The sequence below is a fragment of the Aythya ferina genome, assembly GCF_964211825.1.
Source record: "Aythya ferina genome assembly, chromosome: 3".
Lineage (NCBI taxonomy): Eukaryota > Metazoa > Chordata > Aves > Anseriformes > Anatidae > Aythya > Aythya ferina.
The window spans coordinates 14,301,483-14,878,198 of NC_140298.1; the positions used below are offsets into that span (position 1 = coordinate 14,301,483).

The window sequence follows — 576,716 nt, forward strand, 5'->3', positions numbered from 1 at the left end:
GTTGAAAATTAAGTTTGTACTATAGTTTCAGTTGTGGTGCAGCTATGTATCATGCACTCGACTTATTAATTCCCTGGGTAGCCCAGGATCTCATTGGTATAGAAATGTTTGCCTAGATGTGACTAGCAACTTGCTTGAGACCATAGATTGACTTGAGATGAGGTGATTTCTGTCTTGTAACCACTGCCTCAAAAGTATTTGACTATTTGCTACAAAAGCTTTTCAGGTAGGAGTTTCAGAAAAAGCCCTACGGGTTCCCTCAGGCAACTCCTGCTGAGTCTAGAGCAATTTGTGTGTATCAGTGTTAATCAGCATGGGAAATGAGTGGACCACGTGGCTGTACCAGAGAGTCTGAGTGGTTTCTGCTACACAACTAACCAAACTGGACATAGGTAAGATGCTTGTAACAAGCTATTAGAAACTGTTTTTGTAAATGTTTGAAATGATCACAAAGGAGAGCCTTTTGTACGTAGTTAAGATAGAGAGAAAAACCTATGTACACATTGCAGGATAATAAACAGTGATGTAGCATGCATACACTGGAGCAATCAAATAGGACTGGGCCAGCTAGATGTAAGAAATCTTCCAAAGAGCAGTTCAGGGAGTTTCTCCCAAATCATGTGAACTCAGTGTTGAAAGGACACTTGTGAAAGAGTCTCTTGTTGCTTTTTGGAGAGTAACTGACCCATCCTATTCAAGAGATTTGATTATCTATGTAGGTAAAATAGTTTGTCTAGGTAAAATAGTTTGTTGTCGTTTTTTAAACAAGCACTCTGTTTTCACCTGTGTGACAATACTGACAGCTATCATATAATTATCCATCACAATGAAGTAAGGGTTTTTGCTAAGATACTAAATGCTATTTGGCTCTTGAAATATTTACCCATGATAGTATTGACTTGACTAACTGCATGCCTAGCATCAGTGGAAAAGTAATCAATACTTGAATCCCCAGGCTTCCAACTGCTATTCTGAAACCAAATTACCTAATAGAACTTGCTGAATAAAACTTACATTATTTCATTCTGAAAATATTATTCTGCCATTTTTTTTTTTCCCTGAGTAACAGGGTGTGTTATTAGTAACTAAGCCCTCAGAGAAAGGCGATTAGTCTTTGAGTGCTAACCCCCTTCAAAACATGGGTGGATAGCTGGTGAAACTGTGATGAGGAGGCCTGTTTTTTACCAGAATAATTCTGAAAACAAATCCGAAAAGGCACTAAAAGAATGTTAAATAACAAAGGAAAGTAGAAGGTGAATGGTAGAACCAATGGAGTACAAATCCAAAACAGAGCCATGAGCTCACAAAACCAATCAAAGAAGTTGAACAAAATTCTAGTGCTGGCTTCATTGGTAATACAATAGAGAATTATCGCTTATTTATAGACATTAATTTGATTAATATTATTAGTATTAATTAATATTAATGAAACCCGAGGGGGAGAACTTTATTATGAGGGTAAAAATGATGGTCATGAAGTACCAAGTGAGAAAAAATGGGAGAGGAAGTTGCAAATTGTGCCAAAATAACATATCTTATTGCCAAATGACTGGTACCTTAGAGACAAATTGTGTCCAACATTTTCCAGTTTCTGAAAGTTAAAACTGTTATTAGCTATAGTTAAATTTATTAGCTATGAATTTGAGCAGGAAAAAAAAAAAAAAAAAAAGGAATGATAACTGGGAACTGCTTTGGGATAGCTCAGTAGATGTCTACAAATTGATGATCAAACCCACAGTCAAGATGCTCAGCATGAGAAGTTCTCATGTTAAAGAAAAATGACCTGGCTAGAGAAGAAATGAAAGCAAGCTTAATTATCTTGTTTTCCTGGCCAAGGGGCAGATATTGGCCATTTTAAGCCAATCACTACTTTGCTTAGTTCACTCTTCACTTACATAATTTAAGAAGTAGAAGCCTGATTCAGTTAAACATAATTAACTTCATGAACACATCACTGGTAAGTTAGCACTCCTTAAGGGATAGGAAGGGCCTAAAAGAATATAAAAAAAAACACCTTGAATCACATTCCTTTCCCTCTCTCTCCCCCCCATCCAGTTTTTCACAGCACTACATGCATGTCCCTCTGTACTTTATTGAGACTGTTCAAATGAATACTGGAGTCTCATCTTTTAAAGGGGAGGTGCAACTCAGAAGGTTCTTAAACAGCAACAGATTAAAGGTAAGTATTTTACATCCAGAGATCTAAATAACTCACAAAGAGCTTTTATGGATCACTGATGTTGTTTTTTGTTTTTTGTTTTTTTTTTTTTTTTTTCAGGATTTTTTCAAAATTATGAGAAACATCCCTGAAATGAAAGAAAACAAGTATGCAACATTTAAATACACTAAAACAGACCATTCCGGGTACTTCTTGGCCTGTCAGTCTGGTGTCAATCCTGGACAAAATAGTTCTAGATGCTTTGCTTTAGAAATGTCTGTTACTATTGTTCCTGATGAATTGAAAACATTGAAAATTTGATGAGACAATGCATTGAAACTACCCAAATTTCTCATTAAGATCTAAAATGACACAAAATCAAAATGTTCTACAATGTATGGATGAAAAATAGCTAAGTGTGTCTCAAACTTGAACTGTAAACAAGAAGTCATTGAGAAACAAATCCCGTCTGAAATTTATTTCCTTTTGTCTCTTTCTAGTGTTGGCTTAACAAGAAGATTTGTACCACCAGTGAAGTTCAAAGGTGACACAAGTATCGGGAATATGGCGGTTGCTGGAAAAGAGAAAACTGTTGGTGCAGAATGATTTGAATTGGTTGGTATGCTGAAAGAGCAAAGAAAACCATGTTTTACTGTGATTTTTTTTTTTCCCCAGTAGTGATAATGATGGTAAGGATGGGAAGAATTCCCTTGTGGCAAATGACAATGGAAAAGTCTTGAAACTTCTGTGGAATACCACCTGGATGTGAAATCAGCATATTGTTGTGACTGAAAGTTCTCATGTAATCTTGCCTATATAGAGAGAGAATTATCAAATTTGGGGTATAGAAGGTATATCATCTGTACACCTGATATATGTTCCATATTTTTTTAAAAGGAATGTAGTGGTTTTACCCTGATGGACAGATGAACTCCACCACAACTACTCTCTCGCTCCCCTTCATCAAAGGGGAGGGAGGGGGAAGAGCAGGAGGGGAGAAAGTAGGATGGGAAAGGAAAAGGCTCACAGGTTGAGAAAAGGATAATTTAATGAGAGGGAAAAGAAACAACAACAACAAAAAACACACAAAGATCATGAGTTTCCCAGTAAGCAAAGTAATCTGTGCCATATCAGAAAAATGTTGAAAATGCTTCAAATGTGGAAAAAAAATCCAACAAAATTCCAGCTCTTGACTGGCCCCAGAAGTTGAATTCATGATAGTCAAAGGTAAAAGTACAGCAAGAGAAATTGCACTTGTGGCTCAGGATTGCACAATGGCTCAGGATTCAAATTAGGATTAAATAAAAAAATAGGATTTATTAAAAGAATATAAAGGAATAGAGGTAAGCAAACAGCGCTGGGTGCACCGGGAGTCTCCGCTCCACCAGGATGCACACCAGCCACATCAAGTAGCTGATTTTTATGCTCCTAGACTAATACATATTCATTACTACTTCTAAAAAAAACAGGTTATTATAATTCGCTTCCGGGGTCCAGTTCCTCCTACTGGAGCATGCGCATCAGTCTCCTCTGGGGGTCTCTAGGGGTCTTTCATGCTGAAGGCTCGTAGTCTTCCTCTCCAAGTCCTTCCCCTTTGTACTCCTTTGGCACCGTACCAAGTTTATAGAACATTTTCTGCAGGTCTTGTCTCCCAGCCGTCCGTCAGCTTCTTTTTTCTTCTTCTTAATCTCTTGGCCACCTGGCCAGATACCAGAGGTTTGCATATTATCCCATAACAGTCACTAGTTGTTATCAGTTGTTCTGAAACCCCCAGACATCAAAGACTTCATACAAACACAAATAGCTTTCTTATTGACACTTCACAAGTAATTAAAACATTCTTCACCAGCCATTCACAGGGACAGTCACACCTATAGCAGTGTTAAATTAATCTCGAAGAAGACAGAAAAAAGGCTGTAACTGTTAGAAATAGAAGTCCGGAATAACAAAAGCAAACAGGTTCATAAATTTGAGGAGTATTTTCTGAAGACTTGATAAATTGACTAGAATGAGGGGGAGACTGGGACACACTGCATCTGTGGTTCAAGAATTAAATTGCCAGTGCAGGGCCCAGAGGCAGACAGGACTGTTCTTTATGGACACGAATTGTTAAAACATTCCTCACACACAATTTACATTCTTTAAATGGCTTGAGTTTAGAAGGTTCATGTACGATACATTGAGACCCCACAGTGCAGTGTCCCATCACAGAACATTATCAAATGCTACCCCTGACAGCCCATGATCTGAAGGTCAAGAATTTATCATCCTTTCATTAAATAATCAGAATGGAAATAAACGAACAATAGAAGGGGAGAAAATCAACAGCTATAATGGCAGTAAGATTAAAACTAGCGCTTTCAGGAGGATTACTGTTAAAGTCCACTAGATTTTAACAGTAAATGCCAAGGTTTGGGATTTTGTTGGAGATGAAAACCCTAAGCTATTTTATTCACTGTGATGACCTTTCTGTTGTAATTTTCCTTTGAGCAAATTGATAATAGGAAAATAAGAGAGAAGATAAGCTCACCCTGATACGCTCTGCCCATTCATGGTTTTGCTCAAGATTGTGTTTTCAAATGAGAAAAAGAAAGACCTTCTTTCATTTGAAATCTCATGAACTATTTAGCCTTAAATCACAGGAGATACAACAACCTGAATGACTCCAGCAGTTTGCATTCTGTGAATAATTATGCTTTTCCTATGAGAAAATGAAGTTATTACCTGGTTTAATATGTCGCTTCCTGATTCCAGGAGAGGTTTGCCTTTTTAAACTTTATTGCAAAGACTGAAATGCTCATTCACTCTTTCTTTTCCCCCCTCCTCCACCTGTCCATCATTTTTATTATGTCATTAAGAGAACTAGATATATATATTAGCTGCTATGGGCTCAGATACAAGGTGATGCAAAGGAAAGAGGAGGTATCTTCATCTTTGAGTTATATATATGATGACCAAAATAAATACGTGATTTTTTTCTGCCTGTAGACTTTCAATTATGCTTACAGATAAAATAAATACTAAACCCCTTTCCTTACTGCTGAAGTCAGGATATGTCCATTTTCCATATAAGCTGATCTATGTTTGAATATATGTACTGATTATAGCATTGAATTGATAGTGCAACTGTGTTCAAAAAGACAATAAAGGCAGAGTCCTAACAATTCTGGCAGTAAATCCAGTCTCAAAATAATGTAATTATTTAATATAGCCTTCTTTTGCTAGGCCTTGATTCTGTTTAAAGGAAAATAATATATTCCTCTTTTGTTCTGCACAGCAACAGAGCAAGTAGAGAGTAACAGAATGTTCTATTAACTGAACTAACGGAGCAGCTCTTTCTGCTAAACTTATATAACTCTTTAGATACACCATGTGCTGCTTGTTCACTTCCAGTCTATCTCCTAATCATTCTAGCAAGTCAAGTAAGGTCTCTTCCTGCTTAAAGGATATTTCCCTACATCACAGTCTTGAAGCCTCACTTGCTGCTAATTGCAGTGATTGCAAATGTGTTGACACTAAAGCTTGTTGAATGCTGAAAAGAAATCTGCAAATATTTATTTGACTTAGTAAGCACATGTGTTTTCACAGTGTTCACACCCTTTGGAGATTTACTTCTACTCACAAGCTTAGTAACACGAATGGTTGCAAAGCAATGTATTTTGAATAAATATTGCAAATTTCTGGAAAGCAAATTTCAAAATCATAATGGCAAATATTATTGCTGAAAAACCATTCTTAAGCAGACTGTTAAGACTTACTGAAGCTGGTATAATATTCTGTAGATGAAATAGCTCGTGAGTTTTCAAGAATAAGAGAGATCAGTGAATTTGCCAGTTTGCACCAGCAAAAAACTTAACTGCTAAGCCATATCTGTAGAGCCATCTGGGCATCATTACTTGAGATGTGCACAGTTTGTCCTTGGGGAAATGAGGGATTTAAATGCCAAAATAAATGTACTGTGCTACGGTTTAAAGTATACACTGAATTGTTTTAACATTCTCATCTTTCTTTCATTTTGAAAACTGCAGAGCCCTGCAGTGATCGGTTTATTAGTGAACTTTTGTGAAAAATAGTGCTCAAAGGATCCTATTGCTCTGTGTCTTCATTTTCTCAAACCTCCTTAGATATTTTCCTTACAGGATTTTTGTTCTCCACGTTATGTACTTGACAATATAAGAAAACAAGCTAATGGGGTTGAAACGGAAGAAAGATACAGGTGAGGAGACAACAGTAAAGAAGGGATACAATCCTAATTTCTAAATAAGAAAAGGGGAATAGATGATTTTGTAATTTTTGGCTAGTAAATTTCACACCTTTGCATATAAATCAGGAAAAGATGATAAATTATATATTATATAACTATAGAACCTACTCTTTAACTGCCATTTCACCTCTGGTCTACATTACTTTACATTTAAAACATGATTAGGAATATTACCCACAAAAGCTAAGCATGGGAACAAGGTTAAGCCTGAGAAATAAAATTACCTTTTCCTTTCAATTCTTTAATGTATATATTGCAATGTTAGGAGAAAAATGGATTATGTTGAAGCTTTTTTGAAGCATTTAATCTTAGACTGCTCTTTAGTTTCAGTATACTGAATCCTACTTTGATGAAGTTACTTTAAAAAAAGAATGATAAAAATGTGCTGATGCTCAACCTTATAGAAATACTATTGCAAGCTTAAACAAGCAGTTGTCCATTTTATACTGGTGCAAAATGTAAGATGTTGACAAAAGAATTTAAGGCAAAAAAAAAAAAAGAGTTAAATTCCTTTGAAAAAAAATAGTGTGGTTGCCCCACATTTTTTCTTTAGATGTTTCCCTTTCTTTTACCTCAGTCCCAGCTATTTGAGGTTGCCATGTGTTATTAGAAAAAAATCTTAGATCAGTTTATTGTCAGTGTGTACAGCTTTCCCCAAACTATTATAATAAGAAGCCAAATCACCTGCAATGTTTGAAAACAATTTGCTGCTGCTGTGTGTGTATTCAGTGTCTTACAAAATGCAGGTAATTGTTTTAATTGTTTATTTAGCAGTATCTGATTAAACATGCAGACATATCACCATAATTAAGCTAGTTCTGTTCTGAACTTGGTGTAAATCAGCTCAGATGCTGAGGTCTAATCGCTGGTAGTTGAAAGCACTAGTGGCATCTGGTGAGACAAATGGATAAATATCTTACAGAAGCCTAGGAGTTGGTGAGGTTACCAGCCTCACAGAAGACCATTATTTTGTCATTAACTGGTGTGAGCAACAGTGTATAACTCATTTGCAGAACTCTCAAACTATGAACGTTTCCTTCCCCTTCCTTCTCATTCCCCTCCTCCCCCCAGCGATGTGCAAAATTTTAGTAAGAGACTCCATGTCCTGAAGACCATACCTTTGAAGTATATAAGATGGGCAAAGTGTGGCAGAAGGGAAGAACTGTTATAACTAATTTACAGGAAACTGAAGCTCAAAGATGTTAACTTTTTCTAAGATCAGACAGGAGGCTGGAACTGTGAATCAAGGTAAGGAGCTTAAGGACAGGATGTTCTTTCTGGATTTGTTTTCTTAAATATTGGAAAGAAAATGTTTGTGATCTCCAGATTTGACATAGCAGGGATATTTCTCCCCTTGGAAATCTCCATGGAAACGCATGATACAGATTGAAATGGAGACTGCAAAGCAAAAGCAATACAGCTCTGGGCTGTTTAACTGTAGCAAAGAATTTTCTATGCGGTAACATCTCCTTAAAAGTGGATTAGGATAACTGTGAATAAAGGGAGCATCTTTGTCAAGGGCTAAAACCAGAACTTTTGTCATCAGTGAAATGCTGTGGCAATGTGGCACCTATTCCGTAAGGGTTATCAGATTATAAAGGCTGAAAAGTAGGACAAATCCAGAATAAAAATCATTTTTACAGTAAACCAGAATTGTTTAATGCACCTGTAGGATGGCATCATGATTGTTCCTTGTATGCACCATTATGTTGTGTATTTCTCTGGCTGCTCAGCAGCTAGTGGAAAATACAGAAACCTCAACTGATTAATTTGCAAATGGACTCAGGATTTTTCTATATAGAATGAAGGTTTTGATTCCTAAAGGTTGTCTGTCAGTCTTTTTTTTCAGCCTTCTTTTGGAATCTCGTGGCATAAAGGCCAGACTCAGCCTATTCTGGGTAGAACACCACAAATTAGAAATTTTATGGTTTTAATATTTCTAAGACTTCAAGGTAGAGTTAGGCATTGTGGTCCTTTTTATGTAAAAGTAACTAGTTCAAAGACTAATGCTGCTTCTTTTTGCCCATATGTCTTAATTTCCATCATAATTTTTAGGTCCTAAGAAATGTAGATTTGGGCCTTTTCTGTTCTAAACTGACTGTGTAAACTTTGTTCTGAGTTGATGGTGCTGCTTAGTCAGTTCTACCAAGAATGAAATATATGCATATGTAGTTTAGGTATGCGACACATTTATTTACCTTCATTGTTATCCTACTATGCTTATATTCTGTCCATAAAATAATGGCTAATAAAGTTTTCCTTTAATTAGTATATTTTGATTTGATATTTTCTAGCTCATTTAAGACATGCAGAATTACTATTTGCTTGTGTTTATTTTCTTTTTGCAAACTTACAGTTATGTTCCTTTACTGAGAGACAATGTGAACAGTTAATACCAGTTTTCTAGCTTTCATGCTTTCTAGCATACTGTCTCGCATTTTAAGTTATGCCTAAGAGAACTCAGAGTAATAACTCTGATTTATTCTCAAAAGATACAGCTGATATTTATGTAGCGGTCTTGATTCTGCAGATACCTGTGTGTTAAATCCTTAATAGTCCTGCACTTCCAATTCCTACATTCAAGTGTTGTTTTCTGAAGTAATGGGGTCTTTGTACATGCCAAAGCACGTACAAAGTGATAATGAACATATAATCACTCTAGGAAGCTTAGAAATCACTTTCATTACAGGAAGTTACTTAAAAACATTTTAAGTCCTATATAAATTACCTCGAATTAATGAGACTTTCACTGAAATAGAACTGACATCCTTGCTAATGCTAAATGGAATCATGATTGTTAGTCTAATACACAGAGTAAGAAATCTGTGCATTATAGTTTAAGAACACAGGGCACGCGAGACTTGATAATATATTCACAATCAAAGGAGCTGTATTAAAACATTTTCATTGTCTGTCCTCTCTTTCCCCCTGGGAGGATGCCTGGTGTAGCAATGTTGTGTCCAGGCACAGACGCTGTGCCACTATGCCCAGCCAGCACACCAATTAGACTTAAATGGGGTATCACTGCTGTGAGCTTTAAGGCGTCACCTTTAAGGCATGAGGGAAATTCCATTGAATTTTAAAGGAGAATAGGCTATTGTCACTTCCTTATTTTAGGCACACAGACTGTGTAATCAGGGGAAGGATCCTCCAACAGAGAGCAAGTGAGAGCAGGAAATTAAATGTAAGTGATCTGGAATACCCCTTTAGAAAAACTCATCCATCTCCATGGGCTATATGGTGATCCTAGGAACAGCAGGCTTTGAGTCAGTCAGCTGAAATGGGAGGGGGAGATATTTTTGACTAGAGCTAGAATAGAATTTATGTCAAAATATCTTGGTGAGAGAATAAAATCTTTCCAGCAGCTTCATTAGTTCAAGTGAACCTGTAAGTTGTGTTACAGCAGGAAGCCACTGGACTTCTTTTGGCTTCAGACAAGAAACTTCTCGAAGCTGCTGTGTTCCTCTTTGTGTCTTCCCGGACTACGAGGACCTTCTCTTTCTCACTTGTTTTGCTGTCAGGAAATGATAGAGTTATTCTGAAAGCTGTGCTTGCCTTTCCACAGAGCAATTGAAATTCAAGCCCTTCTTCTGGACAGTCTTTAATGAGTCAAGAAATCTGAAATTTTTGGTGGAAATTGTGATTCTTCTTGGGAAGGCTTTTGGAAACACACGATTTATAAGTGAGAAATAGGGTCAGGAAAAAGCAGAATTTTGACTCTTAATGGCCAAACTGTTGCGCATTCTACCGGAAGAAGCAATTTCTAGCCTGTACATAAACTTCTTCCTGTCTCATCTCATTGGTCTTCCTGTCTTTTGAGACCTGTTATTCAACAATTATTCACTTTTCCACATGGCAGGCTCCTCAGCCTCTTTTACTCCTTTTACTCCATGGACTAACCCCCCCCCCCCCCCCCCTTTTTCTTTCTCTTTCTTTACAGATGGGTTAGGTTGTTTTTGTCTAGCCTTGCAGCTGTTAATATTTCTCTTCATGGGAAATTTCTCTGGCTTTTTTTCAGTCTCATGTTGTTTTTGTGGTAACTTGCCCAGAGTGGGAGTTGGAACAAATTCATTTTCCTGAAATGTAGTTATGGGAGGGCTGCACGAGAGGATGAGAGAGAATATGAGAGGATCTCCATTACTGTGTTTATAGCTACCTGTCGCTATTGATCATTAACCAATCTTGCTAGAAGTATGGCTTCAATTTTCTTTTTTCAATGTGGATTAAGCAGTGTTGCCAATGCACATTTTTCTCTGTCAGACTTTACAGTAAGTGTGTAGCACACAAAAGTTTGAAAGCCATCTCCTCAGATGCTGTTTTAAAAAGGACTTTTAAATGACTCAGTCAGAGATTTCATGCTCACTGGCATTGAAAAATTAGAATTTAACACTTTCAGCTGACTTTAAAGGCTGCAAAAAGGCTAAAATGGACAGCAGAATTCAGCTGTGTGAAAGATAAAAAAAAAAAAAGGAGTAGAGAACGGTGAGGAGATGCTTGCTTTTGAAAAGGCTGGAACTACAGCACCACTTAGCATACAGTGCAGCGTTTTAAAAAAGAAACAAGCAAAAAAAAAAAAAAAAGCCGGAAAACAGCACGTCTCTACCTGTGTTGGGATAGCACTTGGGTCAGGATAGTGAGGCATCTGAGTAATTTCTGAGGTCAGCAGTACCCCAGGCTTTTACCTCCACTAAGCACCTATGCACACTGAAGGAAAATAGGTGAAAATGAACTCAGAGGAAACAGATAGGTGACTGGGGAGACTGAGATTTGGAAACAGAGCTTGAAGAGTCTTATATAAAATGTCCAGAATAGAGGGTGACAAAATCAATAGGAGGAATGGTGTGTGTTCATACATTGCAGGGGATAGCCATAGGAGTTTCTGTGTTCTGGATGTTTCCTACTTCACTTTCATTGGACACTTATTTCTACTGTTTCTAAGGCCAGAACTAGGTACTCCATGTAGGAAAAATAGGCAGCAAACAGCCACAAGTGGCAAAATGTTGGTGATCTTGTGGCTTAGCCAGACGCTGGTGCTGCAAGGTAGGCATCTAGCTGCTGTCTCGTCAGGGCAAGAGCTGGGCTGTGGGTGGGCAGCTGGCTCACAAGAGAGGTGCCAGCTGATGTCCCCCTTCTCTGTCCTGCTTTGGCTGGCTGGGTTTCTCCCACTCTGTCTCTTTCCCCTGTGGCTCCCTGTGCCATGACAGTAGTTGTCTGGCCTCAGGTGGGTTCCTCATCCATGTTCAGCAGCTACAAAGCTTTGAGCCGATGCTGGCTTGTCATGTTAGAAGGTAGTTGGTCCTCTTTGTTTTGGTCCCACCAAAAACATTGTCTGAGCATAATTTGAGGAAGTTCAGTGGCCTCTTTTGTAGGACTATCCACCACAACCCACATGGGAATCGGATGATATTATTGGGTCATGATTCCTCACCAGGAGGGAGCTTTCAAGTGCTGTGGTGTTTGTAGCTAGTTGTTTCACAATGATTTACCAGGATTTTAGCAAGTCAGTTGCTTTGGTTGTATGATATTATGAAGCAGAGGTATTACATACAAAATTATTTAAGAAACATAGGGAGGAAAAGGTGGAAGCAGCATAGGAGGCACTTCATCATCAAAAGCTAAGGAAGAAAGGGTGCAGTGCTGACACTTTTTGCTGTCGCATCTGTCTTGCAGCTTGCAGCAGGTTCCAGACAGCGCAGCTGTCTCTGTTTTTATGGTGCTGCAGTTTGTGTGTGAAAATCGCAGTACATCCTTGGCCCCTCCTCCTATCCCCCTGCAGCTGGGGTTTTCTACCACTGGTTTCTCTGGGGTCAAGGTTGCACTGCTGAGTTGTGTGGAGAGGCCTAAGACATCAGGCATACATGCAGTAGGCACGCCTATCTGTCAGGGTTTCCCTCAGAAGGAGCTGCCCTGTCTACTCTGCTCTCTCTGTAAATAAAATAAAAATAGAACTCAGGCAGTATGTGAAAGGATTAATGACATTGTCTGAAGCTATATCAGTGTTGTGTACAAACTGGTAGTATGCCAGTAGTGAAATCAGATTATTTAGTAAACTTTAGTAGTAGCATTTCAAGATGATGATGCAAGATTTCTGCACAAAGTAAAAATAGTCAACGCAGATGTCTGCACTCCTGCACGTTGCTCAGCTAGTATTTAGGTGTGACATGTGTATGCTGCATCTGCAATCCAACAGAGGGAAACAAAACTCCACTAATAGCTGAAAACTCTCCTGAGTTTAATAGGTGTGGTCCTTTCAGTCTTTCAGGTTTCTTTTATTTTCAGATTTATTTATTTATTTAATTATTTTTATTTTTAAGTTTTAGGTTTGGTTGATTTTGCCACTTGGCAATAAAGGTATCCTCCAGCTGCCTTCCAATAAATGAGAGTTAATGTATAGAGTACCGTAAAGTGTTAGCCATCTTTGTGGAGCTATCTCCCTGCAGGGCAGCACATGTAAGAAAAATGCAAGCCAAAGATTCAAGAACATACAAAGGAAGATGAAACCTGCCCTCACAAAGAAATAATGCTTCGGGTGAAAGGAAATTTGAGAAGTTACGCAATGTACCAGTAAAAAAACTAGAGCTTATAGTGACAAAATAAATAATGTTAAACCACTGAAAATTCTAGTAAATGCGCAGGTTATTTCAGAAGAAGAGGTCCACCTATAAATTTGGAACAGGCAGTTTCCTTCATGTTGCAAGAATGAATGAGGGAGGCAAGAGTGGCATGAGATCAAAGGGCACTTACAGGGTGTACTAAACGAATGAGGGAGAGACAGGCAAGACAGAAAGCAGGATCAAAGGACACTAATGACAAAGAAGCTCTGCTTGCCATCTCCTATAAAGAAACACAGTGAGTCAGCAGAAGTTCAGAGAGTATTAAAAGAAAAAATCTAAAAGGAGATCACATTAGAAGCAAGCTACATGTATTTCCTGACCATCAGAGGATGAAATAATAATGGGATGCGGGCGACATTCAAGCACAAGCTTGTTGACTGCAGGTGCCTTTGGCTTGCAGCTATGGATTGAAAAGCCTTTAAGGGAATAGTCTGAAAGAAGCTAAAGCAGCCAGTGCATTAAATGATGGTCTCATTAGGGAGCTTGGTGGAGCCCTGTCTAGAGTGCTTTGAGTTCAGATCCGTTCCTAGCTAATGCCCTGCTGTAAGTATATAGAAATGGTGCACTTTTTTTCCCCCTCTTTTTTCTTTGGTTTTCCTTTAGGTTGTTTCATTGAAAGGATAGTGAAAAGCAGCTTCAAATCATACTCTGAAAGGGTACTCAATTAAGGATATAAAAAAAACTGATTAGAATAATTAGGAAATTGCTCAATATAATAGTTAGCATTTAGATACTAGTTTTCATCCATCAGTTTCAGAGGACTTTATGTGTAGTATACATAGCATATCCTTACTGCTGTTTCTCAGAGGCCTGTTTGTGCTTGAGTCAGTAAGTGGCATGTGTAGTGCTATGCCACAAATCCAATGGAAACCTGGAAATATAACTCATATCTAAGGCTTGAAAGAGGGAGGGAAATGTATCATTTCAGACAGTTCACAATAGTGTGTTATGCATAGTCTATAAAAAGCATTATTGCAGGGGAACATTACCAGCTACCTCTAGAATGGGGAAAGGAGAAGAAAAACAAAAACAAAGGAATAGCACCAAAGTCACAATTCTCCCCTGAAAAACAGATTTCTGTATCTTTATGCATCTCCCATCACAGGCCTTACTAGCAGTGTACTACCTGGTCAGTATAGCGTGGCAGGAGACAGAAAACAACTCAGGAAATTCATTGACCTGTTCCTTGAAGTAAAAGGTGTGCTTTCCATTGTCCTGGGAGATGGATGGGAGAGCCAGCCTCTATATGTAGTATCCTGTACAGAGTACTCACTTTACAGGCTGTATATACCAGAAGGTGGCATGGAGCAGTCAGTAACAGCAAGACAAGGGACTTAGGGCCAGGCTCCTCAGTTGATGCAAGTCCATATAGCTAAGAATCTTCTCATCTCTTTTACTAAATTCCATGAAGTCTTAAGACTTGCCAAAAGGAGTGAAGCTTACCTTCTGTCAAGTTATTTACTGTGTAGATGCAGTTAATCAGTGAGTGCTTTCTTTGGAGTCCCTTTCCTTTGTGTTGCTGCTTCCCTACGTATGCCTTGAGGAATTTTTCCCAATGTGGTGAATATAATCTTTAAACTTCAAGTCTCCATTGCTTTCTGCTCAGTTTATTCTAGCTGGCTTAATATTTCATTCTACCTGATTCATTTTCCTACTAGCCCTTACTTCTTATTTTTTCTTGTTGAATAAACTGTGGTAGGAAAACAGATTGAACTAGCCCAAACAGTTTGAAATATGGAACTTCTTTAGCAGTTATTCCACTGTTTTACCACTCTCAATTGCAATACAGCTGGGATTCCTCCTTCTTATCCCTGATCAATGTTCTAGTGCTTTTACATCTCATTTTTATTTGTTTAAACAAACTAGTACCTGATTTTACTGTTTTTACTCTAGAAATTTCAACTATTATTTTAGTGAACACTTTTTTTTCTTTTCTTTTTTTTTTTTTTTTTTTTTTTTTTCCTGTTGGAGTAATTAGAGTATATTTCATTTTACTACCCCTTTCATTTTCATTTTACTACCCCTTTCCACAGACTTCAGAGTTATCTTCTCACGTGCTTTCTATGTCAAGCTTAAGACTTTAAAACTATCATCTACAATTTTCCATACTTAAGATTTTTGTTAGAAGGATGAAAATTCCAAAACTGCCAGATTACGTGGAACCGTTTTTATTTAATGAAGTAGATTTATAAAAGCATGTGCCGAAACTAAGCAATGTATAATCCCTTATATATATGCATATATATATATATATGTATATATATATATTTGTTACTCTTGATGTCATCCACCTCACTGATCAAGCTGCTCGATGTTTTTTGAAAAACATGGATCTGACTAATGCATCTTGATCATCTATGGTTCTACCTTTTCAACTGAAATTAAACTCACTAATTTTACACAAGTTTTTAATTTTGATGGAAATTTAAATTTAAGATCTTGAAATTTAAGCTCACTTTTAGCATTGGCAGGCACAGCAGTAATTAGAATCAAGAGTGAAAGACTTGAATTTCTAGTCACTGAAGACTTGATAAAAATACGCGAGTTCATATATTTCATGGAACATATACATCTAATATATAGTAATGTTATAACTTATGTAAAATGTTCTGAAAAAGAAAGGAAAGGATCATATCCCCCTTTACATGCAAATGCCATATGGTGCAGTCCTATATATTTCTGTGCCAAAACAATTGCTCTCCAGAAATTATATGATGAAGTTGCCATAACAGTAGTCCTTTCCAAGCCGTGTGTGGTGGCATTAAAATAGGATAAATGAACTTCAGTAGAAAAGGGAAAATGACTCATTCCAGTTGAGTGTGAATAATTACAAATAAATTTACAATATACCCTAAATCCATGATGGTTTAAAAGTTTTGCTCATGTAAAGGATGTTTGTAATTCATCTGCAGTCTTCTGTGTGACCATCATCACTGGTCAGCAGACCTAGTTCTGAATCCAGCATCTTGAGGCTACTGAGCATTGCATACAACTTTCGGAGCTTCTGATTCAATGAACATAAAACAATTTTTCTTCCCTAAATGGGAAAAGCATTGATCCTAATGGAGAGAAAGGCTCTGAGGTAGGGTGTTGTGGTTTTCTTCTGGGACATAAGAACTTCTTGTATGTTCTGTTTTCTACCCAACAAGCCTAAATGTTACTCCCTGAAAGAGATTAATGTCTCTGGTATAATCACTGGTTTCTGCTAGTCAAAACTAAATGTGGAATAAAAAATAATGAAGTAATAGAAAATGAGTCCAAACATTTTAATACCAGCGAAATATTTCCTCCACTATGATCTGAACAGAATATGACCTAAGATCTGGTTAAATTGGGAGAAAACATTTTGGCCTGATTCTGTCCTTGAAGTCAGGAATCAAGTGGAGATATGCCAGTTGACTTTGCTTAGGGATCGGATCTTTGGATGAGAGAAAACAAAGGGAAAAACGTATATACCACAGCTAAAATAAGGTTTATTAAAGTGAGTTTGAATGGGAAGTAATAGTGCTAGATCTACAAAAGAGATTTAATAGGGGATTTAAATTGAATTGTGAAGACTTATTGGTAGTACATTATCAGCCCAAGGTATTTTTTCATCATAGCCCCATAGATTAAAGTAAAGACCATTAAGAGATTGAGGAAGGCATTGTGAACAATGACTAATGAAAAATAAGATTAATGTAGCATTCCCTAAACAAAGAATGGCCTTCAAATAAGAAAGAAATGAATCAGCAGGCAGCAATTCCACCCTGAAGATTAAGACACATTTTAAGAACCAAACCAAACCTGAGAAATAATTATGATATGCCACATGTTTCTGATGACATGCAACACACATTCTAACTCAGCTTCTCAACTTCTCCTCATTCCTACTTCAAATTAGAGAAGAAAAAGACCTAACAATATGCAGTCTGACTGAACAGCTCCCTGTTTCCTGCATCTTTCCAAGATTTCTCTGGATTTTGTCCTCCTAAGGCCTGTTGATTTGTAATCCTCACCTGATTTTGGCAATATTCTGATTTTTGGTAGCAGACTTCAAAGTTTGATTGGAAGTAGCAATTAATAAACAGAAGCTAAATGGTCTTCATAGAACCCCTTTAAAATGCGAAAGGTCAGAACAGCAACACATTCTCCCAACAGTGCCATCCTGACACTGTTTGGAGATTCCTGATGGTTGAAGTTTCACAGTCCCAGACCTGAAATTTATGGCCTAATTTTTCACCATTCTTTGGAAATAAGCATATTTTCAAAACACCAAGGGACCTTCACCTGTGAGAGATGAGCAATCTAATTTCTAGACTGTGAAGAACCCCTTCACTCTCTCTCACATATCCCCTTTTTTGTTCGTGTTGCAGTCCTTGTCAGTTTTAAAAATGGGCAGGATTCACCTTGAACAAGTTAGTTCTGAAAAGACAAAAATTTAACCCTGATTTTCAGGAAAACTTGGGAACAGTAGAAACATCTTGAAATCTATTATCTGTGTCTTGGAAAACCCCTGAGATACAAAACAGGGTCTATAAGGAATGCCTTGGATAAGTATAATTTGTCTTTCATGCACGCAACTCTACCAATGTAAGCTGATATGTTAAGTAATGGATTTGGTTAATTTGACTGTCATAATGCTAAATGACATCACATTTATAATCCTATAATTAAATTGTAATTGAGGAGGGCTTGAATCAACTAGCTAGCTGCTAATATGCAGCAGAGAGTTGAGTTGAATGAGAAGAAGTGTACATTTAATTCTTTCTCCTTTTATGCTGCCTGTTTGTGTAGCTTGATGGTTAACTGTTTCAGAATAAGACTGGCTGGTTGTGACTCTGCTATAACACCACCACCATGTCATGACACTGTGTCATGATAAGCAATCAAATTCTTGGATGGGGGCATTAATTTTTGGAATAAAATATCAGAATGGTCCTGCAATCAGATGGAATTACTCAGAAGCAAAACAGAGTAACTGTACTAAAATTAAACAAAAGTAAACTTAACAGCTTAAAAATGATAAAAATGTGAAAAAGATAAGGATGAAAAGCTGATTGGAAGTCTTATGGAGTATTTTCTAAAGATGGCAATGTGTATTGTTGATAAGAACTGTGAAATAATTTTGCATTATTGAAGGTATATATTAACATAAGAAAAAGAGTTGTTAGCAGCAATTTACAGCAATATTCTTGTATAATAATCACCCTTGGTCTAGGTGTGTTTATTCATCTAGATCTTCACTTTCACGAGGATTTTATGACAGTAGTATCAAGTACAACCGGAATGTTCTCTGCAGTCCATTGTTTACATATAGCCTTCTTTACGATACTTTTTCAGGTAGGTCTGTTCAAAAATTTGTCCTAACATTTTTCCTGGTTTGATTCTACTGCAGTTTATTTTTAAATAGTTATAAGAAATTAAGTTAGTTCTACCTGAACTGTTCTTGAGAGCATAATTTGTTAAGTATGTTTGAGAAGCCTTCATTTGAAATTGAAACTCGTATGCTGAAGTATTAAAAAGAAGCAAATATTCCCTACGTGGACATTGCAGACATTGCAGAAGAGGCATGTAAGAAACATATACACAAAGTATAAATTTGCACGTTCTGGACACATTTTGTTTTTTTCCTCTTCTCTCACCTCCTCCCTCCCATCCTTCCTTTTTTCTCTCTCCCTTCCCACTCCCCCCACAATTTTTATATAGCTCTCAGCCAGAGAAAAGGGATGTGAATATTTTTAGAAACAACCAAGGTCATAGAAATAAAATTCAGAAGAAGTAAGAAAAAAAGAGGTGCCCTGAAGCTAAGCCCCTGTTAGCAACCAATTAACTTGCTGCCTATTTGAATCATTTGGCAGGAGGGGAATACTTCCCTTCTTAGTTTTACTCATCAAATTATTGCTTACCTCCTTCATCTTTCCTCATCAAATGAAGAATAGAACTCTACTGCCCAGTAGAACTTTTAAATCAAAAAGTAAACTTCTGGACATGGATTTTTAACTAGAGTTTACCAAGAATTCCAAAGGCTGAATATATTTTACGTCATTTGTAAGTGAGATCCTTGATAGTCTGAGCAATATTTGGGAAAACCTCAGCATAGGTAAAGTACTAATTGATTAAATACAACTAATTGAAATGTCAATGTGAAAAGCCTGAGACCTTTTCTGAGAAGGAACTGTGATGGTTAGTTTGGAAATCTGCCTTTTTAATCTGACGTATAGTTGTGGCATGACTGGATTAGGACTCTGTTGGTAGTAAGCAGTGCCAGTTCCTAAGAGCTAGTCCACAAGAATCTGTGACAGAAGTGACTGGATCAGTCTGAACCCATGAACTCAAATTTGTCCAACTTACAACATTTTGAGAGTCCTCTGATTAGAAAATTAAGAATCCTGGTTTATATTGCAATAAAGCCTAGCTTCTTGGACAAAAATAAGACTTTTGTGCTTCTTTTAGAACCTCACTGAAGCATATAATCTGGGCACATCCATTTCAGAGCTCTGGCTCTCAGGTGAAGAGATAAAATTACAACTCTGACACTATAAATGAAGGTATCTGGACAGCCCACGTGCTGGTTGGGGTGTATGAAAAGGAATGGGTGCTTAGGAAACACAACATTAAGAGTGTTTTGGCTTAATAGGCCCAAATGTTTGCAATCAGAAGCATACCCTTGGAGGAACACCTATATTTTTAATACTTAGGTGCAGCATTTAGCTCCCCAACTTCCCAGAGGGACATCTCTTAAAAAAAAAAAAAAAAAAAAGTATAAGATAAAAAGGAAATAATGAGCATAAATCTATAACTGCACATGTCACTAGAGGAATAGATTTTACAGTCCCCTGTTAAATATGGCCTGTCCTTTCATGTCATGAGGATATTTCTTTTTGCATAAATCCTTTTTGCTTTTGAAGGTTTGAAATATTTGCAAATATTAGCAAGGTTACCCAGGAATGGAAAGAGAGCAATGGGCTTGCTTCTCAGTCATACGATTTATTCTGTTTCTGTCATTAGGCCAGTGAATTTAAGAACGGTTTATTAGTAAACGTAGATTGATTGAAGACAGCAAACAAACTGAGGTTGTAAAGGAACAGGACACACTATGGAGACCCCAGATATTCACAGCTTCAGGAAGTTATTTTGCAAACTAAATTGTGTTTCTCAAATTCTCAGAGTAATTCAACTTTGGATTACACAGAGTACCAAAAATCCATCAGAGTCTCTCTTCCTCATAACCCAGTTTGATTGGAATTTGTTGGTTCCCAGATTTCAGCTTGGAGTAGCAGAGGTACTCCAACTAAATCTGCGCTAGTTAGCTTGGGTACCAGAAGCACTGTAGATGTAGCAATGACAAGCATCTTTTCTATGTGGCTTCCAAGATGCTAGTTGTTTTCCAGCTGGTTCTGGTACCTCAGTATAATATTGCAGTTTTAAGGTGGGTTGCTTGCAGGGAAATCAACCAGAACCTTTTGATATTTGTACCATTGTTTGAATTTTTCATTATTTGAGTAAGACGTTCCAGCCTATTATTCTGGTTGGAAATTTTTCAGTATTGCATATTTATAGTAATGAAGTTAGAACTGCCAAAGCTAATATCTGCAATGATAAACTCGAGGCAAAATGAAGATATGAGCTATTCCCCGTGTATCCAACGGCAGTGCTATAACTGCCAGACTCTAGAGTCTTCAAATTCCTTTGTCACCCTCCCTCCCCCATTTGCAGAATTGTTGGAAAGAGCTTAGCTTTGCCTCCCAAGACCCTCTGACATTACAGAGCCCCTGGACATTTTGCAGAACAAAATAAAACAAACAAAACCCAACCAACCATCAAATCTCAAAACTAATCAGCTGGAGTTCAATTTAAAGGCCACCTATTAAGTATTTATGGAGCAAAAGCAAGCGGGAGTATGTAGGAAATTTCAAGAGACCTGTATGCTAAAGTAATAGGAAATTTTATTGTTAAAGCTCTACTCTGGGACAAAAGCAGGAATGTATGCCTTATTTTCTGATTACTTTGATGCAGCCCTAACACTGTGAGTGAGTTGCTAATAACCTCTGTATGTATAAACTCTGTGTTTGCAGAGAGTAGAGGTTTGTATGTCCAGAAATTTGCTGTGACACAGTAAGGGAAGAAAGCTGAATCATCTCTGTGCAGTTAGCAGTAACTGGGATGGTTGTAATTATTACTAAAAACATACACAAAGACCTAAAATAAGCTGCCTGTTGTTCTGGCTTTTCACTGTATTCTGTGTAAAAAGGAACATAAAATGATGTTCTGATAATTAAAGGAGTAAAAAGTGCTCTTACAATCTCACTATGCACCCAGTATAACATGTATGCTTGGTCGCTGTATGTGTTTTAAAATCAGATGAAAACCATAGAAAGCAATATGAAAAGGTACTGTGTTTAAAATCAGACGAGAGGAAATAAAAAAGCTGACATTTTATATCTGTCTGAGTTTGGATTGTATGACTGCTCGTTATTCTTAACACTGAATCATCTCATTACTGAATGACCTATCTCAGGTCACAGCAAACTACACATTACAGTATCTAACATCCATTTTTGTCATTGTAGTGTATAATTTACAAGATGTAAATATAATTTTAGTGAAAACTGGACAGGTCTTGTTTTGTGTTTTGGATACAGGTTAAATAATCTGCATTGCATATATATCAATGTCTGATTCAATGGAAATGTCCATTTTGACCTGGTTAACTCTTAGGAAGAATTGTCTTCTACTTAACACTGTGCCTGTCTTAAATTATGATGTCCTTAACTGGATATTTTTGGCTTGTAATTTTCTTCTGCTGTGTTATTTGCTGTAAATATGCATCTCTCTCTCTCTCTCTCTCTCTCTCTCTCTTTTTTTTTTTTTTAATGCAGGGTTTTATGAAATTGTAATTTTTATTGTAACATAAATAATGCTGATTTTATAATAGATATTGATGCCAATAAACATTTAACTATTTTATTGCTGCTATGTAAATAGTGTATTAATTCTGAATGTCATTTACCACTACATAGTCATTTGTAGTTCTGCAGTTCATTGAAGAGCTAGAATATACTGATTTTACCATTTTCTCTCCAGCACAGGCTGGAGGTTCAAGAGATAAGAGGAAACTTTATTAAAGGGACTTTAATAAGATGCTTCTTGAAGAAGTTACAAAGGTTTAGCAGAAATATACATTTGAGATAAGTTGCAGCATTTGACTGAGGAGCAATTGGATAATTTCACAGATAACAAACCTTGTTGTTGTTTCTTCCCCTAGGGAAAGATAGTACATCTCAGAGCACAGAACTAGCTTGGGAGATCTCTCGAGTTTGACTGCATTGTCTGGGGTGATAAACTCAAGGCAAAATGAAGATTTAAGCTATTCCTCACATATCCCATGGCAGTGCTGTAACTGCCATACTCTACAGTCTTCAAAATCATTTGTCACCCTTCCATGTTGCAGAAGTGTTGGAAAGGGCTTGGCTTTGCCTCCCAAGACTCGTGACACTACAGAGCCCCGCACGTTTTGCACCACAGAGCTGCTGTTCTTCACTCAGTGCTGGTAACAAGTTCCTGGTGTTGACTTTGGTGTTTTACATCAACTGCACTGTGACTGGAGGCAAAGTGTCAAAGGGGGGATTTGAAAGGAGCGGTGGGAAGGGATTTAAGTGCAGCACACTGGAGGAGCAGGTATGCTTGGTGCAGGGTGCAGTGTCGCTGGTGGCAGAACAGTGGGGCACTGGTGTAGAATGGAAAGGAAAGGGGATGGAGGAAATGAGAGGGTCTAATTGGGGATTCAGTAACTTCTCTAAAACCTTGGGTAAATTTTGTGTTTTCCTTTTTGGTTGCTGATGTCTGTTGTCCTTATTAGTTTCTAGTGCACAACAACAATGTTTTTTTTAAATTTTCCTTTCAATGTTTCATTTTGCATTATAATAATACATTTTAAATAATATAATAAAAGAATAGTACATTTTTTTTTTCTTAACACTTGTTTCTGTCCTGCAACGTGGGCCCATTTATCCTGTCCTTCACTCCCTCATGTTGCTTGTTTATCTATTGTTCAAGTCTCTGCATGTGCTGTAGGTCTAGTGAGGTTTAAAGTCTTTTCCATATGCCAGGGTGCTTGTGCCTTCCAGGGATAGCTGAAACTTCTTAAACACTACTTAGCTTTTACTCACCTTAGGTGAATCCCCCCTGCATGCAAGTTTTGCATGACTTTTGAGGCCTTAACGCATCAGAATTATACATTTTGGCAGGTTATTCTATATGATAACATTCTGTGGATTCTTCTATTGCTCTCTTTACTCTTTCACATTTTATTGGCCCTTCTTCTGACATCATCTCTATTGTTGTAAAGTTAGATTTAGATGTTGTATTGTGGTTCATTCTACACCCCTCCCCTGCCCCCAAGAGTACATACATTACTGTCCACAAAACTTTCATGTTTCGGGTTTTTAGGATCTATAAGCCTTTAGCTATTTTAAGTAAAGATTGAAGAGCAGACTCTTGAATTCTCTGTGAAGTGAAAGTAGATGTGACTGGTTGTTTCTTGGAAGAGATTGTTGGGATTCAGAGAAGAGCTAGGAATGTGAACAGACAAGAGGAATAAGAATGCTGTTATTGTTATTAGAATGGAGATGAGACAGCCTATATAAGTGCAGATGCATTCATGTAAACTTATGAGTCTGCTGTCTGAGAATCCAGTGAGTTGCATAATGTTGTGAGGAAATGAATGATTTTACTCGATTTGGACATTGATATGGTCAGATGCTTTGAGAAAGAGTTACTTAGCATTGGAACAAGAACCTGCAAAATATGTTGGCAATGCCCCTCCTTTTCTGAATGGCAAAACAAAGGATATATTGTCTGTATGCAAGTACAGTCAGAACTTTTTGATATAAAGTTTGCATACACAAAACACTCAGTTGGTCATGGAATTAAGATCTAAATTTGAAAGTTTCTGGCTCAATGTACTGCTCATTCCTTAAGCGAAATCCTCCTTGGTCCTTGTGATCAGTTTTGAGGTTTGGGGTGCATGGAGTGGAGTAAGAGTGCAGGATAAGGGAGATCTCCCGTATTACCCAGTTACTTCACAATTACTGCCTTCCTCTCTCAGGCCTTGCACTAGAGAACCCTTTACAGAAATGCATCAAACCATACAGTAAAAATAGGAAGGTTTTGCTGGCATTTCCCCTACTGACCTGATTTATCCTGAGCTATGCTTTTCCAACAGGAACTTCTATTTTCCCTCTAGTGGCTAGGCTGTAGCTATTTAGTTTTGTCCTTTAGCTCATGCTGCTCATTTCCCTCCCCAGTGCTGATCTCTTCTGTTGTCTTGCATTCTCAGTCTGTAGGTAGCAATGTTGCTGCCTACCGGCTTTCATTTTAGTACACTAAGAAAACCAAGCTCTTTTAGTCTGACCTCATAATAGGCTTGCCACCCCCTGTGCTCCTAATAATTCTTGCTGTCTGCTGAATCTTCTGCCACTGCAATTCAGCTGGAGCTGCAGGTACACAGCATGCCCAAAAAGCAAGCATGACTGTATGTTAGCTCAGTTCATTTTTTAAAAGGTGATTCTTATAATCACAGGATTCGCATGGTATTAGCATGTATGTTACAGAGAGATAATGCTAGTGCTGCCACCAATACCCATCCTCCTCCTCTTTGCTCTCCATTCCTGAGGCGTGTGCCTGGTGCTTGTGTCACAAAGGTGGCCTGTCTTTTATGTATTCCTTCACGCAAGCAGCTGTTAAAATAACACCAGCAGGCATTATAAAATAATAATGAATAATAATGATCCCAGGAGTAGCCTGCCCCTCCATTAGCTCAGCTGGAGGGTAGGATAAATTGTAGTACATTCTAGTTAAGAGTTTAAAGTCAGTGGGGGATATGAGACAACCCTGCTTTATGCAGATACTTCACACGTGGATGTCTGCAAGGCTGAGTCTCTGCTGACTTGCCTGTTTAACAGGCAACTTGGCTGCCATAAGCACTCCCTGTTAAGCTGTTTTTGTGATCCATTATCAAGGTGTGGGAAGAAAGCAAGCACACTCGTTTCTGTGATCCGTGCTGCTAATGGACACCTCATAGAAAGTCTTTTAATAGAAAGAAATGGGCATAATCAGAGGAGCTCTCATGGACACCTTGCAGGCTGATTATTGACCTTACTCATCATTAATCCCAGGATATCTGCAAGTAGCAAGAGTTACAAGTTAGGTGTTGAAGCGGCAACTTCACAGTAAACTCAAATTCTTGATGACCAGGATGAATTAGTACACGCAGCCATTTCCCCAAGTCTCTTCCACAAAAACAGTCTGTTTTACTTAATGTCCATGGATGTGTGCAGCATTTTTCTCTGCTACTGAGCATATATAAGCTGTTGTGAGGCCTTATAGTGCTGGTCTGATCAGAAAAGTATTGTAAGTATTTATTCTGTGCTTTCAGTGACTGTAGGACAGCTAGAGCCCACCCATAACTCAGCTGGTTGTGTATTTAGTTTTGGTTCTGGCTTCTGGGATCATGCATGGGACTCCCATTGGTAGTGTCGCAAAACTGTTTCCAAATTAAAAAGAATTTCAAAAGTTCCTGAAGGAAATACCAAGAAGTAGCATCTTTGATAATCCAATAAATGGCTTTTCCCTTGCTCTTAACTCCTCATTTCTCACAGGGGAGAAGTTTGAAAGAAGAGCATTTTTCTTTAGGAATTTGCCAATCATGGAATCACAGAAAGGATGTCTGGAAGAGACCTAGTGAAATCTGATGAAGAATGAAAAACATGCCTGGCAGCATCGTGCATGAGGCCAATAATGAATCATATGATCGCTTCAGTTAGCTTGTGCATGCCAGTGAAATGTACTTATTATTTTTTTTCTATCATTTATTTCACAGTTTTGCCTATCTCCTCAGTTGTAATTGTCATTCCATCGGGGTTCTGTCTAAGAAAGCAGAACCATCTGGGGAAATCAGCATTGCTTCACTCAGTCTCAGTTGGAATTAAAATGATGTGATGTGAAGATGAAGAAGGAAAAAAAAAATCCCAAATACCTTGTCATGGGAATTAAATGGGGCTGTTGACCAGCATCTGTAGTTCAGTATGAGAAAGAAATTTTATTTAAATACTGTAATGTACACTAACATTACAAACCAAACCAAACCAACCAACCAACCAAACAAACAAAACATAGAAATAGCTCCTGTTTTTATAGAGAAGACAGGTAGTCCTGAAATTGTGGTGCATGTGTACTCTAATGAAAGCCAATGAATTGTTCCTGCTTATAAAGACGAGAGGATGAGCCCAGCATGTGTTAAAATCAGTGAAAAATATTAATTCTCATTCCTAAAATATGACTTCATATCCCCAAGATTGCAGAGATGAAAGATATGCAGTAAATTAGCCCAACAGCCTTTTACCTCTAGGTCTGAACCCTTAGATCACCAGCTGAAATGAATCTCTGTCTTTATCTGAAGCACGTCTTCTCTGAATATTTATTGACATCACAAAACAGCTTTGGCATCTGGCACAATTTGACATGATTAATTGTCATTGTTCAAAGAGACGACAGAAACAGAGCTGAGCTCTGTTGTGTTGTCTGGGAGTCTGCACAGTGACTGCTAAACTCATGTTGCTGCTGTCAGGCCTACACTTTCAAAAACATGCAGGAAGCTAATATTAACAAAAAAAGTTTATGTATATGTGGGCGAGAGAGAAGGATAATAAATAAACATGTTAGCAAGCCAGTTGTTCAAAACGATCATCTATCACACACAATTCAGCACTGATGTCTTAATTGATGCTTGCTGCTTAAAATTTGAATGTCTCATAAAATTATCAATGCAGAGAATGCATTGGCTAAATTATCAAATAATATGAGGATTAAAGTCGTGTTAAGAAATAGCATTAAATGAATAATTCTCTGAGCACCAGAGCAAATGAAGCCTGGTGTTTTTTTATGAATTTTTATCCACTGTTTTGACAGGATAGAATTTATTATATGGCAACATCTTCCTGTTAGGATATTTCTGTCTTTTCTGCATAGATCCTAGGGTACCTGATAATGTTTTATTTTGTAGGCTGTGCCTTGGTGAGGATGACACGGTGTCTCTCCTCTAGCTAGCCTCAGACATCAAACATCTGGCAGTGTAGCATTGACTCTACATGCACAGCTGGGATGAGCTGGAATCACAGCCATTACTCCACCCATCCTGCATTTATTTATTTATTTATTTATTTGGATAGTCTGCATTGCCAATGTGGCTGTTGCTCTTGCTGCAGTGAGACAAGTAAAGACCTGGGTGTGAGAGAAGCACAAGCTCTCAGTGATAAAGGCAATGTAGGTGTAACTTGCCCAGACTATTTAGCTCTCAAGCACGGTCTTTCTGTTGGATATAGGTCAAGGTGAACCTTGTCAAAAGATGGAGACTGACAGATTTTGGCACTATATAGGCACTACATAAGACTTGCTTCCAATAAAAGCAGGTCAGCCGTTGTGCAGGAGCTGGGAGGAACTTCATGACTTCCCACTTCTGCACTTTTTAATGAATTGATGAATGGCAAATGATGACATCTGTCTGTTTCTGGAAAACAAATGCAAGACTCAATCTTATAAAGGCTTATATCAGAGCTACTATCCACTGTTAGCAAGGAAAATGTTTTAACTGATTAAAAAAAAAGCAAAGTAATGAAAGCAATACCACCACCACAGTAAGGTTAGAGATTTTATTTGTTTCTTTTTTGTCTCTGTTATTTGATTTAAAGCTGGAAGGAAACTGTAGTGTTTCATTGCACTAGAGGGTTAGAAAAAATATCCGAGATTGTCATAAAAAGTATGGGTGTAGAAATGGTGTTTTCACCCATCAAATTTTCCAGCAGCTGAGCAGAACTCTTGAGAAATGTAGGCTTCAAGTTCTGTGGAATAGCTTTTCCTCTGCCAAAAGCACGAGCTAGCTGGATGCCCTCAGTGGGTGTTCCTGGCAGATGAAAACAGGAGAGGGGAAAAAAAACACAATGCACAGAAAATGATAGTCCTAAATCTTGACAGTGATATGGGAATATTAATAGGCAGTGCTGTTTGTTAGGGACATTTATTTTTGCACCTTTGTTTTATGTTTTGTATTGTTAAGAGTGGAAGAGCGTAATAGCTGTTCTGTTTCTGTGGATGAATCTGCCTTGCTTGCTGCTGATTCAATATCACCCCATGAAGCATAATAGAAAGAAGCGAAGGGAAAGAACTCATTCCTCTTCTGCAGTTTCATACTGCTGCTTCAGGTGGCTACACTGTCTCCATGTACATGTATCCAGACATACCACTTTGAAAGCAGCCGAGTATTTGTCCTTTCCAGGTTGAATGCCATGCTCACTGTCTTACTGTTTTGATGTGATTTGGTTTACGTTTGAAAGTTATTTTATGTTCTATAAAAGTATACATTTATAAAAATACATGTCTTGGCTCATAATTTAAGAGCTTATTATCACATTTAATATCTTAAATGAGGTAGCATACAGCTGTCAATTCAATGATCAGAGTACCTGTGTCTCAGGGGCTCGGATGTTTAGAAAAAGTACTCCATGCCCTGAGCAGCTCAAAATCTAGATAAATGTCCCTCATCAAATATGGCCTGGGGTGAGGAGAAGAAGGGCAGATTGCAGAAGTCAGACAGGGGTGTTACAACTATGGATCGATGATGAAGCATAAAAAGCTATACTTAAGAGGTTGAAGAACAAATGAATGAATGAGCAAACATTTATTTGATCCATTTATTTGTTTGCAGCTATCCAGACTTTACTGTTTCAGACACTCACATAAGCTCCTCCCCATACTGTGTTTAGCTCATTTTATTGTACATCACACCTGATTTCTCTGGCCACACATCTGAGCCGGTGTGGACTGATTCTGTTAGCTGTATTTTGAATCAGTCTACATTTATCCTTCACTAGAAGGATTAATTCTTCCCATTTCTTTTTTGCTCTTTCAAATAAGCAGCAATGACCTGCAAAAACACTGGCAAGTGAGTATGTTTGAAGTGGAGTGTCCACTTTTCTGAGCTTTTCTTTATGTTTTGTGAAGTAAGCTGCCTTCCTGTTAAGTGAATTGATGGTGTACTTGATGGGTACTTTCTTCTAATGGTGGCTGGGCTTTACTTCAGGTGAAGTGCAACTGTAAGAATGGACTGGTGTTGTTCAAGAGGGAGAGATGAGTGCTTTCAGAACTGAAGGTGGGTTTTTGATCTATTCTGGGACGTTGTACGAGGAAGTTTGAAAAATGATGTAGGAATATGGAGGAGGTAAACAAGTTATCTTCAGGGTTTGAGGCATCCAAGGCAGGTTTTTGGAAGTGAATAGGCAATTCACTGTCTTGTGCACTTTATTTATTTGATAAGAGGTTGTTCTGGTGTTTATGCATTTGAAGGCTTGTTCTCCAAATCCCTTATGTAAAGAACATAAGTTGTTCCTTGCTTGGGAGAGTTGGAGGTCCATATTTGCAGAGAACAGCATGGAGTAAATAGGTCTTGAGAGGAATATGCTAAACTTCAAGGAAAATCTGCAGCAAGGCTAAGGCAGACTGAAGAGATGGTAACTACAGTGTTACATGTATGGGTAGGTCACACCTGTGAATGAAGAGATGCCCACAGGCATAAGCACACATTCTTCAAGCAGGGAAGAGACAAACTAGAGCTGCTGATCAGATCGTCCCCTGACTTCCAATGTCCCTCACATGAAAAGCACTCTCTTGGAACCACCCTGTTTCTAGTGTTATTTTTGCCTCCAAAGTTGGATTCTGATGTGATCTGTGGTGGTAATATTTTGGAAGAACAGCTGGCCTCTCATCCACTGTCAGAATGAAAATGTGAAAGCAGACCAAATGACAGAGACATCAGAGTATGCAATTTGTAAGTTTATTAATTGTGGATTGGTGTTTCCCTGTAAGTTTCCTATGAATTTCATGTGTAGTGCGTGTGGAAATCTGTCCCATCTCAACAGTGAATTCTGTTGATCCACATCATATAACTATTTGGCTCAATCAAACCATCAATTGGTATATCTAATAATGCTATATCCTCTTGCTACAGTGTGCTGTCTAAAAGACATTCTTCATTAAAGCTCATTCAAAGGAAGCATTCTGTCAGGCACCAATAAGCCTTATTTGCCTAGACCAGCCGCAGCTGGGACTCACTCCACCTGTCCCTCCACCCTCTGGAAGTTTCTTGCAGAAGCTCTGTTTAAACTGTGGTATGGCTTTTTCTTCCTGTCTGGGTTATGATGCAGGTGTATTTATTTCCAATTTTGCTCCTGACTTGTTCTTTGGATTTGCTGAATTGATCTTGGACCTGTTCTATGGCCTTCCTTTTGTCTGTGCCATCAATGAGGCCTCCTGTCTCCGCTGCTCTACTTGCCCAGCTCTGGTGTTACAGACTGAGTCCTGTTGGTGAGGTGGTTGCCCAGCCTGCACTGTGGCCACACTCAGCTCACCTTCCTTCTTGAAGCTGCCCTGTTCTCGCTCTTCTACCAGGTAGGGAACTTCTTATCATTTATCCAATTGAATGAGTTTTAAATATTATTATTTCATTCTGGAGTGTCTATGCAATGTGGTACAAGTTAAATCGTTGTTAAAATCATAATAACAACTATTGAGATGTATAAGCTAAGCATGAAAGTGAAGTTAGGTCTTCCAAAAAGTTAAGGTTATTGCTTTTGACAAAATATCAAAGTTGCAAGTGGCTAAAGACAGCTGTAATATTTTGCAGTAGAAACAGTTAAAAAATTATTCCATTTGCTGATGCTTATTTTTAAAAAGTAATCTGGGGCTAGGTGGTTTTATCATATTTGAAATGCAGATGCTGATCTTAGGTGCTTCATCGTTATTGTTTTCTGTTATTATTATTGATTCTTTTAACTCTGTAACTACTCTAGCGCAGTCATATTGGATGTGTGCTTTCTGAAGGATAAGCAGTGTCACATATCTAGCTTTCCAGTCGGGGAAAAGAAAAGAAAGGGGGAGAAGTTCTTTATGCTTTGGGAGCTGCAGGAGTGTGTCTCTAAAGAGACCCAGGAGCACCTTGTGTGCCTTCCTGCAGCCCTGCTGCTATAGCAGTCACTGCTATGTGCCTGGATGTGTCTGCATAAAGAAAATAAGGCCCACTGTGTAAGATGGAGTACGAGGGGCACTCAGCTGAAGAATTTGCATTTTATTCACCTCTTGTTGCACTTCCCAAACACTGCGCCTGGACTCAATTCACTAATAGGCAGGAATAAGGGAGGGTGAGGTGAGATGGGATGGTTCTAAGCAGAAGGTTGCTCATGAGTTTGTCGCCGGTACCTGCAGAAAGTTTAGGGGCCCACCAGTGGCTCTGAGACCATGCTGTTTTCACAGGTTGCATCCTTCTAATAACTTATTAGGTGGCAGATTTACTTGGAGCGATGTAGATATGATTGGCAAAGAATATAATTCAGTATAGTCCACCAAGGACTCTTGTTTTTTTAAGCCTTTGCTATTCATCTAGCTGAATGTATGCCTACAGTCACATTATGAAAACCTTTTCAGTTACTGCACTGTTTTGAGCTACTGTGAGCCAAATGAGTAAGAAATCCATGTAATGCTAGGTGTATGCTTAAAACATCAAAGGCTGTTCAGGAAACTAAATGGCCCATGGGCTTTGCTAGATTTATTAGTTTTTGAAAAGCAAAAAGTAACTTGTCTCATGAAATAAACGCAGTGATCCCAAAAGCATCTGTAGTTTACCAGCAAAGATGGATGACAAGCCAAATTATGCTTGCTTCTTTGGTTTAACAACCAAAGTGCCCAACCACAATGCTCAACCATGTATTTATTTGGTAGTAAAAATAACATGACAGAAAGCAAAGTCTATATACGACTATTTACCAATTCTGCCATTGGAGATAATAAATGCTGTTTGAGTTTATATTCTCTTGTTGGTTAATTTGGAGGAATTTACCACCACTGTGAAATCTGAAAGTGTAAGGGAAGAAGCTATGAAAGGGAATACGTAATTTCTTTACTCTAACTGCTGTTTCATTGCCTCAATTAATCTACATTTCCAAGGCCTTCAATTTATGGAAAATTATTGGAGTGGCAATATGCACCATGGTACAGCTGAAAGCTGGATTTTAATAAATGTGGACTATTCAGTACATAGACATAGGCTGGCCTTTGAAATCCATCAAGACTTGTCCAGCCTGTTCTGAATAATTTTAAGAAATCTGTGCATAATTAATGAAGAATGCTAACAGATCTTCTGCCCATGGGCTATCATCCTTATTTCCATGAGGAGCAGGAAACGTGAGGTTTGTATACTCAAGGTTAAAACTTCTGAATCTGTTCCCCTCTTGTCCCTTGTCTGCTAGCACAGGAGTATGATTTGTATCTATGAATTTAAATTAAGCAGCTCTTTTCTGTTAATGAGTAGTATATGTGAACTAGAAGTGTAATTATTTATATAACACATCTAGTCATAGTGTCAGAACTGTATTTCAGTGTGCTTTGGCTCTGAAAGGATGTTGCCTTGTATCAAGAAGCTGGGGTGCAGTGGTGTGTCCCTCTTCCCCGCCTCCCAGTGTCCTGATGCACCATTCTGGCTGTTAAATCTTTTATATATATATATATATATATATATAAATACACCCCCAGTTAATTAGTTATATTAATTACATAAAAAAAAAAAAGTATGTAACTGGAAGATCTGAATGTGGAATCTGCTTCTGAGCAGCCTGTGAACAAAAAACGAAAACAATCCTGACACAGGAAGCTGGCATTTGCCTGAGACTGAGGTCTCACCTGCCTCATTATCCCCTCTTTTTCCAGCAGTATTCGTAGCGAGGAGGTTGGGCCTGGCCAGGCTCCTCAGCCATGACAGGCCCAGGCTGCGGCCTGGCAGCCATTTTTCCCCTGCCAGTCTGTCCTGGTTTGGCCTGGGTTAGCGTTAATATTTTTCACAGTAGATGGTGTGATGCTGTTTTAAATTTAAGACGAAACACACTGACTTGTCAGCTTGTTGTGCTGCCCTGCCAGCGAGGAGGCTGGGGGTATCCAAGGAGCTGGGAGGAGACACAGCCAGGACAGCTGAGCCAGAGCAACCAAAGGGATATCGCATACCATGTGGCATCATGCTGAACAAAGAAAAAGTAAAACTGGGAGGAGTTGGCTAGGGAGGCCGTCATTTCTGGGCATCCATCAGCTAGCTCTGAGCAATTGTGTTGCTTTTTTTTTTTTTTTTTTTTTTTTTTCCTTCCCACTTTTACCTTTCTAATTCTCTTCCCACATCCTAGTGCACGGGGGAGTGAGCGAGTGGCTGAGTGGTGCTGAGCTGCCTATTGGGTTAAACCACAACATGGTTGCCAGCATTTCCATGTAGGCACTCAGATATTCAAGGGCCTACAAATAGAAAGTGACTGTGCTCTAGTACAAGTAATCACTCATTTTCATCTGGAGATGCCACTAATTATCTTTCTAGTGGGTTTGATCCTTCTGCTGCAGTGCTTGGCCTGCTATTAACTGTGAGTGGCCAAGGGATAGATCAAGGTATTATAGCTAGTGCCACTGGTTTCAATTACACTATCTGAAGTGAGCTTGGATTCTGAGCAGCAGAATTTTTATTTTTTTTTAAACATTATTGTATATTAAAGAAGGCCTCATTTCTGAACCCTTAGAAGCTGGTAGAGTCCACAAAAAGTAAAGGGAAGGGAAGCGGGGACATGCCAAGATACCTTGCCATGAATCTCCCACTTGACAACTATTTTGTTTCCAAATAGAAACGTAGGATTATGGAGATTACCAGACTTGGCTGTTTCTTCTATTCTACCGTAATCCATTTGTTTAGCTTTGTGAGCATTTACCCCAAAACCACAATGCTTTCCTTCTGCTTTTCCTGTTCTGGTGTTGCCACACATCAGTGGCTGAGTGACCTTCGTCAAATTTTCAATGCAAATCTGCTTTTGGCAAATGGTGTATATCTTTGCCCTGCATTGTCTTCTCTTAAATTTATTTTTTTTTTCCTAATGTCTAAGTGGGTTGTTCATGTCAACTGGCAAGAGGGAAAGGCAGCATTCTGCTTGACTGCACAAGGTTGTTTCCAGAGGATCAAAGCACTATCTGCACCATGTTTAAATCACTCTCCAAATTTTAAAATTGCTTGTTTACAATTTACTAGTTATCTGAAAATATCACATAACCCATAGAACAGGCACAGATAGTTCACTCAGTCTTCATTGACAGTTCTTGCTCATTATAAAATGCAACTTATTTTTATGTCTGAGACCAATACTGGGAAAGTGCATCATGTTAGCTCCACCATTAAAAAAACAAACAAACATTAATAGTCTACATTTTTAGTCAGAGAGTAATGATTGAAATGTCAGCCTTGTAGCTTGTTAAGCCCTTTGAGGGTTCACAGTTCATAGGAAAAAAGATGACTACTTTCTTCTTGACAAAAATGAACTATTTCAGTCTTGGAAACCACTCCCTAATTAAAAAGTAAATCATGTTAAATGTTCACCATGATGAACTGGTAATAATTGGAAATATCAATTTTATTGATATAAGGTAATAAACTATTTGTGAGTAAGAAATCAAAAATACCCTTATATTCTATGTTTCAATAATAGTCTTTTTAATGTCTATAAGCATAGGCATTACTTTTGTGTCTGTTGTGGCTTAATGCTTTTATTATCTTGAATACCTCATAGAAATAAGAAATTGCTTCCCATCACATTTTAAATATTATTCCATAATAAACCTTGACTGTACCATTAAATCTTCAGGAGCTCTTAACTGCTTTAACAGTAACAGAATTTACATTTGGGCATACTGTAGCTCTTTGCTTAAGTACAGGACATTTAGGGGTTGGTCATAACTCCATAATAAAAGATATTTGTCTCTTTTCTAAGTATTAGATATTAGCTGGTTTGCAAATGAGGTGATAGTGCAGAGCTGTATCAGTGCAATGCATACAGGTGTGATAGAACTGCTAGTCGCTCACAAACTACTTATTCCAAGGCAATTTCAAGGCCTATTCATTTAGCCTTTGGTGACTGAGCATCCAGGCTAGCCTTGTATGTAAGCAAGAAGACTTGCACCATTACAGAGATACAGTATGCAGGCAAACTGGAAAATGCAATTCTGTAATGTTTTAAAGTGGATACCATGAGAACCAAGTGTGTAGTAGAACTACATTTCCCTGAGTAGGCTGGGAGATGGAATTTATTCAGCTAAATGAGGTTTCAGATTCAGGAGACTTTTTGGTGCAAATGATGCATGTCAGGGGAGGTAACACAATTTTGCATGATAGGAGGTTTAGGTAATAATAACAATCCAGACAAACAAGTCCCCAGTGTTCTGTGTATTGTATTTAAATGCAAACTTGTGTCCCTACCACATTTTAAAATAACTGCTCTTTGTACTAATTCTCAAAAAAGATAAGATTTCTTTATAAGAAAAAGTGCTTGCTTCTATGCTTCTTTCTGGGTTCTGCAGCAAAGTCATTGTGATCAATACTTGTGAAATTACAGGTGATTCTTGTCAATAAAAGTTGTCATACTCTGTATTCTAGTTTCATTGCAGAATAAGGTAAAATCTAATTTAGGAGAGAAGTTGTTGTTCATAAAACTTTACATAGTTAGAAAGCACAACAGGGGTAAAGGAAATTAGACACAGTAAATTGCTTTTTGTTCCAACTTTCTCTTTATTCAAGCTTGCCCCAGCGTGGTAGCCATTCTTTCAGTGTCAGTTTTCATTAGTGATGCCAAGAGATTTCAACAGCACTAAATGGTAATCTTTAGCGTCTCTCAAGCTCAAACCAATTTCTTAGTCTTCTGATTTTGGTGAAAATAATCCCTTTCAGGGCTACTTATGTCTTGGGAGGAGTTATGTGAAGAAAAATCTGATCTTTGCCCTATAAATGATGATAATTTCACAGATAGAAAGCACACTAATACACACTTGGAGGCAGAAAACTGGACTCTCAAATATTAATGTCAGGTGTGAGGCTGTGCTTGTTAAACTTATGTAGGCAAAATCAATTGTGATGTTCCAGCTTGAGTTCTGTCATCTAAAAAGTTTTTTTTTTTTTTTTTTTCTCCTATTTGAAAGCAGCTTCCCTCCCTCCCCCCACCCCCTCTATTATTTTAAAGCAGAGTAGGGAAAAAGTATGTACCTGTGGTACAAAATAGTCAATAAAGAACTGCTGGAGCTATGTGCTGTGTTGATAAATCTGTGTTCCAGTCTTAGAGATATTTGAGGTAGTGTCTTGGTCATGGTGGCCTTAGGAAAAAGGGAGTGTTGGATGCAATTCGGCATTTCCTGTTTAGAAGAATTAGTGCCTCACTTTTACTGCAGCATAACGTTTGAGCAGCCTTGGTGACTTTGTGACTGTTAGTTGCCTTTGAAGGATGGAGTAGAGCTAATAGAGGAGGACAAATGGTGATACACTCTATTCAGGCTTTCCCAAAGCTGTCACCATGCTTGGCAAACTTGAGCAAGGAGAGCTCTGCAGGACCATATTTCCTACTGTTGTGTGGAGCTGGACCATGCCACTTCAAAGAGTTCAACTGGGCTCTCTGGGACTTGGCAGTGTGCAAGGGTGAGGGTTTTCTATAGAGATAGCAGGGTGGAAAACCCCTGGACAGCTTAGCGCTTGCAGTCCTAACTGCAACTTCTGCAGCATGTGATTCAAAGTTCTCCCTATCAAGAACTTGTATTTGACACGTTTTGTACACTCACCACTTGACAATACTAGAAATAGCCAAAACCAACACCAACTTCAATATTTTCCCATTTGTCTGAGTGTAGTGCTACCTTTTCTCCTATGTCCTCAGTGTTCTACCTGGATCGTGAGTAGCTCCCTTGTGCCTTTTTATATACTTCTGGGTTTGGAATAGACTATCTGAGTTTTTGGTTTGGAAACTGAAAAAAAATAAGGAATATTGAACTCTGCTGATCTGTCAGTAGCTAGCCACATGATCTAACTATTAATAAACTATACTTTTGCAAAAAAGAATCACAGCATGTGTTTTACATGTTTCTTAGTCATTCAGATGCTATTGAATGTTTTGTAGTCTAGGAGTGGCTGAGTTAAGTTCAGCTGGGCATGCTGTATTTTTTTTTTTTGTTTTGTTTCATAGCTGTGTGCTAGTAAATGGAGTAAAACTTAAATTGATTTCAGTTTGAACAAGTTTCTGCCTCTGTTAATCAGATAAATTTAGATAGTGGTGGTAACTGCCATTGTTGATATTGCATAAGCAGTTCTGCTTTGCTCAGCTGGTTTCTGCTAGTTACAGTATTTTCAGTTATAGCATTTTCAGTCAACAATTTTGGAGAAAGAAGACTGAAAATGTTTGCTCCATGCCACGAAGACATATGAAGTTACATATATCAGTCTCTGTGCCTTGCTTATTTCTTTATCTGTAACAAATGTTTGAAGATTTTTAAAAATTTGTTCTTTGCAGTTAAATGCCCTGAAGTGTCCTGATGAATATGTCTCTTAAAACAGACTAACACACTAAATACGCCATTTTGATTAAGTCCTGTGTGTATTCATTTGTAACTTTATTAAGAGAGAAGGTGGGATTTACTATCACTTACCAAGGAATTAGGGAAACTAGCTTTTGTTATCACATCTTTCAGAGTTGTGCACTCTGTCTCTGGAGATACAGGTCCATTCAGGAAATCACTAAGAAATGTCAATAGTTTCTGGGTTCTCCTATGTACCTGTGTAATTTAGAACTGATTGTAACAAAACATGATTTGAAAATCACACTGAAAATCACATCATGAAATTGCGATTTGAAAATCACACAATATTCATTGTCAAAGAACAACTGGTCTTTGGACTCTGTCTAGAATATTAAACTTTCATTTATGAAGGAAAAATAATCTTTAAGATTAAACTTATACTAACCCTCCACAGAAAAAAAAAAAAACAACAACAACAAAAACTCACCTCAGTGCTTACATTGCTCTAATGTAGGAAGTACTGATGTCCTCCAGTGGTGTGAGTTCAGTTCCAGGAAAGTGTAAAAAACAAAAACAAAAAACGTGTGTGATATCAGCATATCTATTGTATCTCTTTCTGCTTCTTGCTTGAGCTGCGTTGGCCCACTGACAATATTTCTTGGCACCTCTTGTCCCTGTCCATTTTTTCTTATTGCTTAAAAATAGAGAAACAGCATCACTGCTTTCCCCAGCTTTGCTCCCGAATGACTGATTTATTCCTAAATTAATCTTGTGTTACCATCCTTTTCAAACATCACATAAACCTACATAATGAACACTACTTGGCATTTATCAGCTTGTTACTCCAGTAAACTAACTGCAGACTTTCTGGTCTAGTCACTAGTTTAATTGTGCTTCCTTTTATCAAATTCAAGCAATTTTTCAGATTATGAATTGATGGTCTTAGGTACTTTTAATAAAGTGTGTGCTTTTATCTCATCTTTTAAAGCCTTTTATGCTTGGAGTTTTAATCACTGGTCAGTACTGACATAGTTGGTGATTTATGATTAAGGAAGCAGCCAGTTCTGCATTAAAATTCATTTCTACATAAATACTTTAAAATCATCCCCTTAAACTATTTGGTTTGCCATTATTTGCAAAGAGAACCAGAGTGATGGTAGGGTAATTTATGCACATACAATGTTCTCTTCATATGGAAACTTTTCACATAAAAGAAGCAAATCTTAAAACAGCTGTAGTCATCTAAGAGTGAAGACAGCTTCTTTTCTAAGATATATGTCTATTTTAAATGCTGACTAGCTTTCTGTTATGGTGGTGGTTGTTTAATTTTTATGTTTTGCCAATTGAAAATGCATCAATATTTGTTCAGGCTTAGTTGCAAAATGACAGAGCAATGGCTCATGTACTGTACTTTCTTGACGGAACAATTTAATTGAAGTCCATAGGGAAACTCATGGGGGGGGAGGGGAGTAAATCAATGCTCATTTCCAAGGGTATTTCAGGTACTGTCTTTTCAGCCATAGCGGCATAACAGATAACTATGGGGAGGCATTATTTTACAGTTTGGTATTCTTGTTGACATTTCTGCTCTCTTGAAAGACATTCAATGCAAGTGTGCAAAATATGCACAATATGCAAAGTTTCTGGGTTCTGTTCTGAACAAATCTGCTAGTCTGGGAAATCCAAGTATGTTTCATTGTAATGAGAAAAAGTTAGATCTATAACATGGTATTTCTGCTTCAATTATCTTTCACATTTCACTCTCCCATACACACTGGATTTGTGTCTGTCTGATATTTAAAACAAAACATCTCACTGGGAGACATAAAAAGGAATAAATGGAACATCATGTTATTGCTTTATACAAACTAAGTCAGTGAAGAGCTGTAGATGACTTCTACTTTTTCTAGCCATTTTCTTAGAGCTTTATAAACGTAGATACCATAAATAGGAGGAAGGATAACCATTTTTGGTGGTACCAGGATCAGCTGGTGTACCAGGATCCAGATTTTAAGTGTTCTCTGCCTAGTTCTGACACGAATTATTGGCTGATTTTGATCAAATAATTACTACTATTTTTTTTAACGTATAAAATAGTTGAGACTGTTAAATAAAGATGATAATTTGACAGCTCAATTATGATGGTCTGTACTTGAAAAGAACTCTGAATTTATGCAATAAAAGCAGTTCTGTAAACTCAAATGGCTAGACAGACAATTTATTACCAGACCTTTTTGGTGCAAATTTCCTTTCCAAGTGTATGTGCACAGCTACATAAAGTGATTTATGGGCAGCCATAGTTACTTGATTGCTGATACTAATGATGTTGATGGTAACACCTCAAAATTATTGCCCCACATAGCCCGCATACATGGGATCAACTTTGCCTTCATCAGCTTACTGTATTCATGCGATTCAGAAAAGGACTGATTTTATTTTCTTTATTTTTGGCAAGCAATATTTAAGTATATTTCTTACTCTTCAATTAACATTGTAACATAGCTTCTTTGACTGTGAATATAAAGGAAATCAAAATTAATACTAACTGCACAGAATTTGGAATAGAATATTCCAAATACGTAAGGTGTTTCAGTATGTTATTTATGTTATTTAAGACATCTGATAAACTGATTTGATCTGTTCCAATGAGAAATAGAACTCTGAATTAATAACTTCACCACTTTTTGGAATTATCCCAGGATGAATCATTCCAAAAAAAAAAAAAAAAAAAGGAAGAATCATAGTCCTGAAAAATCTCTAGGCCATAAAGCAAGCAGGATTACTGACACGTGTACTTCCTGTACATGTGTCTTAATTAACGGAGGATAGCATGCCTGAATTTGTGTACTCTGTTATTTTTTTTTGTATGCAACTGTCAATTTTATGATCACCTGTCTATCCTATTTCAAAGCGGGTGGCAATATGTGAGAGGATTTTTACGTGTAATCACAACTATCCTATCTATCTCATTGCATTTCCGATAGTTGCATCTGTCTCTCATAGGCTAATTCAAGAGGGAATTGCTACCACTGACAAGATCAACTTGTGCTGGGTAATCTTGAAGCAATTATGAAAGAATTTTCTGACATCAGACGCTTTTCTTGACTTTCATAATTCCCCCCAGGGAAATGCACTTTTAATACAGGAGATTATTTACAGAGTCTATGACACTTCTGGATTCTGTACACAGAATGAAAAGGTGGAAAAACACTCACAAAGCAGACGTTGCATATACAGCCCGTTTTACCTTCCAGGGGTCTCCTGTTGCTTTGAGGAGATGTGCTTATGGGTGGACAAAGCTTACAGAAGAAATAATTAGCTCTTGACTAGCTGAGAAGGAGGCTCTAAACCCAGTCCTAGGAGAGGTTTTTGAGTCAACCCAGTTATCCTTGTAAGGGTGGAACACAATAAAGAAGTCTTGATCCTTTCATCCTGTGCCTTTAACATGGTTGCTATCAAGAGCTCTGCAGATACTTGGGACAAAACTGACCTTTGGACTTGGAGAAGCCTGGTGGTTCTGGCCTTTCTTGATTGTGAGGAGGAAAAAGAAGAAAAGGAACCATTGGTTTGATAGGCCAGTCTGTCACTTTAACCTTATAAAGATCACTCTGGGGGTGGGGTGGGAAGTCTGGAAGAAACGTGTGCTAAAACTCTGTATGTTTGTTAAAGAGAAAGGAGAGAAAATTTACATAACTTTAAAAAAAAAAATATAAAATATTTATGACCTAAAAATTGGATATGATTTGAAGTGGTGGGAAACAAACAGGAGAGAGACTATTCTAAGGTGAGGGAGTTTCTGAATGTGCCTGGTATGAATTCCCTTCCTGCTGACTCATGCGGGATCTTTGTCTCCTTCAGTCTTACTCCATGCTGTTTGAGAAGATACAGTTCCAGAGACAAGTAAACTTGCTTTTCTTTACTTCCATGAATCTGTAACAGTTCACTAGAAGTTCAGAAAAAATGTGTTGGTTGTTGGAGAAGTTTTTCTCATAGCATTTGAAGTTGCGCCTTTCTAGAAATTGTGGTTAGTCTGCAACTTCTCGGAAGTTCATGGATGTCCTGGCTGATGCTTCCTCGAGATGTGCTATAGCAAAAACAAATGTTCATGAGCAGTTTGTACTGAGTGTATGGTATTTCCACTTGGGGAATTAAAAGTGTTTTGAGTTCATGTATGGCAGGTGCTGCAGTGTTACTACCTGGTGCAGTCATTGCAAGGTTCAGTTAATAGTACGGATTAATAAAACAGAATTTATTACTTCTGTATCTTGCACACTGTTCTGTGGTGGGAATTTTTCATGTGCCATGAAGCTGTGCATTCTGCCACCTGCAATGTTTGAAAATAATTGCACGGATCTGCCCTGGATATGCTTTGGTCAGAGGGTGTGTCCCACGCTTCAGATACATTTAGATGTCACAGCCCCATGGCAGAAGTTTGCTCCTAATGAAGGCTTTATTTAGGCTGGAATGTGTCTCGAGCCTTTATTTGTTCGATATGATCATCAAAGCAAAGTAAATACAGTTCTGAAACAAAATGTCAGTGAAATGACTTGGTGGCCCTTTGGTAGCTTGGCCAAGAAAAAATAACCCTTTGAATATGTGTAAGCGGATGTCAAAGATTTTTCTAAAATCTGGAGGATTAGCCCATAAATGAGGAGGAAATGGCTTTTCCCTTTCCTCCCTTTCAAAGGTATCTGCCCCAGTCAAAATATCAGTATTTCTTGTATCACTAAACATGATACGCTGAGTTTCAGTGAGAGGGATGCTTTATTTAAAGTAGTGTTTCATAAAAAAGATTAATTTCTCAGAGGCAAAAAGCAAAGCTTCCTGAAAGAACTGTGATGTTGATCCAATTCCATTACTTTCAACTTTTTGATGCCTGCTGAAGCGTAATGTTGCTTCAGAAGTGAAAGGAAGGGACTTTTTCACAGATTGTAAAGAAGTTGTGACATTTCTCAGATTCATAATAGCTTCTCAGAAGTTCCAGCATTAACTCTTTTATGCTATCGTACATCTGAACTGAAAAACCCCTTTGTTCCCTATACCAATTATCTTCTTAGAGTGAATCAGTTGCTACAGCTCATGCATACCAGAAGCTCTCTATTCCTAGGAATATGCTTAGCTTTGTTGTGCTTCTTCTATATACAAAAAATAATCATATCAGTCTTTCCTAATTTTAATTTTTTGGCTCAAATTAATGGATGTTGCAGTAGCAGATCCAATATTAATGCAATTAAAATACTTAAAGTATAGAGGAGCTGAAATTCCAGGAAAATGTTTGCGCAAGCTGAGAAGTGAGATTGATATTTTACTCTTCCAGTAATAGAATAGTAATTATGCTATTTCATTGCAGGTTCAGTAGTGATTATCTACGCTGCTGAAAAAGGAAGTGGGGCAAAATATCCTGCTCCAGGCTTTGACAATAACTTGTTGTTTGAGTCTGGGCATATTAACTAATGTCTGCCCATTCCTTTTCATGAGCAGGAATGCAGATAATGTGACAATAAAACCACAAAATGTGGCTGGGGAATAAGGTGGTGTGACCGGATCCTATCTGAGAAAGCCAGCAGAAATTGCTGTAGGATGCTCCCTAGAGGGCCAACCAGTACAGCTCTGACTAAGGCATGAGTTTGTGCAGGAAATGTGCTTCTAGGATACTGAAATCCTTTCTTAAAAGATCAATCTTTTTTTTTTTTTTTTTTTTTTTTTTTTTTTTTTTTTTTGCTTCATGAGAAAGAAACTTCTGTGGCAGAAGGATTAAGGATTTTTTTTTTTTTTTTTTTTATTTTTTTAATGTCAGAAAAACAGATTATTTTGAACAGCTCTGGTATTTAGTACACCAAAGGGCATGTTGTGAGACTTTTATATGCTTCCAGGGAAATCTTAATGAGTGGAAGAATAATGTGGGGAAGGAACAGTGTTGCTCCTTACTGAGGCAAGTCAGGTGTTGCTTCTTTGGTATCATGAAGCCTTGCTGCTTGGGGCTGCAGACTGTGTCACAGAGATGCGTGAGCTACTGGAGCAATTCACCCTGTAAGTGTAGAAGCAGTACACAGCTGCATGGGAGCTCTCTGTAGAGCTTACTGGTTTTGGTGTGGGTCTCTACAGCTTTGCTAACACTGGTGCCTCAACTTAAGCTCACTACTTTGTGGATGCAGCAGACCACTGCAGGGGGTGGGAGGTTAGACACCTCCTAACACTACGTTCAGGCTGCGATATTTAAAATTTACATTTCCTGTGGCAAAGCACAGAAGAGACTGCTGCAACCACTGCATGCTTTAGGTGGTGTCAGTTGTTGCATTGAGTGAACCCTGCAGAGATTTCTGCGTGTATCCCACAAACTGTCCTTCACAGCGAAGTGTTACTGATGCCAGTTGTCCTAATGAGATGGTCAAAGTACTGTTATGGATCAGACACTCTCTAGAAGGGAAGAAAACATAAATATTTAATCCAAGGTCAATATCATATATCAGCTAAGCTGTGCATCAGTGGTGCATTGCTCTCAATCCCCTTTTTTCCAAAATATGAATAAAATTGGAAAATTGGATGATAGTATTTGATAACTTTACTTACAGTCAAGAGGACACTGAGCAATTTTGGCATGAGTTCAGACTAGGTGAAGAGACTATATGGTATCAAGTCAAATTAAGAAGTGCCAGGGGGGTAAAGGGATGGGGTTTCTAAACCTGTGGTTTTTAGAATGACTGGATTTTTAAATGTTTATTCTTTGCTTGGAGAAGCCACATCAGACTCAGAGACAAAGCAGATGAAAGATGAGTATACACTAAGAGTAGAATAGTCAATAAAGGGAACTTCCCAGTAATGCTGTATTACATCTTCCAATGTAACCCAGGGGTATTCAGTACATGGAGGAGAAAACTCATGACAAGACAGGAAAGGTTGAGAACAACAACTGAGGAAAGAGATGATAGATACATGAAAGAGTGTGTTCCTTTTTTTTGGGGGGGGGAATTATCAGTTGGAGATACAAGTGACATTAATAGCTTGTAAGACAGATCTCCTTCTTCCCTCATAACCTCCAAAACAACAACAACAACAAAAAAGAACAACAAACTCCAAGAGGAACGCATTTTACAGCTTGTAATTTGGTAGTGCTGACAGTCATGATGTAATTAAATACTACAATAAAGGAGGGGTATTTAGAGGTATAAATTCTCATGCTTCAGGGATAAGCTAAGTGTCTAACCGCTGGAGTTTCTAGAAGAAACCTTCCTCGAGAACAAACTATTTCCAAATATCTACTGCAAGGTTTCTTAAGGGAAATATTCTGTTAGATCACATGGAGGGTTTGTACCATGCTCATGTTTTTCTGTACTAACTAGTTATATCTTGGTCATTAAAAGAAGCAGAATCAATTGGAGTCTGTGACTCCAAGTGTCACTGAACAGCCCACTATCTTCACTTTTTCTCTGAAGCACTTCTTGTTGCTGCTAGGATGCTCATCTAAGTGTAACACTGCTAAACAGTACGTCAACTCTTATGATCTTTGTTTCTTTTGATCTCTCCTAAAAAATACAGTTCAGTCAAAAACAACGGGAAGAAGCGGAAACCATTAATTTTATCACAATTAATGTTGTGCAAGCCTATGCACTGACTTCTGTGTCTACTTGTATAAATAAGTCTGACTGCTTAAAAGTTTGATATACTTCAAGAACTGTTTTGAAACTTGGTTTATTTCAAATTATAATGAAATTTGAACCCATATGAGGTTTTTGATAATTTTGGCCTTTGTTTCAAGAGCAGTTCTGAAGAAGTAATATTCTTTTATCTCACGGACTACCTGGTATTTCTCTGTTTAGTATTACAGTTGTTAAATTCACCCCACACAATCTCATTGACTTACGTGAGATTTTTCCTATAAAAAGGAATTAAATAGCCTTCAGAATTAGTTCCCCCATGAATTCAAAATATTAGATATTACCACAAATCATGTTACTGTTGCATGCTGTCAGTTTTCCACCTTGTAAAATTCTTGGTGCAGAAGCAATATGTATACATACACACACACACATATATATATATATATATAAAGTCTAGGAATTTTGTTGACGCTTGTTTAGGCTACTCTGAGCATCTTCTACAGGAAAGGAAGTTCTTTGTTCAACGTTTTGCCCTTCCTCTCCTCCCCCTGCAATTCTGCATTTACTTTGTTGTTATGCATTTAAATGAAGAAAAATAACTATTTTTGGGGGCAAATGATAATTACATGATAAAGGCAAGGGCATAATAAAAGATGCCAAGCTCAACATGATTATTTTAACTTGAAAAAAGACCCACAATAATTTACATTTTTATTTTTTTTTTTGTGTGTAATGAGAGCAAAAATGCAGCTAGTGTTTGGGAAATGGGGAGTAACATTATCATTAGTTATGCAAAATTAAAGGATTCTTATGATGACTTCTCCTTTATATGAAAGCAAACTTTGGAATACTTTTAATCTTCCTTGGCTCTTTTTGAGGTCTTGGTCTGTCAATGTACATTTATGCCTAAAGTTAGCAGAGAGACACAGTAACAGAATTTAGAGGTGCCCACTGGACTTTACTTTGGATTTAGAAAAAGGAAGAAAAAGTGATTTGATGTACAAGTTGTGAATAATGTCATTCACCTTAATCCAGCATGTGAAGGTTGCTTTTTTTCCCCTCAAGACTTTTTTTTTTTTTTTTTTTAAATATGCATCTTCCATGCAATTAGATAATTCTAACATGAGGTGGATGATTTTGATATGAATTCAATTTTTTTTCCAGTATATAAAGAGTTTTGAGGATGTAGTAAGAAATAGACTAGAAGCATATATACAACTTTCTATGCTATGTGCACCAAGTGATAAAACAAGGGGAAATCACCTAAAGTTTAGGTAATTTAGGCTGGATAGAGTTTAGGAGGTTTAGACTGGATATTAGGGGAAATTTATTTAACGAAAGGGTTGCGTGGCATTGGAATAGAGTGCTCAGGGAAGTGGTTGAGTCATCATTCCTGGAGGTCTTCAAGAAATGTGTAGAGTTGGAACTTAGTGTGGTTTGGTGGTGGAGTTTAGTACTAGGTTAAAGGTTGGACTAAATGATCTTAGAGCTCTTCTCCAGCCTGTGTGATTCTGTGCATATACTTCATAGGTTCAGATGATTAAGTCAAGGAAAGTGGAGCTTGTCAGTCTTCCACACTAAAGAAGATAAAGTTTATTTAACATTTCATAGCTGAATGCAGTATGTATAGCATGTCCTTGTGAACTGGTGTTCTTTTAGCCAACTAAAAATAAATCCTCAGGTTATGTTTGGTTCTCAGCAAGCAACAGTTCTATGTGTTTGTTGTTCTGATTTTTTTTTTTTTTTTAAATCATTATTATTTTAAAACTGGATGTTACGACATGTCTGTGGATGTTGTGCTCCATAAATAAATCATGTACTCTGAAAGCACATTGTAACTGCATCATCTTTAAAATGCTCTAAGTCCTCTGGATGGATTGCATCACTTTTTTTTTTTTTTTTTTTTTTTTTTTCTTCTTCTTCCCCTTATTCTTTTATCCTTGCCACCATTTGAAACTGCTACAGTTTCATCTCTTCCTCAGAACTGGGTGAAAGCCAGGGGCGAGATTTTCACCTAGAATAGATCAGTGCAGCTTGTCTGGTTTCACAGGAAAAAAACACCCTGCCTTTGCCCTGCTGATGATCTCACTCTCTGAGAACATTTTCTTCTTGAAGAAATGTACTTCAGCCTGCCTTTCATAACAATGTTGTTCCCCTGAGATGTCTAAGGAGTCTGGCAGGTCTGTAGCCTGGCTTCCAGCACTCTAACAACTTCCCTCCCTCCTACCCCTCACCGGGCAATATGTTTTTTTTTTCTTCTTTGCTTAAAACAGGCTTAGATCACTTCCATGGTTTAACAAATGGAAACAATGCTTCTGCATTGGTAAGAAGCAAGGTTGAGGCTTCAGGTATGGCTTTCCTGTACTGGGCCTTATATATGGTCTGCCTTTGTGAGCTGATATTTTAGCAGTAGTAAAAGCACTACTTGTTTTAGCTCAGAAATTCCCCAGAAGACACTTTAACAGTAAATAATCTAGAAATAGCTAATCTTATTTTAAAGTAAGCACACCAGATCTTGACTTCCTGATTTAGTTTTTCATTGGTCAAGCTGCTATAGACTCCAGTATGAGCTGGTTCAAGAGACAAGAATATAAACATGCAGGCCTGAAAATACAATAGTACAAAGGCACTGAAGATCAAAAGTGGCTTTATTGTTACAGAGCAAGTGACTACATAGGTGGTATCTGTGTGTTTGAACAAGTAGGGAAAGTATTGTGCTACACTGAAACTCAAAATATAATATATTTCTAGTATTTTTTATTTCTCTGTAGTACGAGCTGATAGAATTTATCATCATGAGCTTCTCCTGAATGGGTTTTGGGAACAGATATTTCCATAATGAAACCTAAGATTTGCAATGAAACCATGTGATCTCAGGAGCTAGCAGATAATGAAAAATACTGAACGTTGTGGAAACTTTCAGTTAGCAATTCTGCAAGGCAATTTCTGGCCATTTGGGATGCTGCTTGCCCAGGACTTTACTATCCATATACAAAGTCAGTTGTTTGATTTTTGTCTTTAATCTTTTCTCTATCACATGAGGATCTGCAGTGTCTAGTATCTAACTTGTTGTTTCCAAATACTGCAGAGTGACTGTCATAATTTTGTAATGAATAATGTTATTGTTCAAGGTCTGCATAAGATCTTGATGGAATTAATTGGAGGGAAATTCAGCATGACTTGAGGATGTGCACAGGGAGAAAAATTGGATTGCTGATATTTATTGCTGATATTTATCAAGGAAGGGTTTTTTCTTTTTTTATTGACACACTAGGAGCTGTTTTTACTATTGTCATGTAAACCTGTAGAAGAAAGAAGAAAGAAGAGAAGCAACTTCAGGGAAGATATTTATGTGACAGATTGATGATGAGTTTCACCAGATAGTTCCACTCTCTGATTGAATGTGAACCGGGAAAGGTTTGTCCCTTTCCTTACTTGATCATTTAGGCTTATCGCCTGACAGAAAGCAGGAGGCATGCTCCTAGCCATGGAGCACAGCAGGACTTTTGTTTGCAATAAAATGACACTATAGAGAAGTTACGAGTCATTGAAGAAAGAACAAAGCAACCTTTCTGGAAAGGTTGTGGGGTCTGCTGAATCGGAACACTGTGTTATTCCAATGCAAATGTTGAAGCCTGGTGTGATCTCAGAGCACTGTGGTTGATGCATGACACTATTTCTAAATGAGTGTAGAAATGCATCTATGTGCATAGCAGGGGCTGCTAGCAAAAGGCCAAAACATGCAGGAGACTGTGTGGCACTGTACTCATGGGGTTAAGGTTTTCCCTAATAACATTCAGTTAAGCCTACTGCCTGTTGGAAGTATCCAAGTTCCTTTCCCACAGCTTTGTCAGGTCTTGAGAGTGAGATGACAGAAAGAGTATAGATAATAGAAAGACTTCCTAGAGATGGCTTAATAACTGCAGACATTTGTCATTTGGTCAGAAAAGCTTCCAGTGCAAAAGAAGCAAGCTGGTATTTGCTGACCATATGCTCAAGCAATTAATATACAATTCATGTGTGGTTTAGGAGCCATTTGATCTCAGCCTTCTAGACTGCCGTCAGACAACCTGATCAGGCTGTGGTGGTAGGTGAGAAATCCAGCTTGCACTCAGGTGGCCTTGTCAGGCTGCTGTGTGTCAGACTGCTGGATAGCTGTATTCTGTCAGGCGTAACCAGTGAAAATATTAAGAGGGGGGTGGTGACCTTTACTGTGTTGCTGGCTATCGAATACTTCTAAATTTTGGTTGTGTGTGTTTCTTGAACTGAACAATTGTGCTTAAACAGTACAAAATATGGCATGGCTAGGGAGTTGAAGGCCTCATTGTGAGAAGTATTCAGGAAACTCCTCATATTTGTATGAATTTGAGGGGGTATTCAAGAAGAATAGCAAAATGGTTCAGCTATTCTGATATGAATGTATGAAAACAAGTAGAAAATTAGAATAATATAAACAGATCAGCCTGGCTGCTTCAGTTTTGTAACGGTGGAAGTGTCTGCAGGTAATCCTAATGTAGAACCACAGAGTCAGCATAGGTTACCAAGTCCAACTCCCTGATTCCATGCAGGGCAACCGAAGTGTTAAACCATATATCTAAGAGCATTATCCAAATGCTTCTTGAACGTGGACAGGCTTGGGGCCATGACCACTTCTCTGGGGAGCTTGCTCCAGTGCTTGACCACCTTTCCAGTGAAGAACTTGCTTCTAATATCTGATCTGAACTTCCACTGATGCAGCTGTAAGCTGTCATGATGTTGGTGGTTGAGAACTTTGTGCCTTGTCCTTTTTGCCGTTCCCCTGAGAGACCTCTGTTAACTTGGCTTTGCAAAAAACAAACAACAACAACAAAAAACACCACCTAGAATATAGACGCAATCTCAACCTTTCCTTTAGCAATTGGACGAGCGTGGGTTTCCCTTGTCTGTTCCTGCTGTTGTCTTATCCCCGCAGGGAGACATGCAGAGCACGGGGAAAGAAATAGCAGATGGCATTGTTAGGGTAGGCAACAACAGCACAGATGATGAGGAGGACATGCCCTACAACAATAGATGACCCAGGCCACAGACATAAGTGAGGGGCAGAGTAGAGGAGAACAGGCAGGCACTTACCTCAGATACAGAGCAGTGAAAAATCTGGAAAAGAAGCTCATCTCATGATTTGCAGAGCTGTTCACTTGTCATTTGGCCTAACACCTTTTCACTGGTGAAATGGGCTCATTAGGACCATTGTGAATCTGGGCTGGTATCAAGTTCCTCTGCTGCCCTCATTGGGCTTGCTGGCCCTCAAGTCTCTGTATGGACTGTCTGCCCAAGGGCCATTGTGTTGCTTCAGAGGGCAGGGCCCAGGCAGAAGATGGTGGTTGATGATGCAGTGTCAGCCTATTGCCCTGTTACCATCCCCCTACCTCCTCCTTTTTGTCACTTCTTTTCCATGACTGTGTAAGAAAAGGCAGACGAACATTCTAATAGAGGAAGCAGGAGTTAAATGGTACAGACGTATTTTTTTAAATAATTTATTTTGCAGTTTTAGTCAGCCTTGAGATGGGAGCTCATTTATATTCTACCAGTGAAAGAGAGAACATTGCTTATTTCTTTTTCAAAAGAGGGTTGGTTACTAGGACTTACTGAAGCTGTGGATTTTGGCAAGCAACAAAAGACCTAAAGTTCAACCAGTTTTGCCTAAACCAGTCACATTTAACCTCTGCATCCCAGCTATAATCTGTGATTGGGTCACTTCAGCAGAAATGGTTTGTTTTGTTTAGAAGCTGTGTCATTCTGTCTGAAAACATAAAGGCACAGAATACAGGTATAATACAGCTCTTGGACCTGTGTAAGCCTTCTTGAACCTTAAAAGCCCTTAAAAGCACTAAAAAAAGTGTTCAGTTAGTCTTTTGGACTGTAGAATTTGTGGGATCTCCATTCTTACAAAACTCCTGTATTTGAACTAGATGGGATAGGTATCTATGACGTTTTCCTCTGGTCAATACCACTAATGCTATCTATAAGAGTACCAGAGAAATATTTTTTTAGTCTTTGCCCTGATTCCCTCCCCTCTTTGTTTTCCTTCGTACACACAGAGGAAAAAATGCTAAAAATCAGTTTTATGAAAACATCTGATCTTTAGTACAGAACTGGTTACTATTACAATCCAGCTTTTATTAGCAGAAAAACACAGGTTAAAGCTCTTTATAAAAAGAAACAAGTGGCATAGCAGTGAGAGCTAGGTATCTCCTGAAATGCCCTTGGTCTGTCTTTGAAAATATCCTTGAGAGAAGAGAAAGATGTGTCATCTGTATGTGTATGTGTTTGGAAAGGAAAAGTCTCCTAAGATATACCAGTGTGTGGTGCTGGTGTGGAAGGCTGCTTTTTCTCTGTATGTGTGTACATGAATTGAGGTAGAAAGTGAGTCTAGACTGTGGCAAATTATGATTAAATAAAGTGCCCTTCTTGTTATTTCCAAAGGAAAAAGATTTCATTACTCTATTGATTTACAGTGATTAGTGTTTTCTTTCTGTCTCTCTCTCTCTCTTTTTTTTTTTTTTTTTTTTTTTTTTCTCCTTTGGAAGCTGCATTGTCAGAAGAAGAGTGGTCATTCACAGCCTCTTATTGATTCTAGCCAGGACTGAAAAGATGATTGAGTGCTGTGACTTTTTGTGTCCTATAATTTGTCCTTGTACTGTGGTGAAAAACAAACAAGCAAAAAAACAATTAAAAGTATTCTTGTTCCCAATAACAGTATCTTCCTATGTACTCTTAGTCTCCAAAAATACCACTATGGAAAGCAATGGAAAAGCCAGTGACTACCAGACAACCTAGTGTAAAATGAATGCTCATCATTTTACGATATAACATCTATAAGCAGTACAGTCAGGTTCTTTGGAACGGGATTGGAGCATTAATTTAATCTGTAAAACTGCAGGCATATAGGAATAAAGAATTTTAACAAAGAAAAGATTTAAGGATTCAGCTGCACTGTAGTTTGTTTATGATAACCAAACATCTAGAAACATGTCCGATTAGCTGATCAATGACAGTCTGTTGCTGTGCTTTTTATTATCCTGTCACTGCGATAATGACATCGGGGATGTAATTGGTTCTTTAGCTTCGTTGATACTACACATTTGAATCCAAAAATAGGATTTAGCTTTGCTAAATATAGATTGGGATTATACAGCATTGCTAGCACTGGTTTTTAGTGCTTCAGCATTTTAGTGAACAAGATTGGCTTTGCTTCATTCTTGTGGGTCCTTTCCAACTCAGGATGTTCTTTTCTTTAAAAGTGCTTGTTCTCCCACTAGTGAAAAATATAGATGAAGATAAAACTGGTAGGTTGATAAGGGGAATAAAGCAGGGTGCTGGAAAAAATGTGGATTTTGAATCATTGTCAAAATTGTGGATTTTGAAGTAGTTTAAACTGTTGTTGTAATCCAGTTGCATTGGCTTCTGGTTTACAGCTGTCGCCACTCTTGGATCAGAGGCACCCAGGTCATCCGCCTTTTCCACACTTTTCTCCCTTAATGGCTATTTTTGTCCCCAGGAAGCTGTAGACTTGGTAGCTGTTAAAGCTACCTTTTCACTGCTGGGATACCATGTAAAGTTTCAAGGAGACACCCCCGATTGTTGGTCATACTGTTTCTCAATTTGCTCCTTGGTCACTGAGAAATGTCCCTCTGGGGTGACAGTCTGCAGCATCTCACAGGGCATCACGTTTGAATTTCTCATTTGATAGGTTTGCAAGGTCTTTTATGGAGATGAAAAAACATAGCAACAAAATCTACTTATTCATCTGATCGTTTTTTCCAGCCTAAAAGTGAACAGCAGCCAGAACCCAAATAACTAGGAAGTAATATGTATGTGAGCCAGATCCTACAGCTCCATTGTAGCTTGAGTGATCTTTCTACGTACAAGTCAGACAGTGAAATCTACTTAATTTCTGGGAAAATCCAGGGTCCTGGGAAGATCTGAATTTGTGCTAGAAAACGTTCCTGATCTTCCCCCTCTGTTGATAATAGACTAGGCATTTGTCTGTGTGACTACTGCTGCATGAAAGGAGAGAGCTGAAATTGTGTGTACGTGAGTTCAAATGAAATGTGGGAAATGCCAGCATTCGGGCTTTTTGGTTTTACAGTAGAGAAAGCAGGCTCTGCCATTCTAGTTGGATGAGGTAAAATATTTGTTGTCCTCCCTCTTCCCCCTCACCCCTGCACCCTTGCTTTATTTAACTTGTCACTACTTGTTTTTCTCTGGCAGATGAGTGTTTGTAGATCCGACTTACCTGAGCACTGATGCTGACAGTTTTGTTGCAGTAAGAGCGTGCTAGTGCCTGTGTCATAAATTACAGCTACTGATTTGGAGTTAAATAACAGGTATGTCTTTGTCCTGTACAATCAAGGGGCAAAATAAATAATTGCTATGGATTTTAATAATCAGCAAAGTACTGTCAACTATATGTTGGTTGCTGCTGGTATGTTACGTGTGTTTTTTTTTTTTTTTTTTTTTTTTTAACTATTATTAAATATAACATTGAGCAACATGGCTACTGTCAGTTGATAGAAGGAATGACAGCATTGCCACCAGCGCAGCTGTTTAGCTGGAAGTGTACTGTTGTCTCCCTGAGGAAGGGGGCATTTATGAGAAGGCAAGACATACTGCAGACAGCAGTAATATTCCTCCAGCTGTCAGGGGCTGACATCTCCTAGAACAATCGCAATAGCAGCAGAGTTCAGTGCTAAATACAATTTCAGTAAACCAAAGAGAAGTTCCACCTAGAAAATCACTATCCATATCCAGCTCAAAATGGCAAGCTGGCATACAGAGTAAATTTGAATTGGGTGATCATACTGGGGGCAGATACATTTTGGTGTCTTGCTCTAAGCTAATGGTCAAACTTCTTGCTATATGTTTCACTGGAAGTGATGCTGCTGAGTGCCCTGCAGGAGAGAGTGGATGGTTAAGGGGCAATATGTAGGTTAACTAAGAGATATTATGGGTGTGTCTACTCTCCTTTGTTAAAGGAAAAACATGCCAGGGTTTCCATGCATAGAGCACTAAAGTTGAAAATCAGCACTGCATTCAAAACTAGAAAGATTTGGTGGCAAAATCAAAGTCTGAGGTTGGTTAGAAGAGGGGCTGCTATGTACTGATCTGTTGCAAAAACCAGTACTGAAGGTGTTTGCTTTACTCCACTAGGAACACATTTAGCCAATGCCAGTGTACCTGAATCTTCTAACACATCATCTTCTAGTGCTTTGGATGATCAGTCTAAAATACTTCTTGCTACTGGAATTATTTCTACCTGGACAGGAATAGAAAGGTTCTGCTGACATTTTATTTCTGCTGAGGCTACACCTCCTACTTAGACTGTGCTGTTAAAGCTGTAGCAAACCTCTGATTTTCACTGTATAACTACTATGTTCATGTATGAAAACTGACATTTTGATACACTGAAGAAGATCTTAAATCAAACAAAGGTGTAAAGGGTTATTTGTAGAGAAAAATAAAGAAACTGTATGCTGGTCTCTGAACTTGCATCTGTATGAGTTGGGCTCTGGTGGAAACGTGCTTGTTTTCTCCTAAGAGAGAGCAGCTCTCTCCTATAGCAGGGAATTGTGTAATTTTCTTTTAGCAGTTGAAAGAATTCTCTTCATCTTTCTGTTAGTACTCTTTCTTGTAACATGGCATGCCTTTTCTTATCTGAGTTGACTGGAGAACAAAATGTTTGTTTCCCTGTTGCATTGCTGTTATGATACTGTCATGCTGAAAGGCATATATGTTGAGTGTGGTCATGTTTCTTCTCTGTCGGCCTTGGAGAAGAAACCAAAACCTGTTTAGTCCTGGACAGTTCTGCCCAGGCTCAAAATCCTTACCCCTGTACCTCTGTCCTCTCATTTCTGAAGTGAATGGTTTTATGTGGAAATACTGACCTAATCCAAGAGGTACCTGCATTTCACCAGCTTTAACAGGATGGCCAAGTTCCTTGTTGTTAGTGGCTTTCACTGTAAAGGACAGAATATAAGAATGGAAATAAAATAACCTGTGATTATTAAAAACCAGTGAACAACATCAATGAAGTAGACAGAAAGCTGCACCATATATATAGCGATGTACTTTTGATCCTTTTGAAAATTACAATTCAAGCAACTTCTTGTTTTTCTTGGATTTAATGTCTTGAATAGAAATAATCTTCGTTAATGTGTTTGCTGTTTGAATAAATCATTCAAATTTCAGCACTTCAGAGAGGCCTTCATACCAACCAACTCATGCATCTAACACAGATGCTCTGAATTCCCCCATTGACTTCTCACCATTCATTACGTAAAGAATTTCATCTCCTAAATTGTGAGATGTAATAGAAAGGTACCTAAAGAAAGAGGTGGAGCAACACTGGAGTTGCTGAAACTCCCATTCAGAATTGTAAATGGATGCAGCTGAGTACTTAATGGAAAAATAGTCATATATTATTAAGGAAGAAGAAAAAATATATGCTTAGAAACCGGGAGTCTTAAATTGCAGTGGCATACTGGGGGAAAATACTTAACTATTGTTGTTAATATTTCATGATTCCTCACGCTTCTGAGAAAAAGTTGTAGAAGTAGCACTTCAGTCAATATGTTGCTAATATATTTACATGTTATGCCTCAGATCATGTGTAATGCTTTATGAAAAAAATAGTTATTTGTCATGAGTTTTGCAAGAGATACAACTTTACAATCTGTGTTAATATTGAAATATCCTTTGCTTTTTAAAGATCTATGTACCATTTGTAGTGCTGTTGAGGCTTTAAGTTTCTACCTCCTTGCTGATATAATTTATTACTAACTTTTATCTGAAGGATATAAATGAGGGTAGAATTGCTTGAAGCCTTCATATAACCTGCAGGCTTCTTTGATATAGGATAATGAAGAAGCAGGACGTTTTCCCATGGTGCTTGCTTATTGAAAGTCCTGTTTAGCCCAGTGGAGATGCATGATTTCTTTATATTTATATATATAAATAAATATGTGCACATATTCACTCACTCTCCTGCAAATTCTGCAAGGTACCATGAGAAATTTATGCGTCCTTAGTTTCTTTTTAAAAAAGGAAGACAAAGAAGAGAGTTGTCAGGGCACATCATATACAAACAGTATTTAGTTTCCTGCATTATAGATCATCACATTACCTGCAGTTTACTGGTAATACAAATGTATTTTTTCTCTTGCTGGCTAAGCTACACTTAGCTAGTTTCAGGTATTTTAATCTACAGGATCTTGCTTAACTTTCATCTCTTATGCCCTGTAGTTTGTGATAGTTTTCTGCCATTAAAATGTGAAATTTTAATTATAAATAAAAATTCCAGAAGGAATGTGATATAACTGATATATGGTTCAGTTTTCCAGTGGGATAGCTTTTCCTGCAGATGGAATCAAGCATGAATTTCAATGCTGTGCCTCTCGAGACTTCTGTGTCTCTCTTGAGACCTGAGAAGTATTGTTTTTCTTTGTAGTAATAGACTGTCAGGAAGTACCTTCAGTGATTCTTAGCAGTAGACAAATGGAGCAAAATGGACGTAGAGTATGATTCTTAGTAGTAGATGAATGCTAATGAAAGTGATTTGTAGCAGTAGATGAATGAAGCAAAATGGACATGCTAGGTTGGCCTGAGGAAGGCAGAATTCTTACTAGTTTCTGACTGAAGAACATCAAACTGTTGTGAGAAAATTTCTTGACCAGAAATAATTTTTAGTATTGTGGCTTTTCAGTGAACATTTGTTTTCTGCAATGAACTACTTTTTCCAAATTCACATATTAAATTTTTCCCTGTAGTGGGAAAATTTGGAAAGATTTCTTAGTGAATAGAACACTACTGAGCAGCAGAAAAAAATCTAGAAAACTTTCTATTGTCTAACTCAGTGACATAAACCTTAGGCAGTAAAGTATGCAGGGATAAGCTTGTTAAACAAATGCCAGTATTTACTTCTCCCCTGTGGTGACAAAGCATGGTTATCATTTTGATTGTTATAAGATCAAAAAAAAAAAAAAAAAAAAAGGCATGAAAATTATTTCTGTTTTCTGACTAGCAACTTCTGACAGATTTGGAGTAAAACTAGAGTGGAGCAAAGCTTTCATGTCTTGCCTTTCAATACCAAGGCATTGTGGCTTAGGCAGGTATTCCTGACATGTTGACAGTGATGTATATAAATGATCTAACTTTAAATCCAACTCATTAGCTAAGTGCTGAGGGTATAAATAAGGAATGAACTTCAGGAGCTGTGGATTGACTACTAACAGATCAATAGAACTGGGAGGGGTACATCAGCTTTTGAAACTGCAGAACTTTTTTTCCCTGTGTGTTTTCATGTTGTGTGGACATGGGAGTTGCAAAATTGCTTTGCTCTTCTCAGTATCTGTATTGAGCTTTTCGATAAGTTATCCAATGCGTACCCCATGTTTGTAGATGCCTCACTTTTTCTAAAATAAATGGACTTAAAATTCTAGTAAACAGTGAAGTGGGCTTTGGATGATGATCAGTTCTGGTATTCAACTGAATTAGGTATTACCTAAAGCCAGCTAGTATCGTCATGTCACCATGCAGTTTTCTCATGAACATCTGAATCAGCTTCCCTTTTGGTAGTACGCAAATCTGTACAATGTAATACACATACTTCAGCTTGAATCTCAGTGGGGTGTAAGCTCTGTCTCTGTGGGACAGCGTGCAGGCCACCAGGAACGGTCCCAGCTGCTCAGAGGTGGTGTTTCAATTCTACATGGTTGTGGTGATGCTGGTTTTGTAGTTTATTTGAAATCTGACTGCACCTACAGCTACATGGTGGTACCTTTCAGTAGTGGAGCAGCTAGAAATGACTACTGAAACAAATGTTCAGCAATTAACATGTTTCTGAGCCAGAAACACTTCACTGAGAGGTCTGAACCTTGAAAAGTATTCTCTATTCTAAGACAGAGTTTGTTGGCTTCCTACTTGGATTCCTAGTGGGTTTGTCCTGGAGCAAAGCCAACACCAAATAGCAAAAGATATTTTGGGCTGAAACTTTGTAATTTAGAAGCTCCTTTCACAACCATCATACCAGCAAAAGATGCTCACAGTATGAAAGAATAAATGCTTTCATAATTTGCCAGAAGTCATCTTGGCATTGGAAACTAATGTGGCTTCAGTCTTATCCCGTATAGATTTCTTTTCACATTTCTTATGAAAGAAAATAGATGTAATAAACAGTTACACTGCAACAAAATTATAAAACATACAAGTATGAAGTCCCCTCTTGCTGACTTCCATTTTACTATTTGAAAGGGAGCTCTGCTGTTGAACATATCTTCCTGAAACTTGGAGGAATTTCACTCTAATTCACCAGCAATTTTTAAAGGCTTTTTAAATCTTTAATACCTGCTGGGGAGCTGTTTGCATGTCTGATATGGGTGTGGTGATGACTCAAAAAATCATGCAAACACTTTCATTTGTGGCTACCATTTTCAGAATGGCAGGTGGAAATGAAGACTTACTGTCCGTTTATATTTATTCTACATGTATATCTGCATTGCCCCATGTTGTGGTGTACCTTTTTCTTTTTTTCGCAATAAACCTGTGGGAAGCTGTTGGACGTCTGCTGCATTCATGGTTTCTCTTGCAATGTGCAGTTTACCACGTGCATCTTTTGCATAGAACACCATTCACTCTAATGCCTCTTCCTTTACTGCATATACAATGTGTGCATATATATGTATATTTTAGAGTTGTTATTTTATTTTATTTTTTTTTTTTAATTTTACATCTTCTTTTATTTGCTGCTAGGCAGACAAAATTTGGTCATGATACTGCTGTCTTGTTCTTGCTTTCTGTGTTCTAATTGGTTATCACAGGCAGGCAGCACCATGTAATCTCAGAGGTTTATTGGTGGTGAGGAGGAACCTCACATTTGTGAGTTGAGGGTATTCAGCCTGTTTGCAAGTTAGAGCGTGGTTTATTTTGCTTTTTGATTTGCCATAGTCATAATATGCCATTGCTGCAATGTTTTTCTTAGGTGGATTATTTTTTTTTTTTCTCCCACAACATCTGTGAAGCTCCACTAAGTGATAGGAAACTAGGAAGTATTCTTTCCTTGCTGGTTAGTGCGGCTCCTCCACCTGATGCATTTTCAGTATTTTGGTTTGCAATTATTTTACCCAGGAGACCCTAAAGCACCTCTATTTTTCACGTACATTTATACTGCATGTTTGTGTCAAGGGAAGAAGGGGAATTGTTGATGGTTCTCTGTGGCTGACCACAGGGACGAAGCTTTAGGATGATATGTCTTTGTGTCAGGCATTCTGCTAATTTTCTACATGATGAGATGCATCTGGGAAGCACAGCACCAAATCATACTGAATTCTAACTAATCTCTCCTCATTGCTTCCTCCCACTAAAAAGGGTATGTATCCTGAGTATCATAACTGGCATGTCCATTAACTACTTAGAGTAGGCAGCTGCAGTTTTGGTGTGCATGGCCTGTGGCTGTGGGAAGACTTGCTTGTTCCCCTCCTTGCTCTGTTGCTTGTGCTCTTTCCAGAAATTTGCCTTGCTGCTGGTCCTTGATGCACTAGAGCTGAGCACCACTGGGTATTAGGCTGGATGTGGCAGGGCAAAGGATCCTGTGCAGTGTTTGTGGTGTTTTTTTTTTTTTTTTTTGCAGGGTGGCAAGCATGTTTGAAGTGCTGATCTCCTTTGCTAAGGGGAAAATAGGTTCCTCAGTCTGCCAAAGGCATTGATTTGTGTCCCCATATATCCCCATCATCCCTACTAAAATTTAACAGTTCTGAGATTTATTCAATGTTTTTGTTGACTCCTAAAGAATCAGAAGAAGTGTATGAAGCCCATCTGACACAAAGAAACCTAACTAATCTGTGCAATTTCTAATAACTTTCGTTGGTGTTCTTCTAGAGTATTTTATGCTTTTGCTGGTGGTATTAATTGAATCTAACAACTTAGTCTTGTTAGTGGAGACTGATATAAACCAGGGTTTATGTTCATTGGACTTCCAGATACGATTTACTGATACTTTGGCTCTCATTTGAGCAGCAGTCCTGCACTTGTTTTGCTCTTCCTTCTCTGGCTAATCTGTTTATAGATGACTCGTCTGTGAGCTGCATCTCATTTTATGGCTTATCTGTTCTCACTAACGAGCATTGCTTTTGTTCTTCCTGCATGTTTTCTTCTTGTGTGAGATCAGCAAATAAGGTCTCATTCAGTTGACACACCAGGCTGCGCATCGCCTGGCTGCTAGAAAGCATGTGAGTGGAGTGTACGGTATCTGAGGGTGTGTTTTTGCACCGTGTTTTTGTGGGTTGGAAACTTGTAAGTAGTGCCTTCAGTAGAAGAAAGGTGGTTCCAAAGCTGTTGGATAATTAGGGTGGAAATTCTAGATTATATTCTTACTGCAGTGGGTATTTCATATGCTGAACATACTGTTTTCCTGCTTGGGGCAGTGTGATTTAATCTTAAAAGAGATTTTGAAAAATACAAATGTATGAATTCTAATACTCCTTTCCCTCTCATTTTTAATATTTTGTAATGGTTTTAACAAGTGTTATCAGATGACTTTGATTTCAGGGCAAATCAAATCTTCATTTTCAACTAAACAATTGGAAATAAGGATTTCCAGCACATGAACTCTTTTTTAATAACAGCCATGGTTAAGCTTATAAAGTATTGCACAGTAATTAGGTTTATTGCAGTGTGCCATGGTGTACGCTTATTTAAATTCTGAACATACAGATCTAATTTGTATCTTGATGGCAGGGAGAGAAAGAGAATACATAAAAAGGTGTTACACATACCACTGCTCTGTTGTTGGAAGGTGATGAAATAAAAATCAAACCACCCTAAGTGCAAGGGTAATGTGCACTGGATAACATTCCTTTTAGACTCAACTGTTTTATACAGTATTTTTTTCAGTGTTATTGAAAATAATGCATAGTAATTAAAATGGGGTGATTTTTCCCTTCCAAGTAAGCCTTTATATCCTGTCTAAGAGCAATTGGATGATATTAGGTAAATTCATTCTCTGCATTCAGACATGTTATCTTCTTCCTGATTCATACGTTGCTATAGAAACAATTGACTTCACAAGGGCTGACTCAGCTTTCACAGAAATATGAAATGTCCTGTTTTATATTTTTTTCTGGCATAAGTCACAGAGGTGACTTCAATAGCAATAGCTGATCTTTATACCACGATTTATCTTTTTTTTTTTTTTTTTTAATTTGAAGATAAAACAAATTTTTTTCTTAAGTTGAATACATTCATTTTCTTCCATATTTATTTCTATTAGCATAAATAATGAGATTTGTAGAATGAAAAATACAGATATGATTTTAAAAAGGGCAACTATGATTTTAAATCTTATTTAATTATATACATGCTTATATCGAACTTCTGTTAGTCACCAAAATTGACATCAAATGGCTAAAACCTGCATGCCACATACAAATATGCAGGTAAAATACAAGTACACAAGGTAAATGCCTTCATTCACTCACCAAAAAAGCAAATGGAAATGTTGCTCTGACAGATCTGCTCTTCTTGACTGACTCCTTAATTCCTTAGTTTGCTCAGAAACAGCTCTTTCCCTTGCCTTGTGACTTTCAAGTGTTACGGGTCACTGTCTGCCCAGCCATATTTTATCAACCCATAAATTGACAGGACTATAAACAGATTTAATAAATGGAGTTTATTGCTGCCTTTTGACTGAGACCAGGCAATGATAATCAATCAGGCTGAGGTGACAAAACCCAAAAGCATCCTGTAACAAACAGTGAAGCTAATCATTCTGCATTTGCAGTGGAATCACTTTTAATTGTTAATAGAACCAGACTAGCTTGCTTGATGTCTGTATGTCAAAGTTCACAGCAAATTGCATTGTCTAGTGAGTATTTCAAGCTCTTACATCCCTTCACAGGAGAAAGGCTAAAACTGTAATTTATGTGTGCTGTTTATGAGGCAGTGACCTTGCATGGAGTTTCTAAGCATGTATTTAAGAGTTCATTTTACAGCTTTTCTCCAGTTATTAACAGAGATAATTTAATTGAATTCTAGAGTAGAAATTTTTACATTACCTTATCATTATGAACTTCTAACGGATGCCCTAATTAGGCAGTGTTTCTACTGGGAATTTTAAACTAAATTAAAATAGGGATGAAAATGTTCAACATGCTTGGTAGCTTTAGCTTGGAAGGTTGTGCATCCCATAACCTGCTCAATAAACAAGGGTAAATGAGAAAATGAGGCTGAAACATAGGGTGTGAGTTTCATGAGCTTTTTTTGATATCGCACTGATATTGAGGTAATGTGCTGGCTTTTGAATGCTTGTTAGTGAAAAGTTGTTATGCTGTTTTCTTCCAATCTGTGAAGAAAAGCAGCACATGAGTATTGGAATTCCCATGAAATGAAAGCTTAAAATTTGGGGGTAGGGGCCTTTCCACTTAGTGTCACAGCTTTTCAAAAGAGCAGGTGAAAAAGATGATATTTTTATTAAATCTGTACCAGGAATAACTTTGGAATTTCTCTATATATTCTGATCCGCATCTCTTTACTTATTTGAACTTTATGTACTTTGCAACCTTGAACTGTAAAATTGTAGCTGGACTGAAAACAGGCTATTTTAAACTTTTCTCCCCCTTGATTTCTTATGACATTGCCACAGGCATGCATGAGATAGTAGCAATGTTGATGACAACTTTCTTCACTGACCTGGGAGGGTTCTACCACCATGTGGCCTCTGCCTTTTCCATTTACTCCTTACCTCTCACCTAATACATCATAATTGGGCCTGTGAATGCCAGAGCTTAATATAACCACAGGAGAACAAAATAAACCATCTTGAAGATGGTGCAAAACAATAGAGGTGTCCAGTCATGTGACAGGTATCGCACCCGGAATACATTTATCTTGGGCACTGCATTCTCCACTCTTCTTGCCCACAGCAGATACTTGTGAGTGCAGTGCAGCCATCCCACGCAACAGGGCATATCCCTTCTTATGATGCCTGATTACAGGGTAGGGAGAGAATAAATCTCTCTACTGTGGCCAGAAAAGTGCTGGTTATACAGTAGTGGTATCTACAGCTGCTGCATGAAAGTCCAGTTTATGTATGGAAAGGGTTCATCAAAAAAAATTTAGTACTGATTTTATAAGAGACTGGGCTGCTTTGGTGGAGGGATAAACATATAAAGAATGTGTATAAGGATGGCAAATTAAAATCGCATAGATAATCTGAATTCTGGAATAGTACGACTTTTCAGTGCCTAAATCTGCCATGGCATTCTATCAAAGTAACATTTCTGTGTTATATATAGATGCCAATACATTTACTTTTTTTTTTTTTTTTTTTTTTGAGAATTCATGGAATAATCAGTAGAGTCGATTTTTGCAGTAGTAACTATTCTTATTGAGAATGCAGGTGAAGTCATTGCATATGTTACAAAATATAAATTAGTCACCCCAGTGGCTGACACATGCAGGCGTGTGTATAATTTAGAAAATACGTGATTGGATGGAATGTTGATGCATTTAATTTTTCTCTGAGAGTATTCTGAATAATTTTATTTTTTTGTGACAATTTCTCATCCTTGTACATTTGTGCTAATTTTAGCTTACCTGCTAAAGTAGGTAAGCATCAGAAATACTGTTCTGAGATGCTTCTGAGTAACCTGTTGAAATTTGATTGCTGTTTCTAATTACATGAGATTAACAGGCTACAATTTATACTTCATATTTTATTTTCTTATCTAAAGATTTTCAAGTATGCAAACTAAAAAATAGCAATGCCCTGGTTTGGAGTAGGGAAGCATAACAGCAAGAAAAACAAGAGGAAAAGTACTTGCAATGCCTAGTCAGCCTAGGTGTTAGCATTTATTTTTCAATGCAAGGTTTGAGGTATTTTCACTGCATTGATGATTGATTTTCTTGAGCTAGTAATGCCCAGAGGGGCAACTGTCATGCAGCAAGGTGTGAAAGGGCATGTAGCAGAGTTGGGATGGAGCAAACCTCCCAGGATGTTATAATAGTCCCATTTGCTTAGCTGTTATGTGTCTATTCATGGTTCATTAATTTTGATGGTATCTAGCATTCTTTCAGCTTTCTCGGAAAAAGAAATGATTCATTCATTTGTATTATTGTTTGGCTATATATTCAAAGTTCATTGAAACAAATCCTCCCTCCTCAACCTCCACAATATTCCACTTGCCAGAACTGCCCTATCTGTAGGGTATTGGTAGAATATGAATTTCCTGTTGCAATTTTATTATGTCTGTCTAAAAAGATCTTCTAGTAATGGTTTATGGTAGTGTTTTTTTTTTTTGTTTGTTTGTTTTGTTTGCTGCTATTTTTATTTTTTATTTTTTTTTTTTTAATTCTGTTGGCGTATTTGTGGGTAAAAAGATGAAGTTTGCATGCAGTAAATGCTGTTCTCTGTTGGACTCATAAATAGGAATCATTAAATGGCTAAACTGGTGTTCATGTTCAAATATCATATTTTAATTACCAGCCAGAGGCTTTAGACGTGAGGACGGACTGTTTAAATCATCTTTGCTTCTGGCAATGACAGATTTTCTGCTTACTGTATATTTTCTATGCTTTTGTCCAGTTTAATTATAAATCTCTAATTAGCAGTATAACTTAAGTAAATTTCTAACAATGTATGTTTCTTGGCAGGGTCTTAAATACATTTGCAAATCAGTCTGCAAAGAAAAAAATTATCTGTGGTAGTTATTTGCAGTGACTCATAAATAGCATTGACATACAGACCTATACTCAGTAAAAGAAGAGAGATCTGTTCTAGGCTGAAGGAAATAGACCAGAGCAGGACAGAGTGTGGGGAAAATATTATTTTGTGTGCAAGGGGGCAAAAATATGTCTATTGTACACATATATGTTGAATGAAGTGGGGCAACAGTAAAAACAGTCTTTTGAGTTCATATAGAAGAGAGAGAAGGTTTTACTGAGGGTTACAGCTCCTCGTTGAGACTGCACAGCTATCACATTGTAATCATGTACCACTAAATTGGGTCTAAGCTATATGAGGATAATTAAAGCAGTGAACACACTTGAAAAAAAAAAAAAACAAACAACTAGCTAGATTGAATTACTCAAAGTCTCTAGAGGTCTTCAAAAAACATGTAGACGTAGAGCTTAGTGACACGGTTTAATGGTGGACTTAGGAGTGCTAGGTTGGACTAGACAATCTTGGAGGTCTTTTCCAACATGAATGATGGCCTGAAGGGTCCCTGAATGGGCTAGTTCTGAGTCCATGCTGTGAGCCAGGCTGCACCTACCAGAGGTTCTCATCTGGGGACTGTGGGTCTGGCCCTCTGGGTCGTCCAGCTTGGTTGGTTGCTGCTGAGGTGACTCACTGGTGCTGGTGGTTCTTCATTCAGTCTGTGTGACTGCAGAAGCTGGGGAATAAAGAAAGGTCAATGACAAAGCTGATGTCAGGATATATGATGACAGTATCTTTTCACAAGAATGTGAAATGAAATACACACATTAAAATCTTGGCCCCTGTCTGAGAATGGATTTTTGATTTAAATCAGGTGGAACTCTTTTCTGATTGTCATAAACCCATGAAAATACATAATCCACGCTTCTGTTAGAAATAAAGAACAGTTCAATGTTATTAACAAAGTAGACTTTTATTATTATTGATATTATTTTTTTCTAAATGGACTCTCCTCAGCTTTACAGTCTTTTTTCCCTCCTCCAAGTCTCTAGCTTGCTCCTTTTCCCCATCTCCTTTACTTTAAAAAATGCATTGTAAAACTGAATGTAGAAGGAAGGAGGAAGGCTGTGGATTTAATGGATTCTAATAATGACCCAGGGATCATATTAAAAACAAATAAAGGAGAGAAAAAAAAAAGGAAAAGAAAAGATACTTAAGTCATGTACAGCCTTATACTTGGCAGTTAATTATGCTTCGCTGTACAATATGTAATTCAATATTTCATGTGTGGCATTTGCACTAGCTGCATGAATGCTGCGTTACATTTCTGAATGACCTGACTATGCTGAAGTATGTGCAGTTTTCCTGCGTGCATTTCATTCTTTTTTTTTTTTTATTGTTCAACTTAATTTTCATCGCATTTTAGGAAGGCAGTAGATAAAAAGCAATCTTAATGATAAAGAAGGTATCCTCAGCAGAGGAGAGAAATGATGCAGGTCAAAATGTTGACTCAGTGCCACTCAATGGACTGTTTCTAACTTTGCAGTGAATGAGATAATTTGCTTATGGACAGCCAAGTTTGTGTCAAGCTCACTAGGAGCTATGAAAATATCCCTGCTTAGGATACAGCCCAAGTCCCTCTAATGGAAGTTCTCACAAATTTTGCACTTTCAGGAATTATTCTCGCATCCTTCAGCCACTCTGGGCCTATGATCTCTTAAGAATGTTACAGGTTAGCTGATGGATAGGGTTTTTTAAGACCACTTGAGGTATCTCTTTGTTTACTCCTTCCTCTGTTTTCAAAAAAGCAGAAGTTTCTTTGCTCCCTCACATCCTTGTTAAAATGACTCTGAATTTCCTATTGGAAGTGTTAAAATGGCTTTCCAGGCAAGTTCCTGAATACATTTACGAGTGAATGTAATCAGTAATAAAGGAAAAATTGGCTTATAAAGTGGGCTTCATGAGCACGGGTCTGTGCAGACATTAGCACTGTCCTGTGGGAAAGCAGTACAGTCCCTGTGGCACAATGCCTCAGTTTTCTGTGCTTCAACTTCTTCTTTTCCTCCTTCTACCATTTTGCAATTCTGTATTCCCCAAAGGAAGAAGAGTGCAAACTCACTCTAAAACGGATGATTATGATTTGATTATTATTATTTTTATTGGCACACATGAGTTGCTCAAAGACAAAAAGACTAGGGAAAATTTTTACACCATTTTCATATAATATATATATATATATTCTCCAGGCTGTCATAATCTGTGTAAATATCTGAGAGATATTTCTTTCACAGTAAAGTTCTAGATTGAGCATTTATAAAGGAATATGCTTTCCAGAACATCAGTGTTTATCTGAGTAAAGATATATTTTTATTTGCAATATAAGTTTAGCGATTAAAATGTAATTAGTGACTAAACAAGTAAGACTGAAACAGAAACCTCAGTGGTATGAGAGGTTTCTGACTCCTGGAAGGGTGTTAATCCATTTAGAGATTTTTCAAAATAACAACAACAAAAAAGGCGATAGTAATTATCTAATTAATAGGCAACAGGGTCCACTTTCCATAACCACTTTTCTACTGGTATGTTACATTTATTGAAGATAGGGTGGTTCACTGCAAAAACATGAGGGTAAACTTGCAACTAGGGCCAGACACAATTAAAACTGAAAATTGAGACCTGTAACGTTAATTAGAAAATCATTAACTATCACTTATGATAATGTGCCTTTGTGTTTCTCCTTCATCCTCATGTCCCTGTCTTGCTCAAATAAAAACAAAAACTTTCTGATATATCGTTTCTTGAAGGGCAGGGTAATCATGTTATGCTTCCATGCAGTGTCATAATGATTTAGGGACTGAAACTCATGCTTCATTCATAGGAAGGCCATCATGTTGTGGCTTGAGGAGTAAGAAAGCAAATGCTGGGGACAGGATAGAAGGAAATGTTTGAGGGAGAGGGTCTGACGTAAAGAAGCAAGTAGCAAGAGTCTGTCAATATAAAGATTACATTGGGATTAGATTGTTTTCTCAGTAAGCATGATTTAAACATGGTCACTTTAATTTGAGGAAGACCAGAAGAGGCAGGTGAACAAGACATTAGAGTAAACAACTGTTTATCTCGAAATCAGTGAAAAATTTCTTTATATAATCTGCAGAAGGTATATTAAAACTTGGCTGTTTTCAAGACTTGAGAGATTTTCACATTGGGAAATATATGAGGGGAGATTTATTACAGGGAGCTACAAATCAAAGTAATTTCTGAGTCATCCACAGCTGGCATGTACGCTACCCATTATTTCTGATAATATGTTCTTTCATTTCATGGACAATATGAATATTTAGTAACAAAGAAAGCTTGCAGGATTTCAAGACACTTCATTAACAGCAGTGAAGGTAGAATTGAGTAAAAAATCACCTTATTTGTTGCTTTTCATTTGGTTGGCAAAAAGACAAACAAACCGCTATTTCTGATTGGATTGACAATAAGGCTCTCTCGTTCTCTGAAATGTTGATAATTAAGAAAATAAATGTTCTGAGGGTGATCGTGATTTTCTGTGTTTTGCCATGATTTGTGTTTGAAAATATTTTGACTTTTAATGAGGTTTTCAATTCAGCTTTTTGTTTTGTTTTGTTTTTTTTTGGTTTTTTTTTTTTTTTTTTGAATGGGAAGAAGTCATGCATATTTTGTGTGGGAACTATCTGCTTAGAATTGTGTTTATTTATTTATTATAAGAGTGAGAAACATGGTGAAATAGGAAAATGTTATCAATTTTTAAGTGAATCCTTACTGGATACAGTTTTTTTTTTTTTTTTTTTCTTCTTGGCATGGCTTGTTCTCACCACCGAAAGTAGATTTAGGGAACATTTAGGTAAATGGTTTGCTGGGGTAGTAGGATGGTACTTTGACATTCCAGAAAAGGTTTCAGTCCCCTCCAAAAGGCCTCTTCACAAGGCTGAGGAGAACACAAAGATGATGATCTTTCTTCTCACATATCAGGGATGTCTTTGTGCTGCACTAGTTTTCAGCTGGTTTGGGCACCTTGTATGTTTGATGTTATCTGAGCTTTCCTTTAATGCAGAGTGGGTAATTTGCTTTCCTCAGACCTCGGCCATGAGAATGATTGCTAAAGGTTTGTGTTACTCTCATCAGCGATGCCCCCTCTCTCTTGCTGACCAAAGCTATAGTGTTACCTATGTACCAGGAGATCTCTCATACCATAGGAAAATCTATTTGAGGTGCCTGAACCAGCTTTGTGCTGGTTCTCAAGCACCATGATTCAGTCATGTGAAGCTGCTCATGTGCAACAGACAAGGTCAGATGGCACCTGATCTGGTCAGCAGGTGAAGTGAACTGTATTCAGTTAATAGGACTTCGCAGAGTTGACTCCCTCTTCACACTGCCTTACCTCGGAACCTGCACTGCTATTTGCAGAGCAGTACTATAATTTTTTGATCTGGTAAAAAAGTCTGAGCTGTCTGAGACAGACTGCAGTGTTGTCCCCAGCCAGCGTGCAGGTTCACAAGGCCAGAGGAGAGGCTACAGAGGTATTTAGGAGCTGGGAGGCCACCTGTTTGGAAGAAAAGAGTTTGCTCAAGACTTAGCCTAACAGAGGACTCCAGCTCTTAGAGTAGTTAGGTAAAACTAACTGAATGTTTTTTTTCATGGTAGTGTAGGCTCATGTGGCATGCCTCTGAAAATTACTATTAATGCTCTAAGGCTATAGCCATATTTCTGTTGAAAACTGCTCTTTTCATGTGTAATCACAGCAAACAACTTATTAGGAATGTTCTGTGTAACCAAATGATCTGCTGTGTGTCCTAATTTTCGTTAATGTTATTGCTCACATGGCAAATTTATTACCACATGGCAGGACCTATGTTCATTGTGCCACAATTCATCTTTATAACTCAGACTGCATAGTGTATCACCTGGGTAAACATCAGCTTGAACGTAGGGACACACCATCCCAAAAGACACATCAAGGCAGTAAGTGCCAGCCCTAGCAGTGTGCAGAGGGTTTACATTCTCTTCATCCCAGTTTGTTAAAGAAGCGTACCTGACCAGTTTGTGTGGAAGCACCAGTTTTTGAGGAGGATTTGGGTTTAGCAATCCTTGTTCGCATCTGCTGAGACCAAGGAAGCCAGATGCCTTAGGTGGATTGGAATATTCCACATTTGATGCTGAAGAATCTCATCGTCCTGTTGGAGTTTGTAACAGTTGTCGTTGGTAGCTGGCAGTTTGTAGTATTTCATTTAGCTAGCAAAGATAGCCATAAATTGTTATTTCTATTAACGTGTGATTTGTACAGACGTGGATCATTACAACAATTCAATGCTCTAATCATCATGATAATGGAGCCTAATTGCTAAGCTCCGTAAAAACTTTAAGACAAAATCTATGCTAATACCATCTGAAGGCTGGCAGCAGTTCATTATTTCTATTTTGATTTATATTATTTCTATTTTATGTCTATTTTCTGTTCCTATTCTGTAAGGGGGGGAGGGGGAAGGTGTTCTAATTATGCACTTTGAAACATGACCTTGGGATTGTAGATTCAGGCAGACAATGGGAACATTATCCTTTTTTCTTTCTCCCTTTCTGAGTAAGGAAAGAACACCGAATTCTCACATACTATCTAATAGGTAAGCATGGTCTTATTAAAAATAGATAATCAAGCACTCAAGGAAGAGCTTAATTAAATCCAGTGTGTCTTTTTTCATAAGGTTGCTAAAACAAAAAGAGGGAATAGCTGAACCTGCTAATAGTCTTTTAGAATGATCTGCCTTCAGTGTCAGTCTCAGTTTTTGGGATGTACTAAAGATGTATATTGTGCACATCTACAGAAAGAGCTTCCACACAAGAGTTATTTATTACCTTCAGAAGGTCAGCAATTGCATCTCATTGCAACACAAAAGCTCAGGTATAAGGGTGACATTTCATACCTAGCACAACATCGGTTTCCAAGCATTTACCTGCAAAATCAGAGCACTTGACCACATAAAGGCCTTTTCTGAACATGCTTTCCTTTTGATAGAAAAATTGCCTTCTGAACACCACATCAGAATGAAATTTTGAGTTAGCTAGACAGTACTCTAATATTGTTTGTTTTTCTTGCAAATATAGCTTAACATTTTTATCTTCTGACTAGCACCAGGATCTTCACTGTACGTGTCACAAATGACGCCTATGAGCTTGTGTCTGTAATTCAGTGAAGCGCTTACACGCTTACAACCTGAATAGCACAGGCATTTCTAGATGATTCCTGCACCCCTCCCCCCCCCCCCCACTCCATTTTTTTTTTGTTTCCATTTTTCTTTTTTCCTTACTATCCAAGGTCTTTTCAGAAGATATGTGCTACTTCTGGGAGAAAAGACCATTCTCCATGTTTGTTAGCTCTGCCTTGCCCTCTGGTCTGTACCACTGGTGTTCTCTTTCATGGAGCTTTTCAGAGTGTGTTCAGCTACCCTTCAGTTTTATTTTCACCTTCCTTTTTGTGTCAACCTTAAGAGTATAAGTAAGAAAAAAATCTTTCCCTACCTCGTAAAAATGGTCTCTTAATCAGCATTTGAATATCTAGTAAACAGTTTGCTTCAAGTCTGATGCCAAGAAAGCTTTCCTGATGTACTGTCACTTAGTTTCTGCAAGTTTTCATATATAGTATTAAGTATTTTTCTCAAGGTTTTTACAGGTATTGCTAGTAACACTGATCCAAATTACTTTGTTGCGTGTTTTATGGAAATACATTGAAAAAATATAAGCAATCTTCTTCTGCAGGCTGTAGCCAATACACAGGGCTTAATAAGCGAAGTTATGTTTGTCTGGGGGACTTTTTCACGAAACATAACTGAGGATGACAGCTTGGTCATGAGAAACTCGATGTATACATCAGTTTAAAAGCTTGTCACCTACTTGATGCATTAATTCAAGTATTTTGTGCAAGCCAAAGTTCCTATTCAAGGCAAAGCATATGGTCTGTCACTTAGCACATGACATGTTTTCAGAGCACTGTGTCTGCAATTGCACCACCATCCCTGAATGTGAATGTATAGGCTTGCCCTGTAAAAGCTAGCACTAATTTACTGCTCGTTCAGATAGCTCTGCTGTATTGTTGTGATTATTTATAGATTAAATATGCGGAAAGATGTTTATGGTTTAGCCCACAGGTTGACTTTACTGTCTTTCAAGTTATTCCTGTGAGAAATGGCTTCTATTAATCCATCAGTTTAAATAATATTCATAGGAGCATAAATGTATACACACGTGTTTCTCTGTAGAAAAGTCTCAAGTCTCATAACTTTTGCTTTGACTATTTTCTTTGCTTACTGGGAACTGAACTTGATTGTGTAAAGATTGGCTAATTCATCAGGGCTAACTAGATTTTAGTCAGATAAAGGTGAACTGAAAGAAAGAAAGAAACAAAACCCCAAACACCTGAAATTAAGCTTTAAAAGATATCTGTTCATTTACACTTTTGGCCAGCAACTCTGGGTAACAGTACATAAGTATAATTTATGATCAGGCTCATACATATAGGAATGATTTACTTTTCAGTGCACCAGAATAAGGTCCAAAGATCACTCAATATATTACGCTAAAAATCAGTAATTGCTGGATACCTGTGTTCTAAAATTTCATGCAGTTACTGGGGCATAGGTACATTAGATTAAGTGCCTTTCTATAAAAGTAAGTAGACTGCGAACTTAATGAAAAATATCAAAATCTCTGTTCTAAATGTCAAATAATATGTCACTTCCTGAATGAACCAGAAGATTTATAAATGTGATAAACTTGCAACCAAATTTTGTTTCCCCATAGAAATGTAGTAATTCAAAAAAGTACATCCCTTAATAAAACAATGAAAGAAAAAAAATCTGTCTTTAAACATTTATTTGCATTCTGGATTGCTGATTAGCATGATTAACCTTATTCCTTTTCCATTTTCTTTTTGCAGCTATTGATATGAATGTTTTTTTTTGTTTTCATACACTGATTAGCAAATGTCAGTAACAGAATGTGTATATCTGCATTCGTACATGTCTTGAAGCTTTTGCTCTTTGTGTTTTGCTATTATAATCCCTCCCCCCTCTAAGTTGTCACCATTCAGTTACAAAGCAGAAAAGGTGCTGGCCTGTGTGAAAAATTGCACACTAATGAAGTGAATTCTAAATCTTGGGATAAAAACCTGTGAAAAATGCATAGGATGTATTTCATCCAGCCCTGGGAACAAGTATGTACCCAGACTGCTTGAAGGGGTGAACTGTAGTTAACTTTTTTTTTTTGTTGTTAGCTTTTGTTTTTCAGGCCACTTTTGTCCTTCAGAGAAAACTTTCAAGTGTAAAGTAAAGAAAGATTCTGGCATGTGACGAGTAGTATTAATTTCAAAGACTAATAAATACTGCATTGTAATTGGTTTTGGTCTGAGTGCTGTGAACATGCTCTTCCCCTACCTTTTGTTCCTCAAATTTTGTAAAAAATAAAAATAAAAGTAAAGGCATGTGTGGAGGAGATATCCTTCCAAATGCATGCAGGTACAAAAACTCGAGTACAGAAGATGTAAAAATTGAGAGGTATATGATTTTAGCAACATGATCAAAGTTTAAGCATTAATACTTGCTTTGGTATCTCTGAAAGAGGTCTTACAAAGGTTGTGTGAAGCTGTGGTGGTGGCATTTAAAAATGGGTTTGTAGGAAAGCGTGTAATGACCCCCCAAAAAGCATACCAAGGCCTGGAACGAAATGAAAGTAGTAATTGTTTTTGCACTTTGTATTTACAAAGGAAAGATTTGTGCATTGACTTCTTGAGTCTTGAAACATGGATGTGGAAGGCAAGTAGAGCAGGTAATTGGCTGAGAAGGGGTGGCTCCAGTTTTGTGAGGAAATCATCTAATGTCTGGTGTTTCCTGGTAACAAAATTTGCAGCCTTGCTAGCTACTTTATTTACAGTGAACAGTTCAACATATGTTCTGATTAATGTTCATTTTGCTCAAGGTTTTCTCATGTCTATCTCTATTTTAAACAACGTGCCAAATAAACCTCAGGTTAGTAGGTGTTAGTTTTTCAGGCTGTTGTATCAGAGACAAATTCTGGAAGTTGTGGGAAATGAAAACATTTCTGACTTCAGAAGGAGAAAAAGTGAACACAGGAATGAGGTAGAAGACTGAGCAATCACATGAAATTGAAAAACCTGGGTGTTAAAGTAAAAAGTGCTTCCTGGCTATGACTTGCTACCTTAAGGCACTGAGCATATTGTTGACATTAGTAGGGCCAGAGCTAGGCACAAAGTACTTGAGAAAACAGTTTTCCTGTCTCACTGTTTCTGCATTCACATGAAACAGCTAGAAAATGACTTGTATTGTCAAGAGCTCTACTCAGCTTAAGTTTAAATAAATAAATAAATAGTATACATAAACATATATATATATATATATTATTTACTAATTCCTCTCAGTGTTCATTTCACTTCTCCAAAGAACTGAGTGGTACAGTGGCTCTTCCCAAATACAGCTTTTCTTGAGAGTGAAGAATCAAGTAATAAGATAAATGTAATTAGGAGAGACTTGTTCATTTAACAAATGGAGCAGGAGTTTTCGAACAGAAGCTTGGAAGAAGCAACCTAGTGGAAAAAGAGCTCAAGTATTAGCTTTGTTTTCCCTCAGTTAATTGTATTCATAGTAAACAATATGTAGTATTGCTCATAAATGTGATTTTTTTAAAAATCTGTGGTGACTAATGTATCTAGCCTTACTATTATCAGCTTAAAATAAATAATAATAATAATAATGAAAAAAATGCCCTAGGAAAAACTCTGATTGGCCTTAACACTGGTGCAGTCCTACTGATTACAATAGGATTTCATGAGAGAGAAATCAATGTAAAATTAAAGTCCTTATATTTATAAAGCACTCTTTGATCAAGGGCCTCTGCATTAAGTAAGTTTTACAGTTTCTGAAAAATATAATAAAAATCTCATATTGAAAATGTTATTCAAGGCTGTTAAAATAATTTGCTTAAGGCTATAGAACAGAGGAATCAGGAAACAATATTCTGTTCACTTTTTTGAAGTGCTCTGACTGCAATTGTCTCTAATGCGCTTGACCAATTCTGCTAGAGTAGGGTAAAAATAAGTGTAAGAAGAAAACTCTTGTGAGAGAATCAGTGAACTGCTTTTATTATTGCATCTTGCCGCATAAAGCAATCATTACTTTCAGAATACTATATTGGATTTGCACTGGGCTAAATAAAAATGGAAGTTCAGCAGTATGTTGGCAAAGACCAAGTAAACATTTAACTGTTGCTTTTTACATCTTAAAACCAACCAACCAAACAAAAAACAGTGCATCAGATGCCACATTGCCAGTCACCTTTATGGACTCTGAACTAGTATTATCTGGTATGGCTTGCAGTCGATCCCATCATGTGACTTGGTGGTTCAGTCAGGAAGATAACTTTAATGCCAGACAGGGAATAAATATGTTGTTGCCAGTGTCTATAAAGCAGAATGAGATAAGGGTTACTTCAGCATTTTTAGCTGAAGTAGATTGATCTTGACTGGGATTGATCTTAACTGGGAGATAAAATGGCAGATTGAATTCAATCTAGACCACGCACCCTGGGGGCAAAAAACCTTAAATAAAATGATGAGCTTTGAACTGACTGTTTCTGCTCAAGAACATGATGTTGGCATTGTCTTAAATGACAGCACTGACTTACCATTTTGCTTCATTCTGAAAAAGTGGCTTCAGGTTTAGAATTATTAGGAAAGGAATGGATGGCAAAAAAGTGTGTGTTATTAAGATACTCTGTAAACCCGTGGTTCAACTGTACCTCAAACACTGCATGGAGTTCTGACTCTTCTGTCTGAAAAGGTTCAAAAAAAGTGTCAAAATATTTGGAAGGATGGGGGGAAAAAAAAAAGGCTTCCACAGGAAGATAAATGAAGTGGGAAGGAGATGTAGAGAGAAGTATAACACAATAAAGGCACCGAGGAATCATAAGGGGAACAAAGGGGGGTAAATAGCAAATGATTGCTTGGTTGTTCCTGTACAAGAAATGATGGACGTCATTTAACAGATGGATGGTTCCTCGCACTGCATGTAATTGGGTTGTAGAACTCTTTGCTACAGGACCTTGCTACGGGATTTTGGGGAGATAAAAAGCTAACTAAAAATAAAACCTTATAAGCAAAGAAACAAAAATCCACCAAGGGACTTTTTATAAGATGTTAATACTGGACCCAGAAGACTATTTTGGGTTAAAGTACTAAATGTTTGCCTTATCCTCATGCAGGTTGTTTTACATTCACTAGTGATTATGCTGAGCTATAGATGTGCATTTGCTCTCATGGAGTGTAGCCATGCTTATTGCAGTTACCCAAAGCAAAATAGCTGTATGGTTTGCAAAATTAAATCTTTCAGTTACTGTGCACCATTGTGGAAAAAAAAAATCCATATTTTTAAATGGATAAATAAACTCAGAGTAGTTTGTATACACAGCTTCACTTATTCGTCTTTATTTTCAACTGTATTAACATCTGCACACCATAATCTTGGGATATAGTGACAATAATAGCAGTAGTGGAAGTGACTGATAATCCTTTCACCTGTTGGTTCACTGAAGACTTAAAGCAGATGCCATAAAAATGTGGGACTAAGAAACTGAGGAGTAGTGATGCTTTCCCTTATATTGGTGCATAAAACTTTATGTTTTGCTCTGGAAATATGGCTTGTGGAGCTTGCATGAGGACTTTGTCAACAAAACCAATTGGTGGTCCTCATTCCAGAGAGAGTGATTTCTGTTAGACTTATTAGATCTCTGTCCTTGGAGTGGCTGGACTATCCAGATTTTGGTGTGAAGACTCAGCCTTATCACAGAACAGTAAATCAATTACAGAATTTCTGTCAAAGGATGCTTATTGCCAATTTTACCAGCTTCTCTAGGGTGTTAGAGGGTAGAACACACATAGCAGAACCCCGCTGCTGTGGGGAAGAACAGACAAGTAGGAATATCTTTGAAGAGAGATATTTAAGAGAATTTAAGAGAACAGTGCTGATATAAAAGGGAGATAGAGATCATAAAATTAATTTCTGTGGGGGTTGGGACTGTTTTGTTTTAGGAAGGAAGGATAAATACGTACGTGTTTATCTGAATAAATTAGTAGATTAACTTTTTTTTCTAGAGTACTTGTACTCTATAGAAATTGTCTGCTTAATAATTAAGTAGGGGAAAAAGTGAAATTAAAATGGCTTTTGAACTTTTGCCATGGAAAAGGAGTTATTTCTGCATAAATTAAACACATATTTAAATAGAATTACAGAAAAAAGAATGGAATTATTGCTTTCTTCTAAAAGTATTTTATTTTGACAATATGCTATTTCAGTCCTTATTTTCTGGATAAAACAACTCTGTTTTCAAATGTAATTGTTACCATCAAGTGATATGGACATTTTTTTCATGACAAGTAAATTGACTAAAAATGAATGTTCAGAAGCATTGAAATGACTTCTCAGTCTGGGTCAATTTGGTGACTAAATTCTTGTTAAATTATATTGATAAGGATTTAAAAAAAATCAAAGCATACTGTACTTGCATTTAAAAAAAACTTCCTTACTTGTCTGTTTGAAACAAAACTTCTCCTGAAAACTCTTGTTTATATCTTAAAGTCCAATGTCATATTGGAGATGTTCAAGTTTATTTCAAAAGAAAAGATATCCGCTGAGCCAAAGTAAATGTCTTTGTGTATTTTGGAGTTATATTTCAGCAGAACAAACTGTACTTATTGATTCTGTTGCTAAATAGAAGAAACCAAATTTTTCCTAGTTGTAATGCTGCTATTGTCACATAATGTCTTGTGTTATTAAAACTAGCAAATCAGTATAATTTTTTAATAAACATCTACTAAACATTTTTTATTAACCATATCCTTAAGCGTTGTGAATAATTCCAAGTGTTGGTGGTTTCCTGGAGAATTCTAAGACTGCATGGAACATGTGAGATAAAATGTTAAATCACCAGGACTTGTATCAGTGTACTATCAGTTCAACAGAGTGGTATTGATACCTACTCAGCTGAAGGTATCATTTGCCCACAAAAGTGGGCAAATTAAGGGCAGGAACTAATTTCAGGAAAAGAAATATATTTAAACATCAACTGGGGAAAAATGAAAATGATCATTCTTATCTGTTACCAAACTACTATGCTAATTCTGTTTTTATGAGACCTTGGAAAAGTAGACAGCACAGAGTTGATAACAAAAATCATATGAAATATTATAAATGTCTGTTTGCCTGGCAGAGATGTTCAATTTGTTTCTGGTAATTTTTTTGTTAACAAATTAAATATGTCAACATGACCTTAGTTTGGATTTTGCTCAATGCTATTTCTCTTCAGCTTAACAAGAGTTAAACACTTGCATGGACCAAATGTTATTTCTCTTCAGCTTAACAAGAGTTAAACACTTGCATGGACCATTCGAACACATGGGGTTATAAACAGATCTTTTATCTTTTGGCTCTCAAGATGGAAACCAGTTACACTTTGTAGCTTTTGGTTTAACAGAGATTGCTTTTTGGGCAGCATGTGGTACTGTCAAACACTCTGATCGTGGTGATAACTTGCCAACCTCTTGATTATGTCCTCCCATAGTTGTTCAGGTTCAATTATCACATTATCGTCATCATCCAAAAAGTGGCAAATATATACAGATAACCTGCTATGCATATAATCCAGATATGTGAATTCATAGTGAACTTTAAGAAAGACAGTATTTCTTTTTTTCCGGGGGGGGGGGACACTTTGAAAGGTCTTTGGATGAAAATATGGCAACGTTCTGATCAAGGTTAACCTTGATCAGATAAAGATGTGGCAGGTAGCCAAGTGTAAATAAGTTTCTGGGTATATACTATAATTCAAATAAAAGATGGTTCTTTGGTTGTAGAAGCTGATTTGATTTGATTTTTAAAGGGAAGGGAAGAAACTAGTCTTGTAGCCATCAGGTGTTTCTCAATCAGTCTTGCAGGAACATGCAGGAAATCTTAAATGCTCCTGTGAAAATGATGAGAGTTTTGCTTCTCCTGTGACATTGGTAGGTGATTTATATATACAGCACATCTGACAATGACATATAAATGTAGAGCATGAAATATTTACATCTGAGCTTTATCCAAGGTTTAACAATAGCATTGAAGTCTCACTTCTTAATGATGACAACCTGGACAAGTATAAAAGACGTAGATAGAAAGTATTTCTATTCTGATGCTCCATCAAACACAATTGCATGAAAGAGGAGGAGGAGGGCAAGGGGAGTAGGGGGGGGGGGAAGGCCTCAGCCATTTTCACTGCATCTCTCATTCCTCTTTGTCCTAGCAGCTCCCACTGTAAACAGTGGTATAGACCTAAGATGCAGGTAATTTCTCTTGTCATAATAAAACACTGCAGAAAAAGGTCTATTTGTGAAAACCATCCTGTGTTCTTATACATAGACCATTTATTTTAAATCAAATGCTATCAAGAAGTCAGTATTCTTTTGTGTTATTTTCTGACAGATAATATGCATGCATCCTGTTTGAAGAATCATAGAGTAAATTAATTACTTAGTTTCTTTAATGGTGTATTTTTAAGTTATATCAACTTTGCTGGTATCGTAATTACTAATGTCACAGTAATCACTGTGTGTAAACCCAGCTACAGAGATAACAAAAGGCACCTGAGAAGTAAGCACAGAATAAGTTTGTTTTCATTAAAATCATGATATATAACATCAGTAGTGATTACCTACAATTTCTTAAACTGATATGCAGTGTCAACTGAGGATAAGATATGTTCATGTAATGAAAAGCTTTTTTACAGTGGATGAGCTCATTACCCTGGACTGCTCCTGCAGGCCTGGCTTCCAAAGTGAGAGATCACTAAATTAAAAATTAAACATGGTATTGATTTCATTACTGACAATATGGTTAACAAGCACTGTGAAACAGAAACAAAGAGCTGGTGCAAAATCTAGCCTGGAGGTACCTGAGGAAAGTGTATTGTTTTTACCCAAACTCTGGGCCAAGTTCTAAAGCAGAAAGAATGGTTCTGTGCTGGGTCAAAGCTTTCAGAAAATGGGAGATAAATAAATGGAAGAAGGATAGATTTTTAAACTATATACTAGTGCAAAGTTAAAAATAGAAGTGGATACAATTTTGATGCTCCTACTACTTTTAATTCAGGGTAATTTTTCTTAACCCTACTTGGAACAACATCACATTGCGGGTTTGTACTCATTTTTCAGCCCACTCTAAATAACATGTTCTATTTGGTACTTCAGCTAAGTCGTTTTTCTCCATTTTTGTTTCTAATCTGTCATGTGCCATCATCATTGTTTTTTTTTTTTTTTTTTATTTATTTTTTAATAAGAAGTCTTATTGATTTTGATTTCAGGCTATTTCTATATCAAGATCACTTGAACCCATCATAGAAGTGTTTGCAGGTGATGTGCACAGTCTCTTTGTTTTGCCACCTGGGTTATTAATGGACATTTTGAACAGAAATAAACCTGAAAAAACATTCCCAGGTTTAAACAGCCTCTTGATTTGACACAAAAATTGTTGATACTCAGACATGAAGCGTTGGCTGCACAGAAAACTCTAATGTCATCACATAACTGGTCTGTGGAATTGTTGGGGGGACAGTATCCATTGCTTCTACAGGGCTTGCAAAAGGCAATGTAAATCAGTAATCTTAAATATGTAAAGTTTACAAGGTGCTCATACCTCTTTGGCACAATGGATATAGATCCAAAAAAACAAAAAAGGTTGAAAAGACAAAGAATTTGTAGTGTTAGGTAGATGGTTGGACTTGACTATCTTAAAGTCTTTTCCAGCAAAAATGATTCTATAATTCTATGAAAAAATATCGACCTATATATAGATCTATATACATTTTTACCTAGTTTGGCTATATAATGTGATTTTTGCTCTTTAAAAAATGCGTTCAAAGCAACAGATAGTGCATCTGGTTTCTATTTTATTTTTTTTCCCCACTTTCTATAGCACTGCCAGAGAAGGAATTTAAACTGGATTGATGGAAATTGTTCTTGACAAATTGATCCCCTTCTGCAATATTGTGTGATCTTTTAGATGCGTAACACATTGCTTCCTTAATCATTGTATCTTTGTAGATTCAGTTTTCTAATCTCCAATTCCCAATGTTCCCTTTAAAATTACATGTTACATTTGCTCTTTATAGGAATAATGACTTAATTGGCAAATAAATATAGTTGTAACTATTTTATGTTAATATGCACTTTTAATGAAGTAACAAAATGTGACAAAGTAAACCAAAGAAAATAAAACAATTATCTGTCAAATAAAATGTTTTTCTCCACTTTACCATCCTCTTGATGTAATATAACCAGGCTCAAAACACCTTTGACATCATTCAGATGTTAACTAGTTACTATTGATTTTTGTTTGATTCTTTTTTTTTTTTTTCCCCCTCAAACAGAGAGAGGGAAATAAAACAAACTCTTTTTCTTTCCTTCCTCATTTTCCTGTTTTGAATCTGCAAGTTGAAAGAAAGAACAGCAGCAAAAGAGCGAGGGAAAGAGAACTAAATACTATAGCATCCTGGGGAAGGTCTGTTGTGTTTCTCTGTGTTTCTGTCCACTGGACTCTAGGGAATGAAGTCTTCAAGGTTTCCGCCTTGTCAGTTCTCTAATGTATTTCTGGACTTTATTCCCACATAATGTAGATGCTCTCCTGATTCTGGAGGAACATCCAGCAAAAATATTAAATCTACAAAACAGAAAATTAATGTAAAGACCTTGCTCCCGTATTTAAATGTTGATGTTAACAGACCTGTGTTCAGCTTGCATCAGTTGAGGATTAATCTAGTGATTGAGGATAGTAGTTGAGGATTAGTCTAGTGATCAAATCACAAATATGGCTGTGAACTAACCAAAGGTCCACTTGTCATGGAGAAGTGAAAAAGGTAGACTGAGAAAGCTAAAAACATTTGAAAATAATGGTAATAAGTAGTTAAAATATTATTAGAAGCCTAATGTTTTTCTTCTTAGTTTTGTAAGAAGGTATTATAGTCTACAATAAAACATACTTCTGGAATACTCAGAAAATATATGAAAATACTCTGCAGTATTTTCAAATCTCTTATGCCAGTTTACAGCTACTTTTTATTTGCAGTATGCTTCTGCTGTCATTACTTCTCAGTTTGTCTTCTGCTAACATCAGGGATACTCCCAAGACATGTCATCTCTAGTGCTTCCAGTTGATATTCATTTACATTCTTCAGGGTCCATAGCTCTGGACCCATACAACACCAGGGAGAGCCTCTTTGTTGAGGCAGTTAAGCAGGAGCATAATACCCCAGTCAGTCACTGGTGGGCTTGTGTTCCCAGAGTACATAAGTCCTAAAGACAATAAATGGTAATTTACCCAACTGATTATCCACTGCTTTAAAACCCAATCAGCTGTTGACAATGAGTTCCTATCAGCCATGCTCTATGAATTCAATAAAATCATACTGGAAAAGCAGGATCATACCTTGAGAGCTGTTCTCTCTGTGTGTGTCCCTTTATAGCTCACTCAAAAATAAAGATAAGCAAAGCACTTTAAATAAGAGCAGGAAAATGGTAAATTTTACCAACTTTTTTTTTTCCTCTTAATCCACAAAGGTGAATAAAACAGAAAAGCACTAGACACATTTTCCTTTTGCACTTTTTTTTTTTTTTTTAGTTGGTGTGATTTATGTTAGTTACTGTTGGTTATTTAAAGGTATATTTACAAGATTTTAGCATTGTTTATAGAGTTGCTTTGGTTAAGCTTGGTCCTTCACTAGCATCTCTTCACAAGAGGATTTTCACTTCAGAGAGAGCTTGAAAGAAAAGTGTTTTTATAGAAAAAGAAATGTACTTAAGCAAGGTTTACTTTTTTTTTTTTTTTTTTTTCTTCCCCTAAGCGTCTCCTTAAGACTCTAGGGAGCAGAATGTTCAATAGGAGTAAGTATAAACGCTGTTCAGGAGCTCATGAACAGAAGGCCAGAAGGCCTCAGCTGCATGAATGAATTCACTGTGTTGGCAGCTTCGATGAAGAGTCATTGATGATAATTTTCAGTGTTCTTCAGGATACAATTTATTGGCCACAGGCTGAAATTTGTTTTCATTTTGACTCTAAAAATGCTATGCTCTCTGTGGACTTTTTTGCCTTGAATTTGATTTGACTCTTGATTAAAAACAAAAAATAAAAATCTGTGGCTTTCCAATTCCCCGAGTCTGTTGGTCATTTGTAGGTACAATCTATCTGCTTTCCATGTCCTGTAACCAAAAGAGATATTTTTTGTTGTTGAATCAATAGTGGTAGGAAGTTTTGAGATATGATTTTTTTTTTTTTTTTTGTGGAAATTTTATTGTAGGTGCTGACAAAAGGAGCAAATATCTCCTGAGTTGTCCATACATGTCTAGCACCTTCTATATTTAAAAAAAAAAAAAAAAAAAAAAAAAAAAAAGCCTCATATGTAGTTCATGTTAAACAATACTACCTAAGATGAGCACATTAAGAAATTAGAAATTAATGCAACAGATATCCAGTGTCGCTATTTTTGTTATAGAACTAATTTGAAGTTAGTTAATTATATTTTTGTGGTTGTGTTGCATTTAAATTGGCAGAAGTACTTTAAAGACAGAACTTCTCCATAAAGATCATGAGGTGTAGAGGCTTGCGGTGATCATTAGTGGGCATTTGTTGCAGAGTCTTTGAACAACTTTCTAGTAAGATGTTTCTTTCTCATTGTGTGAATATTACAACAGAGTGGATGGCGTCCAGAAAAGGGGGGCAGCTAAATTATAGCATTAGATTTTCAGCGTGTTTGAAAAATTGTTCCTGGAAGTAAGGTATATCGATTTGTTTTCAAGTGAATTCTGTATTTGTGTGTGTATATTACATACATGTATACAGTGCATTCATTGAATGTATATTTATATAAAACTATATCTCTGTACATACAGATTTCAAAACAAAAATCAAGTCAAATGCTATTTGAAGGTTTCTTTCCTAGAGGCATGCAAAAAAATTTTTGGTGTATACCTCTATATGAAAACTAGCTATTTATTTTCAGGTTTCTTTAAAACATAAATCCCTAAGAGCCATCTGGAGTAGAAAGTATGCCCTGGTTTGGGTTGCTTTTAATTGTTTCATGTTTTATAGAAAAGATGACACAATCTTTTGGGCTAAGGTAGTATTAGGAAATATACTCTCATTTTTTTCCTTATCTTCTAATCCACCTCCTCCCCCCCCTCCCCCCCCACCCCCCAAACAAACAAACAAAACAAAGCAACCAACAAAACAACCAAAACAAAACAAAACACACACCACACACACACACAGACACACACACACACACACACACACACAAAACAGAGGAAAATTAGTATTTTCTTTTCATTTAGTCTTCAAGGTATGGAGTTCACTAGCATATTATGTCACTGAGATCATGTCAGAGACCACTGAAAATGTAGAGGAAATTAAGTTTTCAATTTTATGGTAGGGAACCCAACTTTCAACATGTAAAGTTGTGATTCATGAAATTACTGTGTTTAAATGCCATTTCCCAAATTATCCTCTGCTGACGCTTACGAGATGATTATACAGAGGTTTATTTACACTCAGACTGCCTCATAGAAGGACCTTGTGTATGTAAAGTATTAATATTATCCTGTGTTGAGGTTAAAATCCTACTCTTTCAAATTTGAGCCTTGGGGTGGGACTGAGTACTGTACCCTAAACAATTACTAAAGTAGCAATTTGAAATTCATGCTGGAGTATGGTTTGGGTAGGGCAACCCAAGTGAAGCTTTCCATTCCAGCCAGTGAAAAATCCTGTTTTGCCTAGTGCTTGAATTGATTAATGACTGTGAGCTCTGCATCCACCTGCAAGTGGTTCTTGCAAATCAAGGCAAGATTTCAAAACTTTTTTCAATAATTTCTCAACTCTTCCCTGTGGTTCCTACTTTAGCAGAATAAATGTGGTTCCTTGACCTGCAGGCTGCAAAATCCTGCTCTTGACAATAAAAGGCAATCTGGGAGCGGGCACAAAGACTGCAGGCAACACGTGGAACTCTTCATTTAAAATGGGTGTTTTCATCATCAGCTTTCTTCCTTGATGTTCTATTCTGCCTTCAGAGTTTAAACCCTCAGGCCTACATCCCCATTCCAAGTGGTGATGTAGTTGTAATTCTCTAATTGCCTGGCAAGAAGAATAGGGTCATTACCCATGATTAGCAATACTAAAAGAGCAGCTGGATTTTATACCAATTGTGATTTTTTTGTTAATTGTTGAATGGCTGACTGGCTGGGTACTTCATGCTAGGGTTCTTAGGTGTTTTACTGAACTGTACCACTGCATGTACTCAGGGTTTATGAGACAGATAATACCATGTCAGCGTCTCCTGGAATTAGTATATATTTTAGGACTTATGATTATTTTCATAGTGTTGTAAATGAGTAATCTTTGTGATAAAAAACATTATTTTCAGTAAACTGCTGTGAGAATTGATGCTCTTTTCAATCTGATGCCTACTAGAAGCAATAGCCCAAACAGACTGAATTGCAGAGTTCTGGGACATACCGTGATCCTGGGTTGTCTGCAGACTCTGGAAGGAAATGAAAGAATAAAATCTCACTAGACAGTGAGTAGAAGGCCAGGTAACCTTGAATTTTGGTTTTAACCAGTTGCAAGGGAAGTTTTTCCAGAATAATTAACACCGCATATGTTAGAGGTGTGAATCATGATATCAATAGGGCTTTTCAAGCAATTGCTCCACACACAGAGGCTGATGTGTGTGAAACACCTTACCTGCAGAAAACCTTCTGCATCTCTGATTCTGTGATTGCTGAGGTTGATGCCTTTTTTTCCAGATGCCAATCAAAAGAGTAAATAAAACATTTTGAATTTTCCTTCTTATCCTCTTTCTTCCGTTTAAGTTAGATGAACTCAGTGCTTTTCAGCGTTATCTTTAAGGTGTAAAAGTGAGTCTATAGCTGTTTAATCACAGAATTTCTAGGTTGGAAGAGACCTCAAGATCATTGAGTCCAACCTCTGACCTAACACTAACAGTCCTCCACTAAACCATACCCCTAAGCTCTACACCTAAACGTCTTTTAAAGACCTCCACGGATGGTGACTCCACCACTTCCCTGGGCAGCCTGTTCCAATGTCTAACAACCCTTTCAGTAAAGAAGTCCTTCCTAACATCCAACCTAAACCTCCCCTGGCGCAACTTTAGCCCATTCCCCCTTGTCCTGTCACCAGGCACGTGGGAGAACAGACTAACCCCCACCTCGCTACAGCCTCCTTTAAGGTACCCGTAGAGAGCAATAAGGTCGCCCTTGAGCCTCCTCTTCTCCAGGCTGAACAAGCCCAGCTCCCTCAGCCGCTCCTCGTAGGACTTGTTCTACAGACCCCTCACCAGCTTCGTCGCTCTTCTCTGGGCTTGCTCAAGCACCTCGATGTCCTTCTTGTAGCGAGGGACCCAAAACTGAACACACTACTCGAGGTGTGGCCTCACCAGAGCTGAGTACAGGGGGACGATCACTTCCCTAGCCCTGCTGGCCACACTGCTTCTGATACAAGCCAGGATGCCGTTGGCCTTCTTGGCCACCTGCTGGCTCATATTCAGCCCACTATCCACCAATACTCCCAGGTCCTTCTCCGCCAGGCAGCTTTCCAACCATTCTTCTCCCAGTCTGTAGCTCTGCTTGGGGTTATTGCGCCCCAGGTGCAGGACCCGGCACTTGGCCTTGTTGAGCTTCATGCAGTTGACCTCAGCCCATCGGTGCAGCCTATCCAGATCCTCCTGCAGAGCCTTCCTACCCTCGAGCAGATCGACACATGCACCTAACTTGGTGTCATCTGCAAACTTAATGAGGGTGCACTCAATGCCCTCGTCCAGATCATCAATGAAGATATTAAAAAGGACTGGCCCCAGCACCAAGCCCTGGGGAATGCCACTAGTGACTGGCCTCCAACTGGACTTGACTCCATTCACCACAACTCTTTGGGCCTGGCTATCTAGCCAGTTTCTAACCCAACGAAGCGTATGCCAGTCCAAGCCAAGAGCAGCCAGTTTCTTGAGGAGAATGCTGTGGGAGACGGTGTCAAAAGCCTTGCTGAAGTCAAGGTAGACCACATCCACAGCCTTTCCCTCATCCACCAAGCGTGTCACTTTGTCATAGAAGGAGATCAGGTTCGTCAGGCATGACCTGCCTTTCATAAACCAATGCTGACTGGGCCTGATTGCATGGTTGCCCTGCAAGTGCTGCGTAAGGACTCTCAAGATAATCTGCTCCATGAGCTTCCCTGGCACTGAGGTCAAACTGACAGGCCTATAGTTCCCCGGGTCTGCCCTCTGGCCCTTCTTGTAGATGGGTGTCACGTTTTCTAGCTGTCAGTCAACTGGGACCTCCCTGATAGCCAGGACTGCTGTTAAATGATGGAAAGCGGCTTGGCCAGCTCCTCCTCCAGTTCTCTCAGTACCCTCGGGTGGATCCCATCTGGCCCCATCAACTTGCGCACATCCAAGTGCCGTAGCAGGTCACCAACCATTTCTTCATGGATCGTGAGGGCCACGTTCTACTCCCCATCCCCTTCCACCGGCTCAGGGTACTGGGTATCCAGAGAACAACCAGTATTGCCGCTAAAGACTGAGGCAAAGAAGGCATTAAGCACCTCCGCCTTTTCCTCATCTTTTGTAACAGGGTTTCCCCTCGCCTCCAGTAAAGGATGGAGATTTTCCTTAGTCCTCCGTTTTGCGTTGATGTATTTCTAAAAAGATTTTTTGTTGTCTTTAACAGCAGTAGCCAGATTGAGCTCCAGATGAGCTTTGGCCTTTCTAATTTTGTCCCTGTACAGACTCATAACATCCTTATAATCCTCCTCAGTGGCCTGCCCTTTTTTCCAAAGATTATAAACCCTCTTTTTTCTCCTAAGCTCAAGCTGCAACTCCCTGTTGAGCCAGGCTGGTCTTCTTCCACGCCGGCTCGTCTTTGGGCACGTGGGGACAGACAGCTCCTGCGCCATTAAGATTTCCTTCTTGAAGAGTGCCCAGTCTTCCTGGACTCCTCTGCCCTTCAGAACCTCCTCCCAAGGGACTCCACCAACTAGTGTCCTGAGCAGCTCAAAGTCAGCCCTCCGAAAGTCCAATACAGCAGTTTTACTGGTCCCCTTCCTGGCCTCACCAAGAATAGAGAACTCCACCATTTCATGGTCACTCTGCCCAAGGCATCTTCCGACCACCATGTCTCCCACCAGTCCTTCTCTGTTTGTGAAGAGAAGGTCTAGTGGGGTGCCACCCCTGGTAGGCTCACTGACCAGCTGCGTCAGGAAGCTATCTTCCATGCTCTCCAGAAACCTCCTAGACTGCTTTCTCTGGGCTGTGTTGTGCTTCCAGGATATGTCAGGGAAGTTGAAGTCCCCCATGAGAACAAGCGTCGATGATTTCGCAACTTCTGTCAGCTGCCTGTAGAACTCCTCATCCGTCTCCTCATCCTGGTTCGGCGGTCTATAGCAGACCTCGACCAGGACGCTAGCCTTGTTGGCCTTCCCGCTGATCCTAACCCAAAGGGACTCAACCTTGTCATTCCCAGCCTCGAGTTCCACAACATCGAAAGATTCTCTAATATAGAGAGCCACACCACCACCCCTTCTGTGCTGCCTGTCCCTTCTGAAGAGCCTATAGCCAGTCATTGCAGCACTCCAGTCATGAGACTGGTCCCACCACGTCTCCGTGATGGCAACCAAGTCGTAGCCTGCCTGCCGCATGATGGCTTCCAGCTCCTCCTGTTTGTTACCCATGCTGCATGCATTGGTGTAGATGCACTTCAGCTGGGCCATTGCCTTATCCACAGGCCTTGCCATTGTCCCCCCTGGCACAGCTCCAACAAGCCTTGTTTCAGAGAAAACCTTGTTTAAGTTATTGTAGACTTAATACAATGGGGTAAGAAGTACTTCATTTATCTGGAAGTTTGTTTAAAATTTACTGTACGTAATTTCTTATTAAAAAAACAGAAGTGGTTGCTTTTCAGCTTGGTACAAAGAATCATAGTAGGAACAGATAGTGGAGAAAATAAGACGTGGATGCACAAAGAGTGGAAGTGTAAGCAGGAAGTATTATTGATGAGGTTCTATTAAGAAAAATAACAAAGCAAACAACAACAAAAAACACCACAAACATTTTAATATTTATTTAATGGAAACCAAAACAGATTGAACTGACTGAATTCTCTAGTTGATAATCACAAATAAAATGGCAGAAGAATATAAGTTTTCTTAATCTTTCTTCATTAGCAGGAGCACATTTTTTGATGTTGCTTTCTAGTTAACTTTTAATTAATATATAAATTGTGGATAGGACCTGATATTTGGTGGTACCACTACGGAGACAAGAGTGGCTCACCCTCTTTGAGTTAGTAGTCACCAGATGGTTAGCTTTACAAAACTGTTTTCAACCCATAGGAATTTTCATGGTTTCTAGATGAATGGATATTACTGGGAATAAGTGGAATATGGGAATGTTCCTGGTGGTGCTCAGACCTTGTCAGTACATGGTGGACATTGCTGGCAATGAGGAGCAACACAAAGACACCTGCAATTGTCCGAAGTACTGTATGTACAAGCTATGTATGGCTTGTGTGATTAAGGAACATATATCTAATAATCATAGTTATAAACAAATATGTCACTGGTATTTCTACCCCTCTGGCTACCCAGCCTGTCTTGGAAGAGATTGTGATGTGTCAAATTGGACATAATGACTTACCTTTAGTGCAGAATGATAGAAGAGCAGATGTGCCCTTCAGTGTGCTCCTGGTTAAATACAGACATCTGCAGCCTGAAAAGCACAGGTAACAGCTTAAGGATCTATATTACCCATAAAACCAGTAGGGATTACAGGCATCCATAAACTGTCACATGTAGTCAGAAGTAAATTAATAATTAAAAAAAAAAAAAAAAAGAGAGAGAGAGAGAGAGAGAAAAGACATTTTAGAAGGGAAAACTTGTAAATAGGACTACACGGTATACTGCTATGTTACCACTGCACTTTGTCTCAGCTCAGCTCATGAGGGCTACCAGAACTGCTGATACTGAGATAACTCATGTGCTGTGGTTGCCACCAGAGCTATGGCATTTCCCAGGTAGTCAAGTTTGCCAATGGAGGCAGGTGTTCGCAGGGCTGATCTCCTTTCTCCTACAGGGAGAAAGTTCAAATCTGTCTTCAGTTGCATACCTGCAAATTATATCTTATATTTGTATTATATCTTAGATCTGAAACCAAAACAAAATGAATACATGTATATTTAATAAGTATTATCTTTACTAAGTGTTCAGAAGCGAAGAGAAGTATTTCTTGAACAGTATGTAGAGGAAAGAAACTTAATACAGTATAAGGGCATATTTCTAACCCCACTGAAGTAGATTATTAAATTCTGATTGACTTCAGTCTGCCTTGGACCAGGTATTAATGGAGGATGAAGAAATGCTCTTTAGCTGATATATCTCAGCAGGTATTCTGCTTTCCTTCTAGCTGGTATTTAAGTTCTGGAGAGCATGTCTCTGTTGACAAAAGCTTTGTTCTTTAAGAAGGTGGTTCATTTTAAAGTTTGGATGTTGCACTTGTCAAGTATAGATAATAATGATTATTCCTGTTGAGATATATTATTATACTGTCCTACATAAAACTATATAATCAGCCCCTTTCTAAATTGGTGTGTTTATTGGCAGTAAAATTAGTGTGTTGGCAGAGTGCAGAGATGCTATTTAGAAGAGCATTGGTACATTGGCTTAAAAATCTGGAGCTAACAAATATTGGTGAGAGGAAAATGAAGAGTAGATTGAACTGTAATGTCAGCTTTTAGCCCAAAGGGAGCGAAAGATTATTGCAACTCACCTGCTGTCATGTATGATAGCTAATCTCTTGTAATTCCTTGTACGCTTCATAGAATACTGTGAAGAGTACATATATTGAACCAGAGTTGTTTTCATTTGCCCCATTCCCAATTTAAGCTAACCTGATTGTCTCTGATCCTTGACAAGTGAGACCTGGAGTTTGTGTCATACAACCACAAGCTGTTTTGAGCAAGTGGGACAGTATACTGTGCTTCAGCATACTGTAATAGCACTTGTTTGACTGTTTTTGTATGGAAGGGCTATGCTGCTTAATGCTTGGTGTAGATCTTGACCTAGTGGCATGAAAATGACTGGTTAAAACTTTTGTTTGTGTGTTTTTGTTTTGTTTTGTACTCCCTATTCCCACTTGAATGCTCTGGGGCTCTGCAGAGAATGTAGTACTGAAAATAAACTGCCTCACCTTGTAGTTGCTGAGGCTAAACCAATAGTTCAGTGCATTTTTATTTTATTTTATTTTATTTTATTTTATTTTATTTTATTTTATTTTATTTTATTTTATTTTATTTTATTTTATTTTATTTTATTTTATTTTATTTTATTTACTGCAAATGTAAGTAAATAAGAGGTTGTGACTTCTAGATTCTATCCAGTTGTACAAAATTGTACTTAGGAACCATGTAATGGACAGCTGCCAGGAAGTGGACATTGATACCTGCCTGATGAGTTCTCTGCTGAAATTGGTACTATTTTCACATTGTTGCCCACTCCCCTCTTGTCCTTTGTAATGCAGGCAGAACACACTGCTCTCATAGACGTAGGTGCTTAGGTGCTTAAAGAGAATTACGTTAAGATTTCAGGACTCCTTCCTACTACATACAACAAAGATCTGGGAAAAAAATACAAAACAAAACAAAACAAAACACATTGCTTAAAATTTCTCCTTTCCTCTTGCATTTTCACTGCAGAGACTGTGACCTAATGGTTTGCCTTGGCAGGGCTTCCCCTCCCCTGCTGTTTCTCCCCCTGCAGCTGCTCATTTTGGAGCCCATGAGGCTGCATGCATTGTTAAAAGCCACAGCTGCTCTGCATCCATTGTGAGCTCCAGCTATTGATTTAGATCCTCCAATTTTAATGTGCTGAAAAAGAAAATGGTTGTTTAAAAAGGCATTTGTGCGGGACCTGGAGTCAGCCAGGGCCTCGAGGCAGAATGGCCACTACTTCCCTGTACAGCAGATATGCCAAAGTGCTGAAAGTGTCTCCCAGGCTCTGGTCCTTGTTTCACTAGAACAAACACAAACTAATAAGCTAGAACCAGAGAAATGTTTTAGAGAGAACACACAGATCTGTTGGGTCAGGCAGATTTAAATCAAAAGTGTTTTTTTTTTTTTTTTAATATAAATCTTTTCCATCCTCAATGGGGCCTTGAAAGGTTGGTCCTTTTTTTCTGATTTTGGTTTTGACAGCTGCTGAGAAAAGCCCAGCTTTGTGGGTTGGAATAATCCCCCACGCTGCCCTAGTGAGCTGCAGGTACCTCTCCTTATCGACATCTCCTTTGGGCCCCTCTGTGGCTTTGCTTCTCTCTAAGCATGTGCCCTACTTCTCTCCAAGGTATACAAATCCATATTTTCACTGGAAGCTCTGTGCTTGGCAGTGTCTCTTTTCTACCTGGCATGTGTTGCAGTACACAAGCTTGTTGTACTCTGCCATTGCAGGGGAGCAGAGCAGCCCTGTCTGAATTTCTGGAAGGATCTTGACAAGACCTGGGTCCAGCCTGTGGCTTTGCTGCACAGCATCATGCCACCACAGTATAGTTTATGTAGAACGCAGCAAGCCAGGGAAGCACAACAAATGGTGCTGTCATCATCACTTTGCTTTATACAGGCTTTTTAGCACTTAGGTATTTATTAAAAACATGAAAAGATTTTAACTTTAATGTTGACTCTTGTGTATCACAGCTCTTTGCTTTCTTGTCAAATGGATAAACATAGCAGACTTCACAGAGCTTTTCACAGGTCATTATACATGTATTTTGTTGATGTTCTGGTAGTGAGTGAAGAAGATAAGGAATAGGAAATCAGGGGCGTTCAAGATTGCTTGCAAGAAGTCCTGATTCTCATGGATGGTTTAAATCATGACCTGCCAAAAGGCAGTGTTCTCTAAGGATGATTTGAATTATGTTTTCTGTGAGCTCTCACAGGGTGTGTTGCTTTGTGGTATGCTTTATTTCACCTGTTCATAACATTATGGCCCTACGCTCCTGAATGTCCCATGATGACTTGCCCATTGTCATTAGACATATGGATTAGGACATGAATGGCTGGTAAAAAGAAGTATATTAACACACTATCTCAACAGTTGCAAGGCTGTATTTTCTGTGACAACCTACAGCAGAAACATTTTTACACGTAGGTAACTGAGAGGTCAAAGTAATAATATGTTTGTTGTTTCTCTTCCCATACTCCCACCGTCAAGATTTAGGAAAGCATATTCTAGAAAGCATATGTGAACAGTCAAATAATAAAGTCAGCATCTTTTAAACCACTGTGCTTAAGGGCATTAAGTGTTAAATCCAGGATTTAGAGGCTCTAGGTTTTGCTAAAGATTTTCTCTGCAATCTTAGGTGAAGTCATAGAATCCTACAATTCTTTGAGTCAGAAGGGACCTTAAAGATAATCTGGTTCCAATCCCCCTGCCATGGACAGGGACACCTCCCACCAGACCAGGTGGCTCAAAGCCTCATCCAACCTGGCCTTGAACAGGGAAGGGAATTTACTGTTTCTTGGTGGAGCCTGTTCCAGTGCCTCATCACCCTCTGAGTAAGGAATTTCTTCCTTATATCTAATCTAAATCTACCCTCTCTTTGTTTAAAGCCATTTTACCCCTTGTCCTATCACTACACTCCCTGACAAAGAGTCCCTCTCCAGCTTTCTTGTAGGACCCCTTTAGATACAAAAAGCTTGCTATAAGGTCTCCCCAGAGCCTTCTCTTCTCCAGGATGAGCAACCCCAACTCCCTCAGGCTGTCTTCATAGGAGAGGTGCTCCAGCCCTCTGATCATCCTTGGGGGCCCTCCTCTGGATGCACTCCAACAGGCCAATGTCCTTGTTATGCTGGGAGCCCCTGAGCTGAACACAGTACTCTAGGTGGTTAGCCATTAACAAAAATCTACTCATTAATAGAACTTTAGAACTTTTTTTTTTTTTCTTTATCAGTGGAAAATACTGTACATAGCTTTTCAGTTGAAAACTATCAGACGGAGCCATCATACAGACTGGCAGATAGAAGTATAGCATTCTCAATTAATTGGAAATTTTCAATTGTATACAGTAAATACTGGTGTTACTAAGAAATGTAAATATATGTTATCATACCGGAAATTGTATTTTGAAATTAATATTGTCAAATCAACATTACTATGATTTTTATTTCAGTAGGTTAAATTATTAGTGCAGTAATAAGCTGCAAAATACACTTGATTTGTTTTCTAGAATCTGCAAGCAGAATGAAATAAGTGCCAACTGATATCAAAATAAGTGTTCAGGGTGTACCTGTTTTTACTTAAAGGTCTATTTGCAGCAGTTTATTTGTATTGTTTAGACATAGAATTAGAGGTGTCTGTGGAAAAGAAGAATAGAGCTATGTCTGCATATACTGAGTTTAGGTCTAGTATATGTTTTGACTGCTGCAGAAATGCAGATAAACTACTGCAGTCGCTACAAGATTGGGATGAGATATAGATCAGAAGTAGGTTTCACCCCAGAGTTAGGGTAGGGAGTGAGGTAGTGGCTTCTCCCACTACCCATTTCTCCTTACTAAATGTAACTATTTTGTCCTTCAGGAGGGATAATTATTTATTGCGTGATGTGTCTGTAGCCAGGGTCATGCATTAACAGACATATAATTTGGATGGCTTATGCATGCCCATTATGGAATTTATGTTGCATCCACACTGGAACCATGTTGTGCCTAATAGCTGGGAGTTTATGGTGCATGGGTTTAGCAGCTGAGGTTATGCGTGGAATATAGGATTCAGAGTGTGCCTTTGTATATAGCATGTTTTGCATGCTTTGCTGAATACGCATCTAACATACTGTGGAAAACAAGCTGCAGGCATGTTTTTGGGAATTTATGGCATAACAAAGGAAGCTTGTCTCAGGTTTGGAAGTTTGGTACTTCAGTGTCAAACTTTTTGCGTTTGGGATGGAATGTGTGTTACCTCATTTATTGTGCTCCTAAGTTCTGCGTATGATTTGTCGTTTACTTGGTGCCAGCACACTCTCTTGGCAATCTCTGTTTTGAACTGTAGCACAATATTAGTGAAATACAGTCAAAGCCTCCTTAGGGAGGCTGTTTGTATATCACTGTACAACATGGCACTATTGGTAGCTATAAAAAGGAATTTAAGAAAGCTAAAAGAGGTTGTATTTTAGAAGACAACACCTCTGTGTAGCTGCACAGCACTATATTCAGTTCCCTTGCTGTTTACTCCATGGATTGCTCCAGGCCTGGAATATGGAAGACTTGCAAATAGTTCCCTTCATCCTTTGCTTTCCTAAGAAAATAAATTCATTAGGAAATTTTTTGCAGAAGGGAATGTGGTAGTAAAATTATTAATATTTAAGATTGAGAGGTCAGGCTAAGAAATTTATCCTAACTAAAAGAACTAGGGCCTTTCAACTAAAAGCTAACTTGGATTGTTTCCATCTCCCCACTTCTGAGATAGGATGGTTCTTGGTGTGCCACTGCTTATAGGCTCCACCAAAAGCCATCTCTACGTAGTGTGGCAGTTAACAAGCTACTTAAGGAGTCTATCCTTCCTAGGCCTTGCTAATGGTGGAATGATTGTTTTTCCTCAACTTTATTCCCCTTCCCCTTCCCCTTCAACTGAACTATTCTATGCTATTTTATGCTATTCCTCTATGCTATTCTCTTCTATGACTATAGTTAATAAAACTTCTCACTGACCTGTCTTAAATTGCACTTCCAGTATTGCAGATGTTATTGTAGTCCCTAGATCACCAACAGGAAATTCTGCTGTTTATACAAATTTATCCTAGCAATGTGGAATAACATCATACATGCATAAAAGATGCTTCCAGCTCTTAATAGAATAACACTTACTACTAAGAGATTGCCAGTATGGCTTCTTTTCTATGGGAGGATGTGGGGAACACAAACTGAATGGTAAAATGAAGGTGCCAAAAGATAAGCTAATCAAGATGCACATACTGCTTGTGCAACAGTTTTTTCAAAGGACAATAAAAATGTCAGAAAATTTCAGACTGTAGAAAAATATGCAGATGTGTGCCTACGATACTAGTTAATAGCCAAACACATGGATTAAGTAATATCATTTAGATGCAGGTATTGCCTTGTCTTCCCTCCTTCCCCCTGTATTTTCCACCCCCTTTTCAATTACTTGCTGAAGACCTCATCTTTTAACTGTATTATGTCTTTTAGGGACAGGCACTTTCTACTCTCGGGGGGGAGGGGGAGGAAAAAAGAATTAGTTCACTGCCTCTGGAAAACTAGTGCTCTCTCAAGCTTAAGCCCAAGTTGTCTTAATGGGTTTTACACCACCAGATAGCAGGCATTCTGCTCTATGACAACTCTACTTTTGAAACTCACTGAACATACGTAATGGAAATGGATGTAAAGTGTAGTGACTGTTAAACTGTGAAGCTTAGAGACAGCACCCTTGAGGTAAAATTCTCCAAACGAACTGAAACTGCAGAATAGTTGCAGGATAAGGAAATTTGTCACATAACCACTAGGATCCTTCATTACTCCTGACTGGCAGAAGACAAGATAAAAACAGTCTCTAGCTACCTAAAGTCAGAAACAGAATTTCACAGTTAAGGAGTAAATCAATTTTTATTTTTTATTTTTTTGGATGTGTTTTATCTTCGTAAACATCTGATTTTACTGAATTGCAAATAAGCCTATTAGAAGGTTAAGTTGAATACCAGCAGCCCATGTAGTATACTGACAAACCCTCTTTGTTACAGTTTCTATTTTTTTTTATTATTTTTATTTATTTTTAAGATAAGATGACAGTGTAACTTCATGTAACTGCTATTAGAGAACTTTGGCAATGATATAATACATCTTTCCTGATCTTGTCACAACATTATCCTTCTTTATAATTCATTTAAGGCATGTTAGAGTTGGAATTTGAGGACTCTAAAGCCCTAAACGGGTAAATTTTGGAATATCCAAGTTTATGTTAAGCTTAGTTGGGTGCCAAGTTAAGCTTATGCACTTGACCTGCATGACTCAAAAAAATTGCTTTTGCAAAGAAATGGGGACTGTGCTCAGTGGCACAGTCTCTTATAGTGCAACAGAAACTTTACTTGTCTCAAAATTAACAACTTGTGAATTGGTGTATTACGTGTTGTCTTACAGCATGATCTAACCATGGAAATCAGCATGAAAAGTTACATATTTTGGTAGGTTTACTAGTGGACTCTGATATGTAAAGCCTTTCGCTAAAAACTTTCCCTTTAGACACCAGATACTCTGAAAGCTGTAGAACTGAAGTTAGATTTAGGTGTGTCTGTTCTGTTCAGAAATACCTGTATCACGATACTGAGAAGATGGAGAACAACTTTGTTTTGTGTGTGTTTGTATCGTCTGAGAGTTTTACAGTCACAGTGGTGTTGAAAGATGACCTGTGTGACACTGGGTGTTCAGGGCTGCTGTTTCTAAGATACCACCATGATAAACAAGTAAATATGACATTTTTGGAGAGCAGAGTCCTTTGGGATGTCACCATTTTAGAAAACTATAGATCAGACTCCATCAGATGATGATCTCCAGTATTGATCCATGGTTTCAATATACATATATGTATATACATGTATATCTCTCTCTATATATATACACACACATAAACACGTATGTCTTCTGAGAATCTGCTCTGTATTTCCTGTATTCCTAGGAGCTTCTTCACTGAAACAGATCATGACGACCAGACAGTGTTTCTGTAGAGCAGGCTGTTGGTTGGAAGGATCTCTGTGCCTGTCAGACTGTGGTTATAGAATGGTCTTGTTTCTTTTATATTTTGTTGCCTGCCCCCCCCCCCCCCCCCCCCCCCCTTCATTTGAGAAGAGGTCTAAGAAATTGGGTTCTATCCTGGATGAAATCTCAATGCTTTATTTTTATATGCTCTACATACTTTAATATGTTTCTGACTATGAAATAAAATGCATCTTTTCAATGAAATAGCTTCTTTTTTACTGCTGTTTCACTCTAGAAAGCATCTTCTGCAATATGTTTAACTTCCCCAGCAGCAATTCAGCTCAGTTAATATACTACAAGTGTAGAACTTGTATTAAGTCTGTGAAATGACTGCTCACCCCAAAATAATCTCACTAAAGAAACTCTGCTAAAAACTGTTAACACATCCTAATAAAAGGATGTAATAGCTTTAGAAAGTTTTAAAGAATTGCTATGGAACTGTAAAGCATATTGCAGAATTTATTTTATTGCACTTCTTAGGTGAGCAGAGTATGAGGACAGTTGCCTTCAAGTGGTAGCTGTGAGAGGCACAGATTGAGAGAAACTTTCTTCAGAAACTGGTAGTAGGCCTGCATTTTGGCACTCAGCTGAACTGAGCCTTTTCTAGACCTCTTTCATGGAGAAACTGTCCCCTCCACTATTGCCAGTTTTGTGTGTGCTGTCTGCATCCTGACGTGCACAGTAGCATGTGCCTCTTCTCCAAAACTATGAGATAGGAAGTAAAAGTAAAGGCTTGCTCTGTTTGACTTAGCGTTACCCATGAAATGTATTGTAAGGCACTGGCCTAGAGCAGGTGGGCTGGTAGTGCCATAGTTTGAGACTGCTGCTTCTATGGAAATGGCACATCTTTTGTGCTCTTGTCCTGTGGAAACTACTGCATGAGATATGATTGAAAGAACATGCTTACTTAAAAGCATAAATTTACAGTATTGAAGTTATATAAAAAGAAAACAAAACACAACAAAACAAAAAATCATTAATATTATACCCTCTAAGGATACCACTATAGCTTGCAAGCCAGTTGTGTCCTGAGAAAATATTAAAGCTATGTCCTTCCTGCTTCTGTTGTGAAATGTACCTAGCAGAGAGATGTAGAAGTTTCACTGGATGTTCTGCTGCTCTTCAGCACAAGATAAAAAGCTTCACTTCATCTGCTCTTTATCTTACTCCTGTGGCTGGGAACACCACTTGTTGATGCTGGGGGATTAAGTTATTTTCTTCTCCTTTTCAAAGTCTTGAAACATGTATACCTTATTGGTACATTTCTAACCTTTGGCGTTCCAACTGTTTAGTTATTTGTTGTCTGTTTATTTTAGGCCTGTTCAGACATGGTAATAAGATTTTTAAGGATTTTGCATTATTGCCATTGCTAATCACACACATTTTAGGCATTGATGAAATTTGTTTATTTTCAGCAACGTGTATGTTTACATCTCACATCTTGGATTCTCAGTTAATGATGATGAGAAAAAAATAATCACAAAAAAAACCATGCCCATCTCTGCTTTAAGGAATTCTCAGGTGACATGGTTGGAGGGGTGGTGTCTTGTATGTTGTGATGCTCATGCATTTCTTCTTCATGAAAAAGAAAACATAAGCTTTTAATATCTGGTAGTGGAAGCATATCATAGCAACAACGATGGGCTCCCTACATCAAGCAGAAGATACAGGACAAAAAAAAATGGACAGGTAGTAATTAAAGCAGAAATTGTGCATTTCTAATATTTCTATGCAGATCCATGTGAAATGCAGGGGGGAATTGGTTTAGTCCTAAGACTTCTGGTGCGTGGAGGAACATCAACAACATAGCTAAAAGGTCTGCTGATTCTCCTACCCTACTGAGCCCTTTCAGTGCAAAGACAGACAGGCTGAGCTAGCTCAATAATACCAATCTTTTTTTCTAAAACATACAGAAGTTGATATTTATCTATTTCTTAGTGAAAGAATCAAGATGAATAGGCAGGATTATGCACGTGTCCTTCTCTTTAAATATAAAAAGTCTGATTATTTGGCAGTAGGGCAACGTTATGATATCAGTAATGATAAGAAGCTGGTTTACACTTGCACAGACTTTCACTGGCTCCATTTTGAATGTAAAATAAATAACCCAATATTTCAGTAGCACTATTTATCAGATCATCATGAATGAATAAATATCATTTTACCATCACCTTGGCTTTACTGAAAGTCTGGGTTAATGGAAAAGGCATAATCTATTCCTTAGTTGGCTTTTTGGTGAATTATTTAGCTGTTCCTTTTATATTTCTTTTTTAAGAGCTGCCTGTTCTGAAATTCTGGATGTACAGCATCTGTAAGACTTGCTGTTGCAACAAGTAGCATGAAATGATGGGGCATATTGTTGACCAGACATAAAATAATTTTATAAACATGTTCTGATGTCTGAATTATCTCTTTCCTTAAAAGGAAAACTTCAGTTTTAATTTGTGTCTTCATCCAAGTAAAGATGTAAACACAGAGGAAATCTTGTGTACATGCTCTTTTTTTTTTTTTCTTTTTTTTTTTTTAAATCACATATATCTTTTCTGCATATACAACTAGATGATGAATTAAGTTCCTTTCCCTTCTCAACATCTGAGAGACTGTATCATTTAGAAGTTTTTTGAAAGACTCTTAGTTTCAATTAGCATATGTGGTTTTCTAGAAACTTTCCAGATACAGCCAGTACCTTGGTCTTTCCAGGAAACGTTATAATTACAGATTACAGAGACAAATGAAGATTAAGAAAAAGTGTTGCATGTTGTGGCTTGGCAGAATGATCCTTTTACCTGTCTTCAAACTTCACTTGAGTGAACACAGGAGAGTATAAACTTAGAAGTCTACTACTTTTTTACTGATAAAAGATTCTACATTTTTCTGGAAAGTGGTGCAAAGTGGCTATTCATTTTTCTGATTCTGGAATGAAGCTTCAGTGACAGAGATTAGTTAGAAAAGGGAAGAAAACCCAATAAACATGGCTTCTTTTTTTTTTTTTTTTTTTTAAATCTTCTACTTCCAAGGACACTGTTGGTTCACTCAACCCTCCATCTGTGAACTGCTTGGCATGGGGTATTTCCATTAGTGTAGACTACAGAAGAGAAGGAAGACAGATTGGATCCTCCTACTCACTGTGACCTGTTTTGCCCTGAGGCAACACTCACCTATCTTTCTCTCACTGAGAAAGAAAAAAAGGCAAGATGTTGGTGTGTTTGTGGCAGAGGAGATGGTGATATCTGAGTTGGTGGTGTAGTTATGAATATATACCTCTAAGCATCTTCCAGTCCTAAAACGTGTTGCTCACCTGCAAAGCTGTCACTTGTGGGCAGTCTGTGAATGCATCTGCAGCTTACTTCTTAGTAGGAGGGACATGTGAGCACAAATGGACTGCATGTCCAAACAGCAAGGCTGAAGTAAGTGGGTGAGACGATCACCTGGCCATCTGCTTAATGATAGGAGTGAATTTTCAACTGTTGCAGTAAAATAAGCATTTGTCAAAGTATTAAACAACAGCTAGTATTATTTTGTTCTCAGTTTTTCTCCCAAACAAATTCTGTGACAATTTAAAATATTTTTTCCAGTAACTTGTGCATAAAGGTCTATTAAAAAAGAAAGAAAATCAGTTAAAAGAAACTACAGTCAGCTCTGACTAAATGCATACATCCTGAAATGAACAATGGAGTTAAATAAATAAATAATTAAATAAATAAAATCTATTGGAGAGAAATGTGGAACTTCATACATAATCCCAAATAAAAGCAGATATAAGTTTATCCTGACTCAATCCACTAATTTGTACTTTTCATGTAACAGAGTGCAGAAACTTAAATTTGATTTGTGTCTTGTGGCACAAATGCATATAAAAAGGCTGCCAAATTTGCTTATATAAAAAATCCAATATTTCACATATTTTCATCAGAAGTAAATCTTTTGCTTGTTTTCTTTTAATGTGCAAAGCAAAAAAAAATATTTTCAGATTCATTCGTACTTAGTTTTCCAGAAGTACAGGTCATTAAACGGAATTATTATCTGTTTAAACCATGGGACAAAGTATCAAATTGAATGGACCAATACTACTACTTGGGCTAAATGTCATTGTAGTGTCACCATGTAACTAACAGAAAAAAAAGGCAGTTTTCCTTCTTTGGGATGTGTTTCATTTCTTGGTGTGGCTCTTAAATTCTTTGAGAATATTTTGGACAGAACCTTTCAAATATATGTTTGCTTAGACAACTGAAACAGCCAAAATAATCCACTTATTTTTAATAAAATATTTTTATTATAATACATAGTTGTACTACATGTAATTCTTTTGTAAAATACAAGTCTCTTTTGCAGTGAAACATAGGATAATTGTGAAGTGTAAAACACATGAAATGAGAGTGAACATGAATGTAGTTTAACAATGGCAGATGATACATTTCTCTAAAGGCTGGCTGTGATGTTATCAAAAAAAACGTTCTCACTATAGCACTGTAAAACAGTAAAGTCATTTAGTAACAGAGATGGTGTTTCCATGATATACAGAAGAGCAAAATATCTATCCTGTCGTGTGTGACAGTACAGCTCTAATTATGAATCATTTCTACAGAATTATTTTGATTTTTTTCCTTTTAAACAATCTTCCAGGTTCTGTAAACCCAGCACTTGGGTTTACAGCATTATTATATATATTACCTATATATTATCTCTCTATATATTACCTATAGATATGAATAATATATTCAGGTAAACATATGCCATTCATATTTAAAATATGCTCTTGGCCTTTTTAAATTATATATCTATACTTTGGTATAGACCAAATTGTAATATAAATCACGAGCACCTATCTAATTAGATAAATCAGTTCTAAAAGCATTTAAATATTATATTTCCCCCTGACTTTTCCCTCTGTCCTAATACTGAGCTATGAAAGTAGCACTGCTAGTCCTCCTTACCAGGATGGATCTTATCCTTTCAGAAAGAAAGGTTAGAGAGGTGCTCTTGAGGGGATGGACAGGAGAGGAAAGTGAAGCCTGGTATGGACAATCAGCTGTGTAGGGTCAGTTGGATGTTGAGAATGTAGTAGCGCTAAATTCTCTTACAATGTTTTTTGCTGAGTTATCTGCCTGGATTTCTTCTTTCTGGAACCGTTTATTTATTTATTTTTTTCTGTTCCCACTTTCCTAACATGTTCCTGTTTCTGTATTACCCTTTTTCCTCCAAGTTCATGAACAAGATACCCTTGCTCTCCTTGTCTCTGTTTTACTGACCCCTCTGGTATAACTTCCTTGACCTGCTTTCCCCAGAAAAATAAACCCTAAGAAAGTTTTGGAAGGACAGAATATATATATATATATATATTTATGTATATATATATATATATATATATATATATTTTTTTTTTTAATATATATATATATATTTTTTTTTTCAACCCCACTGAGGTATAACATGCTGTAAATGTTTACTTGCTAATGTCAGACTTTCATTCTCTTCATTCTAGTAGCATGGTAAAAAGTAGTTTATTTTCTGATTAACTGGTGACAGATTACCACGAGAGGAATGAAAGAAGTTTCAGAGAAAATTAACTCCATGACTTTGAGTTCCTAATACTCACCCAGCTAATTACTGATATTTGTCATTAAAGTTGGTTGTGGGAAGAATGTGTGATCCCTTTGACTCTGGCTTTCATATTTTTATTTCTCACTTAGATTGAAATGTCAAATATCTGCAAGTGGTATTGTGCTAATAATTAATTAAATCATAAAGAAAATAGCCATGACTGTGTAGACTTATCAGTAAAAACAATTGTTTATCCCAGCTGTGTTCTTCTCCAGAGCAGTCTTTCAAAATTAGTATTGGAATCCTTTTTTCTTTTCTTTTTTTTTTTTTTTTCTTCTTCCAGATCATTATCTATTTAATTGTATTTCATTAATGCTGGTTTTTATTATTTTGTTTTCCCTTTCTCTTGGTTTCTGTTATTTCTCATGTCAGCACTTTCTGCTTTCCATTTTTTTTTAATACAAGTTAAATTATCCAAATTAAAAAAAAAAAAAAAAAAAAGATTTAGAACTTCACATTAAACAGCATAATTTATCCATTGGGATTTTTTGCCATATTATTTCAAATGTGTGAACAGAAAGAATCACAGATGTATGAAATCACACAATTCAGTTCTGGTTTCATTAATGTATAGCTACTGGAAGTAAGAGTATCAGCATATGTAGCATGCAGATTGATGTATAAATCAGCATACTGAAGATGCAACATCGGTTGATCAAGGTCTTGATCAAAAAACGCTGACCAATAAATAGTAAATTTTTATGTCTTTTCAGCTGAACTTAAAATCTCTTAGAAATGTATTGGAAAATAGAAGAGATCAGAAAATATCATGTGAATGAGGACTGCAAAAAATATCTTTTTCAGTAATCTGACAGCATCACTGCATATGAAATTTATCAGGATGAGGTTTCTAAAAGCCAGTGTTTGGTGTTGCATAGCAACACTCATTGAGATTTTGATGTATAAATATTGAGCTACATCAGCTCTGAAGTTTGGGATTCTTTGCTCTACCTAAGGTAGCTAAAAGTTAGACATCTACACCCACACTAATATTTCTGAGGCCTATGTTTTATAACTGGGGAAAAATAAGCATTTCTCCAAATCTGATTCCATCCAAGAAGGGTGACTTTGTCCAGTTGTGACATGGTGGTAATCTTGTATTTCTCAGTTTTTGGATGCTTAACTTGAAAATGAAACCCTTGTGTCAACGGAGAAGACAGGAAGCCCTTTTTAGAAAGGTAGACCTTTTAAAGATGGTACAGGGCAACCCACACGTAAGAGTATTAATTTCAGTTTTGAGTGTGAAGTGGTAAGGAGAACATGCAAGATAAGGACGTGCTGGGATATATAGAAAGTCAAAAAAATGTTATGTCTAGAATGGAAAAGCTTACAGAAAACTGAACCTGTGTGTTGTCAGCTGGGAAGGCCCAAGTGTTTTTTTTTGCTTTTTTTTTTTTTTTTCCTCATTTTGTTTGATTTTGGCTGTTGTGCTTAATGGGTATGTGGGAAGAAAATGTCTTGCATTGCTGCTGTGCTCCCTTCAGATTTTGTCTTCTTTGCCCTTCTGCAAGTAAACACGTAACCGCTTTTTGTCACATTTATTATGTTTCTAGTGCTTCCTTTCCTTCCTGCACTGCTACCGTCTCCATCTGTGCAATATCATACACAAAAAACAGTGAGGCATCAGATAAAGTAGTCTACAGTCTCAATACATTGCAAACATACAGGGGCTGATTCTGACATCCTCTTTATGCATTCCTTCGCTACTCTGCCTGACCTCTGAAATAAAGCACTGCAGAATTAAGAATGACAAAATCTGCTTCATCATAACTCAGCTTGACTATTCAGTTAAAATAATTAACAGGCAGTTTATGTGAGATGATGTACAGAGAAATTTTATGGTATATCCTGTTAGAATTATTTAGGTGGACCATGTGAAACAGTGTGGGGACTCCTTGCTGATCTGCAGAGATAGACGCTTTGTGCTTCCCTGTTACAAATGCATGCATGTACCCATACTCTGCTAACCCATAGGGATTGCTTGAGGGCTTGTGCATGCACACCACAAGCACCAATACTTGTACAATACAGGCACATAATTGAGGCGTCGAGTTTGTATACACATACATTTGAGGCCAATGACAGATTGGCTGGGAATTTATTACATGAACTATCCTGAGGATCCTGAACCATTTTTGATGCTCACTGACCACAGGTGGCTGATGCAGAGCATGAATTTGTTGCTCAGGCTTCTCCTTTTAGGCTTTCTGATTGGTTGGAAATGCAGCACTCAAACTAGAGTTAAACAGGTATATGGCAATGGAAATAACTGCTGCTCGGATTTTGACCTGCTCAAATCCCAAGTATTGAATCATACCAGCATTGGCTGTTATCATCTGTTACGCATCTAAAGGGCATCTCTTAACTGGATCATTTCTATATCCAGATGCTGAGCCCACAGTCAAATGCTAATCACTACTAAAACTACGGTCTCAGGCCATGTAACTTTGAATGTGGTTTCTGGAAGTTTTTGGAGTCGCAAGTTGCCATTGTGCGAAATTGTTTCTGCCTCTTGTGCAAGTCAAATGATAGCGACATCATAAACCATATTCCATTCACAAATGGAATTTAGTTGTGCATGTAGTTGGCTGCTTGATATATGAGTGATGGAGAAAGCAATGTAAAGAGGCAGCAGAGACTGAAAAAAAAGTTAATTACAATACATTTTCACTGATGTTGGTAGCAGAACACAGCTGAGTTCAACATACTTTTCAGCACTACAAAGCTGATACATGACGTGAAACATCTAATGATCTTTGTCCAGTGTCTGTTGGGCTCTCTGCCTTTGCAGCACTGTGTAGGCTATGGAAAGCATTCTGAAAGCCCGACTGAAAGTGGTGTAAACCAGTTTTACTATTTTGTCCTTAGCTGAACTAGTATCAGACCAACTGTAGAACTAGCCAGATCCATAACCTTTACAATTTGGCATATATAGGTAACTTTGACAGAAACTGGTTCTATGTTTGCTTGTGTATGCAGAGATGTGTACAAGCATGGAATGATTCTGAGTTGGTACATATTTTCTGTTTATTAATGAGACGAGCACATTTAGCCCTACTGAGACAGCTTATCATTTCTTGTATTGCTCTAGTCATGTTCTAAGTGATGGCAGATGAGGGTTGATTTTCTAACATGCAGTTTGACTTCATTAAGCTTACTTTTCAGAGCTAATTCATCTATTAGTGGCAAATTGAATTTTTCCTGCTTTGACATGCTTCAAAATACATTTTTCAGAGACTCCCCCGTAGCTGAAGATAAGACATGCGTTCCATCTCAATTCACTTTTTCTGCATTTACCTTCTCTTTGTCACTGGCAGCAAGATATGATCCAGCAGCAACTGTCTCATCATTAGAACATTGGTTTCCCATTGAGATTTCTATTGACCTCCACTTCAGCTTTGTTTACAGCGAGAGCAATAAGCTTTCAGCGCATTGTTTGGTTCTACCATATGGGACAGGTCCTGCAGACAAAGAAGATTGGTTAGGTCTCAAATCTGAGCAGGAAAGGCATTAATGCCAACACACTGCCAAAAGCTAAAAGCAATTGGATAGTTTATGCTTTGGAAAGATCCCATTTTCTGAATTTACTGCATGGGCTCCCTGTTTATTTCTTTTTCCTTTCTTGTGTTGTTGTAACATTTGATTTCTCTGTCCAGTTTTACTTCTCACAGTCAAATTCCTTTCTGAGGATCAGACAATCGCTGTCAGATTTATCTTTTTCTGTGGCTGATCTTTATTCAATGAGGACAGGTTTCAAGCGAAGCTGCATGGTCCAATAGTAAGAAACCGACACTGAAAAAAAGTGCTCTGTTTTTCAGTATATCTTGGTATTAGGGTTGAAAAGTGTTAGATTATAAGTGGCCTGGTTTCATGCAGTTCTATTGCCTTCACTGAACAGTTTTCAGCTTTTATTATCTTAGTGTGATGTCAGAGTGCTTTAAAGGCAAAGTACTTGAGATCCTGGGTCCAGATTCTGGATCCAGAGGTTGTGATTAAAATGGGCTTTGTTTGAAAGGCAGTAAGCAGAGAATCTCACCCTACTAGCTGCTGAATCAAGTCCTTGGCACTTTACTACAATCCTTCTCCTTCCTTCTGACCTCATTCACCCTCCCTGCAGTGCCCCCCAGAAGGATGCTGCTGGTGTGAGAAGTGAAACCATCAGTGTAGGAATCAAGTGATTAAGTGGGCTGTGGGAAAATTCAAAGACATCATTGTGCTGCTTCAGTGACAGACAGAAGAAGTCAGCAGGTCTATAGCCTGCTCTCTATAGTTTCCTGGAGGGAAATACATATATTCCTCCTACTGTATGTGGTGCTTCAGTGGTTGTGACTTCTCTATTGGGTAGATGCAAGCGGAGTTGATGCTTAGCTGACCTGTGACACCTGCTTGTCCACTTTGTCTGTTGTGAGGCCAGGAAGAGAGAGACATGACAGCAAGCATGATCGGGCTTCTGCCTCCCTCTGCATGCAGCTCTGTGTCTTTCATCAAACCTTTCCCCAAAGGAATTTTTGCCAGATTTGTGCATCTCTGAGGAGGCAGTTATTAAAGTAAGACTGAGCTCCCAGCTGCAGGAAGGGCAGTAGCAGCCCACTGGGGGCTGCCAGCATCCCTGTGCTGTGCTGCATGATACAGGTAGTTTCCAGAAAGAAAAGAAAAGAAAAGAAAAGAAAAGAAAAGAAAAGAAAAGAAAAGAAAAGAAAAGAAAAGAAAAGAAAAGAAAAGAAAAGAAAAGAAAAGAAAAGAAAAGAAAAGAAAAGAAAAGAAAAGAAAAGAAAAGAACACTGTATGCCTCCCTCTGCATCTGCTTTATGAAGATTACTGTGGAGGGTAATCTGTGGCTTTAATTGGCCAAGGAGCTCAAGGGACTGTGGGAAGGGCTCCTGAGGGACCCAGCAGCTTGGGAATGGTCAGTGTGATCTCTGTACATAAGGTGTCAACAAAACTTTCACAAAGGATAAAATTAGTAGATAACAAGTGAGTGAAGTGAATGGGATGCGTTGGGAAAGTGTCACTGTGGCTTTTCCAAAGGGACATAATGCCTCGCAAATGGCTTGGATTTCTCTGGAAGGGAAAAAAGAAGCCTGTCAATCAAGTGATGAGCTAGATTTAGAAAAATGTTACAGAATACACTGGAAGCTATTAAAGAAATTAAGCTGTCATGTGGGAGGCTTTCTCATGGATTAATAACTTGTTGGGAAGGAAGGATAGTTTAGTCCTGCTTCTGATTTTTATGCTTTTCTAATGTGTTTCTTTCTCCAGAAATGGCTAGGGGTAGATACTGAGCTGAATAGATGGATTTGGGGTCTAACGTAACATGGTCATTCTTACAATTTAGATATTTGCAATATTTGAAGTTTTGCATTGCATTATTTTCAGTAAAACATGATCTGTGGGAATATTTTCCTTCACTGGAAGATATTTGAAGCAGACAATGGTAGGTATAGAAAACACTTATTAAGGAGTGCTCTTTTACTGAGAGACTAGTTAAGGAATACACAATAATTAATATCATGTCAGTTGGAACATCACATGGAAGTGGGAATAACTCAAGATTAAGACATTTCAGACATTAAGACATTTTCAGGACTTTAATTTACCTTTTTTTTTTTTTTTTTTTTTTAACAATCATTATTGTAACTATTTTTTTTTAAGGATAATTTAAAAGAATCTAATGATCAAAATAGTTTGCAGTTCTGAGATTTAGCATGCACTACTGCTGCTGTTTGAAGAGCTTTTCAAGACCTTGTTAGGTCTGGTTTGAATGTTATTTTAGTATAAAAATCATCTCTAATCCTCATTGTTAAGCTGTTGTATTTTTTAAAACCTTGTTATAGGTTTTAAAATAGGTTAGGAGGGCATCTCAGCTTTCTTTTTTTCCTGGAAAGGTTGTAATAACCTCTAACCTAGCTGAAGACACTAATGAATTAAAAGTATAACAGCTGAATGTGCTGTGTGGGTGGATGCCTGGTGCTTATGCTGCTGGTGATCCCTGCAGGGACTAATTTATTTCCAAAGTGGCAGCTAGATAAGAAAGCTGACTTAGACTAGAATTTATTTCAAGAGTTCAGTTTTGCTTCATTTTAATGTAGCCTATCAAATGCACAAATGGAGTTTGAGAAGTATTATCAGAACATTGCTAATATGAAAGCTCCATCTGTGTGAGCAGTACTATTATTGATTAAGTGCATTTGTGATATGAAATATATGACAACCCTAATGCCAACTTATACCAAACTTACTGATGAATATTTGCTGAGCAAAGTGAGGTCTGTTTGTCCAGTATGTGCTGATGACTCTTGACTTGGGCTTAATGTACTTCAGCCATAGTTAGGAGCACTGATCTGAGGACGGGTTATGGAGGTGGATGCAGGACTTTAGTGGTGAGCTTCAAGTGACATCTAGACTTAACTGCTAGTGAGCATTTTAAATCTAGTTCTGAGATCCAGTTGTCTTAGCACTGCATAAGTGAAATCTATGTGATCCAAGTGAAGTCCCATGAATGTATGCAGTTTAAAGCCCCAGGCCAAGTAAACTTCACTTGTAAAAAGAGTTGTGTGGCCTGTTTTAAAATCAAAATATCATGTGGTACATTCATGGCAAAGTTGTGCTTGTTTTTTCTTGCTAAGATTTGGGAATATGTAGGTGTCATCAGTACCTTTGCCTTAGGGTTACACTAGATGTAGACAAGATCACCCAATCAGATCTGATCATTACTGTTGCAGAGGATACAGCTGGTCACAGGAGGAACTTCTGAAATGAAAGGCATCTACCTGTATGAAGAGTAGGCACTCCCTCTGAACTAAAACCAAAATAGATTTTATTGAAAAAAATAACTTTTCTTTTCTTTTCTTTTCTTTTTTTTTAAAGCTTCAATTTGTAAATATTTCCATTCCAATTCAGCTTGTCGAGTCCTACTACTCTGTACAGACATATTAGCTTTACTAAAGCAGAAGAGCAAATTCTTAGGGTTAAAAACAGCCTACATGGAAAGGTAACATTTCTTTTCCAATGCTAATACAGCAGTGCAGCATTTCTTAATATATACGGTAAAAGATGAGTATCTCCTATTGAATATGACAGCAATAGCTGGAATTATTCACTCTTCTGCTCTCTTCCTTCTTAACATATAGGGAAGAACTTGATCTAGAGGGATTATACTTTACCTGTGGATTTATTTTCTTCTTCAGTTCATGAAATAACAACGACAGTAATTGATGATTGTATGAGATAAACACATAAGATAGTTGTTGAATTCTTGAGGAAAGTGTTTTATTGAGGTAATTTCACATAGGTCAAACTTTCTGCAGCTCTTTTGGCCCCTATGGGCAGACTAGAAGGCCCTTCAATAAAATTCCAGTGACTTTCAAATAATAAAATTTTGGAAATATGAGTTACTGCCTTTCAAGTGCTGTGATGTGATGGTCATTTATTTGCAAAAGACCAATATTGGTATAAAAGGGGAACATTTTAATATAACAACATTCAATATCAGCATATCATTGGTCTACATGCCTACTCTCTACTCTTTTCAACAGGCAGATGAGTGCAATGGATCTGTTGGGGTGTGAGGAACAGATCCTGCTCTACTTGTTGCTGTGTTAGGTTGCAGAGAGTGCCAGCTTGGGTGGAGGCTGGTGGAGCAGCTAAGGAGGGACTGTGTACCTTAGTGGGTGAGCTCTTTTTGGGGATAAGAGTAAGGTTTGAAGCAGATCTTTATGTATATTCAAGCTGTACTGTGGCATAGGTGCACACGGGCTTCTGAAATATGGGTAGAATTAGGGCAATAGCCTTTCAGGCATTTATAATTGACCTAGAGACAGAAATAGCTTCTTTGGTTTTCTTACACTGGCCCTTTTCTCAAAGCAAGAATAAAAAGGCCTTTCTGACTGGATCCTTCTTCTGAGGTTGTTTTTTAATATAGGCATAAATGAAACATGGGAATACTGTATCACCCTGGTGTGGAAAGGTTGTACAGGTTAGTTATTATGCACTTCGTACTTTTGCAGATACTGAAATTTTGAATTTCAGACCTTCCCTTTGTATTTTCATATCTGTTTCTAAGTACAGAAAGAGCTGGTTTTATAAATTGCTCATAACTCTTTTCTGTGTGTATCTCTTGTGCTGCCAGTTTTTAAATAGTACAAAACTACTGTCTTTCTGTGTTCCTTGCAGTGCTGTGACTTACAGTTAGGTGAAATATCCCAAATATATGGTGAACATTTAGAATATAATATCCCTTCATCCTAAACTGAACCACTTCTCTCCCATTTTATTTCATCTCCAGGGCAGCTGTTCTGGTGAGGGTCCTTCTGCAGTGGAAATAGTGCAAATGTCAGCTTAAAGAGTTGTCGCCCCATTTTCTCACATAATATTTGCTGGCAGGCGATAACTACTGTAGCTATCTTGTGAGGACTGTGGTGACAAAGATAAACCTCAGGCTAATTTTCTAAACAAAACCAGTCAGCTTGAGTGAGTCTTCTTGTTTAAAAATTAGATAACGATGATCTTAGTTGTAATGTTTTAAATTATGTAGTAAATAAAGAATGGGATGCTTCCTTGTGGTTAGCTCTTAATTGTCATCTCCAGTGGCAGTGACAGGATATGTCAATGTTTATGATTGATATAGAGATTGTTAAAAAATTTCTTTGGGCAACAGTCTGGAAAATCTACATTTGCTTACACTGGGGAGAATAACATCTGTTTCTCTCTCTCTCTCTTTTTTTTTTTTTTTTTTTTTTTTTTTTTTTTTGACAATGGGCACCAGCTATATTTTATCATGACATAAATTTCCTGGGGAGACAGTAGGTATTGATCCATAAATTACCAATTTTTTTTTCTCAGTCTTTCTTCAAAAGTAGTTTCCTACTGTAAAAAATAAAAAGCCATCCATGGAGGAAGGCAACCGTCAGGTAGACAGGATCCACTGTAGCAACATGTAGAGCTTCAAGCTGATCTTGCTGCACTTGTTTACCCATGCCTAAATGGTATCAATCCTATCTGCTTCTTGGTATTTGTGCATTGTTAAATGAATACATGGGTTGATGCGGGCAGCCCTACTCCTCTGCACTTCTGAGATGGAAAATCCTGAGAATATGAAAATATGTCCACTAGGATGTTGATATAAGTCAGCTGTGCACGTGTGTTATTTTAGGTTAAGTCTTTCTGTTCAAGTGGAACAGTGTCCCCCAAGTGCATGAATATTTCTGTCAGTAATGAAGATACATATTCATTTGGAGCTTATGATACTCATTCTTGGTTCCCTTTCTGTCATTAGAGGAAAATGAGCTTCTATTTAATGACGTTTTCCCATTCTTGATTATACAAGAGGAAAGATTGTAATAAGTTTAACAAGTAAATCACAAGTCAGAAACAGATTTTAAAACTTTATTCCAGCGATGCCACCTGGTTTTGAGGAAAGCATAGAGTTGTCTGATTAGAAATGTTGCTTTGGAAGTGAAAGCAAAAACTTGACATTTGATATGATGAATATTAATCTTCTTATAATCAGGATTTTCAGTGAAGCCCATGAGTAGAATTGTTCTGTAAAGCTTTATTCCCCCAAAGGACGTATCCATGTGGGGTCACCAATGTACTGCACACTGGACTAAAGTATGAAATCACAACCTCACAATGTCATTCCCATTGCAGAAGGATCATTTGTGAGCAGGAACATCCAGACCATGTTTCTTATGCTGGAGTAAGCCTGGGACTGCTATGTCTGAAAACTCACACATGGATTTAGTTGCTTTGCATATACAATAGAGAGGATTCAGCTGAGGATATGAACTGAAACTGGTATCACCTGCTATATCTGTATCTCAGTGTCATGGGGAGGGGGGAAAATGACTTTTTTTTTTTCTTTTTTTTTAAAATGTGTTGAGTTTTTAGTAAAGATGGTGCTGTATGAACTGAAGAAAAATTCCATATAAATAAAACAGAATTATCAATCTATTCAGACTGGAGAACAATTTGGTGTTAAAATACAGCTCATACTCTGATGAGGCTAATGTGCTGGGAGCAGTTAGTGAGTATTTGGTCTGGCAAGCACCATATGTTTACCCAATGCAACTAAAACTTTAATAGGGGAATCATCCTGGAAGGAAAATTGTGGGAATGCCATCATTTTCCAGTTTAATTTTAAATGTATTCAAAGTAGTTACGTTGCATTGCACAACTAGAGATGTGAAGAGATGGACTCTGCTCAGATAAGGGTTTGAACTGGGTCTGAACCTGGGCTGGAGGGTAAAATTCTAAGTACTTGTGACCGATAACATAAAGGATCTACAACTAGAGCCTCTAGTGCTTGTTCAAAGCTTCTCCAAAATATAAACTTTTTTGGACTAGCACCTAAGTGGAACCAAAATTTAATGGGAACATGCTTGTAACCCCAAGCCAGAATATGACTCGCAGTGTGGAAATGCTGAGGAATGTGGGAGAGGCAGTTTTAAGTCTGGTTTAGATTGATTGTAATCCTGATTTATACTTTTCATCTCTAAGGGCATTTGAACAGGGAAAATAGCTTTCCCTATGGTTTAGATGGCTGAAGGACCATATTACTTAAGACCTCCACACATTGGCATGGCTGTGAACCAGTCAGAGTTTCAAAACCCTGATGTTCCCTTTGAGAGCAATCAGAAAGGTCTGTAAGAAAGTGTTCATAGAGGAAGCAGAAATATTTTGTAGGACTGTGTCAAAAAGCATCCTGTAGTCTTAACTATAATTGTGTGGCAGCTCTGGGCTGCAGGCTTTCATAACTAGGGCATTTTGCAATATAATTTTGTCAGGAAACATAGTTTGCAGCAAATAAGTCACCAACTTTTTGGGCCTAATATATGTAATTTAATCCTATTAAACTTGTTTTCCTCATTTACAGCAGCACCACCAGCAAGCAAAACAGTGATTCAGTGCCATTACAGTTTCCCAGATGCAGTCTGTGCCAGAGACTACACAGACACTGCCATTAAGGCTCCCTGAGAGACTGCTCGGAGCAGCAGAAAATGTGCTACATTTTCCGGATGTCCTCATAAGGCTGAATGTGAAATGAGACTTATTGTTTGAAAGCAAAGCATGCATATAATGAGCCAATAATATTAGATATCAGATGTGATACTATTTCAAAAGATATATCACGTGCTTTTACCCACTTCTGCATTTAATACTGTAGAACATTTGTTCTGCTACTCCCTTCCTTTGAGTTGGATCACAGGTTTGTTATTAAATGGAAACAAACAATGCTTTTTAGTCTGCATCATTTAGAAGACTCCTTCCTGAGAAGTTCTCACTTTCATTTTCATTTCAACAACTATATCCTTATGGTCTACAGTGTATAATAGAAATTAAATTCTGTGCTACCTAGAAGATATATTTTCCCTTCCACTATTTTTTTGGATCACATGGGTAATTTTGTTCTTGTGGGGATGTTGATGCAGACTTTGAGTCAAACTTGCATTAAAAAGTCCCAGCCTGTCTGAAATGCTTTATTTTTTTTTTTTGCCTCTTTTTAAATTTTGGATTTTTTTTTTTTCAGGTTTTTGGAAGGCTCTGAAATGTATTTTGAAAGACCCAGGAAAGACTTTGAACTTGAAATCAAACCTGCTTTTATTTTTTATTATTATTATTATTATTATTATTATTATTATTATTATTATTATTATTATTATTATTATTATTTTAATTAGCCCCACTGTAATAGATGGTGAATTACAGAAAGTTCTAAACTTCATTTTGGAGGTGTTCTTATTTCAGTAGTGTTTCAGCTACCACAGGGGTTACTTTTTATCTGTGTCTGAATTTAAGCATGTGTGAGGGGCCACTATGGGGAAGGCAATCTACTACAGATAGGTCAGTGAAGTATTTTTGGCTGTGGCTGGTTTCTTTATTTTCTTTGTTGCAGAGGTGTGCTCACAGTGGATTAGCTTCTCCATCTGTAGCAGCAGTGGCTCCAAATGTCTGAAAACAGTTTGGTTTGGCTATCTGAAAGGGGGCAATGCCTTTGCTGGCCTGGCCTTCTAGCTTAAGGAACAATATCTCACATGAAGGCTTTTTGTTGTGGCAAACTGTCACTTTTAAGGGATGCCAGAAAATGATCTGAAAACACGAACCTGCAGAAGAAAAGGTTTTTATCTTGAGATTAAATTTGGGCACTTTGTAACGATCACTCCTCATGTCCTCAGTCCAATGACTTGAGACTCATCTAAAATGCTTGGCATTTCTAGCCTGGCTTTTAGAGGCAGACTGTTCTATACCAGTTACCAGGCAAAGCTTATTTGGAGCATCTTAATTAAAATTACAAAAGAAAAGATATAGAAGAGATACTAGCTCTGCTACAGTATTTATTTTCCTTGTTGTGGCTCCTTGCATACTATATTGACTGCTTCAGTGGTACTGCTTAGCATAACTGCTTTCTTAGTAGTTTTTACAGTTAAAGAGATTCAAAAGAATGACAGTGGTAAGTGCTCCTCAACTTCACGTGGGATTATGAGCTGAGAAAAGCTTCCACTTTGAGAGGTCAGTCAGGCTGCATACATTTCCTTGCCAGAATTGCCATATTTGCTGGAATAAAAGCCTTCAAGGGAAAAGTCCAAGAGGGAAAAATTACACTTCAATTATTAGAGTGTAGTGTAGTTATTTATCTAATAGGTCAACATTTCTATAGAGATGTAAGCCTCCAAGAGGAAAAGAAATAGTTGTGGGTACTCAAACAGAGATGCACAGCAGGAGCACAGAACATAAAGTCTGGACCAGTCCCTCCTCTTGGACTGTTCCCCCCTCTCTGGTGAGTGGCTGTCCTACTTTCCCTGGATGCAGCCGCTTAGATCAGTACAAAGCAGATTTGACATTGGCACTAGAAGTGAGTGAATCAGGGAGGAACCAGTTTGCATTGCTCCCATGCCACACACTGTGCCACAACATAGATGCCAACCCCAAAGTCGGGACTGATGGGAAGCACAAAGGAAAGAAGCCTTCCCGCTGCAAATATCGATCTTTTGTTTATCCACATGGAAAGTAGATCCTGGGCAGTGCTTAGCCACGTATCAAGCATGGGGTGAGTTTTTGTGTATGGAAAACATCTTCAAATGACTTAGGGAAGGAAAGAATTTAAAAAGAAAAAAAAAAAAAAAAAAAAAGAGTTCTTGGGTAATTCATAAATGATAAAAAAAAAAAAGGCTAAAAGCTCTGAAAACTTCCCCCATTTCTTCCTCACAGTTTGCCAGCTCAAACAATGGCCATTAGACAAACTTGTGCAACTTGCAATAATGCAGTAGCAAGCTATGCAATTTGCATGTCACAATACTGGGACTTGTTTGTTTGGATACAGTTCACTTACTGTTTGCAGTTGTGTTGGTAGTTCTTGATAAATGAGAAATAAGAACTTAAAGTTTGCATATTCATACAACTGCCATCTGATCTCTCTCCTCTACAGGGTGCATAGGAAGTTAGCGTAATGAAAATGTCTATAAAGGGGCTGTGCTTTGAAAGCAGAGATATGTTTTCATACTAAAAGGCCATATTGTTGGACCGAAAACTAGAAAGGTTTATATTTGTATCTGCCTTTTGATTCCTTCAGACCAAACACTTGAATTAAAACATGTTTTTTAGAAAAAAAGTGAAAGAGAATGGAAGTTACAGGTACTAGCATTCCATTATCAATCTTATTTCAAACATGTCCTTACCAGTTCACAAACAGAAAACTGGAGCCTCAGCTGGTGAATATCAGCATACTTCTATGGACTTCGGTTTGAACTGTACTGACACTTTTCAACAGACTTGGTTTAAAGCATTTTTATTTTTATTTTTATTTTTATTTTTACTTTTTTCCCTACATCAAACATGATCTCTTTTGCTTTCAGACTATCATCCAGTTCACAGATTATTTTTTTTTCCTAGAGCAGGAAAGCTTCAATGTTTATACAATGGAAATGTTCCACAGCAGTGCTGTGGATGATATCACTATTATTTCTAAAATAAATTTTCTTTACCTGAAAGAAAAAATCAGAACAAATGAATTTACTGCTTGTATACCTCTGGGGAAAAGTGGAAACAAAAAATATATTGCATGAATGATTTCATTGAATATTTTTACAGTGTCTTAAAAAATCTGTTTTTAAATTGTTTAAATAATAAATAGAAAATAGAACATAAATGGAGCTTATTTATCTAACCACTGTATCTTAAAAAATGGTGAATGTTGCCAATACTCTTAGTTCATTATGATTATATGGGTATGTCTGCAGTTCTTCAAGTATGAGAAATATGCTTCTGTTTCATATTTGTTTTTTGTCAGCTATTCTTCACCAGCATAAGTGCTCACTAGGAATATATTTCAACATCTCCAGCCAGTAAGTTTCCTGAAAAGACTTTGCCTTTGGTGTGCATTAAACACAGCATAGACATAGTCAAAAGAGGTGATCCTCCTGCTATAGTTAGTGTTGGTGTGGCCTCTCCCTTTCTTCTCCCCTCCTCTCCTCTCCAATGTTTCTGCATATAGGCAAACATGAAACAAAAATATTTAAGCTTGGTTTCTCCACTTCTCTCACAGTTAATCAATGAAATTTGCTTAGTATATATTAGGGGCTTAGTCCTCAGATAATACATTTGGATTATAATTGAAGATTGTCATGAACGTTCTGAAAATTGAGAGATCTTTACGTGTTGCTGTGTGTATATAAGGCAGAGGCTAAGTTAATCAAATATGATTTTCACAGTGAAATAGATGCTACAGTTGCTGAAAATTTAAAGCAACATATTTGGTGCCCAAATAATTTCTTTTTTTTTCAATAAGCTAAGAATGATTGCTTGTTGATAATGATCCGTGAAAGACATTTACATTTTAGTGTCACTTTACATGACAGAATTTGATACTGTTTTGTGGACTTAAAAAAAAAAAAAAAAAAAAAAAATGACAATTATGAAAAGGCTCCCCTTTTTCCTATTTAGTAATGTATTTTTCTTTCATGTGTGAAAGTAAACCTGTGCAAGAAAAAAAGAAAAAAAGAAAAAAAGGTGTCTACTACTTGGAACTTAACTCCTGTGTCTATTGTAAACATATTCAAAAAACAAATAAGTACCTTAAGCTTTTAATATTATTATTATTATTTTTTAAAATATTAATATCTGATAGAAATATATGGTCATGAATAGAAACTAGAGTAGTCCTGAATTAAATCTTAAGAATTAAGAACTCCTCAGAATTTCATGGAAGTTTGGATGTGAAATTGTAAGCCAGCTATGTTGCTATCTCTGCTTATGGTCATCTGAATACAAGTGCACAGCAGAAGCCTTCTAAATGGAGTATAAAGTGCTAAGTGTGAGTGTTTCATGGTCCAATAAATGCAGTTCATCTTCTGTCATACAAGTGAGTTCTGATTCTCAGTCTACAACTTCCTCGTAAGGGGGTGTCGAGAGGCAGGAGACCTTTTCTCCATTAACACCAGTGACAGGACCCACGGGAATGGGGTTAAGCTGAGGCAGGGGAAATTTAGGTTTGACATCAGGAGGGGGTTCTTCACAGAGAGGGTGGTTGCACACTGGAACAGGATCCCCAGGGAAGTGGTCACTGCACCGAGCCTGTCTGAATTTAAGAAGAGATTGGACTGTGCACTTAGTCACATGGTCTGAACTTTTGGGTAGACCTGTGCGGTGTCAAGAGTTGGACTTGATGATCCTTAAGAGTCCCTTCCAACTCAGGATATTCTATCGTTCTATGATTCTATGATTTTTGTGATTCTGGTAATCCAACAACAGTATAGATAAATGTGATTTAGGATTTCAGGCACATTCCTGAAGTGGTGAAAGAACAAAAAGGGGAGAAATTCTAATAAACAGTACACAAGAAGGAGATTAAGAAAGAATGTTTTATGCACTTGCATATAAGATAGCACAGAAATAATGATAATGAAAAAATACTTCTCCAAGGTATCCAATTTTGAAATAATTCCAATGCCTTTAGGGGGAAAAAAAAAAAAAAAAGAAACTCAAACCAGGCAGATCTAAAACTAGCAAGCTATAGGATTTGTTAAACAAATATTCCAGCTCAAGGGGGTGTGGTTGTTTTACCCTGCTGGGCAATTGAATTCTGTCATAGCTATTCTCTCACTCCCCCTCCTCAAAAGAAAAGGAGAAAACATGATGGAAAAAGGGCTCAAGGATTCAGATGATGACAGATAACTAATAATAACTGTTACAGGCAAAACAGACTCGACATAGGGAAATTAATATTATTTATTGCCTATTTGTAATGGACTAGAGCAGTGAGAAACTCAAAGCAAACAAGAAACACCTTCCCTCCATCCACTCTCTTCTACCTCCTCCCCCTGAGCGGTGCAGGGGAACTTGGAGTGGGGGCTGTAGTCAGACCCTAACGCTTTGTCTCTGCCCCTGCTCCCGAGGAGCAGATCCTGCGTGGGTTTCCCCACAGCCAGCAGCTCTTCCAGAACTGCTCCCACATGGCTCCGTACCACGGGGTCCATCCCCCAGGAGCAAGCTGCTCAAGCACTGGTCCCCCAGAGGCGGCAGCTCCCCCCAGACCCCCTGCTCCTGTGTGGGCTCCTCTCCATGGGCTGCAGCTCTGGCCCAGGGCCTGATCCTGTGGGGGTTCTCCATGGGCCACAGCCTCCTCCAGGCCACATCCACCTGCTCCACCAGGGGCTCCTCCAAGGGCTGCAGCATGGAGATCTGCTCCATGTGGGACCCATGGGCTGCAGGGGGACAGCCTGCTCCACCTCTACATGGGCCTTTGGGCAGGCCTGTGGGCTTCTCCATGAGCCACAGGGGAACTGCTGCTGTGTGCCTGGAGCACCTCCTGCCCTCCTTCTGCACTGTCCTTGGGGTGTGCAGGACTGTTTCTCAGCTGCTGTTGTGCAGCAGTTCTCCCCCCCCTCCCCCCTTTATTAAATCTGCTCTCCCAGAGGCCCATCCAACATCATTCAGTGGCTCGGCTCTGGCCAGCAGTGGGTCCCTTTTGGATCCTGCTGGAGCTGGCTCTGATCTGACATGGGACAGCTAATGGGCTCTGTTCACAGAGATACCCTGCAGCCCCCCTTCTAGCAAACCCTTGCCACATTAGAATCAATACTGGGGGAATAAAGTGTTTAGAGAAAGGAAATATCAAGTGAATAAAAATTTAAAATGTTTTGCCTTCTGCAGCAAAGGCACAGTGAAGACAATAGCTGGGGTTACTTGGCAGTGCTTTCCTGCTGTTCTAGAACAGGTATAGAAGATAGATCAGGAATTTGGGTTATTGGTAAGGCTTGCAAGAAAGGCTTTGAACTGCTTAGAGGTTTTAACTGCACAGCTATTGACTTTGAGAGTGGTGTAAAACTTTGGAAAGGATCTTCTTTTTCTTTATTTTTATTTTTTGAAACACAGAGATGTCTTTTATATGCAATGTGCTAGAGAGTGACATGATCTGTTTTGGCCCTAACCTAAGTAAATGAGCCTACTGTGACAGACAGTGCCAGAACTGTCGCCGTCTAGGGTTTTCAGCTTCAGATGTCATTATATTCGACATTGTCATGCAAGCACATTTTTGAGGAACAGCACAAGAATGAATTTTGCCTTCAGGAGAGCTGACTTCGAGTAAATGTGAAATGCCCTAGGGATTTCTCATTGGAATTCAGTAATGATTTGGAAGTAAATACAGAAATAGAGCTGGTTTTAAAAATAAAGCAATAGGTAGGTCTGAAAGAATGTTAATATATGTATATGTATTTTATCAGAGAAAATACAACTCTGTCTAATTGACCAGAATTTGAAATCGAGTAGTCAGAGTATACATAACTAAAGACTTGATGGTTTTTATGTTAAAAACCAAACATATAAAGTAACATTAAAATGTATATATGTCTAATAAGTAAGACATTGTACTGAAACAGTAAGTTGACAATGTAAAGATTAATTAAGATGGTATTTAAATTTACTTTAAGCCTTAGTAAAACTATTCTTCTGCACTTCAAGAATTTGGATCATTTTTTATGGGTCTAATGGTAATGTGAATAAAAACTTATTTCTGCCAGTGTGTTTACAGAAGATTGAAGTAATATCTGATCAACTATAAAGTGAATTTGAAAACAAAGAGTTTTAAAGAAGGTCGATTTCTTTTAGTAGTCTTTGCTTTCTGCCTTTTTGTGAAGCAAGCACAGCAAAAATTTACTTTGGATAGCCAAAGAGAAAATGGTTGGCTATGTGAAGGCTGCATGTCCCAAAGCAGCTTTCCAAATTCATAAAATGTAGATTTTCATTTTCTTAACACACTCTGTAAAAAATAATAATAATAAAAAAAAATCATAGAATCATATATGTTGGAAAAGACCTTCAAAATCATCAAGTCCAACCATCAACCTGACCTACTGAGTGCCATCACTAAACCATGTCCCTTTGTGTCATGTCCACACATCTCATAAATACCTCCAGGCATGGGAACTCTAACACTTCCTCAGGCAGCCCATTCCAATGCTTGACCACCCGCTCTATGAAGACTGTCTTCCTGAGATCCAATTTTGAATGTCCTCTGGCACAACTTGAGATGACATGAATTGTTTGATTCCAGGAATGCTCATGCACAGAATCAGAGAGCTAGGATGTCACAATGTGCACAAACCCACTTATTTTTCTCAAGAGTTTATGAGATTGAACTATTTAGGTTGATTGGCTTTGGCCTTGATTGCTCCCCCCCCCCCCTTTTTTTTTTTTTTTTTTTTTTTTTTTTTTTGTAATTATACTTGGAAATAGATTGTTTTTTTCCAGAAGCTGATAGTATGTAACATTATCTAGGAGCTATACAAAGCTGAAAATTGCTCTGTCAAATTGTTGTAGAATACTCAGTAATATGTTTGTCTTCCATTGGTTCATTTGAGTACTGGAGAAAAATAACCTGAGAAGGAAAGGAGGAATCAACAGACAAGTGATAGTGAAAGGCAGCTCAATAGGCAAAGGCAGTATACAATACAGTATATTGGTGAACTGATTTTGAGAATTTTTGGGAGGGAGAGTGAAGATGATCCAAGCTGTGGAAACATTTCTGAACAAGGAATGGTTAAGTAGGTTAGGACTGTTGCTTGTACAAGAGAGAACTGAAGCAGAAGTCGCAGCAGTATATAAAGATCAGGATAGCCAGGGAAAAGAAAGGTTGCGGTTGCTTGTTCTTCTCCCAGTATAAGAACTAAGTGGTATTAAATGGTCACATATTCAAAACAAGAGAAGATGCTTCTTTATGCAACATGTACTGGAGCTGGGTACCCAGACGCAGGATGCTGAAGTGTCACTGCTATATGCTAGCCTCTTTAGAAAATACTGCTTCCATGATAGATCAATTTTGAGAAGATACTCTTATCTCTTTGAGGATATATTAAAAATCATTACAATATTACTGACCACATACAGATCTGATTTTCAAAAGTATTAAGGAATGTGAATCTGTGATTAACTACAAAGAGTAATGCCAGTAAGAAAATGGATTTGTTGGCCTACCAAATTTTTGAAATTTCCAAAATGCCTGTCTTCATCAAAAAAGATGAAGTTTTTCTAATTATTTTATTTTATTTTATTTTTTATTCTGAGATGTAATAAATCAAAAGAGTTGTTATTCTGGGGGAGAAGCGAGGAAAAAAATTACATGCAAAATAATGGGCCTATCCCAGCAAATGTTTTAGTAATTGTATTTCCATGGTGGGTTTTGGGTTTAGGTAGTCTGTTTTCTAAAGACGAAATTGGTCTTCAAAATGCCCCTGAATATCTTTGTGTGTGAAAAGACCTCTAAAGATAAACAGGATTCATAGAATCACAGAATGTTAGGAATTGAAAGGGGCCTTGAAAGATCGTCTAGTCCAATCCCCCAGCCATTGGCAGGAACAGCTTCCACTAGATCAAGTTGCTCGAAGCCCCATCCAACCTGGCATTGAACACTTCCAGGGATTATTGAAATGCTTTGTTCAGTTGAGGCCTACCTTTAAGACATTTTGAATAGATGGCATGACAAATTGTCAATTGTCATCAGATGTGGATAAAATAATTGTATGGTTTTTTTTTTGGGGGTCCGTTTTAACAAGTAGATTCAAATGCTAACTTTTTTTTTTTTTTTTTCCTCAAAAAGCACTTAAGAATTACTACAATATATGTAGCATTGCTACTCCACTCTGTGTAATAATCCCCATTGTCTATAATCTGAATCCCAGTATATGAACGTGATAAATAATTCAGAACTGTTAGTTTGCCAACTAAAGCTGCTTCTTAGATTGCTGGAGAGGGTTGTTTTGTGCAGGTATGATCTGAATCAACAACCAGGGACATTTGATTGTGCTAAAACGCCTGGGAACAATAGCTATCAAGAAATAGGCATTTCTTACACAGTAGAGAGAGTGATCTGATTTTCTTTTAGGTGGATGGAAGATGAAAATGCAACCACATTTGTAACATTAAGACTGGGTACTGGCAAAATAGAGAATATTAAATGAGGTAGGAATAAAAGTTAGGGAGTATGGGAAAGGATTTAGTCTCAAAGATATTTGCTCAATGATTGCCTCTGTCAGGCCACTATGCAGGTAAATGGAGGAAAAAAAAAAGAAAAAAAAAAGGATGCAAGGTTAGAGCAAGAAGAATGATAATGGGGTTAATCCTTGCTGATATCAACTGGCAGAGATCCACTGACATCAGTGGGGCTGGCAGCTTGTATCAGTTCTGTAAGTACTGGGTTATAGCCAGCCCTTCAAAAGCAAGGTTAGACATATTAGGATTTTCCTTGTTTTATTACAGAGGCATGTAAATTTGGCTTTAAAAATAGGGCAATGAAGTTACCATGTTTTTAAATATTAAAAATCAGCTTTTAATATCAACTTCCTATAGGACACTGCTAGTTCTTGTTTCCTTGAGAGGTTATTTAATACAATTAACCTGAATGAGGGTGTCTTTGTAACTAATTAATAATTAGTTACAAGTTTTTGGTTGTGTTGCAGTGTGGGATCATGTATTGATCCCATTGAGGAGTCAAGTAGAATTTCAACACACAGGCTATTCTAGGGGAAATCAAATAGTTCATGCTCTCTGTGCAGATATCTGGATGATTTGAACATCCTGAAGAATGGAAAAGGGAGCATGAAAAGAGACAGAAGAGATAGATCTTCTTGTACAGGCTGAAGGCCCTCAGAGGAATTTTGAGAATGAACTTTCAAATTGTACTTCTGCTTCCCTCATATGTGTCAACTAGTGCAAAGCATCTTCTTGCTGGGGTCAGTGATTTGGCTTACAGAAAATGCAGTAAGTGGCTAATTAGATGGATTCCATATCTACCTCATGCACAATTACCTAATTGCTACAAATTTGATACACTGCTCATGATTTGTGAGATAAATGGAGACAGAGATCACAGATCTTATGGCACCATGCAAGTTTGGATTTCATTATGCAAGCATAAAAAAAAATCTAGTGCTTAGCCTTTTGATTATTTCTTGCACAGGCAGTATTTCATAATCAAGATCTTGTTTTTATGACACTCTCAGAAGAAAATCAGCAAAGGAACTGTTTCCATATGTCTGAATCATTGTCTGTATGGTTTTGTGCCATGACATCAACCTACTGTCTTTTGAAATCTCCTCCTCTCCTTTCCCCACAGTTGCATTTTAGGGAGACTTCCTCTTGTATCTTCAGTGAAGTATCTCAAGCAATGAAAGAGGCTTTGTTCATACATCTTTTCTCAAGTGAAATGTATTTAACTACTGACACTTTAGATTAAAGATAAAGTCCAAACAGAGTCAGAAATTAAGATCTGACTGGAAATCTGAGAGTCTACAAAACCAGGTTAAATGAAAGTTGAAGAGGTTCTGATCTTACATTATTTTATAATGGCTTAGATTCATTTCCTCAGCTCAGCAGTTTTAATTACATAGGAAGGAATACCCACTTACACCCAAGAAGGTAATTGCTAATGTAACAAGCCAATTACTTGCAAACTTTTGGAACAATGAACTGTTAAATAAAGAATGTGGTAAAAGTGGGCTGTTACAGATGGCTTAGAGCTGGGCTTTCATTCCCAGATTAGCCCTGTGGCATTGAAAAGATTTTGCTCAAAGACAATTGAAAACATTTCCAAATGCTCAGCTATAATACTCTAGTAGTTTAGAAGAGCTTCAACGTGTGTTTAGACCCCAGATTTGACATTACTTCTGTACTGGCAGCAATCACTATCTTTCTATCCTGTGTATATTCATGATTTGTAGAACAGGAGAAATAAGACACAGAGCAGCTTTGAAGAGCAAGTGAGTTATTTGGTATATGCATGTGCACAGTTAAAGGACATGAGCCCCATGAACCAGCAATGTGCCTTTGTGGCCAAGAAGGCCAGTGGTATCCTGGTGTGCATTAGGAATAGTGTTGCCAGCAGGTCGAGGGAGGTGATCCCACCTCTCTACTCAACACTGGTGAGGCCACCTCTGGAGCACTGTGTCCAGTTCTGGTCTCCCCTGTCCAGCAGAGGGCTATGAAGATGATTAGGGGACTTATGAAGGAAAGTTGAAGAGAGAGGCCTATTTAACTTGGATTAGAAAAGGCTGAGAGGGCATCTGATCAATGTTTATCAATATTTTAAGGAAGGATGTCAAGGTGATGGGGCCAGATTCTTCAGTGATGCCCAGCAAAAGAATAAGAAGCAATGGGAACAAAATGAAATGAACGTGAGGTTCCATCTGAATATGAGGAAAAACTTTATTGTAAGGGTGACAGAGCAGTGGAACAGGTTGCCCAAAGAGGTTGTAGAATTTCCTTCTCTAAATATATTCAAAACCCACCCAGACATGATCTTGTACAATGTGCTCTATGTGACCCTGCTTGAGCTGGGGGCAGGGGTGGACTAGATGATCTCCAGAGATCCGTTCTAACCTCAGTCTTTCTGTGATTCTCACATATATGTGATTAATGCAGTGAATGAACATTTCATTGCTCTCCAGTCACAGACTGTAGCTTGTTGTCCATCTGTTAAAGCTGCCTGTTGTCTGTCTGTAGGAGTCTGAATGCACCCCTGAGTTAATGACCAGTGTCCTTTGACACAGTAAATGGTTGATGCCTTGAGAATTTGTTGAGTTGCTGGGATCAGTCCCTGCCACTGAGGAAGTTTAGATGTTCATTTATTCCATTTTCTCTTCGAACTGTCCGGTTCCTTGCCTATTGTGCTGAGTTTGATTTTTTTTTTTTTTTTTAATGCATTGCCTATTGATGATCTACTGAAGCAATTCCTTGAACATCTGGATTTCAAGACCGCTGCTCATCTTGGGTTTTATTTTTCCATTTGCTTTTAAGTAAAGCAGGAAAGCTTTTTAAGGAACATACACACACACACAAAAGTGAAGCAAATGTTACAGCAGAGCACCCTTGGTCAGGTTTCGGACTACATTTTTCCCTATGCATGTTAATACAATGTGATAGCACAAACTACATGGAAGCTAGTCTATTTCCTATAAGGCTCTTAAGATAGAAATCTGATAACTATAAATATATAGACATCTAACATTTTTCCTTGCTACAAAGAAGAGTTTTGTAATAAAGACCAGCACCGTTTCTGACAAACTGTAGGCTTGTGAATGCTAGGTAAATACTTGTTCCTCCTTCTAACCATTTCACAGGCTTATGACTCAGAAGAAAATATTCATAAACTTTATTTTCAACCCGAATTAGGTTAAAAAAAAAAAACACAACACAACACACACACAAAAAGCCAGCACAATTGTGATACCAATGTGCTCAGGACTTTCATAGGCAAACTGTCCAGCTTACACTATGACATAATATGCCATTTTCAGTAACTTCAGCATCATTTTAATAACAAATGAGAAGTAATGAGATTAATGGTGGTTTGTTCACTAGTTTTTGTGAGAACCATTGCCATCTAACCTGGACAGCTCTTTTGAAGAAGAAATAAAGCAGAAAAAAAAATATTAATTTAGAGTAAGAAATCCAAGAAGACTATTCTTCTCATTTTCTCTTCTCATCCCACGTTTGTGTCACCTGTCATAGACACCCAGATGATTTTTTTGAAATTAAAAATACTGTTTTTCTTTGTGGCTTCTGAAGAACCACTTGAATTCTTAAGTGATATTTCCCCTAGGAAGCCTGAAGAGAACATGATTCAAACAAATAGCTCTCAGATGCATGTTGCATAGGGGTCTCTGTGGAAAATGACAAATCTTGTGGTCCAGCAATGTGATGGCAGTACTGTTTACAAATGTGGAGACTGTAAGAGGTCCGACCAGATTGACTAGTGTCCTTGATTCAGCATGTTTTAGAAATAAATTAAGAATTTTCTTGGCTTGTTCTTTCAAGACACATCTACCTGAGAGTTGAACTGAGTTCATCTGCATTTCTTAAACTCACTTGGACCTTTATTAATATTCCAGTGTCCTAAACAGTACCGATTCCCTGCATAATGCAACAGCTGTCCCTTGTAGCCCTTGTACTAGTGCTGTCTGTAGAGACAGCTGGTCTCATGCCCTTTAAACCTGATATCAAACACTGAACAGTTGTGCAGGCTAAAGCGTCCCTAACAACTGTCTCCTCCAGGACCCTCTTGTCTACTTAGACTGATGGTAGTTGGTGGTGCACTTGACCAGTGGAGAAAATGAATGAGAGGGAATGAAAAGATGAGCAAGTTTCAGCAGAGAGGGTCAACAGCTCCTCATAATTTAGTATTATCTGCAAACTTACTTAGTATACATTTGAGTCCTGCATCCAGATCGTTTATAAAAACATGAAAGAAAACTGTCCGTAAAATGGAGGCCTGGGGATCCCCACCAGTGACTGGCCACCAGCCTGATGTAAACCCACTTACTACATAACCCTTACAGCCTGACCTGTCAGCCAGTTGTTCACACATCATCTTATTTGTCTAGCTGTAAGCTGGACATTCTGTTTAGGAGGATACTGTGAGAAACAGTATTGAAAACTTTGCTGAAATCCAAAAAGGTCACATCCCATGTCTTTCCTTGGTCAACTAGATGGGTAATCTTGTCATACAAGGAAATTAAATACGTTAAAGAGGACTTTCCCTTTGAGAACTTGTGCTGACAATCACCAATGTGTCTGTTGTCTTTCAGATGATTTTCAGTAACTTCCAGAATAATTTTCTTCATAATTTTACCAGGCACTGAAGTGAGATTGACAGACCTCTAATTACTAGGGTCTTCTTTCTTAACCTTAGTGAAAACTGGGGCAACATTTTTCAGCTTCCCGTAACCTGGAAAAACATCCACCAGCTCTTTGAATACCCTGGGATTAATTCCATCAGGCCCTATAGATTTACGTGCATCTGGCTGAAGCAGTAAATCTCACACAAATTCAGAGCTGGCTGGGAGTTTGTTGTTCTCGCAGTCATGGTCCTCCAACTCAGGGTCTAGGGAGTAAAGAATCTCCCAGACCTCTGTTTCAGCTGTGTGGTATTCCCAGTTAGCATCTGGAAAGTTGAAGTCCAGAAGGACAAGGATAGATCTAGAGATCTTTCTCAGATCCTTGAAGAATAACTCATTGGTGAAATACACCATCATCACCACAGTACACATGTCACAGGACTCTTCCCACCAAGTTTTGATTATACCAATGATGTCATAGGTCTAGGACTGAACCAAAGCTTCTCTTGCTTATTCCTCTTGCTTCGTGCATCAGTATAGAAACATTTCACATGTACTCCAGTGGACTCAGCATCTCATGGAGAAGACTGAAGGACCTCACTAGCACGCAGTCCCTCAAACTTAGCCGTAGCTTATCAGCGGTGAGACTGATTTTATCCCTTTCCCCTCCAAATCTAGTTCAATGCTCTTTCAATCAGTCCTTCTAACTTGTGAACAAAAATCATAGAATCATAGAATATCCTGAGTTGGAAGGGACCCTTAAGGATCATCAAGTCCAACTCTTGACACCGCACAGGTCTACCCAAAAGTTCAGACCATGTGACTAAGTGCACAGTCCAATCTCTTCTTAAATTCAGACAGGCTCGGTGCAGTGACCACTTCCCTGGGGATCCTGTTCCAGTGTGCAACCACCCTCTCTGTGAAGAACCCCCTCCTGATGTCAAACCTAAATTTCCCCTGCCTCAGCTTAACCCCATTCCCGCGGGTCCTGTCACTGGTGTTAGTGGAGAAAAGGTCTCCTGCCTCTCGACACCCCCTTACGAGGAAGTTGTAGACTGTGATGAGGTCTTCCCTCAGCCTCCTCTTCTCCAGGCTGAACAGGCCCAGTGACCTCAGCCATTCTTCGTACGTCTTCCCCTCCAGGCCTTTCACCATCTTCGTAGCCCTTCTCTGGACATTCTCCAACAGTTTCATGTCCTTTTTATACTGTGGTGCCCAGAACTGCACACAGTACTCGAGGTGAGGCCGCACCAGCGCAGAGTAGAGCGGGACAATCACCTCCCTTGACCTACTAGCGATGCCGTGCTTGATGCACCCCAGGACACGGTTGGCCCTCCTGGCTGCCAGGGCACACTGCTGGCTCATATTCAACTTGCTGTCTACCACGACCCCCAGATCCCTCTCTTCTAGGCTGCTCTCCAGCGTCTCATCGCCCAGTCTGTACGTGCAGCCAGGGTTTCCCCATCCCAGGTGCAGGACCCGGCACTTGCTCTTATTGAACTTCATGCGGTTGGTGATCGCCCAGCTCTCCAACCTATCCAGATCCCTCTGCAAGGCCTTTCCACCCTCATTTGAGTCCACAACTCCTCCAAGTTTGGTGTCATCAGCAAACTTGCTCAAAATACCTTCTATTCCTACATCCAGATCGTTTATAAAAATATTGAAAAGTACCGGCCCTAAAATGGAGCCTTGAGGGACCCCATTGGTGACCGCCCGCCAGCCTGACGCAGCCCCATTTACCATAACCCTTTGGGCCCTGCCCGTTAGCCAATCGCTCACCCATCTTATGATGTTTTTATTTAGCTGTATGGTGGACATTTTGTCCAGTAGGATCCTATGGGAAACCGTGTCAAAAGCCTTGCTGAAGTCCAAAAAAATCACATCAGCTGGTTTCCCTTGGTCCACCAACCCTTTCCATCTCTGAGAAAGGTGTATCCTGTCAGGTGCCAGCAGGCCTGGTGTCGTGTAGACCACCCCATGATCAAAGAAAAAGAAAATTTTGCCAGTGACACCAGCCTCAGAGCCACACATTGATAAGCTGGGTCTGCCTGTTTCTACCAATATCGTTCCCTGTTACTGGAAGGGTAGAAGAAAACTGCCTGTGTGCCTGCTCCTTTAACCAATAGTCTCAAGGCCTGGAAGACCTTTTGGATTGCTCTTGGACTTTCTTTGCAACTTCATTGCCTCCTACATGAAAAAACATGAATAGTCTGAGGGCCATACAAGTCTAGTGAGTTTTCTAGCAATATCTTTAACCTGTCCCCAGGGAGGCAGCAGACCTCCCTGTGAGGCAGGTCTGGTTGGCATACTAGGCCCTCTCTTCCCCTCAGAAGGGATGATGCCCACCATGCTCCCTAAGGCTGCCTTCCAGAGGTGTCGGGATGGCCACTGCTGCTCCTGGCTCCCATGCCTCCTCAAGAGAGCTGCCAGTTCGTGGTGGGTCTTTGCTGCCCCAGGGTTTCCCCAGTGTGGTGAGAAAAGAACACTAGACCGCGATCCCTTGCTCCGAGCCAGCACAGGAAATGGTCACCTCAGCGTGAGATATGTATTTGCTAATAACCAAGACATGTTATTAAAAAGTCAAAAATGGAAAGCAAAATTAGAAAGGAAAATGTGTGGGAGAAATGAAAGAGGATTCTTTTAAGACAAAAAAAAAAACAAAACATAGTAGACTGTAGGGCTCCAGTTACTATGAATGACTTAAGCAGGCAGACAACACAAAAGGGTGAAAAGGAGGAGAGAATAAAGAGAAGAAAAGAAAATGTAGGTTATACAATCCTTTAAATGATATTACAAAAGCTTTCACAGGTATTTGGATTTCAAATAGAATTAAAATGCACTAAATTACTTCAGTTATTATGAGGAAAATTAAAACGCCTTTTTTTTTTTTTTTAATATGAATATAGGTTCAGACTATACCCGTGATCTTGGTAGTCATATTTCTAATGTAGTTGTTCATTATTTGGCTGGTGACGGAATGCAAGTTTTCCTCACTTCATTCTTTCTCTGAGGTATGCACAAAGGTTGAATTTAATTTAATGGAGAAAACGCAATTATATGGCAGTTAGAATGTTAAGGAAGTAGATTTAAAGTAAGTCAAACTTTTTTTTTTTTTTTTTTTTGATAAAACACTAGTTGCTTGTACTGTGCACATTTTAAAGTGCTTCATCTTCTTTTCAGCAGGGACTGCAACGTTTGAGATTATCTTGACTTTGCTAAAGTACTACACATTTGACAACTGTCAACAGGACTATATTTAGAGGGCCAATACTTCATGTAGTGGTTTAGCAGCCAGCGTTCCAGTGAAGGAGCATTTCTCAAAGGCTCTTCACTCAGTAAGTAAATGCATGAAGCCCTGATCTGTCACCTGTTCTGCATGTAATGAAAATGTTAATTGTTCTCTTAGATGAATATATTCTCATCTCTTATAAAAATGAAAAGTTGTCCAAAAAATAGCAAGCACAGTAACCATCCTGTAGGGGCAGAATCTCTTACATAGATACAATATGAAGTACGTAAAACTGTATATACACAGTATATAGTCAATTGTTTTGTGTAATTTAAGTAACTGAATTGAGAGCCGCTCTAGAAGGGAAGATAGTGGAAACTAATTTTGCTCATTGCAATAACTGACTAAAGAGGCTGTTGGAATTCTGCCCTGGTATCTGATGTCAGAAAGAAAATTCAGTATTATGCCTTAAGGTTGTTTTTTGTTTCTTGGTTTGCTATTTAATCTCAGAAGAATTTTATATAATACTCTCAGTTGTCTATAATTTAATTATTTTACATTTGGAGCCTCCACTCAAATGCTGTGTTTTCCTTGAAAATGAGTACTTAGTTGGGAGCTCTACTGTTGCAGCTCCTCCATCCTGGTTAGATCAGGATGAAACCTGATTCTCTAAAGCTGCCTGATCATAATTTGCTCCTATAATTCCTTTTAACAATGCTTTTACAATTTGGTTGGCCTCAATTTTTGAATCTGTCACATACCCACCACTTCTTTTGTTCTGTTTATGAATCATGTTTTGAGAGAAGATAAGCTTAGTGGATTTTTTTTTTCTTTTTTCTTTAATATCTGAGAAGGAGCTGGTAGGGATCCATTGTTGTTGTTATGTGTGTTTCGAGTCTGAGTGCTTCATTACCATAGCCTGTGAAATCCATAAGAATCATCTATCCCTCAAGGTATGGGTTTTGTCCCAAAGATGAGGTTTTACCTGAGCCAGACTTCAAATTGATTAAGAACAAGCTAGTTTAAGACTTATTTGTACACACAACTGCTGGATTCTTGTAGTCTTTAGATATGATTTAAATCTATGTGTACAGAGTTAATGGTTCATACACAGATATATATATCTGCAGCCGTAGTATTTACTTTATGTAGTATTTCCTTTTTATGACTTTTTCAAGCTAAATTACTTGCCATAACTGACATAAATTAAATGTTCAGAACCTGCATTCAGTTTTCACTCCAGCAATTCAGTTTGAGAGTTTATATTCATGTGAGCAGGAAGTAGTCACCCATCTGATGATCTGTCTCACAGCCTAAATCACAACCAGAAAGTATTTTATGCCTGAAGAAATAATCTCTGCAACCTCTTCATGATGATTTCTTTTGACTCTATCAGTCTGCAGTGTGTAAGGGTAGTCTGTGTAATCATATTTCTACTCTTAAGTTATGTGGCAGTATTAGAAAATGATTATGCATACAGAGAATAATAGCAGTTATAACTTCAAGATAAAATCTGCTTCCAATCTTTAGTTAGTAAAGATTTTGAAGTGTCGTGGACAATCTTTTCATTTTTGTGTTGGTGTGACCTTGTCTGGCTGCCTGATTCAGTCAGCTTCTCTCTTGTTCCCCTTCTCAACAGAACAAGGGGAGAAACTAAGAGAAATTTCTGGGTGTAGATAAGGACAGGGAGATGAATTACCAATTATCACCAAAGGCAAAACAGGCTTGACTTGGTTAGGATTAATTAGCTTTTACTAATTGAAAATAGAGTAGGATGGTGAGAAATAAAAACACAACTAAACCCACCTTTCCCTAATTCTCCCATCTTTCTTGGCTTGCTTTCCCTCCTTTGCTTCCTCTACTGCCTCCTCCCTTCCATGTGGCACAGGAGATGGGGAGCAGGTGTTGCAGTCAGCCCATAAGAGTTCCTCTCTGCTGCTTCTTCCTCCAAACACTTTTCAGATATGTGCAAAGGATGGAAAAGTAATAAATCCATGCTCATGCAGCAGGAGAGGTGAGTGGAACACATACAGAGCCATCTCCAGGCACTGCAGACCATTATTGATATGCTTGAAAGTTGACATTGTTAATTTTTCCTCTAGAAATCATTGGCTGTTTTTTTTTCTAGTTAGTTCAGTGGAGGCTTTTATAAATATGTTTTTAAAATAATGTTTTTAAATAATGCAATAATGCTAAATGCTTATAAAACACACTCTAATGACATTGTTTTAGGTTCTGTGCGTCAGTGTCTGTGCGTAGGTTTTACTCTAAGCACATACAAAGCATTCCAGCCATCATTATGCTCCAACTAGAGAAAGTGTTTTTGCAAAAGCCATGTTGTTAACTTTCATAGTGTTTATGACTTTTCTGATGCTTTATATATATGTGTGTGTATGTAATATATATGATTTCTTTCTGTAAAAAAGAGTTCACAAATCTACATTTCTGAGCTATTAGTTTTCAGGAATGTTTTCCTTGCACCTCTGTGGTCACCTATATGTGGCATAACTTCAGGCTGATTGCGATAAAAAGGTGGTACATTCATGGCACTAGCAGCCAGCTTCTGAAGTCTTTGGCAAAATCCTGTTCAAGTTGTAAGGATTTTATCCAGAGTACAGTTGTTGCTGTAAATTACAAATGCTGTTTTGCTGAGATAAACCAAAATGTTGCTATTCATGGGTACACATTAGAAAAATGTTCACTGGTTTTGTGGTTTACTACTTCTCTACAAAAGAAAGTTCATTTTCTGTAAGCTGGTCAGTTTGGAGTGAAAGACTTTGTCTACTTTGATGCCACCTTTCTTTGTATCAGAATCACGCAATACCAATGTGTGTGCCTTTTACTGTCTGGAGCTATGAACACTCCTAGAGACCTTTTTTGTCTTTATCTTTCACCACTCATGCATAAAATTTTAGGATATATCCTTTCTTTTGTACCTCTGCTTTAATTTTGATTGGGTGAAGTACTGTCTGAGGAGAAAGGAGAAAACTGCTAACTGAGATCTATGGAAGCCTACGGTATGCAATTAACTTCCTTTAAACATGTAGTATTACGTGATAATAGCCAGCGAAAATAATTTCCCAGTATTCTAAAGTTGCAAAGCTGACTCACCTCTAATAATCTGGGCAAAAGCATTTAAGCTGGGGTGTAAACTGTCTTGGATTATCAATGTTGAGAAATATGAAACTGAATAATATTTTGGAAACCCTATTCTGAACATTTGATACCCACATGTACTGTTTCTCAGAGGAAATGACAACTATTAGCCAAAAATTTCTCCTGTCTCCCCTTATGCTGACTTACTCTAACATCTTCAGGGAGTACCTGATCACCATGGACTGCCGCATATGGAAGTGGGTTTATAACCTCAGGAAATAAAATCAAGAGACAACTGCTTAACTTTAAATCCCAAAACTCAATGTAGCAACACTTACAAGTGTGAAAAGATTTTGGTTTACAGTGTTTAATTATAAATAGCAACAACAACAGTGGGAAAAGAGTAGTGCTAGCAGGAAAAGTGTGGGGGGCAGGAAGGTCTAGAAATGGAGGGGAAAAAAAGTTATTTTTGGAATGCAGCTCTGATTAAAAATCTTTAACTACCTTAAAATTATTTATGTGATGAGTGTGTTGCTGCTAGGTTATTCCTCCAGTTCAGGGAAACTCATGGCCTTTTTAGAAGACAAGGATTGTTCATGTTCATGCTTCAACATGCTGCCTCTGTGATAGGAAGAGGTGTTTGTTTTCTTATAAGAACTTGTGATTAAATTATCCAGTCACATCCTTGACCCTTGAACAAAGCATTTTGATAACTTTGACTCATATTCATGGCCAGACTTGCCAAAACATGCAGGCAGAATTGAACCCAAATCCAAATCACTCTTATTTCTCCCTGAGACTCCAGTATAGTATAGACCAAGAACAGCAATGCTGATTATTTAAAGGAAAAAAAGCTGACGACCATAGTGACCCCCAGTGAAGATGTGTACAAACAGCAAGGCAAGTGGAGTTTATTCCTGAAAGACCCTGAGCTCCTGTGTTTATATTTTGTAAATGTGGTATTCTAGGATTTCATGGCTTCCCGCTGCGGTTAATTGCCCAATCCCCAGACGGTGCTTTCTCTGCGTGAAAGACAGCCATTGCACACACTTATTCATGTGAGGACAGTTTTATCGAATATCTGACTGTGTGCTAGAACACCAGCTGTTGGTCTCCACTGAGGTGTGCAGCACTCATCTGTACTTAGTTTGATTACTTTTGTTGTACTTCAGATTCGTTAACTCTTCAGAAGCTTTACAATTAATTGGCAGTCAAGTCACATCATTCCTTTTCTATTTTTCAGTCTTTGCAGTATACTTTAGGCAAATGATCTTTTCTTGCTCAGACAGTCAGGTTTGGCTGCTGTCCTCAAAAACATTGTAAAATTAATGCATTGAGAATGATAAGAAAATGCCTTTTAATTTCTATTGCTATTACTGAAGGAAGACAAACTGTTTAGAAGGTGGAAATGATAGCATGCAGTTCATTTAGGTTTCTTTAGTAGGTATGTAGTGCTGGATGAACAGAAATACTCTGGTGTTGACAAACAAGGCTTTCAATGGATCAGCTGATGAACTGCTGTGTTTGTGTGATATATTACCTACAGGTGCAGGTATATATGGTGACTGTTAGCTAGAACCCTGTTATACAGGGATCAGAGGTTGCAGTGAATGAATTAAAGATGATTGACTCATAATGTAGAGAGCTGCTGTCATTGCTGGGCTGCTGTTGACTTTTGACAGTAAGCTACTCCTTGCAAGAGCATAAGGTCTGAAGTAACTTCTATGCCAACCAAAATAATTCTGTGCTTACTCAAAGAATTTGACTATCTCCCATTTCTCAATGGTGAACATAGAGGTATCATCATATTTCAGTAGCTATAAGCCTCTGTTTCATAATAGCAAGAAGAACTTACTGCAAAGACTTCTATATATAGAAGCCATAGTATATTCCTGCTGCTAGCAGCATGCTTCCTGTTGTGGGTCACATTGGTATTATCGTTTTGGCTAAGGAAGTGAACTTGTGATACTCTAATAGCTGGATCTTGCTACGTTTTCACATCATACTGCTGAATCTCAGTACTTTGTATAAACACAGCTATCTTGCAAACTCAAGAACTGTATTTTATGATCTTTGAATTTTCTTTGTTTCATGAGTATTATGTGGTATCTGATGTATCCAGTATGTGTGGGACATTTACTTATTAAAGGTATTTGGGAAAGAAGTCTAACTGTAGAGCACAAAAGTATCCTGTCAATACTAGGGGGTGTTTTTGACTTTCCTCCTAGAGGTGGGAAACTGGAAGGAGTTCATAGATACCTGCAGGCCTCTGGAGGGTTGAAAGCTGTAGATACCAGACACAGGCAGTAGCTTGTTGGCTTTTGTTCTCAACACTTCTGAAAGGTATGGTGAAGAAGACCATTGATAAAGAAGGAAAGCTCTATCTGGGATACTGGATGCTTCCTTTAATAGGCTTGAGTAAATGAAACAAAGTTTAGGAACACAGAAAAGCTCCTGGGAGCTTATTTGATTTGATTACTAAACCTTTTGAAGTGTGCTTATTGCTATAAGGAAGGAAATCTGGAAAAGGTCAAGTATGAATTAGGTGAGAAATACAAAAAGGAATTGCTTGAGATGGTCATTAAATAAGACAAAAATGAGATTCAGGAATAAATGGAACAGTATCACTGTAAAGGTGAAATGCCTCAGCATAAATCACTAAAGACAGTGAAACTGGAACAAGTCTATCCAAGATGCATTGATTTTGTAGAGGTCCAATTCCAATCTGATGAAATTGATATTTTGCAAGAGCCTCATATCCCAGTCTACATGCCTGCTTGTGAAGACCTTGTAAAGACTAAAGGTCAGTCTATCTGTCTCTGTCTACTGTACTTACGTATTTCTAACACAACCATTACCATCATGTCTAGGAGTAGGAAAAATGATCAATATTATCGTCTCTGGTGTTGGGGAGTATCCAAAGCCCTGCTACATTAGGCTCTGAGTGACTGAAACAAAGATATATCCGTGCCCATGGGAGCTCACAATCTAGTGTTTGAGGCAATAAGAAAGGAACAATTGAATAATCAGATGAGCACGAAACAAAGGCATGGTAATGCAGATGAAGGAAGCATTCAGTGTAGCTGCCAGAAGTGTCTGTAGTCTGGGCCTCCAAGTTATCAAGATGTTTATTTGAGATGGGACCCACCTCCTCTTTTCATGTAGCAGTGTCAGGGATTATCAGAGCAATTCTCTGGGACCTTTCTGATGCTCTGTTGCTTTGCTGCCTGCTTTGAATGGGGGAAGACTCTAAGTCCTGTTGTTCCCATGTGGTTATTCACACTCTGAATCAATCCAAACAAATCTCAGGTGTATTTCTTGGGATTTCATCTTATTTGTCCCACTTTTTTATTAAAGTAAAAAGGCCACCAATATGAAACAGGTAATATTGCTCAGAAGGGGGCTCTGGGACTTTGAGAATGATCGCAGGAATAAATCAAAGGGTTAATACAGAAATAAACTGCTGAACACATTACTTAGGTCTTTGTAATATTTGCCTTCTAAAATGTAGTTTTATGTGAGTAATGTTAGTATCAATATTAATATCTGCTGAGATGAACAAAACTAACGAAGTAATAGGAAAAATAAATGTTAGCCTCCACAATAAAGTTTTCCATGGGGAGTGTCAGAAAGCCTAGGACAATTTGCAAGGGCTGATTTAAATCTCTGAATTTTAGACTGGTGTCACTGTTCTACTCAGTCTGTCACTGTTACTTATTTTCTTTCTTTCTTTTTTTTTTTTTTTTTTTTTTAAACCTGTCTCTACACAGTTGCAGTTAATGTCCTACAGAGAAGAACATCTTTAGTTTGTGCCTGCATGAATATGCATAGCTTGTTTCAGTACTTAACTGTCTGATATCTTCAACAGAAGATACAATAACTGTATTTTTAAGTACATTTTTCTTGTAATTGCAATATTAGATATATTCACTGTACACTTCCTTGATATTTGCAAACACTAAAATGAAAGTGGTTTATAAGAGGAGAAGGGGATCATCCATGGTGTGTGTTTTTTTTTTTTTTTTTTTTTTTTTCCAGAGGATATTTATCTTTAAACAAGTTGGACAGTCTGGAGATGAAAGAAAATGCTATATAGCTCTACAGGCAGAGCCAAATACAAGTGCTCTGTACTCTGTCTCGGTGTAGGTCTTTAGTGAAAGCCCAGAGCTAAGCTACCTGGACAACCATTAGCAGGGAAGATGAATATGGGCAGTACCTTCACATTTAGGATTCGTTCTGTTGACAACTACAATACTAAATTCACATTTAGTATTCGTTCTGTTGACAACTCCACCAGTGATAGCTGGTATCACACTAGCTCAGATTTGCTTGAACATACTTTCGTCACACTGAATTACAACGTAGATCTGCTCTGACGAGACAACACCTCATTCTCTGCCCCTGCTAGATAGAGGTTTAGCCAAAGCATGCTCTTGTGGTCTCTGAGCTCTGGGTGATTGCTCGTTGTCTGACGAGCAATTCCTGCAAGGTACAGCATGTCCTAAAACCAGCACATTGCTTGTAGCCATGCCTTCCCCTGAACAGCCGCAGGAGGAAATTTCACAACTGTTTTCCCAATTGTTGTGACAGGCAAATCCAATGTCCTGCAGGGGTTGGAAGCTTTATGTGGTCCCTGCTGCCATTCTGGGGAGCTTTAATCCAGTGTCTGGATAGCTCTGCCTGTAACATTGGCAAAGTAGAACTGTGAAAGAAATGTCTATGAGGGTGTTTTCTCCAGTGACAAAAACTTGAATGCAGTGAAAGCATTTTATTCTGTGAAATGGGGGCCAGAGGCAGCAGCTGGTGTAAATCAGCACAGCTCCTTTGAAGAGACTAGGGAGATGATACTTTAGTTCTGCAGCTGCATCTTATCTTGCATTTTCAAATTAGAATATTATGCATAAACACAATGAGTTGTTCTCCTCAGTGGTGTGGGAAGTACACATTTTGGCCCTCTTGACCTGCAATCTGTTAGCAGCTTTCAGCAATTACACACTTCGTATAAATGATAAATGACTAATATTACAGAATGCATTAATTTTACACTCTTCAACCTCTTGGTAGATATTTTCTTGTGGTAAAACTATATCCTGATATTTATGAAAAGAATAAAAATCTTAAAGAAAAATGAGCAAAGATCATAGAATTGGCCTGGTACGGTTGGCAGCCTCTGCATGTTTCACTCATGTACAGCAACAGCCTAGTAAACACATAAGGGTATCTCCATCTTCTATTAATTATCTCAGGCTGAAAGGAGAAGGAACCCTACCTTGTACAGAGGTCTCATGAGAGTAATTATTTTTTATGCTAATTCTGCCAGCCAAAATTTTGGTCATTGTGGAAACAAATGCCCCTGTATTTTCCTATTATTATTATTATTATTATTATTTTAATAATGCTTTCCATTTAGGCTGTTGTTCTTGCCTTAGATGTTGGCCCTAGCAACTTGGCCAATTCCTGTCTGTCTCATGGGCTTTTTCCATGTCTTCCTTCAGGCAGACCACTGCATACCTGCACTTCCCACCATGATCAACTCCCTGGGCCATTTCTCCTCACCAGCTTTTGACTCTGGTAATTGCCCCTGGCTGTGAAAGTTTTCCCCTTCACTAAATATCACGGAGGCACAAGAACCTCATCACAGTGCTGAATCCATCCCCTTGGCTTCCTCAAATGGCCTTTTGCTCTTTGCTTTCTGTGGCAGCATAATGAAATGAGGCAGCAGGTTCATTACAGTATGCTCCAAATGCTGTTTTATGTAATGTTGTTTGCAGTGCTGTAGTTTGTTTCCTTACTGCCAGTTTCATCACCTTCTATAAAGCTTAATTCAATTGTTTGTTGATTATCTCTTTGGATTAGTGCATAAATCTCAAATTGAAGCTGCTAGAAGCATTGGTAGGGCTACAGATGTCACAAAACTTTGTCTCTCTATTTTTGTGTCCTTATCTGGGGTTACACTGGAGTAAACCTTTGCTGCTGTTGTAAAGATGTTCAGGAATGAGAGGAGAAGGCTTCATGCTCATAAAACTTCTACAGAATTGTTTAAAAAGAACAAAAAGAACAACTATGGAGAGAATTGTATATGTCTACTCTAAGTTCTATATCCTCTTTCAACTAGAACATGTATTACTTTGCATTACTTTGGTGTTTGTCAAATTACATGAAGAGAATAAATCTCTGCTCTATTTAATGTATGAGATATTATCTGAATACTGCCAGGACCATGAAGGTTTCTATTTTGAGGCATCTCTTTAAATAAACCACATTTCGTACTTTGGAAGCAAGCCAAACAGAAGTGGTTTTGACTCAAGTTTTTAAGCCAGGATCTGCCTTAGAAGCAGTTGTGTTGACCTCTGCCTCTTTGCCCACATTCCCAGCTCCTGAGAAGTCCTGAGACTTATGGAGATTATGGTTTGCTTTCATAACTTGCAAGGTGCTTTTCTCACCTCTCCTATGCCATCTGAGTGTGGGAAGCTCTCACGTTCATTTTAGGTTTTCAACATGGATCTTTAATGTCTTAGTATACGTTACTTTAAATGTTTTTTCCTTTCAAAGGTTATACAGTTCTATTATTCAAATAGTTTTCCAGGTAAAGGAAATTATATGCTATATATAGAATTAAACACAGAGGAATATTGATAATAAATTGAGATGGCATCAGCAAATGATGTGTAGACTTGTTTACAACTAGCTTTTTTTTTTTCTCTGTCATGCTTTTATGTGTTTTTACCTCCCCCCCCCCCCCCTTTTGCCTTCCTTTTTGTTATTTTTTTTCCTTACTTTTTCCTTCCTTGCCTTTCTGTCCAAGTTGCATGTTCTGTCTTACATGGTTTCTGCTCCATTTTCCTTCTGTGACCTCATGAAGGCAGAATAGAAAGCCATTAATATTAACATGTTGTCTGAAGTTTGTGATGTACACAGGAATTCAGAAATGAGCAATATCAATTTCCCAGCTATTATTGAATCTGAATTTACAAAAAACAAATACACTTGACATTTTCATCATATTTCTTTCTTAATTAAGTTTGTTGAATGCCTTGGTGCAATTTTATTTATTGGAAAATTACAAAAAGCATGTATGGAGATCATGAAACTTCTGCTTGGTCTTCTGAGACTCAAGATGCAACTACCTTCTACAAATTACACTTGGATAGGGCTATTTTTCTACCTCCTTTTTCTACATATCAGCCTTGCTTGTTTGGTGACAATGGCAAGAGCAAGTGATCTACTCTGGTGCTGCTGTTTCTTGCTTGTGCAGATGGTCACTTACTTTTGCTGGGGACTGTGTCTACAAGGCCAGTCTTCTTCTGAGAATTGATGAGGTTTCGGTAATAAACATGCCTTGATGTAATACACAAGGATTTAAATGTATATTAAAATATACTGACAAATAAACCCCTTAAATTACTTGAAGAAAAGGATTTTTGAAATCTGATTCACACTTCCTACTTGTAATGTGGCTAGTGTTTGTCATCTGACCCTTATCAGCTGATGAGAGCAACCTGTCCACTTTGTTTACATTTTCAGTCAGTTTATGGTCAAGTTTCATTGTCCCTTGTGTACATACCATCAAGGTGTCACACCACCATAGCAGCAAAACCAGGAGAGTGTTTGCTTAAAAGTATGCATCCTTTTGGAGTTCCTCCTCCAACTCTCATAACCATTTTTTGTTGACTCTGAAACTAGGTTTTTTACTTTTTAATAAACCTTTTGTTGGGTGTAAGTTTTGCTTGGTGGTGTCCCTTTAAATACTACACTCTGCCTAAATAAAAGATGGGAAGACAGATGTTGAATGAACGTTCATTGATTGCTTTCTGATTGCTACTTCAGGTGTCTTTCTTCAGCCATATAGAATGGCCATATGGGAAATCAATAGTGATGATCTTTATTATAAAGTACCAGAAGCGAGGTGCTTCACCTATACATGTTTTTGGAGAGGGAGAGGGATCAGAACCCAATTAGAAAATGCATGAAACTGACAGAGCACAATGTTCCTTTAAAATTGCTGAGGGCTGCAAAATGAACAGAAAGCTTAATGAAATATTCAGACATTTGCATATTCTGTATGTAAGTTAATCTCAGAGTTGGAGAGGTCCACAAATTTAGTACATCTTGCTTCATTTTTGTATAAAATGCTGGTAGTTGTATGCTTTTACGTGTGAAATTACAATAATTAGTGAGAAAGGCATTGGAAAGTTCAGTAAGTTCAATTATAAAGAAGTTATTGGAATTGATTCTCACTGAGTAAGCAAATAAGCCAGGGTCTGATTTGATCTCTCTGATACTTCTTGTTATGTTAAGAATGACAGTTTTTTTTTATTTTTATTTTCTTACTATTTACTTTTGAAAGAGTAGGAGTAACAATTTCAAACTCTTCAAATCATACTAAAAGGCTTCGCAGCAGACATGCAAGATAAGACAAAAAAATTCAGTCATTGAGGAGATAATGGGTTTGGGTTTTGGATGGTTAACTGTAGTGTGTGCCTAAGTTAAATGTATAGGCTACACTTGCAGAAGCAGCCATCTGCACTAGGCAAGAAAGTGAAGTTCTTTATCTACCTGCCCAGGCGGTGCAGCACAAGCTGCCACTGCTTCTCAGCTCCACTGAAATCTTTGTCAGTGTATCTCTACCCTCCTGCGGCAGCTGCAGATTTGTTTGCAATGTTTATTTTGGCATTTCTTATTTTGGTCCCCCAAAGAAATCAAGCAAAACTTGTCTCTAGCCCATATTGTATTATATGGGAAGAGATGCCACTTCTTTCTTACCCTAATCATATTTTATGATTCGTCAAAGGTTTGGTGCAGTCGTAGATCTGGTTGTACTTCACCCTTTGATTAAAGACAAGTCTTCCACATCACCAATTCCATTTCAGTCTCCAGATTCTTAACATTTAGATATGTAGGGCAAAAAATAACCTCTATATCCTGTTGTAAAATCCAGGAACTGTTTCATTTTATTTTGCCTTTTATCTGACTTTTTTTTTAATCTTTAACAATGCCTGTGCTGTAAAAAGCTATATGGAACTTTCTGCATGTTTATCATATATTTATCATCTCAGAGGGGTAAAAAGTCATCTAGTTCATATTAACTGAACTCTGTGGTTCCCTGTGGTCAACAGCTGGATGACAAGACATCGAGTGTACATTAGGCAGCTTTCTAATTAAACATCTTCATTGCATCTAAAACACATAGTAGCACTTCCTTGCTAATAAAGTACACTGCAGTCAATTTGTTGCAGATACCACATTGCCACTCCTATTCCAGACCTCTTACAGTCTGTTGCAAGAGTAGAATACAAACATAATATGTTGTAAAAAGTAACATTTAGCTGTGATTTTGCAAAGTGTTATGCTATTTGTTTTAAGTGTCATGTAATTATCAATTCATTTACTACCTATTGTAATGCCATGAATCATAATGAATGTATTTGCATAATAGGTAGTATCACATGAGCTCAATTATAATTCAGTATTAGCTAAATGTACCATGAAAACAAAATGTTTCCCATAAAGGTAGGCTGGGGTTGATATATAACCTGTCTCATACATGGTGTATCACAAAAGCTGTCAAGGGAAATTGTTCCATTTGTGGACTTGCTCTCAGAGGGAACTATTTTGCAGCTCTGAACTTCATATATTTCCTCTTCCACCTCCAACCCCCCATATTTAAATGCTCTGTGGCCATGTCAACCCTGCAGATGAAGTTATTGCACACAGCATGCTCAGAAACTTGTCCTTGCTATTTAGTTGATATGCCAGTGCTCTGCTAGCTCGTATCACAAAACAGTCTCTGCCCAAAAGACTGAAATTATTGCTCCAGTGATACTCTGAGACCTTCACACACTGTACTGGGTGACTGGGGACTTGTCTCCAGAGGGCTGCCTGAGCTCTGTGTAGGCTTTAAAACTCTTTGATGCCAGACATAACTTCTTTTTAAATAAAAAGGTCTCTAAAATGACATCTGCTCCTTCTCGGAATAGGAGTCAGCTCTACCTCACCGTGTTGCAGAATTTGATATGAACATTCTCCCAGCTGCATCAGTTACTTGGTTTGCTCAAGTTACGTTGCCTGTGCTGTCCACCACTTACTGATTATCACAGTCAGTTGTCACTTCTCTCCCTACTGTGTTAAAAGCAAGGTCTTCCTTTCAAAACCAGACCCAGCCCATTGCATATACCCTAGCTTGAAGAACTGCCTGATGTCCCTTTAAGTAAAGAACAATGTTATCAGCAGTCCCTGGTTTCTGTACAGCCTGGCATTGCAGATCCTGCTCTACCTCTCAGTGTTTCTAATGGGTGATCAAAAGTGATCCACCAGGGATATGCCACTGGGGAGGAAATGGCTTTGTACTTGCATTAGTCATCATTGGCAGTTCAGCTACCAGTATTCTTTCTCCACCTTTCCCCTTCTTTATTTTAGAGCTGCTTCTCCTACCCCAAATCCTCTCTGCTATATCTTATAGTTTAATATGCTTTTATTACATGAAGATTTATGTAAGCTGATATGAAGCACGTATTACTTTGCATATAAAATAAGTGGTCCCTTTCAGCTTTGGTTTAATGTGTTTTGAAGACATATGGTCTTGCAATAGCAGAGTGGGTAGAATAACCCAAATGTGAGGAAAAGCCAGTTTCTGAGATGAATGGCTCATACCACTCATTTGGTTCACTTACAAGTTCAATGTTTTTCGTTGCAGAAGCAAGAGTTGCTCGTGCGGTTCCAGTTGCCTTGCAAATGATTGTTGTGTGAACTGCTGTCTATAACAGATGTGTCTAATCCCACTTCTCACTTTTAAATGTATCCTATTTCAGTACAGAATGTGAAATGCTCACTTTCTGGCTAGTCTAGTTCTTTTTTTACTTGTTGCCTTCAAGTTAAATTAAATATACTGATATTGTTGAGGAAACAAGAGAGTTATTTTCCCAAATATAGTATAGTTAATGGTGCCTCGAGGATTATTTAGCCTGATCTACATTCAGGAGACAGCACTGCAATGGCAAAAGGCTAACACAGTTGGCAAAACTTAATTTGTTTGGACTCATGTCACCATCGGCTTTAAAATGTGACAGGAGAAATACATCGTAGGAATTGATGAAGTAGTGACACATTTGCACAATACTACAACTCTTTACAGTCACTTAGGGCAGTGCAAATGCTCCAGTGTTACTACTGGGAATGGTGCAATGTTGCTGCTGGATTTATGTAAATTTAGAGTATTAAAAAGTGAAAGACTAAACGTGTAAGTATTATAAATGTTACAAGGGATCTGTATGATATTCACATAACAGACATTACTGCTAAATGTATTGTTTGTAGTCCCCTTAACTGGGAAAAGCACTGGACCTGACAGAAGGGAGTTGTCTATGTACATATACACAGGCTGGTGTACCTGGCACTGGAACTATACTTCAGTAAGAAAGTTTTTCCAATGCCTGTATATGCACTAGGCCAGTTTGTCAGATAGTAGCATCTCCAAAGAAAGTTGCTGTTCTGAATTTGAAAGGAAATGCTTTCTGTTTAATGGAAATATCAATTTATGTTTTCATAGTTCTCTTTGGCTTAGTGCTAACTATCAGACAGGAATTTCTGGGCTTTGTTCCTTAATATGAAGTTTGCAAATAAGGATTAAGAGAAAATTAAAAGCTAATGTGCACATGAATTTCTCAGGGGATTATTCCGTGGTGTTTGTATTCTTTATAAGGTTTCTGTTTTAAGCATGTATCTTTGAAATGCACCTTATTTTTATTTTTTGTTCTTGTTTTGTTATAAGTATCCTTTTTATAGGACAACCGCTTATTCAGGTTAATCACAGTTGCAAGGATCCTACTATGTAGGAATCAAACTTACTGGATGATTGCATTTGCACAGCAGATGTAGTACTATCTTACGTAAGACTTACAAGTCTTATGAAGAGCAGCTGAGGGAACTGGTGTTGTTTAGTCGGGAAAAGAGGATGCTCTTCTCCAGAGGGAATCTCTTCCCTTCTTGCACAAGCTGTTAGCTGCATTCAAGTGATGGGGCTACCAGCTGTCCGAGGCTGATTAGGTCTCTCTCTTACCACCTCTCACCTTGCATGAGACTTCCAACAATGGCATGAAGAAAGTTTGGATCAATTTATGTACTTTTTATCTTGTGTGTCCCTGTTATCCTTTCGTGGAAAGGCAGAAGGTTGTGGTATGTTTGAATCCTAACTCTGGTATATCATTTAAGATCCCTTTGTGATGACAACTCTGAAAATTGTCGATTCACTGAATGAGATGAAAAGGAACAGACCTGTCCTAGGAATCAGAGCCTGGGAATTAAAATCTCCTTCATGTGCCATATGAAGCTCAGTGTAATTTTTACTGATCCATAAAAAGTGAAACTATGCAAAAACTCTTCCCGCATGATTGTAATTATGTGCTTTTCTTCCCCCAAGACTCCCTCTTTAGTATTTTGTATTGCTGTTAAATGTTTTGAAAAGCCTCCTGAAAATTACGTGGAAGTGTCTTCCATTCACGCTATGGCTTCTGTGATGCTAGCTGTAAATCTGCTAGCTGGGGGTCAACTAAATTAGTGGAAAAGTTCAGTTCTGCTCTTCTATCTTTATCTCATTTGGGGGCAGAAAAAAAAAAAGGAAATACTTCTCTAACATTGGCAGCTTCTGCATCAATTGAAAATTGTTACTGGTTGCACTCATTTGTTGACACAACAGTATTTTGTCCATATAGACATTGTGTCTCAAATGGGAAGAAAAACATTATCATTTGGCACAGGCCTTGAAGTGGTGCAAAGGAAGAAGAGGAAGAAATAGCTGCATATGACCTAGAGCTAGGTACAGGCATTATAGCTGGTCATCTGCACTTTTATTGAACTAACTCTTTTCAATATGTTTTAGTTCACTAGTTCTGATGAAGGTTCGTTTTGCAGATGATACTGCAAAGAGAAGCAGTTGCTTCCTTGTTTTTAGACAGACTTTCTAGATGGGATATTTCCACCAAGAGTATCTTTCCTTAATTTTCCCTGCTATGGTACATCAATCATAAACATCCTGAAATAAAGCTCTCCAAAATCATTTGTATCATGGGACCAGTAACACTGCTATATAAAATTTTAAAGCTTAATGAAAGTATCAGTGTAGTCTAGTATAGCCAAAGCTAGAAAATACCTTCTCATCTATAGTTTTTTTTCTCTTCCAGTTTTCCTTTACAAGCTAGACTTCTTCAAGCTCTGGTTTTGTACTCAGCAAAAATGCCTGGAAACCTAAAATTCAGCAACCTTCTGTCCCCCCAGATATGACTAGCATAACTTTCTGCATGCTTTGACAGCAAGGGAACCAAATCTTATACTGTGGTGAGACATTAGTACCTAAGTGAGGAGAGCACCATGTGAAACCTTGCCTGGCCTGCTTTGTGCCTAGTTAGTGTGACTTGTTCACAAGCCTTGTCACTTGCACAGCTCCAGCTTACTGCACAAGGAAGTGATGGTATACGCTGGCAAACTGCGTGAGGCTCTAAAAGCAGAGTGAGTCCTGAAAAGCCCTATTAAGTGTCCAAGACACTCACTGTCTGCTGCTCCACTGGCACACCAAAAAATGCAGTTCAGGCACATTTATTTCTTCATTTATTTTAAAGCTAAGCTTTGCATGTGGGACAGAGCACATTTAAATTAATTATGTGGTTTTGAAAATACTCTGTCTGTCTAACACTATAGCTGTTTGGTAGGTCAAGCTTGGGCATTTTTCACCTTAGCAGTGACCCTGATAGTAAATTTATAAAACCATATCAAGGATGTTTAGTTTCCTGTGTCCAATAAATTTCTGTGCAGTGCCATTTGTAAATGGCAGCAATAGTGAAAGCCTGCAGGAGAAGCTTTTCTTGCCTGCCTGATGTGGTTTCTAATTCTTGGTCCTGCAGCTCTTTACAGACATCTATTGTGTTATGTTAGTTTTAGTCTATGGGTGGCAGTCACTTTCTAAATTTCTTGCACGATGATTGCAGTCTTGCCTGCACTAGCCTTATCAAATTTGCTGTTAGTAACACACATCAACAGGCAATCGATAAAAAAAAAAAAAAAGAAAAACACATTATGTAATTAGCTCTGATTTAAAAAAAAAAAAACAACTCTGCAGCACAAGCAGATGTTAAATGAAAGCTAATAAAGTGTGTCATCTTTAAATAAGGGTATGCCCTGTGATTTTAGACTGGACAAACTCTGAGCCACAAAAGGCAATTTCCACAGAGGTCTGCATGCTTCGAAATAATGAAATAATCATGCAAGCAATGCATACAGGAGCTAAACCTGAATAGTCATTTCAGATCTCTGCAAACACTTGGAGCTTGTTAGAAAATGAAAGAGATACCAGGCAAAGGCAGCAAGCAGTGCAGCTAGCAAACTAACAGACTACTTAATAGTAAAGATACACTATCAGAGTCCTGGCCATTTCTATAGGTTTTCATATGTCTTCACTGGAAGTCCAATGCTTGTCTAAATAGTGGCTCATTTGGTGCTGGGGTGGTGCTCATTTACGTGACTTTTATTCAAGAAGCGAGAATTTAAACTATGGGCTATTTCATACTGTGAAGGAGAGCACAGAAGATAGAAATAATGTAACAGCTGGCTATTATTTATTTATTTATCTATTTTACTTGTTCCACTAATAATCTCACACAATAACACATTATACTACTGCAAGTTATTTTTAGTTTTTTGATTCCTTTATATTTCTCAGCAATATTAGTGACAGGGAAATCTCTATGGTTTGAGACTGTATCCCTTTTACAACTAATAAGTAACTGTCCAATCTCTAAGCTGGCTGTTAGTGAGAAGAGAGCCAGTCCAAAATAGGAGGAGGGGAAAATCCTAAATTCCACCAAAATCAATAGAAATAATGGACTGGCTCTGCCTCACAAGTAACATCGTGAATTAGGTATTGCAAGGGCTGTGCACGTGCTTTGTCAGGAAAACTGTGTTTTTTCACAGGCTTAAAATTCTTCTTGGCACTTCAGTAAATAGACAGCACTAAAATTTAAATGTCATGAAACAGATCCCAAGTATCCTGCAGGTAGTCACTTTAAAAAAAAATATATATATATACAGCTGAAACACTTTTATTTACTATATATATTTTGGACTCCTGAGAGCTCACGTTTTTTAGCAATCTTTCCCTGAGTCCCTAAAGGCTGCAAATTTATTCTATTAAAAAAAAAAAAGAGAGGAAAAAAAAAAGGCAAAGCTAGGAATTTCAGGTAGTGATATATACAGGTGGCTTTTAATAAAATTTTATTAAATGTGATAAAAATGTTCAGAAAACAAAATAGCTGAGAGAAAATAACGTTAAAAAATAATAGTTTTGAGCAATCACCTTAATGTTCATGAACAATGAATATTATCATCACATTAATAAGAAGAACATCATATTTGAATTGTTAAATCCTATTTTTTTTCATGAATGTTTGTTTTCATTATTCAGCTACCTTTATTTCCTTCCCTCAGGAGGGGAGGTGGCTCCTTCACAGATATCATTCTGTTCTCCGTGCCTTTTGATAATGATCTAAAAGGTTATTGGAATAATTTGTCACTCCTGTGTGCCTGAAAGCTTGTCTCCCTCAACACTCTAGACCAGGTAAAGACTGGAATTATAACTAATGCATTTCAGAGGACTCCAAATATTGTTTTAGACTTTGAAAATGCAAAATAATTAGACTAAGTTATGGTATGTCAGAACTTTCGTAGAATCATATAATCATAGAATGGTTTGGGTTGGAAGGGACCTTAAAGACCATCTAGTTCCAACCCCCCTGCCACAGGCAGGGACACTTCCAACTAGGTCAGGTTGTCCAGGATGTGTCCAACCTAGCCTCCAGTGATGTGACAACCACAGCTTCTGTGGGCAACCTCTTCCAGCGCCTGACCACACTCTGAGTAAACAACTTCATCTTAATGTATTTAATCTAAATCTCCCCTCTCTTAAAACTTTCTGGGGCTAGGAAATGAGGAAAAAAAAAAATCAGAAGTTATTTTGAATGAGCTTTTTTTCTGCTATCAGTAGAGCATCCCTTCAAAAGCTATGCTAAATAGGAGTACCCTAAAATAAAAATGTAACTCAAAAGACTTTCAGTCAGCCTAGACAAATTTTGAATGGTATTTATGACTTAGTGGACTTCATCATCTGTCTTGTCTATACGGTTCTTGCATCTGCTGGCATTCATTTATCATCAGAGCTCTTCAACCTTGTTACCATCAGACCATGCCTCACCACAAAGTGGCTTCTTTTCCCTCTTTATCTGGGTGGCAGAAAGTAAATGCTATAACAAGATATCAACAGTGGTCACAAGTGACTATTTAGGAGGAAACAAGAAACATCAGTGGTAATTTAGCATCTTCCTCTTATCTCTCTTCAGCACAGCCAACAGTCTGACTCCTCAATGGAAGATAGATTGAAGCATGAAAACTAAAACTAAATAAGTATATTTATTGGATTATTTTTTATCATAATATTTTAACTATAGAATGATACTGCTAAATAACCTAAAGGCACTATCACATTAACCTTTCTTTGCTGTTTCTCAGTTTATTGACTTTCATAAAAATCCAGGCATCACACAAAATAACTAATCAGATTCAGTGAGCAGGAGGGCTGTGAGACGGCATTTTAATCAGAAATGGTGAAGATTTCCAACATTTCTCTCTCTGTGTTAGGGGGTGACATTTTTAAATGCTCAAAGGGCATGCAGGTACTCAACTCCTGGTGAAACAATGTGTGAATGTGATGTTCAGCTCTGATTTCTGTTCTTTATCGTAATAATAATAAAAATACTTATTATTATCATTAGTTATTTCAGATCTGGATTTTTAATGCAGTAATAAGAAAATATGCCAGCCAGCGACACTCCGAAAAAAAATCCACTCAAGGAACTGCAACTACAGAGCTCAGCGCACACACCTTCCAGTAATTGTATTTTATTTAAGTAGAATATACAGACATCTTTTAAGATCCCCTTGTTATGTGGCTAAATAAATGCAGCTTTTTAATTATATTCAGTATAATTTGGTAATTACTTGGTTTCAGAAATTGCCTGAACTTCTTTTTATACTCTTTTCATGCACATACGAATGATTTGAGTGCTGCAAGTGTGACTGTCTGCTGAAAGAGAGAATTTCAGAGTCCTGAGAAAGCTGAACAACTCTAAAAAGCAACATTGACATTTTCAGAATTATTTTGTCCAGAAGATACTTTCTGCTTGCTCATTAAGGAATCAGTATTAGGAGGAGGTTGATGGTCAGCTTCTTATTCTCTGGGAGGAATGTGCAGGTCTCAAAAAGATTTAGTTTTCTACCTGAGGAGAAATAAAACTCATTCATTTTATAAAGGCTAAACTTAATAGTCATGGTCACAAATTGTGAACTTAGTGTTTCAGGAAATGTATGTAGCAGAGGATGGACTTGATGTGCAGAGATCAGCCATGTCATTGAGAAGATAAGTTGCAGTGGTTGGATACTAGTTGAAATGTCAAAAAAAGTGGTAGGCATGATTATATTGTTTTAGATTATGACCACAGACAAACGTTCTTCCATACAGATGGACCTGATGACTTGAACAGTTGGCTACTTGATAGGCTTGGAAATAGAAGGCTATGAAAGCACTTAAGCCCATCTGAAAATTTCACTGTGGATGTTAGATCTGTAAGGTAAATCTGTGTTCTGATGTTAACTGAAATTGGGCTCCCTCCACTTGTTTCCTCCTTTTTCTAGTCTCTTCCAGTTAAACTTCTTTACTACTAGAAATTTCTAATCTGCAATAGAAGGGTATATATGAAATTTGAGTACTCTGATTTTTGTTTTGTGTCTGGGCATAATCCCAAATTTATCTGTTTAGAACTATCATGTTTTTACTAGCTTTTGATAAATCACTTTTTTTTTTTTTTTTCTTTCCATTCTGTATCCTGTGATCACAGTTCGCAAGAAAAAATTTTCTGTTCAAAATAATAGTGCACTGGGGAGAAGATTTAATGTCTTAGATTATCAGATCTCTGAATTTATCCAAATTAGGTCAAGGCATTAAGTCCTAAGAGCAACTTTTCTTTTTTTTTTTTTTTTTTTCCCCCCATTTTGAGTGTCTCTCCTGCTTATTGTAAACTAAGCCAGTAATAAGCCATATTCCTTCCATGTTCTCTTCCATATTTCCTACTGTTGTACTGTGCAAGTGATAGTTTAGTTGCATCTCTGCCTCGACACTACATACTAGAATGCATGAATTAACTACTCAATACAGGATCTCAAAGACTGAAGTGTTTCAGGATGGCAGCATCACATGTTAAATTCATGCCAGTATGAACAACATATAACCCAATTAGAAAGAAGTGAACAGAAATTGAGTGAGATGATGGCTCACCGATTAGTGACAGGAGGTAGGGTGGGGATGGATGACAGCAGGTGAAACTTCACCTTGTTGTGGGGAACCTGCAGCTTGCTGGAGATTAGGTACAAGAAATAGCTCAGAGGGATTTCTTTCAAAACACAGCTGTTAGCTGACACTGGTTGACAATCCAAGGCAAAACACTCAGATATGAAGTGTTCTACCTTACTTATTGTACTGTAAAATGATTTGTCTGTCAAGTGCACGCTTTGGCAGACAGACATGGCATAATAAACTTACCATAAAATATCCATGTATAGCAAATGCCTATAATGTCAGTTACAAAACTAGTTCAAAGTTGAAAAATATTTACAAAATTTTTGGCATGCCTATGTTAAAAAGCTTTTGATATATTAAAGTGATGAAAGTTTTGTTGTTGTTTAGTTTTCTTTTTGTGCTTGGCTAAATGCTTGGCTCAAATTTGCCTTTTTTTTTTTTGTGTGTGTGTTTGTGCGAATGTTACATACTTTTGTAGAACTGAAAGATGGTCCAATTGCAACTGGATGAGCTAAGCAAACATATTGCAATGCAAAGCAATATATCCCCCCATCGCAAAGAAACTGCGTGGCATTTGATGGAGACTGATTAGCCTTAAATCCTATAAATACATATTCTGTAACACTGAAGTTTTGTGGAGTGAGCTCATAGAGAGACAGCTCTGTGCACTCTTGAGTGGGACATGTTTCATGAAATGGAACAATATCTTTTACCTGTAGGACTGTAAACTAAACGTTTTGAATTGTGGACATGTATGCAAGTATATATACTGTTTTCAAAACCATGACAGGGGAAGATTGTTGATTTTGCTTGAATTTTATTCTTAAAATTAGGCATCTGCTCAAAGGTTTTCTAATCAAAAGGAAAAGGCTGAATCCAGTCTATTGGTTTCAGAGCAGTATGAGAGGAATGAACTCCTGACCTTTATAGGGAGAGATAGCAATAATTCAACCATTTGATCTTTGATCAATTGTTGTATTAAAAAAGTGATATAAAAACTTTTAACACACAGTACTTGAATGCCTACATTCTTCTGTCTCCTTTTGTAATCATCTATCATTTCCACTACAAAATGAAACAATGATAAAGATATTTGATACATCAAACAACAGAAGCAGGTTATCTGAGGCCTACATAGCACTTGTAAAAAGATCAGTGTACTCCACATAAAAGATGCACTGAGATTCATGAGTTGGAAATTAAACTTCATGCTGATTTTAACAAAGATTTTAAGATAAAGCCAAAAAGCTGTCATCTATATCATTCAAATCAGTTACTTGAATATTCAAGGCTATTATTTATATAATGGATAAAATTCAAAATATATACAATTTCTTTAGGCATCTTTCTTTTTTATTTTGGCTAATCTATGCAACTACGCAGTTAGGAAATAGAGTATATTATTGTGATCTTGTGCAACAATGCACATTATAAGAACTTTGAATAGCTGTGACTTGTTTGTTCTGAAAGATACTATTCCAAAGGGGCTCTGATCAAAACTTTGTAAAACCTACTAGTATTTGATCACTGGGTTTGGTCTATTGTGACTTTGTATGTTGAGATTCTGACTCAGAAATTCAAAGGCCAATTATGTTGGTTATATACGATTTCTACCACAAAGAATAAATTGGCCAGAGCAAAACTCAGATAAACTCTTGAGAAACATGTTTGATGGTACATATTCTGGATAAATAATTTATTCAACTCTAATTGCAGGCACTGAGGAATTATAAACCAGATTTTTCATGTTGAAATGCATACATAGATATACTTTTAAGATGCAGAGATTTAAAAAACGAAAGGGAAAATGATGATTAAACTAATCTGACCTCTTGTGTAATGTGGGCTAAGGAATTACAGTGGTTCTCACTTCAAATGCTAAATGATTGTGTTTTGTTTTATAAATGTGTTATGGTATGAGTTTCACTATCAGAAGCTGGAGGAAACTAAAAGGGAACTCTCCTGAGTTGCAACGCATATCAAATGACCTCCCTGACTACTATGTTTTGCTGAGGTTGACAGTGTCACAACAAATAGGGTTTGGACTCCATGTTGAAAAGGTGAAACAATAAAATTAGCAAACGGGTTTTGCAGAAATTCTAAAAGTGTTAACACAGTAAAACATGAGTCAGCAGTGATTATCAGTGGGGTTTGTTTGTATTATGACATAAATGTTAACCAGAGAAGGCATAGTAGAATGGAAGCAGATTGCTAGTCAAATGAACTTGACTGTGATGGGCATCTGCAGACTTCTATGTTTCTATGCCAAATAGGATAGTCAACTTAATTGTCTTCAAAGCGAGTTGGGCATTCATTTCAGTTCTTTGTTGGCATACATATTTCCCAACCTGCCAGGCAGCTCTGTTCTTCAGTCATGTACAACTGTTACTTGGGACAGTCTTGCTCCACTGAAGTGTTATTTTTTGAAGACAATGAATGAGGGGAATTTGTATTTCCATGTAGCTTCCTCTGCCACTGTACTGTGCCGTGTTGCCAGTATCACTTTCTCACTGTAGCAAATATGCTGTTTCTACTCACTTCAGATTCCCAGTATGATTGCACATACCGGCTTTATAAAGAAATGGCAAGAGGTAAATCAAAAAGCCAGTAAGGAACTATGATATGGCTCAGGATTTTTATTTCATTTCAATGTCTATATTTAATTTTTAAACAAAATTTTAAAGTTCTAGGAATTACATGTGTGCTTGGCTGCTTTTTCTTTATTATTATTATTATTTTTGTTGTTGTTCAAGGAACCCTTTTAAATGAGGCAGTGCTTGCAGATGCATTTCTTAATTAATTGTGAACACGTAGTGTGGTGACAGATGCAGAGGATGTTGCCTTTATCCTGATCACATTAAAATGAGTTGTGTTGAATATTCTATGATGCTTGGGGAAATTGCTTAATCCTATTACTTCTTGGAGAAGATTGAGTGCCTCCTAATGTGAAATACGAAACCTCACCGCCGCACAGTGCAAATGCTGCCTCTGAGAGTGCAGCACAAAATGTATAGGATTTCTTCTAATGTGAGTCAACAATGATTTCTAGGCTTGTTTATCACATAAATGTTATCTGGCAAATTATTAGACAGTTGCTATGGAAACAAAGGCCTACTACTAGAAGGATTTGTTACCATAAGCAGTTAAGACAATGCTCAGACCTGCATTCCTGCTGCAAACAGTCAGCTCCTAAGGATGGAAGTGACAGATAACAAAACACACTGATAACAACAATACAGAAATATTTATCAGCTGGCCTTTTTTTTTTTTTTTTTTTTTTTTTAGCAAATATATAGATATATTATAAAGGTGTGAGAACACTAAAGGAAAATGCTTTTTATCTTATTTCATGTGGTTCAAAAAGAAAATATAGATGTTGGAATCTAATAGAGCACAGAGGGTAAGACATATGGAAGGCCTGGACAGGCTTATATTGCTCCTCTGTAGTGTTTCATGAAACAAAATGAAAAAGTATTCCATCTGGAGGAAATATTAATTGCTGGTTTTTGAACTGGATAGAAAGAAAAGCAAGATGTTTGGAACTGGTGTTTTCTTCCGATGAAAGGTATAATGGAAATATTTGCAAAAAAGGAAACAAGTCCTTCTTGTGGAAAAGATGATCTACAGCCAGATTGCTCTTGATTATATTCCTTTGTGGAGTGGCAGAAGTGATATCTCCACTTTCTGTATTTATCTAGTAAAGAAAGGCAAGCTGCCTCCAATTTCCACGTAGATTTCAGTGACCTTAGTGCTTGTAATATTCTAAGGGGTTTCATAATATTTTGTGTTTGATCCATCCTCTGAATAAGGCAGTTATCTGAACTTCTCTGCTGTCATTTTGGAAGACCTAGTCTTTAAATTTGTAGAAAAAACCTTGGAAGATGCGAAGGCTGTAAGTTAAATAATCGAAAGCTATAAATCCCCCAAAATAAAATGTCATTTTGTTTTTCCTGTCTCATAATTTTGAAACCAATAGCACATCTACTAGGCTGGGTTATTTTTATCTTCTTAGAGCCAGCAGTCCCATGATTCTCATGAATGTGATCAGTATTTTTGTGAATATGATACTAACATTTTTGTATGGCAGCTTCCAGCAGCATGGTTTTTGGACTGTGGAGCGTGAAGCAGCATGCTGCATTAAGTGCGGGTAGCAGTTACAGGCATATGAGAGGGAGAGTCCTGTGGCAGCAGCGTAACTGAAATGGGAAGTCAGATTCCAACAAAACAGACTGTAGTGGCAATTGACACCAGCTGAAGTGATTTCCCAGTGCCGTAAGCATATGGGAAAATGTGCAAGAAATATAGCCTGCTACACAGCTGGGCAGAGAGTCTGTCATCACCTGTGCAATATGCACAAAAAAGACAAAAAGGTGACATTCATTGTGTGATTTTTTTTTTTTTTTTTTTCCTAGTAGCTATGGGCAGGAAGAGAACAGAATATGAACAGGCTATTGATCTAAAAGCAAACAGGATGGCTGTTTAAATTAGATGCTCATACACAGTCTAACACATTGCCACGAATTATGTTCTAGCAATAAAGGAAAAGCCAGAGGCACTGGAGGGTTAAAATACTAAAGCAGATGATTTATAGAGCTGAATTTCTATGCACCGAATGCATACGTTAAATGTGTGGGAAATGCAAAATGACACAACTTGTGCTAGAACCAGCAAAAACAGACAACGATATCCATCACTGGGTTAAATCCTATCAGACCTTTAGCAAGAGAACAAGTTTTTTTGGTGGGTTAGAAAGAGCTAAGGAAATTTTAATACTTCATTCAGGGAACACAAAAACTCTCAGCAGAATATTGAATTGAGTTTAAAAAAAAAATAAATCTCAGTTTAGCCACATGGTTGATGCCCTAGGACAGATTCCCCCAGTCCAAAGAAGCAGAAAAAGAATTGCGTAGACCTGTTGCTTTGGAAACTGCTGAGCAAAGAGAAGAAACAACAGGATGGATGTATTAATTTTTTTTTCATTTCAGGAGAAAAATGAGGAATTAAATACATTAAAAGGAAAGGGGGGGGGGGGGAAGAACGCTCTCCATCACATATAAAAGACGACGTTTCTGGAAATGTGATTGATGCCAAATATATCTGTATATACATTTATATATATGCATAGTTATATTTTATAATGAACGTAACAGCAGGGTTCTGGCAGCTCTTTTTAGCAAACTGAACTAGTCTTTGTGTGTGTTCAGCACCTCCTTTGGGGAGACAGTTTCCTCCTGCTGCTGTCTGGATCATGTTCAACACCTGAGGTGTAACACATTTTTGAAGGTATAGAGGGCTTTAGGTTTACACAGATGAATTTTTTATCTGGGGACAAACAGAAGAATATACACCCAAAGGCAATGAGACATTTTGGGAAGGATGAGAATTTTGGCTTCAGCTAACTACATGTAGATATGCAAATTGTGTATGATAGAAATAAGATTCATGAGACAGAAATTAATCTAGCAGCATGTACAGGTAGATCTTAACTAACACACTTGTCCCAGTAGTCAATGGAAAATATACAGAGTCCTTATTTTGAGAGATTTTAAGGGAATTTGGGCCATATCTTATAGGCTTTGAGATGAGATGGCACAGTGATAGCTCAGTGAATGAAATTCATGACCTCGAACATGCTGAGATGAGGTCTTCAAAACTAACCAATGGAAATACCAGCTTAATTTCTGAAATTCTATTTATTATTATTATTATTATTTTATTTTTTTTCTCTGAAACTAAGGCATGTGTTTGCTGCCTTCAGTTAGGTGCAGTGTAAAACTGGAATATCATAGTTTCCAAAGGCATCCCACAGAGATTACAGGCTTGTCCTTTCATCTCAGCATGGAGTCAGTGATGGTTCTGTGACAGTAAAGGCAGCAGGGGACTGAAACAGGGAGTCTGGGGTTAAATTCTCTTCGCAGTCAGAGAAAATCAACTCTATATTACCTGCTGTTAGAAAATTATCTATGCCATCCCCTTACACATCCCAAGAGCTCATTCTTATTCATTCCTCTTGAAACTGGACATCAGATTTAAAAGAATCCAAGGAGGAATTTTCAAGGAGAGAAAGCAAGCGTGAGCTTGACTTAATGTCTGGGAGTAAGAAACCTTGGGGGAAAAAAAAAAAAGAGAAGTGCCTAGAAAGATGGTCCATTTAGCAAGGATGATGGTGACTACATATATTCAAGAACAGATTTTTGAATGCCCAGAGATTTGCAAGGAAATGTAAAAACCTGCAGCCTTTCATATGCCTAAACAGGCTTTGTGCATGCGCAATGCAAATTTAGGATTTAGGCACACAGCTTCTGCCAATTTTGTATCTGTAGTGTGCCAGTACCAGTTTGGGTCTTGCCCTTTGTGCAAAATACAGCTGCTTAAACAATTAAAATTGGGAACACACTGTGGAAAGAATAATGTCCGTGACTCAGGGAGTGTCTCAGTGGAGTTTTGAGAAACCTCTGTCAGTATGATGCAACATGTTAATTTCATCTCTTTGTATTCAACGTTGTACCAACTATTAAGCAATTAGATTAGGATAAAGTTAGGTCAAAAAGGAAAGAATAATTTTCAGTATAAATATTCTTGATTTTTTTTTTTTTTTTTTTTTTTTGGTCAGCTTTCTCAGCCTCTAAAACTTGGATGCCCTTCATAGAATCAGCTACCTTCTGGTAAGCTCTCACATGTACTCAATTTTAGAAGCTCTTTTCTTATAATATACACATATGTATATTATAAAATTCCTTATACTTGCAAAGATATATATGTAGCTGTTTTTAATGATGTAAGCAATACTCCAGTTCATTTTTAGGTACATTTTAAGGTATGATATTGATGAACCAGTACTGGTTTAGGAGGAAACTGCAAAACTGGAACTAATTTAATGTCAGCAGTAGTTTAACATTAGAAATGGGTGACTTATGTTTCCCAGCCTCACTCAATTTTTAAAAACATTTAATTCTGCTTGAGAATTCATATGTGTGTGTGTGTATATATATATTATAATATATATTATATATAATACATATAATATATATATTAATTTCAAGTGATGTGAAACTTCTTCCTATTGTTTTTTTTTTTTTTTTTTTTTTTTTTTTTTTTTTTTGTGCAAACAACAGAATAGACCCAGGGAAGGTAGGTCTTCCCACTGGATCTTTTCACATAAAACTGTATTATGTGTGTATGAGTATGTATGTATATCATATCACATCAAATCTATTATGTGATCAGTAAAGACCATATGTGATTTTTGCATGCATGCATATTTGACTATTAGGAGTAAATATAGCCAAAAGTATTTCAGAAAGCAACTTAGAAAGTTCAGAGCACATCTCTTTTTGGACTATAATTGCCATTAAAGCAATTCTCCTTCATAATTACAATGTGTTTCAGCATGCATTTCTCAGTCCAATTTTGCATTAACAAAACAGATGAAAAACTACATCTCCTTCATTTCCTTCCTAAAATCAGGGTTTCATATTCCCCTGTATAATCACTAACAGCATTACAATATTATCTTGAGCAAGGCAGAGAAGTATGAAAAGAAGGAAAAAAAAAAAGGCTTTCCTTCTCTGCCCACAGGCCAGTAACTTCATTGAGTCTAGTGTGGAAGACATGGAGCTCAGAGTATAGGGTTTCAGGGAAGAAAAATGATTTTACATATTTCCTTTTGTGTAGTCAATTTTAATTCATGGATAACCACCAGTGATTGTATTGTGTTCATGACTTCAATCTTTAAATTCTTTTTATTTCTTTGTAAAAAAAATAGTTTATGTGCAAAAGGAAATATCCTTTGAACCAAGCAATTGTCAGTAAGCATGTTGCTTATGGAAAAACATTTTTTTTTTTTTTGGGTAATTTTAAAGTCTGTATTTATTTTCTTTAGAGAACAATGAAAACCTAGCAACACTGTACTACTTATTTTTCTCCCTTTCCATGCTTTTTCCTCATCGACTAATTTTCTTTCCTTCACCTTACATCCTAACAGTAAGTTGAAATGCATTCAATTTTGTGAGTGAGCGTTATTTGTACAGATCGGCTTTGAATCTTTTGGAGTGGAACTATGGCAGGTAATTCTGGCAAATTTCATTTTCTTTTGTTCTTGTCACTCAATTGCTCAAAATTAGGAAATGGAGCTCAAAGATGGACAATTGCTTACCTGGATAGAATCCTTATTGTTTTATTACAACTCAATCTATTGATAAGACTGGAGGTCATTAAGGAAGAAATTTCCTCTTTACTATAACCTTTGACATCCAGGAGAGAAGAGGAGACAGAGAAAGCTGAGACTCCCATGGGGCTGTGAAAGAGTCAGTTCAAATCTTCAGTTCCTGATGGTATGAGAGGAAGAGGTTAATTGAGTACAGAGAAAAGGCATGCATCCAGAAATGAGCTGTGTGACCTATTTGTGTTCTGAGAGGACTTTCAATGAGCTGTAGGTGTCTGTTTGGAAGCTGACAGCATTAGAAGGTGAAGTGAAAATCTTGCTGGAAAAAGAAGCATTTTTGTGTTATGGTCAGGTACTGACTGTTTGCTTTGAAGATCCTTCATTAGTGAAGGAGACTCATGAATAAAATAGGGCCTTGCTTTCCTGAGAATGGAGCCCCACTTGCCAAAGGTGTTGCTTGTAATGCATGTTTCAAACTACCATTTAAATAACTAGCAAATCGCAGAAGGCCATAGTCTGGCATCTTGCTTGTCCAACGAGAGAATCACGATTTAGCTTGGTTTCCCAAGGGCAGAAGACTTCTGTGACCATGTTTTGTAAACGTGTATATATATATGGAGCTATACACACACTTTATTTGTTCTTTCTGTTCTCCAATGTCTTTAATCTATTGGCTAATTTCAACCAAATTTCACAGATTCACAAAATACTGTATTTCTAGGAGTTTTATTTAAAAAAAAAAAAAAAAAAAAAAGCAGACAGAAAGAGGAGAACCTACTACTCAACTGAAAGAAGTTTCTCATCCGAATTCTGTGCTAATTATACATAATGAAATCCACACAAGGGATAGCCACCGAGACACAAATTATTAAAAACTCTGCTTCCATTAATTGTATGGTTCATGAAAGTAATCCTAGTAGGTAGAAATTAGCAGGTTCTTGAGCAAACTTGAGTCTAAATAACCCTAACACTGGTGGGGAAACAAAAAAATAAAAAATGGGGGTGGGGGGAAGTGTGAGTGGGCAAGACAACGCATTTCATGTCTCAGCAGCAAAGAGTGCTGTACTATTTTTGTCAGTTCTTGCATGATGATTAGGTTTCTTAAATGTTATGGTTTACCAATAAAATAAAATATAAAATGTATGCTTGTAGACATTAAGATGCTGAGCCATTTTTTCCACACCTGCTTTTGCTTAAATCTGATTTACCTCAAAATATAATTATTGCGATCACAGATTTGCACACTTAACCACTTAAGGATAATGTTAAAATAGCTTAGATGATTGTATGTCAGGCTTACCTACTTACTCAGCTAAGTTTTACTCAGTTTAATTCTGCATATTAAATTTTGGAGATAAATTAGATCTTGGCATGCATGAAGATCTGTGCCTTTGTGCAGACTACAGTAAAGGTCACTACCATTAAAACATAACAAACAGAAATCTTAGTAAATAAATTGGCTACATCAGACTTGCTTCAACTAGATCTAGAATATAGATTCTGTAAACATAAAATGAGAGGAAAACAATATGGAATGGCTTAAGTAAAAAAAAAAAAAAAAAAAAATACTCCAGAAATCAGAGGGTGTTGTTCAGATTTTTGTTCTAGCCTATTTTTTTTAATTGTTGTTTTAAACCAGTATGCAGTTATACCTTCTTTGTATAATGAACAGATGAAAACATTTCATATAATAGAAACGAGGACTTTTATGCTGTTACCTTCTTGTAACATGGCAGTAAGAAATTTGTAACTAAATTTGAGCTAAAATTCAACCTACATCACTTCTTACTGTATGTGTGTATCAGGGTAAATCTTTACCTTCATTGGTGGTAGAAAGAGCAGTATAGTTGAGGAGATTTATCTTTGTCTTTCTGGTCCAGGCTTCTGGAGCTGGACCAGCAGTGATAAACACCTAATGAGGTAGGCTTTGTCACTACTTTGCAGCAGCAGCATGTGCCCAGTAATGAATGCATCCTCTGATCTACAGAACATGCACTATAGAGCTCAAATTGCAATCACGTGGTCTGGCACAGAGATGTGCCAGTCCATGGATACTCAGGCAGCTCTCCAAGCACTCTTTGTAGCCATTGTACTAGGCTTTTTTTCCTTGTTTGTATATTTGTTGGTGCAGTGTAGGAAGGGGGGGGGGGAGGGGAATGACCTATGTAACTTGTCTTTCCTAGCTCATCTGTGATCACCTGGGGTGTGATAATTATTTCTGGTGTTACTTTCTATGAAGATGATAATCTGATTTCAAAGCGCTTCTGTTCATTAAAAAACACTAAATCCTTTAAATCTCTTCACTGAAGTTTTTATATGTTGTTGCTTGGTCCTTTCTTATTCTGCTTCTTGCCCTATTAATTTTTATATTTGAAATAAAGCAGCACACCACAAGTTTAGAGTCAGAGTTCCCCTTTCCTGCAGTACAACAAATCTGTCTTCCTATACACCAGATGGAGATAACATTGGCTGCTGGAGGCTTGACCATCATCTCAACAATGCATAGATAACTGCGGAAGCCAGTGTGACAGTAAATTAACAGGATGGTAATACTTGAAGAAGTTGCCTTTGAAAGGAATGTGTGGTAATTGACTTTGTGTTGGCAAGAAGTATGGGCACTCCATCCTACTATAGCTTCTGTGACACCTTGAGATCCTTATCTTTTCTGAAATTAGTGTCACAAGCTAGCTTTTTTTTTAATTTAAAAAACAGAATGGAACACCTGTTTAAGGGAGGCTTGACTTTTTTAACCATCTCCACTGACTTACAGTGCATGCCCATACCCAAAGATCATGTGTTATTGATTATGTGCATGTTAAATAACTCCTGTTTGTCTCAGTCCTTCCCCTGTGTTGAGCATGGAAACAGTTTTTGGTTGATAGAATAGATTTATATGGTAATTAAAAATGTTATAAGTGTACTCTCATTTCCTATTTCTTAGCTTTCTCACGTCTAGTAACAAAAGGCATGTCTGAAACAGGCAAAGGGCAAGGAAGTTTTTGTTTTTTTACTGTGAAAGATGAAACTGGGAGAGCTCGTATGGAACACAGCTGTTGACCTGTCCAGCACAGAAAGGTTAGATCTGTGCAGAAGAAGGCTCTGCTAGTAAACAGAGCCAAATACTAAGTCTGGACTTTCAAGAGGGAAGTACCTCTGACATTTTTTTTTTCCTGGCAGGATTTTCAGCAGACAGGGGAAAAAAAAATAAAAATTACCTGGCAAACCACAATGTATACACCTATGTCACTTGATTTAGACTCTTATTTTTCTTCACTTCAGCAAATCCTCCCTTGCTGATGCCTCAGGGACTGTGTAAGGTAGCAGCTATCCCAGAGGTAGCAGAGCTAGCCTGTTTGCTTGTTTAGCATGTATCTTAATACTCGATTTTTCAAGCTTGCAGCCAGGAGTCTTTGGCTTATCTACAGCAGGACAGCGCAGGCAGGGACATTTCACAATGCTCTATTCTGCAACTCTGCTTTCCAGCCATCACCTGTGGGAGTGGGGGAGTCATTCCCTTTCTCATTCATTTCTCTAACGAAGTAAAGCTGTTCACAAGGAGGCAGTGTTTGGTGTCCCCTCCAGAATGAGACTGAAGTCAGCAGTTTGTGTCAGATATGCTGTGAATGGCTCTTGCATGGATATTCAAGTATGCTGTCTATATAGCCAACATCAGCATTTTCTCTGGCCACATCCATACTGTGGATGTGTTTATTGTTTGTTGCTGTCACTGTGCTAGGGTTTGTTGGGCTCTGGATGTAACTATTCAGTTAGGCATAGGAGAGCTTCCAGTCTCATTACAGTCAAAATAAGCAATTCAAACAGTCAACATAGTTCCTTCTGACAGAAGTAGGTCATAGAGGTATCTTCTGGGCAGCTCAGCCAGTCATTCTAGTGTGGCTGGAGACTCCCACTCCTCTCCTCCTCCCCCACAAATGGGAAAAAGGAGGACAAGCAGGAGGTGGGAGAGCATCATGGGCACTATGCTGGGAAGAGTGCTCAAGTTTACATCCTCAGGTGCAAGATATTCATTATCTTGTTGGTTCTTTTAATGTGTTTCCAACCCTTCTGTGTTTTTCTTTATCTAACTGAGAATAGATTTTGAATGCTGCTGTTGTGTCCCCATATCCCAATAGGTTTCAGAGTACTTAGCTTGTCAGTGAATAACATACACAACTGCTTGATGATAATGTTAGTAACAAAGTATATAAGGACATATTAGCAGATGACTATTTCATAGCCATTGCTCAATTAATGAGTATGAAAAATGTGGTTAAAGAATTGTGCCATTCATTCACTCCTGATGGGGATCCAATTATTCTTTTATTTCCTGCTGTTCTTTATTTGCATGTTCAAGATTAACAATATTCTCAGAAGGACAGCTTTAGAAAGCATTTTGTAACCCTGGCTACAATGGTTCCTCTTCCCCTACAGTGATGGTAATCTGATTTTAGAAAACCTTACTGAACTTCAAAGCTCATCATGTGAAACATACAGTGTGATGTTAAAAAACAGTATAACTGGAGCCAGAAAGAAATGTGTGATTCTCAAAATAGTGGCATCCCTTCATCATGTAGTACAGCTTTCAGCAACAAACAAGCAAAATGTTGTAGGTGAATATATATTTTTATGTATCTATCTATCTAAGTCAGAGAATTAGATATTATGTTGATAGGAATATTTAGAAGATTGACAAATTAGGCCATTTTTCAACTTCAAAACTAAATGTCACTAAATTCATTCTTTATCAACAAATTTTGCTCTTCTGTTTTTCTGTCTGCAATTCCTTGGCTTTACCCCTTTGATGGTCAGGTTGTTCACATACTGTTTATTGTATATTGGGTTTGGCATAATACTTGCACATTGTTGTTGGTTACATTATTTTAGTATGCTTATATTTGGGTTCAGTACAAGCTAATAACAATTATTTCCTAAGGCACTTATAAATTCTAGGTATCATAGGTATCTGTTTTGCCTTTCTTCAGCATTGTTTATAAAACATAAATCAATACTGTGGTGCTATCATCTGGGAGCCCTATAACTTCATCTGCCTCTGGTTCTTGTCCTTCTTTTACCTTATCTTGTGTCCAGCTGAACATTTTGTACCAGCTGTATGGAGGCGGAAGAACAGATCTGATGGCTTTTTTCTTTTTTTTGGAGAAGGATGTGTGTGGGAAAAGCACAATATAATGCACCACAAAGCAATCTGTACCTTGCCCAAGAGAAAACATAACTTGATGAAATGTCTCAGTACAAAAGAATATACCCTTGGATTTGACATAAATGATCAGTGGTCATGTATTTGTAATATAGTAGTGACTTAGTTTATTTTAGGGTTAGTTCTCTTTAATGTTATTATAAATTACCTGTATGTAGGATTCAAATGTCTAAGTAAGTTTTCAGATAATACTCAGGTAGGAGGAGCTGTTGACTCCCTTGAGGGTGGAGTGGCCTTGCAGTGAGATCTTAAACTAGAGGTATGGGTGATCACCAAGAAATTTAACAAGAGCGAGTGTCGGGTTCTGCCCTGGCCAAAGGCTGGAGAACAGCCCCTGCAGAAAGGCATCGGGGTTTTTGGTTGACGGCAAGATGAACATGGGTCAACAGTGTGCCCTGACAGCCAAAAGGGCCAACTGTATTCTCGAGTGCATCAGAGACAGCATAGCCAACCAGTCCAGTGAAGTGACTCAGCTCTGCACTGGTGTGGTTTCACCTAAAATACTGTGTGAAGTTCTGGGTGCTACAGTATCAGAATGGCATAAAAGAAAAAGTGTGTCCAAAAGAAGGATATAAAGATTGTGAAAGGTCTGGAGGGGAAGATGTATGAGGAGCGGCTGAAGTGACTTGGTTTGTTTAGCCTGGAGAAGAGCAGACTGAGAGGAGGCCTCGTGGCCGATGGATTCCTTGGGAGGGGAGGGGAAGGACCCGATCTCTGCTCTCTGGTGACCAGCCAAAGGAATGACGTGAATCTGCATCAGATGTTTGGATTGGATATCAGGGAAAGGTTCATTGAGAGGGTGGTTAGGCACCAAAACAGTCTCCCCTGGGCAGTGGTCATGGCACTGAGCCTGCCAGAGTTCAAGAAGCATTTGGACAATGCTCTCAGACATAGGCTTTAATTTTTACATACTCGTGTGCCAAGTCAGGAGTTGGACTTGAAGATTCTTGTGTGACCCTTCCAACTTGTGATATTCTAGGATTCTATGATTCAATGTTTTCCATTTTTGTCATAAGTATTTCACAAAACCAATGACCAAGTGGTCATTTTTAGGAAGGGCTTGAAGGAAGGACAGAAGTGACCCTAAGCTTATGTAAAGTTGTCTCTGGGGAAGACACATGGGCAAGAATTGAAGTCATTTTGGAACAGGGAGAAAATTTAATGATGAAGATTGTATTGCTCTTGAGTATGTTCTTAATGAGAAATGACTAAAACAAATGGACTTCTGGCTAAATTCAGAGTCATTAGAAGATGAAAGGGGAAGGAGGGATGCAAAGTAAATGAGCCATTTGCAGGTTGCCTTATCAGCAACCTGCTGTATTGTAGCAACTGTATTGCTACCTTAACTTCCTCAACCACTGTAATAGGGATATGCAAAAAGAGTTCAATGTGTGTGAAATGCTAGCTTTTACAGCTCTAAAGGAATTTAAGTGCTTTATTCTTCTTATCCAACCCTGGCTGCCATAGCCAGAAGGAAGCATACTGTCGTGGTTTAACCCGGCTGGCAGCTAAACACCACGCAGCCGTTCGCTCACCTTCCCCCCTCCCTCTCTGGGACGGGGGAGAGAAATGGAAAGTGAAGCCCGTGAGTTGAGATAAAGATAGTTTAATAAGACAGGAAAATAATAATAATAATAATAATACAATGATGATAATAGTACTACTAATAATAATATGTACAAACAAGTGATGCACAATGCAATTGCTCACCACCTGCTGACCGATGCCCAGCTTAACCCCGAGCAGTCCGGCCCCCTTCCCCCGGCTAGCCACCCCTATATATTGTTTAGCATGACATCAGATGGTATGGAATACCCCTTTGGCTAGTTTGGGTCACCTGTCCTGGGTCTGTCCCCTCCCAGCTCTTACTGCACCCCCAGCCTGCCTGTTGGCAGGGCAGAGCGAAAGGCTGAGGTGTCCTTGGCTTGGTATAAGCACTGCTCTGCAACAATTAAAACATCGGGGTGTTATCAGCACTCTTCTCATCTTAAGCCAAAACACAGCATTCCACCAGCTACTAGGAAGAAAATTAATTCTGTTCTAACTGAAACCAGGACACATACATGAATCCATTTGGGGTTGAAAAAGCCCTGAGTGCAGCACAGTAAAAGCTGTTGCACTTTTCAGTCAGCTTTCAGAGGGTGGTGTAGCTTGGGCAGCCTCCCTGGGGGAACTGCTTGTTACCAGGTGGTGAGCACAGCCTGTGCCCAAAAGAGAAATTGCTTCCGAAGCCCTAAATCTGCAGAACTATCTGTATCTTCTGCATGCCATTCAGCTGCAGTAGTTTCAAACTGATGGCTATCTAAACTCCAGCATACTGCTCTATCACTCCTCCTTCTCCAAGGAAATCGGAGAGAAAATGATGAAAAAAGGCTCAACGGTTGAGATACAGACAGGATGATCACTCACCAATTCCAGCAATTGCAAAACAAACTCAACAGAAGGGAGATTAATGTAATTCATTGCCTATTGATAATGGAGTAGAACACGGAGAATCTCAAAGCAAACTAAAAATCCTGCTCCCCCATCCACCTTCTTCGGTTTCCTCCCCCTGAGTGGCACAGGAGAATGGGGAACTGGGGCTGCGGTCAGTCCCTGACACTTCGTCATCTCCACTGCTCCTTCACGGTCACTCTCTTCCCCTGCCCCATGTGGGGTCCCTCCCACAGGATGCCGTCCTTCCCAAACTGATCCTGCGGGGGCTTCCCACAAGCAGCAGCTCTTCAAGACCTGCTCCCACATGGCTCCATACCATGTCCATACCCACATGGTCCATTCCCCAGGAGCAAACTGCTCCAGCATGGGTCCCCCATGGGTGGCAGCTCCCCCCAGACCCCCTGCTCCAGTGTGGGCTCCTCTCCATGGGCTGCAGCTCCGGCCCGGGGCCTGCTCCTGTGGGGACTCTCCATGGGCCGCAGCCTCCTCCAGGCCACATCCACCTGCTCCATCGTGGGCTCCTCCACGGGCTGCAGTGTAGAGATCTGTTCTCTATGGGAGCCATGGGCTGCAGGGGGACAGCCTGCTCCACCTCTACACAGGCCTTTGGGCAGGCCTGTGGGCTTCTCCATGAGCCACAGGGGAACTGCTGCTGTGTGCCTGGAGCACCTCCTGCCCTCCTTCTGCACTGTCCTTGGGGTGTGCAGGACTGTTTCTCAGCTGCTGTTGTGCAGCAGTTCTCCCCCCCCTCCCCCCTTTATTAAATCTGCTCTCCCAGAGGCCCATCCAACATCATTCAGTGGCTCGGCTCTGGCCAGCAGTGGGTCCCTTTTGGATCCTGCTGGAGCACCTCCTGCCCTCCTGCTGCACTGACCTTGGGGTCTGCAGGGCTGATTCTCACTCCTATCTCCCAGCTGCTGTTGTGCAGCAGTTTTTTCCTGTTTTAAAATCTGCTCTCCCAGAGGCCCAACCAACTTTGCTCATTGTCTCAGTTCTGGCCAGGACCAGGTGCCTTTTGGATCCAGATGGAGCTGGCTCTGATCTGACATGGGGCAGCTGCTGGGCTCTGCTCACAGAGGTGACCCCTGCAGCCCCCCGCTACCAACACCTATTCATGTAAGCCCAGTACTTCATTGCACGTAATTCTTCATGTATTCAGTTTACTTTGAAGCTGGGGCTCACGTATATAGGTAGTACTGTAAACTATGGGAAGGAAGTCAGGCAACTGACTAATTGTGCGTGCGTGCAAGGGGAATGTCTATATCCTCCAGGCTTAAAAAAAAATTAACTTTAGTATATCTTTGTAATTTTATAGCACACGCATACATGTACATATTTATGATGGTATTATGCACTTCACTTGAAAAAAAATATTTATAATTTCTGTACAAAAAAGTGTTTTAAAGATTTTTTCTTTCTAAAATTATTTTGAGGATTTTAAATGATCATAAAAACAATTGCTTTTGGACACTTGCTCTTGATATTCCAAAATACACCTCTAAAAGTTAACATAGTACAGTGTTATCCCCAGATGCTCTTCTCTACTCTAAAGGAAGAAAAGGAATAGATAAATGAGTTATATTTTAATAAAGTCATCTGTTGAAGCAGGTCTTAAGGGGGTAGTTCTAAAGAATAGAAAAGTGTATTTTGCTAAATGATTATTTCTGTCATTTTAATAGTAGGGGAAAATTAAAATGCAGGCAGTCATGATTGGGAAGAACGGTATTACTCTTGACTGTGCAAGAGCATGAAGGATCTGTTCAAGTGGAAAAGATAAAAGATTATTGAATATGGGACAAATAGGTTTGGGGCAACATGATTACAGCTATATTGAATAATGGGATGGAGGGTGAATGATGTAATTTCTAAATTGTTTCTTTAAACAAGGTCTCTTAGTCAAAAGGAGCAATACTGCTTAGGAGATGTTGGAGATGAAAGTGGAGATGAAATTTATGAAAATTAGGTCATGGAATAGTCACATGAAGAGAACAAGCTACAATTCTAATAGGGTTGAAAATGAGTGTTTTTCTTTTTCTTTTTTTTTTTTTTTTCATTCTTTTGATTACTTTCTAACAATCTTTTTAAAATGATAGGAGGTTTACTTTCTTTATTCTCCCCCCTATTTTTTTTTTTTTTTTATTTTTCTCAGAAAAGTCTTTGCTACCTGTTTGTGGACCTCTTCATATACATGGCTTACATGCTGATTTATGAAATGATAGGTTTAGTTTTAATGATTTAGCACTTTAAGGCACCCACTTATTATCCTAGACCTTTTTTTTAGAGGTTACCATTTATGCAGAAAGAATGACAGAGCAAGATATGAACTGCTGCCTCAGCTGCTCTGCATCACAGCCTGGAGTATTAATGTGAGTGAGTACTGAAAGTGATGAAATAAAGATACTCTAGGAATCACATGCAAAATCTTTCTTTTATAAATCAAGAAACTGGAAAATGCTCTTAGAAAATAAAATATTTTTTTATTCTGTTTAAATTCTTATTTATATTCTTCAATGAAAGAAAAAAAGTATTATTATTATTATTATTTTTTTTTAAATAAAACTAAACGATTTCTTTGAATCAAATTTAACTTACTGTGTCTGTAGTCTTTCAGGCAGGATCTCTGACACTGAAACCCTCCCGGTACAAATATGTGATTGACTTCAGATATCACATTTATGCCTTTGACTTCAGTGCATGGGTCATCTACTTTAGAGAGAAGCAAATTTATGTAGCAGGGCTTATGGCCCTGATGTGCATAATTTGCTTGGAATTAATTTCTTTCATATACTCAAATATTCTAGTGGAAGAGCGTAACCTATTCATTCTAAAACTTTTTTTTTCCCCCAATAACCGTTTGTTATATTGTCAGAGCTTCTGAAATATTTTGTGATGTTTGTAAGTTGGTGTTTATTATTTTGTAAAATATTTTGAGTGTTAGTTTCACAGTGTGTCCATCTGGGCTTAATAATTGTTGGGTAAATGAAGAAAAAACCCTCATTAATGTTGTTATAATTACTGTTTAGTATTAACTACTATTTGTCACCTGCTCAGGCAGTGCTGTAGGATTTTGGACTTAGGACAGAATTAATAGCAATACAAAGGTTTTAATCATAGCAATTGTATTTTAAAGGAACTGAGAAGTCTAAAGATGCACCCCCCCCCCCCCAATATATATATAGTTGGTGATAATCTACCATCCCCTTTTTAATAGCACAAACATGTCATATGTCTGTTCATTCCTTCCTTCATGCACTCAGCTTTTTGTGGAAGAAGTAGGAAAGACAGAATGCCGTGGATCTGTTCCCCTCCACCCTACCAATGTTCATGGGAGCTTTTTTACCCACTCATGTTTTCAACTTTCAGTGGTCTGTAAAGTAAATCTCCTATGGCAAAGGGAACTCCATGTTTTCTTATACCTGTGTTATGTTGAATGGTTTCCCTGAACTACAGACTCAGTTGTACAGAGTCCAGGTACAAGAGGCTGGTCTCTGGGTTATTTGGTTTAACACCAAATGATGGAAAAATAAGTTTTATTGTTCTTTCAAATCTCAAGCTTTTTTGATGAAATAATGGTAAAACCACTTTAATGAATATATATAGGAGCTCAAATGAAAACTGCTGAACACTGCTGTCTGTATTCCATATCTCCTGTATTTTTGCAATATGTGAAATTACTTTATAGTTGTATGTTAGTATTAATTTTAATTCACTTCTAGACTTCTGCTTTTGATTAAAGATTGATCCTTTGTCACTCACAAGCAATAAATCTGGATAATGTTGTGAGAAGAAGTCATGTACAAGTCCTTAGCTGCTGTAAATGTACCTCAGTTTTTTGAGGTTGTGCTTATTTAATGCTACATGAGCATTTGTCCTGCTATATTTATTATATCATGAGTATTTTGTTCTAAGTAAAAGCAGACCTCTGTTCATCTTCAGGAGAATGTTATAGGCTCTGAGTTGCTATAAACAGCTGTAACACCTCTGGCCTTGGCAGCTGTCTGCTGAAATTATGATTTTATATTAGGAACATGCCCTTACCTCCAATTTTAATGGTGGTGGACAGTACATTTCCATCTGTTATTTCCATTGCACCTTTTTTATAATCGTATGCTGAAGTACGTCTAGATTTATGCTTGTTACCCAGCTGTAATTCTGGGATAATGCTTTTCTGGGGCTAAAAAGGGATCTGAAGAGCTTCTGGTGTGGTGCCAGCATCTCCCCCTCCAGCCAGAGACTACAATGGCTACATGGAGCAGTCATTGCCTGTCACAGTAGCAGCAGCAGGGCTTCTATTTTTTTTTCCCCCTTTTCTCCAATCCCAGTGTAATTCTCTGCTTTTCTCATGTTGAACTAAAGAACACCCATCTGCTAAACATTGACCTCCAGCCTTCCAGTCCATCAACTCAAGAACAGGAATATCATTTCACAATGATTATAACCGTTCCTTGCCTTGTTTTGTACCATTCTAACTTCCTGAAGTTCCTTCACTTCTGTGAGAGGAACATTTCAGGATTTAAGCATAAGATGGTCAGTGTGACATCCAGATTTTATACCTTCCTTTGTGCAGATCGTGCTCTCTTATCCACTGTTGCTCAGCAGTTCCCAGAGCTGAGTCATCAGGAGGTATGCATTAAGGGCAAGGGAATGAAACCCTACCTTGGATCTACCTTCTCTTTGGTATGGTTGAGCACAACTCCTATCCACAAGCCATTTGTATTAACACAGTGTTGGGCATGAGGCCGTGAACCATGATGAAGCTGGCCTCTGCACCACACTAATGAATGAAACAGTACTCGGGATGGAGCCACCCTCCTCAGAGTAGTGATTAAGACAGCACTCAGTGTTTTTCAATACTTCACATTTTTCTTCAGGTTCAGTACAGGTACAGTTTGTTGAACTTTTTGTAGATGGAGATGTCTGTAAAATGAAGAGCAGAATGATGACAGTATAGTTCCTGCTAAATGAGAGACCTAGAGGAAAAAAAAAGAAAATCAAATAAAATACAAAAGTAACATTATTTTTACATTTGAGTTAGTTATACCTAGGGATGAAGCCATACCTCTGAAACAGAACCCAAGTTAGTCCCATTGATGCTGTAAAAGATTTTATATAATGTAGACTATTTTGCTATATCACCTGTTAGATGATTTTCATTAAAAGCCTAAGTGTTCATATGTATTCTTTACCTAAAAATAAATAAATAAATAAATAAATCTAACTGAAGACCAAAATTTTGGAGGGGTTGATTAATATGATCAAGTAAGTTTAAATTTAAAATGGTGATTCTTCAAGTAGAACCAGAAATTGGTAGGGTTATTATCATCAAAGAAGGGAAAGTGTAGCTACTGGTCAATCAAGTAAATACAAGTAAATCAAAATCAAACTATCAGATACACTTTCATTTGGTTTCTTGAACTTAAAAAAAAAAAAAAAAAAAAAAAAAAAGTGAGAGAAAATAAAATAAAAAATCTTCAACAGTTCCTTATGTTTCTAGCTGGGTGTTTGTAAAGTGTCTCACATCACAGAGGACTGAATTTGGGATTTTATTGTAAAGAAGACTGATGTATTTTTAGCTGATGTTAATCCCTTACTGAAATGATGTATGAAGATATATCTGCCCTATATCTTCTTACCTCTATATTCATGTGAAGTGTAAAGGAAAAGTGTTAAAGTAGGAACAGAAAGAAAAGTACCTCTCATGGAGTGTTCTGTTATTTCTCCTGTCTTGTCTCATTCTCCCCCTCCTCTGCAGTGTTTCATATTGTAACCATGAAAAGAAGGAGGAGGCATCGTCTCCCGTCTGTAGTTTGAACAACATTTTATTTGCAGTTTGCTGTGAATACCTAACTAGCAGCATACATATGCTGGCTTTAGAGCACTCTTTGAATTGGTGAACTGCTAGGATGGCCACATTAAGGATTAAATCTCTTTTGTATATTTTACAAATATTTACATGAGCAATAATATTATCTCCCATTACTACTTCATATCTTGGCAAATTGCTCTTAGATCATATGCATTTATAAACAACAACAAAAAAGCCAGTTCTTACACAAACAAAATAATTAGCATCCACCTCTAGTTCTCTATCTGCTAAAATTATCAGAAGCTATAATAACAAAATCTGCTGATGCAAGCTTCTCCAATAGCTGTTAAATCACATCAAAATAAAACTTGCAATTGGCCGCTGTGAGTTGCAGGATCTGTTCCAGGTTATTACACACAAAGCATCCTTTGATCCCCTTCCTTGTGCCATGTCTTAATTCAACTTTTTTTTTTTTTTTTTTTTTTTTTTTTTTTTTTTTAACCTTTATTCTGCATCATAATTCTGTTGCTTGCCTTTCTCTCTCTCCTATGGCACAGAACAAATATTAGGCCACAAATGGCCTTGGTAACTGACCAAGTCTTACAAGGACCTCTTCTGGTTATCAGGATGAGCTCTCCTACTGTTGTGGGGGCTGGAGGGTGGTGTGGAGGAGCACACACCACTGTATTTTCCTGTTGGTTTTAGACTTTTCATAATTTCAGACTTCTGTCACCCTAAAGCTATATTCCTGAAGATGCATACATCAGTAACATCTTCTTGTTCAGGCTGGAGATCAAGCAGAACAATACAGATGTAAGGTCTAATGCCCTCCTCCTTTTAATGTTTGGAAGACTTCAGATCAGTGTTTGGGTGCCTGTGTTGCTGAGATTGTTTTTTTTTTTTTTTTTTTTTTTTTTTTATGTACTGAAAAACTCATTCAGAAAATGTCTATCCAGATTGCTTGAGCATAGGAAACTGAGCTAGAATTTCCATTAGAAGTTTGATAAATTTATGGCATCTTGCCATCTAGTCCAGACTGGAATGTGGAACTTTAAGACTCTTCTCAGAACATTTCAGACCTCAAATATATTTTGGTCTTTAAATGGTCACAGGTTCAGCACAGAACTAATGTGTTTGTGTCATTTAGTTCGGTTCATTTGCCTCATAACCTGAAAACAGAGGCATAAACTCTGACAAGAAGAGTTGTAGGTTTAGTGGTTGCAGACTTTTGAGTATGAGGAGATGTTAATGTGCAGAAAGTTGTAACGAATATACAGGTTAATTGAACAACTGCGATATAGAGGAACATTTTTCATTGTAGGGAACAAACAGGCAAGGACAGGTGGCCTTTTTAATGTAAGCTGATGATTAATGCAAAGCAATATGAGTTATGAAGTGTGTTGATAGCCCACTAAACCTTATCCTTATGAGTTCTCATGGGAGGCTGTAAAAATGCATTATTTGTTGTACAAAAAGTTGTAGGCAAGATTAGTTGTTCTTTCTTGCCTCACTGTTTCTGATTAGAGGAAAGTGGCATGCCTGACTCCAGCTTCGAGACAAAGCTGTCTACTGAAAGAAATTAGGACAACTAACTGTACCTAGGAGAGGTAATAAGGTCTGTTACATGGAAAAGCAAAATGAATGTAATTGCTAATGAAGGAAATCATGGTTAATTTGCATACCTTGCATTTGGCTTGGTTAATTTTGATTAGTTGTCCATTTTTAGTGGATTCGCCTGTGGCACCATGTGTCTCATTTTACAGTCTTTCACAACTGCACTTGGATGATCCTGATTACCTTGACCTAGCAAAGGGATCTTTATGCACATTTAAAAAAAATATTCTAGTGAGTGGTTATTAATAAAACAACAAATAGAGCTGATAGTTCAGTGACCTTCTCATTTTCCACCTAGAATCACAGAGTTACAGCTGAGGTTTTATTCATGCTGTCTATCATTTCCAAAGAACATCTCCTCCTTGCTCAGTAAAACCTGTCTGAATCTTTATTGCCTGTGTCCCATGCTGTTGTGGACCTAGAGGGTGTGTTGCTTTATGCATATGCTGTTGTTGATTATTCTGACTCTCCTAATTTAAATTGTCTGCATCTGTTTCTTGAAGAAGGATTAATTTTTAAAACATGGAAAAATTCCATATTCACCATTATTTTAGCAAAAAGGAATTCAATCTGCATGTTCCACATAGGCCGTTGATTAATTCCCAAGGCAAAGGTACCCTTTAGCTTTACCATCTCACTAAATTTATGTTTTGTGCAAAGAAAACACATTGAGCTATGATCCTGACAAATGTAGTTATGAAAATGTATTTAATTTTGATAGTACACAGTCTTAAAATATTACTGGGTGGTTAGTTGGTCAGAATATGCAGAGAAACATATTTTGTTTTGATACACATGGCTGAGCAAATAAATTACCTACACATTTGTAATTTTATCTTCAGCAGTTTTCTTGAGGGAGATGGGTGAATACTAACAGTAGTCTAAATCATATCCTTTTCTGCAAAATATTAATGAAAATTAGGTTGTTGATTCTTTAAATAACAATAGCAGAAGCAGCAAATAGAACCAATTAATCTTTATGAGTAGATAGATTCATCATAGTTAACTATTCATACTGCATTTGCATCAACCTCTGAAAACAAATGTAGGAGAGCACCACTGCTCAACTGTGAGTGCCAATTTGTCTGATGCACTTTGGCAGATGTTGCCGCCTCCCCAACCTCAAAGGTACTGAAAGAAGAGGAGTAGAGAAACTTTTATATCATGATTGCTCAATCTTGAAGAAACACCTAAGACTTTGCAAAAATCTCTCTCTGGGAAGCTGAAGAACAGCCACAGCAGCACCAGGACTGTATACTGTGCTGGTCTAGCTGAAATTCTGCCCTGCCCTTAGATGGTGCCAAATAAAACAATGCCTCTCTTCCAGTAGTCTAGCCTTCCTGCCTAGTGAAATTCAAAAAGGAGCTGGTGAAATATCTGTATCACATAAAACATTATTTAGGCGTGATATTTTTTGTAACTATTGCTAAGCTGGGCTTATTTCTAATTAAGGGAAACATCAGTGTGTGGGTTAGGGAACCTGCCCTAGCTTTGTCCTGGTTCAAGCAAGTCCTTGAGAGAGTTGGTTTCTGAGCATCTGGTGTTGCACAATGGCACGTGTTAGTGAGGTAGTTGTATGTACATGTTCATCTAATTATCTAAATGGATGTTTTAATCTTATTATTAAGGAGCCTGTGGAAATCAGACATTTAACATCACTGATCTATGTTATGGAAAACAACCATCTCAGCTATTTGCAGCTGTAGAATGGGTTAAAGTTGGCAGTAGCTGTGTTTTACTTTGAGCCGAGGCCATTGAAACGATGATTTAAAAAAAAAAAAAAAAACTTATACTGAAAGTGGAGGTAAAATATTGTAAAGTAATGGAGAAAAAATCTGTAGGAACATCTATTTACACTATTTTTAAACTGCGTTATTTGGAATTGAGCCCAGAAGCAAATGTGAATGTTGCCAAGGATTGTATGTAGGTATAGCAGCAACACATGCTATTCACTCAGGTCATAAGTCGAAATGACAAGTTCTTTAAATGTTAGTTGAAATGTGCTGTTTTTTAAAATGAGAAATAAAACTGTAAACAGATCCTTAATTATTTTTATAGGTGGCAGGTAGAACCAGCGGAATAGCTTTTGTTGAAAATATTTTACTGAGGCAGGGGAAATTTAGGCTGGACGTCAGGAGGGGGTTCTTCACAGAGAGGGTGGTTGCACACTGGAACAGGCTCCCCAGGGAAGTGGTCACGGCACCGAGCCTGTCTGAATTTAAGAAGAGATTGGACTGTGCACTTAGGCACATGGTCTGAACTTTTGGGTAGACCTGTGCAGTGTCAAGAGTTGGACTTGATGATCCTTAAGGGTCTCTTCCAACTCAGGATATTCTATGATTCTATGATTCTATTTGAGAAGTGGGAATATTTGTCAAAAATATTCCATCATCCCATTCAAATTGAAAGGCTTGACTGAAAAGCTTAGCTCATAAGCAAGGAGGAATTGTCCAGTGACTCCTGGACACTTTTCCCTTAAAAAGGTCAGAAAAATCTAATTCCAACTGAATACTTTCAAAATGATACAGAAGTTTTACACATCCATTGTTTAGAATGGACTGAGTTAAACCTATAGCAGAATAGGTAGAAGTTTTTTTTTTCTTTTAGACATAGTAACAGTGAAAAGTGTCTAAGAAATTAATTGTTATAAATTATCTCTGCAACTTCTTGAGGAGGGGAAATGGAGAGAGAGATGCTGATCTCTTCTCCCTGGTAACAGATGACAGGACATGCAGCATTGGCACAAAGCTGCACCAGGTGAGGTGGGGTGGTTTTACCCAGCTGGGCAGCTGAGCTCCACCACAACCACTCTCTTGCTCCCCCTTATCAAGAGGAAAGGGGGAGAAAATAAGATGAAAAGGGATGAAGAGTTGAGATAAGGACAGGGAGATCACTCAACAATAACCGTCATGGGCAAAACAGACTCAGCACAGGGAGATTAATGTAATGTATTACTTACAGCAAAAGCAGTAGGTAACCAAAGTAAAAACACCTTCCCCCCCCCCATCTGCCCTATGTCCTCTCTCCAAGCAGTGCAGGAAAACAGGGAATGGGGGCTGCGATCAGTCAGTAAGGCTTCGTCTCCACCACTCCTTTACGGTCATTCTCTGTCCCTGCTCCATGTGGGATCCCTCCCATGGGATGCCATCCTTCCCAAACTGATCCTGCAGGGGCTTCCCACAGACAGTTGCTCTTCAAGAACTGCTTCCACGTGGCTCTGTACCAAGGGGTCCATCCATCAAACCTGTCCACGTAAACCCAATACAGGAGGTTCAGAATGGACATAAGGAAAAATTTCTTTACCACGAAGGTGGTCAAATGCTAGAACAGGCTTCCTTGTATGAGGTGGTTGTCAGTATTGCTTGTCACTATGCAAGAAAGATTTGCCCTCATTAAGAGATGATGCCCTCATTAATGTGCTTTAAATTTTGGTTAGCACTGGAAAGGTTAGGCAGTTGGACTCGAGGATCTTTGACTCAAGTTGGACTCAGGAGTTGGACTCAATGATCCTTGCGGGTTCCTTCCAAATTGGGATATTCCATGATTCTATGATCTTTGAAGTCCCTTCCAAATGAACTATTCTATTCTATTCCATTGTATTCTCATAAACCATGGTTAATGTATCAACACAATTAATACATGTTTTCTGGAAAGAGAAGTATTCCAGTGAACAGCTTTATTATACCAAGATGAATAAAACCATACCTGTTTTTTTTTTTTTTTTTTTTTTTTTTTTTTTTTTTTATAATACAAATATTCTACAGAAAATTTGTCACAATGAAGTATCTGAAAATATATGTAATGTCAATTTCAACATAATTTTTCTAGCAATTCTGCAGTAGCAATCTTCACTACAACACGCTGTCTTATTTCATTGAGATAAATCTTTGGAATGTAGAACTAGTACTAAATGCAGTGTAAATTTACCCCCTAAGTAATTTCTTCACATACTTTCCTGGGTTCATGACAAGAAACCTGCCTCATTTAAATTCACAAGGTCCAGTCAAATCTTACCCATATTCATCATTGTATCACACTGACTTTTAAAAAATATTCAGAAATAACACCCTTGATCTATAAAGTGTAGATAAAGAACAGGCTATGTTTGATGTGAACAGTATCCTTCTCTTATTCTGATGTCATTTACACAATCTCAGAGAAGGGTCACCTACACTGCATTAAATTTGAAGATTTCCATGCCAGCAATGACATTCAGACTTTTTTTTTTTTTTTTTTTTTTTTCCACTGTATGTGTTGTCTTGGTTGTGCACTATCATATCTTAAGCTACAAAATTAATCTTGAAAATTCTGAGCCAAACTCTCTTCTCAATGTATATTGATGACACTGTTGAAGTCATACAATGTACACTGATAAAAAGGAGGCTTGAACCAAAGTCATGAAGATAAAGCTTAGAGGAGTAGTGATAGTGATCCCCTTGAAATTTGAAGTCTGACATCTCAAGTTCCCTTCTTTTCAAATGTAATGGATTTATGACATGACATTTCATTTACTTTTCCCTGTAATCATGTCACCTATGTCTGCCTGGACATCATTATTTTGACATGAGTTCCAAATGATTTGATGTAAGGATTACTCTGTTCCTAGATGTAATAGGGAAAACAGATGAAATACAAATATGGGAGCTTGATTCTATAAATCTCCTTCATACTGAGTCCTTTCATTTCGGTGATGGTCATAAGTAGGGAGTTTCAATTTCTGCATGTGGAATGTGAATTTTGCATGTACATGTAGGGACATTCAGGTATCTCTGTGTACCTAAATGAATCTGTAAACCAAAGAGATAACATTAATATAATATATATGCCAGAAATGTCACCATTAATGCCACCTAGTCATTAAACTGGAAACAAAAAGATGAGAGATGACACGTAACCATTCAGAAATATTATTTTTACATATGGCAAATATTCTATTTGCATTCTTCAGGAAAAACACTCTTATTTAATCCTGTATTTTACTCCAACATCATCATTTCTAGACACTATAATCTGCCTCAAAAATGGCAAAAAGTTCTCTTCAGAAAAATCATTAAAAAAACAAACAAAAAACTGGTTCTCCAAAACATGTGTCATTCCTCTTCTGTCAAAATGCCACATCCTTGCATAATAAAACATCCTCTCCTAAACAGAATGTTCTTTGTACTTGAAGATTATTGTTAACTTCTAAGATCATTTCTACATCAAAGTACATCTAGCCTCTAAGTAAAATAGCAATATATTATATAAATCTTAATTAATGCTATGCTGTACTAAAATGTGTACTGAAAAGTATTAAGAACTTACCTAGTAAAGTAGAAATGGGTTATGATTTTACTTCTTTCCCAGAATATCTGTGTTAAGTCTTCAAATAGTTCATACACTTGGCCAGACTTACCACTGAAAGCAAAAGAGATCAGTGAGCACCAAATGGTGCCTAACATTTCTGTTTTCCAAGGTGCAAAGTGCACCTTCATATCCCTGAAGCCTTCAGAATGGCCACCTACTCTATATGTGCATTTTGCGGTTTGCAGTTGACTTCATCAAATACACCAAATGCAGGCAGGAAACTACATGGGTAAAAATTGCTCTAGAATGAACACAAACACAATGGTCAATAAAGAAAAGAAAGAGTTATTTCTTTGTGGAAGAATACTTTCCATGTTTTTGGAAGTGCATTTCTGAACTCTACACACTGTATTGGTTTGCAGAGCAGAGTGTGCTTGGAGCACATAAACTGCATTTCAGTTGAACCTTTCAGTTGAAACTAAATGTCAAAATACATTATCAGGAATGCACCTGCAGCTACAGATGGCCACTTGGTCTACAGCAGCAAACAGGACCTTGCTCCACATGTTACCTAGGTAGGTGTATAGTGTAGGCATTGGGAGTACCTCACAGAGCTGCATTGCTCTACAGATCTGCTGATAGAGGCTGCACTACTGGCAAGCTAGTTGCAGCATCAGGCCGCTTGTGGTAGAACAGTCCACGTTTCTACAATTACACTTTCTTATCCTCTAGAATAGGGTAGCAACTTCCAAACTGCCACCAGGACTAGTCTGAGGCACCTTCTAAGCCTCTAGAGATGCCAAGTAAATGTTTGAAGTAATGTTAGTTGGAATGGGCCAAAACCATGTGATGGATGCTTTTGAAAACAGCATAGTTGTGGTAGTTTAGTTCCCCTGCTGAGAAACATCTGACGCTTTAAAGATAGTGATACAAGTATAGCTCCTCTGTCCACAAGCTAATGCTGCCAGGGGGACTATGTGAATTCAGACTTTGAGGGGTTGGGATCTGTAACCAGGGACCAGTCTTGCTGACTGAGCTTCAAGCCTGGCACTCAGTAGTTTCATGACCATTGGGCTGTAGAACCCAGTAACCAAATGGCTCCAGAAGCAGGAGTGCTTTGCAATCCAGGTCTGCCCAGGACAGGAATGTGGAGCCCTGTTTGTTACTAGCTCAAATGTGTATGTTTAGTATCAGTTTCTCACCACTCTTTCAGCCTTCACAACTTTGTAGACATTTGCGACGACAGGCATTCTGATTTCATTATTTAGCAAATTCACAAGCCATTCTTAAAAAGAGTCGTTTGTGAGAATTTGAGTGAAGAGGTGACAGTAAACAAACCCATGTCAGTGGCAGAGATGATAAATCCCAGCTAGAAGTGACAAATCAAGAAAGGCAAAACGCCTACTGCAAAAGCAAAAGTTCTGTCTCTGACAGGTAAGGGTTAGGAGGCATCTCCTGTACCTTTTCTTTCCTCATATTGCTTCCATATAAATACTTTTAGATCTGGGAAATGTGAGTGTATTCTTGCTCATCGCAAAAGAATTGTAGGGACTGAAGGCAAAAAAGTGAACTTGGCATTACAATACATTTTCACAGGCTGAATCAATACCCGTGTGATTGGTAGTGTTTAGTATATGGGAAAAGAAAAGAGCTTCTACCAGCATTTTTCTTATTAAAAAAAATGCAGAATGAGCACAAAAAAATGCTCAAGATTTGTCTGATAATTTTTCTTCACTAGAGTGATGTTTTTTACCTTTCTCTTTATGAGAAATAAAAATACTTATTTTTAATATATTTTTCTGGAAAAGAAGTGAGTGTAGGAGATAAATAAAGACAGAAATGGGACCAGAATTCAGTAAATAGGCAAAAGCATGGCAAGAAATTAACAAAATATGTGAGACTATCCTCCCTCACATAAATGACTATTTAAAGACATTAATTTATGCAACAGTAATGGGATAAGAGTCATGGCAGGTTCTGTAATATGAACAACATTATAAATAATTCCAGATCTCCATGTAATGAAAATTAAAGAATACTCGTTATTTCAAGAGAACTTTTGATTCCAGATCACAAACTTATTTGCATCAGTTTTATTTTGTAGTTGCTTCTAACTTACACAGATATAAAGGTGGAATTGGGACCTCTTTTACATGTACAAATACACTACAGTCTATTCCACAAGAACTTTATTGTTACTTCACAAATTGCAACACTCAGCCTCAGAAAGGATAGATGAAGCTCCCCAGGGATATTGAATCTCTTTCTTGGACAAATTTACCAGTAGCAGGGTAGCATGGATGAGGAGTGAAACCCATGAAAATACACAAAGTGAATTATTTTGGATTCAGCAAATGTGTGAAGTCTTAGTAAATGCATTGGGCTTATTTAAGTAGTTATGCATTAAGAACTACTTTTTGTTTTAGTTAGCTTTTCTTTGGTGTTTATCATGGTTACAATCCATCATTTCATCTGCGTTAAAGACTGTAGAAATAGTGATATATTACTACCACATTAGTAGTTTGCCATTTTACAGTGTGTGTTGCAGAACCTGGAAGCAACCTCTCTTGGATTTGTTCAGACAAAAACTGTGGTCTCATTTCTGCTATTTCTGTACTCCAATTTGGGAAAAGCCTTGCATAGGAATTCCCCTGCTGCTTTGGGTTATTAGGTGTAAGCGTCCTCTCTGGTGCCAATTAGTTTGTGGGATAACAAGTTAGCCATAGTTAATGCCCAGGTATTTCTCATGAGTTAGAAGTCAAACTTTCACTACATGGTTTTAAGACTGATACACCTTTCCACGTCGTAAATATTCACTATTGAAATTTTCTCAGTGCCTGCAAAATCCTTTTAAAACTCTGCTTAGTTGCGATAACCTGGTATGAGTTTCTCATTCATAGTGTAACAAAGTATTTTCTTTTACTATTTTGATTTGTGTAGGATACCATGTACTCCCTAACAACATACAGAAAATTGCTAGACCAATTGCATGTCTGGGTGATAGGTTCCAGTTTGGTACAAGCTGTACCACAGTTTTATAGACTTACTATACTAGTGAGTAAATGAAACAGGTGAGTAGACATTTGGTACTGGGTACTGACAAACAATTAAGAAAGGTGACTAGCTGAAAAACTCTAAAAGTTGCAAAGGAAATGTTACAAATCTCTCTGCTACCTCTGATTTTCTTTGAGGTAGAGGCCGTAAGGTTAAGGCAATTTTTTTTCCTTGGCACCTTGATTCCTGTGGAGCAGATGGGTAGTACTAGTTAGCACAGTGAGCCAGTGAGGGAAGCATCATTGTTTCTGGCTAAGGAGAAGGGCACAAGTTGTACATTGTTGGGTTGGAAGGAGTAACACCAGCTTTTGGGGAATCCGATGTGTAACCACTGGACAAAAGCTTCATGGGTAGCCACTGGATTAAAGCCTTAGGTAGCATTTGTGGCCTTGGTGTTAATGAACTCCTTTTGGGTAATGAACTCCTTTTCTATGCAGTTGTGCCTTTGGTGAAAGCTATAATGCTGCCAGCAATGCACATATTACTGACCCAGGAGGAAGAGTTCAACAGAGGTCTGGGAAGTGGTATGTTTAAGGTGAAATAATGTGACACGTATTTTAAAGGGGCCACTAATTTTGGATGCCCTGCTTTTTAGCTGGTCAGATATGAAACATTTTGGTAAAACTCACAGAGGCTTTAGAAGCTACCAGTTCTCACTGAAGTGAAAATGTGTACCTGTTTTACAGTGCTTTGCACAAAAGAGAAATAACAGGAAGAGTATATGGCTATTTGAGAGGTGAACACTTAAACCAGAAGAACATTTTTAGCCTACAAAAAGACATATAATCACTGTAGGAGTGCTAAGATTATAAAAAGAGAAACGATAATGAAATGTTTGTGGGGAAATAAATATTCTTGAGCTCAATTACATTATAGGTAGTAAAATTAGTAATTAATAATGAATTATTAAGTCTTAAATACTACCGCTACTTAGCACTGGAAAAGTCAATTTATGGCTCAGTATTTAGTGGAACTGTTATGCCCTACAGCAGCAGGTAACTACTAATATATAGATCCATCATCTGGGCTTGCTGCAAGCAGTTCTGCAGTTCTGAGAGGTACTGACTGTTTTCCCAAAATGCTCATGGGGCTAAATTCTGTCTGTGGCTTTCTGTGTGAATGCTAGTATCTGCAATGCAGTCTTTTCTGGAGCATATATTACTCATTTGGTACGCATGTGTATTACACATGCCACTGCACTGACCTTTCCCATCCCTTCTTTCTGTTTCATTTGGCTTGTACAGAGAATATCCTTGGCATTTGTCTGCCCTGTCAGTCAAACAGGGTTATAAGCCTGTTCTTAAATCTGGATTAGCCCACGTCCATTATTTATTTATTTATTTATTTATTTTCCCCAGAAGTATTACTTAGGCACAGGCTGTTATTTAGAGCACACTTGAACATATTTTGTGCTGTATTGCAGTCTGTGTTCATTGTGAGTGAGGTGGACATGGACAGGACACAGAAATGTTCTGTGATCCTTTCTACTAGCAGCACCTGCAAGCTGCTATCTTTACCAACAAATCTGACCTTGACTGGTGCCCAGAAATGTGGAACAATAAATGCTCAGCCAGGATTTCAATTTTGCCTGCCGAGCCTTTTTTTCAATCTGACATTTTAGACGGCAGTAGAAGGTTGTCCAAAATATTTGAAAAGTCAGACTCGGATACTGAGAGGCTCTTTTCTTAGGTCTCTATCCACCAAATGTGGAGGAATTTATTCCAGTCTGCTTTCCATACCGTTGTGTGTTAGCCTTGGGCATGACAGTAGCAAAGAAATAGAATGACCAAGGTGTGACAAACATGAGTTCACACAATAAAATCACTCTCATTTAGTGGAAAAGAGATGTCATTCTTGGCTTTTTGAAAATCACTTTGTTGTTTTTTAATAATATTCATGATGACTGCATCATAGTTATTGAGTACTCTTGTTTTACCACTAAGCTTTCTGTGTTATATGTCCCATTATTTTTGTTTGCTCAGTGCAAAAGTGTTGAACAAAGGTGGCAAAGGAAAGCAAATCAAACCAAATCCTGGAAGGTTTTGCTGTCACTTCATCTGTTAATGAGGATAGATACCAGCATCTAATAACAACATAAGGCTTTTTCACAGAGGTGGGATTATTTTCTGCTTCTTTACAGTTACCACATATTCTTCACAAAGCGTAAAAGAACAAATAGGAGGTAAAAGTTGGATTTTTATGGTCTTGCTGATATGCAGTCAAACTTGAATAATACAAACTGATGAAAATTCTGTTGCTGTGGCATTCCTATATTTCATTTTAGCCTTCTCAGTTGTACTATTTCCTGATTGTTATTATTCTGACTCAGATACAAGGAACTCTGATCAATGTCCTTTTTGAACTATTACTTTTAATGAAATATTAAGCTATTGGCAAGATCAGAGACATACCCAGAAAGTTGAGCTGCACAAAAGTTGATGCTGTATCTAAATATACCACATATTAATACAGTGTCCTCATCACTACATACAAAGGATGTATGCAATGTACATACATGTATGTAGTTACATCAGTTGATTATGGAAATGATCATTAATGTATCAGAGTTGCATGTTTCATGTAGAAACTCAATTTCAATTGTTAGTTTGATGCCTTAACAGCAGCTAGGATTTTTACAAATTATATCTATGCAACTTATTATTAATAAATAGCTGTGCCTGAAGATGTTTCTTGTTCTAAGAAAAGTGGACCTGAGTAACTTTGCACTCTTTCCAGTGAAATTTCAAAAATAATTAGATATGTAATAATGGATTCCTTTAAAATCCCTTTTATGCAGGCTTAGAGTAATGACCATCTTTCAAGAACAGGATAGCAAGTCTTAAGTGTAGTCTAGTTAAACTGTGGCATGACATCAGTGTACCCCAGTAAGAAAACAAGCCATATCTTAAATGATGCCTCTTCAGCCAAAAAGAGAGAACTGCACAGATTTCTCTAACTGTTCAGCCTACACTGCTGTTCAGAGGAGGCTTAAATACTGTCAGCTCTTAATTTCTGTAAGGTGCTACATTGGGCCCATATTTTCCTTCAGACTTTAGGAAAGGGTTACTTTTTAAAGTACTTATAAGGAAATAAAGATGTCCTCATAACCTGGAGCTTAGTGTCAGGAGCATAATGTGCATTGTTAGTAATGCAGCTGTGTTTTCATTTAGTGTGCTGCCATTCAAATACACACATTTACAATTTCCTTTTATTAAGATATCCCCTTGATAATATTGTGAAAGATTACAAATTCTTTGTGACAAATCCTTCAGCAGGTATTGTATATATAGCTACACCTCAAGTAATTCACATGAAATAGATTTCAAGGGAAAACAGTTGTGTGTCAACAGCTCATTTCATTTCTTTACCTTATTGAAGAAACTTCAACAAAGTGAAAGCCATTCTGTTCCTGAAACAAGATACAGATGATATAGCTCACTATTTTGGAGAACACTGTGCAATCCATAAGCTTTAGAGCACATACTGTAATTGCTTTCAGAAGAAGAGTGAGTGTGGCATGTAGCTGAATTAGGTAAAGGATCAATTAAGCTATTTGTCTTTCTGCTATTTACTCTATGTAAGAAGAATACTTTAAAAGTACTTATTTTTCTTAATTTAACCATGAAATAGCTATATATCCAAAAATAAAGCCCAAAGCTTTCAGTTTCTAAAATACAGCAGATATTTCAGACAAAAACATTTCAAGGTGATTTAAAGCTCTAGCATAAATTTTGCCTTAATTGTGTCTTATATTGACTGTGTTTACTATCCCTTCAGCACAGAGTCATTGCACAAGACTGTTTTACTGAGCTGATTGTATTATCCAATTCCTGGAAAGATTCAGTTTTATAATATTATATATGCTTAGGCCTAGCTTATTCATGGAGATGAGCAGATTCTCATATTGCAGACACATTTATATTATACCCGCATAATATAATGGACATAAAAGAATGATAAAAATATAAAAGAATGGGTACAATATATATATAAAAATATATATATTTCACCTATTTATTTTTCTTCTAAAATATAAGCTGTTTTGTGAGTTTTATGGAAGGTCACAATCCAAATCACAGTAGAAAAGAGTCTGATCAGGTGCTTCCTTATCCTTGCCCTTCCTGTTTCTCTTTTCCCCTTTTTCCTTTCCTCTTTCCCCTTTCATTCTGTCTTTTCTCTTCTTCAACACGTTCCCATGTGGCAATGCTGAGTTGGGATGAGCTGACAGAAATAAACTGGCAGTTGCAATTCACTTCCTAAGCTACAAGTGTTGATGCTCATGGCATCTTTTCTCTTGCGGTTCATGGCTTGGCATGTGCTGAAGGGAGATGGACAATGAGTAACGTTTTCAAACTCTTGGTGATATCATTCTGAAGCTTTGTTTTAGCATCAATAGATCTTGAGTTTCCAGCTTGTGGGAGACAAGTGTACTTTGACAGCAGGTGGGTTGTCTGTAATATGGTAAAGGTTGGTGCATAGCCTACGTGTTTACAGAATCCCACACATGGAAAAGTTAGTGTAATAGCATAAATTCGTGGAATATTACTGAACATAGGAAGCTAAATTCCCACTTTCTAGATTTAGATTCAGCAGCTCAAAATACATTTTGTATTTGCAGAATGTAGAAGCTCATGAAAACAGAGACTGCTGCTGCTTCACACAGGCTTGTGGCTGTGTTTTGCTGGCTTCACCAGGAACAGAAGATAAAACTCTGAGATTCCATATTAAAATGCAATCAGGGATGAGTCATCAACCATGTTTTCCTTGTTAGGAGCCATTTAAGTTGTGCCTGGTACAGCTGCTCTGTCTACAGTTAGTGCCAAACACTGTGTCAGGGCTGCCAGCTCTACTGGGTCAGAAAAGGACAAATTAAGGACCAGTACAACTGTTTTCATAAAATCAGTTTCAAAAATTGATTGGAAAAAGACTGGTCCTTTACCAATATACTAGTTCTGTTCTCACAGGGAAAAACATTTGGTAGAAATGTCTGTATAAGGAGCTGGTGCTTTGCTAGTGGCATGGTGTGGAAATGTGTGTGTGGCTTCCCACCAGTGCTGGTATTGAGTAATCTTGAATATTGAGATGTCCACACCCTGCTCCAACATGCCAAGACAGGCTTGCCATCAACCCCATTCTTCTTCACACAGCTACAGCCATGGAAAGGAATCTTGTGGAAATAATCCATGTGTGATCCTGTGGGCTTCTAGAAGCTTCCTTCACATGAAACCTTTTCTTTTAAGCAAGTGTCAGGCAGAAATCTGACCTCAACAGATTGAGAGGAACCTGTAGAATGTTTCACAAGAAACCTTTTATTTCTTTCACTAAGATGTGTAGCCTCAATGCTAAATATCTCTTTTAGTTAACCCACTTTTTTCCCATTAGAATATCAAAGATAGGAGAAACTTATAAATACTAAAAAGGACTTTCAAGAAATGCTTGCAAGGTTTTGCACTGCTGTTCAAATTGTATTATCTGTTATTCTTAAAAAGTGTAAGCCTTTGTCAACACCTCCTATGGTCAAAATTGTCTCAGTCTGGTTACCAGTAGCATGACTTGACTACCTGTATGGCTCTTAATTTGTCTTCCTTTAGGGAGATACTTTTTCTCTCAGCAATACATAATTTAAGCCTCTGAACTCTGGAAGTTAAAATGAAAAGGTTACCAGAATTCTCTAAGTGGAGATTTTCATGCCATTTAGGAGTCTTTTTTTTTTTTTTTTAATTATGATCAAAGATTCATTTTATAGCCTCCATCAAATCCTTTACATGTATAACATTCAATAGTTCAAAGCATGGTACATGGTAGCTTGAAAACTGCTCTAACTGGTCTGAATGCTCCATATAACTCCATATTCCATGCAGCTAAGGTGTTTATCCATTGTCTGATCTGCCTTTTGCAGAAAAGGTGTGTTTGCTTTTTAAAACTCTTCTTGCATTTATAAATAAGGTGTGGGGTTCATGACTGTGGCCTAAATTGAAAAAAAATAATAATTCTGCCAGATAAAACAGGGACAGATGTGTTGGTTTGTCAGGTTGGTGACTTAGTACCGGTATAGGCTCTTCTAAGCAAGGAATGTAGACCAAATTATCATCCCATTAAAATCCTAGATAAATGGTCTTTCCTTGAGTTTTGCAGGAGAGGATGTTCCTGGAGGTCTGTATCTCAGACCGTCTAGACCAGTGAGAAGTGAAAAGACTTGCCCATGAGGTCAGAGTCTAATCTGGTTCTTCTGAAGTCAAGCACTGCCCCAAAACAGTACTTCCAAAAATGTACTAAGTCTCAAGTCCTATGTTTCAGTGGGGAAAAAAAGCTCCTGCCCCTATTGTGTGTATCTTTCTCTGTGTTTCTGATTTCTGCAGGATTCACATGGCTCAGTCTTGTGCAAGTTTACATTTTCTTGAAATGCTAAATGACCTGCAGGTTTTCTGACAAGGGTGATGGTGTGGTTTGTTGAAGCAGAATTCCTGGTATGTACTAGCATTTGCCTGCAGCTTCAATTAAGTTTATCTAAACAAGTGCTCTACCAGATGGTAACTTGTAATTGTTTTGGATTATCACTGCTGTACTGCCCTTTCCTCAGGAGTGGGCAACAAAACTTCCGTAGTCTTTTTTTTTTTTTCTTTTCTTTTTTTTTCTTCCTAGAAGTATTCAAAGACCAAATTTTGAGTGGCAAATGGGTATGCAGTGCAAAGAGTAGTAGTTGTAGTAGGGTTTTTTTGTTGTTGTTTTGTTTTTTGTCACTTTATGGCATGGATTTCAAGCGGTTTTCTGGAGGTCAGTCTAGAACTGCCCATGTTCCTTGTCCATGTCACTCTGAGAGCAACATAAAATGACAAAAAGTGGCTGTAGTCTACTTATGCTGATCTGGATTAAGGGTAAATTTGTGTTAGATTTGTTGCTCGTTAATTCAGCTTTGATTATAAAGAAGAGTTTGGTAGGAGAAAATAACTGCATCATGCTAAAAACAAGAGGTAAGCTCTCCAGATACAGAGATTACAAGTATATGTGTAGAATCCAAGAATTAGTCTCAAATATCTCAACAGTGAAGATTTTCTGATTGATAATGGAGTAACACTGATTTATACTGTCTGAGGACCTCTACTGAAAAATGAGCCATTGTTGGTTCATTGCTGTTGGCTGCATATCAGAAATGAGGCTGAAAAGGAAACACATCAGTTGCAGAAAATACAGGTAACAATAATTATGTGCAATAGGGAAAAATACAGCATTAGGAAAAAATAATAAAAATGCGGTTCACAGCTCAGAAAATAGGACTGAAGAACTACCGTGTAATTAATAAAATTCACAAAGTGTCAATCAAGTAAACAATCTGGTTTGGGGCAGATTGAAAATAGAGAGGGCCAAATTCTGTCTTCAGCTGCTCATATGTGGTTTTGTCTCCAAGGCAGAATTTACTTTATAGTCTATGAATGGATAACAACAGAAAACAAGAGAAAGGATGTTTTAGTGGTAGCCACAAATGACAGACACGAGGCAAATCTGTTAGATTTAACAGAGCTTTAATTGAGAAGGCTGACCTTGCATAACAGCAGCAGACTATGCTGCCAGTCCTTGAACCTACCCTCTAATAAAAAATCATTGTTAACTGTTAGGCCTTATGAATACAGCATTGGTTTCCAGCCAGAGAATCATAAGAAGTTGATTGCCCAGACATAATGGTAGCAATTTCCAATAATACTGTGTTGCAGCAGTTTAGAGGATATAGCAGCATGAGAAAGAGATGCAACTGCTTGAAGAAAAATGTATGTTGCTGGCATACCCTATAAGAAGCTTGATTAGCAAAGAAATAGTTAAAAAGTGATCAGTTTTTCAGGTAGGCTAAGAACATGGATGAAGAAATATTTGTCTAGGTTCTTCTCACCCTCCAAAAGTCTAGAACATGGATAGATCTGAATGGAATAAGGAATAATGAGATAGCAGAAGACAGCTTTTCTAAGATCCCTGGTAAGAAAAAAATGGGATTTCTACTATGATAATTTCAGTAGCTGTTGTGGTTAACGAAAAGGGTGCAACTAATGCAAAGGGCTACATGGGCATTTTTTTTTTTTTTTTTGTCAAAGCACAGCAATGCAATTATGCGTATGGCATCACTTTTCATTTTGTATCATTTAGATATTTGAAACTATGGAGGCCACAGTAATTTAGCATGTATTAACAATCTAAATTCAGTGTTATTGGTGAGATTGTCAGAGGACATCAATAAGACAAAATTTGTAGTAAGAAGTAATATATTTTATTGGACAAATAAGTAATTGAAAAATTGAAACAGGCTTTTGGGCCTGCAAACCTTCCTTTGTGTCTTCATTTGAAAATACAGCCTTTAAAGGGTGATGCAAATGTGATCTTCAGGTGACTTCCCCAAAATTGTATAAGCATTTTATTGCATTCATATAACACAGAAAGCAGAAAAAAACTTTAAAGATTTTAGTGTCATTTAGGCCCCACATGAAGAATACATAAGCTTCAATCTCCTTCCCAGACTATGTTGCACTGAATTATATCTATAGCCACAGGAAAACAAAACAAAACAAAACAATAACAAAAACAACAACAAAAAACACCACACAACCACAAACAAACAAAAACACCAGAAAAATGGGAGTAGAATTTGTATCCCAGAAGAACTATCCTTTTCACTACTGACTTTGGTACAGCTCTCAACAAGCTCCAGAAAACGAAGTGCCTTTATTTTAGAGATGAGAGAGTGTCCTGAGACTGAAATTCTTGTCCATGTCAAGCACAAATTTCATCAGGATTCCTGGCTCAGCCACACAGAAATTTAAGGACCTCAAGTTGCTTATCTAGTCCAGCCTCTGTTTAAAGGTTCACTGGCAGATGTTTTTCTATTCCATATTTAAAAAATTTCTGGTAGATATTCCACAACTTCCCTATCTATAACCTGTTCTAGTGCTTGTTTTGCATTACAGTTATAAAGTCCTACCTCATATCTAGCCTATTTTAATTCTTGCTAAAAATCTGTACTTCATAGGAAAATGCAGAGAACAATAGATAACCATCAAGTTTATAATGCATTTTTATAGTGAAGGAAATTAAGCAGGGTCTTATGTAGTCTCCTCTATCACTTCCTTCCACCTTGATAAGTCATGTTTATAACCCTCTTATTATTTTTGCCCTCTTTGGGATCTTTCCATCTAGTTTACATTTTTTTTTTCCTCAAGTGTAGTGGAGAATGGGATTAAGAACTTCAGTAAGGCTGTGTCTGTACTGAGACAAGTCAAGTGTAATAATGATTGACCTTGTTGTACTCACAATGCTCCTGTTAGTACATCTCAGAAAGACACTTGCTGTTTTGGGGACATGTTGTTTACTCACACTTAGCCCAGAGTCTGTTACAGAGCCCAGATTATTTGCCAGTTATTGCACATTTTGTATTTGTGTATTTTTTCTTCCTTCCTAAATCCACTTTGCATTCTGTGTTATAGTACATCCTATTGATTTCAAACAATTTCTTCCCTTGATCAAGATCATTACTTACTTTAAGATTTTCATCCCAGATGAATCCCAGTGAGCTAGTTCTCAACCATAGCACAGGTTTTATAGCTGGATTCGTTATTTCATCTTGCAAGTCTTGAGTGAAGTTATTAAACAGAAGCAAGCTTCAGCTAGGCCTCTAGTAAAGTGCCTTCCCAAAGTGATAGCAAACCTTTTCAGAGTACACAGGATAATGCATTCACCTTTCACTAGTCTAATTATGACTCTGTTTTCCTGACTCATGTAGGAGAATGCTGTGATACAGTATCTCAAAAGCCTTACAGAGGTCAAATTGTATCACATATACAGCTTCTCCACACTCCACAAAACCAGCGTATTCTGTCAAAGAAGCTAATGAGTTTGGTCTTATATGATCTGCTCTTGACAAATCTGTGTTGTCTGTTTCTTTTCTGCTTATTATGCTTGAAAATCTTAAAAACAGATTATTAATAATTTGTCCCTGTATCTTTCCAGGTGTCAGTTCAATGCCACCTTGTCTACAAATCCCCAACTTCCTCTTTTCCACTTTTAAAAGTTATTCAGTTACTTGTCTCTCCTCAGGTCTTTGGGAACTCTTAATTTTCAATGAGTTCTTGAAGATAATTATTAATGGTTTGGAGATTGCTTTAGCTAGTTCCTTAAGCACTCTAGGGTGAATTTCAGTAGGCCCCGCTGACTTGAATTCATCTGACATTTAAATACCCTGCTCTATCCCTCTTTTTGCCTGTACTTCTCTCCTCTTATTCAAGCTAATTGTGCTAATCATTCTGAACATTTTCTGAAAAGACAGAAGAGAAGTACAGGAGGTATTGAAGACTTCAGCCTTCTCTGTTTCTTTCATCATTTGTCTCCTCTTTCTTTCCATCTTCATTATTATCTTTATCTAGGTCTTTACTTTTAAGTTTGATCACTCTGTAATTCACTTTTTACTGTAGCTTCTCAAAGTTTAATTCAGGCCATCTCTTGGCTTGTTCTACACATCCTCCAATGATGCAATTACCCTGCTTACATTCAAAGAATGAAGTGGTTTATGCTGTGTTTATGCTGCAAATGGGCTTAGTATGCAACCTAGAGTTTCTCCCTGCTGCCAGTGTGTAATGTATAGAGTTTGACATATTGAACTTACTATTATTTTTTGGAAATAATACCCCATGCTGCTGGATCTAAGATACTATCACCTAAGATCAACTGAGATATTTTTGGACCTTATGACTTAACCTGCTTATTTTTTCTCCTATGCATGAAGGCAGCAAAACAGGTGTGGGAATTTATGACTGAACTCAATGAAGTCTGTAGAGACTGTCATATAATTGGGATGTTAGCGAATGGCATTATCTGTCGGCCTGAAATCCAGAGCAGAGGAACACTTCCAGCTGCAATAGGGACAACTCCTTATGTATCCGTTCAAGGGGGAAAAAAACAAAAACAAAAAGCATACTGCTTGTGAAATCTTAAATAGCAACATCTTGAAAGTTTCCTCTTTGAAAGTAGATTTTAAGAGGTGCTATTGGAATAGAAATTTTCTTTACTTTTAAACATTTTCTTTACCTTTAAAATGCTGAGGATAGCTTACTCTATTGTTCAAAACCAGCTGTGGCTGTGCAGTAGCTGTGCTTTGGTGAAAGATACGCAATGGTGGTCATGACTTCTGAAAGAATATCAGCCATGCTGCTGCATCAGGGTTGTTCAGAGCACATATTATATGGTCACAGGTCCTCACTGTCTTTTTTTTTGAGTGCTGAGGAGAGAGTTGCTGACTATAACAGAGCTCACAGTGCTCAATTTCCTTCTGCTTTGAACCTGTGGGAGCTAGTAGAGAAGTTTGTACTTTGACACGGATGTGTTAGGCTACTCTGGACTTCTGACACATGCCCTGGGGGTGTGAAATTCCTAGAAGACCTGTTTCTTTATTAAATATGTTCAGGACCCATTGCAGCAGGAAATGTTCAAAAGCCTCTGATAACAGTAACTTCGGCACATACTTCTTTCCCCCCACATATCCTAGGCCCCCACGGTCCCAGTGGGGCCTATAGAGAGTTGACACTTCTGGTTGTCCATCCTTTTGCTGTATAAATGGGTAAATATTGATTCAAGAGTTGATTCAAAAGATGATCACTCAGGAAGGAGGCATTATGGAGGTATTGCTCTTAGTTTTTTTTTGCCTGGTGGCATTGCCTGGAGGCCTGTACCGGTGCTTAGGAGTCTGCATGTGCAGGTAGCAGAAAGAGATTTCTGCAGTGCAGGAGAAAGTATAAGACCCATTAAATGCATCATATTACTAACAGTAGTGTTATTTTGTATCTGATATGCTGACAGTAAAACAAAATAGTATCCACTTTTATTTTTAAACCCATGACAGATTAGAAGACAAATCCGTATGCAGCTATCTCAGTTTGTTACCTCCATTTTGTTTATAAAGGCATTTTTGATTGCAAAGCTGTCCAGTGCCCTGCTATAGATTCCACTGAGACTTCATGCTGCACTGAATCAGCAGGCTGTCAAGCCTTGAGAATCACCCATTCAGACAAGGCTTTCATGAAGAGCTAACTGTTTTCTAGCCAAGAAAATCCTGTTTCTTAACAATCTGTAACATTCACGCATCGAAACTGAGAAAGGAGGTAGCATGTATGCGTCTTACATCAGCATCACTTATGCTGTTGCAAAATAAAAATGATTGATTTAGTAATCTTTCTAAAATGTCTTTGTCTTACATCAAGTAGTTTGTGGTCACAAAGGGCTTAGGCGTTAACTGGAAAATCTTATAAATTAGAGCTTTGCAAAAAGGCCTGCTCAGGCTCCTTGAGTGTTTTGCGGGGCACAGGTGTAATTTTCAGGCATCTGTCTTGCAAAATCCTTTTTCTGGCAAAGGGATACATTTCAGTAACTCAAACCCCAAGTTTAAATAATGATGTCTAGAGCTCTGAGGGAGTGTATCTAAGTAGTCTGGTCCTATGTGGAAGGAAAGTGTGGATGCCATGTGAGATCACAGACATACATGTGTGATTTGGCTTTTGCAAGGTCAGAAGCTGCTGAGGTTATACTGAAGTCCAACTGAAAAATACGCAGGAAACTGACTTTTTGGTTGGGTCTGAGGTGAAATGAAAAAGTTAATAGAGAATGATGCAATCATTGGGTGCTTGTCCAAAGGCTAACAATTTTGGCCTGAATTTATACCCCACACAAACTCAATTGGAAACTAAATGTTAGCAGCAGACCCCTTAAGATTTGCATTTGAAGAGTTATTTTCCATTTATTTATTTCTTCTGGAGCTTCAAGAAACAAAGTCTGGAGACTAGAACCTGCCTTACTACAAATTTCTTTCAAGTAGTTGTAGAGATCAATGACATTTTTTCTCAGTCTCCTCCAGACAAACCAACCCCAGTACCCTCAGTTGCTCCTCAGTCAGTTTTCTAGTCCCTTCACCTGAGATGGGGAAGATTACTTGTAGGAGGAGGCAGTTTTAGTGAAATGTCTGACACTCACAGTTCAGGAGCATCACTAAGGTAGAAAAGGGTTTCCTGGTGTTGCTGAAATATGTTCAAGTATATGAGTAAGATGCAGTCAGCTAATAATTTAAAGCAGGCTTACGGCACTGGTAAAATTTTATGAAAACCAAAGATGTCTTCCTACGTATTTGCTTTTATTTATTGTTCTAAAAATATCATACTTTTGTGAACAAATATATTAATAAATCTGTGTTAATAGTATTGAAACATCTACAGATGTTAGTTGAGTTATCACTTTGCCCCAAGTATATAATACTTTCCAGCTCTGGATTAGTTCATTCCTAGCAGGAAGAAAATAGGTAGATTAATAGGACAATGTGAAAATGCATGTTGTTCGCCACTGACTCAACTCCGCAGAAACACGCCTCTGAGATACAGTTGAAAGAAAATACTTAAATGTATAGAAACAGTGTCTTTACAGAGCTTTCTGAGCTTTATAGACCCCCTTCTCATTATTGGCTTTCAGCATTGAATGAAGGATTGGAACTTCAATTATTTGTAAATTCTACATAATTAAAGAAATGATTTAAATCACGCTTGTATGTGTGTGGGAAGATGTTTTACATATTTTTCTACAAATTCTGGTTATTTTAAACGGATTCAGAAGTATCCCTAGGAGGTGGGAGCCAGGTGCAGCAGCTTCACTGTTCTGCCTAAATGAATGGCTCTAAATCTTATATACCTCTTTGGTACTATAAAGAACAGGAGCTGTGTCTGTGTCTGCTTGCCCTTCACTGAGCTGACTGCCATCACCCATGCCATTTAATCTTTAACTTGTTCTTTCATGTGTCTTACACATAAACACAATTTTCTGTTTGCTTTTCCTATAAACTGGCTTGTTAATTTGGATGTCAATGAGACAGAGTTTCTTATAGTGCCAGACACGTAGTCACCAATGTACACAATCCAGGTTTGGTTGCAGAGAGCTCCAGGAATTATTTGCACCTTTCCCGAAAGGTCACTCTCTTCAATGTGATCTCAGTCTTGTTGACTTCTGTCAACTTCACAGCTCTTGATGAGAGTTTACAACTACTGTGTACCTGAGAAGTTTTGCTACCATTGATGGTGCATAGTGCTAGTGTTAACATCTGTTAGAAGGATCTAGAGAATGGCTCCTATCTGATAAAAAAAACCTGCTGAAACAACAAGCTTCCTTTGTGCAGTGTTCTTTCAGGATTCATGTAAGAAAATCTGTTAGTTAATGGATTAAAGGTTTGCACATTAGTTATTAGTCCAGTTAGAAGCTTTCTAAATGCTTGTCTCAATTTTACACTTTAAAAGAGTTAAGAAATGTGTAATAGCTAGTTAGAATGGACTGTGTTTCAGTAGGTTGAGTAACCCAGTCAGTCTCTGAATTGAAGTAATATGATTACAGATAAATTACTGTTATTCATTCAGCCATCTTTCAGGGGATTATTGATCTTGCCAAGCCTCAGAGAATGTGTTGTTCCCAGGTGCAAACACAAACTGTCATGCCTGCGTGGGTCACTGCAGCTCAGAGCAGAGCTAGTGCAGACTTTGAGCAAAACTGCAACAAATTTGTTAAGGCTGGAGTGGATGCTCTGGACTATTTGTACTTCCAACAATTCAGCTTCAAAGAGTGCAATTTGCTTGTGCAGTCAAGGTTAAATGAAGACTATTACCTTCTGGAAAGATCATGAGAATGGGACAGGTCAAGAGAATAGTCCATTGAGAGGTATTTTCGTTTTAATAATGCTACTTTGGACTTTGGAGCAATTTAAACTAAAATCTGAAAAAGCTTGAGATTTTTTACTTTATTTCTTTATTTTTTTATAATGGTGAAGGCAAGTACAGTAACCTTGGGCTGGGATCTTTTGTTTTCAGTAGTTACTACCCCAGTGAAACTGATAACATGCCCCTTAAAGAGTGAAACTTTATATTTTGCACATACCTCAAGTAAATGAATACAGTGGTCTGGTAGTGGGATCACAAAATCATGGGATGTCTGATTTAGGAAGGCACCTCTGGAGATTATCTAATCCAACCCTGCTGCTCAAAGCAGTGTCAGATTAAGCAGGTTATTTATTGCATTGTTCAGCAGGGATTTTAGTATCTCCAAGGATGGAGATTCCACAGCCTCTCTGGGTAACCTGCTCCAGAGTTTGATTGCGCTTCCAGAAAAAAAGTGTTTCCTAATATTTAAGTGGACTTTTCTGTATTTCAGTATGTGCCCATTACGTCTTTTCCTGTCACTGGATATATCCCTGAGAAATCTGGCTCCATCTCCATTACTGCCTTGTGAGGAAGTAAGATTGATACCATTCCCCCCGTGCCTCCTCCAGGCTGCTCAGCTCCAACTCTCCCAAAGTTTTACCTCTCCCATTGTCCAAGAGATGTTCCAGTCCCTTAAACATCCTTGTGATGCTGTGTGAGGCTCACTACAGCATGTCTTTGTCTGTCTTGAACTGGACCCGGCACTACAGATGTGTCTCACCAGTGCTGAGTGGAAAGGAAGCATCATCTGTCAGCTTGCTGGTGATGTTTTTCCTAATGCAGTCCAGAACGCTCTTGGCTACAAAACAGTCCAGAACATGTGGGCTCATGTTCAAGTTTGTGGTCACCAGGACCCAGGCCTTTTTCTGCAAAGTTTGCAGATGTGTTTGTCAGTACCTCCTTGTGCATCCATGCAGGCCACCTGCTACCTCCTTTGGTTGACTTGAGTGGACTAGGCCTTGGGCTTGGAGAATGTGATCTTTGAAAATCATCCCACTCTCCTGGACTCCTTTTTCTCCAGGCTGCATACATGGGATTCTTCCAAGCAGGCCCTGAAAAGGCCACAGTCTGCTCTCATGAAGTCCAGGGTTGTGATCCTGCTATTTACTTAGTTACTCCTGCTAAGGTTCCTGAAACTCCACTACCTCATGGTAATTGCAGCCAAGGTTGACCCTAGTATTCCCATCCCTGACCAGCTTTACCTTTCTTGAAAATACGAGGTCCAGCAGTTGCCTGAAGAAGGCCTCATCTATTTCTTTCTGATTAGATTATCTGCAGCTGACACCTACCACAATGTTGACAGAGCACTCTTCCACTGCCTCACCACCCTATTGTATCTAATCTAAATCTACTCTCATTTAGTTTAAAACCATTACTCCTTGTCATATCATTCCACTCTCTGACAAAGAGTTCTCCCCCAGCTTAGGTACTGGAAGGATGCTATAAGGTCTCCCTGGAGATCTCCTTTCTTTTCTCTGGGAGAGATGATTACAAAACCCAGCCTTGATGGTTTAGTGCAAGTGGGAAAAATGCCTTAACTTAGTATGTGCATTAATAAGATAAACAAAGTTTTATTTCTTCAATTCCTGAAGTTTTAGTAGAAAAAATACTAATAAGATAGAGAATTCAAAACTAGTTAGGTATTCATCAAATTACATTCTAGAGGAGACAGCAAAATTAGTTTCCTGTTTATATGATGAAAAGTAAACACAAATGTATAGTTTTCCAGTTCACACATGTTCTGTATAAAATGCCATTAGAAAGGGAGTTAGGTACATTATTTAAATAACTAAAGAAAAATGAAACATAACCCTCATTACATTGACATTCATGGAATAAAGAGCAGGATTAATATACTTATTCATATCTCTTATTTAAATCCTTTAGAGAGCAATGATAGGAAAGGCTCTGGTTGCATTGGGGAAATTGCTGATGACCAGCCCATAGTCCTGCACTGAAGAGCAAGCACACAGGAGTACTGCAAGGTCTGACAGCAGGACAGTGTAGCCATAGCCACCCACCAATTGTGGAGACCAGCCCTTTGTGCCCTTATTACCCAGTGAGCACACAGGATAGGGACATGAGCTGATATGAGGATCTGATGCCAAGTGCAAGCTTTTAACCTTTTGAAATTTCAGTCTCAAATAGTCACAGAAAGCAACCGGGAGTGAAAATTATTTCATTACAGTTCACATCAGACTGAATCACTATTTAAATCACTCAGCTTTTCGGCGCCGTTCCTCTGTTATTTGCCTTGTTAGTGTGTGCCACTGTCAGAAATGAGATTATTTAGTGTCCTTCAGAGCACAGCACTTAAAAAGAAAGTTAACTGTGTCAACACATCCTGGTGAAAAGATTGCTTATTTTACCATGTACTTCATCCTTTGTAGCATGTGGAAGTCTCAGGGCAGATATGTTCACTGTACAAATACTTGGATCCTTTGGGTCTTCACATAAACCAGTTTGCCTCATCTTAGAGAAGATGTGTGTGTTTTTACAGCAGAAGTGTGTGTGTAGCAGGCTACCTAGTTTGTGATTACAGTGTGGGGTAGGTTTTGCTACATGGGCTTAAATCAAGTCTACTGGTTCCAGTCTGTCCTGCAGAGAAGATGGCTGTGCATGTACTAACTTTCCAGGGATTTACTGTGCTTCTTAGCTGGGTTTTGCAGTCTGTGTTAACACTAAGATATTGTATGTTAGCTACTACTTATTATAGATGTATGGGGGGACTTAAATCCAAGGATGCCCAGATTTGGAAGGCACCCAGAGATACATAAATATTTGAAGAAATATATCCTGGCTGCATCTGTAGATGTATTTAGAGTATTATAGTTCTAAATAAATATATCATATTGTAAACATAACCCTTAGAGACCATAAATCAGTTCCCTCTGCAGAATTCATTGTTTATGCCACTGTTTCCCTTTGGAATATTTGGTGAAATTGTTACATTTTCATATTTTTCATGATTTGTTAGTTTTGCTAGCAGTGTTAACTTCTATTAGCAGCTGAATGTGTTATAGCGGTGCTAAGGGTGTTAATAGAACAATGAGATTAGAAGATTCAGTAAGCCCCCTCCTTCCCATGAACTGGAGATTATTACAAAGGTAATAAGGCTTGCCTTTTCAACTATTTCATATAATTTTTACTGATATCAATTTAAGTATGGCAGCCAGAACACTAGGCAGAAATGCAGGGTTAGATATGTTCTTAGCTCTGTCACTGATAAAACTGGGCAGGCCATTATACCTCTCCAAGCTCCATTTTCCCACCAGTAAAACCACTTTCACAAACTGTTGAACTCCGTGACACTGCCAAATATGTTTTGAAACAGATGAGGAAAACACAGACTACTGCTCTGTAAAGGGCTTTGAAACGTGTTAAGCAGCACCTAGACAGCATTATATTTGCTCTTCTGGCTTCTGAAAACTCTTACTGGATTCTGATTTTCAAATTTTATTTATTTATTTATTTTCTGGCTATGTCTTATTTTGAAATGGGTTGTTGCTTTTGTCACCTTGGGAGTGACTTGTTTATAAAACAACAGATGAAGACAGTGACCCCGTACAGTCAGGTGTCTCAGACATGTAATAATCTGTGGTGATGCTGAGCATATCTGAAAGAAATGTTCCTCCATTCTAGCATTTTCCGCTCTAAGGATCCTCTGGAGATCTTTCTGTAAATTAGAAGGACTAGAAAGCCTTTGAGGTCACACTGTTGTACTGTCTTTGCTAGTTACATAGTAAAGTTAAAGACTATATCAGTTACATTAAACTTGATAAATTGTTCAAGGTGAGCTCACAGAACTGCTTTGCAAAGCCGTGAGGCCTGTTCTGGGAAATAAAGACCATCTATGGAGCTCTTGATCTATTGTCTTTTCTGATGACTTAGTTTAATAGAATCGGAGTTGGGCAGCGAAGATTCAAAAGGTCAAGGCTTCATCAAGGGCTGTGTGACATCGACCTGGTCAGTAGGACATGCTTACATTATTTTTATTTCTGCCAATTTCCCTTTCTCTTCAAATAATAATTTTGAAAGTTTTATTTTTTCCAGTTCAAAAGCTGACACCAATAGTGAAACACATCACATAGCCTGGTGACAAGGCGCTTGTTTGGAAAACATCTTTTTCCATTCCGTGCTCAAGTAGATACAGGTACCACACTTTGTGGTAGTTCTGGTAGTCTTGTAGGAGCTGGTGTTTGGACTCAAATCCCATTAGCAGAGAAGAAGATTTCAATCTGAATCCACTTCATCCTGGACAAACATTACAAGTATTTTATTCTCCCCAACTCCACAGCTTTTTTTCCTTCTCTCCACCATTCATTTGTCTTTTTTTTTTTTTTTTTTAATTCAATGAAAAAATATTTGAATAAAATGTCAAATTCTCAAGGGGTGATAGAGAACAGATGATAAAAATTTAAAGTCAGCATTGACAGATACTGAAAGAAAAGTGAGGTTATAAATACTCTTGACACAATGTTGTGGATAGGTCAAAATGGTTTAGACTATGCTTTGCAGAAGGCAAGGGGACTTTAAACTTACTTTACGCTTACGCTGCAGCAGATGTGGGCTCTGCACAGATCACTCCTTCTTGTTTCTCTTTTTTTCTACTGCCTTGACAAAATGTAGTTGGTGTCATGGCTGGGCTGCTTGGCACTCTCATTGCTGCAAAGTCAGGGCAGGGCTGTCAGGAGTACAGAGGGATTCGTATTCAAAGAATTTCTTTTCAGTGTTATAGCTTCTCATCTTGAGCTGACATTACATACTGCATTGCTGTTGCTGTTAGAAGTTACCACAGTGCTGGTATCAGCTGCAGCATTTTCTGGATGAGAAAGCCTCTGTTTTCATTTTGTAAACGAATGCCAGTGAGTCCATATTCTTGACATGCTCCCATGTTAACAACACTGTCCCGTGTGCTGCCAAAAGCACATGGAATAAACAACAGAGGAGGGCTGGAAAGATTCTCAAACTTACTGACATTCATGATAAGTAGTTTTATATAGCTGCCTTTATTTTAGAAAAATAAAGAGAAGAAAGTTTTAGAAAGTGGATTCTAGAACCAGTCAAAAGGTGGAAGATGCAGATTTTTTTTTTTTTTTCCTCTGGTTGAATTTGAATCTACTTAATTCTGAAGAAGTATCATAATTCATTGGTCCTCCCATGATGCACCCCAGTTCCTCTTTCCCTTTCCCTCCTTAATGCATTGGTATTTTTTTTTCTTTTTTTCCCCTTACTGTAATATGCTGACAAATGAGAATCAGAATTCACAGCTATCTCTTGATACATTTGATATATGGAGCTTTAAAAGTAGTCTGAATGGGAAGGAATAATAATATGTGCCTTTAAAGATTGATGCTAGCAGGAATTCAATGACACAGAGTGGAGATGAGGAAGGATCTGTTGACAGTTTGACAAACCCTCATATATCCTAAGAAGAAAACTTTGGGAATATGGTAAAGAACCTGGAGACATAAACAATGGTAAAACTGTGCATTTGAGCTGAAGCTGGCATGTAAGGTATCTGTGGGTGCTGCTGATGAGTGATTGTTACTTTTATGCCATGGAGGGTCTCTCTCATCTAGTTGATGAAGTCCATAGATTGACACTGAAAACTAAATTCATCTTTATTAGATTTCAGACAAGGATCTAGATCTGAATTAGAGGGGACGTTGATTTAAAAATCTCCCCTCTTTTAGTTTAAAACCACCCCCCCTTGTCCTATTATCTTCATAAGTAAAAGGTTGCTCTCCATCTTTTCTATAAGCCCCCTTCAAGTACTGAAAGGCTGCAATGAAGTCTCCCCACAGCCTTCTCTTTTTCAGGCTGAACAGCCCCAGCTCTCTCAGCCTTTCTTCTTGGGAGAGGTGCTCCAGCCCTCTAATCAACTTTGTGGCCCTCCTCTGCACATGTTCTAAAGATCAACATTGTTCTTGTGCTGGGAGCCCCAGACCTGGATGCAGTGCTCCAAATGGGGCCTTGCAAGGGCAGAACAGAAGAGAGCAATCACCTCCCTCAATCTGTTGATGCAGCCCAGCATGCAGTTGGCCTTCTGGGCTACAAGTGCACACTGCTGGCTCAAGCCTTTTGTCCACCAGAACCCCCAAGTCCTTCTCTGCAGGGCTGCTCTCGATGAGTTCTTCTTCCCATTATGTACTCATGTCTGGGATTGCCCTGACCTAGGTGCAGCACCTTGCACTTGGACTTGTTGAACCTCATGTGGTTCACAACGTAGGCCCACTACTCATGTAGGCCCACTTACCTAGCTTGTCCAGGGATGCCCTCTTACCTGCCTGACAGTATAGCTGTGATATATTGCTTCAGCGTATAGGGTGTGCTTTAGAAGGGGTTGCTAAAAAGGCATTCCTAAACAGTTTGAGTGCCACAGTTTGATCTTAGCAGTTCCTTCTGTTCACATACTTGGAGTTGGGAAGAGTATGTCTTTTTTTGGTAGACTTTACATTTAACAAATAAATGACCTTGATCTCTTGATTTGTGGATCTTCCATGCTTATGAACAGCATGTGACTCATGAGCTGTTTAAGGTTTTCTCTTCAGCGTTTGACTACTGGCAAACACATTGTTGAAGGCTCCCTGCAATGTCAGACCTCTCCTACAAAATGCCACACACATTATAACATTCACTGAACGATGATGCCCTCAGACATGCAATTCTCCATCTGAAGTGGTATGATGTTAGCTAAGGTTGGCTACGCTATTTCATGCTCTGTGCTCATTTAATGACATTTAAAAATAACTCATACTTACAACAAACTATGAGATATTGTGTTAACATGTGGTTGCTTAGCACAAATGGGTCTGGATATATATAAGTCTCCAGAAATGTTCATTTCTGAGTCTAAAAGTCTCATGTATAGGTGCCAAAAATCAGACACCAAGTCCTTATTCTTTTGTCATCTATATAATAATGTGTTTCTTGCCAGGGCAACACACCTTACAAGGAAGATAACATCCCTATTATCCGAAGTACAGATTCTTGAAGTCCATGAATTTCATTGTGCTGCTAGGAATTCATATCTATAGTACTTCAATTTAATGGCTGCAAACTTCTCTTACAGATACTGAACATACTGAAGTGTTTTCTGAGAAAGCAATTTAAATTGTTTGCATGAGATGAACATATAGGAGACAATAAAGCTATCTATTCTAATATTCCATAAGGAGAAAGCATGTGGCACATTTTATTATAGTCTAGTAGAAATACAAATGTTTAAAGGAAAAAATAGTTTCTACGGGAAAGTATGATATGAATGATAGAGAAAGTGTTCCAGGTGAATTCAATCAAGTTCAGGATATGGAAACATTCTTGTCAGGAAAGTATTAGATTGTTCAGAACTTTTCTTATATTTTTGTCTTTCTTGCTGATAATCTAATTTTTCAAGAACTTCTCATGGCTTTACTATCAAAATCAGGTCCAAAAACAAAAATGCTGACAAAAAAATCAAACTTATTCTGTTGATGAAATATTTCAAATGAAGAATGTCAGAGGGCAAATGACTCAATTGACTAGGTATTTCTTGCACATCTACCTTGATCTTGAGAATTCACGCATGATGCAAAGTTGGTTAGATACTGTAGTTTTAGCTGCTATGTGAAAATAGCTCATTTTTTTTCTGAAACAAATCATCCTTAAAATTCAATGACTAACAGTTGTGTGATACTATTTTGAAAGGGGGGGGGGAAGGAGGAATGAAAGGTATTTAATTAAATGTGGGCTACTAGAAGCTGTAGCTTTCTAAAAAGTATGCTAAAGAATTTACCCTCTCTCTTCTTAAAATGTATTTCCTAATGTAGAATGCGGTATAGATTTTTTTCCCCCATGTTGTTATTCACATTTACAGACAGTATTGCTAGATATGCTTTGTTTTTCCAACATTTCTGAAAGTTCTCCAGAGTCCCCCTGTTTCTCCAAGAATAGCACTGCAGAGTTCTGATAATTCAATTGTTTAAGTTAGGCAGCCAGACTAGAGATTCTGAATGCTGAAAATCTAGCCTAAAAAGGCTAAAACCCCTTTGCATTACAAATGATTCTGTAGACTTCTTTAGAACCCAATGTGGGACCATGAAACTGAAATACAAGCCTTTTCTTTGTGATATTTTAGTAGCCATCATAAAATAAAGATCTGTTACTAAAAGAAAAAAAAAAAAAAAGACGGAAACAGAGAGAGAAAGGAGATAAGTGTCTAGGGATATCTAGAGATATCCTCTCCCCTGTTTCTTTCAAGCCACCCCCCCATTCTTTAATTACAGGGAGGGTGGAACAAGACACAATCTTTCAAGTGAATTGAGCTGCTCCAGGAACTTAAAGAAAAGTCCAGTACCAATTAATTCCAATTGTCTTAGCATTTAATGCAATCCCTGTGTGTGTGGAGTCATGCATAGATGTTTGTATTCCAGTCTTAGAGGCGACAACACTGTGCCAAGTAGAAAATAGGATAAGGGAAATTGAATGCATTATTTCTTATGCCTGTTTACGATTTCACCACACATAGCACGTTGCCTTTCCTGACACTGAATGCCTTTAAAATGTGAATAATCCAGTAAAGTCCATTTGTCTACCACTGGTTGAAACATCTCCTTTACAAGACGGTCAGTTTAAGACTGTCAGGTCTGCTATCAGCTCAGCTGGCATTAATCATGTCATTGAGTGCTGTTTCCTCATCTTTACTGAACTCCAAAGTGTTTGGAGCCTCATGGATGGCTAGTCAATGTTTATGAGGTTTGGGAAATAAAACTATAAGTAACTTAGTGTGCAGATATTGAAAAGTCTGCAGGAGAAATCATTTGGTAGCAAATCAAAGGGTAGCAATTGTATGAAATTGTTTTGGCTTCTTAGGCAGATACATATTATACAAACAGACTCTTTTAAAATTACTTAACCTTTTTTTTTTCTTTTCTTTAAATGCTTAAAATGCATACACAGTTTTTTTATGAATCTTTTTCTCTGATAAACACTTTCTTCTGAGCTGAAGGAGCATTAATAGTAATCAATTCTTTAGTTTCATCAGCTTCTAAGCAATAGATAAGACTTGACTTGTGTGCTTGAGATAGATCCTTATCCAGCTTATGTTACCATGGCTCTTCAGTTTAGCAGTTAACATTTGTGCTATATTAACATTAATTCTCTGCCTTCCTCACCGTGCAGTTCCCGTTACGTGATGCACCTGTCTAACCCACATCTGTAAATAGATTTTTCACCTCCTAGGATGGCACCTGAGCCTAAGTGAGCCACATCTGTTAAGGCAGTTTAATTGTAAAAATGCCATGTAAGCTAGAGGAGGAGGTGATGACATCTGCCAGGATGGTTGGTGTTTCTGTATGACTTCTTTTAAATGTGGTAAAAGTCAGGGAAGGGAAAGGAAGAAAAAATTTGGAACTGAGTAACTCATACAGCTAGATCTGGATTCCAGAGGAAAACATGTCCCTTTCATGGCAGGCCCTTCCTCATGAAAACAATGCACAAATGTAGGACTCGGTCTTTGGCCTGGTACTATGAGGCACCTATATACCTATGAGATGACATAAACCTGGCTCAGTTTGCACACTGTCTTCAATTAAATAAACCTTTGTCGTTTTTATATTTTATAAAAGATTAATTGCTTTAACTCACTTTTTTATCTTGTTAGTGTTAAAAGTGATTTGAGGTAATAGACCAAAACAATCATAAGCATCCCTTTTGGCAGCAGTGGTTCTTACAGCTGACCTACATGAACATCTTTGCTGTTCTAGGAATTGCTCTAGAGCATTCAGAATAACTGATAAAGTAGGTATTATCATCCAGACCTGCTTGGGAGATAGTAGCATGGGAGTCTGTAGACTGAGAGCAGTGATTATTCTCTTCTGCTTGGCATTGGTGGTAACACATTTGGAAAAGTGCTTCCGCTATGAGAGAAGTTGATGAACCAGTATAATATATATGTATATAATGTAAGTAAAAGCAAAAGATGACTACGAGATCACATTATAATTGAGAAAAGAGGGTGATGGGGGAAGACAGATAGACACCTCTCAGAGGTGCACCGCAAACAAAGAGGAGTCTTAAGTGGAAACAAAGGAAATTCTGATTTTAGATTAAGGAAAAAGAAAATTTACCATGACAGTGGTTCAGCACTGGAAAGGGTTGTCCAGAGATGCTGGAGATTTTCCATACTCAGCTAGAGAAGGCCCTGTGCTACCTTGGAAATTAACCCTGGTTTGGGCAGGGGTTTGCTCTAGGTGACCTGGTTCTGGCCAACCTGCATTACCCTGGTGTTCCCTACATTGACCAGCTCTATTGAGAAAATCTTCCCTGCAAGTTGGTCCAGGAGCAATTCTAGTCCTGATGTACAGGTGAATGCAGGAGTTTCTTTACAAACACTTTGCCAGGGCATCTCTCTGATTTGTTATATGTTCTTTTGATTTCTGAAATGACATAAGAAAAGAAAGGTGTGCAAGCAGCTACAGTGCTTCGAATTTCCATAGATACAGTATAATGTATCTTGACCTATTCCTATATATTCCCACCTAGGCTCAGATGTTCCTTACATTAAGTTGATGATGTTTAAGTGAACTGTTCAGTGAATAGTATAATTATGAGGCACTCCCAGGTTCACAGTGACTTTCCTTGCCTGTACACCATTATGTAGTTAAAAGCCAGCTCAGCTTGCTTCTAGCAGCCTGCTATCTATCTGCTGAACAAGCCACATGCAGGTTGATTCAGAAAGAGTAAAGCACAAAAACCAAGAGAGCAGGAAAATCTCTAATATGATAAGGAAACATATTTTTCAGTTCCTGCTGTTCTTTATTGTTACTCTTTTCCAGTGTATTCACTTACCTTGCTGCTTTAAGTTTGACATTTTTAATTTATCTATTAGCTGTGATTCAGATCACACTACATGCATGAGGAATGACTTTGCTTGCCAAGAAGCGTTCCTGAGGTATTACAACTCTAGCAAGGGGCCATACCTTACTGGAGTAAAGTTTAATAATCTCTAAAATGTTCATTGAGAAAAACCTGCAAGTTTAATTCCAACTCTTTCCTTATAAATCAAACAGTATTTTTTATGTGTATAGCTATGCAACGTAATTATTTCATTACTAGAAACATGGTGCACTAAAAGTCTTACAGTATGACAACACAATAGTGCAAATTTGATGAAGTTTCACATGTAGTTCTTGCTGTCATCATAAAGACAACTTTACATATTTTTTTTTTTTTTGAGAATTAAGTGATACAAAGGTTTTATGAGACAGGTAAATTTTTCACAATCAAAATTAGGAAAAAAATAACAGGTTATCTTATATGCCTCTTATATGTATGATATAAGAGGCACGGAAACAACCTTAAAAGGGGCATGAACCATATATATGAAACAAAGAATCTAATCAAAGTAGAATTAATGCTCTAATGTTTTTCAAATTATCAAATCAATACAAAAAAAGCCTCATTAATAATTCAGTTAAATTGTTATGCAGAGACCTCACAACTGTCTACCCCTATTTCCTAGTGTTATGCTCACCATACCAGTGTTGCTCTGGATCCTACAGTCAACATTTTCAACCTGGCTCCAGCAGAGCAGCAGTGGGCTGTGGCAAGTCAGGGACTTGTTGAGGTCTTCACCAGGAAGTATATTACAGGTGTTATGGAGACCTCCTTGGTCTAGTGTCTACTTGGGTTTATTTTTTATACCCTTTTCATCATAGTTTGCTTTCTTACCATGGGTTTCCCACTCAAGTTTGAAAATCACACTCTAGCATCAACTAGCATAAAAGGGGTATTGTTTCTTATGAAGTGTCAACCTGGGTTTGTCAGATCTTTGCCAAACAGTATTATTGTATTTACAGAATTTAAGATAACACAGATTATGTAATCATCACTTGAACCAGTAGACAACTGCTAAAACCTGTTAAATCTAGACAAGGCCAAGGCAGTCCTGTACAACTGCAGAGACCCCACACTGTCAAATCAATACAAAACCCGTGGCCCTTTATTATTCATGGAAGAAATCACATTTACTAGGTTACAAGGGAGGGAGCAGTGCTTTTATAGTTGGCCATATACAATTATGCAGTGAAAGCTGATTTATCACTCCATGTGGAGAAAGGAGAATGTGAATACAGCTACCCCTGGAGCAGAATACTACAGATACGTATAAGTGTGATAGCATAAGTTGCACTGTTTTAACACAATAGACATTTGAGATGTAGTGCTTTCAGTGCCAGAAAGTATGTCCTGCTAACCTCAGTAGAGCTGATGAACAGGAGTCAAAAATAATGTGTACTTTCTATTGCGTATTTTTGAAATCCTTAATTAGGTTATTTTCTGAACTTGAACTTACTGCAGCATTTCTGAGAATCAAACTTTATTCATACTATGTAAAACAATATTACCCAATTCAATGTCCTGGTATTGTTGCTGCATTTTTTTTTACACTTTAAAAGCAGGATTGTGCCTGACTCCTTGCATTTGTACTGTAGGTGGGAAGAAAAGATACAGAGATTGTGTTGTCACTTGTTCCACTATGTAATATTCAAATATATTATGGAGTTTAACTGTCTCTTGAAAGAAGAATTTTGTGGTGGTGGTCACAGTGGATTGTGAAACTAAATGGCTAAACACCATCATCAATCATAAAATCACAGAATTGTAAAACCACAGAATCATTAAAGTTGGAAAAGACCTCCAAGATCATCTGGTCCAACCATCCCCCCCTACCACCAGTGTCACCAACTAAACCATGTCCCTAAACAGCATGTCCAACCTTTCCTTAAACATCCCTAAGGACAGTGACTCCATCACCTCCCTGGGCAACCCATTAAGATAATCAAGATCATCAAGCAAGATCATCAAGCTTGAAAAACATGGGAATGGGTACCACTATATTCTGACAAATCTGGGAAGTCTTTGTGAGAACTTCTGCTCAACTCGACTGTGACTGTGGTCTAAACTGCCCTAGGTGGCTAAAAGCATTCCTTAAGCTGGTGGGGACGGTTCGTTTCATGTGACTAGAGTTCTCTTTGCCCTTAATCTGTCTCTGCTTTGCACCACCTGCATCCTTTTTCTGCTTTTTCTGACATCCTGAGAGTCATTTTTTTAATGTTGTATATAAGATCTTGCTCCATTATAGTCACAGGAACATAGTTATTGAGTTCATGTGTCACATATTTTTAATCTACTTATATTGATTATGTCCTCAGCAATCTAGCAAAAGTTTTATCTGATCTGGAGTGTTTTAATTTATTTCTGATACCAAACAGTTCATGAATGATAGCTGACCAAATCAAAATTATCAGATCTTCTAGCAATCACTTTCCAAATACACTAATATGTTTTCTTCTGTCATTAAGGGTATGATCAAGAATTTATTTTCTAGCCATATAGCTGAACTTCTGCTGTTTATTGAATTCAGAATGCAGATGCCCTCAACCACTTTTTTTTTTTTTTTTTTTTTTTTCCTTTAGAAAAGGAAGTAAGTGAACATCCTGTATCTAGAGGTCTTTTATCAAGTACTAAAAATGTTAGCTATACTTATTGGCTAGGTATTTTTTACACTGAATACTGAAAATGAATAAAGAGGTACTATCTTTAGTGTTACGTATTTATACAAATTAAGCAGATGCTGAATGAACATTTATAATGTTCAAATAGGCAAATCAGGTGAGTATGAAAGCTGGAGTTACCTTCCACACTGCTATAGCTCTGCAACTATGGTTTTGCCCTACTCTCCCATATAATTTCTATATTCTGCAAAAAGATTAAATTTGCAGTTTGCCCCATAATGATCTGACTCATACTGTTTCAGAGAAGTGTTTAGAAGTAAATATTTCTGTCATTTGAAGGAATTTCTTTACAACTATCTAGGTAAATTACAGTGTTCACATTGACTTACAGACTGGCAACATAAGTACACAACAGCAGCGCAAGTCATCCCTGTACAATGTGCTAATGTGTCTTTTGCAAAGGTGGCACAGGAGTTTAAAATTAAGCGAAATGCATTCCTTGGTTCTGTCACCAAGCGGTATAAAATGATGTGGAAAATGTGGCAGTTAAATTAGGAAAAAATAGGAGATAATGCTTTTATCTTATCTACCTGAAGGATGTAGAAATGGATGAAGAGGAAGGGTTTGACAATAGGTCTGAAGAAGAAAATAATGAGAGGAAGTTATTAAGAAGAGAAACTTAGATTGAATATCAGGGAACTTGTCCAGACAGTGAAATCTGTTACAACCTGGAATTGTCTCCCAAAGGAAGACGTCAAAACTTAATTGCTTTGGGCATTTTTAACAATTCTTGTCAAATTGCATGGAAGAAATGTAGAGAACAATCAAGGACTTGCAGAGGAGTACACTAGGTGATATACTAGGCTTTGCCACCTCTTATTCTTTAACTGCCAGAAGGAGTGACACTAATTATACTGGCAGTTTTTGTTGGGAGGGAGACCTGTTGTCTAAGAGCTCAGCTGTATTACAGCCTTGGTTTGGAACAGCCTTCAAGCATGGAAGTTCAGAATGAAGAAACTAATGCTCTATTGAGGGTGTTGTGCTGAAACCTGTAGTCAATTCATTTGGATGTTGAAGCTTCTGTTAGGTGACCACATAAATGGTCAGGAGAAAGTGTTCATTAGACTGGAAAAAAATGGAAAGTAATTGGATTGCAAGGCACAAGAGATCTGTGCTTGCTTGCTTGTAAAACAAGTTGCTGCTGTGGGCTTTGGAGAGGAGGACAAGGACAAGGACATGGATGAGGGGAGGATGTCCTCATTTGCCCTGAGGTTCAGGTGAAAGTCTGGTATTATGTATTGCTTTATAGCTTTTCTCCTTGCAGTAGGCAAAATCAGAGTGGGAAGGCAATAAATTACTGACATTCCAGATAAGATCATCTCTCCTGTCTGTGGGACTGTTAAATAAAATTAATAAAGAAAAGGTTAAAAGTTAGATTTTGCCCTTCTCCACCAGACCACAAAGATACTTAGGATACAGGACTGTAAACACAAAGAAAATAAGCTCTGAAAACTGCATATATTCATATTAGTTGTGGTGCAGATTTTTGCATGGTCACATTTAAATCCTATTAACTGAAATACAATGTAAACTCATTTGTATTAATGTATGCCAGTGTACAGGCACGTAGGCATGCCAGAGAACATGTACTGAGAGTATTGCAACTTCTTGTCGAATTATCTGGCACAGACATCAAAGAAAAAAAGTCAAAGACATTGACCCAACACAGAGGAGAGAGTTGTTGTTGTCGTCCCAGGAAGTGAATCCACTGGGACTGCGTCATGTCCCTCAGTAGGTGTGTGGCTAGAACTCAGCTCTTATTTAGGTTGTATATTGCTTTCACTGAAGGTCCAGTGGTTCTTCTATTTGTTTGATAGTGAACCATGTGAATGTTTGATGAAAACAAACCTGGAAATTGGGGAAAGGAAAGGGAGTTGGGTCTAAGTGTGAAAGATTGTGCCACACTGAAAGTGAGGTGCCACTGTGCCTAATTCACCTGCAGGTGTAACAGGCAGAGTAAAATTTACTTGTGCTTGCTGTTCTGTGTTTTTGTGCAGGCAGCATTGTCCTTGTGCTTTGGCCTATTTCACCTTTACCTGTCTCCATTCTGGGTACAACAGTGGTCTGTTGTAGGAGCAGGAGGAGCATTACAGGCCATGCATTGTTGTGGCCTATATCAACGGTAAGGAGCCTCTTTTGCATACTTCCACTTTTAAGTGGACTACCCACAGTTTTTCTTAGCACTGTAGATCTGCCTGTCATACTTTGCTCTGATTACTGCCATCTGTTAAAGAGATTCATTTGTGGTCTCTGTTTCTAAAGTTACCATGAAAGATCAGGGACCATAATTCTATTATGTGTTAGTAAAGCATCCAGCATGACGAGAGTCCAATTCCATTTGAGATCAAGAGTTTATATTACATTTCCTGTTATGTCTGTTATTGTTATTCATTGTAAACCAAATCCTTTTCTTATTTTACCCAGTGGGCTTCTCATTGTCTTGAATGGGAGCTGGATTAACTCCTGTCAGACTACATGAAAAGTCTGTATTTTCCTCAGATATAATACTGCATTGTTACTCTTTTGGTGTGATGAAATTATAAAGCTCAATTGCTTGTTGAGTTTAGTACATGTTACAAACACCTATACATTGACCTATGGAAAAATTTTGATGTGTCACTGGTCAGACTGATTTTGTAGAGCTCTTAAAAATGGTGGCAGAAAGGTGGCAGTGTATGTGACAATACATTCTATAAATTACAACAATAAATTTTAATTAGAAGAGACTAAGATACATCTTCTGAGGAATAAAATGCTACTCAGAGAAAGTGGCAATAAAAGTAAATGGCTTACTGGTCTTATGCCTTTACTTTTGGAAAGGCTGAGGGGGATGGCACACTTCAAATATTCTCCATCAAGTTAGCTTCTCCGTTACAGATATGCTGAGCACAGAAATATTGACCTTAACAGCACTGTGAATTTAAGATAAGATCTGACAGTATTAACAAGAGTAAGGCTTTATGGTCTCCTCTAGCCTAGTAAGTATCATCTGAGGATATTCAAAAAAAATCAGATAAATTTAGATTTCAACATGTGAAAAATCCAGACTAAACCTAACAAGTCCATGAGATACAGGCTTTTTGAATTCCTGCTTGTAAGTGACTGATTTCAAAGTAATTATTTTCATTTTTTTCTTCCATATTGCTTCAAATGATTTTCCTTTTCTTAAAAAAGAAACACACAATGGCAGATTATATCATGCTTTATAATGCTATATAATGCTTCATTAAGCTTTAGCCACAACTGTTCAACCATGGGCACGTTATTTGAAATATACATGTATGTACCTGAGTATGTGTGTTACTCATTCAAATATATATGCAAGAGGAGAGGTGGTATATGGATGCTGGCTGATGGACATTTGCCCAATCTTTTTCTGGTAATTCTAGTGAAAAAGGCTTCCTCATCTTGGTTGGCAGCCTGTTCCACTTAGCACATAGTTATGTAGTTATATATCCTTTCCCCTTTTCTGACAGCACATGGGTAGCAGTGGATAACTTTCTGACTTTTGCAAACTGAAACATCCTTATTGTGTCCCTCGCTATCTGTCTCTTTTGGAGACCATCAGACCAAATCATTCTACACTAATTCATGGCTAAGACCACTTCATTTAAAGCTTCTTATCAGTTCTGTTTCTTTCCTCTAGCCCTTTTCTTATTTTCTCTCCTTAAAGAGCACACTCCAGTTGAGGCCTCACTGAGGAAAGAATAATAACCAGATCCCATGTTTTGGAGAGTGCATTACTATTGCTGAAGAGCAAAATAGATTTGTCTTCTTTAGCGTTTTCTTTCTTTCTTTCTTTCTTTCTTTCTTTCTTTCTTTCTTTCTTTCTTTCTTTCTTTCTTTCTTTCTTTCTTTCTTTCTTTCTTTCTTTCTTTTTCCTCTCTCTCTTTTATTTTTTGATTTTTGATTTTTTTTTTTTTTCCTTTCTGTTTTCTTTGTTTTTCAGCATGGGCTGTGTTGACTTGCAACTATAGAAACAGGCATGGAATTAAATGATTAAATATTTAAAATCCAGGAACAGCAGTGTGCTCCTGTGATAATGTATGGGTTCTGGTTCTTTCACAGCTGAAAATTTGACAACTCCAGCTTTCTGTTCCTGTTGTACTCACTGATAACACCTTTTGGGGCTTTGGGGGTATAGAGATGTTTAATATCCAGTCTGAGAAATGTGATTTTTAATAGTTTTGGGACCTGTCCTGCTGAAATTGGCAGAAAGAGCTGCTCTTAGATCTGGCCTTTATCAGGTTTCTGTTATGTGGACCAGCCATAATATGGTTTGGTTCAGGAGTTATAATTAATAGCTGCCATTTTGATACATCTGTAAATAATTTGGCCAGGGAAGAATTTTCTTAACAGGGATTTAGAAATGAAACCCCTACATTCTGGAAACATTTGCAGCAAAAGTAAAGAAGCAAAGTCTCATAAAGAAACAATAGTATTGACTAATTTGAACAAAAGAAGAAAGTCATATTACATCCCAAGTCTTGCTGAAATGTGGATAATCTGGAACATTTGAAGCAAGAGATAGCCTTGAGCAATGGTTATTGCTTAGGGTCTAAGGTCAGTTGAGACAAAATAGAGGTCAGAGTAATGGCATCAGGTTTAATAGTAGATGTTTTCAATTCCACTGAAAGCATCTGAAGGCATGAAATTAGTCGCTGGAGGAACAAGGCATCTGAGGAAATGTAAACTGATTCTAAGGGACCAACTTCTTAAAAATGTGCATTCTTAGAGAGAGATATGGAAGAAGTTAAAATGTGTAGTTTTATGCCTTCCAATCTGAAGGCTTGCAGAAGGCTGAATTAGCATATATTTATCTGAGCTTTTCATACATATTTTTGCCTGATTGAGAAAAATCACAACAGACATTCCTTCAAAATTGGAAAGAACTCTGTTTTAAGGATGGGAAAATTAATACACCGAACTGCTAATAGTGATGAAGGCCTCTGTGATTGAGTGCATGTTTTGGGGGTCATTACACTTGTGACTAACTTATGCTATTATGTATTGAAGCCAAGGAGTAAGTATTGCAAAATCATACTTACTACAAAAATACAGAAGACATATCTTTTTAAAGTGTTTGCTTTTAACTTTGGTCTTCTTATCTTTGCTGTTTTTTTTTTTTTTTTTTTTTTTTTTTTTTTTTTTTTCCAGTATGATATATAATTATACTGTTGAACCTATAGAAGCTAGTTACATTGTCTGTGGCTTTAGAAATGATACATACACTTTCAAATTACACTTTATGATCCAGTGTCCAAAATCTCATTTTTATCTGTCTCAAGAAGTAGTGAGCAGTTGAGTAGCCATCGGTTGATGTGATAGAGTCCCGTAGTAAACTGATGGCAGCTGGGACTGCACTTCAATTCCCTCTTTTCAAAACCGTTTTCTGTCATACCTGTCTGTCATGGTTATATTCTGTGAAGAGCTGGGAAGAAACAGCAAGAAGCTGAGACATGCTGACACCAAAACTATGATGATATAGTCATCTATAACTGAGGTTATAGTGGAGAGCTTCCTTGTCCTAGTTACATTGTTGGGGATTAAAACTGTAGTGGCCAAATGGGAGAGCAAACCTGACATGGCTTGATTTGAAATTTCACTGGCAACAGTCTCTTATACAATGATATAAATTTAATTTGTAGAAGAAGGAGGAAATGAAATTAATATACGTGTATTTTTTCTATAACTGAAGAATGAGAGAAGCATCATCCCCAAGAGAGCCCTTTTGGTAATCAATTCATGCTGCAAGGAAACCTGATAGTCTCAAAAAACATGTTTAAAACAGCATTTCCCCCACCTATGTCATGTATTTGGTGTAATGTTAGAGCAGTATTATATTAATCCTGCCATCAGCTGTCAGGATAGCACTGCTGCACCAGGCCTGAGTCTGAGTAGGAAGCCTGGCAAAGGGAGGCACTTAGCCTGTTGTGTAATTTTCCTCTGTTATTTGATTCTGATCCTCCAGTTGATCTCCTAACCTGGCAGTCCATTTTCAAATTTCCCTTGTAATAAAAATGCATCTAGCTGATCTGTAGAATACCAGACTCTCCTTTTCTTTGAGACTGAAAAGCTTGTGGACACTGGCCATGGTACTCAGAATGTCTCTTAGTATTTATGCCTGAATCGTATGATTTACCAAACACTTTCTACCAAGTGCCTTTCAAAACTGGTGATACCAGTTGCCAAGGCAGTGTGGAACACCCTTGCAAATGCAAACAGTGCATTGCAGCAAAATACTGAGATGTTTTTATTTACTGAGAATATTTTATTATTTACAGTTGGTTAGGTAACTTGCACTGCTTAGTCAGTGATGAGGATACATGCACCAAGTAACATCACATTGCACACTAAGGACAAAAATGACTTAATTGATGATTCTCTGAAGATCAGATAAGTTGTTAGATATCTAGAAAGTCTTTTGTTATTGTTCAGGGTGTTCATATGCTCTCAATTGTTGAATTGAAAGCTCTTGATAGACTTAGATGCCCAGTTTTAGAGATTTTTCCTTCACTTCTAAAATGAGGCGAGAGTGGCAAGAAAGGAATGGGGATGTAGAAGAAATTATAATGAATCATGTAATACTTTGAATTTCTCCTGAAGCTAATTTCAAAGTTTGTAGTGTTATAAAGGAATAAGTAGTTCACAGTGTTTCAATGTCTTTTAGAGGAATCTAATGTGCAAGAATTGGAGTTTCCTCATATTGGGAAAATATGGTGTATGTGATTTTCAACATATTGTTTGTTCTGGAGCATTCCCATATGGTCTTTGCATTCATCTCAGTAATCCCTTACTGATTCTTTGTCTTTACTGCCTCTCCATCTTTTGCCTTTCGTCTTTGTCCACCCCTCCATTATTTGTTGTATTAACTGTTTATTTGTGTATCTTACAGATAGGCATCTCTTTGCCATCTACCTTGGTGTTTACTTGTGCAGGAAAAGGGGGTAGTGGCCAGCTGCCATGAGCAGATAAATTCTCATGGAGTAGCTGGCTTCACTTCCCTTGTTTTTTTTTCATCATGATAAATCTTCCTGTCTCTGTCAGTTCGGCAAAATGACTCACAGGCACTAAGTGCTAGCAGAACAAACATATTTCCAAAACCATATCATGTATGTAAGAATTGATTTTAAAGACTGGGGAGTTTCATTCTCCAGTTTATGTAAAGTCAATTTAAAAGGCTGCCAGCCCGATCTGAGTGAGCTTCATACTCTGTAAAGGCAGGACAGCAGTCCAAAACAAAGTCCATTGAAAACAGTGGAAATCTTTCTGCTGCTTTTGCTGTGCAGTGGATCATGCAAACCATGAAAGTTAGCAACCATGAAAGTAAGATGCAGAGTCCACAGGTTTTTTAGCCAGTGGCTTTTATATAACTTTGAACAGAAATTGTCCTGAAAATAAGCAATTTTGCACATACATGTTTAAACATCCAGTGACAGTTAATTATAAATAAAGATATTCTATCCAAGGAGAGCAGATTTTTTAAAAATAGTGTTATCTTTTGAAATCTAAGAACTGTTTATAGAAAAGATTGCATAGGAATACACAGGGATGTCTTATTGGAGACTTATTCAGGGTAGCAGCTTTGAAAATGAACAAGAAGATTGCTGCTTTTCTGTCCTAATTTTTATTTCTTCCTAAGTTTAGATACAGTTTCAGTTTCTTATTATAATTCTACATTTCTGTAAATAAAGTGTAGAACAACCCAAAGACCATTTTCAATGATGTAATATGCCCTTTTCACTGTCTGCTGAGATCACAGCTGACAAAAAATTGTCTTTCTGTTGTGTTCTTTGGAGACCTTCCTGCCAAACAAGATTAAGATCTGTACTGCAGCAATACAGTCTTTTGCAGGCAGCGACAGCTTCTGCTGGTGGAACCCAAAGCTACTTCATTTTAAAGATGAGAAAGGGTTAACATGAATGCAATGACATCTGGTTCCTGGTAAAAGGCCTTTTTAATGTAGCTATATGGCTTGTAGTCATAGCTATATTATAAAAGTCCTTTGGGAACAGTAAAAGCACATGCAATCCTTGCAGGTATAACAAGTGGAGAATTTTCTTAGTGCTTGATCAAGGTTAAGGTCAGATTAAATTTAAAGGTGATTCAAATGTTTGCCTCAATTCAGAGCAAAGTGCCGAGGTGATAATATGCAGTTAGAGTACAAGGGAAATGATAAGAAATTGGCTATAGCAAAGTCAATGCAAAAGAAGAGCACCCAATATACTTGCTTACATTTGAAGCTTGGTCAGATGTAACAGTCAGATGAATGCTCTCATCTTCTTGACATAATGACCCCTTATGAGGCAGCTTGACATTTTTCTCCTCCCTTGTCAAAGCTTATTTACTCTACTTCACTTTGGATAAGATAACTTACAGGTAAGTCTGAACATTGCTGGAGGTACCTTAGATACCGGAGTTTCTTACAATTTCCCCGTTTCTCTATTTAGTAATTGCTGTAAAATGAAAATAAATAAATAAATAAATAAACAAATAAATAAATAAATAAACCCATTGTGTCCATTATCCTAATTCTGGAAGATAGGGAAACATTATATTTTACCTTTTCTAGTACAAGTAGACTAGTATCTTGTGAGGTTGTAACCCTCTGGACAGGAGCTATCTCTGCTTCCAAGATCACCCTTTCTTTATTCTGCTACAGTCAAGCTAGTTAGGCTGTATAATCTCAGAGAAGCTGAGGCCTCCAAAATGTAAAACAATGGGACAAAATTCACATTTGTCAAGTTTTTCTTATGTATACTCATATCTGACACGGAGAATGATATGTTCTGCAATTATATGTTGTGCGTTTTGCAATTTAGATAGTATATACTGATAAGCTGTACAGTTAAATGTTGTTACTCTGTATTCTACAGTTTGAGTTAAAAATTGACTCAACTCCAGCGTTACAGGACTTGAGCAGACTGTATAAATGCGAGTCATTACTGCCTAAATGTTGCAGAGTGTTATGGTGAGCAAAGACAAGTGTCAAATAAACCCTTTTATCTAAGGACAGAATAATTCCCTGCTTTAATCCTAAAACAAATGCAATTTGTGAAAAGTCAGACATTAGAGAGACCTGCATTTTGATAGACTTTATAAGCAGATATTAGGGTAAGTGTAATGGTAATGTCTCAGAGAGACATGTCATGCCTGTGGGTTAGAACAAATTCCGTTAATAATTAGTGGAGTAAAGCTCTGACAAATAAATGGTAGGTACTTAGTCTGAGCTCTGTCTTTGCCTTTGTGGGTTGTGATTAGACTATCAGTGCTACATCAATGGTATTTTTTTTTCTCTGATTTAATACTACATCTCTTCTATCCCCAATCCAGTTGTGATCTGATAAACATAGCTTGAGTCTAGAAAAAGAAATGCCATTTGCACATTTTAGTTTATCCTTGTTGGCATTAAATGCATTCCAGGCACACTTTCCTTTTATAAGACAGCATCTGAATTTGAGTGGATGTATTTGTAATAAGAGTTTTACCAGATACATACTTATTTTGACATCTAGTGTTAAATATCTTCAATATGTACAATGGCATTAAATTCAAGCTTGCATATGCTACTGGGTTTGACTTTGAAATTGCAAACAATGGTCTAGTAGAGATTGAAAGTTTGCACACTAACAGCTTGTTTCAGATACCTCAAAGGTATAGCATAGCCTTTCTTTTCATAAGAAAATATGGTGGCAGATGTTATTACTAATAGTGCTAAAGAGCCTCAGTTTGTGTCTCTCTGTGGACTGTATTCAAGTCCCATTAAAATCACTGGGAAGATTTTGCCTGCCTGCCATGAAAGCAGAGCAGGCCTTACATCTTTGAACTACACTGGCTGAAAATGTCTTCAGTGCACAAAACTTCATAGTCAACAGTTCTGAAGAAACTGATGCTGACAACAACTGGGATTATTTTCATTTTCCCATAACTACTGGCTTAAAAATAACTCATGAATGTGCACTTGCTAATTCAGAAAGTGATGAAGTATTTTAGAATTTTGCTTTTTTATAACTAGCAAGAGACACAGTAATAGTGAATTTGTCATGTAGAAGTACACAGCTGCTGCACTGAAAATCTTTTACAGCATCGGGACTATATGAGTGGGCCTAATTAAAAAAAAAAATCTTTTTTTTTTTTTTTAATTCTTTTTTTTTTTTTTCTACCTGAGCAAGGTTCTGCGATCTCATGTTATTCATCATATGTGATGATAGTGTCTAATCGGCATCTTTTTTGCTTGCCTGGAAATTGCTGAAGGAAATCCTTCCAAGCATCAGCTGCCAGTATCTGTGTAATAGTCCAAATCAAGGTCTGGCTTCAATAAAAAACTGTGCTGTTAGTTCTCTGAATTTCAGTAAGGTTAACTATTGCATGGTGTTATATGCACAGGTGCTTGCAGCAAAGTAAGTCCAGAACATGGGATGTCTGGGAACAGACTTAGAGGTGAGATTGTAACTGAGTACATGACCACCAAGAACTGTAAGATCTCTGAAATTCATTCACCATAGATTTATGGGCACCTGACTTTTATTAATTTGCTGCTTGGCTCCCACTTTGCAATTTACCTTGCTGTGTTATAGGGCCTCATCATTAGCTAAATAGTCTGAAGTACCTGTGATGCTCAAAAGCCAGGGAAGGTAGTGTTTGCTTTGGCATTTTAATGATGTGTTGTATGTCCCTTATGGCTATCAGACTGGCTGAGTCAATCATTGCAGATAAACAGGAGATATTCTTTCTCCCTTCCAATTGCTTATATCGCGTATATCACCCTACAATGTCCCAACAATGGTTTTATCTTACATTTGCTGTTCAATTAGCTAAACAAGTGCTGCTTTGACTTGCTGCTTTGAGGCTGTTGTTACTGTGAAACCATGGGTGGCTGTTAGCAGTGTCCAGGGGTTATAAAAAGGACCTTCCCAATACCTCTTTGCCCTCACGGTTTAGAATTATTACTAAAACCCCCAGCCTTTTTTGTCTTTCTTGTGTCGGCTCCCCTTGGGGATTAGTGTTCATGGAGGCCACCCAGGTGGGCAGGTGGACTGCATGTGGTGCCCACCACTGCCGAAGGCCTGTTTTAACCCCTTATTTCAAGTAGGAGGCTGCTGTGCTGAGGAAGAATGGGCTGCTCTCATGCATGAGTTCACAACAGGGCTGCTTTCCCTCTGCTAGTATGGTGCAATGCCTTTTGGGGGGCTTTGAGTGCTTCTCTCCTTGGCTCCTCCTTTCACCAACTGTGAAATGAAGAGCAACCAGTACCAGGTAAGTTATTGCCAGCTCTTTTCTCAGATGTATTGAGTGAATAGCTCTGTGACCTGTTTAAACCACAGCCTCAGTCACCTTGTTCCTCTTCCTGCAGTGTTGAGGCTTATGGATGACAGTTTTGCCTGAAAAATATCCAAGTATTCTGATATACGTAGGATTTTCAAATTTGGGAAACGATTGCATCATCTTTTCTTCATGTAGCAATTTCCTTTTAAATTGTGCAGAAATGCAGGGGGCAGCTTTCTGAGCTGTTTATAAAATTAGACTGCCTTCATTTATTTGGTTTTATTGTTAGGAAAAACAAAAAGCATATAACCACATAGATATATATTCAGATGCAAGTAGTCCGTGAACACCAAAGACAGTTTTTTAAACAGTTCTAGAAATGCAAGCCATATTATTGCTTTCTAATATGTCTGCATATAGTTGTTCACTTTTCTGCTGACATATTTTCCCGGAGGAAATAAACACATTTTACTAGTTTGCCCATAGCATTCACTCCCTTGCTTTAATTTTGTAATGATGGAGCAAAAAGCCACAGAAGGGTTTGGCTGATAAACAGAGATGCTTCTCTCCTTATCTAGCTATTATGATGCAGTCATCAAAATTAAGATAGGAGTAAAAAGATATAAAATCAATGATAATGAAGCAAATGTTCTAATAGCTGTTTAGTATTTTACTAAATGGCAGTGGTGTTAGCTTTTAGAAAAATGTTACTTTGTTCTGGACTTACAATACCAAAAAGTGCTGCATGAATGTTATTAATACACTAGCTCAGCTTTGCTCCTGTGTAGAACAGGTACTAACCCAATGAGGTGTATTGGTAGCCATTTACAGTTAAGATATACGGGTTGGATGATGGGCTGTGATGGGACTTCCATGGCAAATGTGAATTTTATATGCTTTGTTGCAAAGCTGTCTCTGCAGCTAACCTTTGGGTGATCTGACACAACCTCCTTAATCTGTTTTGTTTTATTTATTAATGTATTTATTTTTATGTAACGACTAGATATAACAACTTTGATGTTCTTTTAAATCAGTTAGAGCAAGATGGGAGGTATTGTTTCTTAAAGTCCAGAAAACTGACTGCAAATCATAGGTGGTCTCACTGATAAAGCTTGATATTGATAAACAGGTTTCTGGTGATCTGTGTGTAGCTGTACCTGTCTTTGAATGCTTTAAAAGTCTGTATGGGTACATTATGAGGTAATAAGTAAAAAACCAACAAACAGAAAACCCTCTCCAATGAGGGGTAGCAAATGATTTTAAAAAGTTAAAATCAAGATGATTTGATTAAAACTGATACACTTATGCCAAGTAGTATTGGCAACAAGAAGCAACAAAATTGTTCTGGATCTACTTTGCTCTTGTTCTGTGCAGGTCTGTCTGTCTGGATCTGCAGAAGTCATTTTATTTTTTTAAAAAGAATAATAGAATCATTCAGGTTGGAAAACACCTCTAAGATCATATAGTTCAATCTTTAACCTAGTACTAAAATTCACCACTAAACCATGCTACTAAGTTCTACATCTACACATTTCTTGAAGACCCCCAGGGACGGTGACTCAACCACTTCCTTAAGCAGCCTGTTCCAATGCCGCACAACTCTATCACTAAAGAAATTTCTCCTAATATCCAAAGAGGATCGAGACAGTTGATTTGTTCTCTTTTGTTGCAAATTCACAGAAGATGTATGTTATAAATGGGTAGTCTATATTTGTAGCCCATTAGGGTTTAAGGTTAGAGCATATTAGATGCTACTGGCAAAAAGTGAACTTTGTTGTCAGATATTAGCTGTTCAGTCTCTTGAAAGCCTTGGGGTTTATGAGCCACATTTTCATTATTTGTGGTCATGGCAAAAAAAAAAAAAAAAAAAAAAAAAAAGGCAACAAAATAATAAAATGGCAAATAAAATGCAAAATTAAAGCCTTTAAAGAACTCAGAGGATGAAGGAAGCAAATTAAAGATGTTGGGACTTATTACAGATTCTGCCTTAAATGATCTGTGAGGTCTGCATATGAATCTGGAACAGTATTTTGAGATATAAAGAAATCAAACAAAACACAACAGTATGTTATCCTTAGCAGATGAAGAGGAAACAAAACTGCAAATGGGTAGCTTCCTACATTTTCATTCCTGATGCAGTTTCTCATTCTAAGATTCTTTTGCACAGAGAGACTTTCTTTAATAATGGCAACATTTCTTTGTCTCTGAAATAAAGTGTAAGACTAATGCAGTAGGTAGCTATCTGCAAATTTGTTCTTACCTTGCAGTGCATTTACTTTTTAATGAGAACTATAGAAGCTGATTAACTGTGGCTTCTGCACCTATAATTTAGGTAGGACACATTTTCAAACAGACTGCCCATCAAACTGAACTCATCAGGAAATCTTCCTGTTTACAGTAATAAAAGATACCATTTAAGAGTTCCTCCCAGAACCAAGATTGTTCTTGGAGCTGAGGCTCTCAGGGGTAGTGAGAATTTGCAACATCCATTAAAACCAATGAACTGGTCCTGCAAACCTTGTACTCACCATTAATTCTTCTCACCATATGTATTCACCATTATTTCTTCTGGCCAACATTAGCAGGATGGAATAATACTTTATTTGGCCTAATATATTATACTACGGATGGATTTGTTAATTTATTAATAATCACAGTGTAAGAGTTCTTATTTATATTAGCAATATAGTTTGTAATTAAAAATATCTTTCAAGTTAAGAATTCAACTTCATACCTGTCTGCAATGAAACCCTTATATATGAAATTTCTGAATTAAGGTCTCCTTAGTAGTCTAATGTATTTTCTGTGGAGAACATGTTTGTAGGATGTTTGACAAGAGGATACTGTCATAAATTTATAAGCAAATACTGTATTTAGATTCAGTTTTCAGCTAAATTGAATAATAAATATAGTTTCTTACATGAAAAGATTGGCACTAAATACATAGTCCCATTTGTTCTGAAGGTTTTCTACTGCTAAAATACATTAGAACATGTAAGAAAATAATTAACTCACCCTAAATGGCTTCTGTTAAATCCCATTTGTTTTATTGGATTTTCCTGTGCTGCAGAAGTTGTAACCCATGTTCTGTTTTCACTTTTGCTTTATTTGATAACTGTATGAAGTTGCATGTAGCTTGGTAAAATCCTCTTTTTGGAGAGGAAGTATCCAAATTGTCAACCACAGCAGACAGGGTCATGCTGTACAAGTGTCTGTTCTCTATTCCAGCTGCCTAGCAGAAAGAGTTCAGCACATGCAGCATCAAGGAATTTTTTGATAAGTTTTATGTCTTTTTATATCTAATTTAATGTTGAGCTTTCCAAGAACAAAAGCTGTTTGCCTTGAGATGGCTTATTTGGGTTTGACAAAAGAAAGCAAAAATATGAAAACAGCAATCTATAATGATGATAATTTGACTCATGGCATATGCTTTTGGGTTCAGTGAATTTCCTGTATCGATTTTTGAGCATGAGCATTAATGAATTCCATCTTCAAGCAACATGCATCCTTTGGGATGCGCAGGCTTTCTGAGTATTATTGAATTAAGGCTGTGGGATGCTCACGAGGTATTTTTTTCCTTGGCTGCTGATGGGGGTTCCAGCTGAGTTTTTGTTCTGCTACACTGTTTCAGCTTCATGGTTGTTGTCTCCTTTGATTTTTTATTTTTTTCAGCAGAATCTAACAGCTTGATATTTTTAATTAAAACGTTTGATAAATATTCATTCTAATTTGTATATGATTTGCAGCATTTTCACTAGAGATCAGCCTCTGCACTGGGTATTCTCACATGTAGGTTGAACCAGCAGTTCAAATTCTCAATGTGTTTGCAATCATAGTTTTTCTGGGTTTTATTTTAATAATCTATGCAATATTCTTTACAACTTTCAGTTCTTTTGCATAATTCACAATCAGTTTTCTTGTATTAGCTCTCATCAGCACCACCAGAAAACATTGCCACCTGGGCTCTTTTACCAGGAGGGACTGCCTTCTCTAAGGAATACTTGGAGGTATTTTACTCTGAACTTACATCGTATATTAAAAACTACTGTAGTATCCCCTGATCCCTCCTCCCAGCTGAAGAGTACTGAATTTCTATCTTGTGCTTCCTTAAAACAATTACATAGCATGAAATTACATTGTTCCTTTATTTGAGTATTGTGTTCCATATTAGGTGGTATTTTAACTAGAGTTGAGGTGCCCTGGTAAGGCTGATACTTTAGTGATTGCTTCTACTGGCATCCATTGACTAGTTTGTTCTGTCCACCAATTTGTGATTAAAATGTACAAAAATAGACGGTATTCTTGTGATAGATGTTTATATGGTTCATGACCAGCAGTGCTTGTGGAAATGTGATTCTGATGTTTGGATTACAGGAATGAAATGAAAAAGTGAGAACTCCAAGGTATATCTTATCTATAGCAGACAAATTTACAGACACAAAACAATCTCTGAATAACATGATTCTTTGAATAATATGCTCAGGAATATGACCTATATTTCATTATATATGGACTCAGAAAATATCAATATAAACATGCTTAAGATCTCCAAAATTACCAAATCCATACAGTACCATTCTGTGGTGTCAGGGTCTATTTTGATATTGCTTATAAGAACTGATGTGCAAGTCAGCCATTTGCTGAGTTGTGAAAGACAGGAATGCTGACCATTTTTTTTAAAGAAAATTTGCAGCTACAAAACAAGCGTTTCTTCTGTGTACGGTCATGATAGAGTGTTTGCTGATTTTTTTTTTTTTTTTTTTTTTTTTTTTTTTTTTTTGTGAATCACTTAGCAGTGGAAGACAAATCAGCAGTATAAGTTTGTGTGGTAATAAAAGAAATCTCTTTTCAGAAAACAAAACGTCCCGCTGTTAGATTCCAGAATAGTTGGGCTGGGAAGACTGACATGGAGTCTTCAACATTTTGTGTGTCCTCACGGTTGGCTTTGACAGTATAGACTGCTAAACACATTCTCCTATTTGTTGCAGAACATTAGACATTGGGCACATGCCTTTGAACAAATTAATGGAATTAATGCTCTGAGCTGTTAGAAAGTCTCACTCTGACAGATAATACTTTCATCCAGGTCTGCTGGGTGTATGCTAAGTACACACCCCTGCATCCTGGGGTTCTGCTTTTATTCTAAAGCCATCTGTTGGGAAAGGTCATGTCTGTTTGCTAGCCCAGAAATGTTTCCTATGAAATGTGTTCTACTGTTTCCTGCTTAAATAGTCTCAGAGTACCAAGATGGACTCCTTTCACAAGCGATCAAGATTCTAAACATACTTGCTGTTCAAACACACCCACCACTAAGTGAATCCTTAATAATAATAATAATAATAATAAAACTAGCTAAAGCAGAGGCCAAAATAGAAAACAGAAATCAGTCTCAGATCATCAGCTTTCCATTTATTTATTTTTTAATTTTTATCTTTTCTGGTGTTTACGATGATTAGTGACAAACAAATTGTCCTCATTATCAGCCTCCTTGTCTCTCTGATGACACTTGGAAATATGTTCCAGAACATGTTGTCTAAGTAACAAATGGTTTTTTATTTTTAAGAATGTCACTCTATGAGCTTTTCAGCTAGAAGACCAAACTCATCTATCATTTGTGAATTGCAAGGTATTGAATTACAGCCAGGGCCTAATCTGCAGACCCAAACACCTACACTAAGCAGCTAGCTGGACCCAGGGATGTCAGCACCCTTAAGTATACTGTGTTTGAGTGAGCCCACAAGTTAGTCTGAAAGCTCATTTAACTGTCTGTCCTTGAAAACTGAGTTCCTAAATTCCTAAATTAGTTTTGGCACGTTTGGAAAAGAAAACCCATGTCTTTGTTAAAACTGAAAAATAGGCATGTATGCTGGGAATTCATATAGACAGCATACATTGCTTCAAGTGAATATATGCACTTATCTGTTATTGAGTCAAGCAAAAGCATCACAACTTTGTGTCAATAATGCTGCATAACATGATCAACTGTTTTCTTTTGATGTAATAAACCCTGTCTTAAAACTATAGTAACATGTGTGTTATTTAATGCAATAGTGTTAAATGACAACCTCCAAGATATAGGTAGTTTATTGAACTCAAATCAAATGACTAGAAATATTCTAGTAGAAATATTCTTATGAAGAGTTAACACATCAACTTGCTAAGCCTATCCAGTAGTTTTGGAAGGATTAGCCAAGTATTCTCTTTGTACTGTCTTTTTGGCAAGAACATTATCTGCTGTACAAGCATGTGCCTCTTAAAGGCAATTTATAATTAATATAATTGCTTAATGGGACTTTTCCCTTGACCATAGCATGCCATGCTGCCCAGACGTCATCTTATGTTTCAGTGCTTTGCTGAAGAGCTACTGGCATTTTTTTCAAAGAGGAGAGTAAAAATGTCTCCAACAAATACGTCATCCAATATCTCTAAAGCAGGAGAGTAAGTTCATCATGACACATCAAATACCATATCCTGCATATGTTTGAATTGGTAACGTATTTTCTAGTTGCCTTATCCAAAAAGTGTCTCTGTTCAGGAGCTACACTTTTATTGACATGAACTCCAAGGATTGCTTTTAATTTATGGTAAACTGCAAACAGTCTACTGGTTTTCCTTAGGGTGCTGAGGGATCAGTAAATAATATATGTGACCTATTGTTATTATGTAAACTATGTCTGCTAGCATAAAGGTCATTTTTCTAGAAAGAAACATTTACTGATTCTGGGGTGACATCATTTTAAAAGATAGAAGGACCCAACTGAACTGGAAATCTCTTCATTATAAATTGAGCAGAATTGCTCTTTTGTTTATAAAATAATCATGTTTCAGTTTTCTCACCTCTTCCTTGTTTTGCCTAGCAGTAATCAAAGGGCTGTGAAAAAGCTTCATAAAGCTGCTTTTTTTTTTTTTTTCTTTTTTTTTAAGCCTCGTAAATTATTTACAGCTTTTAGATTGTGTAGAACTATCTGTAAATCATGCTGAGTTCAGTGACCATTTCTGTCCAAAACTAAAACAAGTTATCAGAACAGAAAGAGGAGAAAACAAACGCAAAGGTGAAAAATTACCCTGGAATATTTTATACATATATATATATATACACACAACTAAAGTATTTTTCATTATTGGAATTTGAGAAAAAAATTACTATGACCACATAAAAATTATAAAGCAAAGCAATATGAATTGTTTCATTAAACTTAAAATACTTGGAAGGCAGTGAGAGAGATGGAAGTACCAGGAGGGAAAAGTTATTTCTGTCAAGGAAAGTATTTACATTTCAAGTTGGAGGTTTGATTTGCTTTGCAAATTTAACAAACTGAAAAATCAATTATTAACATAACTCTAACTTCATTTACTAAATAAGGAGTATTATCTCTATAATTCCAAGCTGAAAAGAAAAGTACTAGAAGTAGTACTAGAAAAAAAGCCTTGATGGCATTCATCTATTGGCTTTGATTAGACTAAAGATTGGTAGATTTTTAAGTTAAGAAAAAAGGCACAAACCTAGCCAACTCTTTTGAAGTTCTGCTTCCATCTCTGAGATGGAAAGCAGGGAAATTCGTGTTATTATGGCATTGTTTCTGACGTATCAGGGAATGGTTATATCAGAGATTACTGAGAGGATATCCATTCTTACTTTTCTGAAGTTATTATGCATTATTTATATTTTTTCCTGCAAAGTCCTCTTCCTTTTGACAATGCAGAATGCATTGGATCAAAAACTAATCAACAAAGCTTAATTCATTGCCTTTTTTGCATGCAATTAGCAAATTTTGCTCTTAACTTTGTAGGTAAGCTAAGCTTGAAATCTGCAGAAGCACAACTCTCTTCAACTTGAAGCAATAACACGTACAAGACAAAACCATGGTAGGTTTTGAAATCTTATTTTTAGAAATTTGCTATTTGAGAGTGTCAATGGAGCTGAGGTCACTATTACATTTTGCTGCTCCTTGAAGTTGCCAAATAAATAAATGCCTTTGTAGTCTAGCTATCTTTCAGTGTTTGAACAAGCATTACAGCACCAAAAAGACTAAGTCAATCAATGCTGTGTGCTAGCTATATAGTATGCTGGATGAATGTAACCACTACCATTTACACTAATATCAGTGAAAGTCTCCTAATGGATGTTCAAGTGAACAAATATCAGTAGCAATATTAAATAAAAACAAATGCCTACTGCAAACCATTTGAATTTACAGTTCTGTGAACAGTAACAGCTATTGTTACAGTATCTGCTACCCCCCTACCTTAACATATTGGAATAAGGAATAGTAACAGTCACTATTTGAACATCTTTCAATTATTAAGTTATTCAGTGCATTACATAAGGTTAAGCTGGAAAAAACATTTATTCATACTTTCTAAAGGCATCCAGTGGAACAATAAGCTGGACAAATACTGTTTTGCTGAACATTCAACTCTAGTAGAATTATATGTATTTTTGGTATTATTTTTTTGCAGTATTAACTCTACTGGAAAGAAGAACTAAAATACAATAAAATTAATAGCAGCAACTACATCTTGGCGTATATAAAAAATAAAAGATTTTGCAATTGCTAACTATATGTTTGCATAATACAGTGGCTAAGAAGAGCTTGTCATAAAGAGTGTTTTCAGTATCTGTTATGTAGTTTGGATGATCTTTGAGGATGAAAGTGGGTCATTCTGCATGTGCCTGACCCCTGGGGGAGGTAAATGGAAGTTGTGCTGTATTGCAATTGTCTGCAGAGACAAAAGTAAATTTGATCAATGAGCTCTCTCTGTTGTCCAGTTGTCAAACACTTTTGTACATAAATGATGCCTAAGAGTAAATTGCCACTGAATATATCTAAGTAAACACAATGCTATGGTAGCCCAGTAGTAGTTTTTTTTTTTTTTTTTCTTTCTTTCTTCTAAAGCATTTGCCATACTCCCAATCATGAAAGAGGAATACTAAAACAAACAAACAAAAACAAAAAACAAACAACAACAACAAAAAAGTGTTTCCACTTAGCCTCCATTTTCTCTGATTACAGAAAGAATATATGCAATGAAATAAAACATGAGAAAAAAGCATAAAACAATGATCGAGCTTTCCTTAGAATTACATGTAATTTCTATTGCCCAGCATTTGAGAAGCAAATAGGACAGAATTATATTCAATGTATTTCATACTTGTTCAAAAGCAAAATATATAAGGAAAAATCATGCTTAGAGGTTTAGGATATTGAAAATATCCATTAATTCCCTTTGAACCAAAAAAAGATAGAGTGTTGCTTACAGGCATGAAGGACCTTTCATATAACAATCTGTTGCTTTTACTGGGGAAAAAAAAAAAAAAAGGCCATGAAAAAAGTGCTTGTTTCAGGATTAGTATGTTATCCTTTACCCAGATCCATGCCTCTGATCAAGCATTTCCTTAATTTTTTTGTTACGTATACCGAAAGAAAAGATATGCCCAATGCGACATGATGGATAAACTTTTGTTCTAGCTGCCTTATTCATACATCTTTGCCTTTTTCTCATCCTCACATTTAATTCAAAGTTTGATGTCGTGTGGGAAGGCAGATAGATGTCAATTTTCATTAAAAAATGAACTAAAAAGGAAACATACTAAATATCATGAATAGTACTTTCAAGTACCTAGAATCCTCAGTTGACTTCTCTGGTCAATTAAAGACAGCTCCATAGCATTATTTCATTGCTAAACTGGGGTCCGCTGGTGCCCGCAGTACTCTGATTTGGAGGATTATGGACAATTACAGTAACTGTTTTACAGTGCTTGGAATTGAAAACTTGACAATGAACTAACATTTCTGCCTATATAGAAAATATATGCAATGGATCTAGCAGACCCGGTTAAAGGTGTACCATCTGTATAAATATCAAAACAGCTTTCTGTGAACAGTAAGGGATGCCTTAGATCTTTATATTGATGGAAGCTAAAATACATAACTGTGGGTAGCTCAAATACATATGTGGATGAAGAGAATATATTATAGACGTAAACCTGGAGTAATGCATACTACTATCTACTACTACTATCCGTGAACATACTACTACTATCCGTGAACACATAATAATGCTGTCAATCAAAAAGTGAGCTTTTCAGAGTACGGGCTAAGCTCTAATTTTTTTTTTTTTTTTTTTCAGTGGAGTCAATTTTCCACTCTTGAGATGAGGCTCAGTCACCTTTAGTTTTGTATTACATGTTCACAGGACGGAACCAAATGGTTTTCAGCTGCTGTTGTGATGTATTCACAATGATGTAGCTAAATCTGTTTCAGGGATGCTGTTATGTTTTTATAGCTCTTTAAAATGGGCCAAATTATCTGGCTATAACTTCATTCTTCATGTATGGTTGGGTTAATTGGTTTAAAATCAAAAGACAATTCAATGCTAACATCTGTAGCAGTGCAGAATGACCAAAGTAGTTCTGGGATTTCCGTGTATATTCCTAAGATGTTCAAGAACTTTAGCTCTTTAATTTTTACATTAGAGGCAGGAAGAAAAAAGATTATGCATTAAAAAAAAATATATATGTTTTCTCGTATTTCTCAGTTCACTAAAATAAATGTGTCACAAAAATCTTATATGCTCATCACTTCTAATTTTTGTTTTCAAACTGAGTAGGATAAAATCACAGACATACTTTTGAATATTCCATAAGCTGAAATAACAGACTTAATATAGTATTACTTATCAATAGCATAAGAATTAGCAAATATATTTGCTGTATTTTATTGCTTATGCTGTTACTAATTCTTTTGAAATGATGTACTATTCTAATCCTTGACATAGTCTGAATAAGCCTTATTTTTTTTCCTAGTTTCTAAGCTTTTCTGTGACATTGTGAAATCAGTTTAACATCTGACCTTTTAGCCAGCTGACTGGAGAGCAGCCCTGCTGAGTTTATGCAGAAGGGCTTGATTGCTCTGCTGGATAGTACAGTATTTTGGATATGCAGATGTTAGTGACTGAAGTGAATTATCCATCTTGAACGCCACTTGAATTTATGCTGAAGCTTTCGAGCTCTGTTCTTTGAATAGGTCCCACAGTAATTGAATTCTCATATTGTGCACAAAAAAAAAAAAAAAAAAAAAAAAAAAAAAAAAAAAAAAAGTCATACCTTATGTGCAGAACTGAGAAACTCCCCTGATTGTTAAAAATTGGCATGAGAGGGCTTTCAAAAAAAGGACATCGAGCACCTGCAGCAATATTCTAGCTCTCCAGGTTCTGATAGTTTCATATAGAAATTGATTTCTATTACTGACCTAGGGATGACAGACAAGATGACAATGTGCTGAGCATTCAGTGTTATTGCAGCTCCTGGAGATTTGTTGAAATTTTCAGTGCTTCATTCCTCTTGCCTGCCAGATCTGTCTTCGAGTACTCAACTCTTTTTGTGGAGCTAGTTAACTTCCTGTGAGCATGGTGCTAAATGAAAGGAGGATCCCAGAGGAAAGACATGATACCAAAGAGTCAGACAAGGTTACCTAGTATGAGAACAAAGTTAAGAAAAATTTCTTCAGATGTTAGTTCAGTCCATCCCTGAGAAAGACCTTCAACCTTCAGATACAGATTCTGGAGATTTCAGTGGACTTTCACTATACACTTTGCTGTCACTTCTGCAGTGAAGGCAGGAATACCCAATTTACTATGAGTTTATTGGGGGAAATTGCCACCATGTCTTAGCAAAATGCAGGCACTATTGATTTTTCCCACAATAAGAAAGATAGGCCTCAGAGACAAACTGAGATTGAAGAATATGAGCTCACAAAAGTGGAGGCAAAGTAACAAGAGTTCCTTTAAAGAAAGCATGGTCTTGCAGAACAGTAATGATAACAAGTGGGCTCTAGCTAACAGTTTAAAGAAAAGCCATTTGAACTAAGGTCCTGTTTTGCTGAATCCCATTCAGCCAAGGAAGACTGGTGAGAGAATTTCAGTATTTCTATTTTAGTTGAACAGCCATGGGAGTTGTCTGTCTTCTTTCATAGTACAGTAATTGGTTCAAATGCTGCTGCCAGTTAAGCAGCTCCTGTAGACTTAATGGGAATCTATATTGTGCTCACAAGGTTAGAGTTTGGGTCAAGGTCAAAGCAGTCACCATTATGGAAATACTGGGGACTGATTTAATATATTAAGATGATAGAAAGAAAAGCATTGCCTGACCACGAACACCATTTTCTACTGTCTATGTTTAACAGGACACCTGAAATAAAATCCATGAGATTGAAGATCCATGCTGTCAGAAGCAAAGAGTTGCAACCCTCTGTGAGAACAGTAGGTCCTATATTTGCTCAGGAATTCTGTAAACCAGTCTTATGTCTCACATGAGGGGTGTTATACTATGAATGTACTGTTTTTGGAGAGGTGGTCTAGATTTTTTTGTTTGTTTGTTCTAATAGTGATGTAAAGTTCTTCAGCAATAAACCACTACTTCATCTAACATATTATTTTGACAACAGCAGGGCCAATCCAGTTTTCTTTATAGGAAGTCATGGAATCTTTGTTATGCCTCTAAATACAAATTTTAAGAAAGGGCATAAATTTCTAGCTGCAATCTATGTCTTCTGCATAGCCTTTCTTCCATAGTTAGAAGACCATTTTATACACGTATAATTATGTTATTGAATTTTCAATCTTTCTTCAGGTTTTTAATTTCAAGAAATGTCCCTCAATAAGTTTTGTGATTGTGCAGAATATACCCTACAAAAACGATTCTGCCATCAGGGAGTACTCACACCTCCTAAGGTTTGACTGGCAGAAACATGTTTTCCAATTGAGTTCTGCCAGTGGTATTTGTGTATGACAAATAGGACCTCGAAAGAGAAGAGATTCAAGCAAGACAGTGTGATAAATCCTTCTGCAGAAACATAAATGATTTATTATATTATTATGAATTATTAATGTTTCATCAGATGGACTTGAAAAGCTTCAGCACATTATTGTAAACACTGCATCATTTCTGAGTGACTCCAGGTAAGATTAAAGTAAAAAGCAAGGTAGAAAACAGAGCTGACCGTGGTGACTGAAAGTCTCTTAGGGTCACAGAAGGAAAGAGCTTTGATCAGTGTCATCAGAAGAGAAAAAACAAAACAAAACAAAACAAAACACTAAATGTTTTCACTGGAAGAGAAGTTACCAGTTAAAATACCAGATACAAAAAATGTTTCACAGTGAAGTCGGTGGCTGTAAACTGAAAAGTCTTGCAACCCTTTGCTTGAATGGTTTATCTGAATCACTGCAGTGACTCAAATTCAACACATATGCAGTTTTCCTGTTCAAAACCTCAGAAGGAATCTTCCACTTTGAAAGTATCGGAGATCCCATCACATATTACATAAAATCCTAGCTATCACTTAAACTTTTATATCTGCCTTTGAGGAAAAGTCCAGAACACTCTGAAGTGGTGTGCCCACATTTAGCCAAGCAGAGCATGAGCATTTGGCTGTCTGGGAAGGTTGACATTAGCCCTTCTGTAGGGTGGCTGCCACTTCCGACTCTCTATCCAGAATTTTTAACAAGCATCATTTAATTACTTCTTTCCAGATCATCATTATGTTGTTTTGAGTTTATATCTTTGTCTAAAAGATAATAAAAAATATAGTAGTAGTCTTTTTTTTTTTTTTTTTTAGTAGTTTTACTGTACAGGTTAGTCATCATCTTGAAGATAACTTGAGTCCTTTCTCCAGTGATTCATATTTTCTTATTTTCTATCATGTCTTTAGTGTCATCAGGCCATATACAGCATTTTATATATGCGTGTTGGAGTAAAGACTTACGTGCTCAGCTTCCCCTAGATAATGTTCCTGAAACTTCTGAATTGAAAAAAAAAATGCTAATATTGTTCCAGCCTCACCCTATGTTGATAACATCTTCTGTCTCTGCTTGCCTAACCCTGTGCATCATTTTCTTCCAACCTTTCTCAAGCCTTTTACTCTGATATAATTCATCTGTTCCTTGCTTTTGTGACCTGCAAAAAAAAAAAAAAAATTCAAAGATAGGTCCCCTTAAGACACACAGGGCAGCCTAATGTGAAGATAAATGTTTCAAGGTCTTTGGGGATTTGAGAGCATTTTTGCATCACAGATAACAGTTTGTGTTCCTTAGAGAAGTCTTTTCCAAGTATAAACTATTTTTTTTTGATTAAGCTGATATTCTTGAGGACAACTTTAAAGTTCTCCCCTTCCTTATCATGCTAATTTATTTTCATTGCTTTTTTTTTTTTTTTTTTTTTTTTTTTTTTTTTTTTTTCCCCGAGGCAAGACCTTTCTGCTTTGTAAAAGGGATACATAGAGTTAATGCATCAGGTGTATTTCTTGGCTGGAGCATGGCTCCAATACTGCTTGGTTCATTGATGGTCTCCTGATGGTCAACTAATGTGTAAAATTATGGTTTTGTCATTTCAAACCAAAGGCTTTTCTCTTTCTCTCTGTGACCGTCTCTGTAGTCAACTGAGATGCTGAATCTGGATTCCCAGTGCCAGATGAATAATAATATAAAAACACTTATAGATCTTTCTATAATGAACTTTAAAGTACATTTTTATGCTTTAAACCATTTCTTCCCCTCTATTTTTTAGCTTTCAGAGCAAAGCATGATGTTTGGGGGAAGCACTGCAGTGTGAGTTGTTAGCTCATGTACCCTGGGGAATTTTTGTGCGTTGACAAAGACAAATGGGCTTAGATGCTTTGTGTGCAAGAGCTCTAAAGCCTTGGGTGAAACAGGTATTTTTAATACAGATTCTAAATAAGTAATATATATATATAATAAACAAAAGTGACAGATATTTACAAATGAAAAGCATATAATTGTTTAAGACAGTTTGCAGGAAAGTTGGTTGTTCAATTATTTTCTTTTGGATAGTGGAGGGAGTGTACATTTTGTGTGTTGACCTCTTAGGGAGCAGAGGAAGCAAAGCTTAGCAGTTAAATAAGAGATCATATGTCTCCCTTTGTTTTGGTAAAATTAACAGATCTTTTTCTATAGCTCGGAATAAATATTTGGAAGGTGTCTGTCATAGCGTGTTCGATTGTATGCCTGATAGCTGACAGTCGATCAGCCTGAGTTTTATAAAAGGAGAAGAAGGGCTCAAGCAGAGGGAACAGAGCTTGATGGTCTAGAGTTACTTCCATGTGAAATATCTCATTGTGGGAAAAGTTAGGATCCTTACCCACATTTTAAATATAGAAAAATAGATGTCAGAGTCAAAGATAACTTCTACAAGTACATAAACATATTGCTCTTCAGCTGAACATTTAAACCTTTGACTTTAACTTAATAAAACACATTTTTCTTTGGATCCCCAGAAAAATTAGGGCTGCCTCAACAAATTTTCAAACAATGTTAACTCTCTTTGTAGGAGGAAAAAGGACTGAAAAAACTATAAAAGGTTTCCCACTAGAAAGGTTTGTGCATGGATATGTTAGCCTCGGCTATGCTGTTAATGGATCAAGATAAAAAGAAAAGCAATAAATCTATTTCAAGTAGTACACTTTAAAATAAATAATTATAAATTAGTATTTATGATCTTTTTTTTTTTTTCTTTTTGTGTTCAGGTGCAATCAGCACCTGATTCATCAGCAATACCCATTTTTAATGTTACTTTTGTCCATACTTTTGCATTTATGCAGTGCATTATTTAGTATCAAATAAAATTGTTCCATCATCATGAAGAACTGGTTGGTGACCTACTACAGCACTTAGATGTGCACAAGTCGATGGGGCCAGATGGGATCCACCCAAGGGTACTGAGGGAACTGGCAGAGGAGCTGGCCAAGCCGCTGTCCATCATTTATCAACAGTCCTGGCTATCGGGGGAGGTCCCAATCGACTGGCGGCTAGCAAACGTGACGCCCATCTACAAGAAGGGCCGGAGGGCAGACCCAGGAAACTACAGGCCTGTCAGTTTGACCTCAGTGCCAGGAAAGCTCATGGAGCAGATCCTCCTGAGAGTCATCATGCAGCACTTGAAGGGGAAGCAGGCGATCAGGCCCAGTCAGCATGGCTTTATGAAAGGCAGGTCATGCCTGACGAACCTGATCTCCTTCTATGACAGAGTGACGCGCTGGGTGGATGAGGGAAAGGCTGTGGATGTGGTCTACCTTGACTTCAGCAAGGCTTTTGACACCGTCTCCCACAGCATTCTCCTCAAGAAACTGGCTGCTCTTGGCTTGGACTGGCGCACGCTTCGTTGGGTTAGAAACTGGCTGGATAGCCGGGCCCAAAGAGTCGTGGTGAATGGAGCCAAGTCCAGTTGGAGGCCAGTCACTAGTGGCGTCCCCCAGGGCTCGGTGCTGGGGCCGGTCCTCTTTAATATCTTCATCGATGATCTGGACGAGGGCATCGAGTGCACCCTCAGTAAGTTCGCAGATGACACCAAGTTAGGTGCGTGTGTCGATCTGCTTGAGGGTAGGAAAGCTCTGCAGGAGGATCTGGATAGGCTGGACCGATGGGCTGAGGTCAACTGCATGAAGTTTAACAAGGCCAAGTGCCGGGTCCTGCACCTGGGGCGCAATAACCCCAAGCAGAGCTACAGGCTGGGAGAGGAATGGTTGGAAAGCTGCCAGGCAGAGAAGGACCTGGGAGTGATGGTGGACAGTCGGCTGAATATGAGCCAGCAGTGTGCTCAGGTGGCCAAGAAGGCCAACGGCATCCTGGCTTGTATTAGGAACAGCGTGACCAGCAGGGCTAGGGAGGTGATCGTCCCCCTGTACTCAGCTCTGGTGAGGCCGCACCTCGAGTACTGTGTTCAGTTTTGGGCCCCTCGCTACAAGAAGGACATCGAGGTGCTTGAGCGGGTGCAGAGAAGGGCGACGAAGCTGGTGAGGGGCCTGGAGAACAAGTCCTACGAGGAGCGGCTGAGGGAGCTGGGCTTGTTCAGCCTGGAGAAGAGGAGGCTCAGGGGCGACCTTATTGCTCTTTACAGATACCTTAAAGGAGGCTGTAGCGAGGTGGGGGTTGGCCTGTTCTCCCACGTGCCTGGTGACAGGACGAGGGGGAATGGGCTTAAGTTGAGCCAGGGGAGTTTTAGGTTAGATGTTAGGAAGAACTTCTTTACAGAAAGGGTTGTGAGGCATTGGAACAGGCTGCCCAGGGAAGTGGTGGAGTCACCATCCCTGGAAGTCTTCAAAAGACGCTTAGATGTAGAGCTTAGGGATATGGTTTAGTGGAGGGCTGTTAGCGTTAGGTTGGAGGTTGGACTCGATGACCTTGAGGTCTCTTCCAACCTAGAAAATTCTGTGATTCTGTGATCATTTAGCAGTCTATTTTTTTGGCAGTGGAGTAAGGGCAAAAAACACATTCTTCAAAACGTCACTGAAAAATATCCTAAAGCCCAACAAATGTGGATATTATAACTCAGCTGTCAAATCAAAGGAATTTTGAACACTCTGGGAGAACTAGAAAAATAATATTTTTGTTGCGTATTGATACTTGCATATATTCAATTAGAGTGAATCTTTTTTTTTTTTTTTTTTTTTTCTATATCCAATTCCAGTAGTAGTTTTAAAATTCATGTTTTGGAATAATATATTGAAATGTTCCTTTCAAATATAGCTATGAAACATTTTGATTTCTTAAGAATGCAAATTCTTTTAAACTTTTTTACATGCCCTTCCTCCCCTTTTTCTGTCAAACTGTTTCACAAAATGAAAGTAAATATGTGATCAGTTTAATTTCTTCCAAGTTGTACTTTCATTTTCTCCAAACCTGTGGGTTTTGGTGAAGTTTCTGTCTGGGAAACACTTTTGCCCAGCTCTACTTCCTAGTGAAGACAGTGATGGTTTTATCCTGGATCTAAATGAGAGTTGCTTCAGATTCCAGTACTGTGGCCATTATATAACAAATTTCTGAATTGTCTTGCAAGGTCAGTTTCTCACTAAATGAAGTTATTTAAGATGTACAGGCCAAAAGAAATAAGAGATATTTCAAATATCAAATCAAAACTATTTTCTTGGGTAGTCAGTGATTTTTGGTACATTTTATGTAACTGACTTAGAAAATGATAAGGAAAAGAATTATATACATTCATTTATTTGTTTTCTGCAGATTTTTCGCTGATGTATCATTTCAATGTATTTGTCTGAATGTCAAACCAGAGCTCAACAGCTAAAATTGTTGTAATTTTTATATTTCATTAGTATCATTAGGCTGTTCTATTGTCATTTATGGCTATAATGGCTGCTCAACCAAATTTTAGCACAAATTAAAAGCATGATAGAATCTCTCTTTTTTATTATTATTATTAAGCTTTAAAAATGCATGTGGACTCTACAGTGTGGATTATTTAATACAACATTGTCTTTATGTGGGCAGTTTCTTCTCCTGGTTTTGATAATCATTGTTATTTAATAAATGTAAACTAATGTTTATATTCTGGGCTTGATTCTACGCTTCTACAACTTTATACTTTTTGTAAAGCTATCATTTTAGTTCTAATTTTATAATTCTAATAATTATTTAACAATCCTTTGCAGTTTCTGCATGTTTTCAAAAAGCGAAATAATACACAAAAACTCAAATAACTCTGCAAGAGTAAGGACATTTGTATACTTTTGAGTATTGCTGTTTTTTAAGCGCTTTTGTTATTTTAAAAGTTATGAGACACAGCATCCACTGATGATGGTTGGAAAACTAAGGAAAGCTGATGTTGTGCATCTGCTATGTAATTTAATATAGGCCCATTTCTGCTGGTACATAAAATGTTTATAGTCAAATTAGACAGATTGTTTCTTTTGATATAGATTGAATTTAGGGGTAGTCCTATACTCAAATCTTGAGTATGATCAGAAATGACCCCTTGAAAGGGTAAGATCAAAAACATGTTGCTGATTACAATTTCTACTGCTGTCTTGACAAGAACCTCAGATTGAAATTTATTTATTTGAAATTTATTTAAAAGTTAGAATTCTTGTCCCTGCATGTGTTCTTCCATTAATTTCTACACTTTCACAATGATACGGTAAAACAGAGAGAGCTGTGCCCATCTTTCATAACAGAAGAACAAAGAAACCTGAACTATGTCAGTGAAGTTGTGTATTTGAATCTTAGTGAGGATCCCCCAGAATTTTACGTAAGCCCTTACTTAATAGTTTTTGTTTGTTTGTTTTTTAATTCTCCATTGTGATCTCCTTTTTCTATTCATTTTGAAAATGTCTACATTTCTAATTGAGTATTTTTATAAAGGTAAGGAAGCTCAGATGTTGAGCATTTATTCCAACTGCACCTTCCTGCCAAAAAGCAGCAAGTGCTTGGTTTGACTCTCCCACCCACTCTGTCTTTAAAGTCCTGGGCATCTGTGTGAGTTATATCCACCCTCATGTCAGACAAACACACGCCATCTGGACGGAAGACACTGAGGCATTCTCTAAGTAATGAGGTCATCTCTCAGGAGTGAAATTCAGCAAAAGCATGCCACTTCATAATGTACATATGTACAGATTTCTAAACTCATTGAAACTGGGAAAAAAAAAAAAAAAAAAGAGGAAGAAGAAGGAAAAAAAGGAAATATGGAAAGTAGCTACTGAAATTCATGGAACTCTTCTTTGTAAGTGAACAAATATGCTTTCTTGGTAGGCTATTTGTGCACACTCTCTTCATAGTGAAATAATTTGGACTGCACTAAGATCCATGTGATAGATAGATGTTGGAGGCTGCATCTGTGAGCTGCTGAAGTGGCATTATGAGCCTGTATAACGCATCTGTAAGGTTGGAATTTCCATGTACCCTCTTGTTATATAAATGCCCGTTTGGTTTGATGGCATTTTTAATGACAAAATTATATAACAGTGTCTGCTGAGATGGTCTAAATAATAATGCTACTATGGAAATAGCATTGCAGCTAGGGTAAAGAAAGAAAGTGTTCTCTCTAGGAATAAGATAACACATAAGTATTATTGTAATATCCATATGAATAGTAGAAGCAGATGAACTGAGTAATAAACTTGTTGAAGATCTGTACTATTTCCTCAACCTTATTCCTCTCGAGAGACATCAGCAGGTGCCAGGCTAGCCCAAGATCATCTAACAGAAGAACAGAGGCAATAGACCAAGTAGACAAGAGAAGTCTTACTCCATTCCAGAGCCCACCTGATATTTCAAAGTTCTCTGCTTACCATCCTTCCAATGCAACAGAGAGATGGAAAACACTAAGCAGCATGGAGCAGGCTGCAAATCTTCCCATGCTTTTATATACCACCAGAGATGTAAAGATTTGTTGCTGCCATCCCCTCAGCTGTAAACCAGGGATGACCAACTTCTCTTTCATCCTTATGTGGTTATAAACTATTTCACACAGTCACATCCCACAAAGAGATTAAAAGCAATTCAGTCAGTTTAAATCAAGACGAACAAGTGCAATGGAAATGTTGTTTTTGAGCAAAGGTGTGGAAGCTACTAGACAAAGCTTCACAATGAAAGACCAGTGGAGGATCTCTGTGAGCAGAAGATGTTTTAATTTTGTATTATTTTTTGTTAACAGAATGGAGCAGGTGCCAGACCTAGTGGCTGGTTGGATGCATAATTAAAAGACAATTTCATTTAACAATGGAATAATAGAATTGCATAGTAGATTTTAATTACTTTAGGACCAAGTTAGTACTTGATACTCCCCAGAGATGTGCCTGAAGTATTCATAACTGAGATTGCCTCACAGAACAGGAACAAACCTATGTCTGGGATATGTACAGCCAGAACCACCTCAGACGTAGCTATTTTTTATCAAGAGGGTGGGGGGCTCTTCTGCTTCCAGCAGATTGGTTCAAATACTGAATTTAACCTGCTGGGTAGATTCCTGCACTGGGTAAAGGTGAATAGTTCCATGCGTTCAGCTTGCTTTCCTACCCTCTCAACCTACTCACAAGGTAATTCTGCAATCAAAGCAGCATCCATTTAAAAGTAAAAGCAGGATTAAACATTGCCTGGTGGCATAAGCTATCTGGGCTTGGTAGGTCCCCTCTCTAAGAAGAGGCTGTTGCTGTCCCTCTGTCTGCTGGTGGCAGGGTGCAGAGGAGGATGCATGGTCTCACAAGGGAGTGACAGGTGCAGTATCTGTCGGCATCCCGGCAGCAGCCCTTTCTGCAGTGCTCCATGCTCGCTCCAAAGGGGTGGCTGCTCACAGGGCATACCACCCCATGCAGCATTTTTGGCCTCTATTTCGCCAGCGCCTTGCTTTTCCTAACATTTTGGCTTAGACTTAACACCTTGTCTCTGTGTGATACATGACTGTAGAGCAGCAATTCCTCTTTGGAGCAAGGGAGGATAAATAGCAGTTTGCTTCAGAGGTTTTCTTCCTGCTCTGTACATGCACTTGGCAAACAAAAGACCATTTTCCCCAGCCTCATTATATGCATGTCTTGCTGCCAGCTTTGTGTTACTGTATCTGTGGTTGTCTGCTCTGCTTCCCCCCTTTCTTTACTTTCCCTGGCACAAATCTCCCAGTCTTCATTTCTATTTTGGATCTTTTGTGGCTGCTGAGATTCATGGTATTATGGCTTATGACCATAAACAAGGTAATTTTATTTTCCTGAATATTATAATGTTTTAAGGACCAATCCTATTTTTTTATAAAAATTAGTGAAAGGTTTTCTGTTTACATTTGTGGGAAAAGGCTAACCCTCTCCATGATTATGTCTTGGAAAATGAAATGATCTGGGCTTGGTACCATGATGTCTCTGTAAATTGTTCCTGTTGTGCTGTCTAATCCAAACAACATGTGATATATATGTGAATACACCTTAGGGTATAATCTTTGCTGTCAATAGTTCTCTGTAGCTGGTAACTGGCATAATTTTCCAAAATTCTCATTAGCTTGCTGCAGATAGAGGGCTTAATCGATCACTGATGACAAATATTTTTTTAAAGTATGCTGTGTCAAATCCCTAACCGAATTGTGTAAGAGAGAAATAGATATACCAGTTATTGCAGTATGTAATGCTGCTTTGCTTTAGTGTTTCTGGGACATTTTAAGACAGAAACACATTTTCATGGCTTGGTAGACCAAACTATTGATGAACTGTATGAGAAACAAACTTTGAAAGCAGGAGTCTGGATCTTGCCCTCCCTCCCTTTTTACTCTAACTTGTTCCAGCCATTCCCTGAAGCTAAACATTCCCAAATCGATGCATTTATTTTATTTTCTCAGACCTATTAGACTTTCCCATTCCCATAATTGCTTTTCTCAAGACAGTTACTCCCAGCAGAGAGTCACTTAGTTCCACCTCCCTCCAAGAAGCTCCTTCACTTCTGCTGGAAATGTCTTCAGGCAGATTTTCCCCATCCGCTTGCTCCTCCCTGGAAAAGGTTGCTGGAGGTGATGGAGAGCAATGATAAGTCCAGACTGGACAGCAGGGCTATACACAGCTATCCACAACATTAGTGGACTAACCACAGCTGGGCGTTATTTTGTTCTGTCTCACAAGAGAAACAAGTCATTTTTTTTAGAGCCCAGTTACACTGTAATATGGTGATTACCAAGAATAGCTCTCCTCCCATTGTAATGGAAATAAGTCATCACACACAGATCTGCTTACCGCCAGCCAACAAGTGGTAAAACCAGGGGAAACAAATGGAGAAATGTTTTATGAAGTTTTGGGAAGTATGGAGATACAATTTTTTCGTTTGCCTATTTGTCTTGAATGCAGGATCCAAACTGTCTGACAGCATAAACCTTTATTTTTAGTGTATAACTGGACCAAGGATACTGAATATTATTGGCAAATGAGTTATCTAATGAGAGGTGGAAAGTGACCAATCCTGATATATCTAGGCAGAAATGCCTTGAATTAGGAAAATATGAAGGGGAAAACCTTTTAGGACTTAATAAATCCTAAGGCTGCCCTGCCTTTGTGAGGGATCCTATTCTCCAGCATGTATGCAGATGTTGCTTGCCCTCTCTTCATCTTGCTTCTTCCAGTGCATGTGAAAGAGGTACATAGGGATACTGGTGCTTGAAGAACTTGCTTCATAGAAGGTGATGTCATGTCTGTGCCAGACATTAGATAATTTATTACATTTTTCTTTTGCTGTGTGTTGCTGTGTTTCTTTTGGGGTTTGTGATACCTGCTTCCTATTTAGAATACAGTGTGAGGTGTAGTTAGGATATATGTAGAACTGCTGTTCTTCATTATTCCAAACTAAGCAAGTTTTGAGGGTAGGATTATTTGAAATAAAGCAATGGGTAGACTTTTCTGACACTACTATTCAGGGATTGCTAGTGTTCTTACAAGTCATGTTTTCCATTCCTGTTTTTTTTTTTTTTTTTTTTTTTTTTTTTTTAAATGCTATGTGCAACTTTTAAAGGGTTGCTTCCTAATTGGAAGCAATCAATCTGGTCACAGGTGCCTGGGACCAATAGATATACTAGATCTGGGACCAATAGATATACTGACAGATTTTAGTCCTCTAAGGATACTCGGATGCTGTTTTGTCGTGGTTTAACCTGGCCGACAGCTAAACACCACACAGCTGTTCGCTCACTCTCCCCCTCCCTTTCTGGGACGGGGGAGAGAAATGGAAAGTGAAGCCCGTGAGTTGAGATAAAGACAGTTTAATAAGACAGGAAAATAATAATAATAATAATAATAATAACAATAATAATAATAAAAATACAGTGGTAATAATAGGAAAGTAATAATAATATGTACAAAGAAGTGATGCACAATGCAATTGCTCATCACCCGCTGACTGATGCCCAGCCTAACCCCGAGCAGTCCGGCCCCCTCCCCCTGGCTAGCCACCCCTATATATTGTTTAGCATGACATCAGATGGTATGGAATACCCCTTTGGCTAGTTTGGGTCACCTGTCCTGGGTCTGTCCCCTCTCAGCTCTTACTGCACCCCCAGCCTGTCTGTTGGCAGGACAGAGCAAAAGGCTGAGATGTCCTTGGCTTAGTATAAGCACTGCTCTGCAACAATTAAAACATCGGGGTGTTATCAGCACTCTTCTCATCCTAAGCCAAAACACAGCATTCCACCAGCTACTAGGAAGAAAATTAATTCTGTTCTAACTGAAACCAGGACATTTTTTTAGTGGTTTTATTTTCATATAAACAATTTTCTGGGATCATCTCAATGTAGTCTTTCTCATCTCTTCTCTAAAAACAAACAAACAAAAAAACTCTTCTGTTTTAAACTGTATCATCCTTTTCAAAAACTAGGCTAGGACTGTTTGAGGGGAAAAAGTTTCTAACAGTGCCAAGTTAAATCTGATTTTCTATTAAATTAGATATATAAAGGGCATATTAAATGTTAACAGTGTCTAAGATTGATTATTGCATTTTGGGTTTATTTACTAGGATAGTACGTATTGTGTACCAGCCTTGCCAATAATTGAAGTGAATCGAGTTTAAGTGGTAGAAGAAGGACTTGCAGATTTAGTTTGTTTTTAGATTGCTTGTCTAAGCAAGTAAGCACTTTCCACTTTTTTAGCCCCAGGAAGGATGATATACTGTAAGCTTTAAAGGACTCATCAACTCAAGGTTAGGTAAGGACTGTTTATTACGTTTTATCAGCGACAGAAAAAGTACCCTGGGGATGGGGAAATTGAGTGTGTTACACAGTTTCAGCATAAAAGGTGAGGGAAGAACTAGTCTGTCATGATTAGTGGTGAATGAACTGGCATGGAATAAATATTCCATCTGTTGCAACTAGCACAGGTTCTAAATCTTGGGATCAAACATATGCAACCCTAATGATCCTGGCTAACACCCAGCAATAGATTAGCTCTTCCTAATGTGTGAAGATAGCTTTTGAAAGCACTGGTGCACAAAGGTCAGATAACAACTTCCTTTCCTCCCATGGACAAGTCCTCTTGCTTCACAGCCCAACTCTGAGCCTCCTCCTTCCAGCATGCCAGGCATGGCACTGGGCAGAAAAATAAACTCTTGTTGCAGGAGGCGTCACCAGTTGACACAAGGGCTTTAATGTCACCTCAATTGAGTTCATCCTTAAAGAGGGAAATATTAATGTTTCTTGTCAGCGTGAACTGACACTGGAAGGCATGTTAAAAAGAAGTTAGTATCTCAGCAAAAAATAAACCTGAAAGTTTAAAATGTGTTAGGCTGACATTTAATGTTTATTACTGAACAAGAGAAGAAAAATGGAAGAAAGGCATTTAAAAAATCTTTTTCCTCTTGGCCTCTGACAAATCTCCCTTCCCCCCTTTTTCAATAAATAAATAAATAAAAATTATATATATATATATATATATATCCATGAGCAGTGTTTTGGCATTGCCATATTGAAAATGTATGGGTACATATTCATTAACATTTGTAAATTTTCTTCACATGAGTCATAACTCTGAGCACTGTGGGAAATGAACATGAAATAAATTCCTATGTCCTCTAGATTTTAATTCTATAATAATGCGTTCTTAGCAACTTGGGTAAGATTGTAGGGTCACCTCTCACATTTTCTGTTTGGATCTTTTTACAGGTTACTCATCTCTCCTATTCAGTTTTTGAAATCTTAGGCTAACAGCCACTATATTGTTAAGGACCACAGCAAACAAAACACAGACTTTGTACTGTTAATTTGTAGCATCTGTGAAAAGGAAGTCTGATTCATCACTTACTGATGTCAAGGGTTTTTATCAGTTCCAACAGACCAGGGATGACATTTCTTTGAAATACTAAGGGTGAATTTATTTTCTTTCTTTTTCTTTTATTGTTCCATTAAGCATAGCATATGATGTGTTTGGGAGGTTAAAAAAGTGTTTCCTGTGAATTTTGTTCTCTAGCAGAGCAATGTGTTGTCTTTCATAATGAATTCAGTAAGTGCTTGGAAACTTGTTCATGCCTCTAGGTCTCACACACTTTAAAATATTCATATCCAGAAAATACCTTGTAATAGGCCAACAACAATCAGAACAGCTGAGTCTCACTTGGTCCTTAGTCTCAAGGAGCAAGTGCTTGAGTCTTTTTCTCGTTTAATCTGATGGCTGTTCAGGTCCTCTACAGAAACAAAATCAGTTGTGTCTTATATGGCTCATAAAGAGTTAAGCTGGAAAGGTGCCACTAATACAAATCAAAACAGGCTGTTTCTGTTATTAATTTGGGAAATGACTCCTTTTCCAGCAGGCAACTGGCATTTAGTAAATAAGGAAAACTGTGATAAGCAGAAAGAATCATGATCTATTATTTCAGCTTGATCACTTTTAGAAAATGCAAAAGTTAATGAGGTAATTTGTTGCTCTAGGTGAGCTGCATATTTTTCAGAATGACTTAAAGTGGCAGTGAAAGTATAGGTGAGGTGTAATGTGCTCTGGCTTTAAAAGCGAGACACAGTGTTTCTCAAATACAAGCGTTTTCTTTTCTTATGTCTTAGCCATCTTCTACTTCACCATAGCACACAAACAAATGCTTTGTAAAGGCTTTAATAAAATGACAAACCTACACTGCAAGTCCAGAATCTGCTGGACCATAAGAGAAACAAAAATAAGACAAAAAAAAAAAGCTCCAACCCCTTCCTAATTAGTTGACTTCAGCAAGGCTTGTAACCTTACATGTGCATTTAGCTTTGGGCATATGAATAGTTTCCCAGAATCTAGCATACTTGTGCATGCCAGACAGTGACTCACTGGTCTGGGACCTGGCTAATGGAGGTGTTCTCCATAGAAGCTTGAGAGAAAAAAACAACTGCTTCCTTCAGGATGAGCTGTGTGGGCAGCACAAGTCTCGAAATGCCTTTTTCAGGAGGGATAGAATCCAGAGGCATCTCCAGGCAGCAGGAAGCCTTCCTCTGTCCATGGAAGAAAGGTATAGTCTGAAAAGTTATGGTTCCCACATATGATGGAAGGAACTGGCAAGCAATACACCGACACTAGGATGGATCTTTCTGTATTTCCAAGCTTTCATAGAAAACACTCATAGAAATCTATAGTAAAACTTCCACAGACTTCTGCAGGTCTTGGATTGAGCCCTTTCCTTCCTTTCTTCCTCTTTTCCTTCCTTCCTTCCTTCTTTTTTTTTTTTTTTTTTTTTCCAGTCCTATAATATTCATTCTGATGAGGTTCAACCAAAACACTAAAGTTTAATAGAAATACTTTGTTTTGTATGAGCATTTTTATCTGGAGCTCAGTAAAACCAATTACTAGTTGCATCGAGAAACAAAAAGGAAGAGACTTGTGTACTTTCCTGCACATTGGTGCCTTAAAAATTAATATTTTCTACTTCAAAAACATGCTGAATGAAATGCATGTCTCATTTATCACTTAAATAGTAATAATAGTGTCCACTGCATGCTGCAGGCTGGATTCTGACATAGGTGGATTGACAGTGTTCGCTCAGCGGAAGCAATAAACAGATCAATAACAAAACGTTGCCTGGGGGGCTGGAGGTGTGACAAGTCAACCATGATTTCAGACTCTTGCTGGGACCCTTATTAAACTCATTTGTACATCTGAAAACAACCGATGGCTCATTGGGTTGAAGGTAGCTGCAAATATTGGTCTGAAGCAGGCTTGAATCTTATCAGTGCCCCAGAGGAACAGGAGTGCTCAGGCTTGCTCTTTTGGAAGAGCGAGAAGCAGCGAGATCCAAAATGTAATTAACTAAAAAGGCAATGTTGTATTTGATTTTTGTTTCCTTCCCCATAAATGTTGTCAGTGGTGGTTTGGACTGAGAGCTTTTCTTATGTGAGGGAGAAAAGTAAATCAGATTTTACCTGTCTTATCGTTGTACTCTCTTGTTACGCCCCACTAAGTGATGGCAACGTACCTCCAGGGCGAAGGAAATAGCTTGCTCCTTCTGGTCACTTTACTGGAGGGAGTGATAATAAGAGAGTGCCTTGCACTCTCTCCTGCCATGCTTAGCAGCTGCCTGACCACAAGGCTGTCGGAAAAAAAACTTCTCTCTTCAGGCAGCAATGACTCAGGTTTCTACTTTTTAGCCTGTTAGGGCTGTGTCTCAGTTACTCTGCCCTGGAGGCGACAGTCGTTAGGCCTTTTGCCAGGAGAAGTCCCTACAGCCACAAACAGGCCTTATAAATGTTTTGCTCACCTTTCAGGCCAGGAAAGGAGTGTGCCTGATTTGAAGGTTAACCGAAATGAAAAACTTGGAAGCTTGAACACCTGTTGCGTGTTATTCTTTTTATCAGACTTCTGTGGGCAGGAATGAGGTCAATGGCAGGAGGAACTGTGGTGTTCCAGAAGCAGCTTGGAAAGCTGCTGAGCTGCTAACCACAGACACCTGAGTGGGCAGAGCATGGCCATCTCTCACTCCTTTTGGATGAAAGTGCCTAGCCTGCCTGGAAATGCTGCTTTAGTATCTGGTGCTCAGCATGCTAAGATAAAACACTGGCTACTCTGAAAAGTATCCCTCTGGCAGGTTGATCAGAATGGGTGATGACCTCACTTTCAGAAGTGCTCTCCGGGAACATTATTATTATTTTTTTAATATATAAATTAACAAGTGACTCTCTAAGGAAACATTTCGCTAATACTAGGTATTAGCTCCTTGCTGTGTCTCTAGTTTAGCAGCATTTCAGAAAGGATCATTATGGGTAGGGTAGAGAGTGTTGTGGTTTAGCCCTGACAGGCAGCTAATTACCACAGAGCCAGTCATTCAATCTCCCCAGGTGGGATGGGGGAGAGAATTAGAAAGGTGAAAGTGCAAAAACTCATGGGTTGAGACAAAGGCAAATTACTAGGTAAAGCAAAAGCTGTGCATGTAAGCAAAGCAAACCAAGGAATTGATTTGCTACTTCCCATTGTCAGTCAGGTGTTCTGCCACTGCCAGGAAATCAGGGCTCATCACATGTAATGGTTTCTTGGGAAGACAAATGTCATCACTCCCAATATTCCCCCCCTACCCCCCCCCCCCCCCCCCCCCTTCCTCCTTCTTTGACCCACTTTTATTTCTGAGTGCGACTCCATGTGGTATGGAATATCCCTTTCGTCAGTCTGGGCCAGCTGTCCTGGTTCTGTCCCCTCCCAGCTCCTGGGGCACCCCCAGCCTCCTCACTGGCAGGGCAGCATGAGAAGCTGAAAAGTCCTTGGCTCTGTGTAAGCACTGTGTGCATTACCTGAAAGAAGCTCCTCACTGTGAGAAAACTGTTGCAACTTGTGTGATGCTTCCTGTACTCAAGAAATGAGGATCCCATGAACTTTTGCAAAACAGCATGGTTGCATCAACCATGATTTCAGCTATGTTGTTTTCTGCTAGCTGGTGCGTCAAGCATTGGCTAGCAATCTATAACATATCTGACTCAAGATGAGCTAGACTGTTCACAGAAACCAAACCCATGGTGGTAGTTAAGGTTTAGTGACTAAAAGAAAGTGAGAAGAATCTGTCTGTAAATTTTGCATAGATTATTTTATTTTTACTGAATCCACCTCAGACTGCACACAGATATTCTGTCAAAACAAAACAAAACAAAACTTACATTTGCAAAAGCATTTAATTCCATGGGGTTTAGATACTGATTTAATTTGCAACCACACAGCAGGAACTTTGTTTTAAAATATAGGGGAAAAATTGGACCAGTAGTCAGACCTCAAAGAAAAAATAAATGAAATACAAATAGCTTGGAGATGACCTAGAAAAGATCACAGCTGTTTTCTGTTTAAATGGACAAATATTTTTGAAAAGAAAATAAATAACCATAGAGAACTTATACACTTGATGTTTAGGTTCAGCAGCATATCACTCAGCATAAATGCATAAATAGCTTATCCATGGCACTTAAATGGGTTAGCCAGACACTAAGAGAGAGGAATGGTACAAAGAAACAGAGACTTCATACTATAGCCAAATTCATCAAATTCATCCTGGATACAATGAAGAATAGTACAGAACAACTATCTCTAGGCTTGGGTGACTGTCTAAACAGGTTTGAGTTGACTCATACAATAGGTTCCACTGGTTAATTTGGAGCTACTCACATGCAATTGCAAATAAACAAGAATACATTCAGATCTGTATCTTCATTTCTGCATATAGGATAGTTATACAGTGTATCCAAAATCATTATTATGTCTTATTTGTAATCAGATGCATAGTTCATTACAAGGTATAGCTTGTAAAGTGCATAGAAAGATTACAGAAGTTCAAAAGAAAAAAGAAATAAAAAAAAAAGTAAAGCTTTGTGTTCTAGCTGATAAATACATTTAAACACTTCATTGCATAAAAGTAGGACTGATAACTGGAGTATCGTCACCAAATGAATGTATGCAAAATTTTTAACCTTTCCTTTGTGAGCAGAAAGTTTCATTTTCCTAATCATGATCGAAACAGATGGAAAAAATCGATGTGGTATATACACAGACTGGAATGAGCACATTTTATACAGAAGTCTTCAGAGGTCTACAGTTATTAATGCAATCAATGCTGCAGCTTTATTGCATAAAATTCTGTATATCTATATCCTTATTGATTTCTGGTAAGTGAACATTATGAACTTCGCTAAAAATTTAAAAATCTCACCAAACGTTACAAAGATGTTCTCCTTTATCTTAACCCTTATTTTGCTGCATTTAACAAATTAATTTTTTGTTGCTGTTGTTTTGTTTTTTCCCCCTAGAGGATTTCAAAGTGTTTTCCATCAAAAAATTTGCACAATGGCATTTGCGTTATCTTGTTTATATATAATGTGCTTCTGAAATTATTTTATTTTTCCTCTTAAAGTGCTATCTTTTTTTTTTTTTCTTTCAGCATACTAAATAACAATTACTTATATGAAATAATCTTATGTAAATTAGATTCAGTAAGAACAAACAATCTTATTTCTCTACAAAAATAACAAGAAATTCCAGCAACCCAAAGAGTCCAAGAAAAAGCAATATTCTTAGCACTTTAGCCTGTTTCACAGAGGAGGTGGGTGATGTACTTTATGTGTAGGTATAGACCCATGAAAGAAGCGAATGAATCAGGCTTTTCAAGATGTCATCTGGAAACACATCATGAGGAGTAATGACCAAGTCACTAAGTAATCACAAAGAAAGTATCATTTTACTTCCAGAGTAACACATTGGTCCTGTTGGATGTGAGTTTATACATGGGGCTGTTAACAATGAATGGTCTCATAAAGAACAGTGCTGAACTACAGTTATTTATTATTTTCTTCTCTAAAGAATTAAGATTGGCTCATCTTGTAGGAAATTGCCTGACTCTTTCATGCACTTTATCACCAGCCTTGATTTCTGAAATCAAGTTTTCTGTGTTGCTTCGGCTGGTAAAATATTTTTATCTGGATTATTTAAAATGGCCATAAACTGGTGCAAACATTATATTAGAGAACAAGATTTTAGTGGAAGAGGAAGAAGAAAAATAATTTGCTGTTTAAATTGAATGTCTATGTATTGAATAATAATTCGCTCTAGTAATTAGCTTTCAAAATAGAGCTAGTAAGATGGATAAACTAATGAAGAAAAATAATTTGTTATACCAGCCTTCATCAGATTTTAATTTAGAGTATGTGATTGGGAGGAATATTTGGTGAGATGGAATTTCTAAAGTATAATTCAGTAGGACACATAAAAGACTAAAAAAAGAAATTAAATTTTATCGTTTAAAATTTGTGAATCACACATGGATGATTGCCTTAAAGTGTTTTGTTTTGTTTTGTTTTGTTTGTTTGTTTTTTCCATCTACTCAATATGAGCAGTCCAGAGATTTTCTTTCTGTTGTAGTGGACCAAGAGAAGCATCTATCATTAAAATTATGTGGCAGGTTCCCTTATAAATCTCTTTCTCATTTTAACTTTACCAAAGTGCAGAATCATGGTCATGAAATTTGCTGTGCCTAAAGTCTTCTGAAGGCCGTTCCCAACATTAGTTGCTAACAGGTCAAAAAGGATAGCATTAAATGCATTTGTTTCTACCTTCACATCATCATACTAAAGACATAGTCCTTACTTTTGTGTCCTTTTAATATCTAAATTTTGGCATGGGAAATCATCAGTTGTAGTTTGAAGTATAGTAAACTGTTAATCTTTACTAACATATTTTTTTCTTTTTGTGGAAAAGTAAGTCCAGAACTAGCTCACGTACAACAGCATAATTCCTGTGAATTCAGTAATTAAAACACAGCAAAGCTACTTTCCTACCTTAATTATTTATATTGTATTATCCATTATAGTTATGAATACAGTGGAATTAATGATGCTTTTCTAATTTACACCAGCAAAGGCATAATATACTGCCCAATATAAGTAGCTTAATTGGTATGGAGTGAATGTCACTTTCTTTAAATAACGTTAGTATCCTTCTTGTGCAATTCATTAAAATACATGATGTGTCTGCCTATATTATTAGGGCCTCATTGGCAAAGCATCAGAGAGTAAATGACAAGAAATATGAAATCTCAGGCATGTAGTTTAAGACAAAAGAGGAATTTGTTCCCTGCCCCAAATAACTCCAGCCTTATACGTCCCAGGATGGCAATGCACTAGGGCAACTTGAGAGAAAGAGAACATGTGTGCATGTGTGCCTATGTGTTTGAACACAGGAGAGAAAAAAGAGAGAGGATTACAATGAATTTGAACACAGTTGTCATGGAAAATGAAATTACCGTTTTTCCTCTGCGAATATAAATGTAGAAGCAAATTCTTTTAAAAAATCAGTAATAACTATGAAGTCTGCTGAAGTGAATGCAAGTCTATGACCTTCTTAGTGCCTCTCTATTGCAGTAAATATTTTATGACTGTGAATGGAATTAATAAAATCTAAGCCTCGCACGTACAGATATGCACCACATACACAGAGTGAATACATGCTTGTGCATATCAGACACCAGAGGTAATATTCCCAGGGAGAAAACTTCAGGGCTAATAGCAGTGTGTGTGTTTACCACAGTGTGCTAGGCAATTCTCAAGTTGGAGGAAGGGCCGTTCATAATTTCTCTGCACCTGAAGGAGATGGGCATCTCATCAGAGAGTGGGGGCTAATTCTGATCTATGCTGAGATATTAGCAATGCTGGATTTTAATGCTCCGTACCTGATGAATAATTGCATTAATCAAGCACTGGCTATTTACTTTCCTTAAGCAATCAGAAACTCTGAGTGCAGATTTTAGTAGTGAATTAGTCTGCCATTTTTATTCTCATGGACCTTGGCCTGATACAAAAATTGAGGTCAGTTGGAAGACATCCACTGATTTCCACAGGCTTTGAATTTTGCTCTGTAGGGACTGAACTGAATTACAGCTAAAATGACTGGGATTCCTGAATCCCTTCCACATGTCCCTGACCTGTGAGATATTTCACCTCTCTCCCTCAGAACAGATTTCAGCTCCATATATTATGTTCATTAGCCATCTTAAACCCCTGCTGTAAATCTTATGGACTGAAAGGAAATAAACCGTCAGTTTAGGAAATATATGGGGCCAGATGAGAAAATTTGTATTAGGCAGAATAAATCCACTCACTTCTGTGGGACAATTATAATTATTTGCATTATAGAACAATTATTTTCAAATTTTCATTTAAACCATTAATTAAAATGTAAATTAATACACTTCTACTTTCTACTCTTTATTAGTACAATTAATATTATGTAGAAGACAGCACACACACACACACAAAAAAAGAAGAAATTAAGAACAATTTTGGGAGGAAGAATAGTTATGTGACTGGTGGAGACAGTGGAGACATCGATCTCAATTCCACTTTTGCTCTGCTACAGATACCCCACATACCTTCACATAAACTACTGAATACCTCAGCCTTCTAGCTTTAAGATGGGTGTAGCAATCCTTGCTTTTCAGTTATTTTCTGTTTGGACTGTAAATGTTTCAGAGCACGTTTGTCTTTGGAAGAATGCTTGTATAACCCAAGAGACTTGCTGCCTCTCTTGGGACCCCATTAAGTAACCTGTGATATCTCTAATTTCACTCTTTTGCTTTGGGGATCTTGCAGAACTCTAGTTTCAAATTTTTCATTGGCAGTATATGAGGCAGGAATCAGGAAGGTATATATAATCTCTTGTTAAAAAGAAAAAAGAAAACCTATTCAGCTATCGCCTCTTACTCCTCTTTTGCTGTGGTGTCAGTGCAGACCAGGGCAGTCACACAGACTGGACATGCCCTAGCATTCTGTCTGTGTTCTGGGTGAGGTTAAAGTTTATTATTTCAATTTTCACTTCCTTTTGCCAATTTAACGGCTATTTGCCATAGCCAGCTCCACTTCTTTGGAGTTATCTCACCTTCTAGATGTTTTTTGCCACCTATTACTCTGCTTGTCTGTTTTTGAATTAGGACTGATAGGATGTTAGAAATGAAAAAGAAGTGTCAAGCTACCTGAAGGAGACAGATTCCTGAAAACCTTAGCAGTATTTCTAAATATAAGGGGAAATCTCTCGTACCTTACTCTTATTTTAAGATGCACAGGAGTAAAATGTGTTTATTTGTGTTAGAGCTTTTTGGGGCTTGGATTTTTTTATTTTTTTTTAATAGTTTGTAAATAATTGTGTCATTTGTGCAACGTTCATGCACACTGTTGGAAGTTTTGTCTAACTTGTTATATAGCACTTATTACTGTATTATCTCAGCTTTGCCATTCCTAATAAGCTTTAACTCTTCAAGTTTCTGTTCCATGAGGTCCATATGTTAATTAAGAGAAGTCAGTGATATAGATGGGAACAGAAAGGGTTTCTGATAGTGTTGAAGGGCAGAAGGAGGGCAGTTTGTAGGGTTCTGTCATTTCTCTGCCATCCATAGCGCTTTCAAGACAACTTGAAAGTTTTCTGGAATTTTCTTGAAAAGATATAGAGGGGGAATTAAATGCTTTCTTGTGTGTTTTTTGTTTGGTTGGTCAGTTTTCCAAAAGGCTCAGAAAAAGCATTTGGACTTTTTATTTTGTTTATTTATTTATTTTTAAGGACTTGATTACAAGAGTTGTGAGACTGAATGAGGAACTCTAGTGCTTGTTCAAAGTCTTGATTTAAAGTTTCTGGTTTATATGGTTAGAGAGATTAAATGAAAGTAGAAACATTCATCTACACCCTTTGTCATGTTAAAGTCTCTTTTCACTCTAACAGCGTTGCAGGGCAGCTTGGTTAGAAAACACTAATGGTTTGCCCCCCTACTTCAGTATCTCTTGTGTCATGCCAGCAGCTTTACCACAAAAGCAGAATGTAGCCAACTTACCACTTTCCCCAGTCATCTTCAGGCTTGTCAAGCGCGTGCAATGGCTTTGTGCTTAGTGGGGTTTGTGCTTAATGGACTTCATGGTGGAGCTCAGACATAAAATTTTTGCAGGAGGATGGGGTCGAAGAGAGCAATAAAATGTAGAACTGAATCTTGTTTCAGGAAACCCAAGCCTTGTGATGAACTAAATACCACACCATGCCATGGGGACACCTGTTGCACCTCAGAAAATTTCTGCTCTCCTGTCCTATCTCCCCAGATCTCCTACCATGAAAAAAACAACAACCAACCAAGCAAAAAAAAAAAAAAAACAAACCAAACCAAACAAAACAAACAAACAAAAAAAAAGTTTTGGGTGCCCTTTTCTCTGACAGAAAAGACAGCACCATCAAGAGCTGAGGCCCATTCTCTGTGGAGCACAGGTGTTATGTGTAAGGGAAAACCTTATCGAGGGTGTTACTGGTATGGCTGTGCTTTGAGTGTTCTGGAGACGACTGAGAGGCTGTATGTGGAGAAAAATCTATTACTGACCATAAACTCTAAATGTAAGGCTGCTGCTTGTTCTTTTCCAAATATTTAAGAATAATTGAATAGCCTAATCAGAGCACTGCTTTGCCTAAATGAGAGAGCTTAAATATTTTACCCTGTCGTATTTAAAGATTAATATAGTTGTCCTGGTTTTCCTATACATTTGTTAATATGGTTGGTTTTGTAAGAACTCTGCAAATCCCCTTGGTTGTATTTGCCAGACCTGCATGATTGTACACAGGGCTCGATAGTAATTTTTATTCAGTGAAAGAGGTACTGCCTATCCCACTGATTGTGAACTATGTAGGGCAAAAAGGTTTGAGGAGGATATCTAAAACACAGTAGTCCTAACTTAAAATAATTGGGGCCCTAGCCACACAGATGAACTTAGAGAAATCTTGCTGGTTTTACACCAATCTCCATTAAAGTTGGAATGGTTTCAGGCAGCAGACTGCTTCCAAGGAAGAGTATTTCCAGGAATGAGGATATACGTGTATTTAGTGTGACTTGTGATTATAGCTGATTTATTTCCTTAACAAAAACAAACAAAAAAAGTTGAATAATGTATTTTGAAAATGGATCCATTAGGCTTTTTACTTTCCTGGTTCTGGTTCTGTAAAGAGTGTTTGCAACAAATGTGCGAATAGCCATTGTAACTGAGCTGGAAAATAGGAAGTGAGGAGTGTAATGGTATCTTCAAATTCCATGTGCTGATCAGAAATGCAAGAAATTTAAAAGAAGGGCATGTGACAGGGTGGGAAAGATGGTGAGAATTTAAGTAAGAGGAAGCCATGCCATGAGAGCGTTAGCGTAACTGAAGATGAGAAAAACCTTCAGAGCAGCTGAGTGTTTGCCCTTGTCTACCAGACTTGTATTACAACATAATAACTAAACCAAATGCTTGAAGAACCAAAACCAATCCTGCATGGCTCAAAGTAAGTGATAATACCTAGATTTATTTCAGGAGAAACAGTAGTAAGTCCCAGACACTTGTCTCTTTTATTGACTTGAGCATTAATTAATTTATGAGTGGGTTTCACATTTCCACATGTTGCAAAATTATAGGGTTGAATTAATTATTTGGTAATCATTGAATCCCATTAGGTGAAACAATATGGAGTTGTTCAGTAGCTTAAACATTATTCAACATTAGTGTAGCAGTTGTATACTCATTACAATGATGATGCTTTCATTAAATATACCTTCAATTAGTTCTGGTTCATTTTAATCTCTACCTCCTGAAAAAACATTCAATCAAGCACTGTGACAATAGCAGAATGATGAATATGCCAGGGCCAGTTCTGCTTAGTCCTTCAAGGGTACTGCACAGGCTATAGTAAGTTGAACTTCAGAAATGTTTGCCTTTCTTTTCCTTGAAACTTCATATATAATCACCAAGTCATAGAAGATCCTTAGTTGGAAGGACACAGAGCATGACATGTTAGACATCAAGACATGCTATTTTTCTTTAACACTTTAAAATAACATTAATGATCCAGCCATTTACAACGTTGCATTTGGACCCACAGCAGAAAATAAAGGGGAATCAGGGCATGTCTTTCTTACCTGCCTTCTCCTTGCCTGTCATACTCAAAGCAGTTTGCCCTTGTACTAGGGGACCTGCTTCCTTGAAGCTATTTTCCACCTCTCCCAGTTTTGATCCTTTCAGCAGTCTTAAGGTGGTGCAGAGGCAGGATGGCTAGCATCCCCAGGCCAGTACTGAGGCAAGGGATTTTTGGGGTCACAGGACTGTACAGGGAAAATAAAACCCATCCTGAGAGACAGAGCTGTCTCTCCCAGGGCAAGGGGGAGGGCATGCCCCTTTTCACCCACGAAAGACCTTTCTGTTTGTAGAGTTATTTACAGCAGTGGTTATCCTAATAAAACCTGTAAAGTGGCTCCTACAATGTGATATGTGGGTAGCCAGTGGGATTTGTCTCCACTACGATGTGACGTGTGGGTAACCAGTGGGTTTTGGCTCCCCTCAGAGTAGTACTGCACTGCCATTTGCCTTGTAACAAGTTCTGCTGAAGATATTGCTTTGCTGCTTCTCTTGCTTATATTTAAATGAAAACCATCATTATTAATCAGAGAATTAGAATAGCTAACAAAGGAGACAATTCTTATTCCCTGGAGGATGTGATATTCAGGGAGTCAGTAATGGATACAGAGCCTTTCCCCTTTCAAATCCCAGCAAGGGCAACCGTGACTGAAAAATCATTACCATATGCTATTTTGTCTGTCATCTTTGTGAAATGAGTAAGTAGACTGGACAGATTCCATATTACATAAAATAATATTACTACCAGCATCTTTGGAGCCTCTGCAAGCTAGCTGAATGTAGCAGAGGAGAATGTGGGGGAAGTGAGAACTGAGAAAGATTCAGGCCTACACTACATGCTTTTTTTTGTGTGGTGATGTTTTTGAATATGCAGCCTAGAAAGCTGCATTCCATATTCATAATCTGTGAATCTGAACTCTTTTAATATAGTTTCTTCTGGGCTCTAAAAGATGTAAATGATGCATTCCTGGTTAATAGTTCTCTCCAAAACTTGGATCTGAATTTTTTCTACCCACTCAACTTGCACAGTGACAGTGTGAACTTCTTCACAGTGACCTGCTGCAGCTCCTTTTAGAAGTGCCGCCCACTAATATTACAACTATTAACCCATCTGAGCGTAATATTAATGAACTTATTCTCTGTTCATTTCAGTTCTGCTGCTGAAACACATATATGAAGAGTTTCTTCATGCACTTTATGTGCACTTGTCCTGGGAAATTGTGTGAGTACTGTGTACTTCAATTTCATTTGCTGTTTTGGTTTCTCTAGCAACTAGAATGTGCCTTTGATCCCTCTACCATCTCTTTGTTTTTTGCATTTTGATGATTTTATCATGAATTCATGTTTAATTCATGTTGAAGTGATGCAGTAAGTGGCAACACTCAAAGAAAAGATACTTTCTGCAAAATCAAACCATATTCATTTGAACTCTGTATGAACTACTCCTTTCCTTTCAAGTAGAATATATTAATGAGGGCAGATATTAAAAAAGATACTTATACTAAGTAACATTTGTTATCCCATCTGAGACTACAGTGGAAGTAGATCTATCAGATTAAAAAAGAGTGTGCTTTGAGTAAACTTTTAGTTGAAACACGTTGACAAGAGACTAATTGTTTTGTGTTGGCTTTTTGATTTTTTGTTGTTTCTATGTCCTTTTCTACTTCTGCGTTACATATTCACTGATGTACTTGAATTTTATGGACAAATCACATGAATAATTAACAAGACATGCACAAATGTGAAATATATTTCCTCTGGGGGAAAAAAGGGCATATAAATTTCACGTGGCACGCTCTGTTTACAGGCAGTTTTCATCTTTTTAATCAGAGGTTTCCTGTGAAAGTATTAGTGGGGCTGTGTTTTTTTTTTTTTTTTTTTTTTTTTTTTTTTATGAATTGGGATAGAATCAAAGGAACTATCTGTAATTCTTTCAAAGGAAACCACAATGACATGATGTTGAAGGTATCCATAGCTCTGGACATGAGATGCATGTAGCACTTTGAGATGGGGTAGGCACAGCCCAGGAGTATAAATTGATAGATGTCATCATAGGACACTAGCATATAGCATAGGGCCACTAGTGATGCCATCTTGCATGGATTTTAAAGGACCCCAGCTGCTTTGCAGTGCAGTTAAATTTATTTATACAGCTAGTGGATCTTCTGGAGGTGTCTAGATTTGCCTAACATTAATACTCGAACTCCTTTTTTTTTTTTTTTTTTTTTTCTTTTTCCCCATAGAAAAGCATCTTAAGCATTTGAGTTTTGACATAGTAGGAGAGAGTTGTATGCCTACAATGTTGCATTAAAATAAATGTATCCTAAATTGTGCTCTCTCCCCCCTCCCCCCCCAATGGTTTTAACATCCATTTTGAAGTACTATCATGATTTCTGTTAGTCATAAAGTCACCACTTTCATGCAAAAGTGGGTGTCATCTGCCTGGGTGGCAGCACACTCTCCCTGCTCACCAGGTCAGAGCAGAGGAGGAGTAATAGGACAAGTCACCACTGGGATGACACAAAATGCATAACACTATGCTTATAATTTAAGGCAAATGAAAAGCAGACTGTCAAAGAACAATTATGGTTTATGAGAAGAAAATAATTGTGAGTACATAAAGCTAAATTGGATTATATTTGAATATATGTAAAATTGATTGAACTCAAAATTTAATCTCTAGGACACCATTTTAATTTGCAGTTGCATGCAACAATCTATCTTTTTGAATGGTTATTAATTTATTTGAGAATTGCTGGTCATTGATGTTTTCTCTGGATTTTGGTAGATGTTAAAATTTTTAGTAGTTTGTTATTGGCTAGACTGTTTTATGGTTTCTTTAGCATAGTGAGTTTTTGTCTAAACAGAGACCTTAGCTTCAGTCTACAAAATTATCGGAAGCACTGTAACTGTTGTTCATAACGATGGTAGCCATTTGAATCTATATGACATTTACTCCTAAAATAAGCTGATGTAATGACACAAGACTACTTAAGAAAAAAGAAAAAGCCATGTGATGTTTAAAGTGAACTCAAATGTGTTTGGTTTTCACAAAGATCCCTTTGATTGATGTAGGGAGTGCTGAGACAAGGGAAGTGGGTTGGTTGTGAATATAGACTTGAATATACTGTGAATATAAACTTGGACTTGGTCAGGTTGATGATCAGACTTTGTGATCTTGAAGGTCTTTTCCAGCCTAGATGACTTTTATGATTCTATAAGACAGAATTAAAGGAAAGCAATTTTTTTTTTTTTTTTTGTATATATATATATATTTTTTTTTTGTGTGGACATAATAAAAGTGATTAGCTGATATTTATTATTTTTTTCTGCTTTCTGATCAAATTCACTTCTTGGCCAAGGCATGTGACTTGGAGAGTACTTACTACCTCTTCATTATGGGTCAGATAACATGTGAAAATGTGACTCCTGTTACACGGAATCATCTCTGATGGACAGCTGCGGTGCCTGTGGAAAAGGGATGGGAAGAAAGTGCAAGAAGGGAAAAATAAAAACAGGTGGCAAGGGGCCCAGAAACAATAAAAGTCTGAATGAGAACACCTTTATCACTTCTGCAACAACAGCTTAGAGGTCCAAGGAGAAAAATAGATTTTGTAAATCAGGGTAAATATTTTTTACAGGGTGCAGTGTGCAGCTTAAGAACCCAGTTGGGAAAAATAGCTTTTGAAAATCAGTAAAGAAAATATATTTTCCTGGCTACTGTTTAGGAGCAGGGGGAGAGAGGAGATGGAAATAACTTTTACAGGGCAAAGAACAAATGTGTATGTATATATGTATATATATTTTGGGAGGACTCCATAAAAAGCTACATTTAAAGAAGCCTTCTCCATTGCATAGCCACATTTACTGGTTCTTATAAAACCTGTAAACCTTTGTGTGCATTTTTATGCATTAGTTACTGACATGCACTTTTATATATACTAAGTACTTGTACAGATAAAAGCATCTCTTTTCAGAACAATGATTCTACATGTGATGACTTTGGAGAAGCCCTTTTGAATTAAGAGAAAATGACCAAATACATTGTATGGAAACTCCTACTGAAGTTAGAGGTATTGAGCAACAAATCATTACAATGACCCTCCCAAAAATTATTACTTAGCTTATCAAGGCAGTTATGTGAAAAGTTCATAATGTTGTGTAGGCCCTCACATAGGTCAGGGCCATGATTAAGACCCCCCCAAGTTTTAATGCCCAGTTATAGGACTCTTTGCAGAGGCATGATGCCCATTATTGCTGGTCCAGGACAGGCTCGTCTGTGAGAACAAAAGGATGATATTGGAAATAGAATTCTTAACGAGACATCTTAACTAGATAAGATTTTTATTATTATGTCTAGTAAATGGAATTGCTTAATAGTGCCAAGAATACTGAAATTGGATGGAATCATATACAAATGCCTGATATTTTTTGTTTTGCTTTTTTTTTTTTTTTTCATCTGATCCATCTTTCTTCAAGATGGACAGGAACTGTGTACAGATTGAGAACAGAATAGACTGGCAAAGAACATACTGAATATCTACCCACTCATTTTTTTTTTTTTTTTTTTTTTTTTTTGACGTCATTAAGAAGTTGAATAGAAAAGATCAGAACACTAAAATGATTCTCATCTTATAAAAAAAAAAAAGTCAAAATATTTCTTTTAGTTCTTTTGGCAAAACCAGGCTTTGGGATTGTCCGACTTTTCTTAGTTAGTCTGCATTGAAACGGACTCTTGTGCTTACTTGAAAATTGGGGCAATTTTTTAAAGAGCAGAATTGTCTTATTTCTGCTTCTTATATATAAAATGATGCAGGAACAGTCACCATAACAAATAAAATGATGTATTACCACTGTCAGTGTAAAATGTTATATCGGGCAAGATGCTTCCTCCTTCTCTGGGATGTGTTATTGTTATTGATGGCAGCTCTGGGTGTCTGTTGCCACTGAGTGTGCTGGGAAGCTTTTATATTCCTCCTTGTGAAAGGACAACTTTTTTGCTTTGACATCTGTTGTCCAGACTTCTGTACATTTTTCATTTGATCAAACCTTTTGTAAGTGTCACCTGTTTTTAAGAAAGAATTTCCCCTAAACAGCGTCCTCTTTTTAAAACAAACAAACAAAAAAATGATACCTACAGCTCTTAGCTTCCTAATGAGACCTTCCTACCCAAGTAGGGGCAGTAATGGAAGATGTTGTATGGGGGAGGATGAGTTTTTAGTTTGTTTTTAGTTTCTCACTGCTCTAACTTGTTAATAATGAGTAATAAGTTTTGTTAACCTCCGTATGCTGAGTCTGTTTTGCCCATGGCAATAATTGTTGAGTGATCTCCTTGTCATTATCTCAAGCCTTGAGCCCTTTGCATCCTATTTTCTCCTGCTTTTCCTTTGAGGAGTGGGAACGAGAGAGTGGTTGTGGTGGAGCTCAGCTGCCCAGCTGGCTAAAACCACCACAGGGTTGTTCAGACTGGAGAAGAGAAGGCTCCAGGGAGACCTCATTGCAGCTTTCAGTGAAGGGAGGTTATAAAGAGATAGAGAGTTACTTTTTACATAGGCAAATAGTGGTAGGATAAGGGCGAAATGATTTCAAACTAAAAGAGGGTAGATTTAGATTAGATATTAGCAGAAAATTCTTCACTCAGAGGGTGGTGAGGCACTGGCACAGGTTGCCCAGAGAAGTTGTGGATGCCCCATCCCTGGAGGGTCAGGTTGGACGAGGCCCTGGGCAACCTGCTCTAGTGGGTGGCATCTCTGCCTATGGCAGGGGGATTGAAAGTAGGTGATCTTTAAAGTCTTTTCTAACTCAAGACATTCTATAATTCTGTAAATATTGTATTAACTCAAATAGGCTGTAGTTTCTTAAATTTTGGAATGGATGAGCTTACTTGGTCTGATATCTCCTTCAGCAAAACAACCTGCTTATGGTGGGTTTCAATGCCACCTGTTAGTCAAAAATTAAGGTAGCCACATTATGTAAGGAAACCATTGTGAAACTTGCTTAGGACATGATGCACGTGTTCTGTGTGCTTGTAACAACCTCACCTGTGTGCTAAATTGACTTAGTATTAGAAGAGCTGCAACTGTATGCCAAGTGGATAATAGAAGTGTTAAAGCTGTACTGCCCTTGGACATTTGATGGTCCTGTCCTGTGGGTGTTCCCCTGCCCCTGAGAACTGCTGCTCTGGAGTGTCAGGGATCTGTGCAAAATCATGGTAGTCAACCAGCAAAGCCAGAAAGCTGATCAGGTGTTGTCCAGTAGCCTTCCAGGATTCAGTGAACAATAGTCATACATGTACAGTTAATTCTTCAGGCAAAGGAAAGCAACAGTTCAAACATTGATTGAGGTGGTATGGGGATCATCAAGAAGGTATTTTAATAGAAAAAAGACAATCTTATTAAAATTTAAACATTTTTGTAATGTTGGAAATAGAGTTTGAACATATATCCAGTACGTATTTTTAAAATGCTCCATAAGCCAAGTGCAAATTTACATTTTATATGAACCTGGGATGCCTTGGCACTTCCTACTAGGAGTTTCCAGAGCTTGTTTTCATGTTGTCCAGAAGTATTCTTAAATAAAAAATAAAAAAAAAAAAAAAAAAAAAAAAAGTAACCACTGGCTGGGTTGCAAGGTGTAACTTTGGAGGCAGCTCAGGGAATCACAGTTAAGTATGACCAACCTTCCAACTGTTATTTCAGAAGGAAGTTATCTAATACTTAGATGCACTAAGACAAGATAGTGTTGAGATAAATGATAAGATGTAGGAGTTCAGGAATGCAGGAAAACCCTAGTTGCTATCTTGTTTGCAGAGCATAAAGCCACTGAGGTGTGCCTTGTTGTGTGTATCTTCTGCATCATTTTACACAGTGACATGTTTGGTTTAAACAGAGATTTATACTGGTGTTAAAATGTTAATGAAACTTTCAGGTACCTTCACTGGAATAACACAGCATTTAATATGAGGATGACACAAATAACTCTTTACAAGTCCTGTAATCTCAGTGATTAAGTACATAATTTTGCAGGTGCATGCCTGTGTTGTGTAAAGTAGGTGCTTTTAAATTGTGTCCAAATCTGAACTTGAGTGTTCAGCTGCCATTAGGACCTTTTTTTTTTTTTTTTTCTTTGTATAGCATAAGCCTCTGAATTGGTGCCTGATTTGTTACCACTAATCAAATACTTTTATCACGGTAATGGTCTCAAGTTGCACAGGAGACATTTACATTGGACATAAAGAATAATTTCCTCAGAGAGAGAGTGGTCAAGTGTTACACTGGGCTGCCCAGGGAAGTGGTGGAGTGCCCATCCCTGGAGGTATTTGACAAACATGTGGACATGGCACTAAGGAACAATGGTTTAGTGATGGGACTCAGTAGGTCAGGTTGATGTTTGGGCTTGGTGGTCTTGAACATCTTTTCCAACCAATGATTATATAATTCAGTGATTCTATTTGTGGTTGTCAGGTATCTTCCTTATAAAACTACCTCTGGAAGGAACAGCCTGTTTTTTGTTTTCGTTGTTATTGTTCTGTTTGTTTTTAATTTATGTTGGTGTCCATTTGAACTGAGTCAGAATCCTGAAATAAACCCCTTGTTGAAAAGGTGATTTGCTGTCTGGACAAACATTTCCTTTGGTTGTTCTACCTCTGGGTCTGTTATTTCTGTATAGGGACTGACATTTCTATTAAAGGCCACCTTGAAGCTACAATTAGTACTTACAATCAGTACTTAACAGGAAATATTAGAATGATAGGTGTATTGTGGAAAAATCTAATAATGAGGAATTGATATAATGAGCACAGTGATGATGACACTGAGTTTTCCTCAGCAGAGGAATGTGAAATGTTAAATTGTACATAATCATGAAGCAAGGTAAAAACATATTATTTCTGACTCTGTTATGTGACAGTAGGCTGCCGCTTCATTCCTTCTCTCCACCACTGGTGGGACACCTTTGGGGTCCATGGGCTGGGGAAAAGCCCAACAAGAACTGTTCAAAAAAGGTTCCTTGAGATCTGAGATGGAAGCTTTGTTCAGGAAGCAGAGCTGAGCAGGCAGTCTGGCTGGCCAGGAGTATTTGAAAAGGGGAGTTGTGAGCCTGTGCCTGCTGTGCTTGACAGTTCTGGAGAGGGGGGTCACAAGAAGAATACATGCAAAGCAGGGGGATGATGAGAGACTTATGGAGCCATTCAACCATTCCCGTGGAAAACACACATTATTTTCATGTGAAGAAACAGCATCAAGGTATTTTCTGCTTAATGTAGGATATGGAAGGGTGTGTGGCAGTGTGTGCTACTGTGTTCTTCCTTTTTGTTTTGTTAAATTACTATGCTTAAATAGGTCTATTGTACTTCCCTGGGAGCCCTGTTGCTCTGTCGTATTAACACAGAAGTTAGCTAATGAAAGGACTCCATCCCTGCATTCTCCAAGCTGTGGGAAATTATTGTTTCATTTGAATTGACCTGCTGAGTGCTTAAGCAGTGCTACATCCTCTAGGACAGGTTTTGTTTTCTATTGGTTTTGATGTTGATGTATGAAAGAAAACCAAACCAAAACAAACCTACAATTACGAATTTCAAATTTAGTCATTTACTGCACCCTTGTAGCACCAGTAAAAACAAACAAACAAAAACAAAACAAAACAAAAACCAAACAAACAAAAAATAAAAAAACAGTTCTTTCTCTGACAGTAGCAGTGTGGCACAGAACCTAGTATCTAGTATTTCTGTTTTACTCTGAGAGTGGAGAGAGAAGGAAGTTTTTCTTTAGAAAAGATATTAATTGGTTTGCTTCTCCTTTTATCCATTATTGATCAGGGAGGCTACACTTCTACAATTTTAAAATAGTAAAACAAGTATTATGGGAATGTTTCATAATTAATTATTGGGTTAACTTATTATTACTATTGAAAAAATTGTTACGGAATGCTAGAGGATAATCTTTATTATAACTTCTACAAACTGTGTGAACAAGCAATCTTTTAATCTTACCAAAATTATCGTTGAAATAAAGGGATTCTTGCTTGAATCAAAACTCAGTAAGGCCTACAGAAGTACAGTGCAGTAATCGTGTGCTGGGCAGGGCATGATGTAGTGCAGCAGGTTGTGCACGTAGAGGTTTATAGTCCAGGGATATGGTGTATGAATGGAGAGTTCTCCTTGCAAGGACTTACTAACTTGGGTGAAGACTGAGGCTCACATCATTCTTCTGCTTCCAGAACGAGAAGGGGCTTGGCTTAAAACTATATTATTATCAGGTCAATTTCTATGTTTCTTAGGCATTTTTTTTTTACATATACATATATTTTAAATAGTACCCTAATTTCATTTTTCTGCTGGAACTTAAAATTTTGTGCAAGATTGTGCTGAAATAAATTATATATATATATATTTTGTATAAACCTTACATTGTTAAAGTTGGTTCCTGATTAAAAGAAGTGTAGGATAAAGAATCTTGTAGTAGTCATGGGTTGACTTATCACTTGCTTCAGTACAAATGCCTTTTTCAGAATTGGATGAAAACAGGAAGATACATTTCATTTATTTTCTTGCAGTGCTTGTGGCTAGTTGCCAGCTTGTCAATGATGTGCTCCAAAAAGGACATTGAATCATGACAAGAACTGTCAGTACAGCTGTGTTTTTCCATCAAAATTGCATGAAACAATAAACTTCATGTGGTTTTGAAGTGAAACTGTATTTAAGGTCTAGCTTGCTTGAAACAGTGCCCAGGTTTGTTTGCAAAGTTCTGGAAACTTTTTGAATAATGCCCAGGGTAATATCTTGCTGGGATCATAGAATATGACTGTCTTTGTATGATTCAGATACTGATTATAGAGATTTGAACTAAATTACTCTCACATGCTCTTCTGTGTATGGGGTCCTTATGTCATGATGATTTATAGCATTATGAGCTAAGATAAAGGCTGTAGGCTACTTCATCTACAGCCATTTAAGTCTTTTTTCTTTCTCTCCAACACAGAAATGGAACTTCAAGCTTGTCTTCTCTGCAGAGCTAGATAAATATCACTCGTTTCAGCATGTGGTAGCTCTCACTGAAGTTAAATTTATCTTCATAAATGACCACTTTTTAGAGAGGTTATCTCCTGTTGTGTGGTACTTATGCCTAATTTGTTTGGGGATTGCAATGCTTTGACCCACGGACAGAAAGAGATACCAGAATGAAAGTCACAGAATTCAATCAGTTATAGACTGTGGCAAGGCAAGATCCCATACATTTGCCTGCGAATGTCTGCTTGTCATGTGCGCAATATATAAATGGGAGTAACAGTTACAGTTGAGGAGTTCTGTAGAAAAAACAAGAACAACCACCAAAAAAAAAAAAAAAAAAAAAAAAAACACCCCACACACAAAAAACAGACAATGATTTCATTTGCTGTGTTGTTGTTGTAGGGTTTTTTTGTTTGTTTGCTTTTTTGTTGTTGTTTTGTTTTTCTCTCCAGGGCCCAGCAGAATTCAAAAAGAGGTGGTGAACCTTTATCCTTCACACATTAAAACTTCAGCTTGATGTCAGCAAAGTGTCTTATGTAAATGTTGCAATACATTCAGGTGTGGCTGTGCTCTAAGAATAGAGCAGCTTCAGAGAGAATTTTAAATGGCTTGTCTTCTGGTACTGTCAGTCACTATTTTGTAAGCTGGTCACATATTGCTGGTGATGCGTAGTAATCCACTTTCTGCCTATAGCATCACCTGTTTTATTTTCTATCCCAGTTTCATACCTTTTTTTTTGGCAAAACCACAGGGGAAATATATTTCAGTGACAGTATATGATAATTCTGCTCTATTCACTCTAGCTCATTACCCAACCCTTGTCTTTTTAAAATAGAGAAAGGATTTACGTCTCCTAGTATCATTTCTGCCACACACTGATTCAGTGGGAGAGCTTTGGGGTGGCTGGGAGTAAATTTAATTTTCCCTGCTGTTTCATGAAGTGTGTGAATCACTTTCTATCAGTTGATGTCACTGCCAACTTACAAGTTTTTCTTCCTGTACTCCTGTGTAGGAGGAATCGTAAGGACTCTTTTTGTCATGGTAATGTAGTTAGGTGTAGAGGACTATGCAGTACAGGAGGCAGTGTTCAAACTATTTTATTTTTGCCAAAACAGATAAGCTAAATTTGAAAGGAGGGGCAGGAAGTGTCCCATTCAAACTCTGGCTAGTGGGGAGTGAGAAATTTTGTCCATGTTTGGTTCTTACACATTGAAGAGACTTGTTTTCTGTGTGGTCCATGACCATAGCTCTAACAGTGAAGAATTTAGTTTGTTTTGGAAAAGAAACTTTAGTTTATTTTTGAAAAAGTGGAAATCCCAAAGAAGCATGTCAGGTTAGAGGGAAGGACGGTGAGTAATTAGCACTGAGAGAGAGGAAATCTTTTATAGATTATGCATGTCTATTAGGCTTCAGAGGAAGATATAAATCCTTTCTGTAATTCACACAGTTATATAAGCTAATACTTCTTTACATATATTCCCTACGTAGAATCATAGAATTCTTTAGTGGTTTGGATTGGATGGGACCTTAAACACAGTCTAATCCCAACCCCCCAGCAGGGACACATGTCAGCATGGCTTTATGAAAGGCAGGTCATGCCTGACGAACCTGATCTCCTTCTATGACAGAGTGACGCGCTGGGTGGATGAGGGAAAGGCTGTGGATGTGGTCTACCTTGACTTCAGCAAGGCTTTTGACACCGTCTCCCACAGCATTCTCCTCAAGAAACTGGCTGCTCTTGGCTTGGACTGGCGCACGCTTCGTTGGGTTAGAAACTGGCTGGATAGCCGGGCCCAAAGAGTCGTGGTGAATGGAGCCAAGTCCAGTTGGAGGCCAGTCACTAGTGGCGTCCCCCAGGGCTCGGTGCTGGGGCCGGTCCTCTTTAATATCTTCATCGATGATCTGGACGAGGGCATCGAGTGCACCCTCAGTAAGTTCGCAGATGACACCAAGTTAGGTGCGTGTGTCGATCTGCTTGAGGGTAGGAAAGCTCTGCAGGAGGATCTGGATAGGCTGGACCGATGGGCTGAGGTCAACTGCATGAAGTTTAACAAGGCCAAGTGCCGGGTCCTGCACCTGGGGCGCAATAACCCCAAGCAGAGCTACAGGCTGGGAGAGGAATGGTTGGAAAGCTGCCAGGCAGAGAAGGACCTGGGAGTGATGGTGGACAGTCGGCTGAATATGAGCCAGCAGTGTGCTCAGGTGGCCAAGAAGGCCAACGGCATCCTGGCTTGTATCAGGAACAGCGTGACCAGCAGGGCTAGGGAGGTGATCGTCCCCCTGTACTCAGCTCTGGTGAGGCCGCACCTCGAGTACTGTGTTCAGTTTTGGGCCCCTCGCTACAAGAAGGACATCGAGGTGCTTGAGCGGGTGCAGAGAAGGGCGACGAAGCTGGTGAGGGGCCTGGAGAACAAGTCCTACGAGGAGCGGCTGAGGGAGCTGGGCTTGTTCAGCCTGGAGAAGAGGAGGCTCAGGGGTGACCTTATTGCTCTTTACAGATACCTTAAAGGAGGCTGTAGCGAGGTGGGGGTTGGCCTGTTCTCCCACGTGCCTGGTGACAGGACGAGGGGGAATGGGCTTAAGTTGAGCCAGGGGAGTTTTAGGTTAGATGTTAGGAAGAACTTCTTTACAGAAAGGGTTGTGAGGCATTGGAACAGGCTGCCCAGGGAAGTGGTGGAGTCACCATCCCTGGAAGTCTTCAAAAGACGCTTAGATGTAGAGCTTAGGGATATGGTTTAGTGGAGGGCTGTTAGCGTTAGGTTGGAGGTTGGACTCGATGACCTTGAGGTCTCTTCCAACCTAGAAAATTCTGTGTGATTCTGTGTGATTCTGTGACACTTCCTACTAGACCAGGTTTCTCAAATCCCCATCCAACCTGACCTTGAAAACTTTGAGGGATGGGTCATCCACAACTTCTCTCTTCTTCCTCTGACACATCTGGTGCCTTGTTATATTTGGCATCTAGTTCCAGTCTGCTGTTTGTTTATCCTTCATCTGGTGATTTATTGTGAAGTAGACAGAAACCATAGGTTCGTTGGGAGGCAGGGGGAAGAGTAGGGAATTATTAGTTCCTTATTAACCTGAAATAGTAGCAGATCCCAACTGAACTTCTTCTCCCAAAGGCTTCAGTCTTGAGAGCTGTATGTACCATCCAGATTTGGATTGTTGTTTCTTAAAGACAAATGTAGACTCCTACTGAGTGTGTAAAAATGCATTTACAATTTCATGGTCTCCATTCAGCTAGCAGAATATCTGAAATGATTAAATAGAACTATTGCAGTGTGCTCCTGTTAGGCAAAAAGAATAATGCAAGTAAAATTCATACTTACAGTGAGTTGTATTTACTTGGTTTTATGAGTATATGCAGTTCAGCTAAGTTAGTTTGTTCCTGGCTAGCTGCTTTTCATGTTTGAGGGCATGCATTCCTGCTAAATGCACTTGCGTATTCCCATGATCATGCCAAACATTAAACGATTTATGCTTAATTTGTGTCAGTGAATGCATCTTTTAATACCCGGTACTTCTGTAAATGCCTTTTAGGCAAGGATCTAGCACCTTAGATAAATTGCACTCAGTGTCACATACCTGAGCTAAGGAAAAATTTTACAAGTAGTGTACTGATAAATGGAGAGAGACAAATGTAATTTAATAGATAAGTTTAATTTTTATTTGTGTCCAATTCCCTTACAATGAGTAAAATACTTCCATCCCACCAACTTCCAACCTTCCTCACACCCCATCTGGGTATTCCCGAATGAAGTAGTTGAGGAGTCCTGCCTTTTTGCATTTTTTCTCTCAAGTAATTGAGATCATCACCAAGGAAGCTGTCTCTTTGTGTTAACGAGCAATAACTTTGATAGTGCTTTCAGCAAAATGAACATATTCTGCAGAGCATGTGTGGGATTGCCATATAATTACTGTAACACGCCATACCTGGTTACTTCATGTTAAGCCAACATGCTACTTGCACCTGGGTATGGGTGTCTGCATTTCTGAAGGTGTCTGGTTCACACCATACTATTTCTATGTACCTTGAATTCCTCTTCAAATCACAGAATCACAGAATTTCTAGGTTGGAAGAGACCTCAAGATTCAAGACCTCATTGAGTCCAACCTCTGACCTAACACTAACAGTCCCCACTAAACCATATCCCTAAGTTCTACATCTAAACGTCTTTTAAAGACCTCCAGGGATGGTGACTCCACCACTTCCCTGGGCAGCCTGTTCCAATGTCTAACAACCATTTCAGGAAAGAAGTTCTTCCTAAGATCCAACCTAAAACTCCACTGGTGCAACTTAAGCCCATTCCCCCTCGTCCTGTCACCAGGCACGTGGGAGAACAGACCAACCCCCACCTCACTACAGCCTCCCTTGAGGTACCTATAGAGAGCGATAAGGTCGCCCCTGAGCCTCCTCTTCTCCAGGCTGAACAAGCCCAGCTCCCTCAGCCGCTCCTTGTAGGACTTGTTCTCCAGACCCCTCACCAGCTTCGTTGCCCTTCTCTGGACCTGCTCAAGCACCTCGATGTCCTTCTTGTAGCGAGGGGCCCAAAACTGAACACAGTACTCGAGGTGCGGCCTCACCAGAGCTGAGTACACAAAGGTGCATCCTGACTGCAGATGCTCATCTTTTACTTTTTTTTTTTTTTTTTTTTTTTTTGGTATGCATATTTGACTCACAAGCACTGAGAGGAAGCTTATTGCCTTTTAACATGCAGTACACTCTGCTTCCACTTTCAGTCACTCTGCTTCCACTTTCAGTCATGGAAGAGTTGGGTTCATGTCTTTCTGCAGCCATGTGTTGTTTTGTGCTGGTTTGTAAGCCATATGTAGAAAAAAAAAATCTCAGTTCTCTATAACTATCATTCAGCTGCAGTTCAAGATGCAGCAAGCATCTGAATTTACTCTAAATATGTTTTGTGATTGAATATTTCAAAGAATCTAACCCAGTACTTCCTATGATCATAAATCATATGCATGACCAGGTCACCCACCATAAGATTGTATTATATGAAGTTATGTGTTCTTTTTTTATTATTTCTCCTTTTTTATTGTCATATTGTTGTATATCTAAAACAGAAATTAGCATCTTCACACTGTCAAAATCTGCTGTAATTACAGAAGATTGAAAGAATTTTCCTTATTTTTTTAATAAGCAGTGAATCTTGTTACTTACATTTGGCTAGATGACAGATTTATTTTTTTTTTCTAGCATGCAGAATAAACACTTCAGCAAATTTTTACAGGTAATAATTTTTAGAAAGTCTCTTTTATATCTTACAGTAGTACTATATGCTACCTTTAAAAGAATTCCTTACCCAATGGGAATAGTTAGCACAACCTCTTAATTACAGGGCAAGAAAGTAATGTTACTACTCTTTCTAAATGTTTCATTATATCTTCAGAACATACTAAACCATCACAAACTTCCCTTTGGGCATCTAGGTATAAAATGTTGAAGCAAGAAGGTCCAAATTAGAGCAAGTCAAGAGCTACAGTTGAGAAGATTTGTTTTTCCCATAAGTGAATTTTATTTCCATACATTTTTATTCCAGTTCTGCAACATTCTGTAAGGAGAAACTACTCTGGCTGGCGTAATATGTCATTCTTGTGCATATACGTTATGATTTAATCTTTAATCAACCTCCCATAGGACTTCTTTCTTTTCTGGTATTCGAGGTGAACACTGCTTGATTATTAATGAGTACATATAGTATTGTGGTGGGTTTACATGGCAAGGTTTTGGTAGCAGGGTGCTGTAGGGTGGTCTCTGTGGCAAGAGTCCAGAAGCTGCCCAATGTTAGATGAGGGCCAGTTTCAGCCACCTCCAAAGGGACCCGCCACTGCCCAGGACTGAGCCAATAAGATATGTTGTTTGAACCTCTGTGAGACCAGATTTAAGAAAAGGGGGAAAAAAATGCTTTGCAACAGCAGGAGAGAGCAAGGAGTAAGAACCAGCCTCAGAGAACCCCAGGTCAGTGCAGCAGGATGGCAGGAGGTGCTCCAGGCACACAGCAGCAGTTGCTTATGGAGAGGCCCCTGGTGAAGAAGGCTGTCCCCCTGCAGCCCATGGGTCCCACATGGAGCAGATCTCTATGCTGCAGCCTGTGGAGGAGCCCCCAGTGGAGAAGGTGGATGTGGCCTGGAGGAGGCTGCGGCCCATGGAGAAGCCCCTGCAGGAGCAGGCCCCAGGCCGGAGCTGCAGCCCTTGGAGAGGAGCCCATGCAGGAGCAGGGGGTCTGGGGGGAGCTGCCTCCTGTGGGGGACCCATGCTGGAGCAGTTTGCTCCTGGGGGATGGACCCCGTGGTACGGAGCCATGTGGGAGCAGTTCCTGAAGAGTTACTGCCTGTGGGCAGCAGGCTCAGTTTGGGAAGGACGGTGTCCCTGTGCGGGGGACCCCATGTGGAGCAGGGGCAGAGAGTGACTATGAAGGAATGGCAGGGACTGACTGCAGCCCCCATTCCCTGTTCACCTGCATTGCTTGGGGGAAGGTGATCAAAGAGGATGGATGGGGGGAAGGTGTTTTTAGTTTTTTGTTTGTTTGTTTGTTTCTCACTTCTCTAGCTTGTTAGTAATAGGTAACAATTTATATTAATATCCCTGCATTGTCCATTTTGCTTGTGAGGATAATTGTTGAGTAATCTTGCTGTCCTTATCTCAACCCTTGAGCCCTTTTCATCATATTTTCTCCCCTTTCCCTTTGAGGAGGGAGAGTGTGAGAGCAGTTATGGTGGAGCTCAGCTGTCCAGCTGGGCAAAACCACCAGAACTATGAAGAAAAACTTGTAATAAGCCCATGGGTTTCTCTACAATGTTTATCAATGAAGTGTCTGAATACTAGTATATTCTAATTTTATCTTCACATTAGCCTATGGGAGAAAATCATGGCAAAATTCCCATTTTACAGATGGGAAATTCAGAGAACAGGTTAAAGCCAGAAGCATCCACCAGTTGTTGGCAGCTTGTCCAACCAATATGAAACTTTTTTTTTTTTTTTTTTTTTTTTTTTTTTCTAATTTAAGTGAAACACTGCTTTTGTTAGAATCATAGAATCATAGAACATCCTGAGTTGGAAGGGACCCTTAAGGATCATCAAGTCCAACTCTTGACACCGCACAGGTCTACCCAAAAGTTCAGACCATGTGCCTAAGTTCACAGTCCAATCTCTTCTTAAATTCAGACAGGCTCGGTGCAGTGACCACTTCCCTGGGGAGCCTGTTCCAGTGTGCAACCACCCTCTCTGTGAATAACCCCCTCCTGACGTCCAGCCTAAATTTCCCCTGCCTCAGCTTAACCCCGTTCCCGCGGGTCCTGTCACTAGTGTTAATGGAGAAAAGGTCTCCTGCCTCTCGACACCCCCTTACGAGGAAGTTGTAGACTGTGATGAGGTCTCCCCTCAGCCTCCTCTTCTCCAGGCTGAACAGGCCCAGTGACCTCAGCCGTTCTTCGTACGTCTTCCCCTCCAGGCCTTTCACCATCTTCGTAGCCCTCCTCTGGACACTTTCCAACAGTTTCATGTCCTTTTTATACTGTGGTGCCCAGAACTGCACACAGTACTCGAGGTGAGGCCGCACCAGCGCAGAGTAGAGCGGGACAATCACCTCCCTTGACCTACTAGCGATGCCGTGCTTGATGCACCCCAGGACACGGTTGGCCCTCCTGGCTGCCAGGGCACACTGCTGGCTCATATTCAACTTGCTGTCTACCACGACCCCCAGATCCCTCTCTTCTAGGCTGCTCTCCAGCGTCTCATCGCCCAGTCTGTACGTGCAGCCAGGGTTTCCCCGTCCCAGGTGCAGGACCCGGCACTTGCTCTTATTGAACTTCATGCGGTTGGTGATCGCCCAGCTCTCCAACCTGTCCAGATCCCTCTGTAAGGCCTTTACGCCCTCATTCGAGTCCACAACTCCTCCAAGTTTGGTGTCATCAGCAAACTTGCTCAAAATACCCTCTATTCCTACATCCAGATCGTTTATGAAAATATTGAAAAGTACCGGCCCTAAAATGGAGCCTTGAGGGACCCCACTGGTGACCGCCCGCCAGCCTGACGCAGCCCCATTTACCATAACCCTTTGGGCCCTGCCCGTTAGCCAATCGCTCACCCATCTTATGATGTTTTTATTTAGCTGTATGGTGGACATTTTGTCCAGTAGGATCCTATGGGAAACCGTGTCAAAAGCCTTGCTGAAGTCCAAAAAAATCACATCAGCTGGTTTCCCTTGGTCCACCATACGGGTGATCTTATCATAAAAGGAAATCAGGTTAGTTAGGCAGGACCTACCCTTCACAAACCCATGCTGGCTGGGACCAATGACTGCTTTGTTCCCCAGGTGCGCCTCAATAAGTCCGAGAACCAACTTCTCCATGATTTTACCAGGCACTGACGTGAGACTGACAGGCCTGTAATTGCTAGGGTCTTCTTTCTGACCCTTCTTGAAAATCGGCACAACATTTGCCAGCTTCCAGTCTACCGGGACCTCTCCAAATTCCCAGGATCGTTGAAAAATAATTGAAAGAGGTTCTGCGATGACATCCGCCAGCTCTTTCAGCACCCGGGGATGAATCCCATCCGGACCCATGGACTTGTAGGGATCCAGGTGGAGTAGCAAATCCCGCACACGTTCAGGGTCAGTTGGGAGTTTGTCATCCCCACCGTCCCGGCCCTCCAGCTCAGGACACCCTGGGTCCCGAAGCCCATCATCGGCATTGAAGACAGAGGCAAAGAAGGCGTTAAGCGTCTCTGCTTTGCCTACGTCATCGTCTGTGAGGAGACCTTCCCTATCAAGGAGCGGCCCTATGTATTCTTTAGTTCTCCTTTTTCCATTTACATATCTAAAAAAACCCTTTTTATTTTCTCTCACAGACACAGCCAGCTTCAACTCTAGCTGTGCTTTGGCCAGAACTCTACTCTAGCTCAACTCTAGCTGTGCTTTGGCCAGAACTCTACTCTAGCTCAACTCTAGCTGTGCTTTGGCAGAAGCGTGTTGGCTTCTGTTGGGTCTGTGAATGTTCAGCATTTCTTCACAATAGATCCAATGATTTTCAGAGGACTATACAGTTAAGTACATTTTCTTTACATACCTAATCTCCACTGCAGCCAAAGATATTTAGGAACCTAGTAGATCTCAGTGACTTATTGCAAAAGATTGATTTTAAGTGATTAGCTTAATTGCAGTAGAAATTCTTTGGAGAAGCACATACGGAAGCTGATTCCTTAGGGAAACATTTACTTCCCTTACAAAAGATTAATCTCCTTTTGACCCTTGCAATTTTATTTTTCATTCATCTCTATGCGGTAGAGATGTGATGAGAAGACGTATCTTTGACTTCTTTGTTTTTTTGACTGGTCTTTGGGGTGCACCCACTGGCTGCAGTGCCTTTTGCAGGTGTGTGCTGTCAGTATGCTATAGAACTGCTCACTTCTGCATGCTCCAGTCATAGGTCTTCCAGGAAGAACCATCTCTGTGTGTCTGGAGGACACAGAACAGGGCTTGGGCTTTAGCAGGTATAAGAAATAATCTGAATAAAGTATACCTGTCATTTCACAACCTGGACTTTTATGGTTTTATCTAACTGTCTAGTCTGCCATGTTTTAGTTTATAGGGACTACTGGTAAAACCAAGAATTGTAACTTGAAACAGGAAAACATGGTGATATCTTGGCCTTATGGAGCCTCTAAAGGTGTGTTTATCAGCTCTCCCGGTAAAGCTGTGATTGACATGTTTGATATATCATCCAGGGCTTTCATGATGTCTCTTGAAAGAGTTTCATAAGCTTTTGCCTTCCATTTATTACTTTCAGCGAATTAAAATGACATGGTAGGCGTACAATCCTTACATCTTTTGCATGTGCTAGGTGAGCTGTTAAGAGTCAGTGCTGAGCAACAGCGTCCTTTCTACTGTGGGACAAAATTTTTCCCTGCTGTGAATGCTGGACTTGCAGACACCAACTAAGCTCAAAGGCATTTCTAGATGAAAACAGGTACCAACAGAATTATTGGTACAATAGGCTGAGGCAGAATAAAGCAGTGATGGAAAAGGCAGGCAGAAAACAATTTGTGGAAGGATAGCTACAGGAGATGAAGCAATAAAATGTGAAGAAACAGCAGGGAAGCATCTGTTAGTGCTGGAGATTACCTCTGCGAAGAAAAGCTAAATAGGTACTGATTTTGGAGAGATGAGGTAAAAAGTATAGTCTGATAATTAGAAAAGGAAACCGGATGGACATGAGATTAATTAGTTTTTTTTTTTTTTTTTTTTTTTTTTTTTTAGGAGGAAGACTAAGAAAAAAAATAAGCATCTGGTAGGTGACTATGGGATATAGATAAGTGACAGTTCTGAGGACATTTTAACAAAAGTGATACAGAGAAAGTCAGCAAGGATGCAGAGGAGACTCTGGAGAAAACTTGATAATATTTGGTATTTAGTGGTATACTTCACCACTGGGGTCTCAGTGCTTTCAAAGAAACCAACAGAATAAATATTTTCTTCCCTTTACAATGATATTTTAAAGAATGATACATCATTCTAGTGAAATCTGCCAGTCTAATCAAGCAAAAAATGAGACTGATGAATATACATGTATATTTATTGTTGTTTCCTACACGTCAGGCTTGCAGTCTCCTGTGTAGAAATCAGATTGCTATCCACCATCCTGCACCTTTCTCTGAATCTTATTTACTGCAGTCTGATCCCAGAAGACTGATCCCTACACTCTGAACACAGAATCCTGCCTCCACGAAAATGGAGGAAGAAGGCTTCCTATGCCTATTCCCAAGATCTTCCTATGCCTGATCCCACCTTTCCAGTAAGCTCTGTGGTATTTGTGCTCCTGTTTTTCCTTTGAAGCTTGCTGTGGAGAAACAGCAGGAGTTTACAGTTAGTCTAACCTGATTCCTTTGACATAAAATCCCTAGTTTACTTAGCTGGAGCCAAAGTTGGTTTACATTTTAGGTAGCAATCAATTCTACTAGGTACTAATCTGAAAAGCTATGAAGAGTGGCCCACAGACCTCTTTTACTACTGCTGAGATAACGGAACAGGAAGATGCTGAGATGAAAGTGACAGACTCAGTTCAAAGGAAGAAGAGGGATTACTCTGGTCATCCTGTTTGGAGCTAGACCAGTTTGAAAGGCATAGGTGATCCATGAGAAATGGGAGTCCTCTGCCTATGCTGTTGTCTGCTCTTAAAGATTACTAGTTGCTTCAATGGTTTTAATACTGAGAAAGGTGTGATTGTGTTCTGTGTCCCCAGCACTCTTGCATAGTGGGCCATCTTTCCTGCTTGTGGCCTCATGTTTGTTCCAAGGAAGCAGTCAGCAGCAGCTGTGTTGTTAAAAGCAGCCAGATGACATTTCTGAGTGATAAATTTGCGTTGTAAGAACAGATGTCTTGTATGCAGTTATTTTCATGGTTTAAGAGTGGTTCATGTTTTTCACATTACCTTGACCATGACACTTGCCTGTGCTTTAGAAATGTTGCATCTTTTTGTAATGAAACAGTTCTAAATGGTTTCTTTTTAAAATGAGAGTAGTTTAATCTCTAGAATATTACTTTTATTTCAGTGTGTTGTGTATCTCTAGGACCTGCATTGTATACATCTGCATGAGCTCTATGCCTTCCTTTACTGAGTGCTCCATGAACTAGGTATTTTTGAAAGGACAACTTGCTGTTCATTCTAGGTTATTTTCAAGCTTCTTTCTTTAACTCTCTCCTGTTATTTTGTGTTGAGCACAGTGGTATTACTGTATATCTGTAAAATTAGTTAGTTAGTTAGTTAGTTAGTTTGTTTTGTTTGTTTGTTTGTTTGTTTTTCCCTCATAGCCAAGTTTGCTTTAAAACAAAAAGGCAGTAGGGCTTGGGGTAAGAGGGAAGGTCTATTAATTTATGCTTGGGAAATCTTGGAGTAAGGTTGAGGATAGTGCTGGTGCCCATAACAGGTGAAAGCACTTTCACTAGTCACTTACCCCCAGTATCTGTGAAAACAAATCCTATTCAGTATGATATATGAAAGCATAACCCTCTGTAGTATAGGAATCAATGGAACAATTCATGTAATAGATGACTTTTCAGGTTTGTGCAGTCTGCCACTTGAACATAATTGGCATCTATGTAATAAAATACTGAACACCAAGGGAAATATTTTAGATGTTTATGAGTCATCACATGGTTTATTATAGAAGACTGACATACAACTGTGTAAAGCAGAATAGGCTAAATAGCACTTGAATTACTGTTAACAGTATTTAACACTGCGTTAAAGAAATATGAAGATTTTAGACTTCCCTTGTGTTTAAATTATATACCATCAAAATCAGTTATTGGGAACCTGGCAGGTATAATATAGCAGCACATTTTTAAGCCAGCGATTTTACATGAAATCCATAAGTCATTGCTCAAAAACACAGGTGTGAAATACAGGTCTTAGAGTGCAGCATTGCTGACAAGCAGAATTGGCTGAACATTTGCACAGTGCATTGTAAGCCCCTCTGAATGGTTCCTGTCTTTTGCTGTGTGCCTGCATAGTATTTAGTGCAGCTGGGAGTCCTTATCTCAGCTGGAGGCCTCTCTAGATGCTACTGTAAAGGAAATAATAATATATTTGTCAGCTGCATGTCTTAAGCATGTTAATAAATTCCCTATTTATGAAAAGGACCTGCTTGCTTGGCATTTGAACAGCCTTGCAGCCTATTGATCTTATCCTGCAAATCTTGGGCTCTGTTTAGAGAAATATGAGCTCTGGAGAGTTATTTTACCATATCTCATCATGACAGCATTGTTTCTAGCACCCAGACAGCAAGTATAAAGCTAGCTCTGGTGTGACGATGTATTGCAGTCTGCAGTGTATACATGTTAACGTTAAGTGTTGTGCTTGCTCTGTGAGATGCTTCTCAAAAGTAAAGTTAGGAATTGTGGTACGCAGAAGTACCAGAACTCTCCTCATATTTCAGCGCTACTCACTTGACAGTCTAGTTTGTCACCCTCCATTAAACTCATATTTGATTGAAAAAAATAGAAAGCAAATGACTATAAATATGTCTGCGATAGAAAGTGAATGAGTACAACACTAACAAAAAGCATGCAAGGGTTTGTACATATTCTGTTTTGCTGAGTAACAAAGCTCAGCATGTCCGTCCTGTACCATGCCATTCAGTACCTTGTAAGAGTGTCTCATTTCTCTTAATTATTAATGCTTTTGATTCTACCACAGAAAATGGGAAAAAGAAAATGGTACTCTGCCTTTTGAATGTTGCATTACCAATGCTAATACATCTTCCCCACCTCCCACGAAAAATGGCTTAACCACACCAAGCAAATTAATGAATTGATATGTAGTACATGCAGATGACATGTAATTCACAGGATATTCATACTATTCTTTGTCCACATGAGATGTAGATGTCCATTTTTTCATGTGCATGGAAATGCTCTGGAAAATGTCTTAAATGGCAGAGTTTTTCTTCTTCCTTACCTTATCTGTGTGCAAGATCCTTAACTGTGACAATTCTGCTTAGCCCTGCTGATTTTTTTTTTTTTTTTAAGAATCTTTCACTTATAGCAGAGGCACTTTCTACCTTTTATTTAGTGTCCCTCCTCCCCCCCCATTTTTTGATTATGGGATGAGTCCATTTAGTCTTTAGTCCATAAGTCTTCAATTTCACTATTAAAAGTATTATCCTTAGGTAATATAACAGTAAATCATGCTTTCTTTCATTGTCCTGTCCCAGTGGTTGGTATTTCTACATTATGCATTGTTCAGAGTGTGGTGGGGGTGTGTAACAGCAAAAGGAGCTAAGAAACACAGAGATCAGGATTGCCCTGTCTCTTTACGGTAACTCTCCAGCTTGTGATTTTGGACAGCTGAGGCAGGTTTTCAAAGAGAGTGAACACAGAGTTCTTGACAATTAGGAAAAAATAATATTTACAAGGTAAATATGGTTCTTTCCCTCAGACATGAAAGAGAAGTGATATTAAAGTACTAAAGATGTAGAAGTGGGGAAAAATAACATGATGTAAAAAAGAAACTTGTCATTTATCCATGGGAAATATTGATAAAGCTTTCAGAACTGAAGGACAAGCCCTAAGATACAAAGCTACACAAAAATGTGGTGAAGGTGCAGGAAAGAAGATGGAAACAGATTTCCTAGGGTATATCCACTGTGATATGTATCAGGGCTAAGGTACAAAGAGACTTGGGAACAGAGGAAGAGTTATAAGAACATGCTGTATTGGGAGAAAGGATCTGCTTATGCTGTCCCTGGATAATTAAAACCTTCCAGAATAAATCTAGACCTTGAATAGAACTTGAGAGAAAGGTAGAGATAAATCTAGCAGGAAAAAAAAACAAAAAAAAAAAAACAAAAACAAAAACAAACAAACAAACAAACAAAACTTTATCTGGAACTTTTGTACAGTCCAGGTGAATATCTTGCTGTGATGCAACCCCATCTAAACTTCACTGACCTTGGAGACCAAAGCATTGGATCGACTTCAGTTTGCAGCCACACGAGGCTTGTGGGGGAAGGTTAACAGTTCCCTGTAGTTCTAGAAATCAGCTACTATTAGCCATAGTGTGTAGGTCAGGGATATACTAAGGTGCAAATCTGATGGGACCGTATGAGGTTTCCTTTCCTTCTTCTAGTAATCTGACTGTTAGAGAATAAAAAAGCATTTGATAGTAATATCCAGGTGCAGTTTTTTGCAGCGTAAGCTTTATTTGGGGTTTATCACTGTTGGAAATAGTTGGCAGACTGTATGGTCAACTTTCTGCTCCTAAGGAGTTGCCAAACCTGATCCACAGTACATGGATGACATATGTGACCTTTTTTTTTTTTTTCAAATCTGCAGTGTGGCATTGGAAGATTTGTTCACACCTTGTGTTTTCAGCTTTTAATCAAACCTCCATGCTATAGAAAATTCACATGGAAATCTCACAGCAGAACCTCTCTTGGGACTTCTTAATTTTCTCAAGCATGGAACATATTTTGAGAATAGGTAGTTCATAGCAACATATTCCTTTGGGGGCAAATCTAAAATGAGAAGAGCTATGAGAAAGTGAAAATAAAATATTTTGAATCTCAGAAGAGATTCAGTATGGATTTGATCTCAAGATAATTTGGTCTATTTAGGCCATTCTTATTAACTCAAAGCTGATTCATATATGCCTATTAGAAAGGTGCTGTGAGGACCTTAAGCTAAGAGAGTGAAGGTTGGATGTCTTGTTTTTACTCTTGCAGCTTGGTGTAATGGGAATTCATCTACAAGTCAGAACAAAGCCCTGACTATTTTCCTCACTACTTTAGGTCTTGAAAAAGAATTGAATATATGTCAATTCATTACCTGATTCTTATAGTAAAAGTATGGTTGATGGTATTTCATATCAGTAGTCTTTCACAAAGGTTATTCTGTCGTATTAGAGTTATATCTTTTATTTAATGGTGTTATGTTCATGGCCACATATGTAGTGCAGCTTTTAACTGGGATAGCAAAATGGTTATTAACTAACAAATGCATTTGCAGCATGAGTGAAAATATGCTAATATCTGTTGCAGTGTACCTAGCTGTAGGAAAGTGAATGGCAAAATACTTAGACATTCAAACAAAAAGCAGGGTTTTTAGTAAGTGATGAATTGCCTTTTTTTTTTTTTTTTAAACCATAATTTGCTTTCCCACCCTATTGGGAATAGCTTGTGCACTTCACCTCAGTATTGGAAAAATGAGAATTTCACAAATTGCAGAAATTGCCTAGCAAAAAAGAACTGGCCATATTTTTGAAACTGTTGAAATATTATTTATAGATTGGTGACAGCTTGATAAAAACTACCATTGCACACTTGATTTATTTTAAAGTGAATGATAAAGTATTTTTTAGCAAGCAGATTCTATATCGACTCCTATAAAAAATTTGGTTTGAAAATAATCAAGAAAAATATCCTCCTACTGTTTTTTTTACAGTAGCCAGCCTTGGCAAAGGACTCAGATACAGTCAGCAGTGGGTAGCTTAGTATCACCTTTTGTTCTAACTCCCTGTAAAACCTAAAATCTGGTTTTTGTTTGTTAGTTTTTTTTTTTTTTTTTTTTTTTTTTTTTTTTTTGTCATTATGAAGGTGTTGTGAAATATAAGCTGATGGGTTAAGACCCAGCCCTGCAACCATCTCCCTTAAACAACAAGGGAAGAGGCAGCAGCAACGAAGGACTGAACTCTGCAACCTCGTTCATCTCTCTGCTACCATCATCATACCTCCAGTACAATGATAAAACCATATCTGAGAATGACAGCAGGAAGCTAAAACTGGGAAAGAGTGAGGATTAGTTCATGTTTGCCATTTTGTATGTTTTCTTGCATGAATATAGATCAAGACCTAACTGGAGGAGCTGTTAGGAATTGTAAGCTTATTGGGTTTTCCCAGGATTTACAGGGACTTTGTTTCTGCTAAGTGTACAGTGTCATACCACAAAAATCATCATGTCCTAAGTCATAGGACTACAAGCTCTGATCAGCCTTTACTCTGTGCTTCCCTGTGATGCCATAACTAAATGCAATGGAAACTTGTTGGCTCTACTTTCCTCAACAATGTTCATTCTTCTGCAACACAAGCATCTCTTTGCTGATGGGGAAACAGCATCTTTTTGCTTTTCTGTACTGGCAGTAAAGGATCATCTCATTCTTACCAAGTATTACAGATATCTATTTTTTTTTCTTAAAGGGGTGATTTGTTCTTTTGACTTTATTTTCAGCTTGCAACTTCTCTGCATTGCTTCTTTCTGGAGCTAATATTGCTAATCCTAACATATTCAAATCTTCCCTTACTCAGGAGAAGAATGATATGTAGCTCATTTTTTCTACTGCTTCTATAACTTGAACAAATCAGAAATTGTTCAATTGCATTTCTGTTATGCAGACCCAGCAACTATGCTTGCAAAATCTTATCTTTCATACAGCCGAGTTCTCCCTGCATGCCGTCAAAGCAAGCAAGGAAGCATTGATAAGTGTGTATAAAAGGGCTCTTCTGACCATAGAAAATTCCTACAAATCCTACAAGCAGGTACTTCGGTCTGCTGATGTCATTGATTACGGGGCCCATTCATATGCCAGAATGATTTGCAGCTGCCAAAATGGGAATAAAATGTCATTTCTGGTGACTCATTTTTTTTTTTTTAGTAACTCAGTTGAGTATGAGAAAGTCTTATGAAACTTAATTGTGACTCGAGCCTCAGTTCAGGAACACCTTTTAATTGGTTTCACTGGGACTTTAAAAATATTTCCTGCAGCTAATTGTTGAATTGGGGACAAATGCTATAGGATTTTGTGGACACACATAAATGTGCTCAAGAAAGTTTGCAGACATGAATAATCCCACAGCTTGTGCCATTCTCTAGTAATACTCTGCACATTTATATTCTTCTTCTGTACTGTCTCCTCTCCTAAAAAATATGACTTTTTATCCCCTGTCTGGTTGTGTCTTTTCCTTACATGAGTCAAATATAAAACATGCAGCAGGCTCTTCTTTCCAAAGAGACTTAAAAATAACTGAAGATTTGCCCAGTGCACTCAGGCCATTGGGAAGTGCTCTGAGAGGGACTAAAGAAACACAGATCAGGTTGAAAATCTCTTGGATATTATGGCTGGATATGGTGTCTGTCTTCTTCTCCATCTTAAACAGTTGTGATGCCATTAAAAGTCAATGTGCTTCCCAGCAGAAGTGGTTGAGTTTCAAAAATGAGAGGAATGATCGCTGTGTGCAGTTGGCAGATGAGTTTGTAATGTGCTCTGGGATTCTTTTCCATGCTGTAAATTCAAATTACATCTCATCATGTGCCTAGTTAAAGAACAGAATATGTCACAATAGAGAAAGAGAAAACCAGGAACAGATTGTGATCCTGTTGACAATTATGTAAGCCTAGACTACTTTTCTGTCATTTCTTCATTTCCCAGGATAAACGACAGCAGGGCAGGGGTTCTTTGGGGAAAAAAGCTAAGAAACAAACAAACAGCCCCAACTCATATTGGACAAATTATGATAGCACTTGCATTTCAAGTGATTTAAAAACTAAGAGCTACTATTCAATTTAAACGACTGAAAGTCAGAACCATCCCTCAGTGCTCAAGGATAGCTGCCTTGGAGCTGCCACAGCACCTGACCACGTGTTGCAGGGGGATTTGGGCCATGCTTCGCCAGGGATGGCCTGGGACAGTGGCATGACCAAGTCACACCTGCCTGCTCTCGCTGCGCCCCTGTCCTCTGCCTAGAAAATGGCCCCAGGAGGGTAGCACCATGCAGTGCCTGCCAGGCATGAGGAGCATGCAGTGTGCTGTGGTGGTGGCTGTGGGAGTTTGTGTGGTAGGGTATGGGGGTTCTGTCCCTCTTTTTCGAGTCCACCCTATCTGCTAGCAGTTTCTGACCGTAGATTTTGCCATGGTTTCCCCCAGGCAGAGAGCTTGTAACCCCCCCCACCTCCCCCATCTGCTTCCCTCACATCCCCAGGTCCCCCTAAGCAATAGGTTTCTAGCATTGGACATTGAAGGGGAGGTCAGTGGGGAGGCGCAGGAAGGTTCCCCAAAGAGCTTACCAAGGACGAAGCAGTCAACTCCACGCATTCAGACTGCCTCTGCCAGGAAAGAAAGAAGCATGGTTGTGGTAGGTGACTCCCTCGGCCTGACCCTACCCGTAGGGAAGTCTGCTGCCTCCCTGGGGCCAGGGTCAGGGACGTTGCCAGGAAGCTTCCTAACCTGGTACGCCCCTCTGACTATTACCCCCTTTTGATAGTCCAGGCGGGCAGTGATAACATCGAAGAGAGAAGCCTCAAGGCTATCAAAAGGGAATTTAGGGGACTGGGTCGGTTAGTGGATGGAGCGGGAGTGCAGGTGGTGTTTTCGTCCATCCCTACGGTGGCAGGGAGGGGTTCAGAGAGGACACGGAAAGCCCACCTGTTAAACACGTGGCTCCGGGACTGGTGCCAACACAGAAATCTTGTTTTTTTTTGATCATGGGGCACTTTACTCAGCACCTGGCCTGATGGCCGCAGACGGGTCCCTATCTTTTAGGGGAAAAAGGATCCTGGGCCAGGAGCTGGCAGGGCTCATTGAGAGGGCTTTAAACTAGGTAGGAAGGGGGATGGGGCTGAGGCTAGGATTGTTGGGGCTGTGCCAGGGGGAACAATGGCAAGGCCGGAGGATAAGGCAATGGCCCAGCTGAAGTGCATCTACACCAATGCACGCAGCATGGGTAACAAACAGGAGGAGCTGGAAGCCATCGTGCGGCAGGCAGGCTACGACTTGGTTGCCATCACGGAGACGTGGTGGGACCAGTCTCATGACTGAAGTGCTGCAATGCCTGGCTATAAGCTCTATAGAAGGGACAGGCAGCATAGAAGGGGTGGTGGTGTGGCTCTCTATATTAGAGAGTCTTTCGAGGTTGTAGAACTCGAGGTTGGGAATGACAAGGTCGAGTCCCTTTGGGTTAGGATCGGCAGGGACAACAAAGCTAGTGTCCTGGTCGAGGTCTGTTATAGACCGCCGAACCAGGATGAGGAGACGGATGAGGAATTCTACAGGCAGCTGACAGAGGTTGCAAAATCATCAGCTCTTGTACTCGTGGCGGACTTCAACTTCCCTGACATATCCTGGAAGCACAACACAGCCCTGAGAAAGCAGTCTAGGAGGTTTCTGGAGAGCGTGGAAGATAGCTTCCTGACGCAGCTGGTTAGTGAACCTACCAGGGGTGGCGCCCCGCTAGACCTTCTCTTCACAAACAGAGAAGGACTGGTGGAGGATGTGATTGTCGGGAGCTGTCTTGGGCAGAGTGACCACGCAATGGTGGAGTTCACTATTCTTGGCGAGGTCAGGAAGCGGACCAGTAAAACCGCTGTATTGGACTTTCGGAGGGCTGACTTTGAGCTGCTCAGGACACTGGTTGGTGGAGTCCCTTGGGAGGCGGTTCTGAAGGGCAGGGAAGTCCAGGAAGGCTGGGCGCTCTTCAAGAAGGAAATCTTAATGGCGCAGGCACGGTCTGTCCCCACGTGCCCAAAGACGAGCTGGCGGGGAAGAAGACCGGCCTGGCTCAACAGAGAATTGTGGCTTGATCTTAGGAGGAAAAAGAGGGTTTATAAGCTTTGGAAAAGTGGGCAGGCCACTAAGGAAGACTTTAAAGAAGTAGCGAGGCTGTGCAGGGACAAAATTAGGAAGGCCAAAGCTCATCTGGAGCTCAACTGGCTACTGCCGTTAAAGATAACAAAAAACGTTTCTATAAATACATCAACACAAAAAGGAGGACTAAGGAGAATCTCCATCCTTTACTGGATGCAGGGGGAAACTTAGTTACAAGAGATGAGGAAAAGGCGGAGGTGCTCAATGCCTTCTTTGCCTCAGTCTTTAGCGGCAATACCGGATGTTCTCTGGATACTCAGTACCCTGAGCTGGTGGAAGGGGATGGGGAGCAGGATGTGGCCCTCATTATCCATGAAGAACTGGTTGGTGACCTGTTACGGCACTTAGATGTGCACAAGTCGATGGGGCCGGATGGGATCCACCCAAGGGTACTGAGGGAACTGGCAGAGGAGCTGGCCAAGCCACTATCCATCATTTATCAGCAGTCCTGGCTATCGGGGGAGGTCCCAATTGACTGGCGGCTAGCAACTGTGACGCCCATCTACAAGAAGGGCTGGAGGGCAGACCCGGGAAACTACAGGCCTGTCAGTTTGACCTCAGTGCCAGGAAAGCTCATGGAGCAGATCCTCCTGAGAGTCATCATGCAGCACTTGCAGGGGAAGCAGGCGATCAGGCCCAGTCAGCATGGCTTTATGAAAGGCAGGTCATGCCTGACGAACCTGATCTCCTTCTATGACAAAGTGACGCACTGGGTGGACGAGGGAAAGGCTGTGGATGTGGTCTACCTTGACTTCAGCAAGGCTTTTGACACCGTCTCCCACAGCATTCTCCTCAAGAAACTGGCTGCTCTTGGCTTGGACTGGCGCACGCTTCATTGGGTTAGAAACTGGCTGGATAGCCGGGCCCAAAGAGTTGTGGTGAATGGAGCCAAGTCCAGTTGGAGGCCAGTCACTAGTGGCGTCCCCCAGGGCTCGGTGCTGGGGCCGGTCCTCTTTAATATCTTCATCGATGATCTGGACGAGGGCATCGAGTGCACCCTCAGCAAGTTCGCAGATGACACCAAGTTAGGTGCGTGTGTCGATCTGCTTGAGGGTAGGAAGGCTCTGCAGGAGGATCTGGATAGGCTGCACCGATGGGCTGAGGTCAACTGCATGAAGTTCAACAAGGCCAAGTGCCGGGTCCTGCACCTGGGGCGCAATAACCCCAAGCAGAGCTACAGGCTGGGAGAGGAATGGTTGGAGAGCTGCCAGGCAGAGAAGGACCTGGGAGTGATGGTGGATAGTGGGCTGAATATGAGCCAGCAGTGTGCTCAGGTGGCCAAGAAGGCCAACGGCATCCTGGCTTGTATCAGGAACAGTGTGACCAGCAGGGCTAGGGAGGTGATCGTCCCCCTGTACTCAGCTCTGGTGAGGCCGCACCTCGAGTACTGTGTACAGTTTTGGGCCCCTCGCTACAAGAAGGACATCGAGGTGCTTGAGCGGGTGCAGAGAAGGGCAATGAAGCTGGTGAGGGGCCTGTAGAACAAGTCCTACGAGGAGCGGCTGAGGGAGCTGGGCTTGTTCAGCCTGGAGAAGAGGAGGCTCAGGGGCGACCTTATCGCTCTCTATGGGTACCTCAAGGGAGGCTGTAGCGAGGTGGGGGTTGGCCTGTTCTCCCACGTGCCTGGTGACAGGACGAGGGGGAATGGGCTTAAGTTGAGCCAGGGGAGTTTTAGGTTAGATGTTAGGAAGAACTTCTTCACTTAAAGGGTTGTGAGGCACTGGAACAGGCTGCCCAGGGAAGTGGTGGAGTCACCATCCCTGGAAGTCTTCAAAAGACGTTTAGATGTAGAGCTTAGGGAAATGGTTTAGTGGGGATTGTTAGCGTTAGGTCAGAGGTTGGACTCGATGACCTTGAGGTCTCTTCCAACCTAGAAAATTCTGTGATTCTGTGATTCCCTTCTCAGATGAACAGACGGTCCCATTTGCAGACCAGACCCGAGCTGTAGGGGAGTGTGCTGCCTACCTGGGTCCCAGGTCAGGGGCATAACTAGAAAACTCCTGGAGCTGATTCACCATGCTTATTATTACCCATTGCTCATAGTTCAGGCGAGCAATGATGAAATCTCTAAGAGAAGCCTGCAAACTGTGAAGAGAAATTTCAGGGGTTTAGGGTGAATAGTTCAAGGAGCGGGAGTGCAAGTTGTGTTTTGTTCTATTCCTTTTGGGGAGGTTAAGGACATGGAGAGGGCTAGGAAAACACAAGTAATGAATAATTGGCTGAGAGGCTCGCGTCGAGACAGGAACTTGTTTCTTTGACCACGGGGCAGTTTACTCAACTCCTGGCCTGTTGTCAATGGATGGAACTCACCTGTCTCAAAGGGGGAAATAAATTCTTTCACAGGAGCTAGCAGGACTTGTGGAGAGAGCTTTAATCTAGCTCTGACAGGGGAAGAGGGTAAAACAGGGCTCACCAGATAAGTGCCTGGGGGAACAATGCTGAAGCTGAGGGTGAGGCAGATGCCTCATCTGAAGTGCATCTACACCAATGCATGCAGCATGGGCAACAAACAGGAGGAGCTGGAAGCGATTGTGTGACAGGCAAATTACGACCTAGTTGAAATAAATGAAACATGGTGGGATCGCTCCCACGACTGGAATACTGTGATGGACAGCTACAAGCTCTTCCACAGGGATCAAAGGAAGGGTGATGGTGTGGCTCTTTATATTAAAGAGTGTTTTGATGTTGAAGAGCTTCCAGTTGGGAATGAAAAAGTTGCGTGCCTACGGATAAGGATCTGGGGAAGGCCTGTAGGGGTGACATCTTGGTAAGTGTCTGTTATAAAGCGCCTAATCAGGATGAAGAAATGGATGAGGCATTCTGTGAGCAGCTTGCAAAAGTTACACGATCACCAGCACTCATTCTCATGGGAGACTTCAACTTCCCTGATATATGCTGGAAGTATAATACTTCACAGAGGAGCCATTCCAGGAGGTTTCTAGAGTGTGTGGAAGATAGCTTCCTGACACAGCTGGTCCAAGAGCCTACCAGGGGAGGTGCCCCGCTAGACCTTCTCTTCACTAACAGAGAAGGACTGGTGTGATATCTGAAAGCGGGGGACTGTCCTGGATAGAGTGACCATGAAATTGTGGAGTTTTCTGTCCTTGGTGATGTCAGAAGGGTAACTAGCAAAACTGTCTTGAACTTCCTGAGGGCGGACTTTGACTTATTCGGGACGCTTGTTGCAGGGGTCCCTTGGGAGTCACTCCCGAATGGCAAAGGGGTCCAGGAAGCCTGGACACTCCTCAAGAAGGAAATTTCAAATGCACAGGAGCAGGCTGTTCCTGAGTCCCATAAGGTGAGCCAGAGGGGAAGAACACTGGTGTGGATGAACCAAGAATTTTTTGAGACTCTGGGAGAAAAAGAGAGTCTATGTCTGCTGGAAGAAGAGACAGGCTACTTGAGGCGACTACAAGGAATTTGCTAAGAGGTGCAGAGAGGAAGTTAGAAAGGCAAAATCCCAGCCTGAACTCAGCTTGGCCACTGCAGTAAAAGAGAACAAGAAATCCTTTTACAAATACATTAACAACAAGAGAAGAACCAAGGAAATTTTCCATCGTTTACTCAATGCAGCAGGGAATGTGATCACTGAGGATAAGGATAAGGCTGAGGTTCTCAACACCTTCTATACATCTGTCTTTAATAGCTGGATCAGTTATCTTCAGGGTACTTCACTCCATGACCTGGATGTCCCCTGTGATTCGTGTAAAGAATGCCCCCTACCCCCCACACACCCCGTGATCCAGGAAGAGAGAGTTAGAGACCTGCTCCTCCACCTGGAATGTCGCAAGTCCATGGGACCATACAAACTCCACCCTAGGGTGCTGAGGGAGCTGTCGGAGATGATTGCTAAGCCGCTTTCCACCATCTATCAGCATTCCCAGTTATCTGGAGAGGTCCCAGAGGATTGGAGGCTTGCCAATGTGACTCCCATCTACAAGAAGGGCCATGGGGAGGACCTGGGGAACTGCAGACCTGTAGCTTGACCTCAGTCCAGGGAAAGTTATGGGGCAAATCATCTTGGGTGAAATCACCCAGCACTTGCATGGCATCCAGGGGATCAGGCCCAGCCAGCACAGGTTCACAAAATGCAGGTTGTGCTTGTCCAACCTCATCTCCTTCTATGATTGTGTGACCAGACTGGTAGATGAGGGAAAGGCTGTTGATGTAGTCTACTTAGACTTCATCAAAGCCTTTGAGATGGTCTCCCACAGTATTCTCCTGGGGAAACTGGCTGCCTGTGGCCTGGACAGGTACACTCTTATCTGGGTAAAGAACTGGCTGGAAGGCTGTGCCTAGTGGGTAGTGGTTAGTGGAGTTAAGTCCAGCTGGCATCCCATTACAAGTGGTGACCCCCAGGGGTTAGTACTGGGGCCTGTCTTGTTCAATATCTTTACTGATGACCTGGACGAGGGGATTGAGTGTACCCTCAGTAAGTTTGCAGACAACACCAAGTTGGGAGGTAGTGTCGATCAACCTGAGGGTAGGATGGCCCTTCAGAGGGATCTGGATAGGCTGGACTGCTGGGCTGAGGTGAATGGGATGAGGTTTAACAAGGCCAAGTGCTGGGTCCTGCACTTTGACCACAATAATCCCATGCAATGCTATAGGCTTGGGGCAGCGTGGCTAGAAGATTGTGAAGAGGAAAGGGACCTGGGAGTGTTGATCGATGCTCGGCTGAACATGAGTCAGCAGTGTGCCCAGGTGGCCAAGAAGGCCAATGGCATCTTGGCCTGTATCAGGAATAGTGTAGCCAACAGGAGCAGGGAGGTGATTGTCCCCCTGTACTCTCAGCTTTGGTGAGGCCACACCTCGAGTTCCGTGTTCAGCTTTGGACCCCTCAATACAAGGACATCGAGACCCTGAAGCATGTCCAGAGACAGGCAACAAAACTGGTGAGGGGTCTGGAGCACAACTCTTATGAGAAGCAGCTGAGGGAGTTGGGGTTGTTTAGTCTGGAGAAGATGAGGCTCAGGGGAGACCTCATTGCACTGTGCAACTGCCTGAAAGGAAGTGGTGGAGAGCTGGGGGTTGGCCTCTTCTCTTAGATAACTGATGATAGGACTTGAAGGAATGGGCACAAGTTGCACCTGGGGAGATTTAGATTAGATATCAGGAAAAACTATTTCTCTCAAAGAGTGGTCAGGCACTGGGGTGGCCTACCCAGGGAGGTGGTGGAGTCACCGTCCCTTGTGGTGTTCAAGAAGCACCTGGACAAGGTGCTACAAGAACAGATTTAGTAGCTTAGTGGGTAGTATTGGTGATAGGAGGGTGGTTGGACTAGATGATCTTGTAGGTCCTTTCCAACCTTGTGTTTCTATGATTCTATAAATTAAGACATACATGTATATGTAAACATGAAAATTGTTGGAAACAAGTCACAAAATGAAACAAAATCAGTTGTGTCTTGTTTGTTTATTTGGTGTGGTTTGTTTTCAGTCTATTCCTTCTGCTGCCTGTTGCACATTACATTCTTTGCAAGCTTTAAGTTTTCATGATGGGTTGGTACCACCAAACAAATGCTAGGAAATGAACCATAGGAGTAAGGACCTGCTCATGTTCTGCCAATGCTGTCAAGTAGCTAAAAACCCAGCTATGGGGTCAAGAAAGGAATTTGTTCTTGTTTTGTATCACTGACCAGATGACCACACTTGCTGACCAGGACAAAATGCAATATATTCATTGCCCTTTAAGAAGAACATTTAATGTATGTTCCCAGAAGCAGAAATTGAACTATTGAACTTATGTTCCAAATAATGAGTGATATGGAGACCTGAAGAAATGTCAGAACCTAAATGTAACTAGATTCAGGGGGAGTATCAAAGAACTTTATTGGGTTGTTTACTGATTCTTCACTTCTTTTTTAAAAATCTTTCATTATCCATGTCTACTTTTATTGTTGCTTAAAAAAACCACAACTGTAGTAGGTTTAAATAAACATATATAATACATTTTAGTGTAGCAAACCATGTTACTGCTATCTATTAAATTATAAGTATTTGTTTGTGTTGTCTTGGGAGTAAGCGTGTCACTTCTTGTGGGCATTTTGGTGACATAAAGCCATTATAATGGCACCAACAATGACCCCTGGTGCTTTACAAAAGGAATTTATGGAAACTTCATGTCATGTTTAAGTGTCAGGGGAATTTAGGTATGTTACCCTGAATGCAATTACTCAACTCAGAGCACAGCCAAGACAGTGAGACTAACAATATGTTTCATCCTATAAAAATTGGCATGGGATCTTTAGTGACCATGTTTTGTCAGGATCTTAGATTTATTATGTCTCTAAAAGACATTTCTTCTGGTGCCATATTCAAAAAGACATAATTAGAAAATTCTGCTATTTTTTAATTTTTATTTTTATTTTATTTTATTTTATTTTTAAAGTGGTGTGCATTTATTCTGTTTTATTCCTACTCTGTTTAGCCCAGCCTTCTGATGTCAGGGAGCTAGTCTTGGGAGGAAGCAGCTGGTCGGACCCCATGCCATCCATTGACGGGAAGTTGTTTCCCTGGCAACAGAAACTATGAGAAACCAAAGAACAGCTCTTTTCCAGTTCATGTTTCTTTTTCACTCAGTGTTACAGGCACTCCTTAGCTTCTTAGAAGGAATCATATAGCTACTATCAATTCAAACTAAAGCTAAGTGGAACAGTGTAAATGTCACCACAGTTTTCAAGGCTGTGAGGTTCTGAAGCCTACTGCTATCAACATTAATTTTGTATTGAAAAATATTAACAAACTAGATTTTTCCCCCCTTTGGGAATTATTCATGGTACTGTATCAAAACAAAGAGGCAAGGAAAAAGAGTAAAAATTGCTACACTGGCTTTGCTTCATGCATTGTGCAGAATGCATCTTTTTTGTGTGCAAGGATGCAGTTTAAAGGGAATTTTTGGTAGTCAATTATGGTTGTAGAGCTGACACACATGGCACAACAAGCACATTCCTTTTCATTAGTGCTCCTGAAATTCTGGAGTTCCTTAGGAAAAGGAAAAAATGAGAGACTAGACAAAAACAACAGCTGGATTGGCATAGACAGTTGACAGTGAAGGCATCCTGGAGTTTTTGTGCCTGTGTGAATGGTGCATTGGAGTCTGTGTCTGTGATCCACTATGCCTTGTGTAAACTTTTACCCAGGATACTACCATTTCTCTGAAATTTGGCAAATGTTTTTCCCTGGTAACATCTTCATTAAAAAACTGACTGCATAAATTGTAGAGTAATGTTAAAGACAGTCCAGAATTTGTTTAACATCAACTAATGTATTCTCTGGATCTATTCTGCTTTGTGTAAGAAAAACTCTGATTATTGTTTTCAAATGTTATGGTTAATAAATATAGAAATTAAATCAAAACCAGGAATCTTGGGAACTAGTAAACTGTAATTCAGCAATTCATAGAACAGAATTTCTTAGTTTATGCTTGTGCAAAACACTTGATTGATTTAATTAATTAATTCACAAAGTAATATTAATATACATATCTATGTATTTCAAAAATGATGTTGCCACAGAAGTTTTGCAAGGTTTGAGGGTTCTCTGTGATGACTCCTGGAATAGCTGCTGTTCCAGGAGTGTGAAGGTCCTTTTACTTGCCAGTGTATGTAATAAGGTACACATGCTTTCTGCATTCTGTAACAACCTTGTTTTACTAAAGCAGAAGTGATCATTACTTTGTGTAATCCTTCAAGAAAATGTGTTCTTTTGTCTCATACAAACTGTGAAACTGTGAGGACTAGCCTAAGGATTGAAAGATCCACTGGGAGTTTAGGTGTGTTGGATTTCATTGTGAGCTACACAGGTCCAAAAATTGTTATTTACAAGGTATGATGAAATTTAGCATTATACTCAGGTGGTAAATGTATATTGGCTCGAGCTCAGATGATTTAAAATGATGTGGTTTTAGAAGTGGCGACTTCTACAAGTAGCAACTGAGGGGCTTAATGGAAAGGTCATTGTGACATGGGCTTTGACCAATAGTCCAAATCCAGTTTGTCTAGTCTGAGTGCATCAGAGATCAGATCCTAAAATTCAGTTAAATTTCTGCTAATTTCTGGGGTAGCTTAAAGTTCTGGGTAGAGTATGAGATGCTGCCAAGTGATCAGGTTGCATGAAAAATTGGGATTTTTATGCACATATATTGAAAACCTAAATGTTAACCCTCTAAAAAAAAACAAACCTCTCCTTAATAAATAGTACAAACAAAACAAAACATATCTTTGAATAGGCACCATCAAGCTGTCATTTTTATAAAACAATATTTTTTCCAAAAGCCTCATGCTTTCAAGCATTATTATGATTATATATCATATGGTTTATATGACTATTAATCTTTATAATGGCTGTCATGTTTTAAGCAGCATAAATACAGCATATTTTAATGTCTTAATAGATGCTGCTCATCTAGTTAGTCAGTGGCTTGAACTACCAATATGGTCTTTGGAGAGACATAGAACCTGGATTATTTTTATTTTTATTTTTTTATTTTATTTTTTTTTATTTTATTCCTCTTATGATGTGTTAAAGCCAAAAAATAGGTGTATATGAATGACTGCTTTATTTTGGACATGAAACATTTTTATGCAACATCAGGTTCAATTCATGTGAAACTAAATCTCTTAAAGCCTACAGACACCGATCTCTTTCAGAACAGGTAACACCCATCCTCCAGCCCAACTTGTAATTTTACTGCAGTGCCATTTCATGAGCAGACATTTTTTGGACTTGAGCTTTTGGTTGGCCATGGCTTCATAACTGAGACTAAATGACAATTAGCTGTTGTTTGTGGTTAGTGGTCGTCACTTGGGGATCAGAGAGAGGGTGCTGTGTGGGTAGTTTATGGTTGTGATTTCTTACAGCAGTTCCTGTACTCTGAAAACAAAAACAACATTTCAACAGGTGGGAAAAGAAATCAAAAGAAGCTAGGGGCCCAAGTACTCACAGCAACGTTTTAAACATAAACATTAACCTATTGTTTTCATTGCAGCAATTATTATTAATAATAATATTATTTGATGAAAGTACAGCGTCTTCCTGCTAATGATTGCTTTTCTTTAAGCATTTTAACACATACTTCATTGGGTGATGGAATAACATGTTCTTCCCTGTCAATTCCAAATATCCTTGTTTCTAATTTTTCCAAAAGCATCTCTGTAGAGGCAGAGACAATTCTGATATTTGTTTTATTCCTGATCTCTTTTTTTTTTTTTTTTTTTCCCAAGTTAAAACTACAAATGTATGTGGTTTCCTCTTCAATGTTGTTATACCCAACTCATGAGCAGCACTGTCAAATTAAATGTGATTAAAAAAAATAAATCAACAAAATGTATTACTTGAAAGGCTTCTAAATTCTGTGCTCTGCTTCTGTTTTGAGAATGCACTGCAAAGTGATTTTTGGTTGTTTTTATTTTGGGGGTATAATCTAATATGTAGTGATCAAGGCAAACATCTGATGCAGCACAGCTACTGAGATTCGGTAAGATGGATAATGGATTCTCAAATCCTGTGTTCAGTGGGGTTTCAGTGACAGTGGAAAACTGTTTTTCACTCTGTTATTTGTAGGAATAGCTAACCTGCCTGATAAGGCATGAATCGTCTTTCTTCTTTCTCCTTATACTCTAAACCTCCAGAATCTTAAGCATAGCTTTTGGAAGAGGGCTGAGTAAATTATCAAGACAGTGTGTTTCAGGACTGGAGGAGCTGCAGTCTCAATGCTAGTGGCTCTGCTCTGACGCTACTCTGAACATCCTGTTCATCATACCCAGACAATAAGGAATAGTGTGCAAGAGCAAATGAGGAATGCTGGTTAAACTAGACACTGTTTGAGGCATTTCACAAAGTTCAGACTACCCTACAAATCTGACCAGCATTTTCACTAGCCATGGTCATGCAGGATGAGGATATCAGAACACAGTTTGTAAGCAAAAGTCCACCACAGGAACCTCTCTAAGCCCCAGCCTCTGTGTTGGAGTTAGAATGAATAGAATTGTAACAAAAACAATTAAGGATTCAATTGAAATATTGGACCTGTTTACCAAACCACTACCCCAGGTATGATCAAATTTAATGCATAACTAAGGAAGCTATGGTGAATGTTGCCACAGTGGACATTATATTTTATCCTATATCAACAGAAGGTTGAAAAGTAACACTTACCTGTCTTTTTAAGGCTTGAATGAAACTACAGTTATCTGTGAAATGTATCCAATTGTCACTGCCCTCCTTACATGCATTTTTCTGCAACAGAACTGAATTGCAGGATAGATGTTAGTTATATGGGCATTTATCCTGCAATGCAAGTTAAACAGTCCTATAGATTTTGGGAACCCTCTGCACACTGAGCGTTCTGAAGTTAGTGTTGAGAGCTGAGAGAATTGCTCTCTTGATGAGTATAGGAAAGATTTTTAATGAGATGCAATTTGTCTACATGTTAGTGTATGTTTTGAATGCTATGTAGCATCTAACAGTACACATCCTGCTTTGATGGTGGTGGAGACCTGAACTACACCAGAACCAAAGCCAGTTCTGAAAGAGCGTAATGAAATCAGTTATGCTAGATGAGAATGATAGTAAAGAACCTTCTCTGGAGCATTAGTTGCCTAGAAATAGTGCCAGCACTTGTAAAATTGCACAGACTCCCCTTGCTACAGATTCATATGCAGGCAAGCTTGAGAGGAGCAAGAAATCTTGCATTTTCTTGTGGGAGGTGTTGAGCTAGAAAGGAGTTTAGCTTGGATTAACAAGTTTCTAGTGGGTGGAGGTGTTCAGCACCTGTTATCTTTCATTTGAAGCTTAGCTTCTTTGAAAGGTCTCCATGCTGTGTCACTTTCCTGGAGACAATGCTTTGAAAAATAATTGCTCAAGCATCAGGAGACATGGAAACAAGTTAAGGATGGGATTTTTGTGTTCAATTTGAGGAAGACACTTTCTGTGCAGCTGGTTATGGGTGTGTTTTGTTGTTGTTGATCTAGAAATTAGTTTTAAATGCATGAAATCTATTCTAAAAATCTAAAGAAAAAAAAAACAACAAAACAACAACACAGGATGTGTTTAAATTGAAATGCGAAATACACTTGCTTGAAATAAGAGTGATTTGCTAAAAAAAAAAATAAAAATTCTTAGACAAAGGGTTGTCATTATCCACTGGGAAACTTGTGATCTGTGAGCTCTTTGATTTAATTCACTTGAGGCAGAGATGCTTGCTAATTGCTGAGAAATTAATTTAAAAACCCAAACACATATCCTTTTTGCACACACTAAACACCCATCCTGTCTTGCACAAATTAGCAAATTGTGCGTGCTGCCTATAGGTCCCCCTAGGTTAATCTACAGATAGTCATGAAATTATCCAGTTTGTACATGTTTCTATCATATTTAAAAACAAAACAAAACAACAACAACAACAAAAAAAAAACATAGCAAGGGTGCACATTTGAGGAGGTGGGTGTAGAGAAAATGAAATATTTGGGAACACTTTTTAAGCATACAGTAGCTGGTAATACATTTCTAGAGCATGTCTTCCCACCTAATCATAGGACTAACCTAAGCTTCACAGGGAGCTTTGTGGCTTTGTGGCTAATTTCCTCCACATCTTTCTTTTCCCCCACACAATCCAAGTACCTTGTGATTTAGTTCAGCCTGTTCTTATTACACTTTGGTTTCCAAAACTGTTGGATACTACAAACAAGGTAAGTGGTGTGTCCCCCAAGGTTGTCCAGTCAAACCTACTCTTAACAATGAAGGATTATTTCATATTCTGTATTTTCTAATGCTTGTGCTTGCTTTCTTTTGAGCATCTCAATGACATTTCTACTACCTATTATGGAAGATTATTTCACATGTTCTTGAATTATTATTATTTCTTCAAGTTCTTGAAATCAAAAAATCATTATGAAATCTTTTGGATTTAACAAGATATATGATAATAGAAATACACTTATTTGAGTCTATTCTAGGTGACACTTGTGCCTTCTTTTTTATGGGCCAGCTTAATCTGGTTTTAAGAAACTTGATTTTATAGGAGGTGGAGGACTAAGCTTATTTAAAACTATTTGTCCTTAGAGAATTAGAAATGCACGTTCTCTCATTGATTTCAGTAATGCTGAGAACCTTATACTGTGACAGTTGGAGGGCATGAGAAGGTCACAGAATTATATCCTAGCAATAGGATTTTAGATTTTTTTTAAAGCTTTACAGAAAATAAAGTTTCTTTAATAATTCTGTGATGAATTAATAGGTATTACAAGGCTAGCTTGTGTGTGTTGAAAATAATTTTCTTTCATAATTGAAAGAAAAGAGACTGAGCTGAATGCAAATCAGAAATTTGAAAATGTAATATAGTTTAGGGTGCAATGTCCCAATCTGTATCTCATTTACCTTTCATAGGTCTATGCTGGTCTGTATAAGCAACAGCCCCATCATCTTTAAATGGTTATGAATAAGAACTGAGGAAACAGGTCTGTTTCATCTTGTCTTGCCTTCCAGAAGTGGGAAGGAAAAAAAAAAAAAAGGCATTTTGCTTGCTTTACGACATGCTTATTATAAACTAGAATTGGTGTACAGATTTTTCCTCAGATTTGCCTCAGTCTTTAGCAAGAATAGTTGTTCTCTGGTTACTGAGCCCCCTGACCTGGTAGATAGGGATGGGGAGCAGAATGAAGCCCTCATAATCTGTGAGGAAATAGTTAACGGCCTGCTAAACCACTTCGATGTACATCAGTCTGTGAGGCTAGATGGAATCCACCTGAGGGTACCAAGGAAGATGGCAAAAATGCTCGCCAAGACACTTTATCAGCAGTCCTGGCTATCAGGAGAGATCCCAGTTGACTGGTGGCTAGCAAATGTAACATCCATATACAAGAAGGGCTGGAAAGAGGATCTGTGAAATTACAGGCCTGTCAATCTGACCTTGGTGACAGGGAAGCTCATGGAGGTTATCTTGAGTGCTATCATGCGGAACTTACAACCAGGTGATCAGGCCCTGTCAGCATGGGTTTACCAAAGGCAAGTCCTGCTTGACGAACCTGATCTCCTTCTATGACAAGGTGATGTGTTCAGTGGATGAGGGAAAGGCTATGGTTGTGGTCTGCCTAGCCTTCAGTAAGACTTTTTGACCCTGTCTCCCACAGCATTTTCCTGGAGAAACTGACATCTCATGATTTGGATGGGTATATGCTTTGTTGGGTTAAAAACTGGCTGGCTGGCTGGCTGGTCCCAAAGAGTTGTGGTGAATAGTGTTAAATCCAGTTGGAGGCCAATCCCAAGTGTTGGGTCTAGTTCTCTTCAATATATTTATCAAAGATCTGGATGAGTGGATTAAGTGCACACTCAGTAAGTTTGCAGATGACACCAAGTTAGATGCAGGTGTTGATCTGTTCGAAGGATCTGTAGAGGGACCTGGATAAGCTGGAGCAATGGGCCGAGGCCAACTGTATGAAGTTCAACAAGACTAAGTGCTGGGTCCTGCACTTGGGACACAACAACCCTATGTGGTGCTACAGGCTGGTAGATGAGTGGCTAGAAAGCTGCCCAGAGGAAAGGGTCCTGGAAGTATTGGTCAATAGCCAGCTGAACATGATCCAGCAGTGTGCCCAGGTGGTCAAGAACCAATGGCATCCTGGCCTGTATTAGAAATAGTGTAGCCAACGGGAGCAGGAAGGTGATCATCACCCTGTACTCTGCTCTGTTGAGGCTGCACCTCGAGTACTATGTTCTGTTCTGGGCCTCTCAGTACAAGAAGGACATTGAGGTGTGTCCAGAGAAGGGCAACAAAGATGGTGAAAGGTCTGGAACACAAGTCTTATGAGGAGTGGCTGAGGGAGCTGGGGTTGTTTAGGCTGGAGAAAAGGAGGCTCAGGGGAGACCTTCTCACACTCCACAGTTGCCTTAAAGGAGGCCATACCGAGATGGAGGTCAGTCTCTTCTCCCAAGCACCAAGTGATAAGGCAAGAGGAAAAGAAGAAAAAGGGGAAGTTTAGGCTGGACATTAGGAAGAATTTCTGCACTGAAAGGGTTGTGAAGTACTGGAACAGGCTGCATAGGGAAGTAGTTAAGTCACCATCCCTGGAGGTATTCAAAAGTGCATAGACGTAGTGCTTAGTGACATGGTTTAATGGTGGCCTCGGCGGTGCTAGGTTGGACTAAATGATCTTAGAGGTTGTTTCCAACCTAAAAGATTCTATGAAAAGGCAAGCAAGAAATCCATATTCAAGTAGGAGGAGCTGCAAAAAATAACACAGGGAGGGAGGCCTGTACCTAGCCTTTGTCTTTATTTGAAGGTTGGTGTCAGTCATCTGAAAAAGGAGTGATTTTACTAATCTTATTCATATGATTAGAACTTATGTGTATGTGGCATGAAATAAAATACATGAAAGCAGTAGCAGTCATATTTGAGGAGGTTCTAGTGGTATCTTGTTCTCTGGTTTTCCTTTTTTAAAGTACATTGAGCAACCTCTAATCACAAGAAACCTTGAAATGCAGCTTCTGGAGCCTTTGACCAAGTCTTTGACCAGAATAAATTATACCAACTGTAATGGATGCCTTGAGGCAAGACGGATTTGCTCTATTTGGAACAGTTTATGAAACAGTTACAATAACTCTCTATACATCTTGTAAATTATTTATTTGTCTTCTCTGGTCACCTTCTGCGAATAAGTTGGCAAACAAATTAATCTGCAGACTACTCATAGAACCATATTTAAGAGAGTTTTGGAAACTTTTGCACGTATGTTTGGATGTATGTCAGACATCTGAATCTCAGAGTTACACTATGCGTAGTATAAACGTTATTTTGTTCACAGACAAGATTCAGTTAAATTTGACTGAGGAATTAAAAATGTGCAAGGGTCCTGTCATCATCTTCAGATTAAAAAAAAAAAAAAAAAAAAAAAAGTATTTTCTGAGAAGCTGCTTTGTCGAAAATAGGAAGCAGTTGAAGAAAATTCAAGAATAGGGGAGATGCCATAATTGGTTATGTATTTATTATGAACCATTTATTTAGTCATTTTATTATTATTATTATTTCAAAACTATGAAAGCAGGAGAGGATAATGAATTATTCAATGCCCTCTTCAGTTTAAGAAACGCTGAAATATGCTGTATTTCTAAATACAGTACTGCTGGTTGACAGCTTCTCTACTCTGAGGGCTGAAGGTCAAAAGATACATTATTTATCTGAGTTATATTTGTTGTTTTTCCTGGAAGTTATGACTATATATATATATATATTTATATATATTTATATACATATTTGTATATATATTTATATACAAAACAAAATAATATTTAGTCTTTTTTTTCCTTGTGAAGTAAAAATGGGAAACAGAATTTGTTATGGTAAAGGAGGGGAATATTTATTGATAGATTTATTGACATATTGAAAAAAAATGGAAATTCAAAGCAGTGAGAAGAACAATGTCAAGGAAATTATTGCCAAACAAATGAAGATGAGTAATGTCAGATAATGACTGTCAAGCAGACAAGATGCAAATGAAGCTGAACAATGCTGGAAGACAATTGTTAAGTGGACATGAACAAATTGAGATGAATGATGAGAGATGGTGAATGTCAAATAGAAAGAAGCAAATGAAGATAAACAATGTCATGTGAAGTTTAGTGAGCAACTAAGAAAGGAAGTGAAAAAGATTTCTTTTTCAGATGGTTTACACATACCAGATTTCTGAGTAAAGCCCTTTCTGGATGGATTTGCATGTTTGAACTCGGAATAATGGTCTGACAATTAGATGCCACCAAGAAAGATTCCAGTAATTTATTTATTTATTTATTTTAAACACTAAAAAATTATACCATTTTTCCTGGTGCCTCACCACCTCTCTGTATTTTGTTACAGATGAGATATACTTATTGTAGTGAGCTCCTCGTTTAAAGAACAGTGTCATGCTGTGAGTGCTAACAGAAGCAGAAAGGCTTATTAATGATTCTTCATTACTTTCAGGCTTTTAACTATGAATCTCTCTGTTTTTTTATGCTTACCTATTTCTCCCTTGTTTTTGAATTAAAAGTTGAATTTACTTTGTGCTCCTTTCCCACAATGAACAAAAAAAAAAAAAAAAAAAAAAAAAAAGAACTTGTTTAATTAAATAATCTAAGAAGGAATATTGTGTATTATATTTTATACTTGAATTGGATGTAAACTTGAGAAATTTAGAAGTGGGTATTAAGTCCTGAGTTCTACTGATGATAAGGGAGCCAGCCTATTAAGGTCCAAAAGGCTAGGCAGCTGGAGGGATCAAAACCCACATATCTGAGAAGAGATTCAGTCATATCATTTTAGGCATCTAAGCCAGAAAACCTCAAGAGACATCTTAATTGAGCTTTCCTCATTTTGGAGCTTTTGAGCTCTTGTATCACTCAGTTGTTATGCATGTATTTGTGTGTTATTCTGTCTGTAGCATCTGCTTTGGGGAGGGCAATTAATATTACATACTCATAATTAATAGGCAGTTTTCTATTTCAAAGCAAAACACAATACATAACTTGCCAGTAGTTGGTGGTATTTGAAAGTACTGTGCCCATCCTCACAGCTGCTTCCCTATTTTCCTCTATTGTCAGCCACAGTAAATAAAAAGTTTAATATGCTTTGCTTGTTTTTGTCATTCCTTCACATCAGTCATTTCCACTGCCTCAAAGTGGTGGCAAGATTATGCCACTCTGGTAAGGAACGCTTAGCAGAACAAAAACATGTGCTGCTTGCCCCAGTCCTGTAGCTGTTTTGTCCTTGTCCCCAGTGGTGATGTCTGCCTTGGGACACTCCCTACCAAGATGGGGAGCTGATTTCAAACTTCTTCCTCAGCTCTCCCTCAATGCGCCACCTGCAAATGAGAATTTTCCATAACAGTTTTACTCTGGGTAAACTCAGTTTTGTAAGGCTGTGCTGTTTTCCACCATGGTCTCCAGTCAGATGTCTCAGAAGCAATGGGCAGGTTATGATTCATACAGACTCCTCAGGCTATTCCTATTGAGACTTACATTTTTTCATGTCAGCCTGCTACCTGGCACTTGATATCCATTCTTGAGGAGAAGTAAAAGGAAAAGTATTTTACCCAAAGTGTCCCTTCTCTTAGATAGATATTTCCTCACATAGTAATCATACTTTTTGACCGAAGCTTTGTGGGATGGACCACATGCTACCCACAGTTAATTTGCAGCCTGCCTGGCAGACTGTGGTCATGGTAATCTGCTAGTCTTGATGGTGGTCCAAAAAAGGTTCTTAAAACGTCATGAGATCAGCCACCATAGATGTTAGTCTAGTTTTACTATGTTTGGTGTTTACTACCCACCTGCATGGAGGATTGGTGGCTTATTTTGAGGAGGAATGTTTAAGGTGTTTTTGTGCTGTGAGGAAGGGCCAAATCTTGTGAAGCTTCTATAAATGAGTTATGTAGGATGGTGCAGGGGGCTTTACCCATCCCATCAGGTATGAAGCACCAAAGATATGCAGGGAAGGGCATGGAATTTGAAATCCAATCCAAGTCTTTTTTTTCTACCCTAAGAAGTGTTTTGACAACAGCCATGGATACACAGACCATTGCCCCACAGTCTTACCAAGCTCTTCAGCTTTCTCTTGTCTCTAACACCTCTCTTATCAACGAACCAGTTCTTGCATTTTGTGAACCTTGTAAAAAAGGCAATGTTGGGCCAAATGTAGCTCTGGAGCTGGTGCAGCTTGAAGCAGAACTGGATAGCATGGATTTTCTACTATTTGGGAATTTCACATTTCACATTTTTAATCCTAGATTCTTAGAGTTGATGTGACAACATAGAATAGCTTTTCTGATTTTGAGTCAGGTGAAACATTTTGGTCTTTAGAAGGGGTTCTACAGGTATATTGGCCACAAAAGAAAGACTAGGGATATTGTATCACCTCTCACAAATGAACACAGAGAACTGGTAACAACAGATGTGAAGAAGGTAGAGGTGCTTAACAATTATTTGCCTTGGTCTTCACTAGTGGTCAGGCTTCCCATATCTCTTGAGTCCCTGAACTGCTAGGCAAGTGCTGGGGAAGCAGAGTCCCACCCACTGTAAGTGAAGAGCAAGTTTGGGACCTCCTGGTGCAACTTAATAACTACAAATCTATGGTCCCACATGACATCCTAATCTCTAAATTGGAAAGATTTAGGATTAGGATTTCAAAGGTGGACCATCCAGTGGATAAGGAATTGTCTTGATGGCCGCACCTAGAGAGTAGTGGTCAATGGTTCTTTGTTCAAGTGGAGGCTGGTGACAAGCAGTGTCCCTCAGGAGTCTGTCTTGGGACTGGTGCTTTTCAATATCCTCATCAGTGACATAGATGATGGGATTGAGTGCACCCCCGGCAAGTTTGTAGAAGATATCAAGCTGAGTGGTGCAGTTGAAACCAAAGAAGGAAGAGATGATGCCATACAAAGGGATCTGGACAAGCATGAGAAGTGGACCCATGTGAACCTAATGAGGTTTGACAAGTTTAAGTGCATGGTGTCAGGGCAATCCCAGACAGGAGTATAGACTGGCAGAACTCTTCTTCTTATAAAAAGAAGTCTTATAAAAAGGGTGGAGAAAGACCTTTTACTTGGGTGGATAATGATAGGACAAGGGGGAATGGTCTTAAACTAAAAGAGGGGAGATTTAGATCAAGATGTTAAGGGGAAATTCTTCACTGTAAGGGTAGTGAGACACTGAAACAAGCTGACCAGAGAGGCTGTTGATGCCCCATCCCTGGAGGTTTTCAAGGGCAGGTTGGATGAGACCCCAGGCAACCTGATCTACTGGGTGGCATCCCTGCCTATGGTGTACGTGCGTGTGGGGGGTGGAACTAGAGGATCTCTAAGCTCCCTTCCAACTCAAGCCATTTTATGATTCTATAACTATTTAAAAGACATTCTGAAATATGTGATTAATCTTTGCATTTTAAAGTAGTGAAAAAGGTGTTTCCATTTAGGTAGTTTCTTTTCATAGAGTTTTTTTTTTTTTCCTTCAAAATTGTCCATTCAGTTGATCATTTTCATAGAGAAAGTTTATATTGAATCTATTTATTGTCTAGTTTTCAATCATTACAGAGAATACTTTTTAAGGGTCCTTGGGTCCATTTATTACTGGGGAACACTCTGAATCATAAAGGTTGCTTAATAAACCAATGTCCAGAAATTGAGTTAATTCAGTTCATTCTCACCATTGCCTACCTATTGGAGTGAGTGCAGTGACAAATTTCAATTCTGGTTAAACATTTGGTTAAGCATCATTAGTTATATATACATATGATATAGTATATCATACCTTTTGTATATCATTTGGGCTGCCAAACTTTGTCTTTGTTCTCTGTTGTCCAGGAAAAGAAAAGTGTGTTGTCTGTTTGTCCACTGGAAAAGAAAATAAGTTTGTTATTTCACTGGATATTTGTACAAAAATATCCCAAAAGGTCTGCCCTGGTAAGAACCAAGTAAAAAAGTTTCTTCTTATCCCTGGGTGCCTTGGAAATGGCCGTACCCCAGGTACCCTTAAAGGAGCAGACAGTCTCCATCTTCATACTCTTAGGTATTAGGTACTTTTTTTCATTGGCTTCACTCTCATTGGATCTGCTAAATCCAGTGCTATTGAGCTCACTTTTCATTATTTCTTGTTACCTCGCTACTGTCTTACAAAAGGCATAGTCTTGAATAGTACAAAATGGACTTGCTTGATTTCAGTTAGGGCACATTGCTCCTTTAAAAGTATGGATTTTCATGTTGTGGGTTTGAGCTAGCTCTAGGCCAGATCTAGTGCAGTTGACATTTGCTTTCCTGTTCATGATTCAAAAGAAGTGAAATACACCTCTTGAAAATTAGTCTTTCTGGTTTTACAGTTTTGGAGAGAAAAAATTAATATTTGATATTATTGCTCAAAAAAGCACAAATGAGATTCATTTTCAGTATTCTAGTGCTATTGAATGAATCACAAGACTTTTTGTTTTAATGGTTTTGAGGTTGGGTACAATGAAATCATGCAGCCTTCTCCTCCCAAATACTTCCATATGCCACATGCTACTGAATCAACAGATGATATGGTTTAGAATTTTTCTGTTCTGTAGTATATAACACCTTGAACTACCTATTTTCTGCAGTTTTTCTCTGTACTTTTTTTTTTTTTTTTTTTCCCATACTGTGTCCTTTTCACACCCTGACATTCCACTTCCTTCACCCCAGTAAAAAGAAGGGATACTTCATCAATTATCACTTCAAATATCATCAGAAAAATTGAATTGAAATAGTTCCAAGCTTCCCAAATGCCTCATGCCACCAAAATATTAACACCAGAAACAAGAGTATTTTCAACCTTAGCTAGGAGACAGTGTATGAAAATAATGTAGTCTGGAGTGTTTTCTCAGAAGACAAATTCATCCACAGGCAGATTTGTTTGCAAAGTGACAGTGCTACCTCAGATGCAGAAATTAATAGAAATTCTGTTTGCATATTTCTGTATGTAGCCTCCTGATAAACCTTCATTTTAATTTAATTTGCATGTCCTGCAATTAGAGCAGCAAGATCAGTTATTACTGGCTGACATCTGCTGCTTCAACGGATTTTAAAGAAAAGAGCAGAGCATAACATGAAAACAGGAAAAGTTTAAAATAAAAAGGAACACATCCTAACATGTTAACCTGTTTCCTTAGGCTGCTTTTGTGGTATAGAAGCTGATCTCATGGTATTGGAATAGAGTTTTCCTGTTAAAGAATGGAAAAAAATGTCTCTAATCCTGAAGAATAAGTACAAATCTTGAATTGAGCTGAATTTAACTAATAACATGTAGCATTAGGTTTAAGGTGTATGAAGCCATCTAAGTTAAACTCATTGGTTAGTAGCAATACGTGCTTTTATTCAAATGTTCTTTCTTCAGTTCTTAAACACTCTCACTGTAAATATGCTGAGAAAATAAACAGGCTATCTGGCATGAGTACCTCTGGCCGTTTTCATCCTTTGTATTTTGTTATTCTTGGAGTGGCAGGGCAGTGAGCAGCACGGCTGGAAATCTGTGTTTTTATGGGCCCTTCATGGTAGCAGAGGGCACTTACATATAGTGTTGCTGCCCACATCCTCATGTACAGAGACTAAATTCAGTGAAATGAAAATCTTTTCTTGGCCTCTTATATTGCTGGCCTTAAGCTTTAAAGTGCCAAAAAAAGAAAATGATTCTGATGGTCCTGTCATGGTGATTGCCTACCTGAATGAAATTGGGACTAATGAGGTCTTGATACTGCACTCGTTACTCAGGCAAGACTTTAATTAACTGAGGTGTCAGGTCCTTAATGCCTTATCCTCAAGCACCTTCTTTCCTCTATGGTGCTCCCCTTTAGCTTCTAATTTAAAAAACGATTACATTGAATGCAGGATTCTTCATTTTGTTATAATAAAAATCTTTGCTAGTAAGATAAATGCAATTTGTCTTTTTTTTTTTTTTTTTTTTTTTTTTTTTCCATTTTGTGATGTTTCAGTGCATGCTGTTGGCACTGTGAGATAATAAATAATACCTTACAAGCTTTTTCTCAGGTTTTGAGAAGGCAACAAAATTATAATGAAGTAACATTTTTTTTTTTGTCCCTTTCCTGTGGTGCTAACTGGTTATTAGTTCAAGCTCATGTCTGCCAAACCCTGTGGAATAAAATTTTTGAAGTAGCATCTGTCTCATCTAACAACTTGTGTGGATTGTGATGGGAATGAAATTTGAGTCACCTCCAGTTCCAAAAGTATTTGTGTATTCTTATCTATTGAGTCTGCAAAAGATCTATATGCAAGCCTTTATATGATAGACAAGAAAGATTTACCAGAGGCACTCTCTTCTCATACTATGAGCAAATCATTGCTGTGCCCTTGGAGTCATTTAAATCCCAGAATGTAGCTCTTTTATAAACTTGTAAATTGCAGAAAAGCACTAAATCATTTTTTTTCTATGTACTGATATAGCGTTTTGTTGTACAGATCAAAATGAAGCTACCTAATAATGAGGGTAGCCTAAGGTTTCTGGTAAAGATGTTTTCACTCTTATTCACCTGGTTCATTGGCAGGATGTCTTCAGACTTTACTGGCCTTTATATTACCACTTTATTCATTTTTTTTTTAAATTTTATTTTTTTCTGCTGGAATTCATCTTTGTGAAACTTCACTGACATCTGTGGAATGTCTAATAAAAAAAAAAAAAGTTTCCTGGAATATCACTGTAAATTAGATACGGTTCAGAATTTCATAAGCAGTTGCTTTGAGTGATTAGCTGTCATATTTCACAGTGTATACATCAAAGTCAATTGGTTTAAGCTCCTAAATAACATAATTGCTTTCAAGTAATATAATTGTTGACACTTAAGTTAGCTGGGAGAGGTGGATGAACCAAGTATGTGAAGTCTAGTGTTTTGGATGAATGTAGGGTCTTCACAATCAAGGAAGCAAAGTTAAAGGCTGGAAAATCATTTTCTGTGCTAATGCATCTCTAATAGCTGAGAATATGAAAGATGTTCCCTTCCAGTCTTTCTATGGCTATGCTTCTACAAAAAATTCAATTAGTAGGACAGCTACAGATAGTTCTGGCTTTACAGAGAGATGACTCTGTAAAGCCCCAGATTCAGGTCTAACAAGTACTAGAGAGGCAGCCCCACAGGTTTCTGTCATGTTTAGCCAACTTCTGTGAGTTTGTGTCTGGCTGTGTGAGGAAGCCCATGTGTGGTTAATAATGGATCTGAACAACAGGGCAGAATTGAAATGATCTCTTATGTATAGTTGTTCCTTCCCCAGCTGTGTTCTCACAATGGTGATTTCCATCCATTTTGTGGGTGAATTTAGCTTTTGCATTCTTATTTTTGAGCATGTTGTGTATTTTTAATCCTGGTATCAGTGTGGCAATTTTGTTGCAAGGCAAGTCATTAATTACATGTTGTTTTTCAATTTGGCACAGGTGTTCACAAGATAGTATTTGCAAAATTGTTTATCTTTACCACTAACTTGTAAAGTACATTGAAAAATAACTGATTTTTAGGTCATGCGAAAGAGGGGTGTGATCATTTACTTGTGCTTTGCAGCAGTGGACAACAGTTCAATAGTTGACATACTTGGCTTTGTGCATGGCACTGACCAGATGAATCTCCTTATGCTTCTGAGGGCCAAGGCAGAGCTTCATCTGGCAGATCTATGGGCTCTCCTCACAATGAGAGCAATCTTCTTCCCTGTAGTTTATTAATACTGTTATGCCAATAAAGCTGCAAACCTATTTTTCAGCCTTTCTGTTGTCTGGATAAATGTATATATTATTATGCTTCAAGTGCTTCCTAGAGGTGCAGCTTAACAACTTATTTCATCTTACTTATCTAGCCAGGAAACAGAAACTAAGCCAATCAAGTCATTCTGGAGTTTTGGATAAGAGAGATGTAAAATATATTGGGGAAAGTAAATGCTTTAATAAAAAGATTTCACAGACTTATGGTTGGATCTTCTTTATAGAGAAATCTCATCACCTGAACTGAGACAGGACCTGTTTTTATCAGAAAAGCAGGGTGACAGAATAAACTATTTTTCCATCCAAGTCGCTACTTAATTGCATGGCAAGACTGAAAATTTGAGCCTCACAAGCTGATTTCCTCGTTAGGTGTTTCTGTTTGAAAATGGTTTACACTACTTGCTACTCTGCTGATGGAAAATCAGCAGGTCTTTATGGTAGGAAGTGGAACTATGTCAGTTTATATGAGATGAAGATTTGCCCCCTTTAATATCAAGAATTAAATGGGACAGAATCCCCTTTATGCTGTGTGGATGTTATCATACTTTATTTTGATTATATCAGTTCTCCTCAACCTTGGATTGAGGATAACCTTGGATTGAGGAGAAAATCCGCTCCTCATGGCAGTGTATTTTGCATCTGGCATAATGGCACTGGTAAGTGCTACCTCTTGAGTTATTATTGAGAGACCTGGGGTTGTTCAGCCTGGAGAAGAGAAGGCTCTGGGGAGACCTTATAGCAGCCTTCTAGTACCTAAAGGAAGGGGCCTTACAGGAAAGCTGAATAGGGCTCTTTATCAGGGATCATAGTAACAGGGCACGGAGTAATGGCTTTAAGCTAAAAGAGGGTAGGTTTAAATTAGGTATAAGGAAGAAATTCTATACTCAGAGGGTGGTGAGACACTGTCATAGGTTGCCCAGAAAAGTTGTGGATGCCCCATCCCTGGAAGTGTTTTAAGGCCAGGTTGGATGGGGCCTTGAGCAACCTGATCTACTGGGAGGTGCCCCTGCCCATGGCAGGGGAGTGGAATTATATATTCTCTCATCTAATTGGTCCTTTTCCTACCAAAACCATTCTACAATTCTATGATTCTGTTAGTATTATTCTATGTTTTTTTCTGGGGAAGAGGACTGTTAAAAAACGTATGCAGCAGATTTCCCTACAGCACAGACCAACCTCTGTCAGATTTCTTTTTCCCAATTGGATGATTTCCCCTCCACTCAGAAGTGACAGAACTGACAATATTTACCCTGGCACCATTTGTTTATTAAGTTGTGTGCCCAGAGTGTGTGAATTATGATCTCCTGATAATATATAACTATATATATATAGGTGTTTTTGTTTGTTTGTTTGTTTGTTTTTTACCTCAAAAATTTTGATTATTGTCTGATGGCTGGAAAAGGAGAAAAAAAAATTGTGAATACTGTCTCTGTCCAAAATATGTTTGTGGGTAGTCCTTGATCTTATCATTACAGTGTCCAGGTACCTCAGAATATTAGTCTGATCTTTTCTAGTGCTCTTTGGAAATTGTTTCCTTTCTTTTTTACAGGAAGCCAATTTTTGCTTTAAATTATTATCCCCTCAGTGCTTTTTGGGAGGCTTTGGGGGAGCTTTGCACAGTGCCTCCACCATTTGCACAATGCCTCCACCACTGGACCCATTGGGAATAGGGACAGGGGTGAGGTTATTTACTAGATCTTTTTGCCAGACTGCTCTGTCAGAAACACAACAGACCACTATGCTGCTGAGTCCTTAGGACCTACCCAGACCAAGAAGGAACACATGCTAAGTCTTATTTTGTTTCATGTGTGAGCAGAGCAGCAGTGGAGCATGTATTCAGCTTGTTTACTGATTTGTGTTATGTGATGCAGGCATGATGCCCATGTAGTAAATGGTCTGTGAATTAGAGGCTGGTACCCCCTAATTCTAGAGAATGGTAAGATTAACTTTCACAGAATCACAGAATGGTTGAAGCTGGAAGGGACCTCTGGACCTCTCTGGAGTAGGAGACTCTACAAGCTCCCCGGGCAACCTGTTCCAGTGCTCTGTCACTCTCAAGTGTTTTCTAATGCTCAGCTTCCTGTGCTTCAGTTTGTGCCCATTGCCTCTTGTCCTGTCTCTGGGCCATGCTGAAAAGAGTCTGGCCCCATCCCGTTGACACTCTTCCTGTGGATATTTAGACACATCGATAAGATCCCCTCTTGGTCTTCTCTTCCCCAAGAGAAATAGGCCCAGTTCTCTCAGCCTCTCCTCGTATGACAGATGCTTCAGTCCCCTAATCATCTTTGTAGCCCTCTGCTCAGCTTGCTCCATGTCCTTCTTATACTGGGGAGTCCAGAACTGGATACAATACACCAGGGCTGTGTAAAGGGGGAGGATCACCTCCATAGACCTGCTGGCAACACTCTTCCAAATGCACCTCAGGGTATTGTTCGCCTTCTCGGCCACAAGGGCCCATTTCTGACTTGCGGTCAGCCTGCTGTCCACCAGGAATCCCAGATACCTCTCTGCAGAGCTGCTCTCCTGCAGCTCAGCCCCCAGCCTGTACTGGTGCTTGGGGTTATTCCTGCTAAGGTGCAGGATCCTGCACTTGCCCTTGTTGAACTTCACGAGGTTTCTCTCAGCCCAACCTTCCATCCACTTGAGGTTCCTCTGAATGGCAGCACAGCCCACTGGGGTATCGGACTCCCAGTTCTGTGTCATCAGCAGAGCTGCTGAGAATGCACTCTGTTGCATCACCCAGGTCGTTGATGTATAAGTTGAACAAGACTGGACCCGGTATTGACCCCTGGAGAACACTGCTAGCTACAGGACTTTGTAGCTAAACTTTGTAGCTAAAGAGAGTTTCATTTGGTGGTAGACCAGAACATACAGCAGCAAAATCGTGTGAAGTAGTCTGTTCCAATGGGACTCTTTTGTGCTGCAGTTAAACCTTGAAAAACCTGTTATCGATACTCAAACGTATTTATAGTGGATTTTGTTTTTAAACTAATATTAAGTCCATTTTTTTCCTCAAGGATCTTCTCTCCCTGATGATTATAGTGCAAGATGCAGTCTTCCATTCTTGTGAACATATAGTTTCTTTTAAAAAGGATGAGTGTTTTTCTCTCTTTTTTTTTTTTTCTTTTTTTTTTTTTTTTTCCCTACTCTTTATCTTTATACTAATGTAATCATGCTCTCAGAATAAAGAAGTTCTGGGAACTCAACATCCTTATGACTGTCTCTGGAGCCAAAAGTGTAACACATCTTTACATTCAATACTGAGGGGAGAAGTGTTATCAGTAGATGAGCCTGTTTTGTTTTGTTTTGCTTTCTGTTTGTTTTCCACCATCTGTAGGAATGGTAAATTTTTTATTCCGTGTTTTTTAAACAAGGAGAAAATGAGCACAAATAACTGCAGAAGTGTTACTGTTTATAGCATTTAGAATAAGTTTTCACATATTGGGATAGCATTTTTTCCTCTGTCCTGGGCATTCTGTCCTACTCAGACTACGGAAAGCAGTCAGAACAGAGCTGCAGATGTCTACTTGGCATCACAAGATAGGTTGGCTCCACCATCCCTCACTCCCCCTCTGTGCATCACTACAGATAGGTTTTTGAGGCATAGGTGGAAGAAAAATTGCTGGTCCAATGCAGTATTTCCAGTAACTGATGCAAGCTAAAATTCTGAAATAGATGACAACAGACCAAGAGCAGTTTTGCTTAAATAGTTTTTTGATGAGCCAATTCTCCCATGAAGGGATTTTGGATGGAAGCACATAATATTTGTTATATACTGATATAACACTGTTTCTTTTATGTTCAGATAAAAATTAAGTGTCATGTACATACAATGTACATGTTCTTTGGAACATAAACTGATCTTTATCATCATCATGTTTGGCGTATACAAGTGAGATTGTAAAAGTCCTGCTCATTCTGAGTAGCCCTTACTCAGCAAATTGTCTTGTCAAGTCGTGAGTATGAACAAGTTTCACTTTTTCTAGGTATATATTGCAATATACATGTATAATGTAATATAATGTAATCTAGGTATATATTGCAAACCAACTAAGTATAAGAAAACTATTTGTTATAAATATTTGTGGTAATCCCATGCCTCAATGTGGTTCTGTAACAAGGAGCTTCCATGTGTCATCACTGTTTTTTTGTTTGTTTGTTTATTTATTTATTTATTTATTTATTTATTTATTTATTTTCTAGGAGACATTTAAGGTTGTGATGATTTAGACTGAGACAACCTTGGGATTGCTTCAGCCTTGCCACACATGGACTAGTCCCTAAATAAACCCCAGCCAAAAAGTTGGTATAAAGTTCCCTTTGTTTCTGCATCAAATTTATCATGGTGGAGTCCAGAGAGTGGCCCCACTGTCTTTGGGAGTCACGTCAAAATAGATGAAAATGGTACCCAAGGATGGTACTAGAATTTCAGTTCACATGGGTAATTTCAGTTTGCAAAGGACTGGTGAAACATAACTATCATCATAAGTCTGTCTAAATTTCCAGTTCATACAGTACTGACCACTTATACGAAAACAATTTTTTCACTTGTGAAAGCAAATTTTAATAATGGGAGCTTTAATTATGGGAATTTCAGCTGGAAAATTAGTATATATTACATATGTATATGTCACAGATTAGTATCAAAGTGTAGCATTCTTACTAAAATAAGATTAACAAAGCACCTTCATGTTCTTGCCCTTGAATCATTCATTGCCTTGAATAAGCTATGATGAAGAAAAGATTAGCTTCTCAGCTGGTGCAAACCAGAGTAAATTGAATCTACTGCAAGTCATATAAGCAGAAGATCTAGACCAGACTCCTCAGCTGATCTAGCAGTTTTCACTAGGGTACAGACATTTTGATTATAAGCTGCTGTTTCGTAGGATGACTGTTTACTGGGGTGCTGCTGTCTGACTAGCATCAGTAACTACAGCTCAAAGAAAAGAGTCGATGCTGTTCACATGTGCACTTTGTGCCAGAATAAAACTAGATGTACCATGATACTCCTCATTTTCTGGGTGGAAAGAGGACCATTCCTATTGAATATGAATTGCACCATTCTTAACATTTAAAAGGCTTCACTGATTTTACCTCATCAGGTTGCTTAATGGTGACCCTGCAGAGAATAAGAGAATGATATAGACCTTGTATGTGAAAATTACTTGAACTGTTCTGTCATATGTTTATATTTACATTTATATTTACATTTGCATTAACATTTACACTCTCTTATGCAGAGAGCAGATATTCAAGGAGTTACCTCCAAAAGTTTTAGAAGGATATTGAAAGAATAAAACACTCTAATATATATTGTTCAATGTGAAGGTTTAACCTCCAGAACTGTTAGTGCATCCCACAAAATAATTTAACTTGATTTCAAAAGCAAACCAAAAATGTAGGTTGATTTTCCCCTTCTTCCCTCCCAAAAAACAAACATTACCACACAGATTAAATTAACCTAAAACCAAACTAATCCATCAGAAGAGGACAGTAGTCCTTCCTTTCTTGGACCTGAGGCATTTGGGAATGATCCCCAGCCAAAGCACATAATAAGGAAATGGCAGCTGTGGGTCAGATCACAAGTCCACATAGTCCAGGTTCCTATCTTAAACAGAAACTTATAGCAGGTACCTATATGAAGAGTATAAAAACTGAGTGAGCATATGGTGGCACTTCCTCAGGATACTCAGCTCATCTCCAGCATCTCTGCGTTAATAGCCCTGTATAGATTTTACTCTGGAAATGTGTAACACTGTAGTATCCACATCGCTATGGGGTACAGACACCCCACAGCCTCTGTACCTGTTATGCAATCAATCACCTCCTTTTATTTGTTTGTACCACCTCCTACTTTTTGCTGGCTTTGCTGATGCCCTGCGGTAGGAAAGGCAGGGAACTGCTAGGTCTTATTAGTGCTTGTGCGCCACAAGTGATGGCACAGACTGCCATCATAACTCCCTTTGGAAATCTCTGTTTCAGGCTGTAGTACTGTAGCACATTTATTCATCCCTTATGTGGAAGCTGTCCTACACCCACAGCATTCTTGTCACTTTTTTCTGAACTTTTTCCTGTTCTACTGTAGCCTTTTGGAAAAGGTGGACAAGGACTACCTGCATTATTCAAGATGTTGGCATTCTGTGCATATATACAGAGACACAACAATATTCTATGCTGGGCTCACTCCCACCCCCCTCTTTTTTTTTTTTTTTTAAATAATCTGTACAGTTTGCTTCATTAATTCCCTTTCAGTAGAAGTGAAAGAAATAGGTATGCTTACTCTAAGGTCCAACAAGAGTAGGTTTAATTGATGTCTAATTCCCCCAACATCCTTGTTTCTCACTCTTTGACTTCAAATAATAATACTGTAGACTTTCTGTCTACTCAGAGACAGTAGAGTGGGCTTACTGCATTTTCTCTGGAATGGAGAAATCCACAGAGTCAATTTCGTATCAAGAAATTCTCTCAAGTTTGAATACAAGTGCTAATTAAGATTTTTTTTTTTTTTTTGAAGACTGTTGGTCATATTTTTCTGCTTTCAGCAATGGTGGATGAAATGTCAGGAAAAAAAAAAAAAAGCTGTTGCATTTGATACTGGATTTGCTGTATTCTGCTCCTCTTGGCACCCTCAATGAGATAATTAACATGTCTCATTTCTGCATTTTGCAGGAAATCTGTTTTACACTAGCAGTTGATTCAGAAGGCAAAGAAAGTAGGCTGCACTCATTTTGTTCTTGAACTTTATGCAGAGCATGTGAGGTACCGTGCTTGAATTCAAGTTTTGTGTTCTGATGAGGTTCCTGGCATTGACGAGTGACAGGTTGGGGCCCAGTGTTCTCTGTTTAGGAAAGTGTGGTGGAATTCCTCAGCCCAGACAGTCCTTTCCCTCTCCCACTTCTGAGCACTGCAGTGCTTCTCATCTTTTGCTGAGAGCGGAAGCAATTGCACCTACATAAGCTGAAGCTAGCCGGTCTTGCATCATGGTTGCTCGAAGTGGAAGCGGGAACATAAGGAATACATCCACTCCTGCTTGACAGCCAACCCATTATGCATGCAGAAGAAGTTTGGACAGTTTTAGAAAACTACTGGCAGCAGATGCTTGACTAGTGCAAAGCATCTTCAGCAGTCTTGTGATGATCTACACCAGACGAGAATCTGATCCCTATTACACATTTGGGACTTCAGGTTGTTTTCTGCACTGCAAACTGCTGAGCTTCCCCTATTGATAATTTGAAGAGGATCTAAGTCCTCTCAGAGCCTGCCTTTTTCAAGCTTTGTAATAACACATGCTGATTGTTCTATTCAAATGATAAAAACTTATCATCTAATGTAACGTATAGCAACTGACAGAAGCAAGGAATTGCTGTATTGCTAATCTCTCTCTCAAAAAAAAGAATATACACAGTTAACCAAGCCACAGGGCTTTGGAAATATAACAACTTTGCCAAAAAGTAATATCATTGAAATCGTGATATAGTATGGACTCTTTAAGAAAAAAGAAAAACAAAACAAAAAAAGACATAAAGACTAGCTTTCTAAGCTGCTCAAACATCTTGCTGCTGTTCTGTATATGCTTTCAGTAAGAGAGTGAGTGTAAGCACTTTCTTGATACTTCTTTCTAAGAAACTTTGAGTGTCTGCACCTCTAATTTAATCAGATTACATTAACTGATAGTATAGATTACTAAAAATAATAATAATAATTAAAAAAAAAGTGGGGAATACATTAATTAATTTAATCAGATCACACTCTCAAAAAGATTTATTTAAGTGTTTTATACAGATTGTTTTTACTTGAGACATTTGTAGGATGATTCTCTCTAATCTGAGGTGTTTATAGCTGTTCCTCTGAAAGCCTTTTTTGTCGACATTTTCAGTGCTGTTTTTCCTAAGAAGTAGTGGCAGAAAACCATGAATGAAGCCTTATACAGTGACATTTCTTTGCAATAGCAGTGGGAAGAGTATCATGATAACATTATTCTAAGCTGAAAATTAAAATTCACCTAGACAGTGTTTTCCAACTTTTTGTTGTTTTGCCACAATGGTTGTCACATATACTTATGAGAAATTGGTGGGTTTTGAAGGTTTTCACCAGATAACTTTTTTTTTATTATTTTTTTTTTAAGTAGATTGCACTATTTTAAATGCATACGTTTCTGTCTGGCTCATTCAGGAAAGAAATAACACTACTCAGCTTCATGGAGTGCTCAGTGATTACATACTCAGAGCTTATGGTTCATAGCAAATAAATGAGCTACATATAGAAGAAACATTCTCAAGAGTCCTGCAAGTAGTGAAATAGAGGCACTATACACGTTCTTTACGTTCTTTATAGAGAAAAATAGGTAAAATCTGATAACAGAAATCATTTACGTTTCTGTTCACAAAGATACTCAAACTAGACAGAAAATTGATTTGTGAGATAGTTATAGTAAAATATTATTCTAAGCCATTTTTGTTTATAGTCTCAGTATTAGTTTTAAATGAGTCTTTTCTAGGGAGCTTGAAGGTTTTTTATTAAAAAGAAAAGCGTAAAATCTTGGTTAAAAGGAAGAGACGAGACATCAAGGAGATGTTTTAATATCTACCAGAACCACTATAAAATGTGTCATTTGCATTCAGAGGGTGTGAAGCATTTGTGGCTTATGACTGGAAGAGAGTTGGAGGATGCACGATCATGGACTGGCAGATGTAAACAGGCTGAAGATGATAGTTGCTTTAAAAATAACAACACTGAAGACAGCTCAAACAGGGAAATGGAAAAACATGAAATGTGTTGTTTTCTAACTAGACTGAAAGAAAACAGGAGGTACTCCTTCCCCAGATATGATTCCTGAATATTAGGATTCAATGTCTGTTGAGGTTAAGGTCTAATACTATCATAGAGTTAAAGGTAGTTGAACAGGAGCAAATACTATAATACTGAAGTACTGCAACTGTCTTGATATAGAAGACGTAACTGCAAATTACTGATCTTATTTTAATCTGTTGCTGTACAAATGCTAATTCAAGCTCCAGAATCCCACGTATTATGCCATTATTTCCGCTGTTCTTAAAGTCTGCAGCTCTCCTATTCCAAACACCCCTTGGCATGCCATTGCTTCAACGCTTTCTCTTCCACTGAAGCTTTAAAGAAAAGGCTTGATGCTCTATAAACATAGCAATACCATATGCCCATAATGCAAATATACATAACTTCATGCATGGGCTGTTTTAGCCATCATATTGAAACAATTTAGGAAAATGCAATATCAAACAGAAGAACCCAGCTTCCTTTAGGAGGAGAAAATGGTATGTGAAGCACAGGAGTTAGGAGTTTCTGAGCTACATAGATGCTGGAAGGGCAAAGGTTTTTCTTCTTCACTGTCTGAGTTTTCCTAAAGTGTACTGAATAAAATATGCCAGAGGAAATATCATTTTTTTTATACAGGAACTTGCAGTATCTCTCTCAAACTGACTTTTGCAAGCTTGCAGGAGGTGTAGACTGGCCTAGCCTATGGGATTGCCAAATGCAGCTTTCACTGCAGATTGCCCAAAGGGTTTGTCAGCATGACCGATTTATTTGGATTTGTCATTTTCATAAAAGCTGTGTGTCTTGAGACTGTCAGATTCACTTGAGTCTACTTCAAACAATAGTTAAGATTAAAATGAGAGATAAGCTCTTGACTACAAAGCTGAAAAGGCTTTTGGAAAAGGGACAAAGGTAGGGAAATGTAAGGTTAAAATAAATTTGAAAGAAATCTTTTCAACAAATTTTATATAAGGCTGAGACTTGTCTTAGATGCTTTAGCTCAAGACTGAATCCACAAAGCCCCAGTTTGAGACTGTCTTTGAGAACAGACATATGAAATGACTTTGGGAAGATAGCAGTTTAGTCTTGCTTGCCCTGGGCATTCTTTGACTCAACATTTCCTCATTTTCTTTGGTCTCAAACAGGTCTCTCAGCCTCACTTCCTTCCTGTCTGTTTTATCCAAAGAGAATGGCTTTGATAATGCATTTCTACGAATATTTGCCATTTTTTTTTGCTAATTTCCTGGAGAGTTCATTTCCTGGGGAGCTTTCTCTAAATGTGCATTCCAATTTCAGTCCTCACTTAGCACATTTCTTCTGGTTGAAAGGATTTTAGTTGTCACTTAGCACATTTCTGCTAGTGGAAAGACTTTTTTCTTTTAACAGGTTTCTACTTCTGCTGAGCTGACAGCGCCCCATATATATCATAAGAAGTCTTCATTTTGCTGTCCATATCTCCTATTAAAATCCTAACCTTTGAGTTTTTGTGGAGATAATGCATCATATGATAGTAGCTGTAGTGTTCAGACAGTTTATTTTCACTGGTGTTACCTGTTCTCAGATCTGGGGACCCTGCTATGACAAAATGGCTGGTGTTGAGAAAAGGTCATGCCACTGGTGGGATTCTGCACAGAAGCAGATGTCTTCACACACAGGCAGGCACAGATATAATGTCTAGTATAAAAGATGTGTGATTCTTATGAAAGGGAAGTAGGGTTGCATGTATTTCTACACATTCATAAACATGAATCTTCCACAGAGTGTGGACATTTATCCTTACTTCAATGCTGAACCCAATGTGATAATTCCTTCACTATGACTTTGGCAGGGGAAAAGGCATTTACTCCACTGTGTTTCAGCAGGTTCTAATCTGTCCACAGCCTAAGAAGCTATGTAGAAACGACATGGCTTAACTCTGCAATATGTGTAAATCAGTTTTATCTCCAGTGAAATCAGTGGGATTTTGGCACTGTAAAGGTGAGGTATGTGTCAGGAAAACCAGAACCACAAGATGAATGACTAGAGTTACCACCAAGCTGTAGAATCTCTTGGCATAGCTAATCTATAAAATGCAGAGACTGTGTGCAATACTTCGAAATCAGAATAGTGAGAAAAGACAGATTTAGATGAGACATCGGTAAAATAGAAAAGCTGAAGGCTTTGTTTAAAGTTTGAAACAAAAATTTTTCTAAACTGTCTGAAGATTCAGTGATTGCTCTGACCGAAAGCAAGAATGGGTCTTTACCTCACCATCTCATTTATTGTAAAGACTGGGAGGAAAGAATAGCTTTAATTTCCAAACGCTATTGGAATATTTTTTTCACTTTTCTGTGAAATTATATTAAAGTTAATTGCCACTCTGTAGCCTCTGAATTCCTTTAATATAGCCTTTGCATTCAGTTCTTAAAATTTCCTTCTAGGGGGAAATAGAAAAACACAATCCCAGAAGGATGTATCTATAGCCTTTCTGAGTTTCTTATGGCATTACCTGTCTTTAGAGCTGCTTGATTTTTTTTTGATTTTTTTTTTTGGAGGTTAAGGAGGGCATCCCCACAATATAATATGCTGTGATATATTTAAAGAGCCTCAGAAGATTCAGATGTGAAGTAAAGTTATCAAACGACTTAGCTGTGAGATAAAGAGATAAAGATTTATTTATTTATTTTTTCTCAGTACAACCTCAGTGCCTCAATTTATCAAACACTTATTCTGTGTAGGCCATTGTCATATGAATTTTACATGTTATCTTATTGAATTTCAGATATATTTTATTGTTTTCCTGTAAGCTCTGATTCAGTTGTGTCTAGGCATGCAGCCACTCTAAGTAGTTGGAAGCTTCTACAAACAATTCTCCTGTTCCAAAAAGCCACCTCACTGCAGAACTCTGACCTAAATTTCTGTGAGCAGCACATGCTTGTTTTAGTTGTGTGAGTCTTGATTTTTGGTTTGCAGGTGCATCAGTGTGATGACTTCCAAGTCAAAAATAATTGTGTTTATTTTTGTTTTCATATAACTGCCCCTCTCTCCCTTTTTATTTGAAGGCACAATCCAAGTTAGAAAGGAGCAGCCAGCAGGGAAATGCTGTATTTTTCATTGGGGTGATACATATAGAAAGTGAGAGACTGCTGAGTCAGGCACAGTTTGCTGTTTGTCACTGCCTAAAACCATTAGCATTATGAGATTATACAAGGAACCTGCTGAAAGATCAAAAGATCTTGCTTGAAACCCTGGAGAGTGATATTGAAGGCAGATTTGTAGCATGTAGCCTGCATAAAAACAAATACTATTTCTTTTTCAGAGCTTTTATAGTTTGACTAACAAACCCAGGAAGGCATCATGATTTTCCATGGCTTGTCTCAAGCCTTTCAAGTTGTCCAAGGTGATCTTTGAAACATTTGATAGGGATGAGGGGGGAATTATTACTGATATTGTTTCATAGAGGTACAGTGACAGGGCTCAACCAACACTGCAGCTTTAGCTTTAACATATGTTGTTCCTGATGCACGCAAAAGTGCTGACTTAAGTGCTAGAGTTGTCTCTATAATGCAGGAGGGGAGATGGATGCATAAAAAGCTAGTGCTTTAAAAGCTCAGACTATCCAGCAGAAAGTGCCAGAGTGGGGAATATAGCTGAAATCCTGATCCTCTCAGGAGCAAAGTTAACAAACTGTATACTGCAGGGTACCATCCATCTCCAGTCTGATTTCCTCCTTCTGATATGAGAAAGGGTGGAGGAAAGTGCCTAATGAAACCCTGATGCAAAAGTCAGCAGTGATAGTAAAACCCTCTACTCACTTTGCCTAAAGTTAGAGCATCTGCTGCCATTTTGAATCTGGGTGCTGTAACTGCTTGTTGTTCTGCAGTGGCAGGTGTCTGAGTGACATACTTGAAGCTTTTCCCTTTGCTTTCACTTTAAGTAATTAATAATTAATAGGGCTGGAAGAGAAAAATACAACTTCAGCCTAATGACTAGGAGGTCTCTCTGGGAGAAGTGTGAAGTGGGTTCATGTCCCTGCTTTAGTATGTACTGAACATTATGTGTTCATCGAAAAAAGCTCTCCTAGGTCAGCTCCTCCCTAGATGATTGAGGTCACCAGGATGCAGCAAAAACTGCTCATGTTTGTCTACATTTTCTCATATCCCATTTCTCATGAAAATTAAAATAGTTTATAGCATAGATTATGAAAGTGCTACTCTGAAAAATTACATAGTTGGGTAGTCTGAGTCCTTTCTTTTGGGGCAGTAGGAGATGCAGGTTCAAAAACCTTCAAACAGAGGATGGAGTCAAATATTTGCTCTTGTATCCTGTGTGCATGTCACTGAAAGGAGAAATCACTTAGAATCATAGAGTCATAGAATGGCTTCGATTGGAAGGAGCATTAAAGATCATCTAATTGTCAACCCCCCTGCCATGGGCAGGGACTCCACCCACTAGACCAGGTTGCTCAGGGCTTCACCCAACCTGGCCTTGAACACTTCCAAGGATGGGGCATCCACAGCCTCTCTGGGCAACCTGTTCCAGCACCTCACCACCCTCTGAGGGAAGAATTTCCTCCTAACATCTAATCTAAATTTCTCCTCTTTTAGTTTAAAACTGTTCCCCCTTGTCCTGTCATTATCTGACTGAGCAAAAAGTTAATCTCCATCTTTTTTATAAGCTCCCTATAGATACTGAAAAGCTGCAATGAGGTCATCTTATTTTTTGTTTGCAACCTGAATGATTAGCCATGCTTTTGTGAAGTCCTGCATTCTAATGGAAAAAGGGAAAACAGCAAGAACTAGACATGGAAGCAGCCCACCTGAAATTCTAGTCTTTATTGTTAAAATCATAACTGGTCTGTCTAAGATTATTGCTAAGTAAACGACGTTGTGACTAGCCTAACCCAAATGGACCCCAATTTCTGATATCTGTAATAACAGAAGTAAAAATAAATCTGCCCTATCCTCAAACCTGACTCTCTCTCAAAAAAAACAACAAACAAACAAAAAAAAAAATTAAAAACTTTTGTTCATTAAAGTTATAAAACTTTTCAGTCATTACACCCGAATAGAATTGGTATATAAATACTTAAAAAAAAAAAAAAAAAAAAAAGCCTCCTATTGAAATGTTGTTTTATGTCTTTATGTCTTGCTTTCTGCAAAACAGCTGCCCCAAGTAGAAGACTGCAAATAAACTTGCTGTTGGCCTGTTTTGACCATGTCCCTCTTAATGCAGTTGCCAAAAGCAATCACAACAACCATGGATGTAGCCCTGGGAGGTCTCTTCAGTGGAAAGGGATTTCCTGGTGGTGATGAATCCAGGCTTTTATTCTACTGTGTGTATTCTTGCTGTGGAAACAATTCAGAGAAGAAAAGGGTCACAGCTGAAGTGCCTACAAACCCTGCCAATCCCTGTTGTCGTAGTAGGCTATCATAGCAGTGGGTGTTCAGGTGTAAGTCTGAGCAACATTTTAGTGTCCTGTGACTTGTGCCAGTGATTGGGCCAGTTACGAGCTGGCCCCACAAGGTAAACACTGTAAAGGTGGCTCAATCCCTCTGAGTCTGGCACTATGGCATGACTGCTGGGTTTGAGAGTATTTCTAGCATTCAATAGCAACTTTCTAGTGTTGTGAGTATGACACCGTCTTACCTTGCAAATTCATCTGTCAGCAAGAAGTCCCAGCTCAGACTAAAATGTTTTCTCATTTCAGGAAGAGATTGTGCATGCATTTGTAAGAGTAATTTATGTCAAATACTTTCAAAAGGCTTTGGGATCTCTCAAATCTATACCATCAGATTTTAAACCGGCAGGCGTCTCAACGGATACAAACATGCATTGAGAGAAGTGATGTGATTTGAAGATGTTAAATGAGAAAACAGGAATATGTGGCTATCCCCTGGAAAAATAAAGCATGAATATCCTGAGACAAGTCTTTCTGGGAATGCAACAGGAATAAGACAAAACAAACAAACAAACAAAAACCAAACAAATAAAAAACTCCAACAGCACCCTCCACCCCAGAAAAACAAAAGCAAAACCCACCAAACTGTAGAAAGAAAGGAATGCACTGTAAGTTAAAGAAAATTTTCAGAGAAAAAGTGATTTTTCAAAGCTAACTAAAGAGTTATTTACAGGTTCTTGCAGTCCTTGTGCTCCAGAAACACTCCAGGAACAGAGGTTTAGTTCATTTCAGTCACTCATTTCAAATATATTGCTTTAGTTTGCAAGTTGGCACATTACAGCTAAAATCAGATAATGTGTTTTAAAGAGCTTTTTGGCTTGAACTGAGATTAGAAGGCTTTTTCTATTTATTTTTTTATTTTTTTAAACACATATGATTCTTCCACACTTGTATTTTAGCACATTATTTAACCAATATATTCTTGACTAAGTGATTGTATAATGCAGGAGATATTCCAGGAAATGGCACTGTATATCTGATGAGAGTAGCTGTATTTCAATTCTGTTGTTTATATCTGATAGTGTTTACTTAATTCTGCCTCTCCTGTTGCAGAAATCCTTCCTTTTCCTTCAAGATCCAGCCAGGAACTTTCTGAGAAAAATATGGTGGTCCCTTCTCCAAGTATTATATCATCTCATGTTCTTTGTGTGACTTATATTCTCAAAACATTGAAGTATCAAAAAGCCAATCCTCTCTCCTTTTCCATATGAGCAATTGAGGCAAAAGTGCAAGCCAAGAGGTAATGTCTGCAGAGCCAGATTTCCAGGTTGGAAACCACCTTTTTTGTTTGTTTGGTTTGTTTGTTTGTTTCAAAAATGGAAAAGAGAGATGTTTGAAATTACCTTAGCATATTGCCAATAGAAGCTTATTTTCCTAGAAGCCAGAATATCCCAATCTCTTTTAAATGTAATAGAATTAATTGCTGGACTGGTCTTATATGTATTGAAAAGAAATGTGATTATTAGTGCTTATTAGATTAAGTGCTTTTCTTTGGTCATTTTCATCCATATGGAATTATCTAGGGTACAGACAGATAGATATTAATGTTCTGTGATAAGTGCTGTTATTCCGTTACTGAATGTCAATTCTTGCTGGTTCCTTTTCATTTCTCCTGCATGTATAAAGCTGTGGGGTAGCATTTTCTATATACTATCTTTTCCCAGCTGATCCCTTTTAACATACAGTTCTTGGTTTTCTTTCAAATACAGAATAAACATCACTTAGTCCCTTATCTGGTTTGTGGCCGATCATTGAATCTCAAGAGTGTAAAATCCAAGTAGCTCTGCGTGTTATGCTCATCTAAAAATGGAGATTCAGGTCTATTATATTTATCTGCTCTATGACAAACTTAGAATCTGATGAAAGGGTCTGTATGAGACTAGAGCTTAATAAGTGCGGAAGAGCAGGGGGGATTGAACGCATTTGTCACAATTACCTTTGTTGTGTCTCTTCCAGTAAACAGAGCATTCTTTTCACTCACATTCCTGCTGGTTTCCCAGTGTCCACTTTCATTTTGAGATAAAAAGAATCCAATTTGATTTTCTTTCTCAGATCTACATATTGATACTGCTCTGCCCTTATAGTATTCTTACCAGCTCATTCTTTCTAATATGCTCTTACAAAATTTCTCATAAATGTTTAATTCCTAACAATAGACTACTGGAATAATTGTCATGGTACAGAAATGTTCTGCTGACCAACTTACCAGAGTAAAAATGCTAATATGACCCTTGGGTCAGTCATGCAGCCATCTTTAATGTAAATTTAATACAGTGATTCCCCTGGAGATGGAAGATGGCAGGCTTACCAGAGCTACACTGAATTAAGGTATCAGTATTTAGCAGACCCTGGTTACTAGGCTACTGTTCACCTCTGAGACCAGGAAAGATCACAGAAATGCACTTTCATGTTATCTGTCACATATACGACTGGCTATGTTATAAAAAGAAGATATTTTACAGATTTGACGAGAGGCTTAAAAATAAAGAAATGTCTGGGAGGAGCAAGGAGGAAAGGCAGAACATGTGGGGTTCCAATGTTCCATTCTGTTTTCTTTTTTTTTTTTTTTCTCTAGAAAAAAAAAAGAACCCCCAAAACCCAATCCATACACTCAATATCAAATAAAACATCATATTTTTCATAAACTGAATAGATGCCTTGGAAAGCAGCCAACGGGGGAATTTTCCACTTGTGCTTCCTTTACAGCCTCTTTCAAACCTACTGTTAAGCAGCAGGGGCACATATGCACTTCACTCCCTTTTCTATTATGCAGCTATGACACATTAAGCTACTTGAAATGGTATTCATATTTTATCAGCTCTCCTAACTTTGGTTCTTTATTTATAATGTACTCTGGCTTTATTTTTTTTTTATTTTTTTTTTTTTATTTTTTTTTTCCCCTGATCTGTATATCCAGACTTAGTGAAGAAAGACACCACAAGCAGATGAAGAATAAAAAAGAACCAAACCCCCTAAACTTCACTGTGAATTTAATCATACCTTTCAGGTGCACTGTATGTTTTCATTCAGTGTTAAAGAACTCACCTGAACATTATTTTTTGTACAGAGTTTGTCATGGCATCCTCTGTGGGTCATATCTGAGTTGCTTATATTTAATACATCATCTTTACTTTGAAGAATAGCATATTCTATTCCCTTAAGCATGATATTTAATCTATGGCTGTGATCTGACAAAATGCCCAGCTTCCTGCATAAGAAAGTACTGAAGTGTCTATGCAAACCTGTGCTGATTTACAAATGCAATTTTATAGATTTGTCAAAGACTTTAGAAAATACTTTTTATATATGGTAGCCTTGTTTATATAAAATCAGGAAATCTCTTTTGTGGTGTCGAGGAAAACACTGATTAACTGATACTGACAGCACTATCTCATTATGTTGAAGGCAGTTTTAAAATGCTAGAAGAAACTGAATTTACTACCATCACTCCACTAACCTGAACAGCTAGTCAAAATTAAAGACTTTGCAAGAACACTGAATAGGTGATAACACAAGCATGCACTATTTTTGGTGCAATCTCATTGTATTTGTTTTGTAAATAAGTCCTGTTTTTCAGAATACAAGAGAAAGCCATCAGGTGTTTTTCCTATTCTGAAATACCAGGTTTGCTACTCCGGTAAGATCTGTCCTCAAGAAGCCTTTCTCTCTCCATCCTCCTACTTCCATCATATATTTAGACTAGTTTCTTAGCCCATGCTTCAATAAGAAAGAAAATATTTATCCCCAGTCCACACAGGTCATCCCTGCCATGATCTAAAGCCTATAGCGGTGGCCAGTAAGTCCCAGACAGAAGTTCAGAAGGTTTATTTATTTATTTATGATTTTATTTTATTTTTTTAATGCCGAATAATAGCTCCCAGCACAGGTGCCTTGTATGTGCAAGTAGCCAAAAGCATTGTTAGAATCAACAGATACATGAAACAAGAGATACTTTCTTTGCTCCGTGAATAGGCTTTTGATGTTTGCATTAGTTGGAAGCCTTGCATGCCAAGAGAAAAGCCATCCTCTCAAAGCTGGGGAAAGAAACTACGAGTTCAATAATCTCAGTCCTTCCTATTTACAGGACACTAAAAAAGCAAAAATCATGAAACATCTCTTATCTTTTAATGGGTGAAGGATCAGGTACATTTTATTTGCCAAACAGCATAAGTATATGCAGGGCAGATGGCACAGCATGTTCACACCCTCCATGGGGGAAGGTTGCTGTTTTTGGGGAAGATAACAGGACAGAGCTGTGATGGCAGTACTACTGAGCGCTTCTTAAGTGCTCTCTCAATATTAAGCACATGCATAAACCTAGAAGCTGTGACTCACTCTCTGATGTTTTCCTAGAAATAAAAGATTAAAGGGAATAGTAGAAAAAATTCTTTCCCCACTACAGAAATACCAACCTAAAAACACTTTTTTTTTTTTTTTTGGTAAGGCCTTTGTTTCACTTTCCTTCCTAGATGCAGTGATTCCCATCAAAAGACTTTAAGAAGATTTGAATAGAAAAAGATTAATCATGCATATTAATCTCAGGGGCCTACCATAGACTTTGAACAACATTGTACAGTTGACCTCTAAGTACAATTTGAATTTATTTGGAAGACCATATTTGAAAAAACAATGCTCTTCCAGTATAGCCTACCAAAGATATTCCCTTGGGTTCCCTTGCTCTAAATGTTATTCCTTATTGATGGGCACCTCTCAGAACCCTTTGCATCCGCAGAAATACACTGTTAACATTTTATCACTTTGAACACAGAAAAATGCTTGGTGGAAGAAGATAGACAATTAAGGCATCCAGCTTACTGAAACAAAAAGAAACCTAGCTTCACTCTGAGCCAGATTTTGACCTTATACAGGTATCATTAGACCTGTTGGTTTAATTAAAATTTACCTCTATGCTTCTCAGCTTTGAGTACCAGCTTTCAGTTTAGTGTTATTAAACTCTGAATTTTATGTAGTTGTGAGGATGGAGTTTGAAAGCTATTAACTTATTTAGGTGTAAAAGTTCATAACCTCTTACAGCAATACTTTTTTTTTTTTTTTTTTTTTTTTTTTTTAAATCATTGCCAGACAGGTATGACTGTACATAGCAAGCAGACTTGAACATGACTTTGAAGGATTTGAGGAGGATACTTCAAAAAATAGGTAAAAAAGAATAAGTAATAATTCTAAAGCGCACTTGTGCCTGTGTTGTTTTATTTTTCTTGCTACTGACTTTTATAGATTCACTAGTTCAATATCTCTTGATTATAGAAAAGTCAGGAAAAATATTATTTCAATATAATATATAGAGTGTACCTATCACTTTTTCTTTGCACCTACAGATGCAAACAGACAAAACCCAAGGAATAGCTAGGTATTATGGGAGAGTACAAAAAACACAAAGCTGTGACCTCTACATTAGAATACATCACAACAGAATACAGTGAGAACATCTTTAACTTATCAGAGTGGAAACTGGCAAATAAGCACGTTTGCATATATGTGTGTGTAATTTCAGAAATAGCAGGTGACCTTTCAGATGATCCTATACCAATTTGCAAGGTTTTCTCTACAAGAGCATCTTCTGTTGTACGGATGACTAGAATTTACTGGGATAAATGTTGAAGCAAAGTTTCTAATGACAAGCTTTCTAGTCAGTGTAATTCTAGGGATCTTGCTTTGAAATCATTTGAATTTCTCCTAGCTTTCACCAGTATAGCTAAGAGCAGAACTTGGCACTTTCCCAGTTTTGCTAGTAAATATAAAATGTTTAGTAGCAATTCAAAAACTGTTTAATTCTGTAGGAACTTCAGTATTCTGCAGATGGCTCTTTTATTTTCATTGAATTTTTGCCAGGTTTTAGCCAGAGATGTTGAAGGAGACTACAGAAAAACAGACGGGAATATGCATCTGAGCTACTGGCCTCTTAGTATGAGATCAAGCTTTTTTTAAAGTCACTCTAATTTGTGAGCTGAGATCAAACACTTTTCTTAAGATAATGAGTGTAGTAAAATTAGCAAAAATGCTTTGATTGCTCAGTGCTGCAAGGTTGTTGTTGTTTTTTGTGTGTTTGTGTGTTTTTTTGTTTTGTTTTGTTTTTTTGTTTTTGTTTTTCCCTAAAAGAAAATGATCATGCAGAGTTACTATATAAATATCTTGATTAACCATTTAGCCTCTGCATTTTAAAGTCAAGATGATCTGCAAGGATATTTGTTTTTTGGGCCAGCTAAAATGATCATTGTGTGTATTTGCCATATTTTAGATTTGAATTTCAATTAACATTTACTTAAAAGGTGTGTATCAATATATATTTTTAAACTTCCAAGCATGTTTTCAAAATCAAGCTTTTTACTTTTTTTTTTTTTTCTTGCCAGCATATCACCAGAAATAACATCTGAACTAAAGTAACTGTGTGTGAAGTAAATTGGCCTGAATTCTGTTTATCATGCACAATCTTGGACTTTGCTCATTCCCATATCCCTGCAGACTCTGGTATGTGCTGGAAAGAAGAGCTAACAGCAGAAATAATAGAGGTATGGCTCAGAGCCTGGCTGTAAGAGTGGAAAAGTATTGGATAAAATTGTGCCATGTTTACATTTAAGGTTATTTTGTTGAGAAGTAAAATTGTTTAATTAAAAAAATAAAATAAATAAAAAAAACTTGCATACAATATTTGACTTTTAAAACTATCTTGTTAAGTAAGAAATATAGCTTAAATAATTTTAGGAAGGAGTCTTTTTTGTTAAGTTCAAGCAGACTCCATGAAATATTTCTGTAAGTTTAATGTGAGATTTAAATAATTTTAAAAAGTACACAGGTTTGAAAGCTATGTTATACAAGACAATTATAGAGCTCATTAATACAAATAGGATTGATCTCCAGCTGCAAAACTGAAGCTTGAGGCTTTGTTTCAAATAACCTTAAATGTAGATTTAAGTTGGCAGTAAAAAATCTTTGGTGAGGATGGGTGGGATGAATTCTGTTTTGGCATCCACACTGTACTATCCTGAACTAAATGCTTTCCACTTGTAATGTCTTTGTATATGCCCAAGAGTCTCCTGTATATTGCTACCTCTTTGCACAGATAGTAATTATAATTAATAGAAAAATAAATCAAGATAAAAAGAAAAAATACTATAGCATCATTTATAAATTACACGTTTTTATTTTCATTTGCTTCTCCTCTTAACTCCCTTCAATGTAGATAGCTTGTAGAAGGGAGCCTTTAGGTTTAAAAAATCTAACTAAACTAAAGGATCTAGGATAGTATTGCCAAAGCATTTCCTTTATTAATAATTAAAAAAAATAAATAATCAAAATCCCAAGATATGTCAAATATGAAAACATGGAGTGGGGTGAGGAGAAGGAAATTTGCTGAGAAGGGCACTGTTTTGTTACAGTAAGACTGGATAAGTGAGTTGGCTTGTTTAAAGTCATGTTGACAATGTCTATGCTACACTGAAGAAATAATCAGATTTAAAATAGAAAACTGATTCATCAAAGGAGATACCAAGAGAGGGAGCAGAGAGACAAACAGGTGAGGAGTTGGGAGATAAAGGCTGAAAAAGCTTTGAAGGATATATTTTTGAGGACAGCTCAAAGAACACTGTTGAAAGCTAATACAGAGTTCAAGGAAGATGAACATGGAAGCAAGACACCTTCATTCTGAGAGAATATTGCTTGAAAGAAAGCTGTTGGTAAACAGCAGGTGGGTTCAGCAGGGATTTCTGAGGTCTAGCTGAGTCATTCAAATGTTCCAACAGAAATAGTCAAAGACTGAACACTTGTCTCTTGCAAATAGTACATAAATTCTTCTTACTGGGTAGCTGGTGTGGTAGGTATATTGGGTTTATGTGGCAAGGGTTTAGTACTGGGGGCATTGGAGGGGTGGCCTCTGTGAAGAGAGTCCCACAGCTGCCCCATGTCAGATCAGAGCCAGCTCAGCTGGCTACAAAAGGGACCCACTGCTGGCCAGAGCTCAGCCAGTGAGTGACACTTATTTCCCTGCTTTACTGCTGATGTCTCTTACCCTTTGTCTTACTAAAATATCTTATACACGCTTACCTACCAAACATATACTTATATGCAGACATTAGACTTATGAAATAGTGAGCAAAACCAAATGATGTCCTCTGTACCTACTACCAAGCAAGACATTTCAGGACATTGCAGTAATTGCTAATAGCAGTGTAAAAATCCTGCTGTAGGAGATAATTACTGCCTTCTTATAATGATATACTTCACAAGGATATTACTCTTCTATGAAATTTGGAGTATTGTTTTCTCTTCTTTAACAGAAATCTGTTGTAGATTCTGTACAAGGACTAAAGAATTTATTATGAATAGAACACCAGGGCTTCCTGCCCCTACTCCCATAGTACTACCTCACTGTAGTCAACCAGTAACATTATTGCATTTCATCTATTGTTGACACCTAATGAGCTTCAACATTTAACAGTAATTCTATTTATTACTTGTACAGAAGCTTGTATTTTTCCAGTTGAATCTCATTTCTTTTCTGGGACTGCGTGTTCAAACTTATCATTTCTTAGTGTAAGTTACTCAAACTCTCTGTATTCATGTTTTTCTATTATGGATCATCATCAATTTAACTGGAATTCTTAAGGTTTGTATAGGTCACTAGGGAGAATGCTGAATAAGATACTTGAAAATGCTTTAGGTGGAGAAATCTGATCTTTCTGTAACGATTTCAGGGTAATATAAGGCTATATCTTCTTGGATATGACACCTGAGCAAGCTTCAGTTTTCAGCAGATGTTAGACTCAAAGAGATTGCTTTGGAAGTTACCCTCCAGTTATTACTATGCTTGGTAAACATTAGTAGAACCATATTGTCTAAGCAGGGGTTGATTCCTATTTATGGAAGAGTGAGAAGAGCCCATACATACATTTGAAATTACACCTTCTTTGTGACTATGAAGTTCTAGCCTTATGTTTGTGTACCTTGTGCATGAGTTCATTTTAAAACACATAGAATTGATACATCAATCTCCACAACCTTTTATACTTTTTGTATTATAATCTGCATTAATTTTCCAGAACATTTAGCTGTGGCTGAATCCCAATTCTTCATATTCTTCCAAGGCTTACCATCTGCTTCAGAATACATATCCAAGCGTGAAATGTCTTGGATATAAAATTATGTAATTTTCAGGACTTGCTGAGTTATCTCAAGTTATTTTACTCTTTCACTGGGGAAAGAAAATAAATAAATAAATAAATAAAAGTATTGTGTGTTTATAGAGACACATTCTGTCCTGTGCAGATGTGAATGAATGAGCTCTCTGCAGTTTCATAATTGTGGTAAATGGGGCCTTGCTGAGTGGAGATGATGGAAGGAGGCTAAGAAGTAGTTCAATTCATTCTTCTGCAGCTTTTTAGATTTGGTGACTGTGCCTTGCTAACAGAAACGAAAGCATTCCTGATGTTTATAGCAATATAAGCAAATTAGTGTAGTCCAGGAAAGTATCTTGGTAATATGGCTTGGGGCCAGATTCCTAAGACAAGTGTACTTTTTCTATTAAAGCACTTAGAATTTAACACTTCAATAAGAAGTTTTTAAAGATATGTGTGAGAGGCAAGGGAAAGACAAATACTTCTTGCTTAGTATCTCAATAACAAATAAAATTTGTGATGAATTTGATCTTCTGTATGTTCATCACTGTATTTTTAATGGTTTGTTGTTTCTGAGAAAATACCCTGATATTAATAATGGGCTGTAGCAATGGCACAATACTTAATCTCTTAAATCATATTTATATTGGTAGCCCTCAACTAATTGGAAAATTTGAAAACAGGTCTTTCTGTTGTTGTTTGTGTTTTTCAAGTTGAATTTTAAAATTTTCAGTACAGATATAGCCACATAGGATAGAAAAGTTAAAGTGTGAAAATAAAAGGAAGAGGGAAAAAGCCTGTTAATAACTACTACTGAAACTGAATTATGATTTTAAAAAGCAGTTATTTTCTGTGTAAGCCATCTCCCATTGAAAATTATAATGGAGCATGGCAATTTATGTCAGTATTATTCAGAAACAGAGCTCGTCAAATGATGTGTGATGGAGACTGGTGGAAAGATAGAAAAGCATTGTTGATAATGATAACATGATCAGCGGTAAAATAGAAGTTTGCCTGTTTGCCTTCCACTAAAGTTCAGTGATCTGGAAGAAGCAGCCAGAAAAAAAAAAAAAAAAAAAAAAGTGTGACTCATTAATGATAATAGTCTTAGCTGTGTCATGGTACATGAAAATAAAATCGCAGGAAAAGGAAATCTGTGAGAACAACATTGGGATTTTAGAGAGTAAACTGAGGACAAGTATACATAGAGTTTGTTTGTGGTAATAAAAGGGAGGATAAGAAATCACAGAATGGCTGGGGTTGGCAGGGACCTCTGAAGATCATCTAGTCCAACCCTCATGCTGAGCAGGATCACCTACAGCACAGGATGGCATCCAGGGTTTTTTTCCAGAGAAAGAGACTCCACAACCTCTCTAGGCAACCTGTCCCAGTGCTCTGTCACCCTCACAGTAAAGAAGTGCCCCCTCATATACAGCTGGAACTTCATGTGCTTCAGTTTGTGCCCATTATTTCTTGTCCTGTTGCTGGGCACAACTGAAAGGAGACCAGCTCCATCCTCTCAAAACCCACCCTTCAGATATTTATATGCATTGGAGAGGTCTCCCCTCAGTCTTCTCTTTTCAAGGCCTAGCCCTCTCAGCCTGTCTTCATACAACAGGTGCTCCAGTCATCTTTGTAGCCCTCTTCTGGACTCACTCCAGTAGCTCCATGTCCCTCTTGTACTGGGGAACCCAGGGCTGGACACAGTAGTCCAGGTGTGGCCTCACCAGGGCTGAGTCTCACCAGGGCTGAGTACCCCCTGTACTCGGCTCTGGCGAGGCTGCACCTCAAGTACTGTGTTCAGTTTTGGGCCCCTCGCTACAAGAAGGACATCGAGGTGCTTGAGCAAGTCCAGAGAAGGGCAATGAAGCTGGTGAGGGGCCTGGAGAACAAGTCCTATGGGGAGTGGCTGAGGGAGCTGGGCTTGTTCAGCCTGGAGAAAAGGAGGCTCAGGGGCGACCTTATTGCTCTCTACAGGTACCTTAAAGGAGGCTGTAGCGAGGTGGGGGTTGGTCTATTCTCCCACGTGCCTGGTGACGGGTGTCGTGGTTCCGCTTGAGTGGGCAGCCGAGCTCCACCACAGCCGCTCTCTCACTCCCCCTCCTCAAAGAGGAATGGGGAGAAAATATGTGAAAAGGGCTCAAGGGTTGAGATAAGGACGAGAAAATCATGCAATAATTATTGTAACGGGCAAAACAGACTCAGCATAAGAAGACAGTAAGATTTATTGCTCATTACTAACAGGCTAGAGAAGTGAGAAACAAAGGAAAGAAACCAAAAGCACCTTCCCCCCCCCATCCACCCTCTTCCACCTCCTCCCCCCGAGCGGCGCAGGGGAACGGGGGAATGGAGGCTATGGTCAGTCTACAGCACTTCTTCTCTGCCACTCCTTCTCAGTCACTCTTGTCCCCTGTGCTGTGGGGTCCCACCCACGGGATGCAGTCCTTGATGAACTGATCCAGCGTGGGCTTCCCACAGGCAGCAGCTCTTCCAGAACTGCTCCAGATATGGGTCCGTACCACAGGGTCCATCCCTCAGGAGAAAACTGCCCCTACGGGCAGCAGCTCCTGCCAGGTCACCTGCTCCTGCGTGGGCTCCTCTCCACGGGCTACAGGTCCGGCCCGGAATCTGCTCCGGCAGGGGTCTTCCACAGGCGGCAGCCTCCGTCAGTGCAGGGCCACCTGCTCCACCGTGGTCTCCTCCATGGGCTGCAGCATGGAACCCTGCTCCACCGTGGTACTCCATGGGCTGCAGGGGGACATCCTGCTTCACCATGGTCCTCACCACAGGCCGCAGGGGACTTCTGCTCCGGCGCCTGGAGCACTTCTCCCCCTCCTTCTACACTGACCTTGGCACCTGCAAGGCTGTTTTCTCACTCCCTTCACTCTCCCGGCTGCTGTGTGGCGCAGCATTTTTTTCCCTGTCTTAAATATGCTCTCACAGAGGCGCAAAACAACATTGCTTATTGGCTCAGATCTGGAAAACAATGGGGCCCTTCCCAAACATGGGGCAGCTTCTAGATCTTTCTCACAGAAACCACCCCTATGGCTCCCTGCTACCAAAACCTTGCCACGTAAACCCACTACAACAGGATGAGGGGGAATGGGCTAAAGTTGCGCCAGGGGAGGTTTAGGTTGGATGTTAGGAATAACTTCTTTACCGAAAGGGTTGTTAGACATTGGAATGGGCTGCCCAGGGAAGTGGTGGAGTCACCATCCCTGGGTGTCTTTAAAAGACGTTTAGATGTAGAGCTTAGGGATATGGTTTAGTGGAGGACTGTTAGTGTTAGGTCAGAGGTTAGACTCAATGATCTTGAGGTCTCTTCCAACCTATAAATTCTGTGCTTCTGTGAGTAGAGGGGGAGGATCACCTCCCTTGACCTTTACCTTGACCTTGACCTTTGGAAGTTAACACTCTTCCAAACGCACCCCAGGATACTGTTGACCTTCTTGGCCACAAGACCCCATTGCTGACTCATGGTCAGCCTACTGTCCACCAGGACTCCCTGCAGAGTTTCTGCAGAGTTGCTTTCTAGCAAGTCAGCCCCCAGTCTTTAAAGGCACTTGGGGGTTATTCCTGCTGAGGTGCAGGACCCTGCACTTGCCCTTGTTGAACTTCTTGAGGTTTCTCTCAGACCAACCCTCCAGCCAGTGCCTCTGAAAGGCAGAACAGCCCTCTGGGATATCAGCCACTCTTCCAAGCTTGTGTCTTCAGTAAACTTGCTGAGGGTGCACTCCATTCCATCATCCAGGTCATTGATGGAGTTTGACAAGGCTGGACACAGTACTGACCCCTGGGGGATACCATTAACTACCAGCCTCCAACTAGACTGCACCACTGAGCACAACACTGAGCTCTGACATACAACCAATTATCAATCCACATCCCTGTCCACTCATCTAGCCCGCACTTCCTGAGCTTATCGTATATAAATATGACATATATTAAAAATACTAAATAAATATACTAAACAAAAGAACTAAGAAAGAAGATCCCAAATGAGTCTCTTATAGGGTATTTTTGGTGAATGTCTATTTCTTCAGGCTGCAGGATATGATACACAACCTGGCACAATAGAGTTTTCACTCAAAAGACAGCTCTGCTAATGCCCGTATAGGAAAGCTTTTCTTACATTTAAAAGAGGAATGGAAAATAATATAACTGTTTTTGTATCATTCTACCCATATATATTTAATTCATAAGCATGCATATCCACTACTAAACTGTGTCCCTAGGCACCACGTCCACATCAATTAAATACCTCTGGGGATGGTGTCTTTACTACTTCCCTGGGCAGCCTGTTCCAAAGCCTAACCACCCTTTCTGTGAAAAAATTCTTCCTGATATCTAATCTAAACCTCCCTTGGTACAACTTGTCACCTGAGAAAAGGGACCAACACCCCCTCATTACAACCTCCTTTCAGGTAGTAGTAGACAGTGATGAGGTCTCCTGTCAGCTTCTTCCTCTCTGGACCAAAGCTGCTCCTCATAAGTCTTCTTTTTCCAGTCCCTTCACCAGCTTCATTTTTCTTCTCTGAAAATGTTCTTGAGCCACTCAATATCTTTCTTGTAGTGAGGCACCCAAAACAGAACACAATATTAAAGGTGCAGTCTCACCAGTGCCAAGTACGAGGGGACAATTACTTTCCTCATCCAGCCGGTCACACTATTTTTGATACAATCCAGGATGTCATTGGCCTTCTTGGCCACCTGGGCACACTGCCCGTTTGTGTTCAGCTGGCTGCTAATCAGTACTACCAGGTTCTTTTCTGCAAGGCAACTTTCCAGCCAGTATTCCCCAGGCCTATACTGCTTCTTGAGGTTGTTATGACTCAAATGCAGTACCTGGCACTTAGCCTTGTTGAATGCCATACGATTGGACACAGCCCATCAATCCAGCCTGTCTAGATCCCTCTGCAGAGACTTCCTACCGTTATGAAGATCAACACACCTGCCCAACTTGGCGTCAGCTGCAAACCAACTTACATCTGGATCATTCATAAAAATAATAGACAGAACTGGTCTCAGTACTGAGCACTTGAGAACACCACTTGTGAAAGGCCACCAACTGGATTTGATTCCATTCACAGTAAACCTTTGGGCCTGGACATACTAAGAGCTTTTTACCCAGTAAACAGTGCCAAAAAAATTATTCTTTAAAAGTCACTGTTTCCTAAAATTGCTCTTGTTTGGATCAGAATGCAAAGATGATTAAAAAAAATATATCACTCAACAAAAATAGCTATGAAATCTTTCTAACTTTATAACTGTAAGCCATATTGGCAAGTCTCATCTATGGGTGCATGTAGTTCTCCCAACAGGCATCAGACGTTCCTAGGTCAACTTCTGTCTTTGTCTACAGCAGATTTAATCTGTAAGAATGTCTTCCCATAATGGAGAAAATGTTCCCAGAGCCCCAGTCTTATCTTCTTCTCATTACAGCAAATGTAATTTTAAATTTACATTTGCTTAAGAATAAGTAGAACTCATTTTGTAGGTAAAAAGAATGCACTTTTGTATGGATCTTCTGAGTCTGTATTATAATGTATTTCCCTTGCCTGAAAGATGGAAGAGGCATACTTAGCCATGCCAAGTGCTGAGACTTTGAACCTGCTGTTATTGTGAATTTGTATGAATGTTGATTCTGCATGACTTTGTATTGGAACATAAGAAGAAATCAATTATATTGATTTAATTTACAAATTATTTATCATTGAATTAATATCATGGAAGGTGTGGGAAAAAACAACCTGAAAAGATGACAAAAGGAGAGAGGCAATGAATGTTTTTCCTCCGTGTTATTTTTATTCTTCCTTCTTATGAAGGTAACCTGTAAACAGGTGCATTCCCAAGGCTGTAATAAGCCAAACTCATCTTTGTTATAATAACATTGACCTTTCGTTGACCAGCACCCAAAATGAGTGTATTTCCTAATTATTTTTATTTCAATGGCATCATTTTTGATGCCATTTATGAACCCTCTCTTCTACTGTGACATTTTTACTTGGAGCTTGAGATTTATTAAATTCTAATACGAAACAGAAAGAAGAGAGCTGGGGATAGGACAGATGGATTCACAGAGGGGAGAGTTTAGGGTTTTTGTTTGTCTCTGGACTGTGTTGTTTATGGGAGCCAGCCCCTGAAGAATGCCTCAGAAATATCGTAGGTTCTCTTTCTTTCTAAAGCCTGTAATAGTGTTTCTAGATTTTGGTGTGTCAAGTAAATGCACAAATGTTGGACTACTGTCAAGTAAATGCACAACTTTCTATTCCTATAACAACTATAAACTGGCAGTAGCTGCCATGTGCTATGGAAAGCCTTTTTTTTTTAATTATTTTTTTTATTTTTTTTAATAGCCAAACATTCACTGACAAGTTGGAAAGGTTATTTCTTGTCCTGCAGAACCAAGGAAAGGCAAACCTTTCAGCAGTGAGTAAAATACTATGCCTCTATTTTGTTTAATGTCAGACCAGACTGATGGTCTCTTCTGGCCTAAAAATGTGTGACTTTGCTCACTGCCTCAACATTGCAATTTTTATTTTGAAAGCCTGATTTGAACCCAAAGAGATCTCTGTTAGTCCAAAAGGTAGCACATGAGGGCATTCTTAGTTCCTCCTCTTAAGGGAGAGGGAAGCATCTTGCATATGGATCACACTTCTAGATTTATTTCATGCAAACACTAGTCTACTTCCAAAATTTCTATTTTCTTGTCTGGTTACCACATATACATGGCTGTAATCACTCAGTCATGTTTGTCACAGTCTGTTTAAATGAGGAAATATCATGATGGGTTTTACTTTGCAGTCACTGGACATGTATAACTCTAAAGCAATTATTTATAATGGAATTCTTTCTTTAGTTCTGCAATGCTGAACTAAATGATTTTGAATGTTTTGAAGTACTATGGTTCTTTGGCTCATCAGTATGGTTCATCATTATCATAGACTTCTCCAAGCTGGAGAAGCTGTGACACCATGGCTCTACATTATCCTTGCTTCCTCCTAATTGATATCGCAGCTGGCCATTTGGCAACCATAGGGAATTAAATTCAAAGGTGAGGCCAACAAGAAGGTCACACTAGAGTGCTGAGGCAGCAATATCAGCCATAACAAAATCTGGGGGATTTTAAAATAGAGGGAAAATAGTTTGTAAGCAGTGGTTCTTAAAAATAACTTTGACAGATTCCTTCTACTGTGGTAGAACACAATTTAGTGTTCAACATGTACATGTATTATTTCCAGGGTTAAAACCCTTTTCTTAACAATCGTTCTGAATAGTACTTCAGAAGTAACACTTGATAATGCTGTTGTGTTTTTTATTATTATTATTATTATTATTATTATTATTATTATTTTATTTTAGAGAACAAACCTCTTTTCAGGACTAAACTATGGAATATGAAACAAAAGGAAGCTCATCTTTTCTGTACCTTGGTAGTTACTTTTACATTGTGTGATCTCCACCCTACTCATTTTTTAGAACTTATTATCAGCTACTGTTAAAAGAAGTATATGGGAGGGAAAATTTATTAGCTCTGGTCTTTCTTCAGTCTTTGCTCCCTTCATAGGCACATCCATTTTGGAATAACTTTTGGTATATTATGTTTCATTGTAGTTTGTTTTGCAAAGATAGGTGCTCCACCTCCCATTGGAATGTGTACTTATGGACTAACTTGCTGAAGACAGTATTCTTGCCTTTTCTTCCTTGAAAATAATACCCTTCCCTTTCACTGCAGATTGTTTTATGTCACATTAATTCATTTAAAGGAGTTTTTAATAATTTATGGTTACTTAGCTATAACACTAAAAAGTGATTACTTCAAATGACATTGCTCTGGAAAACTGTTAAAGAGAGGATGAGTTCAGAGGAGGAATCCACACACTGTTATCTGCTCCAATTTTAGTTAAATAATCTAATAATTATTTGAATTAAATGGTTTATTAGGTACAGAATACATCATATTAAATCACAACAAATAATCCAGGCTATGGAATGCAAGCTGAGTAAAACTCCCAGAAGATAAGTATATCTCTTGTACAGTACAGTACAGAGGAGGCTAGTATGAACAGCAAATTTCAGTTGTCTCTGAGAACAAATTTAGACAATATACATTTCCTGTGACTCAATGATAGTTATATAAATTACAGTAAAATTGATTTTAATGGGTTTTAATCAAATAAATCATCGTTAATGAGTAGTGAAAATAGTTCAAGCCCTTTCTGAGAATCTTAGTAGATTCAATCGTAGCAGATGTCAATACATGAACCATTGATCACAGTCATGCCTAGGACATGCAGTGACTAAATTAGAGAAGGAATTTCCTAACCTCTTTCAAAAATAGGAAATAAATAAATTAATAAAAACAGGAAAAAAAAAAAAAACACAACGCTATTTTCAGGAGTCTTCCTCACTTTTGCATAGTTTTTTGCAAACTAGTGACTGGTTCATTTTGGTCAGCTGACCATTAAAATGATTTTTACCACCTATTTGCCTATGGATGTTTCTATTAGTGATTACTATTTTTTCTATCATATTATCATTTTGTGTTTTCTATTATTTCTATTATTGATTTGCTACTCCATTTAGATTGTGAAAACCTGTTTAGAAAGAGCAGGCTAAGAAATGAACAGAATATTCAAGACTCCCTTTAAAATCTGAGTTTCCTCCTACAAGATGTAGGCTGTCTTAGAAATATAATCCTTTAATATTTCAGTTCTTTTGGATTTGTCTGTTTTTCTTGACTCAGCTTACTGTTAAGGCTTGATATATGGAAAACAAATTGGGCTGTTGTTATGGTTGCTTACCTCCTTCTGGCAGTTGCAATGGTTTGCTGCACTTATGATTCATAATGGTTTCCCATCTGCTGCTTGCTTCTGTTCAAGACGTTGTGCATTTTTAATCTTTAAATTGTTAGGTCTGGGTCTCATCTTTAAATTGTTGGTTCTGAGTAAGTCTGGGGACAGGATTCTTTTACTGCCTTTTCTCCCAGGTAGAGGTTGCCACTCTGTGAAAACAAGTGTCTATAGAGTATGGAAGGGGATGATGCATGCACAAAATTTATTTTTGAAGAGGAAAATTTAAATTCAGTTGTCAATACTGATCTACCATGGATCCCATTCTGTCTTCAAGAAGAGGATTCTTGACAGCACGTCTTTCACTGGCTCTATTAAATAGTTACTTTAACACTTTCTTAAATTATAAACTAGAATAAAAACTGCAAGTACTGGAAGTAGATTTGGTACACAGGCAAAGTAAAATGTTCGCATTATTTATTTAGACCATTCTTGAAAGTAGCTATGGCTCTTAAATGCATCTATTTTTAGTGTGAAAACAATGTTCTTCCACTTTAAGATGTCAGAAATTGCACATTTTTTTTTAAATCTTGGCTGAAAATATTCCTTTTTATTATTTTTTGTAAGATTTCTAACACTTGATCTAATACAGAAACCATTTGTTTATCTATAACTCCCTTCAGTTAACAATTAAGAAAATTACAGGTTATTCTTGAATCTACTTTTTCCAGGAATGAGGACTTGCATATATAGATCATAATTTATTTCATCAGTATAGAATCAGTTTCAGTTATGTGATTTAGCATGGTAAGCATTGTGGATTTTTATTCTATGATGGCTAAAGATAACAATAATAAACAGACAGACATCTTATTGAGATAATGGCAGAAGACTTTGTCTTGCAAGCTGTATGTGTTTTCCTAGGGTATATTTTTGGCTAATAACTTTGTGATCACAGGGGATGCATATTCACTATGTGGTATATGCACACGAAGTGTACAACAGGCTCCTGAAAGACCCAGAGGGATTTGGGAAGCAACTGTGTCAGTGGCCTTGACTACTGTTGTGGGCCCTTGTCTGAGCCAGGGTGGGGGCAAGGTCTACCTCTGCCTCATTGATGAAGGTGTGGGAGTGTAACTAAGCTACTAGTGGCAGGTAACTCATGGAAACCATTACTGTTCATCATAGCATCTCTTCTTAAAATGTCTCTACCCACTTTCTTAAGCTTGATTAACTATTTTTACTGTCTGGATTTAAGGGTTTTAAGTTCAATAAAGACTGTCAAGTGGATAGCTTTGAGACATATTTACATCTTCTCATCCTGATATGAGAGCCATGAAGTTCAGTGCAGGTTCTCTGTTCATAATTCTTCTTCTGTCAAGGAGCATTCAAACAGCTAGAGATGGACAGAAGGATGCTCAGGCTCTTACCTTCAAATGTCTTCTCTTTCTTTACCTTTTCATGGGGACGAGATGAGAAGGAGGAAGGGAAGGGGCAGGATTTCTACTTCCAGAGTTGCTTTATGCTAGTCTAATATATGCAAGTTGCAACCTCCAAAGTGACTCAAGAGAGAGTTAGCAAGATTTGGTGCCTCTTGGAATTACTTACACAATCTTTGGATTATTTAGTGTTTTCTTATATAGCTAAAGAAATGCTATGGGCAAATTCTGCCATTCTGAAAGCTGAAATCCATGGCACGTATCAGAGTATAAAAAACATCTGTGTGCATTTTTTTTTTTTTTAATATTGCCACAGAGTAACAATTTAATCTTCATAGTCAAGCCATGCATGAAATCTGAACATGTCCCTACCTGATGCCCTACTTGTATTGCAAAATGGGTGTTAGTAAAAAACGTATAAATATTTTGAGGTTATTATTTTTCTTTTTAAAAAGAGGTCCTAATATATAGCTTAGTTTTCTCCAGTCTGTTTCTTAAGTCATGACATTCTGAAGGTTCTAATAATGACTGTATCTTCTGTCTGTAATTTGAATAAGATGGAGAGTCTGTTTACTTCTTTGTTAATGGCATATGGGGCACACTGGGCACAGTGATAACAAGTACCCTTTTAAAAGGAGCTTCATTATGCTCCCTTCAGGTACTGGCTAGGGCTTGAGGCGAGATAGTGGGTGAGATGGATCATTGAGTTGATCAGATATGGCAATTGCTGTGTTTTCTGTGTGCTCAAGGACGACATAATTTTAACCAAGTATAAACATTTTACAGCTGGCTGGTACAAATCTGTGTTATTTATTTAGGAGTTAGGGAAGAAGGTATCATTCCCAAAGTTTGTGGGAAATATCTATAGTATGGATTATAGTATGGATGTATAAGATGATGATGGATTTATATTTAGCTGATAGCTTGGAGCAGACATTTCATTGAGGACCAGAGTTCAGAGTCTGATACTACTTTATAAGAATAAACAAGTATATTGCTTCTGGTTATCACAGGGGTTGACATTTTAGAGGGGAATGGACTGTTTGGGATTTTTTTCCCCAGGAATATAAAGAAATAAAAAAGTTTTATTTCTAACCAAAGGATGTAGTACTGGAAGTGCTGAAGACAGATGTAATGTCTTATATGAATGTGTGACAAAAATGCTTGTGTTCTTATTTTATTTTATTTTATTTTTTCAAAAATTGGATGTATGCAACATATTTTCTGAAACAACATTTAATTAGAAGAATTACTGGAAGAAAGTGTTTCACTTTGGTATTCAGAAGAAATTCTAACTGAAGGATAAATGAAATTGTGGTGTCTCATAAAGAGATAGGCACCTAAAAATGCTGAATGTCAGGAGAAATGAGGTACCTAACTCCATTAGACCCTTTCATAAACCTGCATAGTCATCTATAATCATCTTAAAAGCCTAAATATTTTCTTCAAGTTTGGCTTCCAGACAGCAGGTGATGAAAAAAATCCCAACTGAGTGTAGTCCCTAAGTACATATATGAAGTGAGCACTACAGGAGAGTGATGTGCTTAATCATGTGTGTTCCTGCTTCCCAAACTTAAGAAGAACCTGTGTCAACTGTTTCAGTAAGAGGAAGTCTTTTATTTTAATGTCTGCAAGCTCTCTGAGCCTCAGTGATCTAGCACTAGAAAAAAACATGCATAATTAAACACATAGATGGTTTGATTTTTTTTTTACTTTAATACTGTTTTTGAGTGTCATTACAAAACTTATTGCTATAGCTGTATTCTCTTTTCCCCAGCAAGATGCTCACTATAAAATGAGAAGATAGAAACAAGAATCTGTTGATGGATTAAACTATAAATACATGTGATGGCAACACTTTAACAAAAAGCTTGTTAACTACCCTTTAAATTTAATCTTGGCACTTGTAGAGTCAGAAATTCAGGGAGACTAGTATTCAACAGCTGGAGGGGATGTAGAAACAAAATAGCTGTGACAGAGACCTGATGTGGATAGGTGTGATGAGGAGGTGAAGAGCCCAATGACATGGAGTCTGGTTAAGCCCCTGAGAGGACAGTGTCCATCCACCATCTCACAGAAGAGGCTACATGCACAAACAAAAACTTATGGTGAAAAGCTGAAACAGCAGCAAAAGCAGATGTTTTAGATTCACGTGGATTTGAATTTGTTATGCAATGTGCCCATGCTTTATGTTTTCTAAGGGATTCTGAAAGAAAAACATTTGACTTCCTCAGGTTTCCAGTGATTTTCACAACCCTCTGGGTATTTGAAATGCTTGATTGAGATCATATGCTGTGCTTACAGCTGTGGTACATTTATTCAGGAGTATGTGTGTATTTAAAGTCAATTTGTGCGTATGCCAGAGTATATACATATATATAAAGATATCTATAAATATATAGATATATTTATATAAAACTGGATCACTCTGTTTTCCCAAGGACAAATGCCTCATTTTTTGACACATTATGCTGAGGTACTTTTGTTATGACATGGTGTTAACCTTCATGTCACTGTTGCTTATCATCTTTTGTGCTCCATCCACCTTCCAGCTAAACTGGAAGAATGTATTGAGTTTGTGGTACCATATATGCTAGACATTTGTGGGATGACATTTTATATGTGCTACTTTATTTTCAAATTTCCTAGAAGTTTCAACCGCTGAATTTCACTGTTGTCACCACTTCTGCCAAACAAAATACATTAAATATGCCTGTTTAGTGATCTCACTGGCAAAGTGCTGAGAAAAGTGTCAATGTTTTGTAAAGGATGTTGTTTCCCTGTCCCTTGAAACATTTCCATGTTTTGTATCACCCATTTTTAGCTGGTCTCCGTGGGTGTGGAATGAGTAGAAAGAAAAAAAATCCATCTGAGCCAAGTAAAGGGATACATAATTAAAGTCCAGTGTCATAGACTTTTTGTTGTTGTTGTTGTTGTTGTTGTTGTTGTTGTAATGCTTCTAAAGGAGTGACAATAAAATGAAGGTTTTCGTATGACCTGTTTTTGACAGGTGGCAGCATCTCACCTGTGAGCTCATTGTGTTTCCCATCTGGCGTGAAGTGGTAATGACTGTCTATAAATTAAACTATTTTTGTTTTGCCAGTTTATTTATTTTCCATTCCACTAACAGTTTCTTAAGTGCTGACTGTTGCCAGATGAGAAGAGTTTGTGGTGGTGATGCTGCTGAATGTCCTTTACCAGGTGGCTCTGAGTACATTACACGGATGTACATGGACATTTACTGCCAGAGGAGGGAAATGCTGCTCCTCAAGCTGCACAGAGTTCCTGGGACCACAGACTGCTGTCTGTGATATCCTTGTACACAGATTTACAAAGGCAAAAATCTTTTGACTTCTTCTCTGATGCAACTTGAGCTTTCTCTGTAAGCCCATTCCAGCTGTACCTTTGGCAAAAGTAACCTACATGCTGTCCAGGGAGCTGTATCATGCTGTACAGTGCCTTTGTTTTATCCATCAGACAGGAGTCCTTATCACAGGCTAGTGATACTTCAATCAGTCTAGCAGGGATGTTTATTTTTAAATTGTTCACAAGCGTTTATGTTACAAAATTGCAGCAATTTAGTAAAATTGTTAGCAAGATGAAATTATGCCTACTTTGCATAAAGTTCTGCAAAGACTTTCATTACATGCTCTATCATAGCTAGTTATCACTAGATAAGAATTTTTATACAAAGTTCATACAAATTTATACAAATTTTATACAAAGTAACTTATACGCAGATCTTGCCTTTTAAGATTTCTCAGTAGTAAGGATTCCAAACATGATCTTAGATGCCTTAGATGCCTTGGAAAGCCCCAGACTCAAACTATTGAAACTTCTGCAAAACTTTGCCTGCAATACAAGCCTCACTATATTGTGTCACTACAAAAAAAAAGAAATAAAATAAAATAAAATAAAATTTTAAGATTTAGCACCTAATTCAGATGTTATTTAAATGTTTCCACACCTCTTCATTCCATTTTAATTAAAAGTAATAAGGGTATTGATTCAAAGAGGAAAAGAGGATAATCTGATATTATTATTATTATTACTATTTTTAAATTCAAGGCTATAGATGAAGACTATCTTTGTCACAATAAAGGCATACAGATAATCTTTTTTAAGTATTGTTGCTGCAAATAAAGCTGACTTGTTAAAATCAAAGTTGAAATTAGTTCTGATTGTAAATTGTAGGACTTTTTATTATATGATCAAATTTTTTCTATTTCTGGGTTGGTTTTACTTCTGTGGTCATAAAACATATACTCTCTGTATTTCTTTCACCCTGGAAAATATTTCTAGATATGGGTAAGAAAACTGTTTCTTCCTTATAGGGAGGGATACAAGAAGAGAAAGATTTTTGCAGACTGTTCTGGGAAAGAGAAAATAAAACTAAATTCTGCCTTTCCATGTGTCCATGTGACAGGATCTAGGCTTTGGGAAATATTCAGAATTTGCCCAATGACTGACAGGACCTTCAAGATGTGTGTGTCTTGTCAAAATTTACTTTCTTTGGATATAACTGACTTAGCCATAGCCAGTTCTGTTTCTTATGATTTATAGTGAAAAGTGGTCACTTCAGGTTTCCTTTTGCAGGAAGGGCATTTCTAAGGGGACCATTGCTGATAGGACTCATTTCCTGAAACAAGGGAACTGATAAATGGGTTTCTTATTGCAAACAACCAGAATATTCAGCCAGTTGTGTTTTAAATTCCAGGATTATTTGATCTTTTGTTGATTTTAATATTAATACACTTCTATATTTCACTGGGATTATGGTTTCTTGGTTTTCAGTGTTGCAGAATCTCAAACCCACAAATGCTGTTAGCATATGTTTAATAGTTTTGCTTTATTATTTACTAACTGAAGTTGAGAACTGCTTCTAGTCAGCAAGTAGGCAATGCATTCAGAGAAAAATTTCCAAATTATTTTCCAGGTTATCATTGTTTTTCTAAATTATATGCTAGAAACAAACAAACAACAACAAACAGATAATAAAGTCATAAAACTGATTTCTCCATGAGAAATTCATATAAATATTTTAGACTACCCTGTTTTCAAATCCACAGCATCATCTTCGAACCTTTTTTTCTTCTCCCACTATTTCTTCCCATCTGTCACTGCTCACCACAGTGTCAGGAACGGATGCTCCATTTAAATCCCACTCTAGGGGTTTCTCCTTTCCCTTCAATTTATTCCTCTCCTGCCTATTTTGGAGGTGCTTTTTTTTTTTCTTTTTTTTTCTTTTTTTTTTTTCTCCAGCTTGTTACTGTACACAGCCTAAAATTTTGCTCTTGTGATATCCTATGTTAACAAAACTACTTTAGCTCCCACATGATTCTCAGTTTATTTTTCCTATTTTGTTTCATTTCCTTTTTCTCCAACCCCCTGTGTTGCACAGATGCCCCCTGCATCTTTCTCCTTCAGTCTTTCTTGTTTGCCTTGTGCCCTTTCCCTACCTCAGAAACATGATGAAGCAAGGCTCCTAATAAGCCTTGATCAAGGCTCCTTGATCAATCAGAGGTTCATGCCTGTAGCTTATTCTTCTTGATTTCACTTCTGTCTTTCACAAAAATAATCAGTCACCTCCTCTGCTTTCCCCTCCTGTCTTTTGTGAGTATAATATCCTGATAATGTGTTGTTGACCAGTCACTTACAAAACTGGAGGAGCAAGTAGTCCAAAGTACAACTAGTTTTGAAAGCAGAAAGTGAAAAACTATTTTTGTGATCTATTAAATGAACACTTGAGTACTTTCTACATTCAGATGAAGTTTTCAAATGCTTCTGGATTAAAAATAATTACAATACAGGTTCTGATATTCTTACCATGAATAGTACAACAGCTCCAGGTTGCTACCGCAAGAATTTCACTGAAATCAATAGACTTATTCCTTCAGTAAACAGTTAAAAATATTGAAATAAAGTAAAAATCTAAATTTCATGAATTCTTGACTACATCTTAATCAGAAGTTTCATATAAGGTTACCGCTGTTGCTTTTGAGAATGTTTTTCCCTTTCGGTGCTCAGAACCATAGGTACTGGCAAGAGCATGAATGGGAAATGCTAGCTCTTAACTGGCTTGAACTGCTATTCTTTCAGCTGATTCTTTTGCTTTTTTGGCTTGTAATAAAAGGATATTGTCTTTCTTATTTTAAGCAGTCAACCCTTCCAGGTAGGGAATTTGTCTCACTTAATATTCATAAAGTTTCATTCAAGTGAAGAGTTCTGTGTTAGTAATAGGTTATTATCATTAAGAACTTCATTATGTGCAGGCAAAGTGCAATTGGGTATACCATTTTCATGAAGAGTAGCATAAGGGTATTTATCACAATTCAAAAGCTATAACTGCTATGCTTGAATTAATGGGAGGCTTGCAGTGCTGAAAGTGATGGAAAACAAACAGAGGAGATAATAAGGTTATAATAATATTTTGGGGATTTGCATTGTTTAAAGTGAAAGCATGACTTCAAATACCTATAGAGAAGACACAATTACATGCCTGTTAAAATTTATAGAATCAAGAATTCTCTATGGTCTGCTGATTGTTAAGTCTGTGTAGCATTTCTGTCTGCCAAATATTACACACATACCATCTGAAGTCTGTATTGGAACCCTCCAATTTAATATAATGCTTATACAAGTTAGAGCTTGCAACATATCTCATCTAAACTGCAAGACTGGAAAACCCTGAAATACACATATTTGTATGTTGCAATTTATGTGAAATTCAGAGTCAGTTTCCTTTAAGGTTTAATCTAGTTCTGTTATTCCCCTCAAGGTTTTCCATTTTCTTTCATGTTTATTATACTTAGAAACATCTCTGTGGTCAATTAAACCCTTTTCAAGTAACCTTAAGGTATCATTTTTTTTTTTTGTTTGTTTGTTTTTGTTTTTTTAACATATTTTTTCATTAAACCTCTATTTAGACTAAAACCATTTTAATTTGGCTTCATTCTTTTCAAGGATATAATTAACACTTATGTAATGACTATGAAATGCACATATTTCATATCAACAGTCTGCCTGGATAAAAATTAAAACTGCATTTTTCACTGTCCTGGCCCAGTACAAGGGACCATGTGTAGGGTGTGTTTGTGTGTAGGCATGTAGGCATTGTGTGTAGGGTATGTTTGTGTGTGCATGCACTTTTCAAGGTGCAGTCAAAGAGTTGAGCTTTTTTACCCTCTGCTTGAAGGTTCTGGAAGAAACCCTGGCATGAGATAAAGAAGTGAAGCATGTGATATGTAATATTGAATGTATTTCATCTCTGGTTAGGAAGTCTACAAGTCATACAAAAACATTTGTGTTGTTTTCTGAAAATTTGGCTGAAACTCAGTTAAAAGATTAGCAGAACATTTCTTATTTATTTATTTATTTATTTATTTAAAAATTACTCCAGCTCTGTACCATTTGCAGTGATTCCTTGTCACACAGTGAGTACATAATATGATTAAAGCAATTCTAGCCACTGAAAGTGGTTAATTTTCGTTTTCATTTGATTTCCTTACCAGTGTAATAAGTTACCCACAAGAAGAAAATAATGAGTGATCAGAATTTCATTTTCCACCTGAACACTTTATCACCTCAAAATTAACTTTTAAACTATTTTGCAAACATTTTGAACTGCTCTGTAAGTAAATCTACATCAAGTTCTGCTATTGCTATCTGAAAAGAAAGCTTTATTATTTCAGTTACTCCTTTCCAAGTAAGATATACACTGAAGATATTTCCTTACTTTTGTCCTAATGTTGGTACTTTTGTCTTTTTTGTTTGTTTGTTTGTTTTGTTTAATTTCCTGTCATTGGTGAGCAAGATGTTATACATGCTTCTCCCTTTTCCCCCAGAATTCAAGCATGTTTTTTTGTCGTTGTTGTTTTGTTTTTTCATTATAGGATGTTTTTGCATATTTGTTTCATAGACAGCCATAGTGAATAATAGTGAATTAATTTATAATGAAGTAGACAGATTTGATCTGTATTCTCTCCTTCTTGTTAAAGATTTATTTTTTCATTCACTGAGAAAGATGCTCTGTGATAACATGTATTTGACAGAAAGAATTCACAGGATTGACTATTATCTCAGAATTCTTTGTGTTTATTTAAGGGAACCATGCAAAGCAAAACCAGAAGAAATCTCTCCTTATTGACTTTATTAGTTATGCAGAGTACCTGCCTAAGTTTTTATATGAAGATTTCCTGATATATATTTGATTATATGTTTGAACCTCTCATATTTGATCATCCAATAAAACTAACCTCCTGACATATATTTCATTATTTGGAACACAAAGACTAGGTCAGATACAACTATTATATCATAGTTCCTTTACTACCTCTTCACAGTTTTACTAAGCCTTTTCCAGCATTGTATTAAGATAAAATGATCATTTTCTTTCTTGTTTGATTCATTCTTTCATGGAAGATTTATGTACATATTAAATTTATGTTTACATTTTAACTACTGAAGAAAGTAATACATGGAATTCTCTGTCTGTGAACATGTGCTACAGATTTGTGACACTGAAGCAGAAAGTATTTAAGGCTGGGGGTGGTTTGTAATTTCAAAGGGAGTTCATAGCACAGCTTTGGAGATGGCTATGAGATAATATCTTGCTTGGATAATCATTATTTTTGCAGTGAGTAGCTGCATTTTGACCAAAAAAATGAAATTATGAATTATAGTTCCTCATCCTGGAGATACTGAATCATCACCTTTTTGTTTTTACTAAGATGTCAGTGTTAAACCACAGTTTGGAAAGCAGCATACAGCTTTGCTTTGATATTTTAATACTCCTAGTCTTTGAGACTGAATCCAAGGGAAGAGGAATCTACAAGGTCAGCAGACTGTGAAATCTGGTCCTCTGTCACCCTGGCAGTCTTTCAGAAAGCTGTTACTGAACCTTGCTCTTCTGACAGCATAAAACTTCCTTCTGCTTTTCAGCCTAAATGTATCAGTAAGCAGTTCAAACCAAATTGTTCTTTCACCAACACGGCCTTTTGCAGTTTTTCTTCATTCTTTTTATTTCCCCACAGGTATTCATAGACAAGAGTTATAGCTGATCACAGCCTTTGAGAGGGTAGGCTGAACAAGTTGGATTCTTCTGGTTTTCCTTCATATAATGAAGGGCTTTCCATCCTCCTAATCATCTTAAAACTTTCCCCAGCCTGTGTTTCTCTTTCCTAGCCCTGAGTAATCAGAAATCTATATACTTTAGTTTAGGCCTTAACATCAGTGCCTTGCACAGTGGGACAAAATTTCCCTGTCACTACTGGAAATAATGACCAGGATTTGACTAAGAAATCAAATAGTCCATCAGAGCCTCCTTCCTTCAAAACAAGTAGCAGGGTGCAACTGTGTCCATACATTCTTCATTTCCAGCATGGGATGAATTTCTCAGCACTGCCTGTAGGCCTTGGTCTGCACGGCTGTGCAGGGATTTCCTTGGGAACTGCATGAGAGAGTGCTAGCTATTGCAGGCCAAACCAATGGCTATGTGAGGTTAAATGGTGTGGACCCCACAATGACCCAGGTTTTGCTTCTGTTCACTTTATTAGCATGGACACAGTTCTGTGGCTGTGACTACAAACGCTATGCTGTCTGCTACTGACTCTCATGGAAATTCACAATGATCCTTTCACTGAGTCTTACCTGTTGATTTTCATCATTCTTTGTTGATAACTCCTGACTCAGATTTCCTATTAATTCCTCAGTGTATGAACTTACAATTTGTACTGAATTTAATCCAATTTGTTACTTTTGTCTCCAAGGTCATTTTTATATATACTTTTTTAGTATTATTATTTTTGTTTGTTTGTTTGTTTGGTATCTGTACTCCTCTATAGTGCCTTTCTAATAGTGCCTTCCAACTTCATATCCTCAGCAAATTTTAAGAGATGACTCTGATGATTTGTAGCAAAGTTGTTAATGAAAGTAGTAAATTAAAATGATTGTGAGATCCTTCTTGGAGGGACTCTACTGGTAATGTCATATAGCTCCTATGAATATATATATTTTTTTTCTTTAGTTGCTTTAGCCATCTTACAATTCCCATCTTAGTATTCCCTATCAGTTTGCCATATGGCATTATACTTAATGGCTTTTTGAAGATTAAATATAAAATTGAATGTAGGGCTTTATATTTTCTAGAAAATCTCTTATTTAAGGCTCTCATTTTATACTTGTAGTAAAGGAGAGCACAACTTGCTCTTTTTTTTTTTTTTTTTGATTTTTTGTATTGTTATTTTTGTTTGTTTGAAGCTTCTTTACACTTTCCTTTACACCAAACCAGCTTTTTCTTTCTTTTCCTCTCTCTCATGACTTCTAAAAAATATATATATTAAAAAAAAAAAAAAGTGATAAATTATTTTAATTGTAAATTTCTGTGTATTTCACGTGAGAAAAAATACTTTGGCTAACAATGTTACTGTCAGAAATTATAGATTAATCTATAATTTGACCTGGCAATTATCACACTGCAATATTGCTCAGTGTGATCAAACAACATAAAGAAATGGATTTTCACAAACAGGAAAGGGGATATTTCTGTTTTGCTAATGGGAAACTAAGGTATAAAGCAGTTACAAAAAACAGTTTAATTCTTCAAGACAGAAATTGTTCCAAAGATCTCTTGTAAGAGTATGGTCATCTCAGCAAGAATGATCGCAAATGTGCACATAAAATCAGTCAGTGGTATTGGTTTTCAAGTACTCAATTGCTGATAGCTCAGGAATTAGGAGGGTTACCAAATAAATTCTCATAAATATAGTTTTCAAGGTAATTTTTTAGTGCAAATTTTAAAAGAAGAAAAAATATGTAAAACATATGCGTTATTCACAAAGTATTTACTTGGCTTACCTTGAAAACAAATCCTCATAGAAGAAGTTATTTAAGACTGTTTCACAACTCTTTTCTTTTTACCATTTCCTATAAAATTGCCAACATGAAGATTATATTTTGACTATTGTTAGAAACTGGTATAACACCACCACTAATTTTCCATATATCACTACAAAGATTTCAGAAAGTAATAATTAAAAATAATTTCCAACTGTTTTCTCCAAAATCTTTAGTGTTTTTTGTCTCGTCTACATTATATTGCCTTTATTCTTATTCTACTTTCTAACTCCCCATATTTCTCATCCCCCTTCCTCTTTGGAGTCAGGAAAATGGGAAGACTTACTGAAACTTATAATTCACAATTTGTGCATACAGTTTCCTGTATGCCCTTTCTCAGCTGTCATTTCATTTGCCTTCTTCATAACATTCCTTATCTTGAAATGAAATGAATTTGCTTCTTCATCTCCTTTTATTAGTCTTTTTTTTTTTTTTTTTTTACTTAGATTATTTCCCCTTTTCCATGTCTGTTTTCTCAACGAAACTTAAAGTCTCTTTACCAATGTAGTTTTTGTTTGTTTGTTTGTTTGTTTGTTTGTTTTTCTATGAGCATTTGAAAATGTTCTCCTTAGCCTCATCACTTGTGCACTCCATTATCAACACCTGTCATTTGGTATACCAAGCTGTGGATTTTGATTTTTATTTCCCTACTGTTCTGTTTGAATGTGTACAAGTAGGGGTCACTAGAACTACCTAATTTTTACCAGTCTCTGGGTTTATCCTTATTTCTCTACACAGTCTTACAGACTGATTAAGAGTCCCAAAGCTGTATATTGAGATACTGGAAATATTCAAAACTCCTCATTAACATTTTTAGCTTCTTTGCTAAATGAAAAATGATTAGGAGTTCCATTGTGTCATGTAGGTAGTCATTAGTGCTGAATATGACTTGGGAAATATGATAGCTGATCAGAGTAAAGCTTTAAGCTGTCTGCATCTAGTTCATTACAATAACTGTAATGACATCCAAGACACCTTTCATGGTGCAAGCAAATTTCTATCACTTCTTCCCTTCTGCTTTTTGGGATACAAGATTGTTGTGATTGCGTGTATGTGGCAAGTACACCATTCTTTTTTTTTTTTTTCCAGTGAAGATTTTGTATAAGTTGCCATATTCCAAGTAAAAGACTGATGAATTCAGTCCTTTTGCTTTCTTTGGAGCTTCCTTTGAAGGGAATGGTGACGGATAACAGCGACCCCCCAGGGGTCAGTATGGGTCTAGTCTAGTCAAACTTCATCAATAACTTTGGATGATGGAACAGAGTGCACCCTCAGCAGGTTTGATGGTGCCATGGAACTAGGAGGCTGATATCCCAGAGGGCTGTGTTGCCATTCAGAGGGACCTGGACAGAGAGCTGGGCTGAGAGGAATCTCATGAAGTTCAACAAGGGCAAGTGCAGGGTCTTGCACTTCAGGAGGAATAACCCCAAGCACCAGTACAGGCTGGGGGCTGAGCTGCTAGAAAGCAGCTCTGAGAAGGACCTGGGATTCCTGGCGGACAGCAGGCTGACCATGAGTCAGCAATGGGCCCTTGTGGCCAAGAAAGCCAGTGGTACCCTGGGGTGCATTTGATAGAGTGTTGCTATCAGGTCCATGGAGGTGATCCTCCCCCTCTACACAGCCCTGGTGAGGGCTGTACCATTGTGTCCAGTTGTCAGCTCCCCAGTACAAGAAGGACATGGAGATACTGGAGCAAGTCCAGCAGAGGACTACAAAGATGGTTAGGGGTTTGGAGCACCTGTTGTACAAGGATGGGCTGAGAGATCTGGGCCTGTTTCTCTTGAGAAGACCAAGAGGGGATCTTATCAATGTATCTAAATATCTGCAGGGAGAGTGTCAAGGGGATGGGGCCAGACTCTTTTCAGCATTGCCCAGAGACAGGACAAGAGGCAACGGGCACAAAGAAACATATAAGTTCCATCTGAATATGAGAGGGCACTTCTTTACTGTGAGGGTGACAGCACTGGAACAGGTTGCCCAGAGAGGTTGTGGAGTCTCCTCTATGGAGATATTCAAAAACTGCCTGATGCAGTCTTGTGCAACATGCTCTAGGTGACCCTGCTTGGCAGGGGGGTTGGACTAGTTGATCTTCAAACATCCCTTCCTACATCTACCATTCCATGATTCTGTGACAAAATTTTTGAAATGTTCAGATATTGTCCATTTAGTTCTCTATAGTATTAATGCTGTCCTGTGCTTCCAGGTTCTCTGAGATTAATGACTATTTTGGAACATGCCCTGTTTCTCCTATATATCCTGGCCCCGCTTCTTCTGGAAACAGGGAGAGGAGGAGATGGTGTATGCTTGAGGGTCATTCTCAATCCTGTGTTTTGTCTGTAATTGTTCAAAACTGGAGTAAATGAAGTGGTCCTGAATGAGTTTGAAATTGCATAAGAATTTAAGCTACAGAACATCTAATATGTCTCTCTTCTGCTGACATTCCACAGCCCTGCTCCTCTACTAATCTGGATAGCCAATAGAATTTCTCTAAACAAAATCAATCAAATCAATTTCACAGTTACAACTTTTGATAGAGATTATTTAAAAATTTAGAACAACCTCAAATTTCAGTTGTTCCCTAAATTTCAGCATTGCATTATTAACTGAGTTTATATATGGTCATTCTTCAGCTCTCCATCCTTATTTTCTATCAGACCACAGACCTTGCATTTGTAACATCTCTATTGACACCCTCATATATGCAAAACATTTGTCTCTTTATTGTTTTCAAACAAAAAATAGACATATAGACATAGTTGTGTGGACTGTGTTCCTTATAGGCTGTATGCAATGGTGTTTAAGAGCAATGTGCTGTTTTTCAATACAGGCTGTGAATTCTTTCACAACGCATCTGTTACTCCATCCATTCTCAATCAACCGTATAAAGCTTGCTTTGCTCGTCTTACTCAAGAACTTTGAAGCTGTGTTTCATCTTTCTGATCTAGCTGTCTAATGCTCTGCTTTTTTCCCCAGTGTATAGCCAATTTATGTGCAATGGAAGTGATAGATTTAGCCACAGGGAATGATGTATGCAAACAGTAGATTTCTTGCAGTTTTCACTGACATCTATCACCTTGTTCTGGTATACAATGTTTATTCCAGCAGGTCTTTTTCACGGAATTTAGTCAGCTTGCAGAGCTGTTTTTATGGTGCTGCACATCCTAGTGCTATGTATCACCTCTTAGCCAGGATTACAGTGGATGTGAATCTTCCATAAATATCTCAAAGCACAGAAAAAGGCTTGAATGTAGCAAAGAGAATATCTACTAAAATTGGATGTTTTTGTCATGGCTATATTTTGTATCATTTCTTGATGCATTGTATTAAATTGCAGAAGTGCCACATCAGATCAGCTATGACGTGGCATGCCTATAGTATAAGGTTTTATTCCCTTCAATATTTACATTAAATATATCTTTACTTTGTGGTATCCTTGCATTTCTGAATAGAAATCAGGCAGCAGTTTACTTTAATTTTGACTCCAGAGGCATGAATCATGAGTAAATAACCCTGTCACTCTATGCTTTTCAAAATGCAGGCAAGAAAAGTGAACATTCACAGTGGCCATTTTCCACATACCTTGTTTTTGCAGAAAATATTTACCAAGGAGATATCATTTACCTAAAATCATGCTACATTTCAAGAAAGCTAAAAGGAAAAAAAATAACAAAAAACATCACCACACTACTTACAGGCCTCTAAGATATTATCACAGCATGGTGTTTCAACGATTTCTGCTACTCAGCTCCCTTCCTGGAATGAGAAACACCCCTGTCACAGAGATGTGGGGAATAAAGAGATGGCAGGAGATGTTGGGATCTCTTTGAAGTTTTAAGGGTCTGAAATTACACTACTTCTAGAAGTTACAAATTAAAAAGTACAAGACTTTTCTGAATTGGCTATTGACTAAAATGTTATTTCCCTTTAAACAGTACAGAAAAATAAAGTCCTAAATTGGGGTGAAATGATGTATTTTTTACATTTTTAATTTTTATATCACAAAATCCAAAATGGAAAGGGAGTTATGTGAAAACCAAAATGGAGTGCCTCGTATGGTTCCACAAGCAATTGCTCAATGCTCATTGCTACTTCATAAATTCTCATCTGGAACTGCTGGGGGACTCCGACTGCCTGTGGAGTGAAGGATACAAAGGATATGTGTTCCTGAGAAGTCTGTGGAGCTCAGTAACTTGTGAAGTGAGAAGCTGGCAGACAGAAGTCTAAGAGCCAGGGAAACCCCTGCTTCCCTGGTCAGCAGTAGTGCATATCCCAGCTGCTCCATGTCTCCCCAGAGAGGGCTCCAGATCTTTCCTGGCTGCTGCCTGAGTTGTGGCTGAGAACATCCCTCAGCAGCGTCTCTGCTGCAGGAGGCACATCAATCAGAAAGCTTTTGACAAGCCCTAGTTAAAAAGTGTTTGCCATGTTTTTACTACATTAACTACATTGTGTTAAGCTTGTATTTTGTTAGGTTTCAAACAAATATTCAGCAAAGGAATGAACCCTCACTGAAAGCTGTCATACAGGAATGAGAGGATGTTACTGTGATATTTTGGACTGAGCACAAATACCAGTAGAATAAAACAAAATGTCCCATTCTAAACTTTTCCTGAGTCTGAGTCTGGGACTCCTTTGGCTAATAGTGATTTATTTTTCAATGGTTTTACAACAATGTGAGACAGGTCTATGTTCTTCTGTCTCAGATTCCTCACCTATAAAATGCAAATTGAATATTCACACCTATCTCAGAGGAGTCTTGTCAAGAGTAATTAGTTAATGTCTGTGGAATTATTTAAGGTTGTAGAATAAAATTGCAGTATATTACGTATTGTTACATACAAAATACAAAACTTAAGTGTAAAATGCATGTTAGTGCAAGGATCTGGATGGTATCACAGAAAATTCGTGGTTGGTTGCTTTTTAGCATTTTGGCAACAATGAAATTACAAAATGACTTTTGTTTTGTTTTCAGCATTTGAGTCGCAGTGGTTCTTCTCTATAGATGACTATTTGGTATGTACTGATTGTGAAATTCTTAATACAAGTTATAATGCAGTCTTGGATCTTAGCGGTCTTTGGGATTTCTTCTGCTGCCTAAGCTTAGGCACCTGACTGCCTCTCAAACAGCCGTTAGACACTTAAAGCTATGTAACTAAACTGAGACCAGGGGTCTACAACCCTTCCCTGTCACCTTTTCAGATGGTTTAAGGTAAGTGCAGCCAACCATAATAAGCATACCCTCAGCTGAAGGAAAATAACAGGTGGGAATTTCAGAATCAACCAATGCTTCTTCCAGTAGACTTGTACCAAAATGTTGGCCTAATTATGATCATAGAATCAAAGGGTAATTAAGGTTGAAAATCAATGGAAATTTTGCAGTTTGTTGATATGGATTATGCAAACATGAGCAGGCATTTCTGCTGTACTCAATATTTTAGTGCAGTACCTTACAGTCAGCATTCTCGGGTCAGTAGCACAGATGTAAGCTATTTGAGTTAACAGGGAAACCTGTGGCATGAAGTCATCCTCTCTGCAGATCTGGCACTAGGGAGGGATGAGGAATGCATTTCTGCTACTCAATTGCCAAGCTGTTGCCTGACTACATTTCAATTCTTGCTTCTGGCAGAGTTTTCTGTTCCAATTGCTCCCTTCTGCCCCACTTGCTGGCAGCCTCCACCAGTGTCTGTTTATTATTCTCCCCTTGCTTCTGTTCTTATTCATTTTTTTTCCATTCCTTCTCACCTGAGCATGGAAAGCTTTTCACTCATTCTCTTCTAGGCTAACTGGGAACCAGTATGAGGAACAGAGGAAACAATTTTGTTTCATATGCTCATAAAGGCCACTTTCAGTTAGAAGCAGCAAAGAGGTAACATCCTCTGTAAAACCCTCTCCCATCAGTGTATGTAAAGCCATTCCACAGAGATCAGGCAGTGATCAGGACAGTCAAGATCTTTGAAACTAGCAATGGCATATTTTCACAAATCTCGACTCTTCATATAATATATGTACTCTTAAAAATATCTTGTATCACCATATCAAACTGTAGGGAATGGTATGGGTGTAAAGTTCAAGGTAAAGTTTTATTTCCATCCGAAATTGCTTGCCATTCCAAAATTCATACCAGCCTGCTTTCTGTAGATGCAGTCAGATTACTCCTGTGTGTATACAAAGCAAGGCAAAGGGCACTTCCCTGTTTCCCTCTTTAAGGCTCTGAGGGACATCAGTAAAAGATCTCAGAGAGATTTCAAATCTTTCTGACCACTGGAGATGTGATTGCACATTTGGAGAATGATTTTCTTCATTTCATTGACATTTTTTTGTATTTATTAAGGAAGTTTCTTTATTCCTAATCTATTTCTCCTTTAAAACCTGGCAAAACAAAGTTTTGTCTCTGTTACATCATCCACTACTAATATGTCTTGCAAGAAGTTGCTAGGTCAGATTTTCTAGTAATATGTTCACCTATCTGTGAGTTAATTGATGCAACTTTTATCAAGATTGAAGTAGTTAAAAGTGTTGGCCCTTCTTCAACATAATCTGTAAAATTTATTAGGGCCATTGCAAATCTCTGCTGTTGGAAATAACACAGAGAGAATAGATGACTGTGGTGTAATTGCCTGCAGTAACTAGGAAAATAAAACTAACATTCACATTTTTAAGGAAAATGTACAGCATTGAAGAGGCTTTCAGGGTAGGGCATAGCTGCATTATCTGAGCGTTCCCTGGGTTTCCAACCTTAGATGCTATTGCGCTGGGAAAACTTGGTGTGCTAGCCCTAAGGAACAGTACAGAGCGTAGAGTGGAGTGGAGACACCACGGCTAGGCTCTGTAACCAGGTGGGGACTCAATTGTTCTTGTGCACACCAAGACCGATAAGCTGCACTTTTTGCCACCCTGAGCCAAGGACCTGTCATGTTTTGACAAATGCTGTACCCTAGTGTACTTTTTGCTCATTATAATATCATTTTAATAACAAAACACACCTCCATCCCAAAAGCTACCTGCCTCCAAGGTGCGACCACCCCTCACTGAGCATGCGCCCTGAATTCCTCAGAGCCTATTACTTTAAATGGAGACGGGAGAACTTTTTACCAATCATAACTAAGATATGCTTGACTAGAGTCACTCAAGCTCCACCTAAAAGATAGAAAATAATATAAATTGGCCCAAGAGAGAGGGGATGTCAGGGAAGATACCAACCATCAGGGGAGATACCATCCCAAGGAAATACAACATCCTTAGAACCTCCTGCCTCCTGGGATCAGTTGACGGGCTGAGCCTCTCTTCTCCTCCCATTGGGACGCCTTTGGGTGAGATCTGAATACTTGCTTATAAATCTCTATAGAGTCTTTGATCTTTTTAATGCATTTATTTCTAGGCTGTGCACCTGTAACACCTGTAACACCTGTGTATTTCATGCATGCTAGCTTGCTTTGCAGACAGTCACTATCGCTGGCAATCCAAAAGAACCTGATTATCTGTTGCTGTAATAAACCATACTTGATTGCATTGTGATAGCTCTCATTAAGTGCAACTAGGGTAAGGGTGGTTATCCGTGATAGTTCAGTGTTCTGAATCCAACCAGACCCTCAGACGGTTAACGCGTTGTTGGTGAATGTCCGACTGGTTCAGTACCCTGAATCTGACTGGGCCCATAACGGTTAATTAGCTACACCCCTTAATGCGACAATGACACAAAAAAAAAAAAAAAAAAAAAAAAAAAGAATCCTGATTGATTCTTGGAGTCATTACTGGTAGCAGGAAGAGAAAACTGAGATTCCAGATAACAGAACATATGCTGTAGCAGAAAGTGCTTCAAGGGTTAGGCAGGAATAACTAAAGAAAAGATCCCAGTACAGTAGGCTTCATGAGTGTGAACTCTCTCTCACCTACCAACAGGCTGTTTGTCAGCCAGAAAGCTGCTGTCTCAGTGAATTTCCAAATCTTGTGATATTGTGCATATTTTAAACTGGATAACATCTGCAGCCTCTAAAATAGCAAGCTTCTGAGAGCTATTTACAATTGTGTTCTCTGTTAACAGCTTGGATGCTTTGGTTGCAAAGAACATGCTGTTTGGTGAAGCTGGAAGGTCTTCCTCTGACTTGAAAGGATTTATAGATACCTGTGATAAACAGTACAGTCATATTTTTATTTTATTTTATTTTATTTTATTTTATTTTATTTTATTTTATTTTATTTTATTTTATTTTATTTTATTTTTTTGTTTTAATTATTTATTTAGAATGGCAAGTGCCAAGGAAGAACCTTATGTACCCATCCATTAGTTTCTCTTGTTCTGAGAATACGGCATCTGTCAGTTCCCTCAAAAGGGCTTCACCTACCCAGTGAAAGACAGTCCTGTCACACTGCTAAGGCAAAACTTACTAGAAGAATAAATAGGCTGTTTTCTTAAGCTGTTTTCTAAGTGGGACAGTTTGATCTTTTGTCAACAACAGAGAAACGTGTCTCCAAACATGCTTTAAAGCAAATGCCAGTAACTCTAACTGTGGTTTTCTTGCAGGCTGGAATTAGAAGGGAGCCTCCTGTGCACATTTTCTTTGATTATATTGATCTAGAAAGTTCTTCAGTAAGCCTGGCTGAGTGAAACATAAAGTCTGTCAAGACTTCTGGCTGAACAGTTTTAAGCTGTCTACTTCCTGAAAGCAATACTGGAATCAGAAGCCCTGCTGTGATGGTGCAGTCTACCGGGTCACTTCTGTCTGGGTTGCATGCTAATCAACTCAACCTGAAATGCTGATGGTGTTAAAGTATTCTGTACCATTCATAACGGTTAACTAAAATGCAAACATTTGATTCATGTCACACAAGAGATTTGCCACCCAGGAAACTCAAAATTATGACTAAAATATCAGCCCATCATGTTCATCTCAGACCCCTAGTACTTCAAACTCTTACATTGTAGGAGAATGAGTTCAGCTTTCCCAATGATACCCATGCCCTCTTTGTAATGTGCAATTTTTCTTTCACTAACACCTCTCATTCTATCTACGTCAAAACTTAGAGTGAATCTAATGAACAGAGACAAACTGAAATGATTGCCAGCATCAAAGAGAAAAATATTTTATGCTGTGCGTGAAGACAATAATGAGAGTTTAGTTTTGGTTTTCATTTCCTTTCATTTTGTCTTCTTGTAGATTAAAAATAGTCAAAGTATGTTCTCAAGTTTTTAATAAAAGGCTTTCAAGTATTGAACAAATATGCCAGTTATATTTCATTTTGGAATTAATTTTTAGATCAGGGTTTCTAATGAAAGTACTGATGAAACATTAACCATCTGAACGTGAACAGTGTGACTATAGCGTTTGCCTGAACTAACAAGGAGGTGAAACATGGTCAAATGAGGATATTTTAGCTGCCATAAACTCCAACTGTATAAGACTTGAATCCGCAAGCGTAAAGGAAAGACATCTAGTACTGCTAAGAGGTTCCAGCTCTGTAAATATCAAACATCCATATGCAGGTTTCATATAGGTACAAGCTCGTGCCAGAGTAAGTTTACCAGTAACCTAGATGAACACTTTAGACTCCTGTTTAGGGTGTTTTCTGAACTTTCTTTCTGGTCTTATTGACACTGCATAAAAGTAATAAAGGCAATTTCATTATCACACTGTAGAACAAGTAGAAGTGAGGTTGGAATCAAACTATCATTTCAGTTGATATTTTTACAAAATGAGCAAAGAATCAAGATCAGCCTCCTTACACTAGGACTTGCTTAATGGAGATAAAGTTAGAAATAATTGAGCTTCCATTCCAGAAAACAAAACCAAGGCAATTAACAAAATTAAATTAAACTGAATTAAACTATGAAATTAAACTATGAAAATATTTAAATTAAACTGAAAATATTTAGATGACAAAGGAAAAGTCAAAATCACTTTCCAATGTCAAAATGCACATAGATTCTGCTATCTTATCCTAGAATCCTGTCAGCAGGTTTAAGAAATTTAGGAGTGCTATAGAACAAATATAACAGAGGGCAATCGAGTTCTTTGTCATAATGATTTCAGTAAATCCTGTTACTTGAGTGAGGCCAAAATGAATAGAATATTTCTGAAGATATATGTAGTATCTCTTGCTTAATAGGGAGGTGGATTCTATTTTTACACTTTTCTGGACTGAGAGCATACTGTCCCAGAAGGAATGGTATAAATGTTGGAAATTTGTAGACTGGCTGCTTATCAGCTCTTCCTACAGAAATCTCACATAACAGCCATGAAAAAAGAATTGGACAAGTGAAATTCTCCATTCATTCTCTGTGAGATGATAAATTTATGGAAGGGTCTCCTTCGACACTATTTTTTTTTTTTTTTCCTGTAGCGTATATATTTCTCCTGCATAGAGAAAGAGACTTTACAATATTGAATATCTGAAAACTGAAGTTGATTAAGTCTCCTGGCTAATGTGCATTCTTCATGCTAAGCGGAAAAATTGACTGGGACAAGCCGGTTGCATTCCCCAATTCCCTCTTTGAGCTTATGCATCTGCTATAGGAGTTACATATTAGTTATATAAAAAGTGTTTTAAGGTAATTTTCAGAAATGAAAAAAATTATTACATTTTCTTCTCTGTTTCCTGTCATATTTGAACTGATGGAAGCACATGAATATTAGCTTCAGAAAAAGGTTTCAGAAAAATATTCTTGTAACAGTTTGGGAGCTGGCAGTGTCATAGAGAGAGTGAACTGAAACGCATCAAATGTAGGTCGTGTTCCTTTTTCCCTACTATTAATTCTTTGAATCATCTTTGGCAACTCATTTTCATTTTCTTTTCTGTTCTTTGAAATACAGGACTGCTGCAGTGGTCTGATACAATTTCTGGAAGGGAGGTTGGAGAGCAGGGAAGGAAATACACATTGTTCTGCAGTAGAATGTTTAGGAATTTGGTATGGTATTAAGATTTTATTCATAGGTATTTCTGAGAGTATTTTATAAGACTACTTACAGTTTTATCACTTACACATTGCTGTACTATAACTATGAATATATTTTATAATATATATTTTTACTTAAACTTTCCTTAATGTTGACCATTCTAAAAGCAGTTCTCATTTGATGGCTTTTCCTTCACAGAGATTGTATTTTTGTTGTTGTTGTTTTGTTCTTTTTTGTTTGTTTTTCTTTTGGTTTGGGATTACCTGGAGCTAACTTTATACTTGAGGCCAGTTTTCCCATGGATCTCAATAAAGATTTGTGTATTTATTTGCATTTAGACAGCCCTCTTCCATAGAATAAAGGTAATTTCAGCAAAGTTCTCCTATTTTTTGTCTTTATTTCTGTTGAGAATATGGCTTTTTAATTATTATTATTTTTTTGAAAGTAGAGAATACTCATATGTTAATAATCCTTTCTTCCTGAATTCTAAGGGAGGAATGAAAAGAAAAAAAAAAAAAAAAAAAAGAGAGAGAGAGAGCTAAAAAATTTTCACAAGATTATTATTAAAAGACCTATTCATCAGCTTTTGCACAAGAATGAAACTAAAGGCCAAGTCTCTGATGCAATTTAGCAAATATTTGTATTAGCAAAGACATTTCTTGATTTGCAAAGTCAAACCTATGCCTCCTAAAGGAGAAGTAAGAAAAAAGATAAATTCCAATCACTGTAATCAAATCCATTTAAGTCTAATCTTGCCTTTTAAATCAGTACCATTTAAAGCTGTAATTCCCTTTAGAGTGTGGAGAAGGAGAATTAAATAATGCCTAAAAATCTTAAGCAATATTTTTAGAAATAGTTTGTGTAAACTTAGTAGTTATATTCTTGCCTCTTTAGTCTCTATAGAGGTTATTTTATTCCAAGTACATGTATGTTAATAGTTTTTAATTGTGGAGAAACTCTACCTTTTGATTACAAAAGGGCTGACAAACAAAATTAATCAGAATGTAATTTTAAAAAGTTAAAAAACAAAAACATTTTACTTATTGATTACAACTATGCAACATATGTCTTTCAGCTTTTCATATTACAAGTTTTAGGACAAAGGTCTTAAAGGCAGACATAAGGAATAAGAAAAACAAAATGAGTGGATTTTTCTAAATATATACAACATTGTTAATTTCTACATTATTCTGGAATTTAAAGATTTCTCAGTCTGTCTTTAAGAACAAGTAGAGCCCTTTTTGCTCTTCTATTGTCATCATCAATCAATCGAGACTATAATAGGTTAAAGTTGAGAGAAGATAAAAGTGTACCGATCTTTAAATGTATGTATGGTCATCTTTCATTGTATTGTAATGGGGCATTACACAACGTACCTTGCTGAACCTGTTCGCTGACAAATGTTTGTGCTTTTTCTGTCACCTTGAAGTGGCTAGGAGACACCTCTGTCTCAACAGAGGCTGACAGGTTTATGTGGAACAAATATGGGACAAAACATATAAATAATTCCTGGAACAGAGAGAGGAGGAGAGTTGTGTACTCTCCAATATGTATATCTGAAGGACAGACCCTGAGAATCTTTCTCTTTATCAGGCCCCTCTTCTGTGCATTCCCAGCTGGAAGGAGTTTTCTTTCTGCAGTCTTGAAGACAACATCTTGGAAGAGTGAGTTTCAGATGCACCTCCTTCTGGTGTGTTTCTTTACTGAGTAACTCTAGATGGCTCCCTCTCAGCACGGGGACTTTGTCATGCAGCATGCACTTTGTTGTAGGTGCTGTAGTGATGTGCAGAGCTCTTCCACTGTATTGCAGGTGAGACAGGCCCCTTACCTCTTTCTGTAGTGTTGAAATGCTAAATGCTAGGGCAAGCAAGAGAATTTCTTGGTATCTAACCTAGGTCAATTTTCAAAAAAACAATGCTCTAAAATGACATGTTAATTTGCTTCACATTAACTTAAAGATCTGTTACCAGAGTTTGATGATTCAGCATTTTACTTATAACTAATTTCAAATAATAAAAACAAGTTTGGTTAAAGTAGTCTTGTGCAAATGAGAAGAATAAAAACTCAGTAGGAATAATGATGAGAGTTAGCTGAGACATTTTCCTTTAGGTGAGGACACAAAATAAAAGTTAAATTTCCTATTCTGGTGAAATTGAGGTGAAGATAAAATTTCTTTATCAATAGTTTTTGGTAAAATTCTCTGTTCTTTTCTATCCCCCAATTCAATATCAGTACAGGTTATCTCTGAACAGCTCTGTTCAGCGTTCATGTCTGTGGCTGATAGATTTGCCAGTTACAAGCTTCAAGCAATACTACTTAATTGTACTATTCAGAAGCTGGAAACTAATATATTAGTTTGTATAATATATTTCCAGAGGAAAGTGTTCCTTAAAAATAATAATAATAATAATAACTGCTCTGTTTCTAGCCTGCTCATTTTCAAACTCTGCTTTATGACATAGTGTAGCTGTTACTCATTCAAATTCTGCACCCCTTTTCTGAAGAATATACTACCTGATAGATACACTGATTGTAATTTTATTATTTATCAGATTTTGGAAAGAACACTTTCTTGTTAACTTTCATATATGCAAATCCATTTGTGGTTAGACCAGTTCTTTTCTACCTTTGTATTTTATGATTTCTATTTGACTCAAATAACTATAAAAGGAGATTAATTATTCTACTTTTCAATTATCTCCCCAAATATGCTGAGCTGTCATTTTTTGGATTTTGGTGGTTGTGCTTTTTTATTTTTTATTTTATTTTTTTTAGTGTTGTTGACAATGATCGATGGCCTTCATTTTATTCAAATTAATTTTCAGTACCTTTCCCTGTCACTTATAATTGAGCTCTACTATCAATATTCTCCATGTATATTAAGTAAAACCAAGATTGTATTGCTTAGAGGGCTTCCATAAATGTATCTGTTTATAGTGTTCCATGTTTCTTTCCAATCTAGTCTTTGAAAGGCTCTCTCAGGTCAAACTTTTAGAAAACTTTACAGAGACTTTTTTTTTTTTTTTTTTTTTTTTTTTTTTTCATTTATTGTCTTTTCCAGTTGGTAAAATCTGTTAATTAAAAGAAGTCTATTTTTCAGTTTTGAGCTAGTAAGGAGGGACTGCAGATCAACAATAATCTGAGTTTGTTGCTTCTTTTTGCAAATTGCTTATTGGCAAACTTTTTAATGACTTTACAGTCTGTACTTAAGTACAAGTTATGCAAGATTTATTCCATTCTCTCTTCATATATTAAAATATCCTGGATGTTTTTAATGATACAGTTACTCGTCCTGTGTTTGTTAATGAGGATTTTTCTTTCTTCCTTCCTTTTTTTTTTTTTTCCTTTGTTTGGTTTAGTTTATTTCTTAAGAAAGTTTTTATTTATAAATATATATATAAGTTTTCATAACTGAAATGTTTCAACTAACAAAGAAAGAATGAAGTTTTTAAAGCATAACTGCACTATCAGTCATTTCTGACATGGGCTCAGGCACTGCCTCATCAGTTCCTTGGGTGGCAAAAATTGCAATTTCTCTTTTATCATTCAATTTTATGATATGCAGGTCCACAGACTAGGAGAAGATGCTAGAAGGCAGTCAGTCAGTCCAGCATCTTTCAGTGATCTCCTAGAACAGTATAATAGCTGTGTGTCACACCAGAGAGTCATCCTGCTGACTACTGGTTACCTAGCAGCAACCAATAGTCAGCAAACAAACCATGAGCAAAAGTAATCAGTGAATAAGCATAGGTTGATCAGGAATGACTATGCACATTTTGATTAAAAGGTCAAGTGCAAAGCAGAAATGATGATGACAAATGGAAAATATTTTCTCTAAAATAAATAAACAACTAAAATCAATTCCATGGCCTTTATTATAATGTTGAAAATACTTAAACTAATTATGATAAATGAGGCTAAATGTAGTGTGCCTCACTGACTGAAGAAATTTGTATAATGTTACTGTGCCAATACCCAAGACCAAGTTTGGCAGAGTCATTAATACTTACAAAAATGTGGTATACGCTCTTGGTGGTGAGTTTAAGGTTTCATACATATTTATATATTTGTATTTTGTATACATGTATATATATATATATTTATGTGCATACAGATTTAATGTCAGTGCAGTGTAATCTATTTGCAATTAAATGTTTTCTTCAAGGATAAAAGTGTTGTGTCTTCTTTAAACTGGGTAGGTAGTATGGATAAGGCCAATGACAACTTATAAACTGAAGAATTGACCCAACACAGAAATATGTCATAGTAACTGATTAATTATGAAATTTTATGAAAGATTATCTGTGATCATGCAATCTGTAGGGGACCTGGTTCGTCTAACTTGGACACATAAGTCCTTTGAATTAATACCATCCTGTTACTTTGTCATTTGCAACTCCAGGGAATGTAACATTGTACTGTAAAGAGAAGTAGATTAAATTTAAACTTGGAAAAGTAATTCTGTATTATGCTAGAGGCTTTATAGCATTTTGCCAAACTGCTTAATATACCTAACGAAGACAGGGGAAGAAATGGTAAGGAAAGAAAAGCATTTGAGAGCTGAATAATGAACACTAGAAGGTCTTTATTGATTTGGTAGCAGGTTAAAACTTTAGGTAGTTGATGGAGTGAACACTGAAATGAAATTCATTAATCAGAATTATGGAAGAGTGGTGTTTAAGCTAAAAACATGTTGACCTCTCTGCCATGTTTTTGAGTGTGCTGAGAGAGGAGACTCAAAATATGGAGTTCTGAAAACCTGGGCATACTACACCATAATGTCATTGCTGTGAATGTCAAGGTAACAACACATTAGTAAAACCTTCCAGTGATATAAGAGTAATATGCAAACGTTATTGCGCATAACTTCTATTTATATTTTTGAAAGCTTATCTAGCTACCTTTTAGAATATTAATACAGTAAAGAAAAAAATAAATAAGTAATTTTGCTATGAAAGTAGATGTGACTTCTACCCATATAGTATTCTCTACTGGATCTTTGTAGCTGTGTTGCCAAAGCAGTTCTATAACTGCATTTCACTTTACATATACATTTATTTGAAGGATTTATTAGGTTATGTGATAAAAGCTCTCTTGCATACCCCCAAAGGAGATCAGAGAGACAAGGGCAGGAGAGGGAGTCCAAATAATATCCTGCTTTTCAGCCTATCAATAGGGTGTGGGATGCATTGTGGCATGCAGGGGAAAAGCAGTTTGGGATTGCACAAAGACATTCAGGGGAGGAAGCAAAGGTGAGCAAAGGCTATTCTTCTATTCTATTCTATTCTATTCTATTCTATTCTATTCTATTCTATTCTATTCTATTCTATTCTATTCTGTTCTGTTCTGTTCTGTTCTGTTCTGTTCTGTTTTATTCTGTTCTATTCATATTATTTTTTTGTTCCATTCTGTTCTATTATAACCTCCAGGCACCTCTGTTGTAGATTTTTCTTGGCTTCTTAATTAGCTTTGGTGTACTATACTACTGCTATACGCACTTCTTGTTTCCACTGCCTTTTCACTCTCCCCTGGGGTTGCCTCAGGTTTCCCAGAGCAATACACACTGAACAGAGCCTTTGCTCTTTCAAGATATTTTTTTTTATTTTTCTGTTTAAGAGAGAAACCCAATATCACTGAAATATGAACACTTCTGTTTTTTGTAATAAATATTATTTAAAATGACTGGGGAAACATTGGATTTGGCTTGTGGAGTAGCTTGAAGTGAGTCTGTCCACTCTAAGCAGTGTAATTTTTGTCAGCAGCAATGTTAATACAGTTTGAGGAGGTTAAAGGAAGCATTTAATCTTTCTTTCTTGTTTATTTTAAAGCATTTTGTTATGGTTTCTGCTGCTTCTGGGCTTATAAATCATCTTTTGTCCTCTTCTTGTTCCTGTGGTGAGATCTCCTCCCAGTCCATGTCTTCTTGCTGCAGCTGGAATGTTTATGGCCTTCGACCCAATGTCTCTTCAGAGATCTCTCTTAAATGAAATTTTCTGCCCTGCTGCTTTCCTTTTCCTCTTATTATTGACCTTTTTTTTTTTTTTTTTCTTTTCTTTTTCTTTTTCTTTTTTCTTTTTTACCCCTTTACTAAGACTCACTCTGTTTCTGAAGTCCTAGGCAGACCAGCCTCTTTGGCAGTCTGTCCCAAATCTCAGGATAGGGAACTGTGTCCCTAAATGCTTTCTGTATTCCCCAATTTTCTCTCTTTCATGGAGGTGGGATCCAGCTACATCCAACTCCAGGTTTTTAATCTCTTAAACTGATGGAAACCAGAAACAAACACATGACTATTTAGCTTCAAGAAGAAGAGCTCTAATGAGAAACAACTGGTAAGAAAATCCCAATTCATACTCCTATTGAATCATTTGTCTGCAATTGAAGGTGAATACAAAGTGACTAAGAAAATATCAGTGGATCAAGAGGCTAAAGTAGCAGATGCAAGATCAGGGCTAGTACTAGCAAGAACAGGGTTTATATGAACTGATACAAATGATAAGAAGTTATGATAAAAAGAGGAATAGTAAGAAATTTAGAAATGATCAAAATTATCAGTAAACAGGGTATGGAAAGAAAAAATATATGTCAACAGATTTGTACATGTCTCAACATCACCCCTGTCTTTTGAAATTCTTGTTAAATTTGTCAATAATAAAAGGCAGGTCAAGTTAGGCAACAATGGAAATAGCTTTTCTTACATAGAAAGGAGTATGAACAGGAGAAGAAAATCTGAGATGTAACCTGGATGGAAAGAGAAAATTATTCATGATTCTATGATTCTATGATTTATGCTGGAGATTAGGGAGCTGTCTACAGCTCTTACTATAGAGGCCTGGAGTAGACAGAGCAAACCAGGAAGAAGGATTCCTCCATTTAGGAAAGCTGGGGCTGTGAATCATGGACTATATGATGTTTATTTCAGAGATTCCAAGTCATATAGAGTGCATAAAATAGTGAAATAGATATGCAAAATCTGACAGAACAAAATTAAGATATTCACTATGCATCACTCTATGTGGAAAGGACAGCTAATGGTGAAAGCACCTGCTAAAGCACTTTTTTCCCTTGATCTTTTCCCCTTGAACAAGAATATTTTAAATAGAAAGACAACTGTGAAATGAAATGTCTCCTACCACTGTCATGTCGCCTTTTCTTAGTTGCACTGGTTATTACACAGGGAGCAAGCTGGGCTGTCTTATGCAGCTCCACCTCCCTGCTGTAGGTCTTTCCTTTTCTGTCTGTAGTGGTGAAGATGTTCTGTAAACACACCTCTGTTTTTTGGGGGAATACTGTTACTCCCGCTGGTCCTTGTTGTTGCCAGCTTCTATCCTCCAGTATTGCCCCCCTTCTTTCCGCGAGTGTTAGTGAGGGAGTTTTGGGTTGTTTTGCTGCACCCATCCTAACTAGCAATTCATGCTAAGCAGAAACTGAGCAAACTGACTCCTGACTGCCCAGAGGTTACTTGCCCTATAGTACTTAATCAAGTGCTTAAGTTCCAGTAGAATAAGAGGTTACCTATGCCCTGTGTATAGTATTTCATGGGATGGCTACAGGCAGCTTCCAGCTCAGCAGGTGCCCTTATGATTCATGCTTCACAAGTACTTATCTCTTTTAGCTTTGTGTCTGTTTTCATAAATAGCAGATATGGTCCTAACCTGTGTGCTCAGCTGAAGTTGTGTGGAAGTCTGTAGGATACTGTAAGGCATCTGGGTTCATTAGCTACAAGCAGTTACAACTGCGATCACTGCAATTGGGTCCTATGTTTCTGTTCCTTGGCTCCCTTGGATACCCTAAAAGGAATAGTGATACTGTCTGCTCACAGAGACAGACTTATTAGTACTTGTAAAGCTCTGGGGCAGTGCTGTAACGAGGATCGCAGCCATCAGTATAAGAAATATGGCACATACATTGCATGACCACAGAACAAGCAATGGCTTAGGAAAGTCACCACAGCTTCTGTGGGGAAAAAAAAAAATTATGTTCATGGCACATTCATGCTTATGTTCGTGGCATAAACAGCCTTGAGGGGCTGGCTGCACTCTAAGTTTACAATGATTAGTTTTGCAACCTTATTGCCTTTCTTTTGACAGATTTTATTTGTTGCATGTTAAATTTGTGGAAATGTCCTGATTTTATTCTAACAGAATCCATATCCCTTATATGAGGAGGTGTAGGGCATACTCAGAATTCAGGGGCATGGGTCAATAAAGGAAAGTCAGAATTTTGGGAAACGTTGAACATTAAAACCTGTTCCACGATCAGGATTCAATAACATAGCTTTTCCAAAATGAAGGACAAGCTAGGAAGATCCTTTGTTACTATGACAGGTTGCTCATGTAAGATTTTTATTGTCCTTGGGAGATGCTGGTTTAAAATAAGAAAATTAGTCTTGTGGGTGAGTATGATAGTGCAGTAAATTGTGTGGAATCCAAGGAAAAGAACAGGGGATAGAAAGGCTCTTATCTGTGATACGTTGACTTGTAGAGCCTCTGACTTGCAGTAACCATGAGATCGTAGAGTTCAAGATCCTTAGGGCAGCTAGGAGATCACACAGCAAGCTCACTATCCTGAACTTCAGGAGAACAGACTTTGCCATTTTCAAGGATATTCTTGGTAGAGTACAGTGAGATAAAGCCCTGGAGGGAAGAAAGGCCCAAGAAAGCCTGTTAGTATTTAATAATTGCTCAGTGAGACAGAAGAAGTCATACAAAAATGCCAGGAGGCCTGCATGGATGAATAGGGAGCCTACAGAGGGTGGAAGCACGGATAGATAGCCTGGGGGGGGGGGAATATGGAGAATATATCTGAGCAGCTAGGGAAAGCTATAGCTTTCCCTAAGAAAGCTATAGCCCTTTCAGAATACAGTTTGGCCAGGGATGTCAAGAACAAGAAAGACTTCTATAGGTACCTCAGTGACAAAAGAAATACTAGGGAAAGTGTGGGCCCTCTGCAAAAGGAAACATAAGACCTGGTTACCTGGGACAGTGAAAAGGCGAGGGTACTGAATGCCTTCTTTTTTTCAGTCTTCAAAAGCCATCTGGACACAGTCCTGGGCAACCTTATGTAGGTATCCCTGATTGAGCAGGCGGTTGGACTAGACAAACTAGATGACCTCCAGAGGTTCCTTACAACTTTAACCATTCTGTGATTCTGAGATTGTGCAGTGTGCTTTTCACCTCCAACATTATTTTTTTTTTTTTTCAAAATTATATGTAGTTTTGAAAGAAGTTCAAGCATATTTCAAGTAATAAGATGTATTCTTGTACCTAGGAGAATACACTTGTTTTAAGCAACACTCAGATTAAATCCAATCCCTAGCGGTAGACTGTAGGAAACTCTTTAGTAAAGAGAAATAAAATTTACCAATATACAGAATACTCATGTTTTGATCAATTTTAGTAATCTGAGAATGTTACTGATTCTGCCATCCATTTGGCTGTGTTTGTGAGCCAGACACAATTTTGGAAGCAAATGCTCCAAAATTAAAAGGAGAAAGAAGGCTAATATTGAAAAAGACTGATAAATTCTGTATTCGCTCTTCCTTCAGATCAGGAGGCTTAATATGCCTTTAAATTTAAATATACTTGCCTGGATACCATTGTTGCTAGTTCTAAATTAACATATGAGAAATCTGCTACAATAGCATCCTCTCTGATACTTCCTAATTTTAGTTAATTGCCTGTCTATGAATCCAAACCAAATATTAAGAATCAGACAAAGCCTTCAGTGTTAGTACTGTACCTAACTATTTAATCCTGTGAACTGATCTTCCAGAGATTGGCTTCCAAGGACAATTGTTATAAGATTCTGTGCAGGTCATGTTTCCAAAGAAAGTGAACATTGCTTTCTCTCCACTCCCTTACAGAATGAACTGCAACAGCATCTTTACCTTCCCCACAGAAAATGATTTTCTCATGGCAGAAACATCCCTTTGTTTGATCCCCATGGTCCTAATGCTTTAAGGGAGATGGTGTGGTTTTGTTCACAGCTATGCACAGCCCCAGCCTGGGCAGTATCACTATCAAAATGCAGTCCAGAGCTTACTGGAAGAAATGTGCAGTGGACATAGACATTTAGCATACAAAGAGAGTTAGTATGTTTTGGAAATGAACTTAAATGCAGACTATTTCACTGAGATACAGGGAAGAAAAACAAAGGGTCAATTAGCCTCAAAGCTTGCAGAAACACATGGTGCTTTAGGATATTGCAGCTCATAGTGCTCATCCTGCCTGAATTCTGAATTAATGACTACACAGAAGAAGCACAATAGAAGCACAATGGTTGATGAAACTCTGGGCTAACATTTCATCCCATAATCTGTAAGGACATGTAGTGAATTTACCCACAGCATGAATGCTTTTCAGCCATTTCATTCTTAAGGAAAATTTTTGGTCAAGACCTTCTTTAGTCACAAACCTGGTTATATATTTCTTTGCTCCAACACCTGCAAAATACTTGCATCTACCTAAATCCCCAAGATAGTCCAGCTGGGGGATTCCCATCTTTTACTATTTCTAAGTACTACAGTTGGGCTTTCCTTCCATCTCTGAATACATATACCAGTGGCAAATGCAGTACATATAACATTGCTGCAAGGGTTCATGAAGAATTTATCTAATGTGTTGCTTGTTCTTGTACAGTTAAGTGGCTATGGAAGAAATCCCATTACTCCTCCTTTCTTTCTACCATCTTTGATCTACTATTTCTATGATTCCAAGCTCTACACCTACTTTTTATACATGTTCAGGTATAATGTAATCTGGGTGCTGATGAGTCTCATATTCACCTGGTCCACAACAAAATGACTGAATTAAATCAAGGGAAAAAATCCCATTATTAACATGAACATCATTGCTTGTATGTGCAAAAGGAACATCAATACTTACCCAAGTGTTTCAAAATCTTTCTGCATCAAACTCTGTGCATCTGCCCTATAGAGAAGAGACCTTAATCTGCAGAACTGCACTTTACAACTTTCTCTGACATCTTGTGATGCTGTATTCTGACACCTTGTGATGATTTTTGATCCCTTTCTCTGATACATTGTGATGATTTATTCTGAAATTGTGTTTCAAACCAGGGATTTCTTGGGGTTAATAGTCCATATTGTAGTGTTCTAAATCAAAACTGATAAAAGTTACAGATTATTTCCAGGGATTAGCCTCGGAATGGTGCACATTTATGGAGTATTTTTACACTGAAGTAATTCATCCACTCATGAGGGTTTGCACTGTCATACTACTTTCCCACTATCCTGGGTGACCTAATTACAGTGAAGTCCTTAGCTGGGATGATGATATTGATTAGCATCCTAGCATGGCTGATCAAGGAATGCTTTTCATGAGTGATATGGTTTGCTAAATTAAAGATTTCATTTAGTAGATTGGGGATCTGAATAACTTGATTGTGACTTTGATGCAGTATACAACATCTCTAATTTGATAGGTCATTAATCTGCTGGATTTAACTAAGTAACAAATTGCAGCTTTCATCAGCTCCAGAAATAAAATGAGAGTCCAGACACTCTCTACCTGACATGCCCTTTCTCAGTAATTACATTGTTCAGGTTATCTGAGCTTCTGCATTGTAACTCATACCTTAAACTGCCACCATGAGCAGCATGTTAGGCAGGACTGCGTAAGATTTGCTAGTCATCAATTGTACCTCAAAAACTAATGTTTCCACAAGCAGACCACTACTTTTAGAAATATCAATAAAAACACCTGCTGGTCCTAAATCTAGGTATACCTACAGTTTTCTAAATTTGCCTGGCCCTACTCTATTTACTAACACAGAATATCTGTTAGAATGTGAAATGTGCTTTTTTTGTTTGTTTTTTTAGTAATATTTTTAATAGCTTTTACTAGATTGTTTGCCACATATATATCTAACCAAAGCCTCTGATTGCTCTGAACACTAATAGTTCTTACTTATCCTCACAACTGAAACTAAATACTTCTAAATATTGGTCAATAATTTTGAAGTTTGTCCAAAGTCCAGTTTTGTGAAAATTTCTTCCAGTATTGTCACTCATATTTTTATAATACTGGAAACATAACACATTCAGAAGTTCTGACAGGTCTCAGAACTCCCAGTCAAAGACCATCCAGAAATTTTCAAAAATATTCCTGCCAAAAAAATTGTTATAGCAGGGTTTTGAGATTTGAAAGCTTTTACATTTTCTTGAAAAGACATTGACAAATTAATTTTCTAAATATTGATGAGAATGGTGAGGGAGAGAAAAGTTAAAATTAATTCTTATATGATTATTATCTCCTTGCCTACAAAGGTTACAATTTTTATCTGAAAGCAGTGAGTAACATTATGGAACCAAACAGATTTCTTTATTATTTTTTATACATTATTTCTCTTACATTTTCATTGTAACATAATGGGGCATTATTGATAAATGTGATTAGTATTGGAAGATTAATAGTCATACCTAGTACTGGTTAAATCACTTTGCATTTTAAGAGGTCTAAATGTTATGCAGTTAAAGAATGTACAATGCATGTAGAAATAAAAATTTTGAGCTAAAAGTCACATGGAGAAAATTGATCTTACTGGAGAAAAACTGAAGATGAATATCTGTCTAGAAATCTAAGTGAAAGATAAGCTTTTTTATATACATTTTTTGACAGCTAACTTATTTCTAAACTGAATTAAAGATATTTTAAAGTAAGCTTTATCTTAGTGAGGGAGAATGAATGTGTTTCATTATTTTAGGAGAAAGTGGATCAAAACAAACAAATATTGTACTGAGGTACACGTAGGAAGGGGATAGTGGGAGAGACTTGATTTCCAGATAAAGTAGACTGAGGAATTTAGAAATGTAAATTCATTTGGAGGAAATGCACAAACCCTAGACACCCCTCAGGCCTGCTTAAGTCCTCTGTGAAGGCCAATTAGCTACATAGCATGAATTTTCAATTCCAGATAAATATGCATTTTGCAAGCAGTCTGCAGAAGAATTATTATTTCTTGGACATGTTTATGAATAATTTGAAGTATAGGATGAACATAGTCGTTTTAAAAATACATTTACAGACAGTTTATACATGGGTAAGTAATAAAGACTCAAGCTTAATAAATATTTGTCAAGAAAGCTGATTTCTCTGTCCGTTACAAAACTTGCTTCATGGTAGGGAAAATGAGGACTTGCTCTACCTTGGGGGAGCAAAATATCCCTTAAACATCTCTGGTATGCCAAGATGATTTTTTTGCTCTTTTATTTTTTGTATTGGAACATGTTTTACTGAGGAAAGGAGTGCTTTTAGCTTTGGGGAAGAATATGGGCAGAGTGAGATTTTATGGTGTGGGAGTCCAGGGGCAGGCCTTTATTCACCCTGTTCCCTTTTGGGAAGGTTAGTAGTAATCTGACCCCACAGAATCTAAAATTAGTACTAAAAACAAAACAAAACAAAACAAAACAAACAAACAAACAAAAAAAAAAAACAGAAGGTGTAAGGATATTCACACTTTTCTGTTAGTTTATTATTAATATTAATATTTTTATTTTGCCTTTCACAAGCCTGATGAGGTAAACCTTTATGGTTAGGTTTATATATTCTATATTATCCTATATCCTATATTATCCTGTATCCTATAGTGAATGTTACAGGATACATGTCAGATTGTACACATATTTATGCTTTCACACAAATTTACTTTTGTAACAAGCATAAGATGAACATACTTTTCAGGCTGAATACAGAGCAACTGGGCAGAATATTATTATTATTGTTGTTACTATTATTATTATCAGCCTGAAAGAAGAGGTACTTCTACTTATCCTAATTTCTAACTATAATTAATTCATGGCTTGTTTATACTCATTTGTCATTGTGCCAATATTTTACTGGTTGCTGAAGTAATTTTTCTCTCCTTTCATGTTTACATGCCCAGATACATTTGTAGGGAACAGTTCATATCCCTTCTCAGACATTGTTTTGAGAAGCTGAACAAACGAAGCTCTTTTAATCTCTGCTTGTAAAATAAATTATCGTTTATATTGCTTAAGCATACTTGTTTACTTTGAGGTTATTTTTGTACTGGTCTGTGCTTTAATTATTCTTCAACTTTCTTATTTGTTAGGAACACACAAGAAAAATTAAACTGAAAAAAAAAAAAAAAAACAAAACACAAAAACACAGACAGTGTTTTCTGTGCCAAAGCAGGCCTTGGACCAATGATGTCGTATTTATAAATGACAACTGGATAAACATGTGCATAGCTGATACGCTTATATTGCATGAGAGCTTTTGGAATAGGATTTTTTCATGCACTACAACACAGAAAAAAGTACTTGCAAATTCTTACCAGGAAATGCCAACTCAGGAAAACAGTTCCTATTAAAAGCCGAACTGAGATAAATCCTTTGTGAAAATTCAGCAGGGAAATTTTCTGAATTCCATAACTGTAGACGCTACTTGCTACAGATACAAAAATATACAAAAAATATTTCCTCACTGTATTTTAAGCTCACAATGATGACTGTATGTAGAATTTACAATGATTGTGAGGAATGGAAAACACAATTTCTCTTCTAGTGGATATTCCAAAATTATATATGTTTATTCTCTCAGACTGGAACATGACTGTGATAAAAAGCTTAATGTAGAAAATATTCATAAAGAAAGTATAAAGAGTAAAAATTATTTGAAATTGCTTTCTTTCTATAGCTCAGATGAAAACATTAATATTTTATTTTGGGAATGTGTAGATTCACAAGGCTTCATTCCTTAGGTACAAAGGTACAAACCTTTGTGCAAATGACAATGACCCCCTGTCTTCTGGCAGCTATTCTTGCTAGCACTGCCATGTCACTAGGAATGCAACACATCCTGTCTCAAAGGGGTCATTCTGTTTTAGGAGCAATGGAGTTGTAAGAGCCATAGCTATGTTCATTGAGGAGAATGAGAATCTCAGAACAATAGCTATATATATAGACATGGTGGAAATCTGATTAACAATAAATGTTAATCTCCAAGTGGAACAAACTTATGCCTAGTAGTGTTTTGTGCTATTCTAGTGCAGTACAATGTCATGCAGCTGTACCAGCAATGGAAGAAATATGGCAACAATTATGTGGGATGTTCTTTGGAGTTAAACTTTCTGTTTGGCAGAGATTAGTCACTCTAGTATCAAATGGCTTTTTTTGTTGTTGTTGTTGATAGTTTGCTCCTTCCAGTGCCCTCTTCCTTGACTGCTAGCTGTGTTTCTGCCTTACACTAAATGATACTGCTTTTCTTTTCAAAATTCATAAACAGGACAGAGTAAGGTTTTGAACAGCACAATGCAGGATACAGAAAATATCTCAGAAATAGAAATAGTAGGGAGCAATATTCAGGTATCTACACTTGTGTCTCTGTAAGCCACCTCAGCTCAGGAAGTAACATGGCCATGTTTCCTAGCAGTACACTTGATCTAATTGATTTTGGGTTGACCAGAATGTTTACAGTCTTCACATAAATGCACCCCTACACGTGGATGTCTACACTATTTTCAGACTCTTTCACCACACTGTACTGTCATGTGAATTTTATCATCTCCAAGACAGCTGAACAATCTGTAAACAGTATTTTGATACTTGATACAAGTATACTTTAATTCATTTATTTATGTAGCTGATATTGCTAGTTGGACTGAACTAATTTCCAGGGATGCTGTTTTGTCTAACTGGGTAGGTTAAATTATTTGTAAAGGAGACATTTTGACTATACAGTAAACTGGCAAATAAATGTATAGTACACAGGAACTTTTCATGTATGACAAAATAAAAGGATGCAGATAATTAGAAATAATCACATTTTCTTCCCTTTCTCCTAACCTCAGAGTAGCTCAAAATTTTGATATTTCATAAGTATATGTTATGTATAATTATAATACTACCATATTCACTTAAATGTCATCTGTGAAATGTTTTTATAACAGGAGATAGCAATAAGGCCTAGATAACAATAAGTAATGATTTAAGAGCCTCATTTTCACTTGTCAGCTTAGAGGCCTTCTTTGATCTGCTTTAAATCTAAGCTATTTATTTATTTAGATCCTATTTAGATCCTTTTTAGATCCTTTTTAGATTTAAGCTATCCATTTATTTAGATCCTTTTCAGTTTGTGTGTCTTTAAATAAGCCCATGTTTAGACTTAAGTATGCTGGATAAAACTTAAGGGGAGGCACAGGCTATGTGGGGATTAAACAGGAGGAAACTCAGTATTGCCAGCTGTTTTGGGACTTCCACAGAAACTAACTCCACAGGGATGCTCCTGGACCCACTGCTTCTCCTTCTTCTTTGGGACTCAGATAAAGAGCAGATTACAGATATTTTCAGGGAAAAGGAAATCATGTGATCACCAGATGTTATAACTTGACTTAATAGCCATCACAATGATTTGGTGGAAAGGAAACTGGAAGAGAAGCATAAACTCCATTTCTCGTTACAGGGTTGGCCTGGTGTGGCTGAGGGCAGCACTGGCACTCCCAAAGGGATGGAAGATAAAAACTGCTAAGTGACTGGACTCATATCCTAGGTAATATGTATCTAAGGTTCATACTGTCAAGTTCAGTTATTGGTTGATCCAAGAATAGGTGATATTAAGTCCTCTTTTTTTTTTTTTTTTTTTTTTTTTTTGAATTTTAGATTTCTGATCTTGTTTGTTTGGAATTTTGGAAGGCGATTTATTGTTGTTTTGTTGTTGTGGTGTTTTGTTTGTTTGTTTGTTTTTCTAGCCCTCTGCGATTTTTATTGTCTTTTTGTTGTTGTTGTTGTTGTTTTAACTCTTACTCTTTTCTAAGATGGAAACTATAATTCTCAGTTTTCTATGAGCAAACATGAACTGATGGAAGCTATAAGAGTGATGTCATTATAAAAGCACACTAGAAACCTGAGTTTAGCTCTTTTCTTTATCAAACATTTCATTGTAAGACAGTGATAAAACTTAATATAAATTCATTTTTTTTTATCCTTTCCTTTTGTTTCCCAGCAACTATTTCAAAGGATGCCACTATTTCATATTGCCATGCTTTACCTCATACTACACAGATCTTACCAAAATATCACATAGCCTATATGGCAAGTAAAATAGTTACTGTACAAAATTTTTTACAAATGTGCAGCCTACGATTATAGTGAGCAATCCCCAAACATCAATACATTGTTTTTTGTAATTAGGTTTTGGAAAGGTCATCAGTCTACAAGAAGTAGAGAAAGCCCTGCAGACTTCCATTTCTTGGCTTGGCATTAGCAGCCAGCCTGTCGGACCTGGCATTTAAAGACAGGTTTGACCTACGGTAGAACAGGTGGTTCAACTGGTGCTTTTGTGGAGGGAGCCACTTGATAGGCGGCAGATCTGCTAGCTTCTATAAATATTTTCTTGAGCAGGCTTTTGTGTGGGATTTAGTCTTAGCTGTTGCTTTAGTTGAAATACTGCTGACCTGATTCCCTTCTCATGCTCATGTAACCCTACTGACTTTGACAATGCTTCTCTGAACACTGGTATCAATGAATTAAAGAGCAGATATTGTATTTCAAAATAAATGTGTGAGTCACTGCAGAAAACATTTTGATATAGGATGGGCACTCAACCAATTTGCTCAGAGTAAACTAGGTTGGACTGCATCAGCAACCTCATGCTGATCCCTTCTTCATGTATTTTAGCTGACAGAGCAATTCACCCAACAGAAACTTGCTTGTCTGCCCATACCCTTACTCTGCAAATAGTCACATTGATTTTTTAGAGAGAGGTGCGGATAATTTCTTTTGGAGTCTGTTCTGCAGTAAATTAACTATAAACAAACCTACTACTTAGGTTATCTGCTCACTTTGGGGTACAATCAGACAGTTCTCTGCAGATTCCTTTGCCTCTGGGTGTGCAAATACAACCACAATCTGAGTGTTTTGAATAGGAAGGAGAAAGAGGACATGAGGCAAATATCTTCAATGTGCTATCCAGAAAGCAATGGGAAATGACACTGCTGATGGCTTCCTAAATCTTAAAATTAATGCATCTTCATTGTCCAGTCTGTGAACCAGGAAAATAGATTAATTAGCAGAACTGGGCTTAAAACAACATAATGCTTCATATGGGCTTTCCTGAATTTTCCTCTGGAAAGCAAAGTGCTTGTTAGAAAGAAGTATGAAGAAAGTATAAATAGAACCTGGAAACAGTTAAAACATTTTGTTTTGTTTTGATTTTTGCTGATCATTTCAAAAATAGACAAGCTGATTTAAATGTTTTTCATTTTAACTGACAATAAATGGGATATTTTTTTTTAAAAGAAATGGGTGTTTTATAAGGGAAGCACTGACAAGCTGTCTCATTGTTTGGTACTGCCTGAATATCAAAACAGTTATTTTAAATGCCTGATCTACAAAAGATATTTGTTTCCCATTCCAAAACAATGCATGTGGTTTTATTTTTCAAGGTATTTAGCAGCCTGGAATTTTAGTGATGGCTACACAGAAAAAGATTCTTGTAAGTCAAGAGCAGGCCTATACCTGTCTCTCTGTCTTGCTTTTCCTTTTTTTGCGCTTATCTCTGTATATCTCAGATGACCCAAACCATCATTATTTTTGTAACACGAGATAGAACATGTCACACTTCTGACCTTACGAATAAAATGTGCTCTCATTAAAAGTGAAAACAACTACCCAAATGCCTTTTTTTTACCTACTTAAATGAGAATATCCAATTAATAGCCACTTCCACAACTTAATGCAAACCCAGACTCTGAACACAGATCTAATTGAGCTTCTTTTTATATCAAATAACATGGGCTGAGCAGGAGGTGATGTCAATCTTTGATTACCATCAATAACACCATTCTAATTGCCATGAATGTAGCTGTAGCTACATTCCATTGCCATGACACTGTAGCTGTCAGTGAGGTGATGCTCATATACACGACAAATTTTGGCATGCTGTGCAAAACCATTGCTACCAGGAAAACCAGTCTGGCCAGTATTGGGCAGGTATTTTCTGATATTTGTAGGAGTAAGTGCTGCTTAATGTGCTGTATAGGACATATGATATGTAATCAAATTATGAGTCGGGACAGTGGTAAAGTTATTTATACTGTAAACAGATAGAAATGCCAGAGGTAGCAGCACAACCAGAGTATTTCATTAGCTAATTAGCAGCATCAATAATACAGGGCAATCTTCAAATATTTGCTATTTAAAAGAGGTTTTATGAAGAGGGAAAAAATTTCATAGATTTTGGTTCAATATCATTTCCTCCCAAGTTCACCTGCACAGTTAAGCTGAAATGGATTAAGCTGATCCTCTTTTACCATTATTTGCTTTTTCCATTTTCTTGCAAGAAGCATCACATGAATGAAAAATTGTCATTCTGGATGAACTTTCATTATATCAGGAAGCCTGATTAGACAGTAAAAAACACCTGGGCTCCATATGTTATGAGGTTCCTTTGAAAGAAAAGTTTTTGAGTGTACTTCTGTCAGTTGGTGTTTCTCTGGCTCTTTCAAGTTTCCTTTACTTTCAGCCAACCAGCGTGTCTTACTAATATGGCATAGTGAATTTACCACAAAAAAAAAACGTGTTGAAAAATAATGTCCAATCTACTAGATAGTTTGTTTTGTTTTGTTTTGCTTTATTTTGTTTTTCCTGTAAAAGAGATGTCTGTTTGTCTGCCTAAATCCAGGTTTTAATCTTGCACTGCTAGTTGGGACTGTGCATCCCTGAAATACTGGATCTTTCTGGAGCTCTAGAGTTTCAGATCTGGTGGTAGCTGTGTTTCTGTCAAAGGACCATTAACTATTTAAGCTCAGCAAATAAAGACTTTGCTGGCATCACAGAAGTGATCTTGGAATATTGTTTTGAGCCTGCACAACTTTACGATTAATTATGGGTAATACTGTGCTTAGAACACACTCAAGGAAATAGGAGTTTAGATGACTTCCTGTGGAAGAAAGCTCTTCACTACTTTTTGCAGTGGCAGATCATTCAGTCCCATCCGTCTTGGTTCCTGCAAAAGACAAAGAGTAAGAGCAGTGTTTGACTCCCTTTGCTTATTTTTCTCAACTGTGGTGGTTTGTCTGTTGCCCACCCCGCCCCACCGCAGCCCTGACTCAGGCAGCTTCTTTCTCAGTTATGTTTTAGTTCTCAGCTACTTTCTGAAGGGTTTTGCATAATTATATAGTTGTATGTGTAAGGATAAAATAATGATTGCGGAGAAAGGAAGGTAGGCCAGTTTGCTAAATCTTATTTTATTCTGCTCAAGTGGCACAGCCCAAGGATGGCTACATAGCAGAGATGGTAAGAATATCTCTACGCTTCTTAGAAGCTGAGTGAGTCTCATGACACAAACAGGGAGATTTTTAGATACTTTCAAACTAAATTTTGTTGAAATGTAGTCAAAAGTCAACTGTGCCAAAACAGTGGAGACATTATCATGAAGCACAGCCAGAGATGTCAAATTCATACACTACTATATTATATTTTTAATTGTAACATGCTAATTACACTTTCATTCACTACTAGAAAATTCCAAAGCTGGCTCTCGTTAGATACAAATTTTGTATCATTTAATATTTTTCAATATCTAAGCAAATTAGCTTGTTTACAGTGAATCAAGAAACCTTTTGGAAAGAAAATAAGTTTGCATCTTAAAATCTTACAATGTACAATGTGGGGTGATGCTGCACGTCAGACATGGATTAAATTTGATGCTGCAGGGTTTTCTATTAAGTATCCCCTTAAGTATCCCCTTTTCAATATAGAAAACACGGTCATATATTTTAACGCACTCTTTCCTGCCCTGTACCCCATATTTTTATATACAAGCACTTTGTCTTGGAAGCTCAGCTGCAGGAAATACCTTCACTGTCAGTTCTGCCCCTAATGAGCTCTTTTTTTACAAGTCTTTTGGGAAGTTTGCTGTGTTAACATTAAACAGCCCTAATCTTATACTACTTGACTCCTTAACCAACAGCTCCCAAGTGGCCAGGAAGCATGTCTGTTGTGTTTTTTTTGTTTTGTTTCGTGTTTCTTCTTCTGATGTTTTTTGTTTGTTTGTTTGTTTGTTATTGACAAACACCTGGTGATCCCAATTTTAGAAAATCTGTGTCACAGCTTTGTCAATTCCTACTGTTTTGTCACTGACATCTTATCAATGTTGCAGGCCAGAAATAGTGAACATCATAACCTTCATATGCATTTTATTGATATTATCTTGTTTTCATCGATTGCCTGTCACTGCAATGGAGTTGTTGTGATGTATGGTTTTCTGTCACTTTTGCAGAGATGTTGTTCTTGAGCTGAATGACCTGTCAAGCCTGGGGAGTGTATTTTACAGCTTTGTACACAAAAGGACTCATGAGCATTACCCCATCAAACTCATAATTGGGTGAAAAAGAGCAGGAAGAGAAAAGAGGAGAAAACGGGAAAGGAAATAAAAAAGGACAAAGGAAGAATGTAAGTCATTTTCTGAGATTCTCTATTGGTAAATTAGCTCATGAGACTGCTGGTAGAGTGCATCTGGAGGAGGCATCTTGTTGCTCTTTCATATGTATAAGGTGGCAGAGCCTGAGCCTTCTTGAAGAAGGGTGCTAAATGACTTACAGAGTCTAGTTCATGACAGGCTGAGGCACTGAGTAGATAGAAAGGAAGCAGTAGGAGGGGATTTGTGAAGAGAAGAGTGCTCTTGAACTGCAGTGAAGCATACAGGCTTATATTTGCTCTGAAGCGCCCACTCAAAAATCTACCTTCAGACAGCACAAAACAAATACAAGGCAAAAATATTTAAGATGTAAAATGGAGCGAGAATTAGTCACAATCTGATGATGTTTGGCACTCTACTGTTGATATAGTCTCCTAAGAATATGCCAATTTCTTCCAGAGTTTCTCGTGAAAGAAATAAAACAACATTACTGAATTTGTCCTTGCTAAGTACATATGTATGTAAGTTTTATGTAAACAGTAGATTAACAAGGAAAGTATTGGCTTTATTAATAAACATAATGATTCAAAGACATTTTAGTTATATAAAATAAGCTTTTATTTGCTTTCTGGAAAATGAGCAAATAAATCATGTTCTCTTGAATACGTTTATTTTATTTGATCCTGTCATGGTGAAAAGTGTTCATGTCCATATTTAAAATATTATTATTATATATTATTATGTTATTATTTATATAATACAATTCAGAAACATTCAGATTCACAGGAAACTTCTCAGTTTGAAATTTAATTGTATCTATATCTGTTATTTAACATTATTTTCAGGCTGTGTGTTGTTACAGGCACAAACTAACACGGGAGAGGAGGGTAAAAGAAAGGAAGGGAGGGGAGATGAGTGGAGGGGAGGGTGGAGGTGGCTGAATGAGTACAGCTAATGTGCGAGGAAGTAGAAATTTTGTAATGTAATATATGCTGATAATAATTAACTCTATGATATTCTGTCATTCAAAGCATGGGGTGAGAATGGTTTGAAAATTGACTAATTGAATACAAAATAAGGCTATCTTTTACCCCATCTCCACCCTGATAGGTGTTCGAACAGGAATAATCAGTCTGCTCTTACCTCAGGCTCCAGCATAATCCAAATTAATGCAACTCTGTTGAGGAATTTGGTGGTGTTAGAGTTTCCATAGTTGAAAGGAAATCGGGAGAAGAGAAATATGTTTTACACTGTAAAATCTCTGTTTTACAACAATAGACATGGAACCTAAGGTATTTAGGATTGCAAAAATGTGCTGCATGGGCAGACAAATGAACTAACACTTTTGTGTGATTCTGCTGCTCTAGTTTTCCATAATTCAATCTAGCAATCAGGCAAGAGCCTTTCAAAGCAGTGCCTATGTATGAAGTAATGTATGAAATTTTCTTTTAACTTCCAAGATTAGAGAGCTTTAAAAAGCTTGTTCACCAATAGCTTTGTTCCAGATACTTCCAGCAATGTTAAAAATAACAAGACCCAAAGCCCCAAGCCTGTTCCTCTTTTAAATATTGCTGGTGGACATCAGCTAGCACTTCAGGGGGGTTATTCATTAAAATATTGTAATAGAGCCCCAAATAATTATTTTCAAGAGTGTCTGAAGGGCACTAAAGATCAGTAGCAAATAATAAATTAACTAAAAAAGAATTTAACATAATGTCACACAGTGCAAATAAATGGTGTGAGTTGCACTGACTGTAATTAACATTTAAAAAAGAAAACTGGGATTTGCATATTCTTCTAATAGGCTAAGTTTCCATCTCAGAAATAGATCAAGCACAAGAAACAAAAAGTTTCCCCTTCCCTTTAAGAATATTATTTAAAAAGTGCAACCAACTGTTTTATTCATAAATGTGTTGTCACGATGCCTGATGTCTCTGAACTGCCCTGATTGTCAAGCAACCATGTGGCCCTGGGTTAGAAGGTCAGGGCTCCACTATGCCCTGGGGGCACATTATTCTCATGCTGAAGGAGAACCAGCCATTTTCCCTCCCTTACTGCTGTCCCCTTTCTCATCTGAACTGGAGGAGAGGATTCAGTTGTGTGGAGAAAGTGAACAGTGAGGAGTTTGTTCTCTCTGCCTTCTGTATTAGCATAAAAATTGCACAGAAAGAAAAGTATCTACAGCATTACAAATACATACTAATTATGCAAGAATAGATCACAGATGTTTTCTCATTGTGAATGGCAGCTCATGTCACAAGGATACTAATTGGTTTTAGTGGTAGCACTTTGGAGGGTCCTGAATTGCTCCCTATACAGAAATACTAATGAAAATCACATTAAAATATGTCCTTAACTTTCCTTTTGGAACCTCTTAGGATGATAAATAAATATGCTGTTCACTGTTTCTTGAAAAATATGGTGTTAGTAGGGAAATGTGAACACATAGCTGGAACTGAGTGATTATGATGTTACTAGTGAACTAAGTTTTATTGTAAGGTTCAGGCTGGCAGGATTGCTAATAAGAAACACAATTTTAAAAGGGGTGTTTGTTCTGTTTGCATCTGTGACTACTAGGCAATGAGAGGATGATTTTTGCCCTAACCTATAAATGTCCACATAGGTACGTTAAAAAGAAGACCAAGCTCTCACACTTCAGCAGGCAATCCTGGCATATAGTTTGAACTTTTTATTCAAAATTAATGTAAGAACCATCAAACCTTTTTGTTTCGTTTTGTTTTTGTTTGTTTTGTTTTGTTTTGTTTTGCTTAGGTGCATTCCTAACTTTCTTGAGAACAAAAGCTTTTTTTCCAACATGGGTATGTGGTGGTTTTATTCTGCTGGGCAGCTGAACTCCACCACAACAGTTCTCTCACACCCTTCCTCAAAGAATAAAGGTGGTGGTGGTGGGAAGAATATGATGAAAAAGACTCAAAGGTTGAGATAAGGACAGGGAGATCACTCAACAATTACTGTCATGGGCAAAAAAGGAGAACTTCTGCTCCATGCCTGGAGCACCTCCTGCCCTCCTTCTGCACTGACCTTGGGGTCTGCAGAGCTTGTCACATCTCTCTCCCTCTCTTCCAGCTGCTGTTGCACAGTTCGTTGTTTGTTGTTTGTTTGTTTTTTTCCTTTCTTAAGTCTGTTTTTAAGTCTGACATGGGGCAGCTTCTGGATTCTTCTCACAGATGCCACCCCCACAGCCCCCCCTCCTACTAAACTCTTACCACATAAACCCAATACAGGGCGAGACTTCATATTGTGATGGGTTCTGGTTGTATTACAGTTTACAGAGTGGTGAGCTTGATATGGAAGAGTCTTTTCTGTATATAATAGAAAAGCTTCTGTATTAGTTTATCTAGGATGAAAAAAGAAAGATTAAAGCTGCATGTCATTTAATTCTGAAAATTGACCAGATGTCAAATTTAAGAAGCAGCATGACAACCTTTGGATGCCAACCCTTGAAAATAAGAAGCAAGACAAGGATATATTGAAATATATATACTAAAACAAAACCCTGAGTGTATATATGCATTCATGTCTAACAAGCTTAATTTCCTTCTATGACAAGATCACACAGCTAATTGGCCAAAGGAAGCCAGTCAATGTAATATTTCTGGATTTCAATAAAGCTTTTGTTACTGTCTCTCTCACAGTATCCATCCAGAAAAATGACCAGAATTCAGTTGGTTAAAAGCATAATAAGATGAGTGAACAATTGGCTTATGGGTCGGGCCCAGAGTGTTCGTGTAGATGGGGTTGCATCAGGCTGGCAACCTGTCACTAGTGGGGTTCCCCAGGGCTCCATTTTAGGGCCAGTCCTCTTCAATGTCTTCATGAAAGATTTAGATGAAGGACTTGAAGTTTTTTTGAAGCAAATTTTCAGATGATACCAAATTAGGTGGAGCTGTTGACTCCATTGAGGGTGGTGAGGCCTTGCAGAAAGATCTGGTTAAATTAGAGAGCTGGGCAATCACCAATCATAAGAAGTTCAACAAGAGCAAGTGTTGAATTCTGCACCTGGGAGGGGGCAACCCTGGCTATATATACAGATTGGAGGACAAGATGCTGGAGAGCAGTCCTGCAGAAAGGGATCTGAGGGATTCGATTGACAGTAAATTGAATATTAACCAGCATTGTGTCTTGCAGTCCAGAAGGGCCAACCGTACCCTGGGGTGCATCAAGAACAGCATTGCTAGCCAATCAAGGGAAGTGATTGTGCCACTCTGCACTGGTATGGCTTCACCTTGAGCACTGTGTGCAGTTTAGGGTGCCACAGTATGAGAAAGATATAAAACTGTTAGAGAGTTCTCTCTTGTGACCAGCAATAGGACCCAAGGGAACAGTTTGAAGCCCCCTGAACAATGGTGGTTCAGGCTGGATATCAGGAAAATGTTCCTGATAAACTGGAAAAGGCTCCCCAGTGCAGTGGTCACAGCATTGAGCTTGCTGGAGATCAAGAAGCATTTAGGCAATGGTCTCAGACACATAGTTTAATATTTTGGGTGGAGTTAGACTTAATGGTCTTTGTGGGTCGCTTCCAAATAAAATATTCTATGATTCTATGATTTTCTTAATGGTGAAACAAAAGTCTGTCTACAAGTATTTGCTTAATCATTTGCTTTCAAGAGTCAGAACTATCAGTTGAAGTTTGCCAAATCATGGAGAGATGGAAAATTTCAACCTGTAATTTTGGTGATTTATTATTTTGGTTCTCTCAGGAAGGTTATCTTGGATATAAACTCCACAGATTATTTTTAAAAAGAACACAGTTAAAAAATAAAAAATTAATAGAGGTGGTTTTTGTTTGCCCATTCCTTGCTGTCTTTCTTTCTGTTCCCTTACAAAGATTGTTGGTTGTGTAGGATAGAATGGAGGTGGGTAAGCATGTGTTGTGAACCGTCCATGTCTGAACTGCCCTTTAAAAGAGCTCTGTATAGGTTATGTGGGTCATTTTCAATCTCACTTGTAATGTTGACATTAGAAACTAGATAAATAATTTAATTATAATACTTATTGTTCTATGAAGACACTTTTTTTTTTTTTTTTTTAAATTTACAAAACACTTTATAATCATTTTTCATAAAGTCCACCTTTCACAGATAGGGTACTGTGTGCAGATAATTATCAAAATCTGAGGAAAAAGTAGGAATAAGCAAAAGTTCTTCTGCCCTTTATTTGGATTTGAAGCTGTCCTCTATGACAGAGCAAAATGCTAGTTAAACATCAATTTCTTATGCAGTGCTGCTATTCATTCAATTTCTATTGTAGCAAAACTAATCAAAAAACACTTTTATGTCTATGGTTCAATTTTTAATTGTTTCTTTGGTGTAATCAGATCTTTATTGATTGATAAAAACATGCATCTTACTTTTTTCTCCAAAGATAATTGATTTTCACCATTTATTTCCAAAGGAAAAAAACCCTACACATTCATTTTTATTAAAACTTTTATAAATTATTTTATTATTTCCTACTGAAAATTAATTAAGAGAAACATGAATTTTTAAGCATCTCCTACCTATAACATTTTACTTATGAATTTTAGGATAATTTCAGTATTTACCATCTTGCGACTCTAATGTCAGTCATCAGCTTCCAGGAACCTGTATGTTCAACATAGTCTAATGTTTGAAAGCTATATCCAGAAATTGACTATCAAAGTTTCTATAAAAAGAAAAAGGAAATAATGCATGTTAATAACATACTCAGTGTGAGAAATCAGTCAAAGAAACAGATTTTTTAATGTAGTTTTATCACTTGCATGGGGAAGCTATCAGTTCCTCTGGGCTTTCCTGTGGGCCTGGTTCTGCCAATATGGAAGGTCTGAATCGAATGACTCAGATCTTGCTAGTACTAATGTAAATTTCTCTTAAATTTCGTCAAGTTTAACTGAGGCAGACAGAATGGCATTCAGATACCAAGCGAATAGACTAGGCCTCTTTGGGAGTAAAACTCAGGGAGACTAGTTATGATAAGGCAAAAGATGGCACCTTGCTAATACAGGTTTTGAGTCCAGTGAGATCAAACCATGGATCTCGTGTCTGTCCATCTGCAATTCTGTGGTCTTACCCTTGATAATTATCCCAAACACCAAAGAAAGAAGGGAAAAGAGCAGACTTTTAGCTTTTGGTCCACGGTTTCTTGAAGGAATTGTATTTAAGAGAACAGAGGAGTTAAGAAGCATAAAACAGGACAAGATTATATAGATTTTAAAACATGACACTCAACTCATGAGCTTTTTCATCTCGTTTTCCAGACGTCCTCTTGAGGATGGGGAGTGAAAAAGCATGTCGGTAGGAGTCAGGCTGCAGGCTGAAGCTAATCCACCACACATAGCAAAACAGAGTCCCAGGCAGCCTGCAAGTATTCCTTATATTTTTATGTGATGAAGCTACATGCTGATGGGGGTCTGTCTGATGAAGCAAAGTCAGCACAGAAGTTCCCAGACTGGGTTAGTCTTAGGACTCATGATGTCTGTCCTGTCTCCCTTCCCTACAGCTGAGTCCTCATCCCAGCCTCCCCTTCCTCTCTGATCTGTCTCAGTCCACCATCCCCCCAGCCCTTATGGTTTCTGTCACCTTCTTGACATCTCTCTTGTCCTCAGATCTTGTTCCTTAGACCTTGTTCCTCAGATCTGCATCTTCATTCTCTCTCGGGTATCTGGTGCCATTGGCTTAGGGCTGGAAGGGAGGACAAAGAACATAGTATAATTTACCCTCCCATACAACCTTTCCTGCTCTTTCTTGCCTTTCTGAAGCTCTAATTCTGGGTTTTACAGCATGGCCGATGCTCTTTTTGTACTTTTACTCTATGGTGGAGACAGATCACAAAGACAGCACCCATGAGCATGCAACTTTCCCATCTCCTGTCCTTTTGCAGCATGATGCACAAGAGCACTGGAAAAGGTCTCCACCAGCCACAACAATGTAAGCTCTTGTTAAGGGAGACATAACTTGCTACTGGGAACCAGGGATCTGACTTGAACTTCAACTTAGTGCAAGATTTTGGCCAGCATATCCCATTGAGGCCCAGGAACACGTGCTTTGCAGCAGCTGATCTTTCAGGAAAACAACAATTTTGATGACACCCAGAGAAAGAGAGCCTACCTCTTCCTTTAATAATATATAATAATAGTAATTAATCTCACTGTTTAAAGGTGTGTTCTTTATTTAAATCTGTCTTTATTTCCTATTTTTTGTCCTTGTTAAATTTTCATATCTGACCACCTCTCATATTCATCAGTAGGCTGACACCATCCTTTACCAGGTTATCATTCTTAATGATAAAATAAATGATTTGCCATAAGCAACATAATTCTAAAAAGAGACATTTATGTAATGTTAATACTGCACTTAGATCAAGATCCTGAAAATTCCTCTATAGCTTCAAATGCCATCATGAAAATTCCCGAGTTCCAATAAAAAATATTTTATTTTCCTCCAGGTAAAAGAAAAAAAATATATTCCTGTGTCATATAACTAATATCAGCCTTAAAGAGATGCAAAGTTAATGTTGGAAGTACAGCATAAGAATCAGTTTCTGAACAAAACCTTCAAAGCTTAATTCTTTTCATGATTCTTATTGTATAATATAAATATATATTATATATTTATTATATATATAATAATATATATGATATATATGATATATATGATATATATATGATATATATATACATGATATATATATGATATATATTATTATATATATTGTATAATATAAGTTTATATTACCAGAAAGCTGAGATTTTGCTTTAGATAATAACTAAATAAAAATGAGAAAAATCCAAGGTGTGTTCATAACACTGACTGCACATCTGTTGCAAAAGTTAAAATATAATTTCACAGGTGAATTTGTATTAGAGATGCAAGATGAGCTATGTGACCTGGGCAAGCAAGGCAAAATGCAATGTTCAGCAGTGATTATCTTTAGGAAGAAGAATCCATGGCATTTGAATGAAAACATATACGAGTTTTTTCATTCATATAAACATATACATGTTTATATATGTATATAAAACCAAGACTGGCAAGGTTAGAGGAATCTGTGTATGAGCCAGAGGGTATGCATGTATGTGCACAGAAAAAATGCAGTGAAATGAAATGAAATAAAATAAATAAAATAAAATTAAGAAGAGCTAAGCTGTGTGTCAAAATTTCCTGAAGTTGATTTCTGTCACACCAGCTTCTCAAGTAGAAGGGGAGTATTTAGGCAGCTTTACTCTCCCTAAGCACCAGCGGTTCCACCAAATAAGGCAAAAAAGACATTTTAATCACCAGTGGTTTGTCACAATCTTTGGTTTCTTTTTGTCCTCTAAATGTATATCATGTTATTTCAGATCCTTATCATTCACATGTCACCTACAGTTTCCCATAGAATTATAAAAGCTTTATCTCATTCACTGTCACTGTCATCTAACTCAGGGGGCTGTCTGCCTTGGGAACAATTGGCTTTACTAAGATTTAGGCCAAAAGACACGTTAACAACTTCAGTGTTACCCTTATGTTCCATCACTATGTTTTCCCTCATATCCAATAAAGAATGGAGATTCTCCTTAGTCCTCCTGCTGTTGATTATGTATTTATAAAAATATTTTATTGTCTTTTAGTCTAATAGTCAAGTTATAGCTGGGCTTTGGCCCTTCTAGTTTTCTCACTGCATAACCTCACAACATCTGTTGTCGTCCTGAGTTGCCTGCCCCTTCTTCCACAGGTCATAAACTCTCTTTCTTCCCGAGTACTTGAAGAAACTCTTTATACAGTCAGGCTGGTCTTCCTTGTCAGCTTGTCTTTCAGCATGTAGAGATGGCCTGCTCCTGTGCCTTCAGGATTTCCTTCCTGAAGAATGTACAGCTTTCCTGGACTCCTTTGTCCTCTAGAACTGCCTCCCAAAGGTTGTTTGTTTGGTTGGTTGATTGGCTGTTTTTGCGTGTGCTTGTTCATTAAATTATCCTAAAAGTCACGTTTTTGTTATAACCATACAGCAGGCAGGAGAAGGGACAGCATAAGGAGTCCCTGTTTCATACAGCCCACATAAGAACAGTTGTGATTTAGCCCTGTGACCTATTTAAGATACAGAAGTCCAGGTAAACGTGAGATTAGCTGTTAACCGGAGATTTAAGCCTTAGCACATTGCCTGCTGAATTCAAAGTTATTGAGATTCTCCTAGTTAGAGGAATCTGGGTTTAGTAGCGTAGCCAGTTGGCTCTCTGCCCATACCAAACTTCTGATTCACCAAAAACGTAAGGGAGAGCATACACCTCTTGAAGAGAAACATTGCTTTATGCTCCCCCTCGTACTGTTTGCCATTCGGGATACATTCCACCTCCTGGTGCTTTCCATTTTTACACATTGTCTAATGCAGATCTATGCTAAATGCCACAGTGTGGTTCCTGATAATTCACCAAGTAAAAAGGAAATGCAAATATTATGATGGTGTGAATGCTAAGCAATAATGCACCTAATAAAATGTTTGCTGGTAGAACTCTCTCACTTGCAGGCAAATGTCATGACCCTTATTATTCAGTGTATATTAAACAAGCTGTCGGCTAAGCGTATTTGTGAAAAATAATACTGGATGAAAAATGCACTTTGGGTATTCTGAATGTCTCCAGTATTTAACGTCTGCTTGCTCAATTTGCCAGATCCAGCATAAAGTAAGTATACTAGACTATGAGGACATTGTCCTCCTGTCAATTAACATACCCATAGTTGTCAACTAACAACCTGTCATGAATGTGGATTGTCCCATAATTTAAATGTATTGTACAGCATAGCAAGCTCACAAATTCTGAGCTCTTAAGTATATAATTAAATATATATATATATTAAAATTACACTGATAATTTTCCTTAAAATAATCAACAACATTAAAGTATGAACTTCTGTTCATAAAGTATGTTCATAAAGTATGAAATATAACAATCTGTAGAGAGGAATATATGGAAAATTTCCATTCTCTCTCTTTCCTAACCCCTACAAAGTAAGGGAAAAAGCCATGAGATTTGGAATGGACTATAAACTTTTCAATTGGAGGCTCCTAGTTCAATTTAGGCTACAGGTCAAGGAAGGCAATTAGCTGACAGCAGTTCTGTGCCCTGTGTAGGAGAAATTAGCTAATGAATGCAGCCTGTTTTCTTCATGTCAGACGGGTATCCACATCTCATCCAGAACAAGTCATTACCCTCCTGAGTGGTCTCACAGCAGTCAAGTACATCTTGGCCATGGAAATTGAACCCACCTGGACACTCATCTGCTCTTCTAACACATGAGGTTGTTAGAAGAGCAGAGAAGAAATTCTTCACCTTTTCCAGGGAAGTAGGCTCCTCTCTGGATATGAAATCTGTTATTAACAATGTGATGTAAGGAACTAGGGATGTCAGATAACACAGGTGAAGAAAGCTGTTGCCCAGGAATAGGGGCCTTTCTGTTATTCACCACCACCTTAACCAGTCCTGTGGCCAGAGCAATGCCTGGAGCAGCTGTAGTGGATTTCATCATCCCTGGTGGGAAGGCCAGAACCAAGAGGAGCGTTTCCATTACAAACTGATGTGTATGAGGGAAGCTGTCTTTGTAAGTAATGCAGTACCTCATTTGGGGCATTATACAATCATATTGCAATTCCATAGTATTTTCCATACAAGACTTTTCTCTTTATAGTCTGTAGAATCAGTGTTTCCATTCTGATAGCAATGTTTCCCATTCCACATCCTCTGTCATTTCTGACTGCAAATCCTTGGCACAGTAATCGCTGTCCCCCCTGCTTTTATTTTCTCTTACAAATTGGTGAAAGTGATGTTGGCTCAGCTATGCTAAATAAGTTTTATCCAACTCTAAATTTGTGTCATTTAATCTATTTTATTGTTTTTCAGCTCCAATGCTTCAAAAAATTAAGTTATTTATTTGATTTTTCTTTGCTTTAATTCATACTGTGTACAAATAGAGATGTAATGTGGTCGTGTTGACTTCACTTCAGACTAGTAGACAATTCATAATTTTATTCCCCACTATTTATTCCCATCAAATCTATCTCAGTTTCTACTTTCTTTCTGGAGCCACTCAAAGGCATCATTACTGGAGAACGATCTTTGATCACTTGACATAGACTTATATACTTTTTCAGTGAACAGGCAGACATTACTTCATATCTCAATAAAATAAGTGCTGGGCTGACATTTAAATGTCATTTTGACACACTCCTGACCCATGCATCTTTTTTTTTCGTATGAAAAACTTCAAAGCTGATGTCAAATTCAAAACTATTTAAATCAATCTTAAATGAAAAGGAAAAAAAAAAAATAATTACATGGCAATTTCTAGGGACAATAATTTTTTATAAGCATAGAGAAACAGTGATTCTTGCTTGACATGAATCTTTAATAAATATAATAGAATATATCTTAGCAGATACAAAATTCATTTGAACTTTGTGAGCCCCAAAATTTGCTTCAGGATGAGAGAGAAGGAGAGAGAGAGAGAGAGAACCTCCCAAGGCCAATTGTGAACTTCTCTTGTGCTGTACAAATTCTTTGAGTAGGTAAAAAAAAATCCTTCTCTTATCTCTAATATCAGAGATTAGTGAAAATGGCATCATACACAACCCACGAAACAACCCATGAAATCACTGAAAGAAACCATTTTGAATTCAGTAGAATTTGGCTTATTTTAGGACAAATCAGTGGCTCTAGCTGTGATAAAAGAGCAAGTCTCCAGGTAACACAAGAGGAATATCTAAGATGTGATCTAGTCTCTGGATCTGTCCAGAGATACAGGTAGGGGTGGTTTCAGGATTAACATCTTCATGTTTTCACAATGGGAGCAAGGACAACTGTAACTTCAAAAATAGGAAGAGTTCTAAAGATGAAGTTTGTAAACAAAAGAAAATAGCAGGTAAAGACTATTTTTTTGTTGTTGTTGTTCAGTTTAGTAGGATAGCACAAATAATCATTTAGTTACATTTCCCTGTAATCCTTTAAAATAACAGGAATGACATGAACATCTCTATAAGTAATACTGTCATTATTCCAGTCATTTCCAGATTACACAGGAGTAAATATATGTTACAGTAATCCTTATATATTTATCTCCTCTTAAGCTGTGTATTTTATCTCCAATCTTTGCAACATCATTTATTTTTTTTTTTCTTCATGCTCCTCATTCAACTGGTAGATTTTGCATTCTGTCTGTGTTTCCAGGGAAGACTTACGTTTTCAAGCAAAAGCCATTTAAGTGCAATACAGTATTCTAAAAGCCTTGACTCATTTTCCTAACCCTGGACGGCAAAAAATGAGATAAAAATAGATGGGTTTGCCAGTTTCTCTGAAAATACCCTTGACCAGCAAGATATGTCCAGTAGTTCATAGCTGTTCTTTTTCTTTTCCTGAATTCCGGAAAACAGCCTATTTTCTTCAAGTAGAAGTGCTTAAAAAAAGTTATCTTAAAAAAAAAAAAATGAAACAAAACAAAAAACCTTTCTCTTCCATAAAAGTGGGAAAATTACATAATGCACAATGGCCAATGGAAGGTTTATTGGAAATTTTGTATTTTTGAGTGTTATTTTCTGGTTGAGGATGCCAGGTCCAGAGAAAAGATACTTTTAGCTGAACTTCTAAGTTAGGTCCAGTGATACATAAAGGTTTATATATTTTATATATATTTATATATATATTATATATTAAATATATATATATTTATATTTATATATATTATATTATATATATATTATATATTATCTCTATATATTATATATTATATTATATTATATGTATTATAATTATATATTATATAATTATATATAATATATAATATATTATATTATATATTATATATATATTATATATATATATGTTATATATGTTTAATATATAATATATATATTAAAATATATAAAGTATATATTTTATATATTTTATCTCAGTGTTGTTTCCTGAGATACTGAGACATGGTCCTTGAGACTTCTTCTGCATGTAGAATCATAGAATGGTTTGGCTTGGAAGGGCGTTAAAGATCATCTAGTTCCAACTCCCCTGTCAGTGGATAGGGACACCTTGCATTACACTGGATTGCTCAAAGCCACATCCAACCTGGCCTTGACAACCTCCAACAATGGGACATCCACAACTTGTTCCAGTGCCTCACCGCCCTCACAGTGAAGAAATTCTTCCTTATATCTAACCTAATTCTACCCTCTTTTAGTTTAAGAAAGAAAGATGGGAGGGAGGGAGGGGGGAAGGAAGGAAAGAGGGAAGAAAGGAAGAGAAAAAACACAAAGTGTGTGGTGCCTGCAAATAGAAACTATATATAAATATAGTTTTATAATAAATAGCACAGTCACAAAGCATGACAGAAATTCTTACATATGAAACAGAAGAAATCAGTGTGCAGAATGTGTATGGAAAAGTAATGTGGATGTTTATGAGAGACTATAAACTTTTTAATTATTTAAAATTAGTTTTTCAGCTTGTATGTTTTTGAATAAGGCTTAAATAATGTATTTTATTTTGGGTGATTGATTGTATGACTCCAATCCAGGGAGTTTAAATCACATCTCCTGTCCACTTTAAGAAACAAAATTATTTTTGTATCTTTGGCATCATGTATCATGTTAAGTTTGAGCCATAATGTAGTGTGTGTGGGGGAACAATTCTGTCAGTGTAGTACATAGCCATGAGGTCTATATTATTTGTGTCATTAAAGTAGCCTCAATGTAACAGGATAAAGCTGTTATCCAGGAATAGTAAGTTACTTTCAGCCACCCAGTAAATGTATTTTTGTATGGCTTGCAAGCAGGGTGGCAGATGAGGGCATATGTGCAGAGAGAGACCTTCTATTTGGTATTAGGAATTCTTGCAATGAATTCTTATTTCCCTTGTTAAAAGTTGTGCTTCTCAAACCCTTTGTACTTCAGCTGGCAGGCTGCAACCCAGAGGCAGTCTTTTCAAGGATATAGGGAACAAGAATGAATGTGCAGACATATCCATGTAACTGTAAAGGTAGATTACATTTTTTTGGTATCTCTAGGTTTTATCAGATTATTTGATAAGCCTGTTTTTATTAATGCATATATAATGGGCTGTGAAAGGCAGCAGGAGTTTGGATACATTTTCCTTCCTACTGCAATTGTGCAAATTAAGATATGCTTAATTTATTATGCACTAAAAATGCAATACTTTGATTTCAGGAATATTATTTTTCTGTTTGAAATGATATGAGGTGTGATAGTTCTTCATTTTCCCATTTATGAGGAAACGTATACACCGGTACTTTTTTCGTAACAGACTGGCAGAAAAAAAAAAATAAAAATCACAGAGCTGATTACTGAGCAGCCCTGCTTCTCTTTCCTTGCTGGACAAGTTTCTGTGCTACATAGTCCCTCAAAGTGCCATCTCTCTTCACGCTCATCAGCCTCAGACTGGAACTGAAGAGGGGGGATGATTCCTCTCCCCCGAAGACACACTAACATTAGCAACAAGCAGCCAGTCATAACAGATGCAGCCATAAAAGCAGAAGGGAAAAATGACAGCAGCACATCCTAAATATTAAAGAAGCTATTCCAAGACAGAAGCAGCAAGTTTGGATCGACAGTACTAGTAGCTAAATAGCTAAAGACAATAAATTCCAAAAGGGAAAAATAAATAAATAAATAAATAAATACATAAATAAATAAGATAAATACAGTCAGTTCCAGACTTTTTTTTTTTTTTTCACAATTATTGATATAGCTTTTGTTTGTTTGCGTGTGTTTGCTTTTTTTTTTTTTTTTTATTCATCTCCCCCTCCCCTACTCAATATTTGAGATAGGCTTCTTCTAAAAAAAATAAAGCACATTACTTCTTCTATGTTTTTATTCTGCATATTAATTTATTGTCCAAACTTTTTACAGTTCTCTGGGATAAAAGAGAATCACCTAGGCATCGTTAGCTTTCATGCTTGCTTTTTACTACTACTTATTTCTGTGTATCCATTTAATATGAATACTTCTTGGGTAAATGCCAGTTGCTTGCTTCATTATATTTCAAGCTTGAATATATTTGAGACACATCATGCCTGAAGTTAACTATCTGCCATTTGAGTCCATTCAGTGAAGGAAGCAGCCTACGCATTAACTCAGTGTAGAGCCAGTCACATCTGCTTGCTGTTTCATGTAACCATGCATTGGATTTGATTGTGTATTATTATTTTGTGTCTATTTTAGTTTATGTCAGGATTACACAGTGAATGAGTTATTTTATTTCTTACATTTCCAGGTTAAAAGTTACAAGTGAAGTACCATGATTCTCCATACATTGTGAGCACTTCAGCTGCTGTTCTTCGTACTGGGGATGCAAATTTTTCAAATAATTTATTACCATCACAAAATTGTATGAGTACAAAATTGAGATATGACTGCAGTGAGAGTAATGAATGTTTTCTTGGCTAATGTAAAAACAAGTCTTAAAAGAGGAAAAATTTACTTTTGCTTTACATTTGCAATCCCGAGGCACATTCAGTAATTTAAAATTATCCTGGGTTGTTTAAATGAAATAATAGCTTGCATTCTTCAGAAATAGCTTCTGACACATTATCTTGCTGGTGAAGTCAGTGTGTTTAATGAGTCAAAGGGAATCGTTTTCCAAAAACCTCAGATATTTTGCATGGATATTCATCATTATCATTATCACCAGTCATCCTAGTGAACACCAGGGAAGCTGTGTATTAGTCACTGTGAAAGGTGCTAGGTTGAACTATTCATCATTGCTACCTTCTAATAGACTTTTAAACAAGATAACATGATTTATATATATATTTGTATTTTGGAAAATTTGATGAAGGCTCTTTTTCAAGCCCTCACCCTGCTAAATTAGTACTGATTCTTTGCTAGTTCATTACAGTGGATACAAAGGAACCTTTTTTAGGTAGAGATCATGATCTCTTTGGTGGTACATGGGAGCCAGGATTTGTGATTTGTGGCTGCTACTTGCTAAAGCGTTAGTGGTCCCATCAGGAGGACCTGATGAGACTATTTAGCAGTGTTGCAGTAGAGTGAGGGAACTCAGTGGCAGTTTCCCATCCTATCCAGATACAAATTCCAGCACGCTTCTCTCTAAATTCTTTAGATGCTCTAGACCTAATGCCTGAAATCTTCCCAGGCCTGCTAGATCAGCCAAATTACCCAGCCTGTGCTGAACCAAGACTCATTTTCCTTTGGTATTGCTGCTGTTGTGTTACTTAACAATTGGTATGGTGCGGGAATCAATGCAAACAGCACAATAGAAGATAATATAAGTTTTTGAAAGGCAGGCCAGACAGCCTCTCCTCAGCCAGGTGCTTCTTAGTGCTAGTTAAAAGTCTGTTCACAGGCTGATCTGAATAAGTGGATAAATTCTCAGTTATTTTGGTATAAATAGGAGAAAGCCTAAAGTCCATGAATCAGCAAGACTGTAAAAATACGAAGAAAGGCCTCAAGGCCCTTGTCATAGGGTTACTCACATTCTTAAAGGTAAGTAAATGTGATCACTTCAGGTACATCACATACAAGAAACTTCCTCTGTACAAATGATGTGCTTCTTTAAAGATTTTCTAAATCAGGCCCTAGCAGCAGACTGGATCACAGTTCAGTCTTCTACTTCTCTCCTTCCTCGTTCTTGATGCCATCATATCCAGATAGTGTCTGAGGGACATTTTGAAGTTGTCACAAATAAGTAGTTTCAATTAAATTTGGAAGAATTTGATACTCAGAAAATAGTGAATCAAATAATCATAGATATTTTTAGGTTGGTAAAAACAACCAAGATTATCTAGCCCAACATTTAACCTAACACTGACAAATCCACCATTAAACAATGTCACTAAACACTACATCTACACATTTTTGAAGACCTCTAGAGATGGTGATGTGACCACTTTCCTGGGCAGCCTGTTACAATACTTCACTACTCTTTCAGTGAAGAATTTTCTCCAAATATCCAACCTAAACCTCCCCTGATTGCTAACTTGGTGTCATCTGCACACTTACTCAATCCCTTCGTCCAGATCACTGATAAAGATATGGATCAGAACTGGCTCAAGTACTGAGCCCTGGGGGACACCACTTGTGACCATCCTTCAACTGTAATTCAACTGAATGGACTTCAGCTGAGTCCATTCACCATGACTCTTTGGGCCTGGTCGCCCAGACAGTTTTTAATTCCATAATGCATACACCCATGCGATCCACGAGCAGTTAGTTTCTCCAGGAGTATGCTGTGGGTAATGGTGTTAAAAGTGTCCTTGCAGCCCAGAAAGCCAACTGTATTCTGGGCTGCCTCAAAAAGAAGTGTGGCTAGCAGGTTTGAAGGAGGTGATTATTCCTGCCCACTTTGCTCTTGTGAAACCCCACCCAGAGTAGTGCATACAGTTCTGGGGCATCCAGTGTAAGAAAGACATAGACATGTCAGATGGGTCCAGAGGAGGGCCACAAAAATGACCAGAGGACTTGAGCACCTGTCCTAAGATTACAGGATGAGAAAGTTGGGGTTGTTCAGCTTAGAGGAGAGAAGGCTCCAGAGAACCCTTATAGCAGCCTTACAGTACTTAAAGGGGGCCAAAAGGAAACATAAACAGGAGGGACTCTTTTTCATGGAGTGTAGTGATAGGAGAAGGGGTAACTGTTTTAAGCTAAAAGAGGGTAGATTTAGATTAGATATAAAGAAAAGATTCTTTACTAAGGGTATTGAGGCTCTGGAGCAGCTTGCCCAGAGAAGCTGTGGGTGTCCCATACCTGAAAGTATTTAAGGCCAGGCTAGATGTAGTTTTGTACAGACAGATCTAGTGGAAAGCATCCCTGCTTGTGGCAGAATAGTTGGAACTAGATGATCTTTAAGGTCCTTTCTGAGCCAAACCATTTTATAATTCTATGATACTACACAAAAGTTTAAAAATATGCTACTGGGAATCTGAATAATCACGGATGAAGATATTTAAGAACGGTAGATAATCAGAATTCCTAATCAAGGGCTTACACAAAAGTTTATATGAATATTTTCAAACTGTCATATATTACTACAACACCATGCTTGCAATTTTCATTTTCACAGGCTACCAATGTCTTACACCTACCTACCTGGATATAAAAAAATTAAAATATTGCTCTCTTTAAGGGAAGTAGAAGAGGTGATTATCCCTTGGTAATGTGCATAGTAGCATTATTATAATTGTGGTAAAGTTACTGTTACTGTAGTCATACATTACTGCTAAATTGCAGCAGCAGTCTTAAATAATTTGGCTGGTACTCAATGAATTATCAATCTCTTACTATTCTTTTTTCTTGCAACACACCTTCTCTAGACAGAGAGTAAATTGACTAAGCCCTCTATGTGGCTAATTGTTTCTGCAACTACAGAGGTCAAATCGCATCTCTCTTCCATGTGGACTTATTAAAATTTGGCTTCTTGTTTGTGGAAGTGTGACAAAACTAGGATTTTTTAAAATAGCTCATGTTAGTTTAACCAGATAGTTGATAAGCACTTGTTCTCAGAACTAATCACTCTGATACTATAATCATATTTTTGTCTTATTAATATATATATATAAAATAGAATAAAAAAAGAAATAATGACTATTTATAAAATCTGTCCAGAAAGTTGATTGCTCATGCAAAACAAATCACCTCCTTTTACTGCTCTAGCTTCTTCCCTAATGCTCAGAATATTTCTTCCATCTGTTTTACTTCACGAATTCTTTCTATATTAACTGTAGTTCTCCACCATGCAGTGAAAAGTGAGAACTTTCCTTGGCATCCTGTCTTCATGTTGTTGCAGTTCTGGATGAATTCAATCTCTGTGATGCTCATTGGCTAGATTCATGTGTAACATCTAGTTGTGAGTAGTCATCCTTTGACACAAGACTATTCTAAACACATCAATTTATACGTACCTCAGTGAAGTCAATGTATCAGCATCATTTCAAGCTTTTTACCTCTACTACATGGATTAAAAAAATATTTCCTGTGATTCAGATTCAGAAATGACATGGAAGCCTTCCTGTTTATTGGTATTAAGAATAACTAGGTTTTCTGCTGTGTTGTAGTAAAGTTGAAGAAGTATGTAAATGGAGAAGAAGATAAATTTATTAGAAGACACTGATGATGATATTAATTGGCTGCAGTTCCTAATGATAATAATGTATTATTTGGGATTCTCTAACTATTGAAAGACAATGTCAGTGAGGCTGAAATACGGTCTTCACTTAAGCCCTCTATTGCAACCACTTCATTGTATGTTTTGCCAACGTTAGATCTTTTACCTATGTAAGCAGAAGTCAATTAAGCCTCAAAAAGTTTTTAATAAACTCTTCTTATATAGGTAACAATCATAAGTATAAGGGGGCTGTGTAATGATTCATTATGGACTTAGAAGAGGGCATATCCTTTTCTACAAGGGTAATAAGGCAAAGACAAAGGAAATAAAAATAATAATAATAATATGGCTTCCTGGGAAATAACTGAATTTATAATCCATTGTCTTAATAAAACATCAATTTAGAATGTATTAACACTAATATTTTAACATATTTTCAAGATTATGTTTTCATAATAATGCAGATCATTTTATTAATGCATTTAGTTTTGTAGTGATATAAATATACTATTTGATCAGCAGAATAAATGTCTTAAGCATATAATATGACACTTCCATGTATGAATGTGAAAATTCAATGGTGTCAGGAATAATAGGCCATCTGAGAATTTTGCTTTGGCCCTGCTTTCTTGAAATTAGCTTAGTGCTATCTGTCATTCATCTTGTACTTGCTGAACCAAAAGGGTTTGTGAGTTGGATAAGAAACTGCTGAAGGTTTTGCTTTGTTAGAAAATCTATTGATTTTCTCTGTAAAGAATGTTGAACTTGCATTGTGTTTATGTCTGTTGTGCAATGGTGCAGTATTCCCCATTGTAACTTTAATAACTGTCATGTGACTGTTTAGAAGGACAGTTGCAGGAGACAAAGAGAGAAAGACCATTTAAACACTTAACAGTTGACAGAACTGTTAAGCAAACTCTTTTCCCACTTTCATGTTAAATTAATTGTAGAATTAACAGGGATGCCCAAGTAAACAACAACAAAAATTGATTCCACAAAATCAGTGACATTTCAAGGGATTACATCCTCTTCAGAACCTTGTAGGACTACAACCATTCTTGTAGGACATGCACAGAGAACAAAAGAAAACACAAAAAACCCTCTCTCCTTCTTCACCATTCAACACCGTGGTTAGTTGAAATCTTTCATATTTTATGTCTTTTCATACTTGAAGGGCTACCCTACCATCTTTCAGATATGTTAATGGTTGGTACCTGAAAATAAAAAACTCTAGGGTCCAGAGCTGACTACAGCTCAACCAAAGCTGATGTTTTTTAATCAAACATCTCTGTGTTTTATCAGCTCTAGAACTTTGACTGCTACATAACTTTACTGGAGGATAGCACGGACCTTCAGACACTCGATACCTGGATCTTCAGATATGTGAACAATCAAATGATTGCCCCCTCCCATCAATATCATGTTTGTTCTTGAACATTTGAACTCTTCTTAGTGTAGACTCTCAAGTCCTCTTTGGGATCTGGCCTTCAAATTGAAAGTAAACGTATGTTTTAGATAAACCCTTAATGTACATATTACCATCTTATATTTGATGTTCCTTATGTCCCATTATGTATGAAATCCTGTAAATCCCTTTTAAATATCCTTGCAATGAAAACAAGCCTTGAAGACTACCCTGGGAGTGAAGGTAAACTAGATAGCAATGCCTCTAAGGCTTATGCTTAGGGCTTCAACAGCGGAACCCTTTCCTGGAGCGAAGAGTTCTATCTCGATTGAAGGGCCTATCTTCATATCTTCAGCATATACCTGTTCCTATTAGTCAAGGAACTTGTTCCTATTAGTCAAGGACTTAGGAATTAGCACACACTCCGTCAGCTCCTTATCTATGTCTACATTCTTATTGTAATGGTATTTTCCGTTACACAGAGAATTTTCTCATAGATTATCCTCCTTTAGACAACAGGTCTTTTTTTTTATTCTTCCTTTTTTTTCCTCTTTTTTTTTTTTTTCTTTTTTTTTTCCCCTTTTCTTAGTGCTTGAGGGGGGATTTATTATTCTGAAATCAATATCTAAAGAGACATTTACACTGTCATTTGGTGAACTCTCTGCATGTTTATGGATACTCACACCATATTAGTTAGCTACATCAAAGCAAAACACTGGTGCTGAAGCCAGTTAATGGACTGGTTTGCATTTCCTGCATTTCCACTATTCGTGATTAGCACTAGCAGGAGCAGAAGGTGTGCAGATGTACTTCCTGGAGCAGCAAACAGCCCACAGAAAGCTGTGTAGCTCTGCACTCCTCAGTGCAAGCCTGTTGATTCACTCCCAGTGGGATCAGTGACTGAAGTGGCAAGTGAGAAATGTGGGCAGGGGACCAAAGGAATGGATTAAAATGACAGAATGGGTATACACCAAAATATTAATTTAATTCTGTTATATGTCATTCAAAATATTTGACCTAAACCTATAAGCTCAATTTTATTATTTTATTTTTTATTTATTTTATTTTATTATTTTTTGGGCGGGGATGCTAGTTGACAAGAAGCTCAACCTTCTGGCACTGTGCACTTGCAGGCCAGAAAGCTAACTGTCCTGGGCTGCATCAAAAGAAACATGGCTAGTAGGTCAAGGGAGGCAATTGTCCCTCTCTACTCTACTCTTGCGAGACTGCACCTAGACTGTTGCGTTCAGCTCTGGGTCCCCAGTATAAAGGCATGGACCTATTAGAATGAGTCCAGAGAAGGGCCATGAGGATTTTCAGAGGGCTGGAGCACCTCTCCTACAAAGACAGTCTGAGGGAGTTGGGGTTGTTAAGCCTGAAGAAGAAAGAGCTCTGGAGAGATCTTATAGCAGCCTTCCAGTACCTAAGGTGAGGCGTACAGAAAAGCTGAGGAGAGACTCTTTGTCAAGGGGTGTAGTGAGAGGACAGGGAGTAAAGGCTTTAAACCAAAATTGGGTAGTTTTGGATTAGATATAAGGAAGAAATCCTTCACTTTGAGGGTGGTTAGGCACTGGAACAGTTTGCCCAGAGAAACTGTGGATGCCCACTCCCAGGAAATGGTTCAAGGCCAGGTTGGATGTGGCTTTGAGCGTCCTGGTCTAGTGGAAGATGTCCATGCTCGTGACAGGAGATTTGTTGGAGTTAGATGATCTTTAATGTCCCTTACAACCCAAATCATTCTATGTTTCTTTTGATCACACCAATTAATTTTCTCCTCTGGTGTGGGATATGTAGTGTGAAAATTAGCTTCCATATTGCTGCAGAATTTATTTATTTATTTATTTATATCTGGAAATTGTGACAGCAAAATTATTTTTAACTAGTACATCCAAACTCGGTAGCTTTTTAATAACAATAACTTACATAATTGGATATGTATGGGTTACTTAGTCTCAGATGGAAATGAATCTTGCATTGGTACACTGACCAACCAGTTCATTGTTCAGCTCACCTGAACACCCGTCTTTTAAACTTTCAACAAGCACAAGTTCAGCCTTTAGAAAAATCCCTGAAACTCAAGGAGCTAAAACAATCCAACAATCCCACATTTTTGTAAAGCCTGAGTAGCCTGGATGCAACAATGAACTGTGACTCTAGAGAATGAGAGCCTACATAAGCTGCAATACAAGGTTTGCAATGATTTACCTTATATCTCTGTATGCTGTTGCAGGAAGTTTTTGGAACAGGAGCTCCATATATTACAATGCTTGGCACAACAGGACTTCAGTTAGGGGTAAGTTCTACTGGAACTGTAATCTAAATAGTTTATCAAGCAGCCTGAAACCAGAGCAAGCTTTTTTGCTGCCTCAGTGGAAATATCTCTGGCATCTAAATCAGTGCAGAACAACTCATGCCTGCCTGTTATCTTTCCTTTACCTCTCCATTAATTGCTACAGTGCAAATTTCTAAGCTAGCTACTACTCACTCACTGGTGTTCTTCAGGACCCAGATGTTGAAAGAAGAAAAACAACTTCATCTTAAATTCATGTTCAAAATCTTAATTGAAACAGAACTTTAAATATTTGTAGCTATTAGCAACAAATATGTTTGTTCTCTTTTCAGAGGCACACCAGAGGAGAACTTTAGTAAATGTGAAACATGAATTGCTTTCTGTGCCAAGTTGAAGTGCTGAATCTCCCAAAGACATTGTTATTCTAGAACTGGGTGGACTACCTACAGAAAAGTTTTCTTCCACAAGAAGTAGTGGACTTTTGTGTTAGAAAAGTACATACTTGACATTAAAAAAATCCTAAATTATGAATTTTTTTTTTCTTCATTTTATTCATTTTTTTTCTGGTCCTAATTTTTCACAAGCAGACTGTCTTGGTTTAACCCGGCTGGCAGCTAAACACCACGCAGCCGTTCGCTCACCCTCCCCCCTCCCTCTCTGGGACGGGGGAGAGAAATGGAAAGTGAAGCCCGTGAGTTGAGATAAAGACAGTTTAATAAGACAGGAAAATAATAACAATAATAATAATAATAATAATAATAATAATAATAATAATAATAATAATAATACAATGATGATAATAGTACTACTACTAATAATACGTACAAACAAGTGATGCACAATGCAATTGCTCACCACCCGCTGACTGATGCCAAGCTTAACCCCGAGCAGTCCGGCCCCCTCCCCCCGGCTAGCCACCCCTATATATTGTTTAGCATGACGTCAGATGGTATGGAATACCCCTTTGGCTAGTTCGGGTCACCTGTCCTGGGTCTGTCCCCTCCCAGCTCTTACTGCACCCCCAGCCTGCCTGTTGGCAGGACAGAGCAAAAGTCTGAGGTGTCCTTGGCTTGGTATAAGCACTGCTCTGCAACAATTAAAACATCGGGGTGTTATCAGCACTCTTCTCATCTTAAGCCAAAACACAGCATTCCACCAGCTACTAGGAAGAAAATTAATTCTGTTCTAACTGAAACCAGGACACAGGCACATCTCCAAAAGCACAGGAAAAGCAGGATACAAAATTGACTGGATTTATTCAGAGGGCTTAAAAAGGTTTTTCCTTCTCCCATCTTTCATCATGCAAGGTCAGGCCATTTGTTTCATTAGCACTTTTACTCCAGAAATATTTTCCATAGGCTTAAATTCCTGGAGTGAATTAGAAATTTCCTTTTTTTCATATCAGTATCCTGCTTTCTTAGTAGTAGTTCTGGTTCATGATGAACTGTAATTTTTAGTTTAGGAAGCAGTGCAAGTGTATTTACAGAAATGTACGAGCTCCAGGAGGGAATTCAGTAGCTTTTTCTTCCCAAACTACAGACTCACATTACAATGATTTATGTTTACTTTTCTCTGTTTTCTCTTTTGTTTGTTTGTTTGTTTGTTCTTTATTATTTTGATTTGGTTTGGTTTCCCCCTTTTGGAATTGATAGACAAGGTGGTTAACTAGGCAGGGGTAGAGAATTTTTCCATACCGTGTGTTGTGGCAATTCATTCTGAAACTTCTCATATATCTTTTGTTGTTGTTGTTTGTTATCGGAAATTTTTAATGACTTTCTAAATTAGATTTCTGTAGTGACAGCAGTTCTATTTGCTAATGTGCAGCTGCGTTCTATAGATATATTTGTACAGGAGCCACAAAGAAGGAGACACTTGAATTTTTGCACCCATAGGCATGGGTGGATGAATGATAAGGCTTACCTGTCACAATACAGTGTCAATTGATAGCAACTGATTAGGCGGACAGCTTCTTTGTAAGATGGCAATTTTGATGTGAAGCCCAGTCCTAGTGCCATCCTTTGCAGTGACTTTTATTGTACCTTAGGTTCTTTGTGTGTATGCATGTGTGAGATGTGTGTGCATGCCTCTGAGAGATGACGGGTGTTACTAGGAGTGAGTTCTCCTGCATGAGAATAATGCAGTAAATGTCTGTTGATTAAATCTAATGCAAATGTTCAAAAACCCTTATTTACAAAGTAATTTGGTTCTATCCCCAACCCTCTGTAAATTTACCCCAAAAGGCAGAGTATTTCTTTGTCTTAAATTATTCATTCTTTATTTAAAAATAAATAAATAAATGAAATAAAAATGTTTCACTAACTCCAAGAACATAAAGAAGAGAGAGAGAAGAAATAGAAACAACTGCAGTGATTTTCTTATTTTTTCATCTTGTTCTGTCAATCCCTAGCTTTCACTATCAGACAAAAAGCTCTCCTCTGCTGCCATAGCTGCTGTTGGTATGTTGCTGACATTTAGTGAAGTGTATGGTTTACTAGCATAGCTCCCTCGATACACTCTTAACAGAATTGATCTATAAGGAAAGGGTGTCTGCTAAAAATGTAACTTTAAAAACACTTTAGAAAACTGTGATTCTGTTGCTGCAAATAGGTGGAGAATAAATTTTGATATGCTGCTTTCTCTTTCTTACATTAGTAGAGTAGAGCATGGGTGGCAAGAAGGAGAATGTGGGCTTTGGTTTGGAAATCAAATGCCATTCAGCTTGTGCTTCTCTTGTGTTATCCTGACAATGAATTAATCTGGAAATCTGAAGAGTTTTTGCTTAATTTGTTAGTACTTAAACTTCATCTAGCCAGCCTACATGCAGGTTATCATACTACTTTATTTTTATTGTTTCTAGTCACAGAAGTATAGTGGTATAACAAAATGAAGAAAAAGATAAACTTCTTAAACAGGATGTGAATGTGAAACCTTCATAGAAACTAGCCCACTAGTTGTGACTGTAAGGAAAAAAAAATCATCATGTATTGCCTATTAAAAAAGATATTATGACTAGTGAACAGCAGACATGCAGAGATTCAAAAATGTCCTTGAATTGTTGGATTTTAGAGCTGATATGAGCTTTTCTGTTTTTTCAAAAAGTGATTTTTTTTTTTTTTTTTATTGTGTGTGTGTGTATATGTGTGTGTTTTCTTTCATTTGCTCTTTAATATGGGTCAAAATGTAATAAATATTTAGCTCTGTTTTGGCTCCTGTCCATTCCTAATTTAAGTTGTTTCCTGTTTGCTCTAAAAAAAATTCTCATATTTATTTTTGAACCAAGCAATTACATTTTTCATGGCTAGAGTGCTCAACATTTCCTTAGAGAATTCAATTTCAAGAAACATCAGTTTATGCTCAGGTTGAACACTTTACAGAAAAAGTTGTTTTACTGCGAAACTTTGAGCACCTAACTTAGTTATTTAATTTACCCACACATTCTGCAGGGGTTTTCTATTTATTTAGTAGCTAAAGTGTGTCTTCAAGAAGCAATTCAGTGCAGGATCTAAACTGGGTACACCTACTTGTTCTCATCAGTCCCCCATCTATTATACATACAACATCCTAATTTAGGTCTTACACGTTATGAAAAACCCTCTCCTTTCCTTGAAGTGATATGGATCCAAATGTACTTGTGGCCTGAGAAATTTCTTCTTACACACAGATTGCATTTATAACAATGTTAAATCACAAGATGACTTTTATGAACTTTTAAATGTGTCCAGAAATTATAAGTCAGAAAAAGGACAACATCATTTTCTGATGCCCCAAGCCCACAAGTCTTCTTTTTGTTAGATCAGTTGGCTTCTGCTTGCTTTCCTTTCCCAATTAATGAAAGAGTAAAAAAAGAAAATAGAATAAAAACACCTCAGACTTCTAAGTTGTAAATTTTCAGTTTGTCAGCCACATAAAAATTATATAAGATATGGTTGTAGGATAGCATACAGTTCAGATATATACTTCACACTAAAATAAGATTAACTGTGTTTTAATTACAGTACATTGAGGTTGGCTTATTAAATGAAAAAAAATGTGCCTGCTAAGCTTAAAGTTAGAAGAACTAAATGAAAGACACACAGTTGAAAAGTATTTTCTTCTTACACAGGAGCCTTTAAAAAGATGAACACTTTTAAAAGAACTTAAGTGCTTTTTTTTTATTTTCTTGAACTTAGGTAAAGTTCAGACTCCAGTGAACAACATTAAAGACTATAATGCCAGATACTTTTCAAGCATAAATGGAACTAAAAAACAAGCAAAATTATTCAGGTGAGAAGAGTGATCAGAAGCTTGACCTGAACACTTTAATAATAATAATAATTATTATTATTAATAATAATAACAACAACACGAGGATTTTCAGTTTGAATTAGCATTTATTATTTGTATTTCAGGTATCAGCTAGAGGCCCAGACTAAGATCAAGACGTTTATATTCCTGTGGCCATATGGTCTGAGGTGCTTCCTAGCATTAAGTATTATCACACTAGCAAGGGTGTGAGAAAGAGATGGTAGTCTAAGGCAGCATTCTGCTTTTGGTATATAGGGGAAAAAACCTTCTCATGAAGTCTTATGTGATTTGCTCACAATAAAACCAATACTCACTAGAAGAAAATACACAGCTTTCATTGTTTTCATCAGTCATAGACCACTAGTGCACCACATTTTCTCTTTCAGACGTTACTTTTTTTTTTCTCTTTTCTGTTTTCTCTTTTCTTTTCTCCTTTTTCTTTTTTTTTCTTTTTTTTTTTCTTTTTTTTTTTTTTCTTTTTTATTTTTTCTGTCTTACTTCCATTCCCGACTCTGCAAAGTAGCATAGACTCAAGGAGAAAGTCTGCTCAGTTTGATTGAACTCTCAGGACTCTGTTGAGTAGTTAATAACATGAAATATTTATAAAACACTGTTAAACATTTTGGAGGAAAGGATGGATGGCACAAACCCATCAAAAGTTGTTCATATGAACTAGTGTTGTCTAAAAGTTCTTTGATTTTTAAAGGAAAATAAAATTCTGTCAACATTCCTCCTTTAAATCTTATAAACTCTTCCATGAAATAGTGAGTGAAGTCTTCTGTAGGATAAAGGTTCCTAATAAAACACATCAATATTCATTTTAAAATTATGCATTATCATAAGAAACTAAAAACAGTATATGAAAATTCATTCATTAGAAATAATAAAAAAGTTCAGACAGTTGTTTATTCTAACAGTTCTTTTTTGTTTGTTTGTTTGTTTAGAAATATGAAGCCCTATCTGTATATTTCTATTTTTTATTTTTATCAAAATAAAAATAATGGTGAACAGGAAAGACTATGTCTCTAAACCTAAACTTAACTGTATTAAATATAGCTGTTGGGTCAAAGTTATGTCTTGTTTTCACTAACTTTATATGGATTTACTACATCAAAGACAAATATGGTCCAATATCTCATTTTTCATAGCTTAATCTGATTGTATGAATTTTTGAGATATAAGAGAAAGTCCTAGCTAAACCATTAGGAAGTTCTATATTTCCCATTAAAAATTAATTCTTCGTTTTCATTTAATAGTCAACATTAAAACATTGGTGTTATTAAAATGCCTTCAAGCTTGATAGCTGATTATCACCCTGCATGTAAGCAGTCAGCCAGCTATTTCCACCGTACATTTTCAAACATTAGCTGCTTTCATTTATCAGAAATTAGACTGACACATCTCAACATTTTATGCAAAGTTAACCAAAGAAGAAAACAGTTTGCTCTGATCTCTTTGAAATTTGAATCACTGTACCAGCTTCTCCAGGGCAAAAATTCTCCCTTAAAATCTGGATTAGCAGAAGTCAACAATTCCAAGTATGTGATACAGAAAGCATATGGCAAGCTTTTCAAGATGAAAGGAGTTTCTCTGTCCTTGAATCTTGTTACTTTAAATAGAGAACAAGAATTAAGACATTTTTCAACATGTGATCTATATCAATCGTTCCTAACAGTATTATAAACCTAATGTTATTTACACATATTTCTGAGGGACACCCTCAGAAAGTTTGTTGATGACACCCAGCTGTGTGGTGTGGTTGACACATTGGAGGAAAAGGATGCCACCCAGAGGAACCTGGACAGGTTTGAAAGGTTCATTTATTTAAGTCTCATGAAGTTCTTCAAGACCAAGTGCAAGGTCCTGCACCTCAATTGTGGCAGTCCCAAGTACAAACACTGTCTGGATGGAGGAGAAAGAATTGCAAGCAGCTCTGAGGTGAAGGAATTGGGGGTTACTGGTGGATGAAAAGCTCAACACAAGCCAGCAAAGTATGCTTGCAGCCCAGAATGCCAACTCTATACCGGAGTGCATCAAAAGAAGCATGACCAACAGGCTGAGGGAAGTGATTCTCTCCCTATACTTCACTCTTGTGAGACCTGACCTGGAATACTGTATTCAGTTCTGGGGTCCCAACATAAGAAGGACGTGGAAATATGTTGGAACAAGACCAGAGGAGGGCCACAAGGATGAATAGAGAGTTGAAGCACCTCTCCCATGAAGATAGCATGATGGAATTAGAGTTGTTTAGCCTGAAGAAGAGAAGGTTCTGTGGAGACCTTATATCAGCCTCCCAGTAGGGCTAAGAGGGCCCTACAAGCAAGCTGGGGAGGTACTCTTTGTCAGGAGGTGTAGCGATAGGACAAGGCATAATGGCTTTAAAAGAGGGTAGATTAGATATAAGGAATTCTTCACTATGAGGGTGGTGCAACACTGGAACAGTTTGGCCAGAGAAACTGTAGGAGCCCTCCCCCTGGAAGTGTTTAAGTTTGGGCTGGATGAGGCTTTGAGTAACCTGGTCTAGTGAGTGGTGTCCATGACAGAGGGATTGGTGTCAGATGATCTTTAAGGTCCTTTCCAACACCAGCCATTCTATGTTTCTATGATTCTATGAAAATGTGAGACTTTTTCTGCTACAGGTATACTTTGAGGGGAAAAACAAACAAACAAACAAGCAAACAAACAAAAAGATAAAAGTGATCCATTATCTTCGTCAATGTCTTTGGCACACATAATAAGGTGGAGAGATAATGGTATTTTTCCTCAATGTTTTCTCTATTTGGTGTTAAGAAACTATTTAATGTGATGGACTTCTAGCTTCAATAGGAGAGCGCCTTGTAGGAAGTTAGTATACCAGCCATCAGAACAAAGTTTTTCTGAAAGTGCAAATCAGTAGTTTTTATTAAAAAATATTCTTTGAAGCAGTCACATCATATAATCTTAACAGAGTGAAGCCTATGTAATGACTCAAAGCATTTTTTTTCCTCACTCTTACAGAAAAAGGCAGTGGTTGTTTCTACAATGTGGAGCGGTTATTAAGTTAATAGATCTAATATGTCTGGATTTGTAGAAAGCTATTTGACAAAGGTTCCCTTGATAGATTACTGTAAAAGTTCTCTAAATATGGGTGAGGTAATATATGATTAAGATAGATAAGGAATTAATTAGGAACCAGAGACATGAATTAAAAATATCTGTTATTCACAGGAGTTGGTAAAGAGTGAAACCCCACTGGGTTCTAATTATGTCAATACTTTTTAATACTCATTTTAACGTTTTCAGCAAAGCTGTAGCATGCTCATTTGTTATACTTGTGGGTGCTACCTGAGAGAGAAGCGTATTCAACAGTCAACAGTTGCATTTATGGGCAGCTGAGCCTGAGGTTTCTGAGGCAATGGGTCAGGCCATACAGGATCATATGAATCAGTGAGGTGAACAACTGCATGGCCAAAATTGAAAAAACTAACCAGCCAGTGCATTAGCAGCCACTAATGCACATGGGTAGAGATAATGGTTAAAGAATGGATAGTAAAGTGTCCTGGGTTATATTAATGTAACACTAGATAGGTTTTAAAAATTTGAACAGTGACAACGTTTTCACATTTGGGCAGATCTGCCAACCACAGGGAAGTGAGTATTTGGAGCCGCTGCACTGTTGACAGGCTGAAGAACTGAAACCATATTGTCCCTGTGGCACTGAGTATCACTTCTTGTTTCCTGGCTCATGACTGTGTCCCTGCCTACTGCATCTACATGCTCAGATAAGGCTGTGGTCCTTGAATGTGGAGCTGACCTCTGCATATGATGCAGATGGAAAAGACCACCGCTGCTCAGCCTCTTATACGTACTCTGGTAAAAAGGCAGGTACAGTTTGACCCATAGGCACACCTGTTTCATTACAGACCTGATCAAAATCCCAGTGAAGTCTAGAGAACACTGCTGTTAAATGTGATGGAGTTGCTAATGACAGCCATACCAGTTCCAGGTGGTATGTATGCTTCCATACTGAGCTACACAGATAAGATAGATTTGAAGGGAGTGAATTTAGCAGAAGAAAGACTGTGCACCAGCTTCCCAGTGAGTATGATGACTACCTGACAACTCTCAAGAAACCTTTCTTGATCTTTAAATTTTCTTTTGTTCCCCTTTTATATAAAGAGATTAGCTATACCAGCTTTTCAGACAATTTAAAATGCTTATCTAGATATATTCATATGATACATACTGACAGTGCTTAAAAATCAAACTAGGAGTTGATATAGGGGTTGTGTTTGATCCACATTTATGGCTGAAAACAATGCATGCTATCTAAACTGCTATATACAACCCCCAGAGGTGAGATGACATCTAAACTTTAGGGACAAAATTACTTTTCCAGAGATTGCTATAGGAATATTTTAATTGAATCAAGACTTTTTCATTCAAAAGAAAGTGAAATGTAATTTGAATGCATGCTGTCAGATGAGTGACACCTAAGGGGAAATTCTAGCACAATAATCAAAGGCTGAGACAGAGAACTACAATGTTTGACCAGAAAAGGAGAGATCACATAGTCATTAATATAACCACAGACAGGACTTTAGTAGTTAGCACCAGAGGTCGTTTTGCACCTAAATGGGAGCAAGACGGCAGCAGAGAGAAGAATGAATATCTCTCTCTCATCCATTTTTCAAACCTTTTTAGCATTAAAAGTGACAGGTCACTTCTAGTTTAAATATAACATGAACATACAGGAAAAAAAAATACTGGGAGAACAAAATGAAACAGTCTACAATTTGATTGCGGTTACCTCTTACATGTATATGTCTGTATCCTTTGGGGAAAAAAATAAACAAACAAACAAACAACAACAACAACAAAACACAAATATATATTTAAAAGCACAAACACACGCAAACACAAAACAAACAACAAAACCATGCACACAAGAGCCTAGCCCTTTATAGGTTGAGAAAAGTCATGAGATGGCCAAGGACCAGGTTAGCTGGAGAAGCAGTTTGAAATGACCAACCCTGGTGAAGACAGCAATGTAGCCATGGTAGCACAGTGCATGATTTTTCTCTACTGAAAAAGGCCATTGGTTGTTTGCAATGTATTCATGCCCAAAGTTTTTGCATTACTGTATTCATGAAATGTAAATGTGCTTTTACATTACTATTTTTTTCTTGTGTCTGAGGTCAGTGATATCATTGTGACTACAGCAAAGTTAATCAGCCTGATAACAGATGCAAATTTGCAACACTTGCTTTTCTTGTCCCTTAGACACAATGTGGACTCTCCTGTGACTCATGGTTCACTATATCTCATGTCAGCAAGTTAAAAACAATGACAGAATTGGAATTGATACTGTGGGATTCTCTTGTGTGTTGAGAATAAATACAGGGTGAAGGCTGATGTGAGTAGATGTTCATTGAATTAGTGGGGGAGGAAAAGAAAACAGCCTGTTTAATGAAAAAAGATTTGTTGATAGTGGAATATGAGCATCTCTTGGAAATTCAGGGATCCTCAGTGTGAAAGTTAAATATATTTATTTATTTATTGGAACATTATCAAAAGAAAATTAAAAGCCTCAATATCAGTTTTGCATATAAGTGACATTCCTGACCCTTCTGCTAAAGCAAAGTCCACAGGACTACACTACGTGCTGGGGTTCCCTGTATAGCTCTGGTGAAAGTACCTGAAAAATAGAAAAATAATCACAAAGCTGTATTATTTGCCAACGGCAAAACAGGGAACAGAAGTTTGAATTTAAAATCCAACTGAACCAGGAGTCAGAAAGTTGTTGAATGCTGCCTAGAATTTGCTTTGCACAAAGGATTTTCCTACAGGTAGATGCCTATGCACTTGTATACTCTGTTTTCAAAAAATGGAAACCAGTTGCACAATGTTTACTTCTGGGAGAATAAATCTTTGGTTCATATCCTAGATATAAGAACTGTTAGTGTAATATACAAGCAAAATAAAGATTATGCCTTTGGAAATGAAGCCATATAAATCTAAATCCTGGCTGAGCACCAACAAAAGCACATAAAGATTCAGATCCCATGTTGCAGTAGGCTGTCAAGGTATAGTTGTAGATGTGAACTTCAAAGTTCATCATAAGTATTTAGATCAACCAAATAGTACAAATTCTCTCACTATGTGTGAAATGGTATTCTAAGATAGTTTTTATATCTATACTTAAAACCCACATGCTGTGCATAGTCTTGCCATCAGAAATGTTTAACCCACACACTGTCCTTTTAAAGGAAAATTAATGTTTTCTTTACATAGCAGCAGGGATTTCACAGTTGAAGGCTGAATAATGTAGCTTTTAAAAATAGAACTTCGTGCTTTCATCTCCAAAGCCTTTTGCTAACACTGAGCTTAGCCATGCATTCCTCCAGGTATTGAACTTTTCTGACTATAGAGCGAGGTACAGATATAGGAACTGACAAGATCAGTCTCATCCTTATACCCCTCTTGTGAAGTAAATTATTATCTTCTTATTACAGACAGGTAGACAAATATAGACTGAATTTAATTCAGGAAAGTTATGGTGCTAGGTAGTTGCTCACAAAATCAAGGCCATATTTCAAAACAGATTCCACTACCTCATTGAGCTCACAATTTTGCCAATGCATTATACTCTGAAGCAGGAATTAGGGCCTAGTTTGACAATGAACTGTACTTTACTGGGATTAATATAAATCTAGTTCTGTATTTATAGAGAGGTGCAAGAATTATGTATGCATTAAATTGGCATGAATATTCAAAAGGGTGTGCTCAGTTTCTGCAGTTAGATCTGTCCATTGGTATGTTTGGCACTGTCATTGAATGGCCCTCATCAGTTGCTTATATTTTTGCTGTTGTTTTTTGTTTGTTTTTAAGTGTAAAGGTTATAGTTCCCATAATTTATATGACTTGGCTAAAAGAGTAGTTCTTAAGGGTTTGTTTTGTTTTGTTTTTTTCTCCAAAATTTCAGGTTTTAAACCCTTCAAAACCTGAACTTGCTTATTACTAGAGGTGAAAACCAAAGCATACTCATGGCACACTTCTGCTGTGCTTATTCACATGAAGTTATAGCTGCCAACTAAGTTGTTCCAATTACCTAGGGGAAGGAAAGCAACAAACATGACAACTCCACTGGTAAATGGAGTAGACATAAGACATGGCTACACTGTGTCTAATCCTGTGTCCCCTTGCCAGTGGTGATCAACAGCAGGTGCCTAGGGATGCAAGCTTCCTGTGATACCTCCTGATATGCCCTCTTAACCAAGAGTTTGCAGCTTATGGACTTCTCCACAGAGATTTAAATAAACCGTTGCATTTAATAGTTCAACTAGATTTCTTGTCCATGATTTTACAGTGTCCCCATGAGATCATGTATGTGGTTAATATTCAGAGCATTCTACAGCAAAGTTTTCCATCAGTTTAACCACATATTGTATGAAGATTCACCATATTTTGTTCAGCACAAGTTGTTTCCTGTTAGCTTAATTTGTTGATCCCTAGTCCTTGCAATGGAAAAGACAATGAATAAAAATTTTCTCGGTCTACTTATAGTTTTACAGGCTTCTGACACATTTTGTATCTTTCCCAGGCTGGAGAGACCTACTCTGCCCAGTCTTTCTTCCTATGGAAGATACTCCATACTTGTGATCTTTGCAGTTCTTCTCTGAAGCTTTTCCAGTTTTATCTTTTTGAAATGAGGCAAATAAAACTACATGCACGCCATATGGATGCAACGTAGAATTAAAAAGTTACTCAGCTTTGTAAGCACTTTCTTCAATTCTTCAGAGTTGATACATCCTGAACATCTTAATATTATTTCTAAACATTGATGTCTCCCCTCTCATTGATACTTTTTCCGGAGTTGCTTATTAAGGTGACACGCAGCCTTCTGACAATTTTCTGACCAATTATTCTTGCTTTCTGTTTCCTGTCTTTTACCAGATTATGTATCCATGCAAATATCTTCCTTTTTATACTATCTTAACTTCCTTAAGAGGATTTGGTGGAGTATATTGTCAAAAGCCTTCCAGAGAAAGAGTAGTCAAGCCCTAATCAACTTACTTGTCAAGTTCTTCTGAAAACTACGTCTGTGTGAGACAGGACTGCTCATCAAAAAAGCCATGTGACTATGCATCAGTATGTAAAATAACAGTCCAAATATGCATTAGATACAAAATAGAATTCTAAATTAAAAAAAAAAAAAAGAGACTTTTGATGAGGGAAAGGCAGAAGACAGAAACGGGACAGAGTCAGTACAGAGTCAGTAATACTGTTAGAGAAAAGTACTACAGCAGCAGAACTATGGAGGATTGTGAAACATTTCAGAAGGAAATAGTAGTGCTATGAAATTTAACTTGTAGTAAATAAACACACATTAGACTAAAATAATCCCATACTTCAATTACTAAACACAATTTTTGTGCTCTGAGAGGTCAGAAATCCTCCACAGGGGCAAACATTAATATCAGTATTAGTTTCTGTCCAGCCTCTGCTAAAAGTTAACAGAGATAGCATTTTTAAATGAGTAGAGGAAAATCAAACATATGACATACTTATCATAATACCATAGGATCTTTTAGATTGGAAAAGACCTTTAAGATCAAGTCCAGCCATCAGCCAGACCTACGAAGTCCCATCATATTCCTTAGTGCCACATCCACATATCTCTTGAATACCTCCAGGGATGGGGATTCCACCACTACCTTGGGCAGCCTGTCCCAAAGACAGGCCACCCTCTCCATGCAGACGTTCTCCCAAAGATCCAATCTAAACCTCTCCTGGTGCAACTTGAGACTCTTCCTTGCTTCCTATCACTTGTCACCTGAGGAAGAAAAAAAAAAGAGAAAAAAAAAAAACAAAAAAAAAACAAAAAAAAACACCTACACCTTCCTTTCTGTAATGTCCTTTCAGGTAGTTGTAGGGAGCAATATCTGCCTTCAGCCTCCTCTTCTCCAGCCTAAATAACCTCACTTCCCTCAGTTGCTCCTTATATGCCTGGTTTTCTATCAGATTCTCTGCACATGCTTGAACATCTCAATATCATTCTTGTAGTGAGGGGCCCAAAACTGAACACAATATTCCAGGTGTGGTCTCACCAGTGCTGAGTACAAGAGGATAATCACTTCCCTAGTCTTGCTGGCCATGCTATTTTTGATACAAGCCAGGATGCTATTAGCCTTTTGGTCACCTGGGTACACTCCCAGCTCATGTTCTGTTGGATGCTGGCTGTAGTTAAAACAGGTGTTCCACCTGTTCAACTATTTAACCTATGGCTCAAAAGCCTAATATAAGATAAAAGATGAACAGAATACAGGAATTTATGAACATATTCTGTGTGAAGCTAGATGTGTTAACACTGAACGTTCATCTAAATTTATTCTAGAGGAAATGAACATAGGAAGAGTTGAGAGTCCTCTCAGACAGACTTAAATAAAAATTAAAAATAAAATAAAATAAAATAAAATAAAATAAAATAAAATAAAATAAAATAATCGTAAATTAAAGTAAAAATAAAAATAAAATACTTCCCCGACAACCATAGAATCATTATAGTTGGAAACGACTTTCAAGATGATCTGGTCCAAACATCACGCTACTCTACACATGTGTAAATGATAATTTGGTCATTTTTCAGCTTTGTATAAAAGTGCATTATCAATTATTCCTTGACAATTATTTTATTCTGATTTTATATTGATATCTGAGAATTTGCGAAATGTATAAAGAGAATAATTCATTTCACTCAAGCAAACAGGAGATATTTTTAAAGGACCAGATTAAGTGATGGACCTGCTGACATCCTTCTTACTTTTCATTTTGAAAACAAGTCTGTGAATAATTTCTAAGGAACCAAACCTCCATTTTATGTTACCAGAGGTTGTTTGGATATTTATCTACCTGGATCTTAACCAGATCCAGCCAGATACAAAAATGAAAAATGGTCCTGTATCTACAGATTACTTGAAAATTTTGTCAAAACGTGTCAACAAAAAGATCTGCGTGAACTACATGAGACAGTCATGGAAGGCTGGTCTTAGCTTTAAATCTTTTATTGTCAAAATATATTTATCTAGCCAAATTAGTTTGCATATCAGGGTGATCAGAATAGGCCTTTTGTTACTATAGCTTAGCTGACAGACAACAGCTTATGAAGTAACAGTACCCCATTTTGCGTAGGATCACCAACTACATTGCTGCTGACTGCACCCAGAAATGCATTCAAATAGTACTTTGTGTGTGTTTATACATTTATAATTTACAATGTACACATCTTGATAAACATCAGTCATTGAATTTCTTCCTTCCACAGAAAATGGACCATAGCCCTGTGCAGGGAGTCTTAATGAGCACCTTTTGGCTTCTAAATGCTGCCGTATGGGGCCCACCCATCCTTGGTCTGAGTTTGTGTGTGCATGCATGTGTGCATGTGTATGTAACAGAGATCCCTGTTACCATGTCTCCCCTGTGCAGGCTGCTCACCCCTTAGACCATGATGCAGAGCACAGAAGGATTCTGTATACATCCAGCTGACCCCGTGCACCAGGACATGAAATGAAAACAGTTTTAAAGAGAATACTATTTAAAAAAAAAAGCAAGGGACAGAAGTATGTTATTATTCTTTAACAGGTAGTGGGTTTAGATAATCCATTCTGTTGACAGTACTTCTGTGCAGATATTAAGCTATGGATTTCTTAACTTTGCTGTAGATATTTAATTTACAAGACCAACAAATTTTGGTCACAGAGGATTTTTCATCCAACTGAAAATACACTCCATTTATTAGTAATATTATTTAAATGTAAAAAAAAAAAAAAAAAAAAAAAAAAAAAAAGCAATGGTGAACACTTTGCAAAAGATTGACAGTATGACAGTCTTAACATTTCTATCTTGCAGATTTTTTTTCTCTTTCTCAGAATATGTTTTACAGTATTTCTTAGTGTAATAATATCATCTCAAATCCCAGCTTTTAAAAAGTTTTTTTTGGGAAAAAAATCCACCAACAAAAATAGAAAATTCTAACATGTTTTATGGCAACAGTTTTAACTGAAACTGCTTCAGCATTCAAAATCCATTAAAAGTTAAATGAAACCTCCCAGACTAAAGACTAATATCTAGGGATTCAATTACTGAAACTACTTGCAATCAACTTATTTAAGTGAAAGATCCTTTTTCAAGCTTACAAGCAAAAAGAATACTTGAAATAAAATAGAGAAGCCAACGTCAAAGTTTCTGTACATCAGAAAGCAATTTAATAGTATATTAACATACGAAAAAGAAGTTAACTGCTTTTCACAGACTTCTTTAAAAAGAATGGAGAAAAATGGAATGATGATATGTTCTTAGAATTCCATTTAAAAATTATAGTATTCTATAGATTCAGACGAACAAGTTGAGTAAGAAAGCTGTTTATCTTTTATTATGCTTGTGCTTCTGGACCTAATCGTACTCAAAATGAGAAATTGAGAAAATTTGCCAAAATTTGTCAGAGCTGAAAACAGTTTTGAATTTAGTTTTATCTGACTTACAAGCAAAGTGTCTAAGTCCTTCTTTCCTGCTTAATTAAGATGAAATAAATAGAAATATTCAGTGTTCACTTATATTGATCCACACCAAATTAAAATAGAGCACTGCAAGTATCTGTCTTAACTCTCTATTACAAGAGGTCTGGAGTTCAAAGATTTACACTGCTACACACTTCCTAAGAAAATAATATCCATGATTCTTTACTTGCTGATGATAGGTTAGCTAAGAAGACAAATAAATAAATATATAAATAAATAAATCACTTTTCTTTCAAAATGTTCATCCTGTTGGGAAATATTTTCAACTGTCTGATCTTCCCAAAAAGCCAGAAAGGAATTCTAGCAGCTCTTCTCACCACTCATAAGTCTAACATAATCATGGTAAGAATATCTTTTTCCCCACTTTATGTTACTATGTCTAATCCTCTTTTTCAATTAGATGTGGATGTTTTCAAACCAGGAAGAATGACTGTAAGTAGCTTGTCTGACCTTCTGCAAATTGCAGTCTTGATAATGTAAACTGGTCACTCTCTCAGCCAACTAGTGGTTGAACAAGAGGACATTGAATTAAATTTTCCACGTGAAGCAAAAACTTATCTTGGAAAATGTCCCAGTGATTCACTTCTGCCTTTATCAACAGAAACATGTTCTTGAAAGGTAATCAGGGTTAGCATACCTCATGAAAATCCAGATGTCCTTCCACTGTAATATTGTAGACAAAATAAAGAATCTGCACAATTTTGTTTGTAAAATGCGTAATTTACATAATGGAATAAGTTTTAAATGAATAAGTATATATCACAGAATCACAGAATCACAGAATTTCTAGGTTGGAAGAGACCTCAAGATCATCGAGTCCAACCTCTGACCTAACACTAACAGTCCTCCATTAAACCATATCCCTAAGCTCTACATCTAAGCGTCTTTTGAAGACTTCCAGGGATGGTGACTCCACCACTTCCCTGGGCAGCCTGTTCCAATGCCTCACAACCCTTTCTGTAAAGAAGTTCTTCCTAACATCCAACCTAAAACTCCCCTGGTGCAACTTTAGCCCATTCCCCCTCGTCCTGTCACCAGGCACGTGGGAGAATAGACCAACCCCCACCTCACTACAGCCTCCCTTGAGGTACCTATAGAGAGCGATAAGGTCACCCCTGAGCCTCCTCTTCTCCAGGCTGAACAAGCCCAGCTCCCTCAGCCGCTCCTCATAGGACTTGTTCTCCAGACCCCTCACCAGCTTCATTGCCCTTCTCTGGATTCGCTCAAACACCTCGATGTCCTTCTTGTAGCAAGGTACCCAAAACTGAACACAGTACTCGAGGTGCGGCCTCACCAGAGCCGAGTACAGGGGGACGATCACCTCCCTAGCCCTGCTGGCCACACTGTTTCTTATACAAGCCAGGATGCCGTTGGCCTTCTTGGCCACCTGAGCACACTGCTGGCTCATACTCAGCTGACTATCAACCAATACTCCCAGGTCCTTCTCCGCCAGGCAGCTTTCCAACCATTCCTCTCCCAGCCTGTAGCTCTGCTTGGGGTTATTGCGCCCCAGGTGCAGGACCCGGCACTTGGCCTTGTTGAACTTCATGCAGTTGACCTCAGCCCATCGGTGCAGCCTATCCAGATCCTCCTGCAGAGCCTTCCTACCCTCGAGCAGATCGACACATGCACCTAACCTGGTGTCATCTGTGAACTTATTGAGGGTGCACTCAATGCCCTCATCCAGATCATCAATGAAGATATTAAAGAGAACCAGCCCCAGCACTGAGCCCTGGGGAACACCACTAGTGACCGGCCTCCAACTTGATTTGATTCCGTTCACCACGACTTTTTGGGCCTGGCTATTCAGCCAAGCCAAGAGCAGCCAGTTTCTTGAGGAGAATGCTGTGGGAAACAGTGTCAAAAGCCTTGCTGAAGTCAAGGTAGACCACATCCACAGCCTTTCCCTCATCCACCAAGCGCATCACTTTGTCATAGAAGGAGATCAGGTTCATCAAGCAGGACCTGCCCTTCATAAACCTATGCTGACTGGTCCTGATCACCTGCTTGCCCTGCAAGTGCCGCGTGATGACTCTCAAGATAATCTGCTCCATATATACACTTCTACACATATGTGAATGTGCTTACGTATATATATAAGCAAGGGAAATGTAGAAATCTTACAGGTTATTATAGAAGTTTGAAATAAAGTGTGAATTGTAACAGGAGAATAGGATTATGACCTTCCTACTTGTCTGTAAAATAGATGCATCTGTGGTGTTGCTGCAAATAAAGGCACAGTTGTGAGAAAGGCAGACAAAGTATAATTATCATGTTGAATGGCAAGTAGGGGCATGATTGCTGAATGGAATTCATGTTCACGTGGGTGGAAAAGTAGAAAAGCACAGAGTTCATCTATAACTGACAGAAATTAGTAATAAGCTATTTATTCTTGCTTCTTCCATCACCTTTGACTAATAAAAAACTTCCACAGTAATGCAGAGTAATGATTAAAGCCATCACAACCAAATTCAACCTACTGACCAAGAAGCTGCAAATGAATCCACTCTTGTGGCTAAAGTCAAGAATGGTCAGTGGTACAAAATTAACCCAATCTTAATGATATTTGAGAAATGTAATTTCATGCTCCAGCTCAGCTGGTTTGCCTTACCTTGTTATATTTCTTTAGAATCAGTAATACTATATTTGAACAATGAAGAAGACCTTTAGAAATTGAACATGTCATCAATGAATTGAAAAGAAAGTTTAGTTTCATCCTCAACTCATAAATGCATTCTTCCTATGCAAGAGGTGTCTAAATTATGGAGACGTCACATTTAAATGACAGAATAGGATAGGATAATCAGTTTCATCTTTTATAACAGCTTATCTGTCAATGAATAGCATGTTCCCTTTTCAGATTTTACTTTTGGATTCAGAGAACTGAAAAACTGAAAGACAAGATAAACTCTAGCCTTCTCCATCTACAGTAAATTTGCACCAGTTTCTGGCACTGGACATCTTATATGAAAGTTTACTGACAATTATTGGCAAAACTTTGTCCCATAAAGCTTAATAGGATCGGGATTTCATACTATATTTCGATGGATAATTCATACTGTGTACAGATGTGTATTATCCAAGAAAATTGTGTCATGAGTTAGCAGGACTATTGTGTGGCTTGTAAATTCTACATCAGGCTTAAATCCTGTGGCATACAGAGGTGATGGTACTGGGAGTTGAGGCTATTGAAACCCCTTTGAAGATGCACAGATATTACAGAGTTAAATATAAGCACATCATGGCAGTAACAGACCAAGGATAAGGGTGGAAGAGGGACAGCATTAAATATATATATATTTTTGATATTTAGCATAAACAAGCCATTGTTTATGGCTTGTGACAATTCTTCAGTTTGCTGTAGTCTGTAAGGGTTCACATCAACATGTAAAAATTGCTTTGTCTTTAGACGGTTGGCTTCTCAGGAATTTGAATTTCCACACCATGTCGTTTTACCAAAATGTGATACCTCCACATTGGTTCACATCAGTTAATCACAATTCCTGACTAATCACAGCTGCTCTGTGGCTATCCAAGGTAATCAGACTATTTAATATTTGTCTTTCTATAATAGAATTTGTTCCTTCTTACAGGAAAAGCTTTGCTGAGTGAAGAAGAAAGGCACATATATTGTTATTTTGTTTAATATGAAAATACTAGTGGCTTATTCTAAGTGAAAATTAAATTTGCAGTGTGAATTTTTAAATAATGTTCCTGATTCATATATACCAAAATGTACTGCTTCTAAGAGTAGGAGATAACCCGTGAATTTGCATTCATTGTATTCAGGCCAAGTCACTCTTTGCCCAAACTCTTTGTGCCCAGAATGCACGATCTGGAGGACTTCTTTGAAGAACTGCTGAGGACACACACAGCGGTCAATGGGAGACATAGATCATGATCAAATACGCATCCCCTTCCTTGCTTGCATCCCAGATAGCAGGAGGCAGGCAGGGTTGTAGCAGTGTCACTGCAGTAGGGGACCAGAGGAGCACAATGGCTGTGTCTGAGTTATGCAGGGCTGTTTGGGAATTGTGCAGCCTCATTACATCACAGAGCACATGCTCTGATGCCAATGTCCTTGGTACAATGGGGTCCTTGACCTAACTGGCAGTGTGAGAAGATGTATGACACTGCCCAGGTATAGGGCTGCAGAGAATGACTGGGGCTCCTCTTGGCACTGGGGCAGCGGTAAAGAGTCCTTCTATGGCCCATCACCTTGAACAGAGTACCACATGAAGGTCCTGCAGGAAGAAATGAGCAGGATGTGCACCATCACAGAGGATGCTGGGAGACCAACAGGACCCATGTGGATGATCTACCAGATGTAGCAGCCCAGGCAAAAATGGTGGCTCAGCTTCAGGACATGGTCATGTTAGGGAGACTGCAAGCTTGTGACTTCTGGCAATAGGAGGAAGATTCCTCATCCATCTGCAGATAGATACAATAGATACAATTCAGAATAGATACAATGCCCAGTGAGAATGAACAAGAACCATCTGGATATGAACTCAAACAAGGTATGTCTAAACCAAGTTTCCCTCTGTTGGGAAGAGAAGCAGAGAACTTGAGAAGCAATATGGTTTGTTTGTTTTTTTTTTTTTTTTTTTTTTTTGCAAGCTATGTCATAGTTTATATGAATAATGGTGGGATGAATTAAGACTGTAATTTTGACTTTTAATGCTGTGCGTGATTTGAAACAACAGAGGAGTAGTTGATTTCTGAGAGTTATTTTTAGTTTCATATTAATTATCTTGCATTTAATTTTATAAGTGATAAGTAATTCTTGTTATTTTTGGATTAGTCTATTTTTACCCAGCCTGCTTATTCACCTTCATACCTGCAGAGACAAAAAATTTAAGCCAGCTTTCATATTCTCAAATGTACTTTAGTTACTTGTAATTATCCACCCAACATTATGAATTAACCCACCTTCATCATGTTCTCTTTTTCTTTAATTGGTTATCAAATAATTTTCAAGCCAGTTAAATTGCTTGACCCTTTAAAATTTTCCCTGACCATTTTTTCCTTCTCCTTTTCATCAGAACTTCCAACCTTCTGTTGAACTGGCAATTAATCATAGCAACTCTGTTGGCAGGCAATTGCTTGCTCTTTATAGAACACACCGTATGTCTCTTGCTCACAACTCTATAGTTTTTGGATATGTTAAAAATAAGGACGGGTGTAAATAGATTAGATTTAAGCTAGAAGCTGCTTTTGGAATTCTCTGTATCATAGGTTCAGACTGTTTTGCATATCAAAGAAGACTACACTATTATAAGAAAAGATGTACAATAACCTTTAAATTTTCTTTAACAGTAATAATAGATCCCATACAGTCATACAATTTTGACTCAGATTTACCTCAGATATTACAGCAATTTCTATATAAAATAGGACTGACTAACAGCCTGGATTCAGAGCAAGAGTGCTACTCAAAATAGAGTTTAGATGTATTTTAATCATGTATACAAGCCTGATGGGAGGTAGCAGGGCTTAACCCTGTGCTTAAATCCATACATAATCAAAAGAGTGTTTACATATCTATATATATGTAACTTTAAACGGAAGAATGAATGGCTTTCTGATCTGCAAATGAAATAATTAGAACAGATTCTGGCTGTCATGTTCAATGTGACCTTGTTCCAGAAGTGGAATATGTTTTTAGGGTGTGGTGTTTTTTTGTTTGTTTGTTTTGTTTTGTTGGAATACATGTAGCTCAAATAGTAGTTTGAGAATTCATAAATTACTTAGTTTAAGCAATAGCATCAGAAATTATGCACTTAATTCTTTTATTAAATCAATTTATTTTTAACGAATATTAACGTTCCCTTGGACCAGACATCACCAGAAACTGGAGAGCAGGCTTGGGCCTTTTCAAGGATCTACTTGGTAGAGTCCTCTGGAAAAGGCTCCTGGAAGAAATAGGGGCCCCAAAAAAGCGGTTGGTAGTCAAGGATCACCTCATCCAAACTCAAAAGTGAGGCATACCAACAAAGAAGAATTCAGGCAAAAATGCCAGGAGGCCTTCATGGATGAACAAGGAGCTGTAGGCCAAGCTCAAATACACACACACAATAAAACCACCAACAACAAAAAAACAAAAACAACAAATATCATCATCAACAACAAAAGCCTACAGAGGGTGGAAATCAAGTAAACTAAGAGGAATATAGAGTTATTGTCAGAGAATCCAGGGATGGTGTTATGAAAGCTAAAGCCTAAATGGAATTGAATCTGGCTAAGGATGTCAAAGCCAACAAGGGCTTCTAAAAGTACATCAGTCAAAAAAGGAAGACTAGGGAAAATGTGAGCCCTCTCCAGAAGAAAACAGATCTGGTTACCTGGGACAATGAAAAGGCCAAAGTACTAAATGCCTTCTTTGCTTAGTCTTTACCAGCATGGCCAGCCTTCAGGAATCCCAGCTCTCTGAGGCCAGGCTGAAAGGCTGAGGCAAGGAAGATATATCTTTGGTGGAAGAAGATCAGGTCAGGAATGCTTGAGCTAACCAGACATTCACAAGTCCATGGCCCTGATGGGAAGCACCATGAGTGTTGAGGGAGCTGGCATTTGTAGTTATGATGCCACTCTCAATAATCCGGTCAATCATGGTAACTAGGATAAGTGTCTGAAGGCTAGAGGAAAGCAAATGTTACTCCTATCATAAAAAAGGTCAGGAATTCCCTCAAACTTTGACATAGTTTATCGGTGGTGAGACTAATTTTATCCCTTTTATCCCAAGCAGAAACCTGCATCCACTTCCCCCTATCTCTTCAGTACTACCTTCTGCCAAGTAGTACATGGCAAATGCATGAGAAATGTGGGATATGAAATAAATATGAGAAACGACCGAGCAGAGATTTTTCAGCAAAGTACTTACACATCTGCAAAAGAAAAATGTTTTGGCATAGGTTTGGTATTTGGCAGCATGAAAAATAAACTCTGTGCAGCAAATTTCTGTCTAGTATAGCAATGCAATAGCATTGCAATTATTCCTTGACAATTTGTGCTAACGCTACTTACAGAATAAAATTTTACACCCTATATATTCTGTTAACTTAGCTATAGCCACTTTTTTTCCTTTTTTTTTTTTTTTTTTTTTTTTTTTCCTTTTTCTTTTTTCCCCTCAATGTTTACTTGCAATTGTGTTGAGTTTCAAGATATGGGAACCTTACATTAAAGTGAAGGAAAACCTATATTAAACCCCTTTGTTACTCCATGGAGCACTTACTTATGGGACAAATCCCAGTAAGTTACCTGTACAATAATTACGCAGCTGAGTCAATTGGCTCACAAAGGTACAGACTGTTAAGGATTATATCTTCCAAAGAAGGCAGTACATTTTGCTTTCTATCTCAGTACCTGCTCCTCAATAAATAGAAAATTACTGATCTGAAATGAGGATCACTCCATGATCATGAAAACATATGCCTACATTCATTGTAAGCATTTTATTAAAAAAAAAAAAAAAAAAAAAAAAAAAAGAAAAAAGTGCAAAAGATCTTGTTTATCAGCCCTGATTTCCAGACATATTTGCTGAATCCCAAGTTACGTACATCTCAATTAAGTCTGGAGTTGAGGTGAACACAGTGTGTGGTTTTTGTTTTATTTGGTTTTAGTACTCTAGAAAATGATAGTATGTGAAACCTTGGAATGGAGTTGCAATAGACTGTAGCTTATAGGCACCTCCTTACTCTAATCTGACCTGTAGATTCTGAATCAATCATTCTTTTCTATTAAGAAGAAAACTTCTTCAAATACTAACTGCAATTACCAAGAAACTAGCAGGCAGGCCTGTTGCTTTCTTTTGAGGAAAAATAAAAGTAGCTAATTCTGGTACCCACAGGCAATTTTTTTTTTTTTTTTTTTTTTTTTTTTGTAGCTTTTTAGTAGATGATTTTTAAAACTAATCTTAAAATTAGTTTAATACATTTTTAATGTGCCTCATTCAATACTTTTTATGGTTATGTATGAAGGATGCATTTTTTGTGATAAAAATAATTTTCAGTTAAGATGCATGTAAATAAAATATTATTTCTAGAAGCCAAAAAATATAGAATGCTTAAAGTTTCACACAGATATGTGACAGTAAGCTACCTTAACTGTCATTTTAATTAGCGTATAGATCCTTACATATAATTTCAGAAGCAAGTGAACTGAGGTAATAATTAAATAGCACAGATGACTAGACATGAAATTTACATTGTGGAGTTTTCCAATGGCTGTTTTTGTTACATATATCAAAATATCAGAAATCCATATAACAGCAATATTTGATATAATAATTGTTTATAGTTTATAAAGGAAAAATGTTATTTATATGTAATAACTACTTTAAGTGAATTCAAGGAAAAGAAAAGTAAAAAATAATATAAATAACACTAGAACTCTAGATATGTTAATATTGTTAAGCTGAAAAACATATGTTCATTTTTTTTCCTCCTTTCTGAAGGAACAAAACAACTACAGTATAACGAAGAATACATTGAACTAACTTATGACCAAATGAATGCAGATTAAAGCAGACAGAAGCAGCAGGGAAGAAAGAGCTTTGTGAAACATGGCTAGCAATCATCTTAAGTGCAAAAGTATTTGTATGTGTTCTCTATATTTTCTGGGTAATCGTTCATAGTGTAATAGTGTGTATTCAAAATTCTATTCATTTTGCACTTGCATTACGCATGTTAAAATTCATAAGAAAGGAGTTTATTATTTTTCCTCCACAGTAGAGATTAAATTCAGAGGTTTACAAAAGTCAGGAATCTCAGAAGGAAAGAAGAAAAATATAATTTGGTTGTAATCTTTAAAACCAGAGTTACTCACTACAGAAAAGCATCTACAACACTTTTGTTCCATGGGAAAATAATATAATTGGCAGAAGAATGAATGTCTTTCAAGAAGAATAAAAATAAAAATATTGGGCTTTTAATGATATCCAGGAAAAAAAAATAATAAAAATTTTTTGAGGCTTTTAGTGATGGATCTTTCATGTTCACTGCAGAAGGGAAACGAACTGCACTGATAGATAGATATATTAAGTAGGCGAGGAAGGGTGAGGAAGTTCTGAACAAGATTCTCTGCACATCTTCACTGTTTCAGCAGAATTTATATGATAGTTGGATGTTGGTGCAAACTGAGATTGTAAAGGTGGAATTTAACTGAGAGTCATATTATTTTTGGATTATATTTTCAGCAATGTAATATGAAAATTAAGGTAATAAAATTTCAAGACAAGCAAGTGTGCTTGTCTTTTGTGTTGATGTTGAATCAGTTAGAAAGCAGAAGATTGAAGAAGTAACTTGTTATGTCAAGTCAAATTCAGATAAAAGAATACACAACACAGATGGTTGTTATTAAGTGACCCATCTTTATCAACTCTTTTCTAAAACATAAGTATAGTGTGTATACATGGGACCTTTCAGTGTTCTGATTGGTTAAGGAACAATTTACATTTAATCCTGAGTAAAAATTATTTTTTTCGATAGTATATGTAATGCACATATTTATCAGGTCAGAATAAACTCAAATTTCATATATTTTCTTCCCAGGAAATATTATAGCTCCCTGTTTAAAACTAAGACCACATTTAGGATTTTTCATTAATAGGATTTTTCTGAACCTCGGCATGCATTTTTTTGTCTTTTTTTTTTTTTTTTCTTTTAAAAATAGGGCTGTCTATGTACCATCAGCATTACTAGAATCTGATCCAAAGACCATGAAATTCAGTGCAAATATTTCCACTAACTGCAAAAAACTTTGGAGGAGGCTTCATGATGTAGGAGCAGGGTCATAGAAATAAGATAAATAGAAATGTCCATGTTTGATTAATTGTAATGAGACATTCTGTTTGTTCTGTTCAGACTGTAACATTCCCCTGACTTTTTCTGCAGCTAGGACTGGCTAAAAACTAGAAAGAATGAATGACAAATATTGCCATTATTATCTGAATAATTTATACATTGGTATAATTAAACTGCAAAATGTTTAATTAAATTATATTCTGTGAAAAATGGCAACAGTTACAGAACAATTCATTCACATAATATTGACCAGATATACTTGCAAACCAGACAGTGGAGTCTTGTGGTACTTAAGAAGAATGGCTTGAGAGGGTTGAAAGAGTCTAGGCTGTATTCTTTGACAATAGTGCGAAACCTAGCCAGCTTTAAGAGTTAGTTTTGCAGACATATGGCTTCTTTTGGTAATCTGAATGAATTTTTTTAAGAAAAAAAAATTCAAAATTTCAAAAAAACTTCATATATATATTTTAGGAAGGAAGAAAAGGTAAGAGATAATTGTTACTCTATGTCCAGAAAATAATGATTTTCTGACATATTTTTTTTTTTAAGTTATAGCACTATAAATATGTTATAATATTAACAATGAAATGTTAACATTGTTAAATTCTTATGTGTTATTTTTCATTTGGAAATGTGAAATGCCATAGGAAAATTCATCTTTGCTCTGTGTCACACTAAGACTCATGAAGTGATTAAAGCATGGATATCAGTGCAGAGGGAGAACTTTTATGTTTCAGGCCAGTGCTCTAACCAGACAACCAATATTCATTTTGGGTATGCTCGGTCTGGATTACAGCAGATTACAGCTAGTGAGCAAGCAATATTTCCAAGTATGGGTCATTTAGAAACAAAACAAAGAACTCCTCAATTCTGAGTTTTGAATATTTTGGGTGGAGAAATGCATATCTGAGAAATAGGGAAGCCAGCAGAGCACACTGGCAGTATCCATTGCTACCAATGAGTTCTCCAAAGATTTAATTTATGCTGCACAGAAAATGCTACATAAAGATGTACTCAAGATATTATAAAGAGATGTTACATTACCTTAGCATTTCTATAATTCAATTAAAATAAGTTAAGTGAACCTCTTTTATGTGTTTCAAAATAGCTTCAGTTTGCACCACTGTAAATGTGGTGCAATGTGGTTTACAAGTTGGATGAATTCATGCATCAGTTGGAAGACAATTAAACTCAATACACAGAATATTTCTAGTACAGCAAGTGAGAGTGTTATAGTCAATAATATTGCAATTGTTAACCTCAGGTGTTTTGATTAAGTTAGGCATATCACTTTATTAGAACAATCAGTAGAAATGTTTATTATGTAGAGTGATGGTTATGCGGGTATTATATATCTGGGAAGACAGAAAAAGTTCCAGCCTATTTTGATTCTAAAAATTAACTGGCTATATAACCTCTTGTTTTACTATTTGCCTTCACATTTGTATAATTTGTGTTATATTGTTTTGAGCTTTTTATATGCACAATTCTGTCTTGATCAAATTATGAATGGTCACAAACGTGGAGCTAATGTCTTATGCCAGTTCATTTAAATTGAAAAAAGAAAGAGTATGATAATTTTTGATTTAAATAGATGTGGTGGTTTTACCGTGCTGGGCAGCTAAATAGGGAATATAGGGAATAGAATAGGTTAAATAGAATTCATTTTTATATCCCCATCATCAGCTATTTCCTTCTCAATACTCAAAAAATGAGTAGGTGTTTAATTAATGAAAGGCAAAGCAGTACACATTCCAGCCATAGCTGTTTGAAGAGTGGGCTATACATAAACTTGTTGCATGGAAGTAACCCTACCAAAGTCAAATTTTGCCTCAGTTTTCAGTAAAGACTATGACACAAAGGTAGTGCATCTCAATAGTGTCTGGATTGGCCTATTGCCAAATCTAGACTTAAAACGAGACAAAAAAATGTTATTTGTACAAATTAGAGCCATGAAGTGATATCCATTCAAAAATTTGGACTAGCTATCCTTTCCTAATAGTAATTTTTATTTTAGTAGTAATATTTTAAAAGAATTTTTATCATTCTTTAGTGCCAGAGTTCCCATGTTACTGAAGATTGGAAAATGTAGCAACTATACCTTTGAAATAAGAATGGAGGACGAGAGAGGATGCCCTTAATAACAGGCCTTACCAGTCTGACCTTAATAGTATCCAAGGCTTCAGAAGAAAATTTTTAAATTGTAACTGATCTGAGTAAAATAACAAGAACACTAAACAAACACTTTTCTTTTTGCAATGGAAAAACAGAACAAAACAAATCAGAACTGAACCCAAAAGAAGACATACTAAACTAATTTACGACTGAAGGAACACAGATTAAAGCAGACAGAAACCATTAAAACAGCTGTTTTGTTTGCTTTTTTGTTTGTTTGTTGACAAAGTAATGTATCATTATAAATTGTAGTAGTATTTTTTGTTTGTTTGTTTGTTTTCTACACTTCTGAAGTTTTTGTTCCAGTCCTGTATTCTTGCTAAATTGTATGTGGGGCTCTAATATCCAGTAATGACCATTTCTGTGTGTGTGGAAGAAAAAAAAAAAAAAAAAAAAAAAAAAAGACCCTGCTTAGCTGAACTGGAAGTCTTTGTAGGTTTTTCAACACATGTACATGCTTATACCTTTGCATTCTGATAAAAAATTAACAGGTTGAAAATTCTTTGGCACTTTATCTTGTATACAGCTGATTACTATTTTGAATGTCTCTTGTTACTGGAGAGTTGGTTGTGTTAACCTATGCTTGCTTATTTTAATGTGGGGGAGGTGATGAACTTTCACAGAGTTTTTATATCAACAATGCAGAAGGTTTTTTAGTTGATACCTTACAGTAGTCAGCCATTTTGAGTTTTCCATTCCACTCAAGGACTTTTCTGTTTAGAGACAAATTTCTCATGCTGATTCTACAAAAAGGAAAAAAAAATAAATAAAAATCAGATGCATCGGCATTTTGAAACAAAGTAAGGTGAAAAAAGTTACCTCTTGTGAATTCTACTTTTCTGTAAAGAGAGTGAAAATAGTAAAGAAGTCATCAGTAAAGCAGATGAAAAGCCAATTATTTGGATTTTTCCAAAGCTGTATTGTCTATTGGTTTTTAAGCATAGTTTGATTTTTGACTTGCTCTGTTGGCTTCATACTGGATGTGAAGATGTAATGTACAACCATCTTTTGCAGTCTGTTAGAATGCATTTCACATCAATTTACTTCCACAAAAACCTCAGAGAAGTATTCCACTACAATTTCTTTTATGTATTTTTGAATGTTCAGAATTTTTCTGAAGTCCTATTTTCCCAGCTAACTGCCACAGGTCTGGAACAAAGCTCTCAAGGTAAAATCACAGCAGAGAAAGTTTATGTTCATGCCCTTGTTCTTACAGACTGACAGGTTATTTTAATCATCAACCAAAGCATAGAAGCCCTTGCTTGTTACTGCAACCTTTTCTACCTTTGGGGCCAATGTTCAGTGACATTAAGGAACTTTATGACAAAATGATACCACCTAATGAGCTACAAGATATCAGGCATTTAAGATGAAGGCTAATATTGAAAGAAACTGGAATTCTTTGTCTCTTCTTTCTTTCCAGTCTGTTGTTAGTCCTAGATTTGCCTATCCGTTATCTCTCCAGAACTTGAGGTTACACAGCACCAGTTGTAACAAAATAACTGTCACACCATTTCCCCAAAAGGAATTAATTTGCTTGATCTCTTTTACCAGGCATAGCATGGCTTTTCCTGTGTAGGACAAGTAAGTTTCTTCCTCCCCTTCCTTGATTCCTCTATTCACTTGTTCTTAAGAATGTGTGTTGATGTGAGTAAACAAACCCTAACATCCCATCACTCTCTCTTTGGGAATGCTGCTGTATTTTATTGGTTTTGCTTTGAAGTTTAGAATTAGTTAGAATTGGGGTTTTAATAAATAAATAATTTATTTAATAAAGGAGTGACATTTAATAAATAAACTACTATCTGATTAGAGAGAGCGGTAGTGACATTTTGTAAGGAGAACGTGGGCTAAAGCTTAGCATGTACAGAGGTTTAATGTACTTTCTTGTTGTATTAGTGCAACCTTCTTGACTTAGATGTACCACTTCTTATTTTTGTGGCTAAATGAGTTTAGACTCATGGAATAGGTTTCAAATTTACGTATGCACACTGAAGAATTATTTACAAATATAGCTTAAAATGCAAAATTTGCAAGTTCAAATCTAGCACTTTCAAAACTCAGTACTTTAAACTCCATTAAGTAGATTTCCCCTGAAGTCTTTACACACAATGTTATTGCCATTTATCTTTGATTGGCACACTTTCTGAGAGGGGCACAGTCTGGCCCATACTGTTTTGACTGCCGTATGTTGAGATGAGTGTTTAAGAAATATCTACGTCTTCTTATTCGAGTGGTCTTAAAGTGAAAGAAATTTTGTTAAAAGCAAGGACACAATTTTTCAATGCATCTGTATCTCACGGTTGCCCTAATTTCAGTGAAAGCAAGAAGAACTGACAATATCACTCCTAGATTCAGGACAAGAGAATGAGAAGTTTATCAAATTCAAAATCCTGAACATTGCCATATTTGGCCTGCAACACTGAATAAAGCATAATTTAGATGGGATCCTGTGTTGGGTCCGTCTGAGCTGGAGTCACCTTTTCCCTGCAGCAGCCCGCACAGTGCTGTACTGTGCACTCGTAGCTGGAACAGCACTGATATCACTCCAGTGTTGTGTCTATTGATGCGTAGTGCTGGCACAGCATCAGGACTCCTTCCAAACCCCCAAGAGCCAGCAGGCTGGGGGTGGGCAAGTGATGGGGAGGGGACATTGCCGGGGCAGCTGACCTAAACCAACCAAAGGTATATTCCATAACACCTGATGTCACACTCAGCAATAAAAGGGGGGGCTCTCGTGGGGGAGGGGGCTGTTCCTCCTGAACAACCACTACGCGATTGAGGCCCTGCTTCCCAGGACGTGGCCAAACACCGCTCACTGATGGGAAGTAGAGAATAATTTTCTCTCTCTCTGTGCTTCCACGTGGACTGATTGTTTCTTTTGTTTCTGTTTTTCCTCCCCATTCCCTTTCCCATTAATTAAACCTTTCTCATCTCAAACCTCGAGTTCTCTGTGTTGTATTTTCTCCCCCTTCCTCTTTGAGGAGCGGGGGAGTGAGAGAGCGGTTGTGGTGGAGCTCGGCTGCCCACCTGAGTAAAACCACCACAGATCCTGTGCCAGGTTTACATGGCAAGGTTTTGGTAGCAGGGGGCTGCAGGGGTGGCCTCTGTGAAAAGAATCCAGTGGCTGCCCCATGTTAGGTAAGGACCAATTTTAGCTATCCCCAGTAGAGACCTGCCACTGGCCAACTGGCCAGAGACAAGCCAATAAATGAGGTTGTTTGCACTTCTGTGAGAGCAGCTTTAAGAAAGGGGAAGAAAAACAAAACAAACAAACAAAAACAAAGAAACAACAACAACAACAAAAAAAAAACCTGTTGTGCAACAACAGCTGGGAAAGAGGAGTGAGAAGCAGCCCTGCAGACCCCAAAGTTAGTGCAGCAGGAGGGCAGGAGGTGCTCCAGGCATGGAGCACAAGTTCCCCTGTGGCCTGTAGAGAGGCCCTGGTGCAGCAGGCTGTCCCCCTGCAGCCCACATGGAGCAGATTTCCATGCTGCAGCCCATGAGGAGCCCCTAGTGGAGCAGGTGGATGTGGCCTGGAGGAGGCTGTGGCCCATGGAGAGCCCCCGGAGGAGCAGGCCCCAGGCCAGAGCTGCAGCCCGTGGAGAGGAGCCCATGCAGGAGCAGAGGGTTTGGGGGAGTTGCCACCCATGGGGGACCTGTGCTGGAGCAGTTTGCTCCTGGGATATGGACTCCATGGTGTGGAGCCATGTGGGAGCAGTTCTTGAAGAGCTGTTGCTGGTGGGAAGCCCATGCAGTATCAGTTTGGGAAGGACAGCATCCCGACAGGACAAGGACAGCATTTTGGGAGGGACACCACACTGGAGCAAGGTCATAGAGTGACTATGAAGGAACAGCTGAGAAGAAATGTCATGGACTGACTACAGCCCCAGTTCCCTGCTACCATGCACTGTTTGAGGGCAAAAGGTGGAAGAGGGTGGATAAGGGGGGAAGGTGCTTTTAGTTTGCTTTTTTTTTTTTTTTTTTTTTTTTTTTTTTTTTTTTTTTTTTTTTTTTCTCACTGCTCTAGCTTCTGAGTAACAGGTAATACATTACATTAATCTCCCTATGCTGAGTCTGTTTTGACCATGATGATAATTGTAGAGTGATCTCCACAACCTTATCTGAACTCTTTTCATCATATTTTCTCCCCCTTTTCCTTTGAAGAAGGGAACTGAGAGAGCAGTTGTGGTGGAGCTCTGCTGCCCAGATAAGCAGAACCACTACATTATGGAATGACATTTTAAAATGAGAAAAACAGATGAAACACTAATTACAATGAACTGGACAACAGTTTATAATAAATAAATAAATAAATAAGTAGATGGTTGTTAATGTGTTACCTCCCTGGGAGAAAGGCCTCCACCAATCTGCAATTCACCAGTTATGCAGAGGGTACAGGGAAAAGACAGGTCTAGGAGTTCATTGGAGAAGGAGGAGAGCCTTTAAACTGTTGTTAATTTCCTCCTTAAACAGAACGGATTTGGGAGGATTTCCTCTCTGTTTGTGAGATAATACCCCAGTGGCATTTCTCAAATGCAAGGCTCATAATACAGACACAAATAAGCCTTAAGGAGAGAAACAGAAAAACATGAAAGACAAGAGTCCAGAAAGCGTTTAGGAGAGTTCATATTTGCAGGTTCAAATTAAAGAGAAGAAAGCTATGCCTGATTGATGGAAATGAATCAAAATAACCTTTTGTTTTGCTGTACTACAGACATATATCTCTGGTCTAAGTATGATTTACCAAAGTGAAAACACATTAAAGGCAAACACTGTCTCTTTTCCATTCTGTATAGTACAACAGAACCTCAGTTATATTTAGACCCTCTTGAGTACTGCCATTATATAAACATCTGATAACCCTTTACTGTGGATGAGATCTTTACATTTTCTCCAGTGTACTGCATAAGCTAAGTGACCCACTTGAAACATTACTACAAAAATTTTCCTCAAAGTAACTCGTTCATTTGGCAGTGGTTATATGAAACAACAGTAGAACTTCCATTTATTCATTTATTTATTTACTTTTCAGGTAGACTCAGAATGTGCTCTATGATACAATAGTAGAACTTCCATTTACTTACTTACTTATTTATTTTTCGGGTAGGCTCAGAATGTGCTTTATCTACCTCCACAACGAAGGAGTGAATGACCATTTCTCACTCAGCAGCAGTATATGTCTCTCTCTCTAAGATCTGCCTCATCCCTCAAACGTGATGGCTGAGCTTTCTGAGCAAAGCAAAATCTCCATTCTAGTGCATTAGGAATCAAGAGAGTGTGTCCCCAAACACAGCAACCAGTGTAGATAGCCTTCTTCTAAAGTTCCTGCCTGCACAGAGTAGAAGGTTGTTCTAAGAGGGATGGATTTGGCGAGCAACAAAGAACCCAAGGATAAAAGCTACATCTAGCTTTGTTCTGTGAGTAAAAAAGAGTCTATTACATTCCTCTTTTGTTTCCTCTGTTGCAGGAAGTAAGAGATATTAAAGGAGCGAAGTTCAAAGACAAATGCTATAAAAAGGTAAACATTATTTTTTTTTTTTTTTTGGCTCCACAGAAATCAGGAGCTGTCATTCCACTAAGATTCCTTGAGGAGAATTTTTAATTTTGAGTCCTGATAGCTATGATACTTCCCAGACAGAAGTAGCTGTAAAGTTTTAGTTTCTGTTTCAGTTTTAATCTCTTAGCAGATGCATTGTTTCTGAGAAAAAAACAGGTCCTTTATGCTCTTTTCTGTGTGAATAGTTGTCTGAATACTTGTCTTTATATATATAGAAATTATTTCTATATTATAGAAATAATATATTATATTTTATTATATAAATATATTATATTATTATAATTATTATATATAATATATATAAATATATATAATATATAATTATATATAATATAATTATATAATTATATTATATTATATATCAAATATATATTTATATATATATTTATATATAATATATAAAAATATATATTATATTATATTATATTATAATTAATATTAATAAATATAATTATATAATATATATAATATAATTATATATAATATAATTATATAGATATTATTTCTATATTATTCTGGTGCTTGAATCAGAATCAAAAATAATGAATCCTATTCCCAAGTACTTGAAGAGCATTACTTTCAGCCTTAACTTTACTTCTGTTATGCTAAGATGATTAGAAAGTCAAAGTAAATGACCACATATGTCACAAAAATACATCTTCCTTTCAGAAGTCTCACCTATTTTTAAATCAAAGCTAGTTGTTTTTGGCTTTACATTGTTGTTGTTGTTGTTTGTTTTTTTTTTTTTTTTTTTTTTCACTCACATAGTTGAAAAGCAGTAATAATTTTATGCTCTAGACAAAAAAAAAAGACAACTGATACAATATTCCAAAAGGGATTTTTGTTGTTGTTTGTTTGTTTTTAATTATTCTAAGTTGTGCAATTTTTTGCTGAAAATGAATGTTGTCTTGGGGAAGACCACAAGTAGCTATTGAATAGCCTACCACAAGTAGTGAAGTGAAGTGAAGTAAAATACATATTACACTGCATCCACATCCAACATAACCTTCCATTGCTAATCAGAGAGCAAACTGCATTTATAATTCACCTTTCATAAAGTATATCCACATGGTTACTCTGACCAAAGAAGGCTACCCTTTATTAAGACAAAAGCGTAGAAGATTTATAACCAAAACCAACACTAAATCATGAAAGCTTACACATTAGTAAAATGGTCACGGAAGTTCCTTATTGCTGTACCAGTCTTATGACTTCAAGTTTCACATTAATGTCAATTAACCAGTTAATATTTTTTGCTGTGACTTGCAATTAAACCCAGCTATATTTTTAAATGCCCATTAAAAGTATGTTATATAAATTCAATTTTTAATTTGTTGTATTAAAAAATATAACTATATTTGTTGCTTTTGTGATATTAAGCAAATTACATGTCAAATAGATTTGTGCATTATGTAATTAATAAAACTTAATGAGTATTCTTTTTCTATTTGAATATAGTTACCTTTTTACAACACAGGATTGTCAAAGCGATGAACAGATAAAACTAGTTTTTGGATTTTCTGTTGGCCCACCTACATAGAAGTATCCTCCAGTAATGCCAACAGTGGAATTAATATTCAGTCTTCCAGGTAATCTTTCTTATGAGTAAGTCAAAACATAGCAAAAGAAACCTATCTTCAGAAACCTTTTTTTTTTTTTTTTTTCCATGTTTGTACTTTGAATTAATATCCTGAGTATAAATGTCATGATTAATCAATAAAGTAAAAACAGATGAATACATAGTGAAAGACTTCCTTTACTTCCTTTGTCACAGGAACGTATTATATAGGTATATGTAGGAAGGTATATATATTATATACTAAATTCTAGTAATTTGGTCACCTGTATTATTAACATGGATAACAATAATCAGAGGAAATTTTTTTTCAAGTAACCTCTGGTCTTAGAAATCTTGGAAAAAAGAAACAAGCTAAAAGTGCATTAATATTAACAAGCAATGCATTCTTATACTTTATCTCTTACTAGACTATCAAGAACTATTCCTTGAACATGATTTTTAAAAATTATTTACTTCCCCTGTTTCTCCTAGAGAGGTTTTTTTAACCTAGAATAAATGTTTATGATAAAAGAGAGAGAAGATGCAAATTAATGCACAGGAACAGAGGAAAAATCAAGCACCTGTCCCCTGTGCTTGCTACAGGAACTGAATCCAAAAACACTCTAAAGCAAACAGCAAGTAATATTGCTGCCAGTGGAGAAGTGGAGCAGAAGTACTGATGATGTGAACAACAGATGAGTCAGTGACAGTGAATATGCACTCTGATATACGATAAGCACAATCTTTAAATCTTATGTAAGGGAATGTCATCATCTTACCTATTTACTCATTTACTCATTTACTCTGGAGGCAATGTCAAGCTCCTAGCAAAATGTCAAACCAGCTTTTTTTTTTTTTTTCTTTTTCAATATGCCACAATGATTTTTTTTTTCAATGTGTCACAGAAGTTATTCTATAAATAAGACCAGTGTGTTCCACCGAGTCATTTTATGAATGGAACTATCACTTGAAGGGTATTTTTTTGCTTCCACTCAGGGGAGGGTGATGGGGTTCCCCTTAAAACACTTTTAGAGAATTGATTTAGCTTGTTATAAATTTATTATTTCCAATCTATAAAGAAAAAAAAAAAAAGCCTATTATTGTTTAATTCCTTTCTTCATGCTTCACATGTGGGGTGGCTGAAAACCAAGGTGTCTCTAAATGAGTTGCCCAAGACATGAAAGTTGTTTGTGCTCTTACTGGGTCTTACCACATTTCAAGAAGTCCTTTTATATGCTTTCTAGGAACCCAAATGTGTCTGCACAGCATGGGCACTTTGTGCTAGTCATCTCAGCAAAGAAATCCTTCTGCATGCTACAAGCAACCCAAGAAGCAGTAACACAGGGAAATACAGATAAATTAAACATCAGGGATTGAACACACAGAACCAAAACCAATGGGCATCTACATTAGCATTCAGACACCTTGACTTTTTCTTGCTAAACTCAATAGGTATTAAAATGCCTTTAGAATTAAAATCTGAACTAAAATGTGGGAAAACTGAATGGGCTTTTCCCAAGTCTTGGGGAAGGAACAACAGTCCAACCTAGTAATTGTTTTCAGAAATAAATGTTGATTATGAAGAAGAGATTAATTAACTCCAGAAAAACAAAAAATTAAATTTGTGATTATAATATGAACACATTTCACCCAGGCATAACAGTCACTAAAAGTGAAATGAAATAGCACATGAATAAAAATGTGGACATAGTGAAATTGTTGCATAACTCAAAAACTGAGAGGCTTGGAAAAAAATAAGACAAATTACTAATAAACTGGATTTAAGCAAAGTGTGGACAGACAGGTCAGTCGTCAAAAAAAAAAAAAAGTTAATTAAATGATATATTTAACCTGTTGTAGCCTATGTCAGATGGACCTGAGGTGATTTTACTCACCTGGGCACCTGATCTCCACCACAACTGCTGTCTCACTCCCCCTCCTCAGATGGAAAGGGGAACAAAATACGATGAAATGGGCCCAAGGGTTGAGATAAAGACAGGGAGATCACTCTACAATTATTGTCACGGGCAAAACAGATTCATCATAGGGAGATTAATGTACTTTATTACCTATTACTAACAAGCTAGAAAAATGAAAAAAAAAAAAAAAAAAAAAAAAAGGAAACTAAAAACACCTTCCCCATCCCCTTATCCACCCTCTTCCACCTCCTCCCCCTGAATGTCACAGGGGAACTTGGAATGGGGGCTGCAGTCAGTCCCTAACACGTCACCTCTGCTGCTCCTTAGTGGTGTCTCTCTGCCCCTGCTCCATGTAGTGTCCCTCCCACAGGATGCCATCCTTCCATAACCGATCCTGTGCAGGCTGCAGCTCTTCAAGAACTGCTCCAACATGGCTCCACACCATGGGGTCCACACCCCAGGAGCAAACTGCTCCAGCACAGGTCCCTCATCAGCAGCAGCTCCCCCCAGACCCTCTGCTCCTGTATGGGTTCCTCTCCACGGGCTGCAGCTCCGGCCCGGGGTCTGCTCCTGCAGGGGCTCTCCATGGTCTGCAGCCTCCTCCAGGCCACATCCACCTGCTCCACCAGGGGCTCCTCCACGGGCTGCAGCATGGAAATCTGCTCCATGTGGGACCCATGAGCTGCAGGGGACAGCCTGCTCCACCAAGGGGCCTCTCCACAGGGGAACTTGTGCTCCATGCCTGGAGCACCTCCTGCCGTCCTGCACTGACCTTGGGTTCTGCAGGGCTGCTTCTCACCTCTCGCTCTCCCAGCTGCTGTTGCAGAGCTGTGTTTTTTTCCTTTCTTAAATCTGCTCTCACAGAAGTGCAAACAACATTACTTATTGGCTTGTCTCTGGCCAGCAGTAGGTCCCTTTGGAGCTGGCTAAAACTGGCCTTTATCTAACATGGGACAGCTTCTGGATTCTTCTCACAGAGGCCACCCCTGCAGTCCCCTGCTAACAAAGCCTTGCCATGTAAACCCATTTTTAAAAGACAAAAGCGATTATAGTGATTTTGCAGATAAGTCATGAAAACCTCTCTCAACATGTTGTTGCACATTTATTAATTCAATTGACTGGAGGTGGGAAATTTAAGATTGTGTCCTCTATTGATAATATATATAATTGTACATATGTATTTGTAATAATCTAAAAATAGTGATTTCTTCTACTTTCATTAAGAAATGATATAAACAATTGCCCCTTTTGGAACTACTATTATCATTGTTTGGGGCTTTTCACAAAGTTGTCTTCAGTGATGAACAGTTCTATGGGTTACATTGCCTTACAGCCCTCTTTATAACAGGGTTATCATATACAGCGCTAAAGTCAAGTAAATTAAGGAGTTTGTAAACAGAAGATCAAAATTTGGAAATTTGTAAAGAAACATGCAGGATGGGAACCCTTTAATTAGAATAGAAGCACAGAGTTACATTTGACACCTTGCTATAAGTATTATGTCCAACAAGGACAGAAAAGCAGGTCGTTGCCAGCATAGGCTTGTTCTGCACTAGGGAACATTTAGAGAACATTCCCACTATTGCAGCTCCACTGACATTAGTATATGAGAAGCTGCAATATTCACAGCTCTCCAGCACCAGCAGCTGTTTCAACACTGTGTTAATTAGATTGGCACTGAGCTGGTTTAATAGACATGATGCTACTGACAGCTGCTGGGGTGCCATCTACACTAGGACTGCCAGCACTGATAAAGCTGTAGTAGCATTGGTAGCTGTGGCAGTTACTTACAGAGTTCTCCACAGTAAGTAGAACTGAGATATGTGGGCTGAAGTCATAGTATGTATATGAATGTATAGATGTGATTTTATTTATTCTCTCTTTTCCGTTAACATCCTACTCCTCTGTATACACTTTACTGTTCATTTGTGAGAACTGAAACTCTCATGAATCATGTATCTTCTGGTTTGATATTGTATTAGATCAGCAAGAGTGGAGGGAACAGGAAATCTTGATATTTAGGATCAAAGATGTGAAATAAATTGTGTCTGGGTAAGAGTAAAATAAGGATGACAGTTCTCTCAGTGTGCGATCTGTGAAGCAGTAATGAATTGTGTATTGATTGTTAAAGCACTTTAAAAGGTTTTCAGTGCCCAACACAAGTTGATTGTGCTGATCTCATCCACCTATATCTGTATGTGATACCTGCTTTCCCCTACAAGGCAAAGCATGTTTGCATGAACCAAGCATACCTCCAATGAAATATAATTTATAAAGATAAAGGAACAGTAGAGTGTCTGTACCTGAGAACGTGTCAAATCATTCATTTTTTGTACAATGTTTTTTCATTTGGCTTGTGTGTGTGTGTGTGTTTGTGTGTGTGTATGGTTTTGTTTTTTGTTTTTTGTTTTTTTTTTTTTAACTGGTAGAAACACTTTAAACACTACCAAAATTACACATCTAATCTCTGTTTCCATTTTCCTTATCCCACTCACTCAGAATAATATAGTTCTTGACATTTTTTTATTTTATTTTACTTTCTTTACCTGTATGGGAAATTATCACTGCTTGGTTTAACTCACATGACAGTTTTCTTAGTGGTAATAAACTACGTGAATATAGGTAACATTCACTTGCTCCAAGTAGCATCAGTTTCATGATTTGTAGAGAGGACCCACCCTTTAAACATCCAGCTGTTCATCAGTACTAACCACTTCAAAAGCAGCCCAAATACCTTCATATGCTGCCAATATCTCATTTTTGGTTGGAGTGTAGAGGGTCTGAGGTCTTTTGTATCCTCAACTCCAGAACTCTAGGGACCTACCTCAAGTCTCCCATGGGGCTTTCTTACCAGAGGTTCCAGATAGGAACATTGCTCCCCAGCTACAGTATAGAGCACTTTTTTTTTAACATCTTGTCCTGCCTGGGCTGGACCAAAAGGCTTCTGCATGATACCCTGTTTAATTTATTCAAGGGGTTATTGTTGCTTGGGGCCTAATTTGAAGTTGTTCTATCAGATCACTTGGTATGGAGGGCATACAATCAAACTTTAATTTGTTTTACTCTACCACACGTACATACAGATTAGGTTTAAAGTACAGTAGTCTCAGTGTGGAGTGTAGTAAATTTTCTAAAATATTAAAGAAAATACAGGCCTGTTTGTTCTGTGTAAAAGATCTGCCAATTCCTTTTTACTTGTTTTTTTTTTTTGTTTGTTTGTTTGTTTGTTTGTTTTTGTTTGGTTGGTTGGTTGTTTTTTTTTAAACAATCCCTTTGTTTGAAGAAAGTTTATAGCTTTTAAAAATGTAGTATATATGTCAAAGGTAGATTTGTTGTATTGATTACTTTTTGTGTTTAAAGCAAAATAAAAATGTCAACTGTATTCAAGAATCTGAGCTGGAGTAATTGAAGAGCAGTACATGCAAATAAAAGCTGCTTCTTCAGTCGTGTTTATCTTAGCATGTACTAGTGCTGGAAATTGCTAGCAGAAACTGTAAACTCTAGTCATCTGAGAGTGTGAGAAGATTGTAATGAAAGGTCTTCAGGAAAAAAAAAAGTTATCTGATACTGGATAAGCCTATTTATTAAAAATCATTATAGTGATTTTACTGGCAAAGGCCATGCTTTGTCTCTGCTTTGCTATTATATGTATTTCATTTCTTTTTCATAAGCATCTGTAAAACTATCAGCCCTCTTGTGAAGGAGACATGATCATGTTACCTGTTACATGCTGTATTTTGTATTTTCTCCTGTAGATATCATCTCTGAATAAAAATAAATACTTATATTCAAAAGTAACCAAATGGTTACTAGATTTTTCACCAGTGAAATAGTGAAAGCTTTCTAGGATTAGTGAATTTGGACTAAAGTTTTTTCATGTTTTTTAGAGACTAAAATTTTTAAATCCAAGCAGTTGCAATGCAGACCTTGGATGATCTAAATTCTGGCTTCCTTCATTCATTGTGCTTGATATTTTTAATGTTAAAATAATTGAACATTTTTATAAGCAGGCCCTGTTTAATGCTTTCACAATAAATTCTCACCTCCTGTTAGTTCATATTATTCTTAGTCCTTTTTTCCGTCTACAAGTTCATATTATTTTCCCAAGAGATTCCATCATTTTATTGCTCTGAAAGTGTACAGTTTGTAGTTCTGATGCTGCAAAACCTTTTTTCATTCACTAAGATCAATCCCACAAAACCAGAAGATTGGTACTGTTAGTTGCAATACCTTTTTCCATACACAAAGAAGGATCCAAACCTGATATTGTAGAGTTTTTCAGTGATTTATAGCTCCTAGGCTTTATTGCTAAAGGAGAATATGCAACATTAGAAGAACTGAAATCAGCCAGTGGACAATAGATGTCAGCAAGCATTGTCTAGAAGGTGCTCCAAAGATGAGAATAATAAAATAAAGGAACAACTTAAAGGATCTGAACTAAAGCCACTTTTCCTCCACGTGCCTTTGCTCCATTCTTCATTTGCTTCTGCCTTTGTATAGCTTTGCTCCAGAATTCATAACTGTAGTGTTGATAGTGAAGAATTATCCTGAAACAATTCCTCACAAAATGTTTTCAAACCTCAGTGAAAACAAAGTGTGCATAAGGAAAATGAAATAAAAATGACAAATTTTCTATTTTATAATGTTTATTTAGAAAAGGAAGCAGAAATAACAAAAGACAATATGGGATAAAATCTCAATGCAATTGCAAAAATTCAAGGTTTAAATTCAAGTTAGAGAATAATAAACAGTTAAACTTTGACATACAATGTTCTTTTGCTCTCTTTCTTACATAACAAAACCAAAGAACTATATATATACATAAAAAAACCTGCCTCTAGAACAAAATTCTTTCACCAGCTACTGAAAATTGTAATGCAACCTTCATCTACACTAATTTAAAATATTCCACATAAACAAATTAGCAATGGGCTTATGGTTAAGACCAGTGATGACAATTGCATGCATATAAGGATAGTATATGCATATTAAGTATGAATAACTGGGTCAATTAAGTACTTTGGGTAGGAATTTAACTTAGTTTCTTAAACAGAAACAATTCTGGTAGGATTTGAAATGAACTCAGCACTAATGTGCAAATGAAGAGCTTGACAAAGCAGAAACAGAAAAGTGTTATTTTACAGTAATGTGGGATCCATTGTAATCTGCTGGTGCTGTTACAAAGTTATAAAGTGAAGACTGTCTTTAAGCCAGAGAAAGTGTTTTAAAATCACTTCCACCAGCAGTAAAGAATAATGATGATCATGGATATTAGCACTCATACTATTATCTTCAGCAAGCCCAGTAGGTAGTCTGGGAATTGATCCAGATTCTTAAACATAGCCATCTAGTGCAACTTTGCATGTTCTTGAGTATCTGTGGAACTTACTTGGCAGGTAAGGGAGTGGATATAGGACATACTTTTGAAGGAACTGCTGGAAGTCAGATGAGAGGCCCATGAAATATAAAATGGTATGTAAAATTGCAAATACTTATGTTGCCCATGCTAGAGGCCTCTGATATTCCTTCTCAATTGAAATACTAAAAATACCTGCACATTCCATTCACAGGTTTTTCAACAGAAGCAAAACTAATTCCCAGTAAAATTTTTTCTTCAAAAACTAAGATCTAAGGAAACTGTTATATCGTTAAGAGCTTTCAGTTTTATCCAGATGCACCTCTAGCCAAGCATCTTACTTACACATTATGACATGCAAGTGTCTATATGACTGGATGCAAATTAAGTGCAACTATTATCCTATCTGTAGAGATAGCACTAGTGTCATCATTCAGTAACATTTAGATTTAATGCTTAATCTTTCCCTCTGATATAATTGTAGCCTCCACATGGATAGTTCTGTAGGTGGTCCTGAGGGAAATGTTTGTGGTTCATAGTCATGGACTGGACAGGGAGTGGAGAAGGAACAGCTTCATTCCTCTTCAGCTTTTCCCAGAACAGAAATATTAAGGCCATTTCTCTAAAAATTATTGATAGTGTGAGTCCTTTTACTTTTGAGGTGGAAACTCTCCTAGATAAAAGATACCTGACTCCTTGGAACACTTACTCCAGGATCAGCAAAGTGGATGATGGACACAAGGTGCCTTATTTGTCTGGTAGTGTTTTTAATTCACTTTCCTGAACTGTGAATTACTAATAGTTATTTTACATCTAGAGTAAGTAAACTGTTTCCAGTAACAAGATCGCATGGGACATGAAAACATGAAAAGCAGTGGTAAAGAATAGCCTTAAAAAAATGCAGAGGATAAAAACTAATTTACAGAAAAATTACTGAATGTTAAAAAATAGAATTTTACTTCTCAAAGAAAAGATATAAAAATTGAAGTTCTCTGAAAATGTCAACTAGTATATGAACTGGTCTTTTTGCTGTTTTGGTTTTGTTTGGTTTCATTTTATGTTTTTTTTTTTTTGTTTGTTTGTTTGTTTGTTTTGTTTTGTTTTGTTAATTTTGGAAAGCTTAAAGTTGTTTACATCAAACTGATACAAGTTGCCAATGTTTCAGTAAAATATTTTTAAATCTTTTTTTTTTTTTTTTTTTTTTTCCAAACTGACAGCATAATATTGTATTAACTGCCAAATTATTGTCTAGTTCAGAAACTGGAGTCACCAAGAGTATTTGCAAGACGTTGCAATATTATGCATGATTAGTTACTTGCTATAGTAATCTAAGAGGAAAAAAAAAAAGGGGGGGGGGGAGGCTGGTGTACCCCTTGCTAAATTATGTGAAAAGTTCTGAAGGTCTCAGCTGATCTTAGATTTTACAAAACAGAATATTCAAAAAGACACCCTATTCGTGTGCATCAGCAAATTTTTGGGAGGTCCAGGTCTTGTGAACTTTATATGGAAAGTGGATCCCACACAGCCCTGAATTCTTCTCCCCCTGTAGTCATCCTCCAACACACTCACCACTCAACATTATATAAATGAAAAAGTAATAGAATCCCCTGTGATTCTAACTATGAAAAGACTAAGTCTGAAGATGGAGACAGAAGCAGAGGGCTTGCTTGATGGCTAAGTCAGAGGCAGAAACTGACAAATTTACACTACCTGCTAGACATTTCCTTGGTGTTTTCTTTGGCCTTATGAGCACTGAATCCTAGTGACCAGTTGAATCTTTGAATATGACAAGTCCTGAACAGTAAGGGAGGCTTCAAGAGTATCATGGTGAAGATTGCACAAGGCTTTGCAGAATTCCAGCCTCTCTAAGACCTTTGGGAGAATTCAGTATCATTCACATTCAGAAAACGATTATTTTCTGAAGCTTGCATCATCTTCAATATTTCCCTGCCCATGGAAGCAAGGAGTTGTTATTTTGCTTCTGTAGCCATGTGCTAGGGACTGTGCCTTCTATGCAAGACAAATATACAAGTATTGCAGTATTTTCAGTTAATTTTAAACTTTATGAAATTATTTACATAAATGCCAAATACTGTAATATTTTTAATTGCTTTAGAAAGTGTTATGAATAGAATAAGAGAAAAAAAAAAAAAAGTGCTTATGTATGTATGTATATATATATATATATACCATATATATACACATCTGTATGCAGAAATATTTCTCATAGTATCCACTAGGTGGACTCATGAATAGAGTGTTCAAAATCAAAACCCAAACTCCAGGTAAGGAAAAACATCTAATGTTAAGCTACTGCCATAGTCTCACTAACAGCAGCACAGCTGGGGAAAGGTGCTTCAGCACCTTCACCTTCTGTCAGTGCAACGGCTACTATAATTTTGCTAGGAGAGAAGTTCTGTCTGAATCCTGGTGTTCTCTCTGATAGTGTTGAAAATACCTGCATATATTCAGCCAAGAACCTTACAGATTTCATAATATACAAAGCATTATGTGAGTACTTGAGGTAACAGAAATAAGACATTTGATGTGCTCAGAGTGGAGGTAGGGGTAGCATATGGCCATAAATGTGGAAAAGGTATGTGCTGAAATCTGCTAATAACTAGCTTTAGCAGACAAATGAATATATTGCTTGAAATGACAGTCTTATTAACAATCATTGCCTTCAATTATTTATTTTTTTTCAGGCTACACGTTAACACTACAAGCTAAACTATTATTTATGTCGGCTTGTTTCTTTACTATAGCCAGCTGCCTTTCTCTTTAGTTGTCATATTTTCTAAGTAATGCAATACTTTCTCAATCCACAAAATCTTAACAGTTATCAACGTCTTCAACAATAACCATTTAATTAAAATCATAGAATCATAGAATGGCTCTGGTTGGAAGGCACCTTAAATATCATCTTGTTCCAACCCCCCTGTCATGGGCAGGGATGCCACCCTCATCCTGCTGGCCACTCCCCTTTTGAAGCAGCCCAGGATGCTGTTAGCCTTCTGGGCTTCAGGCTTGCACTGCTGGCTCATGTTGAGCTTTTTTTTTTTTTTTCCCCACCAGAACCCCCAAGACCTGCTCTGCAGGGCTGCTCTCAATGAGTTCTTCTCCCAGTCCGTACTCCTGTCTGGGATTGCCCCAACCCAGGTGCAATCAGGTGCCTTGACACCTTGCGCTTAGACTTGTTGAACCTCCTTAGGTTCACATGGGCCAACTTCTCCAGCCTGTCCAGGTCCCTTTGGATGGCATCCCCTCCTTCTGTTGTATTGACTGCACCACTCAGCTTGGTGTCATCTGCGCACTTTCTGAGAGTGCATTCAATCCCGGAGTCTATGTTGTTGATAAAGATATTAAACAATATTTGTCCCAGGACTGACTCCTAAAGGACACCACTCATCACTGGCCTCCACCTGGACATAGAACCATTGACCTGCACTCTCTGGTTATGATCTTCAAGCCAATTCCTTGTCCACTGAATGGTCCACCCATCAAATCTATCTTTCTCCAATTTGGAGATCAGGATGCCATGTGGAACAGTGTCAAAGGCCTAAAGTCTAAGTGGATGACATCAGTTGGTTTCCCCTGTCAACTGATGGAGTCACTCCATTGTAGAAGGCAACCAGATTGGTCAGGCATAATTTGCCCTTGGTGAAGCCATGCTGGCTGTCTCAGAACACTTCCTTGTCTTGCATGTGCCTTGGCATTGCTTTCAGGAGGATCTTTTCCATGATCTTGCCAGGCACAAAGGTGAGGCTCACTGGTCTCTAATTCCACAGGTCCTCCTTTCTACCCTTTATAAAAATTGGAGTGATGTTTCTCTTTTTCCAGCCACCAAGGACTTCACCTGACTGCCAGGACATGATGGAGAGAGGCTTGGCAACTACATCAGCCAATTCCTTCAGGACCCTGGGATGCATGTCATCAGGCCCCATACACTTGTACCTGTTCAATTTCATCAGATGGTCCTGAACTTGCTCTTTGCTTATAGTGGTAGGGACTTTGCTCTTAACCTCTTTATTGAGTTCATCTGCATAGATCCAGTCATGCTTCTCCTCTGGTTGTTTTGTCTAATGTCAGGACCAGGAATTTGTCCTCAATGCACTCTAAGAATCTTCTGGATTGCTTACAGCCTGCTGTGTAGCTTTTCCAGCAGACATCGGGATGGTTGAAGTCCTCCATCAGGATGAGAGCCTGTGAGCATGATGCTTCTTGTAGCTGAAGCAAGAATGCCTCATCCACAGGCTTCCCTTGATCAGGTTGCTTGTAGTAGACCTCAACTGCAAGCTGTCCTTTATTGGTGTGGGCCTTAACTTTCACCCACAAGTTCTCAGCCTGCCCATGGCTGTCTTTCAGAGGCATCTCTTTGCAATCTCTTCCCTAATGTAGAGGGCAACACCCCCTCCCCTCGTTCCCTCTCTATCTCTTTTGAAGAGCTTGTAGCCCTCTATTCCAGTCTTCCAATTGTGTGATCCATCCTATCATGTTTCTGTGATAGCAATCAGTTAATATTAGTCTAATTGCACCATGGTTTTCAAAATAATTTTCTTTATATCACCTTGAATGCATACCTGTAGTTATGCATACAGTAAGGGGGAGAAATTGCCTCCAGAGAACACACTTGCATTTCTAGTTAGTTCTCAGTTCTGACATCAGAAAAAAGCCAAATAATAGTCAAAAGACAAAACGTAAGAAGACATTAGCAAAGCTTTGTGACTAATACCCACTCTTGCTCCAACTTTCTATTTCATGCAGTATAGGAGCTGAAGTAGATCTTCAGCAGCTGTAATGGCACTGGGGCTTAACAAAAGTCCTGGGATGCTTGACTGTAAAACTGAGTGGAGAGTATATAATGAGTCTGTTTTTCATGTTTGATAAAATAGTTGATGAAGTCAGTGAATAAGGTGTCCCAAAAGTAACATGACTTTAGTGCTGTGAAAGTTGAGTAAAATAAATGTTAACAAACAATAACTGCTGCAAAAGAAAATAAACAAGTGCTCCTACCACAACCATTCAACCTTCATGATAATGTAATGTATGCTATGTAAGTGAAAGTTGCCAGTCATACAGTTATAGGATTGCGAGGAACTTCAGGAGGTCACCTAGTACAGGATGAGAACACTTTCCTATATCATTCCTGATAGATTTTCCATTCTTAATGCTATGAATGACTATCCTTTTCTTAGAAATTGCCAAAGTCAATGACTCTGACACTTCCCCAGGCAATCTGTGACAGCAGTTCATTATCTCTATCATTGAAAATACTGACTTATTTTTTAATCAACCACCCCTAACTGTATCCTGTGTCATTTTTCTAATCAACACTCATTTATTGTCATATCCACTGTGGACATGGAGAACAAGATTATTTCCTTCCTCATTCCAGCAGATTTTTGTGTCATTTAAAGTGTTACTATGGTCTCCTTTTGGGCCTCCTTCTCTCTATTAAACCCTAAACAACCCTAATTCAAATGATTATGACAGATCTTGAGGAAGAAGTCTTATATTTCAATCTATACCTAATATTTTTATATATATCAGGTGGATTTGAGAGGACAATTTCATTAGATTGGCAATGAAATTGCATTTCACTGTTCCTTCCAGCTGTGGATGACTGATCATTCTCCACATATCAGCCTGTTGCTATGCCCTTCTGTGGGACTTTTTGCTGCAGTGGTAATAAAATATTGTAATCTAAAGAAACAAAGGCTTTTTTAAGTACTCTAAGAGAAATTATAAAGTTTGTTGAGAGACGGGTTTCTCTGTATGTTTACAAATGTGAAGAATCAAAAGTGAGAAGAATGTATTTGTGAGAAAAGGTTATTAACTGACTAAGGAGGATCAAAGTCTGAATGCACTCAGCCAAAGGTGGACACTTGAGGAACAAGAGTCTTTTGCAACTCAGACAGCAAATATTGAGCCAAACTAGTCTCTTGAAACTTTCTCTTTGGCATAGAAAAATACTTGTCTTCTAAGTATCCTGAACAGGAGATACTTTAAGCAGTTTGCATCTAGTCTCATTTCATCTTCTAAACTATAAGACAGACTTAAAGAAGGTACTGTGAATAGCATCTATGCAGTCTCTTCCAAAGGGAGTAAACTACTGAAATTTAAGTGGGGAAAAAAAAGAGTTATAATGAAGTTTAAAAATGGCTCTTGATTTCATGCGACTTTATTGTATTTTCCATCAGTTTGAGAATAATACAGTAGACAACCCTGACATTTACATTATGTTTTGAGTAGGTCTCATTAAAGAAAATGACATTCCCAGCTTACAGTGTTTGTGGTGGTCCTAATACTCAGAGTGGAAGATAACAACATAGTAAGTTTCACTTACATAGGTGATAAATGCCCTGTTTACTTTACATCACATATGCAATTGAATGAGTAATTTTGTTGATGGCAGGACACTACTCTAAGAAAATATGGATGGTATTTTCTTGAAGGGGCAATTACACCATTCTTGAGAAGGCAATCAACTTACAGTCTGAGAAAGAGCAGTTGTCCAAGGGCTTTACAGTATACCAGGACCTGAAGATGTAGGTTGGGTATCCCACTGTCATATTTATCCATCTTGCTATGTTACTTCTCTGTCTGATTTGACCTTTGCTGCTGATTAAATTGAAACATTGTATGTGTAAAGCACATGGAGACCTTCAAGTGAAAAGAGCTAGGTCTTATCAGGGCCATATAAGCAGTAAATAAACATATTTTCTTAAACATGCTTCAGGATACCATTCCTGAAAACAGATAAAATCAGTGCTATGAAAGTCTGTCTTGGGTAAGCGTTTGGTATGTTGCATGGCCTTGTGAGGATGATCTTATGCTCTGTTTCTTTACCACTTCAGCAATACTTAGCTACTAAAGTGGTGACAGAATAAACCATGAATTTTGCTAGATATGCATAAACAGCAAGTCTTAAGCATGAAAGAGGTTTGAGTCACACAGCTAAGTATGATTCCTAATCCAGCTTCTCAAAATCTGATTTAAATCAATGACTTTAAAAAACACAGTGCTTCATGTAGTGTGATAACTTCTGTAGTCACCTTACCTGGAGTGATAGTAATAACCTGCATTAGGAGTTTTTATGTCTGTGGTAATCTTTCTTGGCTCATATGTGTCTTATCTCTTCTCAATAAAGAAAGTAGTTTGTAGTGTGTTTAGTTTATATTATATGCAGTTTGAAGTGTATTTAAGGTGCTATTCACAAGAATCCATGGGTTAGTACTTCTCTGTGTAACTATGAGACAGGCCAAGCACAATTATAAATACCTTTGTAGTTTCTCACGTTAGCCCTTCTATCTTACTAGCCCTGAAGATCTGACTAGACCTGATGATGAGACGACTACAATGAGGCTTATTTTATTAGTGAAAACTTCAGATCTCAAGTAGCTGCATGAATGTGTACTTATGTGATAGCACAAGCATGTGGTTAATGTTGTGCCTTTCAGGAAAAATACAAATTATTAAAAAATCTGTGATAAGGTTGCAAAAACAAACAACATTCTGAGTAGAACACTATTCCCAGCTCATGCCCCCACTGTCTAATGCTTTCCTTGGTGGCAACGTTTGTCCTATGAATGTTGAGAAAGCAGTGAGCACTAGGGAATGGCTGTAACTGTAGTTCACTGTGCTCATGAATACATCAGCTGTGACAGCTTAGCAGCTGTAATAAAACAAAACCATGTTTTCATTTATGGAATTCCTGCAGTTTTAAATAAATTTGATAAAATAATTTCTGTCCCCTGTCCTACATCCTTTCTGATACAAAGGGACTGGACACAGACATGCACATTGTGCTGAGTTAATAAGATGCTAAACCGGGATTGCATTTTCTTCATTTTTAAAGCCTGTAAAACTAGCTTTTAAAGATTCTTCATTGCTTTTGAAAATCTGAAGAGGTTTCTCTTGCCTAACATTCTCTCTTCTGAACTATATTTGGATATATACATATATGGCCATATCTAGCCAAATATACAAATATATTGCATTTACTTTATCTGAATAGAAGAAATTCTAAAATTCATGCTTTTGTGTGAGCTACTGTTGAATAAATAAAGCTGTTCTATATGCCTGAACTGATGCTTCTCTCATTAGTCAATGCTAGTACTGGGAAAGCCTTCAAATGTATCATGCCATTAGAAAATAAAAATAAAAATAAAAAAATCCTCAATTGCTTGTTCCTCTTAGTTTGGTCCTCAAATACTTTGCAAAGACTGTAATAAGTCCTTGTTATTGTGCTGAATAAGTTATTTCCTCTAGACATTAAAATAAATCCAGATGATCCATATAGGGTGCCTCATAAAAAATTCACCTCATATATGCAGGACTCCAAAAAACAGTTCTCATGGTCTTAGAAATACCATGTAAGTTCTGAAAGCTTTCTGTGCAATACTTCTAGCTGAAGTCTTGTCCAGTGAATTCCTGAAGTCCACCAACCTGTAATAAATACAGACAGACATTTTTATTGAAGGGTATTGGCTAATCAAGCTATGTTTTATTAAAAGGGGACAATGCTACTACTGGACTGTTTTGGTGAATGCAAATTCTTTGGTGAATCTTCCAGTCACTATGATTGAGTTCTGTAACAATTGGCCTTTATGGAGCAATTGTTTTTTGTTGTTGTCGTTGTTTGTTTTGGTTTGGTTTGGTTTTGTTTGTTTGTTTGTTTTTCATCCCCAAACTTTATCAAATTTCCAAAGGAATATTACAGGTTCATGCATTCTGAGAATCTGTTTATAAGTTTTTCATAATTTTCTATCTCTATAAAAGCTTGAAATGTTTAGGTTAGAAAGTGGGCACTTGAGTTAATGAATTATGGAGTCATCAGTCTCCATAATTGAATTTCCATGGGATGAGTCAAAGCACTCAGGTGCCATATATGTGTCACTGACTACATGGAAGGTAAAGCTCATTTTCAGGCATGTGTATTAACTGTTTAAATCTGATTGTGAATATGCTATTCTGATGGCAGATATTCTATTCAAACACCTGAGATTGGACAAAATTTGTATTTACTCATTTTCTCTTACAGGTTAAAAATATATTTTATATGGTCAAGTGTATTGGTATTTATATGTCTGAAAAGAGAAGTGAATAAGGTGTGGAGAATCATTTAATTACTTCTGATACAAAGTGCTTAAGTTGTATGAGCAATGTCCGTTGTCACAGTTTGCTCAGGCATTTTGCTCAAGCACATGAACTAACAAAACTGTCCATTTTTCCACCTTAAGTAAAAGGAAACTTTTTTTTTCATGAGTTTATGAATAGATAAGAGCCTTTCCTTCTTTTTCTTTTTCTTTTTCTTTTTCTTTTTCTTTTTCTTTTTCTTTTTCTTTTTCTTTTTCTTTTTCTTTTTCTTTTTCTTTTTCTTTTTCTTTTTCTTTTTCTTTTTCTTTTTCTTTTTCTTTTTCTTTTTCTTTTTTTTCTTTTTCTTTTTCTTTTTCTTTTTCTTTTTCTTTTTCTTTTTCTTTTTCTTTTTCTTTTTCTTTTTCTTTTTCTTTTTCTTTTTCTTCTCCTTCTCCTTCTCCTTCTCCTTCTCCTTCTCCTTCTCCTTCTCCTTCTGCTTTGTTCTTCTTCTTCTTTCTTTTTCTTCTTCTTTTTCTTATCTATGCCTAATTTATGATCTTGTGTTTACCATTTCTTTAGTCTTATGATCTTATTACACTTTGGTAGGAAAGTTCTGTCAAGATGGACTAAAACATCTCTTTTGACAGCAAGAATATAGGTAATTTAAAGTAGAGGAGACAACCAACAGGCAAGGCCCCTTTTATGACTAGATAAGCTTTTTGGAAAAGAAGGAAAATAAAAAGAATGTGTTAAAATTCTGAGCTTGACAATAAGACACTTACTCCTGAAGGTCAAGAGATCCTTACTATGCTTGTTGGTGAGTGCAACTCTACAGGTACCTGATTTATGTTAAGTTTTAGCAACTTAGATAGGCAGTAGACTATTCACTGTGACTCTTTTCAACATAACAAATTAATGGTATCAATCTACTTATAATAAACTAAATTGCTGCCATATCACTAAAACCATGTAAGAGTTGGATATCTCCTGTGACATATAAAACAATATTTCAACCCCCTTAAATTTTCTAAGTAGTATCTTTCCTTTTCAATGGCATGGTTTTCCTTCCTGTTTCTGTAAGCTTTCACCTTCATCGTGACCTCCATGAAGTCCAATCTAGGGCAGAACAGTCTATTCAATGGCTTAAGGATAAAATTCAACTGTTGTGCGGTAGTCAGCACAGTACTGTATGTTATACAGGAACTGCTGGAAGGATATAGATGAACCAATATAGAGGTAATAGCATCACTGTTAAGTGCTATAGATGTGGTATCAGTAACAACCCCTCTGAATGCTCTGGAGTTAACCATGATAGAGAAATGACAACCAGAGACATAAGATTCCTTGGAGGAGTCCTCCCTGATCTTTATAACTATGCATTTTACCTAACCATGAATTAGACTGTCAGTCCCATGCATTCTTTACATTAGTTCATTTCAGAACTTCATTGTAGCAGTTTTTATAAACATATGCATCTCTACATAATAAATTACTCATTGTACCTTAAAGCAAAATGGTAATGCCTGCAATAATACTCCAGTGTAGTAACTTAATGAATAAATAATACATGTTAATTCCATGGTAAGTACAAGGAAGTGCTGCTTCCTTTCAATTTCAGCGTATCGGATGTGCAATTATTGCATAATTAAATTCAGCTTGTATGACAGGTGACTGACATTTCCACATTTCTGTTCCAAGTTGACTACTCAAGCACCCTAAGTATGTTATACAACAAAATTTTACATATAAGCAATGCAGACAGCTACTTGAGTGCATTTCATAAGCCAAAATGGCTTCTGTCTCATTTTCCACCTTGGATAGGCAAGATACAATTCTGAGGACATGTGTATGAACTAAGAGACCCAATAAGCCAGTGAAGTTCCTTAATTAGAGAAATCACAACAATGGTGCACAGAGGTTAAAATGAGCGCAGTTTCATCTCTTCCACAGTATAATTTCTATCTTTTCTTTCTTTGTTTAAATGCACCTACTCCCATTTGTCAACTGACAAGGGGTCCCATACCACATTTGCAATTCTAAATGGCTGAGCCCTATGAATCATTCTGTTAGAGATGTGTAAGAAGTCAGTCTCAAGGGAAGGAAAATATTCCTCTAATCAAATTTATATAGCTGATTCCTCACTGCAGCTCTAAAAAAATATATTGAAGAAAGTTATATTTCTTTAAAATGATGGATCTTGTAATTAAAAACAAAACAAAACAAAACCCTTTATTTTCCTTGTAATTGCATGGGAATTCACAAATCTGTAATAGTTGACTCATAAACTGCTTTTATTTGGAGACGTTTTTTCCACTGATAAACCAATTTAGATTTACTATATGAAAGAATGTTGTACCATTATAGTCAATAAATAGCAGATTCTAACCTTACTGTTTCCAGTTAATGAATGTTTCAAATACAGTTTCATATGCCTTTCTGGAAAGATGGGTACTCTTTATGATACTATAAAGCTATGAATGCAGTATGCAGAAGGAGTTGCAGTAAAATCAGTTTTTCACAATGTGAAAATATGCAACATTCCCAAAGTCCACAGAAAGGGCAAACATGAGAATGTTGTTTCAAAATTCTTTCATTAAAACTATACTCAGAGGCTATGACTTTGTATTTTATTCTGTCTTTTCCATTCATATATATTTATTTTTTTCTAATGGGGCTTGTTTTGTGAGCATGGAACTCAAATATGAATTTTGCCTTTCATTTCAGCCCATGATGAAGAGTTCCTTTGAGTAAGAAGAGAAATACAAAATGGTGAGATGTTTTCTGTAGATGTGAAACTGTTAAAATTCCTTTTGGTCCACTTCTGTTATATCTAAAATGCGAAGGAATTTTTTTTTACCAAGTGCCCAAATTTTTCTAGTCAGAAACTGAAGTGAGCTAAGTTAACTCCCCCAACATAGTGAGAAAATAATCACACCTTTTAGCTTAATGAAGTGGAATTTGAAAGGAGTACTTTAATTAAAATTAATATTACCATTAATATCAATTCTATATTAAAACATTATAAAGCACACCTGGTAGTGACAAGCAGAAAACAAGTCCTCCAAGTTTTTCAACTTTGACTCTCCTTTGTTATGTTCTGTTCATTTTCAGAATGCTTATAAATCACATATTCCCATGAATTACTTAAAGGATCATGATTTCATTCTAGTTACTTCTACACATCGAATAAAAAAGAGAAGAAAAAAACCATCCTTTCATGCATGCTACATTCTTTACTACTTATGCCATCAAGTATATCCTTACTTTTGGAATTGTACAGAAGGAGATCCTGAATAGTCTTCTTTACCTGTAGCATTGTTATCTTCTTGTTCTGTCAAGCACTGATTGCATTAAAAGTCTTCTAACCCAGTGGTGGCTGATGCCTCCACCCAGAAGGGGCTGCTGAAGGGTAAGGACAGTATTTAATGGCTTTAAACTAAGAAAGGGTAGATTTACTTATTTATTTATTTATTTATTCTGGCAGAAACCTGGCTGCCTTATTTTCCAGATTTGTGTTAGAAACAATTTATATTTGAGTGTCATTTAGCACACTAACTGATCTAATGAAACTTTTCAGTCATGGTGTGTAAAAAGTATATTTCAATTAAAAATATGTTGCATTTTATTAATAGTGATTTCCTCTTTATCTACTTTTATAATTTTCTGGAGAAAAAAAAAAAAAAAAAAAAAAGTACAGAACTACTTAATCTCCAAGAAAAATAATCATAATAAAATAAGGAAATAAAGAGCACTGTTCTGTTTGTTTTGTGTTAAGCTCATGATAGAAGTAAAATAAAATGCAAACAAATGATAGGGTTCAAGTACCTTTTTTTTTTTTTTTTTTTTTCCTCTGGATAATATGACATTAATAAGAAGACAGAGAAAAAAGTACTCTCTCTAGCTGCCATCTGGTAGCTATATAACACACTTATGGTGGTCAAGCAATTTGTGATTAACCAGGATTCAAAATGATGATTCACAGCAATCATCCACAGCAGGGAGTGAATCATGGCAATATTCTGCTGGAATTCACATGCTGAAGAAAAGAAGGTGACACAAAAGTTGTGTGGGCAGGAAGGGCTGGGAGCTCATAGGAACTTTGTTTCCTTTTGGAATTATCAACATTTTTCAAACATCTGATGGTTTTGTAGGGTTGTACAAAGAATTGTAGGAATAAGGGCAAGCTGTTTTACGTTTATTTTTCATTGGGATTTACAGAGACGGCTTTACAACTCTGAATATATTCTTAAACAAAATTATAAAGGATGTCCTTTATTCTTCAGTGTTAAAGTCATTCAATGAAGTAAAAAAGGTATACTAGACAGAAGTACATGAAATCCTCTTCAAATTGTCCCATTACAGAATCTGCAATTGGACAGGTATAATTAAGAAGGTGTGAATTGGAATATAATTCCACATTCTTAGAGAAGTAGGATTAATCAAACTGATCTCTATGTTTTCTTTTGTAAATGAGAACTTGCTGATCATCTTACTTGGTTGAAAGTCAGTATAGCATTTGTTAGGGAGAATGTAGAGATTGCACACTAACATTTTGCAGCCATGAATACATGAGTCAAGAACCCTTTAGAAGAGATTATATGTTAGTACTACTCTGTGCTGAAAATTCATTTGGAATTATGTACAATTCTGGTTGTCCATGTATAAGAACGATTAATACAAACTGCAGCAAGCACAGAATAGCAGACTGAAAGGGAAGAATATCATGCAAGAAGTGAGTAAACAAGCTTGGTTAGTTTGATTTAGCAAAACACAGATGGAGGGAGAGATTATTCTACATTATAAATACATCAAGGGAAATACCAGGGTGGAAGAGGAGCTGTTCAGTCGGAGATTGTTTGCACACAGATAATATGAAAAGTCATGGCTATAAATGTATTTAAGATGAAAATTACAATGTGATTTTGAAAAGTGAGGTGCTCCGGCTCTTAACAAGAGGCAGTGGGAACAAATTTGAAACCAGGAAATTCCATTTAAACACAATAAAATAATAATAAAAAAACATTGTCAGGGTACTAAAACACTAGAACGGGTTGTCCAGAGAGGTTGTGGAACATCCCTTCATGAAGGTATTCAAAGGCATTCTTAATGAAACCTTGAGTAGCTTCCTGTAGATGACCCTGCCCTGTGCTGGGTTGGCCTAGATAATCTACAGAGGTCCTTTCCAACTACAACCACTCAGTGACTTTCTGATTCCAACAGCAACAGGAGATGGACATGTGCCAAAATGGATGAAAATAGATTTCAGCTGAAGCTTGATTGAATGTTGTATAAAATGAATAGTACTGGAGATGGAAGTCCACCTTTGTTCCTTTAAATCATGCATTGTTAGGACTGGCGGGAGATATTCAGTTTCAATGCGGGATGGGGGAGGAAAAATAGAAGAAATGAAGTGTTTGTCTAAATATGAAATAAAAAGAAACATAATTCCACTTACTCTCAGTATTGGATAGAATTATCTGTATAGTCATTACAATAATTTAAGTATACTTAGGAACTGATCACAGACTGATCACAGACAGCATCTGACTAACTTTCTGTATTTCTTTTTCATAGGCTGCCATGTTTCAAGATTGGGCACCAATTACTTCAAAACATGCACCTTCCACCTATGTCAAAGACACCACTGATACTGAAATCAGTCATCAGATCTTCAGAGATGAGCCAGAACAGTTAAGACAAGTTTTTGCTATTTCACAGAGTTTAACTTACAAAATTACAATTTTATTTGAATTTAGTAACTTAAAATAAAGGAAGAATGTTTATTGAAAAACTGTAACTTATTCTTTGTCTTTAACACCGGTGATGGGCCCCAAGGACCCCTGGAGCCCTGAGCTGTAGGACCATGACAGTGAGAAACTCCCAGCTGATTCTAAACTGGTGCAGGATTTGCTGCTCCAGCTGGATGTATATAAGTCTGTGGGGTACAATGGGATTCATCCCAGGGTACACAAAGAGCTAGCCGATGCCATTGTGAGACCTTTCTCAATTACTTTTCAACTGTCTTGAGAATATGGAGAGGTTCCAGAAGACTGGATGCTGGCAAATGTGGTTCCAGTTTTCAAGAAGGGTAAGAAAGAAGACCCTAGTAGTGACAGCCCTGTCAGTCTCAGTCTCATTACCTGATAAAATTATGAAGAAGGTTATCCTAGGAGTTACTGAAAAACACTTGAAAGGCAATGCAGTCATTACTCACAGGGACCATGGGTTCATGAGGGGAAAGTCTGGCCTAACTTTTTTGACAGGGTTATCCATCTAGATGACCAAAGGAAGCCAGGAGACATAAAGATGCAAAGGTTTTGATAGTTTCTCACAGTATCTTTCTCCACAAAAAGTCCAGAACAAGCTAGAAAAGTACATAATGCAAAGGGTGAAGAACTGGCTGCCAGGTCAGGCTTAAAGAGGTATAGTAAATAGTGTTACAACCAGCTACTGTTTGGTCATTAGTAGGCTTCCGCAGAGCTCTATTTTTGGGGCTGTTCTCTTCAATATTTTCACAAAGGACTTGCATGCAGGGCTTGAATGTATACTTAGTTTGTAGATGACACTAAATTGGGAGGAGCTGTTGGCTCCCTTGATGGCAGAGAGGCCTTACAGAGAGATTTTGACAAATTATAGGGCTGGGCAACCAACACCAATATGAAGTTTACTAAGCACAAGTGCCCAATTCTACACCTGAGATAGGGCAACCCTGGATATACATACAGAACAGGTGATGAGAGGATGTAGAGTAGCCCTGGAAAAATGGATCTGGGGGTTTTGGTCAATGGTAAGTTGACTATGAGTCAGCAATATGTCCTGACAGCCAGGAGGGCCAACTGTATCCTGAGGTGCATCAAGCATGGTATAGCTAGCTGGCTGAGTGGCGTCACCTCAAGTACTGTGTACAGTTTTAGGCACCACAATGTAAGAAGGACATAAAATTATTAGAATGTGTCCAAAAGAGGGCTACAAAAATAGCGATGAGTCTAGGGAGGAAAACATATGAGGAGTGGCTGAGGTCACTTGGTTTGTTCAGCTTAGAGAAGAGGAAACTGAGGGGTGACCTCATCACAGTCTACAGTGTTCCCATGATGGGGAATGGAAGGGAAGGTGCTGATCTCTGCTCTCTGGTGACCAGGAATAGGACCCAAGGGAAGGGCATGGAGCTGTGTCAGGGGAAGTTCAGATTTGATATTAAGAAAAAGTTCTTCACTGAGAACTTTTGGTTGGTGGGGACTGGACATAAAGTCCCACTTTCTTCTCACCCTATGCACATTCAGAAGTAAAGACTTTTTTTTTTCTTTTTTTTTTTTTTTCAGTCATTTGATAATTTTTGGACATAGTCATAGACTCAGTTTCCTTCATGCGTCTTTGATTAGCATATTCTTAGCAGGCCATGAAGTACAAATACACCCAGACATGGAAATTATTCAGGCAGTCAGTGGTTCACTTTGTTGTTCCTCTATAACCAGGAAGACTTGCTTTCTTGTTTTATCCTTTTCCATCTAGTAAAGATGGGTCACACTAAGCCAATACAAAGCCAATAAACTTTTTTATTTCGGTGTCTTTCTTTTCTTCCGTGGTTGCTGAGTATGTTGGGCTCACTTCATCTTTGCCTTTTTTAGGTAATGTCAATATTTACTCAGATCAGCAAGTCCTATGCAGGCTAAGGTTGAGAAAAATGATCTTTTGTCATACAGGTGTTTTCTCTGAATAGCTTACATTTTGCATCTGGACATGGATAAACTGTAAGTATTGTGCCAAAATCAATGAACAAATGGAAAAGTGAATCTAACAATGTCTGAAGTGTACAGCATTTTATATTTGTTTCTGATCCCAGAATTAATGGAGGTAAGCCAGAATTCAATTAACAGGAGAAAATGTCAAGGATAATATGAACAGTCATGGCTATCAAGAGACTACACTGGTAAAATGAGAACGGGACTTTAGGACATAACAAACTGGATCCATTTTAAACACATTTGTCAAGTTTATCTGCTGTTTTATAATATTCCTTAAAAAAATATTAGCCCAAATAATGAGGTATACATCTGCTTAGTGGCATGCTACTTACTGTCCACCTAGATACTATGTAAGATTTATTGAAATGTCTTTGATTTTCTAGGGTATTTTGCTTTCATGCACCTCTTCAATCATTTCTAAATATCACTAAGCATTTGATTTCTTTTCTTACACATACACTAACATTTGTCTATGTCATAGTTTGGTGGGTTTTTATTCCACTTTTATTTTCCAATATAATAGCATCTTTCTAATGTCTAACCATATCTTTCTATGGCCATAACCATATGCAAGTGGGAGTTGAGCTGTAGCCCATGGCCCACATGTTGTACAGAAAGAAGTTCCCAGGTAAGACCTCTGTTTGCAGCCTACCTGTTCCACCAGTAGCTACTTTTTAGCGCTGCTCCAGCAGCTCTGTTATATCTCTATCTCAAACCAATCCCTAACATTAACCTAGCCCTACAAACCTGCCTCAGAAGAAGAATTTTATGAAGGAAAAGCTTTCTACAGTCTACCCCTTTCTACAGAAGTCCCCTTTACATCTCTGTTCCAAATGAGTCTATGACTGGTTCTCTGTCATGGCTATGCTCTCTAATAGTCTGTAGCTATGTCTCTTTCCCAAAACAAGCCCCAAACCTAGCCCCAAGTTGAGCCTTAGCTGAAACCCCTCAGCCTTGTCCTAGAGTTCTCATGGGAGAACTCTTGGCACCCTTCCTCTTCCTTTGCCAGCTCCTTTACATTCCAAGTGGAATGGTAGGCTTTGTTTTGCTCCCAACCTTAACATTATTTCTTTACTAGACGAACCAGTCCTCAGAGGACAAATATTTGCATCCTATCCCTTACCTAGGAAGCCTCTTTACATCCCCACTTCCACTGGAGCTCTAAACACTTTCTCAAACCAAACCCTAACATCAATATTGTCTCTAGACCCAGACTAAGCCTTAACACAAGCCCTTCATCCTTGTCCTCAATGAGGAATTTCTTAATGGAAAACTATTCTCGGCAGCCTATTCCTTCCTTTGGCAGCCTTAGCCCAAGCCTCTATACTCAAACCAAATGGAGAAGTTCTCAGAGAAATGTTCTGACTGCCACTTACCCCTTGCTTTGGCAACCCCTTTCCAACCCCATTCCAACTGGATCTTTAGACTATGTCTGTCACTTAAATGAAACACTAACCCTAAATATAAACATCATCCCAAACCGAGTTTACAACAAGACTGTCCAGCCACTGACCAGACAGAAGGTTTCTCACAGCCTAGTTCTCTTTACTGCCCACATTTGTCTTTGGTAGCCCCCTTCCTGCCCAAGCCCAAATACAGCACTAAGCTTTCTCTTTCTCTGCACTTGAGCCCTAGCCCTAAATGCCATCTTGGTTTCAGCATCGGACAAGAGATCCCCACCATTATCAAGACAAATTTTTTCTCACAGCCCAGTTTTCTTTGCAGTCAACACTTTCCTGTTCCAATATAAATGCATCTCTAGGCTTTCTCTCTCTCAGTCCTAACCTTAACTCTAACCCTTGCAAAACAAAACAAAACAAAGAAAAAACAAACAAACAAACAAACAAACAAACAAAAAAAAAAACATAACCAGAGGCCAAGCCTTTGTCAAGGGCCACCAACTGTTGCCCAAATAAAGTTTCTCACAGTCCATTTCTCTTTGCTGCCCACATCTCCCCTTGGCAGCCCCTTTCTGAAACCCTTATTCAACTGCAGCTCTGAGATTTCCCTCTCTCAGCCTGAGACCTAACCTTAAAAAACATCCATAAACTCAGTCTGAACCTTTGACAACAACCATGAAACACTGCCCAAAATAAAATGTCTCACAGTTAGGTCTCTCTCACTTCCCCAGGCAGTGCCACTTTCACTTCTTTTGACAGCTCCTTTCCAGCTACAGATCTGTGATTTCCATTTCTCTTAACCTGATCCTTAAACCTGACCTAACCCTAATCATTGGCTAGGTCATTGTCGTAGACTCCCTCACCCTTTTTCATACGAAGTTCTCCAGAAAAAGATTTTTTTTCCATCCCTTTTCATAGACTAAATCTTGATCTCCAGCTAGACTGAGGCAGCAAAGGGGCTGCTCATGGCGAAACTGGCTGAAAAATATTTGTCTGCTTCTAGCACTTTTAATGTGGCTCAAGAATGGGTGTCTTGGGCTAAGGGTCAATCCCTCCAGGGCTTACAGTTAGCATTAGGGCTGGGCTTGAGGGAGAGAGAAATCCTAGAGGATTGCATTACAAAGGGGCTGCTGAAAGGAGGGGTAGGCTGGAAAAAAGAGGTATCCCTTTGAAGACTTCATTCAGGGCTGGTCTGAAGTCTTTGGTTTCAGACTTGCCCCTTGTATGTTGTTAGGGTTTTGTTTATGATTAGTTCCAGGAAAGAGACAAAGTCTAGAGCTTCAGTTGGAGTTGGGCTAGAGGAGGTAAGCTGAAGACAGATTGTTCTTTTTTCAGCTGTACTCCAGCTGAAGCTCTACGTTTTGTCACTTAGCCCTAGTTCCTCAAACACAACCCAAATTAAGGAGTTTTAAGAGGAGAGGGTTCTAATATCCTGTTTAGTGCTTGATTTTTCCTAGTAACAAAAAAACTGTGTGAAAGATATTTGCATTGACTTTCGCCTGCTGATGTTTCTTATACTTGTCTTCTTTTTGTGAAATTGGACCTCTTACAGAGTTTGTATTTGAGTTGCCATAAGTCATAATAACAACGATACTGTTTATACTAGCCAACCTTCACTGCTCTGTACATCATACTAAGATACTTATCAGGCTTAAACTAATGATAGGTCACCATGTGTTCAATTTTATAGTCTGTGAATCAAGCAGTACCTCTAATAATTTTGTTTTACATTATGTATTTGCTGTCTATGATTTTCATTGAACTGTGTGATTTCTGAGTTAGCACAAAGTGTCATTATAATTGGCTTTTCTGAAGGGAAGAAAGTTACCTAAGAGTTTCAATTCTCTGCTCTGAAACTTTATTGTTCAAAGTACAAGTGCTTTTTGTACTTAGTCATTAACCTAGATACACATAAGTGGACACTTCTGTGGTGACACAAAATCTCTTATAATTTGTAACTTCTGTTGTTGTGCTGGAACTTTGTCCTGTCTCTTGCATTTCCCTTTAATTAATATAGATTTTCACTTTAATAAATTTTCTAGCTTTTTATCAATGCTTTTACATAGAAACCTGAGAGTTCTAATACTCTCTTTCACCTTTTAATAGACCTAATTTCAGGACATATGGGAAATGTTAACTAATGAGAATTTCTGAAGTAAGTTGTAGGAGTATATTTTTGTAAATGATAAATTAAATAGGAACTTATTTGTTGACCATTGATTCGTCTGGTGTAGGCATTGGAGATGTTACACTGTTATTCATTTTCAGTTTATATTTGTCTTTAAATCACTTTGCAAAATTCTTTTTCAGAACTTTTAATAGTTACTTTTTGTGACTAAAATAATTACAAATAAGTTTTAGGACATAGAATCACAGAATCACAGAATCACAGAATTTTCTAGGTTGGAAGAGACCTCAAGGTCATCGAGTCCAACCTCCAACCTAACGCTAACAGCCCTCCACTAAACCATATCCCTAAGCTCTACATCTAAGCGTCTTTTGAAGACTTCCAGGGATGGTGACTCCACCACTTCCCTGGGCAGCCTGTTCCAATGCCTCACAACCCTTTCTGTAAAGAAGTTCTTCCTAACATCTAACCTAAAACTCCCCTGGCTCAACTTAAGCCCATTCCCCCTCGTCCTGTCACCAGGCACGTGGGAGAACAGGCCAACCCCCACCTCGCTACAGCCTCCTTTAAGGTATCTGTAAAGAGCAATAAGGTCACCCCTGAGCCTCCTCTTCTCCAGGCTGAACAAGCCCAGCTCCCTCAGCCGCTCCTCATAGGACTTGTTCTCCAGGCCCCTCACCAGCTTCGTCGCCCTTCTCTGCACCCGCTCAAGCACCTCCATGTCCTTCTTATAGCGAGGGGCCCAAAACTGAACACAGTACTCGAGGTGCGGCCTCACCAGAGCTGAGTACAGGGGGACGATCACCTCCCTAGCCCTGCTGGTCACGCTGTTCCTAATACAAGCCAGGATGCCGTTGGCCTTCTTGGCCACCTGAGCACACTGCTGGCTCATATTCAGCCGACTGTCCACCATCACTCCCAGGTCCTTCTCTGCCTGGCAGCTTTCCAACCATTCCTCTCCCAGCCTGTAGCTCTGCTTGGGGTTATTGCGCCCCAGGTGCAGGACCCGGCACTTGGTCTTGTTAAACTTCATGCAGTTGACCTCAGCCCATCGGTGCAGCCTATCCAGATCCTCCTGCAGAGCTTTCCTACCCTCAAGCAGATCGACACACGCACCTAACTTGGTGTCATCTGCGAACTTACTGAGGGTGCACTCGATGCCCTCGTCCAGATCATCGATGAAGATATTAAAGAGGACCGGCCCCAGCACCGAGCCCTGGGGGACGCCACTAGTGACTGGCCTCCAACTGGACTTGGCTCCATTCACCACGACTCTTTGGTCACCACGACATATCCAAAAATAGAAGTAAAAGCCATATTGAGTTTGATTTGAGAATAGAACAAGTAACTTGCTCTAAAATAAAGAACATTTAAAGTATAATTTTTCATGTTTTATTCATTTTAATCACCTCAGTTTTCTTTATCAGTCACTGAAACTGAAGAAAGAAGCTCCAGAATATCATGCAGATATTCTGTTCTTGCTTTATTTCTTGTGTTCTTGCTTTATTTCTACACAGAATACATACAGGAAATGCTGCAAGTCTTGGCAGGAAGCATTTTAGTTCTCTCTCTCTCACTAAAGTTGTGAAAATTAACTGGCTTCCAAAGGAGGGTGTTGGTTGTCTTTGTTGTTGTTTGTTTCTTTGTTTTCCTTTTACAAGTCAAAATGCAATTGAAGCCTGAAATTTATTTATCTTTAGAAAAAGGACAGCCTTCAGACACATCACACAAAACAGATGCCAGAATATTTTCAACATAAAAATTAAAGTATTAGGTATTAAGTTTACACTGTACTTGAAAATAAAACATCACTCAAAACCAAACTTATTTCTTAAGAGGATGCTGAAGCTTCTTGTATAAGACTATTTTTACTATTCTGTTTAGCACTAGGGGAGATAACACTGTTAATTTTAGGTTAACGTTACCAAGTTCATTGGTGTGAATGAAAAAATTTATATTCAAACATAAACAGTGTCTTTTCATTAGTGGCCTGAGCACTGTAACCTGTATTTTTTTCCAGAAAAAAGGTTAAGTGTTAATATGTACCTCATAGCACATGACCATATAAAGGTAGCAGAAAGGAACTGGGAAAGATGCAAACATTAGAAATTCAGATTATACATAAACTGCAAATATTTAGCAATCGGGGTTACTGACCTCTGGAACAGTTTATCTAGTGATGTGATAGCTTACTAATTACTGCTAGACTTGAAATAAAGTTAGCTCCATATTTTCTTGAAACCCATGTTTTTTTCATGTCTTTCTGCATGAAATCATTGGTCTAATATTTACATATATAAACGGTCTTCCTTTCATCATCAGATTGTGAACCTCTTATGAAGAGAAATAGAATATCACTACTCATATATGCATGCCTTTTGCTCATAAAAATAATACATCTGATTCTAAACAAAATTGTGCTAAACAGTTTGCCAAATCCCAGTATGGGATAATGTCTTGTTGTAAGATGTGAAATTTAAAATTCAAAGAGTAGTTTTGTCACATGGAAAGAAGTAGTTTATTTTAAATTGTCAAGTATGCATTGTGATATAGATTTATGAATGCTGAAGAGGTTTTCCTCTCCATAGAATGCAGTCATTTATTTTAACATTACTATTTCTGCTTGCCTTCAGCAGACTTTTCAGATTAGTTATAAATTCAGTCACAAGGATTTGATGATTTATGGGTCTTTTCCAACCTCAGTGATTCTATGATTTTAAACTCTCAATGCTGTAGTTGAGCTTTACCTTGTGGATTATGTTCCTAACTTTCTATTCTGCTTTGTCCTCTTACCATTTATTGACACTCTCTTTTTCACTTTGCCATTTCACTATTCTGTTAATAAAACTTTATTCTTATCTGAGAAGGTTATTGTGCATCTTTCTCCTTTCTTGATACTCCATTTACAGCAAAGTTCAACCAAAAAAAAAAAAATTATTATTATTTTCTTCTTTTCTGCCATCCAGTCATTTTCTTATTTTTTTTTTACTCTGACTTTTGTAATGTGAAATGATACATGTGCAAGTGGCTTACTGTGTCTTTTGGAAGTAATTGATAAAATCAATTCCGAAGAGTAGGGGCAAAAATAATCAGAAAGCTAAAATTCTTACTCCTTTCCTTCTTGCCTTTCCTTGCCTTTCCTTGCCTTGCTTTGCCTTACCTTGCCTCTCCCTCTGACACAGCAAGGCCTCTTTTTGAGGTCTGTCCTTTTGAATCCTATTTCACATCGGTTGTCACGCTGTATTTGGATGTTCCTGCAACATACTTAGAGATAAATTTCAGAATCAATTTATAAAGTACATATTCATTGTACGAACTATGCAGCATTAGACATCAAACGTTGGACAGCCATTTCTGACTTAATTTCAAGAGGCATGTACTTTTTACTCTTTTGGTATGAACATTATCTTGAGACACAAACCAAAACATACAATAAGGAACTAGTATTAGCTTCTAAATAAAGTTTAAGCAAAGAGTTCTGATTAAATCTTTCAGATTTGCTTCATATTTATATTTTATATCATCAGAATCTCGTTACATATTCTCAGATTTCAGTGTCTCATTCTTGATATAATACATAAAATGGTTTCCTGGTGTGTTGTATAATCTAAGGTAGAAAGGGACCAGCTGTTGTCTGCTCAAAAATGAGAAAAGCATGAGATTCCAGAAACATGACTCTTCAAAATCCCTCAAGGCAGGTACACGCAAATAGAATATTTCATGCTTTTTCGGTATGATTCTGACAATTTCAAACCTCGCATTTGTAGGTATTGGAGCATGTAACCTGACTCTTCTTAGAGGTTTCTAATGAACAGAAAAGACATAGTGGGCAAGGAGTGAAATAAACTCCATTTAAACAGGAAACAAAAACAAACAAACAAACAAACAAACAACTATTTACTACAAGGGAGATCAAGCACTGGAACAGTGCTTGGGACTCATAGCCTAAGTCCCAGGTTGACAAGAAGTTCAGCATGAGCTGGCAGTGTGCGCTTCCAGGCCAGAAAGACAACCATATCCTGGGCTGCATCAAAAGATGGGTGATTGTCCCTTTCCGTCTACCCTGACCTTGTGAGACCCCACATGGAGTACTGCGTTCAGCTCAGAGCCCCCCAGCACAAGACATGGACCTATGAGAGCGAGTCCAGAGGAGGGCCATGATGATGCTCAGAGGGCTGGAGCACCTCTCCTACAAACAAAGGCTTGAGGGAGTTGGGGTTGTTCAGCTTGGAGAAGAGAAAGATCTAGGGAGACTTTATAATGGCCTTCCATGTTTTTCAGGTGTTAAGGGTCAGGTTGAATTGGACTTTGGGCAACCTGTTGTAGTGGAAGGGGTCCCTGCCCGTGGCAGGGTGGTTGGAAGTCAGTTATCTTTAAGGTCCCTTCCAACTCAAACCATTCCATGATTCTACAATTCTATACCCTAAACTATGCCAATTCTTTTTGAGACCCTGATCTTTTTAAAGTCTCATATATGTGAGGGAGGTACTTTACTGTGATGTGTTGCCTGGAAAACAGTTCAAATTCTTTTCTTCTTACTTTTTGTAGTTAAGTGGTATGAATAGTGAAGAATTTGGGACTCATGACTCTGTTGATAACAGTTATGAGATCTTCTAAGTGAAATGAGGCAATGGTGCCAGCCATTGTAACGCAACAGGTCAGCCTCTTGGCTGATGATTTAGTGATCAATGCCTAACTTTGGAAGTAAACATACATTTAGAAGCCTGAGGAGATAAATCCATGAACAAAATTATTCCACAGTTCATATTGACATTCTGCTTTTTCTGTTAATGAAGGAAGAGTGATAACCTTTAATTCTTTCATAGAATCATAGAATGGCTTGAGTTAGAAGGGACCTCATAGATCATCCAGTTTCAACCCCCCTGCCATAGGCACGGATTTCACCCACTAAATCAGGTTGCCCAGGGCCCCATCTAACCTGGACTTTAACACCACGAGGGATGAGATGTTCGCAACCTCTCTGGGCAACCAGTTCCAGTGCTTCACCACCCTCTGAGTGAATAATTTCCTTTTAACTTCTAATCCAAATCTTCCCTCTTTTAGTTTAAAACCATTCCCCCTTGTCCTGTCATTTTTCAATTGAGCAAAAAGTTGCTCCCCATCAAGACAAACATTTTAAGAACAGATGCATAAAAGGCTCCAAAACACCTTCCAGGCTCTTCACATCTAATAGGTTTTCACTTTGTCCTCCATGTAGGACTTCCTCAATTTTTGTGCAAATGTTTCTTCTGCTGCTTACTGTAAAAGGACTTAAAATGTTTCTTCCATAGATGCTTGGTCTACTACATCACTTTAAGGCAGCTAGTGTTTGTTTCTCCTTTTCTGTTTTGTATTTTTTTTTGGAAAGTAACTAAGTGAATGCAACACAATCTGATGAAAACTTCTAAACTCAGGACCTGAGAACTCCTAACAGGCTGGAAGATGAGCTCTCAGGGCAATCCTCTGCTGAACAGTCATCTGGACTGGTAGGTAGATTTGAATTTTTAAGGTGTTGAGGAGAGGACTTACATATGGAAATTATTCAATAAATCAACTGTAAGGATCCAGTTACTGAACACAGAATTACTGACTCAGCAATTTTATCTAAAGCATTGATTCTTCAGAGCCTTGAGGATAATTTGCTTAAACCAAGGTTACCTAATTTTAGAAATTTGATTAATTGCTACAGTTCTCTGGATTTCTTGAAACATATTAATCCCAATAGAGGCACCTAAGTACCGAAGTTTGACAAATACCAACTGTGATGTATATGGCAGATGATTTATGTTATCAGTAATGTAACTGTTACATTCAAAGACGCATTGTGCTCCACCAAGTGTTATTGCACCATTTTGTATAATTGTTCCTGACTGGCCTAGCAATGCACATGACAAATGAAATGTAATACAGTCAAATACCCAGGAATACATTGTGCATTGCTTGCAGAAATGTGGCATATAAATACAAAATGAGAAGAAAGAACTGAAGTTAACTTTGATTGGAACTTAGGGGAATAATGTAGATCTGCTCCTCATGTTATTTAAACAACGTGGAAAAGCAATTTATAACTAAATAAAATGCTGGGTGTACTTATCTAAAATTGCAAAATAGAATTGCACAGTTCTGAAGTTCCAATGAAATTGTGCTATGTTCTCTCTGCTGCTCCTACATTTAATCTTTTCTCACAAGAGACTAAGTGGCTTAGGGACTTAATAAGATCTGGCACCTGACTTAATAAGATCTGGCACTTTTCCTTTTTTTTTTTTTTTTTTTTTTTTTGGCACACTGAAAGCATTTTTAAACTGTGTTTTAGTACTGGAATGACATTCAGAGAATAAATAGTTAAGCAAGCAAATGCTTTATAAACACTCAGTATCTGTATTTTCCTTTTCTCTCCTAAACTAGTATTTTCCACCAGTGGTAAACTGGCCAGATACTATGCAAATCTGTCACACCATACCTCTCATACGTGCTATCACTTTTAAGCAAGATTGTTTCTTTCAGCATTAGATCCAGAAACATCAATTATAATTTCCATCTTAAACAAATATATTTCACAGCTTTCTAATGACAATTGTTTTATCATTTAACTTTTCAGCTGTTTGACTGAATATAATAACTTGGTTTTCATATTTTCTCATCATTTTCCTTGTTTGAAAGACACAAATGGCTTGGGGTTTCATGTTTCATCTGAAGTTGAGCAGCAAAGAGCATAGCTTCAGAAGAGTAGGTACACGAGTGATAATACTACACCCTTACACGCAAATAACTTCATCAAGTAAATTTACACAAGTTAGTAGGTTTATTTATAAGTGAAAAACAGGAGGCTAATGGACTTAGGCACATTTATCAGCCTTGCAAAGAACCTATTTGAATCTTATGACATCTAAATACCATCTAAAACATAGCCCTGAGAAATACTGTATTCATACGAACCCCAGAATAAGTTAAATAAGTCTGAAAAAAGTTTTCTATGATGCAGGTTGTTTAAGGTCCTAGTAATTTTTGTCCATATTTTAATCATGATACTGCCTCTTTTCCACCCACCTCATGAGCATGGGTCATGGGTGGCAAAAAATTGTCATGTTCTGCTCTATGGGGAGCCTCGCTGAAATAGAGACTGCCGACTCAGGTGTAATGAGGTTTGCTTAAAACTGATTCTCCCACAAGAGATTGATTTGAGGACAAAATTCCCGTCACAGACACTTGAATATTCAAAAAAGAGTAAATAAAGGCACTACGTGTGGTGAAGCAACCTTCACGTGCAGAAAAACATACTAATTCTAGCCTGAGTTTCAGTGTTGCAAATATGTAAGATAAGGTTTGGTATAGCCAGGATCTAGAATGCATGTTATAAAAAATTTATAAATATTATCTAGTCATCTAACAGCACCAATGTAATGTTTATAAAGCATGTAATAAAGCTGTCTTTCTTTCTTCAGTTTATTTTATGACTCAGGGAATGAGCACATTAAAAAAAAGCTAAACTGCAATTAACACTATGAAGTGTATTTTCACCTCATTAGGCATTTTCTAAATAATTGGAAGTAGGAAAAGAGCCCTGAAATCAGTTTCTTGGATCATCCGGGATGTAAGAAGTAATGAATGAATAGGAAAATAAAACTTATTAGACCTTATTTGGAGTATACTTTTTTTATTTTTTTATTTTTTTAATGACCCTGACAATCAGAAAGACAACCACTGAAGAAGAAAGTATACATTTGTTTCTTTCTTAAGTACAAAGTACCATAAAGACTCTTAATGTTGGATTATAATGATCTGCTTGGATCTTATAATTTATTTGATATGTAAGTGCATGGCTTAGAAATCAGGAAAGTGTATACAATACAAAGTATACATTTTTTCTTTGCTGCAGCTAAAATAGTATTTACATAAGTATAGAAATGCAATTCATAGATAAGAAGTATTTTTAAAATAACACCCAGAATTTAACAAAACGTAGGAGATAGTTGCTTCCAAACTTACAACAGGTGTTGGAAATCAATCTTTTTACTAAATCTTAATTTTAAAGCCTAAAACTGAAATAATCTGAATTCTCTTGCAATTCAGGGCTTATGCATTCTAAATAAGTTCCATGTTCCCAGACTTCAAATTAAATCTGTGAACATAGCTATTCTGTGTACATAGCTATTGCGTTAAAGGATAAGGAAGTTTGGCAGGACCTAAATCCTCTTGCATTCCAGCTTGTCTTCAGATATCGGAGGGGATGGGGGCATCTAGGCTTAGATTCTGAGTGATGTCCAATTTGGTACTATAAGTCCAGTCACATTCAATATATTAAATTATCATGATCACAGATGCACAAATAGCACAATATTGCAGTATTAGAAGTCCGTTCACATTAATTATATTGAATTACCACAATCATGGATTGCACAAATAGTGCAATCAGCACTGTAAGTCCAGTTGCATTAATCATGATCACAGATGAACAAATAGCACAATACACTTTCAGTCTATTAAATGGCTGGTGGAGTTTATTGAACCAGCAGGAGTACAGGTTCTTTTGGATTGCCAGCAATAAATATATTATCTGCAAAGCACGTGCAAATACCAAAGATATGACAAACACAACTAACCAGAAATGTGCTAACTTATGAAACAACTCTATAGAAAATGTTAGGTTTTCCAGGGAAGCACTTTTTATAACTGAGAGTTTGAATCTCGCCCAAAAGGGGGAAAGAGAGGTTCAGCCCATCAACCAATCCCAGAAGTAAACAATGTATTTCCAACTTATCTCCAACGGTTTTGTTTCCCTTTGTTTCCCCCATGTTTTCCTCTCTTGAGCCATTTTTATACTATTTTCCTACTTTTAGGTGAAGCTTGAGTAACTAGCTATACACGCCTTTGTTTTGATTGGTATAATTTTTTTCTCGTTTTTGTTTTAAAGGTACAGGATCAGAGGAATTCAGAGCACCTGCTCAGTGAGGAGTGCTCACACCTAGCAGGCAAGTAGCCTTTGGGACGGAGGTGTGTTTTGGCATTGTAATGAGTACAGCCAGAGACATGATTTGGTTATCAGTTAGACTCAGGGCTGGCCATTGCTATTAGTTCCATAGTAACATCAGGTTTCCCATCCCTGCAGTGACAGCACAGAGCCTGGCCTCACTGTCTTCTCTCTGCTCCAACCTCCATGCTATATCTCTTAGAGTCAGCACACCAAGATCCCCTGGTATCACCTAAGGTTGCAGGCTGTGTTGCCAAGTGGACTATCATGAAACAGATTCTTCGCATATCTGCCACATCTCACCCTGCAAGTTTCCTCAACGTTAAACATTCTCTTAAGACATGGACATGCGTTTAGCCTCAATAAGTTACCTTCATTAATTATTTAATAACAATTAATTTTTAATTCCTTATCTTTGGTCAGAAATTACATTACATATGGTAAACAACTGAACATTTCATATCTTCAAAGGTGATAATGAATGTTCTTTCTTTATACACAAATACATAAGCATGGATGACAGACACCATCAACAGTCTTCAAAACAGCATGTGTATCAAATCTAGGAGGTTTTTTTTTTTGGTGATGGCAGTATTCTTTCTATGCAAAAATGTTTGGACACTGTGAGACAGAGAAAAATAGTAATTCCTTCTTTGTGCTTTTGGAAAAGGTTGTAAGTGCTATGTTAATGCCTATTGTTAAATATTGTTCATGTGAGAAATGATATCATCTAACAGATGTTTCAGAGATTATTGTTCTTTATACATCCTAACTGGGACTTCTTACATCCCTTTCATTCTGATTTTGTTTTTCTTCTTCATCTAGATTTTCATACAAAGGTGTATTTATTTATTTATTTATTTATTTGCTCCTAAGACAAACATACCCATCTACAGGTCAATATAATAGTCACTGAAAAAATAGATATTTCTTCTTGACAGTGCAGAGGTCTTGTGTATGTGAGTTGGTATGCAGAATGGTGAAGTGTAAATATACAGCACAGACACTACTCCATACCCTGGGAAGAATATTCACAGTGCCTATTAAAATCAAATTAGCTCAGCCCATTTTCACTCCATGTAAAGTCTCCTATCATAAAAGCCCTCTCATTCATGTGGTGGACTACTGTGCTTTCTCTTTCCTGCTTAGGCAAAACTGAGCATATTATTTATTGCAACAGTGCTGAAGACGTTTGAGTTTTGCCTTGAAGGACTGATACTTTAAGATCACTCAAGCGCTCACAAGACAAAGAGAGGGAACAACTTGTGAGTCCTGAACAACAGTCCTTCTAAACACTCTGAGATGCTTTATTTATGAAGAGTAGTAGTCATGCGTGACAGTTTAAATATTTACAGATCTGCTACTTCAAATGCTGGAATATTTGAACAACTTGCCATGCCTCACATTCAATGAACAATAAAGTTACAGAAGGAAGAATAGAAACTTTAAGTAGAAAAGTATCCTTGGAACCTTAGATTTCTTAGAACTCAGTGTAAGTCTGTCAGCCTTTCAGAAACTAAAAATGACCACAGAAAGGGTAAATATTTTAAATGGATAATCTAGTAAAATATACTTGGTGGTATATTTTTAAATAATATCACCAAAACATCTATACTACTGGCATTATGTGGCACAAATTATAATCTAGATTTCCAATCAGCAGTATGCATAGCAGGACACCTGAAATAATTGAGTATAGATTAATTTAAACCCATTTAAACCTTCCAGACCTTAGATGTTTGACACACAGAGACACTTGAAAAGAACAAAAAAGTCCTCTTTTAATGTATGTGCTTGGACTTGCTTTCCAATATGTTCTATGAATTATCCACAATTACCCACTTTGACAAGGCCAGTGTTCTCATTCTTGTTCTCTTTATCGCTGCCAGCCTTTACATCTTATACTTCCATTTTTTTTAAGTCCTCTAAATTGCTCTTAACTTAGCACTGCAACATATTGTTGTTTTTGATTTTTAATTGCTTATACATTTATTTGATGACACAAGTACTTGTTCTGCCTTATTTGTTAGTACTGAAGTAACACATATTGATGTTTCTATGAAAGACTTCAGCAGGGTCCTTAAGCAGGTTTCATTATTTCAAACGACTCACACTGGTTAGCCTCTTGTTATAGAACCTTTCCAGTGTATACATGCTTTTGAGGATAACTTACTTGAGATATTTTGGGTGCTGTTTATTTTTCATCTGTGAGGAAGTTAGACACCAGGCCTCAGCCGCCCACTCTCGCGAGAGAGGCTGACAGGAGGGGGCGCTGTCAGGGCAATGGCGGCAGCACCCTCGCCCCCTGCCTAGAAACAGCCCCAGGGAGGGTGACACCACGCGATGCCCACCAGGCATGGGGAGGGGCCAGCAGTGTGTATAAACTGGGGTTGTGCAGCTGGTTTGGCAGGGCCCGGGGCTCTGCACCACGTATTGGCAGTGTACAAGATCACCTACCTACCGTGGTGTTGACTAGGCACAGAGCTCACTCCAAAAACACTGTGGCGACCCAGATAGAGGGCCTGCCCAGAGTCATGGCTGTTCAGGCTGTTCAGGGAGTGCCTGAGCCTGCTGCTGCCAGGGGAGGGCAACGGGGTGACCGCCTGTTCTTCAGGAATGTCTGCTTGAAATGGTGGCTGAGCTCAGGGAGGAGGTGGAAAGACTGAGCATCAGGGGGTGTGAGCAGGAGACTGACTGGTGGGGTAACTCCTTGGTGTGCCTGTGAGAAGGGCACTGGGGGATGCCCCCCAGAGGGTGGTGGAGCCTCTGCCCTGTTGCTGTTGGGCACAGGGAGGGGACCAAAAAGACAAGGAGGATTGGAAGCCAGTCCCAAAAGAAGACACAAAGATGATCAGAGGGCTGGCGCACTTCTCCTGAGAAGAAAGGCTGAAAGAGCTGGGGATGTTCATCCTGGAGAAGAGAAGGCTTTAGGGAGTCCTCATTGCTGCCTTTCAATACTTAAAGGGAACTTATAAAAAGGATGGAAAGGGGGAGTATACCCTTATTCATGGATATAGTGACAGGACAAGGGAGAATAGTTTTAAACGAAAAGAGGATAGATTTAGATTGGACAGTTGGAAGAAATTCATCACTGTGAGGGCGGTGAGGCACTGGAACAGGTTGCCCAGAGAGATTATGTATGCCCCATCCCTGGAGGTGTTCAAGGCCAGGTTGGATGGGGCCTTGGCCAACCTGACCTAGTGGGTGGCATCCCTGCCTATGGCAGGTTGGGTGAATCTAGCTGTTCTTTAAGGTCCCTTCCAACCCAAGCCATTCTATAATTCAATATAATCACAGAGAAAAGACTTAGTGGTTACCAGCATTGAAGTCACTGTAAACCTAATAAAGCCACTTACATCAGCACATGCAAGGGAGGACAGGAATTTCCAGTGTCTGAGTGACTGCTGGAGGCTTAACTAAAGAGGGAATCAGTTTCATCCCAGTCAGTACTTTCTACACATCCTTTATATATAGAAATATGATTTTTTTTGTCACATATTACATAGTACAAAAATAATGAAACATAGCACTCAAAAGGAAAATAGCCTATGCCGATCACTGCTGCACAGGTCTGCTCATGAAGATATATCTTAATGCTTTAGTGATGACAAATAATCTATTTGCCTACTATTAGAAGTTAACAGACTCCTCAGGTTTTAAAATGTTTATGTATCTAATGGACTGGTTTTACACTAAGCCATTACTCATCAGTGGAGTACTCATCAGTCATCCTCTTTACTTACAGATGTTTGTCTGTAAACCAAGTTGTTCTCTGAGTGGTGAAAGGGTATGTTGGAGGTAGGGGGAAACAGAGGCAGTTGGTGACAGTATTGCCCAGTAAAGTATTTTATTGCAAAGTAATACACTGAGAAATGCTATTATTCATGTTATAGTATGGACTGGTGGCTTAAGCCTTGCCTTTCAACTAAATTCAGTGTCTTTCTAGAAAGACTAAGAATTTGCTATGTTCAGTGTTAAGAAATATTACTGTTCTCTCTTCTAACAGTGTTAAGAAATACTACTGTTCTCTCTTCTAACAGTTCCCAATAATTAGTGTGTATCTATTGGGATTACAGCCCCCAAATTCTAATTTGAGTTCTTTCAGATAGCTGAGAACTTTCAAACAATTTCTATGTACAAGATAAACTTGTTACCATCAGTAAAGATCTCTGTCACTTGTCACAGTGACTCTCTGCTCTTTTAATACCGTCAGATTCTAAGGAACTTGCAATTTAAACAATAACATGAAAAGAAAAATAATATGCTGGTTCCCTGAGTTCCTTCTGCTATACTGTCAGGTAAAAATAAAATACAGAAAGATGAAAATGATCTTCTCAACCTGTTTTTGACTGTTAAGAAATGGAAGAAATAAAGAAAAAAGTATCTCTTATTCCCCTGCTTTAAAGAATTCTCATCTATTTACCAAAAGGGGTAAAAATTCAGCACTTTAACCTCTGATGCTGCCATTCAGTCTTAGTCACCACCTTTGAAAAGCGAACTTCCTATTCTTAACCTGGATTTCAACGATGTCTTAATTGATTTTTGCACTGCAAGAACAGCTGTATGGTTCAGCTGGTTAAAACTAGCTATCAGTCATTTGTTTACAGATGTGAAAACAGTTTTATTTATATATGTATATATGTATAGATAGAAATGTAAGAATAATTATGGTGTGGCTGTGCATTAGTGCTGATGTTGGTGGTTGCACTTTAAGTGCTGTCTGGGTGAGGAGAGCTGAAGCATCTCAGAAGACATCATGGGTTATTCTGCCTTTAGAAATTCTGAGATTATGAAAAACATTAAAAACTCAATTCAATATCAATTCTAACACCCAGGGGGGAAAAAATGTATTTAACCCACTAAATTTTGTCAGAATTGAAACTATTCTGAAGAAAAATGTCTAGTTTTGATCTGGAAACATCAACAGAAAATCAATGCTTCCCTTTTATCTTATTCCAGTAGTTCACTGTCCTTTTAATAAATAAATAAAGACTATTTATCATTTCCATAAACTTACAGAGCATGTCTGAAGGTTACAATTGTCCTTTACAATTGAGTGGACTAAATTTGCTGAATGAAGCCCACAAGAAAATCCTTATGGACTGACACTTCCAGCTGACTAAACACTGGATAAGGCACACTGGGTTAGTATAACAGGCTCTTTGCAATATTTGAGTCACTGTGTCTAGAAGGGCATGTACTGTTCTGCCCAGCTACAATAAAATTTCCTTTTCCCTTTGTTGCCGTTGAGTACATGACCTTTGTAGTCCAGGGAGATTCCTAATTCCAGTGTAAGAAAATGTGAAAATGTTCCCTTATTGAGACTTCCAAATGTTGTAATTATATAGGGTGGAGTTTTTGTTTGCTTTTGTTTGTTTGCTTGTTTGTTTTGAATTGCTTTTCTCTAAGACAAAGTTTGAATGGCCTTTTCCCTGTATCTTTTTTCTCAAGTGTATTTATCAAGAACACCTTTGACCTTTAAAATATATCAAAGTTATAAATACAAGTGGTTTTGCATACTGAAAGCCAGGATCACTGTTCACCAGCAATATAAATAGAGATAGAACATCTCCAGCATAGTAAGAAGATTTTAGCTAAGGCAGAATTTGACTTCATTAGTTCCTGCAATTCTGTCAAAGGAGAGATGGGATTGTGACAATTATTTGGTTACAAATTTCTGGCATTCGAAGGAAGATTTTGTTTAAGAACTGTATCCCACTAAAAATAACTTGTTAGGACTGCATAAGTTCAAGATAATAATTACCAAGTTTTGAATTTATAGAGTGAACTTAGTCTATTCAATTTCCTGAGATGTATAGTTAAAAATGAAGTAAAAATTGGCAGCTTTGCCTTAGATACTTTAATAGCTAATTTGCAAGTATTCATTATTTCATCTTGAAAATGATACTATGGAAATGTAAAATAACTACTGTGTAAGTAGCTGTGGTCACTGGCAAACTATTGACCATCTGTTTGTCAGAAAGAAATTACATGTTCCTGCATTGATAAAGTGAACATTTGATAGCTATCTTTCATATGCAGCATATACAGTTTAGAAGCTTTTTCTCTTTTTTCATAAATAACAAGTGGTTGTAGTGAAAAAATTCCCAGAAAAGAGAATTTCTAGTTTCAATGTATTTTTAATTTATTTAACTAATAATAGTTTTGTTGTTATTGTTTTTGTTTGTTTGTTTGTTAGTCTTTGTATTCATGGAAGTTAATTTTTCATTTAGGAAATAAGAATGTTCTGATTGGTACAAAATTAGTTATGGCAAAATATCAAAGCTTTTTGCTTTGTATACAAATGGAACATCATTTGGAACCACATCTTATAGGGTTAATGTGTGGAATTCTCAGATGGTATTCAATACATCCATGTAGTATTTTAAGGTACATAGTATACTGGTCAAAGAAACAAACTACTTCTGTCTGAGATTAGAAAGTAGAAACTGCATAATATAGCAGCCTTAAGATATTCTATTTCTCATCAGTATTTTTTTGTCTCACATCTAGCAACACACTTGCAAGATCACTGGCCTTTTGTCTGTCATGTATTTGTTCATTCATTCATACACATTCAGATGTGTAACAACTAATTTAAAACTAAAAAGTTTTTAGGTCAAGCTCAGCAACAAGTTTTTGTGATCATATTTTGGGAGGAAACTGGTGTACATGCCAGCATTTTAGGGTATAAAACTCATGAACTGACAACTGTCCATACATACTATATATATGCATTTTGCACCTTAAGTCAGCCCACATGATCAACAAAAGTTAACTGATTAAGACGTAAAGGGAAAACTGGTTTTCCTCCGTGCTCTTTCCAACCATTAATAAGTCTTACCACCATTTTGTTACATTACTCTCCAGTGCTGTATATTTCTTTGATATGATAGAAAAACAAGCCTGAAACAAGGAATAATGAAACCTTCCCTTCCACCTCCTTAACAACAACAATGTAGACAATAAATAATTAAAAAAAAAAAAAAAAAAAAAAAAAAAGCTCAAGCCTGACTTATCCTTGTCAACATGGAATAGGACACTCTAAAATATACTTTCTTGACATCAAGAACTAATTAGATGATTTTTTTATATCTAGGAATGAAGTCTTGCACTCTGAAAGCAGTGAATGGTTTCAAGGGCAGAAATCCATCTGGTATCCAAAATATTTTATATATATATCACCCCATTATTCTGCTCTGTATGCATATTGAAAATACTGACTGATTCAAAGTCTTCATCCTGATACTTAAATTCTCCATGGAGATTTTTCCTGAGAGGAATTTTCAGCTTTAAAATTGAAACTGTTAGCCATGAGGAAAGCTCATGCAGGTAAATAGCAAAGATCTCATAGTGGTGGACCATGAAATTCAGTACAGTGGGAGATGGGACTAGCCATGTGCCTTTTCCCTCTGAGAACAGCATTTTAAATTCTGCCCGCATTAAAAACTGCACAACGAAGGAATGAGAGGTATTTTTATTTATAGTTGGGGTCCTGATGATGCACTGATGCCTAATGAGATTTTAAAACATGTGGGCTCCTATCATCACTTCAAAACTTAGTCTCAAGGTTCCATTGACAGTGAAAGAAACAGAATCTATTTCTTGAAGGACTTGTTCTGGCAATCCAGCTGGTGGATCATCTGTTTTCTCTCAGGCATAAGAAAAAGCAGTAGCCACTGGCAGCAAAGGTCAGAAAACTGACAAGTTCTACTTATACAGTACAGCCTGTAGCAGCACTGTTTATTCTGTTTTGTTTGTTTTGATTTTTATTTTTTAAGCTAAGCAGTACACTTATGTTCTTCTTTCTTGCTGTATGCTATTTTATATACAAGCTGACTCAAAACTGTGATGCCCAAGATATCTTGGGAGCTGGAAGCTGTAACCTGGGAGAAGAACATGCAGTTCTTATAGTACAGGGTATTTGCAATGTCCCCTCCATTCCCATCCATGAAAAGGAACAACCTAAATTTCTTTATGCCAGCTATGCCACAAACATGGAGGAAGTATGTGGAAGTATTTCTTTCTCTCTCTCTTTTTTTTTTTTTTTTTTTTTTTTTTTTTTTTTTTTTTTTTTTAATGGATGGTGGTGTTTCTTCTTTGCAACTTCTAGCTGGGCTTCTATGAAGAGTGCAAGGAAGACAAAAAGTAAAAAGTACTATGCTCACTTTCTGACATAGATATACAGGGAAGGACAGGGACTACTGCTAAAAAAAAAAAAAAAAAAAAAAAAAAAATTACTCTGGCACTGGCACCTTTACCATATGGAGATAGAAAATTTTTCCATATATCATCTAAAAGGAGACTGTCCTGAAGACAGCGATCAATCCCCTCACTCCAATGATTTTCTTCTGGGACAAAACTACTTCTGTGCATTTGTATAGATGATGCTGGTACACCACCAGATCTTCCCTCAATAGCTCAACCTTACAGTGACCTTATAAAGGCCCTCGCTGTACATCAATGAGATTTGTGTTTAGTAGATGAACATAGATAATGCATGTGGGTATACAACTATGGATCTGTTGTTGCTTTCATTATTGAACCAGAAGATTTTGCAGTTTGACTGTGTATTCATCAAAACTATGTTTCTTATTCATTCATTCATATTCACAGCAAGGAATGGATACTCGGTAAAGAGGGGGAAAAAAAACAAAAAGAAAAAAAAAAAGGGCACAAAAGCACTAACAGAACCCTCCAGCAGAATGCATTTCAAAAGTTTAAGCCAGTGTAAACCAGAAGGCTATATTTCAGCTTCTATTATTGCTCAAAATGACTAAATATAGAGAAAAAGAGGGAAGGAAAGGGAAGGCAAGGCAAGGCAAGGCAAGGCAAGGCAAGGCAAGGCAAGGCAAGGCAAGGCAAGGCAAGGCAAGGCAAGGCAAGGCAAGGCAAGGCAAGGCAAGGCAAGGAAAGGAAAGGAAAGGAAAGGAAAGGAAAGGAAAGGAAAGGAAAGGAAAGGAAAGGAAAGGAAAGGAAAGGAAAGGAAAGGAAAGGAAAGGAAAGGAAAGGAAAGGAAAGGAAAGGAAAGGAAAGGAAAGGAAAGGAAAGGGAAAAAGAAAATCCTTCCAGACACATGCTAACAAAAAGGTCAATTTTACTGAGAGCAGCATATGACTGATAATTCTTCAGTTTCCTTTGAAAAAAGGCAAGTCTGAGAGGTGTGAAGTTGACTTGAGCGTGAAAATGAAATCATAATGAAATGTGAATAAAATGAATAGAACCCAAACCCAAACATTCCCTAACCAGGGTTTATAGTATTATCCCCAGCCTAAGACAGAGCCTGAACCATAGTCTCTGCACGTACCTCTGCTTTAGCATCATTGACTGCTGATGCTTTTACCCAGAGTCTCTTAACAACTAGGAGCTGTTACCTGTACTAATGAGCCTGGGAAGGTACAATAAAACCCATACTTCACTAAAGATTCTGCTGTAACTCTGTCTTTTCTGTTCTCTGGAAACAGAAAAAGAAAACAGGTGAAAGATGCAGCAAGACCTGCCTTGAAATTACAAGCACTTGCAGATAGAACTTGTTGAATTCATCCCTGTTTGAAAACTGTTAAAAGACTTCCTTAGCTTTCAATAAAGATTTTTCTTGAAACTACAGAGAAGGGTGTTCTCTTTGTTCTTTTCACAAGGTTCTTAAAATCTTAAAATCTAGACAGCCTTGAAATCTAGGGAAATTGAGCACTTCTGCACACATGCCTCTACTACATAATATTTCCTAGGGAATTGATACATGTAATTAGTATAGAACTTATCCTGTTTGGTCTATTTAAAGTTCCAATATAATCTATAATCTATACATTTGAATATCTATATATAAATGGAGAAAAACAACATATTGTCAGCTTTCCCATGTAGTGAATAAAGCTGGTAACTAAATAGCCATGGATGTTCTCCATGCATTTAATGTATACATAAATGCTTACCCATTTTCCTGCCCGATTCTATGCTTTAGACTATTACTATAGCACTTAAAAAATAAATAAATAAATAAATAAATCTTCATTTAATCTGTTCTTTAAAATGTTCACACTACATCAGGGGGAGCTACTGACATTTTATTGTCAGATACATATTTTTACCTGCAAGACTAAATATTACTGTTTCAGAGAGGACACTAGAAGACTGCCTGCACAGACAAGCTAATTTGCTAATATTCTTACACATGGAAATGTCTATACTGAGACATACACAAAAGAAGTAAAATTTTGCCAGATCTATTTGTATTTATTAATCGAAGCAAGACACCACTGTTATGTGGACACTTCTTGGAGGAATTTTATGACCTGTGTAAGAAACTTATATTATCGTAATGAATAGCAGATTATTTGATGTGTTTATTAAAGCACATTTTCCGGAGAATTGGTAATATGTGAGCCTCTTGCTGTTCATTTAAAAACTTCTGCATATCTCCCCTTGTGACTGAAAAAAGGAACCTCTGAAAATGTGTGAAATGCAGGTTCAAAACTCAGAAAGAAAACATATGAGAACAAAAATGTAACTAAAAAGTTTTTAGAAATTGAAGTTCAGGATTGTTTTTAGTGCCTGAATTCAGATTTTCTGTTGTTTAGAATCATTGAGATAATACCTTATTAATGAATTTTACACTAAACAAAACATAGTAACACAGAAATTATTCATGGAGCTTGAAATGCTGTTTTTTTCCATGATCTCCATGCAATTATGACATATACCAGTATACAAGTCGATATGTAATACAACATTTAATTTCTTTTCTTTCAGTAAAAAACATGATTTTCAATGAAAAACATATTCTGCTAATATCTTTAGAATTTCCACTCCTTTCTCGCACCAAAAAATGTTCCTTGGAGATTGGAGGACAACTTAGCAGTTATGTTAAATACTTTATACTAGAAGACTTGTTAAATCCAGTTAAATGATAGTGTCAGCTTTTGACATGTTTACAAGCTTGTCAAGATCACAACTGACAAACACATGAAAGAACAGAGGGTATTCCCTTCCATGTGCAAGCTGCAGAAGCAGTTTTAAAGTTGTGATAAGAGATCAGCTCTTATTTCAGCATGAGAGCTTTAAATGTCAGAATACTGACTACTAATTACAGAAATGAAAGTGCTGGCTACCAGCGTGCATTTCCTAAATGTGTGATAAACTACTCTCAAAATGTGAGAACCAGCAAATAGGATGTGGGTTTCAGATACATTTTTTTAGGGACTCTGTGTAGTTGTTCTAGGCTAGTTTTTGTATTCAGTTTAAAAATTGTATTATAACACAAGACCTAACTGGAAGTCATGAGAGTTGTCTTTTTTTTTTTTTTTTTTTTTTTTTTTTTTTTTTTCTATGTATTTCTACATATAAATACAGTTTTGGCTGAGGTATCATCCATGAGATGTGCTACTACATGCTATTCACACTTTAGTAACACGGGGCTCATGACCACAACATAGAGACTGGTAGACACAACTTTAGGCTTAACTTTGAGATGTGAAGGTGGGATATCAGCTGGTGTTGGAAAAAAGTACACATGCTTGCAGTATTCCATGAATGATCCCTGCAGTGCACTGGTCAGTCCAGAATTTGTGGACTTTCATAAGGGTGAAGACTTGAATTTTCAGTGATGCTTTGCAGCTACCTGCCATTGACTGCAGTGATAATTATGGTTTTAAACACCTCTGAATGTTTAACCCAGATCCTGAGAATGAACCTAAATATTAATGTGATAGAAGTTCCTAACTGCTACCCACACTTTTTTACCCAAATGCTCACTTTTGGAGGGTATTTCAAAGGGGGTAAAATGCTCCAGTTTCAACCACAGTATTGTGTGGGGTTAAAGTGAGCTATGCTGTATGAAATGATAAAGAATCCCTCTGCAAGTATTTAAATGAAATGATCATAATGGCATTTTGAAGACACTACATAGTTTAAATATAAACATTGCTCTAACTGTGATAAATAGTTTAAATGTGAACATTGCACTTAATATCATGAGTCTTCAATAAGTTAATGTGACTTTCAGATTTCACTCCCTAGAAGGTGGGGTCCTGCTTAAGTTCAGAGTGAGGAGACAGACTGTTCTCTCCCAAACCTGTCACAGACATTATATAAATGACACAGTTTGGCTTTTGCAATATCTTTGAATATTTTATTATTTATAGTAAGTGGTTAAAATCACCTTCTTTCCCTCTGCCACAAGAAAATGAAATCTGGAGCATTTTGATCTCATTTACATGCTGCAAATCTAAAATAACATTGCTAACCCCATAACCACTGAATATTTTGCAAAATACCAACTCATGTATTCCAAACAACCTTCCAGTCAACTTAGTGTGGTATTTCTCTCAAGTTAATTCTTGTAAATACAGCATTAATTTGTGTCATGATAATATGTGATATGCATTTTTTTGGACCATGTATTGAATTGAGCAATACGTACAATGATCGCTTTCTGTTACATGCACTGTGTGAGTAAATATTGACTTCTTGGTGGTGGTGGTGTTTAAGCAGCAATTTGCATTATACAGACATTGATCAGCCTGCATTTGGTAGTCATATTGAAGATAAAGTTGGATTGATGCTTAGAGGGTTGTATGGTTACAAAATCAATAGTTGCACATGTTGAAAGCTCATCTCTTTAAGGTCAAGGGTAGCTCTACTTGTAGTGTTTTTTATATGATATATCACACATGTTGACTTCCACAATATTCTTCTGCATAGCTGGGATACATGTATTCACAGTTCAATGGAATGGGCTTTATTCTCTCTGCAACAAAAAAGAATGAGAAAATCTATGGATAATATTTCAGTTAATACTGCAGTAAGATGATATGTTACCAGATGATTTCTTCAGCCTTTGTCACTGTAGATTGTATTTGTTGTTGGTTTTGTTTTGTGAGTATACCATACATATACATTCATACCAGCTGAAGTAGATGCTTGTATTAAGTTTATTCACTACCACCACCTGAAGGAGAATGTATTTGTTTCTTTTCTTCCCTTACCTTTTTTTTTTTTTTTTTTATTGAGGTGATTTGAGATCAAATCTAGAAAATGTTTTTTTGTTTGTTTGTTTGTTGTTTTGTTTTGTTTTCATAATGCTTTCACCAATGTAATGTTCTAATTACCTGATCTCTTAGTCCTTCTTTTTGATTTTTGCAGTGTGAGAAGCTAAATTTAAAAAAAAAAATTAATAAATTAATAAATTGAAAAGCAAAAAAACAACCACAATCTCTGCTAGTTTCTTGAAGCCAAGACTGTATCAATTAATGTGTCCATGACAATACTCAAACCAGCACGTGCAACATTTTCTTCCTCCTGAGATGAGTTTTGCAAATCAGCAGTGCAATGGCTCTACTCTTGATAGTAAGTGTTTGTCAACAAAGGATGAACCTTACAATTTCTGTACCTTTGAGAAGCAGGTATTGTCTTCAAATCATTAGATTTTTATGCAAATTTGAACTCACCCAACGAAGCAGAAGAATTTCTGTATAGTGACATGATAGGTTATATATAAAGTTTATTCAGCTCTTGTATCTGGGAAACAACCTTTTCTCATACAACCAATAACTTTTGATGTTGACTTCTATGTAAATTATAATATGAATTAAAAGAAAAATCTAAATGTTTTGTTATAATATCACGTGTTCTGCAAGGTACAGAGTGCCTTCAACTTCCATTGTCTCCACCAGAGATTTAAGCTTGTACATGGTGTGACATTGTCTTGAATTTGAAATAAGACTTGATTACTCCAGGAAAAGTTACATATTTTTGTCCATGTTAGATGTTTTATTTCTTTGGCAAACATGTGGATCATCAAAAGTGGGTGTCACTAAAACTAATTCCCATGTCAATGTTGGAATCAACATTTGATATGTAAGGGAACTCTTTTCCCTACAGATGAATATTGCAATCCATTCATGATATAGAATTATTTTTTTTTAATGGTGTGTTTTCAGTCTGGGTAGTAAAGTCACCAGCTTTCAGTAAGAACCCCATGCAATTCTGGGAATGAGTGATGTGAGCAAATGGCTAGGTTAGAGAACTGGATGCCAGAACCTCATAAAGAAAAATAAAAATCCATCAGGCTCCCACATGTATTCCTGGCTTAACTTCCACAAAGCATGGTTGTTGTTGCAGTGATGAGTTTTATGTGCCCATCCAGGAAGAAAAGATAAAAGGAATATAAAATAAACGTATTATACGGATATGCATGCTGTGTTGGAAGGGATTACTCCATGTGTCCTCTTTGTGTCAAACCTTTTCCAGTCTGTCACAGTATCATGTGTGGAAGAGATTAATTTTTAAATCATTGTCCTGTTGCCTCAAGAACAGGGACATATGCTGTTGTCCTACTTTAATGTAGTAAGCTATTTCATCATTAAAAATATTTCCTGTCCCATAATTGCCAAAGATTTTTTCTAGACCTATTCCAAGTCAAATAGATTGCACTGAAGGATTTGCCAAAAAACACTAAAAATGATCATTCAAATTACTGTACAGTGTTTAAAAAGACAAGATAGATAGTTTCAAATATATTCTTAAGCTTTGAGGTTCATTAACAATCCTTGTTTAATATAGTCATAAAGTTAAATTGTCTGCATTACTTAACTACACAAACAATTCTAAAACTACAAATATCACACCCTTCAGTAAAAATCTGATTTTGAAGAAGTCATTTAAAATAACTATTTAATAAATATTTGCTAACATTAAGTTACTAAAAACATTGTCCTTGAAATAATATTCATATTAATACAATATTTACTTTTTTTTTCAAGCAAAGGCATTGTTTGTATGTCATTCATGAGAAATGTGTAATCAAATTCAAAATACTAATCTGTATTTGCATTTTGACGTTTTGACTGAGCTTTTGTTGCTATTAGGTAAAAACAAAAGCCTTACAGGCAGTAAGTTATTTTACTTATTTAAAATTTTATTCTGAGATTACAAGTTTTTGTGCTTCAAATTTGTTGAATTTGTTTTGTTTTTCTTTTGTTAAATAGTACAGACCATCAGTTTTACTGGAAAAAGAAAGGTGGCACTAGGAGAGGAATTTGAAAGGTGTTAAGACATTAAGGAAATAACTGAGTCCAGAGCTGACTGATTTCCTGTTACTCACTCTAGTTTTGAGAGGCATAAGTTACACAAACCAACCATAAAATTTCCAAGAAGTGTTTTCATTAATTCTTCATGAATATTACAAATGTTTTATATTCTCTTCTAAATTTCTTTTTGTTTGATCATAAATTAAAGCTTAATATTATTAAGCTTAACAGTCTATAATGTTGTAAAAGACTGTGGGAGTAGTTCTCTTCAGGGTCTTCTTACCTCTTGTTGTCCCCTGCAGCTTCTCTTCAAAAGAGCTTTCTTCTGCCACCCATTTTTTGTGCAGCTGCCAAACAGACATTCCTTTATTCTCCTTTAGTTACATAACAGACTGGCAATGAGCGAGTTATTTCAGAACTAATCAGAATTGTTTAAAGCTAATTTGAATTTGAGTTGTTTTTGTTGTTGTTTGTTTTGCTAAATTGTTAGTTTTTATACTGGTATGGGGAAGCAGGATTTTATTTATTTATTTATTTATTTTTCTCTGTGAATGACATGAACATTCCTTTTCTCATTTTCATCATCAGCAACAACAAATTTCAAAACCTTAAGAAAAATAAGATAAAAGACTTAGATATCTGAACTTCTGGCAATGTTATGAAATGATTGAGGTGGTTAGAGAAGCTGTTTGATATTCTCTTTGTGGTTATTTGTTTTCTTTATATGACCATTTTATATTTCCACATCATGTTAGTATCAAAATTTGTTCTGTATTGCCTTTCCATCCAGGAGTTCTTCTGAACAGCAGGTGTTGGAATAGAAAGACCATTGACACTCACTGAGCTTAGGATCACATTGTTTATCATTATGATATTAGTGTGTTTTAGGATTTTCCCCTATATACATTTCTTGGGGAGGTTTTCTCATAGAAAACTGCTATCAGGTTGCACAGATGTCCACAGAAAAAGAAAGTGGAATATATGTTAACCTGTAAACTCCATTTTGTCCATAAGTTTAGCCTTTGCCTTCCTGCTTTCTTGCTTCGTCAATCACATAACACACTGTGTAGAAGAGTTACCTGTAGTTTCTCTAATGGCTTTAATCTGGCAAGGATCTTCCTCCTGGAGTGATGTTGTGCAGGAAGGAGGTACTGTTGTTTTTTCTGTGGACTTAAAATTCTTCTGTGCCAGGTTTGGTGCTGGAGTATGAGCTGTTGCCATTCCTGCTTTAAAACAAGAGGAAAATAACTCAGGCAAGATTTTAGCAAAGTAATTCTCAGTGAAGCTATGATGGGGATAGACCACACTGTACCCAGTGTTAGAGTTGCCCTGGACATGTAAACACAGACCTTCCTTAAGACAAGACGTTTAGAATCATAGAATCATTAAGGTTGGTAAAGGCCTGCAAGATCATCTAGTCCAACAATCCCTCTACCACCAATATCACCCAATAAACCATGTCCCTAAGCACCATGTCCAGCCTTTCCTTGAACACCCCCAGGGATGGTGACTCCACCACTTCCCTGGGCAACCCATTCCAATGCTTGGCTACTCTTTCTGAGAAGATATGTCTCTTACTTTCCAACATAACCTCACCTGGTGCAACATGAGACCATTCCCTCTAGTCCTATCACTAGTTATCTGTGAGAAGAGGCTGACCCCCAGCTCCCCACTCAGAAGAAACAGTCAGTGTACTAGAGTTACAGTGGTCAGGGTCTCTGTGTAATAGGGTGAAGGGCAAGAAGATGTGCAGAGGAAATATGCAAGGAAGGCTAAAGAAAGTGAGTCTTATAACTTGCATATGTAATGGGGATGGAACTAAAAGATCTTAAAGATCTTCCAATTCAAGCCATCCTATGATTCTATGAATTTAATATGAAGAGTTGAAGCAGACTGGGATCTAGTACAGCTGCCTGGGGAGTGTCTAGCCAAAGGATAGCTCTGGAAAGACAGTGAGAATAAGATTAATATTGACATTTTTCTATGAATAGAAAAGGAAGCAGGTGCTTCTAATTGTTTTGCATAATGCATTCAAAACATATGCTTGATAACTATGGAGAACATTTGCCAGAGTGTTTACAGAATAATAAGCAGAACAATTAGAATAACAGATCATTTTGTGTCCCTGGAACTGTTCCTCTTTCCCCCACATCCCCTTTCCTTAGCTTTTTTTTTTTTTTTTTTTTTTTTTTTCTTCCCATTCTTAAAGCCTTTTCAGAGTGTTGCTCTTCTGATAGCTTGGGCTGATTTTAAATTCCTCATCAAGCTGTTTTATTCTCATTGACAAGACATATTGTATAACTCTCTGTCTGATCCACAGATAACAAAGCCCTGTGAATTTTTGGGTTTGAGTTTGAGCCTACTCCAAGGATGGTTTTCTTCTAAACTACCCATCATTACATTGAATAACCTTAAGACAGAAACCTCTAAAGCACTCTGACACCAGCCTTCTCACACTTCCCTCTTTCTGGCTTCTCACCTTTTTTTACTTATCTTCTCTAATTTGTATTTTAGCAAACACAGAGCCAGAGGAAAGTCAGCTTGTCTCTGGACCAGTGTGGACCAGTCCACAGTATCCCTGACTGCTCAACATGTGAAGTGAGGGCTTCAGAAGAGTTCAACTTTGGTGTGAGATGGATGGCAAGAAGTTACACATTGAATATCACTGTAGACATGCTCTAATTACTTCTGCCTTGACTACAGATTTTCACTTGTTTGCAATAAGTCACATCCCATGGCAGCAGAGACTTAATAAAGTTCTGGCTCTGGCTCATTCACCAGACAGATATGAAATAAAATTAAATAATAAAAAAACAATGTGTTGAGTTTTGGTGATGGGTTTAGATAATGATTTCTTTCAGCAACTGAAAAAGGTAACTTTGCAGGAATTCCCATATGCAATTGATTAATTGAACTGGATAATTTTAGATAATTTTATTTTATAGAATTCAGTTAATTGATATTACTATTTGAAATAGAAACAAATTTAAAAAAAAATTATAAGAAATGATACAGAATCTTTCCAGTTTTATTATACCTGTGTGCAACATGTTGCATGAAAACCTAGTTTGGGGCAGGGAAGGATAAGGTTAAATAAAACCAGCTAGCATTGGAGAAAGAGCTATAGGACTTAGTGTGGACTTCATATTATAGGACCTTGCATTAGTGTGAAGGCTGTAATTGGCATAGGGTTCAGGATTCATCTATGGCTGATGCTGTAGTATAAAACTGATAATACTACTGATAATACACTATAATACACTAATCATAGGAGATTCCAACACTATCTCAGCTTTATGCTTGCCCTTATGTGATACAAATGCAGTATGCTTTAGAGCAATGCAAATTTTGTTTGGAATTTCAGATTAGAAGAATGAAGTAACATTTTTTTCTGTTAATTTGGATATTTAGTATTACTTACCTTGGGCAGTTGTTTCTAATTTTGAGATTTTAATTTTACTTATCCTAGACAGAGCTAAGATTCTCTGGGTGACTTAGTTACATTGCCAGACCTTAGTGAAGTGAAACACTATAGTATTGCTGTTTATTTTTTTACATAATTTTTACTAAAGTCATAGAAATATTACTGCAGCTGTTTTATAGCTGAGAAACTGACAGCCACATTCCCATTTAACTTATTCTGAATGTACGTTATATTGGGATTCTTCTCTGTTTTTTAATTAGTAACATTTTTATACAGGAGGAGTAAACATGAAATCTAGAGAGAATATTAACAGTTTATATTTCCAGTAGCAAAAAGGTATACATAAATATGACAAGATTCATCCACTTCCTCTGGAACAAATATCTGTTTTTGTCAGGATGGCTGATGTTGAAATAATAATCAGTTTTGCTTTGATGTAATGTCAGGAAGAAGCTATAAAATAATAACATATGAAAAATATGCTGATAATGACCCTATGGTCTACAAAAACTTTGGTAAGTAATCTTGTAGTAGAATAATCAGCAGGAGAGACACATGTTAAGAGCTTATTCAGGTTTGGAAAGGAAGCCATTTGTCTTTCAGTATTCACTATATGATTAACAACAAATGATGTGACCTTTATTGCAGAATTTTTAGATATTTACATAATGATTTGAAATGTGATTGCTCAAAAAGAAAGGAAGCCACATTAATCTATGTGGTAAACTGTTCTATCAGGCTTTCTATTGATTTACTACTATTATATTATTATTTTGTAAAACATACTAATCTCAAGATTTTACAACTGAATAACTATGCTTGTGTGAAACTTCTTTATGTCATATATCTTTTCTATTTCATTCCATAAAATCTTGTATATTCTAAGTGCCTCTTTATTTGAAATTTACAGCAGACTGCTCATTTTCAATTCAAAACATAAACAAATGCTTGCTCTTCAAGGCCCAGCACCATCTACACGATGTAAAATACTTGATTTACGAATTAAAACCTGACTTGGTAGATCAGATCAAAAAAGCAGAATATACCATGCACCCAGATCTGCACTACTGTTGGAAATTGGTATGTGAAAGACCAAGAATTCTGCTTTATTTTGAATTTTATGCTTATTGTGCAATCAATTTCTGCTGGATTTCTCTCTGGCTTATTTTCCTGCATCTATTTACCTATGCAAGTGGAGAGAATTACATGGCTCAGTTTTTATGTATCCTATTAGTTCTCCAGTCTTGCTATTTCTTTCTAAAGTAAAAGAAAAAGCAAGAGAAATTCAGCTCTTGAAGAAGTCCCCTAAACCAAGTGAATCTAATGTACTAAATTTAGTCGCAGATGGGAGGGAATGAAAGACTAAATAAAGAGAGGCTCTTGAAACACAAAATGGAAAAAGTACATTTTTTTTGCTGTTGAAAAAGAGCAAATTATTCTTGCTGCAAAAAGCAAAGTGCCTCGCTGTTTACATGCATTTGACCATGGGACATTCTAGTGATATGGTCTTATATTTAAAAACACTTTTTCATCAGATTTACCTTTTGGTTCAGTCCAGTAGAAAAGGAGAGCAAAATAGGTTTTTTTCTTCTTCCATCTGGGAGATGATCATACCCCTGCATATTCCACAGCCTCTCATCTTCTAGAGAGTTTATCTTCAGTTTATTCAAATGGTCTTTGTTACGCTGCCTTCTGTAGCATTGTACTGATTCCCACTAGCCTGTTCCTAGGAGTAGTAGACTGATGTCAGATGGTTATTTGATATGTATGTGCCCATGTTATGTAGTTACCACAGAGCATTACTTGCTTTCTACCTCTACATCTTTATCTTCAGATTTCAAATAAAACCATCTCTAATTTTCCAGTCTCCACCAACAATCTCCAATACATTAAGGTGTATTATGGATTACATGCAGCCTTGAGTAGAATTGGTTTAATGTTAATTCCAAATTTATTTCTCCTTGTATATGTCTCTAAGGATGGTATCTGAAGAGGACAGAGGGATTTTTAACACTGTATTTCAGGACCTTGGTTCTGCTTTGTTAACTCCAAAGATATGTGATATATGACAAAGACTGAAAGCCATTAGAGCCCCACATTCAGTTGACAGTGCCATTTTACTCAGCAGTATATTGACTGCATGTTATATTTCAGGAGAGTAGAAAGCATCATTGATTTTAACTTGATTTTTCTTTCATTCACCTAGCAAATAGGCCTTGTGGAAAAAAAAAAATATTAAAAAAATAAAAATCTCTCAGTTTTACCGCAAGTTCTTTTCTTTACATGTTAAAGATTTAGGCCCAAAATATAGCCCTTTGTGAAAAATGGATACGGAGTAGAATTATAGCTTGAATGAATTTTTCTTATTTTTTATTAAAAACATTTAAGTGTTTTAAGTTAAAAACACTATAGGCTGAAGAAAAGCATCTTTCAAAGGCTCTTTGAAAATGGAGATTAAAAGCAACCAAAAATACAGATATTTTGTGACTTGGGGGTACATTTGAACACATAAGATAAAAAGTTTCATATAAATCTAGTTAGGCAAATGGTTTAGTTTCCACCACCCCCCCCAAAACAAACAAACAAACAAACAACAACAACAACAACAAAAAACTATAATTAAAACCAATATATCTAAATTTTACAAGTTTCTCTGAAGTTTGTTTCAGAGGACTGATATGTTTTCAGCCACAGGAAGATCTCCACAATGTGATAATTTTAGCTGTCAGTGTTCTTGCACATTCTTATTTCCTATCAACACCTTGATACCACTGTCATGAATCAAGGACATGTACTGGTGATCATCAGAAAAGCCCCTGTGTTATAGGAGTTGTGCAGCTGTCACTTGAGAACATGGAGATTAATGGTGTAACACTTATTGTTTCAATAACCGGTGGGATAAATATTAATTGGTAATTTATATATATAGAGAGAGAGTGTTTCAGTGAATGCACTTGTTCCTGTTTGAGCTGCAGAACAGTGGAAGTGTGAAAAGAAGATGGGTACAAAGTAGATACTTGGGTGACTTTATATACACTTTTTTCAAGTCCTCTAGCATAACAGCAGTAAGTTGATGTACATGTATATCATTTGGCTCTATTACATGATAACTACAATCAGATAAGAATGTGCATTGTTGTTTTCTCTTTTTTTTTTTTTTTCTTTTTTTTTTTTCTTTTCCTCAAGGACAGTTTGCTTAAATTCCACAAAGATCTACATATGTATTTAATCTGAATCAAAGCATTATTCATTGCCCTGAACTCAAAGCATTCTGATGCAGATCAGTTCAAAATGAATCTGGCATGTCCACTGTGCCTCTGCTTCTGCCTAGCTCTTTTCTTTAGACAATATCTTGTCTCAGTGTCTTGTGCTGGGAGGATATTCCCCTGACAGTGTGGTACATGACACTGCACAGATATGTAAGGTCATCACGAAGGGCACACCTGAGCAATAAGCTGTCAAGGAAAGAGTATGGAATTTGCCTGAATTCTGAAAGCATCCTGGACACAGTATCAAGGTGACTCAAAGTCACATGCAGTTTGATCAAGTGTCACAGCATCTTAATTTGACTGAGAGGGATGACATATGAAATGGAGTTAATATTTCCAGTTTGACTGTCTTATTGGAGCTGTTGGTTCCCCAATTTGGTATTTTTGACCTTGTTTTTGTCCCCTATTCAGGGAAAATATCCAAGGCAAATTTCATTGCCTTCAAAATTCCCACATTCTCCCTTGCCTTGCCTTTCTTCCATACAGGACATTTTAATACATGGGTAAGTCTGAGTCTGCCCCCCATGAAAAATCAGCTTTTTATGCATTTCTCTCATCATTAGCCAGACACTGTTGCTGAAGTACAGAACCAATTTCATCCTTGTCAAGTAAAAGTATTTACTGCTTGATTAAAAAGTGGCTCAACATAAAACTTCCTAATGAAACATGTAAATTATAACACCAGCCTTACCCTTAGGCTTTAGACCAAAGCCTCTGTCCACCTTGGAAAATATACTTCCTTCTGCTTGTCCTTTTTCAGTGTCCTAAAATAATTGCTGCTCTCAACAAAGCTGCTCTTTAATTTCAGTGCTAGCCATCTAGGCTTTGGGAAATTCCAAAAGAGTTTTAATCTCAGTCTTTCTGTTTAGAGGTACAGAGCTTGTTGTAGGCACATAGCCATTACATTATTTTGCCTCGCATTACAGGCCACCTTTTTCTCTTAATGTAATTCTAACAAAAGCTTGAATCACAGAAATCAATATTGTTGCTGTTGATACTGTCAGAAAAGAAGCTGAAGCCTGTGAAAAGGTTGTCAAGGTCCCAGGTTGCTTGTAAACTATATGGAAATAAATATACAATAAATCAAGCATTTTTATTTTTATTTTTAATAAAAGGAAATTAAACATTAAAAGGCTGTTAAAACTGTACTATAACATTATGCAATACTTTCAATAGAACTTATGACACTCTTTTTCTCCTATGTATTTCAGAGCAGAAGATGGTCTTTGAGACTGAATCAAAGCAACACATTATTTCTAAGACCTTTTGCCTCTTTTGTAGATCCAATGTAGTAAATACATGAGGCATTCAAGAAAGAATGTTAATATAATATTATGTTAGCATAAGAGCATCAGCTATACCTCGTGTGTTGCCATTTAATCCTGGGGTAAGTCACACAGCATTTTTTGTATAGGATCACTACCAGCAAAATTTAGTTACTGAAGGATAAGAAATAAGTCAGACCCTTCCAGAGGAGATCTGGAGCACATAAACAGTGACTATGCAGGTCTGGGGGTTGTAAGGGTGTATATACAGAAAGTGTTTGCTCCTCTAAGGCTACCTTGTCAAGGACCTTTTTCAATGCAATAAGGGAGGCAGTGATAGAAACCAAGTCTGGTCACTCATACTAATTTATGAAAGCAGGTGAGAATGTAGGAATGTTTCTCCTAGGAGGGCTCTCTGATGAAGGCCTTCTAAGCTGGGAGACAGTGACTAGATACAAGCCTCCCAGTCTCACTGGCTATCAAACAACAGGCAGGGGAATGGTTGGACCAGATGATCTTGGAGGTCTTTTCCACCCTTTTCCAACCTAGTATATTTGTGTTTCACTATTTGTATAAAATGGTTAGTCCACAGTCTTTGTGCAGGTGTTGCAAAATAAATGAGTCTTCAGGAACTGGTCACAGTGATGGTAATAGAAATTCCTTGAGCAAAGTAATAATTTCATAATAGGATTTTAATAATGTAAAATGAAGAAGGCAGAGGATAACACATTTAGTAAGAGAGATAAAAACTCAAGATGGGGATCTACTCATTAAGTGAGCATACTCTATCCTGTGTGTATCCTTTTATGTTCTGTGAACAAATGCATGTAATTAAAACAGAACATCTGCACATATGTAAAGGATATGCAGCAAATAGAGGAGATTTAGATTTGAATAGACAATTTCTGCTGTAGTATTTCTTACCTTTTATATGCTTCACTTCCAACCTTAATGCTTATTGAAGTAAAGATTTTCATTTTAACTTGATGTTATGTCTTTTAATAAATCTTTGGTCAACAAGTATATCATGTCAGCTGCTCAAAAGAAAAATAAAATAAAACTCTCAGATAAGCTTCACAGATGAGTGAAGTAGATTGAACAGAATTAAAGCTTGTGTAAAATTATTGACTTGACACAAAAATATTTGTAAATGCTCCAGGTTATGTCCTACATGTATATTCATGGACACACTCACTTCATAAGAATAACCAGGTTACAAAATGCTGTCACATTTGTTGTCGGCTTTACTTATACCAAAACTTAGGTCCTTGGTGGCTTCATTCAGGTAGCAGTATGCTACAATACAGTGTAACTACAATGCAGCTGTAACCGTTGGCAATGAGATTTCAATGCACTGAAAAACCTTATATTTCACATAGTGTGACATATGATAGGAGACCTTTCTGGGAAATATAAAATAAAATAAAAATAAGAGGTTTTATATAAGAAATTGTAAATCAGTAGCATTGACCTTAAATTTTAATGAAATCCAATAAGGTACAGTGTATAAAGTATAGTGGCTTTTTAAGCCACTGCTCTGTGCATGTGAAATAATAGAATTAGGTCTTTACTCTGTCTCCATATTTAATAAAGTTTCTGTATTTAATAAAGTTTCTGTAAGTAAAAATTTATACAGGAAAATAAACTTATTTTGGAATATGATGGCAAAGCTTCAAACACTGCTTCACAAGTCAGACCAGAGGAGGATTGTTTATGCATAGACTGAGTAGAAAGAACATACAAATGAACTATTGCTGATAGGCAAATGGCTTAGCTTGTAAAAAGCAGCATTGTTCTCACTGCAAAGTACTGTAGGAATATTTGTAGGCAACAACATGTGCTTTATGCCTTTAGTAGAGCAGGTAATGACCCTGTAGTGGCAATGAATCTCATGATAGGACAGACTTAAATACTAGAGCATGTCCTAGTTTACTGAAGAAGCAAGTTCAGATCACTATGGCTTTGAACCTGTGACTCATTTCCATGGAAAATGTTTCAAGCATTTGTACATAGTCCTTGCAAATGTACATAGTCCTTGCCATTGGTTTCCTGTGCTTTCATTGCTGTTTGACATGTCATTGCCCTTTAGAAAGTGTCCAGACTTAGCTGATCAAAACCAGAAAGAACTGAAAAAAGGAAAAATGTCTGAAACAGTTTGCATTTCACAGGCTTTGAATGAGCTCTATCATTTTCCCAGTCTTCAAGAAAATTGACATTTATATTTAAATTAATATTACAAATATTTTCAGGCAAAGAAGAAATATCATATAGGGTGGTAACTAGTAAATTAATTTGGGGGTATTTTTTTGATATTTTGATTTCAATGTTAAGTAAAATGTAATGGCAAAATGCTGTGAAAGATTGAATATGTTCTAGTTTTTCATGTTTCAATGGTATCATTTACATAGAATCTATTCCTTCGTAGCCTTTAACAATGAAAATACTTTACCCAATTGGTAGATGAGAGGAGAGCAGTGGACATACACTGTCTACTCAGGCTTCAGCAAAGCTTTTGTTACTGTGCCCCTTAAGATCTTCACAATGAAGCTGATGAATTGTGGGCTGGATGAGCAGACAGTGAGGTGAATTGAAAGCTGGATGAGTGACTGTCAGCATTATTCTCATCCTAAATTCAAAACACAGCACCTAATCAGCTACTAGGAGGAAAACTAATCCTTGCTGAAACCAGTATGGTGAGCAGGTTCAGAAGATGGTGATCAGTGGTATGAAGTCTTGTTGGAGGCCTGCAATTAGCAGTGTACCCTAGGGTCAAGGCTGGAGCTATTGGAGAGAGTTCAGCAAATGACACAAGGATGACAAAGAGGCTGATTTGTCTATTGTACAGATTTAGAGAACTAGGACCATTTAGCCTGGACAAGAGAAAGTCCAGAGGGGGAATCTCATCGGTGTGTGCAAATATCTGAAGTAAAACGGATGGAGCCAGGCTCTTTCCAGTGGCAGCCAGTGAGAGGACAGAGGTAATGGACACATACTATAACACAGATGGCTCCATCTGAACATCAGGAAATGCTATTTTTCTGTGAGGTTGACTGAGCTCTAGGACAGGTTTCCCAGAAAGGCTGTAGATTCTCCACTCTTGAGGATATTCAGAACCCACTTCGGCATGGTCCTGGGCAACCAAATCTAGCTACCCTTGCTTGAGCAGGGAGGGTTGGGCAAGATGACCTTCAGGGTCCCTTCCAATCTGAATTATTCAGTGTTTTCCTGTGATTCAGGAGTGAAAAAATCCACTAGAACTTGTGTACAGCCATTCCACATTACAGGGAAAGAATAAAAATAACACTTAGAAGTTCCATAATCTACAAATGCGCTCATAGCATTTCAGCTGATGTCAGGCAGATTCAAACCCAGGCACAGAAATTCATGGGAACAGGCTGGCACAGATGAAGTTAAATCTGTATTTTCATACTGCTGCCTCTTTAAAAAGCACTTTTGCTTTGAATTTCATGCAAGGTTTCACTCAACCTTTGGAGGAGATGATGTTTTCCATTAAAATGCTGATAATTACAATTGTAACTCCCATGGTTACTTAGCAGAATATTGCAGCCTTTATGCTGAACAAGTGCTTTCCATACAGCAGAGAAGTCCAAAAGAGTGATATAAAAATAACCAAGAGACTCTTCACTATGAAAAATAGCTCCCAAATTCACTACCATGCCCAGGAAAAAAAAAAAAAATGTTTTTCTGTTTCTTTAGGAAAGAATAATAAAGGTAATAAAGGAACAATGCATTTATATCCCAACAAAAAAAAGTTTTATACCTTTATGAATTTTTAACATCCTCTGAAGTATGAAGGAAATTCTGCCATGTTTGTAATTAATAATAATCATAATAAATAATAATAATAATTAATAATAATAATCTAGCTTAATTTGCTTTAACTTATGGTAAGGAGAAACATTTAGAACCCAGACACAAGGCAGTAAAATTGATTTCTGGTTTATCTGGTATAGCTCTGAGTCTCTTGCTGAGCTGGGAAATAATTGATTGCTTGAAGCCTTGTAGCAGTAGTTAAAAATTGATAAATGCTAAAGAAGTCACAGGATTTTATAGGTTCTAAAGAATTGTGGAGTCTCCATATTTCTTTCTCATCACCAGCTCTAGATCATGAGGTGAAATTTAAAAGATGATTCATCTTAGTCTTAGCAAATTATATTCAGCAACCCAGACCTTCCACTACAGGAAAAAACAAACAAACAAACAAACAAACAAACAAAAACACTTTAGTTACATGATACTGATTAGTAATGTATGAAGCCAGGTAAGCTTTTTGCTGTTCAACATATGGTTTTAGATCAGCTGATCTGATTACATTGAAAACCAACAAACCATCTATGTCTGTTGCCATAATTTCTTAAATCAATGTCTAGGAAATTTACTGGTATTGATTTCTAAGATGTCATCCCATGAAATGAACTCCTGTAAAAATTCCAGATTTAGCTTCTGTTTCGTAAAGAAATGCCAAAAGATTTAAATAACACATTTTTTCTTTTATTAGTGCAGGACATTGACTTTTTAAATCAGCTGACTGTTGACTTATGTACTGGGATAAACTTCAACATCTGTATTAAAAAAATTTCCCTCACCCCCTTCCTGATGCTTCATATATCATTAGCAAGAGAAAGAAATCAGAAGTTGCCTTGGTGTTTGTTTTGGTTGGGTATCTAGACTTTCATATTAATATAGAGAGATGTCATGTGGGAGAGAGAGAGAGAAAATTACTTTATTTTACATAATTACGGGTCTCCTTCACTGAATATAACAAAATATATACTCAGATTAAGCTACTACTTTTGGTGTCCTTGTGACAGTCGTACGCCAATACAACAAAGCTAGCCCCCAAATGACTTATCTATAATAATTCTTGTCATTTTGAGTAATATGTATAAGAAATCTAGGACACAGTGCAACCATGTACAATATACTTTAGAACTAAAGACTATGGTTTGTTTGCACAGCAACTGCGACTGAATTGCAAGACTTTAAGGTAGTTTACTAACATAAAGCCCTGAAGTGAACTGTAAAATTTACTTTCTCTTCATGTGTACAGAATGAGACTACACAGGAAATTAATCAAAAATTACTTTTTTTGTTTGTTTGTTTGTTTTAAAATTATCTACATGCATGTGAGTATGAATTATCACAACATAATGATGATTTTTTCATATCAGATTACTAAATGCTCATCTTAGTTTCATATTGAAATGTATAAGCATAAGTGAAACAGACCAATACTGAAGCAAATTGCACTCCAAGTTCTTTAAATGAATAGAAAATACTGCAGGCAATAGATCTCAGACCATGTCTTTTACTTCTCCTTATATTTAGAGGTAGGGCTCAAATTATTTATTTGCTGACTATTTTGCTTAGCAAACAAAACCATGTTTAAGTATTTCTGTAAACTCAGCATGTTGGTAATTCAACATTGCTGGCAACATCTGTGATCAAACTGCAGATTTCATTTGCAGATCACTGAGACAGGTGATTAGCATCAAAATAGCTTGTTTATTCACAAAAACCCTGTTTATTAAGGCTGCGGGCTTACGCTGATCTTCAAGCCAGAGCACTGCCTGCATGACACAGGCCATAACATTTCACACTGGCAAACCCAATTGCCTTAGGAAGACTGCGGTATGTTGATATTTTTCTTGTCAGTGATATTAATGTTCTAGAGCACATCCAAAATATCAGTTAATGTTTTGAAGACTTAAGATATAATTACATAGTGATAAAATTAAATCCTTCTCCTGCATTTGCTGTCTTTCCTCTTCATCTTTAGGATTAGTTTAGGATTATCTCTACTGCCCTGAGAGAGAAAGAAAAAAAAAAAAAAGCAAGTAAACACAACCATATTCTGAAGGTGCTTCTTTCTCATGGAAACACAAGGCACTAAATAAATACTAATTGAAATATCCATGGGGATCTGATTTGCATGTGTGTGTGTGCTCTTGCGTGCGTGCATCCACCAGGTTCTCCTCCCTTTTCATCACCAAATCATTCTGTGGAGACATCTGGAGCACCACCAGAGCTGAGGAACCTGCAAGACCCTTAGCCTGCTTACATACATACTTTTCTAATCTACTTAGTGTTAGTATTACGTTCTCCCCATGCAAATAAGTATATAAGTGTACAAATAAATGTATAAGTGCTTTTCAACAGCTTGACCTAAGAGCAGTGTGGTACTACAAGTTAGCTAGACTTCAAGGTATTATGATGACTTTCCATTGGAAATTTCTTGCTGAGTAATGTGAACATTGCCTTTAAAAACACAATATACACTAGCAGAATTCTTTACAAAGGGACGGAGATTTCTTGTTGGACTAGAAGCTAGAATTTGGATGATGTGAAATAAAATAAATAGGAGATAAAAATGAGTAACTTCTTTGACCTTTGCTTGCCATAATAAAACTTTTATTTGAACAACTTTTTAAAGAACATCTTCTTTAAGCAAAAGTAGCTTGAGTTATTAGAAGAATAATGTCTTTTATCCAAACCAATACTTGGGTACGGACAGTGAACCTACCCTAGTAAAATGTGGCTCAAATTGAGCAATAAGATTCCTGTGTTTCCAACAGGGCATTTTCAGTTGGATTTGTGTTATATATTTTAAAACTAGCAACATTCCATGTCCTTTGTACTGATAGTAGGAGTAGACCTTTTTGTAAAGACTCAAAGTTCAGGACTTACCATCAATCTTCTGTTTTCCTGTTATCACTTTTCTTCAGCTTTTTCAGTGATGAGACACATTCACACACAAATATTATGTTTAAAAACAAATACTCCACAAAATCAGCACTTTGTGTGAACAATGTACATAGTTTACTTCCCTAATGATATATACCATTAGGAGTAGACAAGTAATAGTGTAGCATGCAAAACAAACAAGGAAATAAACAAAAAAGTCTTACTGCAGCAATCTCTTGCAGGTTAATAAGCAGTTCTAAATAACAGTTCTCCCAATTTTTTAAAGAGACTAGATTTAAAACTGATAAATTGGTAATTAGCTTGTCCCAAAACCCTCCTGAAAGAAGAGCAGAGAACCATCAATTTTTACTTAAAGTTATGAGGTGTGTATCTATCCAAAAAGAAATACGATGAGTCATCACATTTGCACAGTAAATTTCTTTAAATATTTTCCATTTCTACACAATCCAGATCACTCTGTTGCAATTAGAATATATTGTCATTATATGTCAAAATATTGTCATATAATACAACAACATCTTTTATCATAGAATCTAATTTTATTCAATTGAATTTAAATTACTTTTCCTTACTTTTTACTCATCATTTTCTGTAAATTTCATTACAGGCATTTTTCTTTTGATAATTCACAAGCATCCATAACTTCTGATAATTTTGTCTCCAAATCATCAAGATAAATAGGGTGTCCTTAAATAGTTTTAATTGTCTGAATTTTAAAATGCAACTACATATAATGATTATTTTTTAGCAACATACAAACAGAAAAACTGATTAATTGACCTTGAAACTAATCTAGCATTAGAAATTAAGATAACCTCTAACAGTGAGGTAAAATCCTCAAGTAGCTGTCAAATATTTTCAGACAATTTTTTTTTTTTTTTTTCTGAAAATTTTATCTGAAAAGGGGGAAAAAAGGTGAAAAAAGTAAAGGATTCTGTATGGATATGTAGAAGGAGAGCATTGTACCGTGTTTATGTGGTGAGGATTTGGTAGTAGAGGAGCTGCAGGGGTGGCCTCTGTGAGCAGAGCCCAGCAGCTGTCCTGTGTCAGATCAGAGTCAGCTCCAGACGGCTCCAAAAGAGATCCGCCACTGGCCAGAGCCAAGCTACTGAGTGATGTTGGTTGGTTGGGAGAGCAAACTCAAGAAAAGACTGCTGCACTACAGCAGCTGGGAGAGGGAGGAGTGAGAAGAAGCCCTGCAGATCTCAAGGTCAGCACAGAAGGAGGGCAGGAGGTGCTCCAGGCATGGAGCAGAAGTTCCCCTGTGGCCTGTGGAGAGGCCCCTGCTGGAGCAGGCTGTCCATAGGGGAGATCCTGCCCCCCTATTTATAAGATTGAGGCTTATTTGTTAGTTTTATTACAGCAGGATCAATAGCAACTTTATCTTGTATTTAGTTAGCTTTTAGGGCTTTAAGTAAGCTAATTCTTTCTTCATGCATATAGTGAGTTCCTTTTTGCCCATAACATTCATTTCAGTGTAATACTACAGTCGGCAACGGGGAGATATGTACAAAATCTGTCTGTAGGGGTAAAATCAGTAGAGACCTTACTCTCAGCGCTGTGGAAATACAAGCCTGCAACATCAGATAAATAATTAACTTTTGTGTAGTATTGGGCCTGAATTGATAACCTTGATTGCAAGACCAGGTGTATCAGGATGCCCACAGCAACGTGCTCATCAGGTACAGCTTCTGTATCTGATGCCTTTCTAGTAGTCTAGGATGTAGCAGGACCCTCTAGTCTGCCAGTGCCCATCTCTAGAGATGTTCCCTTCCATGTTCAGGACCATTTGCAAAAGTGCCTTAAGTGCCATGTCTTGAACTCATTCTGTGTAGCTGAGTAGCCTTAGCTGGCAGTATAGATGCATGTGAGAGGTTCTTTCTTTCTTAGGGTCCCTGAAGCAATCAAGGTTGATTTCTTTATCTTGGTTAGGTACTATGGGCAGGGCTATTGCATCTGACAATACTCTGAAAAACTCATAACCTCCTGAGTTGCTTGCTTTAGTTGCTTTTAGAAATAGTATGAAGTACCTTAAGTCAGATATGCTCTTAAATCGTTTTGACAGTTTAAAACTGGACCAAAGAATTGGGAAAAGCAAGACTATATGAAATTGTATAAAAGATTTAATCAATCTGAATAAAGACAACTTTCACCTCAAGACATCTGTTTTTTGAAACTAAGAACTTTTGTCCAAGGCAGTAAGATAGAGGTGTCCTTTTTTTTATTATTATTATTTTTTATTTATTTATTTGTAAGATTATAATAGGTGTTAGGTTTCTACCTAGGATTTGTGACTTCCTTTGTATGTTTGGGCCAAAATTCACAGTCCTGCGAGAAGGACCCTCGAGGTTATAAAGACTGCAGGTAAGTTCCATCTCTATAATGCTTAGAAATTGAACAAAAAAAAAAAAAAAAAAAAAAAAGATTTTGAAATGAAAAATTATAAGTAAATATGACTGCCCCACAAATAGTGAAGATAATGTCAATATCTTTTTATGGGCTGTTAGATTTTTCTTTGGATTCAACATTTTTATTGCTGCTGCCTGTTAATGCTGAAAAAATGAAATATAGAAGTAATCCTAAAACATTGGAGTCTGGGAGAATGGCCACATTGGTAATTACCCATAAGCCTTCACAACACAGCAAGGAATGTTTCTGATTTATTTTTATTGCTCAGAAAAATCTAGAATCCAGTACAATATGGCATGCCCTGATATTAGCTTTACCTCAGCAACCTTACTGAAGCTTAACTTAATGAAGTAATAAATTCAGAAATGTGTTTCTGCATGCATTTGTTTCATAGATTTATTATAGATAAATCCACTTATAAAATGCATCAGGATGAAAAGTCTACACTGCAAAAACTTCCTAAATACTGATGCATGCATTACAGTCTCCATTACCAATAATACATAGAAGGTAGAACATTTAGTTTAATGATGATGAACAGAGGCTAGACACAGACTGACTGCTGTACAATATGTCTGTATGGTTAAGTATGATTCTTAATAACTGATAAAAGGAAAAGGATATTCCCTATATATAACAGATAAATAATTTCACATTTGTATAATATATATATATATATTTTTTTTATTATTATTATTTTTTTTTTTTGCATTTAACCTATATGCAAACTATAGACTTAAAAGCATCTAGGTGAATCTAGTTATAAGGATATATGAATAGTCTTGATCCTTATGAGTCTGATCCAGTTCTCACAAGAATATTTTCTTTTTTGTTTTTTTAAACACAGATATGCTTATAACAGAAGAAGAAAAAAAAATCAAAGCTTCAGCTTTCAACCTTTAAGTTAAAAACATGAGCAGACATTTAACAATGATCATATCTCTGAGAAACCCTACCAGTGAAGCCAGCACAATATCTAGCAAAATTTTACTCATCTCCATGAGGTGTTGATGTTTGCAAGAGGAAACAACACAATGTCTATCAAATTAATTTTAAATCAGTGTTACCTGCAGTAAGAGTTAGAGACAATACAGAAATGGCTTTTGCCGTGTTTAGGAACCTCTGATTCCATCCCCTTCAGAGTTTTTGTTTGTTTGTTTAGTGTTTTGTTGGTGGTGGTGGGTTTTTTTGTTTGTTTTTAAGAAACTGTTTCAAATATGCTGGAATGACCCTGTGTGTGTGATGCTTCAGTATATGTAATTTGAAAGACATTACTTTTGGATGTCAATGAAAAATTAAATATTTAATATTGATTAAGGTAAACCTTATTATTTAGCTACATTCCTTCTCAAGCCATGTTTCCAGAAAGATATATTTCCCATGGTGGCCTTTACATGTCAGAGAACTTGGTGAGGTTGGTGACTGTAGTAGGTTCTGCTTCTTATGTAAAGAGAGTGTGGCCTGAATAAAAACTATATTGTAAGAACATTATATTCTCTTGAGATATTAGGGCCGCACAGGTGTATGTAGAAATCCATGTTAATTCACTTGAAAAGTTTTATGTCTATCTGAGGTAGAAATTAAATATTTTCAACCCAATTGAAATTAAGTTTTGACAATTTTATTGAATTGCACTGAAAGCAATAAGTATCTACAAAACACAATTTAGTCAAATCCGTATTTTTGAGAGGAAAAGTGTTTTAACAAGAAAACTTTCCACTTGTTCTCTCCTTTATAAATATACTGCCTATACTTCATAGTTGCCCACTGCTTATGATGCTAGAAATTATAGGCAGTTTCAACAGTATTCATTCAGTAGTGCAGTGGATCTCATTTCTGATTTATGGTTTAAATAACACCAGAAAGGAAGATCAGATATTGATCTGTGTATTTGTACAAGCTGCAAAAACTGTAAATATCTACTTGTCTTATAAATGCATTCCATTTGAAATCTCCTATAAAATCAGGTATTTGTATGCATATGTTTGAAAAGGTACATTCTTTAATATGTAATATGACCTTTGAGCTGCACTTTCAACACATCTGTGAATGCATGTACATCTTAAAAAGTATATGAATACATGAATAGTAACCTCTATCAAGACCTATTATGGAGGTGTACAAGATATGTTGAAAATATAATTGCAAATGAGAGTTTCAAAATGGAGCATGGTTTGCCTGTACCAACATGGTTTGCCAACCCCATGGTTTGCCTGTACCAACTATATGGCTTTAGCATGTAAAGCACAGAATTTAGCTCTATTTATTACAAAGAGCAGCTCATTTTCATAATAACAATAATTAAATTAAATTAAGATCACATTTTTTTTCTTCTCTATCCCCTCTACCATTAAAATTGAACTGTAGTTTTGTTGAAAAATACTGTATTTGACAGAGGAAATCATATGTCAGTCATCACAGAGGTAAATTCTGTATATCAGCCTTGTTCTAGAGAACTTAAATCTTTGCAATGAACATCTCTGTAGATACTGTTTTCTTTCCTTAACTTCCACACATAATTTTATATGAAAGCTTCTTGTGCATATTTACTATATGCACATATACAATGCAGCTGGTATGTACAAATATTGAAATGATCTGAAATACTTAAAATACCAAAATGTAGCTGGCCATTGAATATTGAGAAAGTATCTTACCTTTGGTGTTTGTTGATATTTTGGACACTTTATAGTGAAATATTGTTAATACATCTCTTTTCATATTTTTTTTTCCTCAGGATAAATTGACACATACCTCATATTCAGCTTCAGTATTTTATTCACGTTATCACATGTGCGGGACATAAAGGGACATTCCATCTGTATGGTTACTTTCTCTGACATGGCTGCAGAGAGTACCTGAGATCTTATACCAATTACATAAACTATTTCTTTTTATCACACTAAATCATCTGCAGCCATTTGTGTTTTTCATGCTAGAAATGCAGCTGCTGCCAAGGCTGGAGGAATGTGAAGTGCAATGGGGAAAGCGACTGACTGGCATTTGCAGGAAGGGCCACTTGTCGGAATGCTTACATGAGCACTGCTTCTCCAACATGCTAATGACAGCTGTGACACTGCCTTTCTAGGGTGTGAGAAACAAACTACAGCGTGCAAGTGACTGTGTTTTTTGATGGAGAGAAAGCAGGTCTTGTAACTTGCCTTCTTTACTATTGCTACAAGCATGTAAATTCCAGTACTGACAGCTACTGTTGACAGATGAGTGGCTCTGTGCTGCACAGGGAATGAGACATCACAATTTGACCAAAAGTCATCTGAAGAGATATGAGTGAAAAGACAAATGGAAGTGGCTGCCATTCCAAAACCAACATTTACTGCACAAGATATAAGCAAACATGTCTTACATGGAGGGTCTAGCAAACTTGCCAGATGTTTTGAGTGAATTCCAGTCAGATTTAAAACATGACCTTTCAGTCTTCTCCAGCACCACAGTTGATTTCACACATCATGAAATGTCTGGAAATGATTATCAGTGTCTTCCGTTTACAAGACTTCACTGTAAGGGGATATGAACACCTCAATTAGGAATTATAGAATCATTCAGGTTGGAAGAGACCTCTAGGATCATCTAATCCAAAATAGCAATGAGGAGCAAACCTCATTGCTGGACCTAAACTATGGTGTGAAAAACTCTGATGCCAATGCAAGATGCCACCTAAGAAGGTCTCCAACATCAGAAGAATCACAGAAGTGGAGATCCATCTTCATGACCTGCACATGATGGACCTTCTGAGGGGAAGGAGGACACAGAGAAAAGAAGTGAGCAAAAAAGCTTGATATTTGATACTTTGCCTATTTCCAGGTGTCAGAACTGTGAAGTGTGACCAGTTTGGGTCATTGACAAGCTGGAGGATCTAGACTTGAAGCTTCGATAAATTGGAGAAACACAAAACAGTTACTAAATGCTTCCAGTAGTGCATAGCTTCAGTAGCAATGTGATTTCTACTTCAATCAAAGTTCTAATGGGGAAATTGAAAGGCAGAAAAGGTCAGGAAGAGACATAAAACAGAAGATATTAAGGTGAGGAGCAAGAAATTATGATTTTGTGGCTATCAGCCTGCCATTTGCTAGCAAGGATCACTGTTTCCAGAGGACTGTTTGGGGTCTGAAGAAGGATCTAACTGGGGTCTGAAGGAGGCTGTGTGTCTCAGCATGGCAGTCCCTGGCAAGCTTCAGGAAACCATTTAAATGCCTTTTGCTGCTGCTGTTAGTAGTGAAATGGACAAATACTCCATGTCAACAACTGAAAGAAAGGGTTATTTACCAGAGAGCTTGGAATAAATGAAATTTATAATGATCTGGAAATCCTACCATTTAACCAGTTCTAATGGTAAGTGAAGTGCTGTATCAATTGCTTTCAACACAGCAACTGCCACTTGTTTTGGAAATTTGCATCATTTAAATGCATATTTTCAATCAACACTTCAGACTTCACAGCTGTCACTACCTTCACATGCCACTGCCGTTGCTGCAATCACAAGTCATTGCTTATCTGACTGATTGGCAGCCATGCACTTCTGCCAAAACTGTCAATGCAGGCATTTATAAGCTTTAATAAAATAGTTTAAATTGTGTGTATGTGTGTGCATGCATGTGTGTGTCTGTGTGTGATGGAAGGAAAGAGAGAGAAAGAGAATAAGTTGCACTTAATGCTCAGGTGCAGTAGCTGTTAGAGGATTATAGAATAAGGACAGAACAGAACAAAGTTATCAAATGTTCTCATTAAAAACAAAACAAACAAACAAAAAAACTCTCAGGTCATAAAGTTTGGATATGCGCATCTCTAAATTATACAGATATGTTAAAGGAAAGCCTACTTCAAGAGAAGTCTAATCTTTCCAGGTTGTTGTCCTCAATGTCAGTGTCCTGACATATCCACTGCATGAAGAAAATTACATATACAGGAAGCCGCTTGTCGATGATCCTTCATGTAGTGGCATTTGAACCATCTCAGTGAAAACTGGACCTGAGTATAGAGAAAACTAAGCTTATCTCCTATGTAAGCTTTGCATTGGCAAGGAACAATAAACTCAAATAGACCTCTGTTTAATACTGCAAGCACCTAGCATAGCTTAATGCCAAAGTAGGCCTACGAGTGTTAGGAGGAAGAGATAGATATGGAGTTTAATATGATTTAATGAACCTAGGGTAGATAAAAGTTTGTGATTAACTGACAACTGAAATACAGGCCATGGCTACTATTATTAATATTATCATCATCATCATCATCATCATCATCATCATCATCATCATCATCATCATCACTATTATATACAATAGTATATGAGAGAATTAAAAATAATTTCACCTTTCCTTCATTAAGTAAAGGAAGAATGTCCCTACCTAAAACTCTTCATTTCCTAAGGTATTTGAGATGTCTTCCTCAGTTTTCAGTGTGTTCCCACCTGGTTCCTTCTCCATTTTTTTTAATACATATCCTTAATTTCATTATATTGTAGAAGTTAACATTTAGTTTTAAACATGTACAAGTAGCCTTTTTCATATTTGTAGCTAGCAATGTTAAATATGTTTTTAATTTTACTTTCCTGTGCATTTTAAACCCTTCAACTTTCTGTCTTCTCCCATACAAAATAAATAAATAAATAAATAAATAAATAAATGTTAGAAAAAATCACATTTCAGTAGGAGGAAAGTCAAGACACACTGATCTTTTTCAAAATATGAAGTCATCAGCTTACAGCACAGAAATAATTCTCTTGGTTTCTATGCTTTAAGTGGTTTAAATTCCTCAGTCAGGATTATGGCATAATTTACAGAAGTGTTTAAGAATCACTGTTGCAAGCCTATAGAAGAATGCTTAAAAGTCCAACAGCTTTTGAAATGAAGTTCAGGAAGGCTATACTGATATATGAAATTCTGGACAAAAGCTGTTTGTTTGTTTGTTTTATATATCTCCCTGTCTTTTTATGAATCTCTGCAACATCAACCACCATTATAATCAAAGTTGTTTTAGCACAGATTTCAGCCGTGGTTAGGTGAGAAAGAAATGTATAGACTTATCAATGAAGTGAATATGAAGATCATTGTTCATGAGAGGAGGTCATACTAGAGCAGTCTAAATGAAATGATGGATTCTAATGTCAGTCCTTCTGTTAATAGTAATTTTACATATGATGCCCAGTTTGTGTCTGGGCTGTTGGGTTTTATAGAACAAAGAAAAGTCCTATAATGCACTTAGCTGTCTTAGTACTCTGATTCCAGCCTTCCCATTCCAGTATATAGTTTTGTCTATTGCATTTGAAGTGAGGTAGCAAAACATGGTCCTGATTATTTTTTTCCAGCTACTTTGATAGGTAAGTTTTAAGTATACCAACCCAAGGTCTCTCATTTTCTGTCTTTGTTTTCCCCAGTTCAAAGCAACCTCAACCCTAAATATAATTTTTGTTTGGAACCATTGGTTTGGCTGTAATAAATATCATAAATATTCAGAAGAACAGCAATATACAATATTCAGTAGAAAACTCATTACAACAATGTGTGATCCCTTTTAATTCATATCCCACAAAGAGTAAGATGAAAGATAAAATAATCTCAAAGGAAACCTCAAAGGAAATAAATTTTTAAAGGACAATATTGTTCTACACATAGAATGTAAAATGGAATATTGATGGTTACATGCTAAACTCCCAGTGACAAGGTTATAATTCCCACTAAGTGTTTTGTGTGGTTAATACTTTCCTACTCTTAGTCTATATATTACTTGGGAGTCCTGAACATGCAATGGATCATCCTGAAATCTGTGCAGTAGCTGATGAAATGATCTCCCACTGCTCTTCTGTTATTACTTGGAAGTGTGCTGAGCTCCAGCAGGGAAGTCCTGTGGCTGATGGAAGGAAAACAGGAAATCTGTTCACACTGGCAGGGCATCCAAGCCTCCGACAGGAGCAAGCTGCTGCAGGCAATTTTAAGTGGTGCACTGGGACTCACCAGGTGTTCAAATCTCATAGTGCTCAGAAGATAAAGTACTTGTACCAGCTGGCTAAACCTGTATCAATAGAAACCTTGGACACTGGGGGCAGAAAGAAGACCTCTGAATTACTGCATAACCAGGATAAGTACCCATAACTTTTTCTAGCTTGTTAGGAGTGAATTAACTCCATCTTCAGCAGCACTATATCAAATATTTTTTTCTGAGCAATACTAGAGATGTGAAACTTAGTAATGGTTAAGCTGACCAGGATTAGAAGGGCTGAGACTGGAGGCAAAAAATAAGATGTAATCAGAAACAGCCACATGACAAACACTACATCTCTAGGACTGTTTAAGCTTGTAAGAATTTAAGACGAATTTGAATTGAATTTGGACAGTGTGACCTGCTTCAGAATTTTTTCGATGGTCTGTCTGTTTGCTTTTGACATTTGTTTTTGTTGTTTGTTTTTATTTTTGTGAAACATGCATGTGATGTTTCTCTCACTTGTGGCTTTACTACCCTACATCCAGCTTACACGGCAGATGAAAAACTGAACATGAGCCAGCAGAAAGCCTAGAAAGCCAATTGCATATCAGGCTGTATCAAAAGAAGTGTAGCAGGTCAAGGTCCTTCATAAATACCAGCTTCCACATACAATTATATTTATTTATTTATTTTGTACAAGATGTCCTACCTTGTAGTTTGCAAGGTTCTAAATGCTCTGTTAGGTTATTTTCACTAAATTTAACATTTAGGTACCACCTTGGGTTTTCAGACTCTCATGAGCTATAAGACAGGTAAATCTCATTAGCAGTGAAGACAGCATCCTTTCTCACCTTGCTTAATAACTAATGACTTAAACACCCAGGTTTCATACTTCCTAAATGAATTTCTAAAGAACTGGCCAATTGCAATGAAAGTCTAAAGGTAATTTATATGCTAGGGTGCATCCCTCTGCCATTCTTGCTCAAGTTGTTCAAATATTTAGAGAGTCAGACTGAAAATGAAAATGATTCTGTAGTTTGAGCATACACCAGGGACACCCAGACCCTCTTCTCTGCTCTCATAGAAAGCAGAACAGCTTTATCTGATTAACAACTATTCCAGAATATAAATCAGACAGAATGTGAATTATATTTAGGAGATCCATATCCTAAATGGCAAAGAAGACAGAGAGCTTTGCTTGTCTTTATTTTTGAACTACATAATATTCTTTTTATTTTCTTCTCCTTACTCTAAATGTTAATCTAAATAAAGTTATTCTCAGTTTCAACTGCTATCTTAAGCTTAATTGATGAGTTTTCATGTGGATTTGATTTTTCTGTTTTCTGTTCCTTATTTTTCTTTCATTAGCCATACAAGTCTGCACCATTTTATTCTCTTGAGTTTTTTATGTTCTTCATGTTGCTGTCAGTTCTTTACATCTCTGTAATGTTCACTTTTTAATTTCAAATAAATTTTCCTTTCATATGGAAAATTAATGTTTTTCAAGCTATTTTAAGGAAAAGGTACATTTCAAAGAAGTTTATGGTATTAAAAGTAAGAAAAAATATTCTGGTCATCAAATAATTGTGTTATATAGTTTTCAAAAGAGAAAGGTTTTTTTTTGTTTGTTTGTTTTCTCATTAAATAATTAAAAAGAAAATCCATTCTGCACCTGGAATGGGGCAACCCTGGATATATGTACAGACTAGGGGATGAGAGGCTGGAGAGCAGCCTCTCATCTCTGAAAGGGATTTGGGGGTTCTGGATGAAGCCAAGTTGAATATGAATCAACAGTATGCCGTGGAAGCCAAAAGGGCCAACCGTATCCTGAGGTGTATCAAGCACAGGATTGCTAGCTGGTCAAAGGAAGTGATTATCTCTCTGCTCTGCACTGATATGGCCTCACCTCAAGTACTGTGTGCAGTTTTATGTAACACAATATAAGCAAGATATAGAACTATTACAGTGCATCCAAAGAAAGTCTATGAAGAAGGGTCTAGAGTGGAAGGTGTATGAGAAGAAGCTGAGGTCACTGGGATTGTTCAGCCCAGAGAAGAGGAGACTGAGGGGAGTCCTCATGGCAGGCCACAGTTTACTTACAAGGAGGAGCAGAGGGGCAGGCACTCTGATCTCTTCTCTCTGGTGACAGCAATAGGACCTGAGGGAATGGCCTGAAGCTGCATTGAGGAGGTTCTTCACTGAGAGGGTGGCTGGGCACTGGAACAGGCTCACTAGGACAGTGGTCATGGCACTAAGCCTGCCAGACTTCAAGCAGTGTTCAGACAACTCTCTCAGAGATATGGTTTGATCTTTGTATGGTCCTATGTGGAGCCAAGAGCTGGAGATGATGATCGTTGTGGGTCCTTTCCAAATCAGTATATTCTGAGATTCCATAATCTCCACAGCACTGAGCTACCAGTGCCTTGTGGTTTATTTCTGTACAGCAACCTTGACACATGGTTTCACGAAAAGCATTGGCGACAGTTACCATAAGCTACATATAAAATGGTGTCTTTATAGTCAGACTTAACACACAAAATTGACAGTATTTTTGAGGGAAGAAGCGAGGGGACTTCAAATAGCGTATCATGGCTAAAAGCTCAGTAAGGAAATCTTCACAGGCTGGGGGCATTAGGTGAGCAGAGGGATTAATTGGAGGTAGTTTTATAAGTACTGTGATGTAGGAGAAAGTGAGTGCAGACAGAAAAGTAGTTGGGTATACCCAAAATTTCTCATTGCTTGTAGAGTGACTGGTTCTTCTGATGTTCAGAGATGACTTTCCTTCATTCTGTCCTTCCTTCCTCCCTCCCTCCCTCCCTCTTTTGTTCCCTTTATCTTTTTCTGTCTTTCATAAGTGTTTAGAGTAAAGGATTAGGAACATGAGGATTTTGGTACTTAGACTCTACAATTTATATTTACAGTTCTGTGCATGGTGTGAAACAAATAGAACTTTCAGAATACTATGTACCATAGCCCGTGTGGCCCATAGTGCCAGCCAGTTATAATTAGATGAATTTCAAATGTTTTCCTTCCCTCCAGTTTCTGAAAGATTTTCTGTAGCACCAGGTCCCAGGTATTCACATGCTGGAGGAGGCTTTTAGCCTGCAGTGTTGTAAACATTCATTTACCACAGCATGTGTCCTTGCTATCATGTTTGAGTTACATCATTATGAGCACTTTCTGAAATATCTTTTTTTTTTTTCTTTTTTCTTTTTTTTTTTTGGCAATTCTATGGCAGGTAATATGAGACGCAAATGAAATGTTTTATTATCTCAGAGTTTCAAGAAGTTATGCCTTTTATTTGAGAGTTCTGGGTTACAGTGCCTCAAGACTAGTAGCGTTCTGTTTTGCAACTTCTCTACACTTCATTATTAGTTTTAGCATGGTCCAAACTATCACGAAGCTTCCCCACAGAATGGATGCCTACTATATCCTGCTTTTCTCAGTGAACATCTTTTATTCAGCCATATATTTATTTATTTATTTATTTATTTATTTTTATTTTCTGAATAAAGGATATGGATCCTCTTGAGCTCTGTGGTCTTTCTCAGTTAGTAATGTAACATCTTTCATTATCTGTCTTCACTTTTTAGAGTCTGGATTGTGCACCCTCTTTTATTCAGTAAGTGAATGAATGTAGCTCTCCATGTTGCTTGCTTTCATATGAAGGGAATGGAGGAAGTAAGAAGATATCTTCCTCAGTGCAGGCAGTCCAGCATGATTCCGCTGCAGCACAGAGATGAGAAACACCTGTCACTATTGAAATCAATGGGAATTTTGGCATTTACTTAAGTGGAAGTGGTATTGACTTCACTGGGGTTTGGTCCAAAAGTTAATTGGTATCCCTAGCCATCGAACTGATTAATTCCTGTGGTTCAAGTAAACGCTAATGCCAGTGTCAGAATCCCTGATGTAACATATCAAATGGGCAAACTGTAAATGTTACTGATAAACACACTCACTAAATCTCAAAGATCCTTTTTTCCTTTTTTTTTTTTTTTTTTTTTTTTTGTGGTGGATGTGAAGTGAGGAACTGTTTACTATGTGGTTGTACGTAAGGCCAGAATTTAGCCCTAAGTCTCCTTCACTGGCTTTATTGCTGAGTCTCTTATGCCTCCTCACTCTGCTTTCCTAATTTCTGTGCATGTTTTTAGATATTCAGTGCTCACTGATATGCAAAGTGCTTAATCTTCCTCCAATTTAGTTTTCAGTATCATCATTCTCTCACCTCTGTGCTGATCACTCGTTTCAATTTCCCAGTGTGCTTTCAGTAATCAGATACACAGATTCATTTCATCTACTGCCTACCAAAACATTAATGTCTCTGTCTCTCAATCTCTACAAGAGACATCTCAGGGGATATTGCAATTTATTTATTTATTTATTTGGTGACTGCAAGTCTTTTTAAAGGGACTGGAACGGAAGAACCAGGGGTAAAGGTCTTCTAGCATTATGCCTGGCAAGTGCCAAACACATTCCAGTCTGTACAGTCAGTATAACTTGATTTTACATCAACAGTGTCAGAGCTGGTTGAGGTGTTGCACGTAGGCTCCTGCTAAGAAATTTTTGTGAAAAGGCTTCTTCAGATTCTTTCTCTATGACTGTTCATTGCAATTCACTGCAAGGGACACAGTCACAATGCATTTGCAGTAGCATGTAATTTGTGATGTTAGTTATCTGTGCCATAACTATGGAGGATGGAGGCAGAATCATAACCTGCCTTGGAGGACATTTTATTTTTGCTAGTTTTGCTAACCTGTACTGGAAGCAAAGGGGATTTCCTCACAAGAAGTATGGAAAGGATGATGCTAAGTGAAGAGACAGATCATGCTTCTAGTACAATCCCCTATCATTGAAGTGTAGCAGAGTTTTAATTGGAATAACTGCACATTTCTGTTTCAGAATTGAAAATGCCTAAATTGGAACAGAATCCACAAACTACACAAAATTTGTGTAATGTTTATGTGAGAAATAATACCATAGGTAACTGTTTTAAGCATATCTTTATCAGGTAGAGAAAGCGTGGAGCATGTATGTGTACTTAGCAAAGAATAATCCCGAAAACAACAATAAACCCTGAGCTTAACAGCTGAAAAAATTTTAGACATGATTTTTGTGTTAATTTTGCTCTTTCTAACATTATGTTTCGTACACTTACAGCTACCCAAATAAAAATGAGCTGACCTCTCCTTTATCTGTATCTAAGAGATCTGTTACTTCTAATGACTGTTTTCCTCATATACATGTATGCTAATAATGCTCAATGCATTACTGATCTTTGCAATGTAACATGACCCTACTACTTGTCTTTTATAAATGTCAGAATATGTGCATATTTTCTGCAAAGTCTTTCCTGACAAGGATTTGGGGAAGCTTTGGAAATGATTTTTTTAGCACAGCCATAAATCTAAACGGGCATTGCCTTTTCACAGACATTATTTTCAGGTGCATAAGCATGGTTATCAAAGAAGCAAATTTTACACACATGTATAAGATGATAAAAAGCTCAGAGGAGTGGCTGATGTCCCAGAGGGCTGTGCTGCCATTCAGAGGGACCTGGACAGGCTGGAGAGTTGGATCGAGAGGAACCTCATCAAGTTCAACAAGGGCAAGCGCAAGAATCTGCACCTAGGGAGGAATAACCCCAAGCACCAGTACAGGCTGGGGGCTGAGCTGCTGGAGAGCATCTCTGAAGAGAGAGACCTGGGAGTCCTGGTGGACAGCAGGCTAACCATGAGCCAGCAATGTGCCCTTGTGTCCAAGAAAGCCAACAGTACCCTGGGGTGCATTTGGAAGTGTGTTGCCAGCAAGGAGGTGATCCTCCCCGTCTACTCAGCCCTGGTGAGGCCATGCTTGGAGTACTGTGTACAGTTCTGGGCTCCCCAGTAAAAGAGGGGCATGGAGCTACTGGAGTGAGTCCAGCAGAGGGCTACAAAGATGATTAGGGGACTGGAGCCCCTGTCAGGTGCTGAGGACAGGAGGACGAGGACAGGCTGAGAGATCTGAGCCTCACGCAGACACGGTGAGACAAAGTCCCTTCACTTTGCTTGAAGAATGAGATATTCTTTCTCCGATGCCTCTTTAAGTAAGGAACTTGTGAAATGCTTATAGGAAGCATAACACTAGTGGAAATTCCTTGAAAGCACTAAATCAACAATCCTCATGCGAATTGCCTGCTAGTAATATAGATATACTTTTGTTTTCTGCTGATAAGCAGGCTGAAATCTGCCAGGGTGTATTCTGTTGCAATCTTTTAATTAAAGATAAAAGTTCAGCATTTTATGTTGCTGAAATGAGACTGATTAGCTACCTTGAGAAGCTGAATTATTGCAGCGCTGAAAACTGGAAAATGTTCTTTATGAAACTGAGCAGGAGTGAAATTGCAACCAATTCCTGGGCATTGTTTGAACACTAGCCCCGTTCCCTTCAAGTCTCAGGACAAAGTAAATGTAATAGATTGCTGATAAACATTTTTCCCCACCAATTTTCTTCATGTCTTAAAGATCTCTTGGTATTTTGTTCATTTCAGAATGCTTGAATGAAGCTGTGAAAGCTTCATTCCCATGACATTGACTTTCCCATGACAATAATCTGTCATGGATCATACTTACAACTACATGCTTTTTCGTTACTTTTTCCTAAAGTCATCATGAGAAAATTATTGACTGTCTTCTATTTCCCATCTCCTTTTACAGCTCCTTAAGCTCTCTTCACATTAAATGTTTATGAATATCAGGGTAACAAAAAAAGGCAGTTGCTTTGCAATTAAAAGTTACCAAGTATATTCTATAGAGAAGTGTCTTCACAAGTGTGCATTTTAGATCCAATTCATAAGTTTTTAATCACTCAGTTTTCCAGAATGAATTGTTTTACTGCCAAATATATGACATCAGACTCTAAATTAGAACTGTCTTCCAAAAATACCATGCTAATGCTTCTATTCATTTTTTAATGAAAAATAAACAAAACTTGATTCATAAAATCTTCCTAATCCATACAAAACTTCATTCAACATAAAAGTATTTTATGTCTTGACACATGCCATAAGATCTCATAATAGGACAAGCTTTGCAAAGTTTACATTTTCCATTCTTATCTATGTCTTATCAACAATATGTGAAAGGTACCCAGAAGAAACCCACAGATAGATATTTTATATAGCCTTAATAATTATTACTTGAAAGAGAATAATAATATTTTCAAATGTAATATTATTTTAAAATATTTTAATATTATTTTAGAAGGCAAAAATCAAAACAACAGCCAAAGATGACACTCCTGCTACTAGCTTTCATTTAGATGCAGTTTATATATAACCTACATGACTCCGCTACACAAGTTTGTTTGTACAATCCCTGCTTAAAGTCTGCTTTTCATCTCCAGAGCAGTAGAAATTAGCAAGGGTATATAAGTCAAGTTGGCCCTGTTTAGAGTAGTGCAATTTACTTTATTTTGTTATTCAGGACAGGAATATAAACTAGTAGACAAATATTGAAAAGGAAAACAAAATATGTAACATACCCTATGAACACAGTATGACCTAACGTGTAATGTATTATACCAGTAAAAATATGCAGCCACACAATAAACATTTAGGATCACAATCTGAAACACTGCACAAACTTGTCATTTTTAACATATATTTGCCTAAAATTCATAGCTTGTGCAGACAGTTGAGATTTCATTTATTATTTACTACTTGTTGTATAATAACTTTGATGTCCCATTGTGGATCTGGGCTCCCAGATGTGTATAGCACTGACCTCCTGGGCTTCAGAATCATGCACACAAGAAATAATCTCATTGTTTGGTTCCATAAATTTAAGTTTAGCTCTGAATTTAAAGACGTTAAACAGAGGACCTTTTTGTAGAGAGAGTTTTGTTTGTTTGTTTTTGTTGTTGTTTTGGTTTTGGCTTTTTTGTTGGTGGTGGGTTTTATTTGTTTGGGTTTTTTTACAGTCTGAATTATTTCAAAACTTCACACAAACAAACAAACAAAAAAAAAAAAGTGAACTGGTGACAAAATTGGACCCAGCATATTTCGGCTGTGTTAACAGAAAATTACAGGAACTAAAACATCTTGTATGTACCTTTTTGCTAAAACAAAACAAAACAAACAAATAACCAACAAAAACAACAACATACAAATAAGAAACCAAAAAAATCCACACCTATACTAAAATCAAATCCTGAGCAAATGAATTTTTATGCAATTGCTATGCTTTTATTCATTTGTTTTAACTATCAATATCAAACTAAAGAAAATCAAAGTACCTTTATTACATACGTAGCAGCAACTTCAAAGGACTCCAGAAGAGAGCTTGGTAGCAGGGCCTTACATGGGTGAGCAGGACTACGGCTTTTCTGAAACTATTCAGGCTATCAGATGAACATAGGTCAACTGTACAACAAAAAAAAGACTGCCGAAAGAGAAAACAAGGGTAAGGCAATTATGCAAAAAGGTACGCTTCCAAACTTTCATGCAGGTTTCATCCAGAAGACATTATGCAATGATAAAACTAAATAAAATAAAATAAAATAAAATCCTGAGGAAGCAGACTATAGCGCAGAATTGTCCAGTACTTGCAGACACTGTCAGTTTAGACCTTGATTCAAGTATAAGAAATTATACTTTTCCACACCATAACAGTACCCTTTATAGCAAAGAGAAGACAAACTTATTAAGGAAATGAATCTGTCATGTTGAGCAGTGGTGGCTGCCACTGAATGAGACATGAAGTTTTGTCATGATGCTGTGGTAGGTAATTTAACTGCACCAAATTTCTTCCTTGCCAATGCCAACTTAACTAAAACAACACCATACCACAATCTGCCATGTAGATGTACTAGCTCTTATGTTTTCAGAACTGACTGGGGTTTAAAAGATATTTTTGGAAAACTGACTTTTGATTTACAACTGCTGATTATATTGACTCACACTATATAACACAACTTCTTCATCATCTTTTTTTTCTTCAGATCTTAAGTTATGATTTAATTAACACTTTTCCCTTATTAAAACTTAGTTTATTTTTAAAAAGAATCAACTAGATGGAATTATTAGCAAAATCATAGATGTAAGACTTTCCTTATCATAGGACATATATTCTATTCCTACATCCAACTTATTTAGCATGACATATGCTGCCAAAGAATGACAGACGTGATACTACATTTGAATTTAGTTATGCAAATCTGACTAAATCATTGATTTAAACAATGCTTTAATGTTATTTCAGTGTTACAAAATATATATATATATATATATAAAATTAAAAAAAAATGCCTGGAGTCTTTTTTTTTAAATATCTGGAGTCTAGGGAATAATTATCTTAATTAAGATATATGTAGAGTCTTTGTTTGGTATTTTTGCATTTAGCAATTTCAGAAAATGTCCTTTTCATTAGCAGATGCATGTCCCCAATACATTTTTTTAACTTCTCCCATTGTGGTACAGAATATTATTTTCTCTTATTGTCTTTTAAAATGCAAATAATATGTTCTAAAACTGAATAAAAATAATAAAAAATGAAAATAAAAAAAAATAAAAAAATAAAAAGCTATGTCTTGTCAACTTCTATATTAAAAAAAAAAAAAAAAACAGAGATAAAAGGGAGGCTCAGGGAGAAAGAAAGAAAGAAAGAAAGAAAGAAATTGTTCCTTGATATAGAATTTCATTGATGATTTTGTTGTCAACTTGAGTATAGTGTCATGACTTTTTGTTCAGGGAAGTGGAGCTTCATACACTACAGGTCATGCTGGAAGGCCTGATCAAAGATTGTTTTCTCTGTTTCTTACAGACAGAAACAAATAAATGTCGGTTGTGCAGAGATTCCTGTAAAACCAAATTCCATCTCTATGTCCAGGATATTTAGCACCATTGTGTGTAGTTTTTCCAGCACCATTTAGAGGGAAAACAGAATGGATGAAAGGAAGGTATTTTTAGTTCATCATCACAGTAACCACTAGTTATTAAATACTATGTGACTGGGCCCTTGGAAGGCTATTAGCTGCAGTTCAAAATGTAATCCATATAACATGGTATAGTCATTGTTTTCAACTGTTGGCTGCTAGGCAATGACTCGCATAGCATTACAGTTTATAAAATATCTTTATGAAAATTCATATAAACCTTAAGTTAGTCTCCAGGGGAATACAGAGGAAAAAGTAAAGGAAAATAAAGCAACGTACAATGGTTTAAAATAAGTTAAATTCAATTATAACAAAACAGTTTTTTTTCTCTTGAACGGCAAGCAGCAAATTTATGTGGTACACAACTGTTAAATCGCATGATAGGTAGAATTTTTTAATATTTCAAAGTAAAATTCATTCTGACTTGGCTATTTTTCTGTTATCCATTAAAATGATGTTTTGGTTCTTAATGACAAAGAAAAGCTTTCCACTTATCAGAAGTCTTCAGCCAAGACAAGATGGTTAAAAAAGACTTTCCGGTTATAGTAAAGTATTCCCTGAAGTAAGGAGACCCCAATGGGCCTTGATCAGTCAAACTGCATGTGGAAACCTCCTCCACCTGTCCCCTTGGGAATCAGACAGAGAGAGCTCCAGCAGTCCCATGGGCATAGTATTTTGAAGACTGTTGTAAAGAGAGTTCCTCATACTTGAGAAATACTTCCCTGGGGCTGAAGATTCTGTAAGTGCAATAAAACAAAGCAGAAATATTCAGACTGGGGTGATTTTAACTCTTTTCCTCTGCAGTTGATGACAACGCCATCTGCTCAAGGATTTTTTGCAAGTAGGTTAAATTTATTGAATAAACCACTCACTCCAGATTGTTTGCTCTGCTCTATATAGCAATCTACAACTGCTGATTAATTAAAGTGTACAGTTCCCCAGTGAGAAAGGTATGTGCTGTTATAGCAGATGGGAAACTAAGGCACAAAGAGTTTATCTGACCTACCGAAAGTGGTTGGAGAATTCAATTTTAAATAGTAAATCATCAGAGCAACCTATCCCAGTCAATACACAGCAAAGTGAGATATTCTGTCATATGGTTGTTTGTTATTTTGCTTTGTTTTGTTTTGTTTTGTTTGGAGCAGTGAGAGTTTGGGGAAAGAACCATCTGATGTCAGACTGCAATGTCTGGCTTATACCCTGAAAATTCATAAATCAAGTTGACCTTTGACTGGATGAGTTCCAAGGTGGACAATCATAGCTGGATCTTGCAAGCACGTAGCAGATGATCTGAACTGTTGTGTTGGTAGTTTAGTCTGGAAATTAATTAAGTAAATATGCATTTGAACTTAAAATTGTTCAAATAAGTAAAAGGCATTACACAGGAAAAAGTGTAAGAAAACGTGTAAACTGTTCACTTAATAATCTACTGACTGGCCAGCAGGAATGTAACTCAGGAGAGGTAAATGTTACATAAGCAGAAAAACTAAATAGCCTGACAAATCAAGTTTGAAGACAACACAGGATAATCACACAATGAAGAAGAATACTCCTTCTTGACACAGAAGAGTTAAAAAATAATCACAGACCTCTTATCTATTGATAATTTGTATACAAATACTTGTTTTCATGCTCTATACAGTTTGTACATATACTGCTATATAAAACATTATAAACAAACATTTAGGTTAATATGATTTATTTAATATATAAAGAATTTGAGACACATTAAAGATTAAAATCACTGTACCCATAATCTTATGCTGTAGTTGAAACAAGGACAGTCACACGACAATATTTTAGGATGGAAGAACTATTCTTGAGAAGAGCCTTGAGAGAGTTAGGGAGAAAAGAGAAGGTTCTTGGCAGTGAAAAGGCAAGTCCCATGGCTTGGCCGAGTTTTGCAGAGTGCCTGCAATCAGGAGAAGAGGTAAAGAGGATAGGGAATGTGATGACTTCCTCTGTTTGGTGGTCATCCTGCTGCCCTTGTGTGACCAAATGTTGTCATCAGTAGGAAAGGTGCTCAGCAGATTAATAAAGTTTCTTCCATGTGGCTGGAAGAAACTTAAGAGATTTCTCTCGTGCATTAACAACAAAATTAAAATAGGAGAATATGATGTGTAGGATTAGACAAGAATGGTTTCAAGTGGGAAAGGAAACATGTAAAGTAGAGCTCTGGTACCAGGGCAAGACAAGACGATGGTTAAATGAGATGGGGTTCTGTCGTGGTTTAACCCGGCCGGCAGCTAAACACCATGCAGCCGTTCGCTCACCCTCCCCCTCCCTCTCTGGGACGGGGGAGAGAAATGGAAAGTGAAGCCCGTGAGTTGAGATAAAGACAGTTTAATAAGACAGGAAAATAATAATAACAAAAGTAATAATAATACAATGATGATAATAGTACTACTACTAATAATATGTACAAACAAGTGATGCACAATGCAATTGCTCACCACCTGCTGACCGATGCCCAGCTTAACCCCGAGCAGTCCGGCCCCCTCCCCCCGGCTAGCCACCCCTATATATTGTTTAGCATGACGTCAGATGGTATGGAATACCCCTTTGGCTAGTTTGGGCCACCTGTCCTGGGTCTGTCCCCTCCCAGCTCTTACTGCACCCCCAGCCTGCCTGTTGGCAGGACAGAGCAAAAGTCTGAGGTGTCCTTGGCTTGGTATAAGCACTGCTCTGCAACAATTAAAACATCGGGGTGTTATCAGCACTCTTCTCATCCTAAGCCAAAACACAGCATTCCACCAGCTACTAAGAAGAAAATTAATTCTGTTCTAACTGAAACCAGGACATCTATCCACCCCTTATTCCATACCATTTATGTCATGCTCAGGTTACACTCTTTTCCATACATTCTAATTAGTCACCTACAGTAGTCATGGTAGTGATAACATACAGTATTATATAGTAATTAACATGGTACAATTCAGTTCATGGGCTATTCTCACCCAGTATTAAATCTCCTTGAGGTACACACCGGACCTCTCCGTTCTTTTGCATCACACACCAAGTGTATCCAGGTCCCTGAGCGAAAACAATTCCACGAATGGGTTTGCCTTTTCCTGAGGCAGGAGTAGCCCAGACTGTTTTACCCAGCATATTTTTTACATGCACTACAGGAACTTTATCCCCATCTACAGTATGTAACAGGTTTGATTGGGCGGGTCCAGCTCGGTTGGCAGATCCCCTAGTATTGACTAGCCAGGTGGCCTTTGCCAAATGCGTATCCCAGTTTTTGAACGTCCCAGTGCCCATTGCTTTCAATGTAGTCTTTAACAGTCCATTGTATCGTTCAACTTTCCCGGAGGCTGGTGCATGATAGGGGATGTGATACACCCACTCAATACCATGTTCTTTGGCCCAAGTGTCTATAAGGTTGTTTCGGAAATGAGTTCCATTGTCTGACTCTATTCTTTCTGGGGTACCATGTCGCCATAGGACTTGCTTTTCAAGGCCCAGGATAGTGTTCCGGGCAGTGGCATGAGGCACAGGATATGTTTCCAGCCATCCGGTGGTTGCTTCCACCATTGTAAGTACGTGGCGCTTGCCATTGCAAGTTTGAGGGAGTGTGATGTAATCAATCTGCCAGGCCTCTCCATATTTATATTTCAGCCATCGTCCTCCATACCAAAGAGGCTTTGACCGTTTGGCTTGCTTGATTGCAGCGCATGTTTCACAGTCATGAATAACCTGTGCTATAGCGTCCATGGTCAGGTCCACCCCTCGATCACGAGCCCATCTGTATGTTGCATCTCTACCTTGATGGCCTGAGGTGTCATGGGCCCATCGGGCTATAAATAATTCACCTTTATGTTGCCAATCCAGATCCACCTGAGCTACTTCAATCTTAGCAGCCTGATCCACCTGCTGGTTGTTCTGATGTTCTTCAGTAGCCCGATTCTTGGGCACATGAGCATCTACGTGACGTACTTTCACAGCCAGGTTCTCTACCCGAGCAGTAATATCTTGCCACAATGCAGCAGCCCAGATGGGTTTGCCCCTACGCTGCCAGTTGTTTTGCTTCCATTGCTGTAACCATCCCCACAGGGCATTTGCTACCATCCATGAATCGGTGTAGAGATAGAGAACTGGCCATTTTTCTCATTCAGCAATGTCTAAAGCCAGCTGAATGGCCTTCACTTCTGCAAACTGACTCAATTCACCTTCTCCCTCAGCAGCTTCTGCAACTCGTCGTGTAGGACTCCATACAGCAGCCTTCCATCTCCGATGCTTCCCCACAATACGACAGGACCCATCAGTGAACAGGGCATATTTCTTTTCATTTTCTGGTAACTGGTTGTACAGTGGGGCTTCTTCAGCACAACCCACCTCCTCCTCTGATGATATCCCAAAGTATTTGCCTTCTGGCCAGTCCATAATCACTTCCAATATTCCTGGGCGACTGGGGTTTCCTATTCGAGCCCGCTGAGTAATCAGTGCAACCCACTTGCTCCATGTAGCATCAGTTGCATGATGCGTAGAAGAGACCCTTCCCTTGAACATCCAGCCTAGTACTGGCAATAGGGGTGCTAGGAGGAGCTGCGCTTCAGTACCGACCACCTCCAAAGCAGATCGAACTCCTTCATATGCTGCCAATATCTCCTGTGGAGGAATGGTTAAGCGAAGTAGGCCATGTGAACATTGCACAGCTAGGAGGCTGCGAGCTAACAAAGTATTGAACACAGCTCAAATGAGCCTGAGAAAGTACGTAAATAAGCCTGAGAAAATACGTAAATGCGGCCTGGGAAGGAATGTAAGTTCTGGGAGGTTTTAGGGAGGTTTCAGGGAGGTTTCAGGTACAAGAACATGATATCTGTTGGTAGTCTGGGAAAGTACTAACTGTGTTATTTCGGTGGGAAACTAGCTGATAAAATAGAGAAATGCACTAACCAATCATGAGCTTAGCTTTTGCAATATGTATGAGCTAATTATATTGAATTAGATAAAAGACGACTGAGCTATCCAATAAATCGAAGTTCACTGATCACTCATATTGAGCGTCTGTGTCTTCCTTCCGTCGACAACAAATGTCCTCGCAACAATCTCCTTTTCAGTTGGAGTATAGCGGGCCTCAGATCCTCTGTATCCCTGACTCCAAAACCCCAGGGTCCGACCTCGAGTTTCCCCAGGTTCTTTCTGCCAGAGGCTCCAGGTGGGGCCGTTCTCCCCGGCTGCAGTGTAGAGCACATTCTTTACATCTGGTCCTGTTCGAACTGGCCCAAGGGCTACTGCATGGACTATTTCCTGCTTGATTTGTTCAAAGGCTTGTCGTTCAGGGCCCCATTCAAACTCATTCTTCTTACGGGTTACTTGGTAGAGCGGGTTTACAATCAGACTGTAATTTGGGATGTGCATTCTCCAAACCCCACAACACCTAGGAAAGTCTGTGTTTCTTTTTTGTTAGTTGGTGGAGACATAGCTGTTATTTTGTTGATCACGTCCATTGGGATTTGACAACATCCATCTTGCCATTTTATTCCTAAAAACTGGATCTCTCGTGCAGGTCCTTTGACTTTATTTTGTTTTATGGCAAAACTGGCTTTCAGAAGGATTTGGACTATTTTCTTCCCTTTCTCGAAAACTTCCTCTGCTGTGTCACCCCACACAATAATGTCATCGATGTACTGCAGGTGTTCAGAAGCTTCCCCCTGCTCCAGCGCAGACTGGATCAGTCCATGGCAAATGGTAGGGCTGTGTTTCCACCCCTGGGGCAGTCGATTCCAAGTATATTGGACTCCCCTCCAAGTGAAAGCAAACTGTGGCCTGCACTCTGCTGCTAGAGGGATGGAGAAAAATGCATTAGCGATATCAATTGTGGCGTACCACTTGGCTGCCTTCGATTCAAGTTCGTACTGAAGTTCCAGCATGTCCGGCACTGCAGCACTCAGTGATGGCGTCACTTCGTTCAGGCCACGATAGTCCACTGTTAGTCTCCACTCGCCATTAGACTTTCGCACTGGCCATATGGGACTATTGAAAGGTGAATGAGTCTTGCTGATCACTCCTTGGCTCTCCAATTGACGAATTAGCTTATGGATGGGAATCTGGGAGTCCCGGTTAGTGCGATATTGCCGCCGGTGCACAGTTGTGGTAGCGATTGGCACTTGCTGTTCTTCGACCCTCAGCAACCCCACAACAGAGGGGTCCTCTGAGAGACCAGGCAAGGTAGATAATTGTTTAATGCCCTCTGTCTCTAAGGCAGCTATACCAAAAGCCCACCGGAACCCTTTTGGGTCCTTGCAATATCCTCTTCTGAGATAGTCTATGCCAAGGATACATGGAGCATCCGGGCCAGTCACAATACGGTGCTTTTCCCACTCATTCCCAGTCAGACTCACTTCAGCCTCCAATACAGTCAACTGCTGAGATCCCCCTGTCACTCCACAAATATAGATGGGCTCTGGTCCTTTATAGCTCGATGGCATTATAGTGCATTGTGCACCGGTGTCTACTAAAGCCTTATACTTCTGTGCGTCTGATGTGCCAGGCCATCGAATCCAAACAGTCCAATAAACTCGATTATCCCTTTCCTCCCCCTGGCTGGAGGCAGGGCCTCCCTAATCCTGGTCGGAATCTTCTTCGTTTCTGTGTTTGAAGGACTGTCTGCTGGAAGTTGGAGCAGCAAACTTTTCAGAGAACCCCTTTTTCCTGATTGTTTTCTTTTGCAACTCACGTACCCGTGCCTCTAGGGTCGCGGTAGATTTTCCATCCCATTTTCTCATGTCCTCTCCATGGTCTCGTAAGTAAAACCACAGGGTGGCACGGGGTGAGTACTCACCATATCGTCTTCCTTGTGTGAATGAACGACTACCCCTGATAGCTGAGACACTGCTCTGTACAGGTACGGAGGAGAATAATCTCTCTTCAAGTTGGTGAACCTTTTCAGAAAGTTTCTCCACAGTGTTCTCTTTTGGTCGGTGGACACTGGTTGGTTCAGGTGGGGATGAAGATAGATTCTCTTTAAGTTGGTGAACCTTTTCAGAAAGTTTCTCCACAGCTGAGACGCAGGCCTGTAAGGAAGAGGAGAGACTTTCTTCGTACTGCCGGAGTTGTTTAGCTGCTTCATCCACTGTGGGTTCCTCATCCTCTTTCCAGGCCATTATTGCCAATGAGCTGGCATATGATGATGGTGCACTCCGTACAAACTTCCGCCACATGGGTCGTGTACACCTGACTTCATCTGGATCTTTGGATGTTTGTCTGAGGTCTGGATCCTCATAAATCACTTCCCGTACGGCTAATTCCCTCAGGTACTGGATTCCCTTCTCCATAGTGGTCCACTTGCCTGGTAGACATAAAAGTTCTTCCTTGAAGGGATACCTTTCCCTCACAGCTGAGAGGAGACGCCTCCAGAGGCTGTGAGATTGTGCTCCATCTGCAATTGCTTTGTCAATGCCTGCATCTCTAGCAAGGGATCCCAGTCGCTTGGCTTCCCTGTCGTCTAATTCCACACAATTGGCTCCAGTGTCCCAGCATCGGAGCAGCCAGGTGACAAGCTGCTCACCTATACAGCGACCAAAATCTTTTCGCACATCTCGTAACTCACGCTCGTTTAGGCTTCGGGTAGTTACTGTTGATTTTTCGGCATCCTCATCTTCCTCCTCCTGAACCCTTGATGGCCCAGCGTCGTCGTCGTCTCCGTCGTCTCTATACCTAGATTTGGCAGAAGATTCTCTGCGTTCTAAACGACCTGAATCTCTATACCATTTTTTCACCTTCTCTACAGGGGCAGCTTGCACTGCTACAGCTCGTTTCTCTGACCTTGTTACAGGGTCTGCCACAGAGGTTGGAATACCCTCCGCAGGGTCAACTTTTACTGCTACAGCTCGTTTCTCTGACCTTGTTATAGGGTCTGCCACAGAGGTTGGAATACCCTCTGCAGGGTCAACTTGCACTGCTACAGCTCGTTTCTCTGACCCAGCTACAGGAGCTGGAGCGGCTGCAGGAGCTGGAGCAGCTGCAGGAACCGGAGCTGGAGCAGCTGCAGGAGCTGGAACTGGTGCGGCTGCAGGAGCTTGAACTGGAGCAGCTGCAGGAACCGGAGCTGGAGCGGCTGCAGGAGCTGGGACTGGAGCGGCTGCAGGAGCTTGAATTGGAGCAGCTGCAGGAGCTGGGACTGGAGCAGCTGCAGGAGCTGGAACTGGAGCAGCTGCAGGAGCTGGGACTGGAGCAGCTGCAGGAACCGGAGCTGGAGCGGCTGCAGGAGCTGGGACTGGAGCGGCTGCAGGAGCTGGGACTGGAGCAGCTTCAGGAGCTGGGACTGGAGCGGCTTCAGGAACTGGAACTGGAGTGGCTGCAGGAGCTGGGATTGGAGCATCTGCAGAAGCTGGGACTGGAGCGGCTGCAGAGTCCACCGTAGGGGTCACAGTGGCCGTTGGATCTGTCACGGGACTTGGAGTGGCCGCAGGGTCTGTCACTAAGTTGATAGCAGTATCCATGGCAGCTCGATAGGCATGAGCCAGGCCCCAGCATGTTACAATGATTTGTGTTACTTTGGAACTTCCCAAATCGCGACACCTTTTTTTCAAGCATTCTGCCAGTTTTTTAGGATTTTGCAGTTGTTCAGGGGTGAATTTCCAAAACACTGGGGGTGCCAACTGCTCTAGATGCCTGCCCATATCCTCCCATACTCCCTGCCACCCACAACTATACTGCCTCCGGGCAGATCTCTGGATGAGCTTCCTAAGTAGTTGTTTAACTTTAAGCAGAACCTGAAGCGCATTCAGGAGGCAGAACAATAGGACTATGCTGGTCTGAGTATCCCAAGGATATTCAATATCTTGGAGAGCTATTGTAATAAACTCAGAGGATAAGAGGGTGGTGAAGGAGGAAGGGAGAGTGATCAAGTAAGAAAAATTATCTTCCCCTTTCCCCTCCACAGATTGACTCCCTAATGAAAAAAGGCAACAGATATAATTGCTAATAGTTTCCAAAATACAGTTTCCAAAATATAGAATCGAAGATGTTACTGAGTACAAATACCAAGTTAGAGTCATGGCCAGATATTTCATCATCTCACAAGCCACTGATACAACACACAGTACCATAATGGTCTGAAACCAGGGCCCGGAGAGGATAAACAACATGACAGAGAGCACATACGGAAAATAACGTGCTATAATACTCAATTTGGAAAACAGGCGCAGCACAGTTGAGATTAAAGCAATCAGCATTATGACAAGTGACTATTAAGCAGGTCTAATACTTATACCAATTTTAGTTTAACACACTCTGGTCAGATCTGCCGTTATCTCAACCTTTCGTGCCCCACGTTGGGCGCCAAAAAGACTGTCGTGGTTTAACCCGGCCGGCAGCTAAACACCACGCAGCCGTTCGCTCACCCTCCCCTCTCCCTCTCTGGGACGGGGGAGAGAAATGGAAAGTGAAGCCCGTGAGTTGAGATAAAGACAGTTTAATAAGACAGGAAAATAATAATAACAAAAGTAATAATAATACAATGATGATAATAGTACTACTACTAATAATATGTACAAACAAGTGATGCACAATGCAATTGCTCACCACCCGCTGACCGATGCCCAGCTTAACCCCGAGCAGTCCGGCCCCCTCCCCCCGGCTAGCCACCCCTATATATTGTTTAGCATGACGTCAGATGGTATGGAATACCCCTTTGGCTAGTTTGGGTCACCTGTCCTGGGTCTGTCCCCTCCCAGCTCTTACTGCACCCCCAGCCTGCCTGTTGGCAGGACAGAGCAAAAGTCTGAGGTGTCCTTGGCTTGGTATAAGCACTGCTCTGCAACAATTAAAACATCGGGGTGTTATCAGCACTCTTCTCATCCTAAGCCAAAACACAGCATTCCACCAGCTACTAAGAAGAAAATTAATTCTGTTCTAACTGAAACCAGGACAGGTTCTTAACAACAACTCCCCATGGAAGCTGTCACTTGGTCCTTCAGATTCCTTCAGATTTGGATAGACAAAATTAGAGATAAACCAAAAACCAACTCAGGCAATGGGTGTGTTTGAATTATGATTCCCAAATTCAGGAGAAATAATACCAAATTGAAAAGAAAATGACAAAAAGAACAAGGGCAAATAGACCAGAAAAGGAAAGGGATTATTTTGGAAGTTTAACAAACGTCTTTGCAGAGATGTCATTTTCTCCATTTTTTCTCTATCAGTATGATACTAATTGATATTAATTGATTATATTCCCTTTCCATGATTCATACACAGTTACAGCTCTAACAAATTAATTCTGTATTATTTATTTTTTTAAGCAAGGTCCACTATAATAGATAATAGGTTTTTCTCTACTTTAGTATTAAATTTAAAATGTCCTATTCATCTCACATCAAGAAAATTATCACTTCTTGCATCAACAATTTAAACTGGCCTCTGATGCATGAAAATTGATGATAAAAATTGGTAAAATGCCAAATAAACTAAATGATTCTTGCTGTGTTGTTTTTGCATTACAATAGCCTGTCCTGAAATGCACAATGCCCTTGACAACTAAATATGTCAGGCTAAATTCTGATCACAGTTTTTCTGGTTCTGATCCAAAAATTTTCCTTTTTCCAAACATTTAGGTTACTGGCTTCATTCCATGTAATGTGCTAACACTGGTCAGTGAAACAATAGGTTGTATGAAAATACATTAAGAGCTAAGTTAAGATAGATCTTGGCTGGTCTGCGATGATGAAAAGAAAGTAAGTCTCATGACAATTTATTTTGTAATAAAGCAGACAGCCTGGTAGATATACAAAATACCTAAAATATAGAAAAGCATTATTGGCAACACTATTTTTTTGACTAGCTGTAACCTTTTGAGAGCACAGTCTCACTGAATTTGGTAGCAGTCAGTCTAATAAAGAAACTCAAGTCCCTGTCTCTAATATCTTGCAGACAAAGTAGCTGAGAAAGGTAAATCTAGCGAGGAAAGAGTCAAGCAAAAATAATAATGTTTTTGTTGTTGTTGTTTTGTTTGTTTGTTTGTTTGTTTTTTCCTAAGTGATAACATTAATAATGTAATCTGATAGGCAAATATTAAGAACTTCATCTTAGATTTTCACTTATTATGGAGGAAGGGATTTATTTTATTTTATTTTATTTTATTTTATTTTATTTTATTTTATTTTATTTTATTTTATTTTATTTTATTGTGTTTTATTGTGTTTTGTGTTTTGTTTTGTTTTATTATATTTTATTTTATTTTATTTTATTTTATTTTATTTTATTTTATTTTATTTTATTTTATTTTATTTTATTTTATTTTTTAAGGGAAAGGACATCCTGCACAGCACTTCTCAATAAAACACGGAAAATCACAACAAGCTAAAAGATATTTAGCTTATCCATAAGACAGAGATGGACTAATTAAAAACTATGTGACTTGGTCAAGGGCACGAACACAGACACACACACACATGTAATAACTCTGAAGTCGTTTCTTCAGAGAATTTGACTTTATTTTTCATAGTGAGCACTCCTCCATAACATTTTATTCTATCCTTTGTGCTGCCTCATCAGTCCAGGACTTGAGTCTTTTCTTGTAAATAGTCCCATTATCTTTTGCTTATAAAGTGTTATAATTTCCATGCAGCAAAAAGAATTTGTAGAATTCATTGCTGTCACCATGCTACTTCAGTATAAGCAGCATAACTTGATCATTGTTGACAAAAAAAGTCAGCTTTCTGCACATGTATAATGAAAGCCTTAAATGTTTTCCAAATATCTATCTGAAATATATTATTTCTAATTAAAAAACATCCTGCAGATTTACTGTTGAGACTAATGATGTAAAAAAACAAAGACATCTTTCTTACTGCTTTAGTAATGTAGGAAGTGGGCCAGTGTCTTGTGCAAGATATATCTACTCTGATTTATTTATAAATTTTTTTAAAGTGTGGGGCAGTTTCTAGAATGATATTAAAGAAAATAAAATTTCCTTTAAATGGTTTATCAGTAGTGGCATCATCATGTTATTACATTATTAAGTACTTAATTTCTAGCTGCTTGCCATGTTTCTGTGCCCATAACTTCAGTCTGGTGCTACACTAAGACACACCGAATCATTATATGCAATAGAGTGTGGATCTTCATTGGGTTTTTCAGGATTTCAATGACTTAACAATAGTATTATAGACCAGAACCATTTTCTTTTTATTCTCATTGAATGCTGGGGACTGCACTGTAAATCTGGACAAAGAGATCTTATTTGTGCATACTGTATCACTTAAATACAAAGTAGTGGCACCAACATACTAAAAAGAATGGGGGGGGAGAGGGGGGGAGAGAAGGGGGGAAGTGTAACATAGAGGGGTGGAGATTTTGCTTACTAAATACTACTAAACATATACGGGGGAAGAAACTGCCTGGGCTGATTATACCCATTCTCTGCTCTTCCTTCATGATAGAAACATTCCAAAAGTATGTTTCTATCATGTAGTGAAGAAATTCACAATACCTCAAGAAACCTTTTCTTGAAATCACTGCAGTAGTTATATATAGATAAAGGTATATGTAAGGTATATGTAACTATGTTGAGCAATGTATACTTATCCGAAAGCTCCAGCGATCAGGTAATGAGCAGAGTCTCTGATTTCCAGCCTTGCTGTATTCATGGTTAACTTACCTACATCCAGTTTCATGCCAACATTTGTATTGTGGCCTAATTACTTTTTCCTTTCTGTTGCTTTCTGTTCTATTGAAACTGTGGAGTCATGATTTGTCTCCTTTGTCAATATTGTGCTCAGATACCTAAGCCTTGCTCTGTTGGGATCCTCTTATAGCATATTCGATTACTCAAAAATTTGTTGTATTTCATCTGATCCTGTTTGAACTGCAAAGTTCAAAAAATGGCACAGCCTGCAAAATCCTAAGTCATTAATAATACCACTGTTCTTTAACAACTATTTCATTATGTTTAGCCTCCTTGGCAAGCATTCTCCGTGTCTTCTACATACTGATACAGCACTACAAGGAAATATGTTCAATGGCTCCACTCCAACATCAGAAACAATACGTCTTTTATCTCACTCCTGTCTGAAACAAAACTTTCTTTGAGTTTTTGATGTATTGCATTGTTTTTAATTCATTGTATTCCTCCTTAACTTCCTCTGTAATGTTATACTCTTCAGTGATTGGGAATTGGAACTGAAAATAGTGCAGAGAAGACATAGGTTTGACTAGAGCCATCGGTGTCAAGACCAAAAATCTTGTGGTGAAAATCAGTGCAAATACCTGGCTCTGATGTAATTTGGAATTACCATATGGTTTGTAATGTTAGGTATACAGATAATTTGAATTAGCATTTAGACTCCGAATATCACAAAGTCTGATCTGAAATGTTCAAAAGAGTATCCATTGCTCAGCATAGTTACTTATATATTACATATACCTTAACTACGTGTAACTACTGCAGTGATTTCAAGAAAAGGTTTATTGAACTTTTGTAAATTTCTTCGTTATTGGTTCTAGAGTTCATATTTCTAAATATTTTTCAATAATGTATTTGTATCTCAAATAGAAATGCAAGTATTTGTGTGTGCTTACAGAGTGCAATAACTCCTTTTTTTGAGTCTGTCTTCCTTTTTCGTATCTTTCACTAACTATGCATCTTTCATTAGAGTTCCATCATGCTGACAATTATAGAGAAAGAAATGACTGAATGTGACTATTCAAACAACTTCAGAAACAAGACTCATCCAGTAGTATTGTCCTCCAAAGAAGGGTATGTATTATTTGTTCAGGTTATCATAAGAGGACTGAATATGGCAAACTGCGTACAGTGCTGGAAAAGTGCAATGGAAACAGGGTAATTGATTTCCAAGTGTTGTGCTTTCATGTCTCATTATGAGAACCCACTTTTTTTCAAAATAGATATTATATGTATGAAAATCTTTATAGGATATCTATATAGTGTGCTGGTTATGACAGAAAATTTTTATTTAAATAAGTCATCCTGGGAAAGAGGCAAAGCCATCACACAGTGTATTGCTCTTTTAAAGACTATCAGAATGTGTCAAATGTGAGACAAATTTAAGTAATGAAATACATGAAGGATTGGAATCTGCCTTCTGACAAGCAGCAAATCAAAATCGTGTAAATGTAGACTTAACAGCTGAGTTATCATTATTCATAAAAAACTTCAGCAAAATGCTCCCCAGGGCTTAATAATGACATAGAAACCAATGTGAAAGTGATATAAGAGTTTATAAAATCTATAGTTAAAAAACAAAAGGGTGTGGGGGGGGGGAATTTATGAGAAAAAGCAACTGACAAGATGAAAAAGCCCTGTTTGAGAAGAAATTCATGCAATATGACCATTATCAAAAAAGTGATTCTGGACATTCCATAACTGAGGAGGAAACAGGACGAAAGGGCAGGTAGACAAAGCTTTACTAAAGTTTTACTAAATGATCATGAGACCCCTCTTCCATTAGGTAAATGAGAGGGAGAGAGTTGCGCATTAAAATTTGCAGTATCTTATGTACAATTTATAAACTAAATGCTATGAAAACACATTCAATCATATCATTACACCAGTCGTGACTCCACAATTCATCTTCCCTTATTTCCATGCACATTGGAGCTTCTGCTGGAGGAGAAGTGCAGGCCTTTGTTTGGCTCCAGTCCTCTGGTTTTGTCTCTCAGAGACCTTGGTCTTCCCCAGAGTTGAAGTTTTCTCAAAACTGGACTACTGTGTTTCATCACATATTTGTTTCCTAGTACACCCTGCAGAAATTCTCAGGGCAGTGTTTGCAGCTCAAAGGGAGCTTTCCTCACATCATTTGTGCATTTACTTTGGCTTCCCATCACCAAAAAAAAAAAAAAAAAGTCTCTAGTATACACATGCAAAAGAATAGATGTGAAGCAAGGTAAAAAGGATGTGGGACATATATTACCTGAAAAAAATAACTAGATTCTAGATAAAGCAGGGAACCTGGACAAGGGCTAAGAGTTATCTTAGGGACAAGTCCGGCTGCAGCAGGCCTGAAAATGTGCTACCTGGTCCTAGCTCTTGCACTTAGAAGAAGCAGTTACATGAGGCCTCCCCACTCCTCTCCCAGATTAAGAAGTTTCCAGAGGACCAACCTTCTTGCAGTTCACCCCTCCTTTTGACAAGCGAAGTGCCAACTCCTGGTGGGGCTCTCACTTTTATCTCTCTCCCAACCCTACCAATTATAACTTTTACCCCCAAAGTGGACATTATTGTTTTTCTGGACTTGTGCTTCATGGTCTTGCATATCCATTACAGTGTTCAAAACCTGGTTTACAAATAAGAAGCCAGATTTATCTTTGATTTGCCATGAAACTCTGATGCCATTATGCTTTACTTCTTCATTACTGATGCTTTACAGCCTGTAATCTGGCAAACTGTGCTTATAAACTGGCTTCTGGGCATTGAAAAAATTAATTAAAAATGGCAGGCCTACAACTATTAGAAGGCATTTCTGTATTCAGGATGCTATTCTTCCTAGGTCTGAACATTCTCCTGTGATGAACATAAAACGAGTAAAGGAGATCATGAAGTTGTGAAGACTCCACTCCATGTTTTAAACAACAATTCAGGCAAAGTTAAAAATAAAATAAAATTCTAACAGTCTGCATAAATGAGAGACAGCAGTGGTACTACTCTCAGACACCTTAACACAAAACAGGACAGAGCTACAGCTATTATCAATTAATGAAGAACTTCCAATTACTCACATTCACTGTGTAGTGCAATCACTAACGTTAACAGTGAGGATACGCGGAACTGTGGAAAAAATGTGATTTTTCACTTCTAATTTGAGCACTATAATGAATAACTAACTCCTCAAATACAATCAGAAAGTGAAGTTACCTGCTCTGTATTTATTGTTACACCACTCATTAACAAGGTGATAATTAACTCTATGTAAAGTTTCATAGCCTGAAGCACCATGATAATTAACTTATCAGATTTCATATCGTCATTATTCACAGAATCACAGAATGGCTGAGGTTGGCAGGGACCTCTGAAGATCATCTAGTCCAACCCCTTTGCTGAGCAGGATCACCTAGAGCACATTGCACAGGATGGCATCCAGGCAGGTTTTCCAGAGAAGGAGACTCCACAACCTCTCTGGGCAACCTGTCCCAGTGCTCTGTCACCCTCAGGGTAAGGAAGTGCCCCCTCATTGAGCCAGAACCTCCTGTGCTTCAGTTTGTGACCCTTGCCTCTTGTCCTGTCGCTGGGCACAACTGAAAAGAGACCAGATCCATCCTCTCAACACCCTCCCCTCAGATATTTATACACATTGATGAGGTTTCCCCTCAGTCTTCTCTTTTCCAGGCTAAACAGGCCCAGATCTCTCAGCCTGCCCTAGTATGACAGGTGTTCCAGTCCTCTAATTATCTTCATAGCCCTCCTCTGAACCCACTCCAGCAGCTTCATGTCCCTTTTGTACTGGGGAGCACAGAACTGGACACAATACTCCAGGTGTGACGTCACAAGGGCCAAGTCCTTTCCACTCACTTAGGCCACACTTCCTGAGCTTGTCTATGAGGATGTTATGGGAGACAGTGTCAAAAGCCTTGATGAAGTCCAGGTAGACTACATCTATTGATCTCCCCTCATTTACCCAGCTAGACCTCTCATCATAGAAGGATATCAGATTGGTTAAACGTGATTTCCCCATTTTGACTATTCCTGATCACCTTCTTATTCTACACATGCTTGGAGATGACCTCCAAGATGAGCTGTTCCACCACCTTTCCAGGGATAGAGGTGAGGCTGACTGGGCTGTAGTTGCCTGGGTCCTCTTCTTGACCTTTCTGAAGACTGGTGTGATATTGGCTTTCTTCCAGTCCTCAGGCACCTTTTCTGTTCTCCACCTTTAAAAGATGACTGAGAGTGGCCTAGCAATAACATAGGCCAGCTCCTGCAGCACTCATGGGTGCATTCCACCTGGGCCTATGGATTTGTGGATGTCAGGTTTGCTTAGCTGATCTCTGACCCAATCCTCTTTGACCAAGGGAAAGTCCTCCTTTCTCCAGACTTCCTCTCTTGTCTCTAGGGTCTGAGATCCCCGAGGGCTAATCTTAGCTGTAAAGACTGAAGCAAAAAAGGCATTCAGCAACTCTGCCTTCTCTGTATCCTTTCTCACCAGGGCACCCACCCCATTCAGCAGTGGGCCGATATTTTCCCCAGTCTTCATTTTTCTAGTGATGTATTTGAAGAAGCCCTTCTTGTTGTTCTTGACTTTCCTTGCCATATCTAATTCCAAATGGGCCTTGGCCTTCGTTTTCTCATTCCTGCATACTCTGAGAGTGTCCTTGTATTCGTCCCAAGTGGCCTGTCCCTTTTTACACATGCTGTAAACGTCCTTATTCTGTCTGTGCATTTGACTCAGGACTTATGCCTGACTGTTTTATAAAACTAAACATGCCATTGCACTGATCTACAGTTCATCAGGACCAGATTGTCCCCTTGTGTTCTGCTCTGGTGAGGCTGCACCTTGAGTACTGTGTTCAGTTTTGGGCCCCTCACAACAAGAAAGACATCAAGGCCCTGGAGCGTGTCCAGAGAAGGGCTATGAAGCTGGTGAAGGGCCTGGAACACAAGTCCTGTGAGAAGTGGCTGAGGGAACTGTTTTTCTTTTTTAGTCTGGAGAAGAGGAGACACAGAGACTTTATTGATCTCTAAAACTACCTGAAAGGAAGTTGTGGGGAGACGGGAGTTGACCTCACAGATAAAAAGTGATAGGACTAGAGGGAATGGTCTCAAGTTGCATCAGGGGAGGTTTAGGTTGGAAACTGGGGGACATTTCTTCTCAGAAAGAGTAGTTAAGCATTGGAACAGGTTGCCCGGGGAGGTGGTGATGTCACTGCCCCTGGAGGTGTTTAAGGAAAGGTTGGACATGGTGTTTAGGGACTTGGCTTAGTGGGTGACTGTGGTAGTAGGGTGATAGTTGGACCAGATGATCTTGGAGGTCTTTTCCAACCTTAATGATTCTATGATTCTAAGAGTCAAGTTTCTCAGTCATAATTTGTAGAATAGCTGGAATATGTCTGTTACAGAAATGATTCAAAATGTGCTGTGGATTTTTTTTTCTCTCAGTATCTGTATGTTTTTGTCTGTATGCTGAGGTTTAAGAAGTCTCAGCTGTCTTATTCTTGTCATATTTTTTCATTCTATTGGAGAAAGAGTTTTCCATGCTGTTTCTTAAAAAACAGACAAACAAACAAACAAAAACCACTTGATTAAAAAACGAAGTATGCTATGCTAATTTATTCTAACATTTTCTATTTTATTTTGTCAGAATCCATTGGGTAATAATTTTTCTGCAGTGCCTAAAAAATTACAATCTGAGTAAACTTCTGTGTGCATTCAGGGCTGTCTCCTGTCTAAGGTTCACTGGATTTTCACTTTGCCCTAGGGATATTAGAGCTTTGCAGGAGTGACAAACAACAATGGAGAAGTTATCAAGAAGATGCAGAATTTCAGTTAATTGAACTCTCACCCTTGTCAGACCTCAAGTAAGTTACCCTGCTGACAACTAGCAGAGGTTTGAAACAAATATAATTCTGATTTTGGTAAATCAAATGTAAGACTTGGTGCAGAGATTTTTGTTTCAGAAGGCAGCTGCAATTTTTATACTGGAAGTTCCCTCTTTGGGGGATATGCAGATGAAAAATACTTTCACTTATCTTCTAGAAAATATTCTAATGAAAAATGATGCAGAAAACAATTTTTTGAGATTACTGGAAATCAACTTGTCAGAAAAAAAAAATATATATATCAGGCCTCCAAAAGATCATTCCTAAATTGTATGACTTAATTGTGTTAAGAAACAGTTTAATTTTGCCTCTCTGAAGTCCCCATTTAGGTGACTAATGTCATAACTCTCTTTAGAGACCAAAAAACTTCAAGCTCTGTCCTGACAGAGCCATATAGGAGTTCCAGAATACAGCAATCATGGTACATTTAACTAAACTGAGGCCCATGAAAGAGAATAAGTCACATAAACATAAGTCTGCTTAAACATTGAATAATGCATCCCTGTGATATTTCCAAAAGTTGTATTTTTCTGAATCTTTATGGTGGTTTAGCTAAAAAATAATTTTTGGTATTGAGTTTTTCAGAAACTTTCAACAATTTTGACTGTAGAATTCAGATAAGGTCAAAAGAGATTGCAGTAATAGGACAATCCAAACTCTTCCTATATTTTTATGTTATGCAGAAAAGTATTTCTTTCCATTTTTTCTTTTCAGTATATCTGGCAGTTCCCGCAGTATTTACAGACTTTAAAGAACTTATATGAATGGAAGTCTCTATGGTTCCCCCAAGCCCCTATGGTTCCCCCAGGAATTCTCAGGTGTGGTATGACTGGAAGCAGTTGAGGCAGTAGGAGTGAGTTTGTCCAAAGAGACCAGCTGTCTGGGGGAGCTCCCACAAGGACTGCTCAACCCACTGACCCACTAAAGCTCTGAGTCATAAAGGATAGGAGTCATGAACTATAATGACCAATGAGGAACATACACATTTTGATAGATTGTGAGATGTCATAACTTTTGGTAAGCAGTGTAATTTGTTTATTGCCATGAAGCACTTTCTAATAACTATAAGCATACTTGTTTGTACATCCCCAAAGCAAACAAAAGCAGAACATCAGCAAAATAACCTGGCTGTTAAATGGATGCAGGCAATTGCCACTGAAGGAAATGAAACTGATTGCAGGTGATGTTTCCATGGCCCCAGGGTGGCATGAGGAAGCTTTTGGCAACAATTCCCTTGAACCTGGATGCATACCTACAAAACATAACAAGAGGGTTTTTAGGCCATTCTCACATTCCTCCTTTTAGGGGGCAGGCCATCCTAGCCTTACACAAATGCACAAATTACACCCATTGGCACAGAGAAAAGGTGAGGAACAGGATGTGCACATGATTTCCTTGGTGTCCAGACCAATTCCAGCCTCACTAGAACTGGTAATAATTTTGACACAAAAGTTTTCATTGACAAAAATACTACTTTAGAATTTAAAATGGGCTGGTGTGCACAGAAAACAATGAATGGGAAATATTCTTGTACTCGCACAATACTTTGGGTTTTGAATAGAACAAAGGACTATTAGTAGCCAAGCTGTTGCCAAAGGGTACTTTTGGCTAGGCAGAAAAAACACTTCCGAAGCCCTGGAATGCAGCTGTGAATGTACTTTCACACTGGGGATGTTGTTCCCCAAGACTTATGCCACCACAACCCTCTTTGAGGAAATCCTTCAGCACTGTCAACCGTGGCCAAAAAGGCAAAGGCAAAACTATAGCAATAAGCCACCAGTCAAGCAACTGCCATACACTCACCAGAACCTCCCAGCCACGTCCAGGAAAAGCAGCACTATCAAAGTGAGGAGTAGGTATTGCCAGGTAGAGGGGTGCTTCAGTTTGAGGAAGCGTTTTACACCACTGCTTTGAGGGTCCAGGAACCTTCAGGCCATTGAAATACACTGCTTACTCAGTGTTACTGCCCTCTCCTGACAGCTACAGAACGAATGGCTCTCCCCAGCCAGCAGGGCCTGGCCCATCCCAGCCTCCTGCCCAGGGGCTCCCTGCAGAGTCCCCAGCCCCTGGCCCTGCTGGGTGCCCTTCTCTGTGCTCTGCTCCTGGGATCTCTGATGCGCTCGGTGGTGTCACAGAGCTAGCAGTGACCTCACAGTCTCACTCCTGCCCTTATCCACAGTGACAGCAGCCACCGAGGCCAGTGTGTTGTGGTTCCGCTCGAGTGGGCAGCCGAGCTCCACCACAGCCGCTCTCTCACTCCCCCTCCTCAAAGAGGAATGGGGAGAAAATATGTGAAAAGGGCTCAAGGATTGAGATAAGGACGAGAAAATCACGCAGTAATTATTGTAACGGGCAAAACAGACTCGGCATAAGGAGATAGTAAGATTTATTGCCTATTACTAACAAGCGAGAGAAGTGAGAAAACAAAGGAAAAAGCAAACCAAAAGCACCTTCCCCCCCATCCACCCTCTTCCACCTCCTCCCCCCGAGCGGCGCAGGGGAACGGGGGAATGGGGGTTATGGTCAGTCTACATAGGCACTTCTTCTCTGCCACTCCTTCTCAGTCACTCTCGTCCCCTGTGCTGTGGGGTCCCACCCACGGGATGCAGTCCTTGATGAACTGATCCGGCGTGGGCTTCCCACAGGCAGCAGCTCTTCCAGAACTGCTCCAGATATGGGTCCGTACCACGGGGTCCATCCCTCAGGAGAAAACTGCTCCAACCTGGCTCCCCTACGGGCAGCAGCTCCTGCCAGGTCACCTGCTCCTGCGTGGGCTCCTCTCCACGGGCTACAGGTCCGGCCCGGAATCTGCTCCGGCAGGGGTCTTCCACAGGCGGCAGCCTCCGTCGGTGCAGGGCCACCTGCTCCACCGTGGTCTCCTCCACGGGCTGCAGCATGGAACCCTGCTCCACCGTGGTACTCCATGGGCTGCAGGGGGACATCCTGCTTCACCATGGTCCTCACCACAGGCCGCAGGGGACTTCTGCTCCGGCGCCTGGAGCACCTCTCCCCCTCCTTCTACACTGACCTTGGTGCTGTTCCTCACTCCCTTGACTCTCCCGGCTGCTGTCTGGTGCAGCGTTTTTTTCCCTGTCTTAAATATGCTCTCACAGAGGCGCAAACAACATCGCTTATTGGCTCAGACCTGGAAAACAATGGGGCCCTTCCCAAACATGGGGCAGCTTCTAGATCTTTCTCACAGAAACCACCGCTATAGCCTCCTGCTACCAAAACCTTGCCACGTAAACCCACTACACAGTGTCGCACGGAGAGGCATCTCCCGAGGATGGCACAGACACTTGTCTCTGGTCCCAGCATGCTGGATGCCCTGGGGCTGGCGCTGCACGGCTGCCTCTGCCTCAGCCCTGGCTTCGTCCTGCTCCTGGTGGCCTGGGCCACCCTGCGCTGCTGCCGCAGCACCTCGGGCAAACGGCGCCAGGTAGGAGGGAGGCTCCAGGCCAGCCCTGCTCAGGAAGCCTGGCAGGGCAGGGGGGCTGGGGGCTCGGGAGGATCACAGCACCCCATGGGATGGGACACGAGGCCTCTCGGTGGGCTCAGACAGGGCCAGGCTCACTGGGGGGCTGTTCTCTGTCAGCAGGGCTGTGCCAGGAGCCGAGGCAAGGGAAGGCGTGGGAAGGCAGATGACTCAGGTAGAGCTCTCCTTGGCCCTGGCACTGGCTCCTGCAGGCGCTGGGGTCCCCTAGGGCCCCGCTGCTGCCCGGGGCTGGGCCGCATCCAAGCCAAAGGCAGCCGGGCCCCACCTTCAGAAGCCAGCTGGCCACCTGGCCCAGGCACAGGGCCCATCCCTGTAGACACTTGCTCAGGGCGCTCCGCGTCCCCCATCTCTTGCAGACGCTGAGGCGCCGCACGGCTGCAGGAGCAGCCTGCTCTGGGTGGGCAGCAGAGCCCTGGGCACGCTGCTGTGCTACGACCTGGGCTGCAGGCGCTGCAGCCAGGCTGTCAGGGAGAGGCAGCAGCGGCTCCTTGCCAGGCAGGCGAGAACCTCCTGCTGTCCGTACTCCTCCTCCTCTCTGGACTCTAGTGACTCCTGCCAGCATGGGGCCACAGCCAGCTCATTCCGCCTAGCCAAGAGAACATCCCTCAGGTCCTGGTGGCAGCCAGTGCTGCAGAAAAGGAAGCAGAGGAGACTTTTTCCCCAGGAAAGAGTCTCCTCTTTCCATCTTTCTGAGGAGCTCGTCAAGATGGCTCCTGTGTGCCACGAGGCCGGCTTGCCCCCCACCACAGGCTCTGACGTGGCTCACAAGGATGGCAGCCTGCCCGCTGATGCAGATCCTCATCCCGTGGCAAGGCTGGAGCAAGGGCTGGGCTTCTGGAAGCTCCTGAGGATGCACACCCTGAAGAAGTCCATAGAGACCAAGCTGGGAGCTCTCCCCGCCATGGTGCAGCAGTCCCACAGGAGGTACACGTACAGGGTGGCACACTGCACGGCTCCCACGCTGCTGCCCTCCCGTCCTGCCCCCTCCTACTTCTGTTCACCGGAGGCCCTGTTCCTGCATGAGGATGTGTGGGAGTTCCTGGAGATGCACATCCGAGAGAAGAAACCGCGCCACCATTGGGGCTTGCCTGCAGGGTCGCTGGCAGAGCCCCAGGCACTGCCATCAGCCCCCTAAGAGCAGCGTGCCATGTTCCACGTTCAGCACTGCCCTCGAGAAAAGCGGGTGTCCAATGGAAAACATCCCCTGCTGCCTATGCTGCGAGGGACAGAAGCTGCGAGGGAACGTGGAGGGCTCCCCATCACTGACTCTCCCTATTCCTGTTCAATCTATTAAACCCCTTCCTATTAAAACTCCACCTCTTCTGATATGAGCAGAGACGCTAGGGAGGGCTCTGAGGCTCATCATGGTGCCGAACCAGGGTTGCAGGATGAAGAACATGGCACCACTGAACATGCTGCCCACCTCAGTAGAGTGGGACTTCCAGAGAGCAGCCCCTACGCAGGACTCACGGGACCATTTTGATGTCTCCCTTTGGGCTCTTGCACTGTTGTGAGGGCCTGGGCACACCAGCAGGGAAGTGAAAGGCAGGCACAGCATGGCTCTGGGAGAGCAAAATCGTGGCTGTCCCTATCCTCATTAGGCAAGGCCACCTCAGGGTGCCAAAGGGAAGAGGCAGTCCCAATGGGGGCAAGCAAATGAAGAGGGGATCACACTCACATTGGATGTTTCTCTTGGTCGATGTCTTGTGTCTAAGTCTAAGTCAATGTCTAGTGGTCAGGGGTCACTAACCATTTTTGAGGGTCACTAACCATTTCTTCTTGGATTATGGGTTCTTTAGTGTGCTCCCCATCCCTATTTTCCAGCTCAGGATACCTGGAGAACAACAGGCCTTACTACTAAAGACTGAGGTAAAGAAGGCATGAAGTACTTCAACCTTTGTCACTACATTTCCCCCCACATCCAATGAAAAATTGAGATTCTCCTTTGTTCTCCTTTTGTTGCTAATATATTTCAGAAGCTTTTTGTTTGTTTGTTTGTTTTGTCTTTTTAAAAAATTGTCTATTTTTGCTTTTCTTGCTTGTTTGTGCCCTGCTACAAGCTGATAGTTACTGTCTATTTGTAATATAGGAGCTGGGATGCAGATTCTCACTTTCTTAATTGGAGGCCAGTTCAGAACCAGTGTTTCCCATTATGTGCCATCATGCACCAGCCATTCTGTGACCATCCAAACAAGAGGTTCCAATTGCTGCCTTCACCTTTACTTTGCATCTGGTCTCAGAGTTCATCATCCAGCTCCTGGGAATGCACAAAAGTACTTAATTTTTAGCTTGGTGCTTCAGAGCTTCAGAGAAAAGTAGAAATTCATGGACTCACTGTGTATGAGCAGTAAAACTCAGCTGTTTCTATTGTACACCTTAAGCTTCCTGTACTGCCCTGTCAAAGTGCATGATTTTTGCTATGGGCATCTAATTCAGCTGGTCTCTGGGACCCTACTGAATTATTTTTTAAATGTTGAAGTCTACCACAGATGTCTGTCTTTGCCAGTCAGAAAAGGGCACACAGTTGCTTAAGGTGTTGAGTGCTGGCAGGAAAACAGAATCCTTTGTCTCTAGAACAAAAAATTCTTAATTCAGAATAACTGGAAAAACCTCCATGAAAATAAACCATATTCTAATTTAAACTGTGTCCATCAGCCAGAGGCATGACAACCCAAATAAATTAAAGCAGGGCTATTTCTGGATAAAGCCCTTTAGTTGGCTGAGACCAAGTCAAAGACCACAGGGGACCCTCAGATTCTAAGACAGGAAGCTTCTTAGGGTGTGATTCTTATTCCAGCCCATGCTCTCCTCATGCAGCCCCTTTCCAGCCCAGTTTCCACTGCAGCTTGAGTAGAGAGCCCTTGTCTCTCTACTAGCCCCAGCTCTAGTACGAACTGGGCCTGAGTGCAAACCTGTAAATTTTGAAACTAAAGGTTTGTGACTGACTATCATTTATCTAATTTTTGGTTAAAATATCTTCTAGTGAAAAAGAGGTCTAAACAAAGGTAGATTACGTGCAAAAACTTAATTAAGTCTTCTAGTAAGAACCCAGGAGTTCCTTTAGATGTTTGTTACGATTGCATTTTACAGATGGATATTCTGTTATAGTCCTTCAACAAGCATACTATATTCAGAATTATATACCTGAAAGAAGATTATAAAGTAGTCAAGCTTGCAGTACCTTTGTTGACTTCAGTGAGGTGTTACCAAGAGATTAATTTGATTATTCTTTTTTAAACAGTGAGACTACTTATCTATAACAAAAGCATCAAAAGCATCAAAGGTGGAATTATTACAATCATGTGAATATCTGAAATAACATTGAAATTAACTAAAATTCACACTTTCCTTTTTTTTTTTTTTTTTTTTTTTTTTTTTTTTTTTTAATCAGTCATTGCAATATCTATTAGTTTTCCAGACATCACTGAAATTTTTATCTGGAGAAGTATCTTCATATTAGGAGACAAATAATTCTGTGTAGTATTTGCTATTCAAGAAAATTATCTGTATTGAAATATAATTATCTCAGGTGACATACTGACTGAATCCTAATTACAACAGATATAGCTAATTACTTAGGTTCATCCTGTAAATAGCTCAGCATGTATTTTTATGACAATTCAGTAATGACGCATTGCTCAGTGGGATTATATATGTAAATTGATTCTTTTTTTTTTATGCATAATGTTCTTATTTTTCAATATCTATGTAAGTTTACTTAAAACTTCTTAGCAGCTTAATGATGGCAAACACAAGAATATTTGGAAGAACTCAAGTGTTGTAAATTTACACTTTTTGTTTGTTTGTTTTGGACAATATTCTCTAAACAGGATCTGAGCCCCAGAGTCAGATTTGCTACCCTGATCCATTAGCCCTTGTCTCTAACAGAGGCAATAAACAAGCTGATTCACCAGTCCACTGCAAACAGACCTGTTTTGTAAAAATTGATCTATTCTCTTCCTCACTGAGTTAACACCGTGGAAAAACTGTTGGCAAAAGCTGTGCACTGCTTCTACCAGCTGCCTGCAGAAGTAGGGTATGGGTCAGTAACTGCCATGGTAGACAAAGATTAAGTATCCAAATACTACTGAAAGCTAGTGGAAAGTGGACAGAAACCTAAGTGTACATGTACTTAAAAAAAATCTACCATGCATTGCTTAGATAAAACATCAAGCCCTAGCCTATCAATAGACATAAAATGTGAAATCTTCTGTTCTACCGCTCACTCCCTCGCCCGCCTCCCCCCCCCCCCAAAAAAAAAAAAAAGCTGATTTTTATTTGAAGTTGCTCTAATTTGGTCTCCAAACATAGAAATTTCAAATAAATAAATAAATAAATAAGCTAATAGAATAAATTATTTTTATTCAAGCACACTTAAATTATTTCATCATAAATTTTAATCAGGAAAATATGAATCAGTATAACGTGTAGTGGGGAAAATTAAGATAGCATGATGACGTTGGAACAATTTATTTTTTTCATTCTGAGTCATAACAGAACTTTTAAAATCCAATATTATTTGGATTTTTTTAAATGTACTATAGAAAAATAAATCTCTTAAAACATTTTTTCACTTGTTTTAATTGTATGTTGTCACTGTTATCTCCCATCCTAGTATGCTTTCCACCAGACTGTTCACCAGAGAGTAGGGTTTACATATTTGATTGGAACTAAATGTTTGCAGATTTTCATCAATTCCTGATGTCAACTAAAGGAGATTAAAATTTAAATAAATAAATAAATAAAATAAAATAAAAATCACATAACAAATCAAACTTTGGTAGAATTTTACTCAAGCCAGTAATGATGGTCACAGCAGAACAATAATATCTTCTCTTGCACTGAAAATTCATATCCCAAGACTGACTGGACAACATTTTTTGTCTTTTCTACTATTTCTATTGTAGAAAAGTTAACTTTTCTACTATTTTCTACTTTTCTACTATTTTCTACTATCTGGAAGGTGCTCTTAAACAAGTGCTACTATTCCTTTGGTCTCAGAAATATTTAAGGCATTTTTCTCATTAGTAGTACTTTACTTCAAATGTCCTGGCCAAATTTACATCCTAATCTAAGTTATGATCTACAACGTGCATGCTGATTTTCTTACTGTAAATTGAATACAGTCCCTAATTTTTACCAAGTTCTTCTCACTCACTTCTACTCACTGCCAAAAAAAAACTGTTTCTGCAGAGAAAATGGTATAGCAGTTGCAAAGAAAGTGATGTAATTTGTAAAATGTTTTATATTCCATTAGAGGAAATAGCAATATATAAGTTGAAGACATTTTGAAACAGCTCCTCAGGTCGTACAGACAAGGAAGTTGCTTCAGAGAAATTATGGAGACAGGTGGTATAAATCTGCCACCACCTGCCTCAGTATAATCTCTTGGGCTGAGGATTGATACTATTTCACTGAAAAAGGGATAATAACAACTTTGATAGAGAACCTGGCAAAAAAAAAAAAAACAACTGTGACTAAATTAAAGTTCTATTTTTGTATTGTCCCACTCCCCTGTATCATTAGTACATTAAAGATGTCTCCCATTTAGATAGACACAGTTCTGTTTTCAAAGCTTTCATATAAAAAACAGAATGTAAGCTTTTAGATCCCACTCTAAATTTTGTTATGTGCCTTCATATTTATATATGTAGATATACATATATAGATATGCAATATCTTTGTTACATAGCCACTAAATAAATATATTTATATATTACCGATTGCTCAGGAATTTCTTGAACATAGGTTACTTGGGATTGGACAATACTCCCAGAAACAGTAATGTATGAATACGTGTACACATTCTTACCTTGCTTTGCTCTCAGAGAAATCACTCTGTAGCTGGTCATTGGATCGAATCCAATGTGGCAATTGCAATTTTTGTTGCATTTAGATGATTATTTTTGACATGGGCATTCAAAGTCAGAGAAAAGATGTTTCCTGTAATACCTTTGAACATATTAGACATATCAGTACTGTGTCATATTCATCTTTGCTCCATTAGTCGTGACATTCCTGTCAATTAAAACAGTAATTGCCAGCAGGTGGCATCTGCTGTAGTTGCTTAAAGCAATGCTTCCTAAATTCCCTGATCATTGACCCACCTTCAAAAGTTAATCAAAAATCTATTCTGTAGAATTCAATTAAAAGTTCAAGTAGAATGGACTTGCAGTGGTCTTGGAGATTGTTCACCATGTCTTGGATTCAGATTTCTACAGAACATTTGCAATTTATTATTTCATTTGTAAACAGCAAATTGTCAAGGATCAAGTATCAAAAAATCAGGAACTTTGAAAACTATCAGTACTCACTGAAGAATTTTAACTACAAAATTATGTAAGTTATTGATCCTACTGATTTAGAATATTAATTTCACAATGAATCATTAAATCTGTGAGGTTAAAATCAACAATCTACAGTTTCTTTGGAAAGTCACCTCAACTTTTGTTATACCATTTAACAAATAACTCAAATAACTCATTAAGATGACTATTTCTGAGTTTTGTCATAATTTATAAGGTATTTTTTGTGTCTTGAGGTTATAAAAATAATATTTTTATGGTTTTATTTATTCATGTAAAATAAATGAAGCTAAACATTTACATTCAAAAATTGCATTTACAGAAAAACTCTAATACTAGTACATAAGAAATGCATTTCAAAAGTAATGGAAAAGTATTACAAGTTATTAAAATGCAGCACCAGCATTCAAGCATAGAAGGAGATACAAATGTAAATTATTATGGACAGCCAGAGATGAGTAAGAATTAAGATCAGGATATTTCCATTTTTATGGTGGGAGTTTGTTATTAAAGATTTTATTTTCCATTCAAGTGACATGACATTGTTGATGTTTGTAATGGTTATACTTTAATATTTATTATGGTATTTTGCTTTAATCTATAGTTTCTAATTATTGTCAGAATAGCCAAAAAAAAATAAAATAAAATAAAAAATAAACTGTTCTTATTAAGAACTTGACAAGTAGGTTGTTAGCAAATTATTATAATGATCAACAATTTCCATATATATTTATAAATAGAATATAAATATATATATTAGAGATTTATGGATATTTAGAGATTATTTAGAGATTTATGGATATCCTCTATATTTATAAAGATCCTCTCAATTTGGCTCTATACTATTTTTGATATAATGTGCATATCAGCTAGCTCTTAGATTTTTTGCATGTTCTGCCAGCTTCTATGACCATCTCAATGCTTATTTACTTTGATCGCTAATAGCTCTATATGAGCTCTTTTCAAGCATTAAAAAGTCTTTGTATTTTCTTTTCCTTCCTTCCTTCCTTCCTTCCTTCCTTCCTTCCTTCCTTCCTTCCTTCCTTCCTTCCTTCCTTCCTTCCTTCCTTCCTTCCTTCCTTCCTTCCTTTTGTTTTAATGAGAAAGAAAACAGGGGAAGAAACAAAACAACCTGGACAGCTCATTCAGAATGGTAAAGATTTTTTTTAAATCTGAAGAGACCTAGTCTGTGACTGCAGTGTTATAGAGAGAGTTCAGCAACTATTACTGATGTCAGTAAAACAGTCAAAGCTATGATGTGCTTTCTAAAATATTGAGAATTTTGTTTTACAATAATCATCTTAAACACAACTAGGTAACAAGGGTTACAAGCAATACATTAACTTAAGCACACACACGCACAAAAGCCTGCTGTAGATTACAGAAGTATATTGTCCTACTTGTGTGGTGCTCCAAAGGAAGGTTTAAAGAGGTATTAGGAAGAGGTAAACAAATGACTTTCCAAGGTACTGATATGATGTTTCCTTGGTTATTGCATACAATGAGGATCCACATCTTTCTTACAAGTTTTCCTAGTAAGCAAATAGTTCTAACAAACTAAAAAATGTCACAGGCAACCCACACTGATGTTTCAATGTGCTACTGGAAACCAAAAATCTTTCTCTTTAGTATCCCAGTTGCAATGCCGTGTTTCGAAGTGTGCCCTGGCAGCTATTATCAATTCCTGCACATGCAGAAATGCAGGGAAATATCTGAGCAGAGAGCTCACACTGAGCCAAAACACTCCAAATGGAAAGAAGAGGAGGCAAGGCACTTGGACAAGGAAAGGAACAGCCACTCATGGCACAAGATGCTTAGCCAGTTTCAAGGGAAAATGCCATGGTTTCAAGTAAACAACCAAACCAACCAACCACAAGCAAAAAGCAGACAAAAAACATGCATACACAAACACACCAAAACAAGAAAAGACAAGACATTTTAATTGAAAAGATAAAATAAGACAACCATACTGAACAAGCTTCAGAAATATTCTAGAAAAAAGAAAAAAGTGTATGATTGTTAGATCATAAGATTCTGATTTACCCCCCACTTTGGTTGGAAAACCTCACCTTAAAAGCTGAAGAGAAAGATAGGTTTCTCTGAACAACAACAACAAGTCTTTAGTTTGGTATTTTACACAAATAATCAGTGATAGATAACAGCTCACTAGATAACAGTTCGCCCCCCTCCCTCCACCCCACTAATTACTGGTATCTGCAGAAATTTAATCACATCTGTGCACATCGTTATTGCAAGGGGTCCACCATCAAGTAAGAAAAGGCTATCACGCAGTGCTTAGCTTGTGTGGTAAAGCCGCCATTGATACTACCAGTCAATTGAACTGCAGATATCCACAGGGAATTCACTTCCAGCTCATAAGAGGACTGAGAACCTTGGTTCCTTGCATCAGACACAGGCTACACCATTAATCAATATTAGAGTATGGTATATAATTGGAAAAATTGCTATCATCCTCTCTGGTTGCAGGAATTCCTCAAAGACACTACACTTTCTCTAGCATATTTATCTCTTTCAGTTATTTTAGTCATTAATTTCAGCAGGTAACTACATAAATCCCCCACAAAATCTTAACCTGATCCTGGAAACAAATGAAATGTTTATAGTGCACAAATTCCCTTTTTCTTGCTTGTGCCAGTGTAAATTTTAATCCAGATTAATATCTACAGTCATAAATTTGCATCTTACTTATTTCTCTTCTCTGATATAAAAGTATTTGCAAAATGGCAGAATAATCCACTCTTCTGTCAAAGTATCTCATTGTCTGCCTTGGATTTCTCTCTTGTTGCTTGACATTACAATAGCAAAGCATTCTCATTCTCATTCACATCTATTTCTGGTGAGTACAAGGTTTTATTTTGCAATTGCTTCCAGGAAAATAAATTAAAGGGAAGATAGGGGGAGGGAAAGAATAACCGTTAATATCAATTAATGGTTATCAACATTAACCTGCAAAAAAGCTGTTTGATCCAAGACATGTAATTGAAAGTAGTGACAAAGTGTGAGATGTCATGGAATCCTCTTAAGATGTGATATGAGAAATTTATTCAAACTAACTTAGCAGAAAAGTCTGACAAATATATATTATTTTATGATTGCTTTTGACAAATATATATTGCTTTATGATTGCTTTTACCTTTGCTTTTAAATTATCTTTCCTTACTTCCTATCCTCTGTTGATATCTTTTTCTAGTATTTTGGTACACAGTAGGACCAGGAAAGTTGAAAATGACCATCTGAAATTAACCTCAGCCATGCTTTTGCTGTCTTTTTTAGAAAATCAAATCCAGAGAAAGCCTTCAGCTTCATGTGTTTATAGAAATAATAGGTTTTTGCAAGAGGTGTTCTTTTTAAGATTTACTTTCCTGTAAATGTTTAGTGACATTTTCTCCCTATTATTTTTACCACGTGTTGAAGGAAATCCACTAACATTGATAACCTTTCTCCTCCTTTTGCCTCTAGCAACAAAAGTTTACAGACCACCCAGATTCACAGAGAGATCAAGGTCCTGCAGAAACAAGGAGGCAGAAAGTTGGTGGATGTACCAATTCCTACATGTGAACCTATGACACAATGCCAGGGCTGGGTAAGATATAGTGTCTGGGACTCCTCAGCAGCCAGTACAAGGCTTTTAGCCAGCTTCAACAGCACATAAAAGCCTTTCATAGATCTGACAGCACAACCACCTTTTTTGTACCTTCAAAAGCATTTGTCTGGCCCTTCATTTCCGCTGCCATTAACAGGTTATCTCAAAGGCTGCAGCAGAAATAGAGTTTTTATGCATGCATTACCCACATCCTGTAAAAAATGTCCATCAAAGACAGACATGAGGGCTGCTTAAGGCATATTCCATACCATTCCAGATAAGGCTGTCTTTCCAACAATAATCTAATGTTCTATCTGCCACCACACGTAATGAGGCAAACCACAAAAAGTAAACACATTTGAGCCACACTGGAAAGTTCTTTTTTTTCTCTTTTCTTTTTCTTTTTTTTTTTTTTTTTTTTCCCTTGTTTATTTATTTATTAAATAGGGCCAAAATGTGAACTATCATTTTCTAACTATTTTTTTTTTCCTATACAATTTTTGAAGGAAGCCAGACTATTTAAGAAAAGGAGATGAAGGGTGAGGTAGCAGAACCCAATTTCATTTCAAGACTGTCAAAGATCAACTGTTTGCTTGAATCTTCAGTAAGGGTAGCAGGGATTGCTCTTGAACAAAATTATGTTACAGTGCACTTCAGCATTTTGATAGTAAAATAATTTGTTTTCATCTTCAGTTATTTGAAACCAGTCTTTCAGCAGACATACAACTCCTAACGTGATTTACTTTGGATAACGCCCGTGGGTGGAAAGAATATTTTGATTTAGGTTCTCATATACTTAAGTATCTGGAAGGCAGACAGAAACATCTTCATTATTTCCCATAAAAATGTATGATACAAGGTAATTTAGGTTTTTCTTGTTTCTGTTGCAGTATGTGCATAGGCCAGCTTTGAACAAGTTCTAACCATTAAAGTACAGCATTTTCATAACAAATTAAAGCAAACATAGATCTAATATCTCTGATATACAGATCATGTGAGTTTCTAATTTCACATCAGTTGATGTGGAGCCTTGGACTATAAAAAGAGAAAATTACTCCAGATATTATTTTGAAACTTTTTGTTTTTTAATTGTTCCAGATTCATTCAATATACCTTATTAATGGTTAAATGTTTAAGAAGAATAACATATTAAATAAATAGCAGTACAAGTAAACTAAATAAACATCTTTATTCTCAATGAGTTACCCTTTCAGACTGAGTTCACCTCATCACCTCATTCTGAAAGTGGAGCATTTGAAATCAGTGGAATGAAGTTGTTTGAGTCAAAATAAATAAATAAATAAATAAATAACATATTTGTATGTTTATGGAAAAAACATATTTTTGTTGTTTTTGTTTGTTTTTCCAGGTTAGATCATTGTGCTTGGGGATATTGGGACAAGAGAATAATGAAATAACTACTGCTGCCCAGAACGGTGTTTTCAGATAACTTTTGCAGCTTTCTGAAATGTTCTACTGCAAATTAGAGTTTTTAGGTCTAAATGGGACACTTGGCATCTACTGTATTCTTAGAAGTACTTATTGTGTAATATACATATAAATATGGCATTTATAGACATAGAAATATGACATTACCTGACTCTTAATAAACAAATAAATAAATGTCTTACCAAGATTCATTAACCAAATGAGCAATTACAAACTAAAAATACAAACTACCTTCAATCCAAATTCAATGCAACTCATTGCACTTAACAACAAACCTAAATTTCTTATCCCAGTTCTGTCCTGTACTTATTGCTTTCTTTTCATGATATTGTTTCATTTCTCTGATGTGAGTTCTCATAACCAGTGCCCATTTTTCTTTCTATATTAGATCTACAGAGTGACTACATGTATATAAGTGTTACAAAGGTTAATCTGAAATGAAAATTTGAACGCACAAAAGTTGAGCTAAAATTGTTATTTTCATTGAAGGTTTTAGATCAGATTTCATAAACCACCTTGTGTTTCATTCACACTAAAGTGTCATTTTAGAGTTCTTTAACATCAAGATAAATACATGTAGTCTAAGGGGTAAAACGATAAAACTTTTTTTGATAAACCTTTCCCTTAAAACACAACATTTTAATGTTTGTAACTTTCTAAAAGACAGCTCAAATGCTATGTTAAAAATCAGTATTGTAGGCTAAGAGGATCATAGAATACTTTGGTTTGGAAGGGACCATAAAAATAATCTAATTGCAACCGTTGCCATGGGCAGGGACACCTTCCACTAGACCAGGTAGCTTAAAGCCCCATCCAGCCTGGCCTTGAACACTTCCAGGGATGGGGCATTCACAGCGTCTCTGGGAAACCTGTCCCAGTGTCTCACCACCCTCTAAGAATTTCTTCCTTATAAACTAAATCTACCCTCTTTTAGTTTAAAGCCATTATCCCTTGTCCTTTCACTACACTCCCTGATAAAAAGAGTCCCTCTCCAGCTTTCTTGTAGGCTCCTTTAGGTACTGTAACGCCTAAATATAAGGTCTCCCTGAAGCCTTCTCTTCTACAGGCTGAACAACCTCCACTTTCTTAGTCATCTGATGCTCACTCAACTTCAATCTCTTCCCCTGTTGCTCTGTGGGGTTCCTCCCACAAGATGCTGTCCTTCCTGAACTGATTATATGTGGGCTTCCCACAATCTAAATACAGTTCTTCAAGAATTGCTCCAACATGGGTCTGTGCCATGGGTGGCAGCTCCTGCCAGACTTCATGCTCCACTGTGATCTCCTCTCTACAGGCTGAAGCTCCAGCCCCAGGCCTGCTCCTGGAGGGGCTCTCCATGGGCCACAGTCTCCTCCAGGCCACCTCCACCTGCTCCACTGAGGGCTCCTCCACAGGCTGCAGCATGGAGATCTGCTCTGCCGTGTGTGGTACAACATGGGCTGCAGGGGGACAGCCTGCTCCACCATGTGGCCTCTTCAGCCTGCAGGGGAGCTTCTGCTCCAGTGCCTGGAGCACCTCCTGCCCTCCTTCTTCGGCACTGACTTTGGTGTCTACAGGGCTGTTTCTCTCACAATTTCCCACTCCTCTCTCCCAGCTCCTGTTGTGCAGGTTTTTCTTAGACCTACTATCACAGAGGCACAACATGCGTCACTCACTGGCTCAGTTTTGGTCAGCAGTGGGTCGCTTTTGGAGCTGGTTGAAACTGGCTCCTATCTAATACAGGGCAGCTGCTGGCTCTTCGCACACAAGCCAGCCCTACAGACCCCTCCCTCCCCCATTACCAAAACCTTGCCACATATGCCCAATGCAACCTGCCATTTTTAAAAAATATTGTTATATAAGTAGAGACTTCACAGAAAAGGATGGCCAACTGAATCAAAACTTGGATGAATATTGAGAGATGCAAGAACCTCTGAGCATGCAGCCTTGCAATGCCTAAAACAGTACTGGGAAGCAAACAGAATCAGAAACACACAGAAAAGTGTCTACTGCTCACAAAGGAGACATCCTGTGTTTTTGGTATCCTCTCGGTCCCTGCTACACATGAAATCTACAACCCAGCACCACAGGGTCTCAGGAAATGAGGATTAAGATTATAGAGATTTTACTATTGAAGAGGGACTTTAGTGATTTTCCTCCCAGTCTCTGAGTAGAAAAAGAGTAGCATATGGTCTATAGACAACAGAGGCACTTAGAGATTAGACTACATTGTTCCTCCAGCCATATTTTGGCCAATCAGACCCTGATAGATTATACATACCATGTTGTCTTTTCAGGAAGTTGTAGTGATTACCTGAAAAAGACATTTGAAGTATGTAAAAATCTGGAATTAGTTAAGGTACTTTATGAAAAACTAGACAAAGTTAAAATACCAGTCCAAGTGAAACATCGTTAATGGCTTATGACACATTGGGTTATTGAATTTTGAACTGGGCTTTGAAAATCCTGCTTAGGGATTCTTGGGATTCAGATAATGACTGGAAAGTTAAAAGGAGACAGTAAGCTAATCAAATTTTTGAATAATTTAAAGCCTGGGAAATGAAACACTAAGTATATTTCACAAAAGGAATAATGACAGCTAGATAAATTGAAATATATATATAGACTGGCATCAATTACATAGTTGGACAGAGACATGTACAGGAACTTAAATAGAGACAAATAATGAGAAATCATAGAATCATAGAATCATAGAATATCCTGAGTTGGAAGGGACCCTTAAGGATCATCAAGTCCAACTCTTTGACACCGCACAGGTCTACCCAAAAGTTCAGACCATGTGCCTAAGTTCACAGTCCAATCTCTTCTTAAATTCAGACAGGCTCGGTGCAGTGACCACTTCCCTGGGGAGCCTGTTCCAGTGTGCAACCACCCTCTCTGTGAAGAACCCCCTCCTGACGTCCAGCCTAAATTTCCCCTGCCTCAGCTTAACCCCGTTCCCGCGGGTCCTGTCACTAGTGTTAATGGAGAAAAGGTCTCCTGCCTCTTGACACCCCCTTACGAGATGAAGAAACAGAAAGAAAACAGAAGATAACTATCTCAACTCCATCTTGGATAACACATTACACATCAAAACAAGTAACAAGAAAGCAAATGCAGACCTCAATGGCATTATTAGGAGCATTATGTAAAAAATGAGCAATTAGCACACTTCTCTTTATTTTGCAATGTTAAGGGCCTGCCGTCACCATTTTTGTGTTATTTCAAAAAGAGAATAAATGAAGTAGGGAGGTCACAACCTTGAATGACAGAGAATGATTAAAAGTTAGGAAAGTGAAACTAATGATAAAAGGGTATGCTTAGACTGGAGAAAAGATAACCCAAGAAAGACACGTTTATTAGAAAATAACAGTAAAGATGTTATAACAGGAGGGTCATCAACTTGTCAGTGAGGACAAAAACAAAATATTCTTAAACTGCAACACAAATTATTCTGTTTAAACTTAGGAAAAGTAATTTTCAAATGCCAAAAAAGTTGATTCTAGATACTGTGGTAAAAATCAGTTATGTCTATCCAGAATCTTAGAAAGAAATATAAACATCAAGCAAATACATATAAGCATTTTCACATGAAATTGTTATTAATACATCCTTTACTATAATATTCTGAATGGAAGGGGTAGGTGTGTATTGTTAGTGAAGGGAAGATTATCATTTATATAAAATATACAATTATACAATATATATCATTAATTCATCATTTAATAAACTAACTTTTGAAAGAAAATGTAGGAACAGAGTCACATATTAAGCAAATGTTTAAGTTTACTTAAGAAATTATTGTATAATGATTCTGGATGAATATCATGTGCATTTTGATTTGATCAATCCTACATGACTTTCATATATTCTATTCTATAGAATAGAATTCTAGCAGCCTCTGTTCTCTTCAGGAATCTGCCTGGTAGAGTACCATAGGACAAAGCCCTGGAGGAAAGAGGGGCCCAAGAAAGCTGGTTAATATTCAAGGATCACCTCTTCCAAACTCAGGAGTGATGCATCCCAGCAAAGAGGAAGTCAGACAAAAAAATGCCAGGAGGCCTGCATGGATAAGTAATGAGCTCTAGGCCAAAATCAAGCAGAAAAAGGAAGCCTACAGAAGGTGGAAGCAAGGACAGATAGCCTGGGAAGAGTAAAGAGAAATCATCTGAGAAGCCAGGGATCAGAATAGGAGACCTAAAGTCCTATTAGGATTAAATTTGTTTAGGGACATCAAGAGGAATGAGAAAACTTTCTGTAGGTACACCAGTGATAAAAGGAAGTCTAGGGAAATTGTGGGCACTCTCTGAATGGAAACAGGAGAGCTGGTTATCTGGGATATGGAGAAGACTGAGGTGCTCAATGACTTTTTTATTTCAGTCTTCCCTGGTAAGAGTTCTAGCCACATAGCTTGAGTCCCAGAAGGCAAAGGCAGGGTCTGGGAGAATGAAGAACCACCCACTGCAGGAGCTGGAATGACTGAAAAATTCTCCACTCAGACTCCTTTTGTCTAGGTTAAATAACCACAGTTCCCTCAGCCATTCCTCATAAGAGCTGTTCTCTAGACATTTCACTAGCTTTATCACCCTTCTCTGGACATGATCCAGTATCTCAATGTCTTTCTTATAGCTAGGAGTCCAAACCTGAACACAGTATTTGAGGTGCAGCCTCACCAGAACGGGGACAATCACTTCCCTAGTCCTGCAGGCCACACTATATCCAATAGAAGCTAGGATACTGTTACAGAATCACAGAATCACAGAATTTTCTAGGTTGGAAGAGACCTCAAGGTCATCGAGTCCAACCTCTGACCTAACGCTAACAGTCCCCACTAAACCATTTCCCTAAGCTCTACATCTAAACGTCTTTTGAAGACTTCCAGGGATGGTGACTCCACCACTTCCCTGGGCAGCCTGTTCCAGTGCCTCACAACCCTTTAAGTGAAGAAGTTCTTCCTAACATCTAACCTAAAACTCCCCTGGCTCAACTTAAGCCCATTCCCTCTCGTCCTGTCACCAGGCACGTGGGAGAACAGGCCAACCCCCACCTCGCTACAGCCTCCCTTGAGGTACCTATAAAGAGCGATAAGGTCACCCCTGAGCCTCTTCTTCTCCAGGCTGAACAAGCCCAGCTCCCTCAGCCGCTCCTCGTAGGACTTGTTCTCCAGGCCCCTCACCAGCTTCGTCGCCCTTCTCTGCACCCGCTCGAGCACCTCGATGTCCTTCTTGTAGCGAGGGGCCCAAAACTGTACACAGTACTCGAGGTGCGGCCTCACCAGAGCCGAGTACAGGGGGACGATCACCTCCCTAGCCCTGCTGGTCACACTGTTTCTGATACAAGCCAGGATGCCGTTGGCCTTCTTGGCCACCTGAGCACACTGCTGGCTCATATTCAGCCGACTATCCACCATCACTCCCAGGTCCTTCTCTGCCTGGCAGCTATCCAACCATTCCTCTCCCAGTCTGTAGCTCTGCTTGGGGTTATTGCGCCCCAGGTGCAGGACCCGGCACTTGGCCTTGTTGAACTTCATGCAGTTGACCTCAGCCCATCGGTGCAGCCTATCCAGATCCTCCTGCAGAGCTTTCCTACCCTCAAGCAGATCGACACACGCACCTAACTTGGTGTCATCTGTGAACTTGCTGAGGGTGCACTCGATGCCCTCGTCCAGATCATCGATGAAGATATTAAAGAGGACCGGCCCCAGCACCGAGCCCTGGGGGACGCCACTAGTGACTGGCCTCCAACTGGACTTGGCTCCAATCACCACGACTCTTTGGGCCCGGCTATCCAGCCAGTTTCTAACCCAACGAAGCGTGCGCCAGTCCAAGCCAAGAGCAGCCAGTTTCTTGAGGAGAATGCTGTGGGAGACGGTGTCAAAAGCCTTGCTGAAGTCAAGGTAGACCACATCCACAGCCTTTCCCTCGTCCACCCAGCGCATCACTTTGTCATAGAAGGAGATCAGGTTCGTCAGGCATGACCTGCCTTTCATAAAGCCATGCTGACTGGGCCTGATCACCTGCTTGCCCTGCAAGTGCTGCATGATGACTCTCAGGAGGATCTGCTCCATGAGCTTTCCTGGCACTGAGGTCAAACTGACAGGCCTGTAGTTTCCCGGGTCTGCCCTCCAGCCCTTCTTGTAGACGGGCGTCACATTTGCTAGCCGCCAGTCAACTGGGACCTCCCCCGATAGCCAGGACTGCTGATACTGTTGGTCTTCTTGGCTTTCTTGATCAAAACTTTCATAAGTTTTGATCTGGCATCACTATGTAATATATGTAACTCTACAGGAAGGAACTGTTCTCTAAGTTTAAATGGACTAGTGATCTCTACCGAAGGTAGAAGGCTGTACCTTCTAATTTTCATAGAATCATAGAATAACCCGAATTGGAAGGAACCCACAAAGATCATTGAGGCCAACTTCTGGTTCCACACAGGTCTACTCAAAAATTCAGACCATATGATTGAGAGTGTAGTCCAAACATTTCTTAAACTCTGACAGGCTTAGTGCTGTGACTATGTCCCTGGGGAGTCTGTTCCAGTGTGTGACCACTGTCTCGGTGAAGAATCTCTTCCTGATATCCAACTTGAACCAACTGGTCACCAGAGAGAAAAGATCAGTGCCTGCCCCTCCGCTCCCACTCATGAGGAAGCTGTAGACTGCGATGAGGTCTCCCCCTAAGCCTCCTCTTTTCTAGGCTGAACTGGCCTAGTGACCTCAGCTACTCCTCATACGTCTACCCTCTAGGCCCTTCCCCATCTTAGTATCCCTTCTCTGGACACTCTCCAAAAGCTTCAAATCCTTTTTGTACTGTGGTGCCCAGAACTGCAGACAGTACTTGAGGTGATGCTGCGCAAGCTCAGAGCAGAGTGGGACAATCACTTCCCTCGGCCGGCTAGCAATGCCGTGTTTGATGCACCCTTGGATACGGTTGGCCCTCCTGTCTGCCAGGGCACACTGCTGGCTCATATTCAACTTGCTATCAACCACAACCCCCTGATACCTCTCAGTGGGGCTGCTCCCCAGCGTCTCATCCCCCCAGTCTGTCTGTACAGCCAGGGTTGCCTCATCCCAGGAGAAGGACCTGGCACTTGCTAAACTTCATGTGGTTGGTGATTGCCCAGCTCTCCAATCCATCCAGATCTCTCTGCAAGGCCTTTCCACCCTTGACAGAGTCAACACCTCCTCCCAGTTTAGTGTCATCAGCAAATTTGCTCAAAACACCTTCTAGTCCACATCCAAATCATTTATAAAAACATTGAAAAGAACTGTCGTTAAAATGGAGCCCTGGGGAACCCCACTGGTTACTGGCCACCAGCCTGATGTGTAACACCATTTACCATAACCATTTGAGCTCTACCCATCAGCCAAATTTTCACCCATCGTATTATGTTTTTATCTAGCTGTATGCTGGACATTTTGTCCAGTAGGGTCCTATGAGAAAACATGTTGAAAGCTTTACTGAAATCCAAAAATATTACATCAACTGGCTTCCCTTGATCCATTAGATAGATAATCATAAAAGGAAATTATTTTAGTTAAGCAGGACCTACCCCTTGAGAACCCATGTTGGCTGGGACCAATGACTGCATTGTCCCCCAGTTGTGTTTCAATAACTCCTAGGATAATCTTCTCCATAATTTTACCAAGCACTGATGTGAGACTGACAGGCCTGTCAGTCCAGGGTCTTTCTTGCCCTTCTTGAAAATTGGCACAACATTTGCCAGATTCCATTCAGCTGGGGCATCTCCAGATTCCCAAGACCATTGAAAAATAATTGTCAGTGGTCTCACAAGACATCAGCCAGCTCTCTGAGCACTCTGGGATGAATCCCATCAGGCCGCATGGGCTTGTATCAGTCCAGGTGGAGTGGCAAATCCTACACATGTTTGGTGTTGGCTGGGAGTTTATCATTCCTACCTCAGAGCACCTGGGGTCCCAAAGCCCATTATCAGCGTTGAAGACAGAGGCAAAGAAGGCATTAAATGCCTCTGCTTTGCCTATGTCCTTGTTTGTGAGATAACCATCCCCATCAAGTAGTGAACCTATGTTTTCTCTGGTCCTCCTTTTTCTGTTCACATATTTTAAAAAGCCCTTTTTATTGTTTCCCACGGACTTGGCCAGATTCCACTCTAATTGGGCTTTGGCCACATGAATTTTCTCCGTACAGCATCCCTGTAGTCCTTCCATGTTGCCTGACCTGCTTCCAGCAGCCATACACTTTCTTTTTATGACTAAGATCCACAAGAAGATCCCTGGACAGCTAAGCCAGCCTTCTGCCTTGCCTGCTTAACTTCCAGTATTTTGGAATTGCCTGATCCCATTCTTTTAGGAGGCAGTGCTTAAAGACTGTGCAGCACTGATGGACACCTTCAAAAGCAATTTCCCAAGGGACCTTACTAACTAGTTTCCTGAGCAGCCTGAAGTCCCCATATCCAGGGTTGAAGTTTTGGTGGCAGTTTTCCTCCTTCTTTTAATTAAGATCTAACATTTTAAATGAAGATCTAACAAATTCCCAGTATTCCACATTAATCCCATCCTGAAATGGGGTTTAAGAGTCCTAAAC

General features: G+C 37.9%; 1 protein-coding gene and 2 long non-coding RNA genes across 13 annotated transcripts; 2 read left to right on the top strand and 1 right to left on the bottom strand.

Annotated features, from left to right (window-relative positions):
* Nucleotides 1-9,524: 9,524 nt before the first annotated feature.
* LOC311433680 lies at nt 9,525-485,856 on the top strand. 9 transcript variants are annotated; one of them, XR_014690897.1, is made up of 11 exons: nt 259,717-259,842; nt 262,539-262,608; nt 281,664-281,694; nt 334,084-334,158; nt 335,370-335,528; nt 386,585-386,671; nt 391,403-391,575; nt 447,616-447,666; nt 449,164-449,294; nt 471,191-471,306; nt 485,798-485,856. It is a non-coding gene; the product is annotated as an uncharacterized lncRNA (long non-coding RNA). The 9 variants fall into 9 exon arrangements; XR_014690898.1 differs by lacking the exon at nt 485,798-485,856 and adding an exon at nt 388,566-388,615 and having other exon boundaries at nt 471,191-471,405; XR_014690900.1 differs by lacking the exons at nt 471,191-471,306; nt 485,798-485,856 and adding exons at nt 449,867-450,019; nt 450,508-451,091.
* LOC311433682 lies at nt 133,385-162,013 on the top strand. Of its 3 annotated transcripts, XR_014690907.1 has the most exons (4): nt 133,385-133,611; nt 159,698-159,749; nt 160,200-160,215; nt 161,208-161,293. It is a non-coding gene; the product is annotated as an uncharacterized lncRNA (long non-coding RNA). The 3 variants fall into 3 exon arrangements; XR_014690906.1 differs by lacking the exons at nt 160,200-160,215; nt 161,208-161,293 and adding an exon at nt 161,341-162,013; XR_014690908.1 differs by lacking the exon at nt 161,208-161,293 and having other exon boundaries at nt 160,200-160,318.
* Nucleotides 485,857-497,967: 12,111 nt separating the features above from the next.
* Nucleotides 497,968-506,000, bottom strand: LOC311435267 (uncharacterized protein). Its single transcript, XM_084516102.1, has 4 exons — nt 505,846-506,000; nt 501,960-502,103; nt 501,164-501,227; nt 497,968-498,599 (listed from the first exon to the last, which is right to left on the bottom strand). The coding sequence occupies exons 1-4, from the start codon at nt 505,924-505,926 to the stop codon at nt 498,517-498,519; spliced, it is 372 nt and encodes a 123-aa protein (XP_084372228.1). The 5' UTR covers nt 505,927-506,000; the 3' UTR covers nt 497,968-498,516.
* Nucleotides 506,001-576,716: the final 70,716 nt, after the last annotated feature.

Bases quoted from the DNA above. Each gene is read 5' to 3' on its own strand.
- LOC311435267 (XM_084516102.1), bottom strand. From the start codon at position 505,926: ATGCAGGGGTATGATCATCTCCCAGATGGAAGAAGAAAAAAACCTATT. The intron at 502,104-505,845 runs GTAAATCTGATG...GTTTTAAAGCAG, and splicing joins CTACTGGACTGAACCAAAAG to GAATGGCAACAGCTCATACT. The intron at 501,228-501,959 runs GTAACTCTTCTA...TCTGTTTGGCAG, and splicing joins AGCCATTAGAGAAACTACAG to CTGCACAAAAAATGGGTGGC.